The 512,095-nt window shown below is 44.2% G+C and overlaps 2 protein-coding genes and 1 long non-coding RNA gene across 27 annotated transcripts; 1 reads left to right on the top strand and 2 right to left on the bottom strand.

Moving 5' to 3' along the window:
- Positions 7,805-22,079, bottom strand: LOC110262005. Its single transcript, XR_002346489.1, has 3 exons — positions 21,965-22,079; positions 19,965-20,114; positions 7,805-8,160 (listed from the first exon to the last, which is right to left on the bottom strand). It is a non-coding gene; the product is annotated as an uncharacterized LOC110262005 (long non-coding RNA).
- UCHL1 (ubiquitin carboxyl-terminal esterase L1 (ubiquitin thiolesterase)) lies at positions 65,162-78,684 on the bottom strand. The gene is given in 9 exon segments (NM_213763.2): positions 65,162-65,554; positions 70,014-70,072; positions 71,282-71,348; positions 72,163-72,210; positions 72,303-72,388; positions 75,062-75,212; positions 77,940-78,068; positions 78,505-78,516; positions 78,635-78,684. Coding segments are annotated over 9 exon segments (672 nt in total). The 5' UTR covers positions 78,668-78,684; the 3' UTR covers positions 65,162-65,467.
- APBB2 (amyloid beta precursor protein binding family B member 2) lies at positions 130,213-510,863 on the top strand. Of its 25 annotated transcripts, XM_021101139.1 has the most exons (20): positions 130,213-130,670; positions 201,397-201,552; positions 229,288-229,339; positions 238,510-238,614; positions 271,049-271,163; positions 306,322-306,390; positions 321,689-322,504; positions 393,185-393,393; positions 401,396-401,458; positions 401,834-401,919; positions 402,008-402,068; positions 435,022-435,168; positions 438,810-438,937; positions 480,950-480,955; positions 494,726-494,840; positions 497,019-497,106; positions 497,760-497,843; positions 499,418-499,533; positions 501,732-502,019; positions 507,003-510,863. In XM_021101139.1, exons 6-20 carry the CDS (start codon positions 306,372-306,374, stop codon positions 507,168-507,170), a joined length of 2,394 nt encoding a protein of 797 aa, XP_020956798.1. In that variant the 5' UTR covers positions 130,213-130,670; positions 201,397-201,552; positions 229,288-229,339; positions 238,510-238,614; positions 271,049-271,163; positions 306,322-306,371; the 3' UTR covers positions 507,171-510,863. The 25 variants fall into 25 exon arrangements, with proteins under 25 accessions (XP_020956798.1, XP_020956806.1, XP_020956810.1 ...); XM_021101147.1 differs by lacking the exon at positions 401,396-401,458; XM_021101151.1 differs by lacking the exon at positions 480,950-480,955 and having other exon boundaries at positions 501,840-502,019.

The following is a 512,095-nucleotide window of genomic DNA, read 5'->3' as shown; positions in this document are numbered from 1 at the left end:
GGAAGGAGGCAGGAGGTCTGCAGGCTGGAGGAGAGGGAAGTGGGGATATTTATGCCCCCTCTTACTGCAAAAGGCTGGAGGATTTGGCTGCACCGCTCCAGTGAAGGCTGCAGTTTGTGTTCTCTGAGGTGCTCTGTCGCCTCTTGTCCTACGGCGGCGTGTCCCCAGGCCCAGTGGTAGCAAAGGCATCCCCATCCCATGTTGATTTTTGGCCTGCCCACTTCCTGCTAGTGGTCTCTTCATAAACTCTCCTCAGGCACCCCCAAATGAGCCTGCCTTCTGTTTTGCATGAGAGCCCAACTGATGATCAAGAAAGGTTTTTCTGACAACATGACGTGGTGAGGTGACAGGAAGGAGAAAGAAAGATGTTAACGATGCAAAAATCTGGAGAAACATTTCCAGATGGGTATAAAGGCCTTCAGGTAGAAATGAGCTTGGTGCAGGTCATGGAATCCACAGAAGGCCAGTGTGACAGGGATGACAGGCCCGATTGGGAGGGGGGAAGGCCACCCCGCAGTGGACAGGGCAAGAAGTCCGTGGGTGCCTCAGCAGCTAAGTCTCTCTTCCTGTTCAGAGTCCAAGTTTAGCCTTTGTCTAATTCTGCTGCTATAATAAGGGGATAGAACAAAAAACAGGCCTGAAATTCCACTATTACTGGCTTTGGAGTCAGACAGCCTTCAGTTTATTTACTTTTAAAACACTTATATGGCACTTGAATTGTGCCAGGCACTGTTTTAAGTGCATTACAAATAATTGACTAACTCATTCCCTAGTCCAACCCTGTAAGATAGACTATTTCCATCCCTAGGAAAAAACCAGGGGACAGAGAAGGGGGTGTCACACAGCTGGTGAGCAGCACAGCCCTGATTCAAGCCCAGACAGACTGGCGCCAGATCTGCCCTTAACCGCACACCGAGCTGCCTGGCCAGTAGTCCCCATCCAGACTCTGCCACTTACAAGATGTGCCTCAGTTTCCTTATCTCAAATGAGGTTGAAAGGGCAACATTTCAGGAAATCATTGTGAGGGGCCACCAGGAGTTGTGAATGGGAAAGGACCAAAGCTGGGCCTGCCATATAAGCAGTGCTGATGGTTCCTTCCACCCTGCCTTCCAAAAAGCAGGGGAGGAGTTCCTGTCGTGGCACGGTGGTTAACGAATCCGACTAGGATCCATGAGGTTGCAGGTTCGGTCCCTGCCCTTGCTCAGTGGGTTAACGATCCGGCGTTGCCGTGAGCTGTGGTGTAGGTTGCAGACGCGGCTCGGATCCCGCGTTGCTGTGGCTCTGGCGTAGGCCGGAGACTACAGCTCCGATTGGACCCCTAGCCTGGGAACCTCCATATGCCGCGGGAGCGGCCCAAAGAAATAGCAAAAAGACCAAAAAAATAAATAAATAAATAAACAAAAAGTAGGGGAGCAGGGAGAAGTTATAAAGAAGGCAAATGAAGGAAAAATAAAATATAGCCAGAAGATGACCTTGTCTACGTGAAGAAACATGGAAAAGTAAAATAACTGACAAAATGCCTCCAGCACACTGACACGAAAATGCCACTTGGGGCAAGATCCACTGCACAGAGTAACTAGGAGTGGGGGAAGGCCACTGGCCCAAGTGACATATCTGAATCCATTTGAAAAGGAATATGAAGATGAAATTCACCTTATCTCTGAAATCTCTGCTATCAAAATTGGCATTCGAACGAAAGCAGATCTTTTTCTTTCCGTGAAAATCCTGTTTTGTCTTCTCAGGTTTATAAGCACAAAAGAGGTCAGCTTTTCCTGAACTCTACCACCAATAACAAATTGACCAAAGTTACCAAAGACCTAAAGGCTTACCAACCACAATAGAGTTCAACCCTAGAACCATTACCAATAATATTTACAAATCATTATTAAGTACCTACTATGTGTAAGAGATTGTCCTGGCCTCAGAAGAATCCACAAAGGGACATGCAGACTTTTCTCTGTAGGGGCTGATGATTGTAGTAGTGAAATGACATTTTCATTTCTGTATAATCTAGTTTTCAACTATAAAAGTAACATGTGTCCTTCGGAAAATTTTTGAAAAATATAATGAAGATAAAGAATTTGGAAGAAACCCCACAATTCAGAGATCGTCATCACTACTTGGGGGTGTGAAACAATATTTTCATTAGAAAAAATAACTATAAGACAACATACTCTATGATAAATGCCAAATGAAGGATAGAATTACTCAAAGAGCATGGACTTTTTTTTGGGGGGGTAACAGATTTCTTAAGATATCATTCACATACCATACAATCTACCCACTTAAAGTGTATAGTTCAGTGTTTTTTTAGGATGTACACAGGGTTGTGCAAGTAGCCCCATATTAATTTTGGAACATTTTAATCCCTCCAAAAGGAAACCCCATACTCTTTAGCAGTCATCCCCCTAACCTCCCATGTCCCCAGGCCCTGGCAACCACTAATCTAATTTCCATCTCTGTAAATTTGCCAATTCCGGACACTTCATATAAATGGAATTGTACAACACGTGGTCTTTTGTGTGTGGCTTCTTTCACTTGGCATGATTTTTTCAAGGTTCATCCATGTTGCAGAATGTATCAATACTGCATTCCTTTTTATAGACAAATAATATGCCATTGTAGAGCTATATCATATATATATATATATATATATATATATATATACACATTAATCACTTGATAGCCCTTGGGTTGTTTCCACTTTTTCGTTATTATGAATAATGCTTCTATAAGCATTCATGTACAAGTTTTTGTGTGGACATATGTTTTTGTTTCTCTTGGGCATATGCCAAGAAGCAGAATTGCTGGGTTATTTGATAACTCTAGGTCTGAACTTTTTGATAAACTACCAACTGTTTTGCAAAGTGGCTGCACCATTTTACATTCCTACCGGCAGCGTAAAAGGGTTTCAATTTCTCCACCTCCTTGTCATTTTCCAACTTTTTGATTATAGTTATCCTTGAGGGTGTGAAATAATATCTTACTTCAGTTTTAATTTGCATTTCCCTGATGACTAATGATGTTACACATCTTTTCATGTCCGTAATGGCCATTTGGACATCTTCTTGGGAGAAATGTCTATTCAGATCTTTGGCCATTTTTTTTTTCTTTTTTGGCCATGCCCATGGCATGCAGAAGCTCCCCAGACCCACACCACAGCAGTGACCCAAGTCACTGCAGCAACAGTGCCAGATCCTTAACCTGCTGTGCCACAGGAGAACTTATCTTTTTTGTTTTGTTTTGTTTTGTTTTTGCTTTTTACGGCTGCACCTATGGCATATGGAAGTTCCCCAGCTAGGGGTCAAATTGGAGCTACAGCTGCTGGCCTACACCACAGCCACAGCAAGGCAGGATCTGAGCAGGGTCTGTGACCTACACCACAGCTCACAGCAATACTGGATCCTTAACCCACTGAACAAGGCCAGGGATCAAACCCATGTACTCATGGATACTAGTCGGGTTCGTTTCTGCTAAGCCACAACAGCAACTCCTGGGTTTTTTTTGTCCATTATTAAAATTGAAGTATACTTAATTTACAATGTCATGTTAGTTTCAGGTGCACAACAAAGTGATTGTCCCTTTTTTAATTGAGTCATTTCTCTTTTTACCACTGAGTTATAAGGGTTCTTTAGATACACTATAAATCAACTATACTTGAAAAAATAGAGAAAATTTTCAAAAAGAGTTCTTCATATAGTCTAGGTAAGACTCCTTTATCAAATATATGATTTGCAAATATTTTCTCCCATTCTGTGCACTAATGTTTCACTTCCTTGAAGCTGTCCCTTTAAAGCACAAAAGTTTTTAATATTGGTGAAATCTAATGCATCTATGTTTTTCTTTTGTTTTTTGTTCTTTTAGTATCGTATCGAAGGAAGCATTGCCTAATCCAGGGTCATGAAGATTTATGTCTGTATTTTTTTCTAATGGCTTTATAGTTGTCATTCTTACACTTAGATCCTTAATCTGTTTTTAGGTATTTTTTGTAAAAGCATGGGTTTTGAAGTCAGACAGACCTGGTGTGACAGTCTGGGTCCCCTGAGAAGCAGATACCAAGATGGAATTAAAGGTGCAAGTAATTTATTAGGAAAGGACTGCGAGAGAAAATGCTGGGAAAGCAGAGCATAATGCAAGTCTGACCCCAGTGAAGAGAGGGAAAGGAAGTTCAGGTAGAAGCATTGTTGCAGGCTGCCTTTCAGTTCAAGGACGCTTTAGCGAAACCATCAGAAGGTCCATGAACCACAGTGAGCGGCCAGAAGAGTCCAGAGTCTCCCAGGAACAAACCTGCCTTAGTATCCCTTCTATATCCCTGCCATGCTTAGTAACTGGCTGGGATCAGCCCAATGGGAAGTGTTGTTCGATACAAACATGGCAATGAACTTCAGAGCACAACAGCTTGGGCCCCTGGTCAGCTCAGCTCCCTGAAGGGTGCATTTCATGGATGCCACATGTCACATAAATGAAAGCGTAATTTAACCTCACTGAGTCTCAGTTTTCTTGTTAAAGTACCTGTTTCCTTGCCTGGCACTTAGAAATCAGGGGTTAGAATGGATAGCAATGAGGTCCTTCTATATAGCACAGGGAACTATATCCAATCTCTTGGGATAAACCACGATGGAAGATAAACAAGAAAAGGAATATATATATGTGTGTATATATATAATCACTTTCCTATACAGCAGAAATGGCACAACATTGTAAATCAACTATATTTTAATTTTTAAAGGAAAAAAAAAATAAATTGGGGCTAATAAGAGCTTTGATGACATTATGCTTTAAATATTTTTCCACATATAAATTGTGATGAATCAATTAGAAAAGACTAACTCTAAATTTCATTGTGTTTAATACTTTGAAGGCTTATGGTTGGTGGTAAATAACTGCACTAAACTTCTCATCCTCCAAGATCTGATTTAAATATCGCCTTTTCTGATGACTTCCTTAGCAACCATGTCAAAACTAGTTACTTCTTTTTCTGTGTTCCATAATGTGATGATTCTCAATGTAACAAAGTAGGTATGAGGATCTTTAGGAAGAGTTTTGTAAAATAGTCTGAATTCATCATTTCTTTGCTTTTTAAAACCACTTAAAATAGTGTGAATTACAAGTTTAATTTCCCAGACTATGACAGACTAAAAACTTTCCTGCTACAAAACTCCTATAAATGCCACATAAATATAAAAAATATTTTTTACATGAATAGCTGAGCTTGAAAGAAGTGAAAAGGAATTCCCAGGGAGGCAAAATGGAGAAGGAGCAAAAAAATTGGACAGTGAACTTGTGAATTGACCCCTGACCACCCCATGGAGAGATCTAGTGAAAAGTGGCTGCCTGACTCAGAAATCTAGGGCTAGGGTTTTAGTCCCAGAAGTTGAGTCCCTGGGCCTGTGCCACATGAAGAAATGAAAATGAGCAGCATACACACATACACATACACACACACCCAATACTCTCACAGAATAAACCAGAAAATTCCACCACCACCACCAAGGCCACAGCAGAAGGAGACGATAAAGACACTTCTTTGTCTTGACCTCATCTCTGGATGGGAGGTGGGTGAACCTCCCTTGAGAATGTATAAACAAAGGCCTAATCCACTTTACGGACAACAGTCACATGATCTATGGCCTCCCAAGCTATGAAATTAACTTAGTATTTGGTCTAGGACCTCTTGGCCACCTAAAAAAGCAAATGCAAAATTCCTTTGGAAGACATGTCCTCCATCCAGGCCTCACAGGACCCCCACATACCCTGCTGAAAATGAGCTTGCAATTCAAAAGTACAAAATGGATTCAGAAACCATGCAACCCAAACAAAATTCAAGTGACACAACAAAGAACTAAATTAGGTTCCCCAGAAATTCATTTAGGGGAGCTATCTGATAAACTTTATAAACTAAAATTTTAAATGATTAAAGACATGGGCTAATGAATCAAAATAGGAAATAATAACAAGACATAATTTTAAAAGGAGAGTATGAAAAGAACAACTAGAAAAGTGCAGTCATAAACTTAAAACTCAAAGGATGGGTTACTTGCACAGGTTAGACACAAGTAAAGAGAGGATTTGTGAACTGGAAATTATATGGAATGAACCATAGGAAAATGGGAAAAAATGTTCAAGAGGGGTTAAGAGAATATGAATATCCCATAAAACAGTTCCTAGGAATTATAGGAGAGAATGGAGAAAGTGAGGAGAGGCAATGTTTCAAAAGAGAATGGCTAGAATTTTTTAGAATTAATGAAATTCATGAATCATTAGATTCAGAAAGTACAATGCCCAGGATAAAGTATTATATTTATTTTTAAAAGACACTATTTAGTGATGATGAAAAACACTGAGATAGCAGTTTCTCTCTACATATCTCTTCATGTAGAATACCGTTCTGTTGTTAGATGGATAGCAGGAAGTAATTCTCTTCTTTGAGACTGGTACTATCATGACTTAACATCAAGTAAGTGCTGAATGGATGAATGAATGACAATGAGTAAATATTGTCTAGAGCAAATAGTTTGAACCAATCTATAGCAAAGGTCAAATACACTTTTAACAATCGTTTTTCATCTTTTTAATTTTTCTTTTTCCTTCTTTTTTTTTTTTTTTTTTTTTTTTTTTTGTCTTCTTAGCTATTCTTGGGCCGCTCCCAAGGCATATGGAGATTCCCAGGCTAGGGGTTGAATCGGAGCCGTAGCCGCTGGCCTACGCCAGAGCCACAGCAACACGGGATCCGAGCTGCATCTGCAACCTACATCACAGCTCATGGCAACGCCGGATGGTTAACCCACTGAGCAAGGGCAGGGACCGAACCCGCAACCTCATGGTTCCTAGTCGGATTCGTTAACCACTGCGCCACGACGGGAACTCCATCTTTTTAATTTTTCAATTGCATTTCTTTCGCAAAAGTTTAAGGAGACTTCATAAGAGAAATGCAAATAAACATTACACTGAGATAGTACTTCCAAACTATTGATTTTCTGGGTCCTGAGTAACTCTCTAAAATCTGAAGAGTCATGTCATTCATCAAGTCTAAATATTGTCATTTCTTTCAAAGTTTCCCGCCTTCCATTTTCTTTCTTCTAGGACTTCTGTTTGTTGGAGTTGTTTCTCTTGATGGTCCTGTATGTCTCATCTTTTCTCTATTTTCCATCTCTTTGTCTTTCTGCTTCATGTTCTGGGTGACTTCCTTAACATTTTTATAGTCTTTCTATTGAATTTTTAATTTTAGTAACTATAATTTTATCACTAAGAATTTGCTTGTGTTCTTTTGTTATAGGCTTCAAGTCCCCTTTGAGGAGATTAAATCCAAAAGCCTCTGGCCATGTCTCATTGCAATGCTCCTTCCCCCATCTTGACCATCCTGGGCTACTCACTCCCTACTAGAGAAGGAATGTCGCCCATGTCTCACCCCTCCACTATATAACCTGTCCCCCATGCAGATAATGTATCCTGCCCAAGACAAATCAGAAGACCAAATTGGGTCTCCACTTAGGTCTGTGTTGTACGGCATAAAGACTATTGCATGGAGTTCCCGCCATGGCCCAGGGAAATGAATCCAACTAGGAACCATGAGGTTGCGGGTTCAATCCCTGGCCTCGCTCAGTGGGTTAAGGATCCAGCATTGCCATGAGCTGTGGTGTAGATCACAGACGAAGCTCGAATCTGGTGTTGCTGTAGCTGTGGTGTAGGCCAGCAGCTATAGCTCTGATTGGACCCCTATCCTGGGAACCTCCATGTGCCACAGGTGCAGCCCTAAAAAAAAAAAGAAAGAAAGAAAGACAAGACAAGACCATTGCAGAGATAGTCAGACCCTCTTTTTAACCTGCATGCATGTGAGTCCTCTCTCTTCCTCTCTGAAAATGTACTTTTCACTTTAATAAATTTGGAAAACATCTGCCATTCCAATGCTTTGCTACAGCAAGATGGGGACCAAGGAAACGGTGACTATATCACTTTGAGTGTTGCTTTTTCTTGTGGATGTATTCTTGTCTTGTGGATATATTAACATCTTAAACATGAATATATTTGGAGTTCCCACCATGGGGCAGTGGGTTAGGAATGTGATTGCAGCAGCTCAGGTCCTTTGTCATCAGTATTTCACATTAATTCAGCTGGAAATTGAATCACAGGAATTCTAATAAATTCTGTATCATACAAATTCTGTAAAAAAAAAAAAAAGGTACAGTGTGTTTATCATGATATACACTGCATTAGCAAGACTCTTTCTGATTGGCTAGAACTTCCAGTTGGACTAGAATTCATTGAGAACCAAATCCTCCATTTATAATTTTACAAGTCTGATCGTGGAAAGATTTTTCCACAGACTAGCACTCCTGGCTCCACTTCCATCTTGTTTCTCCCCAACACCCACAACCCAGGGTGCCTGGCACCACAGGCCATGGTCATATCTCAGTCCCATCCTGACCCACATCTCTGTCATGGTGCTGAGTGAACTGGCATAGTGCGCAGTAGGAATGTTACTAGAAGTTGTTCCTATGCCAGGACAACTGCCAGAAACCCATCCACATACAGAACTGTGACCCACAGAAATATATCCCACTAAAGCCATACTTAATGTACCCCCAGCTCAACTGCTCCTTATTCAGACCCCCAAATACCTGCAGCCATTTCCTCGCCACCCAATAGGAGGGGAATGGTGATGGAGGGGAAGTTGGTGGGAAAGTGAAAAACCTCTTTTACAACTGTTATACAAATTTTTACAAAATTATATGGCCATGTTGCACATTCTGAAGGGTCCCTTCAGAGTCTTGGAAGAGGCCAATACAAGCAAGGGGACCCAAGCATAAACTTGCTCTTAACTTCTGGGTTGATCTCTCTTTGGATGTGAGACAGACACAAACGAGATGAACGCTCTTCTATCCTTAATTCCACTGTGCATAGTGCTCACAGGTTAATCAGGTGTTGTAGGTTCAGACAAAATCCATACTAACGATGTGTTTTGTTCCTAAAAAAAGACTACATGGACCGAAAAATCACATTTATTTGAATATCTTTTTTTTATATAAGAAATGAAGCTTGGGCCAATGATTTCTGCTTGTCACGGGCTCACTTAGTGAAGGATATAGTTTCTGTGCTGGAGACCACTAAAGCTTATCCATGATTTTCAAATGTTAGCAATGAGATGCTTATACTTTCTTGTATCTGATACTCACAGACAGATGGTTTAACCTGTTTGAGCATTACCTGAGTATCACTTATTATGCCATTATTAACTGAAGTTAAAGCACTTTAGGAGGGAATACTAAACATCTCTGTGGAGAGTGATAGAATAGTGCCCTCCTTTCTAAAACTATGCCGATGGGGAGCCTGTTTCCTATTCAGTTCAAATGCCAGGCAGTATGACTGCTTCCTCTGTTTCCATGGAAACCTCAGCCTTGCTGAAGTTCAAGTTAATTTTTTACTGCCATCTGCCTGTTGAGCTACAGGGCTTTCTCCAGCTAATATCAAGCAGAGGCCTGTTAGGAGAAAGAAGTTTACTTCGGAACTCCCCAGGCTGTTCCAACAGGAGGTCAAGATTGAAACCAGATCCAGCTGAACTTGAGTGCAGAATTAGCTGAAGGATGAAAGGAGTTAAAAAAAGGTTTTTGAAAAAATTAACCTACATTTAATATCAATTGACTCAATGAGATATTAAAAACAGTTCGCATTACACTGGACAAGTTTGTATAATATTTTATCATCTCTTTAAACTCTGAAAATGCCAAATGTCTATGTGCTTCTTGAAAATGTTAATGATATCTCAAATCAAAGGTCACAAGCTGGTGACCCGTGAATCAGCTCTGGCCAGCAGACATGGGTTTTTTTTGCATGCATGGTGTTTTAAAACAATGCTTGAATTCGTTGCCAACTTCTAGAAATTGGGAAGCTCCATGAGAGGAAAAAAACCCTCTAGATTTCCAACTTCTCTTAAAAAAAAAAAAAAAAAGTTGGAAGATGTGGCTGGCTCTGCATTCCAGCATTGTCAAAGTAGGAGTGGCTGCCCCCTGGGAGGGGTGTGGCTGTCCCATTTGCCACAATCCCTGTCACTCCTGACCATTTCACATTTGTCTGCCTTCATTCATTAGTAGTAGCTCCCTGGCTTCACAGTTCCTGCCTGAAATTCACACAGTGCCCACTTCCTAAAGAGTAACACATAAACTCGAAAACCCAGTCACGTACCAACTCACAGAATACAGTATTTTTACCAGCCTAACACGCAGGGCAGCAAATAATCCATCCTTTTCACTAATCAATCAATGATATTAATCCCTTTTGTTTGCTCCTCTCGTATTAATTTTCTAGCATGTTACTTGATTTAAATAATTTGCAGTGCTGTCCATCAAGTGTCAGCCACGTAGGAAACTGTAAGCCTTTCTCTTCTCCACCTGAGAAAGGTTATTAGTAATAATCAGCTGTGTCTGTGGTTTGCTTACCGCATGGCATTACTATGTTTATATCAATTCCACATCAAGCCACTAAAAAGCACCTCATTTTATAGCTAAAAGAAGTGAGGTTTAGGAGGATCAATATCTTGCCCAAAGTCATACAGCTAGGAAATAACAAATTCCAGCTTCACTCAATTCTTTCTGATTCTAGAACCTGCACATTAAACCACTACAGCTTATTTATCTCGTTTTAGGTAAGTGTATTCACCAAGAGTTTAAACTATTTCTGTATCTTTACGTCTGTTTTAGAATATGTTCAAAATGAAAAAAAAAAAAAAAAGTCTGTGGCACAGTCCATTCTTTCAAGGAAGGCAGAATTTCGAAGAGAAGTATAGTTGTTTTAGCAGGTTTTATTGCCTCCACTGCCCACAAACAAATAAATATGCAATTACAGATAGCGTAATACATGTTATTTGAGAGAGAAATAGAAAGTCTACGATAATAACTAGACCTGAAGCAGGGGTTAACCAGAAGAAAGAATATGCACAAAGACATTTGGAAGTTCAAGAGAGTATGGTGCTTAGGGAAAACTGCAAATAGTTGGTGTGAACAAAGAACAAGAAGAGACATTTCACAAAAGGATGAGTACAATTGGCCAATAACATGGTTGGGTAATTCTCTGAAATATTAGCAGATGTTTTTAAATGGGTATTGACTTTCTCCCTTTGGCCTGCCTTCTCCGCATCTCAACAGCTCAGTATTTCATGCTAACAGCCTCGGGAGCTGGTGGTGGTGGGACCAGGCAGGTGGAGCCTCTGACAGCCTCACAATCCCTCTCAAGTGTCAGCCTGTCCCAGGGCAACACAGTGATGGCTGTGTCACATAGGGGGCCTCAAGCAGGCCAAGTGGGCTGTCAGAACTGAAAGCTCCTCCTGGACAGGAATCAAGGACATCTTGACATCATTTTGTCCCCTGTCCTGCAGGAACCGATGACCAAAGACCAAGTGGATAGATGGCCATCTCATCCAGTGGGTCCTAGAGTGGGGCAGTGGCATCACCAGTCAGTCGGGTCCTGCAAACACGAGCCAATACTCATACCCAACACCTTTGCACTTAGTCCCCTGGAATTGGCTAAGATCCCAGGGAAAATTGTGTGGGACTGAGATTAAGCTCCCATCTCCCCAGTGGACTGAGGACTCAAAGGCTAAGGAAATAGGCTACGTGCAGAAAAATAAGGAACCAGTGCATACCTGAACTGAGGAACAAGTGTCACAGCATCTTTTAAAATCACTAATAACTGTGGAAATACAAATTATAACAAAATTCCATATTTTTTTGCCTGAAAACTGACAAACATTAAATAGGTTGATAATTTGTAAAATTGTAGGGGAACAGGCATTCATAAATACTGTTGAGGGAAGAGTAAACCAATATAAACAAATTTGGGGTGCTTTTTTAGGGCCGCACCTGTGGCATATGGAGGTTCCCAGGCTAGGGGTCGAACTGGAGCCATAGCCTCTGGCCTACACCACAGTCACAGCAAGGTGGGATCCAAGCCTTGTCTGGACCTACACTACAGCTCACAGCAATGCTGAATCCCTTACCCACTGAGTGATGCCAAGGATCGAACCTGCATCCTCATGCATACTAGTCAGATTCGTTTCCAATGAGCCACGATGGGTTACGTTTGTGAATGGTGTTAATATGATATTTATTACTCTTTTTCGGAGTTTACCAAAACTGATTGATTGGAAGTCAATTGTACTATTTGATACTAAAAGAGTAGGACCCTCATCAATAGATTGATACGTAAAGAAATAGTCAAACTACATCTACAAAGTGTCAGTATCAAGCTGCAACTTCGAAGCCGAAGTGATGGTTGGATGTGAAGTGAAATTTTAATTGTCGTAGGAAGCACACTGCTAGGAAGGTAGATCCGATAATTACGTGTAATCCGTGAAATCCTGTAGCCACGAAAAAGGTAGATCCATATACTCCGTCAGAGATTGTAAATGGTGCTTCGTAGTATTCTGAGGCTTGGAGAAGGGTGAAGTATACGCCTAGTGCGATGGTAATAAATAATGCTTGAAGTATGTGTTTTCGGTCTCCTTCTATGAGGCTGTGGTGGGCTCAGGTAATAGATACTCCTGAGGCAAGGAGGATTGAGGTGTTTAGTAGTGGTATTTCTAGGGGATTTAGTGGGTGAATTCCTGTTGGTGGTCAGCAACCTCCTAATTCAGGTGTTGGTGCTAGGCTTGAGTGGTAAAAAGCTCAGAAGAATCCAGTGAAGAACAGGACTTCAGAAATAATGAATAGGAGTATACCGTATCGCAAGCCCTTTTGGACAACTGATGTATGGTGGCCTTGGAAAGTGCTTTCTCGAATAATGTCTCGTCACCACTGGTATATTGTTAAAGTTTTGGTTAGTAGTCCTAGGGATAGTAGGAGTATAGAATTAAAATGGAATCATATGATTAGGCCTGATGTTATTAGGAGAGCTGATAAGGCTCCGGTAAGTGGTCATGGGCTTGGGTTTACTATGTGGTATGCGTGTGTTTGGTGGGTCATTATGTATTATCGTGTAGATATAAGCTTACTAGCAGTGTGAATACATAGGCTTGGATTAGAGCTACTGCGAACTCAAGAATGGTCAATAGAATAAGAATAATAAATGTGACGAAGGCTGTTATGGTGCTGATGCTGAGTAGTGCCAAGGTGGCCCCTCCAATTAGGTGAATTAGCAGGTGCCCTGCTGTGATGTTGGCTGTTAGTGGTACGGCTAGGGCCACTGGTTGAATAAATAGGCTAATGGTTTCAATGATTACGAGCATAGGAATCAGTGGAGCGGATGTTCCTTGTGGTAGAAAGTGGGCTAGTGATGCTTTGGTTTTATGGCGGAATCCTGTAAATACAGTTGCTGATCATAGGGGAATTGCTATGCCCAGGTTTATTGATAGCTGTGTGGTAGGTGTGAATGAGTGTGGTAGTAGACCTAGGATATTTGTTGAGCCAATAAATATGATTAGAGATATGAGTATCAGTGACCAGGTTTGGCCTTTTTGGTTGTGAATAGCTATTATTTGTTTGGATGTTAATTGGATCAATCATTGTTGAATGGAGATCATGCGATTATTAATAAGTCGTTTGGGTGCTGGGAATAATAGGCTGGGGAATATAATAATTAAGGTGACAATAGGTAGTCCTATTATCGTAGGAGTGGAGTTTTTTGTTTGTTTGTTTGTTTGTTTTGTCTTTTTTTGTTGTTGTTGTTGTTGTTGCTATTTCTTGGGCCGCTCCCGCGGCATATGGAGATTCCCAGGCTAGGGGTTGAATCGGACCTGTAGCCACCGGCCTACGCCAGAGCCACAGCAACGCAGGATCCGAGCCATGTCTGCAACCTACACCACAGCTCACGGCAATGCCGGATTGTTAACCCACTGAGCAAGGGCAGGGACCGAACCCGCAACCTCATGGTTCCTAGTCGGATTCGTTAACCACTGCGCCACGACGGGAACTCCGGAGTGGAGTTTTGAGGGCATTTGGCACCATGTATCAATTCTAAGGAAATCATTGGATGTGCATTCAATATACAAAGAATGTGCATTTTAATGTTGCTTATAACAGTGAACAACTACAGAAACCTATCCAACAATAAGGGGGTTACTCAGTAAAATATAATAAATTATTAAAATGAAATAATACATAGCCAGTAAAAATAATTGAAGTAGTTCTCTGCTAACATATCCAGTGCTTGTAAATACAGTTAAAGGTAAGAAAAGCAAGTTTCCAAAGATGTGTCTATTATGATCCTATTCTCAGAGCTACAGGCTTACACTTGCATAGAAAAAAAATCTGAAGCAATGAGATCCTGCTGTATAGCACTGGGAACTATGTCTAGTCACTTATGATGGAGCATGATGGATAATATGGGAAAGAGAATGTATGTGTGTATGTGTGACTGGGTCACCTTGCTGTACAGTAGAAAATTGACAGAACACTGTAAACCAGCTATAATGGAAAAAAAATCATTACATTAAAAAAGGTATATATTACAATTTTTTAAAAAAGAAAAAAATCTGTGAGGACACACACCGATGTATTAACAGTGATAATCTTTGACATGATTATGAGTCATTTAAGTTTTGTTTCCATTTGATTTCTCTATATCTTCTAATTATTTTGCAGTGGATATGGAGTACTTGTGTTACTATTTATGTTATTTAAAAAAAAAGAAAGTAGTTGAGGAAGGCCAAAACCTGAGATGACCATGGATATGTGACAAGGGTGGAAAATGAAGAAGCACTTAGGGATCAGATCAAGAGCTCAAAGATTGGCGTTTGTTCTGCCATATACATCACATAGGCTTTTTTTTTTTTTTTTCTCTCAACATCCCAGGAAACAACCTAACTGGAAAAATGACTGAACCAGTTCATTCAGCAGGCACCCAGAGAACTTGAGAATTAATACCAGAGTCATCGCTATCTAAACATTTTTATTCTCATGTACATAGTTAAAAATACAGATAATTTATTTTCCTTTGCCTACGTTGCCTAGGCAACAGAATATGGAGTGGCATGTCTTTTAGGTGATAGTTATCTGCTCTCCATCTGATATACCACAATTCTCATTTATGCTGCTGGTTCTCCTGCTTTTATTCAGAGCCAGCCGAGAGGGCCCCGTGGACTCCCCAAAACAAGGCAGTGATTTTTCAAGCAGAACCTGCTCCCCTCCTGGAACTGCCCTCCCTGGAAAGGTGGCACTTGACACCTCCTCCAGGGGATTCTAGTATGTCTCCCCAGACACTGTCCGCTCTGTACTGCTCAGGTGTACCAAACCATACAGTGACTTGTCACATCGTTTTTCTTGGTTTAACATTTGCATTGGTTTCCGAGGGCTGCTCTAACATGTCACCACACATATAGGGTCTTAAAAAAACAGAAATGTATTCTTTCACGATTCTGGAGGTGAGAAGTTCAAAATCAAGGTATCAGGAAGGCCATTCTTCCTCTGAGGGTCTAGAGCGGAATCCTTCCTCACCTCTTCCTTTTTAGGGGTTCTGCCCTCCCTCCACTTGCAGCAGCGTAACTCCAGTCTCTGCCTCCATCGTCACACACCCTTCCCTGTGTGTCTCTCTCTCCTGTCTCTTAGATGAACACCTGTCACTAAGGTGGATTTAAGATGCCCCAGAAATCCAGCATGCCTTATCCAAGACTTAATTGTATCTGCAAAGAACCTGTTTCTAAATGAGGTTCCATTCACAGGTACCAGGGGTACTTTGTATATTAGGATTTGGACACATCTTTTGGGGGACAGGCATAATTCAACCTACATATGATTACAGCTAGGCATGGTTTTCTTTGTAGATAAGGAGCTAACTATAATTATAGCTAACATTGACTGAGAACTTATTCGGGCCTTAGGTTAAGCACTTTATGAGCATTGTCTTAATCATGTTATAAAATGTCTTTCCCCCACCCCACCCCCCACCTCCCATCCAGTACCCAAATATCCAGTTTCCATTACTTTGCCTCTGGTAAGGAGAGTAGCATTTCAAAATTCCTGCCAGTGAATAAAGCAACAGCTTTCCCAAGTGAGGAAGAATTGCTGCCCCTGGAAAATCACTAGTATGACCTGTTTGGCCACTTTTTGAAGCTGTACAACTAGACGCACTTGGTTGTAAGACCAATGTGATCTGCAAAACTTAGTATCTGGTGCCAGGCTCTTTTTAAGGAATATCATCGCTGCCGGCTTCTCAAGGTTTTTCAATGCTTGTGTCCAGCCACAACATCATAGCGCCTGTTGGTTTTTTTCCCAAAATTTCATTTTGAAAAAATTTTAAACAGCAGAATTCAAAGCATTTTACATTCAACACCCATATATTCACTACCTAAATACTGTATGAACACTTTACTATTCTTGCTTTGTTCTATCTATAATTAAGCATCCATCTATCCTATCTATCCATCTTATTTTTTCTCCGCCACCCTCCCATAGCAGCATCATTGATCGATGCATAGCATCAAACCAGACCAGAACACAGGCTCTTCAAAGCACACTGATCCCTAAAGAGAAGGGGGACGATATTAGCTGACTCTACCCAGCTTCTTCTTCCACAATTAAACCAGGCACTTCTCTTGTCAAGGTCAAGAGTCCAATGTGCCAAGAGAAGCCAGGAGTGTGAGAGCAGGGCTCTCTCTCCACAAGGAAACAGGAGGAGTGGGAAATATATTCCTTTACAAAGAGTACAGTGAGGGATTTAATGGACAAGTATCTTCAGTGGCCTCCAAATAATACACACAACAGCCAACACTCCTAGCGGGCAGCCATTTGGACCTCAGTAACTTTGGTGTCTCCCATTTTTTACAGTTCTCCTATGACCACATGCATCTCTATTTCTCTCTGCTTTTATGTGCCGGTTGCTCTCATTCTCACCCACTCTAAAATCTCATTCTCCATGCAAAGAGGAATATGGTGGCCCATGGTGATGGACTTACATCCCAGAAGTTCCCTGATCCAAGAGGGAAAAGGATTATTCCCAACGCTAGGCTAGAAAATTTCAAAGAAGGTCCAGATTGGATCACATGTCTACATTGGACAGAACGCTGGGACCAAAATGTCTTGTGTCAACACCCGTGTTCAAAGGGATAAAGTCTACTATAGAAAGAAGTTAGGGATCCTGGACTTCACTAGAAACACAAAGAAATTCCAATGTTCTAACATTTATGTAAGCCCTTTTACCCTAATGCCCACTCCACCCATATACACTTTATTACAAATTGAAACTCCTGTTGATGTTATAGTGAGAATATCTCTATAGCAAATATTTTTTATGACATTGTGGTGGGGGGGCACTGTGGGTTTTTTTAAGGATCTGTTTCAATTGAGTTATTAGTGAAAGATTAACATGTTTTCATATCAAAGTGTTCTTTACTAAAATTGCCCTTGAAATTTTTGATCTTGAAATTTTTGTTGAGTAAAATAAAAACTTTAAGGGTGAATTCAAATGTCTAAGGAATTTGGTATGAAGGGGAGAATAAACTGTTTAACCTCTGTTTAACCTTCTCGAGAATGTTTATTTAAACATTCTGCCAGTGTTGATATGATTCACCCAAGAATGTAACCCAGGTTATGTACAGTTAGATATAATTTATTTACAAATCTGCAGAACTTTGGTTACTTGTATAACAAGACAATTAAGAAAATAAACTGAATGTGCAACTGCTTTAATCAAATAGTGTCAACATATAAAAGTAAGAACAAAACTGAGACAATACCAACTCTTAACGACTATTTTTCCAGCTCAAAGATTTGACCAGTAGCCAAACAAAAATATTAGAACAAATAACACAAGTCCAGTGTCTCTTATATCAAAATCTCACCCATTTATCCAACTTTAATATCAATAATCAAACCCATCAAAAATTCATTTCCTTTTGTGATAAGTACAATCTTCTCTTATGACAGTGTTAGCAGAACTAAAAATCTAGGACTCCTTATCTTTCCCAGCACGTGGGTTTTAAAAGTTCAAATACTCTGACTTTTTTCAAAGTACCAGAGCTAAATCCCATGAGGAATTGGAACATGGGTTAAAAAATACACTTTAAAATGCAGTCAAAGATGGGAGTTCCTGTCGTGGCTCAGTGGTTAATGAATCTGACTAGGAAGCATGAGGCTGTGGGTTCGATCCCTGGCGTTGCTCAGTGGGTTAAGGATCAGGCATTGCCATGAGCTGTGGTGCAGGTCGCAGACACGGCTCAGATCCCACGTTGCTGTGGCTGGCTGTGGTGTAGGCCAGCAGCTACAGTTCGGATTAGACCCCTAGCCTGGGAACCTCCATATGCCATGGATGCAGCCCTAGAAAAGACAAAATAAATAAATAAAAATAAAAATAAAATTTCAAATACCCTGACTTTTTCAAAGTACCAGAGCTAAATCCTATAAGGAATTGGAACGCAGGTAAAAAATATACTTTAAAATGCAATCAAAGATGGGAGTTCCCGTCGTGGCCCAGTGGTAATGAACCTGACTAATATCCATGTGAAGATTCAGGTTCAATCCTGGCCTTGCTCAGTGGGTTAAGGATCCATTATTGCCATGACCTTCAATGTAGGTCACACACGCAGCTCAGATCTAGCGTTGCTGTGGCTGTGGTGTAGGCCAGCAGCTGCAGCTCTGATTTGACCCCTAGCCTGGGAACTTCCATATGCTGCAGGTGCAGCCCTAAAAAGAAAATAAAATGCAGTCAAGAAAGAAATGAACTATCAAATGGCTCCCCTGTAAGACAGCTTCGGGTATTCAATGTAGGGTTAACTTCAGAGACGCTGAATAAATGCTAACTCGATCTTAATCCAAATGCCCTTGGGGCTTCCCAGGTAAATGCCAGAGTCCCCCATAGCTCTCCAATTAGACCCTCTCTTGGACTCTTCCGGCTTTGCAGATGCCCTATCTACCATGGAAATTCTGCCTATCAGTGCAAAAGCCTGGGTGGGGTTTTCCTACAGCTGAGTTAGGCTGCCTCTATGGATCCTTTGGAAGAGAAGATAGACAAATTGGACAGTTGAAACATAACAGGAAAGCAGCTCCTCTAGGTTCCTGTACCAGGAAATGGCTCCTAGTGCCAAGACTACATAACTCCAATGCCAAGACCACAATCATATGGAGTTTGACATTCTGTGTTTAATTCCACTGCTACTAAAGGAATAATGCTTTACAAAAAGCCATGATGTCTAAAGCGCATCCTGTTCGGCATAGAGCCTTGAGCAAACACAGAAACCTTTGTGCTTGCTTTATTGTATGGCGGACAAAGACTTCCAGTTATAATTCTCTTCTCATGTTGGACAAATAGATCCTTTTTTGAAAACATAGAAAATTAAAAGACATTAGAATATTAGAACCACTGAGCCAGACCAGAAGGAGATCCAATCAGTCCAATATTTTAAGAGTGGACATTAATCAGTGTTTTAAGGAACAGTGTAGTTGTCCTTCACATCTAAGCCCAAAAGGTATTGCTAGATCCCGAATATCTCTAATTGCCTTTAATTATAGCCTACAAGTGCTCACGTACCTAACTCAGTCACATAGCACTTCTACCTTTGACCCAGCCAGATTACAAGGGGTTACACATAGAGTTATCACGGAACATTCAAGGAGTTAACTCCTGAAAATCCTGCTTCTCTTACTTCCTCCTCTTCAATTCCTCTTGAACATCCTTCGATGTATGTTTTTGCCTTAGCCTTTCCAGTTTAATGGTCTGATGATTGCCTCTTCTGGACTGTAACCCAAGGTTCCATTTCTTGCTTTATAAACACCCATGTCCCTCTTAGAGTTCTTTATCACGAACAGGATGTTGGCAGCTATCTTCTATATTTACATCACCACTTCACCCAGGCAAGTCCAACCAAGTACAGCCTAACCCTCAGACACACTCTTGGATGGGTAATGCATTCCCCATGTTACCTGCTCCTCCCCTTCATAATGCAGCACTTTTCCTTATTCACAACAAACCCCTCGGTTCAAGCATCTAAGCCCGTGGTTTCCAACATGCATGTTAGAATCAAGTTAGACATTTTAAAGACCTACCTCTGCCTGTGTCTCACACCCAGAGTCCGGCTTAATGAATATAGGTTGCAACAGGGATTCTTCAACGGTTCCAAAGTGGAGAATTCTTAGATGGGGAGCATACACTGCAGCTCAAGTCAGCTTAGCCTTCACCACATCTGTTTTTATGGACTGAAAAAATTTAAATCTTTTTACTGTGACTTCTTACAGAATCCTTCTATCCTCTTGATTATTTTAACTGCTGCTCTGAACTCAAGTTTGTGATGTTAATTTGGACAGGTGAAAAGAATAATTGACACCACCTGTAGACGGCAGCAGCTAGAAGTGAGGCGGATGGAAACAATCATACTGTAAGCTTCTCAAAGGAAGGGACATGCCTTATCCATCTTTGTATTTCCACAGCATCCACCATGGTACTTTTATCAAAGTAGGCGCCTAATATATATTTAGGAGGGAAAGTAGAATAACCTGTACATAGGATCTGCTTCCAATTTTTAAAATATCTGTAATATATATGATGTGCGTATAGTTGGAAAATACATCATTTGGTGGGGAGTAACCAGTATTTTTTCAATCAGCTCACTTTTTTTAGCAGCTCTATTGGGATATAAATCACACACTGCACAATCCACCCTTTTAAAGCATACAGTTCAATAATTTTTAGTATATTCAGAGGGTTATGTAACCAACACCCCAATCAATTTTAGAACATTCATCACCTTAAAAGGGAAACCCATGCCCATTAGCAGTCACTCCTCATTCCTCACCGGTCTCTTGGCCCTCAGACCTAGGAAACCACTAACATACTTTATAGAATTGCCTATTCTGGACATTCATATAAATAGAATCATATAAACTTGGTTTTATGGGTCGAGCTTTTTTCGCTTTGGATAATGCTTCCAAGGTTCATTCACATTGCAGCATGTAGCATCTCGCCATTCATTTGCATTGCCAAATAATATCCCATTGTACAGATAGAAAGTATTTTATTTACCCATTCTTCAGCTGATGGACATTTGGGTTATTTTCACTTTGGGCTATTATAAATAATGCTGCTGTGAATATTTGGTTTTGTATGGACATAAATTTTTATTTCTCTTGGGTGTACGCACCGGAAAAAAATTGCTGGGTCACATGGTCACCCTACTTAAGTTTAACCTTTTGAGAAACTGCCAAATTGTGCTCCAAATTGGCTGCACCATTCCACAGGGCCACCACCTCCCCTCCTCCTCCCCTCCATTCAAACCTTTCCTTTCCCATCGCTTCAGGGGAAGGATGTGACGGCTGAAAGAAAAACCAAAAGAGTGTTCCTGACTTTCGTTTCCAAAAGCATACACCCTTGGGGGACCAGTCAAGACTGGCAGGACCAACAAAAGAGAAGAGAAAGAGGACTCTCGCTTCACTCAACTCCACCCCATCCTCGACACAAAAAGAAGTTTCCTCCGGGGTGGGTGAGAAAGCCAGAGACCGGAGAGAAGAGCTAAGAAGACGGCTACTGGGAGTTACTGGGAGTTACAATCCAAGGGGGTTGTTGGATAAGCAGCATGTTTTCCTTAGTAAGAAGATGCCAAAAGCCTCCGGGGAAAAAAAACTGCTACGTGGAGAATCTAGGGCCCTGGATTTCCTCACCCAGTACTTTTCCTCACCCAGTACGGCTAGAAGAGCCCACAGTTCAGCTGCACTCAAAGCTGATGCAGAAGGACCAGGTTGCAGGAACGAGGAACCTCTCAGTGTCAACACAGAGATAGGAACCGGAGTCCACCCCCAGCCCCCTGGAACTACATCAACCTCCTGGAATTTAGATTTAAACTCAGGGGGAAGAAGTGATGAGAGAGCCCCAAACTGATCACGATTCATGTTCGACCAGTCTTGCAAAATACAAGTGCAAAATTAAAATTCAGTCGTGTGAAGAAAATTGTATTTTTGAGTTATAAGACTAGTACCCACCACATGATTGGGAAAAAGACAAAAGACAAAAAGACGTCAAACGGCCAAAAAAAATATATGAAAAAACAACTCACAGCTGACAATATCGTGTGCAGCAAGGATGTGGAAGCAAAGGAATTCTTCTGAGCTGCGGGTCGTGATCAATGGGAACGACCACTTTGGAGAGCAGCTCAGCAGTACTTAATAAAACTGAACAGCTGCAGACCCTGGGACCCAGTGATGATTTTCCTCCGTGTAGAGCCTGGAGAACTTTTGCACAGGTGTACCAAGGGCTGTGCCAAAAAAAAAAAAAAAAAAAAAAAAAAAAGCTCACTTGAACATTTTAGTGGCAAAAAAAAAAATATATATATATATATATATATATATATAAACAAGCTGAAAGTCCATCCACAGGGGAAAAGATGAATTCATTGCGCCACACGCATTCAGAGGACTGCTATATAGCCTTGTACCCCAAAATGTGATTCCTCACCAGTCTCATTTGCTCTACCTGAGAACTCGGACCCACCCAAACAGGATCTATTTTTTTTTTAATTTATTTATTTGGTCTTTTTACAGCCCCACCTGGGACATATGGAGGTTCCCAGGCTATGGGTCGAATTGGAGCTGCTGCTACTGGCCTACACCAGAACCACAGCAATGCTGGATCCTTAACCCACTGAGTGAGGCCTGAGATCGGACCATATCCTTACCAACACTATGTTGGGCGCTTAACCCCCTGAGCCACAGTGGGAACACCCAGAATCTGTATTTTAAAAAGATCCCCTGATAATTCTCGCACCCCTTAAAGTTTGAGAAGTGCTGTTCTATTTAAACGAATGAACTAGGGCTATTTGTGTCAACTTGGATAACTCTTAAAAACATAATATTTGGAGAAAAAAAAATATAAGTAGCCAGAAATTAGTATCATATGCCATTTAAATAAAAGTTGGAAACATGAACAATCGTGCTATATATTTTTATGAGTATATTTATATGTAGTAGACATTTGGATGTGCAGAGAACTTTATAAACACCAAATTCTGGCTGCTACTTACCTCTGGAGGAAAAGGGAGAGGAAGGTGCGTGGGGGGGGCTTCAACTGCAGTTACAACGACTTGTTCTTTTTATCTTTTATTAAAGTATAGTTGGTTTGCATCACCAACTGATAACTTGTTCTTTTTTTTTTTTTTTTTTTGTCTTTCTAGGGCCACACCCGTGCATATGGAGGTTCCCAGGCTAGGGGTCCAATAGGAGCTACAGCCACCAGCCTACACCACAGCCACAGCAACGCCAGATCCTTAACCTACTGAGCAAGAGAGATTGAGCCCACATCCTCATGAATACTAGTCGGGTTCATTAACTACTTAGCCATGACGGGAACTCCAAGATGACTTGTTCTTAAGCTGCATGGCAGTACCCCTGGATTTCTTTCATATTTTCACAAGCCTAAAATTTTTATTTGAACAAGAAAGTCATTTTGTTTTATTTCTTTTTGGGCTGCCCTGTGCCATGTGAAGCTCTGTGCCAGGGATCAGATCAACACTGCCGCTGCAGCGACACCAGATCCTTTAACCCACTGTGCCTGGCCAGGGATCGAACCTGTGTCCTGGTGCTGTGGAGACACCGCCAATCCCATCGTGCCACAGTGGGAACTCCTTGTTTGAACTAGAAGGTTTTGAAAAACGTATTTATATCTGGGTGGGTAATTTTTTTTCCTTCTGAATATTTTTTATATTTTCCAAATGTTTATAATGACCATGCTTAGCTAGTCTAAAAATCTATATTAAATATTGAATTCTAATTTGGTTTTTGATGAACTAGGCATCTTTTTACTTAAAGCATCAAACTAATGGCCAGTCTTATTGCTTAGACTCCCTCCAATCTCCCACAGCACTCCTTCCTTTAGCACACAGATGAGGGCTCAGGAGTCACTGTCACCGCTGGCTGGCACAGAGAGAGGGGAGATGATTCTGAATCAGAGCTCTGGTGGTTGTTCTGCCTTTGTCACTTGAAGTTGTGTGGAATTTGGAAAAATATGTCATTTCTCTAGGCCTCTCTTTTCTTTAAGATAAGGATAATAATTCATGCTCGGCTTTGTAAAGACAGAAATTGAGGAGCATGAAAATAGTTCTGAACTTTACAATGCTTTGGGAAAGTCAAGTTCTTCCTCATCTGCTCAAGTCCATGTCTGAGTCACCAATCCTGGCCTGCCTAGAGTTTAATGTAGCAAATCCATCCCAGAGGGGTTCTAATCTTTTTTCTGTGTCTGGTCGGTGGCATAGTCAGTGGGATTGCTCCCCAACTTTCCTGGCTTTCCCCCTTTCTAGGCAATGATAGGACTGCACTTTCCTTCCTTCTTGAAATCAGACATGGTCACGTGACTTGGTGTCTCCACTGAATCTGGAGTATAAGTGGTGTGTGTCCCTTCCAAGGAGAAATTTGAACAGCAGTTTTGGGAATCACCATCTTCCTCTCCAACTGCAGGGTGATGTGGAAGCATATGTGTGATGCAGCCTCAGAGCTCCTGGGTCTCTGAGTGACTAAGGTGAGCAGATTTAGCCATGCCTAGAGTGGATATGTCCCATGAGTGAAAAATAAACTTGTTACAGTGAGCACTTGAGATCTGGAAACTATTTATAACCACGGCAAAACTAAGTCTAGCCTGACAGATGCAATTGGCCAAAATCAGTGTAGTATATTAAGAAAAGGGTGACAAGAACATAAGACAAGTCTTCATCAGAAACAAACAAGGGTATAAACAGAATGTGGATTCACGATGGATCCTCCTCCAGTTATTCCCTCCAAGACTTGGCAGAGACTTGGTCCATCTTTCTCGTTTAAGGCCAGAAGGACAACAATTTCCAAGCTCTTTCTGACCCTTGCAAAAATCACTCCCATCTCAGAGAGGGTTTTACACCCAAGGATTGGCATGATAGCTATTAAAGCTGTTTGCCAAAATTTCTTGTTTTCTTCCTTTCCAGGAATATGGTAAGAGTGTAACTATTATTCCTCTTGGGGTTGGGTGGGGTCATGTAACTAGTTTGGGGCAATGAGTTATGACCAATTAATTGCCAATGCAAAATGCTCCAGATCTCTTTTTCCTCTGGTCTGTGGACCCACAGTGTTAGAGACAGGGGCTGCTCCATCAGCAGAAGATCCTAGGTTTGATGAGCTAATCCCTTCTGCCCAAGCCAACAAACAGATATGTTATGTGATATGAAAAATTGTTTTAAGCCCTCGAGATGGTGGGCTTGTTTGTTACAGCAGCATAACTTAGCCTTTCCTGGCAGATACAGAGGGAAATCATGAGGTAAGTACCGCCTCCTTTGTAAATGATCACAACCATCAGAACCTCAAATTAAGTTATGCCTTTCCTCTCCATAACCTGGTTACCTGAGCAAAAACAAAATAAAATAGAAGCAAAGCAAAAAGAACGCTAAGTCCTCAGAAAATTTATTAATGGAGCCATGGTCCTCTTGAGGGAGGATCCCACATCTTCTTCCTGCAAGTGTGAAGCCTAGTTCGCAGGTACCATCTCATCTATGGCTTGATCAAAAGAGCATCTCTGAAGCTGGGAACACAGGCTCAAGAAGGGTTCTTGTTTTGCCTCCTGCGTCCAGTTCCAAGACTGAGTTCCCAGAAGTGAGTTCACAAGTGGATTTTTCTTAGTCTTTCTTCTTCTTATTGAGATATAGCTGACACATAACATATTAGTCCAGGTGTACAACGCAATGATATGATATACATATATATTGTGAAATGATCACCATAATAACTTTATTAACATCTATCACCACACATAGTTACAATTTTGTGAATGTGTTGAGAACTTTTAAGATGTACTCTCTTAGCAAATTTTTTTTTGGTCTTTTTGTCTTTTTGCCTTTTCTTGGGCCGCTCCCACGGCATATGGAGGTTCCCAGGCTAGGGGTCCAATCGGAGCTGTAGCCACCGGCCTACACCAGAGCCACAGCAACGCGGGATCCGAGCCGCGTCTGCAACCTACACCACAGCTCACGGCAACGCCGGATCGTTAACCCACTGAGCAAGGGCAGGGATCGAACCCGCAACCTCATGGTTCCTAGTCAGATTCGTTAACCACTGAGCCACAACAGAAACTCCTATTTTTAACTTTTTGAGGAAACTCCATACTGTTTTCCATGGTGGCTGCACCAATTTCATTTCCCACCAACAATGTGCAAGCTTTCCCTTTTCTCCACATCCTTGCCAACAAGTGAATTTTTATAATTTTTACAAGTGTTCATGGGCCTTTCTAATATTTCTCACAGTATTTACCACACACTCATTATTCCATACTTGTGTGTTTTCTTGTGAATGTGTTTGGTCTTCCGAGACATTAAAAGGAAAAAAAAATTGCCTTATGCAGTCAGGTGACCTCTAGCAGGTGATTAACTGTTATAACTTTGACCTTTGAATCCCCACAGACATTTTTGTTCAGTTGCCTTGTGCAAAGTACTTTATTTCAAGTGCTTGAACGAATACCTGGAGAATTACTCATCTCATCAACTAAGGCTTTCATCTCAGTATGAAGCACGTTTACCTCAGCCTTTATTTGCTTTTGTTTCTGAGACAACATCTCTGAAACTCTTGATTCATCGCCAAGCATATTTAAACTTGACTTCTTCAATGGACTGATCTATGAATTGTAAAAATATATTTACTTACATGTTTTCATCCGATTAAGGAGAAGTTCAGAAGATAAAGCATGTTATTCGCCAAAGAATATCCATCTCCAGCAAGAGAAATGTTCTGACGTTGGTGTTCAGATGTGGACGCTAGAGGTGGAGGAAATGGTTTACAGATTTCTTTGGAAACTTAATTGGATAGCTATGAGGAGAAAAAAGAGAGGCATCTCCAGATGAGGTAGCTGCAGGCATACTCAGTTGTTAGAAGAAGCGAGGCTACTGTAAACTACTTGACATCTGGGATTCCAGAAGATTCTTTCTTCTGCCTTCCCTCCTTCCTTCAGCTGGGTTGCCCCACTCAACCTCCTGGGCTCCTACTCCATGTTGCTCCCTTGGCAAACCACCCCCTGACACCCTAACAGGTCAGACCCTTCATACATGGTCTTAAGGAACTCCATATATTTCCATCCTAGCCATCACAATGATCACTAAATAAGCATTTCTATAATTATTTATTGTCTCCGCCAATAAATCATAAGCTCTGTGACAGCAGTGGTCATATTTGTATTGTATGCCCCTATTCTCGTACCCAACTTACCAATTCAACAAATACTTACCGAGTGTCTTTGGTGTGCCAGGCACTGTGCTAGTTGCTTGGGATGCTTGGTGAACAAAGCAAAGATTCCTGACCTGATGAAACTTACAGTTGAGAGCAATAACTCAAATAATAAATGATCGACACTATAATAACATGGTAGGATAAAGAAGATGTGAGGTATGATGCACAAACACACAATGGAATACTACTCGGCCATAAAAAAGAATGAAATCATGCCATTTGCAGCAACCTGGATGGACCTAGAGATTATGACACTAAGTGAAGTATGTCAGATAAAGGCAAATACCATATGATAAATATGTGGAATTTAAATATGATATAAATGAATGTATGTACAAAACAGAAACAGACTCATAGACATAAAAACAAATTTCTAGTTATCAAAGAGAAAGGGCAAAGAGGAAGGATAAATTAGGAGTTTGGGATTAGCAGATAAAAACTACTATATGGGAGTTCCCATCGTGGCTCAGCAGTTAATGAACCTGGCTAACATCTATGAGGATGTGGGTTTGATCCCTGGCCTTGCTCAGTGAGTTAAGGATCCGGCATTGCCTTGAGCTGTGGTGTAGGTCGCAGACGCGGCTCAGATCTGGCATTGCTGTGGCTGTGGTATAGGCCAGCAGCTGTGGCTGTTTAGACCCCAGCCTGGGAACCTCCATCTGCCACAGGTACGGCCCTAAAAAGAGAAAAAGACCAAAAAAAAAAAAAAACTACTATATATAAAACATATAAACAAGTTCCTACTGTATAGCACAGGGAACTATATTCTATATCCTGTGATAAACCATAACTGAAAAGAATATGAAAAAGGATATATATCACTTTGCAGCACACCAGAACCTAACACAATATTGTAAATCAATTATACATCCATTTAAAAATTTTTTTTAAATTAAAGTACATGGTATGTTAAAAGTTGAAAAGTTCCAGGGAAAAATGAAAAGGTAGGGCAAGATCAGGAAGGGAAGCTGCTTGTGTTAAAAAGCGAAATAGCAGTTCCTGTTGTGGCTCAGCCATAACGAACCTGACTGGTATCCATGAGGATGCAGGTTCAACCCCTGGCCCTGCTGAGTGAGTTAAGGATCCTGCCCTCCTGTGAGCTGCAGTGTAGGCTGCAGATGCAGCTTGGATCGAACGTTGCTGTGGCTGTGGTGTCAGCTGGCAGCTACAGCTCCAATTCAACCCCTAGCCTGAGAACTTCCTTATGCCACAGGCGCTGCCCTCAAAAGACAGCAACAACAAAAAAGTTAAAGAGGGTAGTCAGGTTAAGTCTCATTGAGAAGGCAGCATGTGAGCAAGGCTTGGAGGAGGAAAGGAGGGCAGCCTCGCAGACCTGGGTAAGAGTGCTCCCCGCCTAGGATCAGGTAGAGCCCATCCTTTAAGGCAGGAGGGTGCCTGGTTTGTTCTAAGAACAATAACAGGACAGTGTGGCTCGAATGGAAGAAACAAGAGAGCAGAGGGTAAGGTCAGCGATGCTCAATAAATGTTTGTCAAGGGAATGAATGAACAAAACAAACCCTTGTTTTTAAACTTAGTTTACAGGATTTTCACATGCCTCGCCAAGCTTCCCATAGGTAAGAAAAATCTCTAGATTCATCCTGTCTGCTTACTGTCATCTCCTGGATATTAAGTAGCAATTCTAGGAGGCTTTGTGTCCTTCTGTTGCTAAAGAGGAAACATCTCCTGGCCGCGTCAAGAGATGGCCATGTGACCTCTTAACCATAAGCCCTGGGGACCCTCCTAGCCTGGATTCACACGGCAGAGTCGGAAGCTGAGGAGATAAAGTTGATTCCGTGGCTCCATGCAGAAGTTCATGGTGCTGACAGGCCACTCCACCTTCGAGGCTGACGTGATGGGAACCACAGTGAGGCGGTGGAACCACAAAGCGTTCCAAGGGGTAGAGAAACATTATCTCACTTAACACACTGAGCAGATGGCGGGAGCAAGGAAAATGGGCTCTTTGTGAACACACGGCTTCCTCTCCCTGAAACTCGCTCTCTGGAAAGGTTCTGAAATCCACATACATGAATGGTGGACAGCAGTGGTTTCCAGGCACCAAGGCAGGATCCGCTGTGAGATGCTTGGCTAACTCTCTCCAGAATCTCCTGGGAAGTTTTCTCAAAATATGGACTCTGGAGTTCCTGTCATGGTTCAGTGGTTAACGAATCCGACGAGGAACCATGAGGTTTCGGGTTCGATCCCTGGCCTCGCTCAGTGGGTTAAGGATCCGGCGTTGTGGTGAGCTGTGGTGTAGGTCGCAGATCCTGCATTGCTGTGGCTCTGGTGTAGGCCGGTGGCTGCAGCTCTGGCTAGACCTCTAGCCTGGGAACCTCCATGTGCCACAGGTGCGGCCCTAGAAAGGGCAAAAAGACAAAAAAACAAACAAACAAACAAAAAACTAGACTCAGAGAGCCTAGCTCTGGAGGCTCTGAATTGGTGGATGTGGGTAGACTCAGGAGTTGGTCCTTTTAACAGCTTCCCAAGGCACAATCACAAACAGCCAGAAGAGAAAACAAATAGCTGTGCTGTTCCGATCATGTACCTGCACTGAGCCTGAAAGCACCATCTCTTGCTACTGGTACAGGCATCAGTGATCAAAAGAAGTTATGTCGAGGTAATAGGGACATGGAAGCCTGCTTGTAGAATTTTTGTAATCACAGCCCTGAAAGGCCATCTTCACAGTGCAGAGGTCCCCTGGGACAGCAGTGGTAGAGCTTGTCCCCCTTCCTCACGCCTACTTGCAAGTTCTTCCACTGAAGTCACCAGTGTGAAAGCAGCTGGAGATTGTTGTGCATATTGATGAAATTGGTTGTTTTTTTTTTTTTTTGGTTTTTTTTTTTTTTTTGGTCTTTTTAGGGCTGCACCAGAGGCATGTGGAGGTTCTCAGGCTAGGGGTTGAATTGGAGCTGTAATTGCCGGCCACAGCCACAGCCACAGCAATGTAGGATCCGAGCTGCATCTTCAACCTACACCACAGCTCATGGCAACTCCAGATCCTTAACCCACTGAGCAAGGCCAGGGATCGAACCCGTGTCCTCTTGGATGCTAGTCAGGTTCATTTCCACTGAGCCACGACGGGAACTCTAACACATTGATGAAATTGTAACAGGAGAAAAAGCAAGTTGGGGAATCTTGGAATTTTTACAGATATTCTAGTAAGAGGTGGTGAGGAAGATGGGCGAGGGTACCAGTCACCAAGATGCCCCCCAAGAATCCCTCCTCCCTGGGGGTCATGCCTTTGGGTGATCTCCTTTCGCTGTGCTAGGGTTGATCTATCTGGCCAAAGCACATGGCAGCAGTGAGCTGTGTCACTTCTACAGTTATGTCATTAAAAAACCACTGTGGCTTTCATCATGGACTCTCCTTCAGCTCTCCCACACTGGGGGAAGCCAGCTGCGGTGTTGTGAGGACACTCAGGCAACCTATGGAAACAGCCACACTGTGAGGCACTGAGAACCCAGACAACAGCTGGCAAGGAACCGAGACCTGCCAGCGAGGTGAATGAGCCGGGAAGGGTATCCTCCAACCCACTTAAGCTTTCAGATGCCTATAGACCCAGCCAACAGTTTGAATGCAACCTCATGAGAGACTCTGGGCTAGAATTAACCCCGCTAACCCACTCCTAGATTCCTGACCCTCAGAAACTGTGTGAGATGATGTTTGTGGTTTTAAGCTACTAAGTTTTAGAATAGTGGTTAACAGCAGTAGATAATACACTAGTGATTTCAAGAGCTCATCAGAAAATTATTCATGTAATCCCAACTCAGACGTTTCTTTCCAACTAAGTCATACAGCATTTCCAACTTTTACAGAAGTATACAGGCAGAAAGGGGTACAAATCCTAAAAGGATACAATATTTTATACAGCACCTAGATTGCAAAACAAAACATTACCCAGATCCCACCAATTAAATTCTGCTGGAAGGGAACAGAACGAACATGGTACGTGAAGTTAGAACTCACTCAGTCCTCTCACCTACCAGCTTTTAGCATCTTTTCTGGGCAAATTACTGTAAACTTTAATATTCTCACCTGTAAGATGGATACAGAAATACCTACTCTGCAAGTTGCTCTGAGAATTGAAGGCATTAATACGCATGGATTGATAGTCATCTGTGAAAACATTCAAAAGTTACTGGTGGGGCAGGCTGTGTGCACGGCGGTATCACGGTCAAGTTTGGGGAGCACTTTGAGGTTAAATAACTGAAACAAGACCAGGAATGTGAAAAGCAGAGCTTTCATATTTGCAAAGGGCTTTAACTGTTTGCATGAATGCCTTAAACTTGGAGCTGCATCCCCTGAATAGAGATTAAAAAGAAAGGAGGAGGAAGAATATCTAAAGACTCAAAAGAGGAGTTCCCATTGTGGCTCAGTGGTAATGAACCCAACTAGTATCCATGAGGATGTGGGTTCAATTCCTGGCCTCTCTCAGTGGGTTAAGGATCCAGCGTTGCCGTGAACTGTGGTGTAGGTTGCACATGCAGCTCGGATCCGGCGTTGTTGTGGCTGTGGTGTAGGCCAGCAGCTGTAGCTCCAATTCGACCCCTAGCCTGGGAACTTCCACCTGCTGCAGGTGAGGCCCTAAAAAGACAAAAAAAAAAAAATTTTTTTTTTAATTAGAAAAAAAAAAGACTCAATAGAAACAAGGGAGCAAGTAGAGCAGAAGCACAGAAATGCTTTAGAATGGAGTGGCCACATGATAAGATAGACCCTGGACCAGCAGTCTGAGGGTGATTTTGTGGCAAGATCAGGATAAGAATCCATGCATTTTCCTCCGCAACCAGCCAGTCTTCCTTTCAGCAAACACTGTCTTCTTTTTATTTATAGGCTACGTAAGAAGCTGTAGCCCTACTTAAACATCCATATAAACTCGTCATGTCCACTGCACGTGTTCAGCAAATAGAAAGTAGATGTCTGAGTATAATAAGCCAAGTGATTCATTAAGAAAAAAAATTCCTTGTGTTTTCATTGGAGCTTTAGTTTCTTCTGGTTGCACATGGCAGGACCCAACTCAACCCAGAATCCAGGCACAGCTAGGAGCCCAAGTGCTTGAATCAGGGCCACTTGGTCCATTTCTTAGCTCCATTTCCTCTGTGTTGACTCCCTTCAGCTTTGAGTCTCCCCTGCCAACAAGCAATAGGTGCCAGTAGCTCCTGAGTTACACGCTTCCTGATTCACAATCACAGAGGGGAAAAAAGTGGAAACCACCTCTGAGAACTCAAGGACAAGCCCCGAATCCAGTCTGATTGTCTTGGATTAGCCTGACTTGAGCTGTTTATCTGTGAGCCAGTCATTGACTCCAGGTTCTGATTAGTTCATATCCAGGCTCTATGGCTCTCCTCTGAAGTGGAAATGCAGCCTTGCCTGAAGAACATGAGCTTAAGGGCTAAGGCTGGTGGGGGGGTAGGGGGGTGAGGGGGAGGAAAGCTGTCTGTCCCTAGGGGAAGAATCAGGCCTTTTGCCAGAGGGAGAATGGATGCTAAAGAACAAAAATAACATGTCTACTGGGGCCTGTCTTCAAACTCATAGTCCATATTCTTTGTCCATGGGACAACCACCACTTTATAAGGCTGAGGTCATTAATTTTTTTTAGGTTTATCCTATCTTGTTGGCTTTACTTCTATAAAAGCCATATCTGTTGCAGATAGCTCTGTACAAGTTCACAGACTCATTTAAGCATTCTTAAATACATCTGCCCAGTTATGCAAAAAAAAAAAATATGTTGCTAAGAAGAAAGGAAACTAATTTATATGGGAGAAGACAGAAAGTAGAAACATAAACATAAACTGAAACTAGATGGCGAAAATGGCACAACTAAGAGAGGTAGAGGAGCAAAGCCCATCAGAAATTCCAGTGCCTATTTGAATACTTTCTCCTTGCTTCTTAGGTTGGGTTTCCTAGAAGCAGATCCAGGCAATGCCCTCGGGAGAAGGGGGGGCGAGGGAAGAAGCATAGGGTGTGGGTGGGGAGGGGGAGCAGCTAAGCAAAGATGTCATCTCACTTGATATGTGCCTGAGTCTCATCCCACAGGAAGGCTCTGGAGCACAACCTGCACCACTGAGTCAATCCTGGAAGCAAAGCCTTTTGCACCTTGCGCCATTTAGGCAACAGCTAGGGTTCGTCTCCCCCTCTGGAAGACAGCTCCTGTTCAGCCAAGAGCAATTTCCCAAAGAAAGAGACAGCTGTGGGTTGTTCTCGGCCAACACATGCAGCAGCTAGAGGATGATGGGGGGTTGGCCGATGAAAAGAATGGGGGAGGGAGCACCAACAGCGCACACTCAGGTCCCCTACACCTGCGACCTGTTTGGCCGTAGCACTTTGCCTATAACTTTCATCCAAGCTTTAATACAACATCCACTTTTACGACTAATTCTTAAACTTACTATATATCTGCTCCTCTCCACTTATACAACTGCTAACTTAGTTTAGCCTCTCATTTTCTACTGCCTATTGTCTAGAAATAACTTCCTCGTTGTGTGGCCCCCAATAAACCATGCTTCCCTGTAGTCCTGCCTTGTGAAGTCCCCTCCCACATGGCTTTGACCAGTCAACTGCAGTAGAAATGATCTTGAGCAACCTCTGAGGCAGACCTCGAGAGACCCGAAGCTTCAGCTTTTGCCTTTTGGAATGCTGTCACCACTAGATAAGAAAATACGGCCTCAATGCTAAATGATGACCAACCACTCATGAGGAGAGAGAAAGGCCTGGGGACCATATGGGTAAAGAGGCCTGTCCGGCCCTCTGCTGACCTACCAGCTGAACGCTGCCACATGAGTGAGCCCAGGTGAGACCAGCAGAAGAGCCAACTAACTAAGTCACAATATTATGAGTATCAGGTCACTATTGTTCTAATTCACTAAATTTGGCATCAATTTTTGTACAGGAACAATTAAAACAGAAACACACTCAAAGACTTTGAAAAACTTACAGTTACCAAAGGAGACAGGGGTGGGGGGAGGGATGGATGGGGGGGTTGGGATTGGCATATGCACACTGAGGTATACAGAATAATTGGCCAACAGGGACCTGCTGTATAGCACAGAGAACTCTACCCAGTATTCTGTGATAATCTAGGTGAGAAAAGAATCTGAGAGAGAATGGATATGTGTATATGTATGACTGGGTCACTTTGTTGTTCAGCAGAAATTATCACAGCCTTGTAAATTAACTATACTTCAATAAAACTTTAAAAAAAAAATCTCAGAGTTCCCATCATGGCTCAGCGGAAATGAATCTGAATAGCATCCATGAGGACGCAAGTTCAATCCCTGGCCTCACTCAGTGGGTTAAGGATCCAGCATTGCCATGAGCTGTGGTATAGGTCGCAGATGTGGCTTGGATCCGGCATTGCTGTGGTGTAGGCTGGCAGCTGCAGCTCCAGATTCAACCCCTAGCCTTGGAACTTCCATACGCCATGGATACAGCCCTAGAAAGACAAAAGCCAAAAACAAAAAACAAAAACAAAAACAAAAACCCCTCACATCTTCCCTGTATCCCCTCAAACCCATCTTTCTTTCCAAAGCCTGTATCTGACCCTCTTTCCTGCTTAAGAAAATCCTGATGAGCTTCTCTTCACAGCCTCAGGTCTCAACTCCTTAGCCTGGCATGTGGCATGTGCAGCCCTTCGAAATCCAGCCCTTGCTTACTGGTCCCTCCTAGTCATCAATCACAAAACCTGCACCCTAGCCACTTTGAGCATCTGCCCTTACTCTGGTCACACCATGCTGTCCCATGCCTCTCCCTTCTACCCCACCTCACATAAGCCAAGGGTAAATTCTCCTTCCAGCCCTCCTCATTTCCTTCAGAGAGAGTCAACCACTTTTGTCTCCACTACAGCCCTTGCCACGTTTGGCTGGTGCCCCTCTCCTCCTGCTCACCAACTCCTTCATTGCCGGGACCACGGTGTATTCACTTGTAAACCCCCAGAACCTAGTCCAGTGCCTGACATGTAGTTTGGCCATCATTAGCAGCTGACTGATTGCGGAGTATTGCCAACTCCGTGCTCCTTGAGAGCTGATGTTATCGAAATATTTGTCCTGCCCACCGCCCAGCAAGCCAAGACGCTGAGAGGCGAGGTTTGCAGCAAAGAGGGGGAAGCCAAGCAAGGAGCAGCGGAGTGTTTATGGCGTAAAGAGTAAAGAAGTAGGGCAGTCTGAGATGTGGGGAGCTGGGGAAAGGTGATTGGAAAAAAGCGTAGTGGTTGCCTTTCTGCACAGGTGTAACTGAGCTACAAGCCGCTGCACCTTTAAAAATGGAAGCACTGAGCATGATCGAGGGTGGCGTTTTCGGCCCTCTGACATCAAGAGATCACTGAGCAGATACTCATGCAGGCACAGTGGGAGGCTCCCCCCCCACCCCTGCCACGCCCCACACTGTCTGGTCCAGTCTTAACCAGGTCAACTTGAACTAGACACAGTTGACTCCAAGTTCCTGGAAAACAACTTGGGCAAACTTATTGTTTCGGTTCCATGCTGCTGGGAGGAGCTGCACCTCTTCTGTATCAACAAGTAGAACGACCCAGACGAGTGAAGGTAGGTGCAAAGGATTTGACTAATGATCACCCACAGTTTCAGAGGCACTAATGTTCTTCCTCTCACTGTGCTTAGTTCAGAGCCTGGAGCATGATAGGTCTTCATGGAGTATTGAGCAATGGGATGTAGCAAAGTAAAGGACCAAGAAAGCAAAAGGATAGAAAACAACTGGGAGTTCCCATCGTGGCTCAGTGGTTAACAAATCTGACTAGGAACCATGAGGTTGCAGGTTCAATCCCTGGCCTTGCTCAGTGGATTAAGGATCTGGAGTTGCCGTGAGCTGTGGTGTATGTTGCAGATGCAGCTCGGATCTGGCATTGCTGTGACTGTGGTGTAGGCCGGCGGCTACAGCTCTGAATGGACCCCTAGCCTGGGAACCTCCATATGCCTTGGGAGTGGCCCTAGAAAAGACAAAAAAAAAAAAATTAGGAGACAGAATCTTGAGAAAGACAAAGAAGAAGTTCTTAAGGTAGAAGAATTCTTTTTTTTTTTTTTTTTTAGGGCTGCACCTATGGCATATAGAAGTTCCCATGCTAGGGGTTGAATCGGAGCTGTAGCCCCCAGCCTACACCACAGCCACAGCAACACAGGATCCTCGACCTACACCACAGCTCATGGCAACACTGGATTCCCAAGCCACTGATTGAGGCCAGGGATGGAACCTGCATCCTCATGGATGCTAGTCAGATTCATTTCTGCTGAGCCATAACGAGAACTCACATCAAGGTAGAAGAATTCTTACATTCTCTAAACAATTTGATTTTGGTTCTAAATTTATCCCTCTATTTCTTTTTGAACCAAGTGGCACGTTTTCATAGAGGATGAAAAACCCTGTGATGTGGCTTGGGGGCCAGTATCACTGACTTTTCTCAGACACCTCCCCACAGAGGCTCTGGCGCAGACCCTGCTCATAGATTGGGTTTGAGTGAGGCAGTGCCAGGATGGAGTCCAGGCCGGCAGGAACTAACCATTCACAGTTATTTCCAGATGTTGTCTAATCTGCCATGATAAACTGGAGCCACTTCAGACAGGCCTAGAGCACATACCTTCTTTTCTTGTTGGCCCTGGAGCAAGGAGAAGAGAGATTTCCCCAGGGTTTTTATTGTTCAGAAAAGTTCAAAGTGATTTCCATTTTCGATCATTTAAATCAGGGGTGAGGCACAGGTTTGCATTAATTACAGTTCAGGTGAGTCACAAACTGTGCCCTTGGTGAGAAGGGAGATTGGACAATCGGGGGTATATTAATAAGTCCCAGGCCAGCTGTGGCTACATCAGAATCACCTGAAGGGCTTGTTAAACCACACTGCTGGGCCCACCTCCAGAGTCTGATCATATGGCTTTCTAACAAGTTCCCAGGTGATGCTGAGTCTTCCAACCCAAAGACCACACTTCGAGCACTACTGCCCTTGACCATGAACTTCTCGTACAGGAGGCCTTGGCCTTTTACCTCTGTGTGTGCAGTACCTCGCACATAGTAGGTGTCCATGTAGGCTTTCTATTTAAATTAGATGAGAGTTAATTATAATTGTTAGAAAAGTTATTCAAAAAGTTATTCTATCATGTGCCTGAAATCACATCTTTCTTCTCTTGGATTAAGAGATAACAAATCTTCACAGAGCTTAGTTCTCCCATTTTATCTCCATCAGCAACTTCTAATGAAGAGAGCAACTCCGATAACACTGTTTCTAGCAACCAAATAGAGTCTAGAGATACCAATCATTCAAGTAAATTCTGGAGAAAGAACTTTGCCTGGTGGTGACCATGAACTATTCTTCATGTTGTGTTTCTTGGGTTTCAAGTGATAGAAACACTTTTCTAAGCAACACAGAGAGAAAGCAGAACTTAATGGTTTGCAGAACCCAAGAAGAGTTAGAACAACCAAACCCAGCAGGGATGTGGCCGAGCCCAAGGCTAGAACCAGGGTCCCTGCCTCTGTTGGTCACTCAGTCTCTCCACTTTGGCTCTATTGGCTGTCACTGCAGACTGGCTTTCCCCATATTGCAATGAATTCAAGGAAGAGACCCAGCTCAGTTTAGGGGGGTGGGGCCTTGTAAGAAAAGGGCATCTCCCACTGTGGCCATGTAGTGGGAAGGGCACAGGTCTCACAGGACTGGTTATTAGAGATGTCCATCACTAATGCCTTTGGCCAATGAAAACCTTTGTAAGTGTTGATAGGTTTTTTAGGTAACATAATTCTAAATCCTCTGTACCAGTCATATGTAACAACAGTCAAACACAGATACCAACAGATCCCTGGAGAAGAGCTGAAGCTTGCAGCCAAGAGGGAAGACCAACCTGGAATTGAGATGTACTTGAGAAATATTCCAAACTACAATGGGGTGTTACATCTTGGTGCTTCTTTAAATCAAAACCTCAAATGAGAGGGTTATAAAACACAAGGCAGAAGTTCTCTGATACATACCAGATGCTACTTAGTAGCAAATCATATTTTAAAGGATGTCAGCATGGCTTTCCTAGATTTTTGCAAGAGAAGGTTTTTCTCGTCCTTCGCCACATTGACCCAGAGACAGGACAAGATATTTCCTCTGCCTTTGCTAACCTAAATATGAATTTTTCATACCGAAAAATCCTAGCATGGGAGGCAGATTCCCAAATAAAATGTCAGTCAATATTCTCCGTGGTCTTTTAGACACACATGAAAATCAGCCCACTCTTTTCACTCTCAGTTCTGAATGTTTCACATTTTAAGTACTATAATGTCAGCTGTAGTTTAGATGAAGGCCCAGGGACAGAGATTCTTTGGGGAAAAAATTAAACTACAGCAAACACTGTGATGCTGCTATGAAACAAGCTCACAAACCCAAGTTCAAGCTTGCTTTGCAAATGAGGCTCTCAAGTGGGAACCTCAGCAGTAACAAACCCAACTAATATCCATGAGGACAAGGGTTCGATCCCTAGCCTCGCTCCGTGGGTTAAGGATCCGGCACTGCCATGAGCTGTGGTGCAGGTCACAGATATGGCTTGGATCTGGCATTGCTATGGCTATGGTGTAGGCCAGCGGCTACAGCTTGGATTCGATCCCTAGCCTGGGAACTTCCATATGCCATAGGTGCAGCCCTAAAAAGCAGAAAAAGAAAGAAAGGAAATGTGTGTGTGTGTGTGTGTGTGTGTGTGTGTGTGTTTTAATGCTGACCTGAGCCCTATGTTGGGAGGGTGTGTTTGCCTCTGCCAAAATAGGTCACCCATGCTAATTCCAATGGATAGTAGCATTTTCAGCTCGTGATTGTGGTGGTGGTTTCCTTTGCCTGTGGCGCTCATTCAGGCAAAACTTTTTGAGGTTTCCTATTGTGTTTTTAGGCTGAAATTTCATGTTTACTTGTCTATGTGCTCCACCTTCATGCTCTGTTACTGCTGAAGGTGGAAATCCAGCAGGTAGAGGAGTTCAAAATGTGCTGATCTGATAAGAAATCAAACTATGGCAAATAAAAACTTGACAAAATGAAAAATGTAGGGAAAAAAATTGACAATAAGCAAAATGAAGGACATTATTAAGAGCATGAACATTTTCTTCAAATGGCACAATTAAGAGTAGAAAAACAACAACAAAAAGATTAATGAAGCCAGAGTTCCCGCTACGGTGCAACAGGATCAGTAGCGTCTCTGCTGCACTGGGTTGCTGGTTCCATCCCCAGTCCACCACACAGTGGGTTGGTTAAGGAACTGGCGTTGCCATAGCTGCAGCATAGATTGCAAACTGCAGTTTGGATCTGATCCCTAGCCTAGCCTGGCAACGCCATATGCTGCAGGGCGACCAAAAAAAAAAAAAGATTAACTAGGCCATGTGAAGCAGATCTTAATAACTAACAACAGCAGTAGCAGAAGTATAAAGTGTTTATCTGTGGACTGTGAGACCACTGGAACAATTTGCAGGGTGAAGATATGTACACGTCAAAGTGTATAGATTATTATCTGTAGAGTTGTTTATATTCCTCTTATAAATTTAGACTTACCATCGTTTTGTTATTTCCAAAGAGACAGAGTCTATCCCAATCATTAATTTTATCAACCATTACAATTCTCTATTCTGTGCCAGACCCTGAGATAACTGCTGGAGCTATAACAATAAAGAAAGCTCCTGTCTCCAGAAGTTCTCTATTTAGCCAAGAGACAGACATACAGGTAAGTAATTTGGAGGGAGATTACTAATGCGTGCGATGTAACTCCTTCACAGCTAAGCATGTTCAATAAGCACTGAACTGTTGAACCCTACCTGGCCATGAATGCCAAGATTCCAGCCACCAGAACAGGCAAAACTAGAAAAGCAGCACCGTGATGGGTCACTGCTTGGACTGTACTTCTCTCTGTCTAGATCTGGGAGGCATTTGATTTGAAGACCATTCAAGGTACTATGGGACAAGAGGCCATGCCTGTGTCTCTCTCCGCCTACATGCTCAACATAAGAAAAGAATATCTGGAGTTCCCTGGTGGTCCTGTGAATTAAGGCTCTGGCATTGTCACTGCGGTGGCTTGGGTCGCTGCTGTGGCACAAGTTTAATCCCTGGCCTGGGAATTTCCACACGCTGCAGGCTCAGCAAAAAGAGTGAGAAAGAGAGAGGGTGAGACCCATGTGATTTTTAGATTTAGCAAGTTTGGGAAGTGCTAAACTAGACTGGATTTCCCAAAGTTCTCTTGTGATAAGAATCATCTGGGGCTCTAGTTGAAAAGCAAATTTCTTTGCCCCCATCCGGACCCAGAATCAGAATTTCTGGCTCAGTGATCTGGGGATCTGGCAGCCTCTTTACTGAATGAAGACCTCCACTTGATTCTTATTCTCAGAGAAGCGGTAGCAAAGGCTCCTTGACGCCCAACTTTGGCTTCTCATTAAAATCACCTGAAAACTCCATGTGTGTGAGTGCGTGTGTGTGTGTGTGTTCATGCACTCGTGTGCTCATACTTTCATGGGCGTGCATGCACATGAGGACATATGTACGTATTAAAATACATAAAACATGAAATTAACATGAATCGCATTAGTGACATTTAATACATTCACAATGCTGTATTTATTTCCTTGCAATTTTACTGAGATATAATGACATGTGGCACTGTGTATTTAAGGTGTGCTGCATGTTTGCTTCTGGGGGCCATACACAACGGGCATACCTACTCAATTCTGCCATTGCCATTTTTGTACAAAAGCACCCACAGGCACTGCTTATGTGGCTGGTCATGGCAAAGCTACAAATCAAGTGGTAGGCTGACAGTTGCCATCTCCTATCCAAAACATACAGCAAAGGGAGGAGGGGGGTTCAGGAAAATTGAACTGTTGAAAGACAAACTGAGATATATTAAAATTTTTAATTATTTATCTGAGCAAACATCTGTTTGAATTGGGCAGCATCAAAACCCAAGTGGTGAGGAGTGCTCCACTGACAGGAGTTGGGGCAAGACTTTTACAGAGAAGATGCAGATGAAAAGCAAGGAAATTATTTGATTAACTGTAGCTTAAGCAGCTGTTTTATTTCAGGGAAAGCCCAGTTGGCTGCTTGTGATTGGTTTTCCCTAAATTTTGATTGAGGATTTTATAGGCGTAGGTTTTGGTTTGCTTATATAGGCTGCTTAAGTGTTAGAATACTTAATCTGATGACCTCCTTGCTTAATTAATTTAACCATATGAAAAGAGATGAAGCACTACTTGAAGTTCACTTGAAAAGATGAAGGAGAAAGTTCCCACGCACAGAGAGAATGTCACACCACATTTTCAGTTCAGTGTAGCCGCAGCCTGGGGGTCTTGTGAAGAAGTGGGGAAGGATGAGGCTGGAGAAGGCAGTTGTGTGTATTGGGGTTATGTGTAGATTGTGTGCTGATGTAATAAACAGGGTTTTAAATATCCACCTTGACCAATGGATGAGGATAAATTAGGCGGGTCAAGGTAAGGCAAGTCTATCCGTTAAAAGATCATTGTATTGGAGTTTCCATTGTGTCTCAGTGGGTTAAGAACCCAACAGTTTCTGTGAGGATGCAGGTTCTATCCCTGGCCTCTCTCAACAGGTTAAGGATCCGGCATTGCCACAAGCTGTGGCATAGGTCACAGAGGCAGCTGGGATCTGGCGTGGCTGTGGCTGCTGTGTAGGCCCGCAGCTGCAGCTCAGATTCAGTCCCTAGCCCAGGAAAGAAATTCCATATGCTGCAGGTGCAGCCATAAAAAGAAAAAAAAAAGACTGTGGTGGTGGTAGGAAAATTGGCTATTTACATGCAAAAGAATAACATTGGACCCTTACCTAACACCATATACAAAAAGGAATTCAAAATCAACCAAAAAACCTAAAAGTAAAATTAAATCAAATCTATACAACTCTTAGAAGAAAACATAGGGGAAAACTTCATTAAATTGGATTTGGCAATGATTTTTTTGTATGTGACCCCAAAACACAAACAACACAATAAAAAAAAAAACAGATAAATTGAATGACTTCAAAATTTTTTAATTCTATACATAAAGGACATAATTAACAAAATAAAAAGGCAAGCTACACAAAAGCAGAAAATAGTGGCAAATCATGTGTTTGATAAAGGGTTAACATCCAGACTACATAAAGACCTCCTACAACTCAACAACAGAAACAAACAACCTGATTTTAAAATGGGCAAAGGACTTCAGCAGACATTTCTTCAAAGATATTCAGATGGTCAATAAGTACATAAACAAATGGGACTACATGAAACTCAAAAGCTTTTGCACAATGAAGGAGATGTTTCAACAAGACAAAAAAAGCTACTACTGAATGAGGAGAAGATATTTGCAAGGAGTATATCCAATAAAGGGTTAATGTCCAAAATATACAAAGAACTCATACAACTCAACATCAAAAAAAACTAAATAGCTTGATTAGAAAATGGGCAGAGGTCCTCCACAGACCTTTTTCCAAAGACATACTGATGGCCAATTGGCACATAAAAAGATGTTCAGTGTCATTAATCATCAGGGACATGCAGGTCAAAACCACAATGAGATACCACCTTACACCTATCAGAATTGCTATTATCAAAAAGACAACAAATAACAAGTGTTGGTGGGAATGGAGAGGAAGGGGAATACTCATGCACTGTTGCTGGGAACATAAACTGGTGCAGTCACTGTGGGAGACAGTATGGAGATTCTTCCGAAAGTTAAAAACAGAACTACCACATGATCTAGCAGTTTTACTTCTGGGTATTTATCCAAAGAAAATGAACACACTGATTCAAAAACATATATCCACCCCTATGTTCACTGCAGTGTTATTTACAATAGCCAAGATATGGAAGCAACATAAATGCCCATCAATGGGTGAATGGATAAAAAAGATGTGGTATATATATATATATAATGGAATATTACTTAGCCATTAAAAAGAATGAAATCTTGGAACATTTGTGACAACATGGATGAACCTAGAGGATATTATGCTAAGTGAAATAAGTCAGACAGAGAAAGACAAATACTGTATGATTTCATTCATATGTGGAATCTAAAAAACAAAAGAAATGAACAAACATAACAAGCAGAAACAGTCATAGATACAGAGGACAAACAGATGATTGCCAGAAGGGAGAGGTGTGGGAAGAGGAGAGAAGTAGGTGAGGAAGATTAAGAGGTATAAACTTCCAGTCACAAAATAAATGTCAGGGATATGGAGTCTATAATGTGGGGAATATAGTCAATAATTATGTAATATCTTTGTATGGTGAGAAATGGTAACTAGATTTATCATGGTGATGATTGGATTAGGAAGATGTGGTATATATACACAGTGGAATATTACTCAGCCATAAAAAAGAACAAAATGATGCCATTTGCAGCAACATGGATGGAACTAGAGACTCTCATACTGAGTGAAGTACGTCAAAAAGAGAAAGACAAATACCACATGATATCACTTATATCTGTAATCTAATATATGGCACAAATGAACCTTTCCACAGAAAAAAGAATCATGGACTTGGAGAATAGACTTGTGGTTGCCAAGGGGGAGGGGGAGGGAGTGGGTTAGATTGGGAGCTTGGGGTTAATAGATGCAAACTATTGCCTTTGGAATGGATTAGCCCCGAGATCCTGCTGTATAGCACTGGGAACTATGTCTAGTTACTAATGATGGAGCATGGTAATGGGAGAAAATAGAATGTGTACATGTATGTGCAACTGGGTCACCATGCTGTACAGGAGAAAAACAATCATATTGGGGAAATAACAAAAAATAAATTTTTTTAAATGATAAAAAAAATATATCAAATCACTATGTGTGATAGGAACTCACATAGTATGGTAGGTCCATTAAACTTCCAAAACAAATGAACTCATAGAAAAGGAGAACAGATTGGTGGTTACCAGAGGCGGGGGTGGTGGAAGGGGGACACGGATGCTCAAACTTATACAATAAAGAAGTACTAGAGATTTAATGCACCATGTGATAAATATAATTAATGGCTGTGTGTAATATATGAAAGTTGTTAAGAGAGTAAATCCTAAGTGGTCTCCTCACGAGGAAAATCTTTTTTCTATTTCCTTAATTTAGGATCTATATAACATAATGGATGTCAAACTGGTGGTGATCATTTTGTGATGTATGTAAATCAAATCAAGACGCTGCACACCTTAGACATACAGTGCGGTGTGTCACTATATCTCAATAAAACTGGAAGGAAATAAATAAAACTATTCAAGTTTTTAAAAATGTTCAACATCACTATCATTACAGAAACGCAAATCAAAACCACAATGAGATATTACAGCTTGTGGCTACTACCAAAACAAACCAAAAGAAAAAAGAGAGAAAATAATACTCATCATTGAGAATGTGCAGAAGTTGTACTTTGCTGGTGAAAATGGAAAATGGTGCAGCTGCATAGAAAAGTATGGCAGTTCCTCAAAAAATTAAAAATACAATTACCATATGATCTAGAAATTACACTTCTGGGCATATACCTGAAAAAAAGGCAACAAATATCTACACCCATGTTCACGGCAGCATAATTCACAATAATCAAAAGGTGGATGCCACCCAAGATTCCATCGGTGGATAAATGGAAAAAGAAAATGTGACACACACATACCATGAAATATTTTTCAGCCTTAAAGAGGAAGGAAATTCTGACACACACCTACCACACAGCGGAACCTTGAAGGCACGACACTAAGTAAAATAAGCCAGTCACAAAACAACAGTTACTGTTATGTGGGATTCCACTTAGATAAGGCATCCGGGATAGTCAAACCCATAGAGACAAAGTATACTGGTGATTCCAGGAGCTAGAAGAGGAGTAAATGGGGGCTTATTGTCTTGTAACTGTAGAGTTTCAGTTTTGCAAGATGAAGAGTTCTGGAGATGAATGGTGCTGAGAGTTGAGCATTTATGTGAATGTACTTAATGCCACTGGAATGCACACTTGAAATGGTTAAATGTTAAATCTTACGTGTATTTCTCCACAATTTTTAAAAATTTTAAGGTTATTGCAATTATTCGGGTGAGAAATGCTAAGAGTCTGAGCTGAAACAGTGTCATGGAGATGGAGCAGAGAAGACGAATTCAGAATACACTTGGGAGGCAAATTGCGAAGCTGGACGTGAAAATGAGGCAGGAATCCAGGTTTCAGGGAAGTGAGCTAGAAAGGACAGAATATTTTAGCCACGCTTTACAGGTGATGAAACTGAGGCTCAGAAACGTCTCCACAGATTTTCAGATTTATGGCCTGGGAAATCTTTCCTCTAAAACTTGCTGATTTCTTAGCAGCTGAGATGTGAGATCTCAAGAAACAGATTAGGATTTTTTTTTGTTTCCATTGCTTCTGAAACTAGTAGAAGGTGATAGAAGACAGAAGGATGGCAGAACACCTCCCAGAAGGAAACTTAAGAAATTCTGAAATAAACAAATGTATACCAAGTCCTACAATCGCTCAAGGACTATTCCAGGCACTGAGGTAAAGTGGTGGAAAGATGGACAAAGCCCCAAACCCGAAGGAGATTTTGACTGGGAGAACAGGCGACTCCCAAGATAAAAGCAGAGAGTGATAGTGGTATAGAGAAAGGAAGAGGGTGACGTGGTAGTCATGGCGATACTGGTTGTCACAGTGACAACTGAGCTGCGTCTTAAAATATGAGATCAAGTGTGACTTCAAAGATATTGAGAAAGAGATTATCAGAAAGAGGCAACTTTGAGCACAAAGGACCTTGGCGGGGATGACCTCAGTTGGTTTTAGGAATAGAAAAAACAAACAAAAAGAGGTCAATGGTGCTGCAATCTCTTGGACTTGTTGTGTTCGAAGACTTAGGGGTTTGGGTTGGTTTTTTTTTTCAATTTTACAAAAAAAAAAAAATATATATATATATATACATTCTGTATATATATTTTTTTGCTTCTTAGGACTGCACCTGCAGCATATGGAAGTTTCTAGGCAGCCGCCGGCCTACGCCACAGCAACACCAGATCCTTAACCCACTGAGTGAGGCCAGGGATCAAACCCATGTCCTCACAGATACTAGTAGGGTTCGTAACCCGATGAGCCACAATGGGAACTCCAATGGGGCATCACTGCCTTATAATATTGTGTTAGTTTCAGGTGTGATTCAGTTATACATATATGCATATCCATTCTTTTTCAGATTCTTTTCTCATATAGGCCACCACAGGGTATGGAATAAATTGATTAGTCAGCTCTGTTAGAATTCATTCTCAGAATAGGTCAGGGAGGCAGCTGGAGGCATTAAAAATGCATTACGGAGGCAGAGGGAGGAATAAATGGAGCACAGAGAAATTTTAGGGCAGCAAAACTACTCCGTATGATACTATAATGGTAGACACATGTCATTATGTGTTTGTCCAAACTCACAGAACATACAACACTGAGTGAACTCTAAACTATGGATTTGGGGTGACTATGATGCGGCCGTGTAGCACATTCAATTGGAACACATGTACCACTCTGGTAAGGGGTATTGATAATGGGGGAAGCTATGCAGATGTGGGGGCAGAGGGAATATGAGAACCTCTCAAGTTTGCTATGAACCGCAAACTGCCCTAAAACAGGCTTTTAAAAGTAGGTTAAGGAGTTTCCGTTGTGGCGCAGTAGAAACGAATCCGACTGGTATCCATGAGGATTCGGGTTTGATCGCTGCCATCGCTCAATGGGTCGGTGATCCAGCATTGCTGTGAGTTGTGGTGTAGGTCACAGATATGGCTTGGATCCCGAGTTGCCGTGGCTATGACACAGGCTGGCAGCTGTAGCTCTGATTCAACCCCTAGCCTGGGAACTTCTACATGCTGCAGGTTCTGCCATAAAAAGAAAAAAAAAAAAAAAAAAAAGTAGGTTTAAAGAACCCTGTAAATAAAAGGGGATTTAAGTGAGAATTTTGTTTGTTTGTTTTTCTGTCTTTTTTTAGGGCCGCACCCACAGCATATGGAGGTTCCCAGGCTAGGGGTCCAATCGGAGCTATAGCTGCCAGCCTATACCACAGCCACAGCAAGGCAGGATCTGCGCCACGTCTGTTACCTACACCACAGCTCACAGCAACACCAGATCCTTAACCGGTGAAGCCAGGGATTGAACCCCCATCCTCATGGATGCTAGTTGGGTTCGTTACCACAGAGCCACAACAGGAACTCCTAAGTGAGAATTTTTTAAGACAAAATTGTAGCATCTGGGGAATGCACACTTCGGTGACAACAAGCAAGCAAGTGATCATCTTTAAAGTCAGGGTAACAGTGACTTTGTTGGGGGGAAGTCAGGGAGTTGAGAATGAGATGGGGCACACAGAGGACTTGTGGTGGCAAAGTTCCATGTCTTCACCTGGGTGTGGGTTCCAAGGATGCTTGCCTTGTAATAATTCATTAGGAGTCACAAAGGAGCAAAGTCTGCCTTCAGGGGCTTAGAACAACTGGACAACAAAAGATTCTGCTCTTTGGACAGAGAACTGAAAGCTGTGCAGGGAACATGAGGATAGTACTTGGCACTGCATTTGACAGAAACTCAAGGACTCTGATACTTGGTATCCTGAAATATCCATTTCAAAGCAAACAAGAGGGAGTTCCCGTCGTGGCACAGTGGTTAATGAATCTGACTAGGAACCATGAGGTTGCGGGTTCGGTCCCTGCCCTTGCTCAGTGGGTTAACGATCCGGCGTTGCTGTGAGCTGTGGTGTAGGTTGCAGACGTGGCTTGGATCCCGCGTTGCTGTGGCTCTGGCATAGGCCGGTGGCTACAGCTCCGATTAGACTCCTAGCCTGGGAACCTCTCCATATGCCTCGGGAGCGGCCCAAAGAAATAGCAAAAAGACAAAAAAAAAAAAAAAAAGCAAACAAGAAGACTTTATAAAATATGGTCTGGGCAAGGGAGGAAAAGTCTCCCCAGGTTCAGCAACTAGACAGCTGACCTTAGGAAGAAATATGGAAGTGACCAGGGATGAGATGTTCTAAAGATGTCTTAGAATTTCCTGCCCACCTCGATGCCAAGGGAGTGAGGGAAATTCATCACAGACCATCTCACCAGCAGGTACCAAAAAGGGGAGGACCACAGAAAGGGCAATGAAAGCCACACAAAATCCCTGTTACACAAAATCAAATACCTCGGAATACACCTGACCAAGGAGGTAAAGGACCTATATGCCGAGAACAATAAAACTTTAATCAAAGAAATCAAAGAAAATGTAAAGAAATGGAAAGATATTCCATGTTCCTGGATTGGAAAAATCAATATTGTAAAAATGGCCATACTACCCAAAGCAATCTACAGATTCAATGCAATCCCTATCAAATTACCCATGACATTTTTCACAGAACTAGAACAAACAATCCAAACATTTATATGGAACCACAAAAGACCCAGAATCGCCAAAGCAATCCTGAGAAACAAAAACCAAGCAGGAGGCATAACTCTCCAGGACTTCAAGAAATACTACAAAGCCACAGTCATCAAAACAGTGTGGTACTGGTATCAAAACAGACAGACAGACCAATGGAACAGAATAGAGAACCTGGAAATAAACCCTGACACCTATGGTCAATTAATCTTTGACAAGGGAGGCAAGAACATAAAATGGGTAAAGAAAGTCTATTCAGCAAGCATTGCTGGGAAACCTGGACAGCTGCATGCAAAGCAATGAAACTAGAACACACCCTCACACCATGCACAAAAATAAACTCAAAATGGCTGAAAGACTTAAATATATGACAGGACACCATCAAACTCCTAGAAGAAAACATAGGCAAAACACTCTGACATCAACCTCATGAATATTTTCTCAGGTCAGTCTCCCAAAGCAATAGAAATTAGAGCAAAAATAAACCCATGGGACCTCATCAAACTGAAAAGCTTTTGCACAGCAGAGGAAACCAAAAAGAAAACAAAAAGACAACTTTCAGAATGGGAGAAAATAGTTTCAAATGATGCAACCGACAAGGGCTTAATCTCTAGAATATATAAACAACTTATACAACTCAACAGCAAAAAAGCCAATCAATCAATGGAAAAATGGGCAAAAGACCTGAATAGACATTTCTCCAAAGAAGATATACAGATGGCCAGCAAACACATGAAAAAATGCTCAACATCGCTGATTATAAGAGAAATGCAAATCAAAACTACCTTGAGATACCACCTCACACCAGTCAAAATGGCCATCATTAATAAATCCACAAATAACAAGTGCTAGAGGGGCTGTGGAGAAAAGGGAACCCTCCTGCACTGTTGGTGGGAATGTAAACTGGTACAGCTACTATGGAGAACAGTTTGGAGATACCTTAGAAATCTATAAATAGAACTTCCATATGACCCCGCAATCCCACTCCTGGGCATATATCCAGACAAAACTCTACTTAAAAGAGACACATGCACCCGCATGTTCATTGCAGCACTATTCACAATAGCCAAGACATGAAAACAACCTAAATGTCCATCGACAGATGATTGGATTCGGAAGATGTGGTATATATACACGATGGAATACTACTCAGCCATAAAAAAGGATGACATAATGCCATTTGTAGCAACATGGATGGAACTAGAGACTCTCATACTGAGTGAAATGAGCCAGAAAGACAAAGACAAATACCATATGATATCACTTATAACTGGAATCTAATATCCAGCACAAATGAACATCTCCTCAGAAAAGAAAATCACGGACTTGGAGAAGAGACTTGTGGCTGCCTGATGGGAGGGGGAGGGAGTGGGAGGGATCGGGAGCTTGGGCTTATCAGACACAACTTAGAATAGATTTACAAGGAGATCCTGCTGAGTAGCATTGAGAACTTTGTCTAGATACTCATGTTGCAACAGAAGAAAGGGTGGGGAAAAAATGTAATTATAATGTATACATGTAAGGATAACTTGATCCCCTTGCTGTACAGTGGGAAAATAAAAAAATTTTTTTAAAAATCCTTGTTACATCTCCATTTTGTCTTGAACCAGGTAAATGACATGTTAGAAGGGCAGATGTGCTGTAGGGAAACAAAAGATGACGAAAGCACTCATTATATACAAATCTTTTTCATCAAGTCGATCAATTATTTTATAGGTCTTTCTGTGTTATACACTATAATTTGAAAGTTTTAAACAGTAAAGGATATTCATTCTATTTTTAAAGGTGCCATTACGAGCATTCTTTCCTTTCATCCTCATTGACAGCCCTGCTGGGTAGCTATTTCCTCCTTTAGATAATGATCCTGAGACATTAAGCTGCTTGGTCAAGGAAACGTTATCTAGTTAGTGACAGAACCAAGAGTCTGGCCAAGTCTTCTGAATCCAGAGTTCTTACTGACTTACACTGCCTCCCACTGTACATTCAAAATGGTAGGAGTTCCCAGTGTGGCTCAGTGGTAATGAACCCAACTAGTATCTATGAGGACGCAGGTCTAATCCCTGGCCTTGCTCAGTAGGTTAAAGATCCGGCGTTGCCATGAACCATGCAGGTTGCAGATGTGGCTCGGATCCCTCCTGCGTTGCTGTGGCTGTGGTGTCGGCCAGCAGCTGCGACTCCGATTGGACCCCTAGCCTGGGAACTTTCATATGCCATGGGTGCAGCCCTAAAAAGACAAAAAAAAAAAAAAAAAAGTAACAGAGAAGATTTAAGGTCTTGAATACACGCCTTGAGGACCACCAGGGCCATCATCGGATCCCCGTTTAGGGAGTCTCGCGCCTAAGGAGACCATGGCCACATATGGCTCAGCCAGCAGTGAGGACATTGGCCAGTCTCCTCCTCTCCCCTCCTCCTCTGCACACACGTCACAAGGCAGGGGTGGAGGATGGACCTCAAACTGCTCTAAAATATAGTCTGTTGTTTAAAGTAGATATTCAAAAAACCTGTAGCGAAAAAGGGGTTTGGGCATTTTAAAAAAAAAAAAAAAAGACAAAAGGCCACCTTCCTGGATGGACACCATCAGAACACCACCCACATTTCCTCCACGTGCCCAGAGTCCTTGGATGAACAGTCAGGTCCATGAGGCCCAGAATATCAGGAAAGTATGAGAGCAAACATGTTAGAATCTACCGTAGACCTTTCCTCTGGCTGCCTCTTCCCCAGAGCAGGGTCTCCCAGGAATACCTCTCCTTTCCCAAACCCCTTTATAGTCACTGAGCCACAGATCAAATCCCTGGGCCCCATGGTCCCCATGTCCCCCATGGCAGAAAACTCAGCCCCTCGTCTAAGGAAAAAAAGTTCCAGGCTCTTGATCTCTTCCTACATTTTGCAAATGTGAACAATGGTTTAGATTCAGCCAGATATTCATTCAGGCTCTCCTCTGATCCATCAATGAATACATGTATTGAGCACCTACTGTAGACTCAACATATATTGAGCACCTACTGGAGGCTCAAGGCTGAGGATGCCGAGGGTCTTCTTCTCAGGGTCAGCACTGGGCTGTGGTTGGGGCTTATAGGCGCTCCCAGTGCCCTGAACAAGGGCAGCTGTGAGTCTGATCTTCAGCCTTCCCACCAGAGACAGTTTTATTTTAATTTTTTTTTTTTTTGCTTTTTGCTTTTTTAGGGCCGTACCCATGGCACATGGAGGTTCCCAGGCTAGGGGTCCAATCGGAGCTATAGCAGCCAGCCACAGGCACAGCCACACAGGACCCAAGTCAATCTGCAGTCTACACAGTTCACGGCAATGCTGGATCTTTAACCCACGGAGCAAGACCAGGGATCGACCCCGCAACCTCATGGTTCCTAGTGGGATTCATTTCTACTGCACCACAAAGGGAACTCCCCACCAGAGACAGTTTTAGATGCTCCCTCATGGCACCTAAGGGGAGTAAATACGATGCGGTGAACCCAACATCCATGCCTCCTGCAGAGGCAAGGACATTTCTCCTATTAATGTGGCTTTGGCCTTTCCACCCCTGTAAAAATTAAAAACACACAACAAAAACAAACAAACAAAAACATGCCTGGAGTATCTACTAAGCTCCAGGCATAATCCTTGATGCTGGCAATCCAGTGTAAATACAGGACACTGCTCCTGCTCTCTCGAAGGGAGTCTAGCAAACAGGAGGCAAAAGCCTGTTGGCCTCGCCCTTTTGGAGCAACATAGACTCTGCCGTTATGGTATGAAGGAGATTTACCCCCTTCCTGCCCCGCGGAGCCTGGCTTGCATTACAGGCGAAACCACCCAGCTGTAAACGCTCGCAGTAAAGGGCCATGGCGCCAGCTCCCATTAAATGAATTTGATTCCAAGTCGCCCCTGATGGAAAAGGGGAGGGGGCTGCCACCGAGGTTACATGGAAAATCATTTGGGCTCATGCCTCTGCTTAAAACCCACCCATGACCCCCTCCGCCTCGAGACAGAATCCAGAGCCCTGAGCACGGGCTCCCGAACCCTCCTATGCCCCCTGTAGCCCACTCCCCTCCTCCAGCCCTCACCCTGCCCTGGGTCACCCCCTCCTCAACTGTCTGCAGTTTCTGAATCAGAAAGCACACTTTCTCCCTCCCCTGTGCCTTCGCTTCACGCTGCCTGGCCCACCACCCACTTCACCCCACCCCACCCCCTTGACCAAGTTTTCCTGATACCCTCCTCCCCAAGGCTTCTCTCCATCCCCAGCCACCCTGCGAGCTTTACCTGCTCCCTTCGATCCCTTCCCCCCAGAATGTGACTCCTCCCTGTCCCCCTTCAAAGCACTCGGTCTGTGCCTAAGACCTCTGAGCAGTCCGGTTGTGTCACCACTGTGCTCATCCTTGCCTCCTTTCCCTTTTTTGTCTTTGTCCCTCTCTCTCTGTCTCTCTCAGGATGTGTGTGCTGTTACTTCTGTGCCTCCAGAGCCGGCACCCTGACCAAGCAGGATTTAAGAGATAAGATTTCTGGAGATAAGAAAGCCAGAGCCAGGAGAGTGGGTTCTCGGTCTCGGTGTCAACTACACGACCACCCCCATTTGATGGTGTGTGCATATTGGGGGGTGGGGGGGTGTGTTTTGGAAGAAGGGCAAGAAAAAGAACCAAAGGTGAGAGGGAAAGTGGACAAGTACTATAAGCTACTCATTCTCAGATCTTTCAAACCTGAACATGATTCAACTCATACTATACTCTCTGTTTTTCTCACCTTTCCCTAAAATCCACTTTCCTCCCAGCAGCCAGGAGGATTGTTTGAAAACAAAGATCAGGAGTTCCCTGGTGGCTCAGTGGGTTAAGGATCTGGCATTGTCACTGCTGCGGCATGGGTTTGGTTCCTGGCCCTGGAACTTTCGCGTGCCACAGACACAGCCAAAAAAAAAGAAAGAAAGAAAACAAGATCATGTCACCCCTTGGCCTAAAATCCTGCAATGGCTTCCCATCAATCCTCTCGCACAGAATAAAGCTGGAGTCCTTTCAGCGACCCACGAGGTTTCATACGACCCGTCCCCACCCCTGTCTTCTCTGCTCTCAACTCTCACTGCTCCCACCTTCCTGTGCTCCTACCCACTGGCTTCTTGGCTCCAGCTCTTCCCCCCACGGGGCATCCTCTTCCCCAGATGCATCAGTTTTGCCCATTTGCTTAATGAGATCGACCTTGACTGCCCCATTCAAACATTTGAGACTGACCTTGACCTTTCCATTCAAGTACAAGCCTCTCTCCCACCTCCTTACCTGTTTTTTCTTTTTTCCATAGCTTTCATCACCTTCTATCACACCACATGCTGTACTAATATGTTTTTTTTTCCATTTATAATGATTTTTATTTTTTTCCATTATAGATGGTTTACAGTATTCCATCAATTTTCTACTGTACAGCGTGGTGACCCAGACACACATACATGTATAACATACATTTTTTTTCCCATTACGATGCTCCATCATAAGTGACTAGACATAGTTCCCAGTGCTACACAGCAGGATCTCATTGCTTATCCATTTTGTTTACTGTCTGCCTGCAGCCTGCCCCCCCCACCAGAGATTTTTGTCTGTTTTGTGGTTATGTAACTGTTTGTTAAGTCTTTCCCCTACTGTTAGTCAGTTATAGTGTTTCCTTTTACACTTCTATTATGTTATTAAGAACGATACCTTACCACAGAAATTTTCACATGGACCTTTGATTATTTCTAAGAATTTGAGTGACTTGATCAGATGCTACATATTTATGACTCTCGATACCTTACAAAGTGGATTTCCTGTCATACTTTCTGAGTAGCATGTACTTGCTGAGAAGAAACGTTACCCTGTGTTGGGGGCAGTCTATAAACTTCATTATGTACCCCAGCAATTCCATGCTAGGCATCTCCCCAAAAGAAGTGAAAACACTTCCACACAAACGCATGTACATGACGATTCAGAAGGGCATTCTTTATCATAGCCCCAAACTGGAAACAACCCAGATGTCTATCAGCTGATGACTGGATAAACAAGATGAGGCATTCTCTTGCTGTGGAATAGTATTCAGCAATAAAAAGGGCAGAACAATTGGTACACGCTGCAATATGAATGCATTTGTGCTGAGTGAAAGAAGCCAGATGCAAACAACTACACTTGTATGCTCCTATTTATACGACGTGTCCAGGAAAAGCACATTTGTAGAAACAAAAAGCAGACCAGTCATTACCTGGGGCTGGGGTAAGAGCAGGGAGTAACTGTAGACAGACACGAGAAACTGGGGGAGGGCGGATGATGGAGATATTCTAAAACTGGATTTGTGGGAGTGATTTTACAACTCTGTTTACCAAAACAATAGAATTGCCTGCTTGCCATGGGTGAATTTTATGGTATGTAGACTACACCTTAATAAAACCATTAAGGGGATTGGGAATAAATGTAATCAGAGGGGGAAGTGAGGAAGAAAATTCACATAAAATGCATGCTGTGATTTTAAAAGTCTGAGAAATAAGAGTAGAGCATAAGTCACAAAGAAAGAGGGGGAAGGGGAGGGAGGAAAGGAAGAAGGAGAGAGAGAAAGAAAGAGAGAGAGAGAGGGAAAGGAAGGAAGAAAGATAAGAAACAAGAAAAAGAGTCGAAAGGAAGGGAGGAAGGGAGAAAAGAAAAAGGAAGGAAAGAAGGAAGAGACAGAAAAATATTACATATATTTGAGGGCCCCTTTAGTGGTGGCTCAAGACTATCAGAAGAGACCCCCATGGAAAATTCATGGAGTCGACTTTGCACAAGTAATAATGAACGTATGGCCTATTATCTGCATGTGTCTTTAAAGAAGGGACATGGGCGCATGCATCCCACAGAAGCAAATGAAGACCCAGAAGCAGAAAAACCAGGCCTGGTCTCTAAGGCAACTGTTCTTTATTTCAAAGAAGATGTTAATGGGTTTTAAATGTTAATAACGATTATAAAGCTCTCAAATGTGGCTTACAGGTTTTCAAAGGGACAAGAAAGGGAGCGGATGTGGCTCTGTTGGTAGCATTTCTGAGCAGGATGGGAATGTGGATGACAAAAGGAGCCACCAAAAAAAAAAAAAAAAAAAAAAAAAATATTCTCAGAGAGAAACAGGCAACAAGTCGTACCGGAAGGCCTGGAACTCTTCCCAGCTCACAAAATAGAATTTTCAATACCATGAGTGATAAGGACTTTTTTTTTCTTTTTTTTTTTTTTTTGTCTTTTTAGGGCCAAACTTGTGGCATATGGAGATTCCCACAGCCACAGCAACTCGGGATCCCAGCCGTATCTGTGACCTACCCCACAGCTCACTGCAACGCCAGATCTTTAACCCACTGAGCAAGGCCAGGGATCGAACCTACATCCACATGGATACTAGTCGGATTTGTTACCACTGAGCCATGAACGGGAACTCCTATTTTTTAAATTACATTCATACAGTTTGGATTTTTGTGTCCTCCTGCAACGAGTAAAAAGTGCAGAGGTCAGATTGCAATACGTGATCAAGGTTACACATCACCTTTCCTATTTAATGTGTCACCAAGCTGGTGCCTCCTGATGACAAGCTCTGGCAGAGTTAGGAGTGTGTTCCCGAGGCAAACATGCACGGCGGGCTGAACGGGAGCCAGGTGACCTCACAACTCCTGCCCGGGGAGGACGCAGCGTACAAGGGAGGTCTGTGGGCTCCTGGAACCGTAGCATCTTCTTCCCACCCTCCTGCTCAGAGAGGTGGGGGAGGACGAGGAACTGAGGAAAACCAATGGGACTTCTTCGGGGGCCGCCACAGGGGGCAGTGGTGGGGACCCCAAAGGGTGGTTTAGCGAGGATGATCAGGTCGGTCCAGGGACCCTTGAACATGCTGCATCGCCTTAGTATGTCCGAGTTTCCTTGTGCTGCATAACAGATAACCACAAACCTAGAACCATCTCTCAGTGCTGGTTCTGCAGGTCCAAAGTTCAGCAAGGCCCGGCTGGGTTGTCTTCCAAGGCTGAAATGAAGGATTGTTTCTTTCTGGAAGCTCTGAGGAAGGATCTGCTTTCAAGATCACTCGGGTTGCAGGCCACCTTCAGTTCCTTTAGGCTCCAGACCTTAGAGCCTCACTTCCCTGCCATCAGCCGGGGGTCACTCTCGCCTCCTGGAGGCCACCCACGTGCCTTTGCCAAGAAAAGCCTCGTCCTTTGTAAGGACTAGGTCAGGCCAACTGAGGATAATCTATCTTAATGCCAATTTATTTGGGACCTTAATTACATCTGCAAACTCCCTTCAAGGCAGCATTCAGATTAGAGTTGGATTGAGGGGCCCGGGAGAAGGCGTTTACACACCAGGGACCAGGAGGCATGGGGGCCACTCTGGAATTCTGCCTGCGACAAATTACTTAGGAAAGATTTTCCAGGGCAGCTAAGTGCTTCCTAGGGGCGCTGGTATCAACCCCTAATGGATGTTTTGGAACTTTGTGGGTAAGTACTTTGCTGTAATGATGTGGGCGGTAGGTCTCACTGAATTTAGTGTTTGGAGCCAGGTTGTGAAAAGACAGTCTCGCACAATGAGAAATTGTGTTGCAAAGTTACACAGCTTCCCAATGTCCCTCTAGGCATTCATGTTGAAAAATCCGTGTATAATTGTCCGAACCTTTTAATTTTTTTGCACGGCGTTTGCATTGAGTTTCCATTAATACACTAAATGGGTAAGTCAAGGGAAGAACACAATTTTTGTTTGGGATTTTCACCATTTGGAGAAAACTGTATGACCCATAACAAGGCCATGCGTGGATCTGAACTGTCACCACACCACCCCTGCCCATCTGCCGCTGTCGCCGTCTCGATTCTAAACACACCAAACACGCCTCGCTGCGCTTCATCTTTTCACGCGCGGTACCCGAGCACTTACATGCTGAGACATAATTTCTTTATGTTGATCTCGTAAAGCTGTGTGTGCAGGTAGGCTCTCTTAGCTGTTAACTCTTTCAGGACAGTAACGGGGGCATTTCAACACAGTGGTTATAACAGGGGGCCACGGATTTGAGGAGCTGAGAGCCAAAGCTTGCGCACCTCTTGAGCTGGGATTGGCCAAGAGCATTCATGGTAAGACTTGTGGTATGAACTCATAGAGGTAAAGGGATTTCAGTGGGCTTTGAGTTTAATTATTTTATTTATTTTAATGATTTTTATTTTTTCCATTATACTTGGTTTACAATGTTCTGTCCATCTCTACTGTACAGCAAAGTGACCCAGTCACACACATATATATGTGTATATATATATATATATATATATATATATATATATACATTCTTTTTTTTCACATTATCCTCCATCATGCTCCATCACACATGACTGGATATAGTTCCCTGTGCTATAGAGCAGGATCTCATTGCTTATCCACTCCAAATGCAATAGTTTGCTAATTATTTTATTTAAAGAGGAAACTGAGGCCAGATAAGGAAAAGGGAATTGGTTAATGTCATGCAAATACTCTGTTCAATGCTAGACCAGACCCAGCTTTTTTTTTTTTTTTTGCGCCGTTTCTATTCATTATTTTAAAATTTTTAAGTTAAAGTATAGGTGATTTAGTGTTGTGCCAATTTCTGCCGTACACCAAAGTGACCCAGTCACACACACACATATACATATACATACACACATATATATATATACATTCCTTTTTTTACATTATCTTTCATTGTGTTCTATCCGAACAGACTGGATATAGTTCCCTGTGCTATAAGGTAGGACTTCATTGCTTATCAGATCCAGCTCTTTCAATGAATGGTAAATCTCTTCCCATGAAACTACTTGCAAATAAAATTAACATTGTTTAACTGAAGAGTTGAGAAAAATATATTCCTAAAGATCTGCTGTAACAACTCAATATTACACAATTAAGTCCACTATTTTCTAATGTTAAGATGATGAAAATTGGGAGTTCCCGTCGTGGCTCAGTGGAAATGAATCTGACTAGGATCTATGAGGACACAGGTTCCATCCCTGACCTCGCTCAGCAGGTTAGGAATCCGGTGTTGCCTTGAGCTGTGGTATAGGTTGCAGACGTGGCTCAGATCCCATGTTGCTGTAGCTGTGGTGCAGGCCGCAGCTGTAGCTCTGATTCGACCCCTAGCCTGGGAACCTCCACATGCCGTGGGAGAGGCCCTAAAAAGACAAAAACAAAACAAACAAAAAACACAAGATGATGAAAGGCAGGTTCTACTAGATGTAGGATTGATTATAGGATTATATCAAATCAATTGTATTTGGGATAATATCTAAATCAACATCAGCAGAGGAAGCAGTTATTTAATGTACTTGTGGTTTGAAATTATTATTGCCTACTTTTTTTTTTTTTGATAAATAGAACTGCAGCAAAATTATCAATAGTCCAACAAAATTTATGAATAGCAATCACAAGGCTGACTTTAGCCAATCTATACCAGGACTGGTTCATCCAGTCCAAAACACTGGGCCAAAATGAAGGCCCAACACTATCACACGTCTCCATCTTGCCCAGAAGGGCCAGTCACCAGAAGCTTCTGATTTTTCTTTCCTGGCTCAACTCGCTTAGTGCTGACATTGCCATAAACTTTCCTTTGCTGCCACCTACTGGATATAATGAGTGTCATTTAAAATAAAACTCTTGGAGTTCCCGTCGTGGCGCAGTGGTTAACGAACCCGACTAGGAACCATGATGTTGCGGGTTCGGTCCCTGCCCTTGCTCAGTGGGTTAACGATCCGGCGTTGCCGTGAGCTGTGGTGTAGGTTGCAGACGCGGCTCGGATCCCGAGTTGCTGTGGCTCTGGCGTAGGCCGGTGGCTACAGCTCCGATTCGACCCCTAGCCTGGGAACCTCCATATGCCGCGAGAGCGGCCCAAGAAAATGGCAAAAAGACAAAAAAAAAAATAAAAAATAAAATAAAATAAAATAAAATAAAACTCTTCCACAATGTGAAATAGGGAATTCAGGTATTGGCCACTCAATTTGTACTTAAATATCCAAACACTGGACATTTAAAGGTTGTTTCCTCTAGTGACTAGAGAAACTAATGTCAACCAAATCAAACAGACCTACGAATCTTCATTTTCAATACCCCTCTTCTGTCCTTAGAAAGGTATAAAGTTCAGGAGTTCCCGTCGTGGCGCAGTGGTTAACGAATCCGACTAGGAACCATGATGTTGCGGGTTCGGTCCCTGCCCTTGCTCAGTGGGTTAAAGATCCGGTGTTGCCGTGAGCTGTGGTGTAGGTTGCAGACGCGGCTTGGATCCCGTGTTGCTGTGGCTCTGGTGTAGGCCGGGGACTACAGCTCCGATTCGACCCCTAGCCTGGGAACCTCCATATGCCGTGGAAGTGGCCCAAGAAATAGCAAAAAGACAAAAAAAAAAAAGAAAGGTATAAAGTTCAAATCATGATTCCCTTCTTAAAAATCAGTGGCCTACTTATATTATTCATGTATTGATGTGATATAGAATGTACCCCACTCACTGCAAGGAATGAGGCATTGATGGACTGGGAGCCATGGATTAGAATAATAAAATTTGGGAAAAGTTGCTTTGGAAATGAGGTCTTATCTCAGGAAATGAGAGACACTTGGTAGCTTGGAATTTCAGCTGGAGAAAAAGGAGAGATGGACACAAACTAGATTAAGCAGTGATGAAAATTAAAACCATAGCATTTGTGATGTCCCAGCACACCCCCAGGCACTTCGCAAGTATTGCCATGTGCTTTCCCAACAATCCTACAAGGCAGACACTAAACACACTTTACAGATGAGGGAATGGGGGCTTAGGAAGGCTTAAGTTGGCCGAGGCGCTCACCTGTTAAGGGGTGGAGCTGATGTCACAACCCTCAGCTCCCGTCCACAAGCTATGCTGCCTGGCATGGCCCCAGAGACCATGGACAAACTGTTAAGAGCCAGACCAGCACCCTGAATAAATGTAATTGGTTTGGGTTCAATAAATGCCCCAGGGAGACAGGACAACTACATGTCATGTGGTATGGGATTGTGAAACAGAAAAAGGACATTAGGGGAAAACTGAAGAAATAAAGTATGGACTTAATGTATCCATCTTAGTTCATTCGTTGTGACAAATGTACTAGACGCAGGTAAAACTTTTTAAAAATAATAAGCCTGCCCTTTAAGGAATGATTAACACATGGAAAGCACCTGACTCCTAAAAGTGAGGCGATACATTATTATGAAATCTGATTTTGAATCAGGTTAAGGACTGTAACGTGACCAGGGAAAGGAAATCAAATGACTAAAATTGTCCGCATCCAGATGTTTTGTCCTAGGAGGGAACATTCTCCACTGTTTTGTCTGCTGAGATGTCTCAGTACTTCTCCTTTGTTCATAAATATCCAAACACACACTCCTCAACTCCTGTTAGGGTTTATGTTGCATTAACATAATTGCTCGAGACATGCTTGTGATGCATTATTTTAGCTCCATCCACAGTCCTGGGAGAGGTCCCATCATGCCCATTCTACAGGATGGCACCACAGCCCCATCACACAGGGCAACTGCTATGCCATACCGCACCCTGTTCCTTAGTGACTGCCACATGGGGTCAAGGATCAAACAGGAGGAGTTCCCTTGTAGTGCAGAGGGTTAAGGATCCAGCCTTGTCACTGCTGTGGCTCTGGTTGCCACTGTGGGGCAGCTGGGATCCCTGGCCCGGGAATTTCCACCTGCCTGGGGAATTAAGAATACTTATTACAGAACTGAGCTCTGGGTTGCACACTCCAGGGGGTACTGCCTTCACATAGAAAGTTGACGGAACTCCTTGGGGTGGTACACGGCTGAGGTCTCAGGGAGAGCCGTGGGGAGGATGTTGGTACTAGATGGAAGCTTCTAGAAGTCAGGCCCTTCCTAGACATCTGCATTCTGTTGGTCCATTTTAATACAAAACAAGACGATGTAGGAGAGGGTAATTCCTTTGCCCAAATTTACAGAGGCAGAGCGGGGTCAAAGGCAGGGTCTCAGAAGCCCTGAAGTCTATTGCATTTACTGCCAACCTAGGAGAGCTACTTTACACGGTCAGCCCACAGCCTATTTTTTATTTGCCTCTTTAGGGCCACGGCTGCGGCATATGGAGGTTCCCATGCTAGGCATCCAATCAGAGCTGGAGCTGCCAGCCCACACCACAGCCACAGCAATGCAGGATCCGAGAGCTGGGTCTGTGACCTACACCACAGCTCACGGCCAATGCCGGATCCTTAACCCCCTGAGTGAGGCCAGGGATGGAAACCCGAGTTCTCATGGACACTAGTCAGGTTCCTTACTGCTGAGCCAAGATGGGAACTCCCAGTCCACAGTCTAAAGCCTGATTTCCCTAATGAGTAGCAGTGAGAGCTTGGGCACATAACCTAACCTGTTTCCTCAGCAAAACTGAAATTCCTCTGCACCTTGAGGTTGCAGTCACCCACACACATCAGCTACCACATAATCTTCCATGGTGTGAATTGCTAAGGTATTTGAGCGTTTGAGGGCATTTTAATAAATGTTTCCCATGCAAACTCGTACAGCTACATTTAGCAATAGAATCTGTATTTCTGAGGCCAAAAGCAGTATTTTAACAGCTCCTATTAACAGGAAGAAGCCTCGTTCTGTTTCCTTTCCCCTACATCAATCTCCAAGTTGACTGTATGAAAGTCACACACCAAGTTGGAACTGAAAATGCATCCTCCTGGAGTTACCGTTGTGGCTCAGCGGGTTAAGAGCCAACACAGTGTCTGTGAGGATGCTGGTTTGATCCCTGGCCTCGCTCCGCGGGTTAAGGATCCTGCAGCATAAGTCACAGATGCAGCTCAGGTCTGGTGTGGGTGTGGTGTATGTAGACTGCAGCTCCGTTTGACCCCCAACCTGGGAACTTCCATATGCCACAGATGTGACCATAAAAAAAAAAAAAAAAAAGAAAAAAAATGCATCCAGGAGTTCCCATCGTGGCGCAGCAGAAATGAACCCAACTAGGAACCATGAAGTTGCAGGTTTGATCCCTGGTCTCACACAGTGGATTAAGGATCTGGTGTTGCTGTGAGCTGTGGTGTAGGTTGCAGATGCGGCTCGGATCTGGCGTTGCTGTGGCTGTGGTGTAGGCTGGAGGCAACAGCTCGGATTAGACCCCTAGCCTGGGAACTTCCATATGCCAAGGGTGCTGCCCTCAAAAGACAAAAAAAAAAAAAAAAAAAAAAAAAAAGAAAAGAAAAAAGAAAAAAAAAATGCATCCTCCTGATTTCAAGTAATCAGATTACCTGAGTCACCAGGTATTTAGTTTTTTACTTTAGAAGGATGTGAATAGTAGTGAACACTTTCCTGTTAGGAACCAAAATATCCTTCACCTAAAAGTTGGAATCCGAATTATCATCCCCATGGAATAATCAGAGCTGAAAACCTGAAGGCCGCTGGAACCCAAGCTATCTAAGCTCCTGGCTGCAGACAAGATACAAAGCTCTTCTGTGAGGACCACACTAAGAGCAGGAGGCCTGGGGCTTCTGCCCCATGGTCCTTAATTCCTGCAATTAGAGGAAATGTTATATTCAAGAATCAACTGTTGAGAACAAATGTCATTTAATATTTAATTCAAGCCTAAAAAATTACACATTAGTATGTCTTTTGTTTTTTGTTTTGTTTTTAGGGCCACATGTGCAGCATACGGAGTTCCCAGGCTAGGGGTGGAACTGGAGCTGCAGCTTCCAACCTACACCACAGCCACAGCAATGCCAGATCTGAGCCTCGTCTGCAACCTACACCACAGCTCACGGTAACACCGGATCCTTAACCCATTCAGCAAGGCCAGGGATCAAACCCTTGTCCTTTTGGACACTAGTTGGGTTCATTACCACTGAACCATGACAGGAACTCCTAGTGTGTCTTTATAAAACAGTAAGGTTTAACAAATGGCAGGCACTGATTTAAAAAAAAAAAAAAATTAACTTCTGGAAAGGAAGAAATCACTTTAAAAAAAAAGCAAAACTCATTGACTGCAAGACATCAAAGTGACACAAGAGCCAACTGAAACAGCTCTCAATGGCCAATGCTGGAACAATTTGAACCAAATGTAGCCCTGGATTATAACCCAGGGTATAAAATATCCATGAGTTTATATAAATAGGGGAGAAGAGACAAATCTCCCATGTAAAATAATTCAAAATGATTTATATATTCCATCTTCAAGGAGACAGAGCTCAATTCCCTACTCCTACAGGGTCCGCTGTACACAGATTTCCCTCCAGTGTATGGTAGAGAAGGGGGTGGGAAAAGGGAGTTTTTGATGAAGAAACCTGACACACACGACAAGCCAGGTGATCAAGGTTAACATGAACCACGATAAAGCTTTGCTGACAGGATGTGCCCTTGGCGTGATGTGACCAGACCAGCCCTTTACCGTTGGGGTCTTCCTCCCCACCCCACTCATACCCCTAGTCGAATTATGAGAAAAACATTAGGCAAACCCCACAAAATACTTTGTCAGTATACCTTGAAACTGTCAAAATCATCAAAAGAAAAGCTCGAGAAACTGTCATAGCCAAGAGAAGACTAAAGAATATTCTGGATGGGGAGTTCCCATTGTGGCACAGTGGTTAACGAATCCGACTGGGAACCATGAGGTTGCAGGTTCGATCTCTGCCCCTGCTCAGTGGGTTAACAATTCGGTGTTGCCGTGAGCTATGGTGTAGGTTGCAGACTCGGCTCGGATTCTGCGTTGCTGTGGCTCTGGCGTAGGCCAGTGGCTACAGCTCCGATTGAACCTCCATATGCCACGGGAGTGGCCCAAGAAATGGCAAAAAGACAAAAAAAAAAAAAAAAAAAAAAAGAATATTTCTGGATGGGATCCTCCAAAAGACATTAGGTAAAAACCAAAGGAATCTGAATAAGGTGTGGATTTCAATCGATAGCATTATCAATAATGGTTTACTAACTGTAACAAATGTATCCTACCAATATAAATATTTTATCATGTAAAGTGTAATAAGGGGAACAGATAAGGGTACATGGGAAAACTCAAATATTAATCTTCCCTATTTTTCTGTAAATCGACAATTATTCTTACAGCATAAGGAACACTGTGCTAACTTTGTACAGGGACAGATGGTTACCAGACTTTGCAGGATGATCACTGCATGATGTCCTTAAATGCCGATCACTATGTCGTACACCTAAAATAATCTGTACTTTCAACTATGTTTCAATGAAAAGAATTGCTCCCCAAAATAAAGTCTATTTAACTTTTTAAAAAATCTACAAACATACACTTCAATACATAGAAAAAAAGTCAAGAGTTGCCATTGTGGTGCAGCGGAAATGAAGCCAACTAGTATCCGTGAGGATGCAGGTTTGATCCCCAGCCTTGCTCAGTGGGTTGAGGATCTGGCGTTGCTGTGAGCTGTGGCGTGGGCTCCAGACACGACTCAGATCCTGCGTGGCTATGGCTGCGGCTCTGGCTGTGGCACAGGCCAGCAGCTGCAGCTCCAATTCAACCCCTAGCCTGGGAACTTCCATATGCTTCGGGTGAGGCCCTAAAAAGAAATAAAAAAAGTCTAGAGACACTTAAAGCAGTAATACTTTGAGAGTAATTTTCTTACCTGTGCTGTATGAGTTCTTATGTGAAGATATCATGTAATTACTATGAATGTAATTTGAGCTATGGGGGGGGGGGGCGAAGGCAAAAGAGGAACCATGAAAACCAGTTTATTTCCTTATCAGCAGAAAAGTTTTATTCCTTTTAAGAACAATTAAACCACATCCAAAGGCCTTAAAGTCACAGACACAAACCAAAGTAGCCGTTAAAGCATTAGATATTGAGGCACAAGACACACAGTGAGGGGAACGCTTTGCCATCAGAGGCCAACATCCAACTTGCTCCATCGACAGCTGAGCTCGGCAAGGGGCGTGGGCATGGCTGAGGGGAAGCGCTTATCTGCAGACCCCAAGGAGACAGCTGTGCTCTACGGGTACTGAAGCAGTGTAGACCGCATAGGAAGGGATATACTTTTCACCATGGAGGGAGAACGGGGATAAAGCGAAGGGCCCGCACTGGGCATTAGGCCGCCTTGCAGAGCGCCACGGCCGAGAAGCGGACCTCGCCTTGCTCACGCTCAGTGAATTCTCTGCAGACCTTGGCGGCGTCCTGGGGAGGAGGAATGTCATTAGCGAAGGTCTAAACAGCAGCAGCTCAAGAGGAAAGCACCAGGAAAGCCTATTAATGCTCAGAATTCATGGCTTAGTGGAAATGAATCTGATGAGCATCCATGAGGATTTGGGTTCGATCCCTGGCCTTGCTCAGTGGGTTCAGGATCTGGCACTGACATGAGCTGTGGTGTAGGTTGCAGACGTGACTTAGATCTGGCATTGCTGTAGTATGGGATGGCAGCTACCGCGCATATTCAACCCCTAGCCTGGGAACTTCCATATGCCATGGGTGCGACCCGAAAAAAAGTAACAAAAAATTAAAAAACAGCTTTAAACCTGCTATTAAGTTTGAGAACCCAGAGCTTAAGGCCAAACAGGGAAAAACAGATGATAGGAAAGACAAGGACCCACAGCACAGATCTGGCTTCAGAAGCTTTGATTTCTTTAGCTGTTCCATGTTTCTGCACCTTGCACCTGGTTTTGACAAGAAAAAGACACTCTAGGCGCCCCTACTCTCAAATCCAAAAGGCAGAAAACTGATTTCTCTTCCATAAGGGAACGCTTCTAACTCAGAAATTTCCAGAGTAGAGACAGATTTCTTCCAAGTAAATATTTTACAAAACAGGTTTAAAGTTTAAATACCTGATATTCCAGATACAGATAAATGATGGTTTCTTAGCTATTTAGGGAATGACATGTGTTACTAATTCTAAGACCTAGATTACCAAGATTGGTAACTCAGAGTGATCCCAATGTTACCAGCCAAAATAGGGTTTAAATATCTTGGTATCCGAATATCAATCACTCTGTTCAGTGTGTAAAAAGTCCGGTGGAAAAGAAAGCCCCTCCAATGACAGTAGCTATAAGGCCTGAAGAGGACAGCGGATATTTGTGACTGAGAACAGTCACGGAACAGCACCTCCCAGGGTCTAAAAATCATTCACTCGAGAATGAGGTTGGGCCCTTAAAAAGCATCAGCTACACCAATAGTTTCATTACTGATTTGGAACCAGTTAGAAAAACTGTACCAGAACAGAATTTTTTTTTTTTCTTTTTAGGGCCACACCTGCAGCATATGTAAGTTCCCCAGTTGGGGTCCCATCAGAGCTGCAGCTGCCAGCCTACACCACAGATACTCCAGATCCGAGCCATGTCTCCAACCTGAGCCACAGTTTGTGACCTGACCCTTAACCCACTGAGCGAGGTCAGGGATCAAACCCACAAGCCTCATGAACACTAGCTGGGTTCTTACCCTGCTGAGCCGCAACGGGATCTCCCATCAGAATTTTTACTAAATTGATATTCCAGACGTGCCTGCCCCAAATCCACTTTCCTTTAGGACTCACCGTGTGGATTTTTAAGGGTGTGCCACTAAAGACAAGCTATCCCCTACACCACCACTAACTAGAGACCTAATGCATTCAAGTTTAGGATACTTGGGTTAAATGTATGTTCTTTCTCACCACTGTAACAATAGGTAACTTGGTGTATAGTTTAGACAACCTAAAACATCTCTAACCACACAGACCAAACCTTAGGATGAGAATTTCCACTAATACAGATACTCGTTTATATTAAAATTGTATATGAGATTCTAATTAGTTTTTCTTTAAAGACAGAGTTTTACCTTCCCCACGCATAGATTCTACTCACCTAACAGTTTCAGGTATCCCGTGGGGAGCACAGTTGATTGCACTTCATTGTGCTTCTCAGATACTGCGTTTCTCTCAAGTTGAAGGCCTATGGTGACCCTGCGTGGAGCAAGTCTACCGGTACCATTTTTCCAGCAGCAGTTGCTCACTGCCTGTTTCTGGTTCACATTTGCTAATTCTCATAACACTTCAAACTTCTCATTGTTATCGTATCTGTGACAGTGATCTGTGATCAGTGATTTCTCATGTTAAAATTGCAAAAGGACTGAGTCACAAAGGCTCAGATGCTGGTTAGCCCTTTTCAACCTTTTCGTCTTTGTGTGTGTCTTTTTAGGGCTGCACCCGCAGCATATAGAGGTTCCCAGGCTAGGGGTCGAGTTGGAGCTGTAGCCGCCAGCCTGCGCCACAGCAACGCAGGATCCCAGCCGTGTCTGTGACCTACACCACATTTCACGGCAATGCTGGGTCCTAAACCCACTCAGCGAGGCCAGGGATCGAACCCTGCAACCTCATGGTTCAAAGTCAGATTTGTTTCCACTGAGCCACGACAGGAACTCCTAACCTTTTTAGTTAATTAAGTACATTGTTCTTTTAGACCTAATGCTACTGCACATTTAACAGACTACAGCATAGTGTCAACATAACTTTCATATACACAGGAAACCAAAAAGTTCAAACTCTCTCAATGGTGATATTCGCTTGAATGCAGTGATCTGGAACCAAACGCACAGTATCTGTGAGGTAAGCCTGTGTTAGCAGAATTATTAGATTAAGAATTGGTGTGCACCTTAGAAGCTTTATTAGAAGGACCGAAGTCTTTCCTCCAAAGAGTCATACCCAGAAATTCTGCCTCTGTTCTTATTCTTTCCCATAAGTGAATCCTGACCCTCATGCAAATCCCCATCCTGTTTCCTCTAGGTCTAGTTCTCATTCCATATCCCTCTCCACATTTACCCCCAGTACATCCAAGAATTAGCTCTGAATGATCTCAGGTGTACATGACAGCAGGCTAGAGAAGGCGGCCCTCCCTCCTAGAACAACATAATTTGGTCCACTATCACCTTGAGGTCATCAGTCTGTGATGGTCCCAAGACAGGTCTATTGTGAAGAAAAGCTACGTCGTGCAGAGGCTAAGAACACAGACTCTCGAGACAGACTGTCTAGACTTGAATGGTGGGTCCACAGTTTGTCACGGACCTTCGGCGTCACTTACCTCTGCACCTCCGTTCCCTCATCTGAAAATGTGAATAATAACTATCTCCTCACATCATTAAAAGCATCCCCCCCCCATGCCCACAGCATGTGGAAGGTCCCCCACCAGGGATCGAACACACACCACAGCAGCAACCCAAGTTGCTGCAGTGGGACAACGCCAGATCCTTAACCCACCTTGCCACATGGGAACTCCAACAGGATTCTATCAAAGACATAACTACCTTAGACCAGAATCTAACATGGAGCCAGCAAACTGCAGCCTGTGGGCCAAATCCAGCCTGTTATTTTTGTGAATAAAGCGTGAGAGGAACCCAGCCATACACATTCATTTAGACCTATGGGTTGCTTTGGAACTGTCATAGCAGAACTGAACACTTGCGACATAGCCCATATGCCACACAAAGCCTAAAATGTTTCCGGGTTCTCGACAGAAAAAGTTTACCACCCCAGTCTGCAAACAAGAAGTACATAACAGAGACTAGCTGTTATTACAACTGAAAAGTAGTTACGTCTTAACACTGTTTTAAAATTTTTGCACAATTAAGCAATTTTCCGTTCTTTTTTGTTTGTTTGCCTCTGTCTTTTTAGGGCCGCACCTGTGGCATATGGAGGTTCCCAGGCTAGGGGTCAAATCTGAGCTGTAGCCACTGGCCTGCACCACAGCCACAGCAATGCGGGATCAGAGCCACATCTGTGACCTACAGCACAGCTCAAGGCAACAACAGATCCTTAACCCACTGAGCGAGGCCAGGGATCAAACCCGCATCCTCCTGGATACTAGTCGGGATGGTTAACCACTGAGCCACGATGGGAACTCCAGCAACTTCTCAAGCAAATTGATTCACCTCTAGAGATTCGTTAGGACTAGTCTCCCAACTCCTTGTTCAGAATTGAAAGGTTTCTGCAGTCACTTTGTAGCAAGATGGTTACACCTGGTAACCCTGGCTCTCATGTCAATCATGTTTTGGGTTTGCTCCTCTTGATCTATTAACAGCAGACCAACCAGGTAGCAAGAAAAAGCTCACCAAAGTTAACTGCCTAACTAGAATCCACAGCATGCTACCTACAACACTGACCCAGATTCAGCAGTTCAGAGAGGCATTAGGAAAAGCTCGGGTTGCCGTTCGGGTGAGTCTGAGTCACTGGCTATGATGTAATCTGACAAGAGGACAATGATCACCTTAATCCTACAAGGAAGCAAGCAATGGCTTTCACACTAATGCGCACTGTGGGCTAAAGACAGCACACGATACAGATTAGTCGAGGCTGCTCTAAGGATCCTGTTTAAAACCACTTGCTGTGATATAAGGTAGAATGACTAATTTGATCTTTAAGCCCTAAAGACTGCTCTGAACCCAGATTACTGGCTCTGGCTATACTGAGAAAGGTTTGCACTATTTTTTTGGGTTTGCACTATTTTTGGGGGATGTGCCCTCAGCATGTGGACATTCCCAGACCAGGGATCGAACCCATGCCATAGCCGTGACAACACCAGATCTTTAACCACTAGACCACCACAGAACTCTGGTTTGCACTTCGGAACAGACTAAAGACATGTGGGTCCCAGTGAAAGTGGATTCCAAATATTACCTGCAGCAGCGAGTCCTCTGAGCTGGCGCCATGGTTCACCGGAAAAGGCATCCGACCATCTATGACCAAAAACAAACAAACAAAAAAAAAAATCGAGGCATGTTCATTTTTTTCTGGCTACTGTGCTTATCCAGCTGGAAGGGAAGTTTTAGATTCTTACAAGTACCATTGCCACTCCCAAAAAGAGAAGGCTGGTTGTGAAGCCATGAGTTGGAAATGAGGTTCAAGGGTGCCCAGATATCCAGCCCCGGCAATTCTAGTCGACAAGCACCAAGAGCACACAAGCCCACTCCAGCCACCCTAACAGAAGGGTGTGTGCCCATCTCTTGGGAAAAGACCACAGAGCAAGAGTCAGATGCAGTCTCTGAGATACAGGGAAGGTGGAGACAAGAAAAGGGATCCTTGAGATTTCACTGCCCTCAATAACTACAGCTGCCTCTGCCCTTACTTGCTTATAGGAAGTAGTTGCTTGACTTGAAACAACACAGCTACAAGTCTTTCTCCATTAATACAAAGGGGATGACTCTTCTTAATATAAAGGTGGAAGTTTTTTGTTTTTTTGTTTTTTTGTTTTTTTGTTTTTTTTTTTTGCTGTTTTTGGGCTGTGGCAGCGGCATATGGAAGTTCCCAGGCTAGGGGTCCAATCGGAGTTGCAGCTGCCAGCCTACACCACAGCCACAGCCACGCCAGATCCAAGCCCCATCTGCAACCTACACCACAGCTCATGGCAATGCTGGATCCTTAACCCACTGAGTGAGGCCAGGGATCGAACCTGCATCCTCATGGATGCTAGCTGGATTCGTTACCACTGAGCCACGACGGGAACTGCGGAAGATCTTTCTTGTTACCATAAACCAAAAAATTACCCCAACACATCACAATTCTTTGTACACAAACCAGGTTGTGTTGAGGCCTTTATTTTCCCAAAATATTCCCTGTCTGAAAAGGTTCATGGCAGAGACCTTATACTGGTAATACAACAGTGGGAGTCAGAAAGAGAAAAATCAACATGTACACCTTGAACTGGCTGAGCAATTCTCTTTCCTGGTTTGTGACTAAAGTCACTCATCCTGCAGGTCCGCTGCCTGAGAGGGGTGCTCTGGATTAGAAGGTTTTAAGTACCCCTATGAGAATACTGAGGTGTTCTGGCTTCATAAACAAAGACATACTAAGTGCCACCATGAAGTCCCACACCAGTACTGAAAGAGCAATTAGGTCTGAGGGAATGCACCCAGCGTATTAGATTCCAAAACTGCAGTGACACGTACCAAGTTCATAGAGGTGGCCATCCACGTTGTTAAACAGAATAAAATGAAAGTTCACTTTGTCATCTACCTGAAGAAGAGTTAAGACATTTTTTGAAGATGAGTATTTTTGTTATATACTGCATTTAAAAATAAAGCTGAAACAATTAAGCCCCAAGTTGGGTTTTAAGTTTAAGGTGTACAACCTGTTGATTTGACACATATTTTGCAACATGATTATAAGGAGCACTTAATTTGTTAAAAAATAAATTCTCTATTTAGGCTTGAACGGGCTTATACAGTCCTTTAAATTATTACAGCTAATATTTATTTCCGATTTACGAGATCCTATCCTAAAACCATTAAAGTTGATTCACTGTGGCTCTCAGAACTCTTTTTTTTTTTTTTACTGAGGAGGCAATTAAGGCTTAGGAAAGATAAGTACATCACCCAAGGTCAAGACCAGAAAGTGGCAGAGCCAACTATGGTTATACAAGTCATTGACTTAAATCTAATTAACAGTTGGCTTGAAGGCTCTGTTCAGATTAATGTGTAGTTAAGTCATCCACAAACTCTAGTCTTTGCTGGTATAGCATGGCCTCCAACAGTCTGTGAGAAGAGTATTTGAAATGTTCAATTACGAAGAGGGCTGGTACTCTATTAGACTCATTTAGATCTAAACCAAACACTATCAGCTTGAATTAAGACCGTGTCAACTGCCAATGAGACATTCTGAAGAGCCATTTCTATGAAAAGGTCTGGTCAAGGCATTCATCTGGTAGAATTTTCGGCCACTTATGGGCCCTGGGTGGAAACATATGCTGTGTTCTGGTAAGAGGTTCTCGCACATATTTCTAAGGAAACACAGGTGACACCTGGGCAGCCTGGCTCTAATCTGTATTTACCCGGCACTGTCCCTCCTGGGCCACAGCATCATGGGCAGCCTGGATAGCCTGCAGAAAAGAGAATAATTAGCACAAAAACCTTTAGAAATACTGAAAGAAAAAAAAAAAACAAACTTATGTTCCCAAAGTTCTCTTTCTACCTCATTCTTTTCAAAGCATTTTGCTCTGTCTTCCGGAGACAACTTCTCTGTTTCAGAAAGAAACTGTTTCAGAACCGATCCATCCTCTATAAAAGGAAGGAAGAAATGAAACGAAACAGAAAAAGCACATGTTAGTATAGGTATAATGCAAAAGGATGCCCACTTACTGCTGACTTCAGCCACTGCACAGTCAGTCATGTTTGGTGACCTGAATTTTTACCACCGCCTCCAAAGATCTGGAGGAGCTGCCCCTTCCTCCACGGCCTCTTTTTCCAACTGCTCCCTTCTCAGTGCATTCAAGTCCAAGAACTCTCCCCTCCTCTAGTACCAGCCTCTTCCTCACTTCTTCCCTGCCACAGACCCCTTCACCTCCCACCTCACCCTCGTCTCTCAGATCTCGTCACCTCTGCCACAGCACTTAGACATGTGTAACACATATTTGAGAGATGTCCCATGCCGTAAGGCAGGAACTGCTATGGCTGTGTTCGACAGCACCCGCCAATGCACAACTCATGTTTACTGTGTACATGATGTAACAGTAACATTCTAATCTAGTAGCAGTTCTCAAACCAAAATTTTATGACTTCAGGGTAGAAAATGCAATCTTGGAGTTCCCGTCATGGCACAGCAGAAACGAATCCGACTAGGAACCATGAGGTTGAGGGTTTGATCCCTGGCCTGGCTCAGTGGGTTAAGGATCGGGCGTTGCTATGAGCTGTGGTATAGGTCACAGACGTGGCTCAGATCTGGCATGGCTGTGGCTGTGGTGCAGGCCAGCAGGGGTAGTTCCGATTTGACCCCTAGCCCAGGAACCTCCACATACCACGGGTACGGCCCTTGAAAAAAAAAAAAAAAAAAAAGACAAAAGACAAAAAAAAGAAAATGCAATCTTAGTAATATGGTAATCCAGGCAGACATCAACCTAAAGATCTTAAATAGAAATGCAAAGAGCCTCACGGCCTGGTCTGGAGACAGCTGACCCACTGATGGGGGGCATAAGCATTGTCATTGCTCAGTGTAGATGAGTCTACAAGGAGGTAAGAGCAACCAGTAATTTCAAAGACCTCAATTTGAACTTTCAGCTCTAAACAAACATATTTGTTAAAGGGAGGCCATTCAAAATTTGGAAGTATAAGAATCCTCTTAACTTTATGAAGAGGGCTGTGACTCAGATTAAATCTATGGCACTGCCATGACCATGTTTCCAGAAGAGTAAGAGTACCTCCCTGACCTCTGGAACACGTTATTCTAAACAAAATGATACTCATTGCAGAAGTAGTAAGATTCAAGCTACAATGTTTTAATATGACCCAGTCGAGTGAATATCTGACAAAGCAACTTCTGGAGGACCTGGGCTTTAGGGCCCAACAAGCCTTTTTTTTTTTTTTTTTTTTTAATTTCAAAAAGTATGCTAGAAGTAGAATGTTGGCCACAATTTTTTGGTTTTGTTTTGCTTTGCTTTTTAGGGCCGCACATGCAGCATATAGAAGTTCCCAGGCTAGGGGTCTAATCGGAGCTGCAGCTGCCGGCCTGCACCACAGCCCACAGCAACATGGGAATTCGAGCTGCATCTGTGACCCATACCACAGCTAAGCTGGATCTTTAATCCACTAAGCAGGGCCAGGGATCAAACCCACACGTCCTCATGGATACTGGTTGGATTCATTGCTGCTAAGCCACAACAGGAACTCCTGCTACCTAGTTTTGGGGAAAAAAAAAAAAAACTTTATTGGTACACGGCCACATCCACCACTTTACATCCTGTCCATGGCTGCTTTTGCACTACAAGGGCAGAGACTATAGGGCCCTTAAAGCCTAGGAGACTTACTCTCTGGCCTTTTAAGTAAGTCTGCTGACTCCTGGCCTATCTCATACGTAATGCCACATATCCTAACATGTTTTAGTGCTATTAATTGCACTTTCGACAACTTAAGGGCTGAGACTCATCTCTTCCATATCCTCCCCGGCATCCACTGGAAGTGAGCTGAAACCCGGGACCCGACTTTGCTCAGAGATGGACCTTCCATGGTGTAGGCAGGTGGCTACACCTCCCTGCAGGAGCTCTCACGCTCTTTTCCCGCTGCTCTAGGTTGCTTTGGTTCTCCTGTGGCTTATGAGACATAGGACCATTAAAGAGGGGTCCTAAAAGGTGGTATCTTATGGCTTCACATCATCTTTTAATTCTTCGGAAGTGTTGAGAACTAAACAGGTGAGCATCATGGCAATTTGCTATCTGCACATGGAAAAGCCCAGGCAGAGGCAGTACAGAACGGCCTTATCACCCACTCTGTCTCTCCAGGTGCAGGAAACCAAACCATGCTTCTTAGAAAATGACTATCCTTTCCTCAAAAGAGAAAAGAATGAGAATTCACCCACTGACTTGTGTAAACAGGTTTCAAAAATATTTAAGGAATTCCCATTGTGGCTCAGCAGGTTACGAACCCGACGAGTATCCATGAGGATGTGGGTTTGATCCCTGGCCTTGTTCCGTGGGTTAAGGATCCGGTGTTGCCGTGAGTTGTGGCGTAGGTCACAGACACAACTTGGATCCCACATTGCTGTGGCATAGGCTGGCAGGTGCAGCTCTGATTCAACCCCTAGCCTGGGAGCTTCCATATGGGGCAGGTGTGATCCTAAAAAGCGGAAGAAAAAAAAATTTAAGGCAGTGTCTTTGCAATAGCCCCTTGGGGGTGTTGCAATGAAGCATTATGGTTAATTAGAGGTCACCCAGAGGACGACTAGCCTCACAACCCACTCACCAAACTCCAGTTTGTCCTGATTATTGGCTACTGCATGTATAAGCCCGATGGTGCCACAGGAGTTGCCAATGGTCTGCTTCATAAAGTACACCTTAGGACTGACTTCTTGTCCCTTCAGCTCTTCAATCTGTTTTTTCCTGAAGTTCTCATGCTGTGAGTGCATAAAATCATTTTTATCTCTCGAAAACAAAATGCAAAGAACAGATGGCAGCACAGAGAGTTCTAGCACCTAAATGGAAGCCCACATGGGATGTGTGACCAGGAGCCTTGGTTCTAGGTGAGGGCCAGTGCCCAGAGAATGGCCCATCGGCATCCCACACCCGGGCCAGCCCTCGGGGTTCTGAGAGGTTCTGACACTCCACCCTGATGCTGCAGTGCAGCAGTGGCCTTGGGTACTGCCCAAGGCTCTGTCCAGACACCCCTGCAACCTTTTAGCTTGGAAGGGATGGCGTGCGCAAGTCAGAAAAACAGACAAGTTCATTATTTTCTTCCTTTAATGCCAACCATGGCTATTCCACAACGGGTAGGCCAATTGGGCGTTGGTCCATTGAACGACCACCAAGAACCCCAGCTCGTTTACAGCTCACCATTCTTTAATGCCCCACTTGTCTTCTGTCCCAGTACATGTCTTTTCAAAAACAAAACTACAGACAAAAGCAACTGAAAGAAATTAACCATTCCCTCATCCTTTTTTAGGCAGGATAGACAACCGATCTAGAGTGCTGGGCCATGATTTCACAAAACTTCTCGTCCTACAAAAAGGATGTTTATTTGTCCCTGCCAACTATACAATTTGAGAAGACCAGAGCGAGTTTCCTCAAAGCATCATTAGCTCTTTGAATGGCAATTTAGTGGACTTGTCTGGCCCTTTCACTAACAAGTTTTAAAGACCTCATTAGTATGACTTCTCAGTTAAAAGCAGGTGCCAATGCTATATAGAAACACTAATTTATCAACACCAGTATAAGCTGGACAGAATCCCAGAAGTACATATATTTCCAATTCTAGCAGCTTAGCATTGCTATACACAGAAGTGAAGTTTAAGCCTTGCCTATGGCACCTACCATCAAAGGACTAAGTTCTCTTGTCCCACAAGATCAACTTAAACTCCAACTAGCAGGAATTTCTAACATCATCTAGCTACCTACAGGGTCCTTGAATTGAGTTCCTTATTGACTGTTAGGGATTTTCACTCTTCTAAGAAAGGTTTAATTTTGCATGGAGACACTGTAAACATTTCATATCACTTTAAAATGTTTTCGAAAGAGTCCATTTAGGATTTCATAATATTCTCCTAGACGAAATCAGATGCTCTCTATAAATTCACATTAGCTTGTTCGGAAGTCAACCTACAAACCTCAACTTCTCTTCGATTTGCTTCAGTATGTAGCCCAGTAGGTGTTTTGTGTCGCAGAAGAGGTGGTCAATAAATCTGATAGACTGAACTGGAGCGAAAGGACAAAGTATCAAGCTCTTTCAAACGAAATGTTCAATACAGAGTGTTCTAACCAAGAGCCACTTGATTCAGCAAAAGGAGACCAGTGGGCTTTGGCAAGACAAACACGCTGCACCACTGCCTCCCAGAGGCTCTGCCTTTGAGTGCTGCTGCTCGAAAACCCCCGAGTCATCATGGTTCCTCTAATAAGAAACCCTCTGTGAGAGGCTCAAATAAGAGAGAGACTGTTGCATTTGATTTGTTCAGCGGGGAAGCCAATTTGACTTGCAATCATCTGGTAGCTCCATTTTCACCTAAATAAAGGCTTTGGCGATAACAAACATGACAATGGGATTATCTTGATAGCTTTAACAAGCATTTTTAACCCAGCAAGTGTTGAACCTTAGCCTATTTACCAGGAGGACCGCCTGGAACTTCCCATAGGGCTTAATTTATGCTGAGGATGCTTCTAGAACTCCCTGCCTTAGAGTGGTGCAGTAGTTAAACTCATTCTGTTTGGAACAATGCCCCATATGCCAATGCCCCAGGTTTTCCCAAAGCAAATTTCAGTCACTCCTAAATCAGGGATCAAGTCACAGCAACCAGAGACAGACAATACCATGCTCATTAGTGGGACTCCATACAGCCAAGACATCAGTTAGCTCAGCTACCTTTTTATACCTGATCCTCAAATCTCTGAAGTACACACATCCACACACCCTTGGAGGAGGAGGACCATCTAAAGGAAATGAAATGGTATTTTCAAGACTGGTCTAGTGCCCACTGAACTACAAAAAGAAAAGAGAGAAGAAGGTTCCTATGCCCGAGCTACACACCAATGATTAAACGTTTAAGAAAAACACATAGGAGCAGGTAAAAACCAGGTGTGCATATTTTAGGGACTGAAGGAGTGGGAAGAAACCCACTGAAGACCCAGGCAGTGGAGGTGGAGCATTAAAGAACCTATTGTTTTCTTCTGGTTTAGGCAAGCCATCCCCCTCCATTTTACAGCTAAGTAGGAGTCTGAGAACCAAACAATAAAAGTGACAGGTCACAGCCCTTAAAAGGAAAACCACCAGCCATTTCTTGTTATGGAAGACTCAGAAGAGCCTAGGTTCAGCCTGTACTCAGGAGCAGGATGAACTGCCTTCCTGCATAATTAGGATGATGGAGATGCCGCTTCTCCTCCAAATTTAAGGCAATGCCGGATGTATGAGCGAGGAGACAATAAACTCTAGCATCACACCAGGACCCCCAATAAGTAGGTACCACCGAGAGATCGGTCCCCCCACCCCCGATCCCCCAAAAGAAAGGATCAATGTGCCAGGTCTAGGCGCCCAGGCCAGCCTGGTAGGAGAGCCTACACCGCCCTTTGCGCCTCACTCTGGTTTGGGAGCAGCGCGCACACTGCAGGGACTGCGCACCCCGGGCCCCACGCCCTACCTGGGCCGTGAGGGGAAAGAGCAGCAGCAGCGCGCAAGCAGGTGCTGGCACCGAGCCCAAAGACTCCTCCTCCAGTCCCAGCACGTCCGCGAAGCGCCAATGGCCGGCGACCCCGAGCCTTGTCAGCACCTGAGGAGAGGAAACAAGGCCACCAGGCGCGGACACTGGCCAGCGGGTGGTACCTGCCGGGAGGCGCGCAGGATCCACACCCTTGCGCCCCTACCCGCGGCCTGGGAGGAGCCCGGGACCCGCCCCACCCCGCCCCCAACCCGGGCCGGGCGCAATGACACAGCACAAAGCGCTGCCCACACGTGGCTCCCGCGACGCCGGGGCACCCGGGTCTGCGCCGCCCGCGCCACGCCCTCGGGAGCTCTGCTCGGGGGCTCGCATCTGAGCCCAGCCTTCTCCATCCCACCGCCGACCCGTTTCGCAGAGTCATCGCCGGACCTGATGCAGGGGCAGAGGGAGGGCGCCCCAGCCCCACCGCCTCTGGAGCGCGCAAGGCGCCGCTCAGCCCCTGCGCCTCCAGGGGAGGGGGAGAGAGGCAGCACGAGCCGTCACTCACTTTGTTCAGCATCTGAAAGGCAAATGCAAAGAAAAAAATGCAAAAATAAAAGCAGTCAGCGATACCGCTACCTGGTGAGGGCTGACCCTCGGCCCTACACTCCCTGGGTAACCGTGCACCTGACACTCACCTCCGGGTTAATCTCCATCGGTTTGAGCTGCATCTTCGCAAAAGCCGAGAGGAACCGCAACCCAAAGAAGACGAAAAACAGCAAGTGGAGCCGCCCAGCCTGCCGCTATAAAGCGCCGGCCTGACGCACTGTGGGTGCCTGCGCAGGGGGAGCAGGGGCAAAACCAAGCGAGGGGAAACGGTCAGTCGCCGCCAAATGGGCGCGAACCCCCCCATACGCAGCACGGAGTGGTACCTCCAAGCCCCCAAACCTTGCAGTCTCACTTGCTGGTGAGATAATCTGGCGGTTGTGGAGATGTGTTTTGTTGGTGGGCGTTCCTTGAGTGTGTGGAGCAGTCCTTGTGATGGAGTCTAATTTTTCGCGAAGTTTCTGGAAACCCATGCATTTGGCCATGCCAGTTAGCCGAAAGCTTAGGGTCTCTGAAGCATTGAAAAAAACAAATTCAACAGGTATATATTTAATATGAATATAAATATGTCTCCCAAATCTTGCAGCAGTTTGCATTTGACCTTCGACAATTCATCCTCCATGTTCAATCAAACCAGTACCGAGGTTCGTTTTTAATTGACTGCCTAGAATAAAACAGTCTGTGATAAAGCAGATATTGCATTAGTAATGCTGATGTAATGCGACTCCCAAGGAAGAAATGGTTGGTCTTGGGGAAGCGGTAGAGACCTGGGAGATGCGACTGTAATATCCAGCACACGCCGAGGAGGCAGGCTGTTGCAGACTTTAGGAGACAGATCTAGGAGAAAGACAGGTGTAATTTCAAGACAAGAGGCTGTAAAAGGAAAAACATTTTTTTAAAGAATAGGAGCCTTTGAAAAATAAAATTTTAAGTTCACCATAGAATAGTCCCAGTGAAAAACAAAGGTAATGGCCGCTAAAGAAACCACCGTTCTCTAATGATCTCAGGTGGGGTTTGAGAGTTTTTCCACCACCATGTTCAAAAGATGGAGACAAATAGCATATGCCTAAGAATGAATAAAAAGCACAACAATATCTGTAAGAATAGTGCAGGAAAGTGAAACCTCAGCATGAAGTGGGGCTTGCTGAACACTAAGGACATAAGAAGGTTGGGTATTTTTTCACTTATGCTCAGAACAAAATAATGATGATGGTGAACGAATAGACCTATCTTTTAGGGGGCCTGAGATTAAAAGATGACAGAGAGAAGGGACAGAATCTGCTTTTTTGTGACAATTACTTCTAACAGTGGCTAAGTTTTTTTTTGCATGTGATTTCATTTAAACCTTAGAGGAGCCAGTGAAGAAACTCTTCTCAGTGCAGTTTTACAGCTCAGAATCTGTGGCTTAGAAAGGTTAATTTGTTTTAAGATCATGACTGAAAAGTAAAACTGAGAAGTAAATTCCGGTAAATTGGGCTCAAGGAACTCATTCTCTTTTCAAAACTCTACTACATTCCGCTTCTATTTTCTTCCCATTTTTACCATCAGAAAAATGACCTTCACATGGAAAATGAGAGAGGAAAAGACATTAGTAAGAAGAACTTAATGGATGAATTTTATGGTATGTAAATTATGCCTCAGTGAAGTTTTTGGTTTTTGTTTGTTTTTTTGTTTTTTGTTTTTTTTTAAAGGCTTAAGGAGTTCCCTTGCTGCATGGCTGGTTAAGGATTGGGCATTGTCACTGCAGCAGCTTGGGTCACTTGCTGTGGCACAGGTTCAATCCCAGACCTGGGAATATCTATGTGCTGTGGGTGCAGCCAAAAAAATTATTGATTAATTAATTTAAAAACTTAAAAAGCTTGAAAGCTGTGACAAGTGAATAGTAGTACAAGAATACCTGGCTACATTAAATGAGTTCTTTTTTTTTTTTTTTTTTTTTTGGTCTTTTGTAGGGCCACACTCTCAGCATATGGAGGTTCCCAGGCTAGGGGTCTAATTAGAGCTGTAGCTGCTGGCCTATACCACAGCCACAGCAAAGCCAGATCCGAGCCATGTCTTCGCCCTACACCACAGCTCACGGCAACACCAGATCCTTAACCCACTGAGCGAAGCCAGGGATCGAACCCACAACCTCATGGTTCCTAGTCAGATTCGTTAACCACTGTGCCACGGCGGGAACTCCGTAACAACTCATTCAAGGAGTTCCTGTCGTAGCTCATTGGTTAACGAATCTGACTAGGAACCATGAGGTTGCGGGTTCGGTCCCTGCCCTTGCTCAGTGGGTTAACGATCTGGCATTACCGTGAGCTGTGGTGTAGGTTGCAGATGCGGCTCGGCGTTGCTGTGGCTCTGGCCTGGGCCAGTGGCTACAGCTCTGATTGGACCCCTAGCCTGGGAACTTCCATATGCCACGGGAGCGGCCCAAGAAATAGCAAAAAAAAAAATGAGTTGTTACTTTTAGGACAGAGACAAATTACATCCCAATTTACTTCATTTTTTCAACTAGTACCAATTAAGCACCTACTAGGTCGATGGGTATACAAAGGCGAACAAGGTAACTTGTCATGGAGCTCTTCTCAGAGGTTGAAGCACCTAGGGAATCAGGAGGGCTTCCTGACGGAAGTGACATTTGAGACCTGATATACCCATAAATGTTAAAGATGACAGTTATTTTCCAAAATAGATAGTAGAAGAAATAATGATAAAACTTTGAGACATCTTTGTTAAAGGCGATCACTGTATACTGATCTTTAAAAAAAAAGAAGAAGGGGGCAGGAGAAGAATGTACTGCTGAAATCGTAGACCAGAAGATTTGTAACAGCCATTGGCCAACTTCTAGGGCTCGTAATTGGTAAATTCTTAGGAAAAAAAAAAAAAGAATGGTTGCCTTTAGGATATATTATGTCTGCCAGCACTCATCTCCTTTTCTTTTGGACTTACTAGCTGGATGGACAGGGAGAACACTTCTCGTTGTATTCTTTCTTCACGCTGCCTGGATTGGCGTCCATTGATATAGTCTGAGTGGCTTTATAGCTTATTTAAGTTATTCTATTTTTAAAAAACAAGTGTTGCTGGAGTAATCTCAACCTGCAGCCGCTTGGCAATGGTTCTAACCCTGTCTTGTGCAGGTTTATTGGAGCAGAGAGAGAGAGCGCACACATGCAAGAATAAGCAATCTAAACGGCAGAACTGTGAGATTCAGAAAAATAAGTTAAAAATAAAATAATGAAATTTAATAGAGATTTGTGATGGTTGTACACCTCTGAATATATTAAAAAAAAACTTTAAATGGGTGAAAGTATCTTAACAAAGCTGTTAAAAATTCAGTAGGGATATGTGGAGTTCCCGCTGTGGCACAGTGGGTTAGGATCCAGTGTTTTCTCTGAGACAGCACAGGATTGTTCCCTGGCCTGATACAGTGGGTTAAGTATCCAGCGTTACTGCAGCTGTGGCACTGGTTGCAGCTGCAGCTTGAATTCAGTCCCTGGCCCAGGAACTTCCATATGCCATGGACACAGCCAAAAAAAGAAAAAAAATTCAATAGGAATACTCATGAAACTCTGAACATCATTTATCATAGAACATTTGGTCTTTATAGTCTCTTTTTTCTCAATTCTATGGTTATAAAAGTATGTAATAATATGGAAAAAATCAAGTGAAAAACAAATCACAATATTTTTTTATAATCATAAAAAATAAATACACAAAGACAGAAGGAAAACATTTTTAAAGATCAAACATGTAGGGTAAACAGAGTAGACCTGTTACAGGTGGAAAAGTGAGTGGGTAAGTTGTCCTTCATAAATAAACATTCCATTTCTGATTCACCGAGAGTGGGATTTTTGCAAACTATTACATTTAGAAGGGATAAGCAATGAGGTCCTACTGTATAGCGCAGGGAACTGTATCTAATCTCTTGGGAGAGAACATGATAGAAGGTAAGATGAGAAAAAGAATGTATATGTATGCATGTATGTATATATATGACTCGGTCACTTGGCTGTATAGCAGAAATTGACACAACATTGTAACTCAACTATAATTTTAAAAATTGTTTTAAAGAGTAGGAATTTTTTACCATTAGCTTTTTTTTTTTTTTTAAGCAATAATGAAGGCTTGGGGTGGACCCTTTAAAAAACTAATCTTTTTAAAATTCTGACAACTAATAAGACAAATATTCAAATGTCCTTGATAGATCAGTTCTACAGTGCATAGGAATCAATCCTGAAGGCTCAGCCCAAGGTTAGTCCTCCAGAACTCCCAGTGGTTGTGTAGGCACTTAAGTTCCTGTATTAAATTCCATTCTACTTAAAATACCTAGAGTAATTTTGGACTGCTGTCCTGGTATGCTGTTCCTATACAGATATACTGTATCAATGGCAGTAAATGAGATGATTTTAGGTGAACTGCAAACATGTAATAGCTATTTGCTTTCATGCACATCATAAAAGCTGTATGTTCTTTTCTTTTCTTTTCTTTGGTCTTTTTGCCTTTTCTAGGGCTGATCCCACAGCATATGGAGGTTCCCAGGCTAGGGGTCCAATCGGAGCTGCAGCCACTGGCCTACGCCAGAGCCACAGCAACTCAGGATCCGAGCCATGTCTGTGACCTATACCAGCTCATGGCAACGCCTGATCCTTAACCCACTGAGCAAGGCCAGGGATTGAACCCGCAACCTCATGGTTCCTAATCAGATTCGTTAACCACTGAGCCACGATGGGAACTCCAAAGCTGTATGTTCTTATACATGTATATAATTAGAACAAGTTTGTGATTTCACTTACCTTAAATCTTTAGGCAAGCCTAACATATACTAAGCAAATAGTATTTAAGGATATTGCAAAAATCATAGAAGTCATTCACAAATCTCGAAGGTAGAAAAACTCTAATGACAGAAGACTCTTACTAGTTGAAGGAATAGAGTATACAGTATCTTTATGAAGGCAAGCTACTCAAGCACTGAAACAGTTCTCAAATATTTTGAGAAGTGGGTATTTCTGCCTGAAGTCAGAAGATACCCAAAGAGGGAGATGAAGAAGGAAAGAGCACTAGCTTTTTTTGTTACACAGAGGACATTGCCCTTGTCATCCCCATTGAATCTGCAGATCTGATATTCATATTTCTACCTTGATTTTGCACAGAAGTAAACTGAGACCTCAGAGAGGCTGTTTATTTATTTATTTCTTTTCAGAGGGGCTGTTTAAATTGCTAAAGGTCACACAACAACAAAGAGTCTGACTCTGGATTTCAACCTAATTTTATTTAATTTAAAACTTGTGTATGTTCAACTCCCCTGCCTACTTCCTTGTAAGATTCCACTTTACAGCCACTAAAAATAAGAATTAAGATTGTTCTGCTGTGTAGCCCAAGGAACTATATCTGATCATTTGTGATGGAACATGATGGAGGATACTGTGAAAAAAAAGAATATATATATATATGTATATGTATGTATATGTATATTTACATATGTATATATATGTATGTATGTATATGTATATATATGTGTGTATATATGTGTATATATGTATATATATGTGTATATATATATGTATAACCAGGTTACTTTGCTATAAGCAGAAATTGACAAAACATTGTAAATCAACTACAATTTTTTTTTTAAAAATTGCAAAAGTATTAAGATCATCCACTGCGATAGAAGAACTCAAACGGCTTCCACAATGTCCAGGGCCATAGCAGGTCACCCAGCTCTCTGATAAGCGTGGCTAACTTTGAGGTCTAAGAGTCTAGTTTGAATTTATAATTAGCACATAAATTATTGACTGAATACTTCCTCAACATTTTTTAACTTACTTGGCAATTCTTCTATCAATAATGTTTCCCCAGAAGCAAGGTTCTGACATTGAGATATTTTTAAGCTAAAAATAAAACAATAAAAATTATGTATAATGCAAATAAATTGCTGTACTTAGTTCCCACGGTAAAGTCAATTTTCCTTCTGTTTCCAAAAAGTAGTTCATTAAAATATATCCGAAGGAGGATAAATATGAAGGAGGAGAATGCTTATGCTTGTTGAACTGTACTCACTGCATTTGTTTTTCACTGTGCATGCTGCTAGATGTCCTGAATACAAGTTGAGTGTGCAGGACTTGATACAAAAGAACTAGTGTTTCCTTGTGTCTAAGATGCACCTGAATTTTTTTTTTTTAAATTATAGTTGGTTTGCAATGTTCTGTCAATTTCTGCTGCAGGACTTGATACAAAAGAACTAGTGTTTCCTTATGTCTAAGATGCACCTGAATTTTTTTTTTTAATTATAGTTGGTTTACAATGTTCTGTCAATTTCTGCTGTATGGCAAGGTAACCCAGTTATATGTATATATACATTCTTTTTTTCGCATTATCATCCATCATCTTCAACACATTTTTTTGAGTTCCTGCTATGTACCAGATCCTATACAAGGCTTACCTGAGTTGGGCATGAGGTTAGCAGATGGCAGCTATAAGGCATAGACCATGTTTCCTGGCCTTTTCAATGTCACCAATTTTAAGACAAATCATCAGTTTAAGAGCTGCTTTGGGGAGGGAGAGGGGGATCCAGTGTATCAACCGTATTTATCAGTAATAAGGCATCTCTCTTCGAAAATATTTAAACGTGAAAACAGGTGCAGCTTAGACACAAGGAAACACTAGTTCTTTTGTATCAAGCTCTACACACTCAACTTGTATTCAGGACACCTAGCAGCATGCACAGTGAAAAACAAATGCCTTATGTTCCACAGGTATACAGAAAGGACTTGAGGACATAGGAGAAATATGACACAACTGGCAACTGGCAGTAGATAATGAGAGTTGCGCTCAGGACAGTGAAATAGAGATCCTGCCACATTGTCCCTCAGTTACTATTCTTGTGGAGCTGTGAAGTGGGAAATCAGAGGGCTCGGATGGGCCTGGATCTGCCACCCACAGCCCGAACACGGGGACTTTAATTAACTTCTTTGCATCCCAGTTTCCTCACAATAAAATGAATATTACACGAATACTGCAATTTCTCCCAATTTCTACTGAAGACCTGGAGCAGCAGAAAATAAAAGCTATATAGACCAAATCATACAAAAGTTTGGGCTAACTCTACTTTCATCTCTAATTCCTTCATTTTAGCCATTAGACCCTTTTGATGTGACTGGGATATAATAGAATAAAGACTTAGTTAAAGTTGGTCGCTGAAGGGTGCTTCAGAGCTACTTGTTACATGTACCCTTTTACCAGGAGATTAGTAAGCAGAAAAAAAATTTAAATCTATAAATATATCAGGAAGAAATGTCTTCTTGAGAACACTGCTGAGGTCTAAGACCTAACAAAGCATTTTCTTTCAGAATCCCTTAAGTGAATAAATCAATGTATAGATGTCTAGTGTCTTGGACTTACCTGGATGTTTAGCATCTGTGGCCTAAAAACATGAAGCAATGAATAATAATTAAAAAAAAAACAAAACCTTAACTCATATATAAATCCACTACTTAAGAAATTTATAGTTTTAGGAGTCTCCGTCATGGTTCAGTGGTTAATGAATCTGACTAGGAACCATGAGGTTGTGGGTTTGATCCCTGGCCTTACTCAGTGGGTTAAGGATCCGGCGTTGCTGTGAGCTGTGGTGTAGGTTGCAGACGTGGCTCAGATCCCACGTTGCTGTGGCTGTGGTGTAGGCCTGCGGCTACAGCTCTGATTGGACCCCTAGCCTGGGAACCTCCATATGCCACGAGAGCAGCCCAAGAAATGGCAAAAAAGACATTAAAAAAAAAAAAAGAAATTTATAGTTTCATTTTTCCATGTATTCCTTTAGTACTTGGCCATTTGTGTAGCGAACTCTGTTGCTACCAAAATTTATTCTTCTCTTCCTTTTAACCTGGCTGTCCACTGTTCCAGCCGCAACTCCAAACTGCTTTCTCAGATCCCAGCTCAGGTCTGTTTTCTTGTGGGGGGGGCGCGGGGGGAGGGAGGAAGAGGAAGGGAGGGTGTCCTTGTGGAACTCCTTTGACTCTTGTGAGACTGACGGTATTTTGAACCATGTGTCCTGTGCGAACAGTGTGTCCTGTGCAGTATATTAGTAGACCTTTGGTGGAAGAGCCCCTTGGAGCACTGAGTGGGCCACAATGCCAGATGCACATACCCTGTTAGTTTCTTTCTTCCTTTCTTCCTTCCTTTTTTTTTTTGGTCTTTTTGCCATTTCTTAGGCTGCTTCCACGGCATGTGGAGGCTTCCAGGCTAGGGGTCAAATCAGAGCTGTAGCACTGGCCTACACCAGAGCTATAGCAACACAGGATCCGAGCCAAGTCTGCAACCTACACCACAGCTCACAGCAACGCCAGATCCTTAACCCACCGAGCAAGGCCAGGGCCAGAATCCGAAACCTCATGGTTCCTAGTCGGATTCGTTAACCACTGAGCCACGAAGGGAACTCCTGCATTGTATTTCAAAAAGGAAAAAGTAAAGAAATACATCTCTAAAAGAAAGAATAAAAAGAAATTTAGGCTTAGATATAAGTAGTGAAACTGCAGAACACCAAGAACAAAGAAAGATACTAGAATCAGCCACTAAAAAAGCATAAGTGAAAATGACATCAGTCTCCAAGGAAGCCAGGAGACAGTGGAATGATTCCGCCAGAGAGTGGAGAGAAAAGAGCTGTCTTCTATTTGCTTTCAGCAAAACTATCTTTCAAAAACAAAGGTGAAATATACATATAAACATAGGCTGAGTTTACTACTTGTACAAAAGAAATTTCTAAAGGACTTGATTAAAGAAGAAAGAAAATGACCTCAAAGATGATCTGAGAAAAGGAATTAATATAATATTCAGTGGAAGCACATATGTAAATCCAAATAGATAGTATTTGTGCATACTAATAATGGTAGGAATTCCCATTGCGGCTCCCCAGAAACAAACCCAACTAGTATCCATGAGGACTCGGGTTCGATCCCTGGCCTCGCTTGGTAGGTTAAGGATCTGGCACTGCTGTGAGCTGTGGTGTAGATCACAGATGCGGCTAGGATCTGGTGTTGCTGTGGCTGTGGTATAGGCCGTCAGCTGCAGCTCTGATTCAACCCCTAGCCTGGGAACTTCCATATGCTGAGGGCGCAGCCTAAGAAAGGGAAAAAAAAAATCTAGTTTATGGTATTAATACAAAATAATGCTAAAATTATTTTTATGAAATGCTGCATAATACATATGAAGAAATGCATGGAGAGTAAAAATATTCAAAGGTCCTTCTCTTGTTTCTGGTTAAGAAATTATTTACCTTTAGGCTTTAAATTATGCAGGCATAGTAATGTCTCAAGGGAAATTAATAAAGAAAAGAAAAAAGCATATAAATCCAAACCATTAGAGATAAATAGGAGAAGGGGAAAAAAAAACCACAATTAAACCTCTAAAAGGCAAAATAAGAGTAAAAAAGCTTAAGAAATCCAGGACAAATAGGAATAACAAGATAAGGTAGAAAAAAAAATGGGAAAAAACCCAAATTTTAAAATCATATTCAATGTAAATGGACTAAACTTAGGTGTTTTATCAAATTAAATTTAAATCTGGATATGTGCTCTTTTTAAAGAGACATGCCTAGAACATAAAGATATGGCAAGATTAAACATGAAAAGAAGGGGAAAATCTTTCTAGCAAATTATTATTAACCAATGAAATCTAGTGTAACTATATTAACATCAGCATAATGGCTTGTTAAGCAAAAGCATGATTAGAGATAAAGGTCATTATTATGATTCTTTTTTGTTGTTGTTGTTGTTTTGTCTATTTGTCTTTTCTAGGGCCGCACGTTTTTTTATGGCTGCACCTCTGACACATGGAAGTTCCCAGGCCAGGGGCTGAATCCAAATATGGCTGTGACCTACTCTGCAATTAGATTTGTTTTTCTTTTTTTTTGTCTTTTGTCCTTTTAGGGCCACACCCGCAGCATATGGAGGGTCCCAGGCTAGGGGTGGAATTGGAGCTTTTGCCACCGGCCTACACCACAGCCACAGCAACGCCAGATCCTTAACCCACTGAGCGAGACCAGGGATCAAACCCACAACCTCATGGTTGCTAGTTGGGTTCGTTAACCACTGACCATGACAGGAACACCTATGATTATTTCTTAAGCAGAAGAAACAATCCTAAAGTTGCATGCTCCTGCTAAAGTAGCCTCAAATGTGTAAAAAGGAAATTTGATAGGACTGCAAAGGAAAATAGATAAATCCACCATCACCATGAATCCACATTTCCCAATGATTTCTAAATCAAATGGTCAGTATAGTGAGGAGTTTGGTACCTGGTTAAAACCTATGTGTGATTTGTCAGGGCTGTTATAAAGGCTTTATCTGGCAGGTCTCCTGGGGAAGGGTGCCAGCCTACATCAGACTCAAGGCACAGCCAGTGCATGGCAGCCTCTGAGAAGAGCTGCAGTCAAGGACTTGGACCCCTCTGGCATATTTGCGTTCCTACTCCCAGAGCCTTTATTTCTAAGCCTTTATCTGAGCTTTGGGCAGAGGTCTTCCTCAGGTGCCTAGATCGTGGCCTCCTTATGGGGAGCAGAGGAGAACCGTCCTAGACTCTTTTGCCCAGGCTGAGTACTTTTCACTCCCCTTCCTCCCCCACACCGCCCCCCACATCCCTGAATCCATAAAACTGTTGGGGTCTTTTGTTCCAGAGTTCCCCCAACAGTGGGATGATCCCCACATCTGCACGGAGCCACCTGGCCTGGCCCAGGGCACAGTTCCCCAGCGGGAAAACACAACAGGGAGGTCTGCACTTTTCCAGTTTAGCCCCTTGCTTGTTCCAAAGCAGTAAGTGATTAGTTCTTTCAATTTTGGCTTCTTGTTTTTATCAGCTGCTCCCACACCTGGCAGTATTCTCTCTCGCCCTCTCTGTCTGTCTCTCTCTCTCTGTCTCTTTCTCCCCCAGCTCAACTGCCTGAGATCCTGACGTATAGAAAATTAAAAAACAAAATTGAATACCGTGACAAACAGTCTGAATCTAATGGACATATATAAAACGCTGTTCCCAACAACTTTACAATGTGCATTCTTCTCAAGCATTCTTGGAGCATCTGCAAACACTGATTAAGTGCCTAGTCATAAAGCATGACTCAACAAATTCTATAGACTCAGTATTATGCAGTTTTCCTAATTGCAATGCAATTAATTCAAAGACCAATAATAAAATGACAAGTGAGACTTTTAAAATTAACTTTGGAAATTAAAATGCACACTCTTTAGCAAATCATGGTCGTAATTGTAATTTAGAACTAAGCAATAGTAAAAGTTTAAATATCAAAATTTATGAGATGCAATGAAAGTAATATTTGAGGGAAATTCATAACATTAAACATTTATATGAGAAAAAGAAGAATTGTGGAAAATTAGTGAGCTAAGCATTCAACGGAAAAAGCTAGAAGAAGAATAACAAAATGACCTCAAGGCCAGTAAAAGAAATTAGATAATGAGCAGAGATAAATGATATAGTGAAATACTATAAAGATGACCAAAAAATAAAAGTTTTTTTTAAAAAAAAAGATTAATAAAATAGACAATCATCTGGCAGGATTTGTGGCGGGAAAAGAGATAATATACAATTAGACCAAATGAAAGGTATAAAATGGGAATCAGATACACATTATAGATTTATGACATTAAGCATATAATCCTATGAACAATTTTATGCCAATAAAGTTCAAAACTTAGAGAAAAATTTCAACTGCTTAGAAAAATAGCCTACATTGTGAAACAAAATAAGGTAATAATTTAAAATCTTTCCAAGAAGAAACACCCAGACTTAAATGCTTTTATGGTGAATCTTAGCAAACATTCGAAGAACAGATCCCTCTATTCATATATCGTATCACTCCTGATACGATAACAGAGGAATGCTAGCTGACATTAAGGAAAATGACAGTGTAAGGATCTCCAAAAATTTACAAAAGCAATTCTCCATAGCCTCACCAACACTTATTTTCTTTTTCACTGCAGCCATCCTCATGGATGGGAGGTGGTATCTCATTGTCATTTTGATGTGTCTTTCCCTGAGAGATACTCAGGTTGAGCATCTTTTCATGTGCTTCATGGGCCATATCTTTCTTGGAGAAATTTCTCTTTACCATAACCTTTTGAATCTGTTCCAACCATAGCTTTGTTCACGGGGCTCCACTGAAAGTGTCCTTGAGATAGACACTCTTTGCTTCAAGAGGAGTTTTTTTGCCTTCCTTTTACTTGAACCACCATCAGAGTTCTCTCCTGTCAACATTCTGGGCACCCAGCTCTGCTGGGATTTCCTGTTGCCTCAACTCCAAGATCTCTGACACTAGATGGCCCCCATGACTCAGCGGTTGAACCGCTTTGTTCTCTGTTTATACTCATGCCCTTGAAGAACTCCTGCAGTTCGGGGCTTGAAATCCCACCTTCATCCTGGAGATGCCACACTGATATCACCAGCCAGACCTCCCCTCTCATCTCAGGTCCAGCTGCCTCCTCCATATCTCCGTGTGGATGTTTAATATCTAACTCGCCCCAAACTGAATTCCTCACCATCCCCACCAAATCTGCCCTTTTCCACATTCTTCATCAACTCAGAAAATGTCCACTTCACTGAACTGATTTCTCAGATCAGAAACTTCAGTGTCATCCCTGAATCCTCTTGCTCTCATGCCCCAAATTCAGTCTGTCGGCAAATCCTATCAGCTCTGTCTTCAGAATGTATCTGGAATTCTTACCACTGACCAAAATTACAAAGGTGCCCATTAAAAACAGCATGCAGGAATTCCCAACATGGCTCAGTGAAAATGAATCTGACTAGCATCCGTGAGGATGGAGGTTCAATACCTGGCCTCACTCGATTGGTTAAGGATCTGGCATTGCCATGAGCTGTGGTGTAGGTCGCAAATGCGGCTCAGATCTGGCGTTACTGTGGCTGTGGCGTAGGCTGGCGGCTGTAGCTCTGATTCAATCCCTAGCCTGGGAACCTCCATAAGCCGCGGGTGCGGCCCCCCAAAAAAAAGACAAACAAAATAAAACAACATGCAGGCATTTTACTTTAAAACATGGAGTGGAAAGTAGCATGCAAGTCCTACGTGCAGTATGATTCCAGTGAAAATAAGCTTGTAATAAAGATTTGAAAGAAAACCACAGAAATAACAAGTATCCTTAAAAAGTCAATGAGATAATTTCATATTTCCCCATATTTTTCTTTAAAAATACCTATCATGCTATACAATGTCTGGAACAATTTCAGTGTTTATGGTAGCGATGGCTGTTTATGGAGTATAGTACCATTTTAAATAGCCTGTGACATCACTGGGGAAGGGAACTCATATTTCTGGAGATTTACTTGTGCCACATACTGAGCTAATTGTTTTGCACATATCTCATTTAATACTCTCACCCTAGAAAAAAAAAAGGCAACTTTGTCGAAGTATGATTGACAAAATAAATGTTTGGAATGTTCAGTGTACAATGTGAGAAATTTTGGCACATGTGTACACCAGTGATACCATCACCAAATCAAGATCAAGGGCAGATCCACCATCTCAGAGGTTGCCTCTTGCCCCATTCCGCTTTGCTTGTCGGCTCCCCAGGCAACTATTGATTTACTTTCTGTCACTGTAGATTGGTTGGCATTTTCTAGAGCTTTATATAAATAGAATCATACATTATGTACTTTTTTTCCCAGTCAGGCTTCTTCTGAACAATCTTTTTATGTATTATTCACTGCTTATGGCTAAAGAAATCAATCCGTAGAAGTTATATAACTTCCCTAAAATCATCCAGTAATAATAGATGGACCTGGAATGTCACCCCATGTCTGCCTGTCACCTCACCATGTTGAAAGGGAAACTCCAAATGGTTAAATGAATTGCCAAAAGTTAGAATACCAATGGCTGGCCAAGTAGGACAGAAAGCCACTCTGACACATACCTCTTGGTTACTTATGTGGTTATTGGGAAAAACATTATGACTCCTTTCAGATTTCACTAAGAGTGCATTTTTCAGAAGTACTGCCCATTAGCTTGACCTTGATGATGGCCTTGGTTAGAAGATCCACTGTGGTGTGTTTTGGCAAAAGCTTCCTTCAATGCAGTGTCTTTCAAGTTGTCAGAACAAAGAAATCTATTTCTTTAGAAACTGCCTTTGATTTCCCTTGAATTACTGTCCTCTTTAGAAAGACTCCTGAACTGAGATGAAAGGGATCCACTTGTACTTTGGGTCCCTCCCTCCTTCACCCCTCCCCTCCTTCTGTTCCCTCTCTGCTCCCCATCTCCCCCTCTCTCTCCTCCTTCCCTCCTTTCTTTTTTTTTTTCCGCTCCAGTTTTATTCTTCAAAGCATTCATTTGCAGTGAATCTTCATCATCACTTTTGTTAGCACTGCTTTATGCTCTATGTGGCATGGGATTGGAGCCAAAATGCTTGCTTTGTGATTCTCGAAAAGTGCCACATTGTTACAGCTAGATTTCTAATCAGTACCTTGGTTAGGTTTATATGATGTTTTTGTATCTAAGAGATTGGATAAGTTTTACCTTGAACATCTTTGTAGTATCTGCAAAGTTTAATTAGCGGGTTAGGAATTAGTTACATAACAAAAAACAAGTTTAGGGGTTCCTATTGTGACTCAGTGGATTAGGAACCTGACTAGTATTCATGAGGACAGAGGTTCAATCCCTGACCTTGCTCAGTGGGTTAAGGATCTGCATTGCCACAAGCTGCGGCACAGGTTTCAGATGTGCCTTGGATCTGTCATGCTGTGGCTGTGGTGTACGCCAGTGGCTATGGCTCCAATCTGACTGCTAGCCAGGGAACCTCCATATACCATGGGTTAAGCCCTAAAAAGACAAAAAGTTTAAAAAAAAAAAGCAAGTTTAAAAGGAAAACTGTTTATATAATAAGCGATGAAATGATACCGTGAAAAAGGTGTTGAAATTATGGAATGCTTGTCAGGCAGGGAAAAGACCTTCATAGTGTTTTAAATCATCTGTTTAAAACTGATTTTAATTGTGTGTAACCATTGTACTCTATGCATGTAAACTTAAATGTTAGAAACCATATGTTTTGTCTAAATTTCTGAGAATCTTGGCTAACTTACCTATGAAAAATAATGCTCTGTATCCACCGCAGCAAAGTATCTAAAAAGATACAAGATATTGTGACAGCAGCTCTGATATCACAAATGCAAGTTAGAATACTCTGGGGAAATATATCAATATGAACGTTAATTGATACATGAGACTGCCTTATAAAACTGCAAGCTGGGAAGGAATAGAAATCATCTTTAGAGTCTGGCTATATATGCTTCGTATTTCTGGATTTATGCCCAGCAGCTCAGCAGAGTAGGAAGAAAGTACTAAACCATTTTTAAATGATGGCATTGATGAGGGAGCGAGAAGGCAATCTCCAGCCTTTCTCCTGAAAAATTCAAAGCTGTAGATTTCAGATTTATTTATGAGACCCCAAAACACCATTTCATTTTTTTTACAGGCAAATGAACAGTACACATGGAACCCAGCAAGTTTTTCATAACAAAATAAAATGTTACCTTTACAAAGATATTGTTTATGACTTTTAGACTTGTGACACCTGCTCGCTCTTATCTCTGATATTTTCAGAGATAATACCTTTTATTTCTTGACTGACTTATTTACTTATTTATTTATTTTTGCAGTGTACCAGGCCTAAGAGGCTATATCCAGGGCAAAATGTAGGTAGGTGATGAGAGAGAACTAAAGACAGCATGGTCAAAGACAGAAAAGTTTTCAGTTGAAAATAGCCACCTGGAAAGTATGAAATCGAGAACCAAAGGATACAATGAACATGAGGGTGAAAGGTGGGACATGACATGTTCTAATTCGGTCTGAATTTCAGCTCTTTTTTGACTTCAGTGACATTTTATTCTAGCAATATCAAATTGCTGCGTCTCTCTATTTTTATGTGTCCCACATTCTCTGAACACACAGAGTGGTAGCAGACACAGAACGTGGAGGTGGATGTGAATCGCCACGTATTTTCTGGTTCCCTTGGCAGTGCGTTCACCTGCCAGAGCTTCGCTTTTCCCGCATGTAAGACGAGGCTACGGCAGTACCCCCCTCACAGAGTTTGCCGGGATTGAGTCCATGCATGGAAAGCGCTTAGCCAATGAGAAGCCCACAGATACGTTAGTCATCACAAGGGGCAGGCATAGAAACGTATTTTCCACTGGTTTGGTGGAGCTTCAGTTTTCTTTCCTTTTCTTGCCTTGGTCCGAGGGTCGAAGCCTGCTTCCTTCCCTTGTTCAAAGCCACCATCACCAACTCTGTCTGCGGATGCTCATCCTACCTTCCTACCTCAGCACTCTTTACAGGGAAGGAGCTTAAACTCTGGGGACCCTTGCTGCCTGCCTCAGGAGAGACACGCCTTTTGAGATCCTTTGCTTCACCTAACATTTTTTTTTGTTGTTTTTCGCCTGGTCTGTACTCTATTTCATAATGGATATGCCTAATGTAAAATATTCCCCCCCAATTTTCTAGCACATGTGTCACTCCAGGAGGCTGTGCGTTTTAGCCAATAACTCCTAGAATGTGGTTCCATGTTCCCAGAGTATTAAAAGCACAGATAGAGAAATAGAGACTGAGGAGTTCCCAATGGGGCTTAGTGGGTTAAGAACCTGATGTACTGTCCATGAGGATGTGGGTTCCATCTCTGGCCTCTCTCAGTGGGTTGAGGATCCGGACTTCCCGCAAGGTGAGGCTTAGGTCACAGATGCAGCTCAGATCTGGCGTTGCTGTGGCTGTAGCTACAGCTCCTATTCAACCTCTAACAGGGGAACGAACTTCCAATGACACAGGTGCAGCCGGAAAAAAAGGAGAAATAGAGACTGACCCCCCAGCCCTTAGGACCTGTTTAGTTAGGAAGAAATAATCAAAAGCAGGAATTCAGCCCCTCTGGGGACCTGAGCGAGCATGGTTTCACTTTTCCTGATGCTGCCTCCCTCGGGGCATTTTGTTGTTATTGTTGTTGTCTTGGGTTTGGTTCTAAAGATGCAGAGCCAGAAAAAGGAACTCAGTGCACCATGATTTGTTAATGGAAAAGAATTTCTCCTGGAAAAGCTTTTAAAGAAGGGAAGGAAGCAAAATAAAGAAAGGGAAAGAGGGAGTTCCCATTGTGGCTCATCAGTTAACGAACCCGACTAGCATCCATGAGGTTTGATCCCTGGCCTTGCTCAGTGGGTTAAGGATCCAGCATTGCCGTGAGCTGTGATGTGGGTCACACATGTGGCTTGGATCCTTTGTTGCTGTGGTGTAGGCCAGTGGCTACAGGTTACAGCTCTGAATGCACCCCTAGCCTGGGAACTTCCATATGCCACGGTTATGGCCCTAAAAAAAAGACAAAAAGACAAAAAAAAGGGGGGGAGCCAGACAGGGAGACAGGGATGTGGTCTCAGGTAAAGTCTGACTTGGCCCCATGCACAGGGGAAAAGCTTGGGAGTGTGAACCACCTGCAGAACTGGTCTTCCTTTGGGACAAAGCAGCAGCCTCTGTACCCAAAGTCTGTTGTTGACTGTGCTGTCTTGGTGGGCTGTGTGGAAGCTCCATTAGGCTGGTAGCTTCCAGCTGTGTGTCTGGGGACATAATCAATGCATCCCTCAGTCTTGACCTCACCCCCACATCTTTGCTATAAAGCGGGTCTCCTGGCCTGCTGTGTTTCCATGCCAGGAGGAATCAAACAATCCAGAAGTCGTCAGATGGGTGTTCCCGATGTGGCTCAGTGGAAATGAATCTGACTAGCATCCGTGAGGATGCAGGTTCAATCCCTGGGCTTGCTCAGCAGGTTAAGGATCTAGCATTGCTGTGAGCTGTGGTGTAGGTTGCAGATGCGGCTCGGATCCTGTGTTACTATGGCTGTAGTGTAGGCCAGAGGCTCCAGCTCCGAGTTGACCCCTAGCCGGGAACCTCCATATGGCGCGGGTGCAACCCTAAAAAAAAAAAAAAAAAGACAGATGTCATCAGATAGTGGTAAAGCCACTGTAGACAAGAAAGGCAAAGCTGTACCAGTCACACATGTCTGTTTCTATGAAGTTGAACTACTGCCACTCTCAGGATGGAAGTTATCCAATGCAGTCAACACACCATCACATGACTGGTCTCCTTGGGGAATGGCGCCATGTCAAGCGCTCACCAAACCTTTCAGTGTGCCAGCACCTTGTGGTCATCTGGCCTGATCAACATAATATTATCACTGTAATGGGTCATTGTGATGTCTTCTGCGATGTCCAGAAAGTCTAGACCTCTTCACACTGTATTGTGATGAGAAAGGAAGCATAGCCCTGGGGCTGAGCTGTCAGTGTATATTGTTGCCAGTTCTATGTGAATGCAAGCTATTTCTGCCCTTCTTTTTGAATTGGTATAGAAAAATTCACATTTGTCAAATGCAGACTGCATACCATGTCACTGAGTCCACATTAATTGGTTTTAGCAAAGGTACCACATTTGTCAGGCAGCTATGGTGAAGCTACTACAGTGGTCTGCAGTCATCTTCCAGGATCTGTCTGGTTTCTGCAGGGGCCAGACCAGTAAGTTGCAGATGTGATGGAGACCACAACATCTGTATTCTTTGGATCCTGAAGGGTGGCAATAAATTCCACTATCTCCCACTCTCGGGCTGTGATACTGGTTTTGATTCACCATCTTGGCCAAGGAATTGTGATTTCAACGCTCTTAGCTCATGGGCCAAGGACCCAATGGGAGGGGAGGGTTGCACCAACAGCCAACTGTGTAAATTCCTATTTTACATTTGGAAATCAGAGAAAGTGTCACTGGTAGGTTTACAAACATAGAGGATCCACTAGGCCTCGGCCAGCTCTCCTTTTATTTCTCTAACAGGGGCTGGGATGAGATAGCAATTCAGTTCCGACCCTGTGTCCAGTAGTCCTTGAAATGTCTGGGTATGACCTTTTCTCCTTTGTGTATGTGTGTAGGGAAACATCCACAGGTCCCTTTTGAGAGGGATTCAGGGTATCATCGCCCTGCATATGCATCACGATACTACAAGATCCTTAATTCTGGGGACTCGGTTAATGAGTCCAGGCCAGAAAACAATCCAATTCAGAGACCAGGCAAGGAATTATAACTTCTTATCAGGGTACCCTCTCTTAATCTTGTGATCTCATCTCCTCGATTACTTCTACTAATAAGTGGTAACCTTGTCAATCATTCCTCTATTTTGCTTTTAAGGACACTGTGTTAGTTCTACTATCTCCATAAATCTCTACAAGTCAGGTTGCCTCTTCACTGCACTCTGAACTTGCTCGCTATTATAACTGCAACCCCTGGCTATATTCCTAGGAGTAGAATGGTTGAGTTAAAATGATAATTCTTCATTTAAGTTTTTGATGAATTGCTAAACTGTTTTCCAAAGAGGCTGCCCCCTTTTACATTCCTACCAAAGGTACATGAGGATCAATTTCTCCACATCCTCACCAACGCTTGTTATTTCCCCTTCGGTTTTAGCCATCCTAGTGGTGTCACCTTGTGATTTTGATTTGAATTTCCCTAGTGGCTAGTGTGGTTAATCATCTTTTCATATGTGATTTGACCATTTGTAGATATTCATTAAAAAAAAAAAAAAAAAAAAGTGGAGTTCCCGTCGTGGCGCAGTGGTTAACGAATCCGACTAGGAACCATGAGGTTGCAGGTTCGGTCCCTGCCCTTGCTCAGGAGGTTAACGATCCGGCATTGCCGTGAGCTGTGGTGTAGGTTGCAGATGCGGCTCGGATCCCGAGTTGCTGTGGCTCTGGCTTAGGCCGGTGGCTACAGCTCCGATTTGACTCCTAGCCTGGGAACCTCCATATGCCCTGGGAGTGGCCCAAGAAATAGCAGCAACAACAACAACAACAACAACAACAAAGACAAAAAAAAAAAAAAAAAAGTCTATTTGGATCCTTTGACCATTTAAAAAATTTGGTTATTTGCTTTTTATTACTGAGTTGCAACTGTTCTTTATATATTCTAGATACAAGTCTATTGACTAAAAGAAAAAAATGTACAACCTAAACGTTGAAGATTTTTTTTTATTCTGTGGACAAATCTGAGGACTTAAGCCTGGGACACAGCATCTCAGATAATTCTGAGAATCTATTCCGAAGAGGAAGGAGGGGAAGCCAGTATATACAGGAGTTTTTGCAACAAAACTAGGTAGTCAGAATGTCGAAAGATTACTGTTAATAAAAGAAAACCAGATATCTTGTGTTAAGGAATTTAGTGCTTTTCTATGTTTGGGACGATGCAAGAGTCTGGGCTCACCAAGACTCCGATTCCTTTGATACGTACCTCAACTCTCTGGGGTCAGTATCCTGTTTTCTCACCCTGAGTTTCCTCAGGTGCACACCAGCCATGGTGGCTGCAGTCTGATGATTGGATGGCAGGTATTACATTTCCATCCTGAGTTCCCTTGGGGCTCAGTGTTGGGGAGCTGCGCTTGCTGGTGGCTGTGACATCCTTTGTTTACTATGGCAGGCAGCATTTTTAGTTCACAAGTTCTTTTTTTGTTTTGTTTTGTTTTTTTGGTTTTTTGCCTTTTTCTAGGGCCGCTCCTGCAGCATAAGGAGGTTCCCGGGTTAGGGGTCTAATTGGAGCTGCAGCCACCAGCCTACGCCAGAGCCACAGCAACACGGGATCCGAGCCCACAGCTCACAGCAATGCCGGATCCTTAACCCAATGAGCAAGGCCAGGGATCAAACCCACAACCTCATGGTTCCTAGTCGGATTTGTTAGCCACTGAGCCACGATGGGAACTCCTACAAGTTCTTATCAGATATGTGATTGACGCATTATTTGCTCCCACTCTGGGGCTTATCTTTCCACGCACTTGAAAATCTATTTACAGAGCACCTGGTAAATGACTGCAACCATACTAGACATCAGGAATAGGCTGATCAAGAAAACATATTCCCCGTCTACAAGCAAAGTGGAGTAACACAGAAGTAGAATACTTAGGTCAGTTCCTGACTTTCCTTATTCTGGCTATTCTTCATCTCTTCAGCCTTACCAACTGCCTCAGAGCTCAGTCCCGAACACTTTTCATTCCTAACTACTCTCATTCCCCTAATGATCTTACCCACCCGTAAAAGGATGATTCCAGAATTTGTAACTCCACCTGGGATCTCTCCCTGCAATGCCAGGCTCATCTGTATAGTTGCCTTCTTGATGTATTGCCCAAAAGATCTAAAGATGTGGGATGGCTCAGTGGTTAGCAAATCCAACTAGGAACCATGAGGTTGCGGGTTCAATCCCTGGCCTTAATCAGTGGGTTAAGGATCCAGTGTTGCCATGAGCTGTGGTGTAGGTTGCAGACGAGGCTCGGATCCCACGTTGCTGTGGCTCTGGTGTAGGCCGGCAGCTACGTCTCCGATTAGACCCCTAACCTGGGAACCTCCATATGTCACAAGAGCGGCCCTAGAAAAGGCAAAAAGACAAAAAAATAAAATAAAATAAAGATGTGGCAAAGTTAAATGACTAAATCTGAACTTCTTGATATAACTCTCAAAATGAATTCTATCCCTGACCTTCTCTGTTTCGCTAAATGGAAACCCCTGTTCTTCACTGCTCAAGCCAAAAACCTTGGAGTTATCTTTGACTCCTCTTTTTTTTGTCACACCCAATAGTCCATTTGACAGCAAATCTTTTTTTTTAAATCATTTTTATTTTTTCCGTTATAGTTGGTTTACAGTGTTCTGTCAATTTTCTACTATAGAGCAAAGTGACCCAGTCACACATATATAAATATATATACTCTTTTGCTCACATTATCCTCCATCATGTCGCATAACAAGTGATTAGATATAGTTCCCAGTGCTATACAACAGGATCTCATTGCTTATCCACTCCAAACGCTATAGTTTGCATCTATTAATCCCAAGCTCCCAGTCCATCCCACTCCCTCCCCCTTAGCAACCACAAGTCTGTTCTCCAAGTCCATGAGTTTCTTTTCTATGAAAAGGTTCATTTGTGCCATATATTAGATTCCAGATATAAGTGATATCATATGGTATTGCATTTGACAGCAAATATTAATATCTCCATTTTTTTTTTTTTTTTTGGCTGTAGAGATGGCATATAAATGTTCCTGGGCTGGGAATTGAACCTGTGCCTCAGCAGTGACCTCAGCCACTGCAGAGACAACAGTGGATCCTTAACCCACTGAGCCACAGCAGAAACTCTAATATCTCTATATTCTAAACATATCTTGATTCTGACACCTTGTCATCACCTCACTCACAACCTGTAGCTGGATTCGATCAATAATATTTCTCATCTGTATTATTACCTCAGCTGTTTAGTTCATTTTTGTCTGCTCTTAACTGCCTCCTACAGTATATTCTAAACACAGCAAGAGTAAGCTCATCAAAAATAAGTCAGAGTAGGCGTTCTCTTCGTGGCTCAACGGAAATGAATCGACTAGTGTCCCTGAGGCCATGGGTTCAATCCCTGGCCCCGCTCAGTGGGTTAAAGGATCTGGCATTGCCATGAGCTGTGGTATAGGTTGCAGATGTGGCTTGGATCCCGTGTTGCTGTGGCTGCGGCACAGGCCAGCATCTGTAGCTCTGATTTGACCCCTAGCCTGGGAACTTCAATATGCAGGAGGCGCAGCCCTGAAAAGAAAAAAAAAGTCAGATTGGGAGTTCCCATGTGGCTTAGTGGGTTAAGGATCTGGTCTTGTCACTGCTTTAGCTCTGGTTGCTGCAATAGTGCAGGTTCGATCCCTGGCCCAGAAACTTCTACATGCCATGGGTATGGCCAAAATAAAACCAAAATAAAAAAATAAGTCAGATCATGTTACTCTGCTTATAACCATCCCATGGCTTCCCATCTCAAGGAAGTAAAAAGCCAGAGTTCTCCAGTTAGCCCTACCTGACTTCACTGCTGTGGATGCAAGATGTTGCCCGCCCTTTCAGTAGATAGAGAATGTTGCTTGCCATTCTAGTAAACAGTGAATTATGTCTCCATCAAGCTATTAGCCACTGCAGCCACTGCAACAATGTGCCCAGAGGGGAATGCAGGATGGAGAAAAACAGGATGCTGGCCCCAGATAGTTAAGATGTATATCAAAGGAATAATTTCAGTGAGCCCAGCTGCTTGCATCTTCTCATACAGAGAAGAGCACTAAAATCATTAACTAGAGATGTCTGTTTTTTGTGATCAGAAATAATCTGTTGATGTTTGACTATATTTTTTTTTTCAGCAAAAACTGCTGTATATCCTGGCTCCTCCCCTGCCTCTTCGGAATAGCTCCTCAGAGCTATCTGAGAGGCTCTACGCAGGCTCTAGTCCTCAGCAGTGTCCCCAAACAAAACCAATCTCAACTTTTGGGTTATATGTATTTTTTTCTAGACATTCTTTTCCCCTTGACCTCTCTGGTCTCATTGCTTCCTATTCTCCTCCCTGGCGAATTCCACTAAGCCCCACTAGCTTCCTCAGTCATGTTCATGCCTCAGGGCCTTTGTACCTGCTGATCCCTTTTCCCAGAATGCTTTTCCTGAATGAGATAGCCTCATCACCACTCCCTTACCTTTTTCAGGCCTTGGCTCAAGTATCCTTGTATCTGTCAGGGTTCAGTCAGGGAAGCAGAACCATCGTGAGTGTTATGGGACAAGAGATTTGTTCTAGAAATTAGATCTTGCATAGTTGCAGGATCAGCCGGGGAAGTGAAAATCTGGAATGGTGGATCTGGAGGATCAGGCAGTCACTAACCAGATCTCCTGAAGCACGTGCAAGACATGGCTTAAGGGAAATCTGAGAAACCAAGAGCATTCAGCCACTAAGGTGGACCACAAAGGGGGAGTTTACGGAGACATCTGTGGGACTCTTTTTTCTGTGTAGTTTAGGGCCTCTGTGGGTTTCCAGCCAATAGTCTCGTGGTGGGCCTGGGGCCACTTTTGGCTACTCTTCTAAGCACATTTAACTTTCACATAATGACAAGAGCAAAAACATGCCTCTGTTTAACATAATGCAACTATTTCTCAAACCACCAAAAGCGCAAACTTCCACTTTATCTATAGCGGAGTTATTTACATCATTCTTCCTTCAACTGGAGTTGAGACTCCCTGATATTCTGTAACATAAATCCTGATACTTAACTTTGACCACTAGTAACACATTACATTAGACGGTAGGAAAATGCCACAGGAGAAAAATATACACATATATTCCTATCAAGGTAATAAACCTTCTTGACCGCTGCAGTCCTTGCTTCTGTAACTGATCACGTGAACAGTATTCGTATTTATGACTTCCTTCTTCCATTCCCACAAGCCATAGGCATTGATTAAGAGAGAGGAGGCATTGTGGCAAGAGGAGAAGCCATGGGATCTGAGTCACTTGCTCACACAACTTACTCATGCCTACAAGACCCACTAGAGGCCAGTCTTGACATAGCACCTCCATTCGATGACAGGATACTGCTGTGCACGTCCATCTCTATGGCTTGACGGCTTAATGAACACCCAGAGCATGATGGGCATCTCAGTTTGAGTGGTCCTATCTTTGCTAGGGCCCGGTAGCAAACCAGAAGCTGTTTCTCAAAGGAGGAGACTTAAATACAGAGGATGACATAGCTTTCCTTAAAACCCTAAAGGTCTATATTGAAGAGCCAGCCGAAGGCTCCGTATAGCATCCTGAACTGTCAGGGAAACTTTGATCACCATGAGCTCTCCTGGGCCAGACAGCTTTCATGGCAGCCTGGGCCTACTGGAGAATCATCTCTTTCTCTGCTCTCAACTCAAAGGCGGAAAGACTTTTAGGTTGTTGGATAAATGGGTCAAGTAGCAATCGTAAATAGGTGTATAGCCTAACAGCAGTAGGCATTTGGCTTTTCCTTACTGGTAAGGGGGCCACATGTGGCACCCTGTCCTTACCCTTGGAAGGCATCCCTTGACATGGCCCACACCTCTGGACTCCTAAAAATTTCAATGAAATTTCAATTTCCTGAATTTTTGTATTTTATTTGCCACTGTCTTGGCCTCGTGTATCTTTCCAAGGTGTCTAGGATGGTTGCTACTTCCCTGCTGGCCCCAAAGTCCAATCCATGTGAAATCACACTCATCCTCTTCCACTGCAGGTTGGTAAAACCCAAACTTCCTTCCCTCTCTGCATCCTCCCCTACTGAACCCTCAGTTCCAGGAACACTGCACTTCTACCATTCTCTAAAGGTGCAACGCCCGTGCAGGTTTCTAGATATCAATTATATTCTCAATATTGGACGTCTCCTAGTAAATTGCTACTCTTCCTTCAAGAGAAAAATATAAAGTCTTCTCGGTAAAGCCCATCCCTCACTCCTTTCTACTGGGCTCCTTTAAGCCTCTTTTATTCCTTGATTGTGCATTTGTCACACTGTGTGAAAATTACCTGCTTCCCTGTGAGGGCTCAATAGCAGAATCTGCCTTGATTCTCTTCCTGTGGTAACTGAGCAGGACCCTATGGGGCCTTCCCAGGACGGATCCCTCCCCCTTATCCTCAGCTCCTCTCTGAATTACTCAGATAATAGTATCTGATACATATCTCCTGAGTTTTTCAGATGCTAAAACCACCACTGAATGTGGGGATCAGGAACATGTAGCCCCCAGACCTTCTGACACCTAAGGATTGATCACCATCAACCAGAGAATTGTGCATGAGGTGATCACACACCCTGGGAGACCCTTCCCTCCCCTTGACTTTAAAAATGCTTTGTTGGAGTTCCTGTTGTGGCTCAGTGGTAATGACCCAACTAGCATCCATGAGGACACGAGTTCAATCCCTGGACTTCTCAGTGGGTAAAAGTTGCTGTGGCTGTGGCATAGACTGGCAGCTGCAGCTCTGATTCGGCCAATAGCCTGGGAACTTCCATATGCTTTTGGTGCAGCCCTAAGAAGACACACACAAAAAAAGCTTTGTTGAAACCTTTTGAGGGGTTCAGGGTTTTTTGAGCGTGAGCCACCAGTTCTCTTTGCTTGGCCCTGCGATAAACCTTTCCCTGCTCCAAACACTGACATTTCAGTTTGTTTGGCTTCACTGTGTGTCGGGCACCTGAACTTGTACCTGGTAACATTATCCCCTCATCTGGGCATGCTTCAGCGCATGGTCAGAGCTCAACAAATGTGTGCTGAATTAATTAAGCTTCCTTCTTAGCCAACTGTCTTCAAAGTGGCTGTGATTAGGACAGGGCAGTGTGAGGATCTTAATTAGCCCTTATTTTGCATAATTAATATGCAAAATTATCTTATTCTCATGTGTTGATATTATAATTGCACTTATTACCTGTTTTATAGATGACTCCTGGGAATGAACTCCCCATCATTGCTGTCCCCACAAAGATTTCAAAATAAAATTTTACCTGATACTTAAACAAGAAAAAAATCTGTGTATAATGAATGTAATCCATTGTATGTTGGAAGATGGTCAGATATTTTCTGTAAATGTGTGACTAAGGAATGGTTTTGCCCAAAACTTCAGTTTAGGCAACCGACAGGTCAAATGAAGGAGATAGAATTGAAATTCGATTATGGTTAATGTACACCTGGTATTCTTTTTTTTTTTTTTTTTTTTTGGCCTTTTTTTTTAGGGCCAAACCAGCGGTATACGGAGGTTCCCAGGCTAGGAATCCCGTCGGAACATTAGCCACCAGCCTATGCCAGAGCTACAGCAACTCAGGATCTGAGCCACATCTGTGACCTACACCACAGCTCACAGCAACACTGTATCCTTAATCCACTGAGCGAGGCCAGGGATCAAACCAGTGTCCTCATGGATGCTGGGTTTGTCAACCATTGAGCCACGACAGGAACTCCACACCTGGTATTCTGACAAAAATGAATCTGAGAAAGCACGGCCTAGCATAGACCTAGAAAGCCCCCAAAGCTGGAAAGACCCCTCCCAGCCCTGCTCAAACATACAACCTGGGCCCTAAGCTGGAGTCCTCCAGTGCCCAGGGCAGGGGCCCCCTGGCTGCCATCAGAACCTCAGGTGGTTAAGCTCTCCCATCATTCCGACCTCACCCATTCTTCTGAGTCTACTGGAACTTGTGAACGATGTTCTCTTGTAATTTGGTTTCTATCACATGATACTGGATGGGATAGTTGCAGTTCTTACTGTAAATTAAGTAATCTGCCGGTGGGGCGAAGTACTAACGATGAAGTATTCTGACCAAATGAATTCTCTGAACTAAAAGCTGAAACTCTGATCCAGTTTTGACCTGCCTCTATCCTGGGAACCTCACCTTCTCCTGGACCTTCTCTCAAACCACCAAATGCAGGTTTCCTAAGCATTTCTATCTGCTGCCCTGTGGGCTCCGTTAGGACTCATATATTACCGTATTAAATTGTTTTGAGTATCCACCATGTCTCTTCCTTTAGATCAGTGCTCTTCAAACATTTTTTGGCTAGTATGGACCATAAACAATGCAACAGAAGAAAGGGTGGGGGAAAAAACTGTAACTGCAATGTATACATCTAAGGATAACCTGACCCCCTTGCTGTACAGTGGGAAATAAAAAAAAAAAAAAAAAAACAATGTATCCCCGTCACACATTTCAAAATTTATATCAAAAAATTGTTATCTCAAGTTTAAATCAATGCAAAGAATATGATTTCTGGTGCATTAGATACATTGATAAAGTGTTATTCTTTTAAAAGTATTAAATTAAAGAATTAAATAACACAGCAATTTGTTACTGTCATGTCTTTGTATTTTTTAACTTTATTATTATTATTTTTTGCTTTTCAGGGCTGCATTTGCAGCATATGGAAGTTCCCAGGCTAGAGTTGAATCGGATCTACAACTGCCGGCCTACACCACAGCCACAGCAATGCCAGATCCAGGCCTCATCTGTGACCTACACCACAGCTCACGGAAATGCCAAATCTTTAACCCACTGAGAGAAGCCAGGGATCAAACCCACATCCTCATGGATACTAGTCGGGCTTGTTACCACTGAGCCACAAGGGGAACTTCCTATCATGTCTTTTTAAAATACTTAAGCCAGCTGTTCATTAATAGTTGGAAATTTGGGAGCTCCCGTCATGGCGCAGTGGTTAACAAATCCGACTAGGAACAATGAGGTTGCGGGTTCGATCCCTGGCCTCGCTCAGTGGGTTAAGGATCTGGCATTGCCGTGAGCTGTGGTGTAGGTTGCAGATGAGGCTCAGATTCCAAGTTGCTGTGGCTGTGGCGTAGGCCAGTAGCTACAGCTCCGATTGGACCCCTAGCCTGGGAACCTCCATATGCCGTGGGAGTGGCCCTAGAAAAGGCAAAAAGACAAAAACAACAACAACAAAAAAAGTTGGAAATTTTAGTGTTCCTTTTTGCCTTTTATCTCATATTCCCCTTTATCTCCATTTCTCTCAGAAAATTTTAATTCTAATGCAACATTTTTATCATACTTCTCTGCAATATAGAAATTCTATAGAAATTCTATAAATATAGAAATTAAATTTTATTTTTATTTCCTGTGACCTGTCTCTAAAAAGTTAAAAATAGCTTCTAGCTTGAGTTACTATTGTTACCAGCAGATTATTAATTAAAGTGCTATACATATGTTAAAACTTTATGGATAATTATTAAATATGAAAAGTAAAATTTTTTTTGGAAGTGCATTTCAATGAGATGAATGAGGTTGTGGTCTTAAAAATCAGTATATGTATTTGCGGATCAATAAAGGTACTACTGTTGCTGGTATGTTTACTAGTAAAATAGTAGACCTTCTACTATTTAGACATGGCTTAATGTCACTGTTTTTCCTGTGTTACACATACATTTACATAAAAAAGAATAGATGGGAATGGAAGGAATTTTGTTGTACCAATGCCACTACACTTTTTGCACTTTATCTAAATTATATGTCAAAATCATAAAAATTTTTTTTTTTTATGGCCGCGTCTGCAGCCTATGAAGTTTCCCAGGCTAGGGGTCAAATCAGAGCTGTAGCCACGGGCCTACACCACAGCCACAGCAACATGGGTTCCAAGCCATGTCCGCGACCTACACCACAGCTCACGGCAATGCTGGATCCTTAACCCACTGAGGGAGGCCAGGGATTGAACTTGCGTCCTAGTTACTAGTTACTGGTTACTAGTCAAATTCGTTTCTGCCAAGCCACTGAACAGAACTCCACAAAATCATACAAAGATTACGTGGAGTTTCCGCTGTCACACAAAGGTATCGGTGGTGTTATGGGAGCCCTGGGACCCAGGCTTGATCCCTGGTCTGGCAGAGTGGGTTAAGGATCTGGTGTTGCCACAGCTTCAAGTTAGGTTGAAACTGCGGCTCAGATCTCATCCCCGGCCTGGGAATTCCATATGCTGCAGGGCAGCTAAAAAGAAAAAAATATATGTTCCGTCACTTATTAGCTGATGACTTCATTCCTCCTACCTTCTATTTTGTTAATTGCAGAGAATCAGAAATCAGAGGCCATGTACAACAACACAGCCTCTACCGTCTTTAGCTACCCCTGCTCTGTTGGCAGCACCCCGAACACGCCGAACGCTACCTTTGCTTAGTTTTAAACCTGAGACAAGCCGGCAGGGTTAGAATCAGGCCGGAACGGATGTGCCTTTCTTTTGTAAAGAAGATGAAGAGTGGCTGTGACAGGGAAGATGGGAAGGAGGGCAGCCTGACCAAGAACCTTCTCAGGCAGACTTTTAGGAAAGTTCTTTGCCTCGTTGAAGAGGTTGTGAGGCTTGAGGAATGTTCACAGTTTCTTAGCTACTTTATGAACAGAGGCTGTTTAAGAGAACTTACCCACTTTGGAGTTCCCGTTGTGGCTCAGTGGTTAATGAACCCGACTAGGAACCATGAGGTTGTGGTTCAATCCCTGGCCTTGCTCAGTGGGTTAAGGAGCCGGTGTTGCCATGAGCTGCGGTGTAGGTCACAGATGTGGCTCAGATTTGGCGTTGCTATGGTATGGGATGTCAGCTGCAGCTCTATTCAACCCCTAGCCTGGGAACCTCCATGTGCCGTGGGTGTGGCCCTAAAAAGACAAAAGACAAAGAAAAAAAAAAAAAAAAAAGAGAGAGAGAGAGAGAATTTACCCACTTTGATTTTTTTTCTTGTTTTACTTTTTGGGTTAATCTCTCCTAATTTCTCTCTGTGTCTTCTCCTGCCTAAGAAATTGGACATGTCTGTAGGTAATTATCACCAGTCAGGGAGACATGTCATAGCTTGAGGATACAGAGGCTGTTTCTACATGTTTAACCAGAGTAATTATCTGACATTACTTTTATTTATTTTTTGCTTTTTAGGGCAGCACCCACAGCATATGGAGATTCCCAGACTAGGGGTCAGATCAGAGCTACAGCTGCCAGCCTACATCACATCCACAGCAACTCGGGATCTGAGCTGCATCTTTGAGCTACACCACAGCTCACAGCAACACTGGATCCTTAACCCACTGAGCAAGACCAGGGATTGAACCCGCAACTTCATGGTTCCTAGTTGGATTTGTTTCCACTGAGTCACAATGGGAACTCCTGGCATCACTTTTAGAGGACATTCAGCTGGCTCACGAAGTGGACATCTGCTGTTTCTGCCTACTCAGCATTCATTCCCCTTTTATTAACAACACATCCTTTTTTGGGGGGGTGGGGGGAAGGACACCCTCTTTCGTTGCATGCCATTTGCTTTGGTGGCACTGGAATCCCTCATTCCCCTGTTGTTTCTGGCTTTAGGATGGGTAGGAGCCTTGGGCTAGGCTGTCAATTGCAGGGCTTTGGCCAGAGCTGGTGGGATGACGGGCCAGGAGCGTGCAGCCTGGAGCTACTGGCGGTCCTGATGGGGAGAGGCCCTACCAGGGGGTGATTCAGCCCAGACAGAAACAAGAAAGGGAGGCCACGGAACTGCAGAGAGACCCAGGTCTGAAGATATCCTTGGAATCCACTGGTCTCTGTCATCACCTACCTGCACCCAGACTCTCTAGTTAGACGTGCCCATGCGTCCCCTCCTTTGCCCCAGTCTGCTCTGGCCCCAAACTCCAAGTACACTGACTAATGTGGTGGGTAGTCTTCTTTAATTAGATTCTTCCTATTTCCCAACACCAATGAAAAAACTGGGAATTCATTTGTAAATACAGATGACTATAGGAGGTCTATATCTCTCTTCTCAAATTCAGTGCAAAAGTATTATTTATTTATTTGCAGTATATTTAGTTAAAAGAGATTTTTTTTTTTTTTTTTTTTGCCTGTGCCTGCAACACATGGAAGTTCCCAGGTGAGGGATCGAACCTGAGCCACTGTAGTGACCCAAGCTGTAGTAGTGACAATGCTGGATCCTTAACCCGCTAGGCTACCAGGGAACTCCAAAAGTATTTTTTTAACTGTGGTAAAATACACATAACATGAACTTTTCCCTCTTAACCACTTTCAAGTGTGTAGTTCAGTGGCATTAAGCCCATTCATGTTGTTAGGCATCCGTTACCATCGTCCATCTCTAGAGCTCTTTTTGTCTTGCAGAGAATGAAACTCTGAGAGTATAACTCCTCATTTCCCCCTCCCCTCCTCCTCCCCGGAAGCAGCTTTAATTATATTATAGCTAGAGAAGGCTGTGTGAGGCTAATACCTGAGGGAAATTGTAAACTAAAACGTGAGACATTTATTGTGCCTTTCTTGTCACTGCAAATGACATTTGGGGGATCGGTCCATTTTTCAGACTTGCTGTTGGTTCTACATATTGTTACAAAATCAATCCTGAAATAAAAGGGAGGTAAAATAACTCTGAATCTAGGACGGTTTTGTGTGTGTGTATCACCAGTGTGTCACCACAGAAAAGGAAAATAACATTTCGCAAGAACTTTTCGGCCTCTGATATCTTTGATCATCTCTAAAGTTTAGAGATATTAGTTTATATTCATATAAATTTTTCGGTATGTGTTTATTTTTAAAGGTCTTCATTTGGAGTGGACACGTGTACTGGTTTCTTAGGGCTGCTGTAATGAAATACTTCAAACAGGATAGCTCAAAACAACAAAAATGTGGGTCCTCACAGTTCTGGGGGTAGGAATCCAAAATCAGGGTGTCAGCAGGTTTGTCCTGAGGGCTCTGAGGGGCAGTCTGTTCTGTGCTTCCCTCCCAGCTCCTGATGGCCTTGGCTTAGAGGCATCTCTCCCAACTTTGTCGTGTGTAGTCGTTTTCCATTTTGTTGTTTTTTATTTTATTTTATTTTTTCTTTTTATGGCAGCACCTGAGGCATATGGAAGTTCCCAGACTAGGGGTTGAATCGGAGCTGCAGTTGCTGGCTGCACCACGGCCACAGCAACCCTGGATCCAAGCTGTATCTGCAATCTATACCGCAGCTTGTGGCAACTCCAGATCCTTAACCCACTGAGCAAAGCCAGAGGTCAAACCCACATCCTCATGGACACTAGGTGGGTTTTTAACCCACTGAGTCAGAGTGGGAACTCCTATTTTGTTGTCTTTTAAAGGATGAAAACAGAAGCCAACGTGTTTGTCTTCTGATGGCCATAATCCAACAAGGACTTTACCGTATTTATTGTTTAGTGTTGATTTTCTTTACTGTAAGCTCTCATGGTTTGGTGGTTTATGTTTCAGGACAACTGAAGCATTGCGGAAGAATATTACAAGCTGATGAGCTCTCCTTTAGGAACGGGGATGGCTTCTGTTCCAGGGATGCTACGGCCAGCTTCTAAACAGCTAAATGCTAACTGTAGGTACCTTTGGAAATACTTCACAAACTAGTAATAGAGTCAACCAAACATTTTCTGCACTGAAGTTTTGTAGCTATCATAGTTCTTAAAAAGGTGGTTTTGAAACCCTGCATAGTCATACCAGAGTAGATGGCTTATCCTGGTGTAACAAACAACCCCAAAATCCCAGCAGCTAAAAACAGCAATGGTTTACTAGCTGCTCACACTACATGTCCAAAGACGGTCACAGGGAGGCTCTGCTCACTATAGTCCCTCAAGGATCCAGGCTGGACATGAGCTAAAAGCATATTGGTTCTTTTTTTTTTTTTTTTTTGGTCTTTTGTCCTTTTAGGGCCGCACCCGCAGCATATGGAGGTTCCCAGGCTAGGGGTCCAATTGGAGCTGTAGCTGCCAGCCTACACCATAGCCACAGCAACGCCAGATCTGAGCTGCGTCTGCGACCTACATCACAGCCCACGGCAACGCCGGATCCTTAACCCAGTGAGCAAGGGCAGGGATTGAACCCTCAACCTCATGGTTCTTAATTGGATTTGTTTCCACTGCGCCACAACAGAAACTCCAGGATGTTGGTTCTTAAAGTTTCTACTTGGTACTGACAGTCATCATTTCCGCTCATATTTTATTGGACAAAGCAAACCATACAGCCATACTGATTTGAAAGGGGGTTGGGAGGAGTTCCTGTTGTGGCTCAGCATTAACAAACCTCACTAGTTTCCATGAGGATGTGGGTTCAGTCCCTGGCCTTGCTCAGTGAGTTAAGGATCCAGCATTGTTGTGGCTGTGGTGTAGGCTGGCAGCTGTAGTTCCAATTCGACCTTTAGCCAGGGAACTTCCATATGCCTGGGATGCAGCTCTAAAAAGACCAAAAAAAAAAGGGGGGGGGTGTTGGGAAATGCAGTTGCACCATATTCCCGGGAAGAAGACAACTGGAATATCTGTGGACACGCCTCTGTCTACCATCCCCTGAGCGGCAGAGGGGTATCTAAAAGCAAAAGCAATTCTGGTTATTGGAAATATCCCCAAATAGTGGGTAGAAAAGGGATCCCAATAGCAGTTGGTCAGACTTTGGGGATGCATGGCAGGTTCTCAAATGTCTTTCTTCTGCTTCACTCTATTCACTTGCCAGATTATCTACTATCTGATATTTTCTATTCACTTTCCCCTAAGAACTCTGTGGTGATTTGTATAAGCAGGCCCTCTGAAATTTATTCTATTTCAATATCCTTTTACAATAACTTCTGAACAATTACCATTGCTAATGAGTTCTCTGATCTAGATTCTACCTTCACTTTTGATCTCTCTCCACTTATACCTGGGACATTTAATTTTTTTAAGGTAACTTCTGGCCAGAGAACTCAGTTCTGCCACTCATTTGGGTACATTTAGGTAAATCACTTAACCTATATCTCCAAGCTCAACTGCCTTAACTATGAAGTCAAATAGTAATTGTTCTTACCTACTAGGGTATTTTGAGTATTAAATGAGGTGATATGTGTAAATACTACCTACTATGGATGTTAGCTAAATCTTACAAAATGCTTATTAAAAATGCCAGCCCCTTCATGATCCATGTATTTTGACCCACTTAATTTTCCTAACAACTCTATGAGGTAAATATTATTACCCTCATTTTTTTTTTTTTCTTTTTAGGGCTGTATTTGCAGCATATCAAAGTTCCAGGCTAGGGGTTGAATCAGAGCTACAGCTTCGGCCTACACTACAGCTCACAGCAATGCAGGATCCTTAACTCACTGAGCAGGGCCAGGGATCAACCCCACATCCTTGTGGATCCTAGTGGGGTTTGTTGCCACTGAGCCATGACGGAAACTCCAATTACACCCATTTTATAGATGAGGAAACTGAGGCACAGAGAGTTAAAGAACTTGCCCAGAGGTGCATAACCAGTAAGTGGTGGATCAGAAAGGTAACACAGGCAGTCTGTGCCAAAGACCATGCTCTTGACCTCTGTGTTCAGCGGAGTGCCTGGGATATAGTGAATGCTCAAAATGTTTTGCTTATTTTTATTTTATTACTGTTATTATTATTGGTTTTTCTAAAATGAAACACTATGGTTTTCTCATAAAAAAAAAAAGAACCTCTTCTTTCATAAAAAAATGTGATATTGGAAGTTCCTTGTAGCACAGTGGGTTAAGGATCCAGTGTTGCTGTAGCTGTGGTGCAGGTGACAATTGCAGTACAAGGAATTACAACATGTGGCCAGTGCAGCCAAAAAAAAAAAAAAAGGGGGAAAGAAAGAAAAAAGAAATGCAATTGGCTTTTTTTGATGCTATCACAGTTTAAATTTTTTTTCAATTGTTCATTGCTTGTAACTAGAAATTCATTTTTTGTATCAGCGTCGGCCTTGTATCCTGTGACCTTTTTCATGTCCTTTTAGGTACTAGCAGCTTTTACTATAAATTCAATTGGATTGTTTATAAACCATATAAACTATCACGTCATTTGCAAGTAAGACAATTTTATTTCTTCCATTATAATCCGAATGTCTCTAATATGTTTAACATGTACAACAACGTGTATATGTGCAGTTGGATACAGTTTGCTAAAGAGATTTTATTTATTTTTTTTGTCTTTTTGCCATTTCTTGGGCTGCTCCCACAGCATATGGAGGTTCCCAGGCTAGGGGTCGAATCAGAGCTGTAGCCGCAGGCCTACACCACAGCCACAGCAACGCGGGATCCGAGCCACGTCTGCAACCTACACCACAGCTCACGCAAGGCTGGATCCTTAACCCACTGAGCAAGGCCCGGGATTGAACTTGAAACCTCATGGTTCCTAGTTGGATTCGTTAACCACTGAGCCACGACGGGAACTCCTAAAGAGATTTTACATCTACAGTCTCTGTAGTTCTTTTTTCTTATCTGTGTTTATCTGGTTTGGTATCAGAGTGATTCTGGCTTCATAAAATGAGTTAGGAAGTTTTTCTTCTTTTTCTATTTTACGGAAAAGTTTATTTAGAAGTTTTATTTTATTTTTTTTTAATTTAATTTAAATTTTTTTTTTTTTTTTTGGTCTTTTTGCCTTTTCTAGGGCTGCTCTCGTGGCATATGGAGGTTCCCAGGCTAGGGGTCTAATCAGAGCTGTAGCCACCAGCCTACACCACATCCACAGCAATGCGGGATCTGAGCCACGTCAGTGGCCTACACCACAGCTCACAGCAACGTCGGATCCTTAACCCACTGAGCAAGGGCAGATACTGAACCTGCAACCTCATGGTTCCTAGTCAGATTCATTAACCACTGCGCCATGACGGGAACTCTGAAGTTTTATTATTTTTCTTTTCAAGTTTCATAAAATTCACTAGTGGCTTGAAGATTTCAGTTTCTTTTTTGTTTCATTGTTTAGTTTGTTTGTTTTTGGCTGCACCTGCGGCATGTGAAATTTCCTGGGCTAGAGATCAATCTGCACTGGCAGTTTTGGCAATGCCAGAACCTTAACCCACTGCGACCATTTCTTCAGTGTATATAGGGCTTTTCAAGTTTACTTTTTCCTCTTCTGTCAGTTTTGGTAATTTTTTTCTTCTAAGGAATTTATCCAAATTCATTAGCATAAAGTCGTTAATATTTTATTAACCTGATATTGATAACTTATAAATATTATTTTTGTCTTGATCAGTTTAACTAGAGGTTTACTAATTTTATTGATTTGTTTCAAGGAACCAGCCTTTATTTTCACTGATTTTTTTCTATTTCTTTTTTTTACTAATGCTGTTATTTCCTTTCTTCTATATACTTTGGGCTTAATTTGCTCTTTTTTGTTATTGTTATTTGCTTTGTTTTGTTTTAGCATGAAAGCTTAGATTATTGATTTCTTACCTTTTAAAAAAATATTTAATGCTACAAATATTCCTCTAAACACTTAGCTCCATCCCACAAATTTTGATATTTTGTATTTGCATTGAAACTACTTTCTAATTTTCCCTGAGATTTCTCTTTTGACTAATTCATTACTCGGAGATGTACTGCTTAATTTTCAAATATTTGGGGATTTTTCCAGATATCATTCTATTATTGATTTCTATATTAATCCTGTTGCGATCAGAGAAGAAGCTTAGGGTAACTTCACTTTTTCCTGTGTACTTGAAACAATTGTGTATTCTGTTGTTGTTCGCCAGAATGTTCTATACATGCCACTTAAGGCAAGTTGGTGGCTAGGGCATTCAGTCCTACTATATTTTTGCTCATTTTTTGTTTACTTGTTTTACTCATTCCTGGGAGAGGAGTGTTGAAGACTCCATGTATAATTCTCTATTTGCCTCTTTCTCTTTTCACTTCTACCAGTTTTTGCTTTGTGTATTTTTGACCTCAGATTTTTAGATGCATACACATTTACTGACAAATCAATCTATTTCTCATTTCTATTGTCTGTCTTTAAATCTGGTAATTTTCCTTGTTCTGAAATCTACTTTAAGTGATCTAACGAGTCCAGCTTTTGATGTCATAGACTGAACTGTGTCCCTACTCCCCAGATTTATATGTTGAAGCACTAACCTTTACAACCTCAAAATGTGACCATAGTTGCAGATAGGGTCTTTCAACAGATGAAGTGAAGTGGAGTCATATGCGTGAGCCCGAATCTAATCTGATAATTGTCCTTATAAGAAGAGGAAGAGATGCTAGGCAGGTACTTGCACAGAAGAAAGGTCATGTGAGGACAAAGAGAGAAGGAAGCGATCTGTAAGCCAAGAAAAGAGGCCTTGGGAGAAACTAATCCTGCAGGCACCTTGATCTGGGACCTCTAGTATGAGAAAAATAAATTTCTGTTCTTTAAGCCACCCAGTCTATGATATTTTGTTATGGCAGCCCTAGCAAAATAACAACATTTGATTAGTGTTTGCGTCATGTATTTTCTCCATTCTTTTCATTTATCTATGTAATTATATATATATATATATATATATATATAAATTTTTTTTTTTTTTCTGTTCTAACAACCTTCTTTGGGACACCCTTGATCAAATCCCCTTTCAGAAGCCTAACACTTTCTTTCTTTTATTTTATTTTTTTATTTTTTTTTTTGTCTTTGCTATTTCTTTGGGCCACTCCCGTGGCATATGGAGGTTCCCAGGTTAGGGGTCAAATTGGAGCTGCAGCCACTGGCCTACGCCAGAGCCACAGCAACGCGGGATCCGAGCCGCATCTGCAACCTATACCACAGCTCACGGCAACACTGGATCGTTAACCCACTGAGCAAGGGCAGGGATCGAACCCGCAACTCATGGTTCCTAGTCGGATTCGTTAACCACTGCGCCATGACGGGAACTCCTGTAATTACATTTTAATTGGCTTTCTTGTAGATACCATACAATTGAATCTTCTATTTTCATAGCCAATCTGAAAATCATTATCTTTTTAAAGAATTTTTTTGGAGTTCCCATGTGGCTCAGTGGGTTACGAACCTGACTAGTCTCCATGAGGATGTGAATTTGATCTGTGACCTCGCTCAGTGGGTTAAGGATCTGGAGTTGCCACAAGCTACAGCGTAGGTTGCAGACAGGGCTCAGATCTGGTGTTGCTGTGGCTGTGAGCATAGGCAGGCAGCTGCAGCTTTCATTTGACTTCTAGCCTGGGAACTTCCACATGCTGCAGGTGAGGTTCTGAAAAGAAAAGAAATAAAGTGAGAACAATAGAATTCTGTGCTGGAGTTTTGACTCAGCCAAAGCAGCAGCAGATGTAGGGCAATATCAAAGGTCGGGTGGTCTTAAAAAGTCAAGTCCTCTTACTAAGACCATTCTCCAACTGGAAAAGTTACAAGGGTTTTCATGGGCTTAGAGATTAGTAGATTTAGCAACTATTTGTTAAAATAAAGAACTCTAAAATAAATGGAAAAAGGAGATCCCATTGTGGCTCAGTGGTTAACGAATCAGACTAGGAACCACAAGGTTGCGGGTTTGAGCCCTGGCCTTGCTCAGTGGGTTAAGGATCCGGCGTTGCCATGAGCTGTGGGGGGCTCGAATCCTGCGTTGCTGTGGCTGTGGCGTAGGCTGGCAGCTACAGCTCAGATTGGACCCCTAGCCTGGAAACCTCCATATGCTGCGGGAGCAGCCCTAGAAAAGGCAAAAAGACAAAAATAAATAAATAAATAAATAAGTAAGTAAAATAAAATAAAATAAATGGAAAAATATAATGCATTTAGGTATGAGATTATTCAATAGAGCAAACATGTCAGTTCGCCTCAAATTAGTCTATATGAAATGTAATACCAATTAAAATCCTAAATGTATTTCATCAAAATGACATATTTATCATAAATGTTATAAGGAAGAAATATTGAATGAAGAGCAAAAGCAGGTTTAATAAAGCAGAAGAAGAGAAGCCTACCCTACCAGATACCAAGATGTATTACAAATGTATTGATACTAAAATAATGCAATATTAGCACAATAATAGAAATATTAATTAGTAGAAGGGAATAGAGGACATAGAAACAGACTGATGGGACCTTGGTGGGTTTTTTTGTTTGTCTGTTTTTGTCTTTTTTAGGGCCTCTCCCATGGCATATGGAGGGTCCCAGGCTAGGGATCAAATTGGAACTGCAGCTGCCAGCCTACACCACAGCCACAGCAATGTCAGATCCAAGCCACATCTGGGACCTACAGCACAGCTCATGGCAATGCTGGACTTAACCCACTGAGCGAGGCCAGGGATCGAACCTGGGTCCTCATGGTTACTAGTCAGATTCGCTTCCACTGACCCATGATGGGAACTCCAGGAACTCAGTTTATGATTGAAGTGACATTACAGACTAAAAGGATTGTTCAATACATTGCATTAGACTATTTGGCTTTCTTCTTATAAAATTATATTTACATTTTACACCACATTAGAAAACAAAGATTTGAAAAGAAAAATACACAAAATTTGAAATCTTCAGAATATAATAGGGAAAAATAACTTTTTTTTTGGTCTTTTCTAGGGCCGTACCCACGGCATATGGAGGTTCCCAGGCTAGGGGTCTAATTGGAGCTTTGCTGCCGGCCTATACCACAGCCACAGCAACGCCAAATCCGAGCCACATCTGTGACCCATACCACAGCTCATTGCAACGCCGGCTCCTTAACCCACTGAGCGAGGCCAGGGATTGAACCAGCAACCTCATGGTTCCTAGTTGGATTCATTAACCACTGCACCATGAGGGGAACTCTCGAAAAATAACTTTGTAGTCTAGGGCTAAAAAAGTCTTAAGACCATTTTTTCCAATCATGTTTTTATTCATGAAAAAACAGTAACATTTATCAAAGTAGATAGAACTGCTTTGAAAATCACAATATTACATGTAAGGACAAACAGGTATACCTCCTGCTTCACTTCGTAGTTCCTCTTCTTTTCCTAGGCAAAGAAAATTCAAAGACTCTAGATAGTTTTTTTCCTAGTACATTGCAAATTTAGCTCTTTTCTTACCATAAATAATATGTATATGATGATATTGTCCCCTAGCTCATCAAAACTATTATCTAATTCAGTAATACAAAATTTGACACAAATTCAAAGAAACTAAATGTTTTTCTCTCAGTGATAACGTTCTAGGCAGGATATGAACCTAGAACAAAAAGGTGAAAACTGTGGCACAGCGGGTTAGGGATCCAGTGTTGTCTCTGCAGTGGCTCAGGTTGCTGCTGCGGCACAGGTTCGATCCCCGGCCCGGTGCCATGGGTTAAAGGATCCAGGGTTGCCACTCCTGTGGCTCAGAGTCAACCCCTGGCCCCGGGAACTTCCATGTACTGCAGGTGTGGCAAAACAAAACAAAACAAAGCAAAACACCCTGGTAGCATATTTGCCTGCTCCACCTTTCTTGTTTTTGGACTTTATCCTAGGCCTTCACTTCTTGAGAATTTTCAAAAATTGAAGTATTCTTGATTTGTAATGTTTCAGGGGTATAGCAAAGTGATGAATATTCTTTTTAAGATTCTTTTCCATTAGAGGTTATTGCAAGATATTGAATGTAGTTCCCTGTGCTATACAATAAATACATCCTGTTGTTTATTTTCTATATAGTAGAATGTATTTGTTAATCTCAAATTCCTAATTTATCCCTCCCCCTACTTCTTGGACATTTTATTCCAAGACTGTTGCTAGTGCACAACAGAAGAAAATAATATTGCAATGCATCATGTTTACTAACACGGTGACTTTGGCTTTTTTTTCCTTTTTTGTTTATGTATAGCTGACATACAATGTTATGCTTTAGGTATCTGTAACTTTGCTTTTTAACTTTTAGAATCCAAATGACAATTATTCCTTGCAAAGTCATTGTCTTAGAAACTATTTTTATGGGAAATCATAACTCACTTCATTGAAATTAAGACAGAAAATTTGTCCTCAAAGAAAACTCATTTGTCTGCTAAGACCAGGATTCCAGAGATTCAAAGAAATTAGAGGTGGAAAAATCAATTAGAGGTAATCACCAGCTTGTCAGAATGGATTGCCTTCTACAAAATGTATTCCAGTTCTTTGTCCAGGTTCATTTTTAAATGAATCAAGGGATGGAGCACTGGTTATATCCTTTTGAAGTCTTTCCTTTTATATAATTGAACTTACCAAGAATCTCTTTTTTTTTTCTCATATCTAACCTCCATGTTAGTTATTTATTCTGTGCTGCTTCTTTTAATTACATTTCTTCTTTCTATACCAATTCCTCTTCTCCTCTTCAATTCTGTTTTTATACTCTCAGATATTTATAAGGAGCTAGGCTTTGTTTAGCTTAATGACAAAGGTTACTTATATTACTAATCTCACGTCAAAGAGATTGTTAGGTCTTTTTCTCCATTTTCTCTTTTTCTCGACTGTGTTTCTCTCTGACATTCTCCTCCCTCCCTCCTTTCCTTCCTTTATTTACTTTTTGTATCCCAGGCAATGGAGTGCTTAAAAGTGGAAGGTGCTTGGCAGGAATAAGTACGGAAAGATGGTACATTCCTTGCTTGATCAAGGAGATTATCAATTCCTTTGCAAATTAGCAATATAGTTCTTGTCTATCTCTGATATGAGAGAAGCATTTTTCTCTGCTAAAGATTTCTGGTTCTTTTATAACCTCTTCTGTGGGCCAACATTCTTTACTTCAAATTTCCCCTTTCTATTTAATTATGTTTATATAAATTTAAAATTCAGTATTTTTCCAGATTGGATGGTATTATTTACGTTATGCCCTTTGAACAGGAAGGTGATGGTTTTCTTCCAAGATTTAAATTCTTGCCCTTATCTGTGCAGATGATTAATAGTGAGACATCAGGGACACTGGTATTCTGGACTCAAATTTCTACTATCTGAAGATAAGCAAAACAAGGATTTTTGGAAGGGGAGAGGATATCACGTAGCCAGGGGAGGAGATTGCCCTGAGCATAAGAACATAAATTCTTTGCAGCCAGAGCCAGTTCAATAAAATGCCAGCGTCTGAGTAGCAACTCTTTGGTGACCTGGGGAAAAGGCAGAGACAAAGAATGTGATGAATTTTACTATGTGCTTTTGTGCTCGTAAATTGAGTTTCTATCAATTCCTGTATAAAGCCCATCCATTATCATTGTTCAAGAACCATGGAATAAGTGTTTATAAAATTTACTGTATATATTTATGTATATTTATTAAATATATATATTTATATTTTCATACATAGGGTTTTTTTTGCCTCATCCATGACATGTGGAAATTCCTCAGCCAGGGGTCAAAGCTCAGCCACAGCAGCCACCCAAGCTGCTGCAGTGACAATGCCACATCCTTAACCTGCTGTCCCACAATTTAATATCATAAATTAAATATATTTTAATGTAAAAATTTATAGAAGAATTTAATTAGCTTTCTCCTTTTACTAGAAAGCTGTTAGGGCTTAACACCTCCCCCCACCCACGCAAAAAAAAACCCAACTACTTGTGGTGGAATTCCCTAGAAAAAGGACCATGTACTACCTTTCAGAGTCATAATATCTCATTAGTTAAGAACATAAGCTCTGGAACAAGACTGACTAGCTCAAATTCTGCCTGTCTTTTAAAAGCCGTGTGATCTTGTTAAAGTAACTTAACTCCTCTCTGCCTGTTTTCTGTGTTATAAAATGGTAATAGAGCCTGAGAAAAAATTGATATATAAATTGAGAATAAACCAAATTAAAACTGTAAAGTGCTTTGTACTGCACCTTAACAAAAGCTACTTTCCCTTTTCTCTTTTCTTCATTCATTAAACAGATATTTATCAAGTGTCTTCTATGTGATACAGTTGCAAATAGGAATTCACAGTATAGCAACAAAAAATGGGATTCAACATTTTACTGTATGTATGGGGTGCTACAAAAATGTGTCATGCTCTGGAATCAAGAAGTGAGCTATTCTCTGTTACGGAACCAAACTTGGGTTCCTTCACCTGGTGTCTGTCACTTGGCACAGCAAAGCCAATTTACTGACTCCAGTTGAGATGAAGGAGAGTACAGTGTTAATTTCTAGGGCGCCAAGCAAGGCATATGAGTGCCTTATGCTCAGAAGACGAGAACTCCTTAATGGCTTTTAGGGAGAGGATTCTAAGGGCAGCATTGAGGATGAGGGCTGCAGAGTGTATGACTTTTTTCTAATTGGTTGGTGAGGTAATAGGGCGATGTTTCAGGAATCTTAATCATCAACCTTCTGGTTCCAACCAGTCTGGGGTCTGCATACTTTTGGTCCACATGTGGGCCCCATCCTCCATCTGGGTGTGCGTGGGGGGTCTTAGTTCCTGCAGAACTTTAAGACTGTCAGATTTTTATGTGTCTGCCTTGAGGAGGAACTAGGATTTATTGCTGAATTACAGTTATTACTTTGCTAGCTTTACTGCTTTTCCTTTGTTTCTGCATTCTCTCACTTCTCTAGTAACTAATGCTTGTGTCTGCTCTTTGGGAAGGCCTACGAGACTGAGGCTTTTTTCTACAAACAAGAAGGGGGAGGTTCCCATTTTGCCACAGCAGAAACGAATCCAACTAGGAACCATGAAATTGCGGGTTCAATCCCTGGCCTTGCTCAGTGGATTAAAGATCTGGTGTTGCTGTGAGCTGTGGTGTAGGTTGCAGACACAGCTCACATCTGGCATTACTGTGGCTGTGGTATAGGCCGGCAGCAACAGCTACAATTAGACCCCTAGTCTGGGAACCTCCATATGCCATGGGTGTGGCCCTAAAAAGACAAAAAGACAAAAAAAGAAAAAAGAGAAAAAGAAAGAGGGGGAGTTCCCATTGTGGCTCAGCGGAAATAAATCTGACTAGTATCCATGAGGACGCAGGTTTGATCCCTGGCCTCACTCAGTGGGTTAAGGATCCAACATTGCCATGAGCTGTGGTGTAGGTTGCAGATGTGGCTTGGCTCTGGCGTGGCTGCAGCTCTGATTTGACCCCTAGCCTGGGAATCTCCATATGCTGCGAGTGCGGCTCTAAAAAGACAAAGAAAAAGAAAGAGGGGACACACAGAGGGGCTTTTTTTTTTTTTTTCTTTCTTTTTTTAATGGGGAGGGCCTGCAGAGTCCTGCTGAGTTAAATAAACTGTGAGGCAGAATCAGGGAGGAATCTTGGCCTTTGAAGCATGAGTATGATTTTGCAAAGTGGACAAGGCAAATGTGTAAAGCAGGGAGTATATTCCAGGCAAAGTGAACAGCATAAACAAAGGCACAAAAGCATGGAAGTCCATAATGTTTGCCACGAGGGATCAAGCATGGGTAAGGCATCAAGAGATGAAAGAGTGGCGGAGGGGATAACACCGTCTTTCCGTCTTTGGTGAATCCTCTGTTGTCTAAGTCTGGGGTGTGTGGAAGGGCCCTATTTCCCAGTGGGGAATCTGAACAGAGGTAAGCAATCCCTTTCTCTGCCTTCTGGTGGCTGAAGCATGGGCATGTGCCCTTGGATATTTCCACCTGTCAACTTGAACAGGGAGAATATATGATGCTAATATGTTGCTGAGGTCTAGGAATAGTGGCCACAGCAAGTGGTCAGTGATGTGGGGCCATCGGTGACATAGTGTGCCATGGTCTGGTCTGTGTTATTTGCTGCCAGTCTTCCATAGATCCTGACCCTTTTATGAACCAATTCTCCATCTATATGTTGATGCAGTGGGCTACTTGAGAACCATCCCATAATTTTTTTTTTTTTTTTTTGGCTTGCCTGTGGCATACAAAAGTTCCTGGGCCGGGTCAGACCGGTGCCACAGCAGTGACCTGAGCCATAATAGTGACAACACTGGATCCTTAACCTGCTACACCACCAGGGAACTCCTGTAGTTTTTTTTCTGGATAAATTAACTAGAGAGGGTTCCTTTTGCTTCTTCTTTTTTTTTTTTTTCTTTTCCTAGAAGTTCCCAGGCTAGGGGTTGAATCAGAGCTGTAGCTGCAGCCACACCCACAACAACACCAGATCTGAGCTGCATCTATGACCTATGCCCAGCTTGTGGCAACACCAGATCTTTAATCCACTGAACCAGGCCAGGGATTGAACACATACATTCACAGGGACAATGTTGGGTTCTTAACCCACTGAGCCACAGTGGGAACTCCCAAGAGGGTTCCTTTTGTTTGCAACCAAGACGTGCCTCAAACAATAAAAAATTTCATCCTTTGGTTTGTTTTCTGTGATTCTTAAATTTTGTTCAGTGAGGAGTTTCCATTGCGGCTCATCGGAAACAAATCTGACTAGTGTCCATGAGGATGCAGGTTCAATCTCTGGCCTTGCTCAGTGGGCTAAGGATCCAGCGTTGCCACGAGCTGTAAGTCGAAGATGAGGCACGGATCTGGCATTGCTGTGGCTGTGGTGTAGGCCAGCAGGTATAGCTCCGATTCAACCCCTAGCCTGGGAACCTTCATAGGCCTCAAGTGCAGCCCTAAAAAAAAAAAAAAAGACCAAAAACTTTTTTTGTTCCATGAATATCAATTAGCTCTGTAATAAAACACTTTTTATTTAATGTAAAGTCAAATTAAATGCAAAATATAAAAAATTTTGAAAGTAAAAAAATTCAGTTAAAATGTAGAAAGAGCCACAGAGTGACAAAAGGATAAGATGGATAAATATTAATTATAATAGTAATAATTTTAAGCAAATACATATTGAATGCTTACCTCTGAACCAGGCACATTATTATGAACTTTGTGTGCATTATATCTGTATATACTTTCAGCAACACTAAGTGTACCTGCTATGATTATCAGTCTTCTCAGATGAAGAAACTGAGGTTAAGAAAAAGTCACCCTCCCCAAACCACCAGCATCATTGTGGTACAACCAGGATTTAAACCTTGGTAGCCTGAGTACAGCACCTACACTCTTTAATCTAGGGCATCCTGGAGGAGCTGGTCACCACCTTTTCCTAGGAGAGGTGACTAAGCTTTTGTACTGGAAGTAATCAGGAAGACTAAGTAGGGTTTTGCCAGATAAAGAAGACATCAAAGCATCATTTCAGCCTGACAAGGGTGTGTGCAAGGGCAGAGACAAGAAAGGCCATTACCTGTTCCAAGAGTGCTTCATGGAGCATTGGCTGTTGGTGCAGGGGGTATAGAGGTGGGGGGGTTGGGGTGGGGGAGGAGTAGCTGAGAGGGAAATTGGTGGTAGCTGAGTCCAAATGGAGGTTAGAAATGGAATGAGTGAGTTTCCACTGTGGCACAGATCAGTGCCATCTCTGGAGTGTTGGGATGCAGGTTCAATTCCTAGCCCTGCACAGTGGGTTGAGGCATAGGTCTTGACTACGCTTTGGATCTGATCCTTGGCTCAGAGACTTCATATACTGCAGGAAAGCAAAGAATAATAATAATAATAACAATAATAATAATAAGGAAAGAAATGGAATGGGGAGGTGGTTATGTGGATCCTTAGGTTTAATAGCTTTTATCCTTAAGCAACTGGAAGTCATTAGTAGTTTTAAAGGAGGGGAGTGACATCACCAGCATCTTTTTTTAGAAGGCTCCCTCCGGCAGCAGCATGAAGGAAGTGCTTGGATTGGGAGTGATGACTGTCCCCAAGGTCAGTTAGCAGGATACTGAAACAGTGCATGAGGGCAGTGGGAGTGGGACAGAGAGGAGGGCCCAGATTTGAGAAACATCCCTGAGGTGGAAGCAAATGGGGCTTGATGACTAATTTTATGGGGGTGGTTAAGGAGGAAGGAAGGCTTGAAGATGACTGAGATTTCCAGTTTGGAAACCTGAGTAATTGGTGATGCCATTAACTGAAATAGGAGTGGAAGGAAGGAAATCTCTGTGAGGCCGACCAGAAGATTTACATGTGCTATTTCATTTCACCCCAAACAAATCGATGATGAAAAGATTAAGATGCCCATTTTCTAGATAAGAAAATCAAGGTTCAGCGAGGTCATATAACTTGTCCAAGGTCACAGAGATGGTAAATAAAAGAGTTGGGATGTGAAATAAGGTTTTATTCCATAGCCTCTATCTATCTATCTATCTATCTATCTATCTATCTATCTATCTATCTACTATCTTTTCTTTCTTCCTTCCTTCCCTCCTTCCTTCCTTTTTTTCTTTATTTCTTCTTCTTTTTTTCTTTTTGCCTTTTTAAGGCTGTACCTGAAGCATATGGAGGTTTCCAGGCTAGGGCTCAAATCAGAGCTGTAGCTGCTGGCCTACACCACAGCTACAGTAACGCAAGATCCGAGCTATGTCTTTGACCTACACCACAGCTCATGGCAATGCTGGATCCTTAACCCACTGAGTGAGGCCAGGGATGGAAACTGTGTCCTCATGGATACTAGTCAGATTCGTTTCTGCTGAGCCACAACAGGAACGCCCATAGCCTATAATCTTTCCATGATAGTATTCTACACTTTGATAATAATTTTTGTTTGGAAGAATAGGACTAAGGCTCAGGGGACAGCTAGATGGAGCTAGAAACATTGTTCTTCTTAGGGTAGGAATGGTGAAGAATGAGGAGCGATTAAAACCTTCCTTTATTGGATAAAGGCCCAGAGCAGCACTGGCCAATAAAATTTTCTGCAGTGATGGAAGTATTTTACACTTGCACTGTCCAATACTGTGGCCATTAGCCCATGTGGATTTGAGCCCTTGAAATTGGGTTAATATGACTGAGGAATTAAAATTTTAATTAATATAAATTAAATAACCCTATGTGGCTAGTGACCACTATATTGGATAGTTTTAAGACCAGAGGAAATGGCCAGACATGGAGACAGTGCATCAGACAGCAGGCCTTGCTGGTAACTCCCCAAATCACTAGGTATTTGATCACCTGCCTTACATTTGTGGGTAAGATTGATCCTAAGTTCGGAGACTACAATTCCTTAGTTGGGAAGGGGTTCTTCCCTAGTGCAGACAACAAAGTAATTTTACCAAATCTTATCTTTGGAAGGAAAGTAAGTACAATACTCCACTACCTTTCTTACATGAGACAAAAATCACAATCATTTTCTCTGTATTTACACTCTTCAGTAGAGAGTGTTATTTAAGAGTGCAAGCTCCAGGAAACCCCTGGGTTCACATCCAGGTTGGGCCACTGAATCGGTTTGTTGTGCCTTGAGCTAGTTACTTCACATTCTCAAGTGTCACTTTTACTATAGCAATAGTACCTAACCCAGGGAAATTGTGAGGATTTAGTTAAATAGCTAATTGACTTAGCTACTATCTGGCAGAGGCTGAGTACTCAGTAAAGGTTGGCTATTCTAGTACCTTATTGTGATGGGTTTGTACTTTGCACCTCTGTTTTGACATTTATTTGACTCTATTTTTTGCCTAAGTGAAGGTATTTTCCCAGATCTCTAAATGTCAGAACATTCCAAAAAAGGAAAAAGAAAAGAAACACACATTCATCAAGAGAAAAAAGGTAGATTCTGAAAACTCCTTATTGTAGGTATGAGTTTTGCAGTTATTTTGTATTTCAGTTTGATTTTCCTTTTGCTAAAGCATTTCAGATCAGTACAGCAGAAATTCATAACCCTGCTCTTTTGTCGTGATCATTACAATTCCCTTGGTTTAACCTCAGTTTCTGTATCACATGATCAAGGAAAAATACTAGAAACTCTAAATACTGACTCAAAAGGGTTGCTTTTATTATTATTATTATTATTATTATTACTACTACTACTCAAATGAGTTTACCAGACTCAAAAGATTGGTTGATGTCTGGAAGTTCTGAAGAATTTCATACCACTGTAATTGAAATATTTAATGCTGTAGTCTTTGAGTATCTTAGAAGTAGTTGGATAGGTTGTATGGTGGGTGGATAGATCAAGGACTATTTAAAGACTAGTGACTTCAGAAGTAGAAACAAGTAATAGGATCTCTTTTGTTGCCACCGATTTTGTACTTTGTAATTTTCGGACTGAAAAAACAGCATCGTACTATATAGTCTTGCACTTTGTGTAGCGTTTGTGCAAATAACAAGTATATTTTTTCATTAGATTGGAATGTCAAGAAATTTGTGTTCAAGTGCCAGTTCTGCTGAATTATTAAGTAAGGAAGTCATTTAACCACTTTGGGCCACAGAGAGCCTCTGTGTAACACTTAAGAGTTGACCCAGACTTGATTCTAGAACGATCTCCTAAGTATTCTTCCAACTGAAATTCTTTGAATCCGCCTTTTCGTTCTCCCTTTGGTCCTAAAGGACTTGGGTGATTTTTACTTCCATGCTTTGTAAACAGGCTCTTGGAATATTTCATTTCCTTGGAAAATAATTCATAGGTGAATCAGCATGAGGGGAAAAAAACAAAACCCACTCACAATAAGATATCAAAAGTGCGTGATGTGGTGAGACAAGAAATGATTTTCTTTGTAAACCGAAATGCTGAGGTATAGAGAAACCAATGATGTATAAAATGAGTTAGCAGTGTAAGGCTCTATGCAGCAGAGCGAGCGTGCTGTACACACGGAGCACGTCCGGGATGTGGGTGTGTGTCGGGGTGTCAAGGAGTCCTCTCCATACGGCCTGGAAACCGCTATTACTCTAAACGTTCCTTCCTGGGAGCGAGAAAATGTGTGTTGGAGGGGGTCGAAGGAAGCAGGCAGAGGAAGGTTACAAGCTTCCCCACTCCCGACCCCCGCCCACCTTCTGGAAATACATAATTAAGGGAATTTCCTGCTGCAGCCACGACACGTTCGGTGGCCGTTTCCACGTCACTATTAGGGCAGCCGGGAATTTTGCTTTTCCTGGCGATGAATTCCCTACTCTTTCCGCGCGTCCCCTGCGGGACGCCGAATGCCGCCCTCCGCCCCAGGCGAAGTTGGACGGCGAGGAGGCTCGGAAGCCGGGCGCGGGCGGGGGGGCCGCGGCCGAGGGGAGGGCGCAGGAGCGTTTCCTGCGTGAGCGCGGCCGCCGGACCCGGTTCCGGAAGGCTGATTGCATCAGGTGTGGAGCGGGGCGCCTCCTTGGCCCAACCTGGCGGCCACTGCGCCTGCGCGCCCCGCCCCGCCCCGCCCCGCCGCCAAGGACTCCACCGCGGGTTTTCCTCCGGGTCGGGAAGAGATGGATCCCGTAGGGCGGGCGCGGTGTACAGCCCCGGGACCCCGGACTGAACGGGTGGCAGGGCCAGACTCCTGGGGAACCATGGGAAGCTGTGGGGTCCGAGAGAATAGAGTACCTGCGAAAAGGGGACCTGCCTTCAAGGCTGGTACCAGGGCCGGTCTCTGCTGCTGAGGGGCGGGGGCGGACTTGGGCTAATTTCCTTTCCTCTCTAGGCCTGAAGGGCATAGGCTTGAACTTGAAGGCTTTCCAGTTCAGAGCCTGAGTTTTCCCAAAGTGGGTTAAACTGCGGCCCCCGAATGTCCCGTCCACGGGCTGCATAGATAGATCTTGGAGTGCAGCGATACAGCACCAAGGCTGAGCACTTTCATGGATTTGTAGGGATTCCTCAGTGGCAGTATTGTTTTTCTGTTGGAAAGGAGTGACGTTATTGTTGGCCTCTAGGTTGGTCTCAGAGAAACTGTTCATGGGAGAAGTTTGGTGCAAACGTCAGAAACCCCTCCTCCACAAGGCATCTTTCTCCCACCACTCATTCCTTCCGACCCCACTCTAGTCTGCGCTCAGGGTCCCATTATACACCCTTCTGCACACACCTGGTAGATTTCCCCCCTGGCGCTCCTCATGTTTGAAGGGACATTTCGGGGGGATTCTTTAATGGGTGCCTGTCCACCTCGCTGTGCACTAAGCTCTATGAAAGCTGGGGTCTGGGCTTTTTTATTCACTGCCGTCCCCAGGCTAACTATAAGATCTTGTGGGTACTCAATAGATTCATGATGCCAAAGGAGAAAATAATGCCATCCCCAACCGCATAGAGTCCTCTTGCGAAGAATAGGGACTTTCCGGGTGTGAGTTTGCTGTTTGCAGAAGGACTGCACTCCGGAGGTTTGGGGAAGAGGGTGAGTTAGGAGGAGCCATTATTTAATAGCTACTATTAAATTACTTTTAGCAAAATCCATCTGAAAAAGATAGTAGGTGAGGCTGTGTGTTTGTGTAGTAGAGCAAGAGGTCTCAAAGTATGGCCCTCAGACCAGCAGCACCAGCATCATCTGGGAAGTTGTTAGATGTACAGATGCTTCGGCAGTACCACAGACCTACCCATTCAGAGACTGTCCAGCAGTCTGTGATTCCATAAATCCTCCAGGCGATTGGGATGCAGGGTCAAGTTTGATATCCACTGCATTGATGAAGAGCAACCCTAATGATGCTTTGGGGATGCTATTCACAGTGCCTGGGGCAGGCACTGATGACTATTTACTGAGTATCCATTATTAGAACCTTGCTTCTCTAAATTCGAACTATATTTAATATTCCTGGAAGTGAAGAAGAAATTATGCTTTCCCCTCCTGCAGGTATGTTTCTTCCTTGAGGTGATGCTGCTGTGATTTTCACATCAAGGAATGGTGTGTGTGTGTGGGGGGCATATGCCTGGGGTTCTAGATAAGGAGGCAGAAGGAAGGTCTCGCCTACATGTTGCAGCTGGATGGGCGTGGGCAGCTCTCATCTGAGGACATTTTCCTCAGATAAGGGAATGCAGGCATGTGGGAGAAAAGACTAGACAGGGATAATGTTACCCAACTTCCTTTTGCTGCAGACAGACGCCGAGCCATATGGAGGGGATACCAGGCTGCGTCGCATTGGGTCTCTGGCCTGCACTGCTTCTCTGCCATCTTCTCAGATGGTCAGGGGACCAGGCGTTCGCGATGCCCGGAAGCTTCTGCCTGCAGGGGTCGCACTAGGCGCGCGGCCCGCCCCCTCCTTCCCGGCCCCCGCCCCCGGCCCCGCCTTTCTCGGGATCGGCCCCCGGCGGGTCCGGCCCCTCCAGCCTCTCCGCGCAGCCGCCGCCAAAGCCTGGAGAAGTGGAATCTCGCCGGCGCAGCTCCCTGAGCGGGACTCGCGGAGCGGCACTGGGCATGCTCAGTTGCCGGAGCCCGTCTTGGTCTCAAGTAGGAAGCTCGTGCGCTGCACCCGCAGCTGATCGTGGCGCTCCGGGCAGGGCGAGACTGGAGCAGAGCTGCCGGGTGCCGGAGCCGAGGAGAGCGCCGCGCGCACCACCGGTGAGCCCCGCTTTCTTCCTTGCTTTTGCTCTGGACTCCTGGGCGGCCCGGGAGTGCTGGCGGGAGACCTGGGCAGCGGCAGCGGCGTGCGGCAAGTAGCCCGGGCGGCTGCTCCTCTCCTCCCGGCCCCCGAGGTCTGCGCGGCTGCTGCCGTCTGCCCGCTCAGCCGCAGCCACAGCTGCAGCAGCTGCCACGCATCTGCAGCGGGCGTCCGCTGCGGAGTCCCGTGCGCCCTGCGCCCGCGCCGCAGGGCCGGGTGGCACGGTGACTGCGGGCTCACTCCTTGACTCCATCACTCCCGCTTCTCGGCGCCCCCTTTCCCTCCGCAGCCGGGGGCTTGGCAGGGCCTGGGCGGGGAGACAGGATTGGAGGGGCTGCGCCGGGGTGGGGGCTGCGGAAGGGAAAAGTGAGGGTGGGCGCCGGCGGGGAAGAGCGCACACCCCCTTGCCCTGGCACTGGCCTCCGCTGTGCGGCTGGGCTCTTCCTCCCCGGGCGGCAGTGCGCTCCTGCGGGGGAGTTGAAGACCCGGCTGGCTTTTCTAGGGGTTCAGAGCTTAGCCGCTGCAAGATCAAGGGGGAAAAGTTCATTTCCCCTTCAGAGGCAGGGAGCGTTTTAACTAGAAAATGGCTGTGCGAAGGGGACCGAATCAGGAATCCCCTCTGCTGCCCGCCGGGCGGAATGGAGGGTTGAACGCTAGAAATGACATTTGTGCGATGAAAACATTGCTGGGCGGAGGGAGGGATGCGGAGTCCCACAGAAACAATGAAAGGTGATCTTGACGTCGGCTGAGAGATCTAGAACCGAGAGGTCGGGGACGAAGAGCCAAGGGGGCTTGGGACTTGAATTTAAACAAATAGTAAATTGGAGAAATCAGATCTAGAGTTGTGGCCGATTTGTAGTCAAGTTCTGCGCAGTTTAGAGCCACAACTGTTACAGAGGGTTTGTGATGGATTGAGTGGCCGGGGAGGGCCAACGTTAAGAGGAGAATAAGGTCAGTGTTGGAAGCTCAGACAAGACTGGGCACAGTGTTGTTTAAGAAGTTCCTCAGTCACTGCCTTTACCTTGCACCTGATAGGTAAACTACTTAAGGGGTTACCATAACATGATGCCAGCAGTGGTGGTTGAATCCCAGGAAATGAGGAAACTTTGTGAGGTTGGCGTTGGTTTGTCATGTGTTTTAATATTTCACTGATTTAAAAAAAGCAAACAGTGGCATCCTGATCCATTGTTCTGAATTTGGGTCTCTTAAGTCTTTTCTTTTTTTTTTTTTTTCCTTGTCGTGGATTTAGATTTCAAATCTTGTCCTCAAATGGCCATGATAATTAAGAATCTCTGAATTCCTGTAGCTGGGCTTTCAGGAAGGGGGATTTCTTTGTGAATTTAGGTAGCTGCTTTGTTATGTTTTCAGCTTGTAGCTTGAAAGCAGGATTTGTTCAGCAGTTGTTTATCGGAACTCACAGAGTCCTCGAAATGGCTCTGTTTTGAAAGGATGACATTTGTTGAAAGGATGAGGAACCGCCACACGGGGGAAATGCTGGGAGAACACAGGTGGCGGTAGAGTACAATGGGCTGGGAGTCAGAACACCTGGGGAAGCAGATGCACGATTTCTGTAGCTGTGCTTTGGTCATGGGATTACTGTATGACCTCGAAAAATCACTCAGGGTCTTCACAGGCTGGGGTTGGTCTGGATATTTGCTCAGAGCTTTTGAGAAAGGACTCTAAAGTTGAGATCTTTCTCAGGGAAGGTGTTTACTTCTACTTTTATTCTCTCTTGAAAAGGATACTTTTAAGTAAATAATTCACCTGTAAGGAGCCAGCGCAATTCCATTCAATGAAACTTTTATAAAGTGGTAGAGGAAAAACTCCATGAGCTAAAGTGTAAAAGGCTGGCTTTTTTAACTGGAGTAATAAGAATGCTTAATCCAGCACCTTAGACTCTTCTGCCATGCTACCAGGTTAGTAATAAGAATACTGACTGCAAAATCATTTAGGAGAAGACTGCTAAATTGTGCAAGAATCCATGTGTACAAATACTGTGAAACAGTTACTCTTTTTTTTTTTTTTCTTTTTACAGCCACACCTGTGGCATATGGAAGGTCCTAGACTTGGGGTTGAATGGGAGCTGCAGTTGCTGGCCTATACCACAGCCATGGCAACACCGGCTCCGAGCCATATCTGGGAATTATGCCATAGCTTGTGGCAACAGCAGATCCTTAACCCACTGAGCAAGGCCAGGGAATGGACCCAAATCCTTGCAGAGACAATGTCAGGTCCTTAACCTGCTGGGCTGCAGTGGGAACTCCTTTGTTTTGTTTTCTTCTTTTAATAGTGGCCTGTACTCATGGCATATGGAAGTTTCTGGGCCAATCCTGACCCATGCTGCAGCTATGGATCCTTTAACACACCGCCAGGCTGGGGATTGAACGTCTGCCTCCAAAGAGACCTGAGCCACCACAGATTCTTAACCCACTGTGCCATGACAGAAACTCCAAATAGTTATTACTCTTTTTATGTCATGTTTCAACTTTCTGATGACTATTTTCTTTTCTTGCTGCCAGAGAAGCAACGAAAAGCATCCATTTTTTTTTTTCTTTTCAATAACAGCTGGAATTAATACTGAAAGACTCACCATTGTCCTAGAACAGTGTTATGTTGATTACCCTGGTTTCGGGATGTCTAAGTGTCTTTTAAGAGAAATGGAATGTTGTCTCTCTACACCGCCTACAGTTATACCTTTAAAATATTCAGTACCTGGGGTTCCCCTTGTGGCTCAGCGTGTCATGAACCCAGCATAGTGTCCGTGAGGATGTGGATTCATCCCTGCCTTGCTCAGTGGGTTATGGATCCACTGTTGCCTCAAGCTGTGGCGTAGGTCACGGATGCGGCTCAGATCTGGTGTTGCTGGGGCTGTGGCATTGGCCAGCAGCTGCAGCTCTGATTAGACCCCTAGCCTGGGAATTTCCATGTGCCACAGGAGCAGTCGTAAAAAGAAAAAAAAAATGCAAGCTTTGTCCTATGCACCATAAATTTTTCCAGGTGCACAAAGACAAGACTTTTAGGAAAGTATTTTAAATGTGCTGCCAGAGTGAGCACTAGGAAGGTGTTATAGGAAGGTATTACTGGTTATGCGGGTGGTACTTATTTTCCTATCCCAAGTTAAGGCAGCTAGCATTTGTTCAGTACTTACTATGCGTCAAGCCTGATATTTAGCTTCTTACATATACTATCTTATGTGTTGGTATCTTTGACATAAATGTCAGCTTCCCAAGAAAATCCCTCTGAGGAGGTGGATAGTCCTTTGCTGGCACAGCAGTAGAACTTTTTATTTATTTATTTATTTATTTTTTAGGGCAGTACCTGCAGCACATGGAAGGTCCCAGGCGAGGGGTCTAATCAGAGCCACAGCTGCTGGCCACAGCAACACCGGATCTGAGCCACATCTGCAACCTACACCACAGCTCACGGCAACACCAGATCCTCAACCCACTGCCAGGGATCGAACCCTCAACCTCATGGTTCCTAGTTGGATTATTTCCACTGTGCCACAATGGGAACTCCAGCCATAGAACTTTTAAGTTTTCTCTTTTATGAGACTGTCTTCAACTGGTTTCATTATTATTCAATAAGAATTCTCTTGTAAAACATATTTAACTTGTTATTTAGAATAAGATTTGATTGGAACAGCATGTCTTAACTGATTTGAATGTTTTTAAGATGCTTCCATCCAGATTTAAAAACTATTTTATGTTTTTTATGTTCATTTATTTTCAACAATGTTGTACTACCAACAAATTAGTTTAAATGTAAATTTAATTTAAATGTAAAGATAAGCCCAGCTTACCCATTTTAATTTTATGTTACTAGTGCATATTCTGCATGTTGATATGTGTTGATGGCATTTCTTTCAGTTGAAATGGTTTGTCAGAGGCAGAGTGATGTACTTTCCATGGTAGAGGGTCTGGTGGGATTTGGTGAAAAGACCGCCAACCAGGGCCTCCCAAGACTTGCTCTGTGGACCAGCATTGTTCACTACTTAAATTTACTGTGTGACCTTGGGACCCACTTCTTTGGGTCTCAGTTTTTCCATCTGTAAAACGAGGATTTTGCAGTAGAATGCACCCTCTGGGTGTCTGTTGGGCCTTCAGGTCACCATCTAAGGGCTGTGTTGCAGCCACTTGAAAAGGGCAACCATATGTAGAGCCTTAGATGAAGCTGATTTTGTCTTTCACTAAGTCTGGCCTGCCCTGCTTTGTGCATTGCCCTTCCTTTTTTGGCCATTTCCTATATCCCTGTTAGTTTTTGTCAAAGAATGGCTGTCATAAAATTAACGCCTTGTGACGCTGCCAAGTTTAGGTAGGTCATAAGGTCCTGATGAGAATTGGATAGAGGGCTTTAGTTATTTGAAGCTGTTTGATAGCATCTTCTCAGGAGAGACTGCTCTTGGGCGTGCAGGTAATCCAGGGACTCTCTGAGGCTGGGGAGGAGGGTGTCCTATGTCCTGGCTGCCGGGGCCACCCACGTGAAATTTTGGCAAGCTTTTCCCATGTCCCGTCCTCGCTCTTCAGCTCTTGATCAGACTTGCAGGCCTTGGTCTCTGGAATAAAATGATCATGATCATTTCATGCTGGCACCATCACTGTATTGAGCAGGTGCCCATGATTCGCCGCTGTAGTAGCAGGAGTGATGGCTGTGGGAATGCGCCTATAGGAACTTTTTTCTTTTTTTTTCTTTCTGGCAAGCTGTGATGAGGGGGCAGACAGTAAAGGAAACCTGTCATATTTGGCATTTGTATGGTACCTTGCTTTTAAGAGACTCACAAAACTCAGCTTTATTAACCTTTAAGAAAGCAGGTGGAGAGAAGCCAGAGTTGTTATCAGCACTTAAAAAAAGTGAGAATAGGAGTTCCCGTCATGGCATCAGTGCTAACAAACCTGACTAGTATCCATGAGGATGGGGGTTCGATCCCTGGCCTCGCTTAATGGGTCCAGGATCTGGTGTTGCCATGGCTGTGGTGTAAGCCGGCAGCTGTAGCTCTTATTCGACCCCTAGCCTGGGAACTTCCATATACCTCAGGTGCAGCCCTAAAAAAAAGAGCGGTAATAAATACACAGTAAGACTAGTGCTTCTGATCATGACTAGGCGCCGGGGTTGCTGGGCCCCTGGGAGGAGTGGGGCAGAAACTTCAAACAGCAGATTGGAGCTGAAAGAGAAGAAGGATATGGAGGCTAGAGAGTCGAGCCATGACAACCTGGCAAGAAGAAGCCTTGATTGGTTTAAAGGTATTAGAGGCTGTTGGGTGCAGATTTACAGGAGAGCTTCTCTTTCCACATGATCTTTTTTTCTGTAGTATTTGCATCTTACCTCGTCTTCTAAGCACTGAATAAATATTAGGACAGGTATTATTTTTATAACAGGATAAAAGTCACAACGTGTCATTTATTGGTATATAAAGTATGTGGATTCATGTGGACAGTGAGGGAAAAAGAACATGGAAAAAAAGAATGATATGGAATTATGGATTAAGGTATTTCTTTATTGTCTGTTAATGATTTGGTAGTTGTTATAAATGAAGTGACCCATTCTGTCCATTGCCTTTTGTGGAAATCTTGCAACATTTTGTCTGCCAGGTAGTCGCTGAGGTTTTTGAAGTATAGCTCTCCTGGAAAGTATGCTTCAGGAATGCTTCAAGGAGGAGGCAGAGTGATTTTGTTTTGTTTTATTTTGTTTTGTTTTCCTTTCAAGTTGACTGAAAAGAATGCCCTTTTGGAACTGAGCTAGGAGAAGTATGGGCTCAGGAGGACGAGGTTGGGGAGAAACAGCAGCGTTCCAGAGGGGGACATGCTGCTGTTGAAGACGGGAAGGTTGGCATTACCTGTGGTCTGGAATTAGCATTTCTGAAATCCCTGCCCTGTAAATCAGAGCTTAGTTTCTACACAATTTAGAAGTTACTGAGTGTCTCCTGTGTGCAAATCACAGCGCTGGGGCTGTTGTCTGTTGGAGCGGTTTCCACTATCCTTATCCAAGTGATCAAGATGACCATGTAGTGACTATTTCATAGATATCTTCAAATTAGATGTGTCTGGAGTTCCCGTCGTGGCGAAGTGGTTAACGAGTCTGACTAGGAACCAACCATGAGGTTGCGGGTTCGATCCCTGGCCTTACTCAGTGAGTTAAGGATCTGGCATTGCCTTGAGCTGTGGTGTAGGTTGCAGACAGGGCTCGGATCTGTTGTGGCTGTGGCTGTGGTGTAGGCAGCTTAGCTCTGATTGGACTGCTAGCCTGGGAACCTCCATATGCCGCAGGTGTGGCCCTAGAAAAGGCAAAAAGACAAAAAAAAAAAAAAAAATTAGATGTGTCCTTTTCTCTGAAATGATCCCATTCTGACATGGGGGCAAGGTTTCTTTTATGCATTGATGGGAATATTTTTATTTGGCAGCTTAATGGCCCATGAATTTGACAAGTCTGGGAATCTGGGCCTGAGATGTAGGAAGCTCAGCCCTCAGGATCTAGTTGAAGAGTGGAGGCCAGGCCACACTGGAGCTTGTGGGTGGGCTCCTGGGGCCTCTGGACCTTCCAGGAATGTGGAGTCACTGGTACAGACCCAAGGTCCCAGGAGCTGAGAAGAAGCTAATTTTGAAAGTGCTCCGGGAGCCAGCAAGTACTTTTGAATGATAGCTCAAGAATGACAGGGAAAGGGCCAGGATGAAAGATGAGGTTCTGAGAGAGCAGGAAGGACAAACGACCGAAGTGGGAATTTTAGCGAGCAGGGTCTCAGAATGACAGATCTCGATGTTTGTTTCTTTGCATGCTGGCCTCTTTCTGCCAAAGCAGCATGCTTTAGCAATTCAGGATTGGTGATTCTAGGAAATGCGGATGGCAATACAGCCAGAGAACTGAGAGGTGAGTTTGGAGCCCTGCAGTATCATGCCCTTCAGGGTGAGCCTTCATAAATTGCTAGAGGAAATTTAAGAATAATTTGCTCATGGAACTGGTATTATTTACCTTTCATTTGAGTTGCTGTTAGGGAGGAGAGAAAAAAACAGTATTTTTGACTTTTAAATAGTAGCTTAAGAAAATAGGTAATTATTTTGAAATAATACTTTAAAATGTGCCTAATAATGTCTAGATCTCACTGGTCATAATAATGTATTACTAATATTGTGGAACTTTTTGTGCAGAGAGCTTTATAGCTGTTACCTTATTTAATTCTTATAAAACACGGTGCCACTCCCATTGTAGAGATAAGGACTCTGAGGTCCTTTTCACTCAGGGCTACACGGTGAACAGTAATGCTTAAGTCGATGGCTTGCTGAGAAGCTGACAGGGAGAAGAAATAACGTTTATTTTTAAATTTTATTTTATTTTACTTTATTTTTTTGCTTTTTAGGGCCATACCTGCAGCACATGGAGGTTCCCAGGCTAGGGGTCCAGTTGGCACTTCAGCTGCCGGCCTACACCGCAGCCACACTGAGCCACATCTGTGATCTACACCACAGCTCACGGCAATGCCAGATCCTTAGCCCACTGAGTGAGGTCAGAGATCGAACCCGCAACCTCATGGTTCCTAGTCAGATATGTTTCCACCACGCCACAACGGGAACTCTGAAATAACGTTTATTAATTAAGGTCCAGCTCTGCCTGGTGCTGTAGAGGAAGCATTTCACTTCCTTTTTTGGGGTACCTCCTTCTTTTTTCCCCTTTTATCTTTTTTTTTTTTTGCTGTTTCTTGCGCTGCTAGGGGTCAAATCGGAGCTGTAGCCTCCGGCCTATGCCAGAGCCACAGCAACGTAGGATCCGAGCCATGTCTGTGACCTATACCACCGCTCATGGCAACGCCAGATCGTTAACCCACTGAGCAAGGGCAGGGACCGAACCCTCAACCTCATGGTTCCTAGTCGGATTCGTTAACCACTGTGCCACGACGGGAACTCCTTTTTTCCCCTTTTAAAAGGTAAGGACACTATGCTGCAGAAACATTAAATGGCTTGCCTAGTCCCTAAACAAAGCCTATGTTCTTTTATTGTTTTGTTTGTTTGAAGGGGCCAACATTATCTTTTTTTCTTTTTAGGGCCACACTCGCAGCATATGGTGGTTCCCAGGCTAGGGTTCTTATCGTAGCTGCAGTTGTTGGCCTACACCACAGCCAAAGCAACGCAGGATCCAAGCCGCGTCTGCAACCTACACCACAGCTCACGGCAATGCCGGATCGTTAACCCACTGAGCAAGGGCAGGGATCGAACCCGCAACCTCATGGTTCCTAGTCGGATTCGTTAACCACTGCGCCACCACGGGAACTCCAAGGGGCTAACCTTCTTGATTTCAAGCTTATTAAGTTCTTTTTCTTACACTTAAAAAATTAATGTATGGAGTTCCAGTGTGGCACAATGGAATCAGTGGTGTCTCTGGTCGTATTGCACCACACTGGAGTGCTGGGACACAGGCTCAATCCCCGGCCTGGCACAGGGGGTTAAGGATCCAGTGTTGAAACTGCGGTGTAGATCACAGCTGTGGCTTGGATCTGATCCCTGGCCCTGGGAACACCATACACGGCAGGGTAGCCCCCACCCTCATTGATGTGTAAATTACATATAATAAAATGCACAACTCTTAAGTGTTTAGTTCAGTGGTTTGACAGTTGTGTATACTTGATACTGACAACCCAAAGAAAACTGTAAAATATTCTCATCATCTTAGAAAAATCTTTTATGTCCTTCTCCAATAAATTCTGCCACTTCCAGGAAAAACTGCTTTCTGATTTCTATCCCCATAATTTAGTACTTCCTGTTCTTCAAAGCCTGTATTCTTCTTTCTACCACAACATGAAGCTTTCCTAGATTCAGCATTTGGGGAAAAGGCTGGGGAAAATTTCACCTTTCTTCCATTTTCAAAATTCCATTAAGCTAAACTCGCATCCTTAGTGATGGAGCCATTGTCTCCAGGTTATGCCCCCTCCCTCTTGTGCATTTCTTTCTTCTGAACACAAATTGAGTATTAGGAAATGGCAAATAAATTTCTAAATAAGTCTGAGGGTGGCTGTGTTGAATCTCTCTGGGCACATTCCAGTCTAGGATATTTCTACTGTAAATAAAATATACCGGAATCTGACTAGAAGTTGCCTGCCAATCATGAGGCAGTGTTGGGGTGACAGAGGCCTCTGATGTTTGGGGAAAAAAGCAAAAACTTCTGACGCTAAAGAGCTTGAGTTTGGAGAATCCAGGATGACTGAGCTCTGGGCATCGCCTCAGCATGCTTTGGGCTAAGAATTGCCCCTTGTTTTTGTTTCTCCGGTTCCTTTTTGTCCATGGGTTTTATTTTTCCGCTGTTTCCACCTCTTGATTCTAGGACGTCAGATAGCTTTGCCCTTCATCTTTTTTTCTCCCCCCCAGGGACCCAACTTTATACACTTAATGAACCTTCCCCCTAGAGGCCTGAGAAATATATTTATGGTTTTCCGTAGCTCTGTCTATTTTGGGAATGGTGAGAAAATGGGAAGCAGGTCAGGGGAGATGTTACATTACTTCCTGTCACAGTTCTTTTCTCTATAAGGTTCATGCAGGATTGAGAGGCAGGTGGTGCTGCCTGCCTAGTATCTCTTCCCTCCACGCCCACCAGCTCCACCCCCAAGTTAGGCCCCCGCTATTTCCAAAATACCCTGGAATTGGGTCACAACATTATCCGCCTGCTGGAAGTTATTTCTAAAAATCAAAGCAGGAGTTCCCATGTGGTTTGGCAGGTTAAGGACCTGGCATCACTGCTGTGGCTCTGGTTACAGCTGTGGTGCAAGTTCGTTTCCTGGCCTGGAAACTTCCCTATGCTGCAGGTGTGGCCAAAAAATAAAATAAAATAAAATAAAATAAAATAAAATAAAAGCAAAGACAGTCTCAGTGGGGTTTGAAATGTCTCTGTTCTCTGTGTCAGGGCTTCGCAGAGTTCCGAAAACAAAAGAAAGCCAACTCGTTGTCTCTATTAGGTAGCATCGCTCTGTGGCCCTGAGCTGTGTTATGTTTTCACTTGCAGATGGGCTCAAACCATAGTTTGACTTTGGGCAGGAAGATGAGCTTGTGGACTCTACTGAACAGAGCAGATTTCCTGTTGCACTTTGATAACGGGATTGACTTGTAAAGGTTTTTATCCAGTGTTTTGAATAGTATCAACAGACTAGAGAAAAATTAAGTTCAGTTGATACAGCTTTCTAATTCCTTCCCCTGAATGAGAGCAGTGGCCTTGCAGTGGCCTCCTGGCTTGTCCAGCTCCATTCATTCAATTCGGCTTCCCAAACGCTGGGCACTGTTCCACATGATGCCTATGGACACTGACCAGGATGGCCACTGCCTCTGGCAGCTAAAGAGCTAACTGCGGTCAAATGCCATGTGTGCTACCAGGAGGAGAAGTACTCAGGGCCTCCCAGGCCAGCACCCGCCCCTGCTTGGTTGGGTGTGTGTCAGGCCAGGCTTCCCAGGAGAATGGATGCCGTCAGTCCCCCTGCACCTGGCCCCTCGGTCTCTGGAGCTGTGTAAGGTGCCCCTGACTCCTACTTCCCGCTGGGAGCCTGCTGGTTCTGATCGTGTGTCTGCACTTTTCTTCCCCCCACTGTCTCCTCTCACCCAGAAGTCTGGAGCTCCTTCTCTGTGGCTTCCCTGTTCTCAACACTGCCTCCAAGGTGAGCTTTTGAAATCTGCAGGTCTGGGCATGTCCGTCCCCAAACCCCCAAGGGCTCCTTGCTGCCCTCAGGAGGAGCCCCAGCCCCTTGGTGCAGTGCCTGATTCCTTCCAGGAGCTGCTGTGCTTTCCTCCTCATGCTCTGAGCCACAGTCTCACGGTTCTTAACCACATGCCAGGTCTTCTCTGGCCTTTTATCATGTTCCCCTCCCCTGCAACCATCTTCCCTGCCTGTCTGTTCGTTACCTGTTGACTTTTGTTGCTGCTTCAGGAAGTAGCTTCATCATCCAACCTCAGGGTGTGTCAGAATGACCCAAGGGCTTGTTAAAACACATTACGGGCCCCACCCCTGAGTTCCTGATCCACAGGCCTGTGGTGTGGCCTGATGAAAGACTGCACGCGTTCTAACTATTTCCCAGGAGATGTTGAAGCTGCTGGTCCGGGGACCAGGCTGGGAAGATCACCAGGGTCCGTGATCACCCAGGACAGGGCCACTGGTTCTTCTGGCTCCCACTGTGACCTCCTCATGCCTGATGACAGCTGCCGTTGTTGTCACACACAATTGTAACCGTTTACTTCCCTGGCTCCTCTTCTGGCCTGTAAGCCCTTCAGGGACAACACTGTGGCTTCTTCATCTTTGGGCTTTCGAGTCCCGGATACCCGATAAACATTTGTCAAAGAATGACTGAGTGAGTGAACTGGAATGTCATATTGGAGGCTTTAATTAATATGCCCCAGGACATTTTCAGCAGCTAGTTTTCCTGAGAGTTTATCCCCAGATAGGATGGTATAGACTTACATGGGATGTTAATGAGGTCAGTATTAACTTAAGAGCCGGTTAACTTTGTGGTTTTGGGGCCCAAATTCTAGAGAGGTCTAGGGGAGGGGATCACTTTAAACCCATTATTGGTACAGAAATGACTCAAAAATACATAGTTTTCTTCAAGTGGCTCAGTATGAAAATAATGCGTCCACAGGAAATGCAGATATTTAATTTAGCAGCCACAGCATATGCATGGCCTCTTTATTTGAAATAATAAATCATATTGAACTGAAATTAAATATAACCAGATGTTTAATCATTTCTCCAAGCCAGAGGGAGGGATAGCCAGAATACTTCATTTCCTTATTCATTCCGCACATGTTTATTAAGCACTTACTATGTGGGCCCCAGGGAGGGTATGGCAGTGAGCGGACCGCTCTCTGCTGTCTTCATGGGAGGGGCTGTGAAGAAACAGAGATGGGTGGTGTGATGCAAGATGCCTAATGGGCTTCTTTAGATCCAGAGGTCCTAGTAGGTGACTGTCAAGCAGTGTCCTGAGTGAGTGATGGCCATGTCAAGATCATGACACAGAGAGGAGCAATTTCAGGCCAGGAGAATAGTGCACAGGGCTTCGCTATAAAACATCTTGTTGGGTGGGGGAGAGGGATAAATTAGGAGTTTGGGATAAATAGAAACACATTGCTAAATATAAAATAGATAAACAGCAAGGACCTGCTGTACAGCACAGGGAACTCTATTCTGTGTCTTGCAATAACCTATCATGGCAACGAATCTGAAAAAGTATATGTATGTTCAGTACACATAATTGAATCACATTGTTGTACACCTGAAACCAACACAACATTGTGAATCAACTATACTTCAATTAAAAAAAAAAAAAAATCTCTTCTAGGAGCCCTAGTGCTCCTATAGTCCTGAAGACTGGATTGCTGTCACCTGATTATTGTGCCTGCTTGTCCAGACATCAGCTCTTGCCTTGCTTCCACGGCTTCCAGTGTTCCTTAGAGTGATTGGAAATCCTCGAGTGGTTGAAAATGCATTGTGAATAAACGTTTCTGCCATTAAATTCAGAAAGTTTCGTCTACCTACTCTTTCCATGAGCATGTTGAAGAAGTCCTGCTGATGGAGTTCCCGCTGTGGCACAGTGGAAACAAATCCGACTAGGAACCATGAGGTTTCGGGTTCGATCCCTGGCCTTGCTCAGTGAGTTAAGGATCTGGCATTGCCATGAGCTGTGGTATAGGTCGCAGACGCGGCTTGGATATGGCATGGCTGTGGCTGTGTCATAGGCCGGTGGCTACAGCTCCGATTCAGCCCCTAACCTGGGAACCTCCATATGCTGCAGGTGCAGCCCCAAAAAGACAAAAAAAAAAAAAAAAAAAAGTCCTGCTGAAAAGAAATTTATTAATAACTTCATTTGATCCAGCATTTGACTGCGAGTGCATTTTGCATTCTCTTCTGATCTGGCGTTTCTTGGTGCATACTTAGCCAGTTCTCAAGGTCCCGCTTGGCGTCGTGCACCTGAAAGAAGGTTCCACATGAGGCCGACTTCTCTCTGCTCCCCCTTCGGCTCCCCTTTCAGTGCCTGCCTTATGGTCATAGAGGACTGAGGGATCTTCATTTGGGACAGGCTTTCTCATATTGGTTTTTCTCATGCCTTGGGCTCAGTTGAGCAGCCCTGCTGGTGTGGGTCCAAAGATAAATGGCATGCAGAGCCCAAGAGGGTGGTGCTCGTTGGGTGCGTTCAGGGAAGCTGGTGGCCCCTCAAGCCATCTCTGCACATGCTTTTGCCTTGGTTAATTACTGGACAGTAAGTAGGTTTTGACTTGAATTGTTCAAATCGCGATTTCTGTCTGTCTTCTTTTGGGTATCTGGACATTGCCTTGGAGGCCAGCTGATGATGCTGAGGGCAGGAGGGAGAGGGCATGCCCTGTTGGCGTTGTTCAGGGTGAGCACGAGGTATGAGAAAAATAAACTTGGGTTCAGACCTGGTTAATGTTGTCCTGGGGTTTTGCTGACATTTTGGAATCTTAGTCCCAACTTGAAAAGAAAAAACACTGGCTTTTAGATTTCTTTTCTGTTAAGGTGTGTTTAGCTTTGGTTCTACCTGAAGTCAGAGCAGATGGGGCAGGTCTGCCTGTCTTTTTGTTTTTTTCCTTTTTATAGCTTCACCTGCAGCACATGGAATTTCCTGGCCTCGGCGTCAATTCCCAGCCGCCTCTGTGGCCTGTGCTGCAGCCATGGCAACACCAGATGAGCCAGGCCAGGGATTGAACCTGCATCTTTATAGACATGACATTGGGTTGTTAACCTGCTGAACCCCAGTGGGAACTCCCAGGTCTGTCTTTTTGAAGAGGTTTATTTCCTGATTGACTTTATGGTTCTGGTTTGGCACAGAAGCCAAGAAAGGGGGTAGGTAGGGTGAGCTCATTGAAAACTTACATTTGAGGGGGAGCTCAGAATGAGTCTTTTTCAGAGGATATTTGTAAAGGTAGATTAATTGAGTAAAAGCATTTGGCTCAGTTGTCTGTAATGGCAGGAGGCCCCTATCCTGTGCTGCTGATTTTTTATGCTTAGGGAGAGTCCCAGAAAGATAACTGAGAAGAGGGTTAAAAGAAGCTGCAAGGGGAGTTCCCGTTGTGGCTCAGTGGGTTATGAACCTGACCAGTATCCATGAGGATGCGGGTTTGATCCCTGGCCTCACTCAGTGGGTTAAGGACCAGCGTGGCTTTGGCTGTGGCTGTGGCGTAGGTCCACAGCTGTAGCTCCAATTGACCCCTAGCCTGGGAACTTCCATATGCTGCAAATGTGACCCTAAAAAGAAGAAAAAAAAAAAAAAGAAGAAGCTTCAGGTATAGATGGAACAGCCCCTGGAAACCTTCTCACAGGAGGGAACCAGACCTTGAGCCCTAGGGAGAACTAGGGCTTAGAGTCCTTGTGGGTTCCTTCTAGTTCTGGCCACTTAGACTGTTCGCAGTGCTTCGTCCTTTTAGGTCCGTCTTAGCGGGTACCCTTCACGGCGCTGGTGGCTTCCCTAAATGGGATGGGAAGTTTAGTGTGAACAGTAAATTTTGGATACCATTATGGTGGTCAGAACCTCCGTGTCTTCGGCCATCTATTATCCTAAAATTCAAGGCAGGGGCCAGGGGAACACCTGCATTTGAATTTAAATGTATTCCAGTGATTTGAACGGAAAATGTATGAGCAGTGGTATACCAAAGTCACGCTCACCGCTCTTATTCATGAGACTGAGCAATTGGGTCAGTGTCGTTTTCTAAAAATGTCTTTTTTTTTCAGGACCTGAGGTTATTTGTACTAAGATAAATAAAGGAAGTCTTGCATTCCATCAACTTACGTATAATGGTCTCCGGATTAAAGTCATCTCCTGCTGACTTGAGTTTTATTTTAGCTTAAATTATTCTCCTTTACTGGTGCTAGGTCCTGCTGTTATGTATATATTTTACAAGCTGCAAGAAGAAATAAGAAATAAAAATAAGATGTGGCGTTTTATGGAATTTTGTTTTTTCCCCTCTTTTGTTCTGAGAACATGTGGCTCACAAGAAAAACCAATAAAAACAGGCAGCTGGGAAGAGTGTTGATTTGTGGCATTATTATCTTTATTTCTTGTAAAGAATATAGGATTTTCATTTGATGCTGTGTGCTGTTTTCCATTGAGAGAAATAATGGTGGGGTGGATGGCCACATTCAGAGTCCATATCCATTTTTGCTTAACATTTAAATGATCTTTGTATGCTCATTTGTAAAGGTGTTACCTTCTTACTGCAGCACCAGCTATTAAACAGTATGGTACTCTCTTACCAAAACCAATGTCCTTGTATTAACGTGAGACTTCAAGCAATTTAAACTTATTTCTGCTATAGGAGAGCTTGGCAGATGCACGTTTTCATGAAAACACATTTGCTTTCCTTAGTGTTGACCTTGGAAGCTAACTTTTGACATACTTGGAGATAATATTGTTTTGATAGATTTTTAAGTTAAAGAAGGAGGATACTTAAATGTGATGTAATTGTAATAATTTTGTTTGCCTAAAACCAAAGATGATGAGAGAATCAGTGGAGATGAATAGAGATTTCATGGCGACATTGGGGATCATTTTGCTGGCTTTTTCTCTCTTCTTCCCCAGCCATCCCCAGTGTTTCTGTATCCTTTTAACAGTGAGTCAAAGGGAAAAACCTAATTCTTGTGTATTCATTTTTAACTCTTCTAAAGGATGTGCATTTTAGAGGTGTTTCTTCAAGGACACTAACTGAGAACAAAAGAGAACTGGCATCATGCTTAGTGAAATAAGCCAGTCACAAAAGGACACATATTGTATGAATGTCCTTATATATGGTACCTGGACAACTCAGTATAGAGACAGAAGGTGGAAACGTGGTCGCCGGGGCCTGGAGGAGAGGGCTAATGGGGAGTTATTTTTAGTGGGTCCAGAGCATCAGGTAGGGAAAATAAAGAAGTCCTGGGGATGGATAGTGGTGGTGGTTGCATAACAGCATGAATATACTTAACGCCACAGAACTAGACACCTAAAAATGGCTAAAATGATAAATTTTGTCACGTACATTTTGCCACAATTAAAAAAAAAGTTTGATATAAAAAGAGACTTGGTCTTGTGTTCTTACCAGTCCAGAAACTGTGACTCAAGGAGTCTTGACATATTGTCAACTTGGAACCCAAAGGAGGAATTAATTTGCATTGAATTCAAGCTGCTGGGGCCTGTTCTTACCTTTGTGCTATCTGCCACTGGGGGCTAAGGCTGGGAGGGGTGGGAAGGCAAGGATCCTGGGAGCTGAGGGAGGGCATAGGTGCCACTTACCTGAACCTGATCCTGAACTCCTGTGTTTTCAAAAGCTTCCTTTAGTGTGGAATGAACGTGGATCCAGACAACTTTGAAGTGGTGAATTGTGTGTGCTCTGTGTGGGTCGTGATTCTGGCTGCATATACTACTGACTTCTTTGGAGATGAAATGCATTGGTAAAAATTAATCTTCATGGGGCTGTCCTCAAAAACTGGCACCTCTCCCATTTATTCTGTGGAGTGCCCTCATAGGCAAGCCACCAGGTGGCCTCACCCTTCTTGTGCAAGTCCATATTCTAAAGAACATAAATTTTAGATCTAGGCAGAGCCACGTTTCAATTTGGGCCCTGCCTGAGTCACAGTTTTTCCATCTTTAAAATATCTAGAATGAGACCTAGCTGGGTGGGAAGGTTTACTGTGATCATGTGAAAATGCTATAAAGCAATCAAGATACTTACTTTCTTGATGACCTGTTGTTGAAATGCTCGGTAGGTGGACCAGGCATTCTGGATTAACTCCACATTTGTTACTGTGCTGTAGAAGGTGGTCCTTGGGCAAAAACTTACATACTATTTAGGATTGAAACATTTAAAAAGATAGTTCTTTCTAAAAAGGCTGATGGGAAGACATTTGTAATTGGTAGTAGGTTTTTTTGTGGGGGGTGGGGCATGTGGAAGTTTCCAGGCCAGGGATCGAACCCATGCCACAGCAGTGACAATGATGGATCCTCAACCCACTGAGCCACCAGAGAACTCTTGTAATTGGTAGTTTTTTCTTTTTTTTTTTTTTTTGCCACCCCGTGGCATATGGAGTTCCCGGGCTAGGGATCAGTTCTGAGCTGCAACTTAAGCCACAGCTGTGGCAATGCTGGATCCTTAACCCACTATGCCAGGCCAGGGATTCAACCTGCGTCCCAGTGCTCCCAAGACGCCACCAATCCCATTGTGCCACTCCTGGCGGAGCTCCAGGTAGGAGGTTTTTAATGCTTTCTGTTCAACTCCTTGGCCTTGGCAGAGACTGTTACCTCCCCCGCTCCCCTTTTAGTATCTTCAAAGAATGTGGGTGACATTTCCTCAGTGTGTTTGATGCCTCATCGTTCGATAGGTTTGGAGGAACTATGGGTTGGAATTTGATCCTGGGTCCGTCTCTATCTGCAAAAGTTACCTTCTTTTTCTCACCTCAAGGAGGATCCTACAGAAATGACAAAGGTTCCTGTTTGTTGAGCATTTCCTGTGAGACAGCGGTCACTGTGATGAATGCCTTACATGGAGGATGTCTTTTGGCCTCACACCTCTGTGAAGTAGCTGCTGTGGTTATTTGCAAATGCAGGTGGGGGAAGCCGACGTTCACCCAGGTGGTCCAAGGGCACAGAGCTCGAGCAGACAGTGGGGTTGGGCTGAATGTAGATTATGAGGATGGAACTTGGCTTGGGGAAGGCACTTGTTAGTGTGATTGCAGGTGCTTGTGAACATACACATGCACACATGCATACATGCACACATGCATGCATGCATGCACGCACGTACAACCTTAAATTAATGTTTCCCTGAGACATGAGAGCTACTCCATTGCAAAATAAGGAATTTCCCAGGAAAGGAGGGTCTGAAGACCAACCAGCATGAGAAAGCTCATGTCAGAAACACAAACTGTATTTAGTTGTAATTGTAACTGCTTTGCATCTTTTTTTTTTTTTTTTTTTTTTTCTGTTTTTGTCTTTTTATGGAGGCACCTGTGGTATATGGAGGTTGCCAGGCTAGGGGTTGAATTGGAGCTGTAGCTGCCGGCCTACACCCGATCCTACTGAATGAGCCCAGGGATTGAACCTGTGTCCTCATGGATGCTAGTTGGGTTCGTTAACCAATGAGCCATGCAGGGAATGCCTGCATTTTTTTTTTTTTTTCCTAATTGCTATTTTAAACTAAGAAAATATCTACACTCTCTGTAGGGTGATGTATACTTTCAAACGATGTAACTGGAGTTATGATGTTTTTCTTTAGGACAGAAGTCAGTTATTTCTCTAATCATTGAACATTCTGTCCGGCGAAAGCTCTCAGTGTAATTAGAGAGGATAAGCTCCAGCCGCCAGGGGTGAGCAACTGGCGGTCTCTAAATGTTCTGTAAATATATTAGTCTGAAAATTGCATTTTAATATGGTGTGCCAGCAAAATTGAATTTTACTTGCTAAATTATTCCATGTTAATAGTGGTCTTTTTCTACAGGAAGTCTGTTACTTTATTATTTTTTTTAAACAGGTCATTTGTTTCTTGCAAAATAATTGAACTATCCTTTGGGATAACCTGATAGTACTTCCACTTTTATTTGAGTCAGGATAATGATGGAATACAAGAAAGCAGACAGAATTGTGGGTCAAGAATTTCGTGTTAGGGGAGTTTCTGTTGTGGTTCAATGGGTTAAGGACCTGACATAGTATCTATGAGGATGCAGGTTTGATCCCTGGCCTCCCTCAGTGGGTTAAGGATCTGGTGTTGCCGTGAGCTGAGGTGTAGGTTGTAGATGTGGCTCGGATATTGCATTGCTTCAGTTGTGGCACAGCTCTGATTTGACCTCTCTTCTGGGAACTTCCATATGCCTCAGGTGCAGCCATAAAAAGAAAAATATGTTGACTTTAGGAACGGTCATTTTGCTCTACCATAGCTTTGGCTAGCTTTGGAGTACTGGGCCTCCTGACTTAAATGCTATATTTTGATTTTTAAAATGGGTTAGGGCAGCTTTTGTCATCATTTTTGCCATCTAGATGATACTACCAAAATGTATTCATTTAATTAGTTATCAGCGATATCATCTAAGAAAACCATCACGAAGAGTAATTCCTGAGAAGTGAGTTGGTTCACAATTGTTCATGACAGAGAATTTTCCCATGTTTGTTTAAAGGGCCAAATTCTTTTTTTTTTTTGGCCATGCCTGCAGCATGTGGAAGTTCCTAGGTCAGGGATTAAACAAACCTGTGCCACCGTAGCGACCTGGGCCACTACAGTGACAATGCCAGAACCTTAACCCACTGCGCCACAAGAGAACTCCCCAAAGGGCAGGTTCTGAATTAGCCTGTTTTGGAAATTTCTAATTGTTTCCTTTGCATACAGAGAAAACCAGCCTTCCAGTGTATGTAGAATATATTTCAAGAGAATTAACTAGTTGGAAAAAATGAGTCACTTCCCTGCATCTCTGGAGTCAGTTCTGTGTAGGGTGTCTGTTAGGTCTCTCTGTACCTCACCCCCAAATACCTTGAAGTCCTAACCCCTGGTACTTGTGAATTTGACCTTATTTGAAAAATAGTCTTTGAAGATGTCCTCAAGTTAAGGTGAGGTCAGACTGGGGTGGGGTGGGGTGGGCCCTTAATTCATTGTAACTGCTGTCCTTATCAGAAGAGAAATTTGGAGTTCTCCTGTGGCACAGTGGGTTAAGGATTGGATGTTGTCACTCCAGTGGCTTTAGTCATTGCTGTGGTGCAGGTTCGATCCATGGTCCAGGAACTTCCATATGCCTCAGGCATGGCCAAAAAAAAAAAAAAAGAAAAAAAAGAAATTTGGACACAGACGTGACAGGGAGAATGCCACATGAAGACAGAGCTACACAGAGGACAGATGACAGTGTGAAGGTGAAGGCAGAGATTAGAGTTATACAGGGGCTACCAGAAGCAAGAAGAGGCTAGGGAGGAACCTCTCCTAGAGGCTTAGGAGGCGACAACATTTGGATATCAAAATTCAAGCCCCTAGAGCTGTAAGAGAGTTCACCTTTGTTAAGCCATAAGCGGATGTTTGTTACGGCAGCCACAGAAAATGACAGGACTTGAGAGTCACACGGCTTGAGTTCCACTATTGCTTTCACATTCTTATTGTGAACATGATTGAACCTCAAGTTACAAGGCAAGGTACTGAAACTTGTAGTGCCTTATCTGTAAAACAGGGCTAAAAAGAATAACTTATTCATATAGTCGTTTTGAAGATAATATATGTTTAATACTTTGACCAATGCCTGGTGCTATTCCATGTAAAGAATTCAGTCATTTTAAAGCTATTTAGAAATGACTTCTTTAATAAGGGCTGCACACACACAGCATATGAAGGTTCCCAGGCTTGGGGTCGAATTGGAGCTGCAGCTGCCAGCCTACCCCACAGCCACAGAAACGCCAGACCTGAGCTGCATTTGCAACCTATACCACAGCTCACGGCAATGCCAGATCCTTAACCCTCTGAGCAGGGCCAGGGATCGATAACACTGAGCCACAATGGGAATTCCAGAAGTGATGTTTGATCATTCAGCAAATGTCGATTAAGCTTCCTTTCTAATGGCAAGCCTCAGGTTAGACAGTGAGTGTTCCGGGTGATCTCATAGATCCTTCGGGTGATCATTCCCTCCATTAATGTGAAAAAGGAAGAAAAGATTCCATGTGGCATCTTTTGGGCAAGAACTGGGCCTGACCTTTCCTTGAGACCTTGGGGAGTCCACTGCAGAACTTGTGTACTAGGGAGGCAGTGAGCCTGGAGCCAAACTGCCTGGGGTCAACATCTGGTTCTTACTAGCTTTGATCTTGGTGATAAAACAGTCTTTATTTAACATTCTGTCTCCACATCTGCAAAACGGTGACATTAAATGTACTTTTGTCAGTAGAGTTATGGTAAGGATTAAGTGAATTAAAGTGCCTAGAATAGTAAGCACTTAATAAATGTTTAAATACACCCAGGAAACTTTCAAATTTGTAAATTAATTCATTCTTTTGATATTTAAGTGGGGAGAATTCAGGGATGAATCAGATATAGCTCCTTTTCACGTAGTTAAGTCAGAGAAGATTAACTTATTTACATTTTAGTGAATTAGCATATGAACAAAAAAAATAGTGGTAGAAGGTAGAAAGAGTGTGATTAATTCTCAGGGTATGGGGCATCAGAGAAGGTTTCCCAAAGATGCATTTTGGAGGTTGAAGAGGAATTTTTAAGGCAGCCGAGGAAGGAAGGAACATTAGGGGAAATGGGAGTAGTATGTCCAAAGGCATGGAGTCTTACCACCATGGCATGCACAGGAGATAATACCCAGTGATCTCTCGGAGTGGTACAGTAGTGTAGGTTATAGCTCTAGGATTCAAATCCTGCCCCTTCTTGGAGTTCCCGTCATGACTCAGTGGTTAATGAATCGGACTAGGAACGATGAGGTTGCGGGTTCCATCCTTGGCCTGGCTCAGTGGGTTAAGGATCCGGCGTTGCTGTGAGCTGTGGTGTAGGTCAAAGACATGGCTTGGATCCTATGTTGCTGTGGTTGTGGTGTAGGCCTGTGGCTACAGCTCCCATTAGACCCCTAGCCTGGGAACCTCCATATGCCTTGGGTGCGGCCCTAGAAAAGACGAAAAAGACAAAAAAAAAAAAATCCTGCCACTTCCTGCTGTTTCACCTTAAGCTAATTTCTTGACCTCTCTGTGCCTCTGTATTTTCATCTTTTAAGTAGGAATAGCAGACTTTGGGAGGGTTCAATGGGTATTTTAATTTGAAGTGCCTAGATCAGTGCTTGTCCAGAGTGTGTTCAAAAAGCATTGGCTCTAGTTAATGTTATTACTCTTCTGTTCACTAAAAGAAGAGAAGGGTTAAGAGGGCTCACTTAATATTCTTAGTCGAGTTCAGTGATTCCTGTGGGCTTGGGTAAATAAATGCTTGGGTCCGTATTTTCTCTTGAAAACAACTTTTACCGTTTGAGCATTGGGAATAGGGGTTGAAACACGACATTTTTAAACAAAGTGCACATTGTTTAGATAGAGGAAAAAAATGATTAAAATAGGCCAGACATTGGCACAAAGCTTTGGGCAGATTGCTGATTAGGCAAAATAAAAAAAATAAACCAGCATGTTGCGTCAACATGGTTTTGTTTTTAAATCTGGTGAACCACCTGTATCTTTAAGCGATCAATTTAAAGATGCTTTGGTTTGTTGTTAATTGTCTCCAAATTACTGGGTGGCATCAGTTTATGTTGTGAACCAGCTGAAGTTTAAAAAAACCACCTGTTGCTGGTGCGGCTCACTTGGCAGGTGTTCGCAGGTGAAAGGAGGCGTGTGGCCTCTGGATGTCTTTGGCTGCACTTCTCAGAGCTGTGATAGCAAATGCAGGAATGATGTCAGCTCTGGTCCAGTCTACTTTTATTTTTATTTTTTAAAGCGGGGGTGGGGGTGGAATCATTTCCACCTGTGGTTTTCTTTGATCATGGGATGAAATGTACGCATTATGACAAGACTTAGGAAGAAAGAAGAGAAAAAGTAAACATGGCCGGAAATGTCAACCTTTGGAGATAATAATTGTTATTTAACATCTGGGGTAGAGCCTTCTAAGCCTCCTCCCAGTTGTGGAAAAAATTAGGCCTTTTTTGACTGCAGGGTCAGTAAGGCCAGCACTGTACACAGGACAGGCTGGTGAGTGAGATTTTTGGGGAGATGTTTCATTAGAAAATTCAGGACAGAAACAACTTATTGGTGTCATAGACTTGTTTTACACTAAATCAGTTTAAATGTTGGTGAGAATAAGTGGCCGAACAAATGTTGTATCTATTCATCTAGAATATCTGCTGAGTGCCAGTGATAGGGATATAGCAGTGAGCACAGCAGTAAGTCTTTGCCTGGGAGTTCCTCTTGCAGCTCAGCAGGTTAAAGAACCCGGCTAGTAGCCATGAGGTTTCGGGTTCCATCCCTGGCCTTGCTCAGTGGGTTAAAGATCTGGCGTTGCTGTGGCTGTGGTGTAGGCTGGCAGCTGCAACTCCAATTCCACCCCTAGCCTGGGACCTTCCATATGCCGCAGGTGTGGCCTTAAAAAGCAAAAGAAAACAAAAATGCTGAGCTTTTGTGGAACTTGCATTCATTGTCAGAATTATAAACAGTAACAGAATAAAACAAGTAGTCGACATTATAAGGTGTAAGTACTATGGAGAAAAATGAACCAAACCAAAGGGGATGAGGTAAGGGGAAGGTGAAATGTACTCATTATGAGGAGGGGATGCGATTGTAAATGGAGGGCAGTCAGGGAAGACTTTACAGAGAAGGTGTTAGAGTCAGTGCTTGAAAGACAAGAGGGGGGATGGCCAGTAGGGGGGCATATTTGGGGAAAGAGTGTTCCAGGCAGTTGGTGTTTGAGGAGCAAGAGGATATTGGCATGGTTGGAATGAGATGAGAAGGAGTGGATGGGATCATGTAGATGAAAAGATGGGTTGGGGTGATGAAACATCCTGTAGGGCCGGGTGGGCCATCGAAACGGCCTTGACTTTAATGCCAATTAAGACGTGAAGCCACTGGAGGCTTCTCAGTGAAGGGTAACCCTCTGACTTACATTTCACCAGGGTCTTCTGGTCGCTGGATGAGAATAGATTTTTAGGAGTGCTGGGTGGACTCAGGGAAATCAATCCAAATTGTGGAAATCTGGTTTTGAGAGATGATGGAGAGTTGGCAGATTCAGCAGCAGTGGGTGGGGTGAGAAGTGACTGGATTCTTGATATGTTTTCAGAGTGGACCCAGTAGGATTTATTGACGAGTTGCATGTGGGGTGTGATAGAAAGGGGTCAGGGATGATTCCAAGGATTTTAGTCTGAGCAGCTGGAGATACGAGGCTGCTCTGAACTGAGATGGCGAGACTGTGATCAGGTGGAGCAGGTTTTGGGTGGGGGATTATCCTGGACTGAATGTTTTTGTCCCGCCCTCCCCCTCCTCCACCCCGTTCCTATTTTGGAAACTTTGCCCCCTAGTGTGATGATATTATGAGGTGGGACCTTTGGGAGGTAATTAGAAATAGGTTTAGGTAAGGTCATGAGGGTGGACCCCTCATGAATGGGGTTAGTGCCCTTATAAGAGTCATGAGAGAGCTTGCTAACCCTCTCTGCTCTCCACCACGTGAAGATGTGAAAAGTTGGCAGTCTGCATCCTGGACGAGGGTTCTCAGCAGACACCAGGTCTGCTGGTGCCCTGATCGTGCACCTACCAGTCTCTAGAACTGAGAAGTAAATGTCTGTTGTTTTTAAGCCTTAGTCTACAGTGTTTGGTTCCAGCAGCTCGAGCGGACACAGGGTGAATCAGGAATTCAGCTTCGAATGTGACCCTTTGAGGTGTTTAATAGACATTGATTGGAGATACAGACCCAGCAGTTGGATCTAGGAGTCTGGAGCGTAGGAGAGCCGTCTGAGCCAAAGTGACAGGTTTGGGAGTATGAAGATCTTTCAGGGATGGCGTGAAGATAGAGCTTGCACGAAGTTAGGGTTGGAGAGATGAGAGGAAGAAGAGGCAAAGAAGACCGGGCAGGAGTGGGCACTATGGGGAAGTGTGGTATCTTAGAACCAAGTGACAATGTATTTCGAGGGAGAAGCGTGATCAGCTGGGTCAAATCTAAAAATAAATCACATTTCTGTGTACAATGGTAGTACTTATTGAAAACTTTTTGCTTGTTCTTTAGATTTTATCTTATGTACTTCTCAAAATAGATAGAATTAAATTTAAATGCCCCATTCTTTCTTCATGCCCCCTGGGGTAACCTTCCAGATGTTTTTGTTTATTATATGTCACAGTGATAGCTGTGTTTCTACATCTATCTGTAAATTTTTGTCTTAACAAAATATTGCAAATATCCCAATAAGTAGAGACTCATATATTAGATCCTGATGTGCTTACTACCCATATTAAAGAAATGTGACCACTGTTCTGGTTGACTCAAAATTTGTCTTTGCTTCCTTATTATTACAGTTCTATTATTTTTATACGACACGTACACCTTCTCGCTTGTGTGCATGCGTGCGTGCACTTTCTGTCCCTCCTCACTCAGGCTCTTCCACCCTGCCCAAAGCTGTACTGTATTTTTCAGATAGCTTCTGTAACAGCAGCAATACTGGTCCTGTTTCCAGCTGGGTCCTGGGAGAGCTGCAGAAGTAATGATGCAGAAAACGGCAGCCTCCACAAGGAACGCGTGAAGCATGCTGATGAAAGTCGCCTTGGGGAGCCCCAGGTTTTCCATTCGGAGAGCTCAGGAAGCCAGCGGGAGGATCAGTTTCCAGGAGAAGGTCTGAGGCTTTGGTGTCCTTCAGTCTTGGCCTCAAATCCTAGCTCTGCCACTAACTGTGATCATGGACACGTCACACCTCCGATTCCAGTTCTCACCTTTTAAAGGTTGTGAGGTCAGTAGGTGATGACCTGTGTAAGTAAAGTGTCTAAGACAGCCTGCCACATAGGAGGTACCAGTTGCATTCATTCTTTCCCCCAGGTCTTTTTCATCTTTTTAATATTTCACTGTTAAGTTAATTGGTGGTTGGAAACAATTTGGAGGTGTATCGTTTAAGTAAATATCTTCTGGTTATCTGGAAAGGAATATTGAGATTAAAGAATTTTAGTCCATGAAGCAGGTGAACTGAGACTAGATTTCTACCAGCTTTTTTTTGGGGGGGGGCCACACCTGCGGTATATGGAGGTTCCCAGGCTAGGGGTCTAATCGGAGCTGTAGTCAGCAGCCTGAGCCACAGCCACAGCCACAACAACGCCAGATCCAAGACGCACCTGTGACCTACACCTCAGTTGACCGCAATGCTGGATCCTTAACCCACTGATCAAGGCCTCGTGGTTCCTAGTCGGATTCGTTTCTGTTGCGCCACGACGGGAACTCCTACCAGTTTTTTTTTTTTTTTTTTTTTTTTAAATCCAATTTCTTAGTAAGCTTTTAAATTTCACTGTGAATAGGTTCATTGTCAAACTTATTTCCACGAGGTTTGGTGGTCTTCTGGAAAAAACTACCTGATAGTCTGGCCTCTCTTACTACTACTGTGCCCTACCTATGCTCTTCTCCTGCCTCAGGGAAGAATCACACTTCAGATGATCCATCTAAGTATCAGATGGCGTGGTCTCCCCTGTCAAAAACATCGTCTGACTAGATGCTATGGTTTGTGAAAACAGGTGTCTAAGCGTGGTGGTCAAATGAACAAGTGGGAAAACAATTTCATTGATTTGTCATTGCTGACAAGTAATGAGTCTTGCAAATGTTTAATGCTGCCAGATATTCACTGTGATGCCTTGGCCACTGCATGGGAGGATGTGGCTGAGTCAGGACTGCCCAGCACAGAGGCAAAGTCAGCAGTGTTCTGGCCTGTAGTTCTCAGACCAGTCATCCTACTTGGTGAGGGGCTTGCATTGGTAAGAACCATCTTGTTTGAAACTTGGGTTTCCTAAGGAGGGTTGTGGGGGGTGGGGAATACAAAGAATGAATGCATAGTAATAAACGTTAAGAAGAATTTAATAGCTGTTGACATTTACAGTGGATTCCAAGTCAAGCAGGTGAATGGAGTAGGCTGTTGCGGATTGTTCATAACCATGGTGGGATCATGTTCATCACAAGGCATTCATAAGGGGGAGAAGGGGCTATTCATTGGCCAGCGTGGACAAAAGAGGAAAATAACACAGGGTTTTCCATGCCCTAGTCCTTGGTCCATAAATGGCATATTTTCACAGTCTGAGCATTCTCCTTCCTGGGGTGGATAAGGTTGCTGCCAGGGTGATGTTTGTGACCTCTTAGGTTTGACCTGAATCCATTGGATCTCTGCTGAGCTCTTTTCTGGGAGGAGTTAAATTGATCCTATTGGGTCTTCAGGCATCATCCACATGGGCAGTGATGGACCAAGCCCAGCGATTTTGAAGTTGCCCGGGGTTCCTCTTTCCCCAGGCTTTTGCTGCTTTTGTCTGTCAGAAAGACACCACCCACTCCTTCCCTATTCCAGCAAAGCCCCTGAATCAGGAATGGAAGATTAGCTTTCATTGTCTTTCTTCTCAGATCTTCTTAGAGAAGAGTCTTACTTTTTATTGGTTCAACTGCTTTATCTTTCTTAGGAGGTGAGGTTTAGTTATCCCTAGGATTGAAGACCTATTTTAATGGCAGTTATACAAGACTAGTATGAAATTGCCTCTAATGCATAACCTGTGCAACAAAACACTGAAAACCAAAACACATTTAATAGCCAAACCTGATTATATAAAGGAGGACTTGTATCCTTTTCATGACAGACCCTTGCTCTTTTCTCACTTTTTTTGATGGGATGATCAGAACTTTAAGACAGAACTTTAAGAAACAGCCTGTGTAGCAAAACATTCTCTGACAAAAATTGTAGTAATGTTTTCTTAGTTTGGTCTCCTAAGGCAAAAGAAATAAAAGCATAAGTAAACAAACGGGACCTAATCAAACTTAAAAGCTTTTGCATGGCAACGGAAACCATAAATGAAAAGGCAACCTCCTGAATGGGAAAAAAATCTTTGCAAATGAGGTGATCAACAAGGGCTTAATTTCCAAAATATACAAATAGTTCATGCAACTCCGTATCAAAAAAACAACCCAGTCAGAAAATGGGCAGAAGACCTAAATAGACATTTCTCCAAAGAAGACATACAGATGGGCAGCAGATGCTCAATATTGCTAATTATTAGAGAAAGGCAAATCAAAACCGCAGTGAGGTGTCAACTCACTCTGGTCAGAATGGCCATCATCAAAAAGTCTATAAATAACAAATGCTGGAGAGGGTGTGGAGAAGGGAACCTTCCTATACTGTCGGCTGGCATGTAATTTGGTGCAGCCGCTATGGAAAACAGGATGGAGGTTTCTTAAAAAACTAAGATAGAGCTACCAGATGATCCAGCAAACCCATTCCAGGCATATATATATCCAGAAAACTCCAATTCGAAAAGATACACATACCCTAGTGTTATTAGCAGTACTCTTTACAATAGCCAAGATATGGAATCAACCTCAGTGTCCAGGGGCAGATGAATGGATAAAGAAGATGTGGTACACACACATACACACACACACACACACACACACACACACACACGCTGGATTATTACTCAGCTATCACAAAAGAGTGAAGTAGTTGCCATTTGCAGCAGCATGGATGGACCTAGAGATTATCATACGAAGTGGAGTCAGACACGTATCACATCACTTATATGTGGAATCTAAAAAATAGTACCAACGAACTTATTTATGAACCAGAAGCAGACTCAGACCTAGAAAACAAACTTACAGTTACCAAAGGGGAAGGGGTGGGGAGGGATAAATTCAGAGCATGAGATGAACAGATACACAGTACCGTGTATAAAACAGATACACAGGATTTACTGTGTAGCACACGGAGCTCTATTCAGTGATGATAATGAGGGTCTCATTAGGATTGTGTAGAATCTTCATTTTTGTGTGTGCTACAGTTTTTGGCAAAGTAGTTAGTAAGGGGTAGCATGTTGTGCTTTTGAACTTCCTGGATTCTGCTTAGTGGCAGATAGGTTATCGGAGCCCTGAAGCCTGCGGTTGCACAGTGGGCTTGACACAGCCTGCAGGCTTGGGTGCTCATTATTACCCTACCTTGGAGTTGTAGAGTTGTAGCTTCAGGCACTGTGTAAACGTAGCTTTTTAGGCTGGCAAAACATCAATTACTATTTTTAGTTCGATTTCCACCCTTAAAAAAAAAAAGTGTCGTATTCTCCTGGCTACTCCTGGATGGTTTTATGTATTTTAATTAATGTTATCTTATTGCCATTGTGCCCCGAGGCTGCTTTAGTGAAAGATGTAATTTCAGGAGGCTGATGAAACTAGATAGGTCAGACTGGGAAGACTCTGTTACTCATATTTATGGTTACAGAATATTTCAGGTCCACCTGGGTATGACATTTCTGGACTGTAAGCATACAGTGTTCTGAACCCATTCATCTTAGCGTAGTTCAGCCCAGTAAAGCAATCGTAGCTCTAGTTTAGGGGTGATTTTGTTGTTTTTAGTGTGAAACATGTCTTTACATTTTTCCCTTAGAATCTCTTTTTTTTATACTACTGAATTTATTACACATATAGTTGTACAATGATCATCACAACCCAATTTTCTTAGAATCTCTTTATGCAGTGATATGTGAAGAATGAAAGTGATTATGTAAACCAAGCACGCAAACCCTCCCAGCCTTTGCTTTATAGTCAGACCTCACCTATTCTTGATTGAATTGGCATGAAGTGCGTGATCAGTTAGAAACCAGCTTTATTTGGGTCTGAACGAGTAGCCAACTATGGAGCAACGGAAATACATTTTAAATCATTTACCAGAGCTGAATGCAATTAGTCTTGTAATATAGTGAAAGACAATTCTCCAAGAAGGAAAAAAATAATATCTTGAGTGAAGCTTGAAATAAGACACAGTCACTACAGAGAAAGGCTGTAATAAACTATTTCTATGATCAAATGCCGAGCAGAGTTTCTCATTAGTGGGAGTTCAGCATTAACATATAAGATGTCACAAAGCTATCAAACAGTAATTATACAGTATCTTTCCTACCACAAAGGTTAGGTTCCTGAAATCCTCTTGGTGGTAGAACCTGAGGTTGCAAAATTTAAAATCCTTGGAGGAGGGGAAGAGTCAGGAGTATCAAGATAGTGAATCCTAAGAACTTTGCACACACTTTGAAGAAAGTTTCTCTGAAATCAGCCGGCAGTGTGCACTTGAGAAACCTCACACACAGTTTCCTCGTAATCGTGTGTATTCCTTCTGTTCTGAAAGATAAAGAGCACATTAAGAGGTTTTTGGTTTATCCAGGGGCTTGTCTCCTATCCAAATAGTCAATGTCCTTCCCTCCCTCCCTCCTTCTTTTCCTTTCTCCCAGTAGTTCCATTCAACCTTTTCCTGTTTCCTACCAGGTACTATTTTAGCTTTGGGGGACACACCAAAACAAAATGCCTGCCCTCAATAAGATTACATTCAGCTGCGGGAGGTAGAGAAGCATCTCAGAGTTGAGTTTGGGCAGCCAGATGTGTTTTGGGACCAGCACGATGAACAGAACGGGGCAGAGGCAGGATTGGGCAGAGATGAGGCTGAACAGTGATGCAGATTTGACAGAGCCCCCACCAACCTGCCGGAGAACACGAGTGAGCATAGGAAGCTGGGAGGTTCCCATACTTGGGTGGGGGGGGTGGGGAAGAAACCTCACTCTTTTCAGGTGTGGTACCAGGTGTGGCTGCCCTGGAGGGGAGGGGCGTGGCCTCTGGCAGGACGTTCTACCCGATAAGGCTCTGGTGAGGAGCTGGGCTCTGGAGCCTGTCTACCTGCAGCAGCTCAGTGAGTCTTAGCTGTGGGTCTCTCTGCCCATCACAGTAAGTAGTGCCACCTGGAGGTGGCACAGTGATGGAGAAGGGTAAAGCTTGGAGAGAGGAGTGGAGAGTGTTGGGAGGAGGAGGCCTTATGGAGGTGTTTAAATGGAGACATGAAGGAATTGGGGGTGCTTGGGAAGAGCCAGAGCAAGGACCCGGAGGAGGCGCATGCCTGGCCTGTTGGGGGGACGTCAAGGGGACCAGTGTGTGAGTTCAGGTACAGTCACATGGGGCTTTTGGTCCGTCGCATGGGGTTCACCTTTCATTCTGCATGAAGTGGTGTATTAATTTTCTAGGGCTGCTATGATGGTGTATCACAGACTGGGTGGCAAAACAAAAGAAATGTTTCGTTTTACAGTTTGGGATGTTTTAAGTCCACAATCAAGGTACTGGGAGGATTGATTCCTTCTGAGGCTATGAGAGACTCTGTTCCATCTCCCTCCTAACTTTTGGTCATTTGCTAGTGATATTTGAAGTTCCGTGACTTGCAGGTCTCAGCCTTCATCTTCCCTGTGGTGTGTTCTCCCTCTGCGCATGTCTTTGTGTTCAAATTTCCCCTTCTTATAAGGACACCGGTCATACTGGATTAGGGCCCAGCCTAATGACCTCAACTGACATCTGTAGCGACCCTATTTCCAAATAAGGTCACCTTCTGAGCTACTGGGGTTCAGATGTCAACATATGAATTTGAGGGAGAAACAATTAGACTCATAACAGGTGGGAACCCGTTGGAAGGTTTTGAACAGGTTAATAAGGCTAGTTGGATATATGTTTTACAAAGGGTCACTGTTTTGTGGAGATTAGAATGAAGGGAAGAAGCAGAGCTGTTGCTATAACTGAGGCAGGAGATGTCTGCTGTGTTTGGGTGCTAGAGGGGGTGGTGGTGAGTGGTCAGCTTCTAGATATAAGGTACAGCTGATGTCTTATTCGATTATATCAGCTATGGGGAGAAGGGAAGGGAGAGAAAGAGGAAACCAGTGCAGAGGCAAGGATGGCTTCTGAACAGCTGGAAGAATGGCGTTGCCCTTTATTGAGCTGGGAAAGGTTTGGGGATGAGCCAGTGAGGTGGTAATGGTAGGAATTTGAATTGGGGCTTCCATTTGTGATGCCTGCTACATGGTCATGTAGAGAGGTTGAGCGGGCAGCTGGACATATGAGAGATTCTGGAATCCAGAGTTCAAAGGTGAGAAGGGATCAGCAAAGAAGAGCTGAGAAGGGGGGTCAGTGAGGTAGGAAGTCAACCCGAGGAAAGTAGCAGGTGGAGTTGCAGAAGGCATGTAATGAATGTTTCAAGGCAGAGGAAGCATCCAGTAGAGTGTGGGTTCAGATTAACCTTTGGCTTCGGCAGCACGGAGACCATTGGTAGGACTTCCACAAGAACAATCTTGATAGAAGGACAGGGACGAAAGCCTGACGGGAGCAAACTCCATGGGAAGAGAGAAAGTAGAGATTGTACCTTAAGGCAGCGCTTCATTTTATGACTGGCTTGTTGAGGGTGAGGGCCCGTGTTCACCCCCGAGATGCTAGAGGCAGGAAACCCTTTGGGAAACATTATTTTTTTAAAATTTATTTTTATTTTTATTTTTTTATTTTTGCCATTTCTTGGGCTGCTCCTGTGGCATATGGAGGTTCCCAGGCTAGGGGTTGGATTGGAGCTGCAGCTGCCGGCCTACACCACAGCCACAGCAACAAGGGATCCAAGCCTCGTCTGCGACCTACACCACAGCTCACGGATCTTTAACCCACTGAGCAAGGGCAGGGATCGAACCCGCAACCTCATGGTTCCTAGTCAGATTCGTTAACCACCGAGTCACGATGGGAACTTGGAAACATACCTTTTTATAATTGCTTTAGAATGGAGGTCAGGTACTTCTCAGGCGCCCTCTCCTCTTCTTTAACAAGGTTATTTAGCTTTACCTCTGCCCAGTGATAACAACTGCACGTTAAAGTATATAATGTTAGCCCCTCTCAGACAAGTTTCAGCTCCTTTCCTCCTCACAGGATAATAGAATAAAACTAAGTTCTTGAGGGGTGAGTAAGGCACTGTTAGGGTTGGATAGGATTAGTCGTGCAGTTACAAGGAAAGAAGAATGTGACCTAAAAGGGAATTTATCTGGGATTCACTTGCTTGAATAAAGAAAATGAAAAGAAATTATACATAATTAGCCCTCAGGATGATTTACATCCAAAAACAATTTTAGTAGCATCTCAAGTTCCTCCTTTGCATATCTTAAAATCCAGAGTTAGGAACCAAGTATAATGAACAGACATGTGTTTCACCTCTTCTCATCTTCCCAGTCTACCAAGGTGAGGGAACAGAAGACCCCAAAGGGCAATTCAAAGCATGGAGTGATGCAGAAGGGCCTTGGGTTGTATCCAAATCCCCCCTGAAGACTCAGTGAAGCCATTAGGAAAAGCTCTGTACCCCTGCCGGGAACTGAACATAGGTGAAGATGTGCATTTAAACTTCCAGGGAGACCTGTCCAATTTCAGAATCAAAGGAGACATTAAATGCTCTGTTTCGACAAGGCCATATTAGGTCTGAATCTTTTAAACATCAGGGACAGAATTAAAACTGATCATTGATGTCCTCCGTGCTTTGAAAGGCACACCTATTCTGTTAATGCAGGGAATTCGCAAATGTGATTATTTTGTGAGATGAAAAGAATCTTTCTTTCAGGGATTTATTCCCTTCAGCCGAGTTCACAGAGGGAAACGAAAAGAAGGGAAGAGGAATCAAACTGCCCAACGAGAAGAGCTTTAGATTTCATCAAAGGGAAGCTTTTCCTAATGAGGCTCCTTGAGGCTGGTCATGGCTTCTCTGCGGGATTTGTAAGTCACTGCCTTGCAGGTGATCGGGTGTGGGAAAGGCAGAGTGTCAGGAGGCTGAAAGAGGAGGGCTGGGGAGGCCATTCGGTCCATTGACAGAAGGACGACACCTGGGCCAGTTTCACTTTCCTCATAAAGACCCGCAGGCAATCCTGCCATCCTGCAAGTCTGAAGACCCGCGGGGCCACAGTGTTTGGAAGCAGTTGTGCCCGTGTAGGAAGCGGTGAGGTGGAGACAGACTGGCACCTTTATAAGGAGGGAAGTTCTTCACGGACCCCCAAACCTTTGCCCCAGAGACACGTGATTTCTCAGGTGTTTGTCCATTCTGCTCCTTTCTGTGTCCTCACCCCTTTCCTTTCCGTCTTGTCTGAGATGGGCCTCTTAAATTCAGCAATGAATTTAGGTGGGAAAAAAAGAGGAGGATTAGTTGGGTAGTGTTTCTATTAGATCCCGTAATGAGTTCACATTATGAAATACTGTTTTGTCTTCTTTCGCCCTGAGGCTGAACAAGATTGTCGTTTCCAAGATAAGGAAGATTTCCAGGCTGTCTTCCTTTCTTCTGAAATCGTATCTAGTGCAGCGTTATTAACCCTTTGTAGCTCTTTTTCCTGCCAGTATACGTCTGCCATGGGAAATTTTAAATAAAGCCAGCTGGGTTAAATATTCATAGAATCGATGTTCACTTGTTTAAAGTCTTTGGTGATTTATCTTCAGGGAGTGTTAATACGGCAGTAATTCTGCATTACATTTCTTGCACCAACATTTAATTGATACTATATTTCATGAGGATTATTGCAGGTTTATTGCTGTAGTATTTAGAGTTGCGGTTCTGTTCTAGTAATTCAGTGGAATAGGATTCCTGAATCTGTTGTTTCCATTTTAATTGTGTGTGCTTTCAAGCTGACAGGTTTGAGAAGGGCCGTTAACTGTTTAACAGACCTGATGGACAAAAGTCATTTTGGTGGAATAGACCTGGGGATACTTCGCTTGTGGATGTCGTTGTCTGAATCTGTTTTTTAAGAGAGTGATGTTAGATAAATTTACTCTATTTTCCTTTTTAAAATCATAAAATTGATAAAATCTGTATTATTTTGATGGGTATTAGTGTTTGCTTTGCTACTTCTTTTATTTATTTATTTATTTGGTTTTTAGGGCCACACCCACAGCATATGGAAGTTCCCAGGCTGAGGGTTGAATCAGAGCTGCAACTGCCAGCCTACACCACAGCCACAGCAACACCAGATCCGAGCCACATCTGCAGCTTACACTGCAGCTCACAGCAACGTCAGATCCTTAACCTAATGAGTGAGGCCAGGGATCCAACCTGGTCCTCAGGGATACTAGTTGGGTTTGTTTCTGCTAAGCCAGAATGGGAACTCCTTTCTTTCTTTTTTCTTTTTTTTCTTCCTTTGTTTCTTAATCAGCATAACTTTCAGCCAAGTCTGTGAATGGCCAGATCTGTCACTGCAGTAGATCTTATGTTTGTTTCTTGCCTTTCATTGCCTATAAGAGCTTCCATCTGTTTCAGTGGCGTTTGGTTCTAGGGCAAAAGCCTCTCAGCATGGGTAGCACCTGTGGGTATGTACATAGGCTGACTGCCTGCCTTCACAGATGGGGACTCCACAATTAAGGCAAACAGAGTCAGGGTGCGAATTATCAGCAGAGCCAGAATTGGAGGGCAGGCCCTAGAACATCAGCTCAGTGGTCTCCCACAGCCTTTCTTTTCTTTTTTTTTTTTTTTTTTTGATTTTTGATTTAAAAATTTTTAATTTAATTTTTAAAAGATTTTTATTTTTTCCAGCATAGCTGGTTTACAGTGTTCTGTCAATTTTCCACAATAGAGCAAGGCGACCCAGTCACACATACATGTATACATTCTTTTTCTCACATTATCCTCCATCATGCTCCATCATAAGTGACTAGATATAGTTCCCAGGGCTATACAGAAGGATCTTATTGCTTCTCTATTCCAAAGGTGATAGTTTGCATCTGTTAATCCCAGATTCCCAGTCCATCCCACTCCCTCTTCCTCCCCCTTGGCAACCACAAGCCTATTCTCCAAGTCCATGATTTTCTTTTCTGTAGAAAGATTCATTTGTGCCGTACATTAGATTCCAGATAGAAGTGATATCATATGGTATTTGTCTTTCTCTTTCTGACTTATTTCACTTAGTATGAAAATCTCTAGTTCCATCCATGTTGCTGTGAATGGCATTATTTTGTTCTTTTTTATGGTTGAGTAGTATTCTGTTGTGTATATATATACATACCACATCTTAATCCGTTCATCTGTTGATGGATATTTAGGTTGTTTCCATGTCTTGGCTTTTGTAAATGGTGCTGCAGTGAACATATGGGTGCATGTGTCTTTTTCAAGGAAAGTTTTGTCTGGATATATGCCCAAGAGTCCCACAGCCTTTTTAGGCTTTGCAGGTGGAGTAGCAGCAGCATATGCCATCTCAAAATATGACTCCAGGAGTTCAGGACAAGCCGTTGCAGACTATGCCCCTTCGTTTTATTGATTATTTTGAGCTTTAAAAACAATAACAAATGCAGGTTCTTTGGCTGAACTCTCTTTATCGGCCTGAAGACTGACCCTCCAAAAGAAACTGTTGTCATTGGTCCCCACCCCAGGAATTTCGTCCACCAGGAGGACCGACTCTTATCACGGGAGAGGAGATGAGGAGTCGACACCACCTGCTTTGTCACTCTCACACCTCCCATGTATCACACCTTTTTTTGGGAGGGGGGCACCCCGTGGCATATGGAGCTCTCAGGCCAGGGATCAGATCCGAGCCACAGCCCTGAAATAAGCTGCAGCAATGCCAGATCCACTGTGCTGGGCTGGGGATCGAACTCACGTCCCAGTGCTCCCAAGCCATTGCCACAGCAGGAGCTCCCTTTTTTTTGGTTTTGTTTTTTGTTTTTTTGATCAAGCCTATGGCATGTGCAAGTTCCCAGGCCAGGGATTGAACCTGAGGAGTGACCATGCTAGATTCTTTAACTGCTAGACCACCAGGGAACTCTGTTACCTATTCTTCTAAGGGCCCATTCATCTTTTCAAAAAAATAATTTACTTTTTGTTAAGAGGCCAACTCGCCCTTCCCTTTCCCTATTATGATGGTATTTAAGTCTGAATTCTAAGCCACTTCTGGGTGTCTTCCCATGTATACAAGGTATACATGTTAATAAGCGTCTGTTTGTTTTTCTGTTGTTAATACATATGTACTTTACATATGTACTTTAAAAATCCATAAAATGTAAATAAATCTCACTCGTGAACATTACCAAGACACAGAACTATGCAAGATTATTTAGGTCAAAGAAAGGACTTAAGATTTTTCTCTTCGTTTACCTCTACACCTCAGTTCTGCTTTTATCATCTTTTATGATAGGGGTTTCAGCTAAGAACTCAGAAGGGTAGAGGGAAAATTGTTTTTCCTCCCTTCTCTGTTTCCATAGCCCTCTTTTTGGCATATTATTTCCATTCTGTTTCATTTTGTAATATAATTGTCAGTGAAATTTTATATTAAAAATTCAGCCAAGTCCCAGTGCTTTGAAGTGAGGGTAGGAATATTAGTTCAAAAGAGTTTGTGGGAGTTCCTGTTGTGGGGCAGTGGTTAAGTGTTTTACAGTATCTCATAAAGGACTTTTTATATATCACTCTCTGATTCTGCATTTCTTTCTTGACCTTTGGGAAAAAGTCCCCCAAAGGCTCTGCTTTTATTTGGTTAATTCTGTGTTAACTGCTAAAAAGCGCGTTCTCTACGGTTAGATTGGATGAACAGGGAGGTCCTACTGTACAGCACAGGGAACGATATTCAGTCTTTTGAGATAGGACATGATGGAAGATGGTGTGAGAAAAAGAATGTGTGTGTGTATATGTGTGTGTTTGTGTGTGTGTATGAATGACTGGGTCACTATGCTGTGCAGTAGAAATTGACACTACACTAAAAATTAACTATAATAAAAATAAAATTAAAAAAACACATTCTCTGTAGGAATTGGGTGTGGCTATAATGTTACTAAAAAGAGATTTATGCTTTACAATTTCACAAATCATTTTATTGTCTTTTCATGGTTAGAAATGTATTTTGAACTCCTTACGCTTTTTGTGATTGGTGCTGAGTCTTTCTATACATTTGTTGTTGCTGTTTTATCATCTACCAGTCATGTCTCAGTAATAGAGCCAGGAGGCCAGAATCTCTTGAATAATTTGTGCAGAATTCTGTGTTTACAGGATAAGCTCTCTTATCTGGGATTATCCTGACCAGCAGCTGCTCAGTTGAAGTGGAGAAGTGTAAAAAAAATGTTGCATTTATGTCTTAAACATTTTATTTTAACTTCAAACATATAAATGTACATCTGTTTGCTACTTTCTGAAGCTTGGCCTGACGGGTGGTTTTCATGTTGTTTTTTTGCACATAACTATAATCTGTGAGGCCTGGTCTGCCAGGTTTTCAGTTTGGGTTGATTTAAAGGAACTTTAAGATACTTGTGAACTATGAGGGTAGAATTATTCCAGGTTTTTCTTTTTTCTTTCTTTCTTTCTTTTTTTTTTTTTTTTTTTTGTCTTTTTGCCTTTTCTAGGGCCGCTCCTGTGGCATTTGGAGATTCCCAGGCTAGTGGTCAAATTGGAGCTATAGCCCATGACCTACACCAGAGCCACAGCAACGCAGGATCCGAGCCGTGTCTGCAACCTACACCACAGCTCACGGCAACGCCGGATCCTTAACCCACTGAGCAAGGGCAGGGATCGAACCCGCAACCTCATGGTTCCTAGTTGGATTCGTTAACCACTGCGCCATGACGGGAACTCCTCCAGGTTTTTCTAATTTGCCTTCCCATCTTTTGCCATTTCTTCTTCATTCCTAATATAAGAGCAGTTATTGTAGTGTTTCTTTTTTACTGAATTATTCCACAGTATCCAGATATTAATTTTCTTTTTTTAAAAGAGTATAGGTGGTTTACAATGTTGCGCCAGTTTCTGCTTTATAGCAAAGTGGCCCAGTCATACATTTACATACATTGTGTGTGTGTGTGTGTATATATATATATTTTTTTTTTCTCCTATTATCTTCCATCATAGTCTATCCCAAGAGACTACCTATAGTTCCCTGTGCTGTGGTGTGGGACCTCATTGCCTATTCATCCTAAATGTAATCAGCTTCATTTTCATAGAAACGTTTTTTTCTGAACTCATGTTTCATGTTTTAATATATAGTTTATTATGTGTTTACATACAATTAAATTGTAAGAACAACTGGCATAAATAGAGTTAAACACATTTCACCCTAGAGAAGGATACGGTTGTTGGTGGGAGCAGATCACTGCTTTTCAACCTCTGTGTGCTGAAGGATTAGTCTTTTTAATTTTCTGTCAGTCATGGACCCATACTTTTACTTAAGAGAAAAGAAAAGAAAAAAGACATACAATGGGCAAGTCTTAATTTTTTAATATTTTAGAAACAGCATAAGTAAAATGATGTTTCAGTAAATATAAACAATAAAGACAGGAAAAATTGCAAATTCTGTGCATGTTCTTCAGAAGCGTGCATGTAGGCATTTCATGTAACAAATCACTATTACTCTTGTTAATTTGTTAATCCAGTTATAGGTAAACAAAAATTTATGAGTAAATGCTGATTCTCCACACTAAGTACCCTATGTATACTTTTAACAAACTCTGTATGTGTCAGTATTTAAGATTTTTGGTGTCACAAATGAACTTCTTGTTAACCTATCTACTCTAGGCTAGGGTGGTAACAGCTTATCTCAAGGTCGATGCTTAACATATATCTAAACTGGTTGTGGTTTTGTTTTAATAATAACATTCGTGGTAAAGGAACTGGCCTTAAAGAGGAAGGTTGATGAGGATGGAAAAAGACAAAGCAATATCAATGGTCTGAAGATCTTCATTTTTCGCTTTTCTCCAAAATGAAGCAAATGATACTCTAGTGTCAAAATTTACCTTCAGTTATTCCTCATTAGCCAGTTCTGCCTTATCCTTTACATTTGTGGTCAAATTTAGACAAAGACAAATATCATATGAAGTCACTGAAATGGAGAACCTAATGAAAAATGGTACAAAAGAAACTTATTTCTAAAACAGACACAAGCATCATGGATTGCAAATTCAAATTTGTGGTTACCACAGGGACACTGTGGAGGAGGGGAGGGATAAATTAGGAGGGTGGGATTAACACGTGGACACTACTATGTATAAAGTAGATTACTAACAAGGACCTACTGTGTGGGATAGGGAAATCTCAACATTCTGTATTAACTTAATTTGGGAAAAAAGAATGGATATATGTATAACTGATTCACTTTGCTGTACACCTGAAACTAATACAACATTGTAAGCAAGCTATACTCCATTACCATTTATAAGAAAAAAAAATTTCTTTTTTTTTTTTTTTTTTGGTCTTTTTGCCATTTCTTAGGCTGCTCCCGCAGCATATGGAGGTTCCCAGGCTAGGGGTTGAATTGGAGCTGTAGCCACCGGCCTACGCCAGAGCCACAGCAATGCTGGATCCGAGCCGAGTCTGCAACCTACACCACAGCTCACGGCAACGCTGGATCCTTAACCCACTGAGCAAGGCCAGGGACCGAACCCGCAACCTCATGGTTCCTAGTCGGATTCATTAACCACTGCGCCACGATGGGAGCTCCTATAAGAAAAAATTTTATGGTCAAATTTAAATGTTCTTTTGATGACAAAATGGATTTGGATTTTAATAACATTTACATTACTGTGGATGAAGTAACTCTGAACACTCACTTGTGGTCACATGGTTCTACAGCACTGGACTAGGAGACAAGTGGCGCCATCTGCACCTCACCTGGCAAGGTCAGCACCACCAGGACTGGTCACTGAGATGTGCCTGTTGTTCATGCACATGGATGTGGCAGCCATGCCTACTGGCCACCCATGTCTCTAAATGCTCACCCACCATCTCCCGGGCAGCTGGTAACAGTTTGCAGACTGACCTGCATCTCTGGACCATAATTGGAGAAGCTCCGGGCTCAAGTAGCATCTTGTACTAGTTGTGAATTGCTAGTGTGCAGAAACATCACCCATCATTATGCTCTACAGAGGGGGTGGGATGTGCCGGTTCATCTGGCAAGGAGGTTAAAGGAGAGATCAGTTAAGAGAGCTTCTTTTGTGTACGTACCACCCCTTCCCCAAAGTTCTTAGGATCAGATGTATGTGTGTGCACATCTGTCTGCCTCATGTATCTGTCTATTGCATGACTGTGACGATAGGGATCCTATCCGGAGTTCAAGACATGCTCCCCCAAATGTGCGGCTTTGGTATATTGATTGTTTTAAACTAAAGATGCTTGAAAAAATAGCAAATGCAGAGAGAGGCTTTCTCTAAACTCCCCTTAGCTACCTAAAGGCAGATCCTCCAGAAGGAACTCGGTTGTCATAAATCCCCTCCCTGGGAGTTGCATCTGCCAGGGAAAAGTGTCTCTTTACACCCACCACACCCCGACAGACTTTCCAACAAACTCTTCTATCTCCCGTCTCTTCTTCTAAGGGCCCATTCATCTTTCCTCAGAGTCCACTTAGCTTCTCTCCTCTGAGAGGCCAATATCCCTCTCTCGCCTTTCGGTATTAGGATGGCATCTAAGCTCTCACATCCCAAAAATAACTGGCGTTATTTTTCCTGTGATGTCCCCGTGTATGTAATATTAAAAAATTAATAAATGTGTAGACCTTTTCTCCTGTTAATCAGCCTGTTGTCAGCTTATTTTACAGACCTAGCTCTCAAACCTAGGAGGGTAGAAGGAAGGTCTCTCCCTCTGGTCCCACCTTTGTCTACACAGCTGCTTTCTATTGCTCCATACAACGCAAATACCTAGGATGTGGCCATTTGAGTGGAGACGTTTTCTAGAGCCCATTTCTTTGAAGTGTCCTTTTCTTCGAAGGAAACAACACAGCCTTGAATTCTTACTTCTCCTCTGCTTAAGAGGAATTTGTCTAGTTATCCCCTAAGAAATCTCAGTATTATAGGTCCCTGTTTCCTTTGCCTGAGTATATTGCCTGGGCCCAGGAGAGTTTAGCTGCTGTTACAGTGAAACACCTCTTGAAACAATGATCAGTTGGGTGTTTCAATCCCCCATTTTTATCTTTTCACTAAATTACCGTTTTAAGTGATTTTAAACCTTCCTATGAGCGAGGACTTCTCAGGATAGCTGTGATTTATCCTACCTTCATTAGTTCATAATTGAGGTGGAAGCAGATTTTTAAAGACATTTTGGCCATAGTTAAAGCTCATGTTCGTGCAAGTTTTTAGCAGAGTCTTTGGTGTTTAAAAAGGGAGCAACTGTCCTTGAGTGGTAATAACCAGGATTTTGAAAGAGGAGGCAACGGTGAAGGCTACAGAGAGAAATGAAAATGTACTGATGATGAATATAGATTTCTTTTAGAGGAAAAAAAAAAGTGCAGTGTGTTAATTTCAGAAGCGTTTCCTTTCTTGATGCTATACCTTGCCATTTGAAGTTTTTCAGTATCCTAAAATGAGCTGACTCGACAGTCAAAAAGTGTCATTGAAAAAAAAACGCCAACTTGGTGTCTTTTGCTAGGCTTTCCCCACCCCCATCAGGTGAAAGAAAAAGCAGTGGTAAATTTCAAGAGTATTTAGAGCAAAGGCATTTTATGTAATTCTGATAGCTCTCACTTACTGAGCGCTTACTGTATCCATAAGCCCCTCATACTGTGCTTCATTTAATCCTTGAAAGAAGCTAAGGACTTGGGCAGGATCAGCTACCTTTGTGTCTTAAGCGCCACGTACTGTGCTTGGCTTTGAGATGTGTTGGTTTGCAAACCAGACTTAGTGCCTCTGGATGCTCTTAATCTATTTGGGAGACCAAGAGCCTTATACTTATGTTTATAATTTACTTACACTTTATCTACAAATGTACTTATACATTTCTGATTAGAAATGGTGGTAGGTTCTCTGATGAGAAATCATGGGGTGCTATGAGAACACCCTTGGACATAGGGTGCTCGTTAGTCCCCAGGGTTGGTCAGTGAAAGCTTTCCGCTTCAGTGATATTTAAGCCAAAACCTGAGTAATATTGATGAGAGGAAGTTGGATAGGCTGAAGTGTGTGTGTGTTTGCACGTGGGTGCTTGTGTAGGTCGGGGTAGGGAGGCGGCAAGACATTCTAGACAGTTTGCACTAAGTCTTTGCTGTGATGGTCAGGCTGACTCAGGGGCTGACTCAGGGGAAGAGCCTTCATGAAGGGTTGGAGCAGTGGGCAGGGCCACCAGACTGCTGCTAGGGTTTGGTCTTTATTTATTTATTATTAATGTTTTAGGGCTGCATCCATGGCATATGGAAGTTCCCAGGCTAGGGGTTGAATTGCCAGCCTGCTCCATGGCCACAGCAATGCCGGATCCTTAGCCCACTCAGTGAGGCCAGGGATTGAATCCTCTTCCTCATGGATATTCATCGGGTTTGTTACCGCTGAGCCGTGATGGAAACTCCGATCTTTGTTTAAATGTAATGGGAGGGAGTTCCCGTCGTGGCGCAGTGGTTAACGAATCCGACTAGGAACCATGAGGTTGCGGGTTCGATCCCTGGCCTTGCTCAGTGGGTTAACGATCCGGCGTTGCCGTGAGCTGTGGTGTAGGTTGCAGACGCGGCTCGGATCCCGTGTTGCTGTGGCTCTGGTGTAGGGCGGTGGCTACAGCTCCGATTAGACCCCTAGCCTGGGAATCTCCATATGCCGCGGGAGTGGCCCAAGACCAAGAAATAGCAAAAAGACAAAAAAAAAAAAAAAAAAAAAAAAAATGTAATGGGAAACTATTCAGGAGTTTTATGTCGGGGAAAGATAAGGATCATTCTGGGCCACTGTGGATATAGGTCCTGAGGGAGCCTCATAAAAGGGTTTTTCAGTTCCAACAAACAGTCTGCTAAGCCTTTACTGAGTTGTATATGGGTTCGGCTTCTGGCCCTTGATTGTTTTGTCCTCCAAAATCCTGTTAACAAGATTCAAAGTATGCTGCTGACACCTTCCCCTCTTTTCAGGGTGACTGTACCTTGAGTCCATCCTTTTCCTTGGGAGCTGCCTCTCATCTTCACAAGAAAGTGTGGCACAGTCACGGTCTTTGGGTTTACAGGCTTACAGAATGGTTGTCCGGCAGGACCCACAGCATGTAGCTCTGTATCACCCTAGTCTGGGGTCTGGCTCTCAGCTTTGAGAATCCTGGAAAATCAGTTCTTTTCTCAGGAAACTCTGGGGATGTGATTCTTATTAACCCGTATCACAACAGATTCATGTACACTGAAATGGTTACTGGTCAAGACTAGAGCTCTGGACGTGAGTTCTGGAGGGAAGCCTAACCAGGAAGCCGAATGAGAGTTTGAGGTTGGGCACTGGTTAGATTTCCATACGAGCCATTTCTGCAGAGGCGATGGGGCCCTTTAGTCCACGAGACGTTAATAGACATTGTACAGATTTTTGTGGTTGGGGGTTTCTTTTTTTGTTGGTTCATACCCTTCCATGTCTATTTAATGTTTTTTTTTTTTTTTTGCTTTTTAGAGCTGCACCCAAGGCATGTGGAGTTTCCAAGGCTAGGGGTCCAATCAGAGCTAAGGCTGCTGGCCTACGCCACAGCAACACAGGATCCTTAACCCACTGAGCCAAGCCAGGAATCGAACCTATAACCTCATGGTTCCTAGTTGGATTCATTTCTGCTGAGCCACAACGGGAGCTCCTATTTAATTTTTTTTTTTTTAGTGTTTTTAACTTTTTATTTTGAAATAATGTCAGACTCTCAAAAAATTTGCAAAAAGTACGAAGAATTCCTTTACTGTCTTCGTCTAGATTTTCTAAATGTGGGTATCTTACATAATGACTGTACAGTGATAAAAAAATCAGGGACTTAACATTGATTTAATGCTGTCATCCAGGGACCTTATTCCAAGTTGGCTAGTTAATGTCCCAATAATGTTCTTTTTCTTGTCTAGGATCCAATCCAAGATTATATGTTGCATTCAGTTGTCATGTTGCTTTGTCGTCTTAACATGGAACGAGGCCTCCCCCTTTCTTTGTCTTTCGGAACCTTGACACTCTGAAGGGTCCTGGCCAGTTGTTTTGTAGAATACCCCTCAATTTGGGTTTGTTGGTTGTTTCTTCATGACTGTGTGAAGATTATGCATGTTTGTTAAGAATATTATGGATGTGATCTTGTGTGCTTCTCAGGGCCTCATCTCGCTCCTCTCTGTTTTAACTGTCATTTATTTGTTCTTTCTTCCAGAGGGATGTGCAGGAATTAACTAGGCTCACGTTTCTTAAACTTGAGATAATGTTGACCTCCACGACTATGTCTGGGGGCATCACAGCCTGAGAAACACCAACAGGAGGGAGTTCCCGTGTGGCTCAGTGGCTCATGAATCTGGCTAGGAACCATAAGGTTGCGGGTTCGATCCCTGGCCTTGCTCAGTGGGTTAAGGATCCGGCATTGCTGTGAGCTGTGGTGTAGGTTGCAGACGCGGCTCGGATCCCGCGTTGCTGTGGCTCTGGTGTACGCCGGTGGCTACAGCTCCGATTTGACCCCTGGCCTGGGAACCTCCATATGCCTTGGGTGCAGCCCTAGAAAAGGCAAAAAGACAAAAACAAACAAACAAAAAACACTAACAGGAGTTAAATGCTGTCATTTTAGGTGGTCTTGGTACCAGCAAGCTTATAAATGCCGTTGTAGGAATTGAGATTACTTGACTGTAAGAAGGTTGGCATGTGAATAACCTACAATGTGCTTACATTGTTATATATTATTTGCTAAAAACATCAAAAAATAGAAAGTTTCCAGACCTCAGACTCCTGGGGAAAATGTTCCTGGCTGGGACTCTCTCCTGGCTACCTGCCCCACTCACCAGAGACTGTGCCATCTTGGTAGGGCTTTGGGGAATTTCCTGGCCTTGGACATGGTGGGTTCTTCTTCCCCATAACCTACTCACCTCCCCTGTTATACATGGGCTTCTAACGCAGCGTAACCTTATTCTGTTTTAGGATTGTTTTAGATTAATAAAAGAAATCCACGTAGTCAACATTTTTCTTAACAATGTTCATTCTTCATTCTTTCCTGCTTCCTCCCATTTCTAGTTTTATCTTTACTTAAAAAAAAAAAAAAACCTACAGTGAATATTTTATTTTCCTTTTTTTCCCCCCTCTTCATTTTTGGCTTTTCACCCTGGTAAAATACTATTAAAATAAATCAGCTACATTTTGGCATACATACGGTGAAAGCCAACAGTTGAAATGATTGCAGCTTGGAAAATGTTAGATGGAGGCACTTGAGAAGAAAGATGTCACCATATCACAGGCTGCTGCTTTGAAATAACTCATGTTTCTTTCCCACCTCGAAATTGTCGTTTTTCCAATTTTCCTCTTTGGAAGCTTCAGTATGCAAAGCTTTGACAACAATTTAGGAAAATGAAATCACTCCCCACTGTGGGTGACATTTGCTTGAAGATAATTCATTTGGCTCAAAATTGGCAGTTGCTGAAATGGGTGAAACAATGAAATGTTTGCATGGGTTCATTGTTTAAAGGAAGGAAATCCATCAAGGTGGCCATTTAATTGCAGGGCTCTGAAAGCCTTTATCTGATTATACATCTTTGAATGGATATTTTCTTCTGTTTCTAGTATCAGGTGGAATAGTTTCAATTGTAAATAGCACAAAATCCAACTCAAACAGACTTAAGCAATAAAGGGTGTCTGTTGGCTCACCTAGCTAAAAAGTGGAGATGAAGCATCGGGTTAGGTATGGTTTAATTGAGGCTGTGGTTTCACTTTGCAGATCTTTAGGCCAGTAATTCTCAAGCTATCTAAGGAAAGGAACTTAATTTTTTTTTTTCTCTAGGAGTTCCTGTCTTGGTGCAGCGGAAGCGAATCTGACTAGGAACCATGAGGTTGCGGGTTCGATCCCTGGCCTCGCTCACTGGGTTAAGGATCTGGCGTTGCCGTGAGCTGTGGTGTAGGTTGCAGACGAGGCTTGGATCTGGCATTGTTATGGCTGTGGCGTAGGCTGGCACCAACAGCTCCGATTCGACCCCTGGCCTTGGAACCTCCATATGCCGTAGGTGTGGCCGTCAAAAGACCAAAAAAAAAAAAAAAAAAAAATCTAATCAGTGCAGATCAATTCTTTCATAAAATACAGGACTAGGACAAATGATTTACTAGGCAAATGAAATTTTAAAAGATCTGGAGTTCCCTGATAGCCTAGTGGTTAAAGGATCCAGCGTTGTTACTGCTGTGACTCACGTCACTGCTATGATGCTGGTTTGATCCCCAGCCCAGGACCTTCCATGTGCTGTGGGCTTGGCCAAAAAAAAAAAAAAAAAAAAAAAAAGAAAAGACAAATAGACGTTCCATATTTTTAAAGTTAAATTCAGCAGATGTAAATTTGTTCTGCCAAATTGCTATAAACGTTTCTAAACATGCTTATTTCTGTCCTGACCTTGTTAGAGACTGTTACAGGCTATTGAGAAGCACTGCTTTGGGACTGGCCTCTTGTGCCAGCTTCTTTTTCAGTGTAGTTTTTTTTTTTCAGGGTGGTAAAACGGCTGCCAGTAGCTTCCAGAATGATGTGTATCCTTGTTCACGTCCAGGGAAGGAACTGCTTTGCTAATTGTTGTTCAAAAGCATTGCACTTGGTAGTGATTATACCAACTCGGAGCCAGTCACTGTGATCAGGAAAATGCCACTGGCTCCTTGTTCCTGGTCTTTGTCGGCTCTTGAACCACTGACAGTTAGAAGCAAGGTAAGGACACAGGGATGGGGGTAGGCAGTCTCACTTAAACCATATGTCTGCCATTCAACGCTGGGGAGGCACCTGCAGTGCTGACTGCTGTTCTGTATTCATAAAAACACCAGTCGCCAACATTTGTATTTATGTGTAGCAGGTGGTGTAACAAAAAATAAACCTTTGGTCTTTGTCCCAAAGCTCCTAGAACTGTTGGGAATCCCTGAGTGATGCGTATCTTTTGTATACTAATGGGGTGACTCCTGGCCCTGGGGGTGAGAGGGCACTGCTAGATAGCTTCAGGATGAGGGCTACGGGAAACTCCAAGCTGTGATCAGATGGTTGCTCTTTGGGTCAGTGACTTAACCAGTCATGTTCAGGTAATGAAACCTACATCGAACCCCCAGATGGCTGGACTGGTGAGCACCTTGCAGTGCTGGGAGAGTGACACACCCGGATAGAGTGGGAGTGCCGTGTATCCCCACTCCTCACACCTTGCCCTGTGCAGCTCCTCCATCTGCCTCTTACTGAGTTTATCCTTTGCGGTAAACCATGAGATGTCAATAAAGTGTTTTCCTGAGTTCTACGAGCAGTTCTTGAGACCCTGAGGGGGCAGGGGTTCCAGGAACCCTGGTAGCTAAGTCAGATACTAAATCAAATAGAAATACAGGTACCCCGCGAGCCTGGTGCATCTGGCATCCGAAGTGAGGACAGCCTGCTAGGATGGAGCCTGTGGGTCCGTGACCTCAACCTGTGGGTCTGATGCTCCCTCTGGGTAGCTGGTGTTGGAAATGAATTGGAGGATACCCAGTTGGTGGTGGATGATCAGAGAGGCAGTTAGTTTTTTTTTTTTTTTTTTTTTGTCTTTTTGCCACTTCCTCGGCATGTGGAGGTTCCCAGGCTAGGGATCTGGTCGGAGGTGTAGCCACCAGCCTACACCAGAGCCACAGCGATGCGGGATCCTAGCCGCGTCTGCAACCTACACCACAGCTCACAGCAACACGGGATCCTTAACCCGCTGAGCAAGGCCAGGGATCAAACCCACAACCTCGTGGTTCCTAGTCAGATTCGTTAACCACTGAACCACGACGGGAACTCTGGCAGTTAGTTTTTATAGTATTTCTGAGACATGGGGTGCTAATGTGAGCCTCGTGTATGGTGAGGAAGTGGGTAAGTGATTTGCCCAGTGTAACCTGGCTAAACTCGTACACCTGAGGTTCTTTGGATTCCAAATCTCAGACTGTCTTCCTCTACGTGGGTGTGTTGCAGACATCTCAAATGGTCAAGTAAAGTAGAAATGCTTGATATTTTTGTGAGGGAAGTATTCTAGATTTAATGGTTGAGGGAAGTGGTTTTTGACTCTGATGGTAAAACTTTGTGAAAATGGGGCTGAAGGGATCTGTACTCACTTAAAATCCTTTGTGAAATAAAACTGAAAAGGCAAAATGAATATTCAGATTTATGCCCAGAAGGTGGGCGTTATTAACCTTGATACCTGGATTTAATCTGGGTCTCCTAAGAATAGGCATTTTTTAAGGCATCATTTAGGAATATTCCTAAGTGAAAGGGATCAGCCTCTAAGTTACAACTTTCTGTTGGTTCTGAAAACATCTGGAGGAGTTCCCATAGTGGCTCAGCGGAAGTGAATCTGACTAGCATCCATGAAGACACAGGTTCAATCCCTGGCCTCGCTCAGTGGATTAAGAATCAAGCGTTGCTGTGAGCTGTGGGTAGGTTGGAGACACGGATTGTATCCTTTGTTGCTGTGGCTGTGGTGTAGCTCTGATTCGACCTCTAGCCTGGGAACTTCAATGTGCCGTGGGCGTGGCCCTAAAATGCAAAAAAAAAAAAAAAAAGTTAACATGAAAAGTGATAATGTTATTTCACTTTTTCAGTCAATCTATTGTAAGTGATAGGCTTTTTGGTTTGTTTTTAAAAAGGGATTTATCATCACAGAAAGGCTCTATTAAGCACTTAATTGGATTTTTGCTGTCCTGTACAAGGGGAAATTACTGTGTTTTCTAATTAGATAAAAGGAAGTTATGTGTCTTGAGATCATCTCTAAATCAAAGAGCCTTCTCTTGTGCCCTGTGTTGGTGTCTTGGAAATACACAGCCCTAAACTAAAATCAGTCACAAAATCAGTTGCAAAATCAGAGTTTGAGATTGTGATTTTTAAACACTTGCTTGCATTTTATCCCTAGATAAAATAAATATCGAGCACTTTAGGACTTATCTTTATAATTAATTTTCTTCCTCCCATGATCCTGGTCTTTGAAACATTAGAGAATGGTTATATTTGATACGGATTTTAATACAGAGCTATGAAAGTGTGTTACTTGAAGTATTATGGAAATAATTTTTTTCCTTAAAATTGTCTCTGTTTTCTCAAAGCTACAAATCACCTTTTCATATCTTCTACTTTTCCTGCCATCTGGCCCCATGACAAACCATGTCACTTCCTTTTCTGTTTGGTCATTCCCATTGGCCTAGTCCAGGACCGTGTTAACTGGATTATTGTTACCCAAACTGGATTCCCAGCCTCTAATAGTTCGCAGGGCTGCTGCTAACTGTAATACCCATTTCATGCTACTCACCTCATCAGACCACTTGATGATGCTCAAATCTCCAGCAGATATTCAGAAGCTTTCCAGACTCTTCTTTCTTTTTGGGGGGAATGGGGGTGGCGCACCAGTGGCATATGGAGGTTCCCAGGCTAGGGGTCGAATCGGAGCTACGGCTGGCAGCCTACACACAGCCACAGCAACACAGGATCAGAGCCACACCTGCGACCTAGGCCATTGCTCACGACAATGCTGGATCCTTAACCTATCAAGCAAGGCCAGGAATCAAACCTGCAACCTCACAGTTCCTAGTCGGATTCGTTTCTGCTGTGCCACGATGGAAACTCCCAGACTCTTTTCCCATAAAATTCTTTATCCATCAGCACTGCTGTCAGTTTAAAATATGCTAAAAACACCCCTCCCTTGCTGACCTTGCCCAGGTTACCCTCTGTGTTGGTGCTCTTTGGGCCAGATGGGCCCAAACCATCTTTTTCAAAGTCTGGCTTAGGTCCCACCGCATCCTTGACTATCTGGAGCCTTCGCAGATAGTTCTTATCTGCTCCACTTAGAGGAACCTTACCGCCTTTATCCCCCTCATTGGATTGTGTCTTCTCAGAGATAAGGGTCTGGCCTCGCTCACCTTGCTGTTCCATCAGCCTTGCCTCATTGGCACTCAGTAGGTAGGTGTTGAATTGAATCAACAGTTACGTGGGGTTTACTCTTTTAAAATAGGAGGGAGGGTGAGACTGAGAATGTGAAAATGAACCTGAATGTGAGTGCCTGTGGGTGAGCCCAGGCACCCTTCCTCTGTACAAGGTGCAGTGCAGAGCACTGTGGGGAGAGTGAACGGACGCTCCACAAAATCCAGACCGTGGGAAACCCTACAGGACCACTGACCTGGCTTCTTCCGTGAATATATTGTTAGAGAAAAGAGAGACAGAGATGAAGAGCCAACCTAGAGGTTAAAAGAGACTTAGAAAATATATCAACCAGTTGCAGTGTAGACACTATAGATAGATTCTGATTCAAACAGACTGTTAAAAAAAAAAAAAAAAAAAGACAATTGGGGGAGTTTGAGCACTGATGAGAGAACTGATGCTAAGAAATTATGGGAGTGTTGCTGTGGCACCGCGGGATCGGAGGCGTCCCTGCAGCACCAGGACAGAGGTTTGATCCCCAGTCCAGCACAGTGGGCTCAAGGGTCCTGTGGCACAGCTGCGGCGTAAGTCACAACTCCGTCTCAGATCTGATCCCTGCCCTGGGAACTCCATATGCTATGGGGCGGCCGAAAAAGAAAACAAAAATGATGATTAGTTTTTATAGAAATGATAATGTCAGTGAGCTTATGCTTTAGAGTATCATTAATGATAAGAGACAATGTACTGAAATATCTGTGGATGGAAGGAGGTGATGCCTGGAGTTTACCTCCAAACACCCTGGAGTTGGCGGAGGTGGTGGAGGGGAAGTAGGTGGGTATGGAGAGCAAACTAGATTGGGTGAGTTGGTAGTTGTTGAAGCTGGGTCCTGGGTGTATGGGGATTCATTCATTTTTTTCTGCTTTGTTATGTGTTTGAAAGTTTCCATATTAAAAGGTGTGAAATAAAGTAAGAGATAAAACATGAATCTCGTTTGTAAAGGACTGAAGGATGTGAAACTGGCATTTGGGGGGCTCAGGTTCTAGCCCTGGCCCATTTGGCAAGGACCTGTATGACTTGAGTCCTCCATTCAGCACTCTGGGCCTCACAGACTCCCCTGAGTGAGTTCACTGGGTGGGTCCCTGTTGCCTCTAGTCCCTGGAAAGCTGCTCTTTGGAGAGAGACTTGGGGCCCACACTCGGGAAGAAAGGGTCTGGCATCCAGGTGCCATGTCTGTACAGGGCATGGTTTCACTCCAGCTGTGTGTTTGCCAGATCCTTTCTCCACACGTGTCATCTCCTTTTCTCCAGGGAAGCTGGTGGCATTCTGTGATGTGCATTGTTATTGTAAGTTGATAGAATTTCAGACAGAGAGCAAAGCAGTGCCCTGTCATTAGGTGGGACATTTAAGTGCTACATGTGTAGTGACTAAGCGGAGCTCAGGCTCTGGAGCTCAGCTTCTAGAGCCAGCTTCACCACAAGTTGTGTCCCCTGGACCAGGGACTTCACCTACCTTCCTAACAGGGTTGTTGTGAGGATTCAGTGAGCCAGTGTAGGTGGTGTGCTTTGAACAGTGCCTGGCACATGGTAACAGCTCAGTAAGTGGCAGAGGTCATTTTTGCTGGCCCCAGTCGTTTTGCTTATATCTGGGATTTCTAGTTCTAAGAGGCTGTCGAGGCTTAAGGACATTCCGTGTCTTCCTGGTTCTGTCCCTCTCTCGGGGTTGGAAGCACACTGGAGCGCTCGCCGCCGCCCATGGGGGGTGAGTGGGAGAACAGGGTAACCCCGGAAGGCAGCTAGTGACGGGGACTTGCCTCCGAGAGGTCATCCCGTCCGCCTGGCACTTGGATGCTGATGGCCGAGATGCTGAGGGATTTGGTGAGGTGACCCTGGCGGGGCTGAGGAGAATCTGGTCCCCTGGCTGCTGGTTTTTTCTGTGCACGTGCTCAGCTTCCTGACGTCTCCTCTGACGTCCTCCCCGATGCCTGGGGTGCAGTGCGGAGGGAGAGATTCTCCCCATCTTTCCGGTCTGTCTAGTATTTAAGAAAAACCATTGCCTCTGTTGGGAAGGAGAGTCTGGTAATGGCCTGGCCCTGGAGGGCGGGAGACGGGAGGGAGCCTGGTGCGCTTCCTTCAGCCTTCTGACTAATCGCTTAAGCAGCAGAGCTCCCGTCACTTCCTTGCTGATCTCAGACCCTTGTCCTCCCATCCAGGCCGCCAGCCCCTGGCAGCCCTCACATGCTGCGTCTGAATCATCTCTCCATCCTTGTTTTTCATCCTTGATGTTTCCCAGTAAGCAGCATTGTTTCTCCAGCACCCACATAGCAGCATCCTGTGAATTTTTTTTGCCCTTAAGCCTTTTGCTTCCCTCCTTAATGTTATTTCTTGATTGCCTTCATTTTCTTTGGATGCTTCTATTTATTTTCTGTTCATTAGGCTGAAAATAGGTTTACAAGCTTCTCGTCTTTATTCTAGGAATGAGATTCCAGTTTATAGATTATCCACATCCCTTCGCTTTTTCTGCAGCTTTGAGGCGCTTGATAGCGCATGGAAATTTCCTAATAACAAGAAAAGTAAATATGAGACTTGACAGAGTCCATAGCAATTTTATAGAGAAAATAAAGAAAATAACAGACTAGACTTAAAGAGTTGAGAAGGCAGGAGTTCCTGTCATGGCTCAGGGATTAATGAATCTGACTAGGAACCATGAGGTTGCTGGTTCGATCCCTGGCCTCGCTCACTCTGTCAAGGATCTGGCGTTGCCGTGAGCTGTGGTGTAGGTCGCAGACGCAGCTCGGATCCTGTGTTGCTGTGGCTGTGGCTTAGGCCGGAGGCTACGGCTCCGATTAGACCCCTAGCCTGGGAAACTCCATATGCCATGGGTGCAGCCCTAGAAAAAGACAAAAACAAAACAAAACGAAACAAAAAGAGTTGAGAAGGCTAGATTTTTATCGTGGGTTTGAATTGCCATTCACAGACTGTGGGTCTTTGGACAAGTTATTTCCCCTTTTTTCTACCTCAGTTTTCTTCATCTGAAAAATGGAAATTTATAGGAATTGTCAGGAGGTGATGGGTTCTTGCTACCAATTAAGTTTAATAAATATTAGCTAATATTACTGTGGTTGTTGTGATCTTACTTGAGTGTCATTGTATAGTAGTTTTAGAGTGGTATTGCAACTATAGTAGTTTTTTTTTTGAGGTAGATCAGCTTATTTTCTCCATTTTTTATCTATTTCCATTAATTCATTTATTCCTTTTGCCTAGAAAAAAGAGAGAGGGAGAGGGAGAAATTTAAGGCTAACACATTTCTATTGTATGGATGTCTCATCAAGGCTTGATGGGTTTGAGATTTGCCCTAAAATCCTCTCCTGGAGGAGGAGGAGGTGAGGGTGAGTGGAGAGCTTCTTTCTGCCTCTTTAAACTCCAGCTCAGTCTTGGTTTAATACCACCTGCGAAGACCTGGGGGTAGGCTGTGCGTCTGGAGTTCCTCCTTAGTCCAGGTTCACTGTCCTTGATGCAGAGCCTTGGCCAGGGCTCCCCGGCACAAGTGTCAGGCCAGGAGACTGTGTGGTACAGTGGGCAGACCTGCCCTCTCTACTGCAGAACCTTCTCAGCTCTGCTCCGGAACCTCTCTGCTCCTCAGGTTCCTGCTTTGTGTGGGAGCTGGGCGGTGGGACGATCTTGAGGAGCGGGACATGTATAAAGGGCCTCGTACACGGTAGATGCTCAGACAAAGTTCCTTTTCTAGTGTAAACCATGTCTCTGGGTTGTGCGGTGGAAAGCGCTTGTGAAGGAACTTCTGGTTGGAGAGGCATTTTTGCGGGCAGTGGTACCCTTGTGGCACCCTGAACTCTCCCCGCCCTGCCAGAAAGGCTGGTCCTGTAGAGTTGGGACTTGCCTTCAGCCAATGCATGTCATCTCCAGTGGGGCATGAGAGTGACATTGCTTTGTCAAAGTACGTCTTCTGGGCTCTCAACCAGACCTGCTGCCCAGACACGTGCCTTTTGGAAAAGCTTCCTCGGTGCTCCTGATGCTGGCCTGGCTTACAGCCACTGTTTCAGACAAACCAGAGTGACTTTCTAGTGTGTCTAAACCACGATGCAATTTAAAGACCTTTAGTTTGGGGCCTGGCTTCTTAGGGATATAGCAGTCCTTTTCTGAGAAGAGAGTGTACAGTGTACGCTTGTCACCTCTGTCTCGTTAATGAGAATTGGGTGTAGTAATAGCTCATCTGTAGTGCTTTTACATATGTTCATTCATTCAGTTTTCACGGCAGCCTTATGAGTTACGTGCCTTCTGCATGGCATGTGTGAGGTTACACAGCCAGGATGGGGTAGAGCCAGGCTCTGAGCCCAGGCCATATGGCCTTGGAGTCAGTGCCCTTGACCTCATGTTAGATAGAATAGAATTGCCTTGGAAATGGGCTTTGGGGCGTGCAACCTTGACCTGAGGACTGGGGGAATTTGGTAAGAACCAGTGGCTTCTTTTTCTACTGACTCTGTGTTATTTCTTGGTATGTTGTGGCCTGGTTCCGATTTCAATAAGATTCATCCATTGGAGCTTTTGAGTGTCCTGGCAGGTAGGGATGAAGGCAGCAGAGCAAATTTACAAGCCCACCTTGAATATTTGTTCTTTCCATTTGCCGGCTGATTATTCAGTAAGGGTTAGCTTGCTCCAGGGGTGAAAATTTAGGGGTCATGTCTTTGGCTTCTTTCTCTATAGCTAAAATGCTAGACTAAGTGCCCTTCTGGGGTGGCTGGTCCTTGGAGAAAGCCTGCAGAAAGTGGCTTTCATTTCGTCTGTACTTCGAAGAGGGCAGAGCATAGTTCTCAGGGGCCTGTGGGCTTGCAGCTTTAGCAGGCCTTGTGTGTATTAGATGGTCATTTGAGAAGAGCTTTCATGCAAAAGCTTTTGGAGCCTGGAACAGAGTGTTTGCTAGTCTGGGGAATACTCGCTTTGAACCAACCTGCCCAAACAGAAAATAGTGGCGCCCTCGGGCAAAAGCATCAGGTGTGAAAGGAGAAAAACAGCTACTTGCTATATGCCGGGCACAGTGCTAAGGTCCTTTAGGGCATTGTCTCTAATCCCCATGCCATCCAGAAGGTAAGTGTCGAGGCCCTCGTTTTACAGAGGAGGAAACAGACGCAGAATGTTAAATGATGAGTCACTCTCAAGATCACACAGATGCAATCAGGATATGAACCTATTTCTTTTAAGAATCCAAAGCCTGTAAACTTTCTGAAAACTGGGTGCTCAGCTTCACAGCAGACACTAATTTGCTAATAAACGTTTTCTTTCCTAATATAACATCAGGATTTACTTTTGGATAAAATGAGTGGAATAAACAGTGCTACATGTTGTCCTGAAATGACAAAAATAAGAATGAATGACTGAATGGATGCATGGACTGGGGTAGGATTTAGAGGGCACAGGGGAAACTCCTTTCCCTCAGCGTCCTCAGGAGCTCTGAGAATTTCCCTCGGAACAATGTCTCTTGGGGATTTCTTCCCCTCTTCTGTTAAAAATGATAGAGGATCTGGACCATGAAGGAGCAGTTTGTATTTCTTAGCTCCATTTCATTCTGACTTCTCCACTCTCGAATTTTTTCCCCATGATTGTTTTCCTCGGCCTCCCCTTTTCTTTTCTCCCACTTGTCCTTTCTGTTGAGTTTTGCTTGCCAGTATTACTTGGTTTAAGGTGGTTAATGTGCGTGATTTTTAAAGTTCAGATTTCTTTGAAAAAACCTGAGAAGAATTAATAAAGCCATGTCACTGTATGAGCTATGAAAATATAGGATGTGCTTTCCAACAAATAGTATTGTTATAATACTTATGGTTCCATTTCCACTTCAGCCATTACAGAAGCCCTGGGGAAACAAACACAGCGGGGAAAAAATAAGATGTGATCATATTAATTATGATTTCAATTCTGTGGTTAAATAGAGTTCCAGCTAAAGCTAGAGCTGCTTCTTAATTAAACGCAAATTTCTTGAGGACTCGAAATCTGCCAAACCCTGTACTAGTCCGTGATTTCACCTGTTTTGGGGGTAACAGCACCATTTATGCGTTGAGTTGTTTTTTTCAGTTCTTTGTAGCCGCTCTCGACAGAGCTTAGGAATGTCATTCCCCAAAAGTCACTTGTCCACATGCTTGAAGAGCAACACCCTGTCTGTCTGTTTCTCTGTTGATGAAGTGTCTTTTCGAATAAAAGAGATTTCAAGTCTTTTTTCTTCTTCTTTCTTCCTTCCTTTTTGTCTTCCTTTCTTGACTAGGTAGAAAAAGTACCACAATTAGTTTAATTTAAAAAAAAATTGAGTGCATCAGCGTTTCCCATTCAGACCCTCAGCAGTGTAATTTCTCTTGTTAAGAATGCATGTTCTTGTGCCTCACCCCAGATCTGAATTTGGGAATTGCTGAAGGAGAGTTCCATGGGTCATGATGTTATTTTTAAAACTAGCAGTTGAATAGTCTATTTCTCTCTTTGAATAAAAAGGTAATCTCGGAGTTCCCGTCGTGGCTCAGTGGTTAGAGAATCCGACTAGGAACCATGAGGTTGCGGGTTCGATCCCTGGCCTTGCTGAGTGGGTAAAGGATCTGGCATTGCCGTGAGCTGTAGTGTAGGTGCAGAGGCGGCTTGGATCCCCCGTTGCTGTGGCCCCGGTGTAGGCCAGTGGCTACAGCTCCAATTGGACCCCTAGCCTGGGAACCTCCATATGCCTCAGGAGCGACCCTAGAAAAGGCAAAAAGAACAACAAAAAAAAAAAATCTCATTCCTCCTCCTGAGTTAGTATACTCTGAGCTATGAAGATATAGGATGTACTTTCTGACAAATATTATTGTTATATTTGAAATATACTTGAATTATATATTAATTATATATATTATATAATGAAAATAACAAAAAAACACTTTCAAATAAGAATCCTGGAATTAGGGTTCAGAATCTGAGAAACCCTCATTAGATTTTTATTGAAACATGAGCTGTTTCATACACTGTGGATATCCTTGAATTATTACTAGCAATATATCAAATTATTTGACTTAAAAAAAGTTTAATGATGACCAAAGGCATCAATTTGAAGTCCTAGAACTATGATATATAATGAATTAGATGACCTGCAGACTTGGATTGGGTGGCAAGACTGGGTAGAACCGGGTTCTGTCTCTGCCCATCAGCTGTGTGGCCCTAGAAAAGCCTTTTCAACATTCTGAGCTTAAGTGTGCTGCTCTGTCCAGTAGCAGATTGCATGGATATGCTGTGACCTTCCTGTGGTTCTGATTGAGTCAGACTTTGTGGGAAGAGAAATACAAGATGTTGACACATGGGCTGGTGTGTTGGAGGGAGAGGTTTTTTCTTGACAGGAGGACTTTATTTTTATTTTAAAAATTTTATGGTTGCACCATGGCATGTGGAAGTACCTGGGCCAGGGATTGAATCTGAGCTGCAGCTGAGACCTGTGTTGCAGCTGCGGAAATGCCACATCCTTTAACCCACTGTGCTGGGCCGGGATTGAACCCAAGCCTGTGCAGTGATCCAAGCCCAAGCCACTGCAGTCAGATTCTTTTTTTTCTTCTTCTTAATGCTGCTTCCGCAGCATATGGAAGTTCCCAGACTAGGGATCAAGTCAGAGCTGCAGCTGTTGGCCTATGCCAGAGCCACAGCAACACCATATCTGAGCTGAGTCTGTGACCTACCACAGCTCATGGCAACACCGGATCCTTTAACACACTGAGTGAGGCCTGGGATTGAACCCAAGTCCTCATGGATCCTGGTTGGGTTTGTTGCTGCTGAGCCACAACGGGAATTCCTGCAGTCAGTTTCTTAACCCACTGCACCACAGCGGGAATGTCAAAAAATCTGGCTTTTTTTCCCCCTCTGTACCCATGCATGTGGAAGTTCCCATGCCGTAGTTGCAACCTGTGGATTTCCCGTCGTGACTCAGTGGTTAACGAATCTGACTAGGAACCATGAGGTTGTGGGTTCGATCCCTGGCCTTGCTGAGTGGGTTAAGGATCTGGCGTTGCCGTGAGCTGTAGTGTAGGTCACAGAGGCGGCTTGGATCCCATGTTGCTGTGGCTCTGGTGTAGGCCAGTGGCTACAGCTCCGACTAGACCCCTAGCCTGGGAACCTCCATATGCCACAAGAGCAGCCCTAGAAAAGGCAAAAAGACAAAAAAAAAAAAAAACAAAAAAAAACCCCCAAAAAACATAGTTGCAACCTGTGCCACAGCTGTGGCAATGCTGGATCCTTAACCCACTGTGCCACAAGGGAACTTCCTTATTAGGAGGACTTTTAAAATGCAATATCTGAAGGTTGAAGGAACTACGTGCAGGCCATCAATCCATAAAGAATAAGTTAAAACGATGGAACAATTGGGAGTTCCTTGTTCTTATTCAGAACAATAATGCTCTACTCACCCAGGTTCCTGGTTACTGAAACTCAGCCAGGAAAGGGACTTGCTCAGGGCAAGGACTAACCTTTGTTTGAGTCATTGCATTTGCGCTACCGTTGCCGGTACACTTGTGCCGTTTTATAAAGTCTAGTAGAAGTGGGTGATGGTAGGAGCTGGGCTGAGCGGTGTGTCTACATATTAGAAGCTTTATTTCTTATCTACTAGAAACTGCCACTGTTGGAGGGAAGAAACAACGCATGCTCCCTTAAAAGATTTATCAGCATTGAGTGGATTCAAACAGCTGGAGACTTGCGTAGAAACTGGAGTTTAGTAAGGATTTCTTGCTAGTGTTGCTGTGTTCCAGTTCTCTGTTCATTTGTGGAGAGAATGATGAATGTGTTAAAAGTGACCAAGTATATAAAGACAAGTGTTTCCTAAATCTCATTAATTTATAGAGCTCTTTATTTAAAGGGGAGAGTTTCTCACAAATTCCCAGGACTGACATAAATATTTTTATTATGAAGTAGCTTAAATGTGAACGTAAAACTAGGTATAAACCCCTTATGCTTCCAGGTCCTGTATAACTATAAACCAATGACAAATTTATAGAGTTACTTCAAGCAAAACCAATAATGTTCAAATGAACATTAATTTAGCACAACAGATAATTTTTTTTTTTGCTAAAATTAAATCTCTCCTTGGAAATATGATCATGGTTCTGACAGCCAATCTCCCGGTTCTTTTGAGATCTGCGTGAAACCTGTTCTCCTTCCACTTCCCTGTATCCAAACCTTCCTTCATATAAGGCACCTTCATTTGGCAGGGATCCATGCTTTTGGTTTTAATTTAGCCTCATTTATTTTTCTTCCTTGTTCTTGATGATTAAAATACTACTAGGTGCTGTGATGATTAGAAACAAAAGCATGAGTTCCCATCATGGCGCAGCAGAAATGAATCTGACTAGGATCCATGAGGACGCAGGTTCGATCCCTGGCCTCGCTCAGTGGGTTGAGGATCCAGCATTGCCGTGAGCTGAGGTGTAGGTCGCGATAGGTCTTGGATCCTGCATTGCTGTGTCTATGGTGTAGGCCAGCAGCTCTAGCTCCGATAAGACTCCTAGCTTGGGAACCTCCATGTGCCGCAGGGGCAGCCCCAACCCCCCCCCCCAAAAAAAAGATACAAAAGCAAATCCACTTTTGATCAAACCAGAAGTTGGGACTTGGTGCCTCGTTGCATTGGGGTAGTGGAGGAAGGAGCGGGGGTCTTCGGTATCTGCTATGCTGGGTGTTAGATTTGGCTGAGAGTGAAAGGTGCCATTCAGCAAAATGTAGAAACAAAGGAGGGAAAGGAGGTTTTGAGAGAAGACGATGTGTATGAGACTTTCTAGGAGTGCGGCGACCTGAATGCTCAAACACTTCCCCACTAAAACATTGTAATCTGGATAAAACATTTTTCATGCACGTCTGGGGGTCACAAGAACTAAAATCGCAGCTAACCACCAATTGGTAAAGTAAAATCCAAGCTGGGGGCTTTCTGTGTAAAGATGGGTTGCCTCAAGAATAAATGCTGATGTCACCAACGCAGTTGGAGACTAAGCCTTGGGTGCGTGGCAGTATTAGAAGAGCCTGCATTCCATTAGGATCTGTGCAAGAAGATGGAGTGACCCAGGTTTTGGCAGAAGCAAATGCAGATACTTTCTGGAAGAAGGCATTCATGCCTATGTTAGACCTTAGAATTCTCCAGACTAAGATGAGCCAAATGAGAGTTCAGAAATCAAAGATTTCTAACCCTACTAGAAAACAAGCCACAAGGAATGAGAGTCACCAGAAATAAATGAGCAAGAAATTTAGGGAGTCCCCCCCCCAAAAAAAATAAACTTAGGGAGTTCCCGTTGTGGCTTAGCATATTAAGAATTCTGCTAGTAACCATGAGGATGCAGGTTGGATCCTTGGCCTCACTCAGTGGATTAAAGTACCTGGCATTGCTAGGAACTGCGGTGTAGGATCCAAGCAGACATGGCTTGGATCTGGTGTTGCTGTGGCTATGGTGTAGGCTGGCAGCTGCAGCTCTAATTCGACACCTAGCCCAGGAACCTCCACATGCTGTGGGTTTGGCCCTTAAGAAAAAAGAAAAAAATGAAACAACAATAGATTTAGAACCCTGAGGACTTTAGATATTAAAATTACCTGATACAGATGTAAAGTAACCATATTTGAAATACTTTAAGAAATAAAATATATAATCATGAATAAGTACAAAGAGCATAGAATAAAAATTGACCAGGCATGGGGAAGGGATGAGGGGATAAATTGGGAGTATGGGATTAACTGATGTACCCTACTGTATATAAAATAGATAAACAACGAGGATTTATTATATAGCATAGGGGACTATATTCAGTATCTTGTAATAAACTATAATGAAAAAGAATCAGGAAAAAAATAATATAGATAAATACATTTGTATATGTATAACTGAATCCCTTTGCTGTATACTTGAAACTAACACACTGTTGTAAATCAACTATACTTCAGTTAAAATATTGACCAGGCATATTATTCAGCCATAAAAAAGAAGGAAGTTCTGCCATTTGTGACAACACGGATGGACCTTAAAGGCATTATGCTAAAGTGAAATAAGTCAGATAGAGAAAGACATCACTGTATGATCTCACTTATCTGTGGAATCTAAGAAGGAAAACCAAACTCATAGAAACAGAATAGATTAGTTGTTGCCAGAGGTGGGGGATGGGGAAACATGTGAAGGTGGTCAAGATACAAACTTGCAGTTACAAGAAAAGTAAGTTCTAGGTGGATAATGTACAGCATGGTCCCTATATATATACACGTATGTGTGTATATATGTGTGTGTGTATATATATATATATTTAGGGCCACACCTGAGGCATGTGGAAGTTCCCAGGCTAGGAGTCAAATCAAAGCTATTCCTGCCAGCCTCTGTAGGTGTGTCTGCGACCTACACCACAGCTCACAGCAATGTCAGATCCTTAACCCACAGAGTGAGGCCAGGGATCAAACCTGCATCCACATGGATACTAGTCGGATTCACTTCCGTGACGCCACAATGGGAACTCCCAAGATCACCTTTTTTATTTTGATGTATTGAAGTTTTCTTATGTCTAGAAGTGGATTGCTATTTAGTAATCCTTATTGGCATATGCTGAGCTTCCCTCGTCTATATATAAATTACTCGGGTTTCAGGAGCACTGGTCATTTTTGTACTTCATAAACCCTATCTGAAAATTATTCGTACACTGGAGTTTCAAATATTGCGTCTATTTTCTCTTTTATCTTTCTGGGACTCTGAACAGATCTCATTGTAGCCTTTAGGTCCTTGGACTACACTCTCATATTTTCCTTCTCATTTCTGTGTTACATCCTGGATAATTTTCTTAAGAACACTTAGGAAGAAAATATAGATTGTTGGTCAAGGGGATAATGGACTGACAGCTGACCTCCAACAGTAATCATGGAAGCTGGAAAAATATTTTCGTAATGCTGAGAGAAAATGCTATTGACTGTATATCAGCAGAACTCTCATGCAAGGAAAAGGTGAAATATACTTTCCAAAAAACTATAACTTAACCACAGCAGACTTCTACTGAGAAACTTCTTAAAGACGAAGAAGGTCTGAGATGGAAAAAAGAATGATAAACAATTGGTAAAACATGTAGGTAAGTCCCACTAAAATCAAGATAAGAATTCAGTTCCTCAGTCGTATTTCAGGGCACATGTGGATAGTGGCTACCATATTGAACAACACAAATATGGCACATTTCCAAAAGCAAAGAACGTTCTGTTGTGTCCAACAGAACTGCTGTAGAATAATGGAAGGGAGGAGTTCCTGTCATGGCTCAGTGGTTGATGAATCCGACTAGGAACCATGAGGTTGCGGGTTCCATCCCTGGCCTTGCTCAGTGGGTTAAGGATCTGGCGTTGCCGTGAGCTGTGGTGTAGGTCACAGACGTGGCTCGGATCCCCTGTTGCTGTGGCTCTGGTGTAGATGGGTGGCTACAGCGCCGATTAGACCCCTAGCTTCAGAACTCCATATGCCGAGGGAGGGGCCCTAGAAAAGGTAAAAAGCCAAAAAAAAAAAAAAAAAAAAGAATGATGTAAGGGAAAAACACGAAGATAATCTCTGCAGTTCATTGACTTTAAGGTGCCCCTGTTTGTTTATACATTCAGAAGTTCCTGCGCCAGGGATCAAACCCGTGCCACAGCAGCGACAACATTGAATCCTTAATCCCTAGGCCCACCAGGGAATTCAAAGGTGCCACTGTTTATAAGAGCCACCATTGAAGTATACATATAAAATTTTAAGGAAAACATTACCAAAAATTTAAGATGCTATTTTTTTTTTATGAGAAACATCTCAATATTGCCTGTGTGAAAATGTGAAGAAATATGCCTCTTGGAAGGGGTGCAATGTGGGGTTAGAGCATGAATGACTCATGAATTGTGATCTGAGTAGGATGGGCATAGAATAGTCAAGAGAGAAGTCCAGCCTGGAGACAGAGAGAGTGTTGTGCATACTTGGTATAGACTATGTCTCAATAAATGTTTGATGAATGAATGGGTGATGGTCGGCTGGGTGGATGGGAGTCGTCAGACTCCCCCGGTAGCTGGGCTTGGCAGTGCGGCTCAGGTCACCCAGAACGTTTGCATGAGATGCGAGGAGAGTCGGGATGAAGGCTTTGCGAACACTAGGCTTGATTGATACTTGATTGATCAAACACCAGGACTGATACTCTAGTGGTCCCGTAGAAAGGAGCCTAAGGAGGATCCCGAGAAGAACTTAGAGAGGGAGGGAAGCACCGGGAAGAACTCAGGCACCCTGAGAGCAAAGGGTGAGGAGGTGAGATGCTGCAGGGACTGTTAAGGTGAGGCTCGCATGTTCCTGAATAAGCCTCAGCCTGCCATACATGACAGCAGAGGCCCTGAAAATCATAGAGGTGTCTGTGATTACTTCTGCAGGGACATCTGAGAAGGCTTCACAAAGGAGGTGATGTTTGGGCTGGGCCTCAAAGGACAAATGATTGGCACAGCAGAATCGCAGGCTGGGGCAGTCGAGGCAGATGGAAGAGCACTAACCAAAGCGTGAAATTGTGAGAGGGTGTGAAGCCCTTGGCAGTCATTCCCAGTAAGCCCAACTTCACTGTGTCCAGCATTTTTCTAGGTAAAGGTCTCATGTTGGTGAAGGAGCGTATGTTGCCTAAGATCAGAAGCATCCTTTTACTGATTTTACGGTGGAATGGAAGGTAATTAAAATACCTGCGGATCTGGCCTGACACCTCCCTCGTGCTGTGCATAGACAACACTTGGTATGTGATTTTCACATTGTCTCCAGTTATACGGTTTATTACTGAATTTTGGGATTGAAGTTCTTTATTACTGCCTCTGGTTTACTATTAAGATGATTAGTCATATGACTAATCCTTCGCCTAGAAAGTGGGAAACAGATTTAGCTTGCTGAAGTTCACCAGATCTGAGTGCTGAGAAAATATGGGGCAGATAAGACTTGGGCAGAAATCCCAGGTTCTTGATTTGAAAGCTGTGTAACATCAGTCAAGTTATTTGACCTCATCGTGCCTCAAGTTTCCCCATTTAAAAATAGGCATAATCATAGTTTCTGCTTCAGGATGGATGTGAAGATTAATGGAAAGCGCTTAGCAAAAGAGTTATCCGTTATTATAATAAAAACATTCCAGGGCTTTTTTCAGTAAGGAAAATACAGTAAATCAGGGGTTCCCATCCGTGGGAATGACGTGGCTCAGCCTCATTTGGGGCCAGTTAGAAAAGATCGGTGGACACTACCCCTGGGGCTGGTACATCTGCGCACATGGGCTTCGGACTTTGTATTTTTTTTTTTTTTTTGTAGGAACCCCTGGCTTAGGAACCCTTGCTCTTGGGCTGAGGAGCATTTTTTCTTTTAATGGTTTTTATTTTTTCCATTACAGTTGGTTTACAGTGTGCCCTTCGGTCAGTTTTTTACCTGCGTGTTACAGTGTTTTGAACATGGGCTTTGGTATGTGTTGAGTATGTGAGCTTTCTGGTTTTTAATCCTAAGGGTGACGGTGTGGCCCTTCAACCCTGTACCTCCTCTCTTTCCCCATGGCCTTCCCCTCCAGCCCATATGCAATTGTAAGGCCCTCGGGCTGACTTGATCCTAGACAGTCTCGTTCTCAGGACCCCTCCATTTTGAAATAGATTTTTAAAAGAAGCTTGCTGAAGGCAGATATTTGGCATGTTAAAATTTAACTTTAGTTTCTAAAGTAAATAACTCAACTTTTTTTTTCCTTAAAAAAAAGTGACTACAGGAGTTCCAGGAGTTCCCATCGTGGCTCAGTGATTAATGAATCTGACTAGGAACTATGAGGTTGCAGGTTCGATCCCTGGCCTCGCTCAGTGGGTTGGGGATCCGGCGTTGCCATGAGCTGTGGTGTAGGTTGCAGACGTGGCTCAGATCCCTCGTTGTTGTGGCTGTGGCATAGGCCAGCAGCTGTAGCTCCAATTCAGCCCCTAGCCTGGGAACCTCCATATATGGCAGATGCGGCCCTTAAAAAAAAAAAAAGCGACTACAGGAAATGCTTCTAAAATGACTGATATTCCCCTGGTTAAACTGAGGTTGCATTTGGATAGATTCCATCGAGTTGTCTCTTTCCTTGGGGTGGGGGGAGGGGAAAAATGTGGAGGGAGTGTTTCTTATGCCGACACACAGCGATTGGATTGTAATCCCTCAGACCTAAGGGTGCCTTTCATAGGATGGCAGTTATTTGTCATTTTGTAAAATGTGGCCTGGAGATCAAAATAAGAAATAAAATGTTTTCTCTATTCAGATCAATTAGAATATTCCTTTTAACCTGTATGCATGGACATTTGGGTTAAAGAGAACACAGAACATTGTATGGCTGCAGAAGCCTTGCTGCTTACATCTCTTCAGTTCATATATTTTGCATTGCACATGGAGGAGGACTGATGGAAATGTCAGCTATGTTAGGGCAGAAGGTTTGTCAGGGCTAACATCCCCAGCCCTGAGACTAGCGCATGGCACATAGTGGGTGTTCAATAAAAATGTTCTGAGTGAATAAGCTAACAGTTAACCAACCCAAACTAGAAACCACATGTACCACTTCTCACTGAGAAGCTTCCTCAAGGGCATGTCACGGTAACAATACCTGATATTTGCCTGGTATTTGGATTAGAGGCTGCCCGCATGTTCCTGTGGCCCCGTGTGCCTCTCACAAATCACAGCATCCCTTGTCCTAGGTCCCTGTAGGAAGGGATTGGGTCACTTGTACATGGTTGCATCTGCAGGACCACATCTGGCAGCTTTGTAGTTTCTTAGTCTTTGATGAGGGAATATATGGTGCTTTGGAAATTTCTGCAGTGCCTTCACATTTGGTTTCATTGGTTGACAGTCCCACGAAGTTGGCCGATAGCATCATCCCAGTTTTACAAATGACGGAACAAAGGTTAAAGAGCAGAAATTAGTTATCCCAGAAAGCCTTGGGTCAAAGGGGCAGAGCGGGGACCACAACCTCTACGTCTGCTGATTTCTTCATCTCTTGTTCTTTCCAGAACAGCCTTTAAAATATTAGAAAGCAGAAATTCATAAATTCTCCTTCTCTCTCCCAGCTTTTGAAATGCTTTTTACTGGAGAGCATGCCAGGGGATGTTACTATGTGAAACCTTTCCACGTTGTCGGGTTGTCTTCACAGACTTTGTTGGGTGCCAGTTTAGCGTATTTATAATAGATTCATTTCAGTTGCTGGTGATGGATAATTTAAAAAAAAGTCCTCACTTATTCACATAATTTGTACTCTCTTCTCCCACCAAACATTTTAAGATGTGAATTTATCAATACTCTAAATCTCTTTTTTTGGGAGGGTGGGGGACATGTTCGCAGCATGTGGAAGTTCCCAGACCGGGGATGGAACCTGTGCCACAGCTGTAACCCGAGCCACTGCACTGACAATGCCAGATCCTTAACTTGTTGCACCAGAAGAGAATTCCTGAATCTAAGTTTTTGAAATCAAATTTTCAACTCCATGAAAGGAATGTTCTCTGACGTATTCTTGCTTGATCCTTCTGATCATTTTGAGAGCGAAATTTCAGAAGTATTGAATTGGCCTGGCTGATATTCCTGGAATCAGGCTCAAGAAGGAGAAACTTACCCTGTGACATTAAAAAAGGGAAAACAAAACAAAACAAAACAAAAAAAACTGCTGGCCATGGAGTTCTCACTGTGGCACAATGGGATCAGTGGCATCTCTGCAAGCACCAGGATGCAGGTTCCATCCCGGCCTGCCACAGCGGGTTAGGGATCCAGTGTGGCAGCAGCTGCAGTGTAAGTTGCAACGTGGCTCAGATAGGATCCCTGGCCCAGGAACTCCACATGCTGCAGGGCAGTGGCCCCCGCACCCTCCAAAAACACTGGCCATACATTTAAGACTCTCAGATGGAGGCAGTATCTGGGGGCACATTTTGCCAGTGGCGTTCACTGAAGCTAAAAACCCAGCAACACACAGCCAAGGTTTCAAGTAAGAAAGGATTTCAGTCAATGAATCTGATCTAATTCTTGTTTCTGTGTAGTCTCCATTGAGAAAGATAATTTGATGACTTGACCAAGATTGGTGCCCAATTCGATTAGCAGGTCAGAGTTCATCCTACCGGACTGCTAGATGCAAACCTGCTATCATTACCTTACAAATGACTTTCAGACTGACTGAACAATACTCACCACTAAGCTTTGTGAACAGCAACAAGAATCCAATTCCTTTCGCCATCTGTAACATTAACCTTTAGCATCAGGTCTGAGGCATTGAAGGGAATGAATATACCGACGATATTGTCTTTCCTCCAGGAGCCAGCCATGGAAGTAAATGGTGGGGGCTTTAGAAGCGGTTTGGGGCGGAAACATGCGTTTTCTTTTTTCATCAGGCTCCTGGCTCCTGAAATGCAGCGGGTCAGAGCTATTGTGTTTGTTCTGCGCTCACAAAGCCAGCTCACAAGATCCCCCGATGTGGCTTTTTTTACTGGTGGCCTCCCAGTTCCTGCCTTTGTGGTCCTGCTTTTTGTAGTTGGTCACTACCCTCTGTCCTCTCCCGTCCCTTGCGTTTTGGGCTGTTCACAGTGTGTGGGACACTTAGGTTTCTGATGGGTGAGGCGTGGGCGCTGCTGGTAGATGCTGAGAGGGGAGTAGAGGTGACCAGTTTTCTCGTCTATCAGTTGGAGGAGAGGAGAAAGAAGAATCCTCCTCACACCCAAACTTGTAGCAGGCATAAGAGATAGGAAGCATTGAAATTATTTTACTTTCGTTCACAGTGACTCTTCTTTCCCTAAAACAATGTTTTATTGAAATTTAACTGACCTACCGCACTGTTTAGTTCCAGGAGTACAACACAAGGAGTTGCAACTTCTGTGCGTCACAAAATGATCCTCACTCTGTTGTTTTCTTAATTTTTGAAGACTCTAAGGTCTCTTCCCTAAGTCTTGCATCTTTTTTGGAAGGAAGAGGCCCAGGCCTGATGCCACAGGTCACTTCCTTCTGACGCTGGCGCGTGCATGCACCTCTCCTCCCTCTTAAAGGTGGCTCACAGGTGCCAGCATAGTTTTCTCTTGTTGGAAACCTCTTGTCCTGCTATGAGCAGTGGGGCTGTGCAGTCATTGACACGGCATGTTGGAGGACCAGAAGCTTTCGGAGTGACAGGCGGTTTCTGTTCAGGACACCTGCTGCCCAAGCACACTGCACCCATTGTTCCTCTGACAGAATGGGTTCTGGGCAGAGCCACGTCTATGTAGCCAACCTTTGAGTCTCTGCTTTTTTTATTCCTGCGTGCATTTCATTTTGGATGGACTATATTTCTGTCTTGGTCTACTACTTTTGCTGACATGAATTTAACATGTGCTGGTGGTTTGCACAAACTTGTATTTCGAGGAGCATGTGCTGAGCTTGGTCATAGTGGAGCCAGGTGATCTGAACTCTTATCCCTGCCCTGCCAGCTGTGTGGCCTTGTGAGAGACAGTTGACCTCTCTGGGTGACAGTGCCCTAAACTGAAGAGGATGGGCTTCTTAGAGGATGGATAGCCAAGTACCTCAGTGTTAAGATTTACCATTGTGCTTTGTGTTTTCTGAGATGCCAAGGGTTATCAGAAAGGGACTGTGGCCGTGTTTCCCACTGGCTGTGCTCCTGTGAAATGGTAAGTCACACCAGGAGGCACTCTTTTTAATTGACAGTTATGTAGCATGGCAAGTGGTAGAGAAGTTTGGGTGCATTAGATAAGGGAGAGAAATAAGTGTAATCTTGTCTCTTTGTGACAAGTTTACAAAATAACAAGTAAAGATTTCTTGTTTCGAGGAAAGTAGTTGTTCAACCCTGGAAGTGTTATTGGACACCTGGCTTTTGAACTTCTAAGTTAAGAATTCCAGAGTTCAGATACATGAAGACTTTTATTTTGTCTTTTAGGGCTGTACCTGTGGCACATGGAGGTTCCCAGGTTAGGGGTTTAATCTGAGCAGTAGCTGCTGGCCTACACCACAGCCACAGCAATGCCAGATCCTTAATCCACTGAGTGAGGCCAGGGATCGAACCTGTGTCCTCATGGATGCGAGTTGGGTTTGTTAACCGCTGAGCGACAATGGGAACTCCAAATGAAGACTTTTAAATTTTACTCTATTGTTCAGATAAGAGAAAACCCACAGATCAGGCTCATATAGTATAGATATCCCATTTCTGATTTGCATAGTATCATTTTTAATAATAAAAACCTTATTTGAAAATATGCTCATTCTGTAAACAATACATATTCATTGTGTAAAAGTTAGAAAATACTGACATAAATATAAATATTTCTAATTTCATGACCCAGAAATAGCTATTATTGTTCATACTTTATCATCTTTAGATGATATACACTCAGTTTGTAGAACAAAACTAAGGTTATACCACACATATTGCAACTTGATATCTTGCTTTTTTCCTGCTGTATTCCTTTTGAAATGATTTTTGGGACAGAGGTTTTAAACGGAAGTGGAAATTACTGTAAGATTTTGCTTAGCACCCTTGTGATGGGCTCTGCTTTGACTTACAGAATTGTGGACCCAGTACCTGAAAATAATAGATGTCTCATTCCCTCTTGAATAGGCTTTCCATATTTGGCATGTATAGATGTTGTCATAACTATTACTGTAGGTAACAAAGACTTCTTAATCTGTTCGTTCTTAATTGTTTACTAATTGCCTTTATACGATTCCCTTATTTGAGTTTTCTGTTTCCCACTTGCTAACTGCAATATGAGGGAGCCTAAATTACTTAAACACTGTTTTTCTGGATGCCTCGATTCTTCAAGCTGAAGCATAGTAGCTGGTGTGGGCCAGGCCACAGGTCTGGCATGAAGTAGGAGAGTGAAGTGATGCCTCCTGCCTGAATATATTATACATTTGATAATATTTATGATTCACTTGACTATTGGTTTCGTATATCATTTTCCTCTATTAGGAAATGAAAGATGATTAGTTTCCCCTTTGGGCTATTTAGCCTATAAAATTTTCTGTCACACCGTTCACTTTGCATTGAAAATACATTCAAAATCCTGAACCATATTGGAATTTTTTTATGACCTTTCCCTTATGTGTCTTTTGGTGGTGCCCTTTGAAGTCCTGAAATGTTTTTATACTTGATCGAGATCAAATCTGGGTTTCATTTTACTTTTTTAAACATATTGAGCAAGTTAATTTTCTGTTCGAGTTCCTAAGGGGAGTGCTTCTAGCCCTCTGTGTCCCAAGAATTCAGGCTCAGCCTTGCCAGAACATTCCTGTGGTTTTCCACAGGGCAGATCAGTGTGTTCATGAAATTTTAGTTGTAGCTCGCGTTTTCTGTGGTTAATTAAAACATCTGGCTTTTACATTTTCCACAAACAGAGCAGAAGTGTTTGGCCAAACCTTTTCAGTAATGATTAAATACTTCAACCCTCCCCGCAAAAGAGCCCCAAGCTGACTTTAGGACTCCTTCGAAACGGTTGTCTCTGCTCATTAATGATTTTAAACGTTTGGAAGATGCCGGGAGTTATCCTGCCAAGCACATACTCCTGAGAGTTTGCGAATGTGAACCCGTCTCATGGCTTCTGGCCTTTGCCCCTGCAGGTTGGAGCTGCCGTGGGTGAGCTGCTGCCGTCCGTAGCCAAGCATGCTGTGGTCGGATCTGCCCAGCCGTGGAACAGAAACCTTTGCTGGATGGAAAATCCATAAAAGAAAGCTCCTGTGAAAGCCTGAGACAGACGCTAACTTCAGCCAAATCAGGTTGGTATGAGATAAGAGAGGCTGGGCCAAGTGGATTGGGGCCGAGGGGGAAGGCTGTTTTGTTCATCCCGTGGAGTGTTTTGGAGACAACCCTCCAAAATCCGTCCCAGTTATCTGAGGGGTTTCCAGCATCGTACAGACAGCAGATATATCCTGACAAACTTCTGGGTACAGGGTATGGTTGTCTTCCCTTCTTTCTCGTCCTTCTTCCCCTCTTTTGTTCGATCCTCTCTCCCAGAAAAGAGAGGACGGTCGTAAGCTTCGCCCATGTATAAGAAGCCACAACCAGAGGTCACCTGTAACAGCCTCCGTGATCTTGGCTTTGTTTTGGAGAGAAAGCCGTGTCCTCCAGAGAGCCTGGCCTGGTTCTGGTTCTGGCTTGCCCTCATTTGTGTTTTCACACAGCGAAGGGTGGATGGTGGAGCCCTGCCGTATTTGCGGTGGGTGGGGGCGCTGGGGCGGGGGTGGGGTGGGGGCTGCCGTGCTTCTGCCTGTGCCCCTTTGGTTTGCTTGGCAAGTTTTTACTAACTCATATCCCCTCCCCCACACAAACAGTAGTGACACATTCGTTGTCAGCAGTGTCTGCACGTGGCACTGAGATCCATAGGACACAGGAGGAGAAATGTCCTAAAATAATAGGAATATAAAACTGAATGCATCATAGCTTCCCTGGGGACCAGGGGAGGGAAACCACATAAGCGGCCTCATGCATGGCAGTAAGGTAGGGTGGAAAAGAATTCATTTTGAGAAAGATTGTCGTACGGGGACAGGCACTGTGAACACTCTGTGCTGGCCATTCAGTGGTGAACTCAGCATTACACATAATGAGCAGTGAATAAATACCCATCAGAAGGGAATGAGTTGGTACTCTTGAGAGCTTGTAAAGTAGTGAATGTCTGTTGGCTTTGTCCACCCAGCATCCTTTTCCTCCTCCTTTCAATAAATCAACTGGATTCCGCCCCCGCCCCGGGCCATTGCTTTGTTCTCAGCCCATGTAGTTAGAGGAGATGACTCTGCTGCCTCTGTCACAGGCATGTGGCATCAACTCGGCCGGTCAGAGTCACAAGGGTCCCTCAAGGAGATGTTTTCAGGAGTTCCCATAGTGGCTCAGAGGTTAACAACAAACCTGACTAGTATCCATGAGGAGGGTTTGATCCCTGGCCTTGCTCAGTGGGTTAAGGATCTGGCGTTGCAGTGAACTGTGGTGTAGGTTGCAGATGTGGCTTGGATTCAGCTTTGCTGTGGCTGTGGTGTAGGCCAGCAGCTGTAGCTCTGATTTGACCCCCTAGCCTGGGAACCTCCATATACTGTGGGTGTGGCCCTAAAAAGACAAAAGACAAAAAAAAAAAAAAAAAAAAGTTGTTTTCGCTGAAACTGTTCCAAAGAGATTTTTCTTGTCTATGGGTTTGTGCAGTGGGAGCTGCTGGTGAACCTCTTGTCTCCGCTGTAGGTGGGGGACGCCTTTCTGAGTATGAAATCAACACGGAGGGAGTCAGAACAGGGAGATGGGGGAGAGAGATGGGGACCGGCAGATGCACCCCCTCTCCAAGCACAATGCAAGGTCTCTGATTCAGCAGCCCCTAAAGCCAGCAGCTCCAGTGCCACTCTTCCGGCAGCTTAGCTAGTTAGTTTGAATTACCTGTCCCCTTACATCCCCAAACACCCTGGTTGGTAATGGCTTTCAGGTGGGATGTCTTAGCATGAATGACTGTGGCCCAGTCCCTGTCCTCAGGGGCTCACTGTCTAGGGGAGAGGCCAGATCAGTGTCCGGCCAGCTGACTCAGAGCTTAGAACTAAGTTCCGAGGGAGTGGAGGAGATGGGGAATTACGAAGTCAGCTGGGTGGGGGAGAGCCGAGCAGAGAGAGCCGCTATTTAGCAGAGGAGAAATAGCAACATTTTTGGAAATGCATTTAATTCAATTACTTGCTTTCTGAGCCTGAAAGAAAAGGAAGCTTTCTAGAGCCTATAGTTAGCTGCAGATAAGGAAGATAATTTCAGAGCTTCGCCAGTAGTAGAATCTTGGTATTTACTGTAAACACAATTGTTTCGGGAGCAGCCAAATGAGAGGTTATCAAAAAGTTGTCCAGAGTTTATTTTAACACCACAGGGGAACAGCTGTTCTTCTCACAAAACGTCAGTTGGCTTTCTGGTGTAAGCAGAATTCCGCATGTGTCATGAACTTTAAAAGATTTGTTTCCTCTTCTTAATGTTTGGCTTTACGGTGGTTGTTTTATTTTTTTATAATGAACAATGACTTTTAAAACATTAATAGTCTTTATTCAGGGGAAGCAGTTTTGGGTATGAGCAGAAAGTAGTTTTCATACCCTCTCCCCCTAAGTTTTCCCTTTTTTTTTTTTGATTTTAGATTTTTTTAAATTTTTGTCTTTTTGCCTTTTCTAGGGCCTCTCCTGCGGCATGTGGAGGTTCCCAGGCTAGGGGTCCAATTAGAGCCGTATCCACTGGCCTACGCCAGAGTTGCAGCAACTAGGGATCCGAGCCACGTCTGCGACCTACAGCACAGGTCACGGCAACACCGGATCCTTAACCCACTGAGCAAGGCCAGGGATCGAACCCGCAACCTCATGGTCCCTAGTCGGATTCGTTAACCTTTAAGCTAGGACGGGAACTCCAGTTTTCTCTTATTATTGACATCAGTGTCGTATATTTGTTACAATTGATTAGCCGGTATCGATATATTATTATTAACTGAGGTCCATAGTCTGCATCAGGGTTCACTCTTTGTGTTTTGCACTGTATGGGCTTTGACAAAGCTGCCTTTTGAACCAGGCTCTTGATAAGGATTGTGTTGAATCTCTAGATCAATTGGAGAAATGTTGCTGTCTTATCAATATTACGAATTCTGGAATCTAAAATATGTCCCCAGTGAACCTCCCTACAGAACAGGAGCAGACTCACGGACTTGGAGAACAGACTTGTGGTTGCCAAGGAAGAGAGGGAGGGAGTAGAATGGACTGGGAGCTTGGAGTTAGTAGTTGCAAATTATTAGATTTAGAGTGGATAAGCAATGAGGTTCTGTTGTACAGCCAGGGAACTATATCCAATCTCTTGGGATAGAACATGATGGAAGATAACGTGAGAAGAAGAATGTATACATGTGTATGACTGGGTCACTTCGCTGTTCAGCAGAAATTGGCACAACATTGTAAATCAACTGTACTTTAATAAAAAAATTTAAAAATAGATGATTAGCAAGAAACTGCTGTATATATAGCACAGGGAAATCTACTTGATAGCTTATAATACCTTTTATGGGGAAAAAAGAATGGATATATGGATGTGTATAACTGATTCACTTTGCTGTACACCTGAAACTAATATACATGGTAAGTCAACCATACTCCAATAAAATTTAAAAGTTACACCTCCAAAAAAAAAAAAAAAAGGAATTCTGGCCAGTGAGCATAGGATATGTTTTCGTTGATTTAGGTCTTTTTAAATTTGTTTCAGTAGCATTTTGTTGTTCTTAGTAACAGAGCTTATACTTCTTTGTTAAATTTATCCCTATGTATTTTTTTCTTTTTGATGCCTTTACAAGTGGAATAATTTTTAAAATTTCACTTTAAGAGTATTCATTGTTAGAGTTCCCATTGTGGCTCAGTGGTAGAGAATCCTACTAGTATCCGTGAGGGCTTGGGTTCGATTCTTGGCTTCACGCAGTGGGTTAAAGATCCAGCATGGCTGTGAGCTGTGGTGTAGCTTAGTCTCGGCTCGGATCCCGTGTTGCTGTGGCTGTGGTGTAGACTGGCAGCTGTAGCTCTGATTTGACTCCTAGCCTGTGGGTGTGGCCCTAAAAAGTCAAAAAGAAAAAAAAAAGTAGTCGTTGTTAGTGACTAGAAATACTGTTATTTTTTTGTACATTCTTGTTTTCTTCTCTCTTATTGAACTTATTTATCCAGGACTAATAGTTTTTTATTGTGTGTGTGATTTCCTTAGGGTGGTTTGTATACCAGATTATCATCAGTGAATAGAGATAGTCTTCTTTCTTGTCCAGTATGGATGTTATTATTACTATTTTTACAGTGATTTGAAAACTTTACTGTGATAGGAGAAACACCAAGGAATGTGTTATGTATGGAGTTTCTAATAAAATCATCCTATTATGTAGCTTTTCGAAAAGGACAAAAATGATATTTATGAAATTTATCCCCTCGTAATTGAGTTAGTTATCCAGTCAGTGAGCTTGTTAGTCATTCCTGTATCTTCTTTGGGGAATACCTTTTCAGATTCTTTGTATGTTTTTATATTGGGTTATGTGTCTATAAGTCCTTTATTGGATGTATGGTTTGCATGTATTTTCTCCCAGTCTCTGACTTGTCTTCTTGCTTTCCTAATGGTGTCTGTTGAAGTTCAAACATTTTTGATTGTGATCAAGCTCAATTTATCAGGTTTTTTTCTTACACAGTTCATGATTTTGATGCTAAATACTCTTTGCCTAACCAGAAGTTCTAAGACTTTCTTGTATGTTTCTTTCTAAAGCTTTTGTGGTTTTAGCTCTTACGCTTCGGTCTTTGATCCATTTTGAGCTAAGTTTTGTATATGGTGTGAGGTTCGGGTATGTGTTCAATTTCTTTTTTCTTTTCTCTCTTCTCTCCCCCCCTTCCTTTTTTTGTTACATGTGGATAGCCAGTTCCGCACCACCTGCTGAAAAGATTATCCTTTACCTGTTGACTTATTTTGGTGCCTTTGCAGAAAATTAACTCTAAATAAAAGGTTTTTTTCCTTTTTTTTTTTTTTTTTTTTCTTCTTCTGGATTCTCAGTTCTGTTTCTTATGCCAGTGCCACACTTCTTCACCTAGGTTTTTGCAGTGCAGTTTTTCTATGAAAAAGCTTTGTTCAGGAACTGGACCTAAGCTGCAGTATAGTTCCCTTTTTTAAAAACAACAAACTATTGTTCTTTTGCTACTTTTCCTCTCCATTCTTGTTTGCGTCACCCTGTTAAAAGTGTTACTCTCCTGCTATTTCTCCTTGGGGTAATGACGGAAATCTGAAGCGGGAGAGAATGCAAAGCAATCCAGGTGCATTTTCTAGATTATTGTAGACATTACTTCAAAAAAACTTTGTTTTTCATGAAAGTGGCAAGCATTTTTATGCCCATTATCCATTTGAATGAAACATAGTTAAATTAATTTTTTTCATTACCTCTGTCTTAATGATTACCAATAACTACTGATTGACACATTTGGTATATTTCAAGAATTTCAGGAATTTTCATTAATGATTATGTGAATTGGGTCTTTTATACAGAAAAAGATAAATTTTTCACAAAATAGTTATTTTACTAAATGGAAAACCTATGAATTAAAATCCTTGGGTTTTGGGATTATAGCATGGTTTTATGTTTTATGAACATTGGACATTTTTGTAGTATAATTAAAATGCTAGCTGCGCTTGTGTACTTACCTGCTCTATTTTTTTCTTTGTGTTGGTGTGGTTCTCAATAGACTGTTGTGCAGACATTAAAATAATTATATTAGAAACCTGAAGACTGCAATTTATCTCTTCTTTTGTAAAAAAAAATCTTCTCTGTAAAAATTGTGGATGCATAAGGATTAAAAAGGAAAAATGCTTTATTGTGATGTTTGGATTCTAGTTAGCCATTTTCTTTTGTTTTCTAGTAAAGTTGTACTTTTGCTTGGAGAATGGCTTTCTCTTTTAATGTGAAAAAATATAAATTTAATCTCGTTGAAATTCAGAGACTTTTCTCTGGCATATAGCTAAAACTGACTTCTGCCACTGGACTTTAATCAGATATTCAAATCATACGATTAGATTTAGAAAGTGTTTTCTGCAGTTCCATTAGTAGGTCGAGCCATGCCTCCTGGTCCCCAGAGGGCTCCAGGATGGCTTATCTGCTTCCTGCTCTTTCTTTGTAATCTTCTCATTTCCACCTGGGTGGACCAGTTTGGTGGGAACTGACGCGCGTTTGCTACCTGGCCCCTTTGCTTTTCTTGCAGTCCTTTAGCTGATAAAGTCACTTCATAAAAATGCATCCACAGGGCGATGTGGAATTAACTCTTTTTTTTTTTTTTCCCCCACTTAAAACACAATAGGTAAGCTTTCATTTATTTCTCTAGCACCCTGGAAGGGGTATCATGAATTTTTTTTTTAACCTGGTCACTCCTTTATCTTTTCTTTCTCTTTTTGTGGCCTCTTTGCAGAATGATGCATGACCTTGTGAGGAGTGTGGTATAGTGTTCCAGGAGGGTATGGTCTGGAGCTGAAACTTGGGTGGTTTAGCTGGTTGGTGGAGGTAACTTCCGAACTGCCCCTTATTTTGAATAGAGCCCTGTGCTGACTGAAGTTAGGGGTTTGGATTGATGGAGCCATTGCCGTTTGATTTGTGGTACAATTGCATTTGTGAAGGCTCCTGCTTATTTATAATTGTTTGGTTACAGATGAAGCAAAATCAGATCAACTTAGTCACATTCCGTGAGCCCAGTGCTAGAATGAAGAGCATGTCTGGAACCTGCTTTCATTAGGAGAACCACATTCTTGTGTAAACCTCTAATGAGGATGTTTATGATAAATGTAAGCATTAATAGAGTTTTGAATATTACCTCTTTTGACTTTTTGCTTGTCTTCGTATTTTCTATGTTAAGTGATCTGTGAGGTATTAAGTTTCCTTTAAAAGCCTTGAAAAGCACCATAGTCAAGTGATACATAGTCAGTTGTTGTTTAACTACTAGTATAAGAACAAGCAGTAGTAGAGTTCCCGTCGTGGCTCAGTGGTTAATGAACCTGACTAGTAACCATGAGGTTGTGGTTTTGATCCCTGGCCTCGCTCAGTGGGTTAAGAATCCAGGTGTTGCCTGTGAGCTGTGGTGTAGGTTGCAGGTCACAGACCCGGCTCGGATCTGGCGTTGCTGTGGCTCTGGCGTAGGCTGGTGGCTACAGCTCCGGTTCGACCCCTAGCCTGGGAACCTCCATATGCTGTGGGTGAGGCCCTAGAAAAGACAAAAAAAAAAAAAAAAAAAAAAAAAAAAAAAAAAGAACAAGCAGTAGTTTCTCATTTCCATTGTGACTTATAATGAATAAAACATTTACTTCAAATATACTGTCGAATAAGACCTATATACATGACATGATAACGGTTCAGAACCTCTGACATTTCCAAATTGATTATTATCTACTCAAATAAGAATTGATCTTCAGTTTCATTTATAAACAAAAATAACTCTATGGGATGTTTTCAGATAGGCACTATCCAAGCCAATAATTGATTTCAAAAGTGAGCATCAACCTCAGTCCAGCTTGCCTCAGGAAATGGCTCTGTTCAATTTGCTACCATTCCCTTTTTAAGAGTTGAATCGTTTTTCCTGCATTCCTCATGCTGCTGAGGCCCTTTGAGGACAGAATTTAGAATCTTAATAACTAGTCTGAGCTTGGTTTCATAAGGGTGATTTTCTTGAAGACTTCAGGTTGTAAATGGTTTGTGAGTGCTGTGGCTCTTTTCTGGTGTCCGGCGAAAGCATGACAGGGGCAGCGCCTAGGAAAGTAAGAGAGTCATTAGCGGCTTTACTGAAGACTTACCTCGGAAATAAAAAGTCTGGAGTTCCAGCCACAACTTTAGGTCCTCCGTGATTCTAAAACTGGAATAAAAATGACTGCTGATCTTGAGGAGGCATTCGTGGATACGTGATAAGAGATGCTGAATTAATTTTACTTGGTTCGGTGCAATTCAGTTAAATTCCGCATGAACTTGTTGACAGCATTAACAATGTCTACTTTGGTAGTTGCTGGAAGAGAACGAAATGAACCGTCCTGGGGGAGAGAGAGCCCGAATAGCAGCCCTTCGGGGAGCGCTCACATGTTATGGAGCTTGTCGAGTGTGCTGAGGACTCAAGCGCTTCCTCAGCTTTTGCTGGGACGGGGCCCTGATGGGGAGACGCCTCACTGCAACCCTGTTTTATAGATAAAGAAGCTCCGGAACAAATGGTTTCATCCAAATCGCACATCTACTGATCTCGACTGGAATCCATACGCTTTTTTCTCCAGCTTCGTGACATACCTGTAGAAAACTATGAATCGCTCTTTATAAATCTTTCATTGATATTGTAATTAATGAGGTGATAAAGGCCTAAAGTTACTGCATGAGTAGGATGCTTTGGAATTTCCAAGGGAGAGTAGTTACTGTGGATGTAGATTAATCCGGAGAAGTGGCCTTTTTGTTATTTTTGAGAAATAAGTGGGAAGTCGGAGGTAGTCAGAGGATGGGGGTTTTCAAGCCTTTTCACCTGAGGAAAATACGTAATCAGACCCTCAGAGGCGGAAATAAAAATGCATGGTATGGCCTGGTGGGGGGGGTTGTGGGGTGTGGGGAGAATGGATGGTATGTTTGGGAGTCTGTCCAAGGTTTTACAGCCAAGGTATGTGGCCCAGCCATACACTCATCCAGTTGCTGTGAGTTAGTTGCCCAGAGGTGTCTGGCTGCTGAGGGAATCAGATGCTCCCAAGCAGCTCCTTAGAGGATGAAGGGAGAAGGTAAGCTTGGGACTTTCCTGACTTTCCCCTGCCCTGACTCTGCACTTTTTGTCTGGGGGAGCTCCAGGCTTCTTTGCCCTGCCTGCCATGGGAGTCCCGTGGCATCTGACCGTGGCATGGGACCGCGGTGTCCAAGTCTATGATGGTTTGAGATGTCTCGTCTTTTTACCTGGGAGTATTCATAGTTGAGTACTTTATGTGTCCCCCTCAGTGGGGGTGAAATCATCACCCCCAAAGATGACGGTACAAGGAGGTGGTGACTTTGGGAGGTGCTTAAGGCCCCAAGGGTAGAACCCGTGTGAAGGGGATTACTGCCTCATAACGAGGCTCCAGAGAGAGCTAGCTCCTTCTGCCGCGTGAGGACACCATGAGAATGCCAGCTTTGAATCAGGAAGAGGGCCCTCACGAGAAGGTGACAGTGCTGGCACCTTGATCTGGGATGCCCAGCCTCCAGAACTGTGAGAAGAAAATTTCTGTTGTTTATAAGCCACCCAGTTTGGTATTTGTCACAGCATCTTGAATGGACCTCGGATGATCATCTCCCTCCACCCACCTTTTCCTGCCCTTGTGTCTTAAACGAAGGGAGAAAAAAGTAAAGGTCAGCTATACTGAACCTTTTCAGAGCTGTGAGCACCAGGCTCCAGCTTTGCTCTGTGGGGCTTCTGGTTTGGGTCATAGAGTCTGGGTTGTCTGGAAGAGCTGACTTGTTCTCTGATGGGTGTGTGGTCTGGCAGTTCGGTACTGCAGTTTGAAACAAAGCAGGTCAGTTGTGATACATTACATGCAGAAAAGGGGCCGCCGTTTGAGCTTGAATTATCTTACTGAAGCAGATGCCGCTGGAGCACAACTTGGCAATATCTTTCAAAGTTTAAAATCCCAGCAATTTCATAAATTGGGTCACCTAAAACGATGCCAGGATATTGGTACAAGTTATAGCGTATTTGTAAAAAATGAAAGAACTCTGTAGATTGGATTTATATTATTTATATTTATAAATACTTGTACATGTATATATATGCATATATCTATATAAAATGAAAAAATAGTTTGCAGAACCATTCCCTTTTGCATGCGTATTTTATTTATTTTTTGCTTTTGAGGGCCACACCTGCGGCATATGGAGGTTCCCAGGCCAGGGGTCTAATTGGAACTATAGCTGCTGGCCTACACCACAGCCACAGCAGTGCTCCTTAACTCACTGAGCGAGGCCAGGGATGGAACCCACAACTTCATGGTTCCTAGTCGGATTCTTTTCTGCTGAGCCACAACAGGAACTCCCCCTTTTGCATATGCATTTTAAAGAAGATATATATACATCTTAAAGAAAATGTATTTGTATACATCCCCCCCCAAAGAGATGAACTTTTACTTCACTAAAAAACTTTTCTTTCTTTTTTATATTACTTGAGTTTTCTAACCATGTTCATTAATTCATTTTCTTTCCTTTTAAACTAGAATCAAGAGCTGGCTGGGCAGTATATGATCATAGACTACAACCATTCATTATGTTTTATGCAATTTATAAAATTTTAGTAAGTATTTTTTAAAAACACTGTACATTTTTTTCTAGTGTTCGTATTTAGCCTTTCATATCTGTTTGCCTGTAGAAGAAGTAGGAATTTTTATAGGAAGAGTGGCGAAATAATGTGCTAAGCCAGCAGCTGTTCCTTGGAAAGCTTATTAGTTAAAACATTGAGTTGGGAAAGAGAAGGAGAAAGTCAGATATTTATTGAATGTGACTTGAAGGACAAAGAATCCCATCCTGCCGAAGTGTGTCTGAACATGTACCCTTATGCTCAGTTTGTTTGCTGTAAGTATGAGCTTTGGACTGAACTGTATTTGCTTTTCAGACCACAGGGTGGGAGGTGGCCGCGGACGTCTCGCAAATCTGATTGCTAATCAGGAAAGCTGTTTGCTGAGAAAGGCCTGCCTGTTTGGACTAGAAGAAAAGACTTGATGCACAGATAGAGCCAGGGTGCCTTTTAAATATCTCCTGACTTCTGCATTCAGATTTTGCTTTTCTCTTAATTAAAACCCCTGGACATGAGTCAGAGGTTAAAGGAGATAACTCCCCTAGACTCTTCCAATAACAAAAACTCCTTAACTCTTCCACTCTTGGTGGGCTTCTCTGGAAACTGTCGTAGTCTTTTCTTTATGGGGTGATCTGCCTCCTTTGGTCATAGTTTGATGCGAATGGGAAGATGACAATTTTTCTTTTGAATGCGGGCAGTTGTGGTCTGGAGAATGAACCCACCGTAACTTACCTGTACATGTTTCAACCTCTAATCTTTGATGTTTTGTTTTTTAAAATCAGCAAAGTCATATAATTTTTCTAGTTTCAAAAAGGATTGCAGAAACTTTTTTTTCCCTAAAGTAGTTTGCTAAATAGCTCATCAGAAGCAGAAATATTCTTTTTGCCTCGTCTTTCCTTCTTTTTTTGTGTAGCTTCTGGACTGATGTCTGACCCTTTTACCCTTAGTCTTGGGAAGAATTATACCTTCCAGATTTCAAGGTATTTAAACCATAGTGTAGGAATTGTAATCCATTGGCAAGGTTAAGGGGACAGTTTCCGAAATACATATGTGTGTACGGATTTGATGCGTGTATATAATTCATTATGTTTATAACATAGAAAAGTTGGGACAAGTCTGTAACTGTTTGCCATGAATGAGAAAAACTAATATTACCTTCAGTAAATACTCCCCAAAGAGCCTGGTCATGTAACAATTCACAGTAATTGAATTGCAAACTCAAATGCCTACCATGACCTGACAGAAAAGTCAACAAAGGCAGAAAGGGGGAAAAAGGGTGCAGCTACCACTCAGCTATTCAGGAATGAGGGCCGAGTGGTAACTGATTGTCCAGTATTTCAAAAGAAGACATACATTTGGATTTTTATGTGACCGCTCCCAGTTTTCCAGTGTTGACAATACATTTAAAATAATTCAAACATTATCCTCTTGGATACTTACTGTCAGCAAGTATTATGATTGCTGCCTATAGACTGGGTGGCATGGGGCCTGAAAAATGTATGGCATGGCTCTTGCTTTCTAGGGACAGCCAGCTAGATGGGCCAGCGTGATGTGGTACCGTTGGTATGGTGTTAAAGACCACAGGAACCCTGAGGAGGTAGAACTCAGCATGAGCCAGACCATCCTGGGAAGACTTGGAGGAGGTGGGATCCTATAGTGAACCTTCAAGGGCAGAAAAGACCTTAAGATCTAGGGCAGTGGAGAGGGGCAGGAGAGAGCAGAGGAGGCATGGGATCAGAAGGCATGAGAGGTCATAGGACAGGGCTGGGCATTTGAGGAGAAGCTGGAGGAGCAGGTCTGTGCCCTGCAGAGAGCTCCACCGTGAGCAGGAGGTGCTGTGATGGGTCAGCATTCTTTTTATGGAGGCCCCTGCGGCATATGGAGGTTCCCAGGCGAGGGGCCGAATTGGAGCTGCAGCTGCCAGCCTACATCACAGCCACAGCAACGTGGGGTCCAAGCCGCCTCTGTGACCTACACCACAGCTCACAGCAATGCCAGATCCAAGCCACGTCTGTGACCTATATACCACAGCTCACAGCAACGCTGGATCCTTAACCCACTGAGCAAGGCAGGTGGAGGAGGCAGGCTTGGAAATGGCCATCAGAGACCCCAGGAGGGATATGATGGAGGTGAAAAAATATAAGATAGCGCCTAAGTTTTGTCTTTGGGAAGTTAGGAGACCAGCCACAAGGGCCTCAATCAGGGCATTTGGGAAGGGAAATGTGTTTGCAGGACAGCAGGGGAGGTGATGTGTGTATCCTACCAGACTGTCATTTCCACGAGGGCAAGGATTTTGTTTGTTCAGTGATGTGTCTCTAGCACCTAGAAGGCTGCCTGCCACGTAGTACAGTCCCAGTGACCGTGGAATGAATAACATCGTCGAATTTGGAGGTTATGGTTATAAGGTCCTAAGTTGTTAGAAGGCTGAAATTGAGATTAAGTGCATTTAAATGATACTGGTTTTGGTATTTTTTTTTTTTTTTAAAGAACTTTGGTGACTGTGTAGATGTAGGACTTTAAGATGTTATATTTTAGGAGTTCCCTCGTGGCGCAGTGGTTAACGAATCCGACTAGGAACCATGAGGTTGCGGGTTCGGTCCCTGCCCTTGCTCAGTGGGTTAAGGATCTGGCGTTGCCGTGAGCTGTGGTGTAGGTTGCAAACGCGGCTCGGATCCAGCATTGCTGTGGCTCTGGCGTAGGCCAGTGGCTACAGCTCCGATTCGACCCCTAGCCTGGGAACCTCCATATGCCGCAGGAGCGGCCCAAAGAAATAGCAAAAAGACTAAATAAATAAATAAATAAATAAATAAATAAAATTTGAAAAGAAAAAAAAAAGATGTTACATTTTACCGATACTATTCCTGGTCACCCAGCTGGTTTGAATAGAAGTCTTGATTTCAGTGTGTGTTTTATTGAAGTATAGCTATTTTAAAGTATTATATTAGTTTCAGGTGTACAACACTCTGATTTTTAAACCCATTTTGATAGCAGGAGTAGGAAGTCCAGATTAATACAGCAGTAAGGAATCTTTCCTGCAAAGACGTGAATGCCTGCATGAAAAGGTACACAGGAAATAAGTGAGAACGTATGTTTTTACACTTGCCTTCCATTATGATGAATGTAACGTGGATGTCCTGATTTTTTGCTTTGCTACAGTGAAAATTGCTTATAAAGAAATGGGGGCTGGCAGCTGGTGCTTAGACATCTTTTGAGTGTGTCCTGCCCCCAAAGGCTTTTCTTTACCATTGGATTTGGTATGTAACAGTATTTTATAAAGGCAATGAAAATTATATATTGCCTGTTTTTTGTGTGTGGTTATCAAAATCAGAGTGGTCTTGGGACGTTGTCGAAAGTAATAACCTTTCATTATAAAAGAAAGAAAGCTCATCTTCAAAAAAGTGAGAATTGAGTTATTGGCTTATTGTCTAGCCTCTGGCCCTGGTAAGAATAAGTGGAAACAGCCTTGCCACGGCAGTGGTTCCAGCAGGGCAAAAAGCTGAATTGTGTCCCCTTGAAATTCCTCTTTTGACGTTCTAACCCTCAGTCCCTTGGAATGTGACTCTCTCTTTGGAGAGAGGATCTTTAAAGAGGTGCTTAAGTTAAAGGGAGGTCATGGAGATAGGCTTTAATGCAGTATGACTTTGGACACAGACATGTGTAGTGGGAAAGCTTCGTCAGGACGTAGCAGGAGGGTGACACCCGCAAGTCAAGGAGAGAGGCCTCAGACCAACCACTGCTGCCAATGCCTTGACGTTGATACCTTCATCTTGGACTCATGGATCTGCTGTGTGAGGCACACAGTCTGCGGTGGCTTGTTGGGGCAGCACCCTCGTACAGGCAGAAGCCAGAGTTGTTCAGGGAAGCTTCCTCCATCATTGGGTTCCAGCATCACAGTCCCCCCAGAGTCTGGAAGCACGTGGGCGATGCCCTGCGCCCTGGTGATGCCACAAAAGAATGAGTCGATTTGATTGCTCACGGGATTGCCGGGCACCTGTGGTGGCGATTCCTTGGTGTCTTCATGCCCTGCTGATCATTTTGGTTGGAAGCTGCCTGCCTTGTCAGCATTTCCACGTCCCTCAGAAACTCAATTAAGAGTGTGAGATGAAGCGGCAGCGCTTAGCTTACAACTCCCCACGAGCCGAGCCGACGTCTGAGCCCCAGTTGCTCTGTGTTCCGAGCCCAGCAGAGTGGAGGAGGCACCTGCGGAGACAGGGAGGATTTGTGGACGGCTCTCTTTGCTGGGAATTGGACCACGTGTGGGAGACACGACAGTTTCAAGCCAGCTCTGCTTTCTCAGGAGACTGTCTCTGGCATCTTGAAATTTAAGGGAAGCTTAATTTAGTCTCTGGTTTTCACTGTAGATCTGTAAGCTCTGAGGCTCATAGTAGCAGTTGGAAACCATTGACTTCCATTGACCTGTTTATTTGAATTTGATTTACTGGGAAATTTAAGAAACAGAGGACCAGAGGTGTTTCAAAAACACTTAAAATTTGGCTTCACATTCCCGTAGATGTGCTTTCCCAGTGGGTAGGGCACATGGAGCCTGTAATTAATTAGGTTATAGTAAGTCTTGGTTTTGTTCCATGTCTTCTAGGCTCAGGGAATGTGAGTAGTGTGAATGTTGAGAACTTTCCTCTTGAATTCTTTTTTTTTTTTTGGCTGCACCGTGGTGTGTGGAGCTCCCGGGACACGAATTGAAACTGCGCTGCAGTTGGGGGTCACACTGGATCCTTAATCCACTGTGCCACAAAGGAACTTTCTTGAATTCTTTCTTGATCGGGTTTCTGGGACACCCAACATTAGGATATTGAGAACATCTGGAGGCCAGCGGTGCATGGTTCCTGTGCTCCCTGTGTGTCCAGGGTCCAATAGACATGTTTGTTGTTAAAACACCTCTTCCCTATGGATGGTCGACTGTTTGTGTGGTACCATGAAGAGGGCCGCTTCGCATTCCTTATTTGCATATTTTGCTATTAGGTAAGAGAGATGAGCCATCATTAACATTGAGAGAAATGTGCAATCTTCTGCTTTAAGTTACAACGTGTTTTTGGCTATGCCATCCCCCAGCCCGGTCTTTTTGGCAGATTTTTGTGGCTCATGGGAACACATGACCCCGAGGGCCCGCAGCACCTGCAATCGAAATAGTTTTCATTCCAGGACCCACAAAACAGGGTGTGTCTGAAAGAACCTGAAAGCAAACACGTATGCAACACGTTATATACTTCATCATAGAATGTGGTACCGGATTCTGCCTCGCCTCAAAGCCTGCAAAGCCGCCCTTCCTGCTGTCCGAAGATGTTGTTATAGTTCCCCTATCCATAAGTGAAGAACGCATGGATGGAAGTTTCTCCACAAGAATGGGCCATGGGAATCCTTCGATGAGGAAGACAATGATAACAGAGCTTGTGTTGGAAGATGACCAAAACCTGGGTGAAAGACCGTCCTCGAAGAGTGAACTAGCAATGTTTATTCGCCTGAAGAAGCTGTTCTCCAGCTTATTATTCTTTAACAGAAGTTATTCCATGCTTCATTGCTTGTGGACTATGCATCCAAGAGATTCATGGACTGGAGTGCATTTCATCTACAGCAACAACAGCAAACCAATCTTAGAAAGGATTTAAATCGGGGATCAGAAAACTACAGCTCAGAGGCTGAATCTAGCCTACTGCCTGTTTTGATGTGGCTTATGACCTACCATGGTTTTCACTTTTTTCTTTCTTTTTTTAAAAATTTTTTTTGAACTTATTTTTACTATTATTTCCCCAGTACAGGTCCCCCCCCCCCCACTGTATACAGCATGGGGGCCCAGTTACACATACATCTATACATACTTTTTTCTCCCATTATCATGCTCCATTGTATTCTTTTTCTTCCTTTCTCTCTTTCTTTCTTTCTTTCTTTCTTTTGGTTTTCACATTTTTAAATGGCTGCAGGAAAATTAGTAGTGTTTTTTGTTGTTGTTGTTGTTGTTGTTTTTTTTCTTTTTGTCTTTTCTAGGTATGCCCCTGTGGCATATGGAGGTTCCCAGGCTAGGGGTCGAATCAGAGCTATAGCCACTGGCCTACACCAGAGCCACAGCAACGTGGGATCTGAGCTGCATCTGTGACCTACACCACAGCTCACAGCTACACCGGATCCTTAACCCACTGAGCAAGGCCAGGGATCGAACCTGCAACCTCGTGGTTCCTAGTCAGATTCGTTAACCACTGAGCCACAATGGGAACTCCCAAAAGAGTAGCGTTTTTGTGACACCCGAAAATTACACCTTTCAGTGTTCATCAGTAAAGTTTTATTGCACCACAGCCATGCCCATTCACTGATGTATTGTGTCTGGCTGTTGTCAGCCTGCATCAGCAGAGTTGAGTAGTTGTACTGAGGTTCTATGGCCTGCACAGTGTAATTATTCATTCTCTGGCACTTTTCAGAAAATCTTTGCCACCCTAGTTTAAAAAGTTGTTTACATTTATTCATATTTTTAAAATTAATTATCATGTCCTCTGCTGGTCTTGATGTGCAGTGTGAAAAATCCTCATGTGGGATGGCAGATTATTCCATAAACTCATCTTTTAACTTACAGAATCCCTTCTATCGCATCTTTAAAGATGACCCCTGAACATCTTCTTGGTCACTTGAAATTTAGCTGCAGTCATTAAGAAAGCAGACCAGCAGTTGTTTATTTTCCCCCAAACCAAATCCTTTACTCAGCAAAGATGGACTGAGTGCTGACTGCACACCACCCACTGTTGCAGGCAGTGGAGATGAGCAAAGATCCTAACAGGCGAGGTTCCTGCTTGCCTGGGACCATGCGTTCTCCTGGGAGGAGATGGGCTATAGACAAACAAATATATACTATATCGGGGTAGTAAGCTCAGTGAAGAACAGTCAGGGGGAGGGAGAGGTAGAGGCAATAGAGGGCTGCTTAAGAGGTGGCGATGGGGAGTTCCCATGTGGTGCAGCAGAAGTGAATCCGACTAGGAACCATGAGGTTGCGGGTTCCATCCCTGGCCTTGCTCAGTGGGTTAAGGATCCGGCATTGCCTTGAGCTATGGTGTAGGTCGCAGACATGGCTTAGATCCTGCATTGCAGTGGCTGTGGCTGTGGCTGTGGCTGTGGCTGGCAGCTGTGGCTCTGATTGGACCCTTAGCCTGGGAACCTCCGCATGCCAAGGGTATGGTGCTAAAAAGCAAAAAAAAAAAAAAAAAAAAAGAGGTGATGGGCTAAAGCCTCCAAGAACAGTTAAAGTTGAGCAGGAGTCACAGGTGCTAAGACCTAGGAGATGGCATTCTGGGTGAATGCAAGAGCCAAGGCCCTCAGGTGGGAGTGAGCTTGGCATGTTTGAGAATCAGCAAAGATGCCTTTGAGGCTAGAGGAGAGCTAAAAAAGGGAAGAGTGATGCAGAGCGAGGCCAAAAAATACGGGGTGGAGTGAGGGACAGGTTACAAAGGGTGCTGCAGGGCAGAGGAAGCACCTCAGAGAGTCATTTCTGAGAGAATGACAGCGTTTTGAGGAGAGCTGACTTGATCTAATTTAATTTTAAAAAGAATCACTTAAACGAGTGGGACTACATCAAACAAAAAAGCTTCTGCATCACCGAAGCAACCTTCAACAAAATGAAAAGGCAGCCTACTCAGTGGGAGAAAATGTTTGCAAATTGTATATTGGATAAGGGGTTAATGTCCAGAATACGTAAAGAACTCGTGAAATTCAATAGCCAAAAAAAAAAAGAAAGAAAAAAGAGAAAGAAACCAATTAAAACCTGAGCAGAGGAACTGAATAGACATTTTTGTAAAGAAGGCATACAGATGGCCAACAGTTGCATGAAATGTGCTTAACACCGTTAAACGTCAGAGAAAGACAAATCAAAACCACAATGAGATCATCACCTCTCATCTGTCAGAATGGCCATTATCAAAAAGACAAGCAACAAGCGTTGCAGGCACGTGGAGAAAAGGGAACCCTCGTACCTGGTTGGTGGCAATGTAAATCGGTGTGGCCACTGTGAAAAACAGTGCGGAGAGTCCTCAAAAAGTTAAAAATAGAGCTGCCGTGTGCTCCAGCCGTTCCACTTCTAGGTGTGTATCCCCAGGAAATGAAAATAGGATCTTGAAGAGATATCCACAGCCCCATGTTCACTGTAGCATCATTCACAGTAGCCAAGATATGGAAACAACCTAAATGTCTCTCAGCAGATGATTAGATAAAGAAGATGAGAAGCTGTTAATGTATATGAATAAACACACACAGTGGGCTATTATTCAGCCATAAAAAAGGAAGGAAATCCTGCCATTTGCAACAACATGTGTGGATCTCCAGGGCATTACGCTACGTAAAATAAGTCAAAGACAAATACGCTATGGTATCACTTAAGTGTGGAATCAAAAAGAAAAAGTTGGACTCATAGAAACAGTAGAACAGTGGTGGTGGGGTGGTGGGGGCAATAGGGAGAGGCTTGTAATATGGTACCAACTTTGAGCTCTAAGATGAATAAGGCCTGAGGATTTAAGGTAAAGCATGGTGACTGCAGTTGATAATACCATATTATGTAACTGTAAAAGAATGGATCTTAACTGTTCTCACCAAAAATAAATGAATGTACGAGTTGATGGATTGTTAATTAACTAGATGGGGTGAAACTTTTCACAATGTATATGTGGATCATACCATCACAATGTAAATTTCAGTGGTTTTTTTTTTTTTTTTTTTTTTTTTTTTTGCTTTTTAGGGCTGCCCTCACAGCATATGGAGGTTTCCAGGCTAGGGGGTCCAAATGGAGCTACAGTTGCCAGCCTATGCCACAGCCACAGCAACGAGGGATCCGAGCCACGTCTGTGACCTACACCACAGCTCATGGCAACACTGGATCCTTAACCCACTGAGCAAGGCCAGGGATGGAACCCGAAACCTCATGGTTCCTAATCCGATTCGTTAGCCACTGTGCCACAATGGGAACTCCACAATGTATACTTTAAATATCTTACCATTTAGTATGTCAAGTGTACCTCATTAAGGCTGAAAAAAAAGATCACTTAAGCTAGAAGTTCTGGTTGTGGCTCAGCAGGTTAAGAACTTGACTAGTATCCATGAGGATGCAGGTTTGATTCCTGGCCTTGTTCACTGGGTTGAGGATCCAGTGTTGATGCAGGTAGACGCGGCTTGGATCTGGCCTTGCCATGGGTGTGGTGAAGGCCAGCAGCTGCCGCTCTGATTTGATGCCTGGCCTGGGAACATCCATATGCTGTAGGTGTGGCTTTAAAAAGAAAAAGGGGAAAAAAAAAAACACAAACACCAAAAACTATATCCGTATACCAGCCAAAACAGTTCGCTTTCAGAGGTCCTGAAATATTGTCGAGTGACTCTTCTTTGACACAACTGATGTAAGGCTGCCATAAAAGTGGCATCAGACAGTGATGATCACCAGGCTCTGTCTGCTTAGGTGAGTATTCAAAGGTTTTAGGTCTGTGATCAGCCCAGGTCTACTCAGGAAACCCGCTCATGCTGGAACTTGGACAGCGTGTGGGGGAACTGCCCTGAGGCTATGGTAGCCCAGCTCCTCCCTCTGGCAGGCCCGAGGGATGAGGGAGGGCGCAATTACTGGGAGACAGACTCTGTGTATTGGGCCAGGACCTGAGCGCTGGCAGGGAGGGAGCCGTTTGCCTCCTTCCTTCTGTTCTCCTGAGGGTGCCCTCCTGTGGATCCTTCCCTTCTCATTGATCAAACCCAGCCAGGAACGAGCGGTAAGGGAGCCTGCTTTTGCTTTTTTTGGTTTTTGTTGAAGTACAGTTGATTTACAATATTGTGTTAGATTCAGGTGTATGGCAGAGTGATTCAGATATATATTTTTCAGGTTACTTTCCATTATAGGTTATTACAAGATACTGAATAGTGTTCCCTGTGTTACACAGTAAATCCTTATTGCTTGTCCATTTTATACACAGTTGTGTGTGTCTGTTAATCCCATACCCTTAATTTACCACCCCCACACTTTCCCTCTCAGTAACTGTAAGCTTGTTTTCTATGTCTGTGAGTCTGTTTCTGTTTTGGACATGTATTCGTTTGTATTATTCTATCTCTCCATGGCTTGATGACTTCACTTAGTTTGATAATCTCATAGGTCCATCCATGTTGTGGCCAGTAGCAACATTCAATCCTTTTTTATGGTTGAGTAATATTCCACTGTATATATGTATATATATATACCACCTCTTTATCCATTCATTTGGTGATGGACATTGAGGTTTTTCCCATGTCTTGGTTATTGTGAATAGTGCTGCTATGAACATTGGGCTGCATGTATGTTTTCAAATTAGAGTTTTCATCATTCCTGGATATATGCCCAGAAGTGGGATTGCTGGATCATATGGTAGCTCAATTTTTAGTTTTTTAAAGAAGCTTCAACAGTGTAGAGTTCCCTTTTCCCACACGCTCTCTAGCATTTATTATTTGTAGATTTTTGATGATGGCCATTCTGACCCCTGTGAGGTTATATACCTCTTTGTGGTTTTGATTTGCATTTCTCTAATAATTAGACATGTTAGGCATTTTTCCATGTGCCTTTTAGTCATCTGTATGTCTTCTTTGGCGAAATGTCTATTTGGGTCTTCTGCCCATGTTTCGACTGGTTTCTGTGGGTTTTTTTTCATTTTGAGTTGTATGAGCTGTTTCAATATTTTGGAAATTAACCTCTTGTCAATGCATTCTTTGCACGTATTTCCTCCCCTTCCATAGGTTGTCTTTTTGTTTTGTTGGTGGTTTCCTTTGCAAAAACTTGTACGTTTGATTAGGTCCCATTTGTTTACTTTCGCCTTTATTTTTTTTTTTTTTTTGTCTTGGGAGACTGGTCTAAGAAAATATGCTACAATTGATGTCTGAGAATGTTTTGCCTATGTAATCTCTTCTAGGCTTTTTTGGTGTCATGTCTTATATTTAGGTCTTTAAACCATTTCAGTTTATTTTTGTATGTACTGTGAGGGTGAGTTCTAACTTCACCGGTTTACCTGTGGTGGCCCAGCTTTCCCAGCACCACTTGCTGATCGTCTCCATTGTATCTTCTTGCCTCTTTGGTTGACGATGGATTGACCGTAAGTGTATGGGCTTATTTCTGGGCTCTCTGTTCTGTTGCATGGATCCGCATGACTGTTTCTCTGCCAATACCATGCTGTTTTGATTACTGCAGCTTTGTAGTGTTCTTTGAAGTTGGGGAGGGTTGTGCCTCCTCTTTGTTCTCTGTCCTCAGAATAGCTTTGAGGGAGCCTGTTAAAGGGGTCAGCTTCCTGGAGCAAAGAACATATTGGAAACATGGAGAGGCAAGTGAAATCTTAGATCTTAGGAGACACGGGTGACCCTTTTAGACGTTCCAGCGCTCTGTCGCTTGCTCTCTCCCACCCTCACCCCTGCCCCCCACAGACACACCACCCATGAGCGTGCATAAACACACACGCCTCCTTAAAGTCCCTCGGGTACTGTGATCACTTTTCTCATGGGTGTAGAGGAGCAATCCTACAATATATACCATTGGGTACACAAGGAAGGGTTTGGAAGGCCCCACACAATCTCATCTTTCATTCCTGACAAATTCAAAGCACATGTGTTCCTGATGGGTAGAGTTGAACATTTGCAAAAAAAATTTTTTTTTGAAGTCTCTTGTATAGTTGGACACAGAAGGAAAAACCCAGTGAGACAGAAATTTAAAACCTTGGTGAACTGTGTTCAGTTTTGGTTATTCTGGTTAAGAAGAAACAAAGCAAGCATTGATTTTTAGCCTCTTTGATCCAGTGGTTTTAGCTTTCCACCGTGGGGCATATTAAAACAGTTGAAGACACAGAAGTACCATTCAGAAAACTGCTTCTTGCAGCAACTCCTGTAATGTCCCGGGGGCACCGGGAACCTTTGGTTTCCTTTCAAGGCAGGAGCGGTTGTGCAAAGTCACAGACCTTTATATGTCGTATGGGGGGAAGGGTGGGGGGGTAGGTGAGAGAAGAATTTTTTAAGATGACTTGATATTTTAAACATACTTGACTTTTCACTTGACTGAGAGTCCAAGAACCCACGATTCTCATAACAGAATGGGCATCGTGGCCAACAAGTCTATAGAAAGAGGAATGTGTACCAACCCATGTTCAGTGTTATTTTGTAGAGGGTGGTTCCTGCAGGAGGAACTCAAGCTCTATCGATGGCAAAACTCCTGTTTCTGGAATCTGGACGAAAACCAAGGTCTGGGTGGCACATTCCCCAAATGTTCTTGGCCCCCGATTGGAGAGGCCCAGCTGAGGACTCGGGGTTGGGGGTGGGGGCACAGAACCCTCTCTTTTCTATTTATGGTGATCAGCTATGTTGTAAAACTTAAACATAATTTATTTTGCTTGAAAGTCAAGGAAAAAAGGCATCTGGAACATCCCATTCGTTTTCAAGCACCAGAACAGGGTATGTTTTTGTTTCATGGCTCTGGCCTGTGGGTACGTGTTGCAGGACAGGCTCACTCCTGTGGTCCTGAGTCTTCGGGCTTGGGGTGCACCCCCTCCGCCGGGCTTTGTGTTCACAAGTGGCAGGTGAAGCAAGTGTGAGGCAGGGCCCGGGTCCTGAGTCGGTGTATATCATTCTCAGGAGAGTGGATGCATCAACAGATCCATGCAGAGAAAGAGCGCCTCCAGAGGCAGTTACAGGGAGGTCCTGACATTGTGACGGGAGAGCGTAAAAAAGCACAGCCCTTTGAGCCAGGCCTTGCAGCATCCCCAGTGGAACAAAGTCATGCAGTGAGGTGTTAGAATGAGTTCTGACTTCACTTGCCAGCCTCAGTTTTCCTCATCTAGAAAATGGCCATACTGCTTTACCACCAGAAACAGTGAAATACCCTCAGCGTTGTTACTACTTCTTTTCCTTTTCTTTTCTTTTTCTTTTTAGGGCCACACCCAGGGCATATGGAGGTTCTCAGGCTAGGGGTTGGACAGGAGCTATAGCTGCCAGTCTACGCCACAGCCACAGCAACATAGGAGCCACGCTGTGTCTTTGACCTTCACCACAGCTCACGGCAACAACAGATCCTTAACCCACTGAGCGAGGCCAGGGGTACAACCCGAAACCTCATGGTTACTAGTTGGATTTGTTTCCACAGAGCCACAAGGGGAACTCCAATGTTGTTACTTCTTATTGTGGATAATATTGTCCAGTGGTGTCTTAAATAATATTTACATATCTTCAGTGGTCTGTGTCCTTCCTGGTTCATCTATAGTTTTTCAGGCGTTTGCTCTAAAAAAAAGAATTACTGTTACTCATGGGGATTTATTATATTGGGCCAGCCCCACATAGGAAGGCTTTTCTATGTGGCAGTGTAGCTGATCTCACAAATGCAGGGGAGAGAAGCATTATTAAAGTGGAGTGAAGTCCCTGAACAGTATCTGAAAGGCTGAGTTCCCTTCTTTAGGGCAGAATCAGACATAGGATTGTTGAGTATGTCAAGGTGGAGGTGCTGCAGGTCTGGGTTTGAGATGCCTGTAGAGCATGGGACTGGAACCCTGTGATTTTTTTTTTTTTTTTAAGAAAATTATCAACAGTTAAAAAAAATTAACTTCCCAGGAGTTCCCATCATGGTTCAGGGGTTAACGAATCCGACTAGGAACCATGAGGTTGTAGGTTCCATCCCTGGCCTCGCTCAGCGGGTTAAGGATCCGGCGTTGCCGTGAGCCGCCGTATAGGTCACAGACTTGGCTTGGATCTGGCGTTGCTGTGGCTGTGGCTTAGGCCGGCAGAAACAACTCCGATTAGACCCCTAGCCTGGAAACCCCCATATGCCACGGGAGCGGCTCAAGAAAAGGCAGAAAAGACAAAAAAAAAAAAAAAAAAAAAAATTCCTAGAGTCTGAAACTTACTTTAAGAACTTGACTTACAGAAGTGAGAGATGTATTGATTGAAACACAGTGAATTAAGCTGGAGAACCTAGAGCCTGTGGCACGTGTGTGTTGTCTGAGGGGAGGGATAGAAATGTATGAGGTGAGGTTTAAAAAAAAAAATGTGCCACCCACTCGGCTGGAGATCCGAGTTCAAATTCATTCCCCCAACAGGCCCTAGTCACTTGTGACACCGCCGCCCCCTTTCCTAAGCTGACTGAATCGCTCTTCTTTGCAATTTGTGTTATAGGTGGTTTATGAGCCAATTAAGGGAACTGACCTCGTAGTCACTCTTTTTTCCTTTTTTAAAATAATCTTTTTTTTTAGAACAGTTTTAAATTTACAGAGAGATTGAGGCAATCATGTAGAGTTCTCATAAAAACCCTCTCACCACGTTTCCACTGTTATTAACAGCCTACTTTAATATTTGTCACAATTAATGAACCAGTGCTGGTATGTTATTATTAACTAATGTCCATAGTGTTTTCAGATTTCCTTGGTTTTTACCTAGGTCAGAAACTGTCCTTTTCAGAGTTCCTGTTGTGGTGCAACAGAAACAGATCCAACTAGGATCCATGAGGATGTGGGTTCGATTGCTGGCCTCACTCAGTGGGTTAGGATCTGGTGCTGCTGTGAGCTGTAGTGTAGGTCACAGACGCGGCTCGGATCCCGCATTGCTGTGGCTGGGGTGTAGGCTGGCAGCTGTAGCTCTGATTTGACCCCTAGCCTGGGAACTTCCATATGCCTTGGGTGGGGCCCTAAAAATCAAAAGCAAAAACAAAACAAAAAACCCTGTCCTTTTCATTCACCACTTTATCCCATTAGATAGGAAAGTTGTTTCCTGATAAGAGTGGCTTTTCAAACAAATGTTGGTTGAGGGAATAACCAAATAAGATGCTCTACCTGCCCTTGTTATAATATAGTGGGGAAGGATAGTCCACCAGGCACATGACGTGCACACTAGTGCTTTTAAGAGTTTGGAAGCAGATGGGCTGTGTTTGAATAAAGCCTGGCACTGGCACTTAACTAACCCGTGCTTGGGTAAGTTACCCAGCCTCTCAAAGCCTGTTGCCTGAGCTGTGGAAAGAGGGTGATGTTAGTTCCTACCTCAGTGGGCTAGGAGAGAAATGAGTGAAGAAAAGAATACACGTGCAAGCTTGTGACCAGGGCCTCACACGTGCGATGCTCTCAATAAATGTCACCTTCAGTTTATATAGAATGTGAGACATGAGAGGAGAGGTACAAAACATCACTGGGAATCAGAAAAGGGGAGATGCATAGAGCTGGGGCAGAGGTTAGGAAAGTTTTCCTAGAGGAGATGGCATTTGAGATTGACCTCAAAGAATAAGTCAGCTTTGGGAGTTCCTACTGTGGCTCGGGGGTTCAGAACTGTTAATACCCATGATGATGTGGTTTTCACACCTGGCCTTGCTCAGTGGGTTAAGGATCCCGAGTTGCTGTGGCTCTGGTGTAGGCCGGTGGCTACAGCTCCAATTCAACCCCTAGCCTGGGAACCTCCATGTGCCGTAGGTGAGACCCTAAAAAGGCCCCCTCTCCAAAAATAAGCATAAGTTAGCTTTTGCCAGAGGCACAGTGCCCAGAGAAAGTGCCAGGTGGAGAGAATATACTACACAAAGGTACAGAGGTGGGGAAGCGTTAGAGAATGTCTTTTGGAGGAAGGAAAATTATGTGCTATAGATGGACCGTGGTCTAATACGACAAGACAGTCGGAAGAAGGAGATAAAACTATAGGGTCAGTACAGTTTTTGATATAAATTTAAACTTTTTTTTTTTTTTGCCATTTCTTGGGCTGCTCGCGTGGCATATGGAGGTTTTCAGGCTAGGGGTCTAATCGGAGCTGTAGCTGCCAGCCTACACCACAGCCACAGCAACTCAGAATCTGAGCCACGTCTGTGACCTACACCACAGCTCACGGCAATGCCAGATCCTTAACCACTAAGCAAGGCGGATTGAACCCGCAACGTCATGGTTCCTAGTCAGATTCCTTAACCACTGCGCCACGACGGGAACTCCTAAATTTAAACTTTTAATTCTCAAAGTTTTCAAAAATAGAAACAAGTGGAAAAAATACTGCAATGAACACCCATAGAATCCTTATCTGATTTCAATTCTTAACATTTTTTTCTTGTTTACTTCATCTGTATGAATGTACATATACATATTTTTTGCTGAACCATTTAAAAATAGATTTTAGATCTCATGACACTTTACCCCCTAATATTTTAGCACGCATCTCCAAGAAATAAAGAAGCTGCCTTATGTAAATGCAGTACTATTATGATGCCCCTCAAAATTAATCATAGTCCCCAAATATCATTTATTGTCAGTGCATAGTCAAATTTCCCACTTATTCCCCTAAGTCTTTAGCATTAAAAAAAATTTTAGGGAGTTCCCGTCGCGGCGCAGCGGAAATGAATCTGGCTAGTAACCATGAGGTTGCGGGTTCGATCCCTGGCCTCGCTCAGTGAGTGAAGGATCCCGAGTTGCCGTGAGCTGTGGTGTAGGTCACAGACGTGGCTCGGATCTGGTGTTGCTGTGGCTCTGTTGTAGGCCGGCAGCAACAGCTCTGATTAGACCCCAAACCTGAGAATCTCTATATGCTGTGGATGCGGCCCTATAAAGACAAGAGACAAAAAAAAAAATTTTTTTTTTCTTTAAACCAGAATCCAAGCAAAAGACTATGTATTGCATTTTATTTGATTGTCATACCTCTTAAGTCTCTTTAAATTTAACATTCCAACTAAAATGTTAAGACTTTCAGGCTTTGGAGCACTGAGAAAATTAGCACCCCCACCCCACCACCCCTGTCTATCATCCATGTAAATCAAAAACAATCTTGAATTTTGATAAAACCAATATAAGCAAGTCCAAGCAGATTCTCCTATCAAGATGATGACTTTGGGACTACTTTTGAAATCTCAAGTGGTCAGTTTTTTAAAAATACCTCGGCACATACTTGCCTTGAGTGGTCTAGCTGTATGTATACTCACGGAATTCCGTAGAGATGCAATGACTTAACTGTTTTCACTTGAGCTGAATGTCTAGCATGTGTAAACTTCACATATCTGAACCATATCCCTAGTAAGAGACACAGAACAGTGATTTTTAGTCCCCTTGTATATATAAGCTGTCCAGACGCTAAGTTCCAATCCTTTTGGGTAATTTCCCAGTGAGTGTCACAACATTTAAGGCAAAAAGTCACTTTGGCCCGTGAGTTGGAAAACAGAGGACACAGATGCTTGCTGGTTCTCCTTTCACCAGGGACACTCTGGTTATGCCGCAGGGTGGCTGGGCACCTCCTTTGCTTTTGGCCTTACCTGAGTCCCAGCCAGCCATGGCCCGGCAAGTGTCTGGAATAGCTGCGGGTCTGGGAGTGGGCATGAGATACCCAGGGCTGCAACTTTTGCACCTCACAGGAAAAACTGGCATCCTCTGGCACTGCACAGAGAGGAGGAGGTGGGTGTCTGGGGAGTGCTTTGTTGCCAACATGTACCCTCTAATTGCCTTTTCCTAATGATCTCTCCTTGTTACACCTTGGAAGGGGGCTCCTCCGAGGATCATTTCTTTCCACCTCACTTGCAGGTGTGCAGGGAGTGCCGCTTTAATTTATTCCACTTAGCCTTGTTGGGGAACCCAGCCCACCCTGCCTCTGCTGGCAGAAGCCCATTCCCACCTCTGCCGCAACTTCACACGGTTCTGTTGACCCACTTGGAAGAAGTTCAATGTAGCGCCTGCTTGGTTTTTCTGATTTGCCTTTTATTGTCTTCCAACTGAATGGATTCTTTCTCTTTCTTTTAAGGGGAAGGAACCTGAGGAAAAACAATGCTTGTGGTGGTGACTGCTTGCTAAGGGTAATTACTGTTTTATGTTAATCTGCATGTTAAAATGAGCAGACAGGGAATCGCGAAATTCACCGTCTTGTCATTTCCCAAGTCTGGTCCTTTAGGTATTTTCGTTGCTTCAATAAAGATGTAGCCATGCAGAGTAGAAATGTCTCAAAGTACAGGTTTTTTTTTTTTTTTTTTAAATACACATGTATATATAGCTTTTAAAAATTTTATTTCCATCAGCAAGAGTCATCACTTGGAAATTATAGACACGCGGAAAGAAGCAGCCCAGAGATAACTAGAGTTAACCCTCTGTGAGTTACGTCTGGTTATTTAGTCTGCATGCTGTGTCTCTTTGAATGGGCACAGTTGCACTATTACAGTCCAGGATTTTTTGCTCCTTAAAAGCGTGGTCTGTATCAGCAGCATTGACATCTCTTGGGAGCTCGTTAGAGATACAGAATCTTGGTTAGCCTCTCATTTGCCCCACCCCTGGCCCCCAGAAAGAAAGAAATGCAGAATCATGGGCTTCGCCACAGACATACTGAGTTGTAATTTGTATTGAATGACATTATGTAGACATTAAAATTTGGTCGCGCTTCTCCAGATCATAGATCTCCAGGGCAGCAGGCAAAGTGGGTAGGACCCAAAGACCAGCATTCTGTTTTTCTCCATTTCCCTGTCACTCTTTCTTAAAATAATTTCCACAGTATGTGATAAAGATAAAAATGAGGTCAGTTTTCTGGCAAGACAAATAGCAGCCTTGATAAGGAACCCCGTTGTCTCAGGCATCAACATTTCATTCAGTGAACATTCATTAAGTGCCTACTGTGTTCCAGGGCGGATAGGCAGCAGTCAAGGCTTGCATATTCTGCAGTAGAAGCGTACATAGGGCTTGGAGGAGGGGGTGGCTTGTTCTGCAGAGATGGGGCTGGAAGTCAGAAAGAAAAATGGTCTCTGGGCTGAGTCTTGAAATATAATTCAGTGAACATGAGTTATGAGTATTGCTGGGCTCTGGAGAGAGCACAAAGTTGGATAAAATGGATCTGTTCCTTCAAGGATTCTGTGCTTGATTTAAGGACAGGAGACAGTGTTTAAAATGATAAATAAAATTTAAAGCACGTTGGTATTAGGGTAGAACCAGAAGATCGGGGTCTGAATGGCAACTTTACAGCTCCATGACCTCAGACAAGTTATTTCACCTGAGTATCCACGGCGTTCGTAGATGGACATGAAATAAGGTAGACGATTTCACAGAATTCCAGGGATTTTTAAATGAGGTAACATAGTAAAACACTAGCCTAGAGTGAATGCAGAATTAATGCTATGTGACAAAAGTATTTAAAAAGTGCTGGAGTTCCCGTTGTGGCTTAGCAGTAACGAACCTGACTAGCAGCCATGAGGATGCGGGTTCGATCCCTGGCCTCACTCAGTGGGTTAAGGATCTGGTGTTGCCGTGAGCTGTGGTGTAGGCTGGCAGCTGCAGCTCCGATTCGACCCCTAGCCTGGGAACCTCCATGTGTCTCAGGGGTGTCCCTAAAAAGGAAAAAAAAAAAAAAAAAAAAAGCCAAGTGAGTGCGGTAGATAAACACTGAGGAGAAACAGAAAAGAGAGGCTGTTTTTTTTCTACCTGAACTATGAGAGGCCTTGGGGCCAGTATGGCCTTGAGGATGTGGACAAGGAAGAGAGGCCATGAAGAACGGGTGAATGGGAACCAGAGTGAAAGACAAAACTGTGGTTCTGAGACGAGAGAAGCTAAGAGAGGTAACAGAAACAAGGGGTCAGGTGTGGAGGAGGAGAATTCTGTTTCTGAGACATTCAGTTTGAGGCAGCTGCTGAAAACTGCAGGTCTGGGCTGCATGTTTGCCCATATGAGTCGTGATGCAGATACGTGCCCCTCTGGTCTAGGCTTGGCCAGGTGAGGGTGTTCGGTCAGTATAAATCTTGCAAAGGGACTCTTTCAGGCTCACTGGAAATGTCCCCATCTACTCAGAGTTTCTCACCAGCATGGAAAGCAAGCCAAACTTTGTTAAACCTTGAGACCTACCTACCTCTTCCTCAAAATGTGGGGAGAAGGAGTTTCCACTGTGGTACACTAGGTTAAGGATCCAGCATTGCCGCAGCTGTGGCATAGGTCGTGGCTGCGGCTCGGATTCAATCCCTGGCTTAGGAACTCCATATGCCACGGGTGTGACTGTAAAAGAAAAAAAAAAATCTGTGTGTGGAGGAGAACTGCACTTTTCTGTGGCTCATTTGTATCCATTGTCATCCTCTTCCTTGGGTGTCTTTTTCTTTCTCAATCTTCTTCCTTCCAACTAAAGGCCATTCATTGTTACAGAGGACAGATGAATTGGAGAAAGGTTTTTGAAAAGTGTGCTAAATGCTTTAATGTCAGTGGTCTCTATTTCTATTTGTGTCAGTTTCCTTTCAGCCCTAAGCTCCTTTCTGAGCTCCCTTCATCTGGAATAGAGACATGCCTACTAGGAACCGTAGTTACTGGCTTTCGTAGGTTACAACCAGTCTGCCATATAAAATGCTAACATTTTGCCAGATTTGTTTTATCCCTGTCTTTGTCTCTGCATACACACACTTCAAAATATTTTTGCTCAACTCTTTGAGTTAGTTGTAGAGATCACAATGTTTCACCAAAATACTTCACCGTGTATCTCCCAAGCAGAAAAATACTCTCCCACATAAGTCATCGTAGCAATTCAGATTGCCCCAGTTATTCCAGTAATGTCTTTTATAATCCCTCTCGCCATTCAAGATTCATCAACAATCGTTCGTTACTTTCTGCCTCTTTTTCTTTAATTCCGAACAGTCACTGTGTCTTTCTTTTTGTCATTCATGGCACTGGTATCTTGGAAAAAGTCTACGACAATTGTGTTGTAGAAAGTATCACCATCTAGATTTGTTTGATTGTTACTTTATGATGAGATACAGATTAAGCCTTTTGACAGACATCCTACATAGTTGCTGTGGAGACAGGTGATATTCAATGACCCTGTAATTGACTATGGCAGCCCTCACGTGGTTAAGGTGGTCTGCCAGGGTTCTCCATTCTAAAGGACTCTTCCCCTTGGTGAGTGATAGCAATCAGCAGGGCGATACTCTGAGGCTGTGTGCATATCCTGTTCCACAGGAACCCTTCCCCTAATGGTTTTAGTGTCCATTAATGACCCTTGACTGAATCAATCACTGCCATGGTGGTTGCAAATTGGGGTTTTCTCTTTTGTCTATTCCTTTGGTGTTTACTAGCCGGCTTTCTTTGTAAAGCCACTGTCGCCTTTTTCATAAATAGCTGTGGTTTTTATGGTTCCTTTAAAAAAAAAAAAAAAAAAATGAGGCATTCCCCTTTGTGGCACAGTGGAAACATGAGGGTGCGGGTTTGATCCCTGGCCTTGCTCGGTGGGTTAAGGATCCAGCGTTGCTGTAAGCTGTGGTGTAGTCACAGATGCGGCTCGGATCTGGTGTTGCTGTGGTGTAGGCCGGCAGCTGTAGCTCTGATTCGACCCCTAGCCTGGGAACCTCATATGCCATGGGTGCGGAACCTCCAAAGACAAAAGACAAAAAAAAAAAAAAAAAAAGAATGAGTATAATTTATCCATATCATTCTTTTTGTTGTTCAATCTGTCCCACATTTGGTTAGCGGGAGCCCTTTCAAGGCAGCTCCTAAGTCCTTTTGTCATGTCTGCATTAACATTTGAGCAAGAGCTTTCTGACAAAAAAGATGTTCCAGGCTTATCTGTACTTTCCTTACCTTTAGGCCTGGACCCAACCATTTCTCTAGTGAACTAAGGAATTTAGAAAAACAAGACCTAGATACTCAAACTTTTCTTTAAAAATGCAAGTAATCCAAGAAAGTTAAAAGTCATTAAGCATTTGTTTAAGCTCCCCCATCCCCCAGCTTCTGCTAAAATATTCCCATGGAGCCATTGAAACGTTAGAAGTTGGAAGGAAAGGACCAGTGAGAGGAAGAGGCCACTGAAAGTGAAGGTCATCGGGCTTTGGACCAGAGGTGGCACAGTGATGCAAAAAGGGGAGTGAGATAGTGCCACGACCAGTTTAGAGTATGTTGGAATTCTGCCCAGGGAGTGATCAAAGAGCCTCAGAAAATAATTTCTGCTTATTTTCCCAGTAGACTCTGAAAATTTGGTTGCCGCTTGTTATATCTGGCAGTGCTAAGAGAGTGTATTCCCATGAGGTATACTGCTAATTCTTAGCGCATTTTAAGTAATACAGTTTCCATACTGAAAGTTCTTAAGTATTTCAGAGTTAGCGTGAGGTGTGTATAGATGGATGTCTGTAAACTTCAGTTTTCATTTTGAAACACTCATAATTGAAAATACTATCTGAATTTACCTTCTGATTATAATACTTGGTTGCAAATTAGTAAAGGTGCGTATGTGCAGCATTTGAGGCAGCAACGTGTGAGACACAGAAGCCAAGAATTTGAAAGTTGTTTTCCAGGGTAATCAACATGCGCTTGATAAAATGATAATGTCTCTGATCTTGAACCTAACTGACTGATTTTTCCGGATCTCAGGATCACTTCTGTGATCTCTGTTTGTATGACAGCATAATTAAAATGTTCATTTGTCTTTTCTATTCTTAAACAAGACAGGGCAAAATAAAACAAAATATGAAGCCAGTAGCTTTGTTTCCGTTCGATAGAGAATCTCTGAAAATGCTTAAAAATACAAAAGCAAATTTGAAACAGAAGGGTTTGTTCTTGTTTGTTTTTGGTTTAAGTCAGTATTTTTGGAAGTCAAAAACAAAACAAACAAACAAACAACAAACCCAAAAGAACAGAGTACTAGTACATCTATACTTTGTACACAGAAATCCAGTTATTACTCAGATGTAGACACTGAGTGTTACAGATGCTTTGCAATTTTATGAAACAACCCCCCCACCACCACACACACACACTCACTGATTTTTAATCCTCAATGCATTCCTGAGAATGGAGAGTCACACTAAAGCAACTGCTCTACACCCTGGTTACTGGGTATTTGATACGCCAGTAAGGTTACCCTGATAATCAAAGAGAGACATCATTTAAATGTGCTGCTGGCCAGCGTAGGTAAGTGACCTCCGGTATGTGGTGGCCAAATTGTCCCCAGTTGGCTCTTGACTCCTGAGTACTTTTCACCATTCAGTTCTTATGTGATTTCAGTGTATGGAATGAAACGAAGCAAACTCATGACTGAGGAGTCCCCATTTTTGGCAAATGGATCATTTTCAGAGTCCAATTTTATGGTCTTTGGGAACATGTTAATAGAACTGAGTTCTTTTGGAGGTTGTAAACACCAGTCTCTTTTCTTCTTAGGATTTGAAAATCCCCGAGTGAGGCGTTCATCCCTAAGGCCACTTCCATCCCTTGTTGTATTTCTTAAATCTTGATCTTGTTTGAAAGGAGCTTTATCCAGAGCACAATTTCTTCAGTCATAACGGAATTTCTTTCAGACATTAAGACAGCTTACATACAATTATATAATTAAAAAATCTTCTTTCATCAGGATTTTACTAAATCCATGACTGTTTTAGCCAGTAAAAGCAAATTATATTTTGGCCTCTGTAACAGATTTATGTATACTTTGAACATCTCTGTTGGGGCCATCTTTGCCTTTGAACTGTGAGATAGAAAATACTTTCTATGATTGGATCTGTTAATGCTTGTGGAGGAAGCCTGTGGTGTCCTTGTGCCTGGTCTGGGATTCATTCTGCTGGCTGGCTTCACATGGGAAATTGAAGTGGGGATAAAAAGGGTTTTTTTTCTCACCAAATGCTTTAGTTCTAGTTTATATAGCATATGGTGATTTTTAATTGTAAAAGTGGATGTGATTACTGTGGAAAACTTGGGTTCCTTAGGAAAATGCAAAGAAAGTAAAAATTATTCTACTCTAACTCTCTAATTAGTTCTAATTAGCAATGATACAAATGTTGACTTTTTTTCATTCTAGTTTCTTTTCTAGATACAGATACTTTTAAACAAAATCAGGATCATATTGAACATATCATCGTCAGCATTCCCAATGAACACTGCTTAAAACCATTTTCTCATTTTATTATAAATTAAAAAGACATGTTTATCCATTGCTGAATATTTACATTTTAAATTGCTTAAAATAGAAAACTTCTTTATACATATCTTTATGCATATCCTTTGCTTTCTTTTTGAGGATAAATTCAATCTTTTAAACATTTATTGGTTTTAAGGAATCACAGGTAGTTCAGTTTGTCCTTTCTAACAATTCCAGTTAAGCCCTCTTGTTTGCAAGAATCTATCTTTATAACATGATCATGTTGGTCTGCCCAGAATGGTGCAGTAACACTTCATTTATCTAACACCATGAGGGAATGTAAATAATTTTTTCACATAACTGAAAAGGACCCTTGAAAATATCCATACTAGGTACTATAAACCTAGCATGTGAGAGTCTTTCTAAAATTGTACTACGTGTGTCGCTGTCCTCTTTAACATAATGAAAATACGTGAAAATCATAATTTAACCTCTCTGGTTTAAATCACTAGCATCCCATAAACACTAGTTATTGTACAGCCAGTTATATGTATTTTTTTTTTTTTTTGTCTTTTTGCTATTTCTTGGGCTGCTCCCGCAGCATATGGAGATTCCCAGGCTAGGGGTCCAATCAGAGCTGCAGCCACTGGCCCACGCCAGAGCCACAGCAATGCAGGATCCGAGCCATGTCTGCAACCTACACCATAGCTCACGGCGACGCCGGATCGTCAACCCACTGAGCAAGGGCAGGGACCGAACCCGCAACCTCATGGTTCCTAGTCGGATTCGTTAACCACTGCGCCACGACGGGAACTCCTAGTTATATGTATTTCTGTAAACCACTGTGCTATGCAGAATCATGCAGTAGAACCCCCAGTGTTTATGGGAAAAGTGGGATCAGGGACCTAACACTCAAAAACCTTTATCAGCGACACAGTAAAAAAATAAGATGGGGCTGTTCCTGTCGTGGCTCAGTGATAACGAGCTCAACTAGTAGCCATGAGAATGCGTGTTCCATCCCTGGTCCTGCTCATTGGGTTAAGGATCTGGCATTGCCCTGAGCTGTGGTGTAGGTTGCAGATCCTGCATGGCTGTGGCTGTGGTGAGGCCGGCAGCTGCCACTCCAATTCGACCCCTAGCCAGGGAACTTCCATGTGCTGTAGGTGTGGCCCTTAAAAAGAAAAAAAAAAAAAAAAGGAATTGAAAAAAAGTTGGAGCACATTTTACACGTATTTGTTGGTTAAGAAATAAATAAAAAGTACAGTAAATGTGGCACTTTACCTTGAGAAAGTCCTGATGTTTCCTGTGGACCGAGGCCTTGAAAGGGTTGCAGCTTATGAGGCATTGTGAGGTGCTGGGAGGAGGGTTACCTGAAATCAGAAGGGGAGTTGGGGCACCCTGTGTGGAGGGGTGTAGCTCGGCACATTGGGAAGCTGAGATCGCTCACGGATGTTTGAGGCATGGGCTTTGTGCATTCTCTGTATCTGTAGGCAGCTGGGTTCCACCCTGTGCAATCTGCTATTACCGAATGTGTCTTGAAGCATTCACTGAAATCGTGAATGTGAAATTAGGAGTCCCTGTCGTGGCTCACCAGTTATGACTAGCTCCATGAGGACGTGGATTTGATCCCTGGCCTTGCTCAGTGGGTTAAGGATCTCGCGTTGCTGTGGCTGTGGTGTAGGCTGGTGGCTACAGCTCTGATTGGACCCCTAGCCTTGGAAACCTCCATATGCCTCGGGTGCAGCCCTAAAAAGACAAAAAAAAAAAAAAAAAAAAAGAAAGAAAGAAAAGAAATTAGAGTTGGGCACAAATTGTTCCCTCCTGTATCAGCCTTTGAACAAACATAAGTGTTACAGGAGAACTGAGTGCTCTGTGGTACTTTGATGATGGCTAGGGTGTATTCTGCTTGTCTCTATCCTAAATGGAGTTAATACATGTAAAAACTGGTAGAGAAGAATCAGGCACAGGAGTTAACACTGTGTAAGTGTAACAATAACATTGTAACAATAATTGTAACAATATAACAGTAACTGTAAATTGTAATAGTAACAATGGCAGTGATAATAAATGATACCTGTGGATATTTATGGGATTCTGACTGCCTCCTGTAGTGGTGCTTCCTGCCTCCTTTTAATTGACCTATTTCTCAATCCCTTATGTCTTAAATGAGTTTATCATGCTGCTTAGACTTAGAATTACATTTAACTTACGGCCCAGAATGGGAGAGCCTAACAGATACATCCACTTTAGCTTATGGTTTACCTGTGGCATTTGTTATACCTACCTAAGCTCATTTATCTTATGAATGAGTTATTACCTGTGTATTCATTCTCAGGGTTGCTGGGGAAGTAACTTAGGTTTTAAGTGAGATTGTCATCATAGAGAATTTTCAGATTGTCCCTTTTTTAAATTTTGTCTTTTTAAGGGCCGTACTCAAGGCATATGGAAGTTCCCAGGCTAGGGGTCCAATCGGAGCTACAGCTGCTGGCCTACACCACAGCTCACGGCAATGCCGGATCCTTAACCTGCTAATTGAGGCCAGAGATGAAACCCATATTCTCATGGATGCTAGTCGGGTTCATTAACCACTGAGCCACGACAGGAACTCCACTTGTCTCTTTTATTAGAAAAAAGTTAACACTACTCTCTCTTTTCATTCCCACCTGCAAAAGCGAAGTGTGCTTAAATGGATACATCTGAAGGGCATTTAATAAAAGTTGTTGATGATTTTAAGTTGTTATTGTTGACTTCTATTTACAACTGCTTCTGTGTTTGTGAGATGAGCTCATCTTTGGAAGGTGGGGCAGGCAAGTGTGATTTCGGAAGACCTTCCCTCCCAAGTCACAGTATAATTAGAAATCCAGATCCTCCCTCTGTGGCTTTTTATGACTCCCTGAGAAGGACATTTTTACCATGAACGGTTGCCAAAAAGCCTTGTGGTTCCTGCTTTAGTAACTTTAATAAGACGACAGGCTGAAGCACCGTCTAGATTTAGCGAGTCGTCTTAATATTGTTCTGAAAGAAGAAATAGCTAACATAGATCATTTAGCTATTCCAATGAAATCTGGATTTTAATTACGCAGAGAGACGAATAGCAATGTGATGTTTGGATTTTTAATTTTTAATGTGACTTTGAATGGTAACTCTTTGCCTCTGCACAATTTCTAGGTCTCCTTGGGCTGCCTGACCTCACTGAGTGATTGCTATTAATGAACCAGATTTGTGGGGAAAGGGAACTTGCCTTCTGAGCTTTGTACCAAAGACCTGGGAAAAGTAAGTAATTTTCTGACTTGCTTTTTAAAAACTGTGTTACACTTCTCTCAGAAAGTTAACAGTGCGTCTGTGGCTTTTCCACTTCCTTTCTTTCCTGGCTTTTTGTAAGTGTTGTATGCTGTTATGTTAGGGACTTGAAACGTGGAAAGGGACTTGAGAATCCTTAAAAAGACACTTTTCAAGAGATTAGGATGACTCTCTGCATTGTGCCATTTCTTTGGGGTTTCATAACTGAGTCCTAGGTTGAGGTAAAAACCTTTTATCAGGAGTTCCCGTCGTGGAGCAGTGGTTAACGAATCCGACTAGGAACCATGAGGTTGCGGGTTCGGTCCCTGCCCTTGCTCAGTGGGTTAAGGATCCGGCATTAACGTGAGCTGTGGTATAGGTTGCAGACGTGGCTCGGATCCTGCGTTGCTGTGGCTCTGGCGTAGGCCGGTGGCTGCAGCTCCAATTAGACCCCTAGCCTGGGCATCTCCATATGCCGTGGGAGCGGCCTAAGAAATAGCAAAAAGACAAAAAAAACAAAACAAAGCAAAAAAAACCAAACCTTTTTATCATGTGTTCAGTAGATGAATGAAATTCTGAAGGTAAGACAGTGTAACATGGTGTGACAGAAAGTGAGTCCAGTTTTCTGAGCTTCAGGTGTTTTACCCTTTTAAATAAGCTCTTTGGTTCTGAATGGTTTAGAATAAAAAGAAATCCACTTGGTTCTTGTCTAGACAGGAAGATAAAATGCAGAATCATTTGTTCAATAAGTCTCTCGTGTAGCTTGGTCTTAGAAGAATTGATGCACCTGTCTGTTTTATTGTTTTATAACTTTTTCAAGAAACTTAAAAAAACCCAAAAAACGAAAAAAGAGACACCATTGTAAATGGCTTGATGATCCTGTAGAAAAAAATTTCTTGAGGTTCCCATCGTGGCGCAGCAGAAACAAATCCGACTAGGAACCATGAGGTTGAGGGTTTGATCCGTGCCCTGGCTCAGCGGGTCAAGGATCCAGCCTTGCCGTGAGTTGTGGTGTAGGTTGCAGATGAGGCTCAGATCTGACGTTGCTGTGGCTCAGGCGTAGACCAGCAGCTACAGCTCTGATTCGACCCCTAGCCTGGGAACCTCCATATGCCTCAAGTGTGGCCCAAAAAAGACCAAAAAAAAAAAAAAAAAAAAAAAAAATCTTGGGGCCATAATGTTCAGTTTGACTCCCTGATCTTTTTGTAAAGGTAAAATGAGTCCTAAAAATAATAACGTCAATCTACTTTTTTGTAGATGCTATTTGGAAGTATGAGTGGCCCCTTGGAATGTGAGCAAAACAACACACACTCAGACACACACACACACACACACACACACACACACAGACACACACACACACACACACACACACACACATGAAGCCCATACCCGCTCACACATACCTCATTTCTGGCATGTTCCAGGAATAATATCATTGAGAGTAGAAATATTTGTTCATTAGACTTCTAGGTAGTTTTGTAAACTTTTATCCCTTGTGTTACAATTCCTCTGCATTTCTGACAGTACAACCGAGCTAGCTGAAATGTTTCTAAAACCAAACCAAGACAGAAGAGGACTTTGCTCTGGAAGTTCCGTAGAAGCAGTCCACAGTGAGATCAGGTTTTATTGTTATATTATTTGAATAGAAATTTATTTATAATTAAATTGTATGTTACTTGGAAATAATTATAAGGTAAAGGTCCTTAATTATGAAGCTGTTTTGAAGTTAAATAAGATATTTGTATTGAAAAAACATTACATGCATACACAGAGAATACACGTTCCACAGAAACATGACTCGTGGCCATCAAGTCTCTGCTGAAATATAAATCCATTGAAAGCAAGGGTTTTGAAAATTTTCTCCACAGTTGGTTGTTGTTGTTACAGTGAAACATTTGCAGTAGTGAAATACTATTGTCAATGGAATTTTAGAAAACAATATCAATATTCTTAGTTGACATTTTTAGCCTTGTATTCACATATTAGCCTTAAAATAAAGGAAATCCTATGTCATGTAGTTGTTATTCCATCCTGGAAGGATATTTGAAAGAGGATTATGTTGGAAGTCATCAATCTGTCCACAGAAGTGGAACGAGAAAAGCAAAAGATTAATTCTCTGGGCTTTAGGATTCCAATATTTGCAGTGGTATTTAGATTGGAAGTATAACTTAGCTCCAGAAAGTAAGCTACTTAATCAGCTTTTTCAAATAATTTAGCATCTCCATAAACTTTCATATAGTCTCTGATGGAATATTTTCCTTCTACTACACCACAGTATTCCTTTTGTGATAACGCTACAAAAGTTACTTTTCCATTTTGTAGAAGCAAGACATCAGTAGGACTTTTCATTACCATAATAAGCTAAGGACAGCCCCTGTGTTACCAGAGGGATTGTGGCAGGAGGATCCCTGCTTGCTAAAAGTGGTATCATAGGTGAAAATTTATATGCACAGAAGGATGTTCACAGTTGACCTTTAAGTTAAAAAAAAAAAAAAAGGTGGTTGTAACACATAAGTATGGTCCACATAAATCTAGTCCTGAAGAACTAGTTATGTGGAGGTAAACATGAAAGGCGAAGGCAGAGCGGGGGCGGGGGTGGTGGGGAGGGAGAAGGAAGAAATCCTTTCTGAAATTTACAAAAGTCCCAACAGAATGTTTCTGACAGTGCTTTGAAAACTGTATGGAATACTTAAATGAATTGTTTGTTTCTTTTAGGGGAGGTAAGTGCTCAGTTTTAGGGAAAATTCAGAACCCTAAACAACCACCACACTTTCTTTTCACTGCCTTTTTTCCTCTAGTTTTATTTTTTGGTAATCACAAATATGTTTTCACACTCTTCCTTGTTTCAGGTATTTTGTTTAATTATGTGAGGTAGATTTCTAGAAACTGGAGTATATGATATTGTCAAAGTGTAGGCGGACTTTTGAAAAATTAGCCGTGGATTATTTTAAGAGAATTAGAAAATAGCTTCTATTTTATTGTCTTATTTAAGACATATATATGTTTATTTTTATGTTAATACTATGAGGGTAGTATATGCTACAAATTATTTGGTATCCTTTCTTTTATACTTTTTTTTCTTTTTCTTTTCCTTTTTAGGGCTGTACCCATGGCATATGGAAGTTCCCAGGCTAGTGGTTGAATTGGAGCTACTGCTGCTTTGCCACAGCCACAGCAACACAGGATCCAAGCCTTGTCTGCGACGTACACCACATCTCACGGCAATGCCGGATCCTTAACCCACTGAGCGAGGCCAGGGATTGAACCCACAACCTGATGGTTACTGGTCAGATTCGTTTCCTCTGAGCCACAACGGGAACTCCTCTTTTCTACTTTTAAAAATTTATTTATTTATTTTTTGTTTTTTTAGGGTCACACCTGTGGCATATGGAGGTTCCCAGACTGTGAGTTGAATCAGAGCTACAGCTGCTGGCCTACACCACAACCACAGCCACATGGGATCTGAGCTGCATCTGCAACCTATACTGTAGCTCACAGCAATGCCAGATCCTTAACCCACTAAGTGGGGCCAGGGATCAAACCTGAGTCCTTATGGATACTAGTCTCATTAACCGCTGATCCATGATGGGAACTCCTCTTTTCCACTTAGTAAGTAATGAATTTCTATGCTAATAAATATTTATCTACAGTATTAAGTGAAAGAGAAACAATTGAATCATAGCTTTTAAAAAATTTATTTTTTTGCTTTTTAGGGCCACACTCCTGGCATACGGAGGTTCCCAGGCTAGGGGTCAAATCGGAGCTCGAGCTGTGGGCCACAGCTACTGCCACAGCAACATAGGATCTGAGCTGCGTCTGTGACCTACACCACAGCTCAGAGCAACGCTGGATCCTTAACCCACTGAGTGAGGCCAGGGATCGAACCCACAACCTCATGGTTACTAGTTTGATTTGTTTCCGCTGCGCCGCAATGGGAACTCCAGCTTTTTATTTAATTTGAGGTGATCCTGGCTTTCAGTTAGAAGGGAGTATACATATATGAGGTATGCAGAGTGGCTTTTTTATCTGCAAGGAGAGAATAGACTAGGATTCTCCTTCTACAGTTTCTAGTATTTACTATAACCCGATGTGTCTTATTTGGAGACTCGCAGGACTAAATATGTGTTCCAAATGGTCAGTGTCACTGTTTGACAGGTACCCGTGTGTGTTTAAAGCATTGTGTCTTCTTTGGTCCCTTTGTTATATTACAAGAGTGCAGGTGACATGTTCTTCCTGCTTAGCTGTCTTCATCAATATTTCTGTGCCTAAGGAAGGATTCTGCCTCCCAGGAACCTCTCAGATGAGGTGATGGGTACAAAAGAAACCTTTCCTAAGCTTAGGAATGTAATTTATTGGAGCAAATTGAAATCCACACTAATTGGAGATGCAAAATCTGTTAGAGACCCTTGTGTGCCTTCTCAATGTTAGGTTCATTTTTTTTAGCTAACATTTTTTGCCTAATTACTATGTGTGCCGGGCGCTGTGTTAGAAGCTCATTATTCAACGTTGAATTAGTTAGGTCCTTGCTTTCAAGGAACTTAATTTGGGTTTCAAATTCAGATTCAAATAACATTTATTTGACATGTACTATGTGATAAGCGGTGAGCTGGATATTCTTAAATGAGATGTTTGACCACTAACATTCAATAATGTTAATCATGAATGAAAATAAATAATAGAATTTTCTAATCTTCAAGTTTTTTTTCTTCTGTTATATTTTCCTAAGCTTTGGTACCTGCTACTACTAAAGTTAATCTAGCAAATGGATTTCCCGTGGTGGCTCAGTGGTAATGAACCTGACCAAGTATCCATGAGGATGCGGGTTCAATCCCTGGCCTCGCTGGGTGGGTTAAGGATCCGGCATTGCTGTGAGCTGTGGTGTGGGTTGCAGATGCCACTCGGATCTGGTGTTGCTGTGGCTGTGGTGTAGACTGGCAGGTACAGCTCCGATTTGACCCCTAGCCTGGCAACTTCCATACACTAACAGTTTGGCCCTAAAAAAAAAAAAAAAAAAAAAAGTTAAACTACCAAATGGAAAGAAGTTAATAATTAACAAGCGTTTAATTGATTTATAATAATGATTTTAAAAATATGTATGCATATGTCTCTTTATACACACACACACACACACACACACACACACACACACACACACATAAAATATTTGGGAACCTGTGCATATCATGTAGTCATAATTCCTCCTAGTAGAATAGTTCTTAGTTCATGTGGTACAATTAAATATATCCAGATTTCTGGTGCTCTGCTCTTAGAATGACTTCACTGTCTGAATAAGTGTGGAGGTCATAGCACTGAGTCACTAGGTTGTCACAGTAATTCTTAGGGTAGGGATCTTTGAAACTGGGGGAGGAGGGGGAGTAACTTGCCCACATTCATCCAGCTAGAAAATGTGTGAGTTAGGATTCTGAGTCTGACCCTTTTTAAGTCAAAGCCCATGTGGTGTGGCATTTGGCTCCTGTGGGCTGGTACGGCAGAGAGACTCACAAGTGCCTGAGCCCTGCTGAGGAAGGAGCAGTTGTTTCCTGAGGAATCAGGAAATGCGTTCACTCCACGGAAGAGCTGGCGTTGCAATGCGTCTGAAGGGCTGTGTTAGGAGACAGAGCCAGTGCTCGCTTCAGCAGCACATATACTAAAATTGGAACAACGCAGAGAAGATTAGCATGGCCCCTGCGCAAGGATGATATGCAAATTCATGGAGTATTCCCTGTTTTTCAGACTCACAGACACAGAAGACAAGCTTATGGTTACCAAAGGGGAAAGGGAATGGGAAAGGGATAAATTCGGAGTTTGGCATTAGCAAATTCAAACTGCTATATATAAAATAGATCAGCAGCATGGTCCTACTATATAGCTTGGGGAAGTATATTCATATCCTATAAATAAACCGTAATGGAAGCGACTATGAAAAAGTGTATAACAGAATCGTTTTGCTGTACACCAGAAACTAGCACAACATTGAGTCAGATATAATTCCATTAAAAAAAGAACAGGAATTCCTGTTGTGGTGCAGTAGGTTAAGGACCCAACATAGTCTCTGTGCGGATGCAGATTAGATCCCCAGCCTCACTCAATGGGTTAAGGATCTTGTGTTGCCGCAAGCTGTGGCATAGGTCACAGATGTGGCTCCCGTTCAACCTCTAGCCGTAGAGAGTAATCGGGGCTATGGGGAAAAGCAGGTGCCAGGGCACAGAGGAGTAGAAGCTCATGGCTTGTTGGGACAGCGGTGAGAACTCCACTGTGGCTGGGGTGTGGGGCAGGTGGAGAGCAGGGTAGGCTCTGAGATAGAAAAGCCTTGGTGCCAGAGTAAGGAGCCCCTTAGGCCATGCTGGAGACTTGGAGTTTTTAAACAATATGTAGCAGTGAGAGTTTTAAGGGAGAAGAAATTTCACAACTAAATAGGAGTTTTACAAAGATCACTTGGGTGGCCGTGTAGAATATGGACAGAAAAAGAGACACCTAGAGACCCAGGCTAGCCATGGGAGGTTGCACCGGTTATTCACTGCACAAGGATATGTGAGGGTTGGGTGGTGGGGACTGATAGCCATCTAGCGTGTAACTCACAAACTGTGTCCTCCTGGGCCTGCCGAGAGACGGTACCTTTTAAAATTTGTACGGGGGAGTTCCCGCTGTGCTCAGTGGTTAACCAATCCAACTAGGAACCATGAGATTGCAGGTTCGATCTCTGCCTTTGCTCAGTGGGTTAAGGATCTGGCCTTGCCGTGAGCTGTGGTGTAGGTCACAGAGATGTGGCTTGGATCTGGCATTGCTGTGGCTGTGGTATAGGTTGGTGGCTACAGCTCCGATTCGACCCCTAGCCTGGGACCTCCATATGCCATGGGAACTTCCATATGCCATGGGTGCAGCCCTAGAAATGACAAATAAATAAATAAGTAAGTAAAATTTGTACGAGAAGATGCTGTCCTTGCCTTTTAGTTGTTTATAAAATAATAGAGATTGGACAAGGAAATAACCATGTACCCCAAGGCCTAAAAGTCTGGAGGTGGCCGTGGTGTTCTGTTTACTGACTGTGTGGCATTGGGCATGTCCCCCTTCCCCTCCCCCAGGTCTGTTTTGCCATCTTTAAAGGGGAGTTGGTAGTAGGATCCGGCAGGGCCCTTGGCAGAGCACAGATGGGTAAGAGAAGCAGCCAGACATGTGAGTTGGAGAAATAATAGGTCTGGGACCAGAAGCTCTTACTAGCAATTAACCCTGGGAGTGTGCTGGGAACTATAGTAAGAGCTTTACATATTTTATTCTATCCTCTATCAATTCTCAGAGGTTGGTGTTATTGCCTCATTATGCATATTTTGAAGTTTAGGCTCCGGGAACCCAAACAACTTGTTTAACCTCACGTAGCTCGGGAGTGGCCTGGTCAAAAGACTTGAACTGAGAAGTAGTCTTTTCTTTTTTCTTTTTTTCTTTTTTTTGTCTTTTTGCTACTTCTTGGGCTGCTCCTGCGGCATATGGAGGTTCCCAGGCTAGGGGTCTAATCGGAGCTGTAGCTGCCGGCCTACGCCAGAGCCACAGCAACGCGGGATCCGAGCCGCGTCTGCAACCTACACCACAGCTCACGGCAACGCCGGATCGTTAACCCACTGAGCAAGGGCAGGGACCGAACCCACAACCTCATGGTTCCTAGTCGGATTCGTTAACCACTGCGCCACAACGGGAACTCCAGAAGTAGTCTTTTCTATGTGTTGATCTCCCTTAATTACCCTGCGTGAATCTGTCTGATAACCTGTTCTGAGTTTTATCTTTTCTAGTTTTTAACTTGAATTGGATTATAGTTCTTTACATAATGTTGAATAGACCGTAAGCTCTTGAGAACTGGGATCTGGTTTCATTCACTTTTTTGTGTGTGTCTTTTATAACTTATTGCTCAATAAAATGTATGTTGATAAGATGAATCATCTCAGATAATTTCAGTTTCCTAAAATTCAGTATTTTAAAATTACATATATAAAGCTGCTGTTGCAGTTATAGTCAAGTGTAACTTAAAAGGGGGTCATTGAATTTTAGTTTGATGTTTATTTAATTTAATAGTTTGATATCTAGATACCTAAAGTTTTAGGAAACTTTTTTTATTTTTTATTTTTTTTGTCTTTTTTGGGCCGTACCTGCGGCATATGGAGGTTCCCAGGCTAGAGGTTGAATCCGAGCTACAGCTGCCACCCTACGCCACAGCTACAGCAATGCCAGATCCGAGCCTGTCTTGAACTGACACCACAGCTCACAGTAATGCCGGATCCTTAACCCACTGAGCAAGGACAGGGATTGAACCTGTGTCCTTACGGATACTAGTCAGATTTGTTTCCGTTGAGCCACGACGGGAACTCTGGGAAATTCTTAATTGCCATTTCATCTGAAAAATAATTTGCAACTTGAGCTGTCCAAAACTAAAGCCGAGACTAAAATGCACTTCTTATAAGCCATTTTGGAGGCTGTAAAGCTGTGCTTGCTGCTTCATTGCTATGGCAGGTATAAAACTGTCTTAAATGATATTTTTGAGTCCATAAAAAGTACTACAATATCATTCATTGCAGACAAGGACCTGAGTTTTTAAAAATACGTGGAGCCTTTTTGTTGATGGTCACTCCTGTTTGCTCCTGGCTGGACTCAGATTTAGCCAACAAGAGAGGTACATTCCTAGGTCAAGCTGCCTAGGTTTGCACCCTAGTTCCTTGGCTTCTGAATTCTGTGCCTCATGGCAAGAAAGCATCTGTAAAATGAGGATGGATAAGAAAACAGGTTGTGATAATAGGTACCTGGTTCATTGAGGATTTTAGGGAAAAAAACATCCATATTCAGATGGGAGCCACTTTTGTTCAGATACTCTTTAAAGGGGGCCAACATTGTGTGAGCTTGTAGGACTGAATTTGTCGGTTCACTATTGCAACCCAAGTTTATCCTAAGATGACCCTTGGTTGTTTTTAAACGAGAGCTCACATTCTTTTGTAGCTGCTGCATTTATGTTTGTGTCCTCTAAGGAGGGAGTTTAGTAGGCATTGCTTTGTGTTCTGTATGCTGGAGGAGGGTAGGACACGATGGCGTCTAAGAAAATGGAAATGTTTTTCCGACATCAGCATTGCCTCTGGGCTTTGCAGAGCTTTGGGGTTTGTTTCATCTTCTAGCAGAGTAGCACACGTGAGCTGTGAGGGAGGAAGGCAGGCAAGCCCTGGGGAAGTTTCGAGCTTGTCTCTGCCCCTGTTCCTGGAAAAGAGGAAGGGAAGAGACCATAAACAGTGCCTCTGGCTGCAGGTTCAGGTGTGCTGGAAATAGAGCCCCAGGAGTCGCTTCTTCCCCAGGCTGCTGTTTGGCCTGAGGGGAGGTAAGGCAGCAGCAGAACGGGCCTCAGGACACAGCTCACAGCAGAGACAGACGAGTCCTGTCCATCACAGGCACACGTCACAAATTTAAAGTTGCACAAATATTCCCAATGTTATATCCTTTCGAGGTTTTATGTCTCAGATTGCTAGAAGAACAAGCATGTTGAATAAAAATACTCTTCAACTTCAGTCTTATGCTTGAGGTTTTCGACTGCTTAGTTTTTGCCCTTTGAAGTAAAGGGCAAACTTGGCCTGTGTGTTCTTGATGGTAAAAAGCGGGAGTATCAATAAATGCTGAATTTAAAAACCATCTCCCTGGAGTTGCCATTGTGGCTCACGGAATCTGACTGGCATCCAAGAGGCCGCAGGTTGGATCCCTGGCCTCGCTCAGGGGGTTAAGGATCTGGCGTTGTCATGAGCTGGGCTGTAGATCCCAGATGCCACTAGGATCTAGCGTGGCTGTGGCTGTGGCGTGGGCCAGCAGCTACAACTCCTATTCGACCCCTAGCCTGGGAACCTCCATGTGCCACAGGTGCAGCCCTAAGAAGACAAAAAATAAAACAAAAAACATGTCCAGAATTGCCTCCTCCCACTATGTGAGCCTTGCAAAAAAGCTGCAGTCTGCTATATGCTGGTAATCCCTTGATACACGGGTATTGTGATGAGAAAAACAAAATCAGATTGTTCACCTTTCCCTTTTACTTGTGGACTAATTGTTGTTTTCCTGCATTTAAAAGCAGATGTTAGACGTTAAACTCTGCCTTTGATGTTCCACAGCAGAAGCCGCCAGTGTGTTACCACCCCTGATGCATAGCTGTTGTTAAATGAAGATCAGCTTTGGCAAATTGCATTTTGATGGTTCCATTTTGATCTGGAGCCTCAGAACAGAATGGCAATTTATTCTGACAACGTATTTATTGGGCTCCTGCCTGGCCCTTTACATAAATTGTTTTCACATCTCACAAATACCACAGAAACCTTACGAATTTGATGGTGCTATATCTTCATTTGATAGATAAGAAAAACAAGGCAGAGAGAATGATAAGGAAGGTTGCTCAGGGTTACATTGCTCTTAAATGGATGGGATTTGATCTGGGGTTTTGGACCCACTTCACAGTTGTTACTATGGTGATGGGGGGAGGGGATCCCCTTTTGAGAAGAGATGATCTTGAGGAGTTGAAGTCAAGAAAAAAGTCATTAGCAATAAGCCCCGGGTTCATTTACTTCCTCAACAGCTGCTTACTGGGTTCCTATTTTGTGCTAGACACTCTGCAGGTGGTGTGTTCAGTGGTGGACAAGACATAATCTGTACTAGCTTGAAGGAAGAAATAGGGATGCAAGAAAGTATTGGTTTCTCTCCAAAGTTGTCGGCTCTTGGTTGGGAGAGCAGAGAGCTTTTATACCGCTTTTTAAGAAGTGAAGAATTTGACACCTTAACAAAAGTTTTTAGCTTATTCTTCTTTTATATCAGTGTATGTACTAAATTACCTACAAATGAATGGAGAGGTGGCTTCACCAGGAAATTCGGCAGCCGTACTTCCTTGGTTGGACTGCTTAGGACATGCAGAAATGGAGACTGGAGTGAAACTATATTGAGTTGTACGCAAAGTGCGGCAATCAAAAATGTGAACAGTGAGCAGGCAAGGACAGAATTGGAATCCGCTTTGGAATCCCCATGTTATGTAGGGGGACTTAGCATAGTGTCTGGTGTGTAGCAAGTATCCAGTGATCCTGGTTTATTGGCTCAGTGTTGGAACATAAAATAAGAGAAGGGACGGGCAGCTCGTGGAGGGCTGGGTGGGAGGTGGGATAAGTTCAAGGTGATATCGAGGAGTGCGAGGGTAGCAGTAAAATAAACTGATGGATAAGCAGGAAGAGCACATGGTCATATGACGGGCTTGATTCATATGTACAAACTCTTTTAACATCTAAGGTGAAGAGGAGCTGCGTTTTGCGAGTCCGGAAATGGCCATTGAGTTTGGGTGCTTGAGAGAGACTGCAACGTTCTCTCTTGTTAATTGAAATATAGTTGATTTACAGTGTTGTGTTAATTTCTGCTATACAGGAAAGTGACTCGGTTCTACACATATGTATTCTTTTTCATATTCTTTCTCATTATGGTTTATCACAGGGTATTGAATAGAGTTCCTTGTGCTATACAGTAGGACCATGTCACTGATCCATCCTATATATACCAGTTTGCATCAACTGCAGCCTCCTCGTCGAATTGGACTCTTAACTTACCGTTTACAGAAAAGGAATCCACTGTGCTCCCTTTCCCGCCGTGAACTTTATATCCCTTTTTCTTGACTTTCAATTTTGAAGTGTTTGGTTCTTTAATAAGCAGGGTGGTCATATGTGTCAGTTTGCTGGGACAGTTGTGACTGTGCCTGTTGCCTGTTATTATTTTTGATAATGCCCCCTTGAATTCAATAGCAGGTGTTCTGGTTTGGATGATAAATAAAACGGCCACCCTACTCCTAAGGGAATTTGGTGGCATTCTGTATCTTAAAAACCAAACCAAACCAAAACTTTCCAGCATTCAGACCAACTTGATGAATTATCCGACTGTGGATGTCGTACCCTGTAACACTGTATCTTAGACTAGTGTCTGATCTGCTGTAATAAGTAGAAAGAAGAGAAAATGAGGGGGGCCTGAAAAGAATCAGATGTGGAGAGAAATAAGCCAATTTCAACAAAAAGAACTTTAGCTGCAGCTAATGGCTGGTGTGGCCATATGAAAAAGGGCATTTAAAGGTTGTCCTTGTGAGGCGTAGTATTTAGGAAATCTAGCCTCCTTAGAGGAAGCCTTGTCATGACCACTAGTTTTTATTTAGAGTGTTGGTGTTTCCACAGCAGTGGTTTTTTTTTTTTTGTTGTTGTTGTTTGTTTGTTTGTTTGTTTGTTTGTTTGTTTTGTCTTTTTTACCTTTTCTAGGGCCGCTTCCACGGCATATGGAGGTTCCCAGGCTAGGGGTCCAGTCGGAGCTGTAGCCACCAGCCTACGCCAGAGCCACAGCAACGCAGGAACCAAGCCGAGTCTGCGACATACACCACAGCTCATGACAACGCCGGATCCTTAACCCACTGAGCAAGGCTGTGGATCAATCCCACAACCTCATGGTTCCTAGTCGGATTCGTTAACCACTGTGCCATGATGGGAACTCCAGCAGTCGTATTGAATTCACATGCATTTTCCTTTGTTCTCTAAGTAGAAAGTAAAAGAAAGAATTTCTTAGAACAGAGGTTTTGTCAGAGGTTTAAATAAATGACCAGAGGGGAAATTGTTAAACTCGAGTTTTTTTCTTAAATTATCTGTTAAATTGTGTCTTTTGTTGAAATGGTTGTAATATTTTAGTCAAATGAGACATTCACATAGGGACTCCGAGTGCATTAATAGAATATATGTTGGGGTTTAAATAGGGTTAAATTGGTTTTATGGTTCATATATATGGATTTGAAGGCATGAACTAGTATTTTGTCATACAGATATATGTTAAAGCTTCTTAGGTATTCTGATAATGCTTGACAATAATTGCAGTATGAGAGTTAGATAGGATTAAAATCATGCTTATTAGGACCAGTCTTTTCCATATTAATTTTTTATGAGATCATGATGTATTTAGCTTCAAGTCCTGTAGTTTCTTGTTCCCTGTAGTGTCATCTGTCACAGGAGGGTTTCCAGACTAGAGGGACTTTTTCTATACAATCTGTTTGTTTTGAAATTAAATTCTGGCTCTGCACCAGGATCTCTGTGGGTGAATTCTTTCTCTCAGCCTCAGTTTTCTAGCCTATAAAGTGGGAATAATGATATCTACTGCTGAGAATTTATTAATAAGGTGTTTATTCACTCCTGAATCTGTGGTAAGCACTAAGCGTGTAACATCAAGGTTGGGGTTCTCCAAGGCTTAGGAATCAGTAGCAGAAACTGACATGGAAAGACATGTGTTGTTGGAAGGATGAGACTTGAAGTAGTTGACAACCAAATTCTGGCCAATCGGGATGGACACTGGCCATAAGCATTCTGGGTGGTCATCACAGTGATCTCCCACTGAATATCATCCTGTTTTATGGTTTCAAGAAATCTATATTTAACCTGTGATGACGTGCAAGGAATCCCATTGAGTCTCTTTGTTACAAATTAATGCTTCCTCTTGGAATGCCCATTGTGGTTCAGTGATAAGGAACCTGACCAGGATCCATGAGGATGCAGGTTCAATCCCTGGCCTCTCTCAGTGGGTTAGACGATCCGGCATTGCTGTGAGTAGTGGTGAAGGTCGCAGATGCAGCTGGGATCTGGTGTTGCTGTGGCTGTGGTGTAGGCCAGGAGCTGCAGCTCCGATTCTACCCCTAGCCTGGTAACTTCTGTATGCCACGGGTGTGGGCCTAAAAAGACAAAAAAAAAAAAAAAAAAAAAAAAGAGAGAGAGAGAGATTTCTCTCAATTTCCCCATTGATTTGTTAGTTTCTTATTATCTAATCACTTTTACCAATAAATATAGTTTCTTATACAGTTGGTTATTCTGTTTATTCTGTATTCTCTTTCATTGATTCTAAGACATCTTTCACATTGTAACATTCTGTAAATTTGGTATATCTTGTAGTTGCAGACATTTTATAGCTGTGATTGGCAGCACTTGTTTTTATTCTTAGTACATAAAATAGTGGTACTTCCAATAGCATTTGGATTTGAGGAAATAAGTTACTATTAATAATTATTGTAACAATTACTATTGGACACATAATGTTAAAATGCTGCTTCTATAAGGATCTGTAAATGACAGTATAACTGTTTTACAATAGGATCTATAAATTACAATATAAGTGTCAAGTTTTACAAAATGTTTAGAGTGGAAACATCAGTCATAAGCTCCAAATTGAGGTACTTAAAACAAGTATTTTTGTGTGTATTTCACTCTAGTCTTTTATTATTATTATAATTAAAGTGTGGTTGATTTACAGTGTGCTAATTTCTACTGTACAGCAAGGTGACCCCGGCATACTTTCTTTTTCTCATGTTGTCTTCCATCAGGTTCTGTCTCCAGAGCTTGGGTGTAGTTCCCCATGCTATACAGTAGGGTTTCGTTGCTTATCCACTCTAAATGTCATAGTTTGCATCTGCTAACCTCAAACCCCCAGTCCATCGCACTCCCTCCCCCTCCCCCTTGGCATCCACATGTTCTCTATGTCTGGGAGTCTCTTTCTGTTTTGTGGATGGGTTCATTTGGGCCATATTTTCAATCCAGTCTTCTTTTACATATGTATATATTTTTACTTGGTTATAGTTATAGCATGCATTATTTTGATCTCCTTATTTTTCTTATTGTTGCAGGCTTTCATGTTTGTCACTTTAAGTTCCGTAATCTATCTAGTGATGGACCATAATAAAATAGCCCATCGCCCAATTGTTGAAAATTCAGAATATTGTCATTTTCCGCATGATGAATAAAGCTTCAGTAAACACTTCTTTTGCATATTTTTGATTATTAGCTTTGACTATATTCTTAATGAAATATAACTTTGTGGAAGCCTCCCAAACTTTGCCTTATTATCAAGAATCAATCTTTGTATTCAGATATATCACCAACAAAATAGCTACTTTTATAGTGCCATTCATTCATTCATCATCAATGCTACATTGGATTATCATGTGTTCAGTAGTGCCAAGAGCTTAGTGTTAAAAGTTCAATAGGGCACACCTCTGACCTCTAATCTCATAGTCTAGTGGGAAACTCAGACTGGTTACAGATAAATCCAGCAATGTGATGAGTGATGTTGGAAAGATATGGTGAAGTTTCTTAGTTGCATGCAGTTGGCTTTGACAATACTGTTGATTGGTATCCTTTGTGATATAAGAGGTGTCGACATATTCATGTCACATAAAATTTTAAAAAGTGTGTATAATAGGCTAAAAATATGACAGAGAATGGTTCCATTTGTCCTGTCTAACCTCTTTTCCTTTATGTCTAAATCTTCCTGGGAGGCCTGTGATCCAGTGTTGATTGAGTGCTCCACATGTCATGTTTCTCCAATATGCCAAGTCCCCTGGTGCCAGTGTCACATGCCTCATTCCTCTTCCATATCCACTGCAGACTACTGTGTTGGTAGTAAATGTTGAATGATTGGTGTTCATATGATTTGCTTTCAGGTATTGCTTTTCAAATGAGCGACAGAATTTCACCATTTTATACTTTCCTTAGAACTTCATTGACTCTCATTTTGCATTGTGTGATATTGGTGAAATCAATGCCATTTTAATTACATCTTATAATTATTTGTTTAGTTAAAAAAATTTAGATTAAGAAGGTCTTTATAGGCGTTCCCATAGTGGCTCAGCAGTAACGAACCTGACTAGTATCCATGAGGTTGCGGGTTCGATCCCTGGCATCGCTCAGTGGGTTAAGGATCTGGCATTGCCGTGAGCTGTGGTGTAAGTCGCAGACATGGCTTGGATCCTGAGTTGCTGTGGCTGTGATGTAGGCTGGCAGCTGTAGCTCCGATTCAACCCCTAGCCTGGGAACTTTCATAAGCTGCAGGTGCAGCCCTAAAAAGACCCAAAACAAAATATGTAGATGTTTATAATTAATCATATAATCCAGTAGAGATTTTTATAGTAAAAGTTTTAAAAATCTGCTACTTAATGATGGTTGGAAGTGGAACGAACCTACACAGGACTAAATAAAAATGCCTCTGTGTAAATGTCCGGGTGATCTCTGAAGTCATTGGAGAGCAGAGAAAACAAAGAAATATGTCTATATACTTAAATATTAATTCAGGCTTTGGATACAGTGAACCTGCTTTGGAAATAGCTATTTAGGGTTTCACCATTGTATAAACTCATTAGCTAGCTATGAATTTGCCACTTTTATACTTGTGTATCAGAAGGGGACCCTTATTTTAAAATTTATCAAAAAAGTAGTCTTGGAAAAAGCTTTTGAGACTGAGTTCTCAGGGTCTCCCCTCCCCTCTCTTTTGCTTTCTGAAATCTAAGTAGCAGAATTGTGCTTTGTCCTTTACCGAGTTGTGGTGGTTAGATTGCTTGATACACACACCCATATTGCTGTGCAGAATCACTGTCCATTGTAATCCCCAGATGAAATGGAGTGGGGGGGTGGCGGGGGTGATCTGGGATTGACTGAGATAAATTTATCTCAGCTTTTCAAAAGACTGCGTGAGCACAGTGTAATTCACTTGGACAACTGGAATGAAACTCTTTGTTTTAGCAGCCATCAGATATTTCATGGGAACTGACTGCACAGGAGAAGAATATATGGTAAAGATGCTATGGCAGTTGATAGAATTTGAAGTAGCATTTACGTCACCAACTGAAATACAATTAAATTTTTTTGCAAAGTGTTTTATAGCCTGACTTCCGTGACTGAGGGATTGATCTCCTGGCACGTCCGTATGAAATAACACACAGGGAGGGAAAATGTATGCATACATCAGGCTTTGCATTTATTTTGCAAGCCTTCTTTACAGAGTGTGTATAATCTCGTTCTGTGTGCCTAACAAAAGCTGTAGCTGTACTTGGTCATGAAAGACTTGCTCAGTTTCCAGAAACAATGGGCATCACAGAGAGAGGCCTTCTTTGCATCCACAGTTCTATTAATGTCATTACTGCATTTGACTCTTTTATGAAACCCTTTTGATCACATCAACAGTTTGTTCTAAGCTCTCTATCTTAACTTCTGGCTTCGTCTGCAAAATTTGTGTGGTTAGCCTGAGACATATGCAGATAAATGGCCTAAGGTTCAGCTTTCTCAGTCTTGGAACTAAATATGCTGCAGAAGGCTGAGCTGATGGATGTAGCATTTCAGCAATATTGATGTTTCTACAGTCGAATATAAATCTTTAGATGCCTTGGTTTGCATTTTCATATTCACGTACAGTTCTTGACCACTGGTTTTCAAACGACTTCATCTCTCAGAAAGCTCTGTGTTAAGCTGAAAGACAAAGAAAATTGTTCTTTCTCACCCACCTCTCTTCTGCCCACTCACAACATTAAGAGTTGAATCGTGAGCACACGTCTTTTTGCCAAATGTAAGTAGTGGCAACTCCCAATTCACGAACTCATTGCATTCTCATGGTTTGTTGTAAAGTCAGTCAGTGGTTTTGAACTTGGAATGTGTTTTCTAATGAGAGGAAACAATTCAAAGAATGAATGAGCCAATTGAAACTTCTTCAATAACCCATTGCATTCCGGCAGTGTAGTTGTATTGGTACCTTAAAGCCTAACCTTCTCCCATGTTTCCCTGTGGAAAAATGTCCTTGCTTCTGCTTTGGGATGGGATTGTAAGGAATATGAATGTTTCATTCTTTTTTTTGTTTGTCTTTTTAGGGCCACACCCATGGCATATGGAGGTTCCCAGGCTAGGGGTCCAATTGGAGCTGTAGCCACCGGCCTACACCACAGCCACAGCAACACGGAATCCAAGCCGCATCTGAGACCTACACCACAGCTCATGGCAACGCCGGATCCTTAACCCTCTGAGCAAGGCCAGGGATTGAACCTACGTCCTCATGAACGGGATCGTTAACCACTGAGTCATGACGGGAACTCCAAATGTTTCATTTTTAACTTCAGTAGACAGCCACCTATAGCTCCCTGTGTATCCTGAGGCAGTATGTCAGGTAGGACCTTAGATAGACGCAAAGGAGCCTAGCTGAATGGTGTAAGCAGAGAGGCGATTTATTTAGAAGATATTAGGTAGTTTCTAGAACTGCTAGAAGTTGGGAAAAGGGCAGGAACCATTGGAGACTATACAGCCAGATTCATAGCCAAGGTCATATGCTCTGATTAGTTCTGTGCGAGGTGGACCCTGTCACTTCACACAGGGTGGTGCTGATTCACACGGACCACACCACTGGGGACCAGACACCTGCTACCAGCTTTGTCCCCTCAGCTTTGTTGCCTCTGGGCCCTGGATGTCGCCCTCACCCATGATAATTTCCTCCTGCCCCTGTCTCCAGCTCTACAAGCAGGGCTGGCCCAAACTGAGTCATGTGCCCGTGCCTGTGCGGCAAGGGAGTCTGGCCATTTTGGTCTCTGTGTTGAAAGGTGTGGCTCTCATCAATACTCATTTGATGAGAAATTTTCCAGATATAGGAAGACGTTTAGATGCTGACCATTCTCCATCCTTCTCCCCTCTCAAGGAAAGTCTTCCTTATGAGAAACTATAGTCAGGCATCTGGTAGACGGGGAGGGGGCCATTGTGTGTGTCCGTTTCAAGTTGTGGTTCATGTCGCTGATCACAGAGGTAGCTGATTCCCCCTTATGCACTGGTATCCATGGGTTGACTGTCACTTGACGGTTTAGGTATATTTGGTCCTTACTACTTTAAAATAGAATGCATTAAATTGATTTTTAACCATTTGACTAGCTAGGAGGACCAGATTAGGATTTTTCCTTTTTTTTTTTTTTAATTTATAGTATGAAGTGAAACTTCACATTATCAGTTTGTCTTAGATGATTAAATAAACTACCTGGTTTATTTATTCATCAGTTTTCTACCCTTTTTAAAATGTATTTTTTGGAGTTCCCGTCGTGACTCAGTGGTTAATGAGTCCGACTAGGAACCATGAGGTTGCAGGTTCGGTCCCTGCCCTTGCTCAGTGGGTTAAGGATCTGGCGTTGCCATGAGCTGTGGTGTAGGTTGCAGACTCGGCTCAGATCCAGTGTTGCTGTGGCTCTGGCGTAGGCTGGCGGCTATGGCTCCGATTCGACCCCTAGCCTGGGAACCTCCATATGCCGTGGGAGCGGCCCAAGAAATGGCAAAAAGACAAAAAAAAAAAATGTGTTTTTTATTTGCAATAATACATAACATAGCTTACGCATTCCTGCCTGCTCATTGGCATTGTCATTTCCCACTTCTCAGGGGCAACCACTTTTAATTCATTAGCTCTTATTTTGATGTTGACTCCCATATATAGCTAATTATCTTTATATTGATATTTCTTGATTTTTTTTTTCATTTTTAGACATTAAATGTTGGATTTCTATTAAGGAAGATAAGAGATTAGCTCTCTTTTGTACTCTGTCTCATAAATACCTGCCTCTTACTCTCTGAGGTAGTTACATCATGATTAGTTTTCACTGCAAATATTTTGCACTGCTGAGTTATGCAGTGTACTGTGACTTTACTTTCTTATATAGCATATTAACAAATTCTTTTTTTTTTTTTTGCTTCCTGTTCTATTTATGTACTACTTATTCACCCCCAAATTCTCAAATAAGGTCAAGCTTGGCTCCCAGTTCTTGTGTGTGTGTGTGTGTGTGTGTGATGTTTTTCTGGGAGCCCTCTGCTTGCCTGCTCCCTTCTTGCCTGTTGGCTCTTGAGCCTTCTGTACAGCTGTTGGCTTGGAATTGTCCTTTGCTACCACGTTGGGAATTCTTGATTGACCTGTTTACTGAATAGCATCTCTCTGAGTTTCGTGTCTCTTAGGGGAGCGCTTGCATTGCCCAGTTGCTTCTTAAGAAAGAAGGGTGTGTATGAAATAGTTTTTTTGCCATCTGGCATGTGTAAAAACATCACTTAGTCTCTCCTCACATGTGATTGATAGAGAATTTAAAGTTGGATGTTTATTTTCCCTGACAGTTTCAGAGTCTGTCATTTTCTTCTACTTCCAGCTTTGTTATTGAATTGTTGGATGCTATTCTGTTTCTAGTTACTTTTTATGTGATTTTATTTTATTTTTTTAGTGTGAGGTAGGAGCTTTTAGGGTTTATTTTTAATCCCCTAATGTTTTGAGGCTTCATCATAATATGTCTTGGTATGTAACATTTTTCATTCATTGAGGAGATTTTTGTAGGAGGCGATGGATTATTTTCTTTTTACTGTTTTCTGTGTTCTCTTTTCTGGAACTCTTATATGTCAGGTGCTGGAACTTTTGTATATTTCCTCCAACTTATTGTTTAAAAAAAAGGGAGAGTTCCCGTCGTGGCGCAGTGGTTAACGAATCTGACTAGGAACCATGAGGTTGCGGGTTCGGTCCCTGCCCTTGCTCAGTGGGTTAACGATCCGGCGTTGCCGTGAGCTGTGGTGTAGGTTGCAGACTCGGCTCGGATCCCGTGTTGCTGTGGCTCTGGCGTAGGCCGGTGGCTACAGCTCCGATTCCACCCCTAGCCCGGGAACCTCCATAGACCATGGGAGCAGCCCAAAGAAATAGCAAAAAGACAAAAAAAAAAAAAAAAAAAAAAAGGCTCCTACTCTCTATCCTTCTATTTTTTTTTCCCCTACTCTTGGGGAACATTTATCTCTATTATCTTCTAACCTTTCTATGGATTTTTAATTTCTATAATCATATTAATTTTTAGGAACTCCTTATTTTTTTGGACCTAGCATGTGGAAATTCCCAGGCGAGGGATCGAACCTGTGCCATAGTAGTGATCCAAGCCCCTGCAGTGATAACACCAGATCCGTAACCTGCTGTGTCATAAGGGAATTTCTCCTTTCTTCTTCTCACAATATTTGTATTTTATAGTATCCTATTCTTTCTTGACATATGGATGCAAATATCTTTTTAATAATGTGTATGTGAAGCTTTTCCTGTTCCCACCATTGACTCTTTTCTCAAGTTCCTGTGTGTTGTGTTAGACTCTTTATCACATATTGCTGATGATTTGCTGTGCATTTTTATTTCTGTGGGGGTATGGAAGTTCTCTGTGCATGAGCAAGGTGACAGGCTCTCCCTCATGTCACCTAGCGATGGTGACCTTACTTGCCAGAGGATGATTGTTTTCAGAAGCTCCCTTTCCCCCTAGTTTTGGTAACTGTAGATCTCTTTTCTTGGGCTGGTTAGAAACCCAGCAAGGGATGGGGCTGTGGTCTCTCCTTTCAGAGTGTACACTCTGACTGTTTCAGAATTGTACCTCCACCCACTCACTATTCCTGGGGTCCCTGAGTCCAGACCTTCTTGGGTGCTGTGAGAGACAATTGATAAACTTCATGGCTGAGAAAAGATCTGGAGGTTTATTCCTTGAAACATCTTGTAAGCAGTTCTCCAGTTTTCAATGCCACCTCCACCCTGCCTTCTCCACCCCCCACTGCCACTTTGGAGGTAACTGTGCCTGAACTGGTACTTTCCTAAGGTTCTGTGCCGCATATGGACTGGCTTCTTTCTCACGGCTGTGCCAGGAGGTGTTAAGTTTTGTCTGTCCCTGCTTTGAAAATTTCACTCATCGTTGGCCCATTTGCTTTCCATTTTCCAAAAATTTTTTCCATTATTTTCTCCTCTCCTGTTTTCTTTCTTCTTGTTAGTTTCTCTCTGCCTCTTATTTAGGGTCGTTCAGTGGAGTCTGGAAGGAATGCAGTTTAGCACATGAACGTTACCTACCATCTACTTGATCCTGAAAATCTCTACTCGTGAACTTTTGGGATTTGGTCTTTGGGTTTGGATACATGGTTATCTGCTCCATTAAAGAAGAGTTAATATGGTTACTCTAGGGCGGATTCTGTTTCCTGTACTTTTTAGTTTCATTTAGATACTCTCACTGTCGGAATGAACCAGGTATCATCCTTTCTTGATTTGACTCCATACTAGGAAAAAGGGTCAGTTATTTCTTAGGTAGAAATTCCACCTCTGACCTCACATCCAGTCACAAGAATACCGTATGATTTAAAACATTACAAAGAAATGACTTTTGTCCCTCGGGTTTTCCCACGGCCACAATCCCAGTGGGGTCTCTCTTTCTTAGATTCCCTACTAGTTTGACTTGAGCGGTGTCCAGAGTGGGAAAACTTTCTTTTCTAAGTACCATTTTAGGTAGTGATTCCAGTTATATTCTGTAGGATACCGAGTTTCCGTGAAGCACCTCCGTAGATAATACAGAATATTAGACTATGATATCCTTCTCCGTTCCTAGTATAGCATCTCTTGCAAAATGCAGAAGGTTTTGTAATGTGCCAAAGGCTTATTGAACATGTAAACACCACAGCAGAATCAGGACCAAATATGGTCTCTCTTTCAACTTTTTCCTTAAACTTTAGTAGTACTTCAATTTTAACATTAACAACCATTTAAAAAAAAAAAACCTGGTTTTTAAAATAATGTTTAATGTATTATTAAGGTATGTCAAGAATTAACGGCAAAATTACCATGGGCCTTATTCAACCATTATAAAGCAAAGGGAAAGCTAATTCCAGTTTTTTGTGTCCGAAGGGTTTTGTATCCTATATATAGGGTTTGAATGAATAGAGGGGAATCTGATCGGATTCCCAACCTAGAGTTGACAGAATCCTTTCTTAAAAAAATAATGTTTACCTTCACATGGTAGAATTAATATTTGTCTGTTTCAGACACCTCGTGTTCTTTGTTGATAAATCAGGATTGAGAATCTGCAGAGGTTCTGAGAGGAAACATTTCTATTTGAAGGTTCCTGTTTTCATCACATAGGTAGAGTGTGCCAGGCATCTGTTTTGTGCTAAAGCTCACTGTAAGTGTTGCTGCCTCTGAGCAACAAGCAGGAAGTACTTCTGTCCTTAAAACCAAAAATAGATGCTCTTTCTCATTATCATAACTCAAAAGATCATCTTTTTTAATGAGATGGGTGCATCCCTTGTGGTTTTCACAGATTTAATGATCAAATTACTTAGTGCAGAGCTTAGAGAAAAATAGGTCTAGTGAGATAGACAATGGAAATTTTACCGAAAACTAAAACAATATCATCTTTGTTCTTTATCTTTAAATCTTGTTACTGTTTTCTCTTATTTTTAATTTACTATTTTTGATAATTCTTTTTTTTTTTTTTTGTCTTTTCTATGGCTGCACCTGAGGCATATGGAGGTTCCCAGGCTAGGTTAGGGGTCGAATTGGAGCTGTAGCCGCCAGCCTAGGCCACAGCCACAGCAACGCGGGATCAAAGCTGTGTCTTTGACCTACACCACAGCTCACAGCAATGCTGGACCCTTAACCCACTGAGCAAGGCCAGGGATTGAACCCACACCCTCATGGTTCCCAGTCGGATTCATGAACCACTAGGCCACGACGGGAAATCCCTGCTTTGGATAATTCTTAAGGAGATTTTTTTTTTTGTCTTATTTTAACATGTTGGTCCATTGACATATTTTTCACTGTATTTTAATTTCAGAAGATCATCATTGGGGAGGAAGAATTATTCGCAAGAAAAATTGGACGTGTCAGGATTTAGGTGTACTCAGTGATAGCCTAACTTGCTGTAGAAAACGCTGCAGAGTATTGTGTATTAACATGTTGGCATTTGAAAGGAGAGAAGTTGCTTCTTTGCTAATTTTAGGAAGGAGTTCTGTTTGTGTTTTAGAAAATGGACACGGGAAAATAAGGGGAAGAAAGTAGAAGTAATTTAAGGGGAATGCGGTAATATATATGAAAGTGCCTTGTAAACTGCTAAATAACCTAAAGATGTTAGTTAGTGTTATTGCAAGGGTATAACTTAACGTGAGGAAGCAAGGATTCAATAAAGAAAAGTGGGATAAAAGAGAAAAGAAATCATTTGAATGAAAAGTTAAGGAAGGAAAAAAGTGGGAATATCATAATTGGGGGAGTTTTACATTCGAGTTTCCTTACCTGAAAATGCAGTAATACTTGTACTTCCGATTTAAACAGTTAAGTTAAAAACATTTATTAACCAGAGGCAAAGGCGTCAAAAATAATTTGGGAAGAGGATCTTATCATAGAGGTGGTGAGAGTTGGATGGAAACCATTAGGCAGATGACTTGCAAGGCTCTAAATAAAGACCTATGTGTCATAGGGGTTATGGACCATATTTCCACTTAATTAAGGTTTTGTTTACATTTGTCTCTATTGCCTGAGCCTTTCATTTGTTCTTCTTCCTACCTTTGCAAGGTAAGTATCATTGTCATTAACCCATTTTACAGATGGGTGTAGAAGGCTAATTGCCTTGCCCCCGCTACTTGTTTATAGGGTGGCAAAGCCTTCCGTTCTCCAGGTTTTGAGTTCATTCCCACATTGCCACAGATCTATCACATCAGAACAATTGATTCAGTTGTGTTCCTGGATATTCAACTTACTGGATTTCTCTAAAAGAAGTCTTTGTTAAATAACCATGGTCACTTGCAAATAAGACCCCAGAGCGTGTTTTAGATTTGGCTGCGTTTATACCAATGACTTCATGTGAATCCTACTTAAGGAACACTATTTGAGTTCTATAAGAACCAAGGAATAAGCAAAAAAGACATCACAGCTGCCCGGGATGGGTTTGGAATTTGCGTACTGCGATGATCTAGAGCTGTTTTTTGAGTTTTAGTTCTCTTCTGCTTTTTAATTTTATTTGGTTTCCAAAATCATAGCTGACTTGAAGAAAGGAAAGGCTGATATTCTAAATGCAATGAAACTTGACTTCTGAAAGCAAGGGAAAAGAGGTCACCAGACCATGAAAGGCAGGCAAAACATCTCCCTAGACACTGCAGTCAGCCTTTGAGTGGAGGAGCAAACACCGCCTTGTGCCTGGAAAGTTTGTCCTGCCAGGTCCTTTCCAGGCAGGGCCAGGGCACTCACCACCAGCGCAGGCGTGGATGGAGCCAGTTTAGACATGGGCCCTGTATTCTAGCCTTTTACCTTCCACTTACATTCTGACTCTACTTGGCTCTAGACCGGAATCAGTGACTTAGATTTCATTTGGCTCTTGAAAATGTGTTTATATCTGTATTTTCCTGTGTTCGAATTTCAGTAACTTCTTCCTTTTGATTCTCAGAGCGTCCTGCTGCTTTGGTAGGACCTCCGCCCTAAATCCAGCTGTAATCAGGGGAGTAGAAATGCAGCATCAGCCTCGGATCCCCTGGGCCAGCTTCATTTCCCCCAGTTAGTGTGCTCATGTTCTAACAGAGCAATGCAATTGATAGTCCTATTGATGATCCTGTGTCCCCAGAGATTAACCATATTCTGGATTCTCTGAGAGGGGTTACATTTTAGAAAAAAAAAAATGTATCCAGCATGGTTAAAATTAAACCCAGTTTATTACTTAGGTATGGTTGTCCTTAAGCTCCCATGAAAATCCTCATCGTCTCCAGTATCTTGCTCCTCGAGGTTTCTAAAAAGCAGAAATTATGCAGTATTATAATTGCAGAGTGATAGTGAGAATTGTGATTTAATGCGTTATAGAATATATTTAGAGCATAACCAATTTTTTTAGTAGCTTGAGCTCATTTTCATATCCAAAAAGATGTTGCATTAAAGCCCTTTAAAAAATATTTTACTTACAAATTTGTCTTTTGGGTCAATAGCAGCAAATATTTAAGTAGAGATAATATGTTATCATAAATAGAAAGGAAGATAGTAGAACAAGTGGTTGTTGACATGAACTATTTATTGGAGAGAATTCTTGGCATTTTTGCCCCATATCAGCATAATAAGAATTTGGAGGAGTTCCCGTCGTGGCGCAGTGGTTAACGAATCCGACTAGGAACCATGAGGTTGTGGGTTCGGTCCCTGGCCTTGCTCAGTGGGTTGGGGATCTGGCATTGTGGTGAGCTGTGGTGTAGGTTGCAGACGCGGCTCGGATCCCACGTTGCTGTGGCTCTGGCGTAGGCCGGTGGCTACAGCTCCGATTAGACCCCTAGCCTGGGAACCTCCATATGCCGCGGGAGCGGCCCAAGAAATAGCAACAACAACAACAACAACAACAAAAAAGACAAAAGACAAAAGACAAAAAAAAAAAAAAAGAATTTGGAGAAGAGGAGGGAAGCATTAATTTTTTTAATTTTTTTATTTTTATTTTTTGTCTTTCGTCTTTTTAGGGCCTGACCCACGGCATATGGAGGTTCCCAGGCTAGGGGTCCAATCGGAGCTACAGCTGCTGGCCTATGCCACAGCCACAGCCACGTGGGATCCAAGCTGCATCTGCGACCTACACCACAGCTCACCACAACGCCAGATCCCCAACCCACTGAGCAAGGCCAGGGATCGAACCCGCAACCTCCTGGTTACTAACCACTGAGCCACGACGGGAACTCCCAATGTCTTGTTGAGGATTAATGTCCTTGCAAAGCGTTTGTGTTGGCGAATATCTAATGGATAGTACCGTCAATATAGTAGTTACAGAGTCGCACACTAAGCACTTGGCGCCCCGACATAAATAGTGCTTCCCTCCCCTTGGTGGCTTGCTTTCAGGTGAAGAGCGTCTTCTTCTGCTTGGGCTCCTGGGTTCTTCATCAAGAATAGAAAAAGGATGGCAGTCTCCACGACTCGTTTCCTTCTCCATGTCTTGCTGTGTAGATGGTCAGAAACAGGTTTGATGTTTCAGGACAACACATTTTTTTAACAGTTTAAAGAAATGTCATTGACTCATAAACCAAACGACAAGAGCCCACTATTCCTCCTTTGAGACACTTGATCCTTAAAGTTGTTTCCAGACAGTGTGTGCTTCTTGTAATAACGTGCACGATGCGTTTGGTGCAATTGGTGATATCTCAGAACTTTCGCTGTTGAGAAAAGATGGGAGGCGATGAATAATATAAATACATCTTAAGATCAGAATTTTTAAGGAAGTGTGGCTTGATTATCTTATTACAATCTGTTGCCCCGGTGGGTCGAGGCTGAGCTGGTTGCTGTGTAGATGAGCGGCTGGGAGGAGAGGCGCCCTGCTGTTAGAATAATGAGGTTCTGTCCTTCATGCTCAAGGATGACAAAGAAGGCAGACAGATGTAAAGTGGGCAATTTCTATTTCTTTGTATGCTTAAAATGTTCACCCCTACTTATTTTCCCATTTAAGAGGCATCCTGTTTTTCATAATTTCATGGTTTCTGCATCCTCTTACTTAACACACAATATTTATGTATGAGTTCTTAAAGATTTTCTTCTGCGAAGAGGAAAGTAAATGCAGTCGAACGCGACGTGCAGCTTGGCTCTGAATCGGGGTGGGAAAGGAAGGAATACAAAGACTAATTCTGTTCTCATCGTGTAATTGGCCTCTTTACCTCCTGGTTGTGAATACTCTTCACTTTTGTATTGGGTTATTGATTTATTCCATATTTATGGACTGCTTGCTGTATCTCCTGTGCCCCAGAGGTGCAAAAATGAATGGCCCAGTCAGTCGGTGTCTGATGGCTCCGGAACTGTCTCAATCGTGATTGACTTCAAGGATGGTAATGAGTTCTCCAGAATTCTCAAATTCTGCCATCTTCCAAAGATGGCCTGGAGTTGTCCCTGTGAACAGAATAGACAAAGCCTGGAGGAGCCTTAGAGTTTGTGAACAGATCACAAAGGCTGCCTGAAGAACAGAAAATTTACTTTGCCCAGTGTTTTCCATCACGTTCGATTTTCTACTTTTGGCATTGATGGAGTGCAAGAGCTAAGTCACTCCTGTCTAATTGCAGATTTGCCACAACCTGAGGTGGAAGAGTGGGCAGGAGACAGAAGCATGATGATGTCATTGCTGCCTTAAGGGGCTTTTTGCTGGGAAATCTTGGGCAGGTGCCACTGCCACCTCCACTCTTGCCTTTCAGATGCCTGACTTTTCATTTTTATTAGGTTAGTCATGCTAAAGGGGAGGTTTGAATTGAAGCATCGTAAGAAGCCTTGTGGGATGTAGGTACTGGTTTCACTTAATGAAACTGTGTGTAAACCTTTGGGAAGGACATCCAAGAGCAAAGGTCATTTTAAGAAGAGTGTTCTTCATGGTGTTCTTGTCGTGGCTCAGCGGAAATGAGTCTGACTAGCATCCAAGAGGATGCAGGTTCGATCCCTGGCCTTGCTCAGTGGGTTAAGGATCTGGCGTTGCTGGGAGCTGTGGTGTAGGTCGCAGATGCAGCTCAGATCCATCGTGGCTGTGGCTGTGGTGTAGGCCAGCAGCTACAACTCTGATTTGACCCCTAACCTTGGAAGCTCCATATGCCATGGGTGCAGCCCTAAAAAGACCAAGGGAAAAATAAAAAAGGAGAAGAAACAAAAGAAAAAAGAGGAGCATTCTTCTGAGTCTTTTGCTTGCATGACATTTTCTCTGTACAAACAAGTTCTACTTATTCATGTGCTTACCTCTCAAATGCCCCTTTCCACCTTGATATGTACTGGTGTTTATGTTTCGTAACCTTAAAAAAGGTTAGACCACTTTAATTTCAGAGGGTAGCATGCTGGAAAACAAGACTTTCGGGATCCGAGTCATCAAACTGTGTTCACGTCAATCCACTTGCAGCAAAGAGCCACAGCATCTATTTTCACTGCAGTAATGATGTCATTTGGTCTGTTGCTGCTAGTATCCTAATGCTGGTACCTTACCATATCCAGATTTGTTTTTACTCTTCAAATGCTAAGATCCTAATATGAGAGGGTTGGGGATTCCTCTTCGAGGTCGGCCCCTTCATCTCTACTCCTGGCCCTTTCCCCGTCTCTTTGGGATCCCTTTCATCCGTTCCTCCACACCCGGGTACTCTCAACCTTTCTCTCTCTTCTGATGACAGTATGGACTTCCATTAACACTAATCCCTTCCAACAACCGAGCCTTCTCCTTTCCCTTCTTTCACTTGCTGTTATCTCTGCCTCCACCGCCTCAGCAAAACCACCTGCAACCAAGGTGACCAGTGACTGCTTAAGCGTCACATCCAAAGCTATAAGCTATGTTTTTCTTTTTTTTGTCTTTTTATGGCCACACCCACAGCCTATGGATTCCCAGGCTAGGGGTCAAATCCGAGCTGTGGCTGCTGACCTCTGCCAGTCACAGCAACACCAGATCCGAGCCTCGTGTGCGACCCACACCATAACTCTCGGCAACGCCAGATCCTTAACCCACTGGGGTGCAAGGCCAGGGATTGAACATGCATCCTCATGGATGTTAGTCAGATTTGTTTCCACTGAACCACGATGGGAACTCCCAAAGCTATCTTTTTCTTTTCTTATCTTCATCTCATTGTATTCCATGGGACCTCTCTGTATGCCTCACTGTTTTGTTTTGTTTTTTTTTTTTTTGTCTTTTTGCCATTTTACCACTTCTAGGGCCGCTCCCATGGCATAGAGAGGTTCCCAGGCTAGGGATCTAATCGGAGCTGTAGCCGCCAGCCTACGCCACAGCCACAGCAACACGTGCTCCGAGCCGTGTCTGCAACCTACACCACAGCCCACGGCAATGCTGGATCCTTAACCCACTGAGCAAGGGCAGGGATCGAACCCGCAACCTCATGGTTCCTAGTCGGATTCGTTAACCACTGCGCCGCAGTGGGAACTCCTGCCTTCACTGGTCTTTTTCAGGAGATTTTTTTCCTCTGCCCTTTCTATCATTATGTTATCTAGGGCTCTGCTTTTATCCTTTTTCTGTTATTTGCTTTTATTTTAATTCTATTGGGGTATAGTTGATTTAGAATGTTGTATTAGCTTCAGGTTTACAGCAGAGTGAATCAGTTATACGTATATCTATTCTTTTTTTCCCATATAGGTTATTACAGAACATTGAGTAGACCTCCCTGTGCTGCCCAGGACGTCCTTATTAGTTATCCCTTTTTCTATGTAGTATGTATGTGCTAATTCCACCTCCCAATTTATCCCTCCTCTCCCAATAGTTTCCCCTTTGGTAACCCTAAGTTTGACTTTGAAATCTGTAAGTTTGTTTCTGTTTTATAACTTCTTTTGCATCATTTTTATTAGGTACCACATAAATGATATTATATCATATTTGTCTTTGACTTACTTCACTTAATATGATAATCTTTATGTCCATCTATGTTGCTGCAAATGGCATTATTTCATGCTTTTTCATGGATGAGTAATATTCCATTGTGTATAGGTACCACATCTTTATTCCTCTGTTGATGGACATTTAGGTTGCTTCCATGTCTTGGCTGTTGTGCATAGTGCTGCAGTGAACATTGGGGTGTATGTATCTTTTCAAATTACATTTTCTGTGGATACGTGCCTACAAGTGGGATTGATGGGTCATGTAGTTCTTTATTTAGTTTGTTAAGGAATCTAGGGCTCTGTTTGTAGCATTAATCCTTTTTTTTTTTAGGGCCACACCCACAGCCTATGGAGGTTCCCAGGCTAGGGGTCAAATCGGAGCTACACCTGCTGGCCTGCACCACAGCTGCAGCAACACGGGATCCAAGCCTTGTCTGCAGCCTATACCACAGCTCATGGCAATGCTGGATCCTTAACCCACTGAGCGAGGCAAGGGATCGAAACCCGAAACCTGGAACCTCGTGGTTCCTAGTTGGATTGTTTCTGCTTCGCCACGAAGGGAACTCCCATTGATCTTTTAATCTTCTCACTCTACAGATATTCCTTCAGTGATCCACACCCATTAATCTAATTTCAGCTACTGTCTATGTAACGACCAATTACAGGCCTTTACCATTTGCCCGGGTTTCTTCCCCAAGTGTCGTGCTCAAGAATATCTGGTGTCTTCACCCAAATCTTCTCTATCTCAATTTCTAACGCACCAAATGAAACCCTTTGTCTTCCTCATTAAACCTGTTCATTCCCTTGTATTCTCCACCAACCTCTGTGGTCATGGCCATCCACCCCCATGTGGTCAGTTCCATGTTCTGCTTTGAGCGTCTGGATGTGGCCTAAGTACTAATTCTTCTCTCCTCTCCCCTTCCCTCCTCCCTCCACTGCCCTAATCTCCACCTTTCCTCTCTTACCTGACAGCCAAACCAGCCTAGCCGCTCTCCCTGCCTCCACTCTGCCCTCTTTGAATCCATCCAGTGGGAGTAATGCCTCTGAAACCCAGAGCTGACCCATCCGTGGCTGTCCACAAGCAGTTTCAAGTTCTTGGATACGTGTGCAAGCTCAGGGTCTGGCTCCAGGCTTCTCTGCTGGCTCCACCCTCAAGAGCCCAGCAGCACTGAACGGCACCCAGCAGTTTCTTGCTTCTGCCTTTTCCATTGTCTTCTCTTCGGTCACCATGTTGGCTGAGTCCCACCCAGCCGGAGGACCCACCAGGTGCCCCTTGCTTAGAAGCCTTCCCTTCCTTCTCCGTTTCGGGGCTGCTTGCCGTGAATCTCACTCATCGTGCTCATCCCACTGCCCTTGGGGGGCCGTTGTGTGTGTCTCTTGGTCCCGCCAGACTTTGCTTTCCTTAAAGACAGAGACAGTGTCTTATTCATCTTTGTAGCTCCCATGCCTAAGACGGTGCTTTGCATATAAGTGTTCGATATGAGTTTTTAAGATTTTTTTTTTTTTTATGGTCACCATAAGGAGTTTGGGTTTTACTTTATTTTAAAAATTTTTTCATTTTATTTTTTACAGCCGCACCTGTGGCACATGGAGGTTCCCAGGCTAGGGGTCGAATCAGAGCTGTAGCTGCTGGCCTATACCACAGCCACAGCAACACAGGATTCGAGCCACATCTGTGACCTACACTGCAGCTTGGAGCAGCACTGGATTCTTAGCTTGCTGAGCCAGGGATCGAACCTGCATCCTCACAGAGATAATGTGGGGTTCTTAACCTGCTGAGTCACAATGGGAACTCCAATGTGTGTTTTTTTAATGAAAAAATAAGGACAATAAATCAATTTGATATCTGCAAAAATGGGCAAAAGGGATCAATGCTTGGTAGTTAGCTTTGAGGGGCTTCTGGAGTGCTGATAATGTCGTGGGTTTTGATCTGCTGTGTTCAGTTTAGGGAGGTTTATTGGGCTGTCCATGCTGGTATGTGTACTTTGCTGTTAACACCTAATGAGAAGTTAACAAAAAATCAACTTGATGTCTTTGCTACCCAATACAGAACATTTCACTTTTCCTTTCAGGCTGTTAGAGTTTTTATAGGATGTTAGTTCAGATGTCACAGCAAAGAGGCAGGCGAGTGCTGTTCCTTGATCTTAAGGGAGAGTGAGATAAAGAAGCCTCAGTATGGGTGGGGTTGTCGGGTCTTCTGAAGAGGCCAGCGAGCGCCGGCCCTGATGGATAGACTTGCAGTGACCTGTGCTTCTGTCACACTTAGTGCAGGGGCACGGGCTAATCATCACTGTGCCCTGGGCCCGCTGACAGTGACAGGGGGGCTTCCTGTCACTTCTGACTGAATAATTCATAATCCTGGTTATCTAGAAATTTGTGGTCATCATTAGCATTTTAATGAAAAAAATGCCATCATTATCCTAAATCTGTTTTTATTTCTCCTTTTTTCTTTTTTTTTTTTTTTTGTCTCCCTCCCCCCACACAGCTTAACCATCTGTCTTTCCTGAGTACTTGGAAACTGCCAGGGCCCCTGATAATGTGCTGACTGGTCGCTATGGGCAGACGGTACCCAGAGGCTCCCTGTCATCCAGGCAGCTCATGTATGTATGCGATTTCTCTCTCTCCCTTTTTCTCCTTTAATTTTCATTGTAGACTATTGCCAGGTACTGAGCTGGTGAAGGTTTATAAGATATACATGAGCGTGTTTAGACATGTAGGAGAATGAATCGCTCTAGGGGAAGTTTTTAATATTGAATGATGAGAAATGTTAGCTAAATTAGGATTTTATAATCCAGTGACCCTCGAAGACAGACCAGTAGCATCTGTCAGCAGGCTCACTTTTCTGTCTCAGTGCATCCACTCACGCATAGGGGTTTGTTTGTTTGTTTGTTTATAAACTTTCCTCTTTTTTGGCTATAGTATGTAGCATTTGAAACAATAGCAGTGCGATGAATTAGAAACGTTGCCCAGTGATTTTTAAAATTCCTTGGAAATTAAAAAAATTCATGGACCCAGAAGAGGTCCTCGGGGTATGTCATTATGGAGTACAGGTTGAGGAGAGATCCCCGTCTTATTTCTTATTCTCCAGAGGAAGAGGCTGCTGATTCCTGCAGGGATGACTTCCTATGTCTCAGGGCAGTTCAGTTTCCCCAACAGTAGTCCTTTGAGAATGGCTACAAATGCTGCCTTTTCCTCTATTTTTTTTTAAATTTATTTTTACGATGTTTTATTTATTTATTTATTTAGTCTTTTTTTAGGGCTGCACCTGCGGCATAGGGAGGTTCCCTGGCTAGGGGTTGAATGGGAGCTGCAGCTGCCAGCCTACACCACGGTCACAGCGACAGAGGACCCGAGCTGCATCTGCGACCTACAGCACAGCTCACGGCAATGCCAGATCCTTTAATCCACTGAGCAAGGGCAGGGATTGAACCTGCATCCTCATGGATACCAATTGGGCTGATTACTGCTGAGCCACAACAAGAACTTCCATTCTCATAGTTTTGAATGGTTACCTGCATAATCTCTGTTTTGCCTCTTGATCCTCAGAGCCCAAAATATGTGCAGTCCAGCCTATTCAGAAAAAAAATTTGCCTATCTCTGCTGTAGAAGAAAATTTGAAGGCCTGTTCTGTGATTGAACCATATGAAATTGTTGATCTTTGTGACCTACAAAAATGCTAATTGCTTATGGTTCAATCTAATATATTTTGAGGAAATTAATCTTTCAAAATGGTTAAGATTTTAAAGTTTGGCTTCTTGAAGTAGAAGTAGTAGGTTTCCTTGGAAAATTCATCAGTGGTGCTGCTCATGTTTTCCCACCTTGGTGAATAATTCACCATGAATCTCCTCACCAGAGCTTTCGTTTTCTTTTACAAAAAATGTTTTACTGTTGTTGATTTACAGTGTTCTGTCCATTTCTGCTGTACAGCAAAGCGACCCAATTTTATATATATGTATGTGTGTATGTGTATATATATATATATATACACATATACATACACACATTCTTTTTCTCACCTTATCCTCCATCATGTTCCATCACAAGTGATCAGATCAGAGTTTTCTAAAGAGCTGTCCAGGCATTGAGAGGAAGCGCTGCTTTTTCACTAGACTTGATTTTTATCGAGACGCTCTAGTCTAGAAAACCATCTTCTTGTCTCCCCCTCCTGGGTGCCAGGAAGGAGCTGGCCATCCCTAGCAGAGAGATAGCCTCTGCTGACGGTGTCCTTGGGGCCATTTTCTGGTGGGAAGGAGGGTGTGTGGCTCCCTTGTCCGGTGGGCGTGTGTGGTGGTCCCCGGCCCGGGGCGTGTTTGCATAACGCCTTGCTCGCAGCATCCCTCCCCGGACCTAGAACGTGGTTCTCCCCGTCCTGTACTTTCTGTCTCTCTTCCCAGTATTGTTGATCCTCCTCCTCCATCACATCAAAACCATCATTTATTTTATGCGATTTGTTTTCCATTCTCCCCTCTCCTGTTTGTACTCCCCCTTTCCTGATGATTGAATAAGACCTGCTTGTTGGCACCTCCTGGCCTTCCTCAGTGGCCACTCTAAGCTCTAGGGAACATTCACCCCAGCTGCTCTGTCTCCTGTCACCTCAGGCAAGAAATCTAAAATGACATGGGGCCTCCTGGCCAGGCCTATGTCTGAGCAGGAAGTTCAGACATGAATCGTTCCCTGGAGAAGGGAAACTATTTCAGGGGAAAAAAAAATTCCTCTGGAGTTTATAGTTTTGTCATTAAGTGTGGTCAGAACACTCCGTCATGTGTTGGAAGTACATTCTGCTCTGAATGGTCCTTGAGGCGCACATGGCAAATGGAAGCTTTGGCTTTTCTTTCTTTTTTTTTTTTTTTTTGTCTTTTCTAAGGCCGCACCTGTGGCATATGGAGGTTCCCAGGCTAGGGGTCGAATCGGAGCTGTAGCCCCCGGCCTACACCAGAGCCACAGCAACTCGGGATCTGCTACCTACACCACAGCTCACAGCAACGCCGGATCCTTAACCCACTGTGCAAGGCCAGGGATTGAACTCACAACCTCATGGTTCCTAGTCTGATTCGTTAACCACTGCACCACGACGGGAACTCTGGAGCTTTGGCCTTTCTTCCCTTATGTTTTGGGACCATTGTTCTGCCTTTTAAGTCTGTCATCTTTTAGGGGAGGATGCTGGTCTGTTCTGGAAGGTGTGGGGGCATCCATTGAACATCAACATAAGGAGTCAGTAGCCGGAGCGGACCTTTCCTGACTTCATATGGATATTTGTGTTTGTATTTAGACTCATTATCCTGGAACTCACTGATAAGATGGCATCCCCATTTTTTTGTTTGTTTGCACCTTGTGGTTCCCTTGCATGACTGCAGCCACGGCTCTAACCCCGGCCGTCAGGGACTGGACCATTGCAGTAGTCCCCTGACCGCTAGCCTGAGGTCTCTCTGCCTATAGATTTGGCTCGCGCATAGCGGCCGCATTCATCTCACAGAAGCACAGCCCTGATCACGTCACTTCTCTGCTGAGAATGTTCACGGCAGCCCAATAGTCCAGAAGGTCACCCCAATATTGGAGCCCTCTGCATTTCCTTTTCTCCTGATAATACCTACAGTTACTGATTGGTTCCTAGTCAGGAGTGAGTATTGCGATTGAGTGTTGTGAGTGTGAGTGTTGTTGGTAATAGTCTTATTCCTCCATAGCTGCCTTAGGCTGGCCTGAGTGGGCTGCTTCTGCCAAGCACACCCTTGCCTTGGGGTCCCTCATTGCGCGTGCTGTGCCCTCTTTGGAACGCAGATCCATCTGTGAACAACCTGCTAAAACCCTGCTCCTGCTTTAGGTGCAGCAGAGTCGCCCCCTTTCCCAGGAAGCGTTGCTCGTTCCCCAGCAGGAAGTGCACGTTCCTGGAGCTCTTACGTCTCTGTCCTGAAGCGTGAAGCCCACATTGCTTGTTGTATCTGGGTGTGTGTGTGCTTTGTCTGAACTCTGACACTAACCTCCTCTCCTCTGTGTGTGAGGACAGTGCTTCATCAGTGACAGAAGCTCAAGTATTTGTGGGATCCCTTTGGGCTTAGGGAACGGACTGGGTGATAACTGTCCTCAGGAAGCCCCTGTAAAGCATTTTCCTGAGCACTCGATGGAGCCTGTGCAGACCAAGGCTAAGGGGCTGTAATCAAGGCCTCCAACGAGCTCCCTTCGTGGCTCAATGGTTAGCGAACCCAACTAGGATCCGTGAGGATGCAGGTTCGATCTCTGGCCTTGATCAGTGGGTTAAGGATCCCTCATTGCTGTGGCTATGGCATAGGCTGGCAGCTGGAGCTCCGATTGGATCTGGGAACTTGCATATGCTGTGGGTGTGGTGCTAAAAAGCAAAAAAAAAAAAAAGCCTCCCAGGCTGACCATGTGCTGGGCCCCCGGCTGCTGCCTTTCCTTCCCTTCCACTTACAGGGTGGGCATTTCCTCCCTTTCTTAAGCAATCATCATTTAAAAAGTTTAAACAGGAACAGGCACATATGATTATTTCTTTTGGCCTTCCCTCCTTGACTTCCCCTGTTCTCAGTGATGAAAGACATTGGTCTTGTTTGTGGTTCTGTCCCACGCTGTTCACTGTGTCCTGAACTTACCAGAAGTTCTTCATTTCAAAGTGGACAGACTTGGAAAGGTTCATCTGATCATCACCCATTTCACAGATGAGAAAACTGAGTCTTGAAACAGCCAAGTAACCTGTCGGAGTGGAGTCGTGGTTGGAGCCTAGGTTTATCTGCCTCCTGTCTGTGTTCTTTCTTTTCTAGTGACCTGGTCATCCCTTGAATGGTCACTTTTAGCTGCTATCCACTCGCCTGTCCTCCACACCATGACCTTGAGTAATACGGTCTTAAAGGCCCAAAAGATGCAGCATCACCAGATGCTGACATCTGTCTCTTCTTTCTCTTTTATCCACTCTTTGAACCCGATAAACAGGTTACCTGAAGGTCCTAGGAGAGCCCTTCATATAGAAAGAATAATATAATTATTACAGTAATGGTAGCAAGGGTTTAAGAATCATGCAAGTATTATCTGTTTAATACAGAACATTTTAAAAATAAAGAGTAAATAAGTTCTTACAACCCTACACACCCAGCGAGAATGGTGTTTAGCATTTTGTTGAATGCTTTTCTACACTTTCAGTATTCTCTCAATATATTTATTTTTTCTGTTTCATTATAGAAAGAGGGTAATATTAAATGTTGCGTTTACTCCACAAAGCGTCAGAAATACCTTTCTGGACCGGTAGCGACTGCAGAGTAGCTGCAGCCTGTAGAGGACTTGTTGATGTGGTGTTCCGGAGGGAGACGGGGAACCCAAGGAGCCTGATGCCCCTCCACGTGAGGAGCAACTTTTATTATGGTTAAAAATACTGGCCAGGAGTTCCTGTCATGGCTCAGTGGTTAACGAATCTGACTAGGAACCATGAAGTTGTGGGTTCGACCCCTGGCCTTGCTTAGTGGGTTAAGGATCTGGCGTTGCCGTGAGCTGTGGCATAGGTTGCAGACATGGCTCGGATCCCGTGTTGCTGTGGCTCTGGCGTAGGTCGGTGGCTACAGCTTCGATTAGACCCCTAGCCTGGGAACCTCCATATGCTGTAGGAGCAGCCCTAGTAAAGGCAAAAAGGCACAAAAAAAATTTACATATTATATATAAATATATATATACTGGCCAGGACCGACTGGATTGATTTTCTCCGTGTATTAATGGATCTCCGTTCTTAGTTTGAAAAGCACTGGCCTAGAGATTGCAAAATAGCGGAGGGTGAGCTGGGGCAGAATTGGAGTTTTCGGGGGTAGGGGGAGGGTTCTGAATTCTTTCTGGGTTTGAGGGAATATTTGAAATTTGAGTTAAGATAGGGAGCTTGAGAGCAGTGCCCAAGATCATGAACAGCCAAGGGGTCTCACGGCCCAGAACAGCCAGGATGTGACGTGACACCCCAGCAGAGGGGCATTCTGCTCTGGTTTTCATGGTTTTCCTGGTGTGGGAGGAAGGCCTGTAGGATTGTCCACATGCTGGTGACCACAGCAGAGAGGCGCCTGGAGAGTCTCCATGGTTGTAGAAATAAGATCCCATGGGAGTTCTCCTGTGGTGCAGCTGCTTGAACATCTGGCGTTGTCACTGCTGTGGCGCAGGTTAGATTCCTGGTCCGGGGAGTTTCCACACGCTGCAGGTGCAGCCAAACGACAACAATGAAAAACCAACCAACCAACCAAACCAAACAAAAAAATAAGATTCCATTATGAAAATGGATGGAGGAGTTGGGAAAGGTTAAAGGGAACAAGATTTTTTAAAATGCTCTGATGATGTTTTTCTTCTGTCCAAGAAAAAAGAAAAGATCCGTTTATTTTAGGAAATGTGTAAATGCAGACAAGCACAAGGAAAAAAAAAACCCACCCTTAACATTCTGCATGTCTTTATAATTTTTGTGTGTGTGTACAAGCATCTGTGCTTTCAGGTTAAGCATTGTGATTATCGTCTTATTTTATGACCTACTTCTTGTCACTTAATTCATCACGGAAATTTTGATCTTAAACATTCTTCTAGTTTGTGGTTTTTAATGATCTTATACTTTATTACATTGCATGGATGTGTCATAATTAATAGTCACCCATTGTTGAACATTTTGGTTATTTCCAGGCTGTTGCTGTCCTAGATTAATCATCGCTCATGATTCTTTTTTTTCTTGTCCTTAAAAAATGTTTAGAAGTGCAGTTGCTACGTTGAAGGGTTGCTTGCACATTTTATTTATTTTTTTGTCTTTTAAGGGCCACACCTGTGGCATATAGAAGTTCCTAGGCTAGGAGTCGAATCAAAGTGAGAGCTGCTGGCCTATACTACAGACAGAGCAACGCCAGATCTGAGCCGCATCTGCAATCTACATCACAGCTCACGGCAATACTGGATGCTTAACCCACTGAGCGAGGCCAGGGATCGAACCTGCATCCTCATGGATGCTAATCAGATTCGCTTTCCACTGAGCCACAACGGGAACTCCCTATAGTCAGATTCTTAAGCCACTGCACCATGGCAGGAACTCCTAAGAAGCTGTTAGCTGTATCTTACGAGATTTGGCCATGTATTTGAAATGTGCAGTCCGTCTTTGTCATCTTTGCTTATCATTTTGATCAGAAATGTTATCACTGCACTCTTATTAAAGAATTTTTGAAGATCTTTGACTCACCAGATTGCAGTCCCTGCTTTCCTCAGAACTTTAAACCTAAGTAAGTGTTAAGCAGATGTGAATTCAGTGGGTGGGTGTCCTGCAGATCCTTCCTGAGGTACCGGTACCCGAGTAATCGCAGTTGTGCCTCGTAGGGAAGTGCAGTCTCAGTAATGGCCACCGGCTTTCCTCGTGGAACACTGCTTTCTGGGTATGTCTCCGAAGCCGTAGGTTTGGTTCTATATTTTAGCATGGCATGTGGGCCTCATCTGTGAAATTAGTTACCTGAGGTCTGCCTACTGGCAGTAGTTTTAGATATGCCTCAATATGGAGCTTGTTTTCCTGTCTTAGAAAATAAGGCTTTATTTTGATATTAACAGTAGTAAAGAAAGGCTACTTCTATATCCTTATCTTTTCCTGGAGACAAAAAAAGATAAGGTTCAGGAGTCCAAATTAAAAACAACAACAACAACAAGAAACCTCTTCTGTGTAATTTGCTGCTTCTCAGAGATTTGAAATTTTGTTTTGTTGTAATACAAAAAGTCCCCTGTGCATGAGGAAGCTCTGGGCCCAGCTCTTTCCCCTTCTGTGACAGCAGAGAAGCAAACCAAGACGTCCTGTGTCATCTTCAGTAGTAGGTAGGAGTCAGCGTCCTGGAAGGAGGCCTGCTTGGTGTCTGTGTTAGTTGCAGAATGAGGCTGTGGAAAACAGGGCAGAATAGTCTGGAGGGAGCTGTGTGCACACCGCCCCCCACTTTTCCTGTAGACTGCTCTCTTGCTGCAAGGGAACCTGTTTGTAGAGTGTGGTGAGTCCCTGCAGACCTCACACCCAGCATTTGGGGTTAACCAGAGGGGGTCTGATAGCTTTTCCCCCACTCCCTATGAAGAGGATCGGGGTGGGAGAGATGGATTCGCCTTCTGTATATGTGGACAGGCTTTGACTCAGAGATGAGAAGAATGTGTTGTCCTCAGGGAAGTGGCCACAGCACTTACTGCTAATGGGGCAGCTGCGAGGAAGTGCCCCAGCCAGACTTTGGAAGCTGAAGACCCATCTTCTGAGTGCAGCCTCCGGAGAGAAAAGAAGAGAAATAGGCAACTTTTTTTGGAAACCAGAATTATGAAACCAAACCAAATAGAATCACTTTTCCAGGTTTCCTTGACACTTGCTCCTTTATGCAAACTTGAAGTTGTTCTTGGGGGAAGTGAGCTTGGATGAGTTGAATGAAGGCCACAAAAAACGCTTGCAGGAGTTCCCGTTGTGGCTCAGTGGTTAACGAATCTGACTAGGAACCATGAGGTTTCGGGTTCAATCCCTGGCCTCGCTCAATGGGTTAAGGATCGGTATTGCCGTGAGTTGTGGTGTAGGTCACAGACGAGGCTCAGATCCCGTGTTGCTGTGGCTGTGGTGTAGGCTGGCAACTATAGCTCTAATTGAACCCCTAGCCTGGGAACCTCCATATGCCATGGGAGCGGCACTAGAAAAGGCAAAAAGACAAAAGAAAAAAAAAAAAAGCTTGCAAAAATGAAACAAATAGAATTCTGAAGGGAATAACGTGGTATATTTCAGAGTCATGAGATAGATCAGTTTGTTGTTAACATCTGTACCTTCTAGACCTGCCTTTTATGAGAATGTGATTGTGTGTGTGTATTTATGTGTGTGTGTGAGTGGATGGACAGATAGTATAGAAATAGAAAACAGCAATCATGCACTATTGAATATTCTGTTGAGAAGGTTTTGTTAAAGGTATGTTTAGACTTTTTAGCCACTCTCTCTTTCAGTTTTATGGGAAATACTTAAATCCATGGGATTACATTTGATTTCTCCTTCAAACTCTTTCTTAGCAGTGTCTGCTGATGGGAAACGTTGATCTCCATCTCCAAGGGTACGAGAACATTGCTCAAGGAGCTTAAGTTACGTCTTGCTTATTTGGAGCTCGATACCAGTAAATCCACCAAGACTCGGCTAAATCACGCATACCTGCTACCGTCTTATCCTTGTGACTAGGGCTTAGATCCGGATAAAAAGGAGTTCCTGAACATTAGGAGATAGAAGCTTTTTGTTTTTGAAATCACTGTTCCTCATGCTGAAGAGTCCATTTTAAGCAAGGCTTAAAGAGGCTTCCTCTTTCTTTTAGTTGAGGGATGGGGTGGAGTTAAGGCTGGAAGGGGGATCAGAGCCAATTAATAGATGGATTGATGCTGCATCTGCTATGCTGGTAATGCTGTGTTGGCTTCTCTGGAGGATTGAGGAGAGTTACATATTGTCCTGGAAGAGGTGATGTTTTCGTATGTGGACATGGCCATGAGTAGTAACTGCATCAGTTAGACACAAATTATGTGATGTAGCAGCTGGGGAGAGGAAGGCCAGTAAAGACAAATGTAGTCAGTGCATTTCAAGGACTAAAAAATTTAGCGTCTTCCTCCAGTCAGACACACAGGTATGACTCTGACCATGTGGTTAGCAGAGCAGCTGTGGGACTGCAGGTGCCATGGGTGGTATTTACTTTTTATTTTTGTCTTTTTAGGGCTCTACCCATGGCATATGGAGGTTCCTAGACTAGGGCTCGAATCGGAGCTTAGCTGCCAGCCTACTCCACAGCGACAGCAACGCATCTGCAACCTACATCCCAGCTTATGACAATGCTGGATCCTTAACCCACTGAGCAAGCCCAGAGATCGAACCTCCATCCTCATGGATACTAGTCAGATTCGTTTCTACTGAGCCATGATGGGAATTCTCCATGGGTGGTTTTTAAAGGTCACAGGAGGAGTTCCTGGTGTGGCTCAGCAGGTTAAGAACTGGGTATAGTGTCTGTGAGGATGTGGGTTCGATCCCTGGCTTCACTTAGTGGGTTAAACATCCCGTGTTGCTGCAAGCTGTGGTGTAGGTCACAGATGTGGCTTGGATTGGGGGTGGCTGTGACTGGCATAGGCCGGCAGCTGCAGCTCCGATTCGATCTGTAGCCCAGGCACTTCTATATGCTGCATGTGTGGCTGTGTAAAAATATAAATAAATAAGTAAGTAAAGGTTACGTGGAGTGGATATCATGGAGGGGCTAATAAAACGGGGTCACATGGGAAGGGTCCAAGGGAATGCATATCCTGATGAGAACAAAGCATGTTCATATTAATACTATTTATATTATTGTTATTTTTTTGTTGTTGTTCCTTTTTTTTGCCTTTTCTAGGGCCGCTCCTGCGACATACGGAGGTTTCCAGGCTAGGGGTCCAATCGGAGCTGTAGCTGCTGGCCTACACCTCAGCCACAGCAATGCCAGATCCAAGCTGCATCGGCCACCTACACCACAACTCAAGGCAGCACCAGATCCTTAACCCACTGAGCAAGGGATCGAATCCACAACCTCATGGTTCCTAGTCGGATTCATTAACCACTGAGCCACGACGGGAACTCCAATACTATTTATATTATTGTTAATGACTAACACTTACATAGTGGGACACTGTCCTAAGCGTGTCATGTTTATTCTTATAATCCTCCCAATACCTCTCTGTGACATAGGTGCTGTGGTTACTGCTCAGTTACAGACGAGGTCACCAAGGTGCACAGGGGAGATAAGTAACTTATTTAAGGCTATATAGGCATGCCCGTTGTGGCACAGCAGAAACGAATCCAACTAGGAACCATGAGGTTGTGGGTTCGATCCCTGGCCTCGCTCAGTGGGTTAAGAATGCGGCGTTGCTGTGAGCTGTGGTGTAGGTCACAGACATGGCTAGGATCTGGCATTGCTGTGGCTCTGGTGTGGGCCGGTGGCAACAGTTCCGATTTGACCCCTAGCCTGGGAACCTCCATATGCTGCGGGTGTGGCCCTAAAAGGACAAAAGACACACATACACACACACACACACACACACACACACACACACACACACGCAAGGCTATACAGTAGGTGATATAGTTGGGATTTGAACCCAGGCTATTCTGGCTCCAGGGTGTGTGCTCCCAAGCACTGTGCTGCCTGCTTCAGTCAGTGTAAGGGGAGTAGGAAGGGGTTACAAGCAAGAGAAGCTATTGGGGAGAGAGGGAATTCCAAGGTCAAGACTGAAGATTGTAAGGGGCCAGGTCCTGAGGACACAGGGTCTGTTTGGTGGTCACACTAAGGTGTTAGTGATATCGAGGGAGTTAGAGGTCATCTGCTCTGAGCCTGTCTTGGAAGCGGGTGTGTGTGTGCGTGAGTGGGCAGAAGCAATAGTTCGGAGCCCTTTCTACATGTTGGGCACTGGGGATAGACAGTGAGTAAGGTAGGTAAGGTCGCTGCTCCTATGGACCTTCCATTCATCCCGGTGATGGAGACAGCGGGAAAGGTACCCAACGGGGAAGATGATTATGGATTATGGTACTTGCTGAGCAGGGATCAGTAGCATGATGGAGAGTTACTGAGCAGGGCCCACGTGACATTGGGTGACATAGGTCCCTGAAAAAGTGATGGTTGATCTGTGACCTGAAGGATGGGACTATCCCATCTGTGTGAGGAATGAGGATGGCTCATTCCAGGCTGTGGGAATAGGGACACTTCAGAAGATGGCAAGGGGGCCGTGGCGGCCCTGGTATAATGGGCATTGTGGGGCTTGGTGGGAGATGAGGTTAGAGAAGGACATGGGGCTAAGTTAGACCTGAGGGCTTTGAGAAGGAGTTTATATTATTTTCTTAAGAGCAGTGGGAAGCTGCTGAACGTTAAGGGGACAGGTGACATGGTTCCATGGAAGATCCAGGGTCTGAATAGATGCACCTGTTTGAGCAGACAGGGCCAGAGAAGGGGCTGAAGGCAGAGGAGAAACAAGGTGGGGGAAGAACGTTTAGGATGCTTCTCCCCATCTGGTACCTGAAAAGTTTGAATTGTAGCCAACATGGCCTTTCTACGTGGGAGAGATGAACCTCACCTCAATTAAAGCTTCTTAGTATTTGGGTTGTGTTCAGGATTCACCGCAGTAAGACATAGTACACACTCTTCAGCTGTTTGATTGATGATTCATACCTGTTTATATAGAAAGAAAAACGAGAGGAAACAGTTTTTGTTTGTTTGCTTTTATAGGCCTTGGCATTTATAAAATATTACTTTACATGTAGTAAATCCTTATGGTGTGAGGAGCAAAAGGCACTTTGGAAATACAGTAATTCATTATCGTCTCTCTTTGTTGGAAAACTTGCTTGTTTCCAAGATGGAGACTCAAAATGGAGACACAATTCCTTGCTCCCTCACTCAGTGCTCACATCCTGCCCCATTTTTGCTGCTGGAAGCTAGATTTCATTCAGGGTGGCCGGTGATCAGCGTCAGACCCTGGGTGGTGATGGTGTAAACCAACATGGCAGTCTTGACCCTTGATTTCTAAGCATTCCTTGTAGCCTGTGTGGCATGTGACCCAGTCCTGGCCTGTGGGACCTGAGGATACGTGCACTGGGATGGCGGTGGACTTTCTGGGAAAGATTTATTGTCCTGATAAAACCTGACAAATGAGCAGGTCAGTGCACTTTGCTGCTGTCCCCTACTTTCTGCCTTGAATGCTGATAAGACACGTGAGTGCACAGCAGCTCTCATGTCACCACAAGGTTGAAACAACACTAGCTTTCTCACTACTTCCTATTCGCTGAAGAGCTCTGTTGGGTTTCAGATACTTAAAGGTGCGTGCAGTGGCAGCCGAAGCAAATGTGGAGATCCGGTGTTCTAAGCTTTGTCCTGTGCGTTGTGACAGCCTCATAAATGTTCCTTGCTATTCACTATGACCTTTAACCTGTGTGAAAACATTTCAGAAAAGGACGTTCTAACTCGTGTTAAAAGTTGTTCACAGTTGGAAGTGATGTGTTGTGGACCTAGAAATACAATTTTTGAAAGAAATGAACTCATCTGCGAGAACCTGCTGTAGCAGGTACCGTGGAGCCATACTTCATGGCTGGTATCTTCCTTATGGCCTTTTTTATGACAGTCGTAATCAGTGTTCTGGTGACTACATTGTGTGTATTTACGGCTTTATAGGAAACTATAATAGTCCTGGGGTAATAGCATAAATAGTCTGATTTCTTAAAAATGTGAAGCTCCAACAGGCTTTATTGGATTTCAGGGTAATGGTATTATTAAATTTCCTGCTTCTTTTCAAACTTTTTTTATGACTAAGTTCCACCCTGGTGGTTTCAAGAAATTTGGAGGCTGGTTCTGTATTTTTATGGGGGGGAAAAACTTATCCTGGCATTCTTGGTTGCTGAATTAAGGGGTTGGAGAAATAATTTGGATTTTTTTCTTTTCTTTTTCTTTTAATGTTTTGGCGTTTGGGTGTAGCACTCAGTGCATCGTTTTCCATGTGAAAAGTGGCTCTGTGGCATGGAGATAATATGAGGTATACAATGAAATTGTCTTCTAAGCTATTATCTTGGAGATAATAGGAGATATACAATGAAATTGTCTTCTAAGCTATTAGGAAAAAGGGGACTGTAAATCATAGGGTTATCAAATTATAAAGAGAAAGGATTTTTTTTTTTTTTTCCTTTTCTAGGGCCATTCCCATGGCATATGGCGGTTCCCAGGCTAGGGGTCTCATCAGAGCTGTAGCCACTGGCCTACACCACAGCCACAGCAACACGGGATCCCAGCCGGGTCTGCAAGCTACACCACAGCTCATGGTAACGCCGGATCCTTAATCCATTGAGCAAGGCCAGGGATTGAACCCACAACCTCATGGTTCCTAGTTGGATTCATTAACCACTGCGCCACAATGGGAACTCTGAGAAAGGAATTTTAGACATCATTTAGTAAAACCCCATGTTTGTCATAATCCTTCGAACTCGAGACCTGAAACAATTAGTCATTCCTTAAAAAAAAAAAAATACATGTGCTTGCCCTGTGCACCCTCTTCTTTAAGGAAAGATGTTCCTGCAGGAATAAGGACACAAGGGCTTTCTGAAGGCTTTTAAGGCATCTCTTTCGACTGCCTCATTTTACAGATAGGAAACTGAAGCCCAGAGGAGGACCAGAAAGTAGTTCTCGGGCAGGTAGGGGCAGGACCGCAATGCCTTCTAGATGCGTTAGCATCTTCAGGGCTGTGTGCTGGAATTCACATGGCAGGTGGATGACCTGAGGATGAGCATTGGAGCTCATCCTTGGGTGCCGTGGAGGGTTTATGAGGCCCTGGTGGGAGGAAGGGCACCCCAGGCAGAGCCACTGGTTGAGTGGGACAGTTTCAGGTGGTTCGGGAAGGCAAGCAGAGCCCAGTCTGGTGCCCTGTTGGGAGCAGGCTTTTATGTCCATAGAGATTAGGAACGAGTTCAGGCCAGTTGGAGCTTGTGTGTATGGGACTTTGAGAACCCATCAGTGGAGTAGGTGTTTTATATGGTAACCAGGGGGTGCCCTTAGAATAATGATGGTGATGACAGCACGCAGTCTGTAACCCTGTGTCCCACCACCGTTCTGAGCACATCATGTGTAATTCCCACAACAAGCCTTTCACCTGGGTGTTCTCATCTCCATTTCACAGCTGGGGAAACTGAAGCACGCAGGTTAGATGACTTACCCAAAAAGACACTCACAGGACCTTTTGGAGACAGAATTCCAACCCCAGTCTGGCCCTAGAGTCCACTTTTACTGGGCCGGAGTGTGGGGTGTTGATACAGCTGGCGGATTCTCTTAGGAAGATGGAGCTGAGGGAGGGGGCAGGAGGGTCAGAGTGAGGATGAGGGCAGTCGGGGGGTGATTGAAGGCCTCTAGGAGAGTGACAAAACCTTGGTCGAAGTGAAGATCGTGACAGTGACGGGAGGGGATACAGATGCCCAGAGCTTTGGAGCTGAATTGGAAATGGTCCCCAAATGCACATGGGGCTGGGGAGGGACAGAGTCGGATAGCTGAGACATCGTTTGCTGTCTGCTCAACTGGATGAGGGAAGTTAAGGAGGAGATTTGATGGGAAGATGGTGATTTATTTTTACAGAGCCCTCGCTGGGTGTTTTTTTTTTTTTTTTTTTTTTTTTTTTTTGCCTTTTTTAGGGCCGATCCTGCAGCATATGGAGGTTCCCAGGCTAGGGTCTAATCGGAACTGTGGCTGCTGGCCTACACCAGAGCCACAGCAACATGGGATCTGAGCCGAGTCTGCAACCTACACCACAGCTCACAGCAACGCTGGATCCTTACCCACTGAGCGAGGCCAGGGATCGAACCCACAACCTCATGGTTCCTAGTTGGATTCGTTAACCACTGAGCCACGACGGGAACTCCGAGCTCTCACTGGTTTTTATCTTGGGAAAACTATCTGGGAAAAGAGCCACATACGTGTGTCGTTAAGACATTTCTGAGTTTATGGACCCTCCCAGGCTCATCTGTCTTAGCCTGGTGTTGAGCCCACAGTGGGTCTAAACACTTAATTTTAGATACTTCGTGACCTTCACAGTTCTCAGGCTGCTTGTCCTCTTCGCAGCCTAAGACTCTGGGGTGCGAGGGCAGGAGAGGTGATGGGCGTGGTTGGTTCTGCATCTGGAGGTCACCTTTGTTTCAGCTTCCCCTGCAGTGAGCCGTGCCTTCCGCTTTCCTGTCTGCCTTTAGGTTTTGACGGGAGGCCCGATGGAGGCTGGAGATAGGGAGGCGGTCCGTGTGCCTTTGGGAGTTGGCATCCTGTGGGGGAGCAACGCCCTGTTCCGGTGGCGGCCCTACCCTCGGGTCAGGGCTTGAGAGCAGTGTTGGCCCTCCTGCTGCCCCTGGGCGGCGGGTCTTCTCTGAGGCCTCTAACTGCAGGTCCCAGCGGAAGGCTTGAGGAGGGAGAAGGGACAGCAGTTTTAAGATGCTAGCTGGTACCCCGTGGGAAAGAAATATCTGGAGTGGATGAGAGAACATGCAGATTACTGTTTGGGCTTACGTTTCATCACCATTTCTGCGAGCTGGCCATTTTCTTCCTCTCCTTTTCTTCCTCTCCTCCTGCCCGCTCTTCCTTCTTCCATCCTTGCTTTTTCCTCTGCCCCCCCCCCACCTCCCCCAGTCAGAGGAGTTGCTGTTGGGTCCGTCCGTGTGATTGTGCCTCTTGTCTTTGATTAAGGTTTTGCATCTCGATTGCTCCGGGAAAGGAAACCCTGCCAAGTCACATAAGCACTGGTGGCATGTGGGATTTATACCACATGCACTGCTCTGGGCCTGGCTACGTGGGCAGGATGAGGGGCTGCAAGGCTGGGGTCAACCCCAACCTCAGGCCCCTTCAAAACCTTGGAAAGACAGGATGCCTGTGTGGGTTTGAATTCTGGCCCAGTCACCAGCACAGGTCCCTGGCTGGGGTGTCTTGTCTCTCATCTGTAAAGTGGGGGAGGTAATACTTGTGTCCAGGGGGTGTTGGGACGCGCAGAGGAGACAGCACGTCCGAGAGAATACTGACCACTCCTCTTACCGCTCTGTTCTCATGCATTCAAAGAATGTCTGGATTGTACCTTGGGTTGACGCCAGAAATACTGGAGGAAGACGGGGGAGTCTAAGGATTGTGTTAAACTGCGTCATATACGCGTATTTCATTTCTCCCTAGGAACCATGTGATTATGATTATTAAAATGAAAAATATTATCGAAGGTAATATATTTTTATTTTTGAGATGAAAGAACTGAAGTTCAGAAAGGTTGAAAACAAAATACCATTACCACCTGGCTGGAGGTGTGACCTGGAGCAATTATTCCGGGATCTTGCTACCTGTTAACCTCATCTATAAAATGAGGACTGTAATAGTTGCCTCTTCATAGGGTGAGGATAAGGATGGAAGTGGTTAATATGTATCAAGCTTTTTTGGGCAGAGGTGGGAGGCTGTGGCCATGACATGTAGATCTTCCCAGGCCAGGGGTCAGATCTATGCTGCAGCAGTGACCCAAGCTGCTGTAGTGATGCCAGATCCTAAACCCGCTATGCTGCAAGAGAACTCCTGTATCAAGTCTTAAAACAATGCCTGGTAAATAGTGTGATACCAGTATTAGAAATTATTAGTATTTGGACAATTTCCAAATATCTTCTAAGCCACTATATGGTGAAATCAGAATTGATTCATACACGAGTTCCGTCGTGGCTCAGTGGTTAACAAATCCGACGAGGAACCATGAGGTTGTGGGTTCAATCCCTGGCCTCACTCGGTAGGTTAAGGATCTGGCGTTGCCGTGAGCTGTGATGTAGGTTGCAGACATGGCTGGGATCCCAGCAGCACGGGGCTCTGGTGTAGGTTGGTGGCTACAGCTCCTATTGGACCCCTAGCCTGGAAACCTCCATATGCCACGGGAGCGGCCCTAGAAAAGGCAAAAAGACCAAAAAAAAAAAAAAAAAAAAAAAGAATTGATTCATACATATAACATGTTGACTTGGGGTTCGACTGCAATTTGGGAAATGTCGGGTGGTTCTGGTTTTCACAGAGAGGGATTGGGAAAGTGATGCTAGAAGTATTAGGAAAAGAAAGGAGAGAAGGAGGGCTCCAGAGATTTTCAGGAGGCAGCTGAGAAGGAAAGCTCTTGGTTGCTTTTGTTTTGCGGCGGAAGAGAAGGCAGTTCCTCATTGCTTGGTGAGGACCCTCGCCTTCTCCTGGAAGGAGTAGTCCTTGTAAACTCTGCAGATGGGCTCTTTGTTTTTTGTTTTTTTTGCTTTTGTTTTTTGTCTTTTTGCCTTTTCTAGGGCCACACCTGTGGCATATGGAGGTTCCCAGGCTAGCGGTCCAATCGGAGCTGTAGCCACCAGCCTACACCAGAGCCACAGCAATACGGGATCTGAGCCTTGTCTGCAACCTACACCATAGCTCATGGCAACGCCGGATCCTTAACCTACTGAGCAAGGCCAGGGATCGAACCCATACCCTCATGGTTCCTAATCAGATTCATTAACCACTGAGCCACGACAGGAACTCCTCCCTTCCTCCAATTTTTAATTCACAACAGTACTGCACAATGGGACTTTTCTGTTTAGCAGTGAAACAAAATTCCATTATAATCTAATAGTTTTGCCCTTGTCGTCTTTGTTATACAGAGATTTTTCTCATTACCTCCTTTGCTTTCACTACCCAGATAAGATAGGGGAGTGAATAATGGGTTTCTCTAAGAAAAATAAACAGGTGACAGAGTGAACTAGATGCCTCAGAATCACAAATCGAGACGTCGCATCCCCTGGACCCTGGCTCCCCATCAGTGCTCTTTGAACAAAGCCGTGGTCCTCCCCACCCCCCAGCCTTCCCTCTTGCCTCTGTTAATAGGGCCTGCCAGGGTGTTCCATGCTGTCTAGGAGGCAATTACCCTTGGAACCGCTTCCCTTGCTGATGTAGGCATTACCAAATGACCTGTGTCAGCTCTGTGGGGAAACTCGAAATCGTTTCTTCAGAAACGCATGCATTCTACTTCAGATGAAATCATTTTCCTTGGCCAATTTAACAAGATCCTTGCTCTTTCGTTTCCTTTAATTATCTTGTTTAAAAAAAAAAAAAAAAAAAGGAACTGGGGGAGACCATCTGCTTTATGAGGCAGTTCATCTCTTATGTTTTCTCTAATAAATAGATGAAGGCCCGGTTAAGCAAATTAAGGCTTCATCTCATTCTTGTTTGGGATTGTTCGTTCTGTTGGGTGCTTTGCTGTCTCTGCCATCAGCGTTTCTCGGGTGTATATTTGGAGCGTCTTGGAGTGTAGATTTATGAAAAGATGTTATCTTTGTTCCATGAATTGCAGGCGCTGCGAGCCATTTTCCATATAGTGCCAAACTATCACAACAGAGTCTTTGCTTTTTTAATCCCTTCTCTCCCCGTGAGAAGTCCTATTAACATGTTTTCTGAGCTGCAGAGTAAAATCTGTCACATATAGCATGGAAAGCAGATGGGTGGTGGCCGTCTTCCTTTTCACAACCTCTAAACTAGTCTTCCTTCATAAACTTAGCCTTACCACTGTTTACCCCAGAGCTTTCTTTTATGAATAGGAGACATGCAACAAGGGTGAGGGGTGGGTGCCACTTCTTTACTTATTTATTTTAAAAGGTGTAGGATCTATGTGTGTGTGCGTGTATATATATCTATACATATATCTTCATGTACAAACTTCATTTCTTTCAAATTGAAAATAACTTTTGTTCTGAATATGAAAATGCTTTATACTGATTTTTTTTTAAAATGTACACAAATCGGCAACATATGAAACATTGGAAGATACTTTTCTAAATCCTGCCACCTGGAGATTACTGCTGTGAACGTTTTGATGAACTTGTCCATTCATTCCTTTATGAACTATTTATTAACTTTGCCAGCATTGGACTGGCATGAAATTTTATAAAAGTACAGAACACTAACAAGATTAAACTCTATATAGACTTAGTGGTGAAAAAAAAAAAAGGAATACAGTAATATACTTATAGACAATGAAAAGTGCCAAAAAGGTATGTTTTAAAAATAAAAGTGCAATATATTATTCAAAAGAAAGTAAAAGAAATTAGTAAAAAATACACAAGACATGAAAGAACAGTATACATTTGGACTAGAAAAATCTCAGAGACAAAATGACAGAGCTCAAAGAATTAGAACTTTAAAAAATCACTTTAGAAATGAATGCTGGGGGAGTTCCCGTCGTGGCGCAGTGGTTAACGAATCCGACTAGGAACCATGAGGTTTCGGGTTCGGTCCCTGCCCTTGCTCAGTGGGTTAACGATCCGGCGTTGCCGAGAGCTGTGGTGTAGGTTGCAGACTCGGCTCGGATCCTGCGTTGCTGTGGCTCTGGCGTAGGCCGGTGGCTACAGCTCCGATTCAACCCCTAGCCTGGGAACCTCCATATGCCGCGGGAGCGGCCCAAGAAAATAGCAACAACAACAACAAAAGACAAAAAGACAAAAAAAAAAAAAGAAATGAATGCTGGGAGTTTCTGTTGTGGTGCAGTGGTTAACAAATCTAAGAACCATGAGGTTGCAGGTTCGATCCCTGGTCTCACTCAGTGGGTTAAGGATCCGGCATCGCCATGAGCTGTGGTGTAGGTCACAGACACGGCTTGGATCTAGCATTGCTGTGGCTATGGTGTAGGCTGGAAGCTACAGCTCTGATTAGACCCTTAGCCTGGGAGCCTCCATATGCCATGGGTATGGCCCTAGAAAAGACAAAAAGACAAACAAAAAAAAAAGTAGAAAGAAATTCTAAGTTAGATGGAACACAAAAATGAAGTAAATACCACAAATACTGCCCTAAGAGAAATAGAGGGTGAAAAGGAGGAAAAAAATGAATATTGAATGGAAATGAAAAACGAAATAAAATTTGGGAAAATGTAACAAATACTAAAAACAGGAAAGAAGATGGAACATACCGTAATAGGAAGAGATGAATCAAGAGAACAGTATACATACCATAGTTCAAGAAAATTTTCCTGGGAAAAAGATTTTAAATGACATTTTTGAGGAACAAATTATGTATTTTAAGGTATCAACCTAGAACAACCAGTGTTAAGTTAGTCTAGTAAAATTACTGGATTAAAAAGAAGAAAATCCTTGGGACATCTAGAAAGAAAAAAAAGAAAAATAGCAACAAAAGAATTAAATTGATCTCAGGTTTTTTGACAGAAGCTCTTTATGTCAGAAGAAAATGGAATAACTCATTTAAGGTCCTCTAAGAAAAGAAAATGTGAGCCTGTACTTTTTATGTCTAGCAAAATTGACTTGCAAATGTAAAGAACACCAACATTGTATTAACATGCAAGAAGTGAGAACAGGAAATATTGTTCCTATGAACTCTTCCTAAAGAATCTTGTAAAGAGTGAGCTTTAACAAACAAAAATAACTGGAAAGATATGAGATGAGACCAGACATCTCGAGATAATAGCTAGCCAAGGAAGTTATCAAAGATTATTAGGACATGGCAAAAGGACTCAGGAGCCCACTTGCAGAGACTTCTACTGGTATGGGACAAATAGAGCTTCAGAAATAAGAATTACAAATAAGTTTAAATCCATCAGGTCTGATGATGAGAAAAAAAAAAAAAAACCATGTGTTAGTTACCTGAGGTTGATGACATGTATTGTCTTTTTTTTTTTTTTTTGTCTTTTTGCCTTTTCTAGGGCTGCTCCTGCGGCATATGGACGTTCCCAGGCTAGGGGTCGAATTGGAGCTGTAGCCGCTGGCCTAGGCCACAGCCAGAGCAATTCGGGGTCCAAGCCATGTCTGCAACCTACACCACAGCTCACGGCAATGCCGGATCCTTAACCCGTTGAGCAAGGCCAGGGATCGAACCCACAACCCCATGGTTCCTAGTCAGATTCGTTAACCACTGAGCCACAACAGGAACTAATTCATTGTCTTGAAAGTAGCCAGGAAAGAACCAAGTATTTACCCTGCCTTTTTTAACTGAACTGATCACTGGATAACCAAGTAGGAGGTGCTTCCTAAAAGTTTGCCACCCAATAAATGAAAATGCAGTAAGAGAATTAGACTATCATTATTTTGCAACCCCCGCTGATTGAATGGATCCAGGCATTGGGAGACAGTGGCTTCTAACATGAGAAACCCAGGTGTCTTGTGTTTCCTGATGAAAGATCTAACCACCAAGGGATTGAATCTTTTCAAGCCTTTGAATCCAGCTGCCAATTTGCAGGAAATTCGGAGGGGGAAGAACGTGTTTACCTGCACCATGAATGTATAGTCAGCAGATTTCTGCTGTGGGAACTCTATCCCCGACAGCCTGGACTCTTTCAGGAATCAATTGTAAGATATAACGATGGAGAGGATGTAGGGTAAATGTAACTTTAAATACAGATCACATTTTGAAAAATGGGTAAGAATTAACTGTATTGGGAGTTCCCGTCGTGGCGCAGTGGTTGACGAATCCGACTAGGAACCATGAGGTTGCGGGTTCGGTCCCTGCCCTTGCTCAGTGGATTAACGATCCGGCGTTGCCGTGAGCTGTGGTGTAGGTTGCAGACGCGGCTCGGATCCCGAGTTGCTGTGGCTCTGGCGTAGGCCGGTGGTTACAGCTCCGATTCGACCCCTAGCCTGGGAACCTCCATATGCCGCGGGAGTGGCCCAAGAACCAAGAAATAGCAACAACAACAACAACAAAAAAGACAAAAGACAAAAAAAAAAAAAAAAAAAAAAAAAAAAAAAAGAATTAACTGTATTGGCCAGGGTTGTACCCCTGGGTAACGATATCGTAAATAAACACAAGGAAGTGAATACTGTAAGTTCAAGACAGTTTGTTTGCTTTTAGAGGAAAGGAAGAAGTTCATGGAAGGCAATTTGAGATAGCTAGGAAAGTTCTTTCCTGATCTCGATGGTAGTTATCAAAGTGTTTTCTTTATATAATTTGTAAGCTGTTTTATGTGATTTTCCAAATCAGTTTTATTTTACCATAAAAGTATTTAAAAAAAATTATCGAAGAACAACACTACACATTCTGCTTTTGTTCTAACTTTTTAATTATTGTTTTCAAACCTCCAGAGACGTTGAAAGCATTGTGTATGAAATGCCAGTATACTCATCATACTATTTTATTGCTGGTTTTTCAGGTGCTATATAGTAGAGCTCTTTCTGTATAACTGAATGTCCTCACTTTTAAATGGTGCCTGGTGTTCCATTGTATAAATGTGCTATTTTATTTTAAATCTGTTTCCTACTGATGGGCATTTAATTTGTTCCTAGCTGAAATAATGGTGTTAAGTCCTGAGGACACATTCCTAAAATTTGCTGTCTCAGAGTATTTTGGTGTGTAAATGGTTGTGTGCTGTGAATGAACAACTGTCGAGACCAAAGATGTAGCCTCTGTTGTTCAGACAGTCCTATGTGGCTGAGAGGGGTCATAAGTCTCCAACAGAGCTTGCTTCCCCAAAGCAGGATTGTCATATAGCATCGTACCTCCCCTGGGTCATTTCAGGTCCAGGCCCAGTGACTTCTTCCATCATCTCATTTTGATTGTTGTGGGAATAGTCAGCATTAGCATTTGTCTGTTGCCACAACAATGCTATGTCATGACCCGCCCCAAAATTCAGCAGCTTAAACATGAGCCATTCATTTCTGCACGATGGCCGACTGATTCTTATAGTTTCTGCGGGGTTCACTCACGTGCTTATGGTCCGCTGCAGGTAGAGTTGCAAGTCTTTGCAGGGTTTTCCCACGTGTCTGATGGTCAGCTAGTTTAGGCTGGTCTCGATGGCCTTGGCTAAGGGGACTCCATTATCCTACATCCTTCCAACAAGCCAGCCCAGGTGTGTTCCCGTGTGGTAGGATGGATCATGTCTTTCTCGGGGGGCCGGAAGTGGGCCATGCTTTTCCAGCTCTTCTGCCATCCCATTGGCTAACTTCCTGTTGACCTAAGCAAGGGACAGAGCAAGGCCAGCAGTGAGAAGGGACGGCAGAGCTACAGAGCAGAGAGCGAGGATACAGAGAAGTTGATTCCGGCCATTAATGCTGTTCATCCTCCACAGCTCTCCAGCAGCATATTTTAGATGTGCTTTTTTTTTGTTGTGTTTGTGGGAGAGGGCAGCGTGTCCCCCTACTCCTCCGCCATCTTGTCCTCTCTCTCCAGCAGCATATTTTAAATGGGCACTTCTTAGAAGCATTAAATATTGCTGTTATTTCTAAACTGTGGATGTTACGCCTTTGAAATATGAAAAATGGGGGTCAAGTATGTTTGTGGGGAAAGCCTAAAGCTTTTGCTTCATTTAAAAAAATTCCTTACTAAGAGCTATAAATGTAACTCCTAAATGGAAAAAAATCTACATGTATTGTTTTCTCTTGAAAATATTTCCTTTTTGGTTGTTGATGTTTTCCCCTGGGATATAGTTCAGGGAACAGGATTTTCCCTGTCTGTGCTTATTTTCCTTTGTTCTTGAATTTGGTTTTGAAATCTGGCTTCGAGAACATTGAATCAAGTAAGATAAAAAGCTCGAATCACAAATCAACTTTTGGGAGTTCCCATTGTAGTTCAGCAGGTTAAGTTCCCGTTGTGGCTCAGTGGTTGACGAATTCAACTAGGAACCATGGGGTTGCGGGTTCGATCCCTGTCCTTGCTCAGTGGGTTAAGGATCCGGCGTTGCCATGAGCTATGGTGTAGGTTGCAGACATAGCTCGGATCCTGCGTTGCAGTGGCTGTGGTGTAGGCCAGCGGCTGTGGCTCCAATTAGACCCCTAGCCTGGGAACCTCCATGTGCTTCAGCCCTAGAAAAAGGCAGAAAGACAAAAAAACAAAACAAACAAACAAAAAACCTGATATAGTGCCCATGAGGATGCTTGTTTGATCACTGGCCTCACTGGGTAGGTTAAGGACCTGGCATTGCCACAAGCTGGTAGCGTAGGTCAATGATGTGGCTCAGATCCAGTGGCATAGCCCGGTAGCTACAGCTCTGATTTGACCCCTAGCCTAGAAACTGCCATGTGCCTCAGGTATGGCTGTAAAAAAGAAAAAAACAAAAACAAAAAACAAATCAGCTTCTTTAAGGTTTTTTGTTTTTTGTTTTTTGGCTGCCCTGCACATGTGGAAGTTCCTGGGCCAGGGATTGAACCTGCAAAACATTGGCTTGAGCCTCTGCAATGGCAATGGCAGATCCTTAACCTGCTGTACCACAAGGGAAGTCTTTCTTTAATTATTTTTGCTTAAGATTCAGACTTTATAGATAAAATGAATCCCTTATTAATCTGGATTAATAACGTTTATTGCTGCAACGTTTTCCCCTCTATTTTAAGTTGCATAAGTGGTAAATTTAGGCTCCTCCAGAAGAGTGATTCTTTTTTTTAATTTTTTTTTATTAAAGTATATTTGATTTACAGTGTTGTGCCAATTTCTGCTGTACAACAAAGTGACCCAGCCATATATATATATATCCATTCCTTTTCTTATATTAGGACTATCCTAGGAGATTAGATATAGTTCCCTGCGCTGTACAGTAGGACCTCATTGTTATTATCCATTCTGTGCAATAGTTTGCATCTAACAACCCCAAACTCCCAGTCCATCCCACTCCCTCCCTGCTGGCAACCACAAATCTCAGAACAGTGATTCTTAAAAGCAGATATGTAGCACCCAGGTATACAGACAGCAGGAAATTCTTACTAGTAATTATACCTCAATTTTTTAAAAAAATCAGGTTTATTCCCATAGTGTGCAGTATATCATGTGTTACACCTCTCCTCTCTTGTCTGTGGAAAAACAAAAAGCTGAAAGAAAAATTTGCACATATATACTTATTAAGTACTCTTTATTATGTATGCCTCATAAAATTGCACACACTTTGTTTCACAGAAATTGTGTGTTGTGCTAAGGCAATTTGAAAGAGTTTTTCAAACTAAGCTTGACCGTTGTTGAATTTTGCTTCATTTTCCCCACCCACAGAGTGAGATACAGTTTTACGCACTTGTTCTTAATTGTTTCATGGTTTGCTCTCCTGAGCTGTAAGGGGTAAAAGGGCTTGGGTTTTGCTTGCCAGCAGTTGAGAGTCCCCTTTGTTTTTTTAGGGAGGGTTAGGTTTTTTTCCCCCCCAGAGTCCACTTTGTTCTCAGTTTACCTGTATGTCAGGTTGTTGGACAAAAACATTATTTATTTTTTGGTCTTTTGTCTTTTTTAGGGCTGCACCTGTAGCATATGGAGGTTCCCAGGCTAGGGGTCTAATCGGAGCTGTTGCTGCCGGCCTATGCCACAGCCATAGCAACGCCAGATCCGAGCCACGTCTGCAACCTACACCATAGCTCATGGCAACGCTGGATCTTGAACCCACTGAGCAAGGCCAGGGATCGAACCCACAACCTCATGGTTCCTAGTCGGATTCGTTTCCGCTGCGCCACGACGGGAACTCCAACATAAACTTTAAAGGCATAATAATATGGCACGAGTTATTTTGCAGAATTAATAATTCAGGTGAATTGAGTCAACTTCAAAAGAAAGAGTCCTGAGAAATGTGGCATCGTGGTCATGAGCCTTGTTTTTGGAGGCAAACAGATGTGGGTCCTGATACTGGCTCTTGACCTTGGGTGGTTGGCTAAGCCTCAGTGTCTCAGTTACCCCATCAGTAAAATTGAGATAATAACAGTCCCTCTCTCATAGGATTGTCAGAAGTGGTAAATGCGAGAATTCCTATAAAGTACCCACTTAGCACAATGCTTGGCACATAGTAAGTACTCAGTAAATGTCCCGTAATGTCACTTGGGAGGGACCCTGGGCATCTAATGCAGCTTCGCCATTGTACAGATCAGGAAATTGAGATTATGTTCTTTAGGGGAAAATGTTTAAAACCTTTAAGATCAAATTAGTATGTATTTGGAGACAGGTCTAATCCTGGAGTGCAGGGCCTACTTTAAAATTTATCAACTATTTATTTATTTATCAACCAGTACAGCAGGGATAAGATGACAGTTTTTTGGCAGTTCTTCCTGTGCTTGGCAGGTTATAGAAATGATTTCAGTCATGACAGATAGAAAGTTTCCATTGTGATTCTAGTTCTTAGCTCCATTCTTGGACTCGGCCTACTTACCTATTTATTAATTTGTCTTTTTAGAGCCACACCTGCAGCATATGGAGATTCCCAGGCTAGGGGTCAAATCGGAGCCTACACCACAGCCACAGCAACGCCAGATCTGAGCTGCATCTGTGACCTACACCACAGCTCACGGCAACACCAGATCCTTAACCCACTGAGCAAGGCCAGAGATCGAACCCGAATCCTCCTGAATCCTAGTCAGGTTTGTTAACCGCTGAGCCATGATGGGAATCTGCACTTGGCTTATTTGTAAACATTTTCACCAGAGGGTGCAGTCCACCAAGTTTCAATTCATTGAGTACTTTCGGTGGGGATGTGCAAAGGGCTCCAAGACACTTGACACTTGGCTTTTCTTTTTTTTTTCCCCCTTCTTTTCTGTCTTTTTAGGGCCACAATGGGGGCATATGGAGGTTCTCAGGCCAGGGGTCAAATTGGAGCTATAGCCACTGACCTACACCATAGCCACAGCATTGCAGGATCCATAACCCACTGAGACCAGGGATTGAACCTGTGTCCTCATGGCTGCTCATCAGATTCGTTTCCGCTGAGCCCCAGCGGGAACTCCACTTGGCTTTTCTTTAGAAACCTTACAACTGTGTTAAGAAAACAGGTCATATCTGTAAGAAAAAGTAATAACAACTGTAGTAAGAACACTTAGCATTTACTGAATGTTTAGTATCTGCCAGGCACTAATCAAAGCAAGCAAGCAGCCTATCGGAATCTCATTTGAGTCTTATACTGACTGTGAGATTGATGGTAACTGCAATTTGCAGTTAAATAAGACAGTGCTTCAGATGTTAAGTAGTTTTCAGCATCATGGAGGACCTAAGTGTTGAATGAGTTAAGAAGAGGACTGAGTTAAAAACTCTAGGCTGGGGTATCAAAGTCAGGGAGTCGGTGGGATTTGGACTACCCCTCAGGGAGTGTGGAGAGAGGCATGCTACTTGTATTTTTGGATGCAGACCAGGGATGTTAAACATCTTACATCCCCCAGGTCAGGCCCATACAATAATGTCTTACCTCTGCAAAGCTGACAAATACCCTACCCAGTAGTCCTCTAAGTGAGCAACATGCTTATAGTGATCTGAGCCGAGGAGTTTTTGGTTTTTTTTTTTTTTTTTTTGTCTTTTTGCCTTTTCTAGGCCCCCTCCTGCAGCATATGGAGGTTCCCAGGCTAGGGGTCTTGTCGGAGCTGTAGCCACAGGCCTACACCACAGCCACAGCAACTGGGGATCCAAGCCACATCTGTGACCTACACCACAGCTCAAGGTAATGCCGGATCCTTAACCCACTGAGCAAGGCCATGGATTGAACCCGCAACCTCATGGTTCCTAGTTGGATTCGTTAACCAATGAGCCATGACGGGAGCTTCTGAGCCGAGAAGTTCTAAATATAGAGTATATTTTATGGCTATAATATATACTATATATTCCAGAAGAGTTGAAAGATAGTTGTATGTAATATTTTTGGGAATTTTCTTAGAACTGTTCTACATTTTGAAATTGACTCTGTTCCCAGAAGTGCAGATCATATCTGGGTTGACAGCACAAAAACAGGCGTCTGCTGGTTTGTGTTTGTGGCTGTCGCCCCCACAGTGACTCTACCCATAGATGCGAGCCTTTGATGCCTGTTAGTTAGGACCGCTAGCGTAGTTGGGCTCAAGAATTTGCTTCCTGAAATGCGTCTCTTCCCCCTTTACTTCTCCTTTTCTGGAATTTGTGTAGGTAGGTTATGTTATCTATGAATTTCACTTCTTGATAGCCCAGGGGACTTTATAAAATACTTGTTAGAGCAAAGTAGTCTTATAGCAAGGATTGCACTGGGTTAGAGTTTTCAGGAAAGTAGCTGTTTGAAACTAATGAAGGATTCGCGTCAATGAGAGGTTCTAGCATCAGCTGCCTGTTAGATTGTCAGTGGTGGAAGGAACTTTATGCTGGAGGGTTTTGGATCGGGAGTGAATATGAACGGAGCAGTGTTTATCTAGCATCCTAGAGCTGGATGGATCTGGGAGAAGGTCAGGAGGGATTAACCTGAGGCCAGGACAGGAGTTGCAGAAGCATGTGTAGTACTAAGGGTCTAGAGAGGAAGTGGACAGGACAGAGAGCAAGTAAACTGAGAGGAATGTGCCAGGTTTTTTTTTTTTTTTTTTGGACCATATTTGTAGAAGATTGATAAAGTGAAATTCTTTGTTTGATGTTTGTTTTACATCTTTGGCATCATTGAAGAGTACATAGAAAGTTCTCTTCGTGAGAAAAAAAGTTGTAACTGTGTATGGTGATGGATATTAACTGGACTTATTGTGATCATTTTGCAATACATACAAACCTATCATTATGTTGTACACCTGAAAAAATAATTTTATGATAGTTACACCTCAGTAAGAAAATAAAAGTTAAAATAAGTAAGGTGGTCCTCTCTTCAAGGTATTTACCTCCTGTTTGGAAAATAGATAAAAATTTAATGTCATGTGTTAAGTGTAATAATAGAAGTATGTAGAAAGTTTAGTGGTGGGATTAATAGTGACTGAACAAATAGGTAATTCAAAGAACATCTTATTAAGAATGCAATACTTGAGTTGGATCTAAATGGATAACTCTTGAGACTTTTCATTTATTTCTTTTGGAAAAAGAGGAGTGCTGCCCAGTTTTAGCTTCCTAAGGACTAATTTCTCATTCTTGTAGCCAAATCATCAGGCAGTGAGACCAGGAGACGATGCCAATTTTGTACGGGCCTGCTGAAAGCTGGCTGTGACCCTCCATTAAAGTGGTGATGGCGAGTTCCCGTTGTGGCCCAGCAGAAACGAATCCGACTAGGAACCATGAGGTTATGGGTTTGATCCCTGGCCCCACTCAGTGGGTTAAGGATATAGCATTGCCGTGGCTATGGCTGTGGCTGGCAGCTGTAGATCTGATTTGACCCCTAGCCTGGGAACCTCCATATGCCGTGGTTGTGGCCCTAAAAAAAAAAAAGAAAAAAAAGATGGGATTGGGTAGTGCCCTCCCTGCACAGAGCTCTCGCTTCCTTCCCCTGGGGGTGGTAACTTGCTCTTTCATTATATCTTTGCTCTGCATTATCCCTTGCGGTTTTCCTACCTTGCTAACCTTTTTTTTTTTTTTTTTTTTTTTTTTAAATAGTCCCTTAATTAAATCCTCCTCAAAATATTTGATTTGGTTGTGTCATCTGTTTCCTTGAAACCTCTTGGGTACAGTGTGACATTATATATTGAACAAAGGCAAAATACACAACACAAAGAAGGGGAAAAGTCTTTTAATTCTGAATTACAAACACAGTATCCCCAAAATAGCATTCATTAAGAGCATTCATTTTGTGGCCTTTTGGAACACAAAAAAAGCGTGATTATAGTGAGATAATTTGCGACTACATTCTTGGTCTGGGGACATTGACAAAAGTAAAGACATCGAGGATTGGATTGTTGGTATACAAAACACTAAATTAAGGAGTTCCTGTTGTGACTTAGTGGTTAACAAACTAGGCTCTGACTAGGAACCATGATGAGAGTTCGATCCCTGGCCATGCTCAATGGGTTAAGGATCTGGCATTGCTGTGAGCTGTGGTGTAGGTTGCAGACGTGGCTCGGGTCTCGATTTACCCTGGTCGCGGTGTAGGCCAGCGACTACAGCTCCAATTAGACCCCTAGCCTGGGAACCTCCATATGCCTCGGGTGAGGCCCTAAAAAACCAAAAATAAGTAAATAAATAAAACACTGAATTAATAGATATTTAATATATATATTTTGAATTTATATATGTCTGGTGGGGTTTGGGGCGGGAAGTACATAGCATCTTACACTGAACCAAAATACCAGTAAGCATTGAATTGACTTGCTGGTCTTTGTTCCTAGTGCTTTCATGATTTCTGATTGGGCTGCCCCTCTGTGATCCTGTTGGACATTTATGGAGTTTCAGTGGCATTGTCTCAAGGCACAGAAGCATTACGGATTTTCATTGATGAAATACATGAAGGTGCTGCTGGAAAGGAAACTTGTTGCTGGATTATTCCACTTAGTTTTTTTTTTTTATTTTTTATTTTATTTTATTTTTTTTTGTCTTTTTGCCTTTTCTAGGGCTGCACCTGTGGCACGTGGAGGTTCCCAGGCTAGGGGTCTAATCGGAGCTGTAGTCACCGGCCTACGCCACAGCCACAGCCACAGCAACACGGGATCCTAGCCGTGTCTGCGACCTATACCACAGCTCATGGCAATGCCGGATCCTTAACCACTGAGCAAGGCCAGGGATCGAACCTGCAACGTCATGGTTCCTAGTCATATTCGTTAACCACTGAGCCACAATGGAAACTCCCTTAGTTTTATTTTTTGCTTTGAAATCACAGCTCTATGTTAATGTGGAGCTCGTGGTGGTAGTCTACCCTGAATCTCGGGTATCTTTGCAACTCAGTATGCAATTTATATGGAAATAAAGGCACTTGCTTTAAATATTGGTAAACCTCCTCTAGCTTTATAGCTGAGGGAGCATCTCTGCCTGTCTTTGCTTTTGCTGGGAAAGAAAGATCATATTTTAAATAGGGTAAAGCGTCAGAATCCGTCTGCATTCCTAGATTGGTAGTTCTCCAATAGAAATATAATTTAATCCACATATATAATTTGAAATTTTCTAGTACCCACATTTAAAGAAATGTGTGAAATGAATTTTAATAATGTTTTATTTAACTCATTGTATTCCAAAAATTAACATTTAAAATTATTGAAAAAAAAAAGAAAAAAAATTATTGAGATATTTTACATATTTTTCATGCAAAGGCTCTGAAATCAGTATGTGCTCAGATGCAGAATTTTCTTTGGAAATACTTCATCTGTATTTAGATTTCATTAAATTTATAGTTGAAAAAGTAGATTTACCTAAGAAGTTCCGAACTTAAATGTTTCCTCCAAAGAATCAAGTTATTAGTTTATAAATATATATATATATAGTCTTTTCAGGGCCGCACCCACGGCATATGGAGGTTCTCAGGCTAGGGGTCGAATTGGAACTATAGCTGCTGCCAACCTACATCACAGCCACAGCAATGTGGGATCCCTGCTGCATCTGTCACCTACACCACAGCTCACAGCAATGCCAGATCCCTAACTCACTGAGCAAGGCCAGGGATCAAACCTTCGTCCTCATGAATGCTAGTCAGATTGGTTTCTCCTGAGCCATGGCGGGAACTCCTTATATTTAAGTTAATTTAATTATACTTAAATTAATTACAATGGGCCCTTGATTAATAGGGGGATTAATCAGTTCCTCCACATCCCAGGATGCATCCCACCGTGGATCCTGTCCGACTACACTATTTACTATTGAAAAATACCTGGGTGGATAAGAGTTCCCTTCATGGTGCAGCGGAAACAAATCTGACTAGAATCCATGAGAATGTGGGTTTGATCACTGGCCTTGCTCAGTGGGTCCGGGATGGGCTGTTGCCGTAAGCTGTGGTGTAGGTTGCAGATGCAGCTTGGATCTGACATTGCCGTGCCTGTGGCGTAGGCCAACAGCGTAGCTCTGATTCGACCCCCAGCCCAGGCACCTCCAGATGCAGAGGGTGCGGCCCTAAAAACCAAAAAAAAAGAAAAGAAAAGAAAAATATCTGTGTGTAAGTGCATCAGCTCAGTTCAAACCTGTTAAGGGTCAACTGAATAGTTAAGTTACAAAAAATTAAAAATTCCCTGCCTTAGTCACCTTCCAAGTGTTAGTAGTTCCATGCTGCTCCTGGTGGCTGCAGGCTATAGATTATTCTTAAAACTATACTTGAGTGCTTTTATATATTCTCAGGTTACTATTTATGTAAAATTCATCCATGTTACAAAGTCCTCGGGAACCTTTTTAGTACATTAGATTTATTCATCACGGAGGTGGATGCCTAGGGAGAAACACTTCTGCATACTTGTGCTTCATTCCCAGGCTGGGGAGTGCCTTGCACATAGTAGGTGGTTAATACCTGTTTCCCCAGCTAAATCCTATTTGGTCCTCCAACTGCAGTGTAAATTTCACGTTCTCAGGGAGTGTTTCCTGACTGTCCAGTCTGTTTTCTCACAGACCTGAGTTCCTTTCCTCCAGAACTTATGGACTTGCACGCTGATTGAGTAATTTTGTGATTAACATACATCTCCCCAGTTAGTCTATAAGTACCAGGAGAGGGGAGAATGTGTTTTTGTTTGCTAAAGTGTTTTTTTGCTCCTAGCATCATTCATGGCACGTATGGATTAAATATTAGTTAGATAGTAATAGCACAGGGCCATTTAAAATATGAAGTGAATACCAGAACGTCTAGTTCTTAACTTTATTTATAGGAGCTAGAGTTTGTTTTGTTTTGGGGAAAAAGTATTTTAAGGATTATGCACACTAAAAAATACACAAAATTTTAGTTTCTGTTGAAGCCTTTTTAAGATATTTCTGTAAATAAGACTTTTCTTAGCTTTCCTTCTACATTATTGGTATTCATTTTCTTGAAATAGCTATAACCTCATATCTGTCTCCGCTTATAATCGAAAGTGTGCCGAAACAGAAACTTAAAAAATAAGGAAAAGTGAATTGTGGAATGCTTTTAAGGAGCTGAGAAAGATATAGGGCAGAAGCAAAGGCCCATAAAGGAAGCATCTCTTGCTGTTTCAGGACAGTTTAAAATAAACCCACCCTTTTAAATATACCAGAGTAATGAGCCCTACCCTCCATATGTGAAAATATAATTGAAAAATGTATGGTGGGCCAGGTTGTCAGGTCATTTTCTGAATCATAAAGTTGGAAGTAATGCCCACTAAAGGTTACTAGTTTGGAAAGGTTAGATTAGAATTCAGTCTTTGCAAATACCAAGTTTGTCAACTTGGATAATGTTTTAGAAAACCATTAACAGTGGACTCTTTTTTCATGTGTGTGTAGTAAGCGTACAGAAATGTGCACGTTAAGTGTTAGTTTGCCAAGGGAGGAACACGCAAGGCCAGGTTGGTAAAGCAAGAGAGATTTATTAAGGCATCAGAGAGGTGGGAGGGCTGAGCTCAGGATGGCACCAGCCCCAACGGTGAGGAGGTGCTAGGCTTATAAAGGATCTGTAGCAGGACTTCATGGCGGGAACCTGTGGCGGGAACAGTGAAGAAGGAGGAGGGGGAGGTCAAGGGATGGGTAGGGGGTCAAGTCCCCCTACGGAGGGCAGGTAGTCCTTGTAGGTGGTTAATCTATGCAGACAGTTGTTTTCCGCAGGCCATTGTTTCTTGCTGCCCATATTCTGGGAATTGGTGATCTTGTGCCAGGCTGTACCCATGTCCGCAGCACAAGCTGAACAGCCATCAGGGCAGGGCGTGGGGATCTGTCTCCTTTCTCCTGGGAACCCATCAGTAAGGTCACATCTTAATGACTTTTTACATCCAGATCAAGAAAGCATATTACAGGAGTTCCTGAGTGGCACAGTGGATTATAAACCCGACTAGCATCTATGAGGATGCCAGGTCGATCCCTGGCCTCACTCAGTGGGTTAAGGATACAGTGTTGGTTTGATCTGTGGTGTAGGTTGCAGATGTGGCTCAGATCTGGTATTGCTGTGGCTGTGGTGTAGGCAGGTAGCTGCAGCTCTGATTTGACCCCTAGCCTAGGGAACTTCCATTTGCTGCTTGTGCAGCCCTAAAAAACAAACAAGCAAGAAAGAAAGAAAGAAGGGGGGAGGGAGGGAGGAAGGAAGAAAGTGTATGACCCTCACTCACAACCTCCCAGAGGTTATTTTCTTGCTTCTTCCCCTTCGTTGCCCTCCAGGACAAACCACTATCTTGACACAGATATATTGTTTTTCCTGTTTTTGTACTTTAAATGCAATTATGAAGTATGTACATGTGGATTAATAATTATTCTAAGTGACATTCCTGATAGCAACTCATTGAAAACAAGGTCTATTTTCAGTTTTCCTTATTATGTATCTAATTTGGTAAACTGGCAGTTTACCAATGTATCTAGTTCTTTATTATTCCTTTAAGACATTTTCTATGTAAATGCAAGTATGTATGTGTGTGTATGCATACACACATGTATATATGTATATACTTTAAAACATTTTACTCAAATGTTTTTCAGATTCTTTTCCATTATAGGTTATTACAAGATAGTGAATGTAATTCTCTTTGCTGTACAGTAGGTCCATGTTGTTTATCTCTCTTTTTTTTTTTTGATCATTGTTGGCCATCCCACTGGATATGGAGCTCTTGGGCCAGGGATTGGAGCCACAGTTGCAACCTAAGCCGCAGCTGTGGCAATGCCGGATCCCTAACCCACTGTGCCAGGCATTGAACCCAGGGGCTCCCAGGAGGCCGCCAATCCTGTTACACCACAGCGGGAGTGCCTTTTTATCTACTTTATATATAGTAGTGTGTATCTGTTAATCCCAAATTCCTCATTTACCTGTAACCCCTCCCCTTTCCCTTTGGAAACCATAAGTTTGGTATTTTTTTTTGGTCTTTTTGCTATTTCTTGGGCCGCTCCCGTGGCATATGGAGGTTCCCAGGCTAGGGGTCAAATCGGAGCTGAAGCCACCAGCCTACGCCAGAGCCACAGCAACGCGGGATCCGAGCCGCGTCTGCGACCTACACCACAGCTCACGGTAACGCTGGATCATTAACCCACTGAGCAAAGGCAGGGATCAAACCCGCAACCTCATGGTTCCTAGTCGGATTCGTTAACCACTGCGCCACGATGGGAACTCCAAGTTTGTTTTCTATGCCTGAGAGTCTGATTCTGTTTTGTAAATAAGTTCGTTTGTAATGAATTTTTTTCAGTTTGTTTCTTGTATTTGTTGTGGTTATAGCCATTTTTTTTTTTTCCTTAACAGAAGGTTTAAAATTTTATGTGGTGAGATTTACCAGTTTTTTTTCTTTTTTGGCTTCTGAAGTGTATGTTAATGAGAAAAAGCATTGGAAACTTGAGATAGATAGATAGATAACTTAAACTTGGCATGGAAAAAAAGTCTCAGGAAATGTTTGTGGGAAATGTGGTTAAGCAGGAATTTGTATTTGAGTCAAAAGTGGTTTGACCAACTGTAAGTAAACACAGATTTTGGGCTTTATCTGCCAAAATTTGTTTAATATTTTTAACGGCATTTAGAAGAATTTTCAATGCCATGCTTTTTTTCTTTATGCTTTGTTATTTAGAGTTTTAATTTCTCAAATGGTTCTCTTTTCAGATTTCAAATTATAACCTGTTTCCTGAGCCGTTGCTGACGTCCAGCGATCCATGTCAGAAGTACTTCCAGGTCAGATACACTTTCTCACATGTCTCAGTGCAGCATGATAGTTGACTCTTAAAACTTTAACATGTATGTATATATGTGTGTGTGCTTGATAATTTTTTTGATGTTAAAAACTTAGGATTTGCTGCAGTGGCATGTTTTGCTCTTCCTTGTTCTTCACTAATGTGATAAAAAGGTGGAACTTTAAAATAATATAGAAGAATTAATTGGACTTAACTCTATTCATGTATTAATTGCATGACTAATGTCATAATGTGAAAATGTTTTACTTGACTCCAATAGAAAATTAAAACTATGTCATATTTTTCCAACTAGCCTTGCACATTATAGCCTATGAACTGTTCAATATGAACAAAGGAGGTTTTGATGATGAGGCTCCATGAACAGCATCTTAGCCATTGTGAAGTTTTTCTAGAATAGAGCTCCCAATTCAGTATTCCCTGGACCTAATGCTGATTAATTTCAAGCCTTAATTTTATTGTATGTCCTTTTCCTTGTGTCTTGATGGATGCATGTATACATACAACATGGTCTAGGATTTAATTCTTAGCTTCATAGTAATAAGAAAAAAGCAGTTGTTGAGTTCCCATCATGGCTTAGTGTGTTGAATATCTGTGAGGATGCCGGTTCAATCCCTGGCCTCGCTCAGTGGGTTAAGGATCTGGTGTTGCCCTAGGTTGCAAATGTGGCTTGGATCTGGTGTGACTGTGGCTCTGGCTGCAGCTGTTGCCTGAAGTTGCAACTCCAGTTTGACCTCTAGCCTGGGAACTTCCATATGCTGCAGGTGCAGGCTTTAAAAAAAAAAAAAAGGCAATTGCAGTGACATTTTAAATTAAACATAGGAGTTCCCGTCACGGCTCAGTGGTTAGCGAATCTGACTAGGAACCATGAGGTTGTGGATTTGATCCCTGGCCTCACTTGGTGGGTTAAGGATCCGGTGTTGCCACGAGCTGTGGGGTAGGTTGCAGATGCGGCTTGGATCCGGCATTGCTGTGGCTGTGGTGTAGGCCGGCAGCTACAGCTCCGATTCGACCCTTAGCCTGGGAACCTCCATATACCATGGGTGTGGCCCAGAAAAGACCAAAAAAAAAAAAAAAAAATTAAATTAAACGTAGTATAGGACTGCAAGTGGCAGATAGATCTTGGTAGATTCCATAGTTGTTGGGACACACACCACTCAGCAAATTCTGGGTTTTTAAATAAGTAGATTTAAACTGTGGACAAATAGATCTTAATGCCCCTAAATTCTAAAATTAAACTCAGGAAGTACATCCAGGTCCTTTTCTCCTTTAGATAACACTGCGTGTTACCTCTCCACAGAGAACTAAAATAAAACATAATAAGATAAACACAAAGCTCAGTAGAGGTAGATGATTGACAGGAAATATGTTTTCTTAAAAACAGCCTGAAACAATGTGACAAAGCTGAAGTCACACAGGAAAACTAGGAACTTTTTGATTTTTAGAGCCCGTTTTAGGGTCAAGGAGTAGATTTTCTTTGTAAATCTGTAAGTGCATTAATTTTTGCAAAATCAAGTCAAATCCATATGTCCTCTAAAATATACATATTAAATGTTGAGAAGAAATCCTTTTTAGCAATTCTTTAGCATTTAAAGGCTTTTATTACATTGCAAGATAGACTCAGTATGGAAACGTCATAGGAATAAAGCTGGCGAATGTGTGTCAGTGATGTTTTCCTCTAAATAGAGGTGAGCTGATCATATAACTTCTATAAATTTCTTATTGTCGCTATATTTTATTATACCAATTATTCATTTTTCTTGTTACCCAAATTGCTTTATTTATTGGTAGTTATATAGATTATGAAACCATTATCTAGCATGGTTTTTAATAGCAACTGTTACTGTCATGCATTGGTGTAGGATATGACACATTTCACATGGAAAGCTGTGTTCTTATTTCAGTGGAGTTTTATTCCAGCCATATTTTCACTTGAAAGCCCAGTGGCAGCTGGGAAAGGAGAGTCTGGATCAATAACTGGGATATGATTTGCTTTCACTCCTGTTTTCCAGTTCTCAGGAGCTGTGACTACAGGGAGGGTTTTAAAAAACAAACAGACAAGAATGGATACCCTTATATACCAGGAAAATTCTTGCTGAACCTTCAGGATTTGACACAGGAGTCCCTTCCTAGTAGGTTTTAGCCTCTGACATTGTCGAGTAATTACCCTTGAATGTTTCAAGGATTCTGCCACTGTTTTATTTATTTATTTATTTTTTTCCTTTTGGAATTGACCTGAGGCCAGCTTGTCAGTTACTCAAGACAGCCCATGTCATTGCTTTTAATCTACCTTTTTTCTGCCTAAACCAACTTGATCACTGACCGTATTCATCAAAATTGGCCATAAAACTCTCAAACTATATTTCAAAAAATACAGTCATCTTCAGAAGACGTCATTTAGAAGAAGACGAAATGATGAAAACAGCTTAGAAATTGAGCTTAGATAATATCCTGGGGCTATTATGCCTGTAATACGCCAGGTGACTACACCTGCCGGGTGTGATATTAGAATGCTAGGTCTCCCCACCCGAAGCCTTTCTCTTCCTTGACCACTGGTGGGCTCCTACCCTCCCATCCTTCAAGACCCAGCTCACTTGTCCCTTTTGTGGGAACCTTCCCTGAATCCCTCTCTTCATCCCTAATGCCTTCTTCTCTTAAGACCCTCTGCCCTTGGGAGTTTGGTTAATAACTTAACCTTCTCACTACCCTGATTGACTGAGTGTCTTCAAGAAAAGTGTTTGGTGCATTTTGCTTGACTTTCTTCATATCCACCTGGGATGTTGAGCAGAGGAAGCCCTTGGGCAGTTTAGTTGAAGGGGGCACAGGAAACCCTTAGGTGGGTCAGACCTAGAAGTTGAAATCACCCCTTTATCTTAGAGCCTGGGGAAGTGGCCCTGTGAGCCAGCTGTGTGAAGTTGTCCTCCTGGATTAAAAACTTCTCAGGTTTGAATCCTGTGATCTGTCTGACCCAGGGACCCTAGCTGCCTCCTAATAACCTTTGCCTCCTTTGTTCATAGAGGGGTTCTTATCACTTTTGTCACACTGAGAGTTTACTTTCATGAATCGTTTCAGGAAGCCAGCTTATTTTGCCTCTCCTTTCCGAAAGAAAAAAAAAAAATCTGAGTTTAGTTTATTTCCTTAATACTTTGAGGTCTAGTTTAAAAGGCAACATTCCTCAGGGTAAGTTTGGCTGTTTTAACGCCTCAGTGGAAATAAAATTGTGTAGCAGAAAAATAAAAATGGAGAAAACGGGGAGTCTCATTTAAGAGTGGGGCGGACACTGGGCATTCCCTGGCCTGTTTGTCAACCCTGGGCCCATTTGTCACTTTCCAATTTTGTGGGTGTGTCATGGAAGCAGAGGGCAAGCTGCAGGTGATTGAAGAGAGGAGTTTCCTGTCATTACTGACACACTTTCTTTGACAGGAGGCTCGAGGGCTCAGCGAAGAGAAGCGGGGAGGGCGAGTTTAACTGCAGGCTCCAGCACAGATTTGTTCTAGGATGTCATCTGAGTCAAGGGGTTACATCTCCGTGCTGGGACCTTTGTGACTCAGGCTTTGAGCAAAGCTGTGTTAGCCCTGAAAGTAAAATGACCCTGGCTTCCCTAATTTTGTTTAGGCTTTATAAAAAATACTCTGTGCATTATATTAACTAAAGCTCTTTTAGTCGCTGAAAATCCGTCGGCTTCCGTAACCTGGAAGTCCCCGTGTCTCATGTTTCCAGTATGACTCGTTTCAGGGATTCCAGCCATGGCATTAGGGCGTGCTCACTCTCTCTCTGTCTCTGGCTCTCCTTGCCCATTTGTCAGGCCTCACGTGTGCAGGAGTCTGTTCATGGTGACCCCTTAAAGCTCTAGGCTTATATCTTCCTGTGCATGAAAAAAGAGAGCACTTCTCTTCTGATCATTCTGGCAGAAGTGTTAGGTTTGTTTTTTTTTTTCTTTTTAGGGCCTCACCCTTGGCACATGGAGGTTCCCAAGCTAGGGGTCAAATCAGAGCTACAGTTGCTGGCCTACACCACAGCCACAGAAATGTGGGATCCGAGCTGTGACTGCGACTATGCCACAGCTCACGGCAACACCAGATCCCCAACCCACTGAGCGAGGCCAGGGCTCGAACCCACTTCCTCATGTACCCTAGTTAGATTTGTTTCCACTCCACCACAACGGGAACTCCCAAAAGTGTTCAGAGTGGTCGCATGCTTTTCCTTGGACCAGTCAGCATAGCCACGGGGGTTAACTCTGATTGGCTGGGCCTGGGCCGCGGACCTCATGAATAAGGGGTAGAATCATCTCTGCCTAAACACAGGGCCTGAACCCCTGGAACGGAAGCTCTGGGAGAACAGGTATTTGAATTCTGTCAGTTTTGTTCACTGCTGGATCTTCAGCAGTTAGAACTGGATCTGTCTCTCAGGAGTGCATAAAAAAAGATCTGTCAAGTGAATGAATGAGTGTGGAGAAAGGCTGATTCTAAAGAAACATTGTGACGCTTTTACCAGAAAAGGAGGAAACACACGCCAGGCCCTCATAGAAGTTTGCCCGTCGTGCGTGCAGGCGAATGATGGCAGTAGTGATGTGAGCTCGTCACACTCTTAGCTCTGAGTGTATGAATCGATCCTCTTGAATTGATGTTGCACGTTATGCTCAAAACAGCAGGATGAGCAGGTGTGGCGGGGATGGCGGTGGCGTGGGTCCACCTTCCACACATCCAGGAGCAGAGCCACCTATGAACTGAAGACAGACCCTCAGGTTGCTGGCGTTGGCTTACTCATTCCTCATTCGTACGCCGTTGTGTTCCTGGCTTTGAGAAGAGCGACTGGCACGTAGAAGATGCTTGGAAAATAGTTTGTTAATGAGCGAGTGAATGGTTAATGAACCAAGCATTTGTCGAGTGCTCTCACATGCCAGGCTTTGTAAAAGGAACTGAAAATCCTGGGAATAAAAAAATGAAAGGGCAACGCAAATCAAAATGAAATCACACCTGTTTGGGTAGCAGTTGTCAAAAAGAGACAGTAATATGTGTTGACAAAGAGTGTGGAGACATCGGCACCTTCTTACACTGAGAGTGGGAATGTAAAATGGTACAGTGCTTCGTAGACCATTCTGGTAGTTCCTCAAAAGGTTATATATGTAAAATCATAGACAGGAATGGAGTCGTGATGCACACAACAACATAGACGGCCCTGAAGATCTACTCAGTGACGGAAGCTCGTCCCAAATGACCAGATGTTGAATGTTTATATGAAATGTCCAGAATGGACGAGCTACTAAAGACAGAAGGTAGATTAGTTGCCAGGGGCTTGGGAGAGGGAAGAATAGAGAATGACTTCGAAGGAGTACAGGATTTCTTTGGGGGCTGATAAAAATGTTCCACAGTTAGGTTGTAGTGATGGGTGCACAGCTCTATGCATATGCTAAGCATCCCTGAATTGTAGTTTAAAAAGCTGAACTTTAGGGTATGTGCATTGTATCTCAATAAAACTGGCATAAGGAGTTCCCGTCATGGCTTAGTGGTTAACGAATCCGACTAGGAACCATGAGCTTGCAGGTTCGATCCCTGGCCTTGCTCAGTGGGTTAAGGATCCAGCGTTGCCATGAGCTGTGGTGTAGGTCACAGACAAAGGTCGGATCCCACATTGCTGTGGCTGTGGTGTAGGCTGGCAGCTACAGCTCCGATTAGACCTCTAGCCTGGGAACCTCCATATGCCGTGAGTGTGGCCCCAGAAAGGATGAAAAAGACAAAAAAAAAAAAAGGTGACATAAAAGTGAATAAAACTGTCACTGCCCTCGAGGCACTTGTGGTGTAGACAGGGGAGAGCAGCTTCTCCATTGATGCCATGGATTAGTACAGAAGTGCTGATGTGTCTTGCTAGTTGGTCCATCTTAGAGACTCAGGCTGCCTTCCATGCCAGCTCACAGGCAGTGCGCCCAGCAGCAGACCAGAATGTCCCCCTCGTGGTCCTGGCACAGGGTAGAGGGGCGGTGGGGTGTATGGGTTGGGGGTGGAGCCCAGGGAGGGGATCCTGTTTACAATGGAGCATTGTGTTGACTGAGTGAAAGAGATCAGCCAGACCACGGATAGACATGTATAGATTTAGGTGCCAAATTTCTCTTCCCTTGATGACTCATAAAGTAAAGAAGACTCTAATCTCAGAGTTCCCTCGTGACCCAGTGGGTTAAGGATCTGACGTTGTCACTGCAGTGGCTTGGTTGGGTTGCTGCCGTGGCACGGGTTTGATCCCCTGGCCCAGGAACTTCCACATGCCACAGGTGCGACCAAAAGAAAAAACGCAAACAGAAAACTTCCATCTCCATTCCCCAGACCTGACTCCATGGTGTCAAAACTACTTGCTGTCCCCTTAGGTTGCTGTGCTGCCACACACCCGGCCCAGAGAATGGCGTACACAAGTCAGAGAAGGCCTGATGGAGGAATGATGTTAGGGCTGGGTTTTGAAGGCTTCGCAAGTAGGGCAGGGGTAGAGGAGACGAGGGCCGAGGACCTTCCTGGGCAAAGGAAGCAAGCTCTGTGTGCAGAGGCAAAGCGTTCCCAGAACATCCTCAGGGAGGTTCTCTGTGGCTGTCGTGTGGGGACCGTGGTGGGGAGAGGAGGTGTGGTGCCCAGAGGTGTGATGGGAGGGGGGCGGATTGAGGCTGGCCCGGGAGCATTTAAGTGCCTTGTTTGCTGAGCTGAATTTGGGCGAGAGGGAGCCAGTAGCTGTTTTCCAACAGAACTACACCATCCGCTCGTTTTTAGAACTGCACAGGGCAGCGTGGGTCAGGTCGACTGGAGTTTGGGAGCGCTCTTACGCTTGGGGGATTTAGAAGGAAACTCAAAGTGGGGAGAGCCTGAAAGCAGGTGTGGAAAAGGTGAGAAGGGGAGCTCAGTTTCTTGGAGAAACATTCTCCGGTAACATTGACAGAATTCAGGAGGAACAAGAAACCCATGAGGAGCTGCTCCCAGGTTTCCAGGCAAGGAATTCAGGAGAATGGCAGTGCCCCGTGAATTCTCAATTAGCATCCAGCCTCTGTGGAAGTGGACTCAGCTGCCCCTCTTCCCCAGTTTATAGGGAGTATTAGACCCAGTGGCCTTGGACCCAGACTGTCGTAAAATTATGTGAGGCAGAGACAAACGGAGCTGGCTTAAAAGCACCGGCTTTTGATTAGAGTCACAGCAGAGCTTCTTCTATATCTTTTCCTTTCTATATCCAGAGAGCATCCATTTTTCAATGGAATTTGTTATGTTTCTATTATGGTTCTGGTGCTATTTCCCATCCTCCTTCATTCTCTCCTGTTCAGTGTTATTAATGATGCTGAGAGTAAACAGGAGGAGGTAAGGAACAGAGGAAGGCCTGGAATTGGGTGGCGGGGGTCCCGGGGTGCGGGAGCACGTGTGCAGTGTGCACCAGAGTCCCTGCCGGGCCTCCACTTTTTGTCAGACCAAAGCATGGAGGACTTTGAGCTGATGGGACCACGCTGATGAAAAACCACGTTTGGCAGAGAAGGACCCCAGTCTGCTGTAGATCAACAAGAAAAAGAGGCTGACTCTAAATAGTCTTTTCCTCTTTAGGGAGTTAGGACAGAATTGAGCAGGAATTTTCTTGAGTTGAGCCTGAGGTGCAAGATAAATGTAGACAGTATGTTGAAGGATTTTATTTATTTATTTATTTTCAATTTTTTAATTTTTTTGTCTTTCTGCTTTTCTAGGGCCGCTCCCTCAGCATAGGGAGGTTCCCAGGCTAGGGGTCGAATCGGAGCTACAGCTGCTGGCCTACACCACAGCCACCACAATGCCAGATCCGAGCTGTATCTGCGACCTATACCACAGCTCACGGCAATGCCGGATCCTTAACCCACTGAGCAGGGCCAGGGATCGAACCCACAACCTCATGGTTCCTAGTTGGATTCGTTAACCACACTGTGCCACGACAAGAACTCCTATTTTATTTTTTAAATTTTAATTTTTTTGTTGTTTTAAGGCTGCACCTGCAGCATATGGAAGTTCCCAGGCTGGGGGTTGAATCAGAGCTGCAGCTGCCGGCTTAGGCCACAGCTACATGAGATCCAAGCTGCGTCTCTGTGATCTACCTACACCGCGGCTCATGGCAACCCTGAATCCTTAACCTACTGAGCGAGGCCAGGGATTGAACCCGCATCCTCAAGGATACTAGTCGTGTTTACCACTGAGCCACAACGGGGGCTCCAAAGGATTTTATTTTAAATCTTGCACAGAAGCTACATACCCAGGGTGAAATAGGTTCCACATAAAACAGTGTGAGGTGTGCGGTTGTGTTTCTGGGGAAATGGAGGGTGGGTTACAAAGGGTCTCAAGCGTATAGAAGGGGCCCTGGAGTGTGCTTGGAGGGGCAAATGAAGCCTTCCCAAAGAGGAGCCATCCACCCTGAGTCTCAAAGGAGGAGCAGGCATTTGCCAGGAAGCGGAAAGGCCTGCGGAGAGTGTGTGCAGGTCCATGGAATGTGACATGCGTGGCCAGAATAATCGCTCATGCGCATGTATGTCGCTTTCCTCTTCCAAAGCCCTCCCTTCCTTATTCAGTGGTTCTCAGCCTTGGCCACACCAAGAGGACAGTTTAATACCCTAACTGGGCCCAAGCCCAGCCTAGTTGAATCAGAATTGGGGAATGGGGCCTAAGCTTCTCTGCTTTTTAAAAGCTCCCCAGGGTGCGCACACACAGCGAAGGTTGAGGGCAATTCCTTGCATTACACACCTGTTCCCTTACCTTTCGGAGACCTCTGCCCCTTGACCTGTTCCTCCCCTCCCCCCGCCGCCCTTCTCCCTCCTCCCAGCTCCATCTCCCGGCCTCCCCAGGCCAGATCCTGGCGTGCAGTCCTCATGGTTCCCACGCGCACGCCTGGTACCTTAATCACGTGCCTGTCCCTTTCCTTTCTAGAAATCCCACGCCACAGATGGCCTTTGCATTTCGTTGCTAGTGTCTTTGGTTGACCAAAAGCTTTTTTGATGTAGTTTGGGTTTGTGGCCTTTGCTTGTGGTGTCAGATGCAGAATATCATTGCCAAGATCTGTGTCAAGGAGCTTACCCCCTACCCCATGTTTTGCTTCAGGAGTTGTGTGTGTGTTAATGGGTTCATTTTTGTGTGTGTGTGCACGGTAGTGTCCAGTTTTAGTCTTTTGCAGGCGGTGTCCAGTTGTCCCAACACCACTGATCGAAGAGACTGCCCTTGCCCCGTTGTGTAATCTTGGCCGCTTCATAAATGAATTGACCCTGTGTGTGTGTGTGGGGGGGGGGGCTCATTTCTGGGCTCTCTGTTCTGGTCCATTGATCTACATGTATTTTTATCTCATCAAACGTCAGTGGGTTTTTTTAAGTCACTCACTCTGTTTCTCCCTTGTGACTGTTTCTAAGTTTTGTCCCTCTCTTCGCATTTCCCTAAACTGCCTCCCCTCAGGGGAAGACTTTATCTTCATAGAGAAAATGGAGGCTTTCAGTTTGGCTTTTCCACAGTGTTGTGTCACTGCCCTGACATACGTGCCTGTCCTCATCCTCACTCCCTCTCCTTTCCTCTCGAATCTTGGGCGAGGCTGACTCCTCCTCCTCTGCTGTGATCCCTCCTTTCCCCTCATCATCCAGATTCTACCTTTTTTTTTTTTTTCCTGCCATACCCATGGCACATGCAAGATCCTGGGCCAGGGATCAAACCCGTGCTGCAGCAGTGACCCAAGCCACAGCAGTGACCATGCCAGGTCCTTAACCCACTGCATCACAAGAGAACTCCCAGATTGTACCTTTTTGATCTGTCCCTCTTTTATATTTTTGCTTTTCCCCTTTCTGCTGGCCTCTGCTTTTCCAGACTATATAAATAAATAAATAAATAATAAAATAAAACATGGCTTGGACTCTCACTTTATTTTTTTTAAAAATTTAAATTTATTTTTGGCTTTTTTGGGGCCGCACCTGCAGCATATGGAGGTCCCCAGACTAGGGGTCAAATTGGAGCTACGGCTGCCGGCCTACACCACAGCCACAGCAATGTGAGATCCAAGCCTTGTCTGCTACCTACACTGCAGCTCACGGAAATGTCGAATCCTTAACCCACTGAGCGAAGCCAGGGATCAAACCCAGATCCTCATGGACACTAGTTGGGTTCGTTAACTGATGAACCATGATTCGAACTCCTTTTTTCTTGAACTCTTACTTTAAAAAGCAAAAATTCAGAGTCCCCTTTGTGGCTCACTGGTTAGTGAACCCAACTAGGATCCGTAATGATGCAGGTTCGATCCCTGGCCTCGCTCAGTGGGTTAAGGATCTGGTGTTGCTGTGAGCTGTGGTGTAGGTTGCAGACATGGCTCAGATCCCACGTTGCTGTGGCTGTGGCGTAGGCCGGCTTCTCTAGTTCTGATTTGACCCCTCCATATGCCGAAGGTGTGGCCCTAACAAGGAAAAAAAAAAAATTCTTCTAATCACCGTAGATCATCCTCCAGTGGCTTTCTCTTTCTTGCCTTTTTTTTTTTTTTTTTTAAAATAGTGAAGTTCCTTAAAGTTCACTCTCTGCCCACCTCTGCCACCCCCTCCTGTAGCTGATATGACAGAAGCCAGCACTGTCCTCATAATCTCTCAGTGCACCTGACTTTTTTCCAGTCCTCATCGCTAAATCCAGGTGCCTGACGGAAGCCTCATCTTAGGTTCTGGTCAAAAGATGAATGACCGGAGCGCAGAGCTGGCACTACAGCAGTGACAGAAGACACACACACACGTACCTAAGTCTCATGCCCTCCTTGAGCTGGCACTACAGCAGTGACAGAAGACACACACGTACCTAAGTCTCATGCCCTCCTCGAGCTGGCACTCACAGCTGGCACTAACAGCAGTGACAGAAGACACCCCCCCACACACATGAACCTAAGTCTCTCGTGCCCACCTCGTCGTCTCCCTACCCGACTGGACTGTTCCCATAGGCTTCCAGCTGGTCTCTGCACCTGGGTTTGTTCTCCTTGGTAAAGGGCAGAGTTGGGCTCTAATACCAGCTAGAAGAGCATGAAGACGGAGCCAGCCTCCCTCTCTGGTTACAGAAACACCCTCTGCCTCCCCTTTTCTGCTCTTTCCCTGACAGCCACTGATGTTTTAATTGCCCGTTTGACGTCTCCTCTGTATTGCCTTTTGTCACTCATCTCCTTCTTGGAGAATATGTCATAGCAAAGCCGCCCTTTCCCACCCCCACGTAAAGGAGCACAGCACACATGGGGTCACGTCCATACACGTGGAGCAGGACTCTGCCCTGTCCCTCTCCTGCCCTCTTTTCCACCCCTCCTTTCATGTCCAGATTTGCTGATTCCCCAGATGATAACCTACCCTCTCTTACCTTCGGATCCTCTCCCACTTGAAGCAGGAAGACTGCTTATTCCTTTGCGACCTGGTTGGTTAGGTCACTTATCGTATGTTTGTCTAAGGCTGAAAGCACTTGGCAGGCGGGATCCTGTGTGTCTTGGTTTCCACCTTCTCGGGGGCACAGCGCCAGGTGAGAAGAATGTGCTCAGGGCCTCAGGCTGGGGGCGCGGTGGTCGGAGGCGGAGAAGTGTGCGGGCAGGAGGGAGCTGTGGGCTGGTGATAATCCCGGATGTGCGCTGCGCTCTTAACCTTCACACCAGGCATTAGGTTCCCTGCTTGACAGCTACCTCCGTCAGTCCTCGAAGCTCCGTGAGGTGTAGGTACTATCACTGTCCTGATTTTATAGTAAAGGAAAGGGACGTTTAAGTTACTTGTCTGTTATGTCAAGGGTTCTTAGGCTTTTTTTTTTTTTTTTTTTTTTTTTTTTTTGGCATACGCGAGTTCCCAGGCTAGGGGTTGAATCGGAGCTGCAGCTGCCAGCCTACACCATACCCGAGCCGCACCTGCTACCTACACTGAAGCTTGCGGCAGTGCTGGATGCTTAATCCACTGAACGGGGCCAGGGATCGAACCTGCATCCTCATGGATACTAGTTGGGTTCATAACCCACTGAGCCACAGGAGGGACTCCCTCTTAGGCTCTTTTGACTCCAGAGAAAACAGCTAAATGTCAGGAGGTTTAAAGAGACATTTTACAGTTTTCTTTCAGAAAGAACTGCGTACTTCTTCTAAAATCGAAGGATTTTTTTTCTCTTAATTAAACCCCTCTAGACCCAATTTCTTTATCCCTTCTTATTAGCCTGCTACTCTCTCTGTGTCTACACAACAGGACGGTTTCTATGACTCAGGCCAGACGGCTGGTTAATTTGGGAGCCTCCACAGACAGCCCTGGGCCATGCCACTTGGATAAAAAGGCTGAGGGTCACTTGCATTTATCGTTATGCACTGTGTGAACCTCTTAGCAGGCAGCTCTCATTTTAATCTTCACAGCAGCCAGGGACTATCACTGTCCCCATTTTTCAAAGAGACTGAGGGTCCGGTGTCCTGGATCAGCTAGGAAGTGGCCTGGACCCGGCTTGTGCCTCATGTCTCTGACCCGAGTTCTGTGCTCTCATCCCTGTGGGCACTGCCTCCCCGTTTTCAGGGGCTTCCTTCCTGCAGCCTTGGTCTGTCTAAGAAGTTGCTAACCTCTACCTGCTTCATGACCCTACTGAGCCTAGCCCATAGCCTGGCTGATGTCTTAACTGTACAGACAACTGTGTACGTTGAACTGGCTGCCTTAGTTCTAGGTCTGAACCTTCTGTTTGGCTTCCAGATGATATCATCATATAATATCTAAGACACGTTCAAATTGCGTCCAGGCTCTTGAGCTATAAACACAGCCTCTTCAGAGCTGTTCTGTATAGGAAGCTCCTCTTGTTCTAACTCAATCCTCCCAAACTTCCCCTTTATGATTTCAAGCAAAAAGAAGCGTTACAAAGGGTGGTGGGAGCCAAAAGATGAAAACAGGGCTTAAAGGTTTTTTATGTGTCATGTCCAGGATATAAAAAGCTACTTAAATATTAAATCACCTAGAGATTTGGAGGCTATTCTTTCTGCAAATGTTTATGGTTATAAACAAAGTAAACTTCTCTTGTGAACAACATCGTTAGAATATAGTATCTTGTATAGTATAGCCTCATAGACATTTTTTGTCATACCTTCTGAAAAGCCAGCAGATGGCCAGCTTTCTCATAAAAATGTCACTCCAAATACCCAAGAGTCTAAATATAATTTCCTCTGCGTGCCCATGTTACAGCCGTGTGTCTCTGGGAAAACTTCATGTAGGTTCAAGGTGGACCCTTTTCATATCACATGCTGCTCTAGAGTGAGGTTGAATTATTAATTGAAACGTTTTCCATAAAGTGGTAGAAATAGCCAAAACAGTATAAGAATTTTTCTTAAAAAAATCTAGTCGTCAGTATTGTTTACTAGATTTTAAGTGCAGGCCAAGTGCTGAGGTAGGTGCCGAGTAAACAGGAATCCTTATAAATAATAATTCTGAAGAACAGGGCCCAAAGTCTAACCACTTGGGGTTACAGCCCTTAACTCTCCCTGTGGGCCACATGGTCATTTGGTAGATAAAGACACTGCCTGGAGTGTTACAGGTGTTGCCTGGTTTCTGAGAAGCACACAGACTCTAGGATGAGTGAGTAACTTGGTTCTAAAAGAGCCCATCCATGGAGTTCCTGTCGTGGCTCAGCGGTTAACGAATCCAAGTACTATGAAGTTGCGTGTTCGATCCCTGGCTTCGCTCAGTGGGTTAAGGATCCGGTGTTGCCATGAGCTGTGGTGTAGGTTGCAGACGTGGCTCGGATCCCGCGTTGCTGTGACTGTGGCTCTGGCGTAGGCTGGTGGCTACAGCTCCAATTAGACCCCTAGCCTGGGAACCTCCATATGCTGCAGGTGCGGCCCTAAAAAGGACAGAAAGACAAAAAAAAAGAAAAAAAAAAAAAAGCCCATCTTGAGTATTAGATAATAGAAAGGGATACCTCTGAGCTCCAAATAGGAGACTGTTCTTTTTTTTTTAAATGGCTGCACCCATGACCTATGGAAATTCCCAGGCCAGGGACTGAATCTGTGCTGCAGCTACGGTTTACACCACAGCTGTGGCAACACTGGAACCTTTAACCCACTGCCCTGGGCAGGGATTGAACCTGCACCTCTGCAGTGACCTGAGCCACTGCCGTCAGAATCTTAACCCACTGTGCCACAGCAGGAACTCGTCAGGAGACCATTCTTAGCTGCCCCTCCCCTGTGGAGGTTCCCTGTGGAGGAGGAGGGAGTTGTCACAATACGATTTCAGGAATGTTAGGAGCTGTGCCTTGGTTCATCTGCTGCTGCCGTAGAGCCTGTGAAGGTCTCCAGAGGGCAAGGGATCAGATCAGAAGGAAGTCATTCCTCATAGACTGCAAAATCTGAAACCTCAGGAATTCTTGCTGATGAATTTTATTCCCTTCCAGCCTGAGAAACCTTTCTTTCTCCCTAGCAAGAGCCACATGGAATAAATCACTGATGGGGTGAACAATATTTGAGATAAATGCCGCTGTCAGATAGTTTCCTAGGAGTTCTGCAAGGGCACGTGGTGACTGCAAACAGCTCAATTTGTGTTTTAATTCAGTGGAATATATTCAGACTCCTTTGGGGGCTGTAACATGTCTGGAGCCAAGGGCTCAGGACTACCTTAGTAGTAGTAGTTTTATGTGCATTGTCTTTGTTCCTGAGCAATTAAGCCATTTCTCCCAAATTTCTGTTTAGTACAAACACTAAGCCTAGGTCAGAAACGGTCACAAAGACATTATCAAGCTCTAATGGAGGTTTGACTTTTTTCTTTCCCTGGCATTCAGAACCTGATTTCTAAACATGTTGAGAAAAATTACCTTGGATGTATGGTGCTTCATTGAACAGTGACCTTTCAGGTTAATTAAGAAAGCTGGAGCCCCAGAGGATTTTTGAGCAACTTTTTTTTGTTGCCTGAGGGGACGGCAGAATAGAAATTGTGGTGTAAATGTTTAGAAAGGGGATGATTTTCAAGGTTGTGAAAAATGAAGGCCAGCTGCTAGAAGAAAATGCTTTCATATGAATTCGAGAGAGAGAGAGACTTATTTATTCTAAGGGAAATTTGGACCCTTAGACCTCTTAGCTTTCCTATAAATTGGCTCTTGTGTAGCCCCTTTAAGCCTTTTATTTGCTCCTGTTAAACGTATGAGCAAATGGTGAAAAGAAAACCAGAAAATGGATCAGTTCTACAAGAGCGGCAGTGGAAGCAATAGTTCTTTCAGTTTTCTGTCTTAAAATGTTTGCTCACTCTGTATGCATAGTGGAATAAAGCCAAGCATCTAACGACCAGTTGTCCTTTTTTTTTTTTTTTTTTTTCTTTTTTCCAGCGGACTCAGGTGTAGACACTTTGGCAGTGTTTATGGCCAGCAGCGGAACCACAGACGTCACGAATCGGAACAGTCCAGCCACACCACCAAACACCCTTAATCTCCGTTCCTCCCACAATGAACTGTTGAACGCTGAAATCAAACACACCGAAACCAAGAACAGCACACCCCCCAAGTGCAGGAAAAAATATGCATTAACTAACATCCAGGCGGCAATGGGCCTCTCGGATCCGGCTGCACAGCCCCTGCTGGGAAATGGCTCTGCCAACATCAAGCTGGTGAAGAATGGGGAGAACCAGCTCCGGAAGGCTGCCGAGCAAGGGCAGCAGGACCCCAACAAAAACGTCAGCCCCACTGCAGTCATCAACATAACTTCTGAGAAGTTGGAGGGTAAGGAGCCCCACGCACAGGAGTCCTCAGGCTGTGAGATTTTACCCTCCCAGCCCCGGAGAACCAAGAGCTTCCTGAATTACTATGCAGACCTGGAAACCTCAGCCAGGGACCTCGAGCAGACCTCGGGCAACCAGCACGGGGCCGTGGAAGAGAATTCCCAGCCAGGCCAGGGCCAGGCCTCCACCGTCCTTGGGAATGGCGCTTTGCTGCTGCAGAAACCAAACAAGCCCCAGTTCAGCCCCGAGGATGGCCACCTAGCCACGGTGTCCTCCAGCCCGGAGACCAAGAAGGATCACCCGAAGACGGGGGCCAAAACCGATTGCGCGCTGCACCGGATCCAGAACCTGGCGCCGAGTGACGAGGAGTCCAGCTGGACGACACTATCCCAAGACAGCGCCTCCCCCAGCTCCCCGGATGAGACAGGTACCCCTGGGAAAGGTGTAGCCTAAAGTGGCACTTTCTTTGGGTGTCTTCATTTGCTGGTGGAGTTAATCTGTACCCCTACCCACCCCCAACTCCCCGCCAAAATTTTTTTTCACTTGCAGGTAGAGAAAAACATGAGCCTCTTGGGATAAAGTGGAGGTAGAATCATGTGGAAAATATGATCAGATTCCTCAGTGATTTCCTTTTGATTCCTACGTAGAATGTTTGTCCTGGGAAGCATTTTCATAAAAGAAAGAGGTCCCTGGTGTTAAGAACAAGAAAGCATTGTCTGTTTAGAAATTATGCTGCCAGTGGTTTAGGTAATAAGCCATTTCTACATACTGTCTAGGTAGAAATAGTGGATTTTGTTAAGGAAGGTTTAATAGTGGATTTTGTTAAGGTGGGTGATAAAAGACAGTTGCCAGGGGCGGGGCTGTAGCCTGAAAAAGAGAACCAACTATTTTAAAGTTCTCAGAAAAACTGATGTATGCTCCAGCTAATGCAAAGTTTCAGGTTGAACAAGTTGAAAGTCTCTTCATTAAAGACATTTCCCTTTTGACCTTTCCTGGGGAACATTTCATTAGCCTTATTCAGGTGACATTTGAAAGTGAGAAAGTGGTGTTTCTTTTAAAATCTGTGTGGGAAGTTTGGGGTTTTAACTAGTTGAGACCAGTCTTTCTTGACTTTGGTCTGTATTTGTAACCTCTTGGGATTTTTCAGAGGAGGGGCACTTGTGAGAGTAATGAACAGGTCCCTCAAAATCAGCTGCTTTTAACCTCATCTTCTCATAGCCTCTGTTTTACTGATCGTAAGATGAAAAGACGTGGGGAGCAGTATTGGGTCTGAATTCACTATAAACAAGCACTTGCAAAGGCATATTTCTTGAACCTGTCCCTGTGTCTGGTGGGTCCCACGGCTGCGTAAATGGGATGAGGATATGACAGAACCCCCAGGGAAGGGAATGGCATTTTCCCAGCCTATAAGGCAGAGAAGTCTCAAGGTCTACCAATAGGAAAAGAGAAGGACAAAGTAAGACATTAACTTCTTAAAACAACAACAACAACAACAAAAACCTGTTTTTGAAGTGCCCTTTAAAATCGCAGTGCTTTCTGGAGTTCCCGTCGTGGCTCAGTGATTAACGAATCTGACTAGGAACCATGGGGTTGCAGGTTCGATCCCTGGCCTCGCTTAGTGGGTTAAGGATCCGGCATTGCCGGGAGCTGTGGTGTAGGTCGCAGACAAGGCTCAGATCCCGTGTTGCTGTGGCTGTGGCGTAGGCCAGCAGCTACAGCTCTGATTCGACCCCTGGCCTGGGAACCTCCATATGTCTTTTTGTCCCTAGAAAAGGCAAAAAGACAATAAATAAATAAAATAAAATCACAATGCTTTCCATGACCGATCGCCTCAGCCTCTTTCGCTGGCTATGGAAGCAGGGAGGGTGAGATGGGATGGTTTCATCTCATGAATGTCTGGACCTGCACATTATTGGAGTCGTACTTAGGTTTAGTAATGTCACTGAGTTCACAACTCTTAGTTTTTACATTTAAGAGAATTCATGTCCTGTCTGAGATGATGGACACTCTCACCTCACCTGCCTGTGTTTGAATCTATACGAACGACTTCCTGAGTATCTCACGTCCAAACCCAACCTCGTGTGTCCCGCACCCTCCACCAAGGCCACGGTCTTCCTCAGGCCGTGGCTGCCTTTCTGTGGCTCTTCCAGGCCCTGTGTTCCCTCTTACACTCAAATTTTAAATTTTTCTGAAAGGAACTACGTAACATAAGTCCCCCCTGTTCCTCACTCTAACCCCCTTTTCCCCAGGGACAATCACTATTTTTTTTAAGAAACCATTTTAGATATATACCCACATATATAATACATTTTATGACATACTCATATTTTATACTGATATTTTTATTTACTTTTATAATTATATATATGTGTGTATATATGTATTTGTCTTTTTAGGGCTGCACCCGAAGCATATGGAGGTTCCCAGGCTAGGGGTTGAGTTCCAGCTGTAGGCGCCAGCCTACACCACAGCCACAGCAACACGGGATCTGAGCAACATCTGCAAACTACACCACAGCTCAGGGCAACACCAGGTCCTCAGCCCCCTGAGTGAGGCCAGGGATCGAACTTGCGTCCTCATGGATACTACTCAGATTTGTGTCCCCTGAGCCACAGTGGAAACTCCTATAATGATATTTTTAAAGAGTCCTTACTTTTTAGAGATTCATACTAAAGCATAGTCATAATATACTAATATAAATAATACTGTGTATAGGATTTTGCCCATAAGCTGATCCTTGTTAAAGGTAGGTATGTAACAGTTTACTATTCTGTTCTAATTTTATATGTTTAAAAATTTCCACGGTAAAAATTAAAACAAAAAAATTGACTCCAATTACATTCTTTTATGAATGCTGTGGCTTTTCCCACCAAAGTATGTATTTTGCAGATCAGTCCATATCAGGACATAGCATGTTTCTACCTTAGGCTGAATTTTTTAAGCATTAGGCATGCTCTTCCACTCTCTTCAGGCTCCATGATCTATTTCACGATCCTGCGCTGCTGAGTGTTTAGAGCATATCTGTTCATGGTCCTGTCGCTTATTGAGAGGGTCAGTGGAGAGTACCAAGTTTAAACTGAACCTGTGCCCTGGCTCTGTGCACTGCCACTCTCTCCCGGGAACCTTCCTGGGGTCCCCTTGGTTCAACCTCATGTGCTCAGTGTCCTGGTGTTACTTGCTGCTCAGCATGCGATGCGAGCTGGATTAGAGTTTTATGACAGGTTGAGAGGATACATTCATTTTTCATTCAAGTGGAAGATCTTTGAATTTTAAAGTAAGAATAACAGTACGGTGATAGCCTGTGATGGGTCGCTCACGATAGACCTTTCCAATCAGATGTGCTTGAAAGAATGGGTTAGCTGTGACCCAGCTCTAAAGCTGTAAGATTGAGTTTTTTACAAAGGCTAGAAGCCATACCTTCAAAATGATCACTTTGGGATCTCTACCTATTTCAGCATAATGCGATATCTCAACATGTTAATATTAATGCTACTTGGGAATTCTTTTGGAATTTCCTCAGAGCCAGTTGCGAACTCCTACTGAAAAGATACTTCTTCACTTCATGATCACACAAATCACATAAATTAGTGGGTCAATAAAAAAATTGCAGCATTGTTTTTTTTTATTTCATATTGTTCGTGCTTACAACGATCACAGTCAATTTAAATTATATATTTTTTGGAGTTCCTGTTGTGGCTCAGTGGTTAGCGAAACCAACTAGCATTGATGAGGACGCCAGTTCAATCCCTGGCCTTGTTCAGTGGGTTCCGTTGCCGTGAGCTGTGGTGTAGGTCGCAGACATGGCTTGGATCTCAAGTTGCTGTGGCTGTGGTGTAGGCCGGCGGCTATAGCTCCGATTCGACCCCTAGCCTGGGAACCTCCATATGCTGAAGGTGCAGCCCTAAAAGGCAAAAAGACAAAAATAAATAAATAAATAAATTATACATTTTTTGTTTCACTTCTGATGGTGAAATCATTATTATATATGTTGTACATCATATATGTTTATAAATATGTGCATATATGTATAATAAACACCAGTAGTAATTATTGAAAGACAATAATAAATAAGAGCAAATATTTTGTAAGATACCAGTATGCAGTGCCATGGTACATATATAAAAAGTGTCCATATTTGCTTCGTCACTATGTGTGAAGGAAAGACTCATTATAGTGGTGAATGTTTTATGACTAAATCATGGCACAGTTCTCTTTGGATTGAACAGTGTGCTTTGGGGAGCCTAGAAAAATAAAACAGACTCATTTCTATCCTCGGAGCATCCTTTCCAGGTTAGAATGCTGTTTATGAAATAAATGCACCACCTCGCCCAGAGACTGACCACTTTCTATTTCCCTTTCTTCCTGAATCGCCCACGGTACCATGCTAGTAAATTTTTTTGCACACACATGTATATGCTGTGTTCCTCCTCTTTTCCTCCCATGTTGTCTGACCTTTGAGGAACAGGAGGTTATTAGAAGGGGAAAAAATAACACCAGTGACATTACTAAGTTTCATAGGAATTTGGAAAGTTCAAAAGAATGCCTTGGCATTGATTTTGAAAGAAGGAGTTGTGTCATTTTGGTACTTGAAAGTGGGAACTTTCAGTCTGTTCAGGTTTTTGTCAGAGATGCAGTCCCCTCAGTGGCCCTAGGTATGCTCAGATGGCTCAGATACATATAGGTTGATCAGATGGTGTGTAGTCACTGCATGTGTCACCTGGCCTTTTATGTTTGCTTAATGAAATTCTTTGAAAGACACAACATTTTGATGCCTGGGTATAGGTTTCAGTGCCTAGTTTGTACCAACAGGTAACTTCTATTTAATTGGAGGCTTAATAAAAGTGAAGATACAGAACATAAAACTGAGTGGATCTTGTGAAATAGTCATTTCAAAATTGGGTTCATTACTAAGGTGTACAAAGCCAGGATATACATCAAGAAAACCAAATCTAGATGGTGGGGCAGTGGGCCTAGTGCTGCATTAACTTAATTTTTGAGAACGTGGACTCTAGAGTCAACTGCCTAAGTTCAAATCTCCACTGGGTTCCTTGTTGGCAATTCACATGGCTTCTCCTCTGTCAACTGGGGCTGCTAGGAGGGTTTTAGTAAACATATATTGTGAAGATGAAGTGAGAGCATCTTTGAAGAGCTCTTAGAACAGTGTCTGGCATATAATAAGAGCTTAATAAATATTAGTGCTTATTATTGTTAGTGAGGTCGTTATCAGTATAGCACTGGGTTATGAAAGTTTACCTCTCTCAGGAGTTCCTGTTGAGGCTCAGTGGTTAACGAACCCAACTAGTATCCATGAGCATGCAGGTTCAATCCCTGGCCCTGCTCGGTAGGTTAAAGACCCAGTGTTGCTGTGAGCTATGGAGTAGGTTGCTGATGCGGCTCGGATACTGCATTGCTGTGGCTGTGGTGTAGGCCAGCGGCTACAGCTCTGATTCGACTCCTAGCCTGGGAACCTCCATGTGCCTCGGGTGAGACCCTAAAAAAAGACAAAAAAAAAAAAAAAGTTTACCTCTCTCTTAATTATGAATTACCCATGTTTTGGGTTCTGATTTTAGGTTAGGACTTTCTGCACCCTAGGAGCCAGGGGTTGGTTTATCATCATCTTTTGTACTGTCAGTGTCTGAAATATAGCAGGTGAACTTAGTAAATATATAATGATTAATCGAATAAAGATGGAGTCCATCAACATATCCCCAGATGGCCCTGGTGTATTGAGTAAATCATTTGATGTTATATTTTGATTGATGTCTGATTTTGAAATTGGCTATATATTTTGTGACTTGATTGTATTGCCTTATAAGAGGGGGATGCTGATTAACCAGTTGTTGATTGAGGGAGGCACAGTGAAATTCTGTGTGCCAGATCTTGTCTGTGGACTTTCTTACACTCAGGTGGCCATGCTGGGGACTTGAGTCAAGGTCGTTGGACACAACATCCAGGGTTCTTCCACTGTATCATCGTTCTCAGACCCAGGCTTGTGGCAGCAGTGGCTGAAAACATCAGACTTTATCCAGTTCATCTAGATGTGTGCAGTAGTTGTCTTCATAATCTGGAAGATGGAAAATTGTATTTTATTGTATTTATTTATTTATTTATTTATTGTCTTTTGTTTTCCTAGGGCCTCACCCGTGGCATATGGAGGTTCCCAGGCTAGGAGTTTAATCAGAGCTGTAGCTGCCTAGGCCACAGCCATGAGGGATCTGAGTCTGCAACCTACACCACAGCTCACAGCAACGCCAGATCCTTAATCCCCTGAGCAGGCCAGGAATCGAACCTGCAACCTCATGGTTCCTAGTTGGATTCCTTTTCTCTGCGCCACAATGGGAACTCTGGAAAATTATATTTTAGAGGATCTTTCCATTCCTATGAGCAATTGAATTTTGGCTCAAATGTTAACTCCTCTGTATGAAACCTTTCTCGATCCTCTGAGCTGTCCAAAGTCCTTTTTCTGAACCCCAAGGAAATATTCCCAAGGCTGTTATCACCCTCCTCTCAGCAGTTTGTAACCTTCCTGGAGAATTTTTCGTTTAGACTTGGAACGCCATGAAAACAGGACTTCAGTCTTCATTATGCGTGGATGTGAATGTCACACAGCATGTGACGCATAGCTCCAGGCTCCATAAATGTTATCTGTTTGCTGGGTAGGTAGAGGGAGCTGGACCACAAATGTGCACCCTCTCTAAGGTTTGCTGTATCAGTATAACCAGAGCAAATAGAAAAAGTAAGCACAGCTGATAGAAAATAATTGTTCAGAGCATCTGGATAGGGTGATTCTTATTTATATTCTAGGCTCCTGGGAGGGATGAAGAATCAGGGCCAGCACTTCAGTCTATTACAAACATGCTTTGTGTTTGAGTCTGTAAGTCTGCAAATCAGAATGGCCAGGGTGAAGGAAAAGGACCATTTTGTTTTCACTTATCTTCACACTTCGCCCTACATTACAAGTTGATCCTTGTTACTCGAGAGTTTGAATCTTTTGATGTCTTAAATTGATTGCTTTCTAGTCTTGAGGCAAGCAAAGTGGAACTTTTTTTGCAGGCTGAATAGCTGGTGAGGGCACAAGCCAAGGCACAAACCTAATTATGTCAACACAGTTGGCAGCACTAATTATTTCTGGCCTCATCTAGCTTAAAAGTGTTGGAGCTTTGGATAAGTTTATATTATTAACACTTTGAGAAACTTCTTTTAACTGCTCATTTTATGTCAAATGATTTTTGAGAATTCGAACCATAAATTACTTTTAAATTGGTTTTTAAAAGCTCCCATCCCTTAAGGAAAAAAAGAATTCCAGGATATCAGAAAGGCCCAGCATTCAGCTGCTTTGTCTTGCTGAATTAATTTTAATCTTTGAAACACCCTTTGGTGATTCACTAGCCTTCCTGTCTTGTCTTCTCAGTTGAGACTTCCCTGAAGTGACAGGAGGAATTCAAGCAGACAGATGTGAGATGTTTCCAAAATAGCTCGGACACTCTGTGTTCTGGGGTAGATGGTGTGATTTCCAAATTAGATTTTAGTACCTTGGGGGCAAGATGTATAAAAAGATTTTTTATCTCACCCCATGAACTTATGGAAGAAAATGGTTTTGCTCCATTAATTATTTTTGGAACATTCCAGACAAAAATATATATATATTCAATTGAATGGTTAGGTTTTGGTTGCCTTCTATTACAAAGTATTATACTAGGTACTTCAGGGCACAAAAAGATGAATGCAGTGAAACGAGTGGCAGCAAAAGTCTAATAGTCCAGTAGCGAACACAGACTGTCAGTATGTTCAGGATGGCACCAGGAGGGAGCTATGAAATGCTGGATGCTGTGGGGTAGGGGGAGCCTAGAGGAAGAAAGAACTGATTGGATGTGGAAGTTCAGGCCCTGAAGTCATCTCTTCTGGAAATGGAATAGACTTTAGATAGATGAAGATCTGGGGAGATCATGGCCTTTCCTGGAGAGATTTGTTAAAAAGTAAGGAATCCTTTTCTTTTTAAAATTAATCACTGGGAGTTTCCGTCATGGCTCTGTGGAAATGAATCTGACTAGCATTCGTGAGGATGCATGCAGGTTTGATCCCTGGCCTTACTCGATGGGTTAAGGATCTGGCGTTGCCATGAGCTGTGGTGTAAGTCACAGACGTGGCTTGGATCTGGTGTTGCTGTGGCTGTGGCTTAGGCCAGCGGCTACAGCTCTGGTTCAACCCTCAGCCTGGGAACCTCCATATGCTGCAGATGCAATCCTAAAAAGACCAAAAAACAAAAACAAAAACAAAAAACCATTCTGCCATGACCCATTGTCCTCACAAAAGGACCTTAAGTTAATAAACACATAGAGAGATTTATGGTTTTAGAAGCCAAGTGGCTACAGAAACATCCAGAGAGTCAGCAAGCTTGATTTTATCTACAGCCATGAGCAGTTTCAACTACGGACATTAACAACCACTCAAGAGTTTGGAGGTTTGTTCTCCATTGCTTTGCTTTAACTCATCCATTCTTCTTTTTCACTTGTTAATTTGATAGAGATATGCACATACCAATTATTTTTATTAAAGTATAGTTGATTTACAATGTTGTACCAATTTCTGCTGAACAGCAAAGTGACCCAGTCATACACGTATATATATATGTTCTTTTTCTGACATTATCTTACATAATGTTCTATCCCAAGAGATTGGGATATAGTTCCCTGTGCCGTATAGTAGGGCCTCACTGCTTATCCATTCTATATGTAATAGTTTATATTTACTAACCTCAAACTCCCAGCCCATCCCACTCCCCCCGCCCCACTTTGGCAACCACAAGTCTATTCTCCATGTCTGTGAGTCTGTTTCTGTTTTGTAGATAGGTTCATTTGTGTCATACCTTAGATGCCACATACAAGTGATGTCTTAGGGTATTTGTCTTTCTCCTTCTCCCTGACTTCACTTAGTATGAGAATCTCTAGTTGTATGTATGTTGCCAATTATTTTTTTTAAAAGTCTACTCTGTGGACTGTGCTAGGTACCTGAGACCTAGAATTAAATTAGAACCAGTCTGTGACCTCAAATAACTCACATAGAGTTTCCTGTCTCCATGCATGACCACCACATGTAGTTATGTTCTAAAATATGTCCCCGGGGTCTTTGTCCATTTCACACAGCATGCGTCAGGACATAGAAAAGATAAAGACCACACCCAGGTCCTGGGTAATACAAGTTTCCAAGCAAAGCAGAAGATGTTTAGATGTTTTATTAGTTTCTTGGGGACAAATTACCGTACACTTGATGGTTTAACACAGCAAATTCATTTCTTTGACAGTTCTGGAGTCTAGAAGTTGGAAATCAAGGTATCGCAAGGTCATGCTCCCTCTGAAGGCTCTTTCCTTGTGTTTTCCAGACTTCTGGTGGGTCCTGGCACTGCTTGGCTTTCCTTGGCTTGTAGCTGCGTCTCTGCATCTCTGCTTTTGTCTTCCCATGGTCTTTTAAGGATACCAGTCATGGATTTAGAGCCCACCCTAATCCAATATGGCCTCACCTTAACTGATTATATCTGCAAAGACTATATTTCCAAATAAGATCACCTCCTGAGGATTTGAGTGGATATGAATTTTAGGGGAATATGATTCAACCGAGTACAGATGTTTTCATAGGTAATTCCTTAATATATGTGACACAGAGGAGATGGGAAAGGATATTTGTAGGAATTACTGTATTCAAATTTTTCAAGAAGAAAAGTTAATTCTTGTCAGAATTGATAAGTGAATAGAATATGGTGCAGAGGAGCTCAGGATAGTTTGGGGTTACCTTCATTTAATTTCTTTTTCTAAAATTTATTAAAGTATAGTTGATTTTCAATGTTATGTTAATTTCCACTGTACAGCAAAGTGATTCAGTTATACCTATATATACGTTCTTTTTCATGTTCTTTTCCATTATGGTTTATCACAGGTCATCGAATATAGTTCCCTTTGCTATACAGTAGGACCTTGTTGTTTATCCATTCTATTCGTAATAGTTTGCATCTGCTAGTCTCAAACTCCTAATCCATCCCTTCTCCACTGCCCCCCTAGACAACCCCAAGTCTGTTCTTTATGTCTATGAGTCTGTTTCTATTTTGTAAATAGGTTCATTTTTGTCATATTTTAGATTTCACATATGTGATATCATACAGTATTTGTCTTTCTCTTTTTGACGTATTTCACTCAGTATGATAATCTCTAGATCCACCCATGTTGCTGTAAATGGCATTATTTCATTCCTTTTTATGGCCTTTGTGTGTGTACACACACACACCACGTTGTCTTAATCCATTCATCTGTCGGTGGACATTTAGGTTGTTTCTGTGTCTTGGCTATTGTATATAATGCTGCTCTGAACATAGGCGTGTGTGTATCTTTTCAAATTAAAGTTTTATTTGTATGTGTGCCCAGGATTGAGATTGCTGGATTATATAGCAACTCTGTTTTTTAGTCTCTGAGGTATTTCCATACTGTTTTCCATAGTGGCTGCACCAATTTACATTCTCACCAGCAGTGTAGGAGGGTTCCCTTTTTTCCACATCCTCTCCAGCATTTATTGTTGGTAGACTTTTTTTTTTTTCGTTTTCGTTTTAGGTCAGCACTTGAGGCATATGGAAGTTCTCAGACTAGAGGTCGAATCTGAGCTGTAGCTGCCCACCTATACTGTAGCCATAGCAATGTGGGATCCAAGCTACATGCGCAACCTTCACTGCATCTTGTGGCAATGCCAGATACTTAACCCACTGAGCAAGGCCAGGAATCAAACTCTCATTCGCATGGACAGAATGTTGGGTTCTTAACCCACTGAGCCACAGCAGAAGTTCCCTTGATGTTATTTTAAAAGGGATTGTTTTTTACATTCTCTTTCTGGTATGTTATTGTTAGCATAAAGAAATGCAACTGATTTCTGTATGCTACTCTGGTATCCGCCGACCTTACTGAATTTGTTTATTAGTTCTAGTAGTTTTCGTGTGGAGTTTTTAGCGTTTTCTATATAGAGTATCATGCCATCTGCATATAAGGACAATTTTCTCTCTTCCAATTTGGATACTTTTTTTTTTTTTTTTTCTTGTCTGATTGCTGTGACTAGGACTTCAAATATTATGTTGAATAGGAATGGTGAGAGTGAGCATTTTTATCTTGTTCTACCCAAATTCTTCATTGTGGAGATGAGAAACCTAAGTGTGCACCCTGATACTGATGAATCTGGAACCACAAACCCACCTGAGGTTGGGAATATGTGTGCACAGGTCAGGAAAACAGGAGGAAGACATAGTACAGCTTCACATTTAGCAGTCTGACTCAGTTCCAAGCAGCATAGTTCAGGGAACTTGGTCTATGTAGATGAGGTTTTTTTCTTTGTTTCAAAGCTTAAAAACAGTCAGATAGGGATATCAGTAACAGCTATGCTTTTCCTACTTCTGTTTGAAACATTACTTACCAAATATATAGGATTTCCTTAGGAGCTATGTAGAATATAAAGGAAAAAAAGAGGACCCTAAAAAACTATGACCCTAAAAAAATATGACCCTAAAGGCAATGAAAAGGCAATATGATGCTGCGAAAGTTTCAGAGATCACCAGTGGGCAATGCTGGAGATCGCACAGGAAACCCATAGACAAGTTTTATTTAGCAGATGCTATTTTGAATTAGATGCCAGTGCTTAGAAATTGGGAGCTTTTACATAAAAATGTGGGTTTCTCATTTCTTTTCTAAATGTAGAAATCTCACAGCACTGGGTTCCAGTGCCATAGAGGCCCCAGTCAGTGACAGCCCTTTAGATGGGTCCTGTCTTCTGGGGCTCAAGGCATTAGGCCTAAGGGCCCCTGCTCTAAGTGTCAGTAGACTCAGCCATGAGACACACATGAAACTATTTTAGTAAAAAGAACTAGACTAATGTGGGGCTTGCTGTTACAGCTGCATGCAGCTGCAATGCTATAGCAGCAGCATGCTGCATTTACAGACTTCCTTTAATCGTAGTGCTCCTAGTCTTAGTCCCATGCCTTCTGGTAGAATTCTAGAGTGTGACCTGAACTGTGAAGCAAAACATGCTTGAAATTTCCAAAGACATCTTTAGATGGCTTCTCAGAGTTCTCCATCTGTTAAGCTGGTTAGAGGAGGAAAGACATAGCTTTTCAAAAGCTGGGATGTGGGTGGTTCATAAATTTTGTGTTTCAAGTCTGGTTCAATTAATAGACCCAGTTTGCTTTCGTAAACGTGAGGGTAAGTTACCAATTACCCTTATAATTTGTATATTGTGTTTCTCTGTCAGATCCCTTGGGTGCAAAACAGTGAAATAAAAACTTCCTGTTCAGACAGATTTGACTGGAAAGTTGAATCATTTAACTATTAGAAAATCATCTGGGGTCAGCCTTCCGTGTATAAGGGCCAGAAAGTCGGAGAACAGGGTGATTCCAGCCTTAAAATGTTGTTGTCAGTATCTAAGACAGGAGATGATAGTGTTTTGTGAACTTTCCTTTTTTATTTTTTCTTTTCATTTTGCCTTCCATAGACTTAACTCTCAAATATGATTGAATTTAATCTTTGCAAGGATTCTTCCTTAATCTTACAAAGGACATTGTTAGATGATTAGTTTTCTTCCTCAGCATAATTTGAAGATTTATTCATATCACACTGCACTGAATTGATATCTCTAGGATATTGTAGGTCTTCGTTCTATAAATGACTTGTTTGGGAAGCAAATTAACTAGCTTGTTAATATGTTTGTTACAAGGATGCTTTTTTCTCCTACACAGGGTAGTGTATGTGATAATTAGGTATACAAGACGGCTGACCCATGAAAGCCTCCATGGTTACTAACAGACAAGTAGAATTGCATTTTTGGGGGGGAGGGGGAGTAGTCACACCTGTGGCACGCAGGAGTTCCCGGCCCAGGGATCGAACCCTCACCGTAGCAACAACCAGAGCCGCTGCAGTGACGGCGGGATCCTTAACCTGCGGCATCACGGGGTATTAATAGAACTATGGAACCTTTTCTCATATGTCCAAGAAGAAAAAATGATTCACAGTTCCATGTGGCATTGTCAGAAAGTGAGAGAATGGAGATGGCCCCAACTCCAAACCATTGGCAAAGGACTTTTGGGAGTGTAGCGAAGGAAGTTCAAGGACTGACGGTGGTGAGCTACCTGATAATTAGACATCTCCAGGGATACTTTTCTGTAATGGGCTAACTCCTCCATTCCCACTTTTCTGTTTCTGCTCCAGGGGTGTGTCCCTTGGGGGACCTTTGATCAACATTACCTTTCATCCTTTGCTCACTCTGGACAAGGAAGACCTCCTGCCCTTCTCTTCTTTCCCCAGAGTGAACATCGGTGTCTTTCCAGATTCTCAAGTGGCTTTCACCCTTTAGTTGATGGCTTCTGTTTATTTTTCCCCCACGTGCTGTGGAATAAGAGCCCTGAGTCAGAGAAGGAGCTCTGTGTATAATATATCGGAGAGAAGCACTTTTACTTCCGTTCTGTTGTATCTTCAATCTAGGGTTATTATATTGGTCAAATCTAGACTGTTTATTTTTAGGATACCTTTTATTAGGATAATAGGTTTAATCTTAACCCACTCATTTACTTTTTTTTTAATTTTATAATGATTTTTATTTTTTCCATTATAACTGGTTTACAGTGTTACCCATATACTTTCAATTGGGTATATTAGGACCTCATGTCTGCTGAGGTCCTAATATGTGCAAGGAAGTGAGCTAATTCTCCGGGTGATTCTAGGATTGAGGCGTAATCTCTCCTTCAAGGAACTCACAGGCTCCTTCCTCAAGGTTCTTTGAAATCTCTGACTCACCTGTGGCATTTACCACTTTCTGGGTTTTAGAGTCAGACATCCTGACCCATCCCGGTTCCATCACTTTCTTAACCTCTGAGCCCCAAGTTTCTTATCTCTAGAGTGGGAATAATAATGGTCTTATGCAATAGTTAATGAAAGCCCTTGGCACACAGAAGGCATTTTTAAAATGTTAAGTATCATTACAGTTGTTGTCGTGCCATTGCTGTGAGACTGGAGCTGTTTTCCCTTTGTTGTTATTGTCTTTAATTCCCAGAAATGAGTCCATACAGTAGGTACTCATGTTTGCGAGAATGATTAGCATGGTAAGTAAATTGTATTATTTATGCTAACAAGGCAACAAATTAAAGGTAATAGTTTACCTCCAGGAAGTTCACAATAATTAGGGGGATATATAAATCCTCTGCTTCTCAAATGTTTATGTACAGGAAAATCTCCTAGGGATCGTGTTGAAATACAGATTATGGTTCAGTCGGTCTGGGCTGACTTGTGCAGAGTCTATGTTTTTAGCGCGCTCTCTCAGGCAGTAGTGATATGAAACTCTGGTGCTTGATCACACTTTGGCTGCAGGAGGAAGGAGTCCAGTGTCTGTCCTGAGCACACAGAATAACCTGTGCCTGGGATACACTCGTATAAAAAAATAAAATAAAATAACGTGGAATAAACACATTTACCTCAAAACATAAGTAGTTGATACCAGGTAGATTTTTGTCAAGTATGTAAAACAGATAAGGGTTCTAAAGTTCCAGGTTATTTCATGACCTGGAGAGCGCTTGCGATGCAAGGAGAAGACAATTGAAAAGACACATAGCGGAGTTCCCATCGTGGCTCAGTGGGTTGGGGATCCGGCGTTGCCGTGAGCTGTGGTGTAGGTCACAGACGCGGCTCGGATCCCCAGTTGCCGTGAGCTGTGGTGTAGGTTGCAGACACTGCTTGAATCCCTCATTGCTGTGGCTGTCGCGTGGGCCAACGGCCACAGCTCCAATTTGACCCCTAGCCTGGGAACCTCCACATGCCATGGGTGCAGCCCCAGAAAAGACAAAAAAAAAAAAAAAAAAAAAAGACATAGGGTTTCAAGAAGTAAAGAGGTGGTGGGCACACAGAAAAAAGACACTGAAAGACATCAGACAAAGAGCTTGCTTTAAGACATTGTTCTCATACTTTTTGGTGCTGGGGACCTCTTTACACCTTCAAAATTATTGACAACCCCAAAGGTCTTTTGTTTATGTGGATTCTAACTATACCAGTATTTATTGTATTAAAATTAAAGCTGAGATATTTTTTGAAAGTTACTCACTTGAAAAAGAGTAAGAACCCATTGAAGTTAACAAAATAGAATGTTTAATGAAACAGAACACTTTTTCCCCCCAAATCCAATAACAATTTATTAGAAAAGCGATATTGTTTTATTTTTTTGAAAATCTCTTTACGACTTAATTGAAGGCATATGATTCTCTTAATCTGCTTCTGCCTTTAGAGTATCTCAGTAAATTGTTTTGGTTGAAACAGATGCAGAAAATCCTGCCAACCTCTTATAGATGTATAGGTGGAAATAGCCTTTTCAGGAATTTTTTTTGATATTATACCAAAACTTGATAATTGGTGGTTTCTTAAAAGTAAGATACAAAGTTGACTCTGAAACCACAATAGGAAACTTTTTTTGTACTTTGTTATATTAAAATTCATTGGTCTGTCACATATGATTTTGAAACATCATGCATTGGTGATTTGGAAAATGTTGGTTCAGTGAGTTAGGAAGATCTTCCAAATGTTGACACATTTCATTACACAATATAAAAACATCACGTTTGTTCATCTCACCCCTCTCAGAAAAGTCATTAATTATTGGGAAGCTGTCAAACTCTCAGTGGCAGATACAAGTTTTCTAAAATTCTCATTTTTACTTGAAAGCTCACATTTTATCATTGGCAACAAATACTGTCAGTTGTTTCCCTTGAAGTGACAGGCTCACCTCATTGTTTTGAGAAAATGTCTTTCTGGTTCCCAAATTTGAATAACTATAGTTTATCTGTCTGCAGTTCTGCAAGTAAGCAGAGTGTTCCGTGTGCTTTTACTTGAAGCAATGATCATACATGCAACTGCTGTGCTTTGTGCATAATTACATTAAAGAAGTGTATACAGGGGTTAAAATTTAATAAAATTAATAATTTTTTACTGCTTCAACAAGAATATTCTCAGGTAGAACTGACATTGTTTTTAGTAGGAGCATGAAGAACTGGGGGTACGATAATTACTTAATTACAATTTGTGCCATTTTCTTGCTTCACGCAGAAATGCCAGTAATTTTATCCATATTTTTTGCACCCTATCAGTTAAATGTCAACATACTGAAAAGGGCTGTAAATAACATCTTAGTATTATGAAAATAGTTTTGACCTCAGAGAGCCCTTGAAATTTCCTTTGGGAACTTTTGCTCTCCGTGGGGTCTTGCTTCCAGCAATTTGGTTGGAGAGGGGAGTCTATGATATTATGATAATTGTGAGAGAGGTCAAACAGGTGGGTAGCTGGAGGCCAGACTGGAGAATGTTACTGCTTAACTGTGACCTTGCTTTTGTTAGCAAAAAATGATTGACAGTCATGGTCAAAGGAGTGCCATTTGCAAGGTGGAGTTTGAAGGAGATACATGTGACATTGGCGCCTAGAATATGTTGGAGGGTCATGAGAGGCAGGCCGTAATGAGAGTTGAGCAGTGATCCATTTGAGATCGTAAGGACTGGAGATTAGTAACTTTAAAAAAAGGGCAGATGTAATGGTCCCTGGTGGCTTAGTGGGTTAAGGATCTGGCATTGTCACTGCTGTGGCTTGGGTCTTTGCTGTGGCGTGGGTTCGATCCCTGGTCCAGGAACTTCTGCATGTTGTGGGCATAGCCAACCCCACTCCCCCACCCCCCAAAAAGCAAGCAAGCAAACAGCAATAACAATAAAAATAGGACAGAAGTGGTAGAAAGGAATCCCTAGGATTTAGTGATTGATTGGACATGGGTGGTGAGGGAGAGAGTGGAATCAAAGATGGCAGGTTTTCAGTTTGAAGACTAAGAAAATGCTGGTTTTCAGAAACGGGTTGGGAGGAAGAATGTGTTTTTGGAGAAGGATGCTGATTTTGATTTTAGGTGTGTGAGTTTGTGACAATGTAGGAATAGCCAGGAGGTAACGTCCTGAGGTTAACTTGGGCACAATTTGTCCTTTGTGTCTGGGACGTTTATGTGTTCGTTTGGTGGGTCATTTTAACCATGTGTAGATTTAGAAGAGGGATGAGGTAGCGCTGGAGAGGGAACGTGGGTGTCTTAACCAGGTTGGGAGGCTGCCAGACAGCAACAACAAAAACAAAAAATCCAACAACACTGAAATGGTTGTGGTGGTTTGAACCAGTCTGCTGTCTTTTTCATGTTAAATATGAAGCTTGATTTAGCCATTCTTCTAGAATAATGGCTAGACATCTCATTCATCAATTATTGCGCTTTTATGCGGAGAGATAACCCATTCCATCTCTTTTAGTTTTAATTCTCTGTAGTGAAGTGAAGGGGCCACATGTGGAAGGACCAGCACTCTTTCCACTCATAAGTTGAGGGTCTGCCAGGTAAGACACCTAAGAGACTTTACCAGGTGGTGTTCGTGACCTTGGCCGGCTTGGGGTCTAGCTGACAGGCTCCAAAACTAGGCTCTAAAAAAAGATCTGCCTCTTAGGGATGGACTCATTAATCAAGCTCGTGAGACTATGGCAAAAATACCAGTTTATTAATTTTTGATGAGAATGAACATTCTTTAAGAGACTGAATTTCTTGACATTACACAATCAGGGCACCCTCTCAGTGTATTTCCCAGTTGGAAATAATTATCTTGTGACCTCATTTGCCCTAAACTACATGACTGGGCATTCTTTCCCTCTAGACAGTCGTACAGGAAACCCAGGCATAAGCAGAAGGTTTCTTGGAGAACATAGTCTGAGCCAAAAGAGAGGCAGGCAAATCTCATGTTTAAATGGTATCAAATGGGAATAGCCTGGGTGTCCTGTATTCCTTCGCCTTGGGATAATGCTACTAGGGAGCTAGAATCTTTGAATGGGCAAAGATTCTCCCTTCTTTGGAATCTGAGTCTATGATCTGCTTTTTCTAAGTTACCCAGGTTTCTGACACAGGGTCTCCTTTAGTCCCGGCTTGCACGTGTGTTTAAGGTGCCATACTCCTTTCAGAGTCGCTGTTGATCTGGCCAACATTCAACAAGAGTTGTAAACCTAATGAAACACGTGTAAAAATACATTTTCTTTGAACAAAGGATGTTTTGTTTTGTTTTTGGTAGAAGCAAGAAGCCCTGCCGTGCTCCTCATTGAACACTTTTCCAAGTGTTGGTTTGCAAAAAGCAGCCTCGCCACATACTTAGGAGGCATCCAAGAATACCGTCCGGGGGATATCTAAAATGTTGTTTAATTACAGCAGAAGAGGAGTTACAGCTGCTGAAGTCAACTAAGAAGCTGTGTTGATAACCAGTTAGGTGAAGTACACGTTTCATTCTCAAAAATTGTTCTGAGTATTAGCTGCAGAGATGTCCTTCCTTCCTTCCTTCCTTCCTTCTTTTGCCTTAATCGACAGCTCTCACTCTATTACTCTCACTTTGAATTTATGGGATATGTGTGTGTGTGAGAGAGAGAGAGGGTGAGGTGTTGAGAGAGACAGATAAAGCAGCTGTCCTGGTTTCAGAGCACTGTAACTGGTGGGGTGTATGCCTTGCAGTTCCGACCATCCTGAGCATCATCAGAGAGGATTATTCAGAGGCGCCTCAACCCACCTTGTGTAAGGTTAGGATGGGTAGAATCCTCAGCTAAAAAATACCTAGTGGTGGTGTGCAGAATTCTAAAAGAAACCTAGAAAACTGAGGGATACGTTGAATTAGGGAGGGAGAATTTTCAAAGCTGTAAAGTAAAAAGTGTGTCTGTTTTGGGAAGAGGGCTTAAAAAGTCTGGAGCTTCTCTCTCCATTATGCCTCTTTTCTGTGCTCATTTGAAATCAACAAACAAACAAAATCATCTCATTTCAAACTCAGTAGCCAGAAGCGAGAGAATTGCTATAGTTAGAACCCCATATATATTTTTTTCTGTGTTCTTTGCATTTGTTTTTTTTTTTTTTTTTTAATAAACAGGATCATTTGGGTAGAAGTTCCTCTGGTCCACCATAATTTCATCTAAAGTGTTTTGGAAGTTTTTTTCTTACACTAAAGAATGAACAAGTTAAAGTCACTAGAGGTATGAACATTTCAAAATGTATGATATTCTCCAGGGGACTTTTTTTTTTTTTTTCCCTTAATCAATACCAGGAAGTAATATAAGAAATTAAAAAATTAGAGAGTTCCTTTCGTGGCTTGTTGGTAACAAACCCAACTGGGATACATGAGGATGTATGTGGCTTCAATCCCTGGCCTCGCTCAGTGGGCTAACGATCCAGTGTTGCCGTGAGCTATGGTGTAGGCCGTCAGCTAATAGCTCCAGTTTGACCCCTGGCCTGGGAACTTCCACATGCTATAGGTGTGGCCCTAAAAAGACCAAAAAAAAGAAAAGGAAAAGGAAATATAAAAGTTAGAACCTAATTTAAAATGAACCTGGAGTTCCCGCTGTGGCGCAGTGGGTTACAATCAGACGACTGTAGCTCAGGTCACTCTGGAGGCATGGGTTCGATCTCCAGCCCAGCTAATGGGTTAAAGGTTCTGGCATAGGTCACTGTTGAGGCTCCGAGTCAACCTGTCAGGGAGGCTCGAAGTTCCCTGGCCTGGGTATGCCTTGGGTGCGGCCATAAAAAAAATAAATTAATTAAATAAAATGACCATAAATCTGTGTAGTCGCCAGACTAAATCCTCCACCCTCCCCTCACTATTCAGACTTCTCCCCGCTTCTTTCTCCCTTCCTCCACTTGCGTGCATAGAGCTTGTAAACCCTATCTAAATCTTTATAAACCGAATTTCAGTCTCTGCTTTCCTTGGCGGAAGTGGACAGACATAGACAGTTGGGAGTAATATGGCGAAACATATTTTTAAAATGATGGATGTGGTTTGGGATGAAATAAACCACTGGTTAACGTGTATTACTTTGCCCACATGGATGCGCTTAGACCCACCACACATTTCCTTGATGGCATAATTGGTCTGGATTCTGTCAAAGTGAAGCATTTTCCCCAAAAGCTTGCCGTAGTTCTGTCAAGAGCCCTCTGGAGGTCTGGAAGGTTTGGAATGGTAGGCTAATGAAATGCTGCATGGATTGTTGAGTTCTTTTTTTCTTCTTTCCTTCCATCCATCCATCCAACCATCCATCCATCCATCCATCCATCCATCCTCCTATCCTCCTTCCTTCCCTCCCTCTGCTCCTTCCTTCTGTATAAAATGTGATGATGGCACAAGTGCCTCGATGAGAAATGATCGATTTGGAATGACTCTCCCCACTTGTTTTTGGCACTTTTGTACTAAGAACCCGTTGTCTCAGGTTTGACCCCTGATACAGCTGGGCCATTCGCAGGATGCTGGGCCACAAACTAGGCAGAGTCTGTCAGTTTTAGGTTAAGTGTTATCTTATAAAACAGCTTTTACAGTTCGATAAATGCCCGTGTATGTACTGGATCATGATGAGAAAGTGCATTCTGGCAGCAGAGTGGAAAGTGTGGGATTTAGAGTCAGATGTTATCTAGGTTTCGAATCGCAGATCTGCTTCATCGCTCATGTTCTTGGGCACAGGACTGACTCTAAGTCTTCATTTCTGAAGTGGACTCGTATCGCCTTCCTCACAAAACCCCTGTGATGATCGAATGACTGCGTATGTGCTAAAATATGTGCCAAGTGTGTATATATGTATGTATGTAAAATATATTCCTGGCACATGGCAGCCATCGGCAAATGGTCTTTCCTTCCCTGCTTTCATGTTATCTGGTTTCCTAAGAAATTTAGTGACGCTTGTCGGTGATTCCTTTAACTTGGTGTTAACTTGGGTCTGAGTTACTATTTTAGAGCCAGCAGAATGGAACTTGCACTAAAATAGGATCCTCCTGCTCGCTTTGCCAAATGAATGTCTTCTGTTGGTCAGGTCTCCTGTGTGCTGGAAGCTCCTGTACCCCGGCCTGCCCTCCGGTGACCCAGTCTGTGAACTTTGCTCTGTTCAGTGATGACATGTTTCAGGCCTGCCTTCTAATGGCTTTAGGATCCACATTTCTTTCTAGGAAATCTTATACACAGCAAGCAAATTTTTTTCATTGTCCATTCTGATATTTGACCATATACATCCTGACCATATGTATATGTTTATAAGCCTCACACATTTGCAACATACTAATATGTGCATAGGTTCAACATACAAAGATAGAAATGGATAACTAGTATAATTAGAAGATACACTTTCTTCATAATTCCAGTGGACTATCTTGCATTATTCCCATTTTTTAAAAATTGTGACAAAATACGCATAACAGAATTTGCCATCTTAACCTTTTTTTTTTTTTTTTTTTTTTTTTTTTTTTTTGTCTTTTTGCTATTTCTTGGGCTGCTCCCGCGGCATATGGAGGTTCCCAGGCTAGGGGTCGAATCGGAGCTGTAGCCACCGGCCTACGCCAGAGCCACAGCAACGCAGGATCCGAGCCGCGTCTGCAACCTACACCACAGCTCACGGCAACGCCGGATCGTTAACCCACTGAGCAAGGGCAGGGACCGAACCTGCAACCTCATGGTTCCTAGTCGGATTCGTTAACCACTGCGCCACGACGGGAACTCCCATCTTAACCATTTTTAAGTGTACAGTTCAGTTATAAAAGTACATTCGTATTGTTATGTGACTGTCACTACCACCCATCCTTAGAACTCTTGTAAGACTGAAACTATATCCATTAAATAATAACTCCCCTATCTCTCCCCTCCCCGCCGGGCCCCGACAGCCGCCATTCTACTTTCTGTCTCTGATTTTGACTGCCCTGGGTTCCTCATACAACTGGAAATGTACTGGCATTTGTCTTTTTTTGCCACCAGCTTATTTCACTTAGCAGAGTAACCTCAAAGTTGATTCATGTGTAGTAGGTGTCAGAATGGCCTTCCTCTTTAAGGCTGAATAATATTCCATCACATGTGTGTGCCACATTGTGCTTATCCATTCATCTGTTGAGGGACACTAGAGTTGCTTCCACATTACCCACTTCCCCTTTTGAGGCTATTCATGTACTAGTGAGCCAAAGGACTAAGGCATATGAGCATTGTATAAGCATCCTGTAAGCATATGATGGGTAATAAGAAAAAATGCGGGGTTGGCCTTCCTTAAGGATTCAACCTTGTGGCTCTCACTCTGGTTTATGTTGTAAATCTCTTCGAGAGCTTTAAGAAATTATCTATGCTGGGGTATTCCCACCGTGGACTCTGATTTGACTGGCCTGTGATGGGAACAGTATTTAAAGTCCTGGGAGTTCCCATCATGGCTCAGTGGTTAACGAATCCAACTAGGAACCATGAGGTTGTGGGTTCCATCCCTGGCCTCGCTCAGTGGGTTAAGGATCCGGCCTTGCCGTAAGCTGTGGTGTAGGTCGCAGACGTGGCTCGGATTCCGAGTTGCTATGGCTGTGGTGCAGGCCGGCGGCTACAGCTCCAATTCGACCCCTAGCCTGAGAACCTCCATATGCCGATGGAGCAGCCCTAGAAAAGGCAAAGAGACAAAATAAATAAATAAATAAAATAAAGTTCTGGTATCATTATTTTTTAAAGCTCTCCAGGTCATTCCACTGTGCACAGCTAAGGTTGAGAATCATGGATTAACCTTTCAGAAATCCTACTCTCTTCATTTGTAAAATGCCATTGACGACATTCACTTTGTGTAAGTGATAACTGGTACCATTTCTTCAATGCCTCCTGTGTGTGTGTGTGTGTGTGTGTGTGTGTGTGTGTGTGTGTGTGTGTGTGTGTGTATTGAGTCTGAGGATAATTCACACCGTGGTTCTGCAGGGTATATCCCCTCCCTCCCTCCCTCTCTTCCTCCCTCCCTCTCTCCCTCTCTTCCTCCTTCCTTCTCTCCCTCTCTCTCTCCCAGGCTGAGAAAGTGGTAAGAATCATGACTCAAGTTACATAGCTAAGCAACCAGCAAGATGAGGGTTCACACCAAGGTCTGTCTTCTTCAGAATGCATTTTCTCTTTTCTCTTTTCTTTTCTTTCCTCCCTTCCCTTCCCTCTTTTTTTCCTTTTCTTTTCTTTTTTTCTTTCCTTTCCTTTTCCTGCAAATGTGACCCAAAATCAGATCTATGAACAAGGAACACTAGGGGGAAAAGGAGTCTGATTCCAGAGCACGAATAACATTCTCAGGTCCATCTTTTGGACCACTTCTTTGATGACTGACATGGTTTTAGCATTTTGCATGTGTTCTTCATTTTCTTCTTTTCTTTCCCACTTGAACTGACATCCCCTGAAGATCTCTCTGAGGCCAGGATTTGCTCTTCCTCAGTACCCAGTGATTGTGATCTTTGTTGCCATTGGATTTGAAAGTCTGGCTGCGTGCTTTGTCTGGCTGCATGCTCTTTAATGTATGGAAGTGGTGTCTGTGACGGCATCCCCTAGAGCAACACATCCCTATCAGCTGAAGCTCTCGTGTGACACAGTGATCACTGTGAAGCGTAGCAGAGACCAGGATTCACGGGAGGTTTTATAATGTCTGTGTGATGCATGCACTTCTGGAAGTCATTCCAAATTGTTTAGTAGAGGAATGAGATGATAAACAAGCAAACGGGCATGTCAGCAAACAAAGGAAATATGGAGCTGGTCTGAAAAAACTAGCTTTGGAAAAAAAAGTACTTTCTAGTCGACTCAAGGGAAATTAAAAACTCCTGCGTTTTATTGATTTCCACTCAGCTCATCTGCACATTGTTTTGGTAAAAGCTAAGTAATGAAGGAAAACCCATCATTTTGGAAGCGTAGATTTTAGATGTAGAGATTTGGGGTTTTGTTCCAGGAAAGGAACCCCTTCTGCAGAGAAACGTCCACCTTTGGAAGGCATTATTCATGTGCATTCTGGTGTGCATCCATGAATAGGCGAGGAGAGAAAGCCTCTTGTCTGAGCTGAGCTTGGCTATCCTCAGACCGCTGAGAAGAGCCTGAGGAGGCAAGGCATCATGGGATAGCTGCCTTCTTTGAGAGTCCCTGCAGGTGACAACAGGTCACCTGACTGTTAATCCCCCACACCAGTAAATGAGATAGAAAAGGAGGTGATGTTATCACCCTCCTGTCTCTTCTCTAGTCCATTGAAAAATCCAGGAAAAGGAGTTCCTGTCGTGGTGCAGCAGAAACGAATCTGACTAGCATCCATGAGGATGCAGATTTGATCCCTGGCCTCGCTCAGTGGGTTAAGGATCCAGCGTTGGTTTGAGCTGTTGTGTAGGTGACAGACTCGCCTTGGATCCCGAGTTGCTGTGGCTGTGGTGGAGGCCAGCAGCCACAGCTCAGATTGGACCCCTAACCTCCATGTGCCACGTGTATAGCCCTTAAGACCAAAAAAAAAAAAAAAAAAAAAAAGGAATAATCCAGGAAAAGACTTTTGACAGCAGAAGAAAATTTCTTCATTTATTTAGCATGCATTACAATAATGCTAATTGTATATATACCACATCCTAGCCGCAGGCATGTATAAACCAAAGGGTGGTTGTTGGGAGGAATTAAGCTTTAATCATGTGCATTGGAGGATAGTGGGTATTGAAACAAGGGCCTTCAGTACAAATGCAATGGGAATACACACTTGGGTCAGGCCTGGTTCTCAGCTGTTGGGATTGTGTGTGACGCTATAATAGGGCTTTGGAATTCTTGTCAAAATTGGCTTTGAATCATCCTGGGGGCACAGTCACTTAGTCCTCAGGACCGTTTGTTTCTTGCCTGCTGTATGAACAGCCTTTTCACATCCATTATCGCATTCAATTCACAAAATATTCCTGGCTATAATTATTTCCATTTTCAGAGAAACCAGGGTTTACAGAGAGATGGATTTCATCTGATGAATGCTTGAATGTAAGATCTCATTTTAATGCAGTAGAAGCATACAGAATCTTGGCATTTTCAGGGACTTTGGATTTTATCCACTCTGATTCTCTTCTCTTCCATCCTGGAGAGATGATCGTTAAGCACCTGCTTAGGATGGATCCACTCAGTGCTTGGAGGGATGCTCTGTGGCTCACAGAATCATTCTTATTTTCTTTTTCTTTTTCAGAATTGGAGTTAAATTGATTTACAGTGTTGTGTTAGTTTCTGGTGTACAGCACAGTGTTCAGTTATATATAAAAATATATATAAATTATTTTTCAAGTTCTTTTCCTTTACAGGTTATTACAAGATATTGTGAATATAGTTCCTTATGCTATACAGTAGGACCTTGTTTATCTGTTTTATATAAAGGATTAAGTGTCTGTTCATCCCAGGCTCCTAATTTATTCCCCCCTTCCCCTTTGATAACTGTTAAGTTTCCTATGTCTCTGAGTCTGGTTGTCTTGCAAGTTCATTTTTATCATTTTCTTAAGTTCCACATATAAGTGATATCATATGATATTTGTCTTTCTCTGTCTGTCTTACTTTGCTTAGTATGATAATCTCTAAGTCTATCCATGTTGCTGCAAATGTCATTGTTTCATTCTTTTTATGTTGGAGTGATCTATATTTTTATGGCTAAGTAATATTCTATATATATGTAATACTACATATATGAGTAATATTATATATGCACACACACAGTATCTTCTTTATTCATCCATCAATGGGCACTCAGGTTGCTTCCATTTCTTGGCTATTTTAAGTAGTGCTACTAGAAACATTGGGGTGCGTGTGTCTTTTCAAATTAGAGTTTTTGTCTGTTCTGTGGATATGGCCAGGAGTGAGATTGCTAGATCATGTGGAAACTCTATTTTTAGTTTTTAAAGGAACCTCCGTGCTGTTCTCTCATAGTGGTTGCGCTCATTTGCATTCCCAAGAGTGCCAGGAGGGTTCCCTCTTCTCCACACCCTCTCCAGCATTTGTTATTTGTGGACATTTTGATGATGGCCATTCTGATGTCTGTGAGGTGATACCTCATTGTAATTTTGATTTACAGTTCTCGAATAATTAGGTTATCTGTTCATTTTGTTTAGAATTTCCTTTGCTGTGCAAAGTTTTTCAGTTTGACTAGGTCCCATTTGTTTATTTGTGCTTTTATTCATCTTGCCTTGGGAAACTCCAAAGCCGTTCTTAATAGAGAGTTCTAGAACCAGAGGCAGTCCCCGGTGTGGTGGTACATATCTACTTGCGAAAGTTCAACTTTTTCCAATTTGTGATCACCAGCCAGAACCACCTTGAGAATTTTCATGCCCTAGTTACGAGTTGTACATACGGAGACTATGTTCAGTCCTTCATTTTGAGAAATGATGACTATCTAATTTTAAATATATTTCACAGAATTAGTCATTGGATTAGAATGTCAGATCTAAAAGAAGAGTCTTATGAAGTATTAAATAGACTTTTTTTTTAGAGCTGCCCCCATGGCATATGGAGGTTCCCAGGCTAGTGGCAATTGGAGCTGCAGCTGCTGGCCTACACCACAGCCACAGCAAAGCCAGATGTGAGCTGTGTCTGTGACCTACACTACAGCTGACAGCAACACCGGATCCTTAACCCACTGAGCAAGGCCAGGGATTGAACCCTCATCCTCATGGTATAGTTGGGTTTGTCACCACTAAGCCACAACAGGAACTCCTAAATAGACCTTCTTATCCCTTCAGGTACAAATCATTACCTGGGAGAACAAGGAACATTTACATAAAGAACTGGTTCAGTATAATTTGTAATCAAACCATCAAAGCTTCCTGCTCATTTCTTTTTTTCTTTTTCGCTGCACCTGCAGCATATGAAAGTTCCTGGGCCAGGGATCCAATCCTAGCTACAGCTGTGACCTACACCACAGCTGTGGGGAAACACCAGATCCTTAATGCATTGTACCAGGCCAGGGGTCCAACACACACCACCACAGAGACAACACCAGATTCTATTCTTTTCTTTCTTTTTCTTTCTTTCTTTCTTTCTTTCTTCTTTCTTTCTTTCTTTCTTTCTTTCTTTCTTTCTTTCTTTCTTTCTTTCTTCTGTCTTTCTGTCTTTCTTTCTGTCTGTCTGTCTGTCTTTCTGTCTGTCTTTCTGTCTTTCTGTCTTTCTGTCTTTCTTTCTGTCTTTCTGTCTTTTGTCTTTTTAGGACTGTACCTGCGGCATATGGAGGTTCCCAGGCTAGAGGTGTAATCGGAGCTTTGCTGCTGGCCTACACCACAGCCACAGCAATGCCAGATCTGAGCTGCATCTGCGACCTATACCACAGCTCACGGCAATGCCGGATCCTTGACCCATTGTGCGAGGCCAGGGATCGAACCCGCAGCCTCATGGTTCCTAGTTGGATTTGTTTCCATGACGGGAACTCCCAACACCAGATTCTTAATCTGCTGTGTCCCAGTGGGAACTCCCAATATTATAACTTTAAATCAAGAGATTTACTGAACTGAGGAAGAAAACAACTTTTTACAATGACATTGCCAAGTTCTGATGTATGTTTTGTGCCTGTCAGATTCCAGGTTAACCTGCTGAGTCCCAAGAGATTTCCACAGACCTGGAAATCTCTTAGGACTCAGCAGGTTAAAGATCTGGCATTGTCACTGCAGTGGCTTGGGTTGCTGCTATGGCATGGGTTCAGTTCCTGGCCCAGGAAATTCCACATGCCAAGGGCGAGGCCAAAAAAGAAAAAGAAAGAAAGAAAAAAAATTCCAAATTGACTTTTTAAACTTAGGCAGTAAATCAGATGTCTGAGTAATAAATATCATAAATTGATTAATCTTTTGATGCGTATACTTGGTTTCTCACTGTTAACATTGAGCTTTTCAAGTCAGTATATTGGCCAGCTGTGGAAAAGTTAAAATTTTTACCTAATAATTCTCTTAAGAGTAGTAATTTCTTAACAGACACAGACTTAATTTTACTCCTATCCTGTGCAAAAAAAAAAAAAGTGTTCTTGGTCACTTTAGCTGACATGATTTTTGACTTTGCTTTAAACTATTGATTATGGCTAAATAGGGGAGGGACTTTCTGATGAGAACAGCACTCTCTTTAATAGCCTTATCACAAAAATCAATTTCTACCATTCTGTTTTGCTCCTGTGAAATGCTAAAGTTCAGGAACCTTGCAAAGAATTGTCTCCTAAACTTGTCTTTAGTATATTTTATTATTTCCTCCGTCCCGCTCCTCCATGTGTATCCACACAACTTGCAATGAAGGTCTTTCGGAATGTCTCGCTTGTGTTTGTAAGAGGAATGTGTGTATGAGGAGTTTTTTTGCTGTTCAGGTGGCTACTTAGTATTAATCATGGATGATGGGTTAATACAGTAGATTCTTGGTCCAAACACACTATTTCTTGATCTCGTGTCCGAAAGGCATAAGCCTGATCATCCTTCAGTATCTTTTAAATTGAAGGCAGGCTAGACGTGAATGCACTTTCGTAGCTGCTGTGTCCGCAGCCTATCGAGACAAGGAGGCGTTGATGCTGTTTGCATGTGACGCTTTCACAATGTGAGGTCCAGGCAAAGGTGTGGGGAGAGTGATTTCATCTTTCCTGAGAAGATTTGATTCTGCCTGGGCTAATTAAGTTCTTATTTACACACAAAACCATTTGCCTCGATTGGCCTGAGGAGCTGATTTGGAAGCATGTGAAGGAGAATAGGAAACTGCGGAGAAATGCAGTCCTGATGCCTAAAGGATGCTGGTAGCGGATCAGCTGAGAGTGGATTCTGCTGTCCCAGCGAGAGGTTGTACCCTACGGTATTTCATTTGCTTAAAGCTTGCTTCTGGATTGCTTTGGAACTTTATTTTCTATCATATTATTTTGTTAGGCTGGCAGAGGGGATCATAAAAAGAGGAGATGAGTGATTTCGAACTGATGGAGTAGCTTGAAAAGAGTGGCCTCAAATTAAAGTTCTTGGCTTCCGTGTGCTCTAAGTGGGGAGGTTTGGAAACGGTGATCCGTGGAGCTTGAAGGTTTTTAGACGGAACTAGAATCTATTGCAAAACCTCTGTTTTCTCCTTCATGTGCCCCTGATTTCTTCTCTGGGACAGCCTATTAAGTTATCCAAGTAGAAAAAATCTGTACTCAAGATAATATGCATCAGCAAGTTCATTCCAGCCAAAGGCTTTAGTGCCAGGCCAAGTAACTTTTTACTGTAATGAAATACAAGCTGGATCTGAAGCCTTGTAATTATTACCAGTGATGCCTTTCTCCCACAGTTTGGCATATATCTACAAATGCTCCTTTTCCAGGAATTATTAATGTTCATCTTTTTACTCCGTTTCACTCTAATTAATCTTGAGGCATTATCTTTTTATTGTTTTACTGCTTAGAGATTTAATGTGGTTAAACTGTAACAGGATGAGAAAAATATTACTCTAATTTCAGTGTATCAGGTAAGAAATCTGCCTTTAATAGTAACTAAATTGCCATGGTTTTTGTCTTTTCCTTTATTACAGTTTGTAGATTAGTCAGTATATTGAATGGGAAATTTAATATAACGAAAGTGGATTTTTTAAGATAATGAAATCAATGCTAACCTGGAAAGACCTGTCCTAGTCATAGTTATCTCACCACGGACACTGTACTGTCAGGTGTACTTGGGTTCTGCAGTCCTTTATGTAGCCTCCTGAAAAGTTCTGCTCTTCTCCTAAGCTGAATCTGGCTGAAATGGACCTTCATGAACTCAGCTAAACATGGCTTACCACCTAGGGGTCATTTAATTATTTTAAAAAATAACTTAAGCAGATAGTTTGGAATTTTAATAATGTATTAACTGTATAAATCAAAGCATGTTCATTGAAGACAAAGCTAACCTAGACATATATTTACCCTTTTTTTTTTTTTGCTTTTTTTTTTTTTGCTTTTTAGGGCCACACCTGCACCGTATGGAGATTCCCAGGCTAGGGGTCAAATTTGAGCTGCAGCTGCTGGCCTATGCCTCAGCCACAGCAATGCCAGATCCGAGCCACGTCTGTGACCTACACCACAGCTCACAGCCACGCTGGATCCTTAGCCCACTGAGCGAGGCCAGGGATCGAACCTTCATCCTCAAGGATACTAGTTGGGTTTGTTAACCGCTGAGCCACAGTGGGAGCTCCACACATTTACAATTTAAAGTCTTCTTCAGTTCTGCTAACGAGAGGTAAGGGCTGTTAGGTATTTTATGAATATCCTTTTAGCCTTTTTTCTATGGCTTCTTAATAAAAATGAAATTGCTGCACATTTGCTTGGTAACTTGCCCTTTTCACTTATTAGTACATTAAATATTAAATTATATTGATAAATGTTCATGCCAGCAAATACACTTTTACTCTGTGATTTTTAATGGCTGCCCCATAACTTGGGTGCATAATGCCATAATTTATTTACTTGCTTTTATCATTGGATATTTAGGTTGGTCTTTTTCTACTGCTCATTCATTTGACAGATGTTAACTGATTTTCTAGCACAGGTCAGCGATAGAATAGATCCAAAGCACTCATGGCTCCTGTCTCATGGAACCGAGAGCTTCCCAGAGGAGAGTTGATTACCAATCCTGCAAAGTGCTATGCGGAGAAAGTTACAGTGGCTCTGAGAGTACAGAGCCAAAGGAAGGGAGAGCCTTGGGGTCCTAGGAGGGCCTTCCTGAACAGGTGATGTTTGCAGGGGGTGAAGATTGGAAGAGTTCCCTATGTCCACAGGTGGAGGTAGGGAGGAGAGAGCAGAGAAGAGAATGAGCAAAGTCCCTGGGGTGGGTGGAGGACGGCCAGCTCGAATCACTGAAAGGTGGCAGGTGTGGCTACAACCTGGGAACAAGGGGTCAGTGGTGCCAAGAGAGGCCAGAGAGGTGGGCAGGGCCCAGATCATTGAGTACTTTGGTCTTTATTAGCAAGACAGTGGCAAGCCAGGTGATGGTGACATTAGCTATGTGAAGGTGACGTCAGATATGTGTTTTGAGAAAATAACTGTGACCATGGTCTGAAAAGTCAGCTAGCAAGAATCTTGACCGTATTGTGCTGTGGTTGGCTTTGGCTGTCTGATGAAGCTCAGGGACGCCTTCTAAGAACAGTGTTTTTAAATCTGTAAAACAAAACAGAATTACAAAGGAGACCAGTTGTATTCTGTTGTGGCTCAGTGGAAACGAACCCGACTAGGATCCATGAGGACATGGGTTTGATTCCTGGCCTCTTTCAGTGGGTTAAGGATCCAGCATTGCTGTGAGCTGTGGTATATAGGTCGCAGATGTGGCTTGGATCCCGTATTGCTGTGGCGTAGGCTATGGCTGCAGCTCCGACTCAACCCCTAGCCTGGGAACCTCCATTTGCCTTGGGTGCTACCCTAAAAAGACTAAATAAATATCCAAATGGCAACGCCATGGGAGCAGTTGGTGCTACTGGGTTCCCAGAGGGATCCGGAGTCGGGGTGTAAGTGTGAGAGGAATGTTTCTAGAGCTGGGGGCACTGAGGAGGTTGCCTGCAAGTTGTATCAAGTATATAGAGAAAGGGCCCAGAAATCAGCTTTCAACACCGAAGACCTGTGTGCAGGCTGAGGGGTGTGAGAGCGGCGACAGACAGGACAGTGTGCTTTCCTGGAAGCCTTTTCTTTTTTTTTTTTTTCCACACCCATCCGAGGTATGTAGAAGTTCCTGGGCCAGGGATTGAACCTGTGACACAGCAGCAACAATACTGGATCCTTAACCAACTGAGCCCCAAGACACCTCCCTGGAAGCCATGTTTAAAAGGATGTTGAAGACATAAAGATGTGGACTAAAATGAGAATGGAAAAATGCATTTTGATTTTATCAGTAAAAGGCTATTAATGGCTGGAGGAGAGTCATTTTGGAGCTGTGCATTGAGTGGAATGCAGTTTGATGTAGTGTCAGGAGTGAGTTAGGAGATCAGAACTTGGAGAAGGCCAGTGTAGATGATTCAGGTTCCAAAAGATTCAGACAGCTCTGAAGTCTAGGCTTACAAGTCAGAATGCCCTCTCAGACCCGTTCTCCACTCTGCCTTCTCTCTCCCCCAGAGAGAAGGGGTGTGGGGAGCAGGGGGAGGAGGGGAGAGCTGTTGCGGCTTGTTGGTTTTATTTTATATAAATGGAAAATCTGTAAGTATTTTTCTCCTCCTCGCCCCCCCCAACACATGACATGTATGTCACTCCTGACAGCTGACACGTTTATGGCCCTTTCGCTATGTCAGACAGTCTTCTAAGCACTTACTTATAAGCCTCTAAGAAGGCTACTGTTGTTTGCATTTTACAGTATCAGGAAATTGAGTCCCAGAGAGGTTACAGCATTTTCCTAAGGTCATGTGGCCAGACCTTACGGGGCATGGCCATCTGCGGACCCTTGTTTGTCACCATAGTTAGACTTTGTAAGAGGCATTTGTCGGCTGCGTGGTGGAGCCGGGATTAAATTACAGGACATCTAGTTCCAGATTCCAAGTTTGATACAAAGCCCTCCTCATTCTGGTGCATAATAATCTCACGTATAAGTACATTGCATGTATTTTAGTGTTTCTGATGGCCGGGCCTTTGGGTTTGTTCCTGTTTTCCTCATAACAGACTAGTCTTCTGTGGACAGTCTCATGCATCTCCGGAATACGTGCAAGCGTTTTTCTACAGGAGTTATTCAGATAAAGAATCTCTGACAGATAACACTGCCAAGAAAGTTTGCCGTTGTCAACAAAACTGTGATAAACAGAGGGTTCCTGAATCTCTGTTCCCTTGTGTATGCGTCTCAGCAACAATTTATTTTATTTATTTTTTTCTTCTTTTTAGGGCCCCACCCGCACCATGTGAAGGTTCCCAGGCTAGGGGTCACATTGGAGGTATGGCTGCCAGCCACAGCCACAGCCACAGCCCCTCGGGATCCAAGCTGCCTCCGCACCGCAGCTCACGGCCACACTAGATTCCTAACCACTGAGCGAGGCCAGCGATCAAACCCGCATCCTCTTGGATACTAGTTGGATTCATTTCTGCTGAGCCATGACAGGAACTCCTCAGCAAGAATTTAACTATCGGATTCATCGAGAGGGTACAGTCTTTCTAAAAATCTATTAAAATGTATTTTATTATTTTATATACTCTTCATAATATGAATACTGCAATATGTCAATATCTTTATTATTAAAAAAAAAAAAAAAAAAAAAAGGAGGTTGGGAGAAAAAGCAGGCACACTCTAAATTCCCAGCTTGCTCTGGGCAGATTTTGCTGCCTCTCTGCTTCTCATTAACTATCATTTCACCTCTTTAGGCCCCAAGAGACGGGACTATACAAGCACGTCATTACAAGGAACTGAATGCAGGCTGACCGGGACTCTTTTCACAGAGCGAGGTGCCCTTGAGTGGGGTGGTCAGGGAATGCCCCCTCCCTGACCCCCACCTGCTCTCAGTTTCTTTGGTGGAAGAGTTCACGTGGCCATCAACTGCATCCCTTCTTCCAAAACCCTAACATCTATGCTTCATTTTACCTAACCTACCTCTGTCCTCCCTTTTCTCAGAAATTAGGTCCTCTAAGATCCCTGAAAGGCAGAAAGCTCTGAACTCCATTAAGCGATACCTGATTCTAGGCTCCCTTACCTGAACTTTGATCAGATGACAGAAATGCTGCCCATCTGGAGGCGGGCCAGCTTCCCAGGAGGTCAGCGCCCTGGGGGTTTCATGCTTGACTGCTGTCCTCGTATGACTGATGTGCCATCACTTTTTCAGCTCAGCAGCGATCCCTCGCACCGGTCGTTGTGCCCTGCTGCTGCCGTCTTTTGCCTCCAAGGATCAAGACCAAGTTAGGAATCTGTGGCATAGTCCACCCCCAGCATGTGAACGGGATGGTTGCTGAGGCAGGCTTTTCTTTGGATCATCCCATTAACCAGTGAATTCCCCCGTGCTGCACATAAGAATGCCTTTAATTCTCCCACAAGAGGCTTCATGATTCAGGGATCAAAAAATCATAGTATACAGGATGCTGGATTTAGGGATTTGAACTTGCAGTGACATTGTACTAAGTCAGCTCTAGCTGTTTTGTTGATTACTGTGAGATAATGTTTACCTACCTCCTAGAATGAGAGGGAGGAGCATATCTGTGAAATGTTTGCTAGTTCCTGACGTTTTTTCACTGAAATTACAGAAATGTGTGCTTTGTTCTTTTTTTTACAGAAACAATCCTCTTCTTGGCGTAGGTGGGATGGTAGATTAGCAAAAGAAGGGTTTTAAAACCATCTTTGCTTTAGTATCAGTTCTGTGGGGAGAATGGACCATGGAATGGTTACAAGCAGGGGCCATGGAATAAAGCTGCCTGGGTTTAACTCCCAGTGCCAGCATTTAGTAGCAGTATGACCTTAGGCAGGCCACCTAGCCTCCTGGTCCTCATTCACCTGATCTGTGAAATGGAGTGTTTTGAGAATAAATGCAGAAAAAGCACTCAGGACAGTGTCTGGCTTATGGTCAGTGCTCAATAAATGTCAACCACTATTGTTATTTTTGCAACCTTCACTATAGGCAGTGTGTCTCCCTTGTCTGCTTCCATCCTTAGCTTCCCCCCAGGCTGTGCAGTGGGCCAGGCTAGGAAGGTGTGAGCCAGGGTAGTTCCAGCTCCCTTGGGAGAACTGAGTGGATAAAGCCAGGTGCATGTCAGGGGTCTGTCACCTGTTGGTTCCAAAATAAGAAGGGTCTGCCCCCTCTCTCCTTGCTGCAGTTGAACAAGTGGAAGGACTTTGGGAACTTGGGTCGTTTCATCTCTGCGGAGGAAGAGGAAGACATCCCGGATGGTCTTTGTCCCAGAAGGAGTCCAGGGCGGAAGGAACCTGCCCACATGGCTTTGCTCCATCTTTGTGTTTCTTTATAAGGGTTCTTGATGTTCACTTTGGAGGAGAGGAAGTGTGGTTTTGCTTTTATCTCCATTTAGTTGATCTCCTTTGTATGTTTAGGTTTAATGTTGAAAACTAAGGTTGTGTTTTACGTGATGAGTGAGATGTCATCATTACTTTTGTGACTGTTATTTTATGACCAAAGAGATACATTTGAACACTTAGAGGGGAAAACGTGGGGTCTTTTTTTAAAAATAGCCTCACCGGTGGCATATGGAAGTTCCCGGGCCAGGGATCAAATCCAAGCTGAGGCTGAAACCTACACCATAGCCGTGGCAAGGCTGGGGATCGAAGCTGCACCAGCACAGAGACAACGCCAGATCCTGAACTTGCTGTTCCACAGCAGGAACTCCTGGGGTATTTTTAATTCCTTGAATAAATGAATGTTTTCCCATCTTGGGGGGAAAAGGGGTTGCTCTTATCAGAAAACCGATCAGCCACCTCTGAAGAGAAGGATAGCTAGAAAGCAAGCTAAAACCTATCATTTATTACCTCTGGTTTCATGCAAGGAATTTTTTTTTTTTTTTTTTTTTTTTTTTTGCCTTTTTGCCTTTTTGCTGTTTCTTTGGGCCGCTTCCGAGGCATATGGAGATTCCCAGGCTAGGGGTCAAATCGGAGCTGTAGCCACCGGCCTACGTCAGAGCCACAGCAACACAGAATCCAAGCCGTGTCTTCAACCTACACCAAAGCTCACGGTGACACCGGATCCTTAACCCGCTGAGTGAGGCCAGGGATTGAACCCACAACCTCATGGTTCCTAGTCGGATTCATTAACCACTGCGCCACAACGGGAACTCCGCAAGGAATTTTTTATTTAGGGAAAATTGTTACTATAGATAGGTGGATTCGTGGATTAGTCTGCTAGGGCTGCCATAACAAAAGAACACAGACTGGGTGGCTTCCACAGCAGAAATTAATTTTCTCACAATTCCTAAGGCTGGGACTCAAAGGTCAAGGTGGCAGGGGGGCTGGTCTTCTCTGAGATCTCTCTTCTAGGGTGTGAATAGCCGCCCTCTTCCTTGCTTGTCCCTCTCATTTTTCCCCTGTACGTGCACACACGCCTAGTTTTCTTCCTCTCTCTCTAAGGACACCGGTCCTGCTGGATCAGGGCCACCCTAACCCCCTGTGTAACCTTACTTAGCTCTTCAGAGTCCGCATCTCCAGTCACATTCTCGGGAACTGGGGTTAGGATTTCAACCTAAGGTTGAAGTGCTCTCCTCACGCAGGGATACATTTTAGTCCACAGTAGTCGGTGTTTGTCTGTGATTGAGTGAAACTGAGGGTTATTTTTTTTTTAACTTTTTAATTTTTTTTTAATATTTTAATTTTCCCACTGTACAGCAAGGGGGTCAGGTTATCCTTACATGTATACATTACAATTACATTTTTTCCCCCACCCTTTCTTCTGTTGCAACATGAGTATCTAGACAAAGTTCTCAATGCTATTCAGCAGGATCTCCTTGTAAATCTATTCTAAATTGTGTCTGATAAGCCCAAGCTCCCGATTCCTCCCACTCCCTCCCCCTCCCATCAGGCAGCCTCAAGTCTCTTCTCCAAGTCCATGATTTTCTTTTCTGAGGAGATGTTCATTTGTGCTGGATATTAGATTCTAGTTATAAGTGATAGCATATGGTATTTGTCTTTGTCTTTCTGGCTCATTTCACTCAGTATGAGATTCTCTAGCTCCATCCATGTTGCTGCAAATGGCATTATGTCATTCTTTTTTATGGCTGAGTAGTATTCCATTGTGTATATATACCCCTCTTCCGAATCCAATCATCTGTCGATGGACATTTGGGTTGTTTCCATGTCCTGGCTATTGTGAATAGTGCTGCAATGAACATGCGGGTGCATGTGTCTCTTTTAAGTAGAGTTTTGTCCGGATAGATGCCCAAGAGTGGGATTGTGGGGTCATATGGAAGTTCTATGTATAGATTTCTAAGGTATCTCCAAACTGTTCTCCATAGTAGCTGTACCAGTTTACATTCCCACCAACAGTGCAGGAGGGTTCCCTTTTCTCCACAGCCCCTCCAGCACTTGTTATTTGTGGATTTATTAATGATGGCCAACTTTTTAATTTTAAATGATTTTTATTTTTTTCCATCATAGTTGGTTTATAGTGTTCTACTGTACAGCAAGGTGACTCAGTTACACATACATATATACATTCTTTTTCTCACATTATCCTCCACTTACGATGCTCCATCGTAAGTGACTAGATATAGTTCCCAGTGCTACACAGCAGGATCTCATTGCTTATCCATTCCAAAGGCAACAGTCTGCATCTATTAACCCCAGACTCCCAGTCTATCCCACTCCCTCCCCCTCCCCCTTGGCAACCACAAGTCTATTCTCCGAGTCCATGAGTTTCTTTTCTGTGGAAAAATTCATTTGTGCCGTATATTAGATTCCAGATAGACGTGATATCATGCAGTATTTGTCTTTCTCTTTCTGACTTACATCACTCGGTATGAGAATCTCTCGTTCCATCCATGTTGCTGCAGATGGTGGCATTATTTTGTTCTTTTTATGGCTGAGTAGTATTCATTGTGTATATATACCACGTCTTCTTAATCCATTCATTTGTCGATGGACATTTAGGTTCTGAAACGGAGGGTTACTTTAAGGCAGATTCTGCTTTGCTGCCTGCTCTGCCCATAGGAGAAGCATAGTCTCAAACACGAACATGATGGCTGCAGCGGGGCTGCCCCTGGGGAGAGTGGTGTCAGCCCACGTCGTTGCAGTAGCCTCTTAGTCTGCAAGGAGCAGAGACATGCCTGCAACTAGAATGGACATTCGTTGTTTGGAGCTGGAAGGCGGTTGGGAGGTGATGTTCAATGAAGAACCTTTCTTATGAGCCCCACCCGTGGTATCTCAGTGCACTGTCAAACTGTACCAGCCGTCAAATGCCAACTAATCCCACATCTTGGTGAAATGGAATTTTTTTTCCCCTAATATGTTTACATATTTCTGTCACTACAAAATCACTTTATCTTCAGTGCTCAATTATCTCTACTAATGGGGGAGAATATTAGTGTGGAAAACAGAGCCACTGATGCACTCCCAGCTTCCTAGTCTTTGTTAGCAGATTGTACATTCTCCATTCGAATTCTCGCTCCCCTTCCAGTTAGCCATGTCTCTGCAAACAAGTTGCTTGGCCTCATGTTCCTCATTTCTCAAAGGATGGGATTAGCCAAGTTAGATGGTTGGCTGGCAGATTTAGTGTGCAGAAGACTCAGTGTGTTAAGAGTGCGTGTTCTCTGGGTCCCTCCCCGTAGAGATTCCAATTCTGTCGCGTCTTAGGTGGGGCCGAGGACTCTGCATCATTGGCCGGCATCCCTAAGTGGTCCTCCTGTTCCACTTCAAGACCCTGAGATTTCTCCTAGTCCTGAAAAGAGACTGGGAGCTTGAATAGACTTGAGGAAAAAGCCTGAGTTGGAGAAATAGTCAATTTTGGATACTTCTTACTGTCTTTTTTGGTCCTTATCCCTAAAACTGCACAAAATGGGGAAGGGATCTGATTTTTTTTACCCTCCTCAGGACTGCACCTGTGGCACATGGAAGCTCCCAGGCCAGGGGTCAAACCAGAGCCTCAGCAGCCGCCCTACACGGCAATGCCAGATCTGAGTCGTGTCCTCAACCCACGCCACACGGCAACGCTGGATCCTTAACCCACTGAGAGAAGACAGGGATCAAACCCGCATCCTCCTGGATACTAGTCAGGTTTGTTACCGCTGAGCACAATGGGAACTCCCTTTTACTTTTAAAAATTTTAAAACTAGTTTTGGGAGTTCCCATTGTGGCTCAGCAGAAAGGAACCTGACTAGTATCCATGAGGACGCCTGTTCGATCCCTGGCCTCACTAAGTGGGTCAAGGATCCGGCGTTGCCGTGAGCTATGCTGTAGGTTGTAGACGTGGCTTAGATCTGGCATTGCTGTGGCTGTGCTGCAGGCCGGCAGCTGTAGCTCCAATTTGACCCCTAACCTGGGAACCTCCATATGCTGCAGATGTGGCCCTAAAAAGCAAAACAAACAGAAACAAACAAAAAAATACCCCTGTAATTTCTACTGTTTCTGATACTGTTCCAAATGTTCCCCCCTATGGTCTTACATATCCTTGCGCTGAAGAGTCATACTTTTATTGGATACCAGTTGGCTCTGCTGTGTCCTTCATGGACCATATGTGGACAGTTCATTCTTTTATCTCATGCCCACAGTGGAATGGCGCCTGCTGTCAGGCCAGGGTTGTAGAAGAGTAAATGAATCCAAAATGAATGCAGAAGAAAATCATCATGAGGAAGCAGAGAGTGATTTGCAGGAAAATTGTGGACGAGAAAAGACTCATAGGGTCCAACTGGTAGTAAAATGAAGAAAACAGCCCCTGGTTTTGTTCCCCAAAGTCTAGGCATCATATATTAGTTTTCTGTCACTGAGCATCGAATGCTTACGAACATCTGTAGTTTCTGAGTCTGGATCACGAGTGCAGGTTAGCTGAGTCCTTTGCTAAGAGCCTCAAAGGCTGAAGTAAAGGTATCAGCCAGGACAACAGTCTCACCTAAGGCTCAGGGTCCTCTTCCAAGCTCACTGGTTGTTGGCAGAGTTTGGTTCCTTATAGCTGTGTGCCCAACATCCTTGTTTTCTTGCTAGCTCTCGGCCAGGACCATGCTCAGCTCTAGAGGTTGTCCTTGGGTTCTTGCCATGTGGTTCTCCCTCCTCTTACTCATGGCAGCCTCCTACTTCAAGGCCAGTCTGCTGCTGCTTGTCTCCTTTAAGGGCTCACCTGATTAGGTAAGGCCCACCCAGGATAATCACCCTTTCAGTTAGCTTGACATTAACTGATTAGGGATCTTAGTTAAGTCTGCAGATTACTTCACCTTACAAGGTAACATCATCACAGGAGTGAACACCTATCATATTCCTGCCCATTCTCAGGAGAGGGGACTGTTCAGAACGTGTATATCAGGAGGTTGGAATCTTGGAACCATCTGAGAAATCTGCCTACCACTTGTCCAGAGACTGTTTATTGTATGTTGGGCACCAAATCTTGACTGTTGATTGGCTAGAAGCTCTATAAAAGTAGTAATTTTTAGGAATCTCTAATTAGGTATATAAATCATAACTTTTTTGAGAAATGCCATTAAGCAGAATAAAATATCTAACCTGTTCTTTCTGAATTTAGAATCAGGGGGTGATGGAAAGCCTCAGAGTTCACTCATCCAGTTACCTGCACTCCTTGGGCAGATGAGAAAATGGTCTCAGTAGAAGCAGCTTCCCAAGGTCATGGAGCAGAGGAAGGCTGGGACTCTGCTGGCCCTTTCTATCATTTCTTTTCCTGTGTGTCTTAAGTTTTTCTAAAAGATGACCTTCAAGTACTCTTATTAATCCAGGAGCTCATTGATTTGAATGAACATTTTTCCTGTTTTCCATTATTGTCTTGAACTGGAACATTTTTCTTCTAAGGTATTTATAAATTCATTACTAAATGAGATGAAATCTTGGATAAAATGGGCTTTGGATGGTTGTTTATTTGTGTAATCTTCATAATTTTCATGGTGACTTATGCAGTCAAGGAATTGTTCCACTGAGAGTGGGTAGAGGAAACAAAGTTTTTGATTAAACTGTCTCACCAAAAAACAAAAAACCATTTTAGTGATGGGCTGTTGGATTGATAATCATTATGCAACTTCCCATGCTTTTTTCCATATTCAGTGATACTTGATAGCTTAAAAAAAAAAAAAACAGAGTTCCTGTTGTGGCTCAGTGAGTTAATAACCTGACTAGTATCCTTAAGGATGTGTGGATTCAATCCCTGGCCTGGCTCGCTCACTGGATTAAAGGATCTGGCATTGCCATGAGCTGTGGTGTAGGCCGGTAGCTGCAGCCTGATTCAGTCCCTAGCCTGGCAACTTCCACATGCCACAGGTGTGGTGGTAAAGAGGAAAAAAAAAGGAAAAAAAAAAAAAAACAAACCCAACCTATTTAAGTATAAAAATGATTGAGTATTTTCTCCACTTCTTCCTCTGGAGTAGAATGTTCCCATCCACACGGCTGTGTATTTCTCTAACGGCTTGTGTTCAGGCTTCCCTCTCCAGACTGCCCACTGCTAAATGACATCACAAGTGGATAGACTCACCCTTAGTTTGAAAAGTGACTGTCCCCAAATCAGAAGCTAATTTTTGTCCCGGCATGGAGACCGTAGACGTGTCAGATAGGAGCAGAATGTCCTCAGCCAGCATGTGTAGCTGAACAGTGTGTGGCTTAGCCCAGCCTCAGAACTGCCTGCTTTGGGCAGAAGCAAGGGACTAATTGCCAATTTGGATCCAAGCACACATCTTTGGCATTTGTCAAGGCACACTGGTGGGTGAAATCCAACTGAGCAAACAGTTCAACCATGGGCGATTTCCAAGTCTCGTCTCTTGCAACTTCTAACCTCACAGCCCTTGGTTATAAGCACAGAAAAAGATATCTCTTCCCCTCTTGTGAGAATGGCTGAACCATTTTGTCCCTGCTTACACTGTGAAGCCTCTTTTCATTGACCATATATATCCCTGCGTCACACCCTCCTGGGCCCCGGACCATGGGGTTTGTGTTTCACAAGCCACCTGGTATGAAACTCATTTGTACTTTAGTTTGGGGATTTGTTACATCTCCATTGGAAAGAAGGTTCTTTGAAGTTAGGGCCGGTGACTTCCTGGTGATCTTTTTTTTTTTTTTTTGCTTTTTAGGGCCGCACCCATGGCATATGGAGGTTCCCAGGCTAGGGGTCCAGTCAGAGCTACAGCTGCCGGCCTGCACCCCAGCCACAGCAACACAGGATCTGAGCTGCATCTGTGGCCTGCACCACAGCTCACAGCAATGCCACATCCTTAACCCACTGATGGAGGCCAGGGATCGAACCCACATCCTCATGGATCCTAGTCGGATTCGTTTCCACTGAGCCACAAAGGGAACTCCATGGTGATCACCTTTATGTCTTTTACATACCATAGTAATTCCTCATCTGTGGGCCTCAGACCTCTGGTGACAACGAGATATTTCAGCGTCTGCATTTCTCTATGTGTACCCAGTGTATACTTATATATGTGCGACTCTTTTTCAAATGTCTGTAGATGCCCTTGAGGCGAATAACGCACACTTTTTTTTTTTTTTTTAACGGTACACTGACTTCATTATAATTTGGTTCTTTTCCTAATCAGTACTTACTAAGACCACAATAAAAGGCACCCTCATGCTTGCATACTGAGAGCCACTGCCCTTCAGCCTCTAGCAAGGTGTGTTGCATTTTGAGGTATTTGGTGTATTTCCCAATTGCAGATCTTCTGACATGTTTCTTCTGTGTGGTATGTAAAGAAAACTGACAGGGCTTCTGTGTAGCACTAATACGTTTTTCAGTCCTTTATTTCTCTGAATGAATGTCTGATTAACATTCACCCCCAGGGCTAGATTGGAAGCGGGTGATCCCCAGCCTAACTTGGTAGGTTCAATTCATATGTTAATAGTCAAAGGCTTTGTGATCACAACTGGCAAGTGGTTTTAGGACCACTCTTTAATATGTAGACAATTTTCTGCTTTTTAGAAGTTGGGAATTCCTGTAGTAAGTAATGTGATCCCCGAAGGTCTGCAGTCTGAAGACACAATTTAGAGAATTACCTTAGCTAATTTTCATGTTAAAATGTCTGCCACCTGGTGTCACGTTAGGAATTAGCATTTTGGTTAATTCTCATACCTAGGGAGTCCCATTAATGTTATCATTCAGTTGTTACAATCATTCAGTTGTTACAGTATATTATACAGTAAATGATAAAATAAGCACCATTCTGAGATTGCCTCTAACTTGCTACTCTGAAGCTGGAATTTTGGGGTTTGTATTCAGTGTGGTTGGGTTTTTCTAGATCTAAAAAATAATCTGGAATTAAAGTCTAACTTCAGTAAATTTTCTCTCTACTGTTAACTCTGTAGCACTGACTTTTATAGAGGAGAGAAATAATAACTGCTTTATGTGAAACAAAAATAGCCCTGAACATTATTAATATTTCATGGGTTTACATAAACTTTATTGCTGCTGATAGTTTTCTTAATAATTTTGGCCAGAAGGGGGAATAAAAATTCATTTAAAAAAAAAAAAAAAAAGAAAGAAAGAAACCTTGAGTAACTCAAATTTACTGGTGTGGATTAAATGAGAAAGCAGGTATTCACGAGATTCCCTAGAATTAGATTTATTCCAAGTATGGGTTAAGAAATAAGAATGTATCTGTCTGTTTTGTGAAGAATGAGGTTTATATAGGAGAAAGTAAGGTTTCTTTCTTTTCTTCCTGCATTCAAACCCCTTGTTTACAGGAAAGCTGTTCCGTATGCACTGTACCAGAGACCTTAGGGCACAATGTCCTGCCCTTTAGGCCGGACTGTGAGAGTAAGTGTATAGTGCCCGGAGTAGTAAGGAGTCATAAATGTTAGAAAGTGAATATATTTATTTAATATTTTTGACCGCATGTGAAGTTCCCAGGCCAGGAATCAAACCCACGCTGCAGCTGCAGCCTGCACCACAGCCGTAGCAACACCCGATCCTTAACTCGCTACACCACATGGGACCTTCCAGAAGATGAATGTATTTATTAACAATATGCAGTGCATACCAAATGTTGAATCAATGCTAAAGACCCGCCAGTATAGCCATTCACTCCACTTATAGCCTCAAGGAGCTGACACTCTGTTGCAGGAGTCAGACAATAATGAAACCATACAATTAGACAAATGCAGTTGTGATTACTGCTCAACCTTAGACAACCACCCTGGGTGTTGGGGGTGGTGGGGCAGAACTGGATCAATGATAAGAAGCTGAAAGTAGGGCAAAAGCCTGTTAAAAAGCCAAAAATAGAGGCCCTACTGTCCCTGTGATGAACCACTTTCACTTCTTTTAAAAAGAGCCTCCAGGCCCTTGCTCCAACCTTATTTACTCTAATTTAGACACGTTTTTAACATGGCTTTGTAGTAGACAAAGGATTAGATTTAATGGGTGCTGGAAGGAATGATCAGGAGAAAAAAAGAAAATGATAGAACCAGGTCTTCTGATATTAGCAGGGTGAGAGATCAGCACTGGGCCGGGTAGGGGGGCCAGGAGCCTGGAACAAAATCTTAAGTTCTCAAAGAGCATATCAGATCACAGGGTTAGAGGTAAAGAGATCAGTGTCTCTCATTGTAGTAGAGTGATTGACCTTGAGTCATCAAAAAGAGGTACAAGTCACTTGGGCACTTAAAGAAAGCAGAGAAATGTGTGGTGAGCACGCCCCCCCACCACCACCACCCCCCAGCATTTGTATATGAGGTTGTTTTGGCTTCACTGGAATGTGAGTTCCTTGCAGGTGGTGACCGTATCGCCTTCATATCTGTCCCTTGAGGATTTATCTCAGCCCTGAGCAGTGGGTTTTTGAGGAGATGCTCCTTGATTGTGTTAGATTAAAGAGGGTAGCTTCTCCAGACGGATCTTCATGGTGATGTTAGAATTTGATATGCCTGAAACTAGACGTACAGGCGGACTGTAAGGTCAGCGTCCTGCCTTACGATTCTGTAATGAAGAGGAAGTAGCTAGGCCGCTCCTGCTGTTTTAGACTCGATTAACATGGTATCTTTCACTCTAATAAAACCACACATCTTTTTCTTAATCGCCGTACATGCCCTTCATTTACCAATTCACTGATTTGTTGGGTCTGTTCAAGCACACATTTATTGCATCTCCTGGGCACATGGCCCCAGGCTAGATGGTGTGGGGCAGATTGGTGAGGATTTCTTCCTGCCCTCAAACAATTCTAGCTCTTCAAGCGATTGTGACTACATTAGCTTTTTTTTTTTTTTTTTTGCTATTTCTTTGGGCCGCTTCTTGCGGCATATGGAGGTTCCCAGGCTAGGGGTCTAATCGGAGCTGTAGCCACTGGCCTATGACAGAGCCACAGCAACATGGGATCCAAGCCGCGTCTGCAGCCTACACCACAGCTCACGGCAACGCCGGATCGTTAACCCACTGAGCAAGGGCAGGGACCGAACCCGCAACCTCATGGTTCCTAGTCGGATTCGTTAACCACTGCGCCACGACGGGAACTCCCTACATTAGCTATTGATATGGGTTGAATTGTGTCCTCCAGAAAGATATGCTGAAGTCATAACACTTTGTACACTTGCGTGTGATTTTATGTGGGGAGAGGGTCATCGCAGATGCCATCAAACTAAGATGCGGTCATTTAGGGTGGTCCCTAATCCCATATGACTGCTGCCCTTATAGGAAGAGGGAAATTTGGACACAGACACACAGAGAGAAGATCCTGGGAGGACAGAGATACAAGGAAAAAGAAGGCCGGGTGGAGATGGGGCAGGGGTTGGAGTGATGCTCAAACCAAGGAGTAAGTGGGGGCTGTTGGAAGCTGGATGAGGCAGGGAAGGGTCCGCCCCTACAGGCTTAAGAACATGGTTCCCTCAATGCGTTGGTTTTGGATTTCAAGGCTCTAGGACTGGAACAGTAGGTTTCTATCATCCTAAGCCACCTGGTTTGTAGTACTTTGTTATGGCAGCCTGTTTGAATCGGGCATCTCAGGGGAAATGGATGATGGATCACTCCATTGGGATAACTGAGGAGAGTTTAAAGGAGGCATTGTTTACAGAGTTCTGGGCAAGATTAAGAAGAATTTTGGGAGTCCGTATCATGGCTCAGTGGTAACCAACCTGACTAGTATCTGTGAGGACGTGGGTTCGATCCCTGGCCTCGCTCAGTGGGTAGGGGATCTGGCGTTGCTGTGGCTGTGGTGTAGGCCAGCAGTTACAGCTCCAATTTGATCCCCAGCCTGGGAACTTCTATATGCCACAGGTGTGGCCCTACAAAAAAAGAAGAAGAAGAATTTCAAGAGGTAGGAGAGCCTTCTGGGGTTGGCAGCAGCAGATTCCCATCAGCATGTCCAGGTCTGAAAGGCTAGATGGAAGGCAGATTCCTGGACTCCAGGCAGATTTGCAGCTTCAGGTGTGGTAGCCCGGTGGCCTGTCTGTGCTCCTGCAGAGAGGGAGCTGAAGAATTCATACTCCGACCTCTTTTTCATCCTGCATGCCTATTGCCTGCCTCTCATTGGCCAAATCTGCCCAGGGGTTAGCCTCTCAGCATCCGGGGCAGGACAACAAGGGTGGAAAGTAGATCTAGCAGGACAACTGAAGAATGTCTTACACATGTGGGGTAGGGGGTGTCTGTTAGTCAAAGGTACCTGTTCTCTATGAGAAGGAGAGAATCTAGTGTCCAAGATGGTGTCATGCTTGCCATTGGTTCCAACAGATGCTGTCATTGCAGTCTAGCCTGCCCAGAATTATTCATGTGGAGCACAAAACTTAGGGTGGTACAATTCATTCATCAGATTCTTACTAAGCACCTTTTGCAATGCCAGATACTAATAGCCCTGGGGACGAGCACAGAACAAAATAGACTCTGTCTATTCCCTGCAAAGAACGAAGAATCTAGTAGGCCCCGGCTATATTAACAAGAGTTAAAATTCCCATAGAATTTTATTTTTCTCATAGTAGTGTAATTTGAAATCACAAACTAAATGCCCCTCTTTTCTTGAGAACTGCAGGCTTCTTGAGGCCCGTGATGGGAACGTCTAAAGTTTAGTGCCAGGTCTCCCACCTAACCCGCAGCCTGGCTCCTGGCAGATGTTCACTGAATGAGTTGATGAATGAATTGCACCACCCTAAGTTTTGTGCAGTGGGTGGAAGGAAGGATCAGGAGGAAAAAAAGAAAATGATAGAGCCAGGTCTTCTAATATTAGCAGGGCGAGAGGTCAGCACTGGGCCCGGGTAGGGGGTGAACAAGTGAATGACAGCGTGCCTTGTATTGGCCAGTGAGAAAAAACTTTTTCCTCTACTTTCTCAGATTCAGTAGTTGGGGCCTGCATGTGAAACTGACCTAAGATAGATTAGCAAGAGAAAAAAGATGTAGGTACCTACTTACCTGTGAGAGTTCACCAAGAAATGGGACTCAAGGGCTGTTCGAATCTGGGGTTTATATTATAGCCTTACTAGAGGAGGAGGAGGGGCAGGCAGCACTTCTGGGAGAACCAAGGACTTTAGAAGAGGGGAGAAAGGGTGCTATGGGAAAACAAATGATTTTTGAAATGAAGTGGGCTCTGAGGAGACTAGATAGGAGATAATCTAATTGGATGACCATCGGGACATGGACTTGCCATCGCCCAGAGGAGAACAGACTTGCTCCCAGGAAAAGGGTTTATAACAGTAGGTCTTTTGGGAGGCTCTGCCTTTAGGCAGAGAAGAGATTTCAAGAACTCAGATACCTTCAGCTCAAAATAATTTCTGTGCCACTGTGGCTTATTCTAGACTCTTGCATCTCACCATTTAGGTGTTTCTGAAAATTAATGGGTGGCTTAAAATATACAAAGTCGGACATAGTAACTGTATTAGGGAATCTCCAAAAAGATAATTTGAATGAATCCTTTACAAAGCAACTGTGCTGAAACAAAAGTCTACAATTTATCTATTTTATAACTTTAGATTTACTTTTTGGAAGTTTTCTTTCTTTCTGTCTGTCTGTCTCTCTCTCTCTTTTTTTTTTTAGGGCTACACCCATAGCATGTGGAAGTTCCCAGGCTAGGGGTTGAACCAGAGCTGCAGCCGCTGGCCTATGCCACTGCTACAGCAATGCATGATCCAAGCCGCATGTGTGACCTACACCACCAGCTCGTGGCAACACAGGATCCTTTAATCCACTGAACCAGGCCAGGGATCGAACCCTAACCCTAACCCTCATGGATACTAGTAGGGTTCTTAACCTGCTGAGCCACAGTGGGAACTCTGGAAATTTTTGGTTATTGTTAAGAGTACTTTTGTTCAGTTTGAGAGATTGAAACCAAATAGTACCTTTTTGTTTTCATTGGTCACTCTTCTCATAAACTGATCCCTATGAATATGTACTGAAGCAAATGACAGCTTGAATATGAATATGAAAAATGTGTTATGCAGCATAGCTGTTTCACCTCTAAGTCAATAGTTAAAATCTAGACCAAGAATTTGGAGGAATGTTACCCCAAAAACTGGGTTTGCCTTTTGGTCATTGTTGGGCTAAAAGGCACAACCAAGTCAAAGAGCAGGAAAGGAAGGATTTATTACTTGCAGTAAGTAAGGAGAACATCGGGGATCTTTTGCCAAAGCAGTCTCCCCGAATAGCAAAATTGGTGAGGTGTTAAGCTTAGGTCCATGCATATTCATGATGGGGCTTGAGCAGAGGAGAATTTAGCTTAGAACTGGAGCAAAATCCACAGAGGTCTATAGTTTATTGATATCCTGAGGATCAGAAAAGGCCACATCATCATTCCATCCTCCATCCCGATGAGGCCCCGGTTCCTGCAGAATTCAAAGGTTTGTATCAGATTTCCTTTGAGAAGGACCTAGGACTCTGTTTGATGCTGAGCTATTGTTCCTTGACTGCTTTTCTTTTGTTCCCGCCTTCCCTCGCTTCCTTTAAGATCATTAATTACTGAGACCTGTTCAAGGGCAAGCATTGTGGCCAGGCTTAGACCACAAGACAGCTTAGGCCAAAAATGGCTTCTTAAGAGGAGACAAGCCCAGAAAACCCTGCCTAGTTTTCTTTCTCCAGGCACTCCCCACCCCACACACACACCCTATCTGCTTACATGAATACTTTTACTAATTTTAATGCAAAGTATCTGCCACCTCGTATCAAATTAAAGAACCAAAAGGTGTCAAAGAGGAGAGTTAGGTATATGATAGACTTTCTTTCCCTGCTATTGAAATGTTTTCTGGCATTAAATTAGGGGTATCAACTCCTTTAGGCCTCCAGATTAGCCTTACTAAACAGAAAGCAGCACTCTTTTGTTGTCCATATAAGGAAAACATTTCTAGGAAAAATATCATAGACGCCTTAAGCAGCTATGTTATTCAATAGCTTCAGGATGAGGAACTTTACAGAGAATGCAAAGTGGCTGACTTAACCATTTTCCCACAGAGAGTGTCTGCTATTTCTGCATGAAGATGTATAATGTTATCCCTAGAGATTCTCACCCCAATTATTGCGTCCTTTATTTGAACGAATTAAGTCCAGAATCTAGTTCTTATAGTTGTCAGTAGTATAAAATGCCTTCTCAGCTTAAGAATAATTGAGAAAATTACTTGTAAAAAAATTAAGGAAACCACAGTTAAGAGATGGCAGGTTCAAAAGCTACTGGTCTGTTTCTCAATATGTAGTTGGAATGTTGGTATTAAAATGTTTTCTTCCTCTTGAGTTTGACTCTCATAAGGAAGAATTGTGCTAATAGCACCCCTTCATTAGGTCTTGCTGGAGTTTCTCAGTCGACAGAAATATGCCAAACAACAAGAAGACATCTCATAGCTTTGATGTAGGAATTGTTCTCAGAAACGCTGGCTTCTAGGTTCATTCTTCTGAGGAACAAGTAAGTTATAGAACCATAGAGAATTCTTAGAGAACAGGGGGACAAATGTATTTACTGTCCGTGAGAGAGGAAGCTCTCCAGTGTCAGGGACAGTCCTTTATTTGTGCTGGACTTAAGGAGATGGTTTGCTTGGGACTGGGAGGTTTCCCAGGATGCAGGATTTTGATTGCTAAAATCAGGAGAGTTCCAGGAAAACCAAGGCAATGTCCTCATTGCAGGACATTTAGCATTCCTGGCTGCCACCCACCAGTGGTACCCCCATCCATTGTGAGAACCCCAGACACTTGAAGATGTCTCCTGGGGTAGGAACCACTCTGAGTCTAACCCATGAGGTTGAGGGTGCCAGTGACATCAGCAAGACCGTTACTGAACTAAGGTGATTGCGGGAGGCTGCCTTCCGTCTTCAATCAAACAAAAATCCAAATGCAGTTAGCTTAAATGCTTTGGGTACAAAAAAAAGAGGAGGAGGGGAGAGATGGCAATGTTTCTTTTGAATTTTAAGACTAGATTTATTGTTCTCCAGATTTTCTAGAAGGCAGTGTTAATTGCAAATCCAATGCATGTTTTAAAAAAATAAGAAAATTGATTCTGTTTATAAGTTTATAGTCAATTTTTTTATCATTTGTGGTTCTTATTCGCAATTATATGTTCTCAGAAAATTTTCTAATGAATGTATATAGTTATGCAAATTGTCCAACATTTAGATAATTTGGAAGCATAGATAAGATAATGACCTCCATCCCCAACCCCCACCTCCTCTTGTCTCCTTGGAATCGAAGAATCAGTTCTAATGAGAGTACATCTTTCAGAAGGGACGAGGCAGAAGAAAGACAGGTGACCTCTGACTTAGGAAAAGTTAGGATAATAACAGTAAATGTAAGGGCAGGATATGTTTTGAAAAATTCCTCATTAATTACAGGGCTGATGTGTAGAACTTATTATTATATATAAAGAATATAGATGCTAAGGCATGATTGTATTGATTAAAAAGCCCAGCTTGGTTCTATTCCCTAAGAGGATAAAGAGATTATATTGGATAATCTTGGTTGAAACACATTTCCTTACATTTCAAAATTGGTCAGTGTATTCCTTCTTTAACCTGATTGATTCTCATCTTCTCCTTTTTAAACATAAGCTTGTTCACAGAGATACAGACGGAAGTCATGTTGTCATGACAACAGTTACACACTGGGAAGAAAGTCTTTCAAATGGCCAGTGATTGCATTTTTAATCACTGATTTATATCATAGCAAAATTAAATAGGGATGGAGAATTTGTAATTATGTGTTATCTTGGCTCAATATTTTCACTTTTGTTACTGACATGTAATTTTTGAACATGCGTTATAGTACATAAATTTTATAGTAATGCATACAACAACATTGTCTCATCTATTTTCTGACTTGTCAATAATAACACTCTCAAAACAGGAGTTCCCACTGTGACTCAGTGGGTTAAGAACCTGATGTAGTGTCCTTGAGGAGGTGGGTTCGATCCCTGGTCTTGCTCACTGGGTCAAGACTCTCAGGCTGTGGCGTAGGCCAAAGATGGGCTCGGATCTGATGTTGCCATGGCCGCAGCATAGCCTGGCAGCTGCATCTCCAATTCAGCCCCTACCCTGTGAACTTCTCTATGCCACAGGTGTGGCCATAAAAAGAAAGAAAGAAAAAAAGATGGCGTCTCCTGCTCAAAAAACTTTTGCATTTTGTTGCATGAACTTAATCATAAATTAATAAATACTTAATAATAGAAATAAATTAATAATAAATTCTGAATGTATGAATGTGGTGTGTAGGGGGCCTTGTGCAAAGTTGCTTTCACTGCACATTCAACTTTCTCTCTCAACAGCATCCATAGTGGGTCCCACCTATATATGATCCTGGACTCCAATCGTTAGGAGCTGAGGGAGATGGGTGGCTTACACTGGAAACTATAGTACTAATGTCAACTAAAAAAAAAAAAAAAAAAAAAAGAACGGGCAATGTAAGAGCCATGAGTTGAATTTTATTCAGGGTCTTAACTGAGCAACAACCTAGGAGACAGCCTCTCCGAGAGCCCAGAGGAGAGGCAGGCAGCCGTTGTAGATACTCTTCTGTCTGGGAACAGGTGCAGTCAAGCACACATCTCAGTGAAAGCTCGCTGCTTGTCTCAGGGATCAGATATCTCAGTTAATGCTTTTAGTGCTTTTCTCTGTATGGGAAGATGCAAGAATCTGGGTTCACTTTTTTTTTTTTTTCAAATTGGTTTTTTCTGAGATATCTCTAACCATCTAAGGGGCCTGTTTTTCCAAAGCACAGAGTGCGTTATCCTGTCTTTTGTGCTGAGTTCCTTTCAGGGTGTGTCATTTTAGTCAGTAATGACGGCAGCGAATGATTTGATCCTTGTAGGACTGAATGGTGGGCAAGCATTCTTTGTTTTATGCTAAGTGGAAAATCGCCCTAAATAATTTGTCTCCAAAGGGAGGTAGCAGTACAGGGAGGATTAGGTTAATTTAAAAAATGAGGAGTTCCCTTTGTGGCTCAACAGTTAACGAACCCAACTAGTATCTATGAGGATGTGGGTTCAATCCCTGGACCCAAACCCTCAGTGGGTTAAGGATCTGGCATTGCCATGAGCTGTGGTGTAGGTCGCAGATGCGGCTCAGATCCCTTGTGGCTGTGGCTGTGGCTGTGGCCAGCAGCTGTAGCGCCGATTAACCCCTAGCCTAGGAACTTCCATGTGCCACAGGTACGGGCCTAAAAGGAAAAAAAAAAAAGAATAGGAAAAGTTTCGTGGAGGAGCCAGCCCTTGCAGGTCGACCAGGTTTTAGTTTGAGGCAGTAGAAAAGGAGATTCTTGTCCTGAGGAACAGTGTAAACGAAAGGCACAGGGATGCAGAAATGGATGGGGTATTGTGAGACCACTGAGCATGCGCTTGGCCTGGACTGGAGGGGGCGTAAGGGAGTGAGAGGTGGGGGCATCGAGAAGGGCGTTGGATGCTCTGCCTGCTAAGGGGAGTCGATTTCTTTAGCGCAGGAAGAGCAGCAGGGAGTGGTTGAGATGGGTGTTCTCTGGGAAGTCACTGGCTGTGGTTAGCAGGAACAGTATAGTCACCGTAACTGGTTATGAACCATTTTCACATCCAGGAGAGGCTCTTGAGAGCTCAGACTCACGCTGGGCTATGGGGGTCGGAAAGCTGGCCATGAACCTGAGTGCTCTGTGCTGCTCCGGATTCATTTCCTGAAAGAGATGATTTTATGTATTGGCTAACACCGACTGCAGATCATGGGTTCTGGTGTGGGGCTGCCTGCCTTGAATCCCAGCTCCACTGTTACTAGTTCTGGAACCAAGAGTCAGTTTCTTACCCTCTCTGTGCATTAACTATAACATGGGGATAAGATAACACCCACCTGAAAAGGTTCTCCTAAGGAGTAAATGGACGGTTAACCTGCGCCTGGCACATGGTAAGCACTTCCATGTAAACATTAATGTGGATGCTGGTGTTGATGAAAGGTAGAACGTTGCTGAGTATTTGGCACTTTTTCTTTTTTTTTTTTTTTTTTTTTGTATTTTTAGGGCCGCGTCAGTGGCATATTTAGGTTCCCAGGCTAGGGGTTGAATGGGAGCTGCAGCTGCCGGCCTACACCACAGCCACACCAATCCAGGATCCTAGCCACATCTTCAACGCACACCGCAGCTCACGGCAACACTGGATCCTTAACCTACTGAGTGAGGCCAGGGATCGAACCTGCGTCCTCATGGATACTAGTCGGGTTTGTTAACCACTGAGCCACAACGGGAACTCCATTTTTTCATAATTTTCTTAAGCAATCTCAAGACAATAAGTTATCTGACTTTATTCCTCCATGTACATCTCAGTCTGCCCCTCTAGAAACACTCATTTCCACTTAATTTGATGGGTAGCTATTGACCAAGCATTATGTACTGAGTATTACGTGCAGTGCTAGGGATCCAAATGTGAAAATGCAAGGTCTTGTCATAGAGGAGCCTAGAGACCTTTTACTAGGTGGCTGTTGGTCCATCCACAAGAGTACAGGAAAAATAGTCTACATGTGACAAAGGATCACAAGTGTCAGAGAATGGGCAAGGGAGAGAGGGAGTTATTGAATATGTCCTTTCTAAATTGTCACTGCCAAGGTCATTTTGATTCTAAAAAAGCACCTCCTAGCAGTGGATGCTTAAATCATCTATTTGTACAAATGTATTGATAAATTTTATCAGCCTTCTTCAACTGTATCTAATTATTTTAAATCGTAGCTTCAGTTATGAGTTATAGTAGAAATTTTTATTTTCAAAGACTGGACTTGAATTTCTGAAAAGCAGCATTAATCCTAGAGAATTTTAAAATTAGAGCAATGGAGGAGTTCCATTCATGGCTCAGCAGAAATGAATATGACTAGTTTCTAGTAGGATGCAGGTTCAATCACTGGCCTTGCTCGGTGGGTTAAGGATCCAGCATTGCCACGAGCTGTGGTGTAGGTCGAAGACAGGGCTTGGATCTGGCGTGGCTGCGGCTGTGGCATAGGCCAGGAGCTGTAGCTCCGATTTGACCCCTAACCTGGGAACCTCCATATGCCGCAGGTGCAGCCTAAAAATAAAATAAAATGAGAGCAATGGAGTGGTTCAAAATTATCGGCAATTCCTGACCTAAAAGTTTAATATTTAATCATGAACCACTTTTATATCCTTCTGCTCAGAGGGCCATATTATGTTTTCCAGGACCTTCCGATTTGAGGCTCCTGCAGAAAGAATCCCTCTATTTCTTGGCTTATTGGAAGCTTTTAGACCAGGACCCTCCATTAGAAATACAATGTCTACCATATATGTAATATTAAATATGCTAATAGCCACATTAAAATAAGTTTTTAAAAAGGTAAAATTAATTTTGATTATGTAGTTTGTTATTTAACCCAGCATACCTGAGCTATTATCGTTTCAACAAAAAATACATATAAAAACATTTTTTTGTTTCTTTTGGGGGAAGGCGGTTTGGCCATGCTCATGTCATACAGAAGTTCCCAGGCCAGGGATCAAACCCACGCCACAGTAGTGACAATGCCGGATCCTTGATCCACTGAGACACTGAGAAACTCCAAAAAATTATTAAGAAGATATTATATTCTTTCTATTATGCTGAGTTTTCCAAATTCAGTATGTGTTTCACTGGCAGCACATCTCCACTGGGGCTAACCACATTTTGTGGGCTCAGTAAATCCAGGTGGCTAGTGGCTACCATATTGGATGGCACAGCTCTGGAGCTTTGGCCTTTTTAGAACTCTCTTCCACTTTAGCAGCCCCATAAACAGTGGCCGTTATCTTTGATGATTTTTCAAAATGAGTGTTTGTAATTTTTAAGGAAAACATGTAAATGTAAAAAAGTGAGTTTGATTTGGAACTCAGTTACAGACAGTTGAGTTAATCATAGGCCACAATTCATGATATGTTTTCATCACTGGTCCATATAAAACTTCTCATTTTAGGTTCTTAATTACCTCCTGTTGTATTCTCTTTCCTCATCTCTCTCTCTGCCCAGGGACAACAATTCTAATGTGTTTAATTTTGTTCCTTTTTTGTTCACAAGCATACTTGCAGTGTACATTGTTGTTTTGTCTGTGAGTGTTCTTAATTTACTTAAAGGTTGTTTTTTTTTCCCCCCATGTGTGTTTTTTAATGATCTATCCATAAGGCGGGGCGATATCTAATGCCTTGTTTCTGACAGCAGCATGGCAATATGTGGTGCTTTACCTTCCTCCGTAGAACTGATCTCAGAGAGACAGCCGTGGAGGATGGCTTGTAGCGAGATCTTAGTTCTCTTCTCAGGAATTGAACCTGGGCAGCCTGGATGAAAACCAGGAGCTCCAGCCATTAGACTAACTAGAGGCTAGAAGCAGAATTGCCCTGATTCTTGTCCCCTGTGGAAAGTAAGAACATTTCAAGGAGGCAAAGACTGTGAAAACAGCTACAAAGTGTATTGTTAGCTCACAGTACAACCTGTGGGAGAGCACACGGAGGAGTAATTTATTTATGTATTTAAGTCCAACGCAAAGAAGTCACACACACCCTAAAGAGGAGTGCAGGTGCAGGCGTCCCCTTGAGTGAGGAGCGAGCCAGAGAGATAATTCAAATCACTTATATAGGACAGTTCTTCCAAGTCTTTGTTTACCTTTGGCCAGTTATGTTGTTTTATTTCTCACACCTGACCAGACACAGGACCCTCCCCAATATACATGCGCATCTTTTGACAAAGATGGATGCCAAAGCAAAGGATGCCAGGGTGGTATCAAGACTTATTATGGCCTGGCTGGCACCCCCTCCCTTTCTGACCCCTAGGAGTCTTAGCGCGCATGTGTAATTGGGGAGCTGTCCTTGACCCCAGGAGTGATTGAAGTGGTCATCTTATCTTTCTGGTCCCGCAGAGCTCAGCTCCTGCCATTAACTTTCTCCTTGACGTGTCAAAGAGAAGCAAGGCCCAATTTACTCGGCCTGACGAGTGTCAGCTGTCCTCAGCCCAGGGGCCCATCTACCTCCTACCTAAGAATGATGGGCTCCCAGGGCGTCTCCATTCCCTCTGCACCACAGATAATCTCTCAGGGAACACTCAGGCTCGGACCCTCTGGCGGAACTGTGTGAGGAGGCCTGTGAGCTCTGCACTTGTGTTCCTGGGTCACAGCGTAGGTATATTACTGTTTTAAAAAAAAAAAAAAAAAATCATCTCATTTTCATTGATGGCTGTACTTTTATATAATTTTGGTCAGTGAAAATACAGCATTGCATCAAAGTATGACTTTTATTTTTAAGGAGTCGCTAGCCAACTCAATTCTGGTAAATATATTTCTCAGACCCAGTGGCCATGAAAGTGGTCAACTTTCCAAAATGACCAGTTGGAATTTGGATCAAGTGCAAGTGTAAACTTTGTCCAAAAAAAAAAAAAAAAAAAAAAAAAAGCAATTCTTACTCTATCAATAGAGAAGATTATATATATATTTTAATGAATTAGTCATTTTATATATATATATTTTTAATGAATTAGTCATTAAAGCAGAAAGTGGAAAGAGTTATTATGCTTAAGGAAAAAAAAAACATAGAAAATGTACCCTGAAAATGTCCTCTTGCTTTTAAAAATAGTGTATACTGTTTCTTCTCCAAAGAGGATTAAAAATAAATAAATAAAACAAAAATACAGTGTTTTATTCACTCAGCTGCTTTCCAGTCCTGGCTCCATGGTTAGGTACTTTCCACCGTAATATTTTCTAAAGGAGGAATAAGTGCTTTCTGTTCATTCCTCAAAGCTCATCTGTGACACAGGAAGACACACAATGCTTGGTTCTGCAAGGAAGGAAACACAAACAACCGTCCAGAGTGAATTCGCCACATAGTCACACACTGGGCCCTACTGATCTCTGCCTATTCGCCTGCAACAAGGAAGACGTTGACAGGGCATCACATTCACTTGCTTCCCAGGAATGTTCCTCTGCCCCCACTTCTGAGATGAAGGCTCATCTGTGTGTGATGAGCAGCGTCTTCTCTCAAAAGGCCTTCAGGTTATAGCAGTTTCTTTTAGAGAGAAAGTAATGGGGAGAGTTGAGGAGGCAGAGGCTTAGAAGTCGCAGAATTCAAGAAAAGATAGGCCATCATTTACAGATGGACACTAACCACCAGGGGATCTAGAAAGAGGGAACTGGAGCTAACTCAGAACAGAAACTTTGTATGAATCAGAGCTTTCACACGTGAGAGGCTTAGATTTTTTGAGATGAGGAAGAAGAAACCTATTTCTGCAGCATAATACATGTGGCCTCCTTCCCAGACACCCCGCAGATAAGAAACCTCTAATGCTTCAAGAGCATTTTTCTAGTAGGAAAATGACTTTAGCACAATGCCAGGGATTCCAGGCCTAGTGGGTTAACCAATACATTTGCGGGTGAATAAAAACTAGCCAACTGTGATTCTCCTCTCTTTCTGGATGGCATAGCAAAGTAGAACTCAGCTGGACTCAGCAGGCAGCTTAGTGGCCACACCCCTATTTTCCCTTCCTTCTCTCCCTCCCTTTTTCTTCCTTTTCATCCTCTGCTTTCCTGGAGCTCATATTCATATAGGTATTGTCTAGGCAGCCTCTGCATTTTCAGAGAATAAGATATGAAGAAAAGGGGGCCACTCCCAGCTACATCCACTTACTTTCGGAAAACTTACTTTGCATGCCCACTGTGTGTGAGGCATGTCTGTGGTACATGGGTCGCTTAAAATAAAAAGAACAAGCCTGATCTTGGCATTAAGGAAATCGCAACCCATTTAATTTGTAATTAGTGGCATCTCTGTGACACATTTTCTGAACTTTCTGCTATTGAGGACCCACCCCTTACAGACCAGATAGTTCCACATCCTAATCTTTAAAGAAGTCCATCCAAACTTTGAGTGCTAATTTATTGTTTGAGATTTTTGAGAATAATTAGTCAGTTTACTTGTCCTTTCCTGGAATTTTGGCTCCATTACCTAATATTGTCTTATGCTAGATTCTATTTTGAGACGTGCAAGAAAAATGACACTTTTCTACACGTGCATCCCTGGCAGATGGGATCCACAAATACCCCTGCCTCTTTTCTGCCAGTAGCCTCGGCGTCTTTGAAAAATTCTGAGCTCTGCGTGCCACTCTTTCATTGCTGGAAAAGTAAAACCAAGCTGTTGCACAGGTGGGCATCGGCTAATTGGATTGGCCATTTCGTTTTCCCCCAGAGAATCTTTGCTTTTGCCTCCTGACCTAGAAATGAAAGGAGTGGGGGCAGGAGGACGGTAGAGATCAAAGAATCAAAAGCCTTGAATCAAATGAATGACAGAATGTTGCTTGTGGTTGGTTGAATCCTAATAGATTTTTATTTTCTGAGGTTTGTGAACAATGAGGCCAAACACGGTGTCTGGATTTGGTATTTTTTTATGAGTTGGCGATGAGGTTAAGACGCTTGGGTTGGTGGTGGTGAACATGAATGAATGATAACCAATGAGATTATATTCCTACAATATGCTGTTTTGGAGAGTGCCGGGGATGTTGGGAGTCGGGAGGCTCAACTGAGCCTCTGTGATTTAGATGCCTGTAAGTTTGGTGTTAGATGTGCAGCTGCAAAGCTAATCCATTAGAAGCTGTCTCTGGAGTTCCCACCATGGTGCAGTAGAAACGAATCCGACTAGGAACCATGAGGTTTCGGGTTCCATCCCTGGCCTCAATCAGTGGGTTAAGGACCCGGGGTTGCCGTGAGCTGTGGTGTACGTCACAGACGCAGCTCCGGTCCTGCACTGCTGTGGCTCTGGTGTAGGCTGGTGGCTACAGCTCTGATTAGATCCCTAGCCTGGGAACCTCCATATGTTGCAGGTGTGGCCCTAAAAAGACAAAAAAAAAAGAAGAAGAAGAAGAAGAAGAAGAAGCTGTTTCTTTCTTTCCTAGGTCTTGAATTCAGTTTTCTGCCATTAGATGAATGAGTTGGGATCAACTTCAACTGCTAGTAGTAACACAGGACTCTAAAATAACAGTGGCTTATTACCATAGAAATGTATTTCCCTTTCACATAGAAGCCTGGCACCAGCAGTTGACTGATATAGTGGCTCTGTTCCACACAGACCTCGCCAACCCAAATTCTGTAGCCATGCTATTTCCAGCATCCCTAGGGCATAGCCAGTGTACTCGTGGTCTGAGGCGGCTAGTCTGTTCCAGAAAGCAAGAAAAAAATGTGCCTCCATTTTTATAAGGAAGGCCCTTAGAAGCTGCCCTATAGCCCTTGTACCTATACTTAGGATGTTACCTGCGTGGCCACATCTAGCTGCAAGGGAAGCTAGGAAATGTACAGTGGATTCTGGATGAGTGTAAAAAGGAAGAAGATATTGGATACTTTTTAAAAACTGACTTTATTGAAGTATAGTTGATTTACAATGTTGTGTTAGTTTCTGCTGTACAGCGAAGTGATTCATTTCTATGTGTATATTTTCTTTTTCATATTCTTTTCCATTATGCTTTAATCGAATATTATTCCCTGTGCTATATAGGAGGACCTTGTTGTTTATCCATTCCGTATGTAATAGTTTGCAGCTGCTAATCCCAAACTCCCAATCCTTTCCTCCCCACCCCCCCTTCCCCCAGCAACCACGAGTCTCCATGTCTGTGTATCTGTTTTTGTTTCATTAATAAGTTCACTTATGTCATGTTTGAGAATCTGCATATAAGTGATGTCATGTGGTATTTGTCTTTCTCTGTCTGATTTACTTATAATCTCTAGGTCCATCCACGTTGCTGCAAGGACATCGGATATGGATGAACACCTTGCAATGTCTGCTGCCTTATTTATGAGCCCCAAACACCAGGCTTCTCATAGCACAGAATGATTTGCCCAGTGAACTTTATCATTTAAGAAAAAAAAAGTTTACACATAATCACCTATTATATAACATGACTACAATTTAGAACAAGATTTCAAAATAAAAGCACCTAGTTGTGATGTGAAACCATCATCACTGCCTTTCTACTTCCAGTGCTGCTGACCACATGCTAAGTTCCTCTTAGATTTAGTGCTTAGGAAAAAGTTTCTTTTTTTGGTAAACTTCTTTTATTAGATAACTCAAAGTGTAAATTTTAGGGGCAGAACATTAAATTTCTCCTCTATTTTCTCACGTTATTTTATTGGTTCAAATACATTTATATCTTTTATGTAAGCTGCTTCAAATGGTCTTAATTTAGGTGGAGAATAACTATGTCAGAGGAGTAATAAAAAATAGCTTTTACCCTGATCCTCTTAAATGTGTTTAAAAGTTAATGTCAGAAACACATTTCTCTGAACTCCTCCATCCCATCCATAGCCTAAAAACCCTGTTTTACTTTTTATATCAAATATATTAAAGCTTGTCCACCAACTGCTCTGGTCATACAGAACAAATTACTTCAGTTATGCTGATTTTTTTTTAAGGGCACTTAACCTTTAAAAATATACTTAACAAAGAAAATGGTTTCCAAACAAAAGAATACACCGAGATTTCTCTACAGTTAATGGCAACCAATTTCCCAGCCTTGGTCAAGTTATGTAAACATTGCTGAAATATGTTTCTTCACCTGGGAATAGTATGTCCTGTAACTTGTCCTAAGATTTTGTGGGCTCAGATAAGATCAAATTAGTTACACCACTTTGAAACTTCTGTCGTGCTCTAGAAGTGCATGCTTTTGTTCTTGTATCAGAAATAAAATACACACATACACATTTGAACCTATGGGAGTATAATTCTATATGGTCTAACACGTAGATTTTCTTTTCTTTCTTTTTTTTTTTTTTTGTCTTTATAGCACTGTACCCGCGGCATATGGAAATTCCCAGGTTAGGGGTCTAATCGGAGCTACAGCTGCTGGCTTACGCCACAGCCACAGCAGTTTGGGATCCAAGCTGCATCTGTGCCTGTACCACAGCTTACGGCAGTGCTGGATCCTTCATCCACTGAGGGAGGCCAGGGATCGAACCTGAAACCTCATGGTTTCTAGTTGGATTTGTGTCCGCTTCGGCACGATGGGAACTCCCTAGATTTTCATTTTTAACAAGATGGCACCCAGATTTCTTGTTGTGGCTCAGTGTTCCCGAATAATATCCATGAGGATATGAGTTTGATCCCTGACTGTGCTTGTGGGTTAAGGATCCAGTGTTGCCTTGAGCTGTGATATAAGTCACAAACCTGGCTCAGATCCCACATTGCTGTGACGGTGGTGTAGACCAGCAGCTGCAACTCCTATTCAACCCCTAGCCTGGGAACCTTCATATGCCGCAGGTACAGTGCTAAAAAAAAAAAAAGAAAAGATGGCACCCACTTCAACTTGCTCTTTTAATGTGCTCATAAAAGGCCAAATTGTAGTTGAATTGTCATATACTTTGTCGATATCCTAGCTTCTCAGTAATCATCTTTTGTCCTAATACTTAATATAGGTGGGAAGTCAGTTCCTGGCATGCCACCACTTAGAGTAATAATGACCTTGAAGTTGGTCAAAGCAACCCCTGGAATAGCCCCCACCTTGTCTTCATTGCCCTTGTGTACCAGCCTGAGGAGGACCACAGCTCCAAAGGAAAAGTGTGTTGAAGACCCTGCCAGGATGCTGGAAGAAAATTGGCTTTATTTCATATACATTCAAACCTGTCTACCTTGAAAGAGTAGGGTGCCGATAGTGATAGTAATTGTATCTGTCCAATTGCATGGAAACCGAAGAAAGAGTTCCCGCCCCACGTGGTATTTGGTCTTCTCTTTTCCACCTGCTCACAGTGAAAATAATCAGAAGAAGGTGTGTGGTTGGGCTGACTGCAGATGTGGCAGCTGGACACATTCTCTGAGTGATACTGTACAGTTACCCTTTGCTAAACCTCCCGGTGATCAGAGATTTTCCTGTTACTCTGTGTTTAGGCACTAAATACCCAAACTGGAGAGCAAAGAATATTAGGGCTGACTCGTTGATCTTCTTGCCAAACCTGGATAATCCTGTCTGGTACCATGGAACAGGATGCATTGCTGTTATTCAGTAGCTGAGTAGTATAGTCAGACAGCTGGAGGCAAAAGCAAGAAACCTTCCCAGAAATTTTATATAAATATATTGTGATCTTAATTTTTTACCAAGTTGCTGCACCCATTCTCCACCTTTTTTTTTTTTTTTTTTTTTTTTTTTTAATTTTATGGCCACACCTGTGGTATACGGAAGTTCCTAGGCCAGGGCTTGAATCTAAGCCACAGCCGCGACCTCAGCTACAGCGGCAGCAATGCCGGATTCTTTAACCCACTACTCCAGGCCGGGGATCAAACCCGCACCTCTGCAGCGACCTGAGCCACTGTAGTCAGATTCTTAACCCACTGTGCCATGACGGGAACTCCCTGTTCTCCATTTTTAATTGTGATTTAGACTGGAAATTTTGGAGATTTGTTGGTTTCAGCTAAGGTATTTACCAGCACTTCTTTAAAAAAAAACAAACAAACAAAATTGGGGTGGTTGACGTGACCTGTAATTTTCTTAAAGTAAAATATGAATCTCAAGTTTTAAGGTTTTATTTTTACTTTTTGGGGGTGGGGATGACTCTTTTTTAGATCCTTTTTTTTTTTTTTTTCTCCTTAGGTCTACACCTGTGGCATATGGAAGTTCTCAGACTAGGGGTCGAATTGTAGCTGCAGCTGCAGACCTTTGTCACAGTGACAGCAACACTGGATCCAAGCCACACCAGTGGCCCACTCTGCAGCTTGCAGCAACACCAGATCCTATCCCCACTGAGTAAGGCCAGGGATCAAACCTGTGTCTTCACAGACACTATGTCCAGCTCTCACCGGTTGAACCACAATGGGAACTCCTTGGGGGGAGTGCCTCGTAAGCCTGTCTCTTCTCAGTAGTGGGTCATCAGTTGTGCTCTCTTGTACTCTGTGTACATTCTAAAAGGAAAGAGGGTTCTCAGTTGTATTTCATATTATCTTAAGATTTTAATATCTCCTTTTATAACTTGTAAGAAAATGCATGTTCTATTGTATATGTGTTTCAAATGAGACCTTCTTTTGCTATTGAAAATATTATGAGAGGGAGTTCCTATCGTGGCTCAGGTTAACGAATCTGACTAGGAACCATGAGGTTGCGGGTTCGATCCCCGGCCTTGCTCAGTGGGTTAAGGATCCCACATTGCCGTGGCTCTGGTGTAGGCCGGTGGTTACAGCTCCAATTAGACCCCTAGCCTGGGAACCTCCATATGCCGAGGGAACGGCCCAAGAAATGGCAAAAAGACAATCAATCAGTCAATCAATCAATAAAATAAAATATCATGAGAGTTCCTGTCATGGCTCAGTGGTAACGAATCTGACTAGTATCCATGAAGTTGCGGTTCGATCCCTGGCCTCTCTCAGTGGGTTAAGGATCCAGCATCACCATGAGCTGTGGTGTAGGTTGCAGATGTGGATTGGATACCACATTGCTGTGGCCGTGGTGTAGGCCAGCAGGTGGAGCTCTGATTCGACCCCTAGCCTGGGAACTTCTATATGTCTTGGGTGTGGCTCTAAAAAGTCAAAAAAGTAAAATATTCAGTCGTAAGGGCATATGATTAACTTATATGTATGTATAGGTATGAACAGATGGATGGAGATTTATAAATACCAATTTTCCCTCTGGATAATTTTTAGCAGCTTCTATCTCACTCATGCCCTTTACTTTTAAAATTTGTCTTTGCAGAGTCCCCTTGACTCTATTTTGATTTTGGGTAGCAGTCTGTGAACAGAGAGGCATAATTTCCCTTTTATTTTCCACCATCATCAGATCAGTTCCTATTTACATCCTTTCTGAGGCCGTGAGGTAGAGCAGAAGCCATCTCAAAAGAAGGGTGTCTTAAATAACAAAGCAGTCTTCATAAACTATTTGGTTCTGATGTCATTCTGCTTCTTTAATGGCCCAACTTCATGGCATAAAGCATCCACATGCTGATTAAAGAGGTGCCACAGACTCAAACCAGTGTGTTCTCCTGTCATTTGCTGTTTCTGAATTGACATGTGAGTGACCGGTGTTGTCATCTACTTTTTTTGATCTAAATGAAAACATATTCGGTGGTGGCAAACTCTCAGAAATCTTAGTTTTCCACTGAGTTGATGCCATTTCAAAAATGTTTTGTATTACAGAGTATTTTTCCCCAAAGCCACATTTGAATGAAGTAATTTACAGTGGGTAATAACAGACATTTACTGAGTCGTTATAATGTGCTTGCCTTTGCGCTGGGCACTGCATTCCACATCAGCCTATGGCATAGGAGCTGTCATCAGTTCTATCATAGTAAGTAGATAGGCCATTAGAAATTAAGCTGTCTGTCCGAGGTCACATAGCTAGCCAGCCTTGGAGCTGAGATTCAGGACTGTTGGCTGACTCCAGAGTTCCCCGTCTGCGATAGAAATATGGCCCTGGAACGACTTTTGTAGAGTAGACCCAGCAAAGACTATGTCCCCAGTGAGTTTAAATTAAGAAATTTTGTGTTGATCTCATGCCATAATACTTGACAAAAATACACAAAGCATGTAGCATTACAAGGCCCAAATTTAAGAACATTTAAATAGTGAGTGAGTTCTTGGATTTTTTTTTTTTTTGCTTTTAGGGAGGCTCCTGTGACATATGAAAGTTCCCAGGCTAGGGGTGGAATAGGAGCTGCAGCCACCAGCCTACACCACAGCCACAGCAACGCCAGATCTGAGCCTTGTCTGTGACCTACACCGCAGCTCACAGCAGCGCCAAATCCTTAATCCACTGATCAAGGCCAGGAATCGAACCTGCATCCTCATAGATATTAGATTCATTTCTACTGTGCCACCAGGAACTCCCAGTTCTTGGAATATTTAGGCAGGAATCTTTAACAGAAAAATCCTCAGCTCCAAAAACTCCCTATTTCAAGGACACTAAAAATCTTAATATTATTTTGGGGAAAATATAGGGCAAAGTGTTAGAAAATCAACATTCCCCAAACTGTGGAGTTTTATTACAACTGTAAAAAGAATGCGACCCTGGGAAAGCTCAACTGAGTACAATCTGTAATTTTTTTGAGACCGTGATAGACTCTTCAGGGTCCCAAATAAGCCTTGCGAATAAATACCAAGAAATAGCAGAGGCCCTGAAATTACTTTTGGCAAGCTTTCCTGCCCTCTGTCTGGCCGGCCGGTGGGTCAGAATCCTGAGAGCTCCCAGATTTGGGACATTTGGGGCTGATTCCCAGGCCTCCAGAGTCACTGTTTTTGCCAGTCCCTTTGGCTGAGGACAGTTTCCCACTAGGTTCTGGGCAGCCCGTGTGTGCTGCCTGGAAGCCTCAGCAAACCTGCAGTACCTGGTCCAGAGCTGGAGGCTTGGCTCCGCGCTTTCATCTTCAGACATCAGTGACGAAGCTGGAGGGGATGCAGAGCCTTCTTGCTGTCTTCTCACAACAGAGTTCTGGGTCCAGGAGAAATGAAGGGACTAAGTAGTGAGTTGGGAAGAAGAGAGAGGGGCAGCAGAAGCAGATCACCCATGACCAGAGAAAGCATTCCAAAGCTAAATTCACATGGTGTGGATGAAGGCATCCAGCCCCCTCAGGAATAAGCATTGCTCCACGGAGTAGCTGGCAGCTGCTGCGACCAAGACTTGGGAAGAGCGAGGTTTTGCTTCTCGAAGAATGGGAGCATGGCGCAGACTTCGCTTCTGATTTTGAAAACACAGACCACACAGAGCTTCAAGAGTTTTCCTTTGCATAGAGGATGAATCCTCAGCCCTTATGGCCTTAAATCTTATCCTAGACCACTCACCGCTCATTCTGGTGACTTTCAGTTGTCATGACAGGACAGGCTCTTTCCTGCCACTTGGCCTTTGCACTTCCTGTTTGCTCTTCCAGGAACGCTGTTCTCTTGTCTCTTCCAAAGCTGCCGCCTTCTAGTCTAGGGTGACACTGTTGCTTTCTCAGACCCTCCTGTCCAAATTGCCCACCCTATCCCCCAGACGCAAGTGATCCCACGACCAAAATTGCCTCTTTTATTCATGACTGTGTTCTCAGCTTCCAGAACAGTGCTTGGCGTTTATAGGAGGCTCTCGATGCGAAAGAATGAATGAATGATTGAATGTAATTTCCAACTTCTCTTCTGTGGAGGCAGTTAGATGAAGTTTGGTGGAAAGGAATGATTACCTTCTGTTTCCCTAGACCACTGGGTCTTAAAAGTGTGCTCCCAGAGTTGCCTGTGGCTCAGCGGGTTAAGAATTTGGCCCTGTCACTGCCGTGGTGTGGGTTCCATCCCTGGCCCCGGGAACTTCTGTATGCTGTGGGTGTGGCCAAAAAAAAAAAAAAAAAGTGTTCCTTAAACCAGCAGCCTGAAACCTGGGAACTGTTAGAAATGCAAATTCCCTGGCCCCACCCCAGAACAACTGAGTCAGAAGTTGGAGAGAGGCGGGCGGCCAGGTGGCACCCAGCAATCTGTGTTCTAGCAGGTTCCCTCTGACCGCGACGCTTGAAAACCACTGCTATCTCAGGTCAGGGCTGCGTCTGATGGCCCCTGCACCCCCAGCCCTGGAGCAACGCCTGGCCCAGAGTAACCAGGAAGTATTTGTTGAGTGGCTTTATGTGTGTCCTCCCCGCCCTCATCGTCCTCACCCCCTGCCGTACACACTGAATGCACTGGGCACACAAATGTCAGGAAGGGAGAAGGTGCCATTCAGAGGACCGAAGGGAGCCCTTCCGCGCCCTGCACCACAGACGTTGTCAAATTTAGAATCCCAGTTCACCCACCCCTCCTGCCTGTGGCCTCCGGAGTCGGAGGGGAAATTTCCAGCTGCTGCTAGATGCTAATTTGTTTTCATTTGACCCTTCGGTGGTTCCTGCCAGTGAGTCCAGGGGAGAGCGTGATTAGAGGCAGGCCTGCCTCACGCAGAGCCCAAGGGGGCGCAGAGCCAGTCGCAGGGGTGGGGCCTGGCCAGCACCGGCGCCCCAGGCGGCTGGAGGGGGCGGGCCTTGCTGCTCACGGATGGACTAATTGTTCCTCGGCCAAGTAGTGCTCTTGGCCCAAGAGGCTCCCAGCACAGGAGGGACTTTCAGGGGCTCTCAGCCTTGCTATTTTTATACTGACTTCCAGGCTCTGCTTCTGGACCAAAACTGCAAACGGCGACGTGGGCCCCAGAGCCACTTAGAAAGGATACCTACCTCTAGCTTTTTCTTCCTGCTGATGAACTGTGTCGAGTTCCCTCCTCTCCTAGAAGAGGGTGCCCTTCAGCAAGATGCAGTGATGACAGGAGACCCTGAGGCTTCTTAGGTGTGAAGCCTTGTAGGGAAGGAAGGGGGAGGCTGAGCTGGGATCCTAGTCTCTGCTCTGTGCCTGGGGGTGGAATCTGATCCTCAGGCTTCTGCTGGGAGGGGTGACAGATCTTGGGACCACACGCTATGGCTGCCTGGGTTTACTGGGTGCAGATTGGGGAGGGAGTTACTGAAGGGAGGGCCCCGTGCAGAGCCTACCTCGGAAGCGTCCTTTCACCGATACACCCGGACAGGGCTCAGGGCCAGCGTCCAGGGTGGACCTGGGTGCCCTCAGTTCCTTGGTCAGGTCAGCTGGCCGGTCTCATGGCCTCAGACTTGAAGCCATTGTGTTCTTTCGTTTCCATCCCTGTGTCTTCACCTTTAAACTCCCCCAAGCTGACCGTAACTGATTTTTCTCAGGTCTCTGAAAAAGTAACATCTGTTTCTACACAGGGACATGGTTTTACACACACACACACACACACACACACACACACACACAGGGCTTTAAACCAAACTACTGTCCTCTCTGAGCCTCAGAAATGGGATAACAATAGTGTGGCCTTCATAGGGCAGCGGTGGACACTCCAGGAGCTCCTGCAGTAAAGGAGCTGGGTAATTCAGCCCATGGTCCCCATCAGCATCCTGGCACTTTTGCTCTTGTTAACGGTGCTGGTGTTACTGACTCCTGAGAACCTCATGGCAGCTTAAGGAGAGCTTGGGTTTTAGCCTTAAAAGGCCCAGAGTTTTGTCCTGGCTAGCTCTTATTCTCCCCACCCCATCCCCACCCCCTGGCTTCTAGTAGGATTGATGTGAGCATTCAGCGGATTCTTATTTTCAAGGAAAATCATATATACAAGATGATATTTAAAACCAGTAAAAATGGTGCTGCTACAGTCAAAAGGCTCTGGGCAGACCTGGAATTCCACCTCGCTGTATCTCTCCCAGTTTGATAAGGTTTGAAAACCACTGACCTGTTGAATAAGGTCCAAGGTGCTTATTTAAATGTGTACATAGTATTATGTAGGAAATGAAAGCAAATTGGAGCTATGAAGATTAAACAAAATGAGGCGAAATGGCATGGAGACACCCCAAGAGGTATATGTCTTACTGTTCCCTTGAAACCTGTCACTAAAAAAAAAGAATTGAAATCTCAACTCTAGCCCAAGACTCTCTCCAGTATCATACGTATTTCTTTTTGTCCGTAAGAACATCCACATACGCCATCAAGGAGGTAGACGTTGCTCCTAACTAGAAGCTACTATTTCTGAGCCTTTGTGACATTGCTCTGTTTATGACATTGCCCAGAATTTGTTTCTTCAGAACTCCTCTTTTGCTGAGTACCAAGTTCAGTTCCCATCACTTAGGCCTTCATTTGTTCATTCATTTCTCTTTCCTTCTTTATTCATTCTTCCTTCCTCTATTCCTTTTTTCCACCTACCCATCTGTCCTCCCATCCATCCATTGACCGTCTATCCACCATTCATCCAACTCTCTGTCCTTGAACACCTGCCAGGCTAGGTGTTGGGGGTGTGATGGTGAACCTGAGAGCGATGATGTGTGCTTGCCCTCACAAGGCTTATGTATTCCTTACAACCATGTAGGGTGATATGTGTATAAATGATTCTGAATCCTTTGCAGACAATAATAATACCACATACAATTATTTGTTAATAATATTGCAGCCGTGCCCAGCTTCCATCTTCATCAAGTTTTAGCCATGGAATAAGTCCCCTTTTCATTTTTATTCCAACCAAATCTTGGCAGAAATTCAGAATATAAGCCCAATACATTCTGGTTGAAGACCGAACAGCCCAATTGCTGCCTTGCAGCCCACAGCCCCTCTCAACACTTCATACAGGCAGACCTGAGGGCTGCTGACCTTGGTCTCTGTCCTTGGTTTGATAAGACTGTTCTTATTGGTGGTGTGGAGCTATTCCTCATATATGCCCACGTTCCAGCCATAGAGACAATGAGGGTAAATGCGTAAATTCAGGCCCTCAGATCTTAAACACCACAGAAATGTTGACTAACAATTTCTTTCTGTCATTGTAGTTTCTATTTTGAACTTGTTGTCTGAGTCACTAGGATTGGACAAGGGACCACACTTCAAAGGGTGTTTTCCAGCTTAATTCTGAGACCAGTGTATTTTCCCATCCCACTTGAAATATTGAAAATTACATAAGAGCAGAAACAACCCTCCTACCCCATAAAAAGGATCCAGGACCTTGGAGTTCCCATCGTGGCTCAGCGGAAATGAATCTGGCTAGCTAGCATCCATGAGGACTCAGGTTCAATCCCTGGCCTCGCTTAGTGTGTTAAGGATCTGGCGTTGCTGTGAACTGTGGTATAGGTCGCAGATGTGGCTCAGATCCCTCGTTGCTGTGGCTGTGGCATAGGCTGGCGGCTGCAGCTCTGATTGGACCCCTAGCCTGGGAACCTCCATGTGCTGCTGGTGCTGCCGTAAAAAGACAAAGACAGAAAAAAAAAAGGAGACAGGACCAAGGAGTGTATACACATTTGTTCCGCATTGTTTCTGAAAGATTTGGGTAACTTGAAATTATTTAATCATGCTTCATTTCCTGTGGGGGGAGGGGAAATTTCCATCATAATCTGAGACAAGTGGCAGTTAGTTTTGCCTCTGGCAAATTTAAATGAGAAAAGTGAATGCTGGGATGCCAGACAGCTGCCTGAATGCACATCTGTGTCTGCAGTCTTAATCCGCTCCCTTGTTTGGTTTCTCTCTTTCTTGTTGCGCAGTAGCAGCCTTAGTGATGCCTGCCCCCCATGATGCAGTGACATTTGCGCAGTCCATGGCCTGCTTGCTTTCTCATTTGACTTGCTGTAATGGCTCTGGCCTCATGTGAGTGACCACATAGGAAAAGGCGTGATCCTTAGCATCAGGTGATCCCAGATGTGGAGCCCACGTTTGTTAAGTGTTTCTTCCTGTGTATGTTCGCTGCTGCCTGGGATTCCTCCGTGATGCCAACCCCATGGATTTCTCCCTGGACTTCCGCTTCTCTCTCCTTTCTTCTCTAGCACTTGATTTATTTATTTTTATTTTTTATTTTTCTGTATGGCCAAGCCATGGCACATAGAAGTTCCCTGGCCAAGGACTGAATCTGAGCCGCAGCTGTGACCTACACCACAGCTGCAGCAACTGTGGGATACACCATAGCTGCAGCAACTGTGGGATCCTTTAACCCACTACACTGAGCTGGGGATTGAACCTGCGCCTCCACTGCTACCTGAGCTACTGCAGTCAGATTCTTAACCCACTGCACCACAGTGGGAACTCCTTCTCTAGCACGTTAACCTGTTCATATTCAGCTCAAAGAAGGCCAAAAATGAGATTGTTTTAAAAAAAGCTAATAGTTCTGCAGTGAACTAATAAAATATTGCTGTCAGCCAGAGATGGCTGAAATTGCCCTGTAGATATATTTTATTTGCCCCCCCGCCACAACTCACAGTGCTTAAAAAATTATTTGAATTCAGAAGCCTTTGAACTTTGCACTTCCTTACCAGTTAGCCACAGTCCCCACCATTCTCTATTGCACTCCGTACCTACCATCCTTCATGTGTTTACATTACTGGCCTGTATTAGAGTCAGTCTAGTCCCTTCTTAAAATTCCAAAGATTTTTCAGTCTGTCCTCCTTGGGTGTCTTGGGTGTGCAGCTTAGAATTCTGGAGTATTACGGAAGACATGCTACTTTGTAGATGTTTATAATCAAGTGGAAAGAGTTCTTAAAGCAAATGAAAGTTCTAATTCTAGTACTCGTTTATAGCAAGCAGTTAAATTAGAGTTGAATTCATTACTGGGAATGGTAAATGATCCCAACCAGTAAATCTTACTAGCTTGCAGAGGAACACAGATTTGTGTGTAACCTCGCCAGTTTTGCTTGGGTAGTTGACTCTGACTAAAGGAGCTTTAGCTGGTTCATAGGGTTCTTGGAGCTTCAGACAGCTCGATCATGGGTCCTTATATCCATATTCTCAAGCATCCACCTACCAGTTCTTTCCACGTTTCTTTCCGCTTAATTACTTTGTGTTCCTAGGATGGCTTCAGTGCTCATCTGAGCCCTGGACGCATCTGCCTATGAAATTCGCCTGACTGTTGGTACCGAAATGGGAAGACTGTAATTGTTTCCTCTTTTAATAAGACCCTCTCTCTTTTTTTCCATTTTCCAGCAGATGTATGGAGCGATCACTCCTTTCAGACCGATCCAGATTTGCCGCCGGGCTGGAAGAGAATCAATGACATCGCTGGGACCTACTATTGGCACATACCCACAGGGACGACTCAGTGGGAACGCCCTGTCTCCATCCCAGCAGATCTTCAGGGTTCTAGGAAAGGGTCCCTTAGTTCTGTAACGCCATCTCCCACCCCAGAGAACGAGGTAAAATGAAGCGTCTTTTTAATGGCTTAGTAGAGTGGATGTAACTTGTGGTTTCTCTCTCGACTCACTGCTTCTGCCCCAACAGGTCATCAAGGTAAGCTTTCTGATTATCATGCATGTTGCATTGGAAACCTCCAAAACGCTTCCTCTTGGTCAGTAGTGTTAATACCATCTTTCAGAGATATTTTCATTTCTTAATGGCTTTTGGTTTCTTGAAACACCATTTCAGGTACAGAGAGTGAGAGAGGCTGATTAATGAGAAGTGGTTAAGGTTCCCTAGGGCTGACTGAGGCAGTGCTTTACTCTTTAGGTGCCACTGCACGGTGCTGGTTCCATAAAATATTTACACACGGAAGAATGTCTCCTGGCCAGACGTGTTATAATTACTGCACATCTTATTAATATCCTTGGGCTCATATGATTGCACAAAGAGAGTGTCTGCAAGAATAACTCTTGAGAGTCCTTAAATGCTTAATTTCTAATAAAAAAAAAAGGGTCTGTTTATTTAGCAGAAGTGACATTATTTTAGAAATAATGAGCAGCATAAATTTGTGCTATCCCTGAGGAAGAAATCTGATGTTTAAACAAAGAATTGAGGCATTAAAAAATTCCATCGCGGTATTTATTAGTACATGGATTCCTGCAGTGAACCTCTGTGAATCCTGATACAAAATCTTCATGAGAATTACAGTTGAAAATGTCGCAGTTAAGTAATGGCATTTTTGGAAAAAAGAGGCTTGATCCCTGACACACAGGCATTTCTGCCTCTTTCTGACCACAGTCTTTTTGTTCTTTACACAACTCATTTTCTTTTACTTTGAGGACGGGGAAGGAATTTGAACGGCATCTCTTATTCCAAAGCTACTCTACGTATTTGCCGCTGTTATCACCCTTCCTGTCTTGAAAAGGAAACAGCATCCTGGGCTTATTTCCTTGCCTGTCTCTGGGAGAAGAGATAACTGAAGCCCAGTGGGTCAAGTGACCATGCAGGTGGCATCAGGGGCAGGCGTCCAGTTCTCCAGCTCCAGCTCCTGTGCTCTGCCAGTGCTGTGTCAATTTCCACCTTGCTGGGTGGTTTCCATTCTTCTCTCATGTTGCCAACCAGGCCATCGTGGTGGATGGAGCCTTATCCCTCCAAGAAACTTGTTAACAGGTGTATCGCATTTGGAGTTTCGGAGAGAGAGACTTGGAGTTCCCGTTGTGGCTCAGTGGTTAACGAATCCAACTAGGAACCATGAGGTTGCGGGTTCGATCCCCGGCCTTGCTCAGTGGGTTAAGGATCTGGTGTTGCCTTGAGCTGTGGTGTAGGTCACAGACGCGGCTCAGATCCCGTGTTGCTGTGGCTGTGGTGTAGGCCAGTGGCTACAGCTCCGATTCGACCCCTAGCCTGGGAAACTCCATGTGCTGTGGGCGCGGCCCTAGAAAAGACAAAAAGAAAAAAAAGAAAAAAAAAAAAAAAAAACAGAGAGACTCACAGCCAGCACTCATAGACTAGTGGCTTCTTCAGATCAGCCTGTTAGTTATTTGCTTCGTACACATCCCCCCCACCCCCGTGCATAAGGCCTTCACTTAGTCAAAGAACTGAACAGATTTAAATGGCAGTACATTAAATTCACAGGGGCAGAGGGATGGACAGATAAGTAGAGAGGAGAGAAAGGGGAATGCGGGAGGCGGGGTGGTGGAAGACCTGCCCTGCCTGCCACATTCTCAGGTTGTGCAGATGCTGGCAGGGCCATTAAAGCAGAAGCACTAAGGGTGATCAAGTGTTTACAGCACCACCTTCCTGCCTTATCTCCTTCCTCCTCACGGAACCCTCTGCATCCGTCTGTATGCGTGTAGCTGGCTCTCCCTCTTACCCTTTGCAGTGCACACAGAGAGGTGAGGGAGCTGGCTCAGCATCACACACCTGCTGCTGCCTGGTGGAAGTGAACTTGAATGGAGGCCTGAATGGACCCCCACTCCTATCCCAGGCTTCACTCTGTGTGTATAGGGGGCTTGGAGAGCCTCACATCTCTTCCTCTCACCCCAGGGGAGGGCAGCGTTGTTCTAGAAAACAACCTCTCTTGATCGCATTGTCTCAGGTGCTAACAACAGTTGAAGAGAAATGATTATTCCCAATGCCATTCCTTTGATCCCTAAATAGACTCTACTTCACCTCATTTGGGAACATGAGAGAAAGCAAAATGTTAAGGGCAAGGAGAAACTTGTAACATGTCATGTTAGAAACGTGAATTTTGTACAGCTTTTTCCTGAGCTGGCTTTAAAGAAAAAAAATCAAATGAGTCGGTGCCAAATCTGTTGACGAAGCATCATGAAAGTTTAGGACCGAAGGCTTCCTTACAGTTTGAAAATTTTACATTTCACATTCCAAAGTTCACTGGGCGGGGGGACATACAAACGAAAAAAAAACAAAGTTCACTGGGGGGAGCGTTAAGCACGACACATCGTATTTCCCGTGCATACGCCAGCAGTTTTTTTGAAAGTTTATAAACTGACCGGGAAGCATTTTCTGCTGAAATTTGGCCCAAGATGATCTCCCTGCAAATCCATCAGTTTGGTCCAAATTACTTAGATGTTGCATTGGAGCGATGTGAAATATTTTGATGAATACCTGTCAGCCTATAAGCCTGTCTGACTTAGGCTCTTTCCCACTGAAGGTGTTGCCAAGTGCCTTAAGAATGGAGTGTTGAGGAGAAAGTGGACCCAGAGCGAGGGAGGGTCAAATTGTTTGTCGGGTCCCTGATTGCTTCTTGGTCTCCGTTCTTGCTGCGTTGCTTCTGGAGACTGGGAGGGCTGAGCACTGACTCCCCAGGAGGGACAACCTATTGCATGAGAACCTGTGGCATTAGAACAGGCCAGTCTGTGATCATATTACTGAACTTGTTGACCCAATCAAGTAATCCTGACATTTTGGAGCTGGCAAGAACCCTCGAGAAGGGCCTAGCGAATGCCACAGCAATATCTCTCAGCCTTTGAGCCAAGGACTGTGGCCAGGACGACCTCTGGGGCTTGTAGAACGTGCTGATTCCTTGGTCTTACCTCAGGCCACTGAGCTAGACTCTCTAAGGGGGAGCATCTTTATTATAAGCCGTCCAGATGATTCTATGATGAGTAAGTACAAGAGCTGGTCTTCTAGTGAATCCGGTCTCCCTGTTTTTAGTTCATACATTACTTCCTTTTAAATTCTTTGGCCTCATCCTAGCATCTCTTGGGAATTACTGTTCTCACCTGTCTCTTTGGAAAGTCCTTGACTCTTTATTCCATAGAGTCTCTTTGCAGTACTTGTGGCGTGTCAGTCTCCTTCCCAGGGGGCTGGGACCTGTCCCCCTCGGCATGGGTCCCTAGCCCCTGGCACAGTGCCAGGTATGTGGCGAAATTCATTAAATGTTTGCTGAATGAAGACGGAAACAGTTTCACAGCCGCAGGAGCTCTTGGTTGATGTGCTGTAGCAGCAGAGCCAGCACGAGAGCCCAGGTCTGCTGACTCTCCTCTGGTTTATAGTTTCTGAAGTGTGCCGCTACGCACAGGGACGAATTGCACAAGCATTTGTCAATCTGTCTTCTAGTTAGATTGTTCTCTTTTTTTTTTTTTTTTTTGGTCTTTTTGCCTTTTTTCTAGGGCCGCACCTGCGGAATATGGAGGTTCCCAGGCTAGGGGTCAAATCAGAGCTGTAGCCGCCGGCGTACACCACAGCCACAGCCATGCAGGATCCGAGCCGCATCTGTAACCTACACCACAGCTCACGGCAACACCGGATCCTTAACCCACTGAGCAAGGCCAGGGACTGAACCCGCAACCTCATGGTTCCTAGTCGGATTCATTAACCACTGTGCCACGATGGGAACTCCAAGTTAGATTGTTTTTTTAACGTCTCCGGATTGTGTTTGCAAGATAGACCATAACTCTCTTCTTCTGATAGTGTTGCATCCAACAAAACACAGAAAGTGGTTTTTAAAGAAGGAGAAACTACAAGCACATGTATGGAACAGTGATCGTTAGCATGGGCTGGCCTATTCCGTGGGATTCCAGAACTCCACGTGCTCTGCTGTTTATCATCACGGCCACACGTACCAAGGCTCAGGTCTTGACCAAAGAGGATTAAGAAGGATAATTCATAACTCTTTCTGGTCCATAGGCCCTGAAACTTTTTATTCTTAGAAATGCCCTTGTTGTTTTTGCTGTGGGAAAAGTGAGAGGATGAGGACCCTGGCACTTCCTGGGCGTCTTCGGGCACCGGTCCCTGGGCTGAGGGCTCACATTCTTGACCTCATTCTGTCCACACTCTTCTTAGCCCTCTGTGTTCACAGAGCAGAGGCAGGATTTGAACCCGAGCTTCCAGCAGACTCCCAAGGAGCACGCGGAGGCGATGGGATCTCGGCTTCCATTGACACCGCGGCTGAATGTTCATGAGTTGTCCTGTCCACCCAGCTGTCATCAGGTTCCATTCTCCACTCTTGCGTTTCGATATCACTTCTTAGAGACATTCTTAGCACCTCATGGGGTCTTTCTCATCCCCTCAGACCCCATCCTCGAGAACATGGTGTTGACATTGTCAACGGATCAACTCTGGCATTGGCTTTGTTCCAGCAGAAGGCCCATGTATCATTTTTGTTCGATTTATGGACTTACTTTCTAAGATCCCAGAGGAGAAATAAGGAAGCTGAACACTCTCAGGTGTCCAGGCTGCACAGTCAGGTTCCCTTAGGGGGTCTGCCCTCGCCGAGCCTATGCTGGGTGGTCATGAGGGTCCTGGTGGGTGCCATGCTCCAGGTGCTGCGGCAGCCCCCTCTGTCTCTGAGGAGCAAGGTCTCCAGGGCTCTCCCAGCCCTGAGTGTCCCCAACAATGTTCAGGATAAGGGGTACTGCAGCCTAGGCAAGGTCAAGACAAGCAGCAGGAAGGAGAGTGTGTCCCCAGCTATAATCTGCCACCTGCCTCCCTCAGCTGTGCAAGGCTTTAGCTGCATTGCCTGCAAGTTGATCACTTGGGAGATTGTTGGTCCCGGAGGATGGTCTCTGTCCTTTCTTTACTGCCCTTTATCTCTGTCTTCGTGTCTGTCTTTCCCGGGGCCTGTTGCTCCGCCTGACTCTCCTCTTTCATTGTCTTCCTCTTTGTCTCTTCTCTTCTTTCATCACTCACTCCCAGATTTTCCGTAGAACCAAAGTATCTCTGTTAATTTCTTTTCTTTCTTTTTTTTGTTACTAGTTAAAGTGTCATATTCTTTCCTCTTAATTAAAAAAAATAGGAGTTCCCATTATGGCACAGGGGAAACGAACTCGACTAGGAACCACAAGGCTGTGGGTTCGATCCCTGGCCTTGCTCAGTGGGTTAAGGATCTGGTGTTGCTGTGAGCTGTGGTGTAGGTCGCAGATGAAGCTTAGATCCAGCCGTTGCATTTGACCCCTGCCCTGGGAACCTCCATGTGCCATGGGTGCAGCCCTAAAAAGCAAAAAAAAAAAAAAAAAAAAAAAAGATGTATATAATATATTGTTCGTCTAATGTGAAACAAATTGTTTTTGTCCTCATTGGCCTTGATTTTAAAAATGAAAAATTATAGTCACTTATGTGGAGGAGCAAATTTCTCATCTTTGATGTAAATGAAAATTTTAAAAATAAGAGGTTTAAAAAAAAGGTCTTTGGCCTGGTTGTGGCATATAATGTTAGTTTCCATTGTTCAAGTTTGAGGCTGAAGAGTTTCTTTAGGAATATTCATGTTATTTTAAGGTTTGGCAGAATCGCTGTATAGGACCCTTGTCTACTTCAATCTGTAAAAGGTGGTTGTTGGAAGTTTGCAAGCTGCCTCATGTCTGTGTGGCCTGAGAGCGCCATTCATACGATCTCAGAGCTATAATCCCTGTACTTCACAGGGATCCCTATGTTCAAAGAGTAAATGCTTAGAAAAATTTAAACACACGTGTCCAGAGAAGTGTTGAATTAAATGCCAAAGGCCTTTAAAAAGGCTTTTTTCGTCCACTCTCTATAATCCTAAACCCAGTGTCTTTTGAGTATAATTCCTGATCTCAGATTCCTTTTATCAAACACATACACTTTTTAAGTATTTCTTCATAAGAACACCATCATCTTGAGTCTTTCTAATTCATTATCTGATTACATTTTCAAGGTTCAACCTAAGTGAGAACCAAATATTGCTCACACGTAAATGGTGATAACAATTTGGGGCCAAGTAGTCTTGTTTTCTTTTTTAAAAAAGAAATTTTAGCTTAAAATTTTATTTTGTACTTAATGTTTCAGGACCTTATCAGGAGTGCTTATTAATCTTCCTACAATGCTGACTCTTGAAACTTTTTTGCTCACTGGTCCTTCTGAAAATAGGAGAAAAGTTAGGGATCCATCTCCCCAGAAAGACACACCTGCCCAAAACCCCGCCCCCCATTCCAGGTGATTCACAGGTCCCCTCAATTAACAGATTAAGATTCTCCTGCAATGTTAATTTTCTCCTTAGTGAAAAGTGTACACTTCTTTTGGAGATGGAGTGAGGAAACGGGTGAAGGACGACAGCATTCCGGCTCTTGTGCTCAATGAAAGAGATTAAAAAAAAAACAATACTGTGTGTAGTCTAAGTGGTCTAGGTTCTGTTTTATTTTGCAAAACTGCAGCTTGGATGCTTACTTCCAAAAGCAAAACAGCAATGACACCCACTGTGCAGTCATGATAATGAATCCAAATTTGCAATGACTGCCCTCAGAGAGTCCCACAGGGCCAAACAAATGCATTTTCAACACCTGGGACATTTGAACTTAGCTTCTTCTGTTTTGAGTGGCTTTAACAACTGTATTAGTTGTGCGCAGCATAATAGATCGGTACTACTGTCTCATTTCCAAAGAAAGAATTTTAGTTGAAAAACTTTCTTCATGGAAAAGTGTCCCTTGTTGATTTATTATCCAGGAGAAGATATTTGTCTGACAGAACGGTGGAACAAATTCATAAGGATGTGCTCAGGTGTTTTATTAGTATCATTTATTTTTTGAAATGTCACATGAAAAAGATTTGAATGTTCCATCAGTATAGTAGAAAGGAAAAAAAAAAGCATTTCCATCTTGTCCGAGGTGAACAGAAGGAAAGAGTTGTTTCGATTCAACAGTCTAAGGAGTTCCTTTGTGGCACAGCAGGTTAAAGATCCCATGTTGTCACTGCAGCAGCTTGGGTCGCTGCTGTTTTGTGGGTTCCATCCCAGGCCTGGGAACTTCTACATGCCATGGGTGCAGCCAAAAAAAAAAAAAAAATCTGTTGTAAGAGGTTTCCCAACAAGGCAAGGCTTTGCACTTTGCTCTAAAACTATGTTTAGAAAAGCATTTCGTGATTGAATATTAATTTGTGAAGAGACTTGGTTGGAAGAGAGCCAAGCTTTTTATGAATAAGAGGAATTTACATTCGATTGTCTGGGTGAAATCTCACCAAGATGATGCGGTCAGGCTGGATTCCTTACCCTCTTTCTCCTTCATTGTCCTTTTTTCTTTCAAGTGAAAAGTGAAAATAATTTGGCCCCCAGCTTTTATACCCTTAGCTGTGGACATGCCCCCGTTTCCAACCAGTGCATTGACAAGCATCCTTCCTAATTCCACCTCCACCTCCAAAAAACAGTTGTTTGGTTAATGGGAAGAAGGGTTCCTTTGGAATTAGGTGCACTGGGCATTTAATACTTTTGTCGCATATCGTGTGCTTTTAAGAGCACACTGAGAAAGTAACCTCACTGTCTGGTAGTAACATTCAGCCCCTTGTCCCTTGTTTGGGTAAGTAATAAAAGCCCCTCTCTTTTCTCCTGGCCTAGTCCTCAGGTGACAGTCTAGCTCTAGGAGCGTGAGCTCACATGTTGCTCTGAGAGTGAATTTGTTCCCTAACCCATCCTGTGAATATCAATGCTAACAACAGTGTCTTGTGTGTGTGTGTTTCTTTCTTTTTTTTTTTTCCTTTTCCTTTTCTTTCTTTTTTTTTTTTTTTTTTAAATCAATGTGCTTTTTCCTATGTGAATAATTACATGTCTAGAAACAGCCATGGAGTGATTTTGCTGTTCTGAATGGGGGAAAGATTAATAGTGACATTTGGAAGGCAAGTATATTGTCAGATTTGAGCTCATTTGTCCTCTTTGCATGGCTGTGGCTGCATCTTCCTTGTGAATATCATGCATTCTGCAGGGACCGAGCCATGGGGCTTCTGGCCAGGGCTGTGGGGCTCACACATGTCGTCTTTTTTGATGTCTCTCATTGTGAATGACTTCAGGCTGATGGCCCCAGGTACCGCTGTCTTGTAAGAACCGGCACTTGCCCCAGCCAGCATCAGCAGCGCATGCATGCCTTTTTCTGCCTAAGCTCACACACACACTCTGCCTTGAGCGGGGAGGACTTTGCTCCCTTTGCTGTTTGAGGCCATGTAATGGTCCCTCCCCCTTTCTGCATTAACAGCGATCGATCTCTTTTCCTCTAGGATTTGCATGCAGCCACAGTCAACCCGGACCCCAGTTTAAAGGAATTTGAAGGAGCCACACTGCGCTACGCATCCTTGAAACTCAGGTAGAGCTTGTGCCGCCCTAACATAGGGCTTTGTGCAGCTAGAGTGTGCAGTCGGATTCTAAATGCAGTTTTCTGTTTTTCTTTCTAGAAATGCCCCACATGCTGATGATGATGATTCTTGTAGCATCAACAGTGACCCAGAAGCCAAGGTTTGTACGAAATGTGCTTTCAGCGACCCGGTTTTGTTTGTGCACCAAAGTGTTGACTTTGGATAATGGCCCAGTTTTTACAAACTGTCAACTCCAAGCCACTTAATAAGGAATTATCTCCCAGTCCTATCTCTTTCCTAATCTCCCCAACACTTGACGTAAATCCCTCCACCAGGTCAGGTTTGAGGGGTTTTCTGTGATCGTACCGGCTCTGCCTGTATCTCACATCAGCTCTTTGTACAATGTGCTACGTTAAAATTATGGTTCAAACAGGTGGGCTTCGGAAGCCTTTGAAGATAAGCCGGGCTCTGCCTTGCAGTGCCGGGAGGGGCAGGGGTTGAACAGGTGCCACAGACCCCTCACAGCCACCTCCTCCAGGGCAGCCTCACACCTGTGCAGTGACAGCTCCTCGCTGTCCCCGTCATAAACACGGGCCTGTTTTATGGTGGAAAGTGAGGGTGAACTTTTGCTCTGGACTTCTGGTGGGGGTCCCGCAGGACCAGCATGACGGGTATGCAGCCAGAACAGTTGGCCAGGGCCCTGTGCTGAGACTCGGGGCCCCGTGTTTTGCTGTGCAGTTGCTCTCTTGACGTTCTTAATGCGTTGATCTTTGTGTTCTGGAAGCGAGGTCCTGTGGGGCGATGGCGTGCCCCCGGCAGTTGGAGCCTTGGCTCGTGCCCAGTCCTGCCACCTTCCCTCCCACGTGTTTCTCAGCTGCCCATTCCCCTGCTCGCTGGCACCTCAAGCCCTGCCAGTCTTCCCATCCCTGCCTCCACCCCTGTAGGGGCCTAGGTGTGAGCCTAAGAAGAGAGGGTGCCAGGCACCCAGACTCCATGCTGTCTCAGGAAGGGGCAAAGCAGTGGCCTGCCTGGCTTGGGGTGAACAGCACAACCGTGGGTCAGTGGGTGACTCGGGGGCCCAGCCACTCCCAGTCCAGGTAGCTAACACGTCCTGGGACAGGTGTTGCAATACACTGGGCAGTCACCCGATTGCTGCGGGCTGCGGTGGCGGGTCCATGGGAAAGGGGGATTCCTGGCTGTTTCTCCACCTCTGGCCGGGCCATGGTGCCTCGGTCCAGCTGCTGGTGGTCTGTGGGGGTGGGCAGCCTGGGAAGGTGTGTATTCTCCCACGAGACATCCTCAATCCCAAGGGAACATGACTTTAAATACCAAAAAAAAAAAAAAAAAAAAAAAAAAAGGAGTGGAGAGAGAGAAACACAGAGGGGAAAAAGCTTCCTGTCTGAATACTTTTTACAGCGTTCCCCCCCCTACATTTTGAACAGGAGGGGGCCCTGCATTTTCATTTTGCATATTTCATTTTCATTTACAAATGATGTTGCTGGACCTAGATTTTTTCAGCCTCCCAGAGCAGGTCTTTGTGAATGAAACAGCATAGAGGTTGCTGCACCAGTTGATAGGTCTGGAACACTGTGCAGGTTCAAAACCTTGGCTCCCGGTCTGGATGCTGCCTTATGGCCACTGGTTCTGTAAGAATCGCCAGGCTCGCTGATGAAATCACCATTGCCCCTTCCCCAGTTGCAAATTGGAGAAGGATGACGACAGTGTGGACCACATTTCTCAGCTTCATTCTAGTAAGCACAGGTGATCGGGTGAAGGCTGCTTCGGAGCCAGCCGTGTTCTGAACGAGTTCTTGGGCTGACACGCTGGCCTTTAAAGATAAATTGGATGGCAAGGAGGGGAAGGGATGCAGTAAAACAGGGAGGCGGGCTCTGAATAATTTGCCTTGCTACCAGGTGTTTTACAAGGGCTATCGGCAAAGCCTGGAGGAGGAGGAGCGAGAGGCAGCACTGTCTCTCCACCAGTAAGGGCTGGGCCATTGATGTCTGTAAATTACACCAAGTGTGAAATTGACCAGAGAGGGCTGGAGGGTGATGCCTGGATCTGAGAAGGAATTGGTAACGGGAATGGGAGGCCCCTCACCTAAGACAGCGCTGTCTCTTTTTTTTTTCCTCTCACTCGTATTGCTCACTGAATTCTTTTTTTTTTTTTTTTTTTTTTTTTTTTTTTTTTTGTCTTTTTGCCTTTTCGCCTTTTCTAGGGCCGCTTCTGTGGCATATGGAGGTTCCCGGGCAAGGGGTCTGATCACAGTTGTAGCCGCAGGTCTACGCCACAGCCACAGCAACGCAGGATCTGAGCTGCGTCTGCGACCTACACCACAGCTCGTGGCAATGCCAGATCCTTAACCCAATGATCGAGGCCAGGAATCGAACCCAAAACTTCATGGTTCCTCGTCGGATTCGTTAACCACTGAGCCACAATGGGAACTCCCATGCTCACTGAATTCTTGATCTGCCACCCTTCTGTTGCCTGCCTGTCTATTCCAGCCCCTCTTAGGAATTTGTTCGTGTTAATAAGGAGGTTCAGCTTTCTCATAGTTACTGAAGTTGTACTTAGTTCCAAACAAAAAAGTATGTGTCTTGTATTATTTATTCTATATCCTACTTTGTTCCATAAAAGATCTGAGGAGACTTATAAGAACAAACGCTTTCCTTAAAAGCACAGAAAATGTAAGGGAATAATCAGCGCATCTGTGCTGAGGCAGGAGACGGAGGTAGTATAGATTAGACTCGGGAGCAGGAATAAACATGGCCCTTCAGAACATAGGACTCTTGGCACAGTTACAAAAATTGACTTTTGGGTTCATTTTTGTGGCTCCTAGTAATTATTATTATTACTCTTTGGCCACCCTGAGGCATATGGAGTTTCCAGGCTAGGGGACTTAAGCTGCAGTGGTGGCAATGCTGGATCCTTAACCCACTGAGCCGGCCGGGGATCAAACCTGCATCCCAGCACTCCCAAGACGTCACCAATCCCGTTGCGCCGTAGCGGAAGCTCCTCTAGTGATTATTTATGTTGAGGATTTTTACCATGAATGGCATGAATTCCTGTGAGGGCATCTCAGAATCTTGAAAGGACTTCTCCGAACTCTACCTGCTTCTAACTCCCCCTGCCCCGCCTTGAATTCTGAACGTCACTGTCACTCTGGAGGACTCCAAACCTGTCGGGAGGGGAAAAGGGTTTCACTCTGTGCTTAAGGACAAAGTGAATTATATTGTGGAATATAATTGTTTTCATAGGGCTCTAGTGTAAAAGTAATTAATTGTAAGATTGAATATTGAGTGCTAACTTAGGCACGGTCCTAAAGACTCCATTGCTGTCCTCCCCACAATTCAGAAGGCTGAGTATCATTATCTCCATTTTGCAGATGAGGAAACTGAGGCACAGAAAGCTTAACAGCTAGTTAAGTAGTAGGTCAGGATCTGAATCCAGGCCGTTTGGCGGCAGAGCGCACTTCCGCCGCACCCTCCAGAGGAAGGGTGCACTGAGGGGCCACAGCCTCAAATACTGTGATAGTGTCCCCAGCAGTACCCAGTAAGTATAGATAAAAATTGAGGTTCCGGCAGTTGGAGTGTAGCTTTACTCACTGCAAGAGCGAAAGTAAATTGGGGGAGGAGGATGACACCATGGACGTGGACGGGTTCTGCTTGAGGCAGAGAGATGGATGAACTCTAGACTCTGGAAGTGGAATGAATGGGCTGCAGGTTTTTACAGACCATCCCTCAGTGGTATAATTTCAGCCGGGTTTAGGGTAAGAGTTGGGCGGGACCAGGAGGAAGCCGGGAGGGGAGTGTGTGTGCTGGGGTGGCGCTCACCCACGGGGCTGCTGGTTGGGGGTGCATGTACAGCACCCCGAGTAGATGGCGCCCCTTTGGAAAACTGACGCGTCTCGCTGCTGCTCTGGATGCAGAGTCTGTCCACCCCCTGCTGGAAACGGGCCAAAGGAAACCCTGCAGGGAAGCCTAAGTTGATCCTTCAGAATCATAACGGTTTCAAATTCCAACTGCACAAAGTGAAATTATCTTTTACAAATTTGGAACAAGGCTGTGTTGGTTGCGAGCTGACTTTGATGGGGCCACTTTGGAGGATTCCCTGTTGCCACCACCCTCTGGCCTCTACCATCCGCCCCTTTGTCACTCTGCCTCTGTTTGTTTAATGCTCTTTGGGGTGCCTGCAGGGGAAGAAAGGGTAAGGTCTAACTAGATTCCCCAACTTCAAGCATTAGATAGACTTGAATGTATATAAAGGTCACTTTTGGGAGTTCCTGTCGTAGAGCAGCAGAAACGAACCCAACTAGGAACCATGAGGTTGCGGGTTCGACCCCTGGCCTCACTCAATGGGTCAAGGATCCAGGTTGCCCTGAACTATAGTGTAGGCTGCAGACGGCTCGGACCCAGTGTTGCTGTGGCTGTGGCTCCGATTACACCCCTAGCCTGGGAACCTCCATATGCCATGGTTGCTGCCCTAAAAAAGCAAAAATAAAATAAAGGTCACCTTTCATTAATCCTTTCCATCCTTTCAGTTTGCCAAGGTCCCGGGAACTGAGTGCCCCTAAGACAGGCAGAAAGTATCCTTTTTTTAGAGAAAAAATATTTAATTTCATATGCACTGGAATTCTAAATATAGTCCCCGAGGAATGATTACTGAAAAGATTATTATAGAAAATGTCTTCCTTACTCTCTAAATGAAACTTACACGCTGAAAAAATAAAAGTCATTTTTAGACTTTCATCAGGATGTGGATACTTTGGAATCCTCTCCAACCATTGAATCTGAGCATCCTGATAATCAGTTGTTCAGAGAAACATCTAAGTAGCAACATAAATGAACTCTTCCTCAAACCAAACTCATACCTGCCCTCCCCACCAAGAGTAAAGGATTTATATAACTCTGATGATGTTTTTTGAGCCTAATTTTTTATACAATAAATGTATTTTTAGTTGATACAATATCGTATGAGTTTGTGTATAATTATGAGCTCTTTAACTTTTAAAAATAATTATAGATTTACAGAAAAGTCAGGAAGATTGAGTTCCCATCTACCCTTCACCTTCATGCCCTAATAATAAGATGTTCATAATCATGGACAGTTATCCAAACTAAGAAATTAATGTTGTTACTATATTATTAACCAAATAAATCCCAATTTTTTCTCAATTGTTCTTTTTCTGTTCCAGGACCTAATCTGTGATCCTGGCATTGCATGTTCTGAACTCTTAAAAAAATAATTTCACAGAGTTCCTGTTGTGGCTCAGTGGTAACAAACCCAACTAGTATCCATGAGGATGCAGGTTCAATCCCTGGCCCCTCTCAGTGGGTTAAGGATCCACCATTGCTGTGAGCTGCAGTGTAGGTTGCAGACGCAGCTCAGATCTGGTGTGGCTGTGGCTGTGGCTGTGGCCGGCAGCTGTAGCTCTGATTAGATCCCTAGCTTGGGAACCTCCATATGCCGCGGGTGCGGCCCTAAAAAGAAAAGAAAAAAAAACTTTGTTATCATAATCTTAAATTTTTTTATTTTTTCTCTTTATTTTGTGTCACTTTTCCATGCGAAAATGTTTTTTAAATGTCTGTATATCCAAACCTTTTGTAGATTTGGCCTCTTGTGCTTCATTTGTCAAGCAGGCAACTTCTTGTCGTGTCTAGGTGGTCTGGTAGCTTGCAACTTCTAAATTCCCATAATTTTGCAGCCTGCCCCCTGGGTTTATCCTACTGTCATACTTTATAATCCTAATTTAGCCCTTTTAAAACTTCCCTTTTACCATAGCATGTAACCAATTACTTTATTATAATGATCAACACTAAAATAAAACCCAGTTATCATTAAACTCCAGAAAACTTAATGCTTTGAAAAATACGTACTAATTCCTTAGGGTTTTTTCCTTTGTGTCACGGTGTCCGGACTTCTGTAAAGGAGGTGTTCTGCCACCCTGTGGACAATATTGAAAATTACATCTTTAAAGAAATAGGCATTTCATTTGGAATCATTGAATTGCTTATAGCTAGAAGTGACATTAAAGAAGATGTGCTGGGCTTCCTTTATAGGTGAGCAAGTGAATCTCAGAAAATTTGGGGACATAACTATCCCAGGCTCACATAATTAGTGGTGGAAATGGCCTTCAAAGGGGGGGTCTCCTGCCCTCTGACCTCCCCATCCTACTCTGTTCTCTGAGTTTAACAGCCCATTTTCAGGACATTTGTGAGAAGAAGTAAGTAGAACTCCTTTTAGAACACTGTTCTTTGGAATCCACAGCAAAGGAACAGACTAAGGAAAATTATATTTTCCCAAGCATTCTCTGGGCTTTTGTTTCCTCGACTGGAAGATGAATGTGTTACCGTCTCAAAAGTCACTCCTGGATTTGACGCATCTTCAGATCTGAAATGAAATGTAGCAGTCCTCATCTGTGGCGTCTGAAGGTGAAATAGTTCAGTCTGATCTGCCTCTAAATCTGGAGCAAGAAAGAAAGAGTAGTTGGAGCCAGGGCTGGAGAGAGGGACCTGGCGCCCTTTCACAGACACACACTGTGCATGCGCCCAGCGCTGTGCAAGGCACTTCAGCTTGGTTTTCCTGCAAACACAAGGCACCGTGGTGATTGCCCCCATATTGCAGATAAAAAGACTGGTACTTCGCATGGGTTGAGTAATTCGTTTTATCACACAGCCAGTAACTGTTGGAACTGAGACTCAAACTTAACTGCATTTGACTCTGAGGTCTCAGATAGCATGGTGCCCCGCCCCCAGCAGTCACTTCATGGCCAGTGGCTACCTAAGTGTTTGAGGTGGAGTAGATGGGATGTTGGAAGTCGGCAGGGTGAGGGGGCTGGAGTGGCACTGCTTGAGGACAGACCCCCACACACACACTACCGCTTCCTTTGCACCGTCCCCCAAACTCGCGTGGTCCAATCCTTTGTGTTACTTTCCCACTTTCCTGCCCACATTGGCAAATTCACATTCAGTTGTCTGGGGCTGGACAAGGTACTGAGGTTCTGTTAAGCCCTGTAGGCGCTGCTGATGCTGGTGGTCTATACACAGCATGTTGCATAGCAACAGGGAAAAGTTTGAAGTTGGGGGTGGTTTTCACGCATCCTCTACAGCAAAGTAGAGATAGTCTTTCTCCACAGCACCTCCCAGTTCTGTTACAGGCACTTGCATCCAGTTACAGAGACTCTGGGAATTTTTACCCAAGCACTAGTTTTTGTAAAAGCTTTGCTTGTCTCCTTCGTCTTTTGTTATAAGTTGCCCCAGATGGAAAAAAAAAGGGGGTTGGGGGTGGGGAGCAGAGATGATACAAATCAGCCGATGTGTAGGTTTGGTAGAGGAACGTTCTGAAATGAATGGTGAATGAACATGAGATTCTAATATTCATCTGTAAACTTAATTTATCTGTGTCCTTCATTGATTCCTATTAGCATAGATTTTCCTGAAGTAATTGCATTAGTGGCTACTGATGAGATTAACACTAATAGATAAACAGGAAGGGGTAGCTCTTGCAGATTTATTTCCGGTCTGTGTAGCAAATTCATTATCATTATTTAGCGTTTATGTGGGATATAATGTGCCTGTAGTTCTTAGAATTGATGTTTGTTCATGTGGCACAAGTTTTTTTTTCTTTCAGAAATCCTGATCTGTGTGAGTTTAGATTTGATTTCTGTTGTTGATGCGTTAATTGAGTCAAAAACATTTACTGGATGCGTAATGTTAAAGGAGAAGTTATGTGTTATAATGACTAAGAGTATGGACTCTGGGCCCAGACTGACTTGAGTTCAAAGCCAGAGTCTGCTGCTCACTTAGCTGGGCCACCTTGGGCATAGCCTCTTTGCACCTCAGTTTCCTCATCTGTAGAGTGGGAATAATAATAATAATAATAATACCTAACCTCACAGGACGACTACAAACATTAGGTGAGTTGGTATAAATGTGAAATGTACATCAAGTACTTAGAACCATCCCTGTTATACGTTACACATTAGCCATTACGACTCTTCTGTTACAAAGAGGAATAGATATATCCCCTGCCTTCAAGGTGCAAACAACAAACAGGTAAATTCAGTGCATTGTGCAAAGGGCTGATCTATCACATTATGAATGGATGTTGCATCAGGGACATCTACCCTGGCTGGGGAGTAAAGGGTGCTTCTATGGTTTTCCAGGAGATAATGCCTAAGCTAACGAGTGTACTTGTATTGCAGCAGGATTTAGAGAGTCTCTCCCAAAAAATGTAAATGTAAGTGTAGAAGATTAAAAAATAATTTTAGGAGTTCCTGTCATGGCTCAGCGGTTAGTGAACCCAACTAGTATCCATGAGGATGAGGGTTCGATCCCTGGCCTCAGTGGGTTATGAATCCGGCATTGCCATGAGCTGTAGAGTAGGTCGAAGATGCGCCTTGGATCCCACATTGCTGTGGCTGTGGTGTAGGCCGGTGGGTACAACTCTGATTGGACCCATAGCCTGGAAACCTCCATATGCTGTGGGTATACCCTAAAAAGACAAAAAAAAAAATTGTGTAATTTTATGTTCATTTTCAACAAATGCTTTTAGGAACAGATCTATTAAGATGAGGCCCACCCATGTTTGTCCAGTATTGCAGGCGACATTGTTTCTGTTATCTATTCCTATACACATGTGTAGCAAACTGTGCCCAAGCTTGGTAGCTTAAAACAACCGTTTATTTTGCTCATTAAATAAATTTTGTGGGTTCAGGAATCAGGGACAGGTTCAGTGGTGCATTTCCTCTCTGATCCACAAGGGGGCGTCCGGAGGCTGATGGGACTAGAGGACCACTTTCAAGATGGCTTCTTCACTCACGTGCCTGGTGGCTCCGGGTTCCCTCTTCAGGTGGCATCTCATCCTCCAGGGCCTCTCCACATGGCTTGGGGCTCTCACAGTAGTGGTCTCTGAGTAGAGAGGTGTGCTTCTCACCGCTGTCTGGCTTCCAGGAAGCAGGAAGCTAAAGCTACCGGGTGAGGCAGGGCTGTTGGGCACGGCCCCGCATCACTCCCACCCAGTTCTGCAGATCCGAGCACTCACAGCCCAGACCCATGATGAGAATGTGTCAGGGTCCCACTGCAGAGAGCACCTAGGGCGGGAGCTTTGTCGCTGCCATCTGTGAGATGGACAGTCTGTGACAGATGACATTCCCACGTCTCAGTCACTTAGCAGAGATGCCCTTAGTGAAGGGCAGGACTATCAACACAGCTAAATCGGGAAACCAAGGCGCAGAGCCAGAGCGACCTCACCAAGCCCCGGCAGAATGCCTTCCATCCTCTCGCACGCGGCTTTTAGGTTGATGCTCACAGGAGAGTGAGGTGGAAGGAGCACGGGAGGCAGGGTCATGTAGCTGGTCTGGGAAGAGCCGTGTCAAGCTGGGCTCCCGGCCCTGGCCCAGCGTGGCTTCCCACCGAGCAGCGGGACACTCACCGCCACGTGGACACCAAGCCCCAGGCCTTCGATTCTCATGTGTCTCGCGACCCAGAGGGCAGGGCTTCTGCTTCTAAAACTGTTTTCCTTGCTTTCTTTGCCAACACAGCCCGCGCAGAGGGCTGTGTTTCTGGCAGCACCACGGCTCCCTCTCCCTTATTCACTTCTGGTCACTACACTTCCCTGAATGAGCAGTCGAGGAATTGGCAGCCATGCGAGCCCCGGGGTTTTGAAAGGCTCTGTTGAAAGGAGCTGCATTGTTATCCAACTGTTGGCAGCTGCGCCCTGTGGTGGGCAGACGCCTGGCAGGGCCAACAGAGGCCACGCAGACTTTCTCTTCGCCCATCAGGTGAGATGATGGGCAGCAGGTGGCAGTGGTGGTGGCGCTGGGTGTCCTGAGGGTGCCAGGCCAGCAAGTGCGTGATCCTGGCCCCTGAGGTCTGGGTGGAGAGTCCTGGGCCGTGGCCGGATGGCCACAGGGCTGAACAGCCTCAGACAGAAGCAGCAGCAGTACCTTCCTCCAGTGGGGCCGGGGCCTCCCGGAAGAGCCAGCTGATCAGGACCTGGGGCTGCTGAAGCTGACTCTCCAAAAACTACCAACACTTGCCAGGCCTCCATCTCTTGGGGCTGTTGCCTGAGAACTCAGTGCTGGTACAGTCGTGAGGTCGCCTTGCAGACATTTCTTAATGTATTTGAAGTTGAAATTGATGGCAGGGACAGCTAATGTTGTTGAGCATTGAGTACATGTGTGCAGGGCACATATATAGCAAGGTGGCTTGGGGTCATTGCCAGTGAGCTCAGTTTCTGTCTTTCAGGCTCATCCAGCACCTCGGGAAAAGCCATAGCAAACACCACATCCTGCTACCACCGTCCCTATGAGCTGTGTTCTTACTTCTCCTAACGTGAATTGATGCTGAGGTGCAGAATCTTAGGTGACCATCCTCAGTTCCACAGCTGGTACACGGCAGGGCTGAGACGTGAACCCAGGCAATCTGGCTTCAGAGACCAAGTTCATAATCTCTGGGCTGTCCTTCCCCTCGTGTACGTGGTCCTTCCCATGACCTTGCAAGCATGTGTTTGGTGTGGTTCTCGGATTCTCTGTGTGATCGTTATGGTGGGAGCTCAAGTTCACCCAAAGACGTTCAGCTGTGTTAACGATTAGGCAGGGAGTTCCCGTCATGGCTCAGTGGTTAACGAATCTGACTAGGAACCATGAGGTTGCGGGTTCAATCCCTGGCCTTGCTCAGTGGGTTAAAGATCCGGCGTTACCATGAGCTGTGGTGTAGGTCACAGACGTGGCTCGGATCCCGCGTTGCTGTGGCTCTGGTATAGGCCAGCGGCTACAGCTCCAATTAGACCCCTAGCCTGGGAACCTCCATATACTGTAGGAAGCGGCCCTAGAAAAAGGCAAAAAGAAAAGATTGGGGAGAAAATAAAGTACGGCTTTTCGTGTGGGTTTTGGGTTTGTGTGGATGTGCGTGTTTTAGTGAATTACCCTGGCTGTTGACTCCAATGAGTGAAAAAAGAGGAAAAAACAGCGAGGGTCTTTGTCCCTAATTCAGGGCTCTGTTCCAAGAGGAAAGGGGGTGAAGGAGGAGCTGGACTACCTGGCTTCTGGCCCCACCCCTGTCAGTGATGAGAGGTGTGACTTTGTTCATCTCTCAGAACCTCACTTTTCTCATCTGTAAAATGGGAGGGTGCTGAGACCTCATCTGGGAAACCCATGGTATTATTATGAGGACCCATGAGATGATACAGCAGTGCTCCGATAGCCAGCCCCAGCTAAACATGGCATTTGATTTTGGTCTTCCAAAGGTTTTTTTAAAAATTTCTGATCTTGGAGTTCCCATTGTGGTGCAGCGGAAACAAATCCAACCATAAACCATGAGTTTGTGGGTTCGATCCCTGGCCTCAGTGGGTTAAGGTCCGGTGTTGCCATGAGCTATGGTGTGGGTTGCAGATGCAGCTTGGATTTTGCATTTGCTGTAGCTGTGATGCAGGCCAGCAGCTGCAGCTCTGATTTGACCCCTAGCCTGGGAACCTCCAAATGCCGTTGGTTTGGCTCTAAAAAGCAAAACAAATAAAAAAATAAAAATTTCTGATCTCATGGTTCCCAGCAGTCCCAGTGAGCTACCAGTTTTTGCTGCCGTGTGGATCCTGTCAGCTGGAGGCAGGGAGGGGTTGAGACCAGTGCTGGGTGTACCTGTCTTTAAGGCCAATGTCCTCCTCTAATTCAGTTAGTTTGGGAATCATTTTAGCAATCAGAATGTTACAGCGTATCACAGCATAAGTGAAGCAGCATTCATTTCTTTTTCTCAGACCTTAGAAAAACATTAAAATGGGAACTCTCTGGGAATTCCCATGTGGCTCAGTGGGTTAAGATTCCCACATAGTGGCCATGAGGGTGTGGCTTTGATCTCTGGCCTCGCTCAGTTGGTTAAGGATCTGGCATTGCCAAAAGCTGCTGCATAGTTTGCAGATGTGGCTCGGATTCAGCATTACTGTGGCTGTGGTATAGGCCGGCAGCTGCAGTTCCAACTCCACCCCCTAGCCTGGGAACCTCCCTATGATGTGTGTGCAGTTGTAAAAAGGGGGGGGGGGGAATCTGGTAACCACATGCTGATTATTAATGAAAAGCAGATAGTACCAGCTTATATAAGTCATGCAAGGAGTTTTAATCTAACCTTCAGAAAGGAGCCAGTGGCAATATGAATAAAGAATTTCCTGGAGTTCCCGTTGTAGCTCAGTGGTTAACGAATCCGACTAGGAACCATGAGGTGTTGGGTTTGATCCCTGGCCTTGCTGAGTGGGTTAAGGATCTGGTGTTGCTGTGAGCTGTGGTGTAGGTCGCAGACGTGGCCTAGGTCCCGAGTTGCTGTGACTCTGGTGTAGGCCGGTGGCTACAGCTCCAATTCGACCCCTAGCCTGGGAACCTCCATGTGCCGCAGAAGAGGCCCTAGAAATAGCAAAAAGACAAAAAGACAAAAAAAAAAAAATTTCCTCCATATCAGTGGGATTGAGTGTTGCCTCATCTTACAGATAAAACAAGCCTTGAAAGCAGTCTTTTGATTGATTGCAGTATGTGTGTGTGAGATTTTTCACTTTACATGGAACATGTTACTCTCGCTTTTCCTGTATGTTAGGGCACATTTCTGTAAAGCCTTCATCAGTTCAGAATTCTTGGTGCATCAGCCGAAACACTAACAAAGTGCTTGAGTTCAGGAAAGCGTGTCCTCTCTTCCTGGCGCCCACGTCTCAGCTTCTCCAGTCTTGGTTGAAAAGACTTGGTCTTTAGCCACCAGAAGCCTTATGCTAGTTTCAGGCAAACAAACAGCTTTGAGGCCAGAGTTCATGGTATGTATTACTGACATCAACGTCGTCCCCCCCCCCCAGGAAACTGGATTGTTCCTTCCTTGGTGGCCGCTTCTCCCCAGCATTTGCAGTGATTTCATAGATTACAAAGTCCGTCCAAAGCAGGGGCTGCGGCAGAATCTGACCCGCCACCCTTAACAGCATAACACGCGCTTACTGTCCGTAAGACTGGGCTGTTGGTAAATAATATAGCACCTGTAGAACATCTTCCCCAAAATCTTTTTTTTTTTTTTGTCTTTTTTTGCTATTTCTTGGGCCGCTCCTGCGGCATATGGAGGTTCCCAGGCTAGGGGTCCAATCGGAGCTGTAGCCACCAGCCTACGCCAGAGCCACAGCAACGCGGGATCCGAGCCGCATCTGCAACCTACACCACAGCTCACGGCAACACCAGATCCTTAACCCACTGAGCAAGGGCAGGGACCGAACCCACAACCTCATGGTTCCTAGTCGGATTCGTTAACCACTGCGCCACGACGGGAACGCCACCCAAAATCTCTTTTTAAACTTATGAAAAAGTTAAAACTGGGAGAAAAATTGACCCAGGGAGCTGAGGAATTCACCCGTGGCCTACAGAAGTTTTTTGATTGGTTGGTTGTTTTTTAAGGTCTCACCCATGGCATATGGAGGTTCCCAAGCTAGGGGTCCAATTGGAGCTGCAGCTACCGGCCTTCACCATGGCCACAGCACACAGGATCCGAGCCGCATCTGCAACCTACACCACAGCTCATGGCAACGCTGGATCCTTAACCCACTGAGCGAGGCCAGGGATCGAACCCGCGTCCTCATCGATGCTAGTCAGATTCGTTAACCCCTGAGCCATGATGGGACCTTCTCCACAGAGTTGTTTGACATCCCGTTATACTCAGAACCTTCCCATTCCTCTCGAGTTCTTTGCAGGCCTCTCTCGGTGGAAGATCTGGGTCTGCTGAGACGCCAAGCGTGTACTGGTGGGGTGGAGACACGCTGGGTGAGGCCGGTCCCCGTTCCCGCCAGAGGACGCTGTGCAGAGTTAAAGTAACGTGGCTTTACCAGCGCTGGGACCCACCGCGTGGTTAGTAAGTGAGGGGGAGGGGCCACAAGGAGTCTCTTCCGTCTGTCTGTCTTCAGGTAGAGACCTGGATGTGTATGTCCTTCCTCAGACCCCAGGTACCTTGTCAGCTCTGGGAGTGGGTTTTTAGCCCTTAATCTAGTCTCTTGCTGAACGTGTCCTCCTTGTTAATATCTCAGCTCAGTGTCTCTACATTCCTACCCGACAAATTCAATATCTCTAATTTAAAGCAAAGTTTCTGAATCAACTACTTCGACTTCTTCTTTCCTCTGGAGTTGCTGTAAACCTCTTGGAAGGGCGTCACTTCATCTTTGCTTTACACAGGGATTCCAGTTGGTCCGGACCATCTCTGTAAGTGGTGGTGCCTACGGAACCCTTGAAGGAGAGCCTTCCGCAGCAACCCCCCCCCCCAATCCCTGCAAGGCAGACACCCGTTCTTGTTCTCGGCCACTCAGGGCAGTGCGCTCGGGACTCAGGTTTACTCATGGGTGAAATGAAGTGGTCGGGTTCTGGGGCCCCAGAGCCCTTATGCTCTGGGTCCCTGTGCTGTGGGTAAGGACCCTTTCTCTGTGCATACCGTGTAGACTTCTAAGAGTCAGCTTCGAGAGTGGGGACCTCGTGAGTGCTCCCTTTAGGATTGTTCAGTCAACAGCTGTGCTTTTTTTTTTTTTTTTTTTTTTTCTAATTAGTTTTTTTTTAATGGCCACATTGTGGCATATGGACATTCCTGGGCCAGGGATTGAATCTGAGCTGCAGCTGCAGCAACGCCAGATTCTTTAACAAGGAACCACCATGTGCCTCCACAGCAACTCAGCTGCTGCAGTTGGATTCGGCATATAGAAGCTCGCAGGCTAGGGGTCCAATCAGAGCTGCTGCCAGCTCACGCCACAGCCACAGCCACGCGGGATCCGGGCCATGACTGCCACCTACACTGCAGCTCAAGGCAACACACAATCCTTCAACCCACTGAGCCAGGCCAGGGATCACCCCCACATCCTCATGGATACTAGTCGGGTTCTTAACTGGTCATGGATGCTGAGCCACAGTGGCGACTCCAACAGCTGTGCTTTTAATTGAGGTCTTTGTAGGTCTTCACACTTTATCAGTTCACTGCCTTCATCTCAGTCACTTTGCTGATTTTTCATTTCTTGGTGAGAAGTGCAATTAAAAAAACACCTTTCTGATAAATCAATAATGAAAAATAATAATCAGTCCCAGTGATGACGATGATGGTGATTCTAGCTTTTGCTGGGCACCAAATACTGCTCAAAGCCTGCCTGACGTGTATGAACCAATTTAACCCTCACAGTGATGAATTCCGGGCTTAGGGGTGGAGGAGACTACAGACCAAGCCTGTGCCTTCATGGGCTTGTGTTCCAGGGTCAGGGGAGGGAGAGAGAAACAGCAAGACACGAAAGTAGGATATCCATACTTTAAAAGGAAAACACATGCTATGGAGAAAAAGAAGAACCTAGTCAGAGCTGGGAGGGGTTGGGTTTTAAATAGTCTGGGAGGGTGACATAGAGTAAGATGGGGGAAAGGAGCGGGGGGGGGGCGGGGGGAAGGGAAGGCCAAGGTCAGCACTGCCCAGGGGAGGAGGGATCCCCTGGAGACCAGTGACGAACCCAGGGTGGTGGTCCCTGATCCCACTCACCCCAAGGGCACAAGATCCAGAAAGCTCGAGTGATGGGCTCCCATCCACCACCCCATGCCCCCCTTGCTCTAGGAAGAAGGACGGGTATCATTGCTTCTCGCTACTGCAGCGGGTCTATAAAGTTCTCTAAAGGCGGCCAGCGCTGAGTGAGCACATCCTGAAATGCAGCATTCCCGGGGAACCTGCAGAGTTAGGCTCCCAAGAGCCTCTGCTCACAGCATGTCCTCAACTTGTCAACACATAAACCTTACTTTATGTGTGTTTCTTGTAAAGACACCTCATTTGATACATACTGTCGATTCATCAGCCTTGAGCCCACGACCAGCAGCGCTGTGACTTGGGCCTGAGTGAAGCTTGTCGAACACACGGGTCTTCTCTCTCAAGCACATCGCAGCCTTCTAGCGCTTAGGAACCCGAAACCGCACTTGAGCGCTGCCCTTGGGGGCCTTTTTAAATAGCAGAGTCACCAAGAAGAAGCACGAAAATCCTTGAAAAGAGCCCTGGCTGCGGAACGAGGGCTGAAATAAGAAGGCTGTGCGTAGCCTTGTTCAGCCTCAGCTGGGAACATGCACAGCACGTAGCTCAGAGTTTTGGTCACTCTTTGCGCATCCTCGAGTGACCACAAGAGCACCGCAGTGTGGAGGTTGCAGATAAATTTCAGTGAGCAGGTAGACGTGCAGACACAGAAGCTGCAGATAATGAGGATCAGCTCTACTTGCACTTGAGCTGTTCATAGGACGTGTTTATACAGGACCTAGGTGGCGGCGTTCTTCGTGGACTCATCTGGGCATATTTTATTTTACTTTGTTTTATTTTCTGATTTTTATTTTTTCCATTTCTACTGTATAGCGAAGTGACCCAGTCATACATACACACATATATATTCTTTTTCTCACATTATCTCCGTCATGTTCCATCGCAAGTGACTGGATGGAGTTCCCTGGCCTCTACAGCAGGAGCTCATTGCTTATCCACTCCAAATGCCATAGTTGGCATCTGTTAACCCCAGATTCCCAGTCCATCCCACTCTCTCCTCCTCCTCCTTGGCAACCACAAGTCTGTTCTCTACGTCCATGAGTTTCTTTTCTGTGGAAAGGTTCATTGGTGCCGTGTATTAGATTTACTAGCAGCATTTTAGAAGAGGATCAAATTGGTTCTGAATTGCCTCAGATACAACATTACAGAGCAGTTGCCTAAGTATTGTTAAGAATGAGACTCTGGAAATCTAGAAAAAAAGGCACAAATGAACCCATGTACAAAACAGAAACAGACTCACAGACATAGAGAACAGATTTGTGGTTGTCAAGGGGGTGGGGGAGGGAGTGGGATGGACTGGGAGTTTGGGGTTCTTAGATACAAACTATTGCATTTAGAATGGATAAGCAATGAGGTTCTACTGTATAGCACAGGGAACTATATCCAAGCTCCTGGGATAGACCAGGGTGGACGATAATTAAAAAAGAGAATACACACACACACACACACATATACGTATATAAAGAATGATACTCTATTCGAGTGTTGTATTTTCATACTGCAAGGAGACTTGTTAGCAGCTGAGAGTGGATCTGCAGCATCTCCCCAGTGTCCCAGCCCCAGACCCAGAGGGCTCAGTCTGTCCTGGCCTCAGGCTCTGTCTGCGCCTTTCTTTGGATCAGCATCCCCTCTGGGGCACACATGGCCATCTTGCCGTCCGTCCCTAGTGAGATAAAACGGCCCCCTGTGTGTGCCGAACGTGGGTATTCATTCTGTTTTCCTCTGTGCTTACTCTGCAAATAGCATTTCTCAACTTGATAGCAGCAGAAATGAAATCTCTAGTGTAAATCAGCCATGTGAACCATGTACGTTGCTCCCGTCTTTTCCGAGCCTCCGGTCAGGGAAAACGGAAATACTGTTCACAGGAGTAGGAGTGGCTTCCCCAGGGTGAGGACATGCGCGTCTCTGCAGGAATAGAAGCAGGAGGCTGCCAGCCTCGCTGCTTGGCCTGGACTTGCACCGGTGCATCCTCAAGCCCTGGGCGTGGGTCCTGTGGAGCCGATGCTTAGTGCCACACTCAGCTGTGGTTGGCATCTCCGCGTCTCCGGCCGCAGAAGTTGCCTTGTGCGTGACACATTTGCTTTCCCACCAGGAGAAGCCTCTGTGGGTACTGTCAGATGATGATTTTTTGGAGACACTTCATGGTGGCTCCGCGGGCTCCTGGGCCTTGGGCTGCAGTGGGCAGGCTGCCTGGGAGGGGCTATGATGAGGGGTTTGGCCAGTGAGATTCCACAAGTGGCCTAGTCAGACAGGTCAGGCATTGGGTTTAAGAAGTGCCTCTTCTGGAGTTCCCATTGTGGCTTAGTGGGTTACAAACTCAACTAGTATCCACAAGGATGCAGGTTCTATCCCTGGCCTCGCTCAGTGAGTTAAGGATCCGGCCTTGCTGCAAGCCGTGGTGTGGGTTGCTGATGTGGTCAGATCTGGCATTGCTGTGGCGTAGGCTGGCAGCTGTAGCTTCCATTCCACACCTAGCCCGGGAGCTTCCATAGGCCATAGGTGCGGCCCCCCCCAAAAAAATACTGCTTCTGCCCTCACTCTCCCTCCCTTCGTAAGAGAGCCACACTTTCACTTCCAATAAGAAATTGTCTTTTGTGTAAGCTTTGGAATGTTTAAACAGTTGAACAAGGTATTGAGTTCTGTGCTTGTCCAGTGTTGGGCGAGCACAGGAGTGGCCCCGATCGTATTCCCACAGGCTCTGCAGGCCTTCCTTGTCCAGGGGTCCCCTCTAAAGAGCCTGTCCTGATAGCACGAGCATCTGGTGGTCTTTAGCTCAGGGTCAAAGTTGGGATGGAGGGACAGCATGACAGTGAGGTGTCTGGATCCCACTGGCACCTAGGGGGACGTGAGCACAGAGCTCTGCCAGGGGCTCAGCTCCAGGACAGGATTTATGACCCAAGGAACCTATGTCCAGCTGGAAGCCCAGAGAGAAGGACTGCAGGCATATCAAAGGCTCAGGGTGTTCCTCGGTCCTGGTGTCCCAGGACCTGCAGGACTGTGCCAGGGGCTCCTAGGAAGCCAGGAAGGATTGGATTGGGCACAGGGCAGGGCTTAGCCTCCAGAAGGACTGGCCCTCTGGTCTTATAGTGGAGGCACTTGGAGGCACAGAATACCTGGCCCAAGCTCCCATGACTGACTAAGTGGATATTTTTATATGACTTGCATATCACCAGGCATGGCCTTGATCAGACTTATTGATAATTTAGAGCTAATCACAGTAACAGCTAACATACTCAACACTTTCCAGGTGCCATTCTAACCATGTGAGATATACTGTACCCTTCATGGCTCCCGATGTTCCTTAGGACGTAAGTACAGCCCTCGTCTCCATTTTGCAGGAAGCTGCATCACTCAGGAGTTAAGAGAGGAGCTGGGACTCAAACCTGGATGCCCCGACTTCAGAGTCCAGGCTGAAAGTGTCTGTGCCAGGCTCTCTGCCGATGCACTCACCTCCTTGAATCGTTACCAGCATCTGCCGGTTATCCCTCCAAGGATGCAGAAACTTAAGTCTGTTAACTAGCCAAGGGCACAGCCAGAGATGAGTGGTCCAGGACTCCCGGTCAGATCTGGTCCAGTCTCCCTCCAGATCAGTGTCTTCATTTGACAGATATTTACTGAGCACGTAGCAGGTGCCAGACTCCTCTTTTGGGTGGCACCAAACAGGCCTGTTTTCCAGGAGCTTCCTTTGAATGGAGCGCTCCTGTTTCTAGAACAGCTAACATGGAGCCTAGAGTGATGAGATCAAGACGTGGCCTCAGATCCAGCTGGGCCACGGCTGTGTCGCTTTGCAAAACTTTCCCCTGGCTGGGTGTCCTCCTCTGTAAAATCAAGACAGTCATCCACCCTGAAGACTAAACCTCAGATCAGATTCCAGCTGCTGCATATTTACTCTGTGACCTGGGCGGTTCAGCTTGGCAATCCAGCCCTCAGTTTCTCAAAGTCTCAATGAGGAACCCCTACTTTGTAGGGTTGTGAGAGCCCCTAGTGCTACGTGTTGGAAACGTAAACATTTAGAACGGGATCTGTAAACGTCTATGCTGCAGTTGTTCCCACCAAGCCCAGACGCTGAATTCTGTATATAAACTCTGAAGCACAGAGTAGGTACTGGCTAAATGGTCCCTGCTAGAAAGATGATGACGGGAGTTCCCATTGTGGCTCAGTGGTCACAACCCTACTAGTATCCATAAGGATGTGAGTTCAATCCCTGGCCTCGCTCAGTGGGTTAAGGACCCAGTGTTGCCGTGAGCTGTGGTGTAGGTTGCAGATGAGGCTCGGATCCCGCATGGCTGTGGCTGTGGTGTAGACCAGCAGCTGTACCTCTGGTTCGACCTCTAGCCTGGGAACTTGCCTGTGTCGCAGGTGAGGTCCTAAAAAAACCAAAACCAAAACAAAACAAAACAAAAAGATGATGGTGATTATATGTGAAGATGTGGGATGCAACGTCCTTGCAGGTTTATGTTTAAATATGCAAGTACATCTAATTTGTTCTCTGAATTATGTAAACATTGGGCTGCGTCTCTTGGTTGAACCAGCCTCCACTCAACTTTTCCATTGATAAAAATAGGCTTCGTGATGCCAGCCCAGTTCCTGGGCAGGAAATGACTAATACAATCAACTGTCTATGTATTAAATCACAACCCGGAGGCCCATGTCTCGCGCTAGCGATGCGTCTGCAAGGATGCTGGCCTCTGCTCGCCTCTGCTCATCAGCCTGAGGTTGGCTGGTGATTAAAGCTGGAGTGGATTTCCTCCAGGGAACGAATCCTCTTGTTCGCCATCTCGAGCATCTGGTCAGACTTCATTGCTCTCCGTAAATTAATATATGGACGTTCTGGTGCTTGTTTCTAAAAGCACGTATATTCCTCATGGAGCCACTGTGGCTCCGTGGATTAAGAACGTGACATAGGTCTGAGAGGATGTGGGTTTGATCCCTGGCCGCACTCAGTGGGTTCAGGATCTGGCGTTGCGCAGGCTGCAGTATAGGTCGCAGACCCGGCTCAGATCTGATGTGGTTGAGGCTGTGGTGTAGGCCAGCAGCTGCAGCTGTGACTCAGCCCCTTGCCTGGAAACCTCCATATGCCGCAGGTTCGCCCCTAAAAAAGAAAAGAAAAAAAATCCTCAAAATGCGGTGACAGTTCCCTCTGTTCAGTAACAGACGAGCAACCATCCTGTGGACTCCACCACAGGACACTGGCCTCTCTTTAACCGAGGAGCAGGGCTCTGGCTGAGGAGCCCCAGAGGCCCCAGCCCCATAGGAGGCTGCCCCTCACAGGGGTTGTCCTGAGTCTAACCACCCTAGGCCTTCCCAGTGTGAGCAGCAGCGCAGTGGCCTGGAGCGATGAAAGCACAGGGCTCTGGCAGCTGATTACAGTTGATTTCCTTTAGCTTCAGGCAGGCCCCTTACCTCCAGTCATCTGTTGCCAGGAGTTGGGGGTTGGGAGGGAGGAGGAGGGGAGAGAGTCAGGGAGGAAGCAGGGCGATGGTGCCCCCTGGTGGACATTATGAGCAAGAGCACCCAGGGCACCTCAGGGCCAGTTAGTGCCTTGTGGTCGGGGCTCCCATAGCCTTCTGCAAAGTCTGGGGGCCAGCCGGAAGCAATAAATCTAGACTTGGCGGCGGGGGGGCGGGGTATGTGCATTATGGGTCAGGTCAAGTGAGGGGTGCAAGGTCCTCTCTGAGGTCCCTGAGTGTGGAGGGAGGTATCTCCCCGCCCCCAACACACAGGATCCCTCTCAGCTTTAGGAAAACCAGCACTGGCAGCATGGCGTGGTGACAAGAATTTGTCAGTTTGTACGTAAACTTGGGTTTGAATGCCAGCTCCCCCATATGCTAACTGGTTACCTTCAATTTATACACCACTGTATTAACAAGCTACTCAGACTCCCATAACAAAACACCACACAGATTGGGTGGCTTCCACAACAGAAATTTATTTTCTCACAGTTCTGAAGGCTAGAGCACCCACATCAAGATGTTGGCAGGTTTGGTTTCTTCCAAAGCCGCTCTCCTTGGCTCGCGATGGCTCCCTTGTCTCTGTCCACACTTTGGCTCTTCCTCTGGGTGCTCACGTTCCTGGGGTCTCTTCCTCGTTTCACAGACACACGAGTCCTACTGGGTTAGGTCCACCTTATGATCTCATTTCATCTTGATTACCTCTTTAAAGGCTCTCTGTGCAATTACAGCCCCACTGGGGGTTAGAGCTTCAATATCTGAACTTGGAGGGGACATACTTCAGTCCACAACAACCACCCCGTGCCTCAGTTTCCTCATCTGTAAAACAGATATAAGAAAACATCTATCTCATATGTCACCGCATGAGTTACGTTGATTAAATATGTAAGAGAAAGTGGCTACACACACACACATACACACACACACTTAGCGATCTCTGTCCCTGATTCCTGGCACAGAGCTCCTGAAACCCTTGTAATTTCCTAAGTGATGAGAGCACTAGGAGCATCTTTGGTGCTCACGGTTGGTCTTTGACCCCTTCTTGACACAGAGTTCCTAAATCCTTTGGAATTTCCTGGATAATAGAGCAATGTTTTTTGTTCTGATGAGGTGACCCTTGGTGGGCTCCTGGATGAGGGCTGGTCCCCAGGAAGACCCAAATGTGATTAGAAGCTTGGAATTTTCAACCCTACCCCCATTTCCAGAGAGGAGAGAGGGGCTGGAATGGAGTTAATGATCAACGATGCCTATGTGATGACACCTCCGTAAAAACCCTAAAATGCAGGGCTCAGAGAGCTTCCATGTTGGTGAACGTGCAAAGGGGCTGGAAGAGGGGTGTGCTCAGAGAGAGCCCGGAAGCTCCACGCCCTTGTCACGTATCTTGTCCTCCTCTATCTGGACGTTCCTGGGTTACATCGTTTTGTAACAAACCAATAATCTAGTAAGGAAGCTCTCCCCAAGCTCTGTGAGTCACGCCAGCAAATTCCCCAAGCCTGGAGAGGGGGTCATGGGAGCCTCCAGTTCTTAGCTGGTTGGTCAGAAGCACAGGTAACAGGCTGGACTTGGAGTTGACCTCTGAGGGGTGGGAGGCCTTGCAGGACTGAGTACTTCCCCTGTGGGATCCGACTCTCTCTCCAGGTACGTGGTGTCAGAAGTGAGTTCACTTGTAGCACACCCAGCTGGTTTGGCAGAGAATTGCTTGGTGTGGGGGACCCCCGACACCCCACTCCACTTGTTGACTAGAAGTGTCAGCAGTGATGTGTTCCTTGTGAGCAGTACAGGAGAAGTGGATTTTTTCCCACTCAATATGTCCCGTACTCACACACACACACACACACACACACACACACACACGTTCATGATAAATGTGGTGAGTGACACTCGTGTTCGCCACCTCTGTCTCCCCCACCTCAACCCCCTCCTCACCCCACATTCACAAGTGTTAGGATTAAGTATGACAACCCCAGTGTCCCAAAGTCAGATTTTCCAAAAAGTTTTATGAAACCTTAAACTTGCCAGGCTTCCTTTTTAGGAGTCTGTTTCCTCATCTTAAAAGCAGCTGGAATTCCTCATTCACTCGGTTGGGAGAAGTACCCTGAATTGAATTAACTAATTCATAAAGAGCCTCTAACACAGGGGTGCAATTAATGGAAATTCCCTCCCTCCTCATTCCGGTTCTGCAATGCCCTCCCCTAAGCCCTAGTGAGAATATTGCTTTTAAGATAATAATAAGTACTTAAAAATGTGTTTAATGCATATGGATGTCATGATTTCTTTGCTGTGCAAAAAATGCAGGTCTTAAGTCTTAAGTTAACAGCAAGCCATGATGGCGTCACGCTTTCAGTGCTGTGCAAACCTGTGTCTTAAGTTAAAAGTCAAAAGCTGGGGCAGTGGTGCTGTCCCCGTTCCCAGCATGTGTCCATCCCTCGACTTGAGGGGACAGGAGGAACCCAGGCCACAGCTCTGTCGGACTGGCTCTTTGTACCAAAGAGATCCCTCAGTGAGGAAGGAGGGGGTTTTGCTCCCCTTGAACAGAGGGAGGAAGCAGAGACACCCCAGCAACAGTTAAATATTTAAAGGGCTTGTAAAATCAGATCTCGGTCCCCCAGTGCAACCATCCTTTGCATGCTCCTCAGCACATCGTGGTACAAACCTCGGTTCCTGTAAATCCCAAGATGATTGCTTTTCTCGACGTGGTAGAGCCGTGAGTCAGCCAGCGCTTTTTATAAAGCTGAGGGAGGGGTTGAGGAACGGTCATCGCAGGCGGGAGGTGACTTGGGGCACAGAGGGGAGAAATCAAACATGGCTTTGGAAGGGACCTTACGTTTTCATTTAAGGATGAAAACATTTAACATTTAAACAAACAAGGCTCCACCAAGACCAAAGGCACTGCTTTTTTTTTTTTTTTTAAGAAAATTTTTATTATAGTTGGTTTATAGCGTTCTATCAATTTCTGCTGTACAGCAACGTGACCCAGTTATGCATTTATATACATTCTTTTCCTCACAATATCCTCCATCCTGTTCCATCAGAAGTGACTAGATATAGTTCCCTGTGCTACACAGCAAGATCTCATTGCTTAGCCACTCCAAATGCTATAGTTTGCAGCTATTAACTACAGACTCCCAGTCCATCCCACTCCTTCCCCCTCCCCCTTGGCAACCACAAGTCTGTTCTCCATGTCAGTGAGTTTGTTTCTTTTCTGTGGAAAGGTTCATTTGTGCCATACATTAGATTCTAGATGTAGGTGATATCACATGGTATTTGTCTTTCTCTTTCTGACTTACTTCACTCAGTATGAGGGTCTCTAGTTCCATCCATGTTGTTGCATATGGCATTATATTGTTCTTTTTTATGGCTGAGTAGTATTCTATTGTGTATATATACCACATCTTCTTTTTTTTTTTCCCCCTGCTGTACAGCTTGGGGACCAAGTTACACATACATGTATACATAATTTTTCCTCCCATTGTCATGTTGCAATGTAAGTATCTAGCCATAGTTCTCAGTGCTGCACCGCAGGATCTCACTGTAAATCCATTCCAAGAGCAATAGTTTGCATCCGATAACCCTGCACTCCTGATCCCTCCCACTCTCTCCCTCTCCCCTCGGGCAGCCACAAGTCTATTCTCCAAGTCCATGATTTTCTTTTCTGTGGAAAGTTTCATTTGTACCACATCTTCTTCATCCATTCATCCGTGAATGGATATTTAGGTTGTTTCCCTGTCTTGGCTATTGAGACTAGTGCTGCAGTGAACATAGGGGTGCATGTATCTTTTTGAATGACAGTTTTGTCTGAATATATACCCAGGAGTGGGATTGCTAGGTCATATGGTAGTTCTATATTCAGTTTTCTGAGGTACCTCCATACTGTTTTCCATAGTGGTTGTACCAATTTCCATTCCCACCAGCAGTGCGGGAGGGTTCTCTTTTCTCCAAAAAGGCACTGCTTCTTACCTGAGTCACCTCCTTCCCCTTCTCATGTGAGATAACTTAGCTTGGGTTCCCTATCATTGCACATGCTCTGAGCACTCTCCAAACACGAGGAATGTGGTTGGTATCCCTGCCTCCTGCCCTTGCAGGTTCCCAGCGTGTTTCCTGGAGATCAAGGTGACCCAGGCTGAGAACCACCTTTCCTGAACCAACCACCCGTGGGGAGGTGAGGAGGTGGACATCGTAGATAATATTTCAATTACAGGCGAGCCCTTAGTGCAGGGCGTGCCGCCGGCTCTGTCTGGATGTTTGTTATTGTAAAGACCATCTTCTTTGTAGCAGAAGCCAGCAGCGTAGAATGTTAGCAGAGCGTGTCTTTTTCCAGTAGGGTGATCTTGTTCTGAAAAAATAGGAAAGTAAGTGGCAGAAGCAGGCCCAGTGCCCCAAAGGGCCACGTGTCTTGTTTTCTGACTGAATGCTCACCACGTCGCAGGCAGTCTGGGGAGAAACGGCAGGCACGGCTGAAGGGCTCATTGGGGACCGTGTAGGAATGCTCTCTGGGTCCCCCCCCCCCCCCGGCTTGCCGGGTCATTGCCACACTGAATAAATCAGGCCGATTGCTTGCTTCAGCTGGATGGAGAACTGGGTCACCCTCCACTCCAGCGTCCCCAGGCGCCTCTGCAGCCGAGCCCACCAAGATGCAGATTTGGAAGGCATTTCTGTGTTTCAAAGAAAGGCAATCGCAGATGAAGCCTAATTTTATTTCAAAGTATATCATAATGACCGTGCTCTGCACCCCTGTGTATAATTAGACCACAAACTCTTGTCGCCAGAGCTGATACGCTGCGACGCAGGGCTGCTGGGCAGCTGCTGCAACACCCAGAATTCTGCCTCTTCCTTGGGCTTGTGTCTCCGTGCTGGTCCCTGTTCTCCACTCTGAGGCCTTTGCCCCTGCTTTGCCTCTGCCATGCATCTCCCCAGCGGGAGTGCACACTCCTCTTTGAATTTCTAAGGGCGCCAGCCGTCTCTGTATAACAGGCTTTTGCAGGAGCATCAAGCATCATATCAAAGGGGCTTACATTGCATCCAACGCAGTTAGTGGTTTTCAAAACTGGGTGTTGGACGCCCCTCATTTTTATAAGTCATCCAGGCCCTGCCCCCTCAGAGGTGGTGCTTTCCCGGAGGCTGAGCAGCCTGTCATTTCTTCCATTTCCCTAAATTCCTGATCCGTTCTTATGCAGAGCCATTGAACCGTTTTCCTCATTCCACTTCTCAAAAAAGAACTCTGATGCCAGCTAGTCAGCTTTTTCTGCCCTCAATGTATGACCCTTAATTGATGTATTTTTTTTTCAAGTTGGTTCGCCACTGTGATACTCTTTTTTTTTTTTTAATTAAAGTATAGTTGATTTAGTGTGGGCTGATTTCTGCCAGACAGCTAACTGACCCAGTCATGCATTTATATATATTCTTTTTCTCATATCAGCCCCCATCATGTTCTATCTCAAGAGATTGGACACAATTCCCTGTGCTATACAGTAGGACCTCATTGTCTCTCCATTCTAAATGTAATAGGGTTTTGTTTTGTTTATTTTGGTCCTTTGCCTTTTTAGGGCCACACCCATGGCATATGGAACTTCCCAGGTTAAAGGTCAAATTGGAGCTGCAGCTGTCAGCCTACACCAGAGCCACAGCAATGTGGGATCCGAGCCTCGTCTGCCATCTACACCACAGCTCACGGCAACACTGAATCCTTAGCCCACTGAGCAAGCCCAGGGATGAAACCCACGTCCTCATGGATACGAGTCAGGTTTGTTACCACTGAGCCATGATGGCAACACCTAAATGTGATAGTTTGCCTCTACCCTAACTGATGACTTGATAAGTGTGTACTCTGGTATCCAGATGCCTTGGGATTCTTTTATTTTATATTCCCAGAGCCTTTGGAAAGTTTTAGACACCCTTTCCATAATATGCAAGCACACACAATTTTGGATATTATTTTCAGGAGGTTTAGAACATGCTGAAGCCCATTCGTGGATCTCTGAGGTCCATGGACTCTTAGGTGGGCTGATGAGATGGATGGAGCCTGAAGACAGAGCATCGGGACTCCTCAGCAGCCCCCGCCTCTCCTTGCCTCCAGCCACCCACAGTGTAGCCATGGGGAAGCTTGATCATTAACTGGAAAAATGAAACAGGGTTGGCTGGCTGACTGTGGGCAGCATTCCCCAGTCCTAACACATCTGACAGGGAGCAGAGACCTTGTGAATTAGTAGCCCCTTTTCTTGAGCATCTTCTGTGGGCCAGGCCCTGGGATGGTTCTTAACTTGAGGCTTCCCATTAATCATGCCAGTCCTCCCCGCAGGTCCATACCGCTAACCTCCCTGCAGCAGGCGAGGAAACGGAGGCTCACCAAAATTCAGTAACCTGGCTCAGGGCGCACGGCTAATAGCAACCACCCTGGGATTTGATCTCACATTAGGGACTTGAAAACCTGGGCCCTAAACCCCTGTGCTCACAGCCCCTCCCCCACACACCACAGTTCCTCGTGGTTCATAGTCAGCAGAGCTATGTGACCTCTGGTGTCACCGCCAAATGAATACGCCCTTCCAGTTCTGTGAACTACTACTCAGAGCAGTGCTGGGTCTGTTTGGTTCACGGATGTGCTGCCAAGAGCTGGCACATAGCAGGTGTCAGTAAATCTTTGTTAAATGAATGTGCCCATCCACCCTCCAGGGCTCAGCTCGGTACCGCCTCCTTCAGGAAGCTGCTCCTCTCTCCCTCTCTCTGCGTCAAATACTCCTCCCTCCTCCAGCAGCCAACATATACGCGTCGCCTCTGTGCCCCCTTATTTCTCATTGTCACATCTCATTTAGTCCCACTTCCCGTCTGCACTGTGTCAGGCTCACTTCTGTGTGTCTCCAGGAACCAGTAGGCACTCAATAAATGTTTATTGGCTTGGATACACAGTTGTTATTGTGCTGCAGGGTAATTAGGCTTAATGGTCAGCAGTTGCTATAAAATGAATGTTTATTAAGAGTACATTTGTGGTGCTAAACCAAATGGCAGTTTTTCTGTGTGAATTTTCTTAGTTTTTTGATATTGATAATTTAGTGTTGCTCTCACTTCTGGTATCATCTACTTTTTTGTCATCATCTCTCAGGAGTTATGGAGAGCACTGACCCTGTTCCGGGCACTGAACATGCTGCTTTGTGGACCACGCTCATTTAAGCAGCATCTTTGGAGCCATGGACACTGGCTGGCTCCCCTGGGTGGAGGCTAGGGACTCCCCTTGCCTCCTCTCTCTCCCTCATCCCCGCCCCACCTCATGGTCCAGGGATGAGGCCCCCCGTTTGCTGCCAGCAGGCTCTCATCTTGCCTGTCCTCGTTAAAGCTGAGAAGGAAGAGTGGAAGGTCTGTGGGAGGACGAAGTAGGGAATGTGGAGTTCCCGTCGTGGCTCTGCAGTAACGAACCCTCGACTAGGATCCATGAGGTCACAGGTTCGATCCCTGGTCTCACTCAGTGGGTTGGGACAGTGTTGCCGTGAATTGAGGTGTAGGTTGCAGACGCAGCTTGGATCCCACATTGCTGTGGCTGTGGTATAGGCCAGCAGTTGTATCTCTGATTTGACCCGTAGCCTGGGAACTTCCATATGCTGCGAGTGTGGCCCTAAAAAGAAAAGAAAAATAAAAAGGTACTATTATTATCCCCATTTTTAAAGATGAAAAAACGAAGACTTAGAGACCTAAAGTGACTTCCCCAAAGTTACCAGCTAGTAGGTAGCAAAGTTCTAGATCCTGTGCCCTGAACTCATTTTTGCCCCTTTGGTAAAGAGCTTTTGAAGAATGAGTATCAGTCAAAGTACAAACAGATTTTTTTTTCAACATCTGAAAGAAGTATTTAAAACATCAGATTGATTAAATATTTGATTACATATTTGGTTGAATATTTTGAGCGCCTCCTGTTCTTTGAAATGAGTGTTTATTCCCAAAGCTTATTACGTGCTAAGCATAATTTTCCAAATTGAAAGAAAAGTGGTGGTGGTTATAAACCTTCCTGGCCACAGGGAGGCAGCACCCAATAGCGCAGGTTGCTCGTTCCCACTTGATTCTTTGGAAGAAAGGGAGCTGGCCTTTTGGTGGCGCTCCCCCCCAGCCCCAAACCCCACCCCTGCCCCACCCCACCTGTTGCCTCTTACTTTGGCCACAAGGACCAGTGGTGAGGCATTTGAGATGAGAAATTAAAGTACATGCAGAAAATGAATTACATGGTGAGAAAGCTTGTTTTTTGAAATCCATGTATTGGACCCAAGACAAAAAATAGGCAGTATGCTTTTCCTCCTTCCTTATTGTTAGTAAATTCTGTGGATATTCACAGACTGTAGGATTCTGCCTTAGGCTACTAGAGACAGTGGGGAAATATGGTCCCGGCTTCTAATTTTAGTGCTTGGGGCCATCTCACAGGAATACTGGTATATTGGGGTCCACTCCCACCAGGATCGCCAGGATGCTGGGCTGACAGCAGCTTCTGTTGGTCTTGAATCTCATTTCCAACTGGGCATCTCTCAGGATCCCACCCAAGCCTGGCTTTCTGTATGCCAGAGGCTGAATTCACTGCAGTTTTGCCCGGAGTAACTATAGTAACTATGCACACTAGGACACTTAGGAGGGTAAAAGGTGCTGCTCTTAATAATTTTGCCAGAACAATGAACATAAGCCAGAACCATCCTGGGAATAATTGGAACATAGGGTCGTGCCAATTCTAAACCTCCTTTCATTTTTCATTTCCCTGTTGATGACTCCCTTTAAGATGTTTGTGGCAATGTATTCATTTGCTCGTTCACTCAGCAGTGTTTATTGTTTCCTACGCATTAGGTTCTCTAACCTGTATGAGGTTGTTTTCTCCCTGTGAGAATCCTTTGGGATAACTCTTACTGTTATTCCTTTTTTGCCAATTAAAAAAAAAAAAAAAATGGGGATTTCCTGCTGTGGCACAGTGGAAACAAATCCGACTAGGAACCACGAGGTTGCGGGTTTGATCCCTGGCCCCACTCAGTGGGTTAAGGTTCTGGTGTTGCCGTGAGCTGTGATGTAGGTTGCAGACACAGTTTGGATCTGGCATTGCTGTGGCTCTGGCGTAGGCTGGCGGCTACAACTCCAATTAGACCCCTAGCCTGGGAAACTCTGTATGCCTCAGGTGCGGCCCTATAAAGACAAAAACAAAACAAAACAAAACAAAAAAACGGACTCTGTAAGTTCCATGGTCAAGATCACAGTACCTGTAAGTCAGAGCTAAGATTTTAATTGCGATTTAAATTTTAATTTCCCTGCTCGTGGGCCAGATACACTCAAACTGTATTGACATTGCTCAAACTATTCTTATGCCTCTTTGTGGGCCTGGCTCCATCAGACACGGTCCACCCTCCAGCAAGATCTCAGGCATGTGATAGAGTGGTTGTGAGTGGGGGCCAGGAAGTCTGCTGCCTAAGTTACCAGCCTTGCCTGACTTCACTCACTTTCCTTATCTATAAAATGGGTACAGTAACTTAGTATCCACCTCACAGGCTTGAAGTGAGGATTGAATGAATAAATACCTATGGAGTAACTTCTAGAACTCATCTAAGGATAGGGGCTGGTTGCCAGCGGAGCCCATCATGTTTTTAGAGGGTTGGAACTTTCAGTCCCAGGGCCGCCTTCAAGGATGGGAAAGGAAAGGGCCTGGAGATTGAGGCCAGTCACCCATGGCCAGTGATTTAATCAGCGGTGCCTAGGGAATAAAGCCTCTGCACACCCCAGAGGACAGGGCTCAGAGAGTTTGCAGGCTGCTGAGCACAAGGACACTGGGGAGAGGGGTGCCTGGAAGCTCCGCACCCTTTCCCCTCCTCTCGCCCGAGCAGCTCTTCCATCTGGCTGCCCCGAGTTATATCCTTTTATAATAAACTAGTGATGAAGTTCATAAGGTGTTTCCCCGAGTTCTGTGAGCCACTCCAGCGGATTAATCGCACCCAAGGAGGGGGTCGTCAGAACCCCCAATCTGTAGGTTGGTCAGGCAGAAGCACAGATGTCGGAGACACCCTGCTGGTGTCAGAGAACTTCTCTGTGGTGTGGAGGGAAACCGGCACACATTTGATAAAGGTGGAGAAGCTGAATTTTTCCATTATAAGGTCGTATGTAACAAGATGAGAATGGCAGGCGGGGTAGGTTGTGGCCCTGTGATTTTACTCATCAGGAACTGTGTTGGGAACCTGCAAGCGGGGGAAGCTACTGAGCAGCACAGCGCTCCCTGGAGGGGGCGGGAAATGAGTTCCGTGGGCAGAGACCCATGAAGTTGTGGGTCTTCATGAAACGGGGGAGATGTGCTGTTGTGTGCGCCTGTGGCATTTCTGACATGCCCCCTGGAGGAGCCGTTTGGCCTCAGGGCTCAGGGAGCAGAGCTCGGGAAGGGGCGGCCGTCGCCCCTGTGGGCATCCTCTTCCTCTTGGGCAGGTTCCCTCCAACAGCTGCGCATGCGCAGTGAAATGTGAGGGCTTCTCCCCAAACCTCTCCAGGGCCAGAGTCCTGAGTGGGTTTTGCAGTTGGTACAGGGAGCACCTTCTCTTTTTGATGTATTTAAGAGGCCTCTTGTGTGCAGTCAGTGCCCGGGAGCTGTTCCACTCCAGGTGGTCACCCAGGGACCTTGTCCTTCCCCTCTGGGATGCGAGGATCCATGTTCTGTGAGTGTTACTGGGTTGTCTTGGGTGTTTGAGTGGGTTTTCTCTCCCCTGAGAAAACGTGATTAGCAGGTCAGGAAGGAGGCTCCCAATCTGGATGTGGGGCTGAGACAGGGAAGATTGAATTAGATTGACTATGATCACTTTGGGACAATTTGCTGAATTTCTTTTTTCTTCTTCTTTTTTTTTTTTTTTTTTTTTTTTTGTTTTGTTTTTTTTTTTTTTTTTTGTTGTCTTTTTAGGGCTGCACTCACAGCATATTGAGGTTTCCAGGCTAGGGCTCCAATCAGAGCTGTAGCTGCCAGCCTATACCACAGCCACAGCAACACAGGATCCAAGCCTCAACTGACACCTACACCACAGCTCACAGCAGTGCTGGATCCTTAACCTGCTGAGCGAGGCCTGGGGTCGAACCTGCATCCTCATGGATACTAGCTGACTGTGTTGCCACTGAGCCATGCCGAGAACTCTGCATTTCTTCATTTTAACATTTACTTTTGGAAAGTTTGGGAGATGCTCTTTGAGAGCCAGCCTGCTGGCTCCATAGAGGTTTGGTACCTTATCTGCCCTCCTGCCCTGGGAAGGTGGTTTCTTCAATTGATTTGCAGCTTGGGTGGCACAACCTGGGCTGCAGGTGGCAATGAGACCCCAGTTCTAGCCATGTGGCGACCCTGGAGATTAATAGCTAGGCAGATGCTACAGCCAAATCGCTTTCATGTGTTCCGTGAGCTGCTTTCTTTATCCAGTTTTGGATTTTGAACTCATTGCAACAAACATGCATATGATGTTTTCTATGTTTTGTAAAAAATTGAATACCTGAACTTTTAAAAGGAAGTTAAGGAGCCTGATCTCAAATCAAATATTTCTACATAATAGAACAATAAATGGAATTTGTGCCCAAAGGTATCTCACAAGTCCATCCATTCTGCCGGCTTTTCAGGATTTGGTGCTAATAACAAATGCGGAGACCTGTTATCATGAAAACATGCTCCCCACCTCCGTTTTCTGGATATTATAGAATATATTTTGCCTCATTGTTCTTATAAAAAATGCCAACGATGTAGGTAATTCTTTCTCTCTTCTGTTGTCTTTTCCTAGATGCTTAACAAGTAAGAAATCTCACAGGTGTTGCATTTCTTACTATTTAAAAAAAACAAAAAACAAAAACTGCCCTATACTAGATAAAGGAGCTTAGAAATGTTTATACCCACTCACCCCCATAATTCTACTTCTAGTAATCTGTTCTAAGAAAAAAACCTGAACACACAAAGAGAAGGTTAGGCAAGAATATCGTTATCACTACATTTTTTTAAATAGTAAAAATAGCCAATTTAATTTCCCAGTAGTTGAAAATTAGCTACTAAATGGGATGGTTGAATATTATGCGGTAATTAAGGATGCAGTAAGCGCACTCTGTAGAGGATTTCAGGGCACGTGGACCTGTGGCCAGTGACGAATCTGTTCTCTGCCTTTGCTCCTAGTGTTTCGCTGTGCGCTCTCTGGGGTGGGTGGAAATGGCAGAGGAGGACCTCGCTCCTGGCAAGAGCAGTGTTGCCGTCAACAACTGCATCAGGCAGCTTTCCTACTGCAAAAATGACATCCGAGATACAGTCGGCATCTGGGGAGAGGTGAGTAACAGGGGCAAGTAATTCATGTCAGACTCGCTTCCATTCCGCTGTGCCCCACGACACCCCAGGGCTACTGAGGGGCGCGGCAGGTGTTTTCCGGTGTGCTTTTCCTGGGAAGGCAGGCTGTGTAGGTGCACCTGGGGTTTACATGTTGGCCCTGCCAGGTCCTGGTGAGGGCTGGGGTCCTGGGAGAGGGCATTTCTCGGTGTCTATGTGAGAGTCTGGTATCCCAAGTCCCGAGGGTCCATGGATGGACTTTAGGGCCCAGAAGCCCCCTAACCTCCGAACGGGACTGGCTGTGCCAGGTGGCAAGAGCAGTTTTCCAAGAAGACCCGTACCTCTCTCAAAGGGCTTCCTTGGAGGGGAAAGTGACCCCCACATATACACCCTAAAATGGTGTTGCCCCTGCTCTAAAAACTGACAAATCATCCTTTTATAATGTGTTCTTCTAAAAAAAATAAAATAAAAATTTAAAACATTTTTTAAAATAAAAAAGGGAGTTCCCATCATGGCTCGGTGGAAATGAATCTGACTGGTATCCATCAGGATGCAGGTTCGATCCCTGGCCTCGCTCAGTGGGTTAAGGAACCAGCATTGCCATGAGCTGTGGTGTAGGTCGCAGACATGGCTCAGTTTTCTCATTGCTGTGGCTGTGACAGGCCACCAGCTGCGGCTCCGATTTGACCCCGAGCCTGGGAACTTCCATATGCCGTGAGTGTGGCCCTAAAAAGACAAAAAAATAAAAGAGAGATAAAAGGACATTTTTTTGGTATTTGGTATCCTTTCACTGCATTACCTGCCAAATACCCAGGCCTATCCTTCCCACCAAATCATCCATCTGTCTTCTCACTCCTTCAGTCAAAATGCTATTCTGCCAGAGAAACAACTCTCAGCTAGGATTTAGAAGGACAGTGGTTGTAATTCATACTAGTGTGTGAATGACTAAATACCACCAGATGTTTGCCATTATAGAAGAGTTAATATTCTAAAGAAATCTCCAGTTGGCAGGTTTCCAACAGCAAAGAGCGCTTTGTATGGGGATATAGAGGCAGCAGAGCCTGAAAATCTGCTTTGCTTTCCCAGCCTACTTAGCCCCCTAGGCCAAATCCTGTTTTTCTCAGTTCTTTCCTCTCCTTTATGAAACAATACGTTCTTCAAGAAGTGATTCCAGTTCACAGTATATGAAGTACAGCTCGGTGTTTAAGGCTATGAGCTATGACTTTTTTCCATGCCTTACCACGCACAGCACAGCTCCTTGAAGGTGTGTTGAATGGCCGATTGATCATAAAGTCATGACTTTCAGATGAGCATCTCATCTTGAGATGACATCTGCATCAGCACTGGTTGGTTGGGTTACAAAAACGAATGGGCACGACTTTCCAGTAGCCACCCAGGAGTTGCTGAGTGTTCGTGGGAAGATGGCAAGGGTACCCATGCATGGGAAGACACCAGTGTGCCAAATGAACTCAGCAGAAGCCACCATGAGCCTTCATCCAGGGATGGGCCACCCTCAGCCAGCCACTCACTTTAGATGACCAGCTGGCAGTTGTCACTGGTTCTGTCCAGTAATACAAAGGTCGTCGGTAGAGTTAACTGATGAACTTGGCCTCTGTTGCCTTCGTGAGGACAGTTTGGTTTCTAAGCTGAATCAATCCAGAGGAAATGCATCACCCAGCTCCTTGCTGGGGGACTTGACCTCCCTGTGGGTCACATCCTGCAAAACATGTTTAACATATCAAGTGATGACGTCAGCCAAAACAAAGCCTTTGAGAGTCTGTTAGCACCTTCAAGGTGGAAGTAGCTGCATGAAGAAGGGGTGGGGCTTACCAGATGGGAGTTAATTATGTGGGGGGCCACTCCCCAGGGGGTCTGGTGGAAGGTTTCTTTTAGGCTACAGTCAGTGGCTTAGTTCCTGGTGGGAGGGGACAAAGAGTGAAAAGGACAAAAATCCCTAGTCTCTAATGTCTCCCAAAGCACATCACATGTCCTGATCTCTGGTCCCCCGCTCCCCAGGGCTCTGGGACCGTGCAGCTCCTGAGCACATGTCGGCCTCAGCGGAAGGCCGGAGGAGGGAAGCCCGGCCCTCAGTGGGAGGACAGGGTGGGTTCTGCAGCCCTCCACTCTGCTGGACTCCTCCCCTTAGCTCTGCCAACCGTTGCTTAGCTACTGACCAGCTACCCAGCCTCCATGAGGTGCTGGAAACTGAATCTCTCCAGGACCTGCACCTCAATCATGATTCATCTACAAACTGGTTAATTAAGACTTGGCTCTTTGCCCATGGTCTGGACACAGCTGTGACCTTACAGTGTCCATGGTCAGGTCCTGGCCTGCAGCAAGCCGAATGAGCTGCAGTTCTCCAGCAAAGACACCGGGGGCGCTGTAGGTCCAAGGAGGACAGTAGCCTGTTGCTTCAGGCTCTGTAGGGTCTGTAGCTACAACAGTCCACGCAAGTTTTGTTTTCTGCCAGTGTTCTCAGCTGAAAACGGCTTTCCTGACCATTGGGAAGATCTCAGCCCCTCCTGGATCTCAGCTGTAGACACTCTGGTAGACCTTGACCAGCAGAGGCACTGAAACACCCAGGTCCGCCACCTCGGTGGCAGAGCTGTGTTCACTCTGAGAACCTTTGACGGGGACCTAAGGCATCATTCGCTAAAGCCAGACCAAGGAGCACTTTATCTGCCCTGCTTTGGGATTTGAGGACCCACCAGGAAGCCTCTTATTCTGCCCTGCTAAGCCCCCCTAGCGTCCACACCACGGCATCTGGGCTGACCATGACTTCAGTGGATGTGTCCACTTTCAGTTGTATGGCAAATATTTAATAATTTCTTAAAATTATGCCTGAGGGTTTGCAAGGGGGATTGAGTTGGCTAGTCTAGCATCCCTGCTCTCTGTGAGCCAGTATGTCAGGAGACAAGGAGACCAAAACCTGAAAATCTGAACAGCAGCGCAGGAGAGGAGAAACCTTAGCCTCCCCCGGGTCCGTATCACAGCTGCGCCTGTGCAGCTGAAGGTGTCTCGGCTTCTGTGTCAGACCGTGAGCCAATTCCTTAACCTGTAAGCCTCAGTTTCCCCATCTGCTATTTGGATGGTCATAACAAACTGACCTCTTAGTAAGTTAGAGCGATCACGAGCAAAAGAACTAGAGGCATGTGGTGTAATACCTGAGACGTGATGAAGTCCTATCAGCGTCGGCTCTTGTGTTAACGAGAAGTGTCACAAAGCTGGGAAGGCTGTCAAGGGGATGCCTGCTAGGGTCTGGCCAGAGGGGAAGGAATGGGGAGAGAGGGCTCCTGATAGGATCACAGACCTGAAGTCAGCGACCCGGTTCTCCAGGGAACCTGCCATTAGCCTTTTTTCTTAAAGATCCAAAATGTAAATAATCAAAAATAAGAGCCAGCTAGAGAGCAGGGCAGGGACACCCCCGAGAGGACTTGGAGGAGAGAGGAATTGGGCATGTGGGGGACGGTGAAAGATGTACGAATATTTTAATCGGGAGAGGATGTTTCTGTTTTAGGAAAACAAACCACAGGCCCAAGGGGTGATTATTTTGATTGTTGGACTGACATCCCCGGGTAGCCACAAGCATCCGGAGGACGCGTGGCTTCGTGAGGAAGGTAACCTTGTCTTCTCGTTAATCCCAGGGGAAGGACATGTACCTGGTCCTGGAGAACGACACGCTCAGCCTGGTGGACCCCATGGACCACAGCGTGCTCCATGCGCAGCCCATCGTCAGCATCCGCGTGTGGGGCGTGGGCCGCGACAACGGCCGGTGAGTGCCCAGGCCGACGCCATCCTTAGCCACCTCGCCAGGCGCCCCGGTTTTAGCTTAACCTTGAAGTCTGGGCTCCCGGTGACTGCATGTCACTGAATATGAAACGTGACAGATGCTCTATAGCGATGTAAACAATTAAAATACATCCCTATGCCCTGCCTCGTAAGCTCTCCAAGCTACTCCCGTTCCTGGTTTCTGCTCCTCGCACCTTTCCTCAGCTCGCTCTCTTCCCTCTGGTCCTGTGTATTTCTCGCCCCAGCTCATCCTCATTCACCTCAGTTCCCAACTCCCCCAGATGCTTTTTGCCGCCTTTTTTCTGCAGTCTGTTTAAAGTTGAGCCTCAGCTGTTGCACATGCTCCGCTATTGTATTTTCTTGGTGGAGGGCTTGCTGGGAGGGAGCGGTCCTTCAGCCTTTAATCACAAGCCTTAGGTCATTAACGGATGCTGATCAGAAACTTCTGGGGTTTGGAGTTGGAACTTTTTGAACATTTGAAATGTCTGGTCGTACCAAAATTCCACTCAATATGTACTTTTTCTAAAATTCTTCTGAACATTTGTCATTTCCAACAAGTGCTTCTTACTTAGATGTGTTGTGAATTTTTTGTTCTCCAGAATGACTGGAAACAAGGAGCTTCTGATTTTCAAGTGCATATTCTGTTGCCGTTACCACAGCCATCATATTTGGATACTCCTATTTAGTAATTGGGCCAGATGAAATGCCTCTACCTCTTGAATTATAGTTAATCTTTGGCAACTCTCAAGGTACCCAAAGATCTCTTAGCATTTAGGGACGAGCTGTCAGATGATTATTTATTACTTTGCCGAAAATAGACAAGAGCATTGCAGAAGCCGGGGAAACACCCAGCTTCAGAGAGATGGCTCTCCTGGGCCTGCAGTTCTGCACCAGGGCGTTCTGGTGTGTGAGTCATGTGGTCCTCTGGGGGCTCTGCCTTGGCTTGGTCCAGCCTTTGTCCCCAAGGCTGGGCAGTGGTGGGTTGGATAATCTTTTGATTCAGTTCCAAGTCCTAAGCCTTTATCAAAGGACAGGCATTTTTCTAGAAGTGCACATGAGAAATGGTCTGCGCAAGAGAGCAGGGTGGCCTCTGACAACTGATTGGATAAACCTTCCTGGGAGCACAGTTGTGTCTTTGAGCTTTTGTAACAGTGGTGAACACTGACAGCTGGACCAGGTGCTTTGGGGGGATGAGCAGATGGATTCTGTGTCCACACCTGCCATTCACTTGCTTGGCAGAGCTGGAGCGCGGGAGTTGATGCATTGCAATGGATTGATGGATTCTACAAGGAAAAAGGATGTCTGAGCATCATTAAAAACATTTAGCCTTGATGGAAGAGTGTAAGATGCTTGATCCTCCCCTGTTCCTCCAAGTCTGTTTTTAAGGCAGGAGAAGATCATTATATACATGTACAGCTGGATGGGGATGTGTTTTCTTAAGGTTGGCATGTGAGTGGATTTCATTGCTGAGGTTTTCAGCTCACCCCAGCTCTTTAGGGCCAAACGCGGCATGTTCAGGGGGAAAAAAAGATTCAAACTCTAGGTGACAAAATTATTCAAGCTCTGAGTCTCAGTTTCTCTCATCTGTGAAATGGGAATGAAAATAAGGACCTCAAAGCACACGTATACATGCGCCTGGGTATATGTGTAGTAGGTGGCACAGTGATGGGGGACACGGAAAATGCTTAGTGAATGTTAGCTTTTGAGTTGCTAAAGCAACATACGTGAGCAGATACAGCTAATGACACGGCTTCCTTTCAAAGACAGGGAGGATAAGGGACAGATCAGACCTAAGGGAGGTTTCTAGAAGAGTTTTCTTACTTGATAACGGAGGATGAGAGGCTGTTCCCCACACTCTGAGGTCAGTTGTCCTACAAAGCAGCAAGAGGCGCCCCCTCCCCTTCCACCCTCTGCCCAACAATGATATCAGCCTAAATTAGGTTCCACTGCCTTGGTTATATTGTTGAAATGTGGGCTGGGTTACTCATGTTTTTTAAACCACTTCTTATCCTTACTCAGTGTTAGCAGATAAGTATAATCTAGAAATACACTTAGGGTTCCATATCAGCTGTCAGGACCTCAGAAAACTCTTGTAGTGGTTGGGGGCCCTTGAGCTTGATGGCTTTGGGAAGCAGTAAATGAGAAAGTATGTTTGTCAGTGAAGGGTTCTGTTTCTCCCCTTTGGTCCCATCTGAGTTTTTATTCTCTAGAAGAACGGCTATTGTATTCTGGTTATTTTGGGTTTTTTTTTTTTTTTTTTTAATGTTTCTTTTGCTTTTGATTCTTTTTTTTAAAAAACAGCAATTTACAAGAGCAAATTCAATTTGTCATGCTGCAAAGGGAAGGAGCTTACACTTTGCATGAATAAAACATAAAAGTGTTTCATTTTGCTTGCGAAAACGAGCCCATTTCGCATTCTCTTTTGTAACTTCCCTTGCTGAGAAAATGGAATCTCTTAGGGGATTTCTTGATGTGGTTAAAATGAATATAAGGAGGGTGTATACAGAGGCTGGAAGCGCACAGCCTGTCTTGAAATTCAGAGCGCATCACTAAGCCATGTCATTTCAGAATTTATGAAGTTATGTTGGGTTTAGCATTTTCTTAAGGCTTTCAAGCGGATTTGCTTTGTTCTAAAGAAATTCCTTACGGAGTAAGTTTACTCTGGGTGGAGATAATCCCACTGCGACACCCACCCATCCCCAGCCCCTGTCACCTGTGTTAATTTAGAGAAATCTCTTCTTAGGAATGGCTATGGAGCCGCCATCACATCAGACGTTCGTTCTCTGTGGGGTGTTGGTGGTCGCAGGACTGGGCTGCAGTTTTTGCCTTGTTCTTGAGAGTCATGCCTGGCTTTGTAAAGGCATCTCTTGGAGCCCGTTTGCATTACTGCCAGCAAAGGAAGGGCTGGGTCCTCTCTGGCTATTCTGTCCTTTGGTTCCCTTTGATCACAGTGGGATAAATGTCACGGCTCCCAGGGACAGGGGCTGGTGAAGGGGGTTTCATCAGGCTTGTATTTCCCATCAGAGGCAGCACCAGGGAGCTCCCAGGTTGGCTTGCTCTGCTTCCGGGCCTGTGGTTAGGACTCTGTCCACAGGGGTGCCGGTAGCCCTGGGTTTCAAAGCTGGCATCTTGCCCCCAGTGACTGGGCAGGTAATCACCGTGCCACCTCTCATTTGTCCCCTGGGACCTGCAGGCTGCTGTCCCAAGGATGGGGTGAGAGGGATTTCACAATTTCAGGGGTCTCCACTCAGCCTGGCCACAGCTCTGTGTACTCATTCAGTGCTGGGGAGCAGCACTCAACTTCTAAGGAGGAATCAACAGCAAGCAGACAGGACTTCTGGACACAGAGGACTTGAAACAGGGACTTTCCTTCTTGTGGCAGGTATGGGAAGGGGCACCCAGGTCCTTCTGGACGTTGCCGGCGGGCAGTAGACTCTGCGAATCCCATTTGTTTCCCATGAGAAAGGAACGTGGGTAGATGGTTTCAGACCCTGTAAGTGGGATTTTCCAGGTCAGTGTTCCATGAAGCACTAATCAGGTCAGATGTTCAGACTTTCCTTGGTAGGAAAAAGAAAAAAAGATTCTACGTTGAGCTGGGAGAGTGGGTTAAACCCAGGGCAACAGGCTTCTTTGCACTGGACCCTCTCGGAGGTTCTCCTGCGCTGGTGTGGACTGGAGCCCTTTTCTTTGTGGATATGCAGTTGCGTAGAACACACTTTGGGAAATGCCGCTCTGGCCAGTACTTGTTAATTTAAAATAATGGCAACACTAGATGGCTGGTTTTGTGTTTAGGAAAAGTTGGAATTACTTTAAATAAATAAATAACCACTTTAAGCGGAGACCCCTCTGGGTCTGCTCTACTGAAGAATAAATTCCTTCGTCATTAAGAGCAGCCATCAGAGCCACTGTGGACTGGTGCTTTTTAAAAAGCACTTTCTTATGTAAGTTAAACATCAACCCTGTGAAACTGTCTGTGCTCATAGTTTGTGTAGCAAAACGTCTCTTCCAAGAAGGTGTTTCATGCATCTCTTTTCTGTTTTTTGATGAACAATTTCTGATAAAATCTTACCCTGTGATAGATGATTAGTAAGTTTTCAGGAGTTCCCCTTATGGCTCAGCGGTAATGAACCTGACTAGTATCCATAAGGATGCAGGTTCGACCCCCGGCCTTCCTTGCTGTCGGATCCTACGTTGCTGTGGCTGTGGTGTAGGCTGGCAGCTGTAGCTCCAATTTCAACCCTACCCGGGGAACTTCCATATGCTGCATCTGCAGCCCTAAAAAGCAAAATGAATTCATTAATTCATTTCCAAATGTTTATCTTTGACTTAACCATTTTGTCTGGTTAGGATCTCAGGACACTTTTATCTAAATAATATAGTGAGTCCGAAGTGCATTGAACAGTTTTTTCATCTTCTTTTCTCCTGGGAGATTCCCAACTGGTTTTATCCGCCCGACCCTGGTTTCAGTTGTAGACGTCTCTTGCCACACATGCTTCATGCTCTCATTTTCCTATCGGTGATTTATTTATCTATTTATTTATTTAGAAAAACACAAACACTGCTTAAATATGGATGGGCTGGGCCTTGGAGCATCCCCATTATAATACTGAGGTTAATTCATTAAAATAGGCCAAACTTTAACTTACAGCCTTTTAAATGTAAAGGGTGGTTTTGTAGCCTTTGTCTTTCAGCCTCTTTATTTTAGAGATTAACTGAGGACAGGAGGTGTGGCTTGCCTTAGGTGACCTGACTAGTTGTGACAGGAGACAGACTGCTGGAAGTATCCTCTGTCCTCATGGGAGCTCCTGGGGTCAGCCCGAAAGCCCAAGAGCTCTGTGCTCTACCGCCTGGCCCCTTTCTTTAAGGAGATGAAACCACAGGTGTGAAACTGAGGCTGACAAACTGACAAGCTGAAAATGGTTTTTCCATTTTTAGTGGCTTGCTTTTTAAAAAGGAAAAGGAAAAAAGAATAAGGCACCCAAATGTGGAGAACCGGGTCTGGTCTGACTCTTTTTTTTTTTTTTTTTTTTTTGCTTTTTAGGCTACACCCATAGCATATGGCAGTTCCCAGGCTAGGGGTCGAATTGGAGCTGTAGCTGCCAGCCTGCGCCACGGCCAGCAACGTGGAATCCAAGCCTTGTCTGTGACCACACCACACACACAGCTCACGGCAACACCGGATCCTTAATCCACTGAGCGAGGGTTTCGAACCCGCATCCTCATGGATACTAGTCGGATTCATTTCCACTGTGCCACAGTGGGAACCCCCTGGCCTGATTCTTATAGAAGGAGTGTTCAGAGTAATAGTGCATTCTGAATAGAATCAGGCAGTCATCGTGTCTTCTATAGGAAGTCTGTGGGAAAGGCAAGTCCTTTTCAAGGGTCTCTCCCTTCCTAGCCATGTTTCAGTTCTGCCAGCATTACCCGGGGTACCTGTAAGCATTGCTCAGCCCGGCTCCTGCTCCTAGATCTAACTAACCCTTTGTGTACTAAACAGCGTGCGGGCCAGGCTGCCACACCAAGTCCTCAAAAGTCCATTGGCTAAAATACTGGAGATTCGTTCTCCTGAAGAGTCTGCAGTTGCATGCCATCGGGGGAGCTGAGTGATTCAGGCTCAGAAGCCTTCCTACTGGTTGTTCTGCCATCCCACCCGTGTCATCCTAGTCTGGCCACCCAAGGAACTTAGCTCTAAGTTGAAGGCGACCTGGAACTTGCACATGTCACCCATGCCCACCTTCTGTTCGCATCCCTTTGGCCACACACAGCTGCAAGGGATTCTGGGAAACAGAGTCTCTAGCTGGGCCAACAATGGCCAAATTCATACCATTATCAAAAAAGAAAAAAAAAAAAAAAATGGGTTCCCGTTGTGGCTTGGCGGAAACGAATCCAACTAGGAACCATGAGGTTGCGGGTTCGGTCCCTGGCCTCTCTCAGTGGGTTAAGGATCCGGCGTTGCCATGAGCTGTGGTGTAAGTCACAGACGAGGCTCGGATCTGGCATTGCCGTGGCTGTGGCATAGGTCGGCAGCTGCAGCTCCGATTCGACTCCTAGCCTGGGAACCTCCGTATGCCTCGGGTGCAGCCCTAAAAGGACAAAAGACAAAAAAAAAAAAAAAAAAAAAGAGGTGAAACAACTAGCCCTCGGACACAGTCTGAAGACAAATCACCTCAGCGCTCCTAGCCTGTGACCCGTTACTTCCTATGCTGGTCATTACGCTGCTGTCTCCCAGATGCAAACGCACCTTTCTCTGCCCTGCTTTGTGAGGCTGGAGCTGGGATTCTGCAAAACACATCTCTGCTTCTCTAGTTGGCTTTCTGTTGGGCTGACAAGAAGGGGCTGCAAGACTGGAGGAGGAAGGAGGGACGGGCTTCCTGAGTCTGAGAGCATCATTCTAGAAAAGCTTCTTCATCCTGCTCCATCAGTTCTGATCCCACCTTGCAGTTTCACCAACACTCACACAGAGGCAGGATCACACCCCATCTTCAGAGCCACCAGCACAACTGGCTGGGGTGCCCTCTTTAAAGGTCTGCATCCCTGGCTCCTGGGGCTCCTTCTTCAAGTCTAGAGATGCCAGCCAAGTGGCACCACCTCCTCAGTGTCAGCAGGTTTGCTCCATGGGGCTTCTCCAAGCTTCTGGGTTTTAATAATTGCAGCCTCTGCCCTTTGTTCTCTGTACCCGCCAGGTCACAGCCCCTCTCCCAGTGGCTGCCTCCATGATAACTTCTTCCTGTTCCCTCTCATTTTGAAGCTAACAGTTCTTTATGTGCTCTTCTCTCTGTTCCAATAACTGGTGTGATTCCCTTGCTGACGCTTACATTGAATTGACGCTGCCTAAAGGAGGCAGGCGTTGCACACAACGTGCAGGGCGGGTGTGCCGCCAGGAGGGCATCCAAGAGAGCAGGTGAGAGTAGCTGGTCTTTCTGCTCAGCTGCTCACACTGCAGGCAACACAGCAGCACGGGGACCAAGGAGACGCCCTTTCTACATCGGTAGAAGCTGTCAGTGATAAAGGGCAGTTCTGTTTTAGGTGACAGGGGTTAGAAATCGTGGGTTCTTGGGTTTTGAACTAATCTGAAAGTTCTCTCTCTTCTCCCTTGGCCACTGTTTCTTTTCCTAGGAATAACGGAGAGAGGCCAGGCTTCCTCAGGACTAGTCTAGTCAGAGGGTTCTCTGAGCCAGGCAGTAATGAAAGATTGATGGAATTCCAGGATCTGCTGATAAAAGTTTTAATCTGGGGTATATGCTGTCTTGCCTCGGGGAGAAAAGTCTGCCGGGAGAGAACAATAATTCTGTCCCTATGCTCCAGTATTAGTTTGACCTCTGGCGCTAATTTCTTTTTAATACAGACTCTTGATAAGCAGAGGCATCAGGATTTACTTGGCCCCTCTGCTGATTTACACCATAGTTATATTTTATTTCTGTAGAAGTGGCTTCCTTGCCTTCTATTAATCATGCTGGGATGCTGGCTAATGCTTTCAGACTAGAATAACCTTTAAGGAAAGACATTGTAAGTGATTATCCAAGAAAAATTTTCCCCAGAGGGATGTGTCAAGGGCATTTTCAAGCAGATCCTTCCCGGCGGTGCGGTCCCTGTGGGTGGATCTATGAAAGCAAGAGTTTCTTCTGAAGCGTGCAGCCTGTGTTTTGGTTACTGGTTCAGGGCATATCCCAGCGCTTCTCATAAGCATGTTTCAGCCCCAGCTAGTGAAGTGTGGGAGCCAGAGGTTGTCGTGTCACGAAAAAGCAAAACATTCTGCTGATGGGATCCTTGAGCTACTTCCATCTCGTGCCTCTCCTGTGCCCTAGGCCAGGTGAGGAGTGGCCGTCTCTGGCTGCTGCAGGCCAGGCTCTAGTGGTTCTTGGTCAGTCTTGAAAGTATCATGATTTTCTTGGCACACGTGGAGCCTCCTGAAACCAGAAGGAAGAGTCGTGTCAATGGAGAAGTAGCCTTTCGAACCACACAGACATGCATTTGTGTCTTAGCAGAAAAAGTTGTCACTGTGGTGACCCAGAGTGTTCACTTGGTTACTGGCCTGTTGTATATACTCAGCAAATGATTCAGTTTGATAAATTGCCAAAAGCCTTCTGCCATTGCCCATGCATGGATGGTCACGGCGTCTCGTACACAAATTGTCAACCTGAACTCTTCCTTCAGTGTACTTGAGATTTTTGGCTTCAGGGTGAATCCAATGACTAATGCAGCTCCTATGAATCGTTTCTGCTCATGGAATCCTTCTGACCCCAAATATGTTGGTTTTCCACACCACCTGGAACTCTAGTTCTCGGCAGACAGCAGCTGGGTATCCTACAATTGAATTCAGTTCCTACACAAACTACCAGGATGTAGCCCAGCACCCCCTTCCCCCCTCCCCAGGATCAGGGCTAAGTCCCCACAAGACTGTCCCCCACTTCAGACACCAGTCACAGAGATGTACTTTCATGGAAGTGTCTCCCACGGATACAGAGAGCTAACTGTAGACCACAGCGTGGCTGAATCCTAAAAGAACTGAGCTCACTGAAACAAGCCAGGACTGCCCCGCTAGGAATACACACTGTATCATTTCATTTATTTAAGATTCTAGGAGTTCTTGTCGTGGCTCCGTGGTTAACGAATCCGACGAGGAACTATGAGGTTTGGGGTTCGATCCCTGGCCTCGCTCAGTGGGTTAAGGATCCGGCGTTGCCATGAGCTGTGGTGTAGGTCACAGACGCGGCTCAGATCCCACGTTGCTGTGGCTCTGGCGTAGGCTGGTGTCTACAACCCCAGTTAGACCCCTAGCCTGGGAACCTCCATATGCCGCAGGTGCGGCCCTAGAAAAGACTGAAAAAAAGGGGGGGATTCTAGAAAATGCAAGATAAACTAGTCTATAGTGATGGAAAGTAGACCAGGAGTTACCTAAGGAGGGACAGAGGGCATGGGTTATCAAGAAGCAAGAGGAATCTTTGGGATTTACTATCTTGATGGTAGTGAGAATTTCACAGGTAGAGACACATCAGAACTTATCAGGTTGTATATTTTAGATAGATGCAGTTTATTGTATGTCAGTTTTTCCTCAATAAGGCTGTTTATGATTTTTAAAAATATATCAAAGTGTTGTTTGACATAAACAACTTATGATTGAAGGAAGCAGCAGGACACCAAAGCCACTTCAACAGAATATAGGAAATGCCAAGAATCTTCCTAAACTGTAATGAAGCCACCAGGAAACACATGTGCCTTCAAGAATCGCCAAGGACCTGCAGCAGGATGAATTAAATACGTAGACGCACACACACACAGACACACATGCACACACAGACACAGAGACACAGACATACAGACGCACGCTCCCCTCTTTGGGGGCATATCCTAGTCATACGGTTACAACCAAAGGCATAAAGAAAATACTCTTCCTAACAATAGCAGAGGAAAAGAGAAAATGGTAAAAATAGGTAACTAAGTTAGATACAAAACTGGTCAGTGTTCTACTAGCAATAAGATCTTCGTCTTTGGGATTTTTTCTCTTTTTTTTTGGCAGAAAGTTGGAGAACTTATTTGCAATTTATGAATCTGCAACAAGTTAACAACTGACCTCACAGACTTTAGCCCTGAGGTAGTAAAAAGTAAGGTGGGCAGAGACACTTTCCCCTCGAACTGAGCTGTCCAGAACAGTAGCCACGAGTCACGGGTGGCTCTCGAGCCCGTGAAATGTGATTAGTCTGAATTGAGATGTTCCGTAAAGTGTAAAATATAAGAATGTAGAATAACTCATAACAACATTTTATATTAATTACATGCTCAGGGATACTGGGGATGTTAGGTTAAATAAAATATATTATTAAAATTAACTTATTGTTTCTCTTTCCTTTTAAAAAAATATGACTTCTAGAACTTTAAATTACCTACGTGGCTTCCTTCATCTTCCTCTTGGATAGCTCAGCACTAAAGAATGAAGACATCCTTAGGGAGAACCTGTTAAATAATGTCCCATGATGATACTGAAAAAGCACACAGTCCTTCTTTTGCATTATTTCCAAGTTGGAGCTAATTTTTTTTTTTTTACCACTTCTTACACCTGTCTCTCCACCTAAATCCCTAACCTCCATCCTTCTGTCTGCACCCCCGTTGCTCCCCTCCACATAAGCTGCCAGCTGCAGCCCACATAATCTTGCTGACAGCTGGAGATGTGTTGTTCACTGCTGTTTGCAGCATGGAGTCCAGACTCTCTGGGGGACACATCGCCTCACTCTGCCTGCCTCTCCGGCTGCCCCTCCCCAGGCTTCCCGCTCCTGTCCAGCCTGGCGGCCGAGTGCAAGTGCCCACGCGCCCTGGATCGTGGTCTTGCCCTGGGCTGCCCTTTCCTGTCTGCTCATTTTCTGAACCTTTATGTTGCCTTGGGTTGAACTGGCCTTGCCCTCCTGCAGGGCACAACCAGAGCCTGTGGAAACTCACCCCCAGCGTCTCTGAAGGAAGCTTTATTTAACTTAGTGATTATGAGTATGCTTACCCACATGAAAAGGAATTTTGCAAGAAACAGAGTATTTAAAAATGTGTTGTGCGAGCCCCCCTCCCCCAGTCTTCATAGTCACCATTTTTCTGTGTCATTCATTGGCTTTCAAGCTATTTTGTCCTAACCCATAAGAAATATAGTTTATGGCATGACCTGGTCCTACTGCCTTCCCCCTCCTTTTCTGCCTCCTTTACTTGCGTAAAAATTTCACATAACAGGAGTTCCCATCGTGACTCAGTGGAAACGAATCTGAGTAGTCTCCATGAGGATGCAGGTTCGATCCCTGGCCTTGCTCAGTGGGCTAAGGATCGGGCGTTGCCATGAGCTGTGGTGTAGGTCACCGATGTGGCTCGGATCTGCCATTGCTGTGGTTGTGGTGCAGGCTGGCAGTTGCAGCTCCAGTTCAACCCCTAAACTGGGAACCTCCATGTGCTGTGGGTGCAGCCCTAAGAAGACTTCCCCAAAAGATGTTATACAGTACTTATCTTCACAATATGCTCTGTTCTTTTTTTTCCTTAGTTACACTTTTCTATTTAACTTTTAAAATGCTGTTTGTTCCCACTAATAGTTTGAATAACACTGATCTTGGTTAACTTTTCCAAAAAGTCTTTGAACTGAACAGTCTACTAGCTTAATAACTGGTGTTTAAACTTAAAAAGATTCCATGGACAAATAATTTGGGGTAAATATCCTGCTCTCAGAGAGCCCCCGGATACACAGCATAGCTGTGGAAGGCCCTAAGCTGTCCTGCACTTCACGCTTTGTGAGCGTCAAACACGTTATTTTGTTTCTTACCAGTGAACTTCAGAGCATCAGTATTCCTGGGACCCACCAGATTAGAAAACACTGGAATATACCGATGGAGGGATTCTGAACGATAACTCTGTGTCACAGTCTGTTATCACAGACCTGTATTTTTAGGTTTTCATTTGCCAATCACTCCCACCCTGTGCCTGTGGTGGAAGGTACAGTGTTCTCATGGGCACAGCTTTCAGTGCAATCTAATTTTGTTTCTCTTAAAGAATTTGGTTTAGGGAGTTCCCATTGTGGTTCAGTGGTTAATGAATCTGCCTAGGAACCATGAGGTTGGGGTTCGATCCCTGGCCTTCCTCAGTGGGTTAAGGATCCAGCATTGTCATGAGCTGTGGTGTAGGTCACAGACACGGCTCGGATCCCGCGGTGCTGTGGCTCTGGCGTAGGCCAGTGGCTACAGCTCCGATTCAACCCCTAGCCTGGGAACCTCCATATGCCGTGGGAGCAGCCCAAGAAATGGCTAAAAGACCAAAAAAAAAAAAAAAAAAATTGGTTTACAGTGAAAATTGTGTTTCCCTTTTTGCCAGGAAGTTTCATGTTAAATCAGACCCTAAGTTGCAGTAATAATATTGGACTGAACCACATGACTGCCTTTTTTGTGCATCAGAAATGGTTAATGTGATTCAAATTAATATTCAGCCCAACTGATTTATAGAATCACTTCTTCCTTGAATTTGGTTTTAAATTTTACTTTGCTAATCCAAGAACCTGAGAGAATGTGTGCCTTTCATTGCAAACCACACCATTCTTTTGGGAAGCAAATGGGATATAAATATTGAGAAATAAAGTCTGGCTGTAGTGCCCCATTAACCAATAGGGTGTTTAAAATACAGATTTTTCCCCCCTGGTTTCCCTATTATTTCAATAATTTGGAAATGCCGTGCACTCTGCAACGAGGAGTATTTTGAGGGTTCCCACCCAGCCCCTGCTGCAAGATCCCTGGGTGGATAAAAGAACAGCAAAGTTAAAAATATATCTGTGTAGACAATTAATATTTATTGACCAATCCAAATTACATTCGTGGCTTTCTACATGAATTAGAGAATAGTAATGTCACGGAAACCACCTCAGCCCTCAAGGTACTTGCTTGCCAGACTATTTTCTCTGCCACCAGGGATCTCATTACAAAGATAAGCAGCAATTACTAAAAGTATTATGCCTAATGCTTGGTGTAGAATTTCTTAATATATTTTCCCTACAAATCCAGAGGCCCAGAATGATTGCCTGTTCCCCTTTATGGCTTCAAGGAAATACTTTGATTGAAGCTCTGGCTCAAGAGTTGCTTTGGGTTTTTTTGACTCAGGGGAAACTGTAGAAGATGTTTATTAAGAACAATAAAACCTAATCCTGTTCATTAAATTCAGTGAGTCAAAAGTTGAAATAAAAAGGAGGGGATTTTTTTTTTAATGAGATAAGGTTTTCATATGTCTGTACTGTACAAAATTAAACTGCTTTTTACAAGAGAGAAGATATGTAACTTAAGTCTTTCAATCTTGGGTCCCTTTTAATCATTATGCTGTTAATCATCCTCTTAGGCCTTGGAACCATGCTCTTAGGACAGATTATACCGCAGAGGTATGTTAATCAGGGCACGAGGAGAATAGAAATAGCTAACATCATCCAGAAGGGGCACCATCTTTTTTTTTTTTTTTTTCTTTCTTTTAAGCTTTACAATTTAGCCATAATTATACGTGTGTGTCTATGTGTGTGTATTTTTAGGTGAGAGACAGATTTATTAGGATAGGACCCTTGTGAGAGATGTAAGCAGGCAGGCGAGGAGGCTCTGCCTCTACCTGTGTATTTTTAAATGATCTGTCTTGTTGGCTTCCTTCATGCCCAAGGCCAGCCACTCAAGGCTGATGTCCTTGTTCCTGCCTTGAGGTGTCAAGCTCTGGGATGGCTTTTCTCCCTCCTTCTTCCTCTCTTATGTGGTCTCATCCACCTCTCTGGGCACTTCTTAGACACCCATGTTATCAAGTTCCCAGTGTGTGGCAGCCACTGTGCTCGGCCCTAAGGATATAGCTATGAACAAGGACTTCCTGGTTCCTAGTTCCTGGAGGTACTAAGTGGAATGGTAATAGTAATACAGTGAGTTCTTAAATCTTATGAAGCGCTTGGGAGTATAACCCGCTCCGCCCTGTACAAGTGTGATATGATATTGTTGTCTTGGTCCCGGTCCCACCTCTTCGGCTAGCTTTTCTATCACCATTTGTATTAGTCGGCACTGGCTCAGTTATGCTTGAGTCACAACCAAGAGTCAGTATCTCGAAATGGCCCTCATTCTACTAAATAAATGTATGTGGCACAATGGCTGGCCTTACTGCTCCTTGGAGTATTGTCCTCATTCTGTGTCCAAGGCAGATGCTACAGTTGCTATTTGGACTAGAGTATTGCCAGCCGTGGTGTCAGGAGGAAAAGATGGACTGACTCTTAAAACGTCTGCCTGGAAAGAATGCTTAACCACGTCTATTCACATTTCATTGTCGGTTACGTGACCGAGCCTGACTTCAGGGGATGGGGAGATATATTCCCTAGGAAGGGGCCTGGGGGCTCACACCACTGCAGGCCCTGTGGTGTCTTTTATCTCCATAGTTATGTAGATCTTACTAACTAGTTAATATCGTAGCTATGTATGTCTCCCCAGTTAGATTGTAACTTCATTGATAGCCATGTTTTATACTTCCGTGTGTGTAACTCAGCATAGTAGGTGCTAAAAATGCTTTTTAAAAGAAATTTTTTTTAAATGTAGCATTTTATTTCATTTATTTGTTTTGTTTTGTTTGTTTGTTAGGGCTGCACCTGCAGTATATGGAAGTTCCCAGGCTAGTGGTAGAATTGGAGCTGCAGCTGCTGGCCTGCACTGCAGCTTACAGCAACACTGGATCCTTCACCCACTGAGCAGGAATTGAACCCTCATCCTCATGGATACTAGTCCGGTTTGTAATCCGCTGAGCTACAACAGGAACTCCTAAAAATGCTTTTAATTGTATGTCAGAGAGAAGGGAAAATAATCAGAAGCCTCTCCACGTTTTGTTTTATGTATAATCTTTTTCTTTTTTTGGCCGCCCTGCGGCATAAGACGTTCCCAGCCCAGGAATCAGATCCAAGGTGCAGTTGCAGCAACGATGGATCCTTAACCCACTGGGCCAGGCCGGGGAGCGCACCTGCGTCTCAGCGCTCCCAAGACATCCATGTTTCAATATAATGCTTTCTACTTTGCTAAAGGTCCTGTGTGTGGTATCTCCTTGGATCTTTTCAGGAACCAAGGGACACAGTAGTTTGCCTTTAACAGGTCAAGAAAGTGAGACTCGGCACTTTCACATGACTTGCTTTGTGTTGCTCCAGAAAAGGGATTGAGCTGTATCTGAAACCATGAATTCTAAATCCTAGGCGAGTGATTTTTTTTTTCCTACCCCTCTTAGTTATTAATGTGAACACCCCAGTTTCTAACTTGTGTTGAGGATCACACAGGGGAAGGGAGAAGGAAGCTTCAGAAAAAGAGTTGAAAGCCTGTCCCAGAATTGGGTGTATCTCCAGACACTTGGGTCGTAGCAAAGCTGAGGGGCCACACAGCACAACCTCCAGCTTGAATTCCGAAGGTCAGAGCCTTAGCTGCCTGTGGCCGCCGTAATAAATGATCACAAACTTGCTGGCTTAAAACAATAGAAATGTGGCATTCCCATTGTGGCGCAGTGGAAACAAATCTGACTAGTAACCATGAGGTCGCAGATTGGATCCCTGGTGTTGCTCAGTGGGTTAAGGACCCAGCGTTGTCGTGAGCTGTGGTGTAGGGCTCAGATTCGGCTTGGATCCCCCGTTGCTGTGGCTGTGGTATAGGCCAGCAGCTGTAGCTCCGATTAGCCCCCTAGCCTGGGAACCTCCATATGCTGCAGGTGCAGCCCTAAAAAGCCAAAAAAAAAAAAAACCAAATATTTTTGCCCACAATCTGGAGCCCCACAGTTCAACATCACGTCACTAGGCCAAAATCAAGATGTTGGCAGGGCCCACTCCCCACAGAGGCCCTGGGGAAGAATCCATTCCTTGCTTCTTCTTCCAGCTTCTGGCTGCCGCCAGCCTTCTTTGGCTGTGGCTGTCACTCCAACCTCTGCTTCCTCTTCACAGAGCCTCCCTCCCATGAGTGTGGTCTCCCTCTGCCTCTCCCTTGTAGGGGCACATGTAATTCAATTTAGAACCTACCCAGATAATCCAGGAAAACATCCCCATGTCAAGACCATCCACTTAATCATATCTGCAAAGACGCTTTTTCCTTACTGATAACGTTGACAGGTTCCAGACGTGAGGCCCTGCTGCCTTTGGGACCATATTCGACCTGTTGTAGTCAGGATGGTGGGAACCCCCTCAGCTCCCCCAGCTCTTTGGTCCCCTTGCTCTGCCCCTCCATCCTCCACCTCCAGCTGTCTCTCCCCTCTGAGTGGTGCCAATGATATGGTGGCATGGAAGGAAGTTTGGAACCCAGCACAGCCCCAGCGGGTTCCTGGATCTGCCTCTTCTTGACCCGGTGACTGTGGCAGCTTATTCACTCTGAGCGTCAGCGTCCTTCTCTCCTATGCAGGAATGGAGGTTTTAGAACCCACGTGCAGCCTGGGATGAGGTGATACATGAGAGAAGACCCGGATGGGGTGCCTGGCCCCAGTGGGGCACCTGCCCAAGAGCCCTGCCTGTCGCACTGCACTGTCCCCTCTGAGGTTGCCTCTCCTTTGCACTCACAGAGCTGGGCGTAGAGGGCTGGAGGCAGAGGCTCTGCCCACCGAGATTCCTAGAGCACGTCCTCTCCCATTTATTTTTCTTAGTGAAGTTAAAAATACACCATGTTTATTAAATAATTCATCATCCTTTCCTAGAAGGGTTATTTCATTTCACGGGTGAGCAGTTTATTGCCAGAAAACTATGTCTTCCTCCAAAATGATGTATATCATGCATTGGTATCTACATTTTGAGACACTTGCATGTTTTTTTTCTCCCTGCCCGTTAAACTGGAAGGTAGTGTAGTGCGTAGTCATTTGCACTCAGTTCCTTTCAAGAGTGACATATGCCCACAGTGGTGTGACATCATATTTCTCCATTTCTACAGTCATGTGGAGAACCTGATAGGTTAGTGTACACAAGTTCCAATAGATTGTAGTATTTACTCAATATTAAGTATTTAGTGATAAACGCCACAAGTAATAAGCCTTTACAGCATTAAGCCTGCAAGGAAAAATAAAGTTATATAATTGGCAAGGAAACTAATGCAAAAGTATAAAGAAAGAAATATCGGAGTTCCCGTCGCGGCGCAGTGGTTAACGAATCCGACTAGGAACCATGAGGTCGCGGGTTCGGTCCCTGCCCTTGCTCAGTGGGTTAACGATCCGGCGTTGCCGTGAGCTGTGGTGTAGGTTGCAGACGCGGCTCGGATCCCGCGTTGCTGTGGCTCTGGCGTAGGCCGGTGGCTACAGCTCCGATTCAACCCCTAGCCTGGGAACCTCCATATGCCGCGGAAGCGGCCCAAGAGATAGCAACAACAACAACAACAAACAACAACAACAAAAGACAAAAGACAAAAAGACAAAAAAAAAAAAAAAGAAAAAAAAAAAAAAGAAATATCAAACCCATTGTTTTCTCAGATGTTTTTGTGGTTTCACATATTTCATTATCTGCCTTCAGCATCTAAAGTTCTGGCCTAGTCTGTCCCTTTAGCCATTTGCTTTGTTTTTATTTCTCAATGAATTTTATTACATTTGCAGTTGTACAATGATCATCACAACCCAATTTTAGAGCATTTTCATGCCAAACCCCCAGCGCATCCCCCATGCCCCAACCTGTCTCATTTGGAAACCGTAAGTTTTTCAAAGTCTGTGAGTCAGTATCTGTTCTGCAAAGAAGCTCCTTGTGTCCTTTTTTAAGATTCCACATGGAAGTGATAGCATTTGCCTTATTTTTAGGAAATTTTCTTTAATGCTAGATTAGTGAGTAGGGGTTACTCGCCTTCTCGGTGCTAATGGATTAGAGGCCTGAGGTGCTGGGTGAAGAAGAGCCAGGAAACCCAAATCAGGCTTGGGTGGGGGTTCTGTGATCTGTTGGTCATGTCTGCCCTGGCCATGGAGCAGAACACAGCCGTGACACAGCTTGGCTTCTGAACAGGTAATTACTGGAATAGACTTCATCTGGGCCCTTACACAGTTAGCTTGCCCCAGAGTCATCATTAACAATCACTTGTATATAGTAAAGGAAAAAACTGGGGGTTGGGGGAGGTCAAATATTGAATACGCTCAATACTTAGCATCGTCTCTGAAATTTGGTAATTTCTTGATAAATATCTACTGAAAGAAGAAAGGAAGGCGAGAATTGTTCTCGCATTCTGGGACCATGCATGCAGGGGGAAAACTCATTTTCTGAACTTTATGGGGAATCAAGAGGTCTCTGAGCTGGCAGCAGGTCCCAGCCCAGACCGGTTTGCAGGGTCCAGAACAACCGAGAACACCCCGTCCGTTCATTTGTGGGTAAACAGCATAAATTCAGGGTTCAGATGTTACATCTTTAAAACATTTGCATGGTCTAACAACAGACACTCACAGTGCCTGCAATAATGTGGCCTTTTGTTTTTGTTTGCCACCCCACTGGAAGGAATAAAATGGTTTTTTAAGATTTCAGTCCCAGCCCTGCCACTTAAATTTATGTGTTCTTGGCAAATTATGCAACCCCCTCCGGACCTTGAGTTCCTCATCAGATGCTAACGTTGCCTACTGCCTGGGAGCACCAGGGTTCCTCTGGGTAAGAGCTGAGAACTGTGTCTGGCACGAGCATAGAGAGCACCCTGGTCCTTTTGCCCTCAATTCTCCATCTTCCCTGCAGGCTGTATTTCCGGGCTCTGCCTGGGTTTGGCCCCTGGAAACCGCTTAGGCTGGAGGAAGGGAAGCTCTGATCCTCTCCCCTCTGTTTGCTCTCTGGCCATGTCTCCTCATGGCTCCACGTCTGCCCAGGCCACCATGCTGTGCCTCCACTGGGCAGCCTCGACCCCAGGGCCCTTCACCCCAGGGGTGTCAGCTTGCTTCCTGTGGTTGCAAATCTCTGAGTGCCTCCCTGACTCCTCTTTGCTTTTCAACTCTTCCACCACCCGTGTCGCCCATTCCATGACATCTCCTCTGTTTCAAATACTTAGAGCAGTCTTGGAGTTCCTGTTGTGGTGCAGCGGAAACAAATTGCGCTGGTATCCATCACGACACGGGTTTTGATCCCTGGCCTTGCTCAGTGGGTCAGGGATCTGGCGTTGCTGTGAGCTACGGTGTAGATTGTGGATGAGGCTCAGATCCTGCGTTGCTGTGGCTGAGGTGTAGGCTGGCAGCTGTAGCTCCAATTCGACCCCTAGCCTGGAAACCTCCATATGCCATGAGTGCGGCCCTAAAAAGCAAAAAAAAAATAACTTCGAGCAGTCTTTGTTTTCCCCACTGTGCCCTGACTGGTAGACCGTGACATTTCTTGTCATCATCATTGCCGTTGTTGCTGCTGCTGTCATTGTAGTCGATTCTACTTCCAGAGGAAACTCTGAAGGAAACTGAAACTCAGGAAGTGAATGAATCAAGATCCCATGGCTGGTGGGTGACAGACTCCAGCATCCAACTCTTTTCACTAAGTCTCTCCTTCTACCAGCCTTTGGGTGGGCTGGTATCTTCTGCTCTAATTAGTCTGAATTTACAATGTATGTCTTACCCGAGGGCCCCCTTCCTTTTTGGCTCCTGCAAGGTGTGTCTCCCTGACGTGTGCTGAGGAGCAGCCACCCTCACTGCCATGATGGCTTTCAGGGACATACGCCATCAGGTTGGGACTGGCCTCAGTCCTCATGGGGTCTGCCACAGTGCGTGGTGACGTTTTTCAAGGTCACTGGTTACGAGCAACAGAAAATGATTTGGGTGATGGGAAGCAAAAGACAGCTTGGTTGACTTCTAGAACCTTGAGGCAGGGGGTTGGCCATGAGGACAGAACAAGATCTGCAGTAGTGCCAGGATCCACTTCTTTCACTTCTGTTCTTGGCTTCGTTCTCTTCTTAGTTGTTTTTAGTTCTCATGGTAGAAAAGGACCCCCATACATTTCTTTTCCAGCCAGTCTCCGAGTGTAGCCCCTCGATTTCAAGTTCCTGAGGGAAGAGACTCGTACCCTGCATAGACCAGCCACCCATCCTGGCCAGGTCCACTTCATACAAGGTGTCAGCCAGGGGCCTGCTGCTGCCACAGAGGCTGTGGTGGTGTGGTGTTTCCCAGAAAAAGGAGATCGCAAGGGAACTCCTGTCGTGGCACAGTGGAAACGAATCTGACTAGCATCCATGAGGACACAGGTTCCATCCCTGGCCTCGCTCAGTGGGTTAAGGATCCGGCATTGCCATGAGCTGTGGTGTAGGTCGCAGATGCAGCTCAGATCTGGCATTGCTGTGGCTGTGGTGTAGGCCAGCAGCTACAGCTCCGATTCAACCCCTAGCCTGGGAACCTCCATATGCCATCGTGTGGCTCTAAAAAGACAAAAAAAAAAAAAGAAAAAGAAAGAAAGAAAAGGGGATCACAAGGGTACACTAGAGGAAGCATTTCTAGATTTCTAACAGCCTAATTCATCATCATAGGAAGAGCACCTGCCGTATTCAGGTGCCCACCAGACACGGTGCTAATCATATTTGTATCTGGTTTTGTTTGGTTGGGTTGTTTTTTTATTTTACTTTTTAATAACAGCTTTAGGAGGCAGGGTTTTTTTTTTTTTTTTTTTTTTTTTTTTTTTTTTTTTTTTTTTAGGACCACACCTGTGGCACATGGAGGTCCCCAGGCTAGGGGTCGAATCAGAGCTGTAACCACCAGCCTACACCACAGCCACAGCAACACCGACTCCAAGCCGCATCTGCGACCTACACCATAACTCATGGCAACACCGGATCCTTAACCTTCAGAGCGAGGCCAGGGATCGAACCCTCATCCTCATGGATACTAGTCAGGTTTGTTAACTGCTGAGCCACAGCGAGAACTCCAGGAGGCAGGTTTTATTTGCATTTTGTGAATGAGGAGAAGGCAAGGGGGATATTATGTGTTTGGGCAACGTGAGCTGCACAGGTCAACGAAAATGGTAAGAAGGGTCTTTGCTTCTGGAAGGAATGAAAATACATCAACTCAGAGTGGCAACAGTGGTTAGTTAATGCTGATCAAAAGTTACGATTAGTGACTTAAGATTGCCTTTGATTAACAGAGAAAAGCGGCATGGGGACAAATCAAAGTAGCTTATTATTTGTACAAGAAATATCTATTAGGATTTCCTGTTGTGGCTCTGGGTTACGAACCCAACCAGTATCCATGCGGTTGCGGGTTCGATCCCTGACCTTGCTCAGTGGGTTAAGGATCCATTGTTGCCATGAGATCCATTGTTGCCATGAGCTGTGGTGTAGGCCAGCAGCTGCAGCTCCAATTTGACCCCTAGCCTGGGAATTTCCATGAGGCCTTAAAAAGCAAATAAATAAATAAATAAATAAATAAATAAATTTAAAAGAAAGAAAAAAGAAATGTCTTAAAATAAGAGGTCCTTGGTGCCTTAGTGGTTAAACTGATAAAATGGCACATTGGTGGTTAAAAGAACCCATTTGGTCCAACTCCCACTCTTTGAAAATAAGGAATTTTGGAGTTCCCGTCGTGGCCCAGCAGTTAATGAACCTGACTAGAATCCATGAGGATTCAGGTTCTATCCCTGGCCTCTCTCAGTGGGTTAAGGATCTGGCGCTCCCCGAGCTGCTGTGGGTATAGCGTAGGCTGGCAGCTACACCTCCGATTGGACCCCTAGCCTGGAAACCTCCATGTGCCGCAGGTGCAGCCCTAGAAAAGACAAAGGGCAAAAGAGCAAAAAAATAAAGAAAAAAGAAAATAAGGAATTTTGCTTGAGGAAAGTAATTTAGCTCTTTTGTGGGAAGTTTTTTCAACTTCTAAGATGATTCGGGGTGTAGAATTATTGATTCAGTCTTCTGACTATATCAGGAGTGTTTAAATATACATTTTCCACTCAGTTAATAAGTCATGAATTCGTTTAAATTTATCATCAGCGCACTCAAAAGTCACCAAAGTAGACTTTGAGCTGTGAGCATTTGCTTCTCTCCTTCTGGTTAATCCTGACACATCTCACATGTCATAGTTCCAAAATTCTAAAAATGAAATTACTTGCTGTTAAAAGTGATCATTAGATTGTCATGTTCTTTTTTTTTTTCTGGCCACGCCTGCAACAGGCGGAAGTTCCTGGGCCAGAGATCCAACCTGCACCACAGCAGCGACCTGAGCCGCAGCAGGGGCAATGCTGGATCCTTAAAGGCTAGGCCACCAGGGAACTACGATTGTCATGTTCTTTAAGAGAAATTATAAACTTGCTTAAATGATATAATCTCCCTTCTTTTCCTCCAAAAAATTTCTATATGGGTAGAGAAAGTGTAATCTATGGCCTAGTAGTCTAGCGATGCTCAGATTTGAACACTCATCAGAATCAGCTGTAGGTCTTTATAAACACAAAGACAACTGAGTCCCCTCCTCAAAAGTTTCTCATTCAGTAGGTCTGGGGTGGGGCCTAAGACCTTTCATTTCTAACAAGTTACCAAGTGAGGCCAACTTTATCTCTGGACCATGCTTGGATAACCACTGCTCTAGACTGAAGAGAGAATTTGCCGAAAATAGGCATAGTGCTTCCAAGCTTGGAGCTTTAGGAGAAAGCTGTGGGGGTGGCAGATTTAAATAATTAGTCTGCTCAGTCCAAAGGCCTGCTCTTTGCTGGGAACTCAGTTTGGAATGTATTTGTTTCCTTTCTTTAGGGGGGAAGATAGTGCACAGAGGAGGAGTTACTATCATCCTAAATGAAGCCTAAAATTTAGGGCCCCTTTCAAGGCCCTGGGGAGCAGGCTTAGCAGTGAGTTCTCATGGCTTTGTAAAATTTGCAAAAGGAAGATATTTTTGTATTCTTTGTCTTAAAGAGGGCCCCAGAAATTGTCTAAGCTTTGGGTCCCATAAATCCTGAATCAACTCTCTGATAATTAGTTGATATAACTAACTAATATGTATGGAAGGAATATAGCGTGTAACAAAGAGCATTTTTTTTTTTTTTTTTTTTTTGGAGGTCAAGCAGTGTCTAAAAGTGTCAGAAATAAGGATAAGTGGAGACATCATCTCAGAGGACATGTGAACTTTCTGTGGAACTTACTTGAATGAGTTCAATGGAGCATTAAGCAGATGAAAATCCAAGTTGATCTTAGCTTGCCAACTAACTAATCAGCTTGCCACGGTGTGCTATATTTTATTTCATTTTATGTATTTGTGATGAAAGCAGAAGCCTTGGAGAAGAGAGATAGGTTCCAGTTCTGGCTTCCCCTCTTGTGAATAAATTCACTCATTCTTTTTGAGCCTATTTGTTTCTGTAAAGAGAGATGGTAAGTGAGAATAATAATAATAGCCAACTTAATAGGCTAATGAGATGCTGTGATGAAATGATAGATATGAACAGATAACTGTACATATCTGATGTTAAAAAATGCAACACAAATGTTGGTAATTAGTAGCTGTATTTGTATAGTGCTGTACAAATGGTACCCTCTAAGTTCCTATTAATTGCATGACTAGAGGCCCATTCTGTTAGATCAAGAGTCAGCAAACCTTTTCTGTAAAAGGCCACACTGTCCATATATTAAGTTGTGTGGGTCATTCTGTCTCGGTCTGAACCACTGAACTCTGCCAACTGTTAGGCCAAAGTAACCATAAACAAGCTATAAGTGAGTGGGTGTGGCTGTGTTCCCATAAAGCTTTATTTATAAAAATGAGTAGCTATGCTAGATGATATATCAAAATTGATCCCAAAATGCCAGAGTCCTTCCCCATTAGGAGCTTCTCGTTGAGCATGAAGGTAAAACAAGTGTTAGCAGTTATAAATGATGTTTTTATTTAAACTCAACATGAAAGGATCGAAGTGCTGGCACATTTTATCTGCTTTGCTTTCCATAGTTCCCTGATGTAGCTGATAAGCTCCACTTATCTTTGGGAAATGAGCAAAGTGAAGTGAAGGAGGGAGTCAAGATTAAGAACAATTAATCTTAATTTCCTCTCACTTGAAGTCTCCTTTGGGATTCAGACTCTGTGGCAAGCTCCTAAGAATAGAGTTTTGTGACCACCAAGAAATTAGGTGGTTCTACTTTGTAATCTTTTCATTATTTTTAAAGGCATCACGGATATGCCTTTAAAAGATCCAGTGTGAACAGTGGAAAACTGAACTAAACCTAAAGGTGTTTTAGGAAACCTTTAAAACATAAAAGCATTAAGCCATTAAAACTTAAAACCCTAAACCATTAAAAGACAGTTGCCTGGAGTTCCCATCGTGGCTGGTTAACGAATCCGACTAGGAACCATGAGGTTGCAGGTTTGATCCCTGACCTCACTCGGTGGGTTAAGGATCCGGTATTGCCGTGAGCTGTGGTGTGGGTTGTAGACACGGCTCGGATGCCACGTTGCTGTGGCTCTGGTGTAGGCTGGAGTCTACAGCTCCGATTAGATTCCTAGCCTGGGAAACTCCATATGCCACAGGTGCGACCCTAGAAAAGACAGAAAGACCAAAAAAAAAAAAAAAAAAAAAAATTAATCATGAGCCAATAAATGAATTTGTTACAAACATTACATACAGGTTTTTGTGAGAACATAAAGTTTCATTTTTGGGGGATTGCTGGGTTGCTCTTTATAATGACATGCTTAAATTTTATAAAAACACTGCCAAACTGCTTTTTGAAGTAGCTGTACCACTTTGCATCCCCACTAGCAGTGTCAGGGAGTTCCAGTTCTCAGCATTCCCAGCAGCGCTTGGTATTGCCAAGTTGTTATTTGTTTGTTTGTAGGCTTATATTATTTTAGCATTCGAAAATGTATGATGTGGTAATTCATAGTTTTAATCTGCATTTTCCTAACAATTAATGATATTGAGTATCTTTTGTGTGCTTATGAAAACCATATATCTTCTCTGATGAAGTGTATGTCTAAATTTTTTGCCTATTTTTAAAAATTAGGTTGTTTGTTTTCTTATTATAGGTTTTATTCATAATTTCTCCAAACTGAAAACACAAATACCCATCAACTGGTAGGTCAATAAACAAACTATGGTATATCTGTACATGAAGTTCTCGACAATAAGAAATAATGAACCACTGATACACTCAACAATTATGTTAAAAAAAAAACGGAGTTCCTGTCTTGGCGTAGCGGAAACGAATCCGACTAGGAACCATGAGGTTGCAGGTTCGATCCCTGGCCTCACTCAGCGGATTAAGGATCCCGTGTTGCTATGACCTATGATGCAGGCCACAGATGCAGCTCGGATCTAATATTGCTGTGGCTGTGGTGTAGGCTGGCAGCTGTAGCTTCGGTTTGACCCCTAGCCCGGGAACCTCCATATGCCATGGGTTTAGCCCTAAAAAGCAGTGGCTTGGGTTGTTGTAGAGGTATAGGGTTGATCCCTGGCCCAGTGCAATGGGTTAAAGGATCTGGTCTTGCCACAGCTCTGGCATAGTTCTCAGCCATGGTTCAGAGTCAGTCCCTGCCCTGGGAACTTCCATATGCTGCAAGTGCAGCCATACAATTTAAAAAAAAAAAAAAAAAAGATATGGAAGCAACCTAAGTGTCCATCAGTAGTTGAATGGATTAAGAAGATATAGTGCAGGAATTCCCTTATAGTGCAGTGGGTTAAGTATCTGGTGTTGTCACTGCAGCAGACTTGGTGGCTCCTTGTTGTGGGTTCAGTCCCTGACTTGGGAGCTTGTCTATGCTCCCGGCTCAGCCAAAAAAAAAAAAAAAAAAAAAGAGGAAGGAATAATGCACATATATATGGTAGTATTCCATTGCATGCATATAGGAACCTCATGGTTCCTAGTTGGATTCGTTTCCACTGCACCACAACGGGAACTCCAATTTAGTATCAGTTTAAGGTAGAGTTTCTAATGTGAAACACAAACACGGGTTTTCTCTAATTTGAATCATGGAAATTGCCAGAGAGCCAGCCTTTCCCTTGGCCCTCCTGAGTGAGCAGAAAGACAGCCAGGCCCTAGCTTCCTCCTCGTGCTCTCGATGCCCCTGCCACTTGCAGTTCTGTGTCCCAGCAGCACCAAGCCAGGGGGTGAGAAGGGAGATGGTTGAGTGACGCATGTTAAGAATTGAGTGTTATTCTGGTTCTGTTCGGATCCTGACTCATCATCTAGGGGACTGCTCACCTCCCACCACCTCATGTTGGAACATGAGAATGACAGAGTGAGGTGCAGGAGGAAGGACAAGTCTCTTCCTAGCACTGAGGGTGGGGAGCTGCTCGCTGTCTTCCGTCTAGTGGGAGGTTCTGTCTGCTGAACATTGCCTAGAGCACGTGGGCTAGGCTCCCTGCCTAGGGCTTGGAAATGTCTCCTTCTTCGAAAGATTTCTGTTGTACGCATGTATTATAAATAGCCCTTGCGGAGTTCCCGTCGTGGCTCAGCAAAAACGAACCTGACTAGCATCCACGAGGATACACGTTCCATCCCTGGCCTTGCTCAGTAAGTTAAAGGCCCAGTGTTGCTATAAGCTGCAGTGTAGGTCGCCGACAGGGCTTGGATCCTGCGTTGCTGTGGCTGTGGTTTAGGCCAATGGCTGCAGTTCTGATTCACCCCTAGCCTGGGAACCTCCACATGCTATGGGTGCAGCCCTAAAAAGACAAACAAACAAATGAATAGCAATTGCATCTTATAGAACAGAATAGGAAGACTCCAGGCCACTGAGCAGGGGAATTTATTTTCCAAAATTTGTGTTAGAGCTGAGTTAAAAGAGATGCTGTGATAAAACCTGAAGGTCTTTTAGAATAAAGGCCACACCCTTATTCGAGTGCAAGCAAAGCTTCTGCTACATCTGATGTTTCATGGGCTGGTGAATTGTTTTTGATGTTTTAACAAATGCACATTACAGATTCTTCCAAGAGCAGCCATCAAGTACACAGTCCTTTAAAATGAGTTGGGAAATATTAGTCTTGGTTCACCGCTCCTTGGCTCTCACGGCCCAGGTTCATTGTAGATCTTCGGTTGCATTCTTTTTGGCTGTTTCTTTGTCATTGTGGCTGTTGTTCGGTTAATTTATGTCTGGGTTCTCGCCCAAGTGGAGTCTTTGGACTGGAACATCAGCATCACCTGGGAGCTTTACAGAACTGCAAGCCCCACCCCAAATCCTGAATGAGAATCGGCGCTTAAACAAATCCTCAAAGGATGGGGTGCACATTGAAGTTTGAAAGGCAGGGGCTCAGCTTAAGGTCCTGCCCAAACATCCCATCTGCTCTGTTGATAACCTCATTTGGATCATTTGTGACCCTCAGAAATGCACCCCTGGTGAATTCACCCCATGTCCATGTAGGTGAGAGTATGGATGTAAGCCACTTTGCTATAGATGAGCTTAATTTAGTAAGTTCTGGGGGCCTGATCTGAGCACCAAAGACATAAAACCGAAGAGGCATGATTGAGCTCCCAGGAGCCCAGAGTCCAGTGGGGGCACAGAAAGAGCTATAGCCTTGCATGTCTGCTGCCTTTATCTGTGTCATTTGAGTTCCTTCACCCATACAGAGTTCCTGGCCCCTTCTCTGGAAACAGTTTCTCAGTGTACAGTCCACAGGCCACTTGCCTCTGAATCCTTTGGGTTCTTTTTTTTTTTTTTTTGGTTTTTTTTTTTTTGTTTGTTTTGTTTTATTTTTTATTTTTTTTGTCTTTTGTCTTTTTTGTTGTTGTTGTTGTTGCTATTTCCTGGGCCGCTCCCGCGGCATATGGAGGTTCCCAGGCCAGGGGTTGAATCGGAGCTGTAGCCACCGGCCTACGCCAGAGCCACAGCAACGCGGGATCCGAGCCGCGTCTGCAACCTACACCACAGCTCACGGCAACGCCGGATCGTTAACCCACTGAGCAAGGGCAGGGACCGAACCCGCAACCTCATGGTTCCTAGTCGGATTCGTTAACCACTGCGCCACGACGGGAACTCCCCTTTGGGTTCTTAAGTAAGGAGAGCAAGGGGGTCACTCCAGACTTTGTGAAGCATACTCTTGGAGTGAGCCCGGGCATCTGCATTGTAATGATTCATATGCACATTATGATTTTTAAATGATTTTTATTTTTTCCATTATAGTTGGTTTACAGTGTTCTGTCAGTTTTCTACTGTACATACAGCAGTGACCCAGTCATACACACACACACACACACACACACACACACACACACACACACACTCTTTTTCTTACATTATCCTCCATCATGCTCCATCACAAGTGACTAGATATGGTTCCCAGTGCTATACAGCAGGATCCATTGCTTATCCATTCCAAAGGCAATAGTTTGAATCTATTAACCCTAGACTCCCAGTTCATCCCACTCCCTCCCCCTCCCCCTTGGCAACCACGAGTCTGTTCTCCAAGTCCATGATTTTCTTTTCTGTGGAAAGGTTCATTTGTGCCATATATTAAATTCCAGATATAAGTGATGTCATATGGTATTTGTCTTTCTCTTTCTGACTTCACTCAGGATGAGAGTCTCTAGTTCCAGCCATGTTGCTGCAAATGGCATTATTTTGTTCTTTTTTATGGCTGAGTAGTATTCCATTGTGTGTATGTACCACATCTTCTTAATCCATTTATCTGTCTATGGACATTTAGGTTGTTTCCATGTCTTGGCTTTTGTGAATAGGTATACACATTATGATTTGAGAAGCACTGACCCAGGTGCTGCTTTGATATCCTCGGTGATGATGCATTGTGATAGGAAGGACTTTAAATACAACCTCTGATGTTCCAGGAGTCAGTCATTCAGAGCTTCCCTTATCTTAAACCCAGGGAGAGTTTTAAGTAGCCTCCAAGTTCAGAGCTGCTTTAATCTTTGGGTGAGGCAATGTACAGATCTTTCTGGATGGCATTTAAGGACTGTTCACATTCATATTTACATGTTTTCCGGTAGCACATTTTCTAGGAGCAAATTAAAATGCTTTGTTCTATAATGAGTTAACAGCGTAAACCTCGTTATGACAATCCCGTGACTTGTTTAATGTTTATACTCATCTAATCAAACAAATTGAAATTGGATTATGGCTGTTGCACATTATAGCAGTTATTATCCAGTTTAAATGCAGGTCTGAAGGAAATGAAATTGATTTTTCTATGCTACTTGCAGACACCATAGGTTATTGGTGTGTTGTTTGGATTTTCAATTAGGTTTGAACAGAGGAGAATAAGATTAGTGCTTGGATTTTCGAATTTTTCTTAATGTATTATGTAAATGAACTGTAATATTTCATTCTAATTAGGGAGTCAGATGACTTTGAAAAGTTTGGTGATCCACTTTCATATTTTTACTTAAAGCATGTCAGGTTTTTAACACAGATAATAATTTTGAGGAACACTTATTTTTAGAAAGAAAAAAGAAAATAATAGAGCAGAACACCATTATAATACTCAGTTACTACGGTAACAGCTGCCTTATTTTTCAGGGAATGAGCTGTAACATGTACCATAATTTCACAGATAACCGAATCTTTCAGTAAACTAAACTCTTTATTTAAAAATTGCCCTGAGGAGTTCCCATCGTGGCTCAGTGGAAAAGAATCTGACTAGTATCCATGAGGACACAGGTTCGATCCTTGGCCTCGCGCAGGGGGTTAAGGATCCGACGTTGCCATGAGCTGTGGTGCAGGTCACAGACTCAGCTTGGATCTGGCATTGCTGTGGCTGTGATGTAGGCCAGCAGCTATACCTCCAATTCCCTTGGGAACCTCCCTAAAAGACAAAAAAAAAAAAGAAATTGCCTTGATTTTGCAAATGGCTTTTGTATACCTGCTCTTTGTAAGCACCACGCCCAATGCTAGGGACTGAGAGTTGATAGGCCCTTCAAAAACAGACATTTCTATACCACTGACTACTCTGAAAGCAGAGCGATGGGCCAGAAAACACAGAGGCAAGTATGGCAAGCCCTGAGGAGCAGGGAAAATCTTCAGGGAAGAGCTGACTTTTGCTCTGGACCTGGACTCAGAAGTAGGAGTTGGCAAAATGGACACAGGCTTTAATTGTAAAGGCATTACATGCTGATTATGTACTCCCTTTAAAAGTACCCATAAAAATATTGATTTATTAAATTTGATTGTTATTAAATGTATTAAGCACTTACTGTATGTCAGGAAACGTGCTTGCTGCTGAAAATATAATGGGGGGCAATCCACAAAAGCACCCCTGGAGTTGATAATCTGCTAGAAGGATTCACAAGCACCCACTACTAAAGGATGCAGATTAAAGAGCCAAGAGACAAGGTACCCAGGGCAGAGTCCAGGACTGTCCATACAAGGAGTTTCCATTGTCCTCTTCCTTTGGTCATGGGCAGCATCGCTTTCCTGGCATTGAAGTGTGACAGTGCACAGAGGCTCACCACCCAGCGGAGTTCATCTGAGCCTTGGTGTCCAGCATTTTTATGGGGGCTCCATCAAGTAGGCATGACTGACCACCCACGTGGCTGAGCTCCTCCCCTTAGTCACACTGTTAGACTAGAGTGTGACCCAAGACCCCCAGGTGAACACACCGCTCACATCACCGTTGACATTCCGTGCTTTTAGAGATCCCCCCAGAAGCCAAGGGCCAAGGCCAGACCTCTCTTTGACCAAGGCTGAATTCTTTACAGGAAAAAAACCAGACACTGCTGTGAGTTTCTAAAACTCACCCTAAAGTGAGGAGACGGGGATGATGCAGGGAGAGTCTGGATGCTTGAGGTTGTAGCATGGGCGGTACCGTTAGTTAGGAAGATTTTTTTCTAAGGAAGTGGCCTGAGATCTGAAGGATGAGTGGGATTAGCCAGGCAGGGAAGAGCATTTCAGGAGGAGGGAACCGTTGGTGCAAAGGCTTTGAGGTGGGAAGTAACTGGGCCTGTTCTGGAAACTAGAAGGAGAGGGGAGGTGGAGCAGATGGAAAGAGGAGGGAGTATAGCTGCAGTGATGAGAGAAAATGGGGACCAGATCCCAGGTGGCCTCAGAGACCCTAAAAACGATTATGAATGGTGTCTTCAATCAGTGGGAAGCTATTGTAGAGTTTTAAAGTAGGAGCATAGGTGCTTGGATGTGTGATTCATTTTTTTTTAAGGGTCATATGTATGGCTGCTGTGAGAATAAGTTGGGGACAAGAGCGAAAACTGCGAGGCTCTCAGAAGACTCTTGAGACCATCGCAGTGGGAGAAAGAAGATGGTGGCTGGAACTAGGTGGTGGCAGTGGACAGGAGAGAGGGGGTACGTTTGAGGCATAATAGGAGGTAGAGCTGGCACGTTTTGTCAAGTATGGCTTCCTTGCCAGCAGACCCTTGGCTGTCACACTGTGCTGTCACCAATGGGCATCTAGCAGCCCCATCAGATTTGTTGCTTCTCCTTGGCTGTCGGCAGAGAATCAGATAAGCACCCTGACTGGAATTACGTGTAAGGAAGGAAGGGCCCCCTCTGACAGGGTGACAAGAGCAATCCTGCAAAATCGGTTCATGTCTCCAGATTTGGTGATGCCTATTCTGACTGCTGAACCCCAAGACTCAAACCCACGCCCATTTCCAGTTTGGGCCAACAAACAGTTGTGGCTGCCAGAGCAGTTCATTGTAAGCAACTCTTCTAAATAACTAAGGTACTACTGGTCATGGATTCCATACATGATGAATTCAATCATGCCTCCCGTGAAAGACAATCACCAACCAGAAAAAGCCTAATGTAAAATTGTCAGCACAGAGGAGTTCCCGTCATGGCTCAGTGGTTAACGAATCCGACTAGGAACCATGAGGTTGTGGGTTCGATCCCTGGCCTTGCTCAGTGGGTTAAGGATCCAGTGTTGCCGTGAGCTGTGGTGTAGATTGCAGGCGCGTCTCAGATCCCGTGTTGCTGTGGCTGTGGCGCAGGCCGGCAGCTACAGCTCCAACTGGACCCCTAGCCTGGGAACCTCCATATGCCACAGAAGCAGCCCTAGAAATGACAAAAAGAAAAAAAAAAATTGTCAGCACAGAGCCTGGCACTTAGGAAGAGTTTAATAAATGTTGAATGAGATGTTTCATCCTCTTTTAAAACAGGCACATTAAAAACAGTTTTCAGTATTATCCATGATGTGTTTTACTAAACCCAGACAAGCCCTCTTAGTTACATACTGCCTTGATTTTCCATGTGTATTTTGTATTTTCTGTCCCTTTTTCTAATAAAAGGAATGTACAGAACTTTGAATTGGGCAGAAGACATGGCTCATGCTCCCTGCCTGTTTCATTTTGTTATCACTCAGTCAAATAACTTATTCATGCCCAGAAACAAGAAAGGGGAAATTACTTTCAGCACACACAGAGTATAATCAGTAGGAGACCTTGAATTTTCCTCTCAAAACTATTTTGGCCAGTGGCTGGCCAGCACTCTTATTTAAAATACTGTTATTTAGGAGTTCCCCTTGTGGCTCAGCGCTAACATACCTAGTTAGCATCCCTGGCCTCACTCAGTGGGTTAAGGATCTGGCTGTTTCTGTGGCATAGGCTGTCAGCTACAGCACCGTTTGACCCCTAACCTGGGAGCTTCCATGTGCACAGTTGCAGCCTTTAAAAAACAAAACCCCAAAAAAACAAAAAGCAAAACTTGTTATTTTGCCAATGGGACACTTTTATGCTTCCATGTATATGAGGGGAGAGGAGCCCTCAGCTAGAGGTGACAGTGTTGGGGTGCCCAGTGTCTTTTTGGCTTTAAGGGTAAGCAGTAAACAAAAGGTGCCTTAAGAGAGGAAGCGATGGGAAGGGTGTTTAGGGCTGAACCACTGTTCGTGTAAATTGGCAGGGAGCCTGTAAAACATACCTTTCAGCTCAGTTCAAACCTTGCTGCCTGATCAATCAAACTGGAGTTTGCTTCTGCTTTTCGTCGTATTGCAGAGGCTTTCTGGCTGTGGGCTGCCCTACGCCCCCTCTCCCTAAGACGGTCAGACAAGTCATTTGAGAAACCAGTGACCCAGGCCCGGGATGTCAACTTTCTAAAGAGGTTCAGTAGGAGCAGAATGAATTCTCCAAGCCCTGCGAGTCCCCAAAGGGAAATATTAGTCATAGAAGGGGAGTATCTTGGAGCGGGTGTACTCCACCCCTCTCTCCGCTCGTCTGGCGGGCGGCTGGGGGCACCTGGCGGGGGCACCTGGCGGGGGCGGGGCGCGGGGTGGGCGGGGCAGCGGCCCACGTGCCTTCCGGTCAGCCAATGGGCGCCGGCGGCGGGCAGTCGGGGCAGGGAGGCGCGGTGGTACTCGCTTCAACTTGAAACGGAAGGAAAGCGCCCTTTCCTTCCGTTTCAAGTGTGAGACCGCCCGGGGGTGGCTGGTGCCGGCTACCTGCTGTCGTCCCCCGAGCGCGGGCGGCATCCTCGCCCAGCCCCAGGGCTGCCCAGGAGGCCAAGGTGAGGGACGTGGGGCGGGGGCAGCGCGCCTTTGTCTGCAGGTGCGCGCAGAGGTAACCGGCGGGGCGCCGGAGCTCGCGCGCGCGGGACAAAGGCTCCTTCCCGGGAGTCCGCGCTTAACGAGGTGGGGGCGGCTAGGGGGTCTAGAGACGGGTCTTTCTGCCTTGCTGGAAGGAGGGGTGAGGATTGCGTGAAGTGGGGGAATCGTGGAAGAGTCTTTTGATCCAATTTAGCAACGTGGCAGGAAGCTGTTCAGTGGTGGGCTGTTCGGATGGTCTGCCCCGGGCATTTCTGCCCAGAATTATGATTGAGTAAATGAATGCACTCATCTCACATGCCCTCCAGTGAATCTACATTTATGTCTTCTTGTCTATATCAGGAGTGAAAAATATTGCAGGATCTTCGTAATCCCTGGTAATTTTTGAATTGCACCTCCTTTGGTGTAGAAAGGCTGTGCGGTTCCAAATGGTTTGTTATATGACACACAATATTGATGTAACTTCCATGTGGGAAGATGTCTTAAATTCCCAAAATGTAGAAAAGCAGCCAACTTATCATACGCTTGCTCTTGGCACTGAAAAGAAGTAGATTTTTTGTTGTTTTTTTAAGTCACACGTGATTTAAATATTGAATACAACACTTGATTGGATTCTCGGGAAATCTATGTCTTTTCTATCCATTATCTATTTCCCTGTACCAATATTGTATCCAGGCGTATCTATCGATTCCCTAATTAATGTCTTGGCTGTGAATCTTCATTACTGCCTTGGTTGGGAGAAGGTGGGGGAGGAGGTAATTCCATTAGCCTTTTCTTTCTTTTTATAACCACAGCTGCAGCCTGGCTTCCACTTGTATCATGAATGGTGGGATCCGCCTGCTTTCCTCATGTTCTCTTTCTGGTTTTCTTAGTCTGTCCCCTCCTCCAGCCTTACTCTGACACAAAAGAAGTTTGTAAGTTCTCTCCTTAAAAGTTCAGATCGTTGCTACTGCCTTTGAGTTGTTATTTGCTTTGTGAAGCCTTTTAGGACAAAAGTATCCTGAGACCTTTCCCAAGAAGTTAGATGCATAATGCACTTTGAGGAGAACAGCCCTAAATCTGTATTTGTAAATTTCATCTGTAATTTTGCAAGTTATCGTGGCTGTGTTGTCCAAAGTAAAATGTGTATAGTAAGCTTAAGAGGGGGAAAGACTTTCCACAAGGCATCAGCCGTTATCATGGTAGAAGGTGCTGCTGGCCTTGACTTAGAGTGAAGGCATGGGCTTATGTGCTGGTTTGGTCAGGAACCCCCCCCCCCTTTCTGACAGCTGCTGGTTCACTTATGAGTTTTTATGTCATTCTAGCAAGTCCTGGCTTTTGAGCAAAGGGGATGATTTATTTAACAAGCGTTTATCGAATGCTTGCTGTATGCTTGGCTCTGATGATTAAATGGTAGATGTAACACCTTCTTGCTTTCTTGGAGCTCACACGGTACCAGCACAGGGCGCATTGGGGGTGCTCTGAACTAGACCATGCCCGAGGAGTGGTGTGGATGACCCTGAGGTACTGCTGGCTGCTGCCATGAGGTCAGCTGAGCTCAGGCTGTGGTTACAAACAAGTGGGGCCAAAAGGCACCTCCACTCCAAAGCATTAGTCAGACCAGTGGGTCGTTGTGCACAAGAGTCCCTCATCTTCAGCTTGTTCGCCTTGGTCGTGGCTGCCTCTCAGAGGAGTCTGGGCCTGCAAGGCCGACCAGCTAGGTTCTGAAAGACTGTCAACAGTGGCATTGTTTTTTTGGATATGCGAATTCCAGTGTGTTTCAAAACTATCATTCCAGCAGCCTCCTGGTCTCTCCTCATTAGCTCTCATCTTGAACAGCCCCTCAGGGAAATGCTACTACCTGAGCAAAGCTTTACCTCTGTTCCCAGTCTCCCAGGTGTTAAGAGGTGACTCCTAGGTTTAGAAACCTGTCACACAGTTCAAAAACCCCTACCATGCTCTCTTCTTGTGGATTTGGGGAGTGTTCTGTTCATAGTAATTTCTTGTCTGGCTTTTCAGACTTTTCCACAAAATCCCTAGGGTCACATGAAAACACCCTGAAGAGTAGTGCAACTTGTTCTTTGTGACTGCCTGTTTTAAACTCAGAGTATAACATTTTTCAGAAAGTCTAAGCCCTTTAAATTCAAACGTAGTCCCTGGCACAGGATGCTGTCCATAAATAACCGAATCGTCGAATGAATGTCGATGAAATACTTCATTTTCTGTTTTCTGATTAACGCATGTTCTTGATCATCTGTAGTTTAACTTGCTGTTCAGATGTGGACCATCAGTGTCAGGCATCTCATGAAGTACATGAGGGAATGAGAGGCAGGAGCTAGGCTATAAAGACAACTCAGGACGCAAAATGGTGTAGATTATGGTAAAGGCTTTCAGCGTTTATCATACAGTGCAACAGAGAGAGTGCCTCAGTGGGGAAAAGGGGCTCCAAGAGGGGAGGGAGGTGACACGTGAGCTGAGCTTGAAAGCTGAGAAGAAGCCAGCTGTGTGGCGGCAGCGGGAGGAAGGTCCAAGGTCAAGAAGTGCCCAGGAATTCGAGGGTGCGAAAGGAGGCCAGTGACAGGCTCTGGGGTGAAAGAGGAAATAGGGGGCTGGTGGCGGGCGGCGGGAGGGGGGGACATGACTAGATCATTCAGGGCTTTTTAGCTGTGGGTGAAATGAAGGTCTGCTGTTTTCATTTTAATTCCATGAGAAGCCTCTGAAGGGTCATAACGGGGCGAGTGCCTTGATGTGATTTCTTAAAAAGTGAGGGAAGATCTTAGTGATTGCTGTTGAAGGGTACGGCTGTCAGGGGCTGATGCGACGTGGCAGGATCAGTGAGCAGGTCCTAGTCCAGGAAAGATCAAAGGAGTGGCAGAGGGGATGCGGATGCGGAGAAGCGGGTTGTGGAGACTGAACTCTGGAAGACGCAGGAGGAGGAGTCATCTAGGACCGTTCCCGGATCGTTAGATTGATTGTTCATCTCCACTGGAAATGCATATTAATAGACATAATGTCTGTGTAAGGACAGTGAAGCAATGGAGTAACTCACCTTTAATGTATATTGTCCTGAGCCCTTAATGTTTCCTTATTCTCCAGGGTGGATGCGTGGCTATAGCCAGTGACCTGTGGCGCATTGGCTATTTTTTCCAGGACATTTTTGCTCTTCATTGCCCTGACCATCCTTCTCAACTGGTTATCAGACCTTTGAGCATTTTCTTTGTTCTGTCCTAAAAATAAAGGGTCAAAGTCAGTAAGAAGACAGGTTTAAGCTTTAATCCATATGGAATTACCCTATCTTTGCTTGCAGATTTATAAGAAACCATTGATAATTGCATTTGAAGTTATTTTTATTTCACATGCAAGATGCTCTGTCATTCGAACACCTGAAAGGCTGTTGTGAATAAAACTTGTTCCATATCTGTTTAAAATCAGAAGGAATAAAATTCCTTAGTAACTGTGCAGGAAGTTCACCGTGCATTTTGCGAGCTAGAAAAGCCATTTCCTTGTATCTAAAAAAGCAGAGAAACGGAGTTCCCATGGCATAGCGGAAACGAATCTGACTAGGAACCAGGAGGTTTCGGGTTCCATCCCTGGCCTCACTCAGTGGGTTAAGGATCCGGTGTTGCCATGAGCTGTAGTGTAGGTCACAGACAGGCTCAGATCCGACGTTGCTGTGGCTGTGATGTAGGTCAGTAGCTGTAGCTCTGATTCGACCCCTAGCCTAGGAACCTCCATATGCCGCAGGTGTGGCCCTAAAAAGACCAAAGACAAAAAATAAATAAAAAATAAAAAGCAGAGAAATGAAATATTTGATGTCTGATGGGATTTTTTTGGCCCCTCCTTCTAACTTCAGATTTGTGAACGTGAAAGCTTACAATGTCTTTGTCAGTTAACTTTGATTTTTAAACCAACTTTGGGTTTGCAAGAAAATATTGATGCAGAAAATATTCCTCCTGAAGTCAGAAATTCAGGCAGAGAAGGGGCAGAAGTGAGTGGGGCTGCCACCTCTTTGATCTGGAAGCCTGGACTGGTTACCCTAGAACATGTAAGCATGTCTGGGGATGAATAAATTATGACAGCTGAAATAATTATGATAGAGGAAAAGCAGCTGCAGAGAGCACAGTTGACGGTCTGGGCTGATTTGGCCTGATTCTGTCATGTCAAAGCATGCATCTGTTTGCCAGGTTACATGAAAATGCTGTTTTCAAGGAGTCTCGTGTGTTTTGGTTTTTTATCCCCCCACCCCCCAAGAAAAACATTCTAAGGAAAGTCCTAGCCTGCTAAAGACTCTTTAGAAATAAAATGGCTGGAGCAGAGACCCAGATTGATTCTGGTTCTCATGTTGGGGATTCATGTAAGATTTTAATTGAGCAAAAGGCAGTTTGGTTCTAAAGAAGCCTCGGAGTTCCCATTGTAGCTCAGTGGAAACGAATCTGACTAGCATTCTATGAGGACGCAGGTTCAATCCCTGGCCCTGCTCAGTGGGTTAAGGATCCGGCATTGCTGTGGGCCGTGGTATAGGTTACAGATACAGCTCGGATCTGGCATTGCTGTGGCTATGGTGTAGGCCGGTGGCTACAGCTCTCATTCGACCCCTAGCCTGGGAACCTCCACATGCTGTGGGTGCAGCCCTACAGGGGAAAAAAAAAAAAAAAAAAGAAGCTGCAAATTGGAAGAGTTCCTGCTCCTCTGGGCAAGAGAGTTGCTAGCTGGCCCTGGAATTTGTCACCTGTAACAGGGATTATTCCACCATCTCAGCCAGTGCACGGGTTTAATGCACGCTTGGTGTACCACTCTATTGTTGCTATCTTGAAATTCGTAATGGTTTTTCACGCAGGGCCTAGCATTTTTATTTTGCAGCGGCTCCACAAGTTACTTAGCTGGTCCTAGTCTCGGTGTTTGCCCATATTGTATGCTGCAGCCCTGAATCAGGCCGTCATCTAGAGCAGGGTCCTGCACTTAGGCTGTAAAAGGCCAGGGAGTCAATACCTGGGGCACCGTAGTCCCTGTTGCAGCTCCCTGGCTCTGTCATGGTCTCGCAAATGCAGCTGTAGACAGTAGGAGATGAATGGATGTGGCTGTGTTCCAGTGACACTGGATTTATAAAAACAGACAGGAGGCGGATGGACTGTGATCCTGGGGCCATCGTTCACGACTCCTGATTTAAAGGACCTGAGTGGAAACCATATGACACCTGAACTAGAGAGCTGGTCCTTTGGAAGCAAGAAGCCTTGGTCGCCTTCGGGCAGCGTTGTGGTGTCTGAAAACCAGTCCCCGGGGAGCTTTCCTGAAGAAGGTCAGGCGGGCAGGGCTACATCCGTGGCAGACTGTTACGCATGCGAACATCCCCAAGCCCACCCTTGAGCTTCTCAGAGATGGCACGTTAATTCTGTTTGTCAATTACAAAGACAGATGGACTGTGAAAGGTTTTCAGACTGTAAAACCAGGATGCTACCATGCTGGGCTTGTGAGTTGTTGGGTTTTTTTCAAAGGTTTATCATATTTTATTGAAAAGGGAAACGATGTGAGAATAAGGAGGCTATCTGTGTATAAAAAGTAACCTTAAGGAGTTCCCATTATGGCACATTGGAAGCAAATCCGACCCAAGTGCGATCCCTGGCCTCGCTCAGTGGCTTAAGGATCTGGCGTTGCCATGAGCTGTGGTGTCGGTCACAGATGCAGCTTAGATCTGGCATGGCTGTGGCTGTGGCATAGACTGGCAGCTGTAGCTCCGATTTGACCCCTAGCCTGGGAACTTCACATGCTGAGGGTGCAGCCCTAAAAAGCCAAAAATAAATAAATAAATAAATAAAATAAAATAAATAAAAAAGTAACCCTACCGAATAGGATAGCTGTGTCTTCCTCCAAACTGTACCAAGAGGTTAACTCATGCCAAGGTAGAACCCCCCCCCCAGGGTTCCCTCTGGGGGGCGCAGGAACCCTGCATGTAAATGTCTAGTCCAACACCCCCACTCCCCGCCCCTCAAGGCTTTCTCAGCCTCAGCATGTATGGAAAGGCACTGCTGAGGTCTTTTCTCTAAATGATCAACAAAAGTTTATTTCTCTTGGAGTACAAATATAGAGAAGATTATCTAGGGAGTTGATAAATCTTGATAGAAATCAATATACAAGGGAAATTTATATATTGATTTCTTCAGGAGCTGAGGAGCTGTTTTTCATTTAGACAAATGTTCTAAAGAAAGAATCTAGTTAGGGCCTCTGGAAACTGTGCCTTGTTTCTGCTGGAGCTGATCGGAGTATAGATTTGCTTTGCTTTCAAATCGAGTCATAAGAGATTAATCTTCTCCGAACTCGCCTCTTGCCCATTCAGATAAAATATATGTTTTATTAACATTGTTTCAGATGACATGAGAACAGAATGAGAACCGAAGTCATTTTTAAAGTGCCAGCCGTGATAAACAACAGCAGGACAAAAAGAAATCCAGCCAGCTCCCTACTATCCACAGCATTATTCCCTTACCACCATGAGCAGGAATAAGGGCCGGGGGGGTCCTTTGTTTACACTACTTAGTTACTTATTTAGCACTATTTATTGGAGTTCCCATGTAGCTCAGTGGTTAACGAATCTGACTAGGAACCATGAGGTTGCAGGTTCGATCCCTGGCCTTGCTCAGTGGGTTAAGGATCCGGTGTTGCCATGAGCTATGGTGTAGGTCACAGACGAGGCTCGGATCCCGAGTTGCTGTGGCTCTGGTGTAGGCCGGCGGCTACAGTTCCGATTTGGCCCCCAGCCTGGGAATCTCCATGTGCCGCGGGAGCGGCCTTAGAAATGGCAAAAAGACAAAAAAAAGAAAAAGAACTATTTATTGGTTACCTACTATGTACCAGGCAGTGATGAGTAAATACTTACCTGCGGTGATGGGTGGACGACGCACAAAGGTTCCTTTACACTCGGATTTTGCTTTTTTGTGGGGGAGAAGGAAAGACAGGCAGTAAACAGACAAGCAGGGTACTTTTAGATGCCTTGAGTGTAGGTGGTGACTGGAGGGTACCCAGGGGTCTTTTGGAAGTGATAACGTTAAAAAGAGTCCTTGCTGGGATACTGGGAGACTAACTATCCAGACAGCAGCAACAGTGAGCACAAAGGCTCCAGGGCAGAACAGGTGGGCGTGTTGGTGAACAGAGTGTGGCTGGAGCCCAGGAGATGAGGGTGAGGCGGGAAGTGAGATCAGAGGTAGATGGGGAGTTGAGGGCTTGGGGCCAGGGGAGTCATAAGCAGGGGAGCAACAGAATAAGCATCTGCCGTGTAAAGGAAGGAAAATCCTCAGCTTTTTCCCTGGAAGTTCTATAGACCAAGCACAGCACTTAGTGTTTTGTCACCAGGTCCAGCCGTGATGGGACCAGAGATCCAACAGGGACGGAGACAGGAGCAGGGAGCTGAGGGATGGGGTCCTGAGGGCAGCCCCTTCACTGGGAGGGAGGCAGGCCCAGGTGCCTCCAAAACACGGAGCAAAGGCCACACCCGCCAGCAACCTGACTTCCATTGGTGGATCTGGCTGTGGGCGTTTTGGGCAACTTCAATTCCCAGAACCTTAGACTCATCTATAAAATGAGTCATGAGGCTCCCCTGCAGTTTGATTGTGTGGCTTGGCGATAATATGCACCAAGAACAGAGCCCAGCTAGGTGGCAGATTGAATAAAATGGGAACTGCTGTTGTTCTTTTGTTTTTAGCAATCCGTCATCCTAGTGTTGATGTCTGATTTTGTGCAGGGATTATTGCATTTACACAGTCAGGGATACTTGTATCCACGTGTAAATTTCCACAATTCAAATGAAGGCCAAGTGTCTAGGCTTTTTTTTTTTTTCTTTCTTTTTTTTTTTTTTTTTTCTTTTTCTTTTTAGGACCTCACCTGCAGTGTATGGAGGTTCCCAGCCTAGGGATCTAATCAGAGCTGCAGCTGCCGGCCGACACCACAGACACAGCAACTCAGGATCTGAGCTGCGTCTTCAACCTACACTGCAGTTCACTGCAACGCTGGATCCTTAACCCACTGAGCTGGACCAGGGATTGAACCCGCGTCCTCATGGATACTAGTCCGGTTTGTTTCCACTGAGCCACGACAGGAACTCCTTGGCTCTTTATATCATCTACAGTAGTATTCCCTTTATCTGTACAAAGGAATGGTAATTGGCTCCATAGCTATGGCCCTAAAGCCTCCTGAAAGTTCAGAAACGGATTTGAGAAGATGACTCCTGGACAAGAGGCCCTCCGAGAGACTGGGTGCATGAGCTGAAGAGAGTTCACCACAGACTTGCAATGGCTTTATTTATTTATTTATTGTCTTTTTGCCTCTTGTAGGGCCGCTCCCGCGGCATATGGAGGTTCCCAGGCTAGGGGTCCAATCAGAGCTATAGCCGCTGGCCTACACCACAACCACAGCAATGCTGGATCCGAGCTGCGTCTGCGAACAACACTGTAGATCATGGCAATGCTGGATCCTTAACACACTGAGCAAGGCCAGGGATCGAACCTGAAAACTCATGGTTCCTAGTCGGATTCGTTAACTACTGAGCCGCGACGGGAACTCATTTTAATGCAGGGGCCTGGTCTGGGCCCTCATGGCACTGCTTGCCTGGAAGCCACTTTCCCCACACGCGAAGCTTTCACCTTCCCACCTCAGTGCCAGAGTCTTTAAACACTCACTTGGAACCTTCTGGGGATCAAGTATTTTTGGTTTTGTTTTACCTTCTCTACCTCCAGGAAGTCAGCCCACAGTGTCACAAGTCAGGTATATTTTATATGATTTTATCCTTCGTGCCCTAAACTTTATACCCTGAAAACCGTAACCTGACATGAACTAGCTCTGACTTGAGAACTAAGTATAAGTCGTGTGTGTGTGTGTGATTTTCTTTTTGCTCAGATATTCAGAGAAGCAAGGTTTTTGGTTTTTGGATTTTAAATGCAGTAGAGCACCGAAGAAAGCAGATCCTCATTAATTCTTGTTCTCTTCAAAGATGGACTTTTAGAAAATTCCCGTTTCCTGGTTGCTCTCAAATATCCCTTTTTGCCTCATTAGTAAGCTGACTGGTAACTATTGTGTGTCTTCTCTCGGGCGGCATGAGAAAGTCCTTTGTTTAGAAGCATGTGCCTTGAATTTCAATAACCTTACACCACGTTGGATCCTCTGTTTCACACTTAGTCCAGTTGGAGCGCTAACCCCAGTTGGCTAACAGGCCTCCTGGTGCTGGGGCAGGAGCTGGGAGGTGGGAGGGGAACTCAGAGAGAGGTGTTCCAGTGGGGAGCTGAATTTTCTGAAGCTCTCGGAGACACCAGATGGTAAATTTGCATAAGCTCAGAATCCAGTTCGCAGGTCTTTCACCTGCAGGGTGTGGATTCTAAAAGGGTCTGGGAATGCGTTCCAGGGATTATTGGACTTTCTCCCCCACCCCCCTGAAATAGTGTCTAAAACTGTATGTCTGTATGCATTTCTTTCTGGAGTGTTTTCATCAGAGTCCAAAAGGTTCCATGATCCAGTCAGGACCTCCCTCCCCGGCTCTTCCCCCCCCATGGGAAGCGCACGCTCAGCATTGCCGTCAGGTCCACACTGCGCGCGGTCCTGCTGTGAGAGTCCTAACAGGTGCCACCCTCACAGCGCCCTGGGGAGGCAAGCACTTCTCTTGCTCCCATTTCACAGATGAAGAAACTGAAGGGCCGAGAGGCTAAGGGCCTTGGCGGAGGGCAAACAGCGAATAAATGTCAGACAAAAAACCAGGGAAGCTGGGAAACAGGAGAGAGATGTCAGGTTCAGGTTTGGTGCAAGAGTCTCCTTGCCGTGAAGTTTAATGTCTTTAGTTCACGGCCGTGGGGCTAACGCTGGTCTGTGCTGGCGCTCGGGAGGCTCGAATGACTCCCAGCGATGGAAGACAAGCATCCAGAGCATGAGGAAGCAGCTAGTTCTACAAAGATGGCTTGTGACGTGCCCTGGCATGTCTTTGCTGCCCGTACTCAGGTTGTGAAGCGGGGACGGTGCGCGGTGTATAAGAAGTAGGCGGCTGCGCTGGGGCGGGAGGTGTGTCCTCTTCAAAAGCCTGGCATAGACATTGTCACTCTGGTATGCTGGGTTTTGTTCTTTTTTTTTGAGGAATTGCCTATTCATTTGGATGCCTGGTGACGCATGCCAAGTGGTTCTGTTATTTCAGGCTTATTTTAACAAAAACCTTGCCAATTACTCCTCTGTTCATTTTCCCGAGAAACAGCCGCCGAGAGCGTGCTGATGAGGCAGCCTTGGGTTGTGTGGCTGGTGTGGAATTAATCCTGAGGTGGGAGTCTTCCCCTCTGACATCTTATACAGTGAGACTGGGGCTAGTTTGCACCTGCTTCTAAATTTAGGCTTCCCCGCTCTCAGAGGGGCGCACTCCATGCAGATGGCCAGCTTTGGGCTGATGTTTTATCCCAGCACATTACAAGGTGTTGAGTTGGTAAAGCAGCTGCCAGTAGGACCCGTCTGCCTTTTTTGAATGACATTTCACAGATATTTCAGAAATAGGGACTCTGAAATCCCTATTTATGGCTGGTTTTTACTTCAGTACTTAAATGAAGCAGCATCTATTAACCCCACCCCCCACCAAAAATTAACCTTGTTAAGTGATGGAGTTTCTGCTGTGGCACAGTGGGTTAAGGATCCGGTTTTGCCCCAGCTGTGGTAGAGGTCACAACTGCATCTCAAATTTGATCCCTGGCCTGGGAACTTCCACATGCCATGGGTGCGGCCGAAGAAGAAAAAGAAAAAAAAGTTCACAGTGTCACTTTTCTGAGTACTGCCTTCAGGGAAAAACATATAGCTACATATTGATGTTATTTCCGTAAGTGAAATAACACTCATAATAGGTCTGATTTAAAGTATACAAGACTCCGGAGTTCCCGTCATAACTCAGTGGAAACAAATCTCACTAGTAACAGTAAGGTCGCAGGTTCGATCCCTGGCCTTGCTCAGTGGGTTAAGGATCTGGTGTTGCTGTGGCTGTGGCGTGGGCCGGCGGCTACAGCTCCAATTTGACCCCTAGCCTGGGAATCTCCATATGCCGTGGGTGCAGCCCTCAAAAGACAAAAGTAAATGAATAAGATTAAATACAATATCCAAGACTCTGACAATAATTGTACACAAAAGAAACAGAATGTATCCTCAGGTGCCTAGATTTAAGGTTACTTAACTGTATTAAGTGTATGCCTAAATGGGCTAAAAATTTAAAAATTAAGAATGAAAAATTAAAAGCATCTGGCATAAAATTAGTCAAATGCTGCCCATTCATTTTTTTGTAGTAACAGTCAAAATACTTGAATCCTTTTCTGATTTAAAAAAAAAAAAATCTGAGCATTAGGAGATTCCAGGAGCATCTGATATGAGATGAGAAATCCAAGATTCAGGTTAAGTGACTTGCAGAGAGTTTACTCCAACTGGGACTAGAATCCAGGTCTTTGGATCCTTTGCTGATGATCTAAATTGTGTCCAAAGACTGGCCTTAAGGAGTTCCCATTGTATGTCAGTGGTAATAAATCCGACTAGTATCCATGACGATGCAGGTTTGATCCCTGGCCTCACTCAGTGGGTTAAGGAAAAAGTGTGGCTGTGAGCTGTGGTGTAGGCCAAAAACTTGGCTCAGATCTGGCATTGCTGTGGCTGTGGTATAGGCCAGCAGGTGCAGCTCCTATTACACCCCTGGCCTGGGAACCTCCATATGCTTCAAGTTCTGCCGTAAAAAGAAAAAAAAAAGAGGAGTTCCCGTCATGGAGCAGTGGTTAATGAATCCAACTAGGAATCATGAGGTTGTAGGTTCAATCCCTGGCCTTGCTCAGTGGGTTAAGGATCCGGCGTTGCCATGAGCTGTGGTGTGGGTCACAGACGCGGCTCAGAAACTGCGTTGCTGTGGCTCTGGTGTAGGCCCAGGGGCTACAGCTCTGATTCGACCCCTAGCCTGGGAACTTCCATATGCCACGGGAGTAGCCCTAGAAAAAGCAGAAAGACAAAAAAAAAAAAAGAAAAAAAGAAAAAAAAGAAAAAGACTGGCCTTGATAGCGGTTCCTGGGCAGTGCAGAGGGGCAGGAGTGGGAGGTGACCTCATGCTGTGGTTAAGTGGTGCCCGGCTGAGACATGACCCCACGAGATGACTAGAGCGATGCAGACCGCTGCCCTTCCCGACACAGGCGTGCTTTGCACACTCATCTCATTCAGTGTAGTCTCCTGATTACCCTGAGGCAGGGGTCCTTGTCCCTTTTTCACTGACGAGGAAGCAGGTCCTATGGGCCACGGAGAAGGAGCCCAGGAAAAAGAGAAGGTAATGTACCCGAAAGGGAACGGCCACTAGCAGGATTGGAACAGCTCTGGCCGCTGGCTCAGCTAAAGGGCCTCTCTGGAGAATGTCCAGCCTGCAAAAGTTCACAGGCCACAGAGAGGGAGGGGGGTTCTCCTGTTCCTCCAAAACCCCAGGTTCTTTGCAGACCCTTTGCCCATCTCGAACACCTGTGCACAGCAACCGACTGGCTCATTTGGGAGCCAAACGCTGAGGTGAAGACGCGTGGGGTCCCCGCCTTAGGTGTTTTCTACAAAGACCTGCAGGCCTACCGTCAAATGCTGATTTCCCTGTGTACTGTTGTATGACCTTGGTCAAGTCCCTCACCCTCTCTGAGCGTATCCTTTTCATCGGTGAGAACTGTAGTGTTTACCCATCAGGTTGCTGTTAGGACAGCTCAGAGCCAGAGCTCAGTCAATGTCCGGTGGTCACTGGAGCTTGGCCGTCACACACACTGCAGTGGTGGCTTTTCCCCGTGTCACTGGCTTTCCTCGGGTATTGAGGTTGATATTCACGTTTGTATTACAGACCTCACGTGTTCTTACTGTATAATATTCAAACAACTATTAAATACAATCTCTGTGATCCCCCCTCCAGATAAGAGTTGACAGTTTGGAAGTTACGTTCTTCCAGATTTTTTTTTACTGTGCATATTCTGAAATACACACTCTAGGAGTTCCTGTTGTGGCACAGCGGAAACGAATCTGACCAGGAACCATGACATTGCGGGTTTGATCCCTGGCCTTGCTCAGTGGGTTAAGGATCCAGCGTTGCCATGAGCTGTGGTGTAGGTCGCAGATGTGGCTCATATCTGACGTTGCTGTGGCTCTGATTAGATCCCCTAGTCTGGGAACCTCCATATGCTGCAGGTGTGGCCCTAAAAAGACCAAAAAAAAAAAACACTCAGACCTTTTTGTTGTTTTCGCTGTAAGGCCGTATATCTGCGACTTGGGTTGCTTGCTCAGTCAGTTTGCTTCCCTGCATTTAATCACTTGTGAAGGCCACTGCTCAGTGTCAAGGTGTGCAGCTCAGCCCTTCTGCCCAGTGACGGGTTGGCTGCCAGGCGTGCTTGCTCTTTGACACCACGATTTCAGCTGTCATCTCTGCGGGGTCCTGCTGGCCGCTCTGTGACCCTGGCCACAGGGTGCACGCAAGAGCTGGTTCCATGCAAGTCGAGTTTCTGCCTCTCCTCCTCATTACCTCCGTCGGGGGCCCCTGTCTTTGGGCCCCTTCAAAGTGGCTGCACTCTGGGTCGGGAGGTAAAGCGAGTTGGTTAAGGTGGCCCTGGCGGCTCAGAGCAGCTCCAAGGATGGAAGTCAAAGCCTTCGGCCCCAAACCCCAAATTGCTCTCGGCTCTTCTCCACGTGCCGCCCCTCTCTTCTGGGCACAGCTCCATTTCCTCACTTTCAGGCTCTCATTTACCAGCCCCCCACCCCACGCCCCTCTTGGTCCCACCTCTGCCCTTGGCCTGCTGCTGCCTCCACTCCCGACTGCTCTGGTGCCGTCTCTGGATGCAGTTCCCCGACGGTACCCAGACTCTAATGCCACACCTCTATTAATAGGCTGTCAGAAGTGTTAGTGAAGCAGGTAAGGCTGTTTCCATGTCATTGTTTCTGTATGTTTTTTATTGGGAGCAGGTGGAGCTGGAAAATGAAGCTAAGTGCTCTGCCCGTGTTCACTACAAACAGTTTCCTGTGTTTCACTGTGATATTTTAGGCTCGATTACCTCCCCCGGTTGATATGTTGCCTCTGTAAACTCAGCTGGCATCTCTTGGCTTCATCGTAACGTGGCTCAAAATACACACTTCTGTGTGAGAGAGTTCAGCTAAAATAAGCACCAAAAGGCTATTAATTGCAGCCACGTTGGGAAATAAGATGGGATGCCGGTGCTCAGAGTTGCCGTTATCGGGCTGTGTTATTTGCTGGATGCCTCGTGAATGCTAACGTCCTGTTTCTGCTCTGTTCCCTCATGCCTTCCCGGATTCAGAGAGAGGTAACCGATCGATTTTCACTTCTCCCCCTCCCCTCGTGCTGTCTTAAATGTCTGGCAAAGCTCCCTTGCTTTCTTCATGGCCTGTCACCATTCTCATAGCCATCACTGTCTTCGAAAGGCAGAACTTTGTCTTGTGTAACCTTTGCTCATCGTCATTGTTACCTGTTCGGCATTTAAAACCATGTGACATTGCCTCTGGGTCTCTGATCCTTGGTTGCTCGACCCCATGTGGGGAAGGTGATGGGTGGGCGATAACCTGGTCACCCTGGCTGATGGCGGGCTGAGCAGAGCCTAATCAGCAAGCGGGGAGCGGGCGGCATAGAAATAGGTTAGGGACCATGTTGTGTAGGCTTTTCGTGCTTCTGGAAGAACTCACGCTAGGACCTGCTTGTCGTGGCCTCTCTATAGAGTTTTCTTGGTCAGGTTTGCCTCCAGGCCCGTAGCTACAAGGACGGGCTCAAGTTCAGTCTTGATTATTAGCCAAAATATATGGACTTCTTCTCTCTTTCCAAATCTAAAAGAACAAACTATGGAAAGGCTGTGACTCTAAAATGAAAGGAATTTATCCCTCAGATGTGTGTGTTTCCTGTGGTTTCCTGAAGGTCACCCTGACCATTGGGCTAATTGGGGACTTTAAGCTCCATGATTCCTCAGCTCTATCCGTTAATAAAAGCTCCATTTTAAAAAAAAAAATTGTTGAAATACAGGCGTTCCCATCATGGCTCAGCGGTTCACGAACCCGACTAGCATCCATGAGGTGGCAGGTTCGATCCCTGGCCTCGCTCCGTGGATTAAGGATCCAGTGTTGCCATGAGCTGTGGTGTAGGTTGCAGACATGGCTTGGATCCCGTGTTGCTGTGGCTTTTGGTGTAGGGCAGTGGCTTCAGCTCCTATTCGACCCCTAGTCTGGGAACCTCCATAGGCTGCAGGTGTGGCCCTAAAAAAAGACAAAAAAAATTTTTTTTGAAATGCAGTTAATTTACAGTGTTGTGCTAGTTTAGGTGTATAGCAAAGTGATTCAGTTAGACACAGACACACACATTCTTATGTTTTACATTCTCTTCCATTATAGGTTATTATAAGATATTGAGTATAGTTCCCCTGTGCTATGTGGTAAGACCTTGTTGGTTATCTGTTTTGTACATAGTGGTGTGTATATTTTAATCCCCAGCTCCTAATTTATACCTCCCCTTCCCCCCTTTGGTAACCGTAAGTTTTTTTCTGTGTCTGTGAGTCTCTCTCCCGGCCCCACCAACAAAACTGTATCTCTATCCTTCCTTGTTATTTCTCTCCAGTCCCAAGAAAGATGCTTTCAAGGCCAGTCCCTCTACTTGCGCTTTTTTTTTTTCCCTAGGGCCACCCCTGCAGCACATGGAAGTTCCCAGGCTAGGGGTTGAATCAAAGCTGCAGTTCTTGGTCTACACCATAGCCACAGCAACACGGGATCCGAGCCATGTCTGCAACCTACACCACAGCTCACAGCAACGCCTAGATCCTTAACCCACTAAGCGAGGCCTGGGACTGAACCCTCGTTCTCATGGATACTGGTCAGGTTCATTACCACTGAGCCGCAATGGGAACTCCTGTAAAAGCTCCATTTTTTAATGAAAGAAGAAAGTTTGGGGATTTTTCTCCTTGAAAGAATGATTGTGACACCGCTTGGGAAAGTGAAGAGATGGCAGTGCTTGTCTGTCTGTGCTGGAGTCTGTCCCTGGTGACTCGCTGGTGGGGCTGAGTTCCAGCTGACGGCCACCTTCCTGCTGTAGGCTGAGAGGCCGTCATCGCTCAGTGGCCAGAGGGAAGGGACATAGCTCAGGCTGGGTGGGTCACACTTCTGCGGTCAGCCTTCCAGAAGGTATGATTAGAGAATTGGGGAGCTCGATTGACTTTTTCATGACTTTTAAGGAGATTGTGGCCCCTGGAGATGGTGGAAGCCTCTGGAGGTGGAGGACTGTGGGTTGGGATGCGAGCTCCCTTCTCTGAAGTAACCACAGGTCATGTCGGAGCCAATGGTGAGGATGTTTTCAGAGGTTTGCTGGTTCCTATCCTCCGTGTTTGTTCGGGTCTCCTCACTGGGAACCAATTGCTTTGAACATTAACAGCAAGACTGTTCTAGAGAGGGCTACAAAGTCTGGTTTGCCCAAGCCACCTGGATTATTTGCAGGTGTTAGAATTTCAGATCTGGTGTGTACACCATCTGTGCGTCTCATGAAAGCGCCTGGCAAAGGATTCCCTGTGGAAAATGTGTGTTTATCCACATGATGATTTGCTAGAATGTCCCTTTCAGAGTTGACGAACTTAGCATCTTTTTAAGCTTGCAAAGAGGGAGAAAAGAAAGTGGAATTTACCACACTAGATCCTGAGCTTTATGAAATTCATGATGCCCACATGTGTGCACATGCTACTGGGTAAAATTAAAACGCAAAGTCTCGTGTGTGTGTGTGTGTGTGTGTGTGTAACGTTCTGGATTAGCCATTTAGGAAGATGACATTTCTCATCCCCTTCTCCCTTCTTCCCTCCTCCAACCCCCAAAACAAGATTTCCAAAGTGCAACCAGAAAATAAGAGCAGTTAGGGAAAGAAGAGCAGGCAGTGTTAAAATAAAAACAAGACTCCTCCCTCCAGGCCCTGTGCTGGTGAGATGAAGATGACAGAAAGCTCTTTATCATAAAGGGCTGGAAATGGAAAGTTTGGATCAAATCTCGTTGCTGCTCTTTTGTCCTTCTTTGCAGGTGGGACCTGTCCTCTGCAGTGGTGACAACTCTGTTCCCTTATCACTTCTGTAGAAAGATAAGCTGGGAGAATGGGGGTCTTTAGGTGCATTTCACCAAGTCTTATTATAATCGTATCACTGCAAAGATTTATTAAAATGTCCCTCGTTGATGAGACAAAGTGGGCTTTGACTTCTTTTTCCTCATTTATAATAACAAGTAACGTTAATCGATTGCCTCTCAGTGCCACCTTCACAAATTCCTCACATCAAGCATAACATGTATTTGACGTGAGTGAATACGGGGTTCCGTGAAAAACTGAAGAGCCAGGAATCTAGCAGAAAAGAGGAGAAAGAGCGACTGCCAGACACGTCTGGGCTGTCACGTGGCTGATGAGGTCAGCTAATTTTGGGCCGCTCCAGAAAGCAGAGTCCAATCCACAGGCAAAAGTTGCAGAGAGGCAAGTTTCTATTCATCGTGAAGAAAAAATATATTTTGGTTCACTGGGAGCATTCCAGCAGTGGAGCTGGCTGATGCATGAAGTAAATAAATGAGGGTTTACGCCACCAATCCAGTCGAGACCTGTCTGGGCTGCTGTAGAAGGAAGGACTTTGAAATGATAGCCTGGGTAACCTCTAAGAAGTCTGTAGCTGCCTCTTAAACGAAATTTGCTTGTGTTTTTAATCCCTTCTCAAAAGGAATTTACACAAGGGTTGCGCAGGAAAAGGTTTAGAGAAAAGGTGAGCAGTTCTGTCTTGGCTGCTTTTTAATAGAACCCACTTGAATAAAGAATCGTGTATTCGTTCATTCCGTAAAGACGGATTAAGCCCTACGGAGCAATTAAAATGCTGTTCAGCTGAGAACAATAAAAGCAATCTTTTGTCCTTTTTCTTTGCCATTAAGAAATTTGAGGCTGTCATGTAAGCTGTTTTTCCTGACATTTTTCCCCTGGCAGACCTCGGGCTGGTCCTCTGGGGGAAGAGCACAAGGAGAGGGACTCGAAGAGGTGGGAACACAGTTCAGCCAGCACGTGGGGAAGGCAGTTTATTCCCAGTGCTCGCAGTGCTGGCTGCTGCTTCTGTCGCAGTGTCAGGAAGAGACCCGGCTGTGAACCTTCCCCTTCCTGGTTTAGGAAGGAAATGCAGTTACCTCCCCCCACCCCCACCCCCCGACTGCGAGAAATAAATGCGGAAAAACTGCAGAGGGACCAGCAGCTCTTGTAGCAACTGGCTCCTCCCTCCAGAAGTGAGCTGGAGCAAAGGCCAAAAATGCTCCTTGCTGCACGGCGGCAGACACAGTGTCTCAGACAGCTGGGCATCTAGAAGAATTTGCTGGAAAAGCCGAAAGCCTGTCCTGACTGGACCTCAGGGTCACTGGGGCCCCACTCTGTGATTTGACAGATGAGCCTGGAGGAGGCATGACCAAGCTGCTCTGGGCTCTGAGTTGCGACACTTGGTGCTGTGGATGCTGGGCACCTGCAGCCTGAGTGCCTCAGGTGGCTCAGAGGAGGGACATGGGGGCAGGACAGGCCCCCAGGGCTCTGTGGGAGGAGGCTCCTGAAATGCCTGCAGCAGGCTGACTGCACCCTCAGCATCAGAGTCCCTGCCAGGCAGGGTGACACCCGCTGCCCCAGTGCTCTTTCCTCCTGAATTCCCCTGTGTGTACTGGCTGATCTGTGAGGAATGTTCTAGTTGTGGAGGTTGGCAATTAAAGCAATTGCTTGTCCCCCTCAGGAGACAGGAAAAGCTCTAGGAAATGGTACATGGCCTTGCAGACTCAGCCTTGCCTCTTCATCTTCTGTCACTCAGACCATAGCAGCAGCCCCCAGTGGCCACCTGCCTTTGACCCACTTTGTTTTACCAGAAGGAACTTTGAAAAACTCAGGTCAGATAGGGTCACAGATCATATTACAGAGTCCTGACAGGACATTGGACAAGCCCCCCAGCAGCCCCGGCTTCTCACCACAGTGCCTGGGGCCATGCACAGGACAGGAGTTCTTCTGGACCCTCCACGGGCTTGCTTGCCTCCCAGCCTTTGCTCATGCTCATTTGAGTGTTCTTTGAACCATCGCTGCCCTCTCACCCTGGTGAGGTCTCTATACTTAGAGATGCAGCTCAGATTTCCTCAAGCAGCTCTGTCATTGGACAGCAGGCTTCCTAGGCTGGAGCCTTGTCTGCTTGTGTTTGCATCTCCCATGCCTGGTACATAATAGTGGCACAGAAGGTACCTGTGGCAGTGAATTAAATATTTCTTTAAAATACACTTTTTTGTGTCTTTTTTTGTTTTTTTTTTTTAAAGGGCCGCACCCGCACAGGGAAGTTCCTAGGCTAGGGGTTGAATCAGGGCTGCAGCTGCTGGCCTATACCACAGCCATAGCCATGCCAGATCCTTAACCCACTCAGCAGGGCCAGGGCTCGAACCCCACATCCTCATGGATACTGGTCAGGTTCATTACTGCTGAGCCACAATGGCAACTCCCAAAATACACTTTTGGGGAGTTATTTTTTTATGTTGCTGCTGGAACAAAATGCCACAAATTTAGTGGTTTAAACCTACACAAATGTCCTATAGTTCAGGAGATCAGAAATCTAAAATGAGTTTTACAAGCTAAAATCCTGGTGTCAGCAGAGCTGTACTCCTGCCAGAGACACCAGTAGAAAATTCGTTTCCTTGCCTTTTCCAGCTTTGGGAGGCCACCCGCTGTCCTTGGCTTGTGGCCCTTGCTCCTGTTCCTTCCCTTTTCAGGGGGGTTTCTCCTCCTTTCCTGGAACTGAGTCGAGCCCCAGATAACCCAGGGTGACTGCCCCATCTCGGGCTTCTCACTTACCCCCGTCCTCAGAGTCCCTCTTGCCTGTATAAGGAAGCCTTTGCACAGTCTAGGAATTAGGACAGGAGCCCCTTGGGCAGGTCATTATTCTGTCTGCGGCCACAGCTTTTTTCAGAAATCAGGTGCTGAAAGCCAAGGTTTACAAACCACCGGTCAAGACGTGTTCGGATTTCATTCTGAATATCAGTCAGATTAGCTCAGCCTTTTATTTCATTGTGCACAAGGAAAGTTCTTCGATTTTTGTTGTGCTCCAGGTCAGAAAGAGGGGCCTTGCAAATGCCCGTGCTTGGAGCTTTCTGCTTATTTTAGGGTGACTTGGTATGTTTCATGGGAATAAAATAGGAGATGGCGTGCATGCTGTGGCTCAGTGGGTTAAGAATCTGATTGCAGTGGCTTGATTCGCTGTGGATATGCAGGTTCGATCCCCAGCCTGGTGCAGTGGGTTAAAGAATCTGGCGTTAGTTGCGGCTTGGATTCAATCCCGGGTGCAGGAATTTCCATATGCCATGTGGGCACAGCCATTTAAAAAAAAAAAAAAAAACAAAAACAAAACAGGAGAGACATGTAAATCTCCTGACTTCCATCCCTCCCTGCCCCCAGTGAGGAGAGGAGGCCACTTGTTTTCTCCTGGAAGGTTACTTACCAGACTTTCAACTCAGGGACCAACAAACTTCTGCCTCCCTGATGTACTAGCCTGGTACCTGGGAGGGAACAGGAAGAGACAAAGCTGTTTTAAAAAAAAAAAAAAAAAACAGAGCCTGGGGCTGTTGAGCTGCCCCTTTGGGAAAACGTAGGTTCCAGATGGTGCCTTCAGCAGTCATCACTGTCTCCTGAGCCAGAAGAAAATGAAAATTAATAATAATTGTAAAAAGTGGAGTTCCCATCGTGGCGCAGTGGTTAACGAATCCGACTAGGAACCATGAGGTTGAGGGTTCGATCCCTGCCCTTGCTCAGTGGGTTAACGATCCGGCGTTACCGTGAGCTGTGGTGCAGGTTGCAGACGCGGCTCGGATCCCGCGTTGCTGTGGCTCTGGCGTAGGCTGGTGGCTACAGCTCCGATTCGACCCCTGGCCTGGGAACCTCCATATGCCCCGGGAGTGGCCCAAGAAATAGCGAAAAGACAAAAATAAATAAAAGAATATGCTTTCTTTAAAAATAATAATAATAATAATAATAATTGTAAAAAGTTAGTCTGAAGGGGTTGCATTGAGAGAACAGAGGACACAGAGCGGAAGTTTGCTGGGAGGGATCCTTTGCTTATTCATTAAGGCCTGTCGTGTCCTCCCGGATGGTGACCTTGCACTTGCTACTCTTGTAGTCCAGCCAAGCAGTCACAGTGAACAGGATGGATCTTGGAAGCGTATGTCATAGACGGTCAGCGTCAGAAAGGCACCTAGGAAATCATGCTCCATCACTTACAGATGAGGTTCAACTCCACACCCAAGGTTGTATAGCTCAGTGGAATCAGGAACGGGACTAGAAATTGGGTCTGTGCCCCTCTGGCTGTCCCTCACTCTCCCTCAGAGAGGACAGACGCAGGGGAGATCTGTAAGTAGCAGTTAAACGTGGGGTGGAAGGAGCTCGGACCCTATCAGCTTTCAGACACACGCAAGGTGCTGGGGGCCGGAGGGCCGGGCAGACTTTTGAGCTGGGCTGTACGGAGGATGGAGTGGGAGCTCCAGGCAGTGCAGGGAGGCCAGTGGTCACCAGGCCAGGGGAGATCCCACGAGCGGACGTGGGACCCACGTTTCTGGAGCAGCGGGGAGAGACAGCTCCTTAGATGGATGCTCGCAGAGTTGGCGGGACAAATTTCGGAACCCTAGACATCCAGACAAAGGCTTTTGGACTTTCCGTGGGTGATCACAGAACTTCAGAAAAACGGTGGCACCGTGGAATTTTGAAGGAGAAGAGTTGTGTGTGGCACGTATGGCTTTAGGAACCATCCAGGAAAGGAAAGTCGCCAGAGGGAGAGGGGGCAAAACCAAGACTTCCCTTGCACATGGTCTCCAAAAGGGACATCTCCTTGTCATTTCTTTTTTGGGTAATATGCTGTCTCCATGAGGGTTGAGACCTGGGTGGCAGGGCCTCAGGAGCAGAGTGTGGAACAAGGCTGTGCTCAGCCCACTGTGGGGGGACCCGCTCACACCTCTGACCGCAGGCCGACTTTCCCCACGGGAGGCGGGGTTGCATGCTGCAGGCCCTGTGCTTGAGGGAGGAGGATGCTTGGGACCAGTCCTGGCCAGGCCCGGACTGGGCCTGGGGATGCAGTAGGCACACATCATCTTCATGGAGCATCATTAGCCACACATCATCTTAGTGGAGCAGCAGGGGACTGTGGGGAAGACAAAACCCAGAAGCAGCCCCTCATGGTCCCTGGGGGAACCACCATCAGATGGGTAAATCTGAGCATTTATTTTTTAGAAACACTCTGTTCTTTTAAACCCCTGTCGTCAGTGATAACGGTGGGAAATGGAGGGGTATGGCCTGGTTCTTTTGAAGCCAGGTCCTGTCACAGGCGAGATATCCTTTTCATCAGTAGAGCAGATGCTGAAACCCAGCACCAGCTGCACCCTCACCGCTGTCTGGGGTGACAGCACATGGGGTGGTGTCACCCCGAGCCCTGGAGGAGGCGGCATGTAGAGCAGAACTGAGTGCCTTTGACAGGACTTCATTCCGCGGTGTCCCTTTGTGCTCCTGGTAGTTGCCCATCAACTCGCTCAGCAGCCGCAGGTCGGATCCAGTCTCTGGGCCCATTTACACCTCAGGGCTTGCTGGTTTGCTTCTGCCACAGCGCTGTCCTTGTCGCGATATCACTCACCCAGCTTCGCACTCCTCTCAAGCCTGTATTCTGCTTTGTGATCATGATACTTATAATACGTGTTGTCACTCTAAATAGAAGTTTCCTTTAAAATTCAGCTTTCATTAAGCAGTGTTCAGTAAGAGTCCAGGAGCTCACCAGACTGAGTTTGGAGAACAAGGCAGTTATTTTGCTAAGAAATGAATTCCTAACATCCATAAACCCGTCCCTCTGTTTGAGGCAGCTGGTGACGTGTAGTTTTTTAACCGCTGCACACCCTGTTTCCCCCTGACATGCTGGCTTGCAGCTCAGTTCATGTTTCTAACTAGAATGCCCGTGGAGCTTCCTTATTCTAACGCACGGATGAATTTTGTTTGCACAGAGATTTTGCTTATGTAGCGAGAGACAAAGATACAAGAATTTTGAAATGTCATGTATTTCGATGTGACACACCAGCAAAAGCCATTGCCACAAGCCTCCACGAGATCTGTTCCAAGGTAAGGCGGGTTCTGCCCCGTCTCTTCTCTCCCTGCCATGCAGGTCGGGGTGTTTGTGGGGGGCCGTCGGCACGTTGACCTGTGGGTCGAGCTCCAGGAGAAGTGAGCCGACCATCTGTCCCGCCAGTGTGGTTGAGGCTCTTGCTGCCTGTCGTGTTGGGCGTTGCTCTAAATGATGCTCCGCCTCCAGAGCCTGGGTCCCTCCCACAGTCTGGGGGGTTCTGACAGGCGGACAGGGTGCGCCAGGTGTGGTGGCAGAGAGGTGCCATGTACGTGGGGACCAGGAGTCCGGGCAGACCTCCCAGGGCCGGGCCCTGTCTGGGTGTGGACAACGGGGGGTGGGAGGGGACGAAACCGGCCGGGGGTTGCCGTGAACGTAGGCTGACTTCCCAAGGACACACACGCTGGCAGGTGTCCCGCTTCCTTACCCAGAGTCACATGGAGCCTTCCTGCCCCTGGCGTCCTCCTCCGTCCAGAAGGCCCCACCCCTGTCTCTTCAGCCCTTTCGGGTCCCGGGGCACCAGGCTCCTACAGCTGTCCTCTGCTGGGCACACGCTGCTTGGTTGCCCCTGAATGAACCAACGTTCCGAAAGGGAATCAACAGAGAACAGACCGTGGCCACCGTGTCCTCTGACCTCCAAGGATACGTGACTAAGGTTCTCAGCAGCCACCTTACCCACTCGCTGACTTGTGTTCATTGGTGGCGGCCACACCTCCTGGATGCTGTCACCAGCTTCCCTGAGCCAGGCCTTTCCCTTCCCCAAACTGACTGACCGACTGAATCCAAACACAAGACTTTGCCATCACCTGTGTTGAATGTCCCCTTTCCGGTTCCAGGCTGGCGTCATTAGCGGGCCTCACCTCCACAAGCCACAGCCACTGCCACGGCCCAGCCTGGTCCCTGAGCAGCAGGGACGAAGCAGGTGTAAGCCACAGTTCTCCAGGGAGGGGTGGGGACTAGCAGCTGTCCCCAGCCCCCAGAGGAATAGCCCAGCGGTCTGCCGCTCTGACCCCATGACCAGGACCTGCAGGGTGCTGGCCTGGAGACCCCACGGTCACCCCAGCCCATGAGCACACTCCCGCTCCTGGAGCTGCCCTGCTGCCCGCTGCACTCCCCGGGTTTCATTTTCTCATTCACTCGCAACAAATATAATTCAGGGCTACCTCCTGCCAGGCCCTGTTCTAAGGAGACAGCAGAACCCACCACAGAAAAAAACCCTTGCCCTTGTGGGGCTTATATTCTAGGTGCCAAGGCCTTAGAGCACAGCCTGGCACAGAGCAGTGCTCAGTAGATCCTCAGTCGTATCAGCAGCAGCAGCCCTCCTGCCCGCTGTCCCAGGCACAGATCTGGGGACGGGCGGAGTGGAGCTCGGCGAGGGGGGAATGATTTTTATGCCACCTGGGATGGAAAGCTTGGGCTGGACCTGAGGGGGTGACTTGCCGAGGGAGTCACTGAATGTGGCTTCTTGGAGTTCTTCAACCCACAGCACTGTGAACAAGGGCGAACACTGGTGACTCTCAAGTAAAGGAGTTGTCCGTTGCCCCAAGAAAAGAGGGGCAGATTTAAGATTTAAGGGTCAGATGCCAGAAAGATGGCTGGCAGATTTAAATAGTTTGATCACAGCAACAACAATAGCAGCTGATATTTCTGAGGGCTTACATTTACTCTCAGGACTGAAATATTATTAAGAACATAAATATTATCCCCAAGTTCAGTGAAAGAAAGGAGACATGAGGGCAGGTGACTTACCCAAGGCCACACAGCTAATAAGTGTGGCCTTGCACCCATGTACTCTGTCCCCAGAGCCCTGAAAAGCGTCCCCAATAGTTACCATCTGGAAGCAGTGGGGCAATTCTATTGCCTGGCATCCCAGTGGCCACTGTGGGCCAGGAGGTCTATGCACGACCAGGGATGCTGCATGGGTTGTTGGGGCAGTGGCAGGAGCCTGGTGCATGGAAGGGTAACTTCCAAACAGTTAGGAGACTGTTCCTCTGAGGTACAGAGAAAAATGGGCACAGTTCTCAGAATACGCAGCTCAGAGATGGGGGTGGGAAGTCAGGCCATAGACTCAAGCCGACCGAACTCAGAGGTGAAGTGGGTGCAGACACGCCGCCGGCTGGGACGGTTGAAGCCACGAAGTCTGTAACTGAGACCAAAGCTGTGTTTTCCTTCATCAGATTATGGCCGAACGGAAGAACGCCAAAGCCCTGGCCTGCAGTTCCCTCCAGGAAAGGCCCGCCGTGAACCTCGACGTCCCCCTGCAAGGTAGGTCGGCCGCACCTGCTCCCTCCACGTGGGCACTTCCATCCGAGTCACAAAGGGAGGGTCTTGACGGCTCCCGGGCCTTTCTAGTCTCCCCCCCAAAACCAGGCGCAACTCAGCAGACTCGTGCTGAGCCTGCCCTCGAGGCCTCCATGCGTGGCTTAGACCTGACTTTGGGTCAACAGGGTCAGACGGGAAGGGCCGGGGTTAGTTTTGTTGCCATTGGACCAGATGAAAGAAAATTATCTTTCGTGGGTTTGTAACTCATGTATAGCCTGGGGTAAGGACCAGCTAGGTGAGAAATATGTGGGCCAATATTTTGGGGAGCTCTGTTGAGTTATTTTTCTTGTCTGTGGGTGTACCCCCTGTGAGTAAATGTCCCCAGGGCATCAGCCACACTTAATGAGAAGGACTCTCAAAGCCCCTGCGTAGCACACACTCAAGAGACAGTTACAGCTTAACGCCTGGATTCCAGTTCCTGCTTTCAGATACTTTCCCACCGAGAAATGAACGGTGAATGGGATTTCGATTGAGAGGCCGCAGCGGAAGCAATGCTGTTCTCATAGAACACGTGCCACGTTCACCTCTAGGAACACGGAACGTGGCGTGTGTGTTGTTGAACCGTTGAGACAGCTGTGTTGCTTTGTTCCCTGTAGTAGATTTTCCAACACCAAAGACTGAGCTGGTCCAGAAGTTCCGTGTGCAGTACCTGGGCATGCTGCCTGTAGACAAACCAGTCGGTATGTAAAATGTTTATCGTCTTTCCACTTTCCAAGTGTTGGGAGCTCGTGGGAGGTGCTCACCCTCCCGTCCCGTCGGGCTGGGGTCAGCTGATTCACGCCCTTGCCTTGTCTTGAATCAGACACTCACACTGTTACCAGCCAGAGCACACAAACCGTCCTGATCAAAAGCACAGGACACAACAGGCGAAGCGTCTCTGACGTGTGGTCCACTTCTGTCTCTGGGCCCAGGCACCTGCTTTAGTCCCTGTCAAGTGGGGGTTGGGGACAAGGGGCCGAGGGAGCCCTCATGCTCTCCTATTGAGGTGTGGCCCCTGCAATGCAGAAGTGGCCACACAGCAGTCAGCACACATCCCAGGGGCAGAACTTAGTGGCTTAGCCATCCCAAGCTGAAAGGAGGCTGGGAGATGGAGCCTTTTCCTGGATAAAAAAAGGCTGTGGAGATATTAGAACCCTCAGGCCCTGCTGGGTTGAAGGTAAAATGGCACAGCTGCCTTAGAAAACAGTCTAGCAGGTCCTCAAAAGTCACCACTGGACCCAGCGGCTCTGCTCCTGGGCTTATGCCCAAGTGACGTGAAAACAGCTGTCCGCACAAAACCACGTATGAGCATGCTCACAGCAGCATCATTCGTAATAGTCAAAAAGTGGAAACAACCCACATGTCTGTCAGCAGACGAGTGGATTAATAAGAGAACACTTCCAAACAGGGGCCCTTGATTTGGCAATAAAAAGGAATGAACTATTCAACATGCTGCAACATGGCTGGACCTTGAAAACATCATGCTGAGTGAAGGAGGCCAGGTCCAGAGGACCGTTTCCTGTACCGTTGGGTTCATCTGAGATGTCCAGAGTGGGCCGGTCCCTCGAGATAGGGCTGGGCGCCGCGAGCAGATGGAGGGTGACTCCTGAAAGGCCTGGGCTTGCCTTTGGGGGCAATGCAAATGTTCTAAAGCCGATGGTGGCGCTGGTTGGCATAACTCTGTGAATACACTAAAAACCGTTGAATTTTGTATTTGACATGCGTAAATTGTCTGATAGGTGAATTATATCTCAATGAGGTGGTTGTCCCACCCATCCCCCTGCCAAAAATGGCTGTGGGAACAGCCAGCCCAAGGGCCCCGTTGAACAGCACATACTACTTGTGTCTGGGGCCGTCCGCCCTTGGCCATATTTAAGTGACAAAGCATAACGATGGTGATCAGATAATCTGGTGGATTGCTGGCTTCTGTGGGGTCTCCTTTGTCAAGGTTCCTTGCTTAGAAAAAGGTGGCATTTGCATACTGTTCATACACTCGGGCCGAGGGACTCTTTGGAGACAGGGTTTGATTAGACAGGATCTTGTATGCCACGTCTCTGGAGGGTCTCATGGCCCTTCTTTCTGTGGAAAAGCTGGCCTTTCTTTTCTTTTGAGCAATGAAATCCTCAAATGAACCGTCTTGTCTGGGTCTACCCCCCCCCAAAAAAAGAAAACAGACCAGTCTGGGCAGAGCTGTGCCTGGGTGATTTGGGGCCCACATTTGAGAGTCACAGATGGTTTTAGGACTTTCTCCTTCTTGTGTCCCATCCATCCACAGGAATGGACACCCTGAACAATGCCATAGAAAGTCTTATGACCTCGTCCAGCAAAGAGGACTGGCCGTCCGTGAACATGAATGTGGCCGATGCTACTGTGACTGTCATCAGTGAGAAGGTGAGAAGGGCGGCGAGTGCCCTTGGCCCGTGTGGATAACAGTGAGGTTTCACAGACGGCGAATGTCCATGAGACACAGGCACACACCAGCGCCTGGCCTCTGGAGAGCTGTGCTTGCCTGTGGTTAAAGCAGCCTGCGTAAGATGTTGCCCTTTGTGTCGGGGTCTCTGCACACCCCAGAGCCTCCTGTTGTCGTGCTGCACCGTCTTCCTCCCTCCCGTGCCCGGGGGATGGAATCATTTGCTAGAGGTGATTGCATGATGCTAGCAGTAATTCATGAATCGGGCTTGGTTCTCTGGCCACTCTCGAGGCCCCAGTTTTGACTGGGCTCTGTCCTCTGGGGTTGGGGTGCAAGAGATGCTTCTGTCATGGACGGTCCTGCAGCAGGAGGTCATCTGGAGAGGGGCCAGTATCAGCCTCAACCCGTGTTATCTCAGTTTTGTGCTTGAGAAAACTGGCACAGAGAGGTTAAGTAACTTCCCACAGTCACACAGCTAGAAGTAGCAGGGTCAGTTTTCCATTCTGCTTCTGTGAAGCACCTGTCATGGTAAACCAAGTCTTTGGCTGGCTCTTGCTTCTGTCCACTAGCAGCTCACCTTTAAGCCCTGTTTGTTTGTTTGTTTGTTTGTTTTGGTTTTTGTCTTTTGTCTTTTTAGGGCCACACCCACAGCACATGGAGATTCCTAGGCTAGGGGTCCAATTGGAGCTGCAGCCGCCGGCCTACGCCACAGCCATGCCAGATCCGAGCTGCGTCTGCAACCTACATCACAGCTCACGGCAACGCCGGATCCTTAACCCGCTGAGCAAGGCCAGGGATCGAACCCACAACCTCACGGTTCCTAGTTGGATTCATTTCCGCTGCACCTCGATGGAAGCTCCAAGCCCTGTTTAATTTCTAAAGAGGAGTAAGATGCTCCCTGCCCGCCACTCCGGCCTGCCACACTGGGTTTTCTTCAAGTCTGCAAACATGTGGTGCCTTTTCTTACCTCAGCACCTTTGTGATTGTGGCTTCACCTGTGTTCTGTCCTACCCAGCCCTTACCCAGATCTCAACGTAAATGTCGCTTTCCTCAAGAAAACTTCCCGGCCTCTCAGACTAGCTGAGTGTGCCTATTAAGCAATCCCATCACACCTAGTGAATATTTAATAAGATATTAATGAGCCACAAGTCAACATTCCAGACATATTTACTAATTTTCAAAAACTGCATATGGCTGCTGCAAAGGATGTGGCGTCCATATGAAGGAATCCAAGAGCTCCCGCTGTGACGCAGCAGGATTGGCAGCGTCTTGGGAGCACTGGGACGTGAGTTCCAGCCCCAGCTCTGGCGCAATGGGTTAAAGATCCAGCGTTGCCAAAGCTGTGGCTTCAGTTGAGACGGAGGCTTAGATCTGATCCCTGGCCGGCGAACTCCATATGCCGAGGGGCGGCCAAAAATGAAGAGAGTGAATGCGGAACACTTAACTCGGCATTATATGGCTATGTTTGTGAGAAAAGAAAAAAAAAAAAAAGATTTGGCAACTTTTTGTTTCAGACAGTTTTAGATAGAGACGCGGTTCACTGTGCTGTCTAGTGTGGGAAGCAGACCTGGCTGGAAAGCGATCCTGTGGCTTCTCGCTTGGGCCTCGGGGTCTCCGGTAGGTCTGCTTGGACAGATGGGTTTGCAGCCACTGTGTGGTCAGCACGTTAAGAGTGACACAACATGGTTCCCAGCCGTGCTGAACCCGCAGGCCTGGAGTGAGCGGATGGAGCAGAATACACATGCTCGGTTGCAGGTGGTCAGAGCGAGGTTAGTTGTGGACTGAGGCACCCACAGCAGCCACGGCCTCTCCAGGCACACTTAGCAATTGGCCTTCCTAGAAAAATACAAGTCTTTCCTAAATTTAGCCTATTTTGTTTTTTTGTTGTTGTTGATTTGTTTGTTTTGCTTTTTAGAGCCACACCCGAAGCACGTGGAGGTCCCCAGGCTAGAGGTCGAATCAGAGCTGCAGCTGCCAGCCTATACCACAGCCACAGCAATGCTGGATCCGAGCTGTGTCTACACCCTACGCCGCAGCTCACGGCAATGCTGGATCCTTCACCCACTGAACGAGGCCAGGGATCGAACCCGCAACCTCATGGATGCTGGTCGGGTTCATTACCACTGAGCCACAAGGGGAGCGCCGTGTATGTTTGTTTAATACCGTTTCCTCTGTGCAGCCGCTCCAAGCAGATTCTCCATGTGCCGCGGGGTCCGAAGATCCGAACGTGTCTGGGCCCGTGGCCGGGCCTTGCAGAGAGCAGGCTGCTGAAGAGCGTCTCTTGCAGAATGAAGAGGAAGTCCTGGTGGAGTGTCGGGTGCGATTCCTGTCCTTCATGGGCGTCGGGAAGGACGTGCACACGTTTGCCTTCATCATGGACACTGGGAACCAGCACTTCGAGTGCCACGTTTTCTGGTGCGAGCCTAACGCCGCGAACGTGTCAGAGGCCGTGCAGGCCGCCTGCATGGTGAGTGACCCGCTGCGGGGACTCGGCCCTCAGGCCCTGCTTTTGTTTAATGCGCTGTGAGTTAGAGCAGCGTTGCTGACATAAGAGAAGCCAGGTCTCGTCTCTGAAGGAGTGCCCTGCTGTACCGCAGCCCCCTTCCTGTGGACAGCGTCAGTCGTGACAAGCAGTTGGCCACCTTAAGAGGCCAGGCCGCCTGAAAGAAGCCGAGCTGGAGGGAGCAGGGCTCTTCTGCAGAGACGCCGGTAATGCTGAGAAAACGTCTTCAAAGCCCGTGAATTTGAGGACTCGCAGTGCTTGACCCGTTTCAGTATGTGATCTGAAGATGCTGGTCATGTGCCAGTTGGTGCTATTTGGAACTAACTCAGACATTTTTTTTTTTTCCTTTTTAGGGTTGTACCTGCAGCATATGGAGGTTCTCAGGCTAGGGGTGGAATCGGAGCTACAGCCGCTGGCTTACACCACAGCCACAGCCACAGCAACTCGGGATCTGAGCCGCATCTGTGACCTACACCACAGCTCATGGTAACACCAGATCCTTAACCCACTGAGCAAGGCCAGGGATTGAACCTGCATCCTCATACTAGTCGGGTTCGTTACCGCTAAGCCACAACGGGAACACCTAATTCAATAATTTAAAAAATTCAGTGTATTGAATGGTTTTTATTTTAGATACTTGGTCTAAGTGCATTATTGTTCTTAAGTACTCTGTTTATTGCTATTAACTCAATTCTGACCACAGCCCTGCAGTAGTAGTTCTCTTTTATTTATGACAAAACAGAGGCTCAGAGGAAAGGATGGGCCCCAGGACAAAGCTGTAAATAACAGAGCCTGCATTTGCCCCTAGGTCCCCAACTAAGAAAATCAGTGCTCTTGTGCCACATATTAGGAACACCTTGTCATTCGTTCCTCAAATGTCCTCTGAACTCCCGTTTTTCTGGGCAGAGGAAGGGGTCCAGTAAGAAGGAGGGAGCTGGTTCAATGTAGCGTCCAGACCTGGGCTGTGTGGGGTGTTCTAGCAGCAGGCAGGGGAGGTTGCTGCAACCAAGTGGAAGGAGCCAGGTCCATGTCAAGAAGGGCCTGTGATCTTAGGTCAGGGTGTTACCTTGATTGTTACGCAGGAGAGACTATGTCGGGCTTTAAAAGCGGATGCTAGAGAAGAGAGAAGAAAACCACATGGAGGAGGGTCGGGGACAAGGCTGAGCTGGGAGGAGTCGCTGGTCCAGGGGGAAGTTGCCTCTAAACCAGGAGCTGCGGGGGGAAAGCAGGAGCAGGGGATGGAGGACCACCCAGCGGGGGGAGGGAGAGAATGCTGGATTTGAAGCCCCTGCACCTCACCTAACTGCACTGGACTGATTTAAGTGGGCTGGACTCTGGGAGGTTCCAGTAGGGCCGACATGATCTTGGCATTGTGGGGTTTGGGCATGTGGGGAACACGTGAACTAAAATTCTGTCTTGGCGTAAAAAGTGTGCCAGGTGCACGTGTGAGACGGCAGCCGATGGAGGAGTGAGTGGCAGTAGGTCGCCAGCCAGGCCTGCGGTGGCAGCGGAGGAGCGCACTGTTGAGGGGCTGGGTCAGGTGTTCGGGGCGGGGCAGAGTCACGCAGTTCTGAGGCTGAGGAAGATGAGTCAGTATAGCCGGATTGCAGTGGGGTCATATTTGTAGGCAGGCCAAGGTCTTGGTGGTGGGTGAGCGCCTGGGGTTGGGGCTTCGCCAGCTGACTGGGTTAGAGCATCGTTGAGCCCGGCCGGTACATGCTGAGTCCAGGCACACGGGGCACTGAGGGCAGTGGAGCTCGTTCTGGTTCTTTGCAGACAGTCCATTGCCAGGTTAAGAGGGGAGAGGATGGGGCAGCAGGCAGAGCAAAAGGGGGGCTGAGGAGAGAACAGGTGGGTTTCATCTTAAATGACACCTTTGGACAGAGAGGGGCGGCGGGAGGGAAGATCTTTGTTATGCACTTGTCACCTGGCTTGTTCTCCTCACGCCTTGGTTGACAGTTTCCCTCGGGGGCTGTGGGGCCGGGATTCTAGAGCAAATCCACCTGCACGTGAAGGAGCAGGGCTGGTGGAGGGGAGCAGGGTGGGAGAGGAGTCAAGAGGACCCTCCTGACCAGGGCGGGGGCGCTGAGACGGGGTGCACGGACTGTGTGAAGGAAACAGCAAAGGGGCGAGTCCCAGCAAGCGAAAATGATGACTGTTTAGGTATTTTGTGAAATTGAAAAGGAGATCATTAACAGATGGTTGTAGTCATAAAATGAATGGCTTTCAGCCTTAATTATACATTTTAAATGCTGATGACAAATAAATAATTAGCAATATTACTGGTTACAGTTTGTTCTGATTCCCAAGCCCATTTTTCTCTCCACTAGAAACAATTTCTTCTCATTTGCTTGCTATTTTAATTAGGGCAGCGAGCTGAAGTGATTCAGCCAATCCAGTGTGAGGCGTTCCAGTGAAATCAAACCTTTCTTTGCACTCTGTATCCAGCACTTCTCACTTGGCGGCTTTCCTCCTAATTCAAATCTGCATGATTCTCCATCTGAAACTGTGTGAATTTATACAATCTGAAATTAGTCTGGCATTACATTCTGAAGCTACTTAATTTTTAGGCATTCTTTGCAGCTGAGTGGTATGGGCTCATCTAAAAATACTCTGATGAAATTTAGAGTGAGACAGAGATGAGTCCTCTAAATGAAGTACATCAGGCACCATTTTGACTGACGCTGGAAATTATGTAACTAACACTGGGAACTCACAGCCCCGAGTGCCCTGTGGCCATGCCTGCCCCTCTGTAAAGCTGTGCTTTGGAAGTATGTCATTGTGGTTGTGATGCAAACCTAGGAACATTCTTTATGTACAGCAGACATGAAAAATCGTTTCTCTGGAGTTCCCATCATGGTGCAGCGGAAACGAATCCAGCTAGGAACCATGAGGTTACGGGTTAGATCCCTGGCCTCGCTCAGTGGGTTAAGGATCCGGCGTTGCCATGAGCTGTGGTGTAGGTTGCAGATGTGGCTCAGATCTGGCATTGCTGTGGCTGTGGCGTAGGCTGGCAGCTGCAGCTCCGATTAGACCCCTGGCCTGGCAACCTCCATATGCCACGGGTACGGCCCTAAAAAGCCCAAAAAAAGGGAAAAAAAAGAGAAAAAAATCGATTCTTGTATGATTGGTGGAAAGGGGCTGGTTTGGGGCCTGTGGCAGAGCATCATGCAGGAGGCCTGCTGTAGGTGGGGTGTGCTTCTCAGAGGGACACAGCAGCCTGTCCCACAGTTGTTCTAAGGAGCCTGTTAATGGCTAAGATTTTAAAAATCAACCATGGAATTATTTTTAAGTGCTTGGATTAGAAAGAAACATTTGACACATTTTAGTCTTTTAATCTAATTTTGAAGAATTACTTACCTTTGCATTGGTACAAAAGCAGGTAAATTTGTGTCCTTGTTTCTGAAGGATAGAAACTGTCTGTGGTGCCAGCACTAATGGATTTCTAAAAACGAATCCATTAAGATTTAGCCTTGTATATAAAATGTATCCTGAAATCTTAATGCATAATTTTTTTTCTTGTCCTTTTAGGGCCACACCCACGGCATATGGAGGTTCCCAAGCTAGGGGTCTAATCGGAGCTATAGCCGCAGGTCTATACCACAGCCACAGCAACACCAGATCTGAGCTGTGTCTGCAACCTACACCACAGCTCATGGCAACGCCAGATCCTTAACCCGCTGAGCGAGGCCAGGGATCGAACCCACAACCTCATGGTTCCTAGTCGGATTCGTTTCCGCCGAGCCATGACAGGAACAAGCAGGAACAGGAAAAGGAATAAACATTTATGAATGCCTTCTGCATTGCTAGGCCTGTTTCGGGCATTCTGCAAGCATTCCTTACTCACAACACACTCTGTTAAAGTCCCTGTTCGTCATCCATTTTTCTTTCTTTTTTTTTTTTGTCTTTTTGCTATTTCTTTGGGCCGCTCCCGCGGCATATGGAGGTTCCCAGGCTAGGGGTCGAATCGGAGCTGTAGTCCCCGGCCTACACCAGAGCCACAGCAACGCAGGATCCGAGCCGCGTCTGCAACCTACACCACAGTTCACGGCAACGCCGGATCGTTAACCCACTGAGCAAGGGCAGGGACCGAACCCGCAACCTCATGGTTCCTAGTCGGATTCGTTAACCACTGCGCCTCGACGGGAACTCCGTCATCCATTTTTCAAACGAAGAAACTGAGGCTCAGAGATGTCATAACTGCCTGGGGTCATATAGTTCACAAGTGGTAGAGCCAGATTCAAACCCTGCCTTGCTACCATGCTGTTTCTCAATTAGCCATGAGTGCCTACTTCATTACCTGCCTCTGAGGAAAAATTAAGCAATATGTCTTCCTGGGAGTTCCTTTGCAGTGCAGGGGGTTAAGGATCCGGCATTGTGCTGCAGCACTTCAGGTCACTGCTATGGCACAGGTTTGCTCCCTGGCCCAGGAAATGCCACATGCTGCAGGTGCAGCCAAAAAAAAAAAAAATCTCGCCCAATCCTTTTTCTTTTCATTCACTCTTTGACTATGAAGTATTTCAATCAAAGCCTATCAATATAAAGAACAAGTAGAAGGTGGCAATAAATGCAAGAAAACAGTAGCAAAAACCAAAACAACTTTGTCAAGCCTAATGATCTTTTAAGAGAATTTTAAAACATTCCACCTTAGGCGTTCCCTGGTGGCTCAACAAGTTAAGGACCTGGTGGTGTCACTGCAGCAGCTTGGGTTGCTGTTGCGGCACGGGTTTCATCCCTGGCCCGGCAACTCCTATGTACCATAGGCGCAGTCAAAAGAAATAAAGAAAATAAAACACTCCACATTAGGGGGAAAAAAATGATAAACTCTTGGGTTCATGTCCAGAAGCTAGGTCGTTAGCCTTTGGAAATAAACATATTGAGTAATGAAAGTCATTAAACAAGAAGGGATGGTACATTATTAACGACCATAAAACCTTTTTATTTCAGTTACGATACCAGAAGTGCTTGGTAGCCAGGCCGCCTTCACAGAAAGTCCGACCACCTCCTCCGCCAGCAGACTCAGTGACCAGAAGAGTCACAACCAATGTAAAACGAGGGGTCTTATCCCTCATTGACACTTTGAAACAGAAACGCCCAGTCACAGAAACACCATAGCTGCAGATGTGAAAGGACTCTGTTACTGAAGACTGAATAGCTACACTAAAGAAAAGGAGCTGATCTCTGGCCTTCCATTCAGTTGCTGATGCTTTGTCTTCAGAGAATTTATCCTTAACCCAACAGTGTTAGACAAGCATGTTCTCTCGTCTTGCCACCATCGTGTGATATGAAAAGAAGCATGACTAATTTTTTTTGCTGTCAGTAAGTTACACCATGAGCAGTGGAAGGTCTCTCTCTTATTGTAAATATCGTGAACAGTATGTACCTTCACATCCACGGGAAGAATGTGGCCACACCCCTCCCAGTGAGACGCCGAGTCCTTGGAGTGAATGAATGCCGCCTGAGTTAGTTTCACTGTCTCTTGACTGGATGTGTCACAAGCAACTTTTACGTCCTGAAGCACTTTGCCCTGTTTCCAACATTGGAGTAGATACTGTATACCGGACACTATTGAATTGCTGTAAAAATAGGATGATGAGTTTTTGTTTTAGTTTTTCATGAAATCGAACCTTTGGTTGACACCATTTTTTGGCTGTTGGCATCAGTATAGAAACCGACTGGCAGCTTTTCTTGACGAGCTCTTTGACACATGGACACCATTTCATGTCTACAGCTGTTTGTGGGATGTGGGGAAAAAAAAAAAAGTGAAGCTTCAAAATTGAAAAACTAAATTTCAGAAATTAAAATCGAACAAAAATAGCCTTTCTGTTCAGATGGTTTTCAAACCAATTGTTAAGAAAGATGAACAAAATCATAATGCATCTTGGGTGGGACATATTTCAAACTTCTGCCTTATATTGTACAATACAGCTAGAGAATTATAGTTCACTATGGCCATTTGCTACATAAACAACATTAAAATGAAATATTCCTCGTAAGCCTTTCATCCTTAGTTTGATCATCAGCCAATATGCAATTTGGAGTTGAGGAAACGTCCTTTATATCTTAGACCGCTACCATGCTGTTTTTTTCCACCTCCTCGGGAAACGTTCTGCTAGGATTCTGCACCTAGCTCAATGCTACCCTAATGCTTTTTGCCCAGAAAGCTGTCTGTCCATCATGCATAGTCCATGGCAACAAATTTCATTAACTTGAATGTTTCTGAATTTATGTACTTAGTACTAAAATTTGTTGGACTCTAGATGTATTTTTAAATTTATATTTTTCCCATTTATTTTCAAGATTAAAAAATTTCATAACAGAGCCAAATATGCATAGGAACAATGGACTATTGAACAAATTCCCCAAATAGCACTTTCCTGCTTCTCTATCTACAGATGAGAGACTTAGTTGTAAAGATACAGATTTAGACACTTGTCGACACTGCTTTTTTAAAAGGACGTTGCTGAGAAGCTCAATCCAAGCATTAGTTTTTACTCTTCAATGATAAAATTATCATTAACATCTAGTTATAAAAGTAATGCTTTATGTTTATCTATTGCTATGTACTTGTCAAAATGGTTTCCACAGTCTTATCATCACATTGGAGCCTTATAAGGTAGAGAAAGTACTAAGAACACATTTGAGAAATGAAAAATATGAATGAAAGAGCCTCAGTCACCTAGCCTAAGATCTCACAAGCGTTAGTGAGAAAGTCAGGACTAGGACCCATGCTTCTTAACTCCCAATTATCAGTTAAGGCTGCTTCCATGCCAGTCAGGAGGGGTCTTCCCAGAATTACCCTTGGTCTATCCAGTTATTGTCAGGCAGTCTTAGGATTCCCTATTTAAGTAGGGAAGCATGTCCAAATGACTCACAGAGTGGTATTAACGACCAAATCACTGCCCTCGCTCAGCCCAGGACTGTTCTCCTGCAGTGTGTGCCTCGGGTGTGTTGTAGAGGACAGTACATGTAGCACAGCCTGTTCGATCCACAAGACCATCCAGGGATGATGTTACCTGTGGTAGGAATATTCCGAACCCGTGAGACTTAGCCACCAGAGAACATCGTGGAATGAGTAGGTGGCCTCCTGCCTCTGCTCCCTCTCAGAATTCTAGGATTGTCTGCTAGCACCCTAGTGTTAGGACAAAAAAGATGCCACTCTAAAAATGAATTACATTTCTCACCAGCCTATATACTATTCTACTGAAGTAATCAGTGACATCCTAAAGAATTATGCATTAAGAAAATCCTTACTGTGCCCTTTGAAAAGCTGTTCAAAACTCAATCATGATCTTTCATCTCGGTATCTACAGTGAAATATTTCAGTGTGATAAGCTTCCAAATTCTGAACAAGTGATCCACTTTTATATTGCAAGTCTCTACCAGAACCCCATTCATTTTTTAAGGTGTACATTTGTTTTCAAGATCAAGAATACTGAGCTAGCTTTAAGTAGCAAACTGATTTATATATGCAATTATACGATGCATTAAGATGAATGATAGCCTTTACGTACTGAAAACTTTACTGCAGATGTTTTGTTTTAAAGATAGCTTTGCATACTAAATGCAATTAATTTTGTAAAATTAATTATGTTAAGCCGTATGTTCAGACACTTTCTGCCATGGCCAAAAAGTATGTATGAAAGTACGTGTGTATTTTCTGCGACAGGATGCCGATGTCCTACCTGATCGTGTAGTGACACTTCAGTTATCTATGCATTCTTTGTATCTGTGATTCGGTAAACAGGCAGCCATGTTCACTATGCCTTGTATGTCCTATCATTTTTTATTAACCTGTTAAATACAGCTTAAAATATTTTTATTTTATTTATTCTATTTTTACTGAAATATACTGCATTATTGTGTTACTGTATTTACTGGATATTATCTCACAGTGTATCCAGGTCTAAGTAATCTCAGTGAACTATACATTGCCTAAAAGGTGGTTTTGTAATGATTTGTAGTCACATTTTTATTGGAAAATGTAGAAGAAAAGGCAAAATACTTAAAAAGTTCCTTTTATTTTTTAAAAGCAGCTAGATAGACGCAGACGTGCCACCTCATATATGTGCTCCTTGGCCGCATCAAGGGCACTAGCCAACATGCCTAAACTAAAAACTTTACTTTGCAAACTTAAAGCACTGCTTTGTGCTTCGTTTTTATATTCTTCACAACACGTGCGAACTAAACTACGAGATGTCCACATGTCCACGTGCCCTTTGTTTCAACCTGGATTTATGAGCACCTAATTTAGAACCATTGTTTTTGTTTGTGTCTGTCTTACTGCATGAAGGGACATTAGACTCATTTACATTAAAATAAGTTCTTGGTGATAAACTGTTGGCACTGCTACTTTTTAAAAAATTCCCACCTTATGATTTTATGACATTTGTGCAACGATTCTACACAAGGTCATTTAATAGAAGCCCTAAATCTTTCCTCCATTTCTTAAATGACACAGTCACTTAAGTACTGCAACACAAATTCAACATAAATAATGTGAAAATCATCTCCCTGATGTTAGCACAATGTAACTAGTAAAACCATTAGCTCTCTCGTTTGTCAGACTTGACTTAACCCAGTACACAGCTAACGTGTGTTATGCAGCCAGTAAAATGAGTTTAACTTATTTCAGCTTCAGGGAAAATATATTGCTCGTACTTTATCAGTGAGAGCGCTCCCTGCCATCCACAGCAGCTTGTTTATCCCAAAAAGAATACTTGGTTTTGCTTTCTGCCCCTTTCGCTGTTGACCACTTTTATATATTTAAATGTAATATGAAGTGAGAATAAACTTAGCTGCATAAAATGTTTGGCTCGTTTATGTGACATCTCAATCATGGATATCTAGGAATAGAAATAAAACCTTAGTGTCTCCACATCATTTTATTTTCAAATTATCCTTACCTCAGATTAAAAATCACTTTAGGAATGTAACATTCTACTTTGATTAGTTATTGTATATTTCTACCTGCTAAGAACTAGAAAGTAAGTTTGCTTTTTTTTTTTTTTAGGGCCACTCCTGCTGCATATGGAAGTTCCCAGGATAGGGATCGAATCAAGCTGTAGTTTCCAGCCTACGCCACAGCCACAGCAATGCAAGACCCGAGCCACGTCTGCGAATGACACCACAGCTCATAGCAACACCAGATCCTTAATCTGCTGAGCAAGGCCAGGGATCAAACCCACATCCTCAAGGATACTAGTTGGATTCTTAACGTGCTAAGCCACAAAGGGAACTCTCTAGAAAGTAAGTTTTGAATAATTCATCACATTGTCCTTATTTCTTACTCAGGAAGGACAGCTAGCATTTTGGATGTAGAAGCCTATTTAGTCACCAACTCACCACTTGCGTAAGCACACTTTCTCACATTAAGATAATCCATCTTTAAGAATCTGACATCAAAGAATCAAATAACTATATAGACACTAAATCCACAATAAAACATAAATAGAAAAATAGCAGTTGAGTGTGATTTAACTGTTAAGACATATGGAAGAAGATAAATAGAATTTGAAGTGTATACCTATTTTTTGTTCATCTTGCATTCCCCCAGTAGTTTATCTTTTCTTCTCAATCAAAGGGAAGTTACTCTCGAACAGAATTTCATTTGGTTTCAGGTATTATATAATGGTAAATAATTAAATTAAAAATCTGAATTTGCTAATAGACTATACAAATACCAGTAATTATTTCACATTTTGCAGCACTCTAAGAAGCTGAAGAAGAAAAATGTCAGTGTAATCAATAGTCTCCTTCACGAGCTTTTTTTTTTTTTTTTTTGCTTTTTAGGGCCACCCGTGGCATATGGAGGTTTCCAGGCTAGGGACTGAATCAGAGCTACAGCTGCTGGCCTACACCACAGCCACAGCAGATCTGAGCAGTGTCTGCGACCTACACTACAGTTCACAGCAACGCCGGATCCTTAACCCACTGAGCAAGGCCAGGGATCGAACCTAAAACCTCATGGTTCCCAGTTGGATTCATTTCCGCTCTGCCACAACAAGATCTTTTTTTTTTTTTTTTTTTTTTTTGTGCCT

The sequence above is a fragment of the Sus scrofa genome, chromosome 8, assembly GCF_000003025.6.
Source record: "Sus scrofa isolate TJ Tabasco breed Duroc chromosome 8, Sscrofa11.1, whole genome shotgun sequence".
NCBI lineage: Eukaryota > Metazoa > Chordata > Mammalia > Artiodactyla > Suidae > Sus > Sus scrofa.
The sequence above is the reverse complement of the archived record's forward strand: the minus strand, read 5'-3'. Positions and strand labels throughout refer to the sequence as shown.

What these genes read in the sequence shown, in the direction of transcription:
- APBB2 (XM_021101139.1), top strand. An exon ending in TCCACGAGATCTGTTCCAAG is followed by an intron (nt 494,841 to 497,018) that starts GTAAGGCGGGTT and finishes TTCCTTCATCAG; the next exon opens with ATTATGGCCGAACGGAAGAA. An exon ending in TGACTGTCATCAGTGAGAAG is followed by an intron (nt 499,534 to 501,731) that starts GTGAGAAGGGCG and finishes TCCTCTGTGCAG; the next exon opens with CCGCTCCAAGCAGATTCTCC.